The 576,716-nt window shown below is 37.6% G+C and overlaps 2 protein-coding genes across 14 annotated transcripts; both read left to right on the top strand.

The window, feature by feature from the left end:
• Positions 1-6,459: 6,459 nt before the first annotated feature.
• Positions 6,460-70,753, top strand: CWC22 (CWC22 spliceosome associated protein). Of its 4 annotated transcripts, none has more exons than XM_036071548.2 (21): positions 6,555-6,587; positions 7,660-7,754; positions 23,063-23,202; positions 27,975-28,042; positions 29,489-29,599; positions 32,176-32,421; positions 35,566-35,694; positions 36,637-36,805; positions 37,195-37,248; positions 46,937-47,072; positions 47,158-47,364; positions 47,473-47,535; positions 52,241-52,345; positions 53,649-53,730; positions 57,487-57,547; positions 60,980-61,057; positions 61,725-61,877; positions 63,321-63,448; positions 65,186-65,287; positions 65,383-65,603; positions 69,915-70,753. In XM_036071548.2, exons 3-21 carry the CDS (start codon positions 23,176-23,178, stop codon positions 70,499-70,501), a joined length of 2,727 nt encoding a protein of 908 aa, XP_035927441.1. In that variant the 5' UTR covers positions 6,555-6,587; positions 7,660-7,754; positions 23,063-23,175; the 3' UTR covers positions 70,502-70,753. The 4 variants fall into 4 exon arrangements, with proteins under 4 accessions (XP_035927438.1, XP_035927441.1, XP_077927184.1 ...); XM_078071057.1 differs by lacking the exon at positions 6,555-6,587 and adding an exon at positions 6,825-6,843; XM_036071545.2 differs by lacking the exon at positions 7,660-7,754 and having other exon boundaries at positions 6,460-6,587.
• Positions 70,754-140,644: 69,891 nt separating this feature from the next.
• Positions 140,645-526,806, top strand: ZNF385B (zinc finger protein 385B). Of its 10 annotated transcripts, none has more exons than XM_078071048.1 (11): positions 140,645-141,435; positions 228,770-228,921; positions 229,612-229,929; positions 441,507-441,649; positions 462,203-462,241; positions 469,013-469,123; positions 496,779-496,941; positions 521,263-521,508; positions 522,383-522,561; positions 523,734-523,835; positions 525,327-526,806. In XM_078071048.1, exons 3-11 carry the CDS (start codon positions 229,614-229,616, stop codon positions 525,543-525,545), a joined length of 1,518 nt encoding a protein of 505 aa, XP_077927174.1. In that variant the 5' UTR covers positions 140,645-141,435; positions 228,770-228,921; positions 229,612-229,613; the 3' UTR covers positions 525,546-526,806. The 10 variants fall into 10 exon arrangements, with proteins under 10 accessions (XP_077927174.1, XP_035927428.1, XP_077927175.1 ...); XM_078071049.1 differs by lacking the exon at positions 140,645-141,435 and adding an exon at positions 158,167-158,257; XM_078071051.1 differs by lacking the exons at positions 140,645-141,435; positions 228,770-228,921; positions 229,612-229,929 and adding exons at positions 252,022-252,412; positions 304,992-305,074; positions 305,928-306,121.
• The last annotated feature ends 49,910 nt before the right edge of the window (positions 526,807-576,716 follow it).

The raw sequence follows: 576,716 nt of genomic DNA, 5'->3' as shown, positions 1-576,716 counted from the left end.
AAGTAGAAATTTAGAGAACAATCCCATTTACAATTACACCAAAAATAATAAAATATCTAGGAATAAACTGAACCAAGGAGGTGAAAGGTCTATACTCTGAAAACTATAAGTCACTGATGAAAGAAATGGAAAACAACACAAATGGAAAGGTATTCCATGTTCATGGACTGGAAGAACAAATATTGTTAAAATGTCCATACTACCTAATAATGCAATCCCTATCAAAATACCAACAACATTTTTCAGAGAACTAGAATAAATAACCAAAAAATTTGTACGGAACCACAAAAGACCCCAAATAGCCAAATCAATCTTAAAAAGAAGAATAAAATCAAAGGTATCACAATCCTAAACTTCAAGATGTACTACAAAGGTGTAGTAATCAAAACAGTACAGTACTGTTACAAAAATACACACAGAGCAATAGAACAGGATAGAGATCCCAGAAATAAACACACAATTATATGGTCAATTAATCTTCGACAAAGAAGGCAAGAATATGCAATTGGAAAAAAACAGTCTCTTCAACAAATGGTATTGGGAAAACTGGACAGCTACAAGCAAAAGAATGAAACTATACCACTTTCTTACACCATTCACAAAAATAAACTCAAAATGGATTAAGGGTCTAAATGTGAGCCTTGAAACCATAAAAATCCTAGAAGACAGCACATGTAGTAATGTCTCTGACATCAGCCATAGCAACATTTTTCTAGATATGTCTCCTTAGGCTACGGAAACAAAAGCAAAAATAAACTACTGGGATTACATCAAAATAAAAAGCTTCTGTACAGTGAAGGAAACAATCAACAAATCTAAAAGACAACCTACCAAATGGGAGAAGATATTTGTAAATGACATATCCAATAAAGGGTTAGTATCCAAAATATATAAAGAATTTATACAACTCAACACCAAAAAAACAAATAATCTAATTAAAAATGGGCAGAAGACATGAACAGAAACTTCTCCAAAGAAGACATACAGATGGCCAAAAGACACATGAAAAGATACCCAACATCACTCATCACCAGGGAAATGCAAATTAAAACCACATGAGTTATCAGAATGGCTAAAATCAAAAACACAAGAAAGCACAAGTGCTGGTGAGGATGTGGAGAAAAAGAAACCCTCGTGAACTGTTGGTGGGAATGCAAACTGGTGCAGCCACTGTGGAAAACAGTATGGAGGTTCCTGAAAAAATTAAAAACAGAATTACCACATGACCAGTAATTCCACTACCCAAACAATACAGAAACACTAGTTCAAAAAAATATATATATCCCTATGTTGACTGTAGCATTACTTACAATAGCCAAATGATCTACTATTGGAATGAATCATATGCCAGCCAGGTAATAAATGGAGTTATGGCCAAAGTCTGGTTCACAATGGGTCCATTGGGATCACAGATCAACTCAGTGGTCATTTACCCAATCCCAAATGTATAATTGGAATGTATATACTTCACAGTTGAGAGTCATTTCCATTTATTGTCCTTGGCCTATGGAGTAAGAGCTGTCACAGGGGGGAAGGCCAAGTAGACATCCCCTGGCCAAGAGAGTGTATCTAAAACAATATCACAATGCCAGAGGATGGTGGAGATTAATAATACCCTTAAGGATATAAAGGATGCAGAACAGTAGTTCCCATCACACCTTCATTTAATTTGATACTCTGGCCTGTAGAAACCAGATAAATTAGCAGAATGATTGTTGACTACTAAGTTCAACAAAGTAGCAGCCCCAACTGTAGCTGCCATGCCAAGCAAAGTATCGTTGTTAAAGCAGGATAATACGGCCTTGGGTACACAGCCACTGATTTGGAGAATGGATTCTTTTCTATCCCAATCAATAAATATAATTAGAAATACTAATATACAAATGAAATAAGCAGCCAACAACATGCATTGACACTTTAGCCCCAGGGCTATGTTAACTCTCCTGTCTCTCTCATAATATAGTCCAAAGACATGTGGATCATCTGAAAATCCTGTAGAGTATCATAATGATCCATTATATCAATGACATCATGCTGATTAAACAGGCTGAGCAAGAGGTGGCTAGCACGCTGGAGGTTTATGCCCCAGAAAGTAGGAAATTAACCTTATGAACAAGTCAGGGATCTGTCCCTTCATTAAAGGGTTTAAATGCCCAGTGTTCTGAGGAGTGCTAGAACATCCCCTTCTCAGTAAAAGACAAATTGCTGACTCTAGCATCCCCTACAAGAAAGAAGAAAGCACAGTGCCTACAAGGCTGCTTTGAGTTCCGTTAAGCAACATACTGCACATCTAGGAATATTTTTTGGACCCTCATTCCAGGTGACACAAAAAGCTGCCAGCTTTACAACCTGGCAAAAGAGCTCGACAGCAGGTCTGAGTGGTGGCGCGAGCGGCCTCAACACTTGTGGTATAGGATCTGGCACATTCTAGGGTGTTAAGAGTTGTCACTTTTAGAAAAAGACACAGTATTGAGTTTACGGAAATCTAGTGGGAGAATCACAGTTCAGGCACCTGGAGTTCTGAAGCAAGGTTCCACACCTTTTACAAATTAGGTCTTCAGGGACACCTGGGTGGCTCAGTCCGTTAAGCAGCTGCCTTCCGCCCAGGTCATGATCCCAGAGTCCTGGGATCGAGTCCCACATCGGGCTCCTTGCTCAGCAGGGAGCCTGCTTCTCCCTCTGTCTCCCTCTGCTTGTGCTCTCTCTGTCAAATAAATAAAATCTTTAATAAAAAAAAAAATTAGGTCTTGGCATGCTACTGAAAAAAAAAGGGAATGTTTGACCATGGGACACTAAACGATACAAAATGAAATATGTCTTGTTGAACCCATCATGTCATAAATACTGGAGGGCCCAGTCATAATTCATCATAAGATGAAAGTATTATATTTGGGATGAAGCACAAAGAAGATGAGAAGGCACAAACAATCCACATGAACAGACAGTCCAGGCCTTGATGTCACCCTTCAGTTGCATCCACATCCCTCTCAGCTTGCACTGATGGCCATATGGGAGAGGGGTGGTGTCTTGAACAACAAGCTGAAGAAAGAAAAAAATGGCTGAGCTTAGTTGACAGATGAATTGGCTAAGTATGTGGATGAAACCTGAAACCAGACAGCAGCTACAGTACAGCCTCCCTCTAGAATAGCCCTGAAGACAGGAGAGTGACAATCTTGCTACTGGGTAGAGCTTCAGGGGGTGCACCTGGTCATCCACTTTGTATGGGAAGGAAAGAGGCCTAATTGTCAGAGTATAAACAGACTAACAGGTAATGGCAAAAAGCTTGGCTGGCTGGTCAGAGGTCTGAAAGAAAGAGATTTTAAAAATTGCAGACAAGGAGATCTTAAAGGGTGAGAGGTATATGGATATGCATATTGTTGTGGGTAAAAAGTGTGAAGATCTTTTGAACACAATCAATGTCCACAAGAAAGCATACATTACAGAAGAAGCACTAAACAACCAAGTAAACAAAATTACTCAGCTTGTTGATGTTAGCCTTTGTTCGCGGCCACTCCAGTGCTGGCACATGGACACTTGAGTGAAATGGTCATGGTGACAAAAATGGAGTCTATGTATGGGGTCCATGAGTATGAAGCCCATTTACCATAGCTGACTTACCTACTGTCTCATTTCAAGTTCAACCTGCCAGCAAAAGAGAGCAATGTTGGGCTTCTAATGTCATCACTTCTTTAGGAGATCAAGTAGCCATTCCATGGCAAGTTGACTACACTGGAACCTTTCATCCTGGAAGGGGCTGCAGATCCATCCCATGGGAATAGATTACCTATACTGGGTATGTGTTTGCACTTCATGCCCACCAATCTTTATCCATCACCACTATTCGGAAACTTACACAATGCCTGATTCACAGATGTGGAATACAATACAATATAGCATCCAACTAGATAACACTTCACAGTAAAGGTAGTGTAGGAGGGTGCCTGTGACCATGGGTTCCACTAGTTATATTACATGCTGCATTTCCCAGAAGTTGGAAGTCTAATAGAGCACTGGTATGGCCTGCTAAGGGTAAAATTCAAGCACCTAATAGGAGACAATACTCTACAAGGAAGAGGTGCTGTTCCCCAGGATGCAGGAGACTTTGATATGGGTTAGAGTCCCCATTAGGAACAATACGTGGGTCCACAAGACAAGGGGTTAAAACAGGATTAGCCCCATTTACCATCATTTCCAGTGACCCATTCCTGCAATTCTGAGCTTTGTGGAATTAGAGGTCCTAGTCCCCAAAGGTGTTATATTCTTGTTAGAGGACACAGCAAGAGTCCCACTGAACGAAGTTTCATCTGCTGCACGGGCACTTTAGACTTCTTGAGTTCAGGGACAAGTAGGCAAAAAGAGGAGTCAACACCTTGGTAGGAGAAGCTAACTCTGATCAGCAGGAGAATGTAGGCTTGATGTTACATAACAGGAACAGGTAAGAAAATGTGTGGCACTCAGGTGATCCACTTGGGCATCTCTTTGTGCTACCTTGCCCAATAGTGACTATAAATGGGCAAGTGCAGCAACACCTGCATGAGAAGACAATTATTACTAGGGGCTCAAGTTTCTCAGGAACTAGGGTTTTCACACCACCAGTTTAACCACTCAGACCAGGAGAAGTGGTAGCTGAGAGGGAGAGGAATTTAGAATGAATAGTGGGAGAGAAAGGTTCAGCTGTGGCCCAAGACCAACTGCAAAGATGGGTACTGTAGTTTGTTCCACTAACTTTTGTTAAGTTTCTCTTCAGGAAGAGAGGCCACTGGAACCCCGTAGGAATTACTCCCTGAATGTATATACAGAGTGGATCTAAATAGTGCAAGGGGTGGACTGTGACAGACGAAGAGATAATCTACTCAGATACCTTTTCCAGAAAAGGCTCTTTGCTAGGAGTGTGGTTAGGTGACAACCTTCAACTGTTAACACTTCCAAGCACATTTCAGGTTTTGAATGGAGGCCACATTCTCCTTGAGGTGGCTCTAGCCAGTGAGTGAGCAGGACTGTGTTACAAGGGCCGAGCCATTTTATCACAGTGTGGGACTCTTCACCTTTGCTCTGGAGTTACCCATGCCCCATCCAATTTCCTCCCTCTTCCTTTTACCGTTTTACATTCCGAACCCTATATCACAGTTTGCTTCCTGAAAGAAGCAAATTCCAAACGACAAATCTAGTCTTTTCCAGCTCCATTTAGCTCCCCTAGCTTCAATTCTAACTTTCCTATTTCTATTGATAATTGTAGAGGTGGTATTGTGCTTTTTTTTTTTTCAGATATGAATACAAATGTTTACCAGATTCATCTCCTGTGCCCTGTATTGGTACAACTGAACTCTAGTCTCTTAAGTATTTAGAGACACCAAAATGTACTTTAACTATGGTCAAATATGTTAACTATGAAAAAGAATAGATAATACTGTTATGTAGTAGGAATTATGTCACATACATCAAATGTATCAGCTAATTCATTCTTAAAAGTATTCTATAAGGTAGGTATTAATTTTTTTCCCTAACAGAAAATGGGCACACAGTGTTGCCCCAGAAAAATCATCCAGGAGTACATCAATAGAAAGAGTTAAACATAAATAGGCCTGCTCCAGTACCTTTTTCTGTAATCGCTATACTCTTCTGCCTCAAAAAAAAAAAAAAAAAGAGGGGGTCATTAGCATGAGTACTCTAAAATTCTAATAGAGAAATGTTTGGAGAAACCAGGCCTGGTGTATAGAACGTTGGGGAACATAGAGATACAGTTGCTTTAGGAAAAGATAGTTTCCAAAACAGTAACAAGGAGTTGAACTTTTAGATTTTGTTACTATTGAAAAGTAAAGAAAACTATTTCACTGATTACCTCTGATCTCTGCACAGTCGGCTACTTCCAAATTGGCCAGCCAGTCTCCTTATCCTCAGGATGTCTTGCCAGCTGGTACCTTAAACTCAAACAGAGGCATCATCCTCTCTACAAAATTAGCTTCTCCTCATTACTTCACTTTATTTGTGGTCCCATTCCCGTAGGCTTGAAATCTTGGAACTTTATAGGTACTTAACGCTTCTAACATTTTTGCTTATAGAGATTCTTTATATAACTACTGAAGAGAGTCTGAAAAAGGTGTCTGCTCTTAAGATTTTCACGGAAAAGTGACTAGAAAGGTCTATTTTTTGCCAACTGCCAAGAAGGAGCTTTAGAGTAAATTTTGCCAGAGCCTCATCACTACCAGGTTTCAGACGAGCCTACTGGATGTCTCCGGCGCCTACCCAGAAGAACTACAATTCCCGTCGTACCTTGCGACCTTCTCAGTCTAAAAAAAAATTACAATTGTTCACGTCATTTCCGCCCTCACAGGCGGCGGATGCTGGACTTTGTAGTTTGAATTAACTTCCCTTTTGTCGCCGTCTTGGTAAAAGAAAATTAAAGCCAGACCAGCTGCTCTAAATTTGGTATTACGATAGGGCATTTGAAGTAAATTAATAGGATAACGTTTTAAAGTGAATTTAGCGTCAGGTTTTTATGTCTTTCACGTACCGCCTTCCTCGCACTGCCGGGTCGGGAAGGGGAAGTGACGCGCTTCCGGTGTAATGGCGGCGCGGTGTAGCTCCAGGTAATTACCGAACTCCGTAGACTCGCCTCAGGCAGCGAACCGGAGTGGGGGTGGCGGGTTGCCGGTCCGGGTGGGAATTGAAAGGGGACCAGGAGTGGGTCCCGGCTGGCTGGGACCGCCATGGGCAGCGCCGGGTTGTGCGTGGCTCTCCTCTGGGCGCCGGCCGGCCCGCGAGGCTGAGGTGTGAGAGCCGGTCGGGCGGAGGAGTCTGAGCGTGAACTCCGTCCCTGACTGCGCGGACGGACCCAGCTCCCTGGTGAGGTTCCTGGAGCTGTGTCGCCGTGGTGTGTTTGTTGCTGCAGTCTAGCGCGGCGCTGGGCCTCTTCTCCTGTCGGCACGGATCACTTAGAGCTTCTCCAGTCGTTTTGGGCTTCCTAAGGCCCCTTAGTGTCCGGATTCCAGGCCGTGGGAGTGGGATTAATGAACTGTAGTTAATTAGAAAGTAGCGGAAGTTCCACTCTTATGCCTCGTTCTAGCGTAATATACCTATGACAGCTTCTTTAAAATTTCATTAGTCGTTTCTTTTCCATCCATTTGCCCTGTAAATAAAGATGCTTTCTAGTGTTTACTCCTGGGACTCTTCGTTCCTCATTAAGTGAGCTCTTTGTCCCCTTTTATCGTTGATCTACTTCCAATAAGGTGATACTCCCCAACTTGGGCCTCCAGTGTGTCCAACTATCCAGCTCCGGATCCTACAATACACTTGTACATACTGGTCATAGTTAATTTCTCTGAGTCTAACTCCAATAATCGCTTTACTTATTTTACCTTAATCCTCACGACTTTTTGAGATAGAGAAGGAAACGATTTGAGAAAGGTTATTCCAGATACAAGAAATAAGGGATTGAAAGGATGGTCAGAATTCCCTTTACATTTTTAGGTGTCCCACAGACTAGCAATAGCAGAAAAACAAGCAAATTTGGCCTTCAGAAAACTAGTTAACCTGCCTCCTCCTTATCGTATTTAAGCTTGTTTTAGGATTGCCTGTGAACTTGGGGGTTAACCTCAATTATCGTCCTACTGTAGAAAAGCGAATTTAGATTTGGCATTAAAAGTGTGACTTTGTTCGCAGAAGCGTTGTGACAAGCAGCATCTGTAGGAGGAGGAGACCTACTTGTGTTGATGCTGGATGATGGACTAGTAAACCAAAGATTCGGCACGTACTAGGTCTGTCACTTGGGGCACGTTACCCATCATTTCTAGTCTCAGCTTCTTCACCTGAAAAATGTGAATGTTAATAATACCCAACTTCGTGAGTTGTTTTGAGGATAAAGGAAAATGATGGATATAAGGCACTATGCACAGTGCCTGACATACAATGTTAGCTATTACTGTTACTGCTGTGATATAGTTGATGAATTCTCTTGCCTCAGTTCTTTTCCTTTGGTTTTGAAGGTTGCCCTTCCACTTTTAAGTGCCCATGCCACTTTCATGGAGCATTTCCCACTTCATTTGGCTGGGGTCTGGTTTACTGTCCTCCCTGATGATTGCACATTGCCAGGTGATTTACATTAACTTGTTGTACCTGAGACCATCTAAGAGAGCACACAATTATAATGTTGGTACCCTAACTTAAACATTATTTTCTGTTTATTACCCACTTGTATCGAGACTGAATTTTGTACTACCTGGTATGTCCCTAACTTGGTATAAGTTAAGGCTGGCCTAGAGCTAGTTTAAAAGAGAGGTGGTTATTGGTAATATAGCAGATCCTACTGATGACTCCATGGGCTTCCTTGTTGCATTTCTCTACCATCTAAATTTGAAAATTTTAGCATGGGAAGGTGATAAAACAAAAAGGCCTCTGGCATATTAGTTTCAGCAAACTTCTGGACTTACTAAACGTGTAGCCTAAATATTTTATCAGTGTATACATTTCCCAAGTGAATTTTGGAAGAGATAATTCATTGCCTACAACAGAGTGCAAATTTTCAAAGCATTTTCTTAAAAAATAACACATCAGGAGAGGAAGCGATGGATTAAAGCAAGCCTTTGCTACAAAAAAATAACACATCAGGAGAGGAAGCGATGGATTAAAGCAAGCCTTTGCTATTTGTAGCCAAGTTCGTGAGTCTTTCCCCAGAGAACAGATACCAAAAGGATGGCATAAGCTGCCTTGGTCTGGAGACATTAGGGCTCCTGTGATTATAGAAGCTAATGGGAGCCAAATTATGCAAAGAGCCCAAATGTCCATTGATTGATGAATGGATAAAGAAGATGTGGTGTATATATTATATTGTGGTATATATATATATATATATTACTCATCCATCAAAAGGAATGAAATCTTGCCATTTGCAATGACCTGGATGGAGCTAGAGTGTATTGCGCTAAGCAAAATAAGTCAGTCAGAGAGGACGCCTGGGTGGCTCAGTTGGTTAAGCATCTGCCTTCGGCTCAGTTCATGATCCCAGGGTCCTGGGATTGAGTTCCATATCAGGCTCCTTACTCAGCAGGAAGCCTGCTTCTCCTTCTGCCTCTCCCCCCCTGCTCCTGCTCTCTCTTCCTCTGACAAATAAATAAATAAAATCTTTTTTTAAAAAAGAGAAAGACAAATACCATGATTTCACTCATAATTGGAATTTAAAAAACAAAACAGATGAACACAGGAGAAGGAAGGGAAAAATAAAATAAGATAAAAACAGAGAGGGAGACAAACCATAAGAGACTTAACTATAGGAAAAAACAGTGTTGCTAGGGGGGAGGTGGACAGGGGGATGGGCTAAATAGGTGATGGGCATTAAGGAGGGCACTTGTGATGAGCACTGGGTGTTATATGTAAGTGAAGAATCACTAAATTCTACTCTTGACTAACTTGAATTTAAATAAAAACTTGAAAGATAAAAAATAAAATTCATCTTGGGGGAAAAAATAGAAGCTAATGGGAGGTAGAAACTCAGTGAAGATTGATATTTTTCTTCACTTTGGGCCTAATTCAGATGGACCAGGATAGACAGAGTTTAGCACTTCCGGGTGAAAGGTCACCCTGTGAGTCCTTTCCTCAATTTTATCAAGACAATTTTATTCTACATTTGGTGACAAGTGCCTCAGTAATGGAATATAGTGCTGTGTGTCTGGGGGCTACTTCATAAATGTCTCAGTGGAGGCCACCACTTCCAAGTTCTCTTTAAAAACCCAGGTTGTGGTTTACTAAATGGCTCTTTAATTAATAATCGGGAAGGCCACTTTCAAAGCTGTGCTGTGAGTGTTGGCAGAATATATTCAACCTATATACTTATTTAGGCAAGCAGAGGAACACATTTTTGGGGAGGGGGAACAAAGTGGTATGTGTTTGAAGGCACGAAGTATATTCAATTATTAGATGTGGTTTTGTAAGTTGAAGTAACTACATCTTCATGTTCAGATTTCCCCTTGGAATGCCTTTAAAGGAACTGGTATTTTTTTCATCTCAATAGGGAAGTTTATTCAGGCAGCTCTCCAGGTTAACATGGGATGAAGACAAGGGATGACACTTGATAGTAGTGCTGTCTTGATGCAGTTGATGACAAACAGCTTGGGGGTTCCTAGAAGTCGGGGTTGATAAATGAGACAAGTCTGTTGTGATAGTCTTTGGTAAAACACCTGTCAAAATATTATTATAGGGAGTTCTTTGTAGGAAGAGATACGGATAATCATTAGAAGTCTACATGCCCCCCCCCCCCATATTTAATTTTAGAATTGGAACCTATAAAGTGGCAAGCACTGTCCTAGGTTCTTGATATATGGTAGTGACCAAGAACCTCAAGAATCCAGTGGTCTCATACAAGGTCTTTCATGCTTTAGCTTCTTGAATCTCATGTTCCATCTCATTTCTGCTCAATCTTCTGTATATACCCTGTACTCTGCTCAAACGGCTGAGAATCCCCTAAACTCTTTTATATCTGGAGTCTTTACACATGCGGATTTCATTGTCTGAATGACCTTTTTCTCCTTTCCATATGGGAAATTACCTTTTCCCCCTCTTCTACTTGTTCTTCGGAATTCAGCTTCTAGAACCACTTCTTTCTGTATGCCCCAGACCCACTTAGTTACACTTCCTCTTTTCCAGAAGTACTATGTCTATAACATTGCTACAGCACTTAGACTTTTCTTCTCTGCCTGAGGATAGGAACTTTCATCTCTCAGACATCAGTGCCTTGTGTGCAGCGTAATGTATGTATCACCTCACTATTCACAGACACTGCCTTTAATCTCTCTTCTTAATTTGTTTCCAAAGAATAGGGAATAAAGTAAAAAACCAGAAAGAAGAAGACTATGACCATACTTCTCTTTCTCTTAACCTTATACTTTCTTATTTTTTCTGTAAGTGCTTTACTGTACAACTTCTTAATGTAATTATCAGTTTTGGCTCCATCCTCATCGTTTTTTTAGTTCTGTTTACCTGTTTGTGTTGTACAAAGTTTCTCAATTATTTATGACCTCACAAAAGAGTCTCTTCTGTGCAAATTCAAACTTTAACGCAAAATGAAAAAGGAGGCATTCAGTGGGTGATAAGAAGCACTAGAGCTATTTCTTTACTACAAGGCTGTTCCTTTACTATTAAGTGGTGAGGGTTATGGTATAGATTTGAAATTTAAGGTTTTGTCTCTTCTTTGTGATGATGAAAATGGATGTAAATTTAGCTTAATCACTAGACCAAGAAAACCCATAATGATAATATTTGTTCAATGAATGAAGATGCTGGAGTTAATGAGGAAAGTTAAATCCTGTTGCCATGCAGTTGAATTATGAACCAAGGGGTATATGGGCAAGATGAGGTGGGCTTAGGAGGATGTAAATACAAGTGATTGAGGGTGCAGTAGTAGCAGAGATCTCCCTTAGGATTTGTTTTTATTCAGTAATTAGAGGAGTGCTACTGAACAACAATCATATGTAGAAACAGATTGTTAATAATTGAGCCATTGAGACAGAATTTCCATTTTAAAAACTTAGAAGGTAACTTGGAAAGCATGAAATAATTTTGAATATATTGTGGTGGGATGTGCTTTTAATTTAAGGACTAGGCTTCCCTATGGATAGCTTTGCAGATATTTAAAGGTACCTTTTGTCCTGTGTGGGTGGAATACAATGAAACCTGACCAATTAGACGTATACATAAGTAATTAATATTTTAGAGGCAAGTTGGAAAAGTTCTTATAACCTAGACATAAAGAAGACCTTGGGGGAATCTTATTAGAAAGGTCAAAAAATTTTTTGCCTTCCTCTAAAATGAAATTAAGGTTGTCTGATTATGGAAACTTTCGAAACTGAGCCTTCCCCCTACCTTCTTCTGTACACAATGGCAGAGAGAATAAGGAGATGGAGTAGATTTGATTCTATGTCCTATTTATAAACTTGAAGGTAGAATTATTAGGATTTGGTGACTAATTGGGAGGAAGGAAAAGGGAATTGTCACTTAGCTGGGTTGTAGGTAATATCTTAGAGGAAGAGGGGGGTTTGAGGAGAGGAGGAAATGATGAGTACCAGTTTGGACTTCCCTATTTCTGAGGGCCTTTGGGGCATCCACAGGGATTTTTTTCTATAAACATTTGGACATAAAGATTTGGAACTCTGTAGAGAAGATGAGGCTGAAGTAAAAGTCATTCTTGTAAATGTTAGTTGAAAGTGTGAGGATATAGATGGTCTTCCAGAGAGAATATGGAGAAAGAAGAGATAAAGACTATTCATTTGTTCATTTAACAAACATGTTTTGAGGGCTTTCTCTGTTGGGAGAATGGCAATGAACAAAACAGACGAAATGCATAAGCAAAGATTAAACTCTACAGGATAGTAAATGTTAGAGGGGTGGACAGGAGAAGAGAGACAAGGAAAACCAGGTAAACATGGTGTCCCTATAAGTTGAGATTCGAGAACTTCAAGAAGAGGGATTTAGCAGTACCAATTGCTAGACCAGTGGCAGGTAAAAGAAGGAAGTGGCCCCTGGATTTAGCAACAAGGAAGCCATTGTGTAACTTTAATAAGTACTGTGGAGTAGTGGGAGTAGAAAACCAAATTGTGGAGTGTAAGAGGGGTTAATGGAAGGTTAAGAATTGTAGGCATCAAGTGTAGACTCATCTATCAAAATAAGTGTTAATAAAAACTTGGCTATGTAAGGAAAGAGAATGGAACTTGAGAGGGAACAGGATAAAGGGAATTTGCCCCATAAATGTCATAATTTATGTTTAAGTGAATCAGTAAAGAAGTTCAATATGTAGAATTTTTCTTGAAAACCAACTGAATTGGAAATCAATACTATGAATCAAGAAAAAGTTGATAGAAATTTTGAAACAAAAAAAAATTGACAAATTGCTGCTCTTAAAGAACCTACATTCTGGTGAAAAGGAGCACATTAGAGGATCTTCCTATGTACCAACAAAAGAATTTTTTTTTTTTTTAAATTAAGTAGCGTACTGAAATGATCATATTACCTTTCATTTTATTTGGTTAAGTACAGACCATTATGGACCAGCTTCATGATACGGGGAAGTGAATGAAGGATAATAACTTCTCTCAGTTTATGAGTAATTTTTAGCATGGCTATTGATATCACTGAGTTCATTAAAATGTTAAGAACTTTTAGATTTTGTCATTTTTTTTTACTCATCTGAGTCTCACTGTCTTAAGATGTCCCCAAATTGGGCTGTCTCCCCTACACAGAGTCAGAAACTAATCAAAATCTTTTATATTTTGTTCATTCCTATACAAACAGTAATTCAGGTACTATCTAGATGCACAATTTTCATCCCTGTACTTGAACATGGGAATCTTCAGTCATTCAAATGGTTCTAAGTCAAAGAGCACGCCTGATGTATGCATTGACTAAGAAGCAAACAACAGGGAGTACAGGTCTCCAATTCTTTATTTGTAATTCTTGGAGCCAGAACTGTTTGACATTCAGAATTTTTCAGATTTTAAAGAAATACAATGTGTATATACTTATGAAGTAATCACTCTTTTGGGATCCAGGGTAACATCTTCTAATCAAACACATTAATATTTCTGCAGTGCATCAAATTAAGAGTCACCTTAAGTCTCAGGTTGGTGCCAAATGAGTTTCCCACGAGCTTAAGAAAAATCTTTGGAAGTTGTGCTAAGCATAGCATAATGTATAGAGTTGTCAAATCCCTATGTTGTACACCTGAAACTATAACATTGTGTGTCAACTATACTTCTATTTAAAAAAAAAAAAAGAAAGGTAAAGAAAAACCTTTGTGTTTTCAGAGCTTTTCAGATTTCATAATTGCAGATAAGGGATTGTTACCTGTACCTGGTGACTTTCTCAAAATGATAGTAGTGTTTGCGTGCTTTTATTTTCTTGAAATTGTAAAACTATGCTGAAATCAAATTACAACATCATTTTTCCTTATGTGACATATTATGGGGCATATTTCTCACTAATATGTGCACATTTTTATTTTTTATTTTTTTTTTTTTTTAAAGATTTTTTTTTTTTATTTATTTATTTCAGAGAGAGAGAATGAGAGACAGCATGAGAGGGAGGAAGGTCAGAGGGAGAAGCAGACTCCCTGCCGAGCAGGGAGCCCGATGCGGGACTCGATCCCGGGACTCCAGGACCATGACCTGAGCCGAAGGCAGTCGCTTAACCAACTGAGCCACCCAGGCGCCCTATGTGCACATTTTTAAAAATAGCAAGAAAAAAAGTAGGAAAGCTGTTTTCTTAAAAGATTTTTCCTTCAATACAGATATATAAAGGCCATAGCAATCTTGTCATAGTTATGACATATATAAGTTAAGAAATGTGGCCAATCTGTTTTTCATATCTGTTCCCTGAGAAGGAAGATCACCATGTGGAAGGGCCAACGGCTTGGGTCCTGTTTGGGGATTTTCTTGAGGATCCCATTACCACCTCCTTGCCCCCATTCAGTTTTGCATTTAGAACATATTTAAACTAGTTTTTCTTTTGAATATTGTTTAATATTATCATTTTCCCTGTTGAACAACTAAGTTTTTTTTTCTTTTTAAACTCTGTTACAATGGTTGAAGTTTGCCAGGTGTGCTGCTATGTAGAATGCAGAAGAGCAAACTAAAGGGAATCTACTTTGTTGATTCCCTTTTAATTTTTGATAGTAAGTTACGGCAAGTTCCTTTAACATTGGTTGAGGACACCTAAGGGAAAATGGTAGGAGTACTCAACCAAAGTCATTGAGTATGTTTTCATCTTCTGAATTTTTATGATAATTGCAGAATTTACAATTTCATAGTTTCCAGTTAACAGCCTAAAGTGCATCATACAAATGTTATTATTTTGCTTTCTGATGCTTGCTGAAACTGATAGGAAAATTATTTTTAAACTATATCTCCTTATTATAAAATACCCTCCTTGTTCAGGGGAGCAGGTGTGGTTTTGCTGAGTTGCTTTCTTGTGACAGGAGAGAGAAATTTAATAATTCATCATAAAATCCACACAGTGATACTAAGAAGAGCAGCGAGAGCTATAAACTCTAGATAAATTGCTCTCATTGCAGGAATTTCCAATTAGTCTAAGTATCAAGCATGCATATGTTGAACTGTCAGAATTTCCCTATGGGCATATTCTGTATAAATCTGGACGATGATAGGACTTTATGCATTTTTTGTTAGAACTGTAGTAGCAGTCTACTTTATAATATTGTCAATTTCACAGTTAGTTTTGAGACACGGAAATCTAACAGATTGTGTTTGATTGCCAGAAAATTATTTGGTGATGATGGTTGAAGGATAGAAAGAGAAAGACAATACACACTGATCAGAAAGAAAACTCACTAAGTTTAGATAAATAAGGTAATTTGAAGTAAAGTACACAGAAAATTGCTGTGTGTATGTATGTGTAGATAAGTTGAGAAGAGAAGCCAGGCTTCAGAATCAAGAAGGATAGCCAAGGAAAATGTTAAATTTTGCATAATAGAGTTAAGTGACTTATTTGCTTATAGAGTGAATTCTAGCTATGCTGATTAAATAAAGGGAACCTTTAAAATATTATTTCATATGTTTAAAAAGATGTAGGTAGGGCCTCATATCAACACCTTTGCTATCTGGAACTTTGGAAGAATGGATCAGTTTAGGATAGGAAGATTTTCTGAATAGTAGAGACTATATCTGTTTACATTTTATAGTTTACTAATTTGGTATCAATATATTAATGTTATCATTTTCATTGGGATGCAATATCATTTTCATTGGGTTTTGGCATCAGAAAAACCTTTTGATTTTAGCTCTGCCATTTACTAGCTATAATTTACTTGGACACATTGCTTCAACTCTTTGAACCTCAGTTCTCCCATTGAAAAAGAAGGTTAAAAAAAATAAAGCAAGGTAATTATGAGGATTGAATAAGAAGATATAAATGAAATGCTTAGTGTTGTATCTTTGTGGCTGCGCTAATTTATCATACTTTATTGTTGCTGTTATTATCTTAATTTAAATTACACATTTCAGACTTCTAAAACGGGAAGTATATGTAGTTAATTGGTTAATCTCTGGATATCTCAGGAACCTCATTGTAATGTGCTATAGACTCTATTAGTGTCAATGGTAAATTAGTTTGTTGAAGAGCTACTGTGTACATTGACGGTTCTCCTATTGGCTGGTTTTGAACAGTAATGTTGAACATTCACCACTGCACATCAGCTTTGGGACACTCACCATTATATTATTTTAAAATGACTTCTATATCAATGGAAAACATGTTTATATAGTTGAGGAAAATACTTAAAAAATTTTTTTAAGATTTATTTACAGAGTACCCACGCATGAGAGTGGGGGAGGGGCAGAGGGAGAGACTCTTCAAGCCAGACACTCCCTGAGCAGGGAGCCTCCATCTTACAACCTGAGCCAAAACCAAGAGCCATGTGCTTAACTGACTGAGCTACCCAGGCGCTCCAGAAATTACTTTTTAAAAGTTTGTGTATTATTGGCATTAGAGCTGAAAGTATCTCCATTATCAACTTGGGCACAGTATTTAGGTAACAGGTGATTTTGAAATGAGTCTTATTTCAGGTACATACTAAGATAAGTTTTCTTGAATAGAAAATATGTAATAAGGATTTAAGTAATTCCAGGAGTCCATATCCCACCCTATCTTATTCTTCCCCAAAAAACCATGATGTGAATATGCTAATAATATCAGCAGGTTCACAATCGAACTAGATTAGAAAATGTTCTCTTCCAATAATTCATCCTTTTTGCAGAAATAAGAACTTCAGCCCACCTCCATTTTAGAAGGAAAGTTGGGTAGAGTTTATTAGTCAATTGAATTTGTACTGAATTCAATTTAGTAACATGGGTTCTACTACATAAATATATCCCATTTTAGAGAAGGGAAATTGTTCAACTCAGGATCTAAACAAGGGCCGCACATTACATTGAATCTGTTAAATCACTTTTATTCTATAATAACTATCCTGCTTTTTTACTTTTTTTTCTTCTTTTGTCCCCCGTGGCATTGAATTGTTTGAGAAACTGGGTCATTTGTCATATATGTTAAAGCTCACCAGTGAGTAATCACCAATATCATACCTAATTAGTAATCAAAGTCAAGTTTATTAATTTGCTGCAGCAAGGGAGACAACATACTCTGAGGGGCCGTGGGGTATCTCATTAAGAGGGTTTAAGAAGGGTACTTACAGACTTTGTGAGAGTAGGGGTAGTTATCAGATGGTCTTGTCAGGGATTAAGCAGAAATTGTAAACTAGTGAGTTGCTAGAGCAGTAGATGGTCATACCTTTAGAACATACAGGTCCTTGCAGACATAATTTTGTGGTCTTACTTTGGAACAGATGGGTCTAAAGTAACTAGAAATAAGAATTTGACCATAGCTAATCCAGGATAAGTATATCGTGACTTAAACTGGCATGATATTTCTGTTTTGCAAATTAGTGGAATCCATTTTACAAGTAGTAAGGTTTATATTTCATTTGTCAGTTCTCTCTTCATAGCTGTCATCGGGGTTATTTTTAAATTCTATTAGTACCCCTGGTTACTCAGCCTAAGCTGCAGAATAGACCATTATCTTCTGGGAATGCCTACACTGTTGTTCAGTGGGTCATGATTGTATCAAGTTTGTGATTGTCATAATATCTCTAGTACCAGATTTTCTTGCTGTTTATGTTAAATGATCAATGGCGTCATGGTGGCTGCACTGCATTTAAGACTCTAGAGATCCCACCTTGGTGATTGCAACATAGACAAACTCTAGGACCAGGATTATTATATTATCCCTTATTTCCCATAATCTGAACCTTTCTTAGAAAATAACCAAGTGACTTTTCCTGTAAATTGGGTATGAGTTATTTTGCTTTGTCAGTATCTGAAGAATTAACACCATATCTAGAGATTGTCAAGGACAAGGATCTTGAAGTACCATGACTAAAAGGCCTAAATGTCTAGTAATCATTTAGAAGTATGCTGTCCAATATGTGTAAACTTTGATTTTCTCAAATCCCCTAGGCACATTTGAAGTGCTCAATAGCCACATGTGGCCAGTAGCTGCTGTGTTAATGAAGTAGCTACTGACGGTGCAGAATATGAACCTTTCCATCAATGCAGAAAGTTCCATTATACAGATTTAGAAGCATCAACCAGCAGAGAGGGAAAAAATAAATAACCAAGAGGATAAAAAACAAAAATATGCAAAGAAGTAGCATTTCTAGCATCAGGGGAAGGAGAGCCTTATTCTGATAGCCTTGAACAGAAGCAGTTTCCAGTGATTTCTGCTTCTGGACCCAAAAAGTCCTGGAAATCAGTCACAGGTGATGTGTGGTGGTGATCATGGCAGCAGTATCCATCAGGTTATTTCCTGTAAATTAGTGAACAGTACTGAGTAGAGTCTTTCACACAGATTTCTTTTGATGTTCCTTCTGTACAATTCAATTCTTTAATTGGTTAGAGAAGGAGTGTTTAGTTGAAAGTAGGGAAGCAGAAACTCCTGTGGACAGTGACTCTGATTAATTTATATGATAATATTAGAATAGAAGGGAGTGGAATCCTCCATGGAGGTATAATATAGTATCAATTTTATAATGACTTAGTCACTGATTATCCTGGATGTAAGAACAAATTAAGGACACTGACAACTCTCTAGGCTTTTAATTTTTCCCTAAAGTATATTCCAGATCTCATTAATTAGCATATTTAAACCTATAGGCAAAAATTTTTTTACAAAAATTATTTCAGTCCTTGTATATGAATATATATGAAATTTGTATCTGGTTTACCTAGGGAGGCAGTTAATGTAGGTTTTTTTCTCTTTTCCTATCTCAATTTTTCATGTCTTACATTCATTTTAAGAATAATAAAAGCATTTTATAAACATATTTTGTCATCTGGATGACTCCATTTCACTGCTTAAAATTGTGCTTGTGCCCATGTTGCAGTAGGTAATGTTAATTATTACGGCATATATGTTAAACTCCCAATGAACCTGTGCTGTGGCAGTCATTACATAACCAGTGAGAATTTTCTCCCTATGAATTGTGCCCAGAATTTCTCAGATTTAAAAATCACTGATACTGATACTCTTTTGCATGCATATATATGCTTCTTACCAGTGAGTTAGTATGGATTAATACATTTGGAATACAATTTGGAATGTATGTGTCCCTTTCCAAATGATTTATGACTACGTACTTCACTATAAAGGAGGTAGGCTATGAAGTCTCCATATTTTATCTAAGTAGTTCATGGTTTACAACAAACTGAGAACCAAGATTTCTCATCCAAAATTGGAAAGCTGAGGAAACCTGGGGAAATACCTTGGGGATGCTTTCATAGAACCAGCATGCCTAGGCCTCCCCATTGCCCCCCGCCACACACACACACACCTGATGTAGTAAGTCAGGTGGGCCCCCATATAGGTACTAGTACTTCTATTATACAATATTCATAATTTAATATAACATAATGACTTAGGAAACCAGCTTTACATTAAATAATGATTTGAAACTTGCATGTAAAAAAAAAAAAAAGCCCAACAGCCACTTTGCTTGAGCAGCTTAGTGCTTTGCTTATCAATATAGATTTACTTTTTGTAACTAGGATATAAGCTCCATGTGGGCAGGGGATTTTGTTATGGTTGTTCACTGCTGTCTACCCACTACCTAGAAAGATGCCTGGCAAAATAATAGAAATGTAGTAAATATTATTTGTTGTTGAATGAGTGTATATGTAAATAATACTGTGTGATAAAGGTGATAAGGATTTGTTAGCAATGATATGCAGGTTGTGCTGGTAGGGGTAAAAAAAATAACCCTTACCTTTAGGCAAAAGTTACTTGAGTAAAATTTTGAATTTTATGGCTCTATACATTTATAGCCATAAAAACAGGACCTTTGAAAATAGTCATGTAAAAAAAAGAAGAGTCATGTGATTTGTAGATTATGGCACAAAGTCAGCTTGTTGAGAAGGCATGTGGGGCCTAAAACCCATCCAAGACAAGATCTGTGCCTTCAGGGTTGCATCCATCTGAGGGGAGGGAGAACTTAGCTTCTCTTTTTAGACATGTTTGTCCATTAATATTTGATATAATTAGCAGTTAGATTAAGTCTGCCATCTTTTTTTTATTTGTCCCTCCTGTTTTTTGTTCCTTCGTTCTTTCTATCCTGTCCTTTTAAATTATTTAAATATCTTTTTAAATTCCATTTTAATTTATTTACAGACTTTTTAGCTATATTTTTTACATTACTTTTTTAGTCATTGCTCTAGGGAACACGATATATATCCTTAACTTTCCACAAGTTTCTTGGAGTTGATATTACTACCACTTCACAAAAAATAGAAACCCTAGAACATGTAGGTCTGTTTTACCTCCTCCTCCTATATGCTACATATCACATATACCCCATCTACATACGCTATAACCCCTCAAGATGTTAATTTTTGCTTTAAGTAGACCGATGTATTTTAAGTGAAGGAAAAAGTAGCCTTTTATACTTCCTGAGAAAGTTACCCATTTCCAGTGTTCTTCATTCCTTTTTCAAATCTCCATCTGGTATCACTTCCCTACAGCCTGAGAACTCTAGCATTTTTTGTAGTACAGGTCTGCTAGTGATACATTCTCTTACTCTTCGTTTTCTTTGGTTTAATTAGTAAATGTCTTTATTTTCATTCTTAAGATTTATTTTTGCTGGAATTCTGGGTTAGCAGTTTTTTATCTTTCAGCACTTTTAAGATTGTTTGTCTTCTGGTCTCCTTAGTTTCTGATGAGAAGTCAGCAGTAATTTGAACGGTTATTTCCCTGTATGTACAATGTATTGTTTTTCCCCTTTTGCCGCTCTCAGGATTTTCCCTTTATCTTTGATTTTCAGCAATTTGACTGTTGACTGTTATCCATGACTATGTGCGTAGACGTGGTTTTCTTTGTATTTGTCCTACCTAGGATTCCTTGAGCTTCATGAATCTGTAAATTTATGCCTTTTGCCAAATATTGGAGAAATTTGGCTATTTCTTGAAATATTTTTTTTATTGCATTTTTTCTCTCTTCCCTTCTTGGACTTTGATTACACAGATATTAGGTCCTTTGATATTGTGCCACATGTCCCTGATAATTGTTCATTAAATTTTTTTTGTCTGTTTTTAGATTGGTTAATTTCTTTTGATCTTACTTCACGTTCATTGAGTTTCTTTTATCTCCATTTTGCTTTAAGTCTAACCAGTGAATTTTTCACTTCATATGTTTTTCAGTTCTAGAAATTCAGTTTGGTTCTGTTTTCTTTTTCTTTTTGTTTCCTTTTGTTTTGTTTTTGCTGAACTTTCCTGTTTTTATTCCTTGCAAGCATGTTTTCCTTTGCACATTTGAATAACCTTTAAAAACCTTATATTGCCAATTCCAACATCTGGGTCATCTCAGTGTTGGTCTCCTTTGATTGTCTTTTTTCTTAAGCTTGGACCACAGTTTTCTGATAAGTTATTTTTAATTGTATCCTGGACATAGTTACTGGTATGTTCTTAAGACTATAGATTCTGTTACATTCCTCTGAGGAGTGGTGACTTTTTAGGCAATTAACTTGATTAGACTTAAATTGTAAGTTCTCCTGGTGGCTGTTCATATCACAGTTCACTTCTTTGATCCTTAGCAGTACTCTGTTTTGTACATGTGTTGGTTCAGAGGTGGTCAGAGATTTGGGCACAGGGGGCTCCTCTCCTCTGGCTCTCTCCCTCTGGGAGTCCCCTAGAGGCATGTTAGTCTAACTGCAGCTACAAATACAGAAGTGGTAATGTGCTTTACATTGCAATTATCTTTTATAGATTAAGTTTATAAATAATCTCATATATTCATATAATGCGCTTTTAAGAACTTTGATGCCATGTTAACCACTGTAATAGAAACTTTTCTTGACCTAGTGATTTGGGTACTTCCCTATCTGCATTAAATGATAGTAGCTCTATGTCACTTTATAGTGTCAAGATTATTTGTGTATGTGGTCTACTGGAAAGAAAATTGGGTATCCTTAGGCTAAGTTTCTGGTAGTATAGTTTAGGACATTGAAATGACTTATCTGGCCTTCAATATTTTTATCTTTAAAAAGGAATTGAACTAGATAATCTATAATCCTTTCTGGCATTCAAATATAAAAATTTTCCTAGTTGTATTCAGTTATTTTGGTACTGGGCACAGTTCTTTCTGTATATTCTCTACCTCTTTTAATTCTCTTATTTTCTTCTATTTCATTTGATTTTTGTGATTTCATTACCTTACACCAAACCATAAACCACTTAGATATGTAATTATTAGAATTAAGTACTCAAGTGGTAGTTCTGTGTTGACATAAGTAGCAATTCAGCATTTTTCAAAAATTCCTAAAATGTAATTAACAGGTGGATATTGAAAAAATTTTTATTTTAGCATTTAATGTTGGTTACTAGGTTTATTCTGAGCCAAATAACTTAGTTCTCACCCCTGCATATATCTGAAGTCATGTGCCTTTGACAGATTACGTTAAAATTTAATTATTTTAATTTAACACCTTATTTTTTACGCAGAGCATATTTATTTCTGAGTGATCATTATTATAAGAACATTGGATAAATCATTCTTAGTTTATATAGAAACATGGGATATTTTACACTCAGTTTATATAGACTTTATTTTATATAATTATTTCTTCTGTTCACTTGCTTTTTATAATATCACAGTACTGTTTTATGATGTATGTTTAGGTGTCCCTCACTGAAAACAATTTGAATAAAGTTATCTGACATCAGTTATTAAATTAATTTTTGTTCCTCTCAGTTATTAGACTAAAATACCTTATGGTGCTTAATAAGCCCTTATTATTTGCTCTCTTATTCAGAGTCTTTTCTATGAATGTGTTCTTTTTATACATTGTTATGTGGAACTGTTTAAGGAATTTTTGAATTTTTATTTAATTATTGATTATATATCTGTGCCTACTGATTAAGAAAAATAAGATGGTCAAATGTTCATTGTGTGTAAATAATGTGTTGTTATTTCACATACATTTTATCAGTGTTAACAGAGCTTTCTTTGATATATCTTTCAGGTGACATTTGCAGACAGAAAAAGTAAACTGTCAAGGAATTCATACGATTTGGTACCTGTTATTTGGACCAACTTAAGGAGTCTTTAATTTATCAGATCAACTGGCAACAGAAAATGAAAAGTAGTGTGGCACAGATAAAAGTAAGTGTTTGAAATTTATAGTGAAGAACATAAACTTGTACCTGTCCTTTAATCAAAAAATGCATTTATAGAATTAGGACATTAGAACCAGACAGTAGAGTGGCATCATACACATATCTAACTTACACAATTTCAAGTGTAGCTATGTGATCAGATAGAAGCAATAGTGTGCAAGAGGGCAAGTGAGAGAACGTGCAAGATGTATGTATGTGTGTCCATGTACATGTATGCACATATGTGTATCATTGCCTGCCCAAATCAAGAAAGTGCATGTGAGTGAGCACATGCAAAAGAAGAATAATTAACAGGGCAAGGAATTCCACCATTCTTCTTAAAGAGCATACTTCCCTGAATGAGCGTGAAGTGGGAGACAGGCATCTCCTTCCTCAGTTTTTTGTTTTTTTTTAAGATTTTATTTTATTTATTTGAGAGAGAGAAAGAGAGCACAAGAGGGTGTAGGGTCAGAGGGAGAAGCAGACTCCCCGCTGAGCAGGGAGCCCGATGCGGGACTCGATCCCAGGACTCTGGGATCATGACCTGAGCCGAAGGCAGTCGCTTAACCAACTGAGCCACCCAGGCGCCCTCTCCTTCCTCAGTTAATCATAGTTCCTGCATGTCTTTTTACAAGGGAGCCTTTTATTGCATTTCATGTGCATAAACAAGCTCTTTATTCTGTGCTGTCCTTTAGACATTATACACTCATTTATTCAACAAATATTCACTGAATTCTTAACTATGTCCCAATGACCGTTCTAAGCACTTTGGGTAAAATGATGAACAAAATAGAAATCTGTGGTCTCATGGAGTTTTCATTCTAGTGGGGGAAGACAGAAAATAAATTATAAACTTAATCCATAAGTAAATGGTGTGGGATAGTGTTCTTAAGAGCTAGACTTGTGCTATAGACAAAAGAAGTAGGGTAAAGTTGATCATTAGCATTGGGGGTTGCAATTTTTGATAGGGAGGGCCCACTGAAAAGGTAGCCATTTGAGCAGAAACTTGAAGGATATGAGGAAGTTAGCCATGCAAATACCTGGGAAAAGAGTATGCCAGGCAGATGGAACAGCAAGTATAAAGCAAAGAGTCTAGTGTGGCTGAGGCAGGTTATAAGAAAGGGAGAATAGTAGATGCAGTCAGAGCAGTAATAGGGACCAGTAACTCCGTCGACTCTCAGAACTGTTCCTCTGCTTGTCAGTGGACTTAGCAGGAGAGCAAACCATTCCACTTCTTTTCAGTTGCACAGATATACAAGCAGACACATCACTCCTTGGGTCTTGGAGTAAAGGGGAAGGTATTTTTATTTAATTACAGATCTAGGCCCTGCTCCCTTCCTCTCTCCTCCACCAATTCTGCACCACTAAACCTCCTTCTTTAAAGAGAACCAGTAGATTGAGCTTAACAGTAGACACCAGGTAGTAGGCCTGGTGCCTGGTAAGTGTTTAATAAACTGAACTGATAGACTTGCAGACTGAGGCAGGCTCTGCTGCCATCTTTTCTAAATTTTGTTGAGTATGATACTATCGAGTATAAGGCTTGGTAGACACCCAGCCCATGCTTCATATCTCTTTTGGTGGGAGTTCACTGTCTCAAGCAAGACCCAAAGGTCAGTAGATACTTTCATATATTGTTCTGAAATCTGCCTCTTTGGACTTGTACTCATTGGTCCAGTGGCACTTACGCAGTTAATTAATTGTGGGCCTAGTAGGTGGCAGACTGTGCTAAAAGCTGGGGATAAAGAAAAAGGAGACCTGGTGTGGAACTGGCTCTTGATTGAGCCATATTAGACGAGAGCACTCAGATTTAGCCGGATGCCTTTTACACAGAGGGAGATGTGTTTAGTCTTTTCAGAATCCTTGTCCTGCTCCTCTTACGCTGTGCTTCTCCACCTTTACTTCCTGTGGTCCCCATGGGTCCTCGGTGGCACCCTCCCATCCTAGGAGTGGGTATCTTCAGTCAGCATGCCCTCCAAGCTTAGTGGCTCAGCTGTCTCTGCCAGTTCGTAGCCTAGTCTGCCTCCCTTTCTCCATCCTGTTAGCCATAGGCAAGTCCACTAGCTGGGTGGGGCCCATTTTTCACCTCAGGTGAAGCTCACATCTTCCCCTTGATGTTCTGAGGACTCATCTGCTAGGTTCGAGAGGGTTCAGCTGAGGATCCCTTGTTTTTCCATTGAGCCTTGCTGCAGCTTCCTTAACTGTCAAGAACCAAGTTTCCTACTTGTTTCAGCCCTTCCTCTCCTTGCTCTTAAAAGACTGGTTCCTGAGCCTAATGGATGCTTGGACTCAGGCTCCCTGCTCCAATTACCTTCTCATACTGCTGTCTTTATATTGTTAGAGATTATAGGTAACCACATAGTATAAACATTTGTTTTGCTCCATGAGCAATTTAGAGAATTTTTAAAGGTAATTTTGACAATATATTATTTTCAATGCCTACTCTGATTTATAATCTGGACTCTGTGATAAAGGAAATAGGAAAATTCAGGTTATTATTTGAATCACATCTCAAAATGATATTTTACTTAGTGAAATCCTGTTCATCTACCAAAGCCTAGTTCAAATCCCCCTCTACCCACCTTCATCCCTCAGTATTCAGTTATTGTTCCCTACTCAAGATGTCCTGTTAACACTTCTGTGTGGGTCAGTCACGTTAACGAAATCATGATTCATGACTTCAATATTTTTGGTTTCCCCCCTTGCTTACAACAGATGTTGCGGAGATGTGTTAAAAATCATTAGCACAGCACTGAGGCCTTCTCCCTAATGTAATCAAAATAATTGCTGTGCCTTGTAAAAGAGAAAGTAGACTGCAGTTCTGTTCTCTGTCTCTCTCTCTTCCTTCCTCCTCTCCTTCCCCTCATCCTTCCTCCTCTCCTTCCCCTCATCCTTCTCTTCCTCCTCCTCTTTTTCTTCTTTTATCTTATGCTCTCTCAGGAACTTATAATCTGATATGTTTAATTGTGGGAATCTTTACAGCTATCTTTCTACCGTAAGATCATAAATTCCTTGAGGGTTTTTCCTAACTTTTGTATCCTCCAGAGTGTCTACACAGGAAGGGCTATGTCTTAAATGATCAGTAAATACTGTGTTTGGTGTTACCATGAATCGAATGAGTCTTGTGCTCCATATTGGTTTGGGATCTTGAAGTCAAGTTTTATAGAAAACTGTGTCATACATATTGAACAATTTTACCTCATTGTGTTGCTAAGTGAAATAATTTTTACAACTTTCTTATATACATCACAAACAGGATTTTAAGATGGTTGCATTCAATATAAAATAGCAGCCAAACTACGGCTACCATAAATTACAAATTTTGATCACATGCTTATTCACCTATACCGATCAGTCTAGGTAGTATATACTATTAGAAAAATTCAATAGTTAATGAGACTGTTTGGCAGTTTACTTGTGACAATGTTAGACTCAAACTGCTGTTAATTAGTCATAAAATAAGGGGAAGTTGGAGCTTATTTACATTTCTGTGCAATATAATTTTCTATTTTTAAATGTTTCTTTTTCCCATTAAGGAGGCAAGCATGTAAATATGTAGAACAAGTTGTTCATTATTTGATTTCCTTTTTCTTAGCTTTTAAGGTAAAGCTACTTTTTAAAAACATACTATTTTTCCTTTCTTATAGTTAGGTTAGTTAAAATTATTTTAATCCTTAAAAAAAAAAGGCTGGTCAATGTGAATGTTCATCAGTGATATTAAAAATTTACCTATTTACAGAGATAAATATTTTGGCTTTTTAACTGTATTTGGATTTTTAAATTAAGATTTGTTCTCCAACTGGATAGTTCATATCTCTGTCTCTGTGACATTTCTCTTCAGTTTCATGTTACAGTGGAGTTATTTATTTGTATGTCTTGTTATTTTTTAAAGGATTTGGTATAGGAGCTCTCTCTCACAAATCATGTTTTTCAACTCTGTAGAGTCTAACATAGTGCCATACGTATCAGACATTCACACAATGTTTCCTGAAAGTGAAAATGAATTTTCATAAATATATTAGAGTCAGTTTCTTCTAGCTGTTTATTTTATCCAGATTTAAAGATGACAGAGAGAGGCACAGTGAGACAGGGAACACAAGCAGGGGGAGTGACAGAGGGAGAGGGAGAAGCAGGCTTCCCGCGGAGCAGGGAGCCCGATGCGGAGCAGGGAGCCCGATGCGGGGCTCGATCCTAGGACCCTGGGATCCCGACCTGAGCCGAAGGCAGACGCTTAACGACTGAGCCACCCAGGCGCCTCTGAAGTGGTTTTTATAAGACAAAGTAGATCCAGGAAAATAAGTGCAGTATTATAAGACTTTGATATAACCACAGGAGTGAACCCTTCTTGCTAGAAGATCTCTGGCCCTTAGTCATGTTTTTCACCAAGAAAAAGCTTTGCTCTTGTTTTTCACCAAGAGAAGGTGTTTATAAAAATGATGTTCTATATATTTAAAACTTAATACATAGGAATAAAATATCAACTAAGTGGCATCGAAAATTTGAAAATTATTTTCTTCTACCTTGAATTTTTTTTGGTTAAAAAAAGTGTGTGGTCCATAGTGAAAACAGATTATCTGCCACAGATATTCACCTTGGAGGGTCTGAAAATTTTGTTTTATCTTACATACTGTTTAGATAACATGAATTATTCTTATGATAAAAAAAAGTTCTGAAATAATTTGTAAAGCACTTCCAATTTTCTGAGATACATATTTCATTTTCTGTGTGTTTTATCATAATTTTTTAAATAACCCCTCCCCCTCTTTTTTTTCCCTTTAAAAGCATTCTTCTGGTCATGACAGAAGGGAAAACTATAATTCCTATCAGAGGACCTCCTCTCCAGAAGACAGGTAAATAATTTTATGTGCTCCTGAAATTTAAATTTTTTGTAATAAGTTTTAAAAAATTATTTAGCTCTTAGGTTCTTCATTTTAGGATGAACAATTTCTTTTAGATGGTTTTACAATATTACTTGAATAAGCTTGAGGACAAATCATTCTTGAATGACTGTTCTAGGAGTTTCTAGTAAAGCTAGATTTTATCTAATTTTGGAGGTGAGAATAATTTCAGCATGTCAAATACTACATAGAAGTTTTATAAAATGAAATTAATATTGAATGAAACACTAAATGAAAGTTTATAAAATGGAAAACTGAGTTGAAATCACCTTATTTTGAAGTGCTGCTTTTACTGTTACTACTATCCTTTACATAGCTCTTTATAGATTTTAGAATACTTTTATATATATGTATCATATCTTATAATTGTGTTAAGATGAAAGATCTAGAAATACTACTGTTAATGTTCATCAGGCATTCATAGTAGTACTTCAGTTATTTCACTTAGTGAGCTATGACCATTAAAAATAATGTATGAAGGGAGAAGCATCCTCTAAACTTCCTTTCAGTGGTCTCATCTGTTCCTTACCCCATATGTACTTTCTTCTTATTTCACTCTGTTGTCTCTAAAAACTTTTGTTTCATGGACATTGAATTAATTGTAATGGTTTGCAACTACTTAGTACCTTTCATCAAAGTAAGCTAGAGAAAAGAAAATGTTATTAATGAAATCATAAGGAAGAGAAAAATACATTTATAATACTGTGCTATATTAGAAAAAATTTGCTAAACCCACACAATTCAAACCTGCAACTGTTCAAAAGGTTAACTATATATAAAATATGAATTACTATATATATTACTATGTATATTTATTATGTGTGTATGTATTTAACTTCTCTTAAGGTTCTCTGACTTTATTAATATTTAAAGTTCAAATGGCAGATCTTATACTGTCATCCTTGTTTGCTAATAATTTCAATCCTTTCTCATGGCTATTCAGTAAAGCAGCTTCAAGAATAATAGCTAATGTTTTTTGGATGTCTCTTGGAATGAGTTAAACTGTTCTTTATGGAGGCCAACCAATGACATTGGTCTCATTTGTTCAATGCTTTAATAAAATGTGCCAACTAGGCAAAAGGAGTCATTTGCAGCATGGGCTTTTTTCATGCCAACTATATATGATATCCAGATATCTATCTTTTGCTTAAGACAATGTGAATCATGATGACAGATTTGGTTACGTGAACTCCAGTAGTTGTTTTGTACGCAAGCTGAAAGTTTTTATAATCAAGACTAAATGAATGGTGTCAACAAAATAAGCTGTTTGTTAAAAAGTTCAGTAAGACATCGTTCAGTCATAGAGTTGCTTTAGCATTACCAATATATGATTTTCCTAGGTATTTATAACATGTAGTTTTCATCTTATAACTTTGGTTTTCTTATTTAATGTGTTAGATATGCAGAACAAGAAAGATCCCCTCGGGATAGAGATCACTTTGATTACAGCAGGTCAGACTATGAGCATTCAAGAAGAGGGCGTTCTTATGACAGTAGCATGGAGTCACGGTTAGTATTGGAAATTTTAACTATAGAAAAATCATATTTGTTTAAATTTTCTTTACACTTCATAAAAAAAACATAATAGCAGCTAGCATTACATGGATGTTCTTAGGTGCCAGGCTTTCTAATAAGGATTTCATGTGAATTAACTCCTTATTGCTGTAAATATATGAAGTAGATACTATTGTGTGTTTTATAGATGAAGAAACTGAGGCAGAGAGGATTTAAGTCATGTGTTTGTGTTTTAGAAGCATGTCAGTGGGAGGTCCAGGTCAGTCTGACATTGAGCCTAAGCTCTTATTCATTATATGGTACTATACTGCATGAGGACTTGGCAGTGTGAGTTTTTGAGATTCCTTACTGAATGAAAGTCGTTTATATTATATGACATAGAGTGATCAAAATATACTTTCCTGCATGATGGCACTGGGACAGTGAGAATGAAGTTACCAATCTAGTTTTTACCTAGTATAAATTATTCTTTCTTGAGCCTTGGAGAATTTGACTACCCACCCTATTAGTCGTCCAGTTTCAAAAACTTGTCTACCGTATTTTATTGTTCACGAAGGTCTGTATCCTTTTGATATCTCCCTCATATTACCCACTCCGTGACTATCAAGACTGTACCCCCACTAAAATTTTGATGGCATTCCTGTGCAGTTTGGAGCTAATCACATTATTTGATATCTGCAGCCTAACTTTCCTTCTCACTACTTACTTTCTAATATATACCCAAAACTAAAATGTCAGATTAAATTAACTTCCAAAAGCCAGGCTCATCTGCTGTCACCATAATGACCCCTTGGGAGAACCAACTACTGCCACTATAATTGGTGAGCTAAGCATTCTGCACTCTTTCTCAAATACTGTTAAAATTCTTACAAACTAGATAGTATTTTTTTCACAATTTGCAAAAAAAAGTGAAGTGGGTTTGAAGTGATTATGTAACTTACCTGAGGTTGCAGTTGCCCATCTGGTAGACAATGAAAGTGGGATTCGAACTCAGTTTTGACTCCAAAGCCCATGTTTTCTTCCATAATCTCTGACTGTATTACTCCATTGTAACTGTGTTTGGTCCAGTGTGTGTACATAAGTCTCACTTGATCCATACAGTCACACTGTGAAGTAAGCAGGCTTTGTATTATGTAGAAAATAAAAGCTAACAGTATGAAAGCATTGGAAGAGAAATATTTCTATTTAGACTTGAAGAAGACTCTATTACTTCTACACTCTAAAGGAACAAACAGTGAAATTGTAAAATGCAATTTTATCAGCCAGCTAGCAGTCTCACCTAGTGTTTCTCAGAAGAATCGTAACCAATGCCAGTAAAGCCCTGCTGTAGCTACTCTCTTAGAACATACTACACCCACGATAAGAAGCAACTCAGTTGCAAATCACTGCCTAGATTGCAGTGCACCTGCCTTTGTGACTAATTGGGGTGTCTATTTGGAACCACTTTTTTTCCCTTCTGTTCACTCTGTCTTCACGTATACAGTGGTATACTGCAGTTTCAAAACAGCTCCTCTGATCTGCCTGGCTAGGTGACCCTCCCTCTTTTTGTAAGTTGTATTACTATATATTAAGACAGACCATCTCAAATACATCCCCCGTAGATCTAGCTAAAAATCTATCAAGCAGTTTCCTGGTAATCATGATAAATGACACTTGTTTTTATTTACTGTATTCATTTAACTAATGGTTGCACAAAGCATGAGCAGAATGATCTAAATTTCCAAGGTAGTATAGGTAAAAAAACAGCTAAGTGGACAAACTCCTCTAAAAAAGCAGGAATTTACTCTTCCCATTAGTTCTTGATAGTTTCAGAGAATAATACCTTGATTGTTTTTAAAATGTTAGCTTAAGGAAAGATACTCACCTATAGTAGTCAGGAAGAGTTATAGCTGGAAAATAGTTGATTTTTTTTCACATTGTCTCAAATAACCAGATGTTTTTGATATTCTGAGGTTTTAAATGCCAGTTCTATCAAGAAATAATTTCAAATGTTACAGTTTTTTAGGACATTTTTATTCCTAAATTGCCATTATTGGAGATGAACTCTGATTTCTTCTTTATACAGTATATTGTGTACATTGCAAGCTAAATTGTCTTCTTTAAACACTGTTTCCATGTCACTATCACACTCAGAAACTATTAGTGATTCTCCACCAACTCCATTATAAAAAACTCAGTCTTTTGCTTGTCTTTTAAGATTTCATAGTCTGACTCAAACTCATCTTTCCAACTACCATTATACATGATTCTTTATTGTTTCCTGACAATACTACTAATTAGCTTGAACACTCCTGCTCCCTTTTTCAGTAGTTACTCTATTCTGCACTAGTTGCGAAATGCCCTCCTTCCTCCTCTACCTTCCCACCCTTGCCCCAGTATAAATTCTGTCAAGTCTTGAAGCCCTAGTTTAAGTTATATTTTCTCTATGAAGCACTTCCTCATCATTCCAGACCAGTTTCCCTTGTCTGAATTTGTGGCCTGCAAATGGTCTCGCTCATTTTGTATGCAGCTCATTTAAGAATGTAATTTATATTGCCTTTTCTCCGTTAAAAAATTTTTTAATATTACAGAAGTAGGGACCGAGAAAAACGCAGAGAAAGAGAAAGAGATATGGATCGTAAAAGGTCTCGGAAATCTCCATCTCCTGGGAGAAGAAGCCCAGAACCATCAGTAACCCAGAGTTCCTCTGCTCAGGATGAACCTACTGCAAAGAAGAAGAAAGATGAACTGGATCCTCTTCTTACTCGCACCGGTGGAGCATATATTCCTCCTGCAAAGCTCAGAATGATGCAAGAGCAGATCACAGATAAAAACAGGCATGTCAATATCACTGAGTATACAATATCGTTGAAAAAAAGTCAACTATGGTCTAATTAACATTGGCTATAGAGAGTTTACATTATTAGTCCACAGTGGTAGAGACCTCAAATTAGATTTCTCCTCTTTACTCCGTAAGCTTCCTTGGAGCTCTGCTTACTATTTGCCCTGACATTAGCTCAGCTTCTTTATTTTTTTACATGAATAAATCAAAAGGGTTTGAAGAAAGATCTTTTATTTTTACTGTTTTCAAACTATTCCTTTTATAGTTGTATGCATGCCTATTAGTAGTGTCCATTTTTCATAGATAAGAGAATTATTGATATTTTAGAACTCAAATCGATCCTTCCAGTTGTACCAAACCAGGAGTTGGCAAACTTTTTCTGTAAAAGGCCAGACAAGAAATATTTTAGGCTTGTGCAGTGTTCTGTGTCTGTTGCAGCTACTCAGCTCTGCTGTAGTAGTGAATATAGCCATAGGTAATATATAAACAAATGAGTGTGGCTCTCTTCCAGTGAAGCTTTCTTTACGAAAATGGGCTGTAGGCTGCATTTGAGTCATGGATGTAGTTTGCCCACCCCTATACTAATCTATGAAATGAAGTTGACTATGAAATGAAGTTGAGTCTAACCTACTCCATAGTTTTCTTTGACCTTACCATCTTAGACTGTAATTTTTTGCTAAGGCAAACAATCAAAATTCATTGATTAACCCCCCCCCTCAAAATACCTTCACTTCCTTTTCAAAATAATTGAGAGGAGCTATATATGAAAGTATCGCTAAGTGTTCAGGACCTTTTTCTCTAGCGGAATGAGAGGATAATTACGAAAAGTATGGTCCAAGATTGAAATGGTCACTCAGTTGCCAGTTAGGTAATAAAAAGATTGGGATAGAAGGTAGCTACACTTTAAGAAAAACAGATTTCCAGGTGAGCCACGAAAGAGTATTCCCACATCTTTTATAGGTATTTTAGTGGCAACTTGAAAGTACTTGAGACCCTTAGATAAATGAAATCTAAATTTGCTTCATGAATTAGCTTGAAGTAGAAATGTCATTTATATAAATATAAATATTTGAAATAAAATTTTTAAAATTTATGAGCTAGCAAGGGACGTTAGATGACATTAAATTTAAAACTAATTAGTAAGTTTCTCTGTATGTGTAATATTCCAGTACATGGTAGTAATGCCTGCAGTGTTACATTTAGAAGGGATTTGGAGATGGCTTCTGTGGTTAGCAGGAGCTTCGTGAGCACGTAGGCCTTCTGCTCCCTGCTCTCTGGAGGAGACAGGAGTGGCAGCTTTAGTGAGAGAGTCATTGTCTCCAATCCAGTCCAAAGCAATCCTGATTATAGACAGAAACATTGTTACTAAGCCAAGTCTTACTTCCTTATATATAAAGTGGGTGGAGAAGAGTCCCCAGTATACATAATTTTACATAGATTTCTGGAAGATAATTTTATATACAGTTTAAATCTGCTCATAGGCTGTAAAGGGGACAAGGAGAAGTAGAAGTCTCTTAAGAGAAGTCTTTACTTTTAGTATATACTAAGTCAGGGGAATTGTAGGCTTCTTAATTAGGAAATACAATTGTGCTTGGTTGTAGTTTTTGTTTGTTTGTTTTACCGAAGTTTAATAGGAGAGATTGTGATTATGTATGAGCAATCTTATTAATTAGGCTAGTTTTTAAGCCATTGATCTTTTTTCTCAAATAGTAGCATACCAAAGGGTTGGGGTTGGGGGCCACTGGAAATGTTGCACCCACCTCAAATGCAGCCATTTAGGGAATACATGATCTAGAGGGAATTTAAAAACAATATAATTTAACTGCAAATCAGTCTGCTTTTTGTCCTCACTGTCTGCTGAGGACAATGTCAGTGATAAAATACTCTTCCCCACCAGGGTAGACTGCTCTCACCACCTCTCCCTTGGCATACCACTCCAGAACAGGGACCCTTAACCTACAGACCTTCCAGAGGTCCATAGGTAGAATCTAGCAATCATGAATGTAAATGGAAAGAAAAACTTGATCTTTATTTTTACTTACCTCTAACTAAAATTTCGCATCTCTTTCTCTCGGGACTATAGGCAGGAGACCATAGTATTAACAAAGTATTTGCTGCAAATATCTTAAAATATTACTCAATGGCCATGCTACTTGGAAATTAAAGAAGTTATTAGGCCTACCACCACTTCTTGTTATTTAATGAAGCACATAGAATTCTATATCAAACTTTTTTTTCTTTTCATGCTTTGAAAACTATTTAAATATGATTGGTATCCTTTGTAATCCTATATATTTATATGTATTATTTCAAGAAGCCCTTCAGCTTCACCAGACTGCCAGAGAAGTATAAGGAAGATGAAAAAGATAAGACTTTCTGCAGCTGAAATCATATTCCACAGAGAAATAAATATAAAAAGCATAGAATTATAGAGCTTTAAAAGACCTTAGGTGTTATCAGGTTCAACCTAAACAAACCCAGTTAGGCTATTTGCCTAAGATCTAAGTTAAAAAACAAGTAATACAGATGTGGGACTACTGCCTAAATGCAGAGATGGTCTTTAAAATACAACAGCCTTTCAGCCCCATGATTTCATATGACTTTTCCTTTTCCTGTATTTATCACCATTTCTTTACAGTTTAAAATATTTAATTTTGTTTTCCTTATGCTTTTATAAGAAAGGATGTAATAAAAATCTCCTTTTTATGGCTTATACTTGGATATTTCATATTATAATTTAAAAATTTTTAAAGTTGTCATTTTAAAATATTTTCTTTAAAGACAATTTTAACTAAATGAAGTATTATAATGTAAAATAAGTATGTATTGAATCTAATAAAGGAATGTTATAATTTCCAATATGCATGGACATAAGAACAAAACATTATCCTTATATATCCTTATATAATTTTATTATGTTATTAAAGAGAAGTGATCTGTAGTTGAGCATATGTACAGAACATCAAATGTAGGTTTAGGTATTCATATAGTCATATATTTTACTGCACTTTGAGGTCATTTTGTGAAAATAATGTTAAAAGCAGAGGAACTCCAAGTATTTTTTATGTTCTTATTATAATCTCCAGTTATTGTAATTGTTGATTAAGTTTTCATCTTTCTTAAAATCAATTCTTTTTAGCTTAGCGTACCAGAGGATGAGCTGGGAGGCCCTAAAGAAGTCAATCAATGGTCTTATCAACAAAGTCAACATTTCTAATATAGGTATTATTATTCAAGAACTTCTTCAAGAAAACATAGTTAGAGGAAGGTAAGCATCAGCTATTTTATTTAAAGTGTTTCATAGCAATTTTTCAAATGAACATAATATCTACATGGACAATAATCATTGATTTATTGTGCTACTTCAGTAGTAGAGGAGAATAGTTATTTAAAATGCATTTCTTGTAAAAATGTAAGCTATTAACAAATAACTTGTACTTCACCATTAGAAATTGTTGCAGAGTTTTTGCTTTTTGAGAAGGTTTGATGTCACATATTGATTTTTGTGCAGACATTTGTTTACTGAATACTTCCAATAATTTAAACCCATAAGGAATAATGAACATTTTATTTATATATAATTTTAATTTCTAATGAAAGCAAAGTGAGAATGTAAAAGAAATGAGAAAGATCAGTGATAAATCTTAGAAAAGCAGAAGAGAATGACAATCATTTTTTTTGTACTTTTAATTGGTTGTGATTTAAAAAAAAGGATCAGGAAATTGAAATATTTTATATTCTATTTTTTTATTTTGAAATCTAAGGGATGTTTTCCTGTGTCATTTCACATGACCCTGATTTATCATCTCCAAAACATTGGTGAGGGGGCATATAAAGTAAGATGTAACATGTTGTGGGGATATAGAAAGTTGACCAAGAGGCAGCTTGTGTCCTCAAAAGTAGGTAGGTAGAGCTCTCCCATTTTAGTCAGAAAGCACCAGAGGCTCTATGGGTTGCTTATGATCTCACAATTTATAAGCTGGGTTTTCTTTTCTCATTTTCTACTCTATTGATTCAGTTGTCAAAGTTCAACCTGATAACTATTAAGATATTGTTTTACTGCCTTTTGGCAGTCCAATAATTATTTGTCATGAATTGCTAGAAATAACTTTGCATCTCTCCCCTTATCAAATGCATATAGAACTGTGCTCATTTCAAAATGAGTTAGAAGTGGAACCTTGTTGACTTTTTTTTTTTCTTTTTTAAACAGAGGCCTGCTGTCCAGATCTGTTTTGCAAGCGCAGAGTGCTTCTCCAATCTTCACCCATGTTTATGCAGCGTTAGTGGCAATTATCAACTCAAAATTTCCACAGATTGGAGAATTAATCCTCAAGAGGCTAATTCTTAATTTCCGAAAAGGCTATCGAAGAAATGATAAGGTATATATGATGGGCTTATAAGTCGGCTGCCACATAGGGACAGACTAATAATCTAGTATCAACAGTGATAAGCAATGTTGATTGCCACATAGGAATTCCTTTTAAAAACTGCATTTCATGAGAACATTTTTTTGTTCCATTAAATACCTCTGGCCACTAGTGATGAGCTACAAAACTGATGGCTATAACTGTAGAATTATAATTATTTAACCAGAAATGGCACTATTTCACATGTAATCGTTTTTATCTTGTAACTTTCTTATATTATAAAAATTATCCTTATGTGCTACATATTTTAAATAGAGTGTGTAAATAAGCTATAGATTTAGTAGTTAAGTGAAAATGGTTTTAGTTTATAGATTAAAATTTTCTCTACCTTCACTTTTCAGCAACTCTGTCTTACTGCTTCAAAATTTGTAGCACATCTTATTAACCAAAATGTGGTAAGTAATTCTCAAAATTTGGTACCATTCACTGGCATTAGACATCACATGCTTGATGCCACTTCACTGACACATCTCTATCTTTGTTTTGCCTTATAGTCTTTCAGAAAAGTATCTTGGATGATATTTTAGTTTTAAAACGTAATAAATGTGTTTAATATTCTTAAATATAAAAAGAAACCCAGAACAAGTATTTTATCAAATTAATCTGACTCTTAATACTATACATAGTTATTCAACTACAAATTATTCCTTCAAAGAATGTAATTTAATCATATTTATAAGACAATAAAGTTGATAGTTCTTCCACTCTTTTCTCCTGTACCTGTTGTTCATGAGAATGTAATACTGATATTCTATAAAAAACATACTGCCTCTTCAGCAACATGGTATATAGTCATATATTCTTAGAATCAGTTTATAGGGACGCCTGGGTGGCTCAGTTAATTAAATGTCTGCCTGCAGCTCAGGTCATGATCTCAGGGTCCTGAGATGGAGCCCCGCATCGGGCTTCCTGCTCAGCGGGGAGCCTGCTTCTCCCCACCACCCCCACTCATGATCTCTCTCTCTCTCTCTGTCAAATACATAAATAAAATCTTAAAAAAAAAAATCAGTTTATAAAATATAAATGAAGTAATTTTAATCTGTTTTAATTGCAAGTAATTTTGTTCAGGTTTTGTGCTTATTTTGTATTCATCCATTCATCTATTTCAGAGGTTTTTTTTTTTTATTTGAGAGTTTTGAGTTGGCTTCTATTTAAACTTAAAAATAATAGAATTGCTCTTACTCATACTCAAAGATTTCCTTCAGATGTATATTATGTTTAATTATATATAAGAGGAAGAATTTTGAAGTCACATTTGATCTTATCACCATTAATATTTTAATTCTTTCCTACATAAAATTCTTTCCCATGTTCATTCTTTTTTTTTTTTTTTTTAAGATTATTTATTTATTTGACAGAGAGAGACACAGCAAGAGAGGGAACACAAGCAGGGGGAGTGGGAGAGGGAGAAACAGGCTTCCTGTGGAGCAGGGAGCCCGATGTGGGACTCGATCCCAGGAACCTGGGATCATGACCTGAGCCGAAGGCAGATGCTTAACGGCTGAGCCACCCAGGTGTCCCCATGTTCATTCTTAAAAACCCATTAGATATTAACCTAATGAGTTAAATTATTACAATGATAACTTGCTTCTTAAGACCACAGAGACTTAATTTCACATATCTATGTGAAAGCACAGAAAGTAAATTTTAGTTTTTGAATGTATATTCATTTATATTGAAAATATTTTTGGCATTGCCACAAACCAGTTAAAATGTTAAATATTTTAGATCTTCCAACTGTGGTACAGGGCAATATTTTCTTTTTTTTTTCATTTATTTATTTATGTATTTATTAAATTTTCTTTTATTATGTTATGTTAGTCACCATACATTACATCATCAGTTTTTGATGTAGTGTTCCATGATTCATTGTTTGTGTATAACACCCAGTGCTCCATTCAATATGTGCCTTCTTTAATACCCATCACCAGGCTATCCCATCCCCCCCACCCTCCCCTCTAGAACCCTCAGTTTGTTTCTCAGAGTCCATAGTCTGTCATGGTTCACCTCCCCCTCCAATTTCCCCCACTTCACTTTTCCCTTCCTACTATCTTTTTTTTTTTTTTTAACATATAATGTATTATTTGTTTCAGAGATACAGGTCTATAATTCATCAGTCTTACACAATTCACAGCACTCACCATAGCACATACCTCCACAATGTCTATCACCCAGCCACCCCATGCCTCCCACCCCCCACCACTCCAGCATCCCTCAGTTTGTTTCCTGATATTAAGAATTCCTCATATCAGTGAGACCTATGATACATGTCTTTCTCTGATTGATTTATTTCGCTTAGCATAATACCCTCTAGTTCCATCCACGTTGTTGCAAATGGCAAGATTTCGGGTTTTTTGATGGCTGCATAATATTCCATTGTATATCTATACCAAATCTTCTTTATCCATTCATCTGTTGATGGACATCTTGGCTCTTTCCATAGTTTGGCTATTGTGGACATTGTTGCTATAAACATCAGGGTGCTCGTACCCCTTCAGATCACTACATTTGTATCTTTGGGGCAAATACCCAGTAGTGCAATTGCTGGGTTGTACGGTAGCTCTATTTTCAACTTTTTGAGGAACCTCCATACGTTTTCCAGTGTGGCTGCACCAGCTTGCATTCCCACCAACAGTGTAGGAGGGTTCCCCTTTCTCCGCATCCTCGCCAACATCTGTCGTTTCCTGACTTGTTAATTTTAGCCATTCTGACTGGTGTGAGGTGATATCTCATTGAGGTTTGGATTTGGATTTCCCTGATGCCGAGCGATGTTCAGCACTTTTTCATGTGTCTGTTGGCCATTTGGATGTCTTTGGAAAAATGTCTGTTCCTGTCTTCTGCCCATTTCTTGATTAGATTATTTGTTCTTTGGGTGTTGAGTTTGATAAGTTCTTTATAGATTTTGGATACTAGCCCTTTATCTGATATGTCATTTGCAAATATCTTCTCCCATTCTGTCAGTTGTCTTTTGATTTTATTGACTGTTTGCTTTGCAAAAGCTTTATATCTTGATGAAGTCCCAATAGTTCATTTTTGCCCTTGCTTCCCTTGCTTTTGGCGATGTTTCTAGGAAGAAGTTGCTGCAACTGAGGTCGAAGAGATTGCTGCCTGTGTTCTCCTTTAGGATTTTGATGGATTCCTGTCTCACATTTAGGTCTTTCATCCATTTTCAGTCATTTTTGTGTGTAGTGTAAGGAAATGGTCCAGTTTCATTCTTCTGCATGTGGCTGTCCAATTTTCCCAACACCATTTGTTGAGGAGACTGTCTTTTTTCCATTGGACATTCTTTCCTGCTTTGTCGAAGATTAGTTGACCATAGAGTTGAGGGTCCATTTCTGGGCTCTCTATTCTGTTCCATTGATCTGTGTGTCTGTTTTTGTGCCAGTACCATACTGTCTTGATGATTACAGCTTTGTAATAGAGCTTGAAGTCCAAAATTGTGATGCCACCAGCTTTGCTTTTCTTTTTCAACATTCCTCTGGCTATTCAGGATCTTTTCTGGTTCCATACAAATTTTAGGATTATTTGTTCCATTTCTTTGAAAAAAGTTGATGGTGTTTTGATGGGGATTGCATTGAATGTGTAGATTGCTCTAGGTAGCATTGACATCTTCACAATATTTGTTCTTCCAATCCATGAGCATGGAACGTTTTTCCATTTCTTTGTGTCTTCCTCAACTTCTTTCATGAGTATTGATAGTTTTCTGAGTACGGATCCTTTGCCTCTTTGGTTAGATTTATTCCTAGGTATCTTATGATTTTGGGTGCAATTGTAAATGGGATCGACTCCTTAATTTCTCTTTTTTCTGTTTTGTTGTTTTTGTATATAAATGCCACTGATTTCTGTGCATTGATTTTATATCCTGCCACTTTACTGAATTCCTATATGAGTTCTAGCAGTTTTGGGGTGGAGTCTTTTGGGTTTTCTACATAAAATATCATATCATCAGCAAAGAATGAGAGTTTGACTTCTTCTTTGCCGATTTGGATGCCTTTTATTTCTTTTTGTTGTCTGATTGCTGTTGCTAGGGCTTCTAGTACTATGTGGAATAGCTGTGGTGATAGTGGACATCCCTGCTGTGTTCCTGACCTTAGGGGGAAAGGACTCTGTTTTTGCCCATTGAGAATGATATTCGCTGTGGGTTTTTCATAGATGGCTTTTATGGTATTGAGGTATATGCCCTCTATCCCTATACTCTGAAGAGTTTTGATCAAGAAAGGATGCTGTACTTCGTCAAATGCTTTTTCTGCATCCATTGAGGATCATATGGTTCTTGTTGTTTCTTTTATTAATGTATTGTATCACATTGATTGATTTGTGGATGTTGAACCAGCCTTGCAGCCCAGGAATAAATCCCACTTGGTCGTGGTGAATAATCCTTTTAATGTACTGCTGGATCCTGTTGGCTAGTATTTTGGTGAGAATTTTTGCATCCATGTTCATCAGGGATATTGGTCTGTAATTCTCCTTTTTGATGGGGTCTTTGTCTGATTTTGGGATCAAGGTAATGCTGGCCTCATAAAATGAGTTTGGAAGTTTTCCCTCCATTTCTATTTTTTCGAACAATTTCAGAAGAATAAGTATTAATTCTTCTTTAAATGTTTGGTAGAATTCCCCTGGGAAGCCATCTGGCCCTGGGCTCTTGTTTGTTGGGAGATTTTTATGTTTTGTTTTGTTTTTTTTAAGATTTTATTTATTTGACAGAGAGAGACACAGCGAAAGAGGGAACACAAGCAGGGGGGGAGTGGGAGAGGGAGAAACAGGCTTCCCGCAGAGCAGGGAGCCTGATGTGGGGCTTGATCCCAGGAACCTGGGATCATGACCTGAGCCAAAGGCAGACGCCTAACGATTGAGCCACCCAGGTGCCCCTGTTGGAAGATTTTTGATTACTGCTTCAATTTCCTTAGTGGTTATAGGTCTGTTCAGGTTTTCCATTTCTTCCTGGTTCAGTTTTGGTAGTTGATACATCTCTAGGAATGCATCCATTTCTTCCAGATTGTCTAATTTGCTTGCATATAGTTGCTCATAATATGTTCTAATAATTGTTTGTATTTCTTTGATGTTGGTTGTGATCTCTTCTCTTTCATTCATGATTTTATTTATTTGGGTCATTTCTCTTTTCTTTTATAAGTTTGGCCAGGGGTTTATCAATCTTACTAATTCTTTCAAAGAACCAGCTCCTAGTTTTGTTGATCTGTTCTACTGTTCTTTTGGTTTCTATTTCATTGATTTCTGCTCTGATCTTTATTCTTTCTCTTTTCCTGCTGGGTTTAGGCTTTATTTGCTGTTCTTTCTCCAGGTCCTTTAGGCGTAGGATTAGGTTGTGTATTTGAGACCTTTCTTATTTCTTGAGAAAGGCTTGTATTGCTATATACTTTCCTCCTAGGACTGCCTTTGCTGCATCCCAAAGATTTTGAACAGTTGTGTTTTCATTTTCATTGGTTTCCATGAAATTTTTTTTAATTCTTCTTTAATTTCCTGGCTGACCCATTCATTCTTTAGTAGGATGCCCTTTAGCCTCTATGTATTTGAGTTCTTTCCGACTTTCCTCTTGTGATTGAGTTCTAGTTTCAAAGCATTGTGGTCTGAAAATAGGCAGGGAATGATCCCAATCTTTTGGTACCGGTTGAGACCTGATTTGTGACCTAGGATGTGATCTATTCTGGAGAATGTTCCATGGGCACTAGAGAAGAATGTGTATTCTGTTGCTTTGGGATGGAATGTTCTGAATATATCTGTGAAGTCCATCTGGTCCAGTGTGTCATTTAAAGCCTTTATTTCCTTCTTGATCTTTTGCTTAGATGATCTGTCCATTTCAGTGAGGGGGTGTGTGTTAAAGTCCCCTGCTTTTATTGTATTGTTGTCAATGTGTTTCTTTGATTTTGTTATTAATTGGCTTATATAATTGGCTACTCCCATGTTAGGGGCATAGATATTTACAGTTGTTAGATCTTCTTGTTGGATAGACTCTTTAAGTAGAATATAGGGTCCTTCCTCATCTCTTATTATAGTGTTTGGTTTAAAATCTAATTTGTCTGATATAAGGATTGCCACCCCAGCTTTCTTTTGATGTCCTTTAACATGGTACATGGTTTTCCACCCCCTCACTTTCAATCTGGAGGTGTCTTTGGGTCTAAAATTAGTCTTTTGCAGGCAGCATATAGATGGGTCCTTTTTTTTTTATCCAATCTGCTACCCTGTGTTTCTGATTGGGGCATTTAGCCCATTTACATTCAGGGTAACTATTGAAAGATATGAATTTAGTACCATTGTATTGCCTGTAAAATGACTGTTACTGTATATTGTCTCTATTCCTTTCTGGTCTATGTTACTTTTAGGCTCTCTCTTTGCTTAGAGGACCCCTTTCAATATTTCTTGTAGGGCTGGTTTGGTGTTTGCAAATTGTTTTAGTTTTTGATTGTCCTGGAAGCTTTTGATTTCTCCTTGTATTTTCAATGACAGCCTAGCTGGATATAGTATTCTTGGCTGCATATTTTTCTCATTTAGTGCTCTGAATATATCATGCCAGTCCTTTCTGGTCTGCCAGGTCTCTGTGGATAGGTTTGCTGCCAATTTAATGTTTCTACCATTGTAGGTTACAGACCTCTTGTCTTGAGCTGCTTTCAGGATTTTCTCTTTGTCTGTGAGACTTGTAGTTTTACTATTAGATGTCGGGGTGTTGACCTATTTTTATTGATTTTGAGGGGAGTTCTCTGTGCCTCCTGGATTTTGATGCCTGTTTCCTTCCCCAAATTAGGGAAATTCTCCACTATAATTTGCTCCAATATACCTTCTGCCCCCCTCTCTCCTAGTTCTTCTTCTGGGATCCCAATTATTCTAATATTGTTTCATCTTATGGTATCACTTATCTCTCAAATTCTGCCCTCGTGATCCAGTAGCTGTTTATCTCTTTTTCTCAGCTTCTTTATTCTTCATCAGTTGGTATTCTATATCACTAATTACCTCTTCTGCCTCGTTTATCCTAGCAGTTAGAGCCTCCATTTTTTATTGCACCTCATTAATAGCCTTTTTGATTTCGACTGGGTTAGATTTTAGTTATTTTATTTCTCCAGAAAGCGCTTCTCTAATATCTTCCATGCTTTGTTCAAGCCCAGCTAGTATCTTTATAATCGTTATTCTGAACTCTAGTTCCGACATCTTACTAATGTGCATATTGATTAGGTCCCTGGCAGTCGGTACTGCCTCTTGTTCTTTTTTTTTGAGGTGAGTTTTTCCGTCGTTTTGTCCAGAGGAGAATAGATGAATGAGAGAACAAAATGCTAACAGGGTACCAGTGACCCCCAAAAAATATACAGTAAACAAATCAGAAGAGACCTGAAACCAGGGGAAAAGAAAGGGAAAGAAAGAAAAAAGAAAAAGAAAAAAAAAAAGAATATGGTCAACTATGATCAGGCTGGTGCATAGATCAGTGCCACACACTAGATTTTGGGTGTATTTTGCTCTGTTAGAAGAAAGTGCCTCCCAAAATTTTAAAGAAAGAAAAACTTATATATGTACAAAAATAAGGGTAAATACGATGAACGGATGGAATATGGCTGTAAAGATGAAAATTATAAAAGATTTTATAAAAGGAATTGATAAGTTGTTTGGAAAAAGAAAGAAGAGAAATTAAAAAAATAAATAAAAGGGAGAAAATGTGATCAGGCAGGAGACTAGAACAAAGCCATACACTAGAGATTTAGAGTATATTTTGGTCTGTCAGAAGAAACTGTATCCCAAAATTTTAAAGAGAGAACAACTTATATATAGAGACCAAAAATAAGGTTAACTGCAATGAAGGGATAGAACATGACTCTAAAAATGAAAAATACAAAAGATTTTTAGGGGCGCCTGGGTGGCTCAGTCGGTTAAGCAGCTGCCTTCGGCTCAGGTCAGGATCCCAGAGTCCTGGGATCGAGCCCCGCATCGGGCTCCCTGCTTGGCGGGAAGCCTGCTTCTCCTCTCCCACTCCCCCTGCTTGTGTTCCCTCTCTCGCTGTGTCTTTCTCTGTCAAATAAATAAATAAAATCTTTAAAAAAAAAAAAAAGGAAAAGAAAAAAGATTTTTAAAAAAGGAATTGATAAGATGTTGGTTGAAAAAGGGAAAAAGAAAATTTCAAAAAAAAATAGGAAAAGAAAATTTAAAAAATTAACTTTGAAAGACTAAAGAATCGTGGGAAAAAAAGCCATGAATTCTATGTGCAGTATTCCCCTAGTGCTGGAGTTCTGCTGTTCTCATTGATCGGTAAACTTGGTCTTGGCTGGCTGTTCTTGCTGATCTTCTGGGGGAGGGACCTGTTGCAGTGATTCTCAAATGTCTTTGCCAGAGGCGGAATTGCCCTGCCCTTGCCGGGCCGGGCTAAGTAATCTGCTCGGGTTTGCTCTTGGTAGCTTTTGTTCCCTGCAAGCTTTCTGTACAGCTTTGGAGGACGAGAGTGAAAATGGTGGCCTCCCAATCTCTGGCCCGGAGGAGCCGAGAACTCAGGTCCCCACTCCTCAGTGAGCCCCCGGAGAAAATCAGTCAATCACTCCCATTTCCCTGGTCTCTGGCGGCACTCTGTGCTCACCCGGCCACTGTCTCTGCCACCAGACCCTGTTTGGAGTCTCCAAACCCAGCAGATTCCTGCGGTGCGTTCCCACGCCACTTTTCCTGGGGGAAGAAGGGGAGTCTCCCCAGATCTGCCGCTTGTTGGATCCCTGCTGGAAGAGCAGTGGCCCAATTGTGCCACGGATCACGGTTTATGGCAGCCCCAAGCTGAGAGCCCACTCCTCAGCTTCATCTCTGCAGCTGGCTTCCCTGCTCTGATACCTGGGAGCTCTGCCGCACTCAGGCACCCCCGGTCTTTCTGTGACTCTGAGGGTCCTGAGACCACACTGTCCAAGCGAGGGTTCCACCTCCCACTTAGCCACTGGATCGACGTCCCTCAGCGGAGCAGTCTTCTAGAAGTTCTGATTTTGTGCTCCTCTGCTCTATCACTTGCCAATAGGGGCTGACGGAGGCTCCCTTCCCCTGTGGTCTATCTTCCTGTATATCGCCTCGGATTCACTTCTCTGCACGTCCTACCTTCCAGAAAGTGGTCGCTTTTCTGTTCAGAGAGTTGCTGCTATTCTTTTCTTCGATCTCCTGTTGAGTTCGTTAGGTGTTCAGAATGGCTTGATACCTATCTAACTGAATTCCTGGGACCAGACGAAATTTATGTCTCCTACTCCTCCACCATCTTGCGCCTCCTCCAGGGCAGTATTTTCTTATCACTGATGTAAGATTGTTAGACCTTCCCACCATCCCACAAAATAAAAGCAATATGTATTTTTGATGTTGTGCTCAATGGAAAGGATATTTTCCTGAGTTAAGACTTAGACTGTTTCCTTCCGCATCTCAAAGAAGTATCCGACCTTAGGAAGGCATACATACAGTGTCTTGAAAATGCTTCCTAGTACATTTCCTTTTCACAGCAAAGCTGCTCAATAGACTTTTATTCGCATCCTACCTGGCATTGTTTTTAAGTATTAATTTTTGAACATGGCAAGTGTCAATAACTTTATTTAGTAAAGAAAAAGAAAAAAGAGGGAAGTGTTTCCAAACTGTCCTTGAGTTCCAGACACAGTTAAGATATTTTCTGATAAAATTATTCATGTAATTTAAGAACTATTTGCTGTATAACAGAATTGCTGATAGAACGAACTAGGAAATGGATATAGAGAGTTATGGTTGTGAAGAAGGGCATTAGAAAAAGTGTAGTTTAATTTTTAACTTCTATTTTGAAGCTAATTATGGCATTTCCTGTAGCTATTATAATAATGTATAAGAATTATTTCTTCTGGAAATAAACAGGTGTATTTAATGTAATCAATTTAGATTTTGGAGCAATCACCTGGAAATTTTTAACAGACATAATGAGAGTGAAAGAAAAATTGTATCCCATATTTGGAGTATTTCTGTATGTATTCTAAAAACTTTGCTCATCATGTGTATAATGTTATTGCTGCAAAAACCAGATTTGCTAATTTTTTAAATTACTATCAATAGTAGGTTAATATATGTAAAAGCATTTTCTCAATTCCATATGTCTTCAATCTGTTTAAGGCACATGAAGTTTTATGCCTAGAGATGCTCACTTTGCTCCTGGAAAGACCAACTGATGATAGTGTTGAAGTAGCTATTGGTTTTCTCAAGGAATGTGGCCTCAAATTAACACAAGTGTCACCAAGAGGAATCAATGGTAACTATAAGCCCTTGGCTTGATATTGAGCTTTTGTTTGAGTATTATAATATCTTTTGCTTATTTTCTTTCATTTTAACTTTAGCTATATTTGAGCGCCTCCGAAACATTCTCCATGAGTCTGAAATTGACAAAAGGGTTCAGTATATGATTGAAGTGATGTTTGCTGTACGGAAGGATGGATTCAAGGACCACCCTGTTATCCTAGAAGGACTTGACTTAGTGGAAGAAGATGATCAGTTCACCCATATGCTCCCTCTGGAGGATGACTATAATCCAGAAGATGTTCTTAGTGAGTCTGAGTTGGGGAGGGGTGGGCCAGGTACAGGGTGAGTTGGGAAGTGGGGCACCAACAAATGTAAATATAGAAAATAAACAATTTTTAATTTATGTTTTTAAGATGTTTTCAAGATGGATCCTAATTTTATGGAGAATGAAGAGAAGTACAAAGCTATTAAGAAGGGTATGTACAATTTTATAATCTATTTTGGATAAGTAGAAGCAATTCATGTAGTTATATAATACTGATAGAAAGGTTTAGATCACTGACCTAATGAAATCTCTGCTGTTATGAAGCCATTCTCTTCACTGTTTTCCCATGCATTATTTTTCTGTCTGGTGCTTGTTTGTGGTATTACTTCATTCTAAATTATTTACCTCATTGTCCCTGTCCTCTTTCCATCTATTTAAATTATACAGCCCTTAAGTCTCATTCCTCTTAAGAAATGTCTATATAGGGTCGCCTGGGTGGCTCAGACGGTTGAGCATCTGACTCAGTTTCGGCTCAGGTAATCATCTCAGGGTCCTGAGATTGAGCCTTGTGGTAGGTTCAGCAGGGAGTCTGCTTGAGATTCTCTCCCTCTCCTTCTGCCCCTCTGTCTGCACACACGCTGTCTCTCTCTCTCTTGCTTTCTCTCTCTAAAATAAATAAATAACTCTTTAAAAAAAAAAAAGAAATGTTCCTATATTACTAGTGGCCTTTATTTTAAGTTCACTACCACTTAAGAATTGGTGCTTAAATTGATGTCCAATGTAATATTCAACTAGATGCTATACTTTTATTATAAAGTACAGTATTTTATTATTTCTTCAGAGCAGGTTGATATCCTGATAAAATCAATGACAATTCCAGATAGGCTATCAGTGCTCAATAAATTAATAAATTGATTATTATTATCATTTGTATGTTATCAATATATTATAAGCACTAACTTTGGACAGACTTTGGTTTGTATTTTGTCTGTGCCATTACTAGCTAAGTGACTTGGCACAAATTACTTGTTTGATGTAAATGTTACTTGTTTGTTTAAGAATAAATAAATACAGTGCTTTGTATTATCATAGAGCAAGTATTTAGGCGATGCTTTTTTTTTGACATTTGTATCATTTCTCTTCTAAAGTTAATTTTCAGGGATACCTATATAATTATATTATAATTATAATTTTATAAGTTCGTTTCCCTTGAGTTGTGATTTTATGTGAGAAGTACTTACTGTTCTGAAAGCTCTCAGGAAGACAGCAGGAGGCCTAGAGCTCTGGTCACTTCCTCCATTCTGTGCTTCAGTCAGGCTTGGAAGTAGAATGAAATAGAAAGTAAGGTGTAAGCAGCTTTCCATTTCTATACATTATTCTAAAAATCTGGTACAATAAAGAGATTGCTCTCCTTAGGTGCCAGTTTCCTAGGGACATTTCACTACAATAGCCAGATTCCTTTTGCTATTACAATTTAGTTTCTAGACATGGAGAATTCCTCAGACCTATTTTGCCTTCTTATGAACTTCTTTTTCTGCAGTATCACTCAAAGATTCTAAATGGTTTTATGGAATTTTTATCATACCTAGTATGATTTTTTTTTTTCTTTTAACTTGGAAACTCCACATCCATTTCTTTAGGCCAACGGTGGTTGAGCAATGCTAGGAAAGTAGTACTTTTCTTTATTATAGCACCTAAACTCTCTGAACTTAAGTTGCCTTTATACTCTTGAAAATTATTTAGGACTCCAAAGAGCTTTTGTTTGTGTGGGTTACATTTATTGACATTTACTTCATTAGCAATTAAAACTGAGAATATTAAAAACATTTATCAAATTATTTCAAATTAACAGTAATAAACAGTGTTATACATTATATACTTTTATGAAAATAACTACTTTCTGGGGCGCCTGGGTGGCTCAGTTGGTTGAGCGACTGCCTTCGGCTCAGGTCATGATCCTGGAGTCCTGGGATCAAGTCCCGCATCGGGCTCCCTGCTCGGCAGGGAGTCTGCTTCTCCCTCTGACCCTCCTCCCTCTCATGCTCTCTGTCTCTCATTCTCTCTCTCTCAAATAAATAAATAAAAAATCTTTAAAAAAAAAAAAAAAAGAAAAAAGAAAATAACTACTTTCTGAAACAAAGAAATTTAAGAAAAATGGCATGTTTTATATACTTGATACAATTTAATGTCTGACTTAATAGAAGATGGATTAACATATTATTTGTGATTTCAGTCTCTTGCAATAGGTTGTTTTCATTGAAGTATATGAAGAAAATTTAGCCTCATGGATAATATGTATTTGGAAAAGAGAGAAGTATTTTAATAACCTTTTTAGATAGTGTGTATATTCTTCGTTAATACTATGCCAGTATTTAAAAGCTAATTGTTTCTTAAAGATTAATTGCAGTGTGAAACCTGAAACAATATTCTTGAATTTTCATGCTCTATTACATCAAAATCCACTGGCCTGTCACTTTGAATGGATCTTTTACCCATGCAGGATTTTGCAACATATTCCATTGGTCATTTAGAAAATATCAGTTCACTCAGTTATGCATATCTTCTAAGTGTTAACATGTCAACATTATCAAAATTAAATTAACACATTAACATGATATCAAGAAATCACATTTATTAGTATTGCCACCTACCTCATCAGAGAAGTCTAAGTATTGGGAAGCTATCAACCTCACAGGAATGGATCCAAGTTCTCCAAAGTTCTAATTTTCTCTTGAGAACTCACTATTTTATCATGGTAGTAAATACTGTTAATTATTTTGTTGAAGTGACAGTCTCACTTTGTTTATATTTGAGAAAATGTCTGCCAGATTCCTAACAACTATAGTTTGCCAACCATTCTTTCAAGTAAAAATGGAAAACATTACTAATTGACCTTGCAAGTCAAAGAGTAGCACAAGTGCTTTTCTTTGAGATAACCATCACCACTGTGCATCTGTCTTTAACAGAAGGGCTATGTATGAATTCATGTTTTGCTACTCAGATGATTATATATGCTTACACGTTAGGGCTGAGATTCAGTGAAATTAGCAGTTTTCTACTTCTTCCTCAAGGGCATCCTCAGGTCAAACTAGCTCTTTTCCTGCCTCCAAGAACATGGCAGTAAAGAGCAACTGATGGCTGGTTCAGTTTGGTGCTTGATTTGTGCTCAGATTGCAGCAGCTTCAACTACCATTGCTTTTGGATGCTTGTAGATGGTAGCACAGCGGAAAGGCAGATAATGTCTGGATGTTGTTATGAAAATAGTTGTGACCTCACAGACCACCTGACAGGTCTCACTGATCCCCCAGGGACTTACATCATACCTTGAAACCGCTGCTTTGTTCAGTTAATGAAATCCAGTTGTCATTGCCTAAGTGATTTCAGTAAGTAGATTCTCAAGTGGAGAGATGAGGAGAGGATGATATAAACGACCAGACAATTCATTTGACCTTCATTCTTTCATAAAATGTTCTTCTAGAACTGGCATAAAAAAATGGCCACAGCAGGAAGTGGGCACAGCTTTAGTAATTAGCACCTTAGCGTGACCCAGGTGTACTTGTGTTTTAGGTCTTACAGCATTTGGGAAGACAGCAGGAGTGCCTGTCTTCCTACTATTGAATACTAAATAGTTTCCTCTCTTAAAAGTCTGTCTAAGCTAGGAAACTAGACACTTTACATTATTTCTTGAAGTCACATTTGTTAGAGATATTCTTGGGATTTGTTTGTCAGCTAAGGGCTGAATGACAACTCTTCGTTTTAATAAAATGATTTATTTTTCACAGTATGAAGTTTCCTGCTAGCATTAAATATTATATGTGGCTCCTGAAATATAGTGCTCAGTTAAATAAAAGAAATTAGAATTTCCCTAAAAGTAAGTTCACCCTAAAACTTTATCTTTTTTTTTTTTTTAAGATTTTATTTTATCTGACAGAGAGACACAGCGAGAGAGGGAACACAAACAGGCGGAGTGGGAGAGGGAGAAGCAAGCTTCCTGCTGAGCAGGGAGCCTGATGCAGGACTTGATCCCAGGACCCTGGGATCATGACCTGAGCCAAAGGCAGACACTTAATGACTGAGCCACCCAGGTGCCCCCCCTAAAACTTTATCTTAAAAACTCTGATTTTAGAAGAAATGCAAAAGTGGAGTGTTAGCCAGGTTTGTAAAATCTTTTATCAGATCAACAGAGCACACACCATTGGGCGAAATATAACTTTAGTTTTTTTTCACTTGTTAACTATTAATATGATGACTATCTTTATGTAGTCTCTTATTTACATTGCTGTTTTCCTACAGTTCTAGATGTAAGTTGTATTTTAAGAAGTGATTTTCCAGTGAAGTGTCCATCTTACCAATTTTTTAAAAGGCTTTTAAACTTCTGTTTCTGTTTACATGTGGAAAGTCTTGAGATTAATTGTAATGTTCTATTCAATAGGTATACGTTAGAATAAAAATCTCATTACTGTTTATTTAAAGTAAACACTAAATTATGCAATTATTTTTTCTCCCTTCTTTGTCTTTCACAGCCTAAATTCTTATTTTCTATATCTAGCCTTAGCTTTGTATAATAGACTGTATCCTTTCTGATGCTGAACTAATAATATTTTGACTCCAGTATACTAGTTTCCATTCATAATTTGTTTTTCCGGCGCTCTTGCTCTTTTGGAAAACCTTCATCTACTTTTTTTGTTGTTGTTCTTCTCATCCCTTTCTTATTTTATGACCATTTTCTACTTGGCAGAAGAATGATATGTATGGCTCTCTGACCACCTAGGCAATAACATGAGACCCCTGTGCTCACTTCGTTGGTGATAAACTGTAGCCACTATGGATTTTGGCGAACTGAGAATTATCTTTTCAGAATGAGATTCATGTGTATCACTTGCTCATTAATATTTTCCCATACTTTGTTCTGATAGAAATTCTTGATGAGGGAGATAGTGACTCAAACACAGACCAAGATGCTGGAAGTAGTGAAGAGGAAGAGGAAGAAGAGGACGAAGAGGGAGAAGAAGATGAAGAAGGTAAAAGCTCATTCAAGTAATACTGTAAAATACTCTGAAATTAAATTAATTCTAATGTAATCCTCTAAAATAGTGGTTCCCAATCTGTGGAGGGCTGGGGGCTGCTACTGGCATCTAGTGGGTGAAGGCTGGGGATGCTGTTAAACATCCTACAAGTCACAAGACTGCCCCACCACAACAGAGTATTATCTAGCCCAAAATACCAGTATTGCTAAGGTTGAAAAACCGTGCTCTAAAAGTGTTAAAGAAGGAAATCCTTTTTTAATGATAATCAGCATAATTTCAATTTGACATTTTATGCCTTTGAGTATAAACCATGAAAAAGATGCATTCGTGTTGAGTGCATGTGATTTCTGCAACCCGACATGAATGTGACAGATGAATGTGGCTAGGTATTTGCTATTCATTTTGGCAACAAAGAGTGGGGAGGCCAAAAGCTGTGTTTGCACAAAGCAGGCATAATGTTCTTCTTCAGCTTTGATTACTTTATTTCACAGAAAAATAAGCTCAGAACTTTATTTTATTTAAGTCTTAGTTAAAACGTCAAAACATACGTAAGACTGGTCATTATTTACTTATATTGCATATTTGAAAATATTAAGAGTATGTCTTTCCCTTTTAGGACATAATCTATTTTAGTTCTGTCCTAAAGTGTAATTATTCTTCTACAACATATTTTATAAAAATAAATTCAATTTTTTTTTTCCAGTGTCTTTCTTACTTAAAACATTTCCTGACTATGTACTATATTTAACTTTAGAATTTCTTTGTTTTATGTGAAAATACTGTTCAAATAAGAACTACTAAATATTTATAGGGGAAGTTGTCCTGCATTAGATAAGAGAAAATTTTGACAAATACACATACTTATATTGGACCCATCTAGTCTGCCATGATGACCCAGTGTTCTCTGAAACTGATTTTCTATCCATAATTTACAGTCCTTCCAAATTATCAAGATACTGTTTATAATTCTAGAAATAGTATTTTACCAAACAACAGCATGAGTGCTGCCTTTTATAATGTCTAAATGAGCAGGCAACACAGAAACAAAAATATTTCTGGCATGATTCTGGACTTCTTTGAACTGACAAAAGTTATTAAAATACTCTAAGATATGGCAGAAGACTGGAAATGGTTACTTTGAGCTCTGCAAATACTATTTTACACTGTAGAAAAGAGCATTATTGTTAAACTCATAGATTCTAAATATTTATGAAAAATTATTATCTAGAGATACGTATTCAGTCCTTCACACTTATTTTTGTAGTCTCGTAATTTTATTATGTTTAATTTCTTTCAGGACAAAAAGTGACTATTCATGACAAAACAGAAATTAATCTAGTCTCATTTCGTCGTACAATTTATCTTGCTATTCAGTCAAGGTAAGATACTATAGTTCAGTTGATCCTTATTTTTGATAGAGGATGGACAAGAAGATGGGATTTTTAGAATCTGATGACAGAAAACTAGATACCATTTCAGGGATTCTCAAACTACCTGCCCAACTTCATAGATCCCTGCTGTTGGTTCTTTGCTTCAGGAGAAAATTATCTTTATTTGGAAGGTCTAACTGTGTTACATAATTAAATGGGTTTTTTTTAACTGTGTCATTCCTTATAGTTAAATATCACTAATAAAAACCTGAAGACAGCTCTGTATTATAGAGCTGGCACAGTATATAATTATAGTGGAAATTTAATATTTTTTTAATTTGGTTTCTAATTCTGATTCTAAGCATAGAAGTACTTTTATGATAACTTTTGGACACTTTTTTTGTGTGTGCAAATGGAAATGAATATAAATGGAAATAGGAAGGTTTTGAGGACCCTTTGAAGTAATGTTAAGTAAGAACTACTGTGATGTCATGTGAATATCCTATTCCCTTTGAAGGCTGTGAGTTTGGTTTGGAAGAGAAATAAATGAAATATTAAATGCTTAGTACATCTGTTGTTTTTTTATGCGAATCAACCTATTGATTTAATGGGCACAGTGTTTACATTTTGCACCAGAGGAGGAATGTTTTCTCAGTTTTGTTTTCTTACTAGGTTTTGTATATTTCCATTTAGTATGATGTAATAGCAAAAATGATTCATACGTAGGAGTCATCCTGTTTTTATTCTGTCTGAAAACTTTTTGGCTTAGATTCATCTTCAGAAAGGGAAATGTTAAAAAACAAAACATTGGCTAGAAATATTTTTGGTTTATCCTTACCTATTTCTTTGCCTTTCACATGAAAGAAAAATCTATTAACTTATTTTTTCATACAAACTTAAAGTGAAAAATGAGAAGTTTTTGTTTTAGGTAAAAATTCTTAGTTTGACCTTTCATTTGTCCTTTTCTAGAAATTCAACAGTAATCTGTTATAAACAGCAGATTCACTGTTTTAATATTGCTGTTAACATTAACTTTGAAGAGTTAGAGTGGAGCTGTTTGGATAACTATTTAAAGGAAACTGTTTTTTTAGTTTACCAAACCTTGATAATCCTTGAACCACACAAAAGATTTGAAAAATGAAAGCATCAGACAGGTGACAATCATGATTACAGAGTGGTACCAACTCTAGTAACAGCAGTACTGTTTTATGTGTTGGTATTTGTTAAGAGTTCTGAGCCCCTGAATGTCTAGTAAAAATAATTTATATATGACAGAGTTTACTATACTTAAAATCTCATACATATTTTAGAAAGAACCACAAAGACAGATGTTTAAAGGACATGGTTGAGGGAGTCATGTAATGGGATCCTGAATCATAAAGTTATTGAACAAATATCACTCTAGACTAATAAGTGCTATTATTGGTCATTAAAACAGCTGAAGTGATTTACTTTAATTTTTTTTTCAAAGCAGCAGTACTCAGTATTAATGATTTTACTGAGATAGAGGTAAACATTATTGGCGGTAATTTAAATTGATATGCTCTTTATGGAAAGTCTTTTAGTAACATGAATCAGGGACTTAATGTCCATGCCATTTGACCATTCTTTTTCATTATATTTCTTAAAGAAATAGAAATTGACAGAATTATATATAGAATTGTTCAGTACAAAGAAAAAAAGACCATCTTGTCCAATACAAATAATCAAATGTCCAGTTTATGCCACCATTGAAAGTTAGGCTAATGTGGGAATTGTTACTGATGTGGGCAAGTGGTCTGACTTAATGTGAAATGGGGCAAAAACTGTATATAGACACTATAGTACTGTACCAGTAGTATTATCTTAACTGTTTAAATAGGTAGACAGATTCTAAAAGTGATACATTAACATATCAACAGTGGTAGTCTTGAGAGGAGATTGGATTACAGATTTTTTTGTGTCTATGTTTTCCAGTTTTTTATGTTTTTCAAAAGTCTTATGTTTACAGTATACCAGTCTGTACCAAATATAATATAAATCAAGAATGGAATATAATCATCAAGTCAGATGGCAGTGAGGGCATTTTATACACTTTGCTTTTGGAAATCTTGCAAACAAAAGGACAACAACTGAACTGTGTGGTGATTTTATTTTTTTAATTTCTTTCCTTTTAGACTTGTTGACTGATCTCACCTGTACTCTTACCTTCTTACTGTCCTGGCTCCTAAATGGCCCTCTCTCATTTACACAAAACATAAAATTATACAGTTGGTTTTGTTATTAAAAAGTAAACATTCCTGTTTGTTCTTGCTTTCAAATGATGTCCCACTCTGATTTTGCATTATTGAAGCTGTAGCATCAGAGGGAGGTGGGTTTATTGTTTTCCCACCAAAATTTCTTAGATTGGAAACATCAACAAAACCAGCTGTAAACACAGCTGGGAAACTAGCATCATGTAAAATCATTTTTCTTTACCCTTCCCTCAGTCACTATTTATTTGTGTTAAACCTGAAATTCATTTGATTTAGCAACCTAAGATAACTGAAACAACAAGCAAATTTAATTCATTTAATATTTACATTTAGTACAACTTCAAAACAATCTTGGTATAGGAAGTTACCAAATACTTTTAAAATAAGAACAAGGAAAATGACTATCATACAGCTAGCTTTCTCAATGGTACTTATTAGATAAACTGAAAGTTATAAAATATTTTTATTAATTGATTGACTTATTTTTCAGAAATTGCAGGGTTTTTTCCTGCATACTAATTCTGTTTTTAAAAAAAATTAAAACTAGAAAAGAAAATGTCAACATCTTTCAAAATACTTTTTGGTAATATTGCTATATTGGTGAAGTTTATCAACTACAGTTTAATATTTTAATCTTAGTGCCAGATATTGTTTAATATTACCTGTTGCAAAAGCTCTTTCTGATATATTTCTTCATTTTAGTTTGTTTTTTTTAATTCCATTACATTGTACCATTCTGAGTTATTACTCTTATTGTGCTTATGAAACTCAGTAAGTATCAGAAGCTGAGGAATCAGGTGAACTATAAAACTAAATTCATGGTCATCTATTTCAGTGGTTGATTATTTTATACTGCTTTTATCAAAAGAATGAAGGTTTGAACATTCTACAAAAAGTACAAATATATTAGTATTATTCCTGTATTGAGCTCACATTAAATTTGATAATTTTCTTAAGTATATTGGAAATATTTTTAATGAAACTTACATGAATGTTGTATAAAAGCAAATAATTTTTCCTTGTAAGTGATTTTGGTTATTTACTATTTTTATACTTAGTTTTTGAAAATGAAGCACTGTGGTTGGGTATGAATCATGATAACTTATAAATGTGGTGATTAAGCACTAGATGTCATGCTGGGCTCTGGGGCATCTTTTACCTCTTACTGACTTGGGTCAGAGATAAGTGGAAATATTTAGCAATGTCATAAAAATATGTCTACTTTCTGTCTATATATTTGCCCATTCTGGACAGCTTATATAAATGGAATCAAACTGTATGTGGTCTTTTATATCTGACTTTTTCACTTCACATAAATCAGAGTTCATCCATGTTGTGGTACATCTCAGTACTTCATTCTTTGTAGAATTAAGAGCTATTTCTTTTCTATATACACAATACAGTACTGTGAAGTTACAATAAAAAAGTTATTTTAAACAATTATTAAAGTGAGATCCTTGTTTATAAAAGAGTGCTATAGTTTAACAATGCTGCAAGTTTTTAACTTATTGTGACCATTTTATCTCTACAGTTTAGATTTTGAAGAATGTGCTCACAAATTGCTGAAAATGGAGTTCCCTGAGAGCCAAACAGTAAGTTAATATTTTTTTCTTCTATTAGGAAATAATATTGGTTATAAAAATGTTTAAGACAGTTAATATAGGCTTTATGAATTGAAATAACTCAGTATTGAATATTCATTTTTTAATGTAGCTATTCTAAAATTTTAAAATAACTTAAAACTTAGTTCTGGGGTGCCTCATAAATGCTACTCATTGCAATGAATTAAATGGACTGCTCAAATGGGATGTGGGAAAAGGAGGAAGTCTCTGAACCACTGCACTTTACATGAATTTCTCAGTGGTTGCCTATAAATCAAATGGTGGCTTAAAATACAATAGGAAATTTGTTCCTTAATTAATTGCCTACTCCATCTACTTAATGCACTAAAACATTCTTTTGTGGTAGAAATTGTAATGATCACCATACATGTTGTTACATTGTTTTAATTGGATATAGAAGAATCTGTCATTTTTTTTTCATTCATTAATTCAACAAAATGTATTCAGCATATACTACATATCAGACTCTCTACAGGGTATCAGGGATTCAGTAATCCAGTACATATTAGCCCCCTCTTAGTCCAGGGGACTCATAATCTTATAACTTAGTATATACTTCACTGTTCAAAGTATCATAGAACCCTAATGACAAAAATAATAAAGACTGGATTGAGTAGATTATCTTGGGTGTTTTTTATAGTTGCATTCTTATCTACATTGCTCCCTGCCCATCTACATTTTAAATCCTTGGAACCTGAGCCAAGGCTTTTGGGGTTTTGTTTTTCACACCCTGGTTTACACATGGTAGACCCAGCACAGATGCCACAGTGAATAGATCAACTCTAGGCTGTTTCTATTTCTAAAAGATCTTGACTATCTGAGCTGTTACTATTAGGTGTAAGTGCTTTGTTTTAAGGCTTTAAATATGATCTGTTATGGGGATTGGCAGACTGTGGCCCAGGCCCACTACCCATTTTTCTAATTAAAATTTTATTGGAATACAGCCATGCCCATTGGTTGGTGTATTGTGTATAGTTGTTTTCACCTTATGGCAGCAGAATTGACTGGTTGCGACAGACATCTTATAGCCTCTAAAGCCTAAAATATTTACTATCTGGCCTTCGATTGAAAAAGTTTACCAGTCTTTTTCTAGATTATGGATTTCTTCTTGAAATGCCATGGTATGTAATTTTGAGAAGAAATGAAAGTTCTTTTTTCCCTCTTAAAGTTTGTTTACTGGTATATTAGAAACAGTGTACCTATTTGTACCCTGGGCGCACTTGATGTGTTCACTTTTGAAAGGAAATAAATTAGTGAATTAACCTTTAAAATTATAATTGAAACTGAAATTACTATATGATCTTGTCACATTATTTGAGGAGTATAATTAAGTCATTATAACTTTTATTAATATTAATTCAGAGGATAGTTGTTCTAGAACTAACCTCAACATATTTTGATAGTTGGAAGAATGTCGTAGTGCATCTATTTTCATGCACTCAAAAGACTCTTCTAAAATAGCTATAATATTTAATTAAAATGTTAAAATATTTAATTATTATAAGCCACAGGGAATAACTCTTATAATTGCATTTAGTCTAGGGAAGAAAGTAATTTGTTTTATAAGTAGCACTGGCTTTATTAACAATGCTGTCAGCATATTACCATGTTATGTTGTTTAAAACCTGATTAACTGTTATGTTATTGTAAAATACAATGTTAGTAGAAAGAGTTGAAAATGCATTTTAATATATCAAATTAACATAATATGGCAGAACTCAGAAAAACCTCATTTTAACTTTTTAGTACTATATTAAATTTTGACAAAGTACATTTTTCCAGAACTTACACATTAATAAGCATTTTTTTTAATTGAGGTGACTTGTGACTAATCATAAAAAAATAATTTAGCAATGTAACGACATCTAGAAACAACTTAATATTGTGAATTAAGTAAGGCTTTTTGAGTAGATTGTTTTATAAGTAGATTATCAACTTCCAGAACAGCGCAACCAATAGAACTTTCTGCAGTGATGAAAATATTTGTATTCCACACTGTCTAGTATAGTAGCCACTAGTCACATGTGGCTTTTGAGTACTGAAAATGTGGCTGGTATGACCAAAGAACAAAAATTTTAATTTTATGTAATGTTATTTAACTAATTAGCTGGGGGTTACCATGCTAGACAGCACAGTTCTAGAGTATCTGTTCTGTGCTTCTTTGGGACCCTTTTCCTCCCTCTTGCGCATAGATATATGCAGTAAGTGTAGATAGACCTAAGTTTTAAAAATATTTACAATATTTACTTAGGTTGCATCTCACATTGTTAAATATGACAGAATGTCAAAACTGCTAATTGAAAATATAAAGGTAAAATTAAATAGAAGTAAAAATGAACTGAAAGGGTATATATTATATTTTATTTAATAAATATATTTTTATATATTATGCATTATATTATATGTTCTGTTTATAGAACACAAATACATTGCAGTTACTATATTTGGAAAAAATAATCTTTAACTTTTTGGTAAATGTTTTGTAGAAAAAGATATTTAGTCAGTTCTACAGCAGTGGTCAGAGAATGAATTTAGGCCTTTTTTCATTTTGTCTCCATTGATTTGTCCATGTTTCCTGAGTTTCTTTGTCTATGAAATTGATATAATCAATACATATTTCATTACAGTATTTTAAAATTATAAATCATTTGTGATGATAGTATTTCCTGGTCCTGGATTTACTCTTGCATTTATTAGTTCAACAGAATTTTACACAGGAGTTTTCAAGGCACATAAATAGCTGATTAGACAATATATTACTCCAGCGGTCATGGAATGATTTGATCTATTTGTATAGATTTATCAATAGATAGATGTATATGCGTAACATTTATTTTGAGGCTGGGAAATCCAGCCACAGAGGTGTTTTTTTCTTTATTAACCAGAGTGTCATTTAAGTTAATGTTGTAGCTGTGCTTATTTATGCTTCTATGAAGACTCATGTTCTACCTTTTCCATACTAATTAAATATATTCCTTAATAATTGAGTTTAAAGGTGTATAACTGAATTGTTAGGTGGCGTATTGATGATCTATATTTTTAAAGATTTTGTGTAGGAACTTTTTAGAATACAGTCTATTCAGTCTCTTCATGGTGTATCTGTTTCATATAGTAGATTTTCTTGAAGTGGTTCATACTTAATATGAATTTAGAATTTTTTAATCTAATTAGCATGGATGACTATGGAAACTGTCAGCTAAGCTGAAGGCTTTAAAAAACTATAGGCTTGACATAGATTGAATTTTTTAATTTTGTCTTAATAACAAGCTCACAAAGCTTTGGAAGTTTTGTATATTTAAAACCTTATTTAAAATTCAGGCTGTCTCTGTCATATTGATAAATTATCATATAGCATGGATTCATTGTGTTCTGAATTATTAATGCAGTTTTTTTTCCAAATAGAAAGAACTCTGCAACATGATTCTTGACTGTTGTGCCCAACAAAGGACATATGAGAAATTTTTTGGGTTATTAGCTGGGGTGAGTTCCAGCCTCATTTTTCTTGTTGGAATGTAATAGAATCACTAAGGGAATCCTTAACATGAATATTGTGAATTAATGTGTCTGCTTTGTGGTCTTGTCTAATACAATAGCAAATCTTTGCTAAAAGCTCGTTGCTCTTCCCTTCCTCAGGTTTCCCATCCTCTGTAGTTTCCTCCTTTCCTACTTCATTTTGTAGTGCCTTAACATTGCATGTGACTCTTCCAGAACTTTTTGAAATTCTATATGCTTTGTAACAGTTTCCCAAAGAGGACAATTAAATGTTGCCTTTTCAAAATCTCAAAGCAGTTTCTGAAGTCAAGTACATGTTCAGGCAGCACAAATAGAGCATGAGCTAAAATAAGTTTTTAAATCTAAACTCTACCCACAGAGAAATATATTTACATAGTATGCAAATGTATGTGTCTATGATAAGCTACTTGTATAATTTTGTTTTAGCATATAAACCCCAGGTAAATAGGGATGATACATATTACCTTCTTTTTTAAGCATTCCATCATATAGCACAAAAAGATTGAGTGATATGATATATAAAATATTTACTAATTTTTGATTCAGTAAATTTAGAAGGATCTGATATGCTCATAATGGTATTGAGAGTCAATTTTTAGTGGTACTGACATTCAATTTTTTTTTTATTTACTAGCGATTTTGCATGCTAAAAAAAGAATACATGGAATCCTTTGAAAGTATATTCAAAGAACAATATGATACCATCCATCGCTTGGAAACAAACAAATTGAGAAATGTTGCTAAGATGTTTGCTCACCTTTTATATACTGATTCACTTCCATGGAGTGTAAGTAGATGGGTTGATATTTATACTTCCTTCCTAATCCCGTTATTCTCAAATAGAGTATTAAGTATAATATAACCATACTACCTATGTAGGAAATGTACTTTTAAAATGAAATGTATAGCAAACTTTTACTGTAATGGCTATCTTTGAGGTTATATTCATATAACATGGGATCGAGAAGCTAAGTAAATAACATGAGTATAAGAAATACCATCCTAGGTGATTTTAACAGTCCAAACATCACAGTCCTTTTTAATAGTGATGGCTAATGGTGTTTTCAGGGAAAATAGAGATTTTCATCTTCTCTAGGTGTGCACATGTGAATACACACTCATACCCACATACATCAGTAGCTTGGTGGTCCATGCATCATGTAGTCAGTTCTTTAGAACAAGATAAGATATCCTTGATACACAGATGTATACTGGATTGGAATTTGAAATGCATTCATGAAGCTGGCATTTATTGTACAACTGCTGTTCATCCAACAACCATTCATTTAGTTACCAGCTATGTGCCCAGTCACTTGAGAGAGATACTGGGCATCCAAAGTGAATTATATATGATCTCTGCTTTCAAGAAGCATACCATATAAGAAATACATAAGGTAAGATATGCCCATAGCGCCAATACGAAATAACAAGTGATAGGTTATAAGAAAAGTGAAGTTGAAAGAAAGAAATTACATCCAAGAGGAAAGAAAGAAGAGGATCACATTGTAGAATACCACAACCTGGTGGTAGAATGAGGCAGCAAAGTGACCTCATAAACATTAGATTGTTGTAATATTGTAAGTACTAAGTATGTCTGGCTGCATTAATAGGCATTTTGTAAGCTGACCTAGGAGCCTGATTATAATATTTTTACTTCTTTTTCCCCCCTCTGGGAATGAAAATGAAATCAAGGTTTTAACCAATTGAAGCAGATGGGTTCCTGGAACACAGAACTCATAAAGACTGGAGGTTACTTTTAGTTTTATTTGTCCTAAAACATCTCTCTATGGCTTCAGTTTTTAAGCCTCAAGCTTAGTATTCAGAACAAGCCATCACTCTTCCTGTCTTTACCCTTATTGTATATGTAGTACACAAAACTATAGCCTAATGCTCTAAGTGGCATTTTGCCCCAAACCCTTATATATATCCACATTTTGATGAGTGAGTTTTAGGAGCTAGTAATCTTTGCTTCAGCATTATATACTCACAGCAGAATATATCTCTGCTATAAAAAGCACATTACTCAAGAAAGAATGAACTCTATTTCTGTAGTATCTTAGCGTTACGAAAATTAGCATAGAGAGGTAGTCTTAAACTTTGCCAAGAAGCAATACTTATTAGGACAAAGAAAGATATTCACGGATAATTCTTTAGAGATGCTTAGAGTTATAAATGTTGGTCATTTTGTCTTTTGAACAAAATAAAATTGTCTTTTAATTTTAATTTTCAGGTTCTTGAATGTATAAAGCTAAGTGAAGAAACCACTACATCATCCAGTAGAATTTTTGTTAAAATATTTTTCCAAGAACTTTGTGAATATATGGGTCTTCCTAAACTTAATGCAAGATTAAAGGATGAGTAAGTTTATCATTATGCACTTTTTATTCTTACTGTCCTCAGGAATTTTCTTCCATTGTAGCAACATAAGTCCACACTTGGTTGTAAAAACAATAGTTAAACCTCTAGGACTTTCTTCATCCACTAATTACAACTCTGAATCTCATGTTCTGTGGCACAGGACAACATGCAGTTTTTAATGTTGGATTTTAGTTGCAGTAGAGAAAACACAGAATCAATGCCTCTTTTAATTTAGTTAGAAAACACAAAATTCTTTTGTATGTTCACTGGAGTTTTCCAATAATGAGTACTACTTACAGTTTTATTTTCATTTTTAACCCTAATTTTGAACCTTAGAAAATTAATTAATTTTTGTTATCAATGGATAATTGTAAATATATTTAGATGACCCAGTCATGTAATTGTTCAAATTATTACACTGAATGAGAGTCTTGTTCCGGGACTATTGTGTAATCCCTATCTCAGCTTTCTTATTTCCTGTTTATTCAGATTACCCATTGCCACTCACATTGACTTCTGCTGTATTCACACTGCTGAATCATCCTTTCAGATTTCTTAGTGACTACCTGCCAAGTCAAGTACTTTTTCTCAGTCCTCATGCCCCTGGACTTCCCAGCCTTACTTACACAGTTGACCACTTGCTCACTGTGGCTCTTCACTTTCTTCTCGAGAATTCTGCCTCACTCTTCATGGTCTCTACTCTTCAGCCTACCTCTCCTCTTTGCCACAGTTTCCATTCTCTGGGCTAGTCCATCTGCTCCCTTTAGCTTCATAGACTAACTTATTGGTCCCTGTCTACTTCACCAGGTTTATCTCCTCCCTCTCCACAGGCTGCACCAACATTGCTCAACTAATTCATGCTTCCTTACCTCCATTTCCAGAGCTAGAAATCCCCTCTCTTGGTCTATCCAGCAAAACTCTTAATTATTCTCCTTATATGTCACCTTTGTCTATGAAACAGTTTGTCCTGACTCTGCTGGTTAGTCATTCAATGTGGTACTCAGAACAACATGTCCAAACCACCTTATATTGTTAATGTTTTTTTTTGTTCCCCTTCCTAGAAATAATAATTATATGCAGGCTTCATCCATGATTTCACTCTTCTGTTGACTACTTTTCCCCATCCCCCAGTGCCATGCACAGTACTGTGTGTGCATGTATGTGTGTGTGTGTGTGTGCATATATACACACACAACTTTATTATATACATTCACATACTACATATATATGCGTGTGTGTATGATTGTATATAGTCTACAATATGTGTGTATGTGTGATGTATAAAAAAGTTTTTAAAAACTTCTGTGGGTGCCTGGGTGGCTCGGTCAGTTAAGCATCCGACTCATGGTTTCCGCTCAGGTCATGATCTCAGGGTTGTGAGATCGAGCCTGGTGTTGAGCTTTACACTCCATGGGGAGTGTGCCTGAGATTCTCTCTCCCTCTCTCCCTCAGGCCCCGCCCCCCACTCACACACATGCACAGGCTCTCTCGCAAATAAATAAATAAATAAATAAATCTTTTCTTAAAAAACCTCTGTTGTAACTTTAGTAAATTATGACTTGACCCTACTCATTTCATTTAGATAGCATGTAGTCTAATAAATGATATAAATCACTTACTTAATTGTATTTCATTTACTAATTTAATAATACATAGAAAATCTGAAAAATGACTGCATACTGCCTTTTTATCTTTAAGCAATGTGTTCTCTTTTGTTTATATTTTTTCTTGTTTTAGAACCCTACAGCCATTTTTTGAAGGGTTATTACCCCGAGATAATCCAAGAAACACTCGGTTTGCCATCAACTTCTTTACGTCTATAGGTCTTGGAGGTTTAACGTAAGGATAATTTTCAGAATTTTATTTTCATCTTATAAAATTATCTCACAGTTGCCTTCGAAGCAGAAACTAACAGAGATTATATCTTTAATTAGGGATGAATTGCGTGAGCATCTCAAAAATACACCAAAGGTCATTGTGGCACAGAAACCAGATGTTGAGCCAAATAAATCCTCCCCCTCCTCTTCCTCTTCCGCATCCTCCTCTTCAGATTCTGACTCCTCCGCCTCTGATTCGGACAGCAGTGACAGCAGTTCAGAGTCTTCCAGTGAAGAGAGCGATTCTTCATCCAGCAGTAGTCAGAGCTCTGCCTCAGGTATGGACACTCATTTATAATTGATTGGGCTCTTCTCTAACAAGTATATTGCTGGTGATGTTTACAGCAAGGGAACAAAATAATTTGATTGCTTAATTATTATAGATTCAGTTGTTTAAAAGCCACGATTAATAATATAAATGATCATCTATCACTGCTGGAGTCTGTAGTGAATTGCATTATTTATAATGCTGAGATTACCTATTGGCATCCCCTTCATAGAAATGAAGATGTTTCATTGGCAAATACTTATTTGAGTGATGACTGAAATACCATTCATTCATAATGCCTATAATCCAGTTTATAGCTTTCCTGGTGTTTATACTTTAAAGAAATTTTAGTTTTTTACTTTAGTGAGGGTTTATGTTATTGACATGCGCCATGCATTCAGTGCGTACTTCCTAAGTGTAAATGTTCATGAAGAGAATACATCCATGTGCTAGCTACCCATAACCAGAGTTACCAGCTACTGCCACTCCTCCCATCCACTGCCTCAGGGCAGCTTCTGCTCTCATTTGTAATTACGTAATTCATTGTGCCTGCTTTTAACTTTATAACTATGTTTTATGAACTCCTTTATGTCTGGCTTATCTTTCACAATTACTTTTGTGAGATTCACCTGTAATACTGCATTTAGTTATAGTTCATTCAATCTTACTGCTGTATAGTTTTCCACTATATGAATATGCTACAGTCTATTTAACATTCCTTTTACTCAGCAGCAATTTAGATTTATAAATAGTATTCCCGTGAATACTCTTATTCATACTTGGTAGATACATGTATATGTACATATGTGCATTTCAGTTGGGTGTGTGCTTGGAGAATCACTGGGAATCACTGGGTTGTAGGTTGTGTGCGTATTTAGCTTTAGTAGATAACTGCCAGTTTTGCAAGTGGTTATTTCAGTTTATACCCCCATCAGCCATGTTTGAGAGTTCCAGTAGCTCCCATCCTCACAGCACTTCAGTTGGCTATCTTCTTCATTTTAACCATTCTGGTAGATGTGTAATGGTATTGCATTGTGGTTTTAATTTGTATTTTCTTGATCACTAATGAAGTTGAGCACTATTTTATATTCTTATTGGCCATTTGGGTATTTTTCCTTTTGTTAAGTGGCTGTTCAAGTCTTTTGCTAGCCCCCCCCCTTTTTTTTGTTTTATGAAGTTGTCTCTTCTATAAATTTGTAGGAGTTCTTTAGGTTTCCTGGATATGTATCTTTTGTGACATGTATGTATTGCAAATAGCTAGTTCAATTCCATTCTTGTCTCTCCAGGCCTGTGCAGCTGCCAGAGCTCTGTTGGTCTCTCTGTCCCTCAGCAGCAGCCCTGAATCAGCAGATGCTCACAGGGAGAAAGTGGCTGTAGAATGTCAGCTTACCTCTCTATGGTTCTCCCCTCCTTGAATCTTGGCCCTTATTCAACTTAAAGTTGCAGATAGTACAGAAAATTCCCATATAGCCTTCACCCAGCTTCTCCTAATGTTAGCGTTGTACTAACCAGAGTTCAATTATCAAAGCCAGGAAATTAACATTGGAACAATGCATTAAACAAATTCTTGAATTTGAATTGAATTTCACCAGATTTTCCATTAATGTCCTTTTTCTTATTCCAGGATCCTACTTGCATTGAACTGAGTTTCTTCTTAGTCCTCTGTATCCTGTGATAGTTCCTCTCAGGCTTTTCTTGGTTTTAATGGCTTTGATACTTTTGAAGTCCTCTGGTCACTTATTTTTTAGAATGTCCCTCAATACGGATATCTGTCTGATGTTTTTACATGATTAGAATGAGGTTATGCATTTTTGGACAGAATACCGTAGAAATGTATTCTTAATGCATCTTATCTTGGAGTTCATAATATTAATGTGTCTTATTGGTGACATTAACTTTGATCACTCAGTTAAGGTGATATCTGCTCGATTTCTTCATGGAAACTCCTTTTCTCTGTAAATTAATGTCTTATATAAGGGAGATAATTTGATACTATGCAAATCTTCTCTTCCTCCTCTACCTTTCACCCTTTAATTTTAGCATCCATCTTTGGATCTTGTCTGCAATACTTAACTGCTGTGGTGTTTGCCGAATGTGGTTTTTCCATTTGCTTTTTTTTTCTGCATTTAGTAATTGAATTTCTTCTGCAAGAAGAAGTTGTCCCTCTCCCCCCTCCCCATTTATTTATTAACTGTATATTTTATCAGTGTGGACTCATGGATATTTATCTGAATTAGTTAAAATCCATTATTGTCATTTATTTTGTTGTTCAGGTTATTTCAGCTTTGGCAATTAAGAGCTCCTGCAAGTTGACCCCTCTGTCCTTTCAACATACCCCTATCCTTTTTTTGAGCACTGCCTTTCTTTATAACATCTCAAGTTGTTCAAGATCTTTAGTGCCTTTAAGCAGAAGATTTTAAATTTTTATCTGGCATTTCTAGTAGTTTTCAGCAGGGGCACTGGTCTTCCACAGCTTTCTTCATCCTCCCCAGAAGTGGAAATACAGTAGGAAAGGATTTTTTCAAATGTGCCATTTTCTGAGAAGGTCTGTGGTATTTTCCCCAGGGTCAACTCTGTTTTCTTCCATCATAGTATCTTAGTCTGAATAAGAGATAGTCTAATTGTCCAAAACACATATTATTTCTTATTTTTTAATGCATATTTTAGTGGCAGGACAAAGTAGTTTGGAAGGTTGATCTTTATACTCTTGTTCTCTGGCTTGTTGCACTTAAAAGAGTATTAGATACTGTGTGACAGCCAGAATTGTGGGACTCTCAGTATTTTATGTTACTAGAGCAAGATTGCATTTGCCCACAGGAAGTCTTATTCTTGAATTAAAATATATAACATTGTTCATTTAATATTCACCTCTTTTAATTCTAAAGAATTTGTTATTTCATGGTATCTGTTTTGAGAACAGATGATAACACAGCATGAATTGCTGCAATAAGGAATCTTGCTGATTCAGAATTAATTTGCCTCATCATACAATTTCAGTAGAGAGCTTTCAGTTTTATTAGTAAAATATTAAGTAGCATAAAAACAGTATGAACTGCTCCCAAATTAGAAAATTGTAAAGCAAACACCAAAGAGTGGGGAGGTTGCATATTATGGTAGGGCTCAGGGTTTTGTGTCAGCGACACAAGAAAAAGAGTGGTGTAGAGTAGGGTCAGAGAGACGCTGATTTAGCACACAGCCAGATGGTTTCTGCTTGGGTAGCTGCAGCTCAGCTGAGAACCAGAGAAATAAATCCTTAGTGGCAAACCAATGGACTGTGCCAAGGGTAGACATTTGGCAGAAGAAATACAGGTTGGTACAGTGAGATTTAGGTGGAGATAGGACGAAGGTAGGCAGTTTTCTACCATATTTTCTTCTTTCTGTATATGTATGAATTTGACAGAACTTTTGGTCATCTTAGCAACTTTGACTTATGTACCCAAAAGAAATAACACAAATATAAAGTGATTAAACTTGTTTTATAGCTTAAAATTTCACTGTGATTAAGATTTATATTTGTGATTGTATCAGTGAGATTGAATTGTTCTAGGCCATTTCAGAAGAGTTTTCTCAGAAATCAAGCCTTCATAGCTCTCATAAAGCATATGATTATATGTCTTAACAAGCTTCTCTTCCTGGTGCAGATACTGCTTCTCTGATAGCACTGGAGAGCAGAACTATTGTGGGTTTTTTTTTAAGATTTTTTTATTTATTCACTTGAGACACAGAGATACAGAGAGAGAGAGAGAGCATGAGCAGGAAGAGAGGGAGAGGGAGAAGCAGGCTCCCTGCTGAGCAAGGAGCCCGATGCGGGGCTCGATCCCAGGACCCTGGGATCATGACCTGAGCCGAAGGCAGACACTTAACCAACTGAGCCACCCAGGCGCCCCAGAACTGTTGTTTTTGTAGAAAGAGGTTTTTATTTGAAGAATGTATATTTGTGCTATTAAACAAACTCATGCACCCCACTCCCCCACCTTTAGGGAGTGATGTTGCTGGCATGTGTGATCACTGTATTTTTTAGAAGTGGAAATGTTAGTCACTTTATAAAAAACTTTACATTTGCTATAGTTTATTTAAAGTTTCTGTTTACTGCTTTGAGTCTAAAGATCAAAACAGTACTTTGGTAACTAATGGTGATATGATGTATATTCTTAAAAATTACCCATAAAATACTCTGTCATCAGACTTTCCATTCAATCAGTTTAGTTTTGCATCCAGTTTGTCTGAATTAATAAACCTACAATGGATCAATAAATGTAATTGTTAAATTATGAAATTAAAGATTAAAATAAAAGCTAACTATTTCATTTTACACCTGCAGCTACAGATAGAAGAAAGAAGGGACAAGGGAACACCAGAAGTAAAGAAGTAGATAAATTGATCAGGAAACAACAAACCCATGATAGGAAACAAGAAGAAAGAAGGCCAGAGCAAAGACATCAAGAAACATGGACTGAAAGAGAAAGAAGGTCAGAAAAACATAAAGATAAAAATTCAAGGGATCCACATTGGAGAAATCCCATAACAAAATACACTTCAGACAGAGGTGTTCCTTCTGAACGAAATAGTTACAGTAGAATCATGAATGACAGAGACCAAGAAGCACACACAGATTTGGAAAATAAGCATGGTGATCCCAAAAAGAAGAGAGGAGAGAGAAGAAATTCTTTTTCTGAAAATGAGCACAGACACCGAAATAAGGACAGTGAAAATGTTATAAGAAAAGATAGATCAAAGTCAAGAGAGAAGAATAGAAAACACTCAGGTTCTAGAAGTGATGAAGATAGGTATCAGAATGGTGCCGAAAGGCGGTGGGAAAAATCTAGCAGATACTCTAAACAATCCAGAGAATCAAAGAAACATCAGGACCAGCGAAGAGAAAAGTCTCCAACAAAGCAAAAAAAATGATTCTACAAAATTACAGAAACTGAACATGCCTTATATTCAGTTGAAACAAATTATTTTTTACATTAACGAACTTTATAGAGAATTCTTGTATAAAGTAATGGTTTGTATTTGTACATTTAAAGTTTTTTTCTTTTTAACATGTTTTATAATTGATACATCTCAAGGCCCTCCACATAAAATTATTTGAAAAGTTTCACGGGAGAGGGATGTAATTCTTGCTTATATTTTGTTAATAAAATGATCAAATGCTCATTGAATCAGTGATTTTTTTCATTGACAAAATTTTTTTTCCTGATAATGTTTCTAACTGTTTATAGAACTATTATAATGAATTATTAGTGGCTTTTTTTTTTTTAATAACTAGAGACCAAAATAGATGAACCATTTCAATGTAATATTTTTGCTTTGTTAATGAGATGCTATGAACCTTTTTTAGGAGTCACCCTTTTTATAAAATAAGAATTATTTCAAGTTTCATATTACATCTTGAACAAAATAGGTATGTGTAATTTTTTTAACAAGTGTTTTGATGAAGCTAAGGGTATGTTAGTCTTTTAAACAGATACAAAGCTATATTATTTAGAATTATTTAGAATTAGGATTTCTCTCATCTCTCATAACATTTCTTCTCTCTGGACTGCTAGATTAACGTTTAATTGAAATTCTTTGTGATTAGTGCTTTTTCTCAGCCTTGAAGTTATATCATTGTTGGTAAGTTAATGTGTATTTAACTTTTAATTTAGATTAATAGGTCATTGGAAAACATACAGTCATTAGAAATGTGAACGGCCTGTGAAATAATTCCAATTTTTATAAGAATTTTAAAGGTTTCCATCACTGTAACTCTTACCAATTAATATGTGACCATATTATTTATTACTTTTGAAATAAAATATTGCCTCTGAAATTTTAGATTTGCTGACATTTAACCCTACTTACCAAATAGACTGCTTGTGCTTACTCACTTTTAAAGTACTTAAAGTCCATTTTAGCTGATGTCTGGTTTCAAGAATAATGGGACCACCGTCTTTAATGTTTGACTTTCAGGCATTTTCTGATTCAAAATGTTTTCTATTTTTGTTCAAAAACGAATATAAATAACAATAAAGTCCATATAAATAAATAAATATCCTCTCCTCCTATCCTCCTGCCCCTGCAAAAAAACAACAAAAAAGTATTAGTTGAATATGGCAGCCTGGAAAAATTCTTTTTAGTGTTGTCTCCTACTGTGATGGTTAGAAGGTGCTGAGTTGTCATTAGAAGGTACTGTCTTGGACGCAGTGCATTTCACAAAACTATGAAGCTCAGCAAATTGGAGTTAAGGAACACATAGGCTATGAGCCGTAAAGGAAAATAGTTTATTTTTGTAACTGAACACTGATCTTGGGGGTGGTAAAAAGGACAAAAATTGGACTAGAAATTTTAGCTTATTTTCTTCACTTTAAGTTTATAATTTCTTTTTTAAATGTAGAAATGGGAAATCATTAGATTTACTGAGTCGTTAAGACCTTAGAGCGTTGTTCAAGTAGTAATTTTTTAAATGTAACAAATATTTATTGAGCTCCTATTATGTGTGCAGACCTGTTCTAGGAACTAGAAATAAACCATGAAGAAAACAGAGAACTCTTACAGGGCTGATACTATGGTAGGGAGATACGGTGGTCATGATATTGGTGGGGTGGTTGGTAATTTTCCATAGGAAGGTCAGAGATCTCTGATAAGGCGATGTTTGCCCAGATTATTGAAGGAAATAAGGGCTTCAACCCTGTGGACTGCTGTGGGGGGAACCCAAGCAAAAGGAATTGCTGAGGCATAGATGTTTATTTGTAACAAATATTGCCTGGAAATTTATGTTAACATTTCCTATTCAACTAGTTGGATTTTTTTTCTCCTCATTATTTTATTTACTTTTAACAAAAGCAGTTAACACCTAACTCCCTTCAAGCAGAAAAGTATTTTGAATTTAACTGAGTCATACCAGGGCACAGTGAATGGGGGCCTGGGGCAGAACTGGACTGTCGGCCTTCATGGTGCATTTCTAGCGCATCAAATGTGATATGCTCACATCCCCCGCCCTGCCATTCAGGCAGGTTTTTTCACTTTCATCCTTTTAAAATGCAGAGAAGAAACATGTTGACTGTGTCTGCTATTTCTGACTTTTTACTTCTTAGGATTAGCATTTTTTTGAGGATCAGCTGAGTCCTGTATATTTTGCATGCCATTACTCACTGTGTTTCAGTTTCTCAACTTCTTGCATCCAAGGTTTCTCTATCCCTACTACATCCCTAACCACCTGCACCCATGTCATCCCCTTTATGTTAACTTCAGAATCCACACCATCTCTGAAATCTCTTCTTCCAGCATCACACTTTGACCACTGCCCATCCCACTCACATGCTCTAGTAATGCTAGTCTAGGAATCCTTTCATCAAAACTTCAGATGTACTGACTTTGTTAAAATTTATCATCGCGCCCCCCTCCCCATTCTTTCACTTGCTTTTAGGAAGAGACTCGGGTTCATATTGGGTAATTTATTACCATTTCATTTGAAAACTATTTGGCTAACTGCACATTTAAGTCTGACTAGGTTTTTATCTGACCTATACCACTTGCTGGCTGTTGACTTTTGGGCAGGTCCTTCACTTAGTGTCTCCATTTGTGTCCATTTTCTCCTGTGAACAGTGGGAGAACGGTAACTCCCTTAAATAGTGAATGGCCTCTGTGGCATGAGCAGGGCCTGGAGCTAAGTGCTCAGTGTGACTGTTCTTATTATTTATTTATTATTCTTACTATTTTTGTCACTAAAGGCTGTACCACAATTCATTTTTCCTCAGAGCCACATCCTTTCTAACTTAACTGCAATTGATTCCATGAATCTCCCATCATTTTTGAGATCCCCTTTCCCCAAATCACCAAACTTCAACAGTATCTTTTTTAAAGATTTATTTATTTATTTATTTTTAGAGAGAGAGAGAGAGAGAGAGAGAGAGGGAAAGGCAGAGGGAGAGGATCTTCAAGCAGACTCCCTGCTGAGTGCGGAGCCCATTGTGGGCGGGCTCTCAGAACCCATGAGATCATGACCTGAGCCAAAACCAAGAGTCTGACACTTAACTGACTGAGCCACCCAGGCACCCCTGGACTTCGACAGTAGTCGGCGCACATCCTCCTGTGCACCAAGTACTGCTCCAAGGAGAGAGCAAAAAGCAAACAGGCCCTGTCTTCAATTGAGCCTAAATCCTTGCAAAGGAAAACAAAGTTTAAAAAATAAAAACTTACACTTTGAAAAATGTTAGCTATTCAGAAAAACCAAAAGAATAGTGCAGTGACCACCTATAAACTACCTCGATTCTGATTTCAGTAATCTAAAGCCTTATTTCCATCCTGTCACTTTCTTCTACATAGAAGTTCAATGACTCCTCTAGCCTATAGCATAAATGTAAATTCGCAGCCTGTTACTCTAGTTTCTTTAAAGTTCAAGTTCACCCTGTCTTAATGATTGTTCTAGGAGCTGCCAGCCTTTGAGCACTACTACGTTTTAGAATGTTTAGCAGCATCCCTGACCTTAGCTGCTAGATACTAGCTACTAGATACAATTTTGCCTAGTTGACTACCATAACCATAGACTTAGCACTTAGGAAATAGTCTTCAGTGTATCTCAATGTCGTGCTTGTTCTGCAGGCATCACTGTGCCCATTCATAGAAAGCTATGCCTATTATATTGCCCTCTTTTTGCAAGGGGAAGATTTGTTTTAAATGACTATTTAATACTCACTTAATAGAGCAGTGGACAGCAATATTCCAGTTTTTGTTCAGCAAAATTTTCTGATATTCTAGGGAAGACATTCTGGTTGACATTTTAAGAGGTAAGTTTTCTGCAAATAGAAGCATGATTACCAGCCTGTTAATATGATTGTCTCATAAAGGTTCTGGCTTCTCACTGTAGCTGTTTGTTATAACCAACACACTTCAGGAATGGCAAATAATGAGCTGTGACTGTTGTATTATTTTTTTTTAAAGATTTTATTTATTTATTTGACAGAGAGATACACAGCGAGAGAGGGAACACAAGCAGGGGGAGTGGGAGAGGGAGAAGCAGGCCTCCCGCCGAGCAGCGCAGGGCTCAATCCCAGGACCCTGGGACCATGACCTGAGCCGAAGGCAGACGCCCAACCATCTGAGCCACCCAGGCGCCCCTATTGTATTATTGTTAATCCTGTAATAGAGAATTAGATTATCCAATATCCAAACACCTTAATTTTTGATCAAACACTTCAGTGACCATCAAATGGTTGCTGAAGTGAATTAACTAGTCATTTAATCAGTAATTTCATGCACTATAAGACCTAAAAGATTGGCCAAATGGGATTTAATCTTCACTGAGTTAGATTCTCTCCTGGAACAAGTATCTGGTATGAACCCAATGTCCTTATGAGTCCCATACTCTATATAGCACCTTAACCAGAGATCTTCCTCCACTATTTCTGTGACCAATACATGAGAAGTCCCTGTGAAGGCTGTACCGAACATTTGCTGTTTCTGTCTGAGGATGATTCTTTCTCTCTGATCAGATAATTTTGGGAACTTGCCAACAAAAACACTCCCTGGCCTGGCCATACAGGGTACCCAATCCCCTGAACAATGGAATTGGTTCAGGAATGAGCGTGTGACCCAAGCTGGTCCACTCAGAATCCTTGCCCAGTTGTTCTTCAGTTCGGAGCATGAAACCACAGGACCATGTCTAAGGGCACGCAGAGCAAAAAGGGTGTTTATTGAAGCTGGAGCATCCAGAGTCCTGTGGAAAAGGCCAACCTGCAGATCAGGGCTGCTCAAGAGCAAGCAGCCCCCAGATGGATGAGGAAACAATTCTGTTTGAGTCCCTAAATAAATTGAACTGTGGCAGAAGCTACACTTCCCAGGTATGAGTTAACGAATCCCTTTTCTATTTAAGATACTTTGATTTGGATTTATACCACTTGTAATAAAAACATCTATTAATTCATGGTGATTCCTGTTGATGGACAGGATGGAATCATTTGGACAGTTATTCCCACCTCACCATATTTTTGCTTACATACTTTTACTTGAAGAAGGGTAGAAGGAAATAGATGTATACCCAATAAAGATGACCTATGGGAAAAAAATACAACAAAGTACCTTTGGGTGGGTCTTAATATTTTAAAGAAACATCTAAATGAGTAATTTAAATGAGGTTAATTTTACCAGTGATTTTAAATGAGGTTAATTTTAGATGAGGTTAATTTTATTACTAGTGATCTATTTTTATAAATAACAGAACCTCACTTTTCCTACAGCACTCTTCTTGGGCTTTGAAATGTATTGCACAGATGCAACAATTCAATTCACAAACAAAAATTGGTTTCATGTTACCAATGAAAAGGACTAACTGCAGCTATTTTGAGAGCTATAATACCTCCTTTAAGCCACAAAGATACTTTACCTTAACAACTAATGTATCCTCCTGATCATTTTACAATATGAAATACTGAACAGTAAGAATACTGCAAACATTTGCAATCTTCTTACACAAAATAAAAGCAGTCTGAAAATCCCATTATATACAAATACCTGCAGACTCTTCTTGAAATACAGGAAAAAATGTAAAAAGTCAACATTGCCACCATTCCTCAAGTTTTGAGAACAATTTTGCTTGTGTCCTAATATTATTTTTTGTCTAAAAAGGGAGAAGACGAAACTCTTAGGGGTATTTAGCCAAAGAGGGAAAAGAGAGGAGGAAAAATTGTGTTTGTGCTTAATGAAAGATCCTGAATTGCTCATCTAGGCTAGAGGTAAGTATTGGAGAAGTGATAGGAGAGGTGGGAGGCACTGGGAAGGAGCTGGTAGTTGCTGATAAAGAAGAGTCATCTTCTGCACATACTTCTCAGAGGTCAGAAGTTCAATTTTATATTCCTTTGTATCCCCAGATTCAAATCTAAAAATCTCTTGTAGATGCTCAATGAGCATTTGATGAATGAGTGGGGAAACAGAATATTTTGGTTTATTGCTAAGGAGAACAATTTTATACACTTCGGGATTCTTGGGGTTTTGTGAAATTTTAAATGCAGATCAACTACTATTAACCCAGTTGGAGTCCAAGTATAACTATTTTGCCATAGAGCATGAGAAAGTCAAAGTCAAGAACATATTAGCTTAAAACCTGGGGCATCAAAATGAAGGTAAAATTTATGCATAAGAGTATATTAAAGGTAAAATACATAGAAGTAGAGGGAGTATAAATAAGTAGAATCATTTTAGAAAATTGTTTGACAGTATCAGCTAAATTTGAACATACATGTTTCCTATTCACCAGCAATTCCACTCCTAGGTGTTCAACAGTATAGTAGAACACTACATGTTAAGTGGAGAGAGGTTGGTAAAGGGTACAAACTTTCAGTTATAAGATGAATAAGGCCTGAAGGTCTAGTGTATAACATGGTGATTATAGTTGATAACACTGCATTGTATAATTGAAATTTGCTAAAAGGGTAGAACTTAAATGTTCTCACACAAAAAAGTGAGAAGTGGGATGATAGATAGGTTAATTAACTCAATAGGAGGAACTCACAATGTATATATACATCAAATCATCATTTTGTATACTTTAAATATCTTACAATTTTATTTGTCAATTGTCAATTATACCTCAACAAAACTGAAAAAAAAAGAAGAAAGAAACACTGCATCTTGGGTACCTAAATATAGAAACATTAAAGAACACTGTGAACATTTTCAATCTTTTTTTCTTCCCAACAGAAATGTGTACACATGTGCACCAAAAGATGTGTACAAGAATGTTCGGAATAGCATTATTCTTTTTTTTTTTTTTAAGATTTTATTTATTTATTTGAGAGAGAAAGAATGAGACAGAGAGAGAGCATGAGAGGAGGGAGGGTCAGAGGGAGAAGCAGACTCCCTGCTGAGCAGGGAGCCTGATGCGGGACTCGATTCCGGGACTCCAGGATCATGACCTGAGCTGAAGGCAGTCGCTTAACCAACTGAGCCACCCAGGCACCCCGGAATAGCATTATTCTTAATAGCAAAAAAATTGGAAACAGCTCAAACGTCCAACAACAGTAGACTGGATAAATAAATTAGTAGTTTATTCATGCAGTGGAATACTGTACGGAAATGAAAATAAAATCATAGCTATGTCCAACAACATAGATAAATCAAGAGAGCATATATGTTGAACCAAAGAAGTCATACGCAAAGGAGCACATACTGTATGTTCTCAACTATATGAAGTAGGAAAACAGGCAAAACGAATCTAGTCAGAATAGTGGTTACTTTTGGGGAGGAGGGTAGGATATGTTGAAAGAAAGGATAAATGGCACTCTGGGGATGCTGGCATTGCTCTAATTCCAAACATAGGTGTTAGTTACACATTGTCTTTATTTTGTGCCAGTGCATTGACTTGTAAGTGTTCAGTATTTGTACACTTTCTTTGCAGTAGCAAAAGCAAGTTAAAGAAGATACAGATGTGTAAAATCTCCTCTAGTAAACTGTGCTTTTGACCTTCTTTCCAACTCAAATACAGTTGCAATTATTGCCTCATGTTAACTATAAACAAAGGTATGTGATGTGGGAGATTGTATCATGGCCATTTCTCTAATCCCTTTCTGTGTGTCACCATTAAGAGGTATGCTCTATTACTGCACTGTTGAGACCAAATGAGATGCCCAACACTGAATCTGAGTTTTAATCTGAATCCTAGTTATAGTTTTAGCCTTTTTACACTAAGAATCTATTTTTACACCTCTGCAAGAGGTTTGAATGTAGGTATATGACTTGCTTTGGCCAATCGATTATCAGCAGACATGATGCACAGGGAAACGTGAATAGTCGTAGGCACTGGGGCTTGTCCTCTCCTGAGGCTAGAAATCTTTCCTCTACCAAGTGCATGAGCCCAGGCTAAGCTTGCTGGATGATGAGCAGCTGTGGCCATCCTGTTAGCTGACATTGAGCCAACTGTCACACATAAAAGTGAGCCCCCCTCCAGACCAACCAACCTGCCAAGCACCAAATATGAGTGAGCCTTGACCTGGCTGGCACAGACCAGAAGGCAACCCTCAGAGCTTTAGGAATTAATCAATGTTTCCTCTTTTAAATCATTAGTTTTAGAGTAGTTGGCTACACAACAAAAGCTAACTGATATACACAATAATGATCCCTAAACTTTTTGCACAGAAATTAATATAATACCTACCACATCACTAATAGACATTTAACAAAGGTTCTTGATAATGATGGAGCTTTCTTCTTGTTCTTCTAGCCTTTTCTCCTAAATAGTTTTACAACATAAACCCCAAAGATTTAGCTTCATAATTATTAAAAGATTTTAAATGTCTCGTGTATTATTTTTATCACTGTTGAGTTTGTTTTGTTTTACTAAACCAGCCTCTTTGAAATCTTCAGGAATGATCTTCAGGTATGTTACGATTTTCCCCCACAAAACCATGCTGATTACTATTAACTATCTCTTTAGAAAATAATAGTCAAAACCGTTCTTCAGCACTGCACAATTTTTTTTTTTTAAGAAATATATTCCTGTCAGAGAAATGTCAAACAAATTTACCATGGAGGGTTGTGGAATCTACTTTCCTTTAAGCCTTTGGAAGAAAGACTTCTCTTTTCTTGAACATATCTAAAGGTAATATTTTGATCCCTACCAATCCAATGATTTCAGCTTATGCCTCAAATGCAACATAAATACAAAAGCTCAGGAAAAATTGGCACGCATCTTTGCAATGTAGTAGGACTGCCAGGAATTTTTGCATGTTCTTAATTCTAAGAGACTTGTGGTTTATAATTTGAGTTTTAGGAGAATGCTATATAATCAATTAGTTCTGTTGGCTGTACTATTGTAGGCCAAACCCCTATCTCTTGGCTACTGCCCTTCTGGTATATATTGCCAATCAGAGACACAGGTGAGACTCCAGTGAATGATTAACACAACTATGTGGCCACAATAGGAAGTGTTAAAAGAACTCATGAAAAAAAGTAAACAATACATGTGAAAAGATGGGAAATATCAGAAAATATATGCAAACCATAACAAAGAGTCAAATGGAAGTCCTAGAAATGGAGTTATGGTGACCAAGATGAAAAATTCATCAATGGAGTTACAAACCCAGAGGACGTGCCATACATAGGAATGAACTAATGAATTTAAGGATAAGTCAACAGAAATTTTCTAAAGTGAAACACAAAGAGAAAGAAAAACAAAGGGGAACACATATCTGAGATAAGTGGGACAATATAAAATGGTCAATAATACATGTAACTGGAGTTGTAGAAAAAGAGCAGAGAGAAAATGGGACCAAAAATCCTAAATTGATGAAAATTATTAATCTACATATCTGAGAAATTCAGCAAACCCTAAGCAGGATAAATACGAAGTAAACTACAGGAAGGCACATCATAATCAAACTGCTGAAAGACTCAAAGGTAAAGTCTTGAAAGCATCTGGAGAATAAAACACATGGCATACAGGTGAGCAGCAATAAGAATGTCGACTAACTCCTCATTAGAAAAAAATGGAGGCTAGAAGAGTATAGAGCAATTTTAGGTGCTGAAAGAAAAAACTGTCATCTAATATTCTATATCTAGCAAAAACTATCTTCAAAAATGAAGGTAAACACATCTGTACATGAAGAAAAGCTGGGAAAATACTCATCTTCATCAGATCTGCAATAAAAGACATGTTAAGAGGGGTGCCTGGGTGGCTCAGTCAGTTAAGTGTCTACCTTCGACTCAGGTCATGATCCCAGAGTCCTGGGATCAAGCCCCACATCAGGCTCCTTGCTCAGCAGCGAGTCTGCTTCTCACTCTCTGTCGCTATCTCTATCCCTATCTCTGTCACTCTCCCTCAAATAAATAAATAAAATCTTAAAAAAAAAAAGGCATGCTAAGAGGTTTTCTTGAGACTGAAGGGAAAATATGCCAGATAGAAAAGTTACCAGATAAAAAATTATCATACATATATATTCAAATTTTATTTTAGAAATTACTGATTCCTTAAATTAAAAGATACAGTGTGGGATTTATAGCATACATAAAATTAGACATATAAGAAGAGTAGCACAAAGGGAGGGAAGGGAGGCAAGTCCACCGCTGTAAGGTGCTTACACTATTGATGAAATAATAGATATTTTGGGGACATACACTGTGAAAATTAAAGGTGTATATTGTAATCTCCAGAGCAACCACTAAAAAAAAACCCACAAAGACACAATTAAAAAGTCAATAGAGAAGCTAAAATATAATATTAAAGAATAAAGATTTGATTTACCAAAAGGGTGATACGAATGGAGAAACAGATAAAAGAAGAAATGGGACAAATAGAAAAGAAAGCACAAACAATAGAGAATTAAACATAAATATATCACACCTTTCAAAGAGTATTCTTAGATACCTAAGAATAATAAAAAAGAAGACAATATGTAAAATGCTTGAAGTAATTAGTATGAAGTAGACAAATCTAGTGGGAGATTTTAGCACCTCAGTAAGTGAGAGAGCAAGTAGACAAAAAATTAGTAATGATACAGAAGATTGGAAAAACTCTATCAACTAATTTGATCTAATTGTCATTTGTAGAACACTATACCCCAAAATAAGAGAATACAAATTCTTTCCAATTGCACATAGAAAATTTATCAAGATAAAAAAAATAAAGAAAATTTATCAAGATAGACCATATATTGGACTGTAAAACAAGTCTCAATAAATTCCAAAGGTTGAAATCTTTGAAGTATGTTTTCCGACCACAAGAGCACTAAGTTAGAAATTAATAACATTAAGGTGTCATTAATGTTATTAATCTAAAAAATCTTCAAGTATTTGGAAATAAACAATACATTCTAAATAACTCATGAACCAAAAAGGAAATCACAAGAAAAATTAAAAATATTTAGAATGGAGTAACAATTAAAAAGCAGCATTTCAAAATTTGTGGCATACAGTTAAACTGTGCTTAGAGGTAGATTAAATTTCAAATATAAATGCTTAAATTAGAATATATATAGTCATAATTGAAGGCTATATTAGCTTATTTTTTTATATTTTTATAAGAGTCAATATATTAGAAAGAAAGATAGATGACCTATGTTTCCAACTTAAGACATTAGAAAAATTAGAGCAAGTTAAACTCAACATAAGTAAAAGAAATGATCTAGTAAGATAGGAGTTGAAATCAGTGAAATAGAAAATAGGCAAAAACAGAAGAATGAACAATGTCACAAAAATTGTTTTTTTAAAAAGAGTAATAAAATTGGTAAGTACCAAACAGGACTGATCAAGGAAAGAGAAAAAGCACAAATAGCTAATATTAGGAATGACAGAGGGGACGTCATTACAAATTCTGCAGCAATTAATGGGCAAAAAGGGATATTATAAACAATTTTATACCATTAAGTTCAACAACTTAGATGAAATAGGCAAATTCAAGGTGGATAGAAATTATAAATTACAAAAACTAACAGGGAATGTATAGAAAACTTTTATAGATTTGTATCTGTTAAAGAACTAAAAACCTTCATATAAAACCAAATACAAAACTTCCCACAGTTTCAGAAAACACAGGAAGAGGAAATACTTCCCAGCTTGTGTTATGAGGCCAGATTTCCCTGATATTAAGACCAGACAAGAATATTCAAGGAGAGATAATGGCAGCCCACCACACACCCACTAAAATGGCTAAAATGAAAGTGACTGACAATACCAGAGTTGGCAAAGAGAGAATCAACCAGATCTCTCATACATTCATGGTGGGAATGTAAAATGGTACAGCCACTTTGGAGAACACTTTGGCAGTTTTCTTTAAAAACATATTTGTTTATAATTCAGCAGTTCCACACCTGAGTATTTAAAACAAATTAAAACATAGTGTTCACTAATGCCTTATACAAAAACATTCATAGGAGTTTTATTTGTAATTGCTAAAAACTGGAATCAGATGCCCAGGTGGCCATCAACAGGAAAATGAATAAACAAATCATGGCATACGATGGAATAAAAAGCATGAAAACCAGACACAAAAGAGTGAATATTACATGATTCTTGAAAAATCAAATACATTCACTGATATTAGAAATTGGGACAGTGGTTGCATGGGGTTATGGGTTGACAGGAGAGGAGTACAAGGGGAAGTTCTGGGGGGATGGCAATGGTCAATATCTTTATAGGTGTTGGGGTTACACAGTTAAATGCATTTGTTAAATTGGATCAAACTGTATGTATATGTACATTTCTCTGTATATGATTATATAAATAAATATGGCTGGAAACCAAAAGAATATTTAAGACAACTTAATTTAGGTCACTTAAAATAAAAATTGCAAGCTAAGCTATACTTTTCAAATAGGAAACAGTATTCATCCTTAGGCATATTATAGCTTACTTTTTTATGTTAGAAAAACTAAAGCAACTTCTAATGACATTTTTAAAAATTTTTATCTCATTGTTTCCCTTATATGATTTTGCAAACCGTAATTTTATAGTAAGTTGAATTCAGCACTTCAAAAAAGTCTTTTCTCTTTTCTCTTTAGGATTTGATTATTCAATTACTCATCTAAAATGCTTTGAAGCCTAAGCAAATTTTTTGTCTAAAAACCTACGGGTGTTAGTGCTTCTCTTACCAATGGGCCTTATTCTAACCCTTTCTTTCTATAAACACATTATGTCCCAAATTAAATCAGTTATCTTTGCCACTGACTCTATTTGGAACGAGTGTAAATCTCAATAGTCTTATTATAATTTCACCAGTCCCAGATCTCTAATTAATTTGTCACTAAATATAATTAAGAAACTGAAGTAATTCATTTTAAGAATCTGCACAAGTGCCAAAGGGTAATTTAAAAGCTTCTTTGATTCACTGGGAACTTAATATTATGTTTTTACTCACCAGAGAAAAAATAACCCAAAGAAGCCTTCCCACTTCCGTATGCAGCATTTAAAAATTTTATTTATCTGTAAATAAAAGACAAGGTCCTAGATAATTGGATCACCTGAGTTTGCTATTTTATGCAAAGACATTTATTATGTTGGGAAACCATATGCTTTTTTTTAAAGTGTATTTATCCTTATATTTTTATTGTAAATTTAATACAGTTTCATGAAAGAAGATTCGAAAGTATCAGAAAAGATGGGAAAACAAAAATGCCCATAGTTTCATGACTCAAATGCAACTACAGTTAACTCTATGGAGTATTTCCTTTCAGGCTACTTTATAAATATTAATTAAATATTGGCAATGTAAAAAAGTGTTTATTATGTATTTTAAGAAAAAAAAATTAAAAGGAACACATGCGTACCCACTACCCATTTTTGTTGTTGTTGTTTTGGGTTTGTTTGTTTGCCTCCACTGCTGCTGCCCACCCCCTGCCAGGCCAGGCCACCCCCTCTCAGTCCACCAGTCCTGACTGCTACCACCCCAGCACCTACATCACTGTCCCCGTTGCTCATCTTAAATCAGAGAATATATTACCAGTGTTTTTAAAGTCCTACAGGCACATGACCCAATGCTTCACTGCATCCCACAGGTAACTATTGTCCTAAATTTAATACTTATCATCCCCATGCTTCTGTTTATGGATTTACTCCACGGGTGTCCCCCTAAGCATTCTGTCACATCTCTTAACCTCTCCTACGCATTTGCCACTTCTGTGACACGTTTTGCTGCATTCTGGATGCTTCCTTCAGATCTGCCTTCTGATTTTCCAAACGAATGCTGTCTTCGGCTGTGTCTAATATTCTGTTTAAATTCTCCACCAAGTTTTTAATTTCCATTACTTGATTTTTTATTTCTAGGAGTGTTACGTTTTTCCTTCAAGTCCATTTTTTCTTCTATTTTAATAACTCTCTGTTCTCATATGTACAATTCTTTTATTTCTTTATTTATATTAAACTTGTTTCTAATTTGTGCCCAGCTTAAATATTTAAAACTTCTGGAGGTCTGATTTTACTGTCTTGTTTCCTACTGTCTTATTTTCTTGGGTGCTATTTTCATTTTTTTAATATGAGCTAATATTTTTCACTTGTGCTAATTTTTGAGGCTGAGTTATAAGTGTGTTGCCACAGAAAGGATTTGCATTTGAATCAGCCAGAAGCCTGGGGATTCTATCAACTGGGACTACTTTTGAATTTTGGCTTAAAGTTTTGTGAGCCATGTAAGTAGTATGACTTTCAGGTCCTAAAACTTTGGTGACATTGAACCTTTCAGGGAAGATATTTTGCACCCCACCTAGCATCAAGTTTGTTTCCTTGATGATTCCTTCTGTGGAAAAAGCTTATTTCTACTTCTCTGTCCTACTAACTGTGGAGCTCTTTGGGGCCCCAAATTTATGCAGTCTACAGTTAGACTCTCAATCTTTCATAGACCCTTGGATTTGCTTCCTAAACTTGGTAAATGCGTAAGGACTAGGTCTCTGAGGAAAAAAAAATTTCCTGATCTGTACCACTTGGCAGTTTTTGTGTTATAAACACTCACATGGCTGATTTCAAACTATCAGTTTGAAACATTGAACATGAAGTTGGGAAGAGATATGTATGGTCAGCACTCTGGGCTGGTGGTAGGAGCTCCACACTCCACTGCTCACATTCTACATGGCTCAGAAAATGTAAGCTCAATTCACTAGTTTGGCATATCCCTCAGAGTGGAAAGACAGTTGAATTATTGCTTACCTCCTTGGATTTCATCTTTGATCTTGTTTTAGGCTATTTCTACCGTCTTGGCAGTATGTTTTAAAAGGAGGAGTTTTATATACTTATTTTTTAGCCCAGAATTTCTTTTTACCAAAGGGCTGTTGAGGGTATCTACTTAGCCTTATTGTCAAAAATAGAAGTTCTCTTTGTTTTCTTCTTCTCCTTTAAAAATGCAGAGTATTGGGGCACCTGGGTGGCTCAGTTGGTTAAGCGTCTGACTCTTGGTTTCCGCTCAAGTCATGATCTCATGGGTGGTGGGATCAAGCCCTGCATGGGGCTCCTCGCTCAGTGGGGACTCTGCTTGAAAGATTCTCTCCCTCTGGCCCTCCCCCCTCTCAAATAAATAAGTAAATCTTAAAAAATAAAATAAATAAAAATGCAAAGTATTGTTTTTATTTTATAATTATAAAGATATTACATGTTAATTATAGGGACTTTGAGAAATATACAAAAATACAGAGAAGAATATTAAAGCTCATCCATAAGCTCATAACCCAAAGCTAATTACCAATAACATTTTGGTGGTTTTTTTGCCCCATCTTTATATTATGTACATGCATGTGAGTATCTATCTTTGTATTTTATCTAATTTTCATCATATTGTATCTACCATTTTGTAATCTGTTTTTTATTTCTTTATAATAGTGAATGAATTTTTCTCATGTCATTAAATATTCCTCCACAACCTATTTTTATGGCTACATAGTATTTTCTTACATGAGTGAACCATAATGACTGATCATTTATATTGTTTTTAAGTCTTCACCATTACAAATAATGCTGAGATGAACATAAAAGTTGTGTTTCTGGTCAGTTTCCTGAGGCAAAGAATTTTTACTTTGAGCTTGGAACTGAAACAATCTTCCTCCATGGTGTTAGACCATTTTTCTCTTATTTCTGCCTTGCTCAGCTGTATCTCATTCTGCAGCAACTCACTTTTTCCTACTGTATCTTCAATTCTTCATCATTAATAATCCTTTATAGATCTATATTTTTACTTTGTCAGCCAAACATATTAACCATTTTAAAAAATGGTACCATGAAAGGATATATTGTTAAATGCAATTTTTTAAAAGGCCAAAGGAAAAATCTGCTAAGTACTTTTTCCAGTTCTGTATTCACTAAAATCAATTTCGCTCCTGGATATTGATGACTCTATTACTATTGATATGGCCACCTTGTAAACTATCAAAAGTATTGCTTCCCAGCAAATAAAGATATTTCCAGTCCATTGTGGCCATCTTTGGCAAAGCTATAGAGATAGCAGGGCATAAGCACTGAGTAAGGCCGGTATTTGCAACAGAAGTGAGTCATCAGCTTGTGAGAAATTACAATGGAGGTCAGTCCTTGCTCACTGAACACTCTTCATCTCTCCTCCTGCCCTATGATTTGTTTTGATTGAATCTCTCTTGATGTGAATCATCTATCAGGAAAGGACAAAGCAAGAGAAGTTGAAGGAATGATTCCAGGTTGACCCCTGTGAAAGGATAAAATATTTAATATAATACAAGCTTGAGGTAGGAAGAGTAGGTGATGTTTCCCTAGAGATTTGTAATTAAAAAGAGAACATTTAAGATTGTTATTTTTAATAATGCAATAATTATGGACTATGGAATATCTCTTACGTTAAAACTAATTCATCTCAAAAATTCAAGTTGTAGAAATAAAAGTAACTTCACTTTTCCAACAGAAATAGTTGGCAATCTCAGGGCACCTGGACGCCTCAGTCGGCTAAGCATCTGACTTGGTTTTGGCTCAGGTCATGATCTTGGGGTCATGAAATTGAGCCCTGCCTCAGGCTCCAGACTCATCAGGGAGTCCGCTTGGGATTCTCTCTCTCCCGCTGCCCCTCATCCCATGTGCTCGCTCTCTTTCTCTCTCTCAAATAAATAAATAAATCTTAAAAAAAAAGAAATGGTTGGCAATCTCATATGAAATCAGAAGCTATTTAAATATCAGGCTTTAGGGGCACCTGGGTGGCTCAGTCGGTTGGGCATCTGCCTTTGGCTCAGGTCATGGTCCCAGGGTCCTGGGATCGAGCCCCACGTCAGGCTCCCTGCTCAGCATGGATTCTGCTTCTCCCCCTTCCTCTGCTGCTCCCCCTGCTTCTGCTGTCTCTCTCTCTCTCAAATAAATAAGTAAAATCTTAAAAAAAATATATCAGGTTTTAGTTGTAGAGGATTACAGAAAATATTTTTTACTAAATTCAATTTTCTCTCCCCCATGTGAGTGATATATCTAGAAAGACTCTCTTCTACTCACCTCCTTCTCCCCTACTCCATGGTAAGTATTAAATTACTAGTCAGTCATATCCCTGATATTCAGTTCCATGTACTCAGATGAATAGTATGTAACAATGATACATATTTTCTATTTGGTCAGTTCTTATTCACCCTTTACCCAGAAGCAAAAACACTTTTGTTAGTATCACTTGCCCTAGCCAAGTCCTAATATAACAGTGCAGTAGATGATAAGAATATAGTTTTTTTTTTTTTTTAGACAATTTGGATTTGAATCCCAGACTGCCACTAGTTATCTTTGTGACCTTGGTCAAATTATTTGATATTTCTTCCATTTCTTCATTGTAAAACGGGCAGGATGGAGCCTACTTCACGGGAAGTAAATGAGGATTAAATGAAGATAATACATGTAAATTATTTATTATAATATTAGGACTATACTAAATGTGCTAAATATCTTATTAACCATCAACACCTATTTTATGTGGTCACACTTATCTAGTATTTATTAAGTGCTTATATATGAGTATTTATTAAGTACTTATATATATTTATTAAGTACTTATATATTAAGTACTTATATGTTGGTAAATTGGAAGAGTATATGGCACATATTTTTTGTTTGTATGTATGTATTTTTAATAAAAGTACATATTTAAGGTATACAACATCATGATTTAATATATATATAACATAGCGAAATGATTACTACAGTTAAGCTAATTAACATATCTTCACATAGTATCTTTTGTGTGTGTGATGAAAGTACCTGAAATCTATTCTCTTAACAAATTTTCATTGTTTAACACAGCATTATTAATTATAGTCATCATGCTGTACATTAAGTCTCTAGATTTATTCATCCGATATAACTGCAACTTTGTACTCTTTGACCAGCATTTTCCCATTTCCCCCACCTCCCTTACCACTGCTTTGCTCTCTGCTTCTAGGTTTTCAACTTTTTTGGATCCTACATATTAGTGAATGGCTTATTTCACTTAGTATGATATCTTCCAGGTTCACTGCAAATGGCAGGATCTCTTCCTTTCTTGAGGCTGAATCATATTCCATCATATATATTTGGATATAGATGCAGATATGACAAATATATGTCATATCTCTATAAATGTATATATGACATATGTGTATATGTGTGACATATGTATATATATGAATACATGTGTAAATGTATGTGTATATATGACATATGCATAGGTATCTATATCATAATTTCTTTATCCATTCATCCATCAACGGACACTTACGTTGTTTCCATATCTTGACTATGCTGCAATGAACATGGGAGTGCAGATATCACTTTAAGGTATTTATTTCATTTCCTTTGGGGGAAAGTGGGATTGCTGGATCATATGGCAGTTCCATTTTTTGTTTTTTAAGGAATCACCATACTGTTTTCCTTAATAGCTGTATCCATTTATATTCCTGCCAACAGTGTACAAGGACTCTTCACATCCTCACCAACCTTGTTATCTTTTATTTTTTGATAGTAGTATGGCACGTATTAGACATAAGCCTACCTTCATGAAGTTTACAGTCTACTTGAACAAATTTCACACTCTTCACACATGTACCTAATATTATATAAACCAGTATATAATAAAAATATAATGTACATGGGAAAAGCTTGGATTGAGAAAAGGGAGTGAGATTTGTGTGGGCTAGAAAAGTGGGCAAGTCTTTTGAGGAGATTTAATAATTAATAATAGAACGAGTCAGAACTCAGGATTGGAGTCAAAGAGATAATGATTTGAATTCTGTCTCTTGCACCTCTAACTGAGATCTAGGACAAATTTTTAACTTCCTTATGCCTCAGTTTCCCCATCTGCAGGGTGTTGAGTCCTTAGACATAGGGTTGTCTGAAATATTAAGGAAGATTATGCGATAGAGTGATTAGTGCAGTTCTCGACCCATGGTGGGTGCTTTATAAATGTGGTGGTGGTGGTAGAAATTGCTATAAATGAAGACAGGGATGAGAATGAACATAGAAACTACACAAAGATCAATTTTTAATGCATCCCTATTCTGTTATTTATGTACTTGATATGATTTTAAGGGAAGTAGACAGGAGCTTAATAAATACCACTTGAAGGTTGTGATGATCATGTTTTATTTGCTATTCCTTATTGAACTTTTTAATAAAATACCAAGGATTTTTCAGGCTAAATTATTCAATTTAAGTAAGTTTCAGAACCAAAACACATACATGAATCATTTTAATTCTTTGTAGGGTATACAAATTTTTTAAAACCTTCCATACCGTAATGTTAATTTTAAAATCAATTTATTTCCTAACGCCCTGTTTCTACTTATAATTTTTACTTTATTCCATTCCCTTTAGATATAATTTCACTTTATGTAATTTTGTCTCTTTCTTTCATAAAATTATATTTATTGTTCTCATAATAACAAACATACATTTGATTACAAAACACAAAAGCCCTCAACAGTGAAGTTATTAATATACCTACCAGATAAACATGATTGAATTAGAGGCATTTACATCTCTGATGGATAATCCAGAGGCAAATATGTTGAATAATAAAACCTGCTTTGGTGCTCTATTAAATTATTGAAAATCTGAATGGTAAATGTTAGTATATTACAAGGCTTGATGTTTATTATATTCCCTGCACCTTTATATTTTCCTCTCATTTGGCAAAGTATTATCATCATTTCCATAACGCTGACTATACCAAATATCAGAAAGAAGTATTTTTAAGAGTAATTTCTATCATCAGAACCTGGGCTACTTTCTTTAAAAAAATCAGCTGATTCTTCTTTTAAAAGTTTGGGTAATATCAGCAATTACTCCCCAATTAATAAAGCTCCTACTTTGGAAACTGAGAAGGAATTAATTAATCACAAGTTCATAAGTGGTACTTCCAGGAAAGTAAAGGAAATTCTTCCAGGAGACAGAAACCAATGGGTTAAGGCTGAAACACAGCATGGATAAAGGAAGATGAAGAGAAGCCAGTCACAGGGCTGGATCCAAGAGCTTTGTATCCCAGAAGGTAAAGGTGTCTCTTCAGGATGGTGTGCAGAGGGGCAGCATCACAAGCAGGATGCACGAGACATTTTGGTGTTCAGAATCAGCACTGGCTACCGAGATGACAGTAGCCAGACATTGTAGGTGTTGCTTTGAGAGGAATTAGTGGCAGAGTTCGAACTTTCGCCGTGGCAATTCAGGTATTTTTTACGTAGCTTCATCACTAATATGGACTTTTAGGCTCTGACTGTTCTCTGAATTAAGATGGGATATTCACTCCCCTAAAAGGAAATCTTTGATTTGGGGGTAAGCATAGGGGTCAGAGGGAGTCCTTTACATCTGCGGAGTCTAGAGTTCTATGGACTGGGTACACACAAATTTCTTCAGCTCATTATTATCCTTTGGGAATTATCTTTTCTCTGAGGCAGGCCCTATCCAGTGATAGCTGTGTCCTTGAGTCTGGCATTGACAATTGTTTCTAAAATCCTGGCTCTAAGATACTCTTTGGTAATCCATTAGACACACAAGGAGAAACATTATTCTTTCAGGTCACTGGGACTACATTTATTGAATTTCTGTTTCAAGGGATTAAATGCTTAGTCAGTCAACCTTTATTGAGCACACACTGAGTATCCAGCACTATATTAGGTGCTATAGGCAGGCAGAAAAGGTATGATAGATGAGGTTCATGCCCCATTCTAATTTTGACATAGGAAAAATATAAAGAAGAGCCCTTGAAATAACACATCAACATATAAAAGCACATTTTGTGTATGCACCACAGTCGATCACTGATCACACATGTTATTCATTTAACAGTTACTGCACACATATGATGATGTGTAAGACCCTAGGTTAATGCTGTGATGTTATAAACTGAATGCAGCACAGCCTACCCTTAGATTGCTCCTAACCTAGAAATAGCTGTGACAAATAGACAAGGAATTATAATATGCACTATGTGCCAAGTAACTGGTACAGATCTGAGATTGTTATATCTAAGAAAAGCATTATTAGAATAAGTGATATTTGTGTTGTCCCTTAAAAGATGAGGAAACTGCAATGGGAGGACATATGCAAAGAGATTCCACACAGAAGAAAAACATAACAGAAGACAAAGCATAGCCTATCTGTATTAGTTATCTAATGCTGTGTAACAAATTGTTTCCAAATTTACTTCCTTAAAACTATAATAATAATTTATTGTCTCTCATGGTGTCTGTGGGAGAGGAATTGGGATTGGCTTGGCTGGCTGGTTCTGGCTTGAGATCTATCATGATGTTGGAGTCACACACTGGCCAGGGCTGCACTCATCCAAAAATCTGATTAGGGCCAGAGCATTGTCTTCCAAAGTGGCCATCTTATACAACTGGTAAACTCATGCTTGCTATGTCCAGGGGTCTCAATTCCTCTTCAAGTAGGCTTTTCATGGGCCATGCTAGCATTCTCGTAGTATGTGGCTGGCTGGTGATCAATCCAAGAGACCAAGGTAGAAACTGACACCTTTTATGACCTCAGAAGCCATTTCTGTTATATTTTGGTCATGCAAGCTAGCACTGATTTAATGTGGGAAGGGGCCTTATAAGAGGATAAAGATCAGGAGGTGAGGACATTGGAGGTCATCTCACAGCTTCGATACCACACCATCGAAAGTGAGATGATTTAAAAATAATATATGACATAGTTGGTTTTGGAAACATCTGCAGACCTCTATCAGGGGTTTCTTGGTCTACCCTCCCAACTAGAATGTGAACACCTTGAAATAAAAACAGTGTCCTTTATCTCTGTTTTGTTCTCAGTGCCCAGAACAGCACTTGGTAAAAAATAGACACTTCATGCATGTTTCTTAAAGAAGTGAATTAATAAACATACAAATGAATACGATCCAAGAGATAAAAATATCAGAAGCATGGGGTGAAGTCTTGATTCAGGAGAATGTGAGAAGCCACATAAATGAGCCAGGGTCTGCATGGAATCTGGAAAAGTAGGTAAGGTGGATAGTAAGAATTGTAGATGTTATCTGGCTTTAGCCAAGGCATCATCTGGCAGACATGATTATTTCAGTCACTCGAAAAGTCTATGTTAAGGGGTACAGAGAGTCTTGTTGGGTGAAATAGTCCTCACAAAAACCAAGGAGTTTAGATTATCAAGACAGATCTCTGAATCGCATCTCTGAATTAGCCATCAAATAAGCCTTGCCTCTAAATGTTGTCACAGAGGTCACTGAACTGACACGTTTACTGTACTGTGATAGATTGCTACTCTTCACCTTAAAATTTCTTTGGTGGAAATGGCAAAGAATTTGGAGTCAGTTATTTGTTGTATTATTTGCTCTTCACAACCGTGATAGACCATGGGTGAACCAGTTGCGCTGAAGTCCTAAGTAAACCCTGTGGCTCAACAAGAAGCAAAGGGGGACACAGATCTTAATATAGCTGCAATGCATCAAGAAATCCTAAGGGCACCTGGGTGGCTCAGGTGGTTGAGCATCCAACTCTTGATTTCAGCTCAGGTCATGATCTCAGAGTGGTGGGATCGAGTCTCCTTGTTCCTCTCCTTTTCCCCACTTTTTTTTTTCTCTCTCTCTTTCTCTCTTCCTCTCTCTCTCTCAAATAAAGAAATAAAATCTTTTAAAAATAAAAGAAATCATAAACCTAGAACCTGGACTTCAGGTCCGAGTGATGTAGGCTGCTAGGTTCCTGTAGGCCACACCCAACCCATCCCCTTTTAGAAGTAAAAATATTAGGCAGCATACCTGTAGGATCTTTCACCTGGTGGATTCCTCACTCTGCATGGCTGCCAGAACTCCAAATTTTGGGAATGCATCCTGAAGAACAAAGGAGCCCTGGGAACCAAATCTACTTACATCATTGTGTGTCCTTCATCTTGCACAGCCTCTTGGCTGGTTCCTCACTGAAACAAGAACTTAGCCCTAACAGGGCCTGAGTGGGCCACTTGCCCAGCCCTGGAACATGGACCAGAATTGACGTTCTGTTCTCACTCTACCCCTGAGCACAGAACTAAATTAGACCCCATCTATGTACAAACAGAACTGTAAAGTTACCAGAAACACAGAAGGCTCTGTATCATCCTTTCCTCTCCCCCCTCTTCATTTATTTGAAGAAAGTGGTTACGGGTATTCTTGATAACTCCACTAAAACAGGAGAGGTAAAATACTTTCCTTCTACGCATGAGATGCTATTGGGAAGCTGACAGGGATGGCATCTGACAGGTGAAGCCCCGCTTCCCACTCATGTTTCCCTCATGAGGTGTGCTAAGGAGCTACATCCTCTCCCAGATGCAGCATAACTGAGCAGGGATGAAGTCAGAGAACACAGGATGGAGGGCTGTTCTGCTGGGGAGAAATGGGTCCAGGTCAGAGTAAATAAGCACAAGAGCTCAAACTAAAAGCTCTAAATGTTCTTTCATTGCTAGCAAAACTGATGAACTCCTCATGTGAAAGTGCTGACATTTGCTTTTGACAGTAGTGTTATCACTTTTTAAAAGAAGGAAGTCCAAAAGCAGTGCCAGGAGTGCACATATTGCAAGGAGAGTGCATGCCCAAGCCTGGGGACAAGGTCAGGACCAGCTTCCTCTGAAACCCAAGTGAACAGAATCAGCATCTATTCATGTACGCCCTCAGCTGGCACCCACACACCCTTGCTCAACTCTTCCCTGCAGCCCACTCTGCGCTGGAAATAGATCGATAGAGTGTGCTGTCAGACTTATGCAAGGCTTACAGGCTCTCAGCCCTCTCTCAGCCTGATGTTCACAGTGAGAGTTTCCCCGTGAGGTCAAGAGTTGAGGTTTCACAGCGTTTCTCTGTAGAGGAAGAACATCTATGGAGTTGAGATGGTAATAAAACAAAGCAGATTGGAGACTGTAACAGTCTTTGGGTTCTCCGTTTCCTGAGTCAGCTGTCTGGTGCCCTCCCCTTCTCCCTCTCCCCACAAGTTCAGTTTTGCCCCATAGTGGGGACCAGTTTTGTCCTCTACAGAGGTCTAGGAAGGAACTCTGGTTCAGCACCACGTCAGTGATGCTGGTGGTCCTTCTCTAACTTTGGTGACCCAACCTTGCTGTGACTATGCTCCTGCCACTGACCCTGAGCATCCCAGCCCAAGATGTGAGTCCCTGTCCTGGGTCCCCCAGAGTATCTTCCCTGGCCATTGCCAAGGTGGTCTCTTCCATGACTTGCCCAATCTGCCTTTGCCTCTGACCTTGAGCACTGTTTAATCCCTCTTTCTCAATTCTGTTGCATATCAGCATTGCCCAAAAAGGGTTTGTGTGTGTGTATTTGGGTTTTTTTCCCAGTTTTTTTTTTTTTTGAGAAATAATTGATATACATCACTGTGGAAGTTCAAAGTATACAGCATGATGGTTTGATTTATTTATGTTGTGAAATAATTACCACAGTATGTGTTTTTTTTTTATTTATGGCAAAATACGCATAACATGAAATTTACCATTTTAACCACTTCCAAGTGTACATTTCAGTGGCATTAAATACATTGGTATATAACCATCACCACCATGTATCTCTAGAAATTTTTCATGTTCTTAAACTGAAATTCTATGCCCATTAAACACTAACTCTCCCTCCCCTCTCTTCCCCAGTCCTTGGAAACCACTCTTTTAACTGTCTCCATGAATTTGATTATTGCAGGTACCCCATGTAAGTGAAATCACACATATTTGTCCTTTTATGCCTGGTATCATTTTCCTTATTATAATGTCTTCAAGGTTCATCCCTATTGTAGCATGGGTCAGAATTTCCTTCCTCTTTAAAGCTGAATAATGTTTTATTCTATATATATATATCATATTTTGTTTATCCACTCATCCGCTGATGGACATTTAGGTTGTTTCCACCTTTGGTTATTTCCACTCAACTGAATAACGCTTCTATGAACATGGGTACAGATATCTCTTTGAGTTCTTACTTTCAGTTCTTTTGGGTGGATACTTAGAAGGGGGATCGCTGGATCATATGGTAATTCTATGTTGTTGTTTCTGTTGTTTTAAGAGGTGACATAGTGTTTTGCACCAGCAATTCACAAGGGTTCCAATTTTCCACATCCTTGCCAACACTTGCTATTTTCTGTTTTTTGATAATAGGTATGCCAGTAGGTATGAAGTGGTGCCCAGGGAGTTTAAAAAATTATCAGTGCCTATGGCTTAATCCCAGAGACTCTGATTTAATTATTTGGAGGTGAGGTCTTGTCAACAATACCTTGAAAACTTCTCAGATGATGTTAATGTGCAGCCAGTGTCGATGACCTCTAATACATTCTTGGCTTATGCTAGCTGACTCTATTCCATATTCCTAGGCTGCCTTCCTGGTCTCACATGAAGAGACAAAAGCTTAGAAGGACTTGCCAAGTCAGCAGTAACTAACAAGGTCTGTCTGACTCCAACCTGTGCTCTGTCCCCTGTACCCCAACTGTGCCCTAATGGCCTATTTTTGCAGGGTTCCCAATGCAATCTGCCAGCACAGAGCACACTAAACCCTTGGACCTGGATTGTGGGGTATATTAGTTCCTAGGGCTGCTAAAACAAATGACCATAAACTAGATGGTTTCAAATAATAGAAATTTAGTCTTTCATATTTCTAGAGTCCAGATGTCTGGAATCAAGGCATTTGCAGTGTTGGTTCCTTTGGGAGGCTCTGAGAAACCCTTCCATGCCTCTCTCTGCTTCTGGTGGCAGATGGCAATCCTTGGTGTTCCTTGGCTTATAGATGCACCACTCCAGCCTCTGCCTCCATCTTCACATGGCCTTTCCCTCTTTGTGTTTTCTCTCCTTCTGTCTCTTATAAGGACACTGGTCATTCGATTTAGGGCCTACCCTGAATCTAAGATGATGTCTTCTTGAGATCCTTAAATTTATTTTATCTGCAAGGACCTTTTTTGTTTTTTGTTTTTTTCCAGATAAGGTCACATTCACAAGTACCTCGGGTTACGACTTGGACAGATTTGGTGGGTGACACATACAACCCACTACAGGGAGTTTTCTGTTGATCTTCCAAATTGTAATCAGTCCCATTATGAGTCAAGAGTTCAGCATTTACCAAAGCTCAATTTGTTAGAAATCAAGGCTGCAACTAGACTCGCACTAGCATCAGATTACCAAACTAGCTGCATAAATCTTTGCCTCATGTCAAAGAGGCTGCCTGCTTTTTTAGTCCAGCTCTAAGGGGCTCTGGAGCAAAGTCTAATCCCTAAAATAGTTTTGAGACTGCCTTGGAGCCAGTGAGGTAGTGCCAAGACCCTAACTCAAGATGCCACAGAAATACCCATACTAGAGCACACACCCTGCTTGTTCTCCTATCTTGAAAGGATAGAGTACAGGATATTGAGGCTGCTCTATGATAGAAGTATCTGGGGCAAAAGGCTCCAGTCATTAGAAGAAACTCCATAGCATTTAATGCCTCCCTGGTTGAGCTCCAAGCTACCAGGCTTCCACGGTGTCCTCTCTCCCTGTCTCCTTGCTTAAACTTATCCCATGGAGACTTTGGTATCCACACAGCCTCCTGATGATTTCAAGGCTTCTTGGAAAGGAAACAACAACAAAATAAACCTTTTTCTCATGGAAAAGTCCAGAGCTGCCTGCCCTGTGGGGAGATGGAAAGGCTCCTACCAGGCTATCTCCCTCTTCAGCTAATGTTACCATCCTATTTGGATGAGAAAGGCCCATCCCTAATGGTCAGTCTCTCCAGACCCCGTATAATCTGCAGGCAGTTTAGGGGAGAGGAAATTGCATTTTGTCTCATAAATAACTCCACTGTGTGCCAGAATCAGGCCAGCCCCACTTTTCCAACTGTGCAGGCATCTGGGATGTTGGGTATAAAATCCTGAACTGAATTATTTTCAGTTTAGGAATGTTTGATAAGTTGTCTAAAGTGAGAACATTTTTTTTTTCTCAGCTTTGCAGAGAATTGCACACGTGGTCCTCACTCTCATTTTTTTTTTTAAACATTTGGAATGATTTTATTACAAACTATGACTCTGTTAGGAGTGAATACGTCTGAGAACACCAAATGCAGCCTCCCAGTGGACTTAGCCATTTGTAAAACCATCAAAGAATCTATAGGCAGAGGTTTTAAGAAGCGAGAGAGGCAATTCATCAACTCTTCATGCATATTCTCTTGACTGCCAAGGAAATTAAATTTGTTCTCACCTACTGAACCCTCAGCATATTTTTATTATATAAATATATGTGTTTAATGCTACTTTGCAATCAATTTACCCATTATGGCGAAAACCTAGTTATACGTTTTTTTTTTTTCTCATGAAAAGTTGTGCTGGGACGCCTGGGTGGCTCAGTCCATTAGGTGTCTGCCTTCGGCTCGGGTCATGATCCCGGGATCCTGGGATCGAGTCCTGTGTCGGGTTCTTTGCTCAGCGGGGAGCCTGCTTCTCCCTCTGCCTGCCGCTCCCCCTGCTTGTGCTCTCTCTCACTGACAAATAAATAAATAAAATATTAAAAAAAAAACAAAAAGAAAAGTTTTGCCTCGGCATGTCTATTGGTGATCTAGTTTGTGGGTCTATATTCTAATGTTTTTGTAAATTTACAACTTTTTATAGGGAATTACCAAGTTGATCATTTTTATATTTTAATTTCTCCTGTTAGTATGCTTAGTTAATCATACGGAAACACTACAAGTTTAGGGACAGGAGCATATTAATCTTTGCCACCAAGGGCTTAGAGGAGAGCTTGGTTCAGAGTAAGCATCCCATAACCATTTATTGAAATGCAGATATATGTGAAGTGGGTGTGTGCCTTATATACAACACAGAAGCTTAATTCCCCCCAACATTTCGTTTTCTCCATTTTTAATAGTTCTACATGAGTTCTATTATAAGGCCTCTCAAATCTTAGTAGGGTATTTTTGTTAGACATATACAAAACAACATAATATATAAAAGTTGTAGTGTACAAAGGGCTAACTGATATATGTAAAGATGTTCTGTCTTATTAATTATTAAATAAATGCAAATTAAAACTGCAAGGTAACATCTCTCAGTTTGGTACAAATGTAAAAGTTAGATAACATTTTGATCATTTTGAGCTGATGGGAGCAATGCTATACATTTTTGATGAGAACTGAATAGGTACATGAATTCAGGAATGAAAATGTTCATTTCACTTAAGAAAGCCATCTTGGCATTAGGAATCTAGCCTACAAAAATAATTGTGCAAGTCTGTAAACACACACACACAAAGGACTTTATGAAAACAGATAATTTGAAATGAGTTCAATGCCATCTCTTGAGGCATGAATAAAGAAACTGTGGTTCATACAATGGAATATAATACAACATTTATACAGAACAAGGTCAATCTATATGGCCCAGAAAGATGACCAGGGTATATTGTTACATGAGTTATGGACCAATATGTCGAGAGAGAACAATTCTGGGTTTTTTTGAGATTTATTTATTTATTTGAGAGAGAGAGAGAAAAAAATGCACTTGCACAAGTGGCGGAAGAGGGGTGAAGCAGAGGGAGAGGGAAAGAGACAATCTCAAGCAGACTCCCTGCTGAGCACAGAGCACAGTGTGGGGCTCAATCTCAGGACATTGAAACCATGACCTGAGCCAAAATCAAGAGTCTGATGCTTAACCAATGAGCCACCCAGGCACCCCAATTCTGTTTTTATATATGCATAAGTGTGAGCGCATATAGGTATAAATCAGAAAAGTAGTGGAAGACTGGCCAAGTACAACTCTTCCCAATTTTTGTTTTATAAGAAGTACTATATTTCCCACCTTTCAATTTCAGTGTTAGAAGAATAGAAATAACTCAGAACAAATAGCTAATTTGACATAGTGATTATTAGAAAATCATATATTTTCTTATACTTTTTTCTTTTTTTTTAAAGATTTTATTTATTTGACAGAGAGAGAGACAGCAAGAGCAGGAACACAAGCAGGGGGAGTGGGAGAGGGAGAAGCAGGCTCCCCGCTGAGCAGGGAGCCCGATGCGGGGCTCGATCCCAGGACCCCGGGATCATGACCTGAGCCGAAGGCAAATGCTTAACGACTGAGCCACCCAGGCGCCACTTCTTATACTTTTAATATGTTTTTCGTCACTTATTCTTTAAATCATCTTTAGAATCACTGAGAAGATTTGGGAGTCTGGAAGTTATACAGTCATTAAGGGAGGAAAAGTGAAAGTTTCAGGGGGAGCTGTACAGATTACAAAGAATGTTGGAGAAAATTAGGGCTGAGATGGAGGGGCTAAGAAATTACAATTCAAAGATGCATTTACTTTTTTAGCAAGTTTTTAAATTCAGTATCTAGTGTTCTTAAAACTGTTCTGCTGGGGCTCCGTGGTGACCAAAACTGGCACAGTCTGGCTGCTAAGTGGTCCGGAAGAGATAGGCTCCTTTCCTCCACCACTTCCTTCTGAGCACCTCCTACTCCTGACCTTGTGTGTGCTGAGGAGAACAGGTCATACAAGGCTGCTGCCCTTGTGAAGCTGGCAGGAGTATCTGATGAGCAAATAAACATGGGGTATTTCTGGTAGTGACAAGAGTTAGGAAGAAAGCAAAACAGGGACAATGACGAGAGTGACTAGGCTTCACCGAATTTACGTGGCTACTTCTGACAGAGTGATCAGAGAAGGACTTTCCAGGAAGGGACATTTGCCCTGAGATTTGAACATGGAAAAGGAGGTAGCCCTGTGAAGATTGGAGAGAATGATATTCTGGGCAGAAAGAAAAGTACAAAAAAATAGGTATATAAAAACCCTGAAGTTGCTGTGGTCAGATGTTGTGGTCAGTGTGGTCCCCCAAACTCATATATTAAACCTCTAACTTTCAACATAACTGTATTTGGAGGTAGGGCTTATAAGAAGGAAATTAAGGTCATAGATGAGGCCCTGATACACTAGGAATAGTATCCTTATAAATGCTCTCTCTTCTAGCTATGTGAGAACACAGTGAGAAGGTGGTCTTCTGTAAGCCAGGAAGAGAGCCCTCACCAGAAACCAAATTGGCCAGCACCTTGATCTTGGACTTCCCAACCTCCAGAACTGTGAGAAAATAAATTTCTGTCATTTAAGCCACCGAGTCTATGGCGTTTTGCTATGGCAGTCCAAGTTGACTAAGACATCAGATTTAGGGTGTATTTAGGTTAGAGCTTATAAGACTTCCCAACAGATCAAAAGTGTAGAATTGGGGAAAAAGCATCAAAAGTAACATTGAGGCTTTTTGCCTGAGCGTCTGAGGGAATGAGGTGCATTAAATACAATGGGAAGATGGAGTAGGAGGGGGAGTACATGAAAGGGAAGAGGCAAAATCAGGAGTTTCATTGTACACTCATTAATTTTAAGATCGCCACCTGTTAGACATTGTCATGGAGTTGGACATACAAGTTGGGGCCAAGTTGAGTGTCATCAACATTTAGATTGGCTTTAAAGCTGTGGAACTGTATGAGTCCCCCCTAGTAGGATGTGTCCACAGGGAGCCCAGTGGCATTCCAACAGTTTGAGGAGCATTGAAGACAGAGAAGCCAGTAAAAGTAGAAGAAACTTGTGACACAAGGAAAACATCAGAAACCAAGAGCAGGCAAGTGCTGCTAAGAGGTTGAGTGAGATGAAAACAGAGATTGCAGGCTGGGTTTGGCAGGCGGAGGTCTTAGGGCCTTTAGATGACAGGAGTCTTGGTGGAGTCGGGGTAAGCCAAAGCCTGATTGAAAAGAGTGAGAATGGGAGGTAAAGAAGTAGAGATGAGTCATGTGTGGAATTGTGCTCTAGTGGGAAGCAGAGGAATGAGGCTGTACATAAAAAAGATGAGGATCAAGAGACAATTTTTTTTAAGATTTTATTTATTTATTTGACAGAGAGAGAGACAGCGAGAGAGGGAACACAAGCAGGGGGAGTGGGAGAGGGAGAAGCAGACTCCCCGCGGAGCAAGGAGCCCGTTGCAGGGCTCGATCCCAGGACCCTGGGATCATGACCCGAGCTGAAGGCAGATGCTTAACGACTGAGCCACCCAGGCGCCCCCCAAGAGACAATTTTTAAAAATATTTTTGTGATGGAAAATTTTAAATGTATAAAAAAGTAGATCCAATAGTACAATAGATTTCACATGCATCAACAGCTTTTAGAATGAGCCATTTTGTTCATCTGTGCTGCTATGCACTTACACAGTTCTGTATTATTTTGAAGCAAATTGTATATATTATTTCATCTGTAATATTTGAGAGTATATCTCTAAGAGACAAGGACTCCTTGCGAAGAAATATAATCACAATACCCTATGACATCTAAAAAGAACAGATAATAATCTCTTAATACCAAACATCTAGAGAGTTCAAAGTTCTAATTATCTCACAAACGTCACAAATTTTAATGATTTGTTTGAATTAATTCCCAAACAGGATCTACCAATTGCAAGTTCTTTTGGTTTGATATTGCTATGTCTTTTTTTGTTGTTTTTGTTTTGTTTTGTTTTGCTGTCTTTTAAATCTTTTAGTCTAAATATTCTCTCTCCATCTTTTGTCCTCCTTGAAATTTATTTTCAAAGAAACCAGTATGTCCTGTAGAGTTTCCTACAGCCTGAGTATGCCTGATTGGACTTCTGTGATTTTGTTTAACAAATTTTGTATTTCCCCAAAGTTGATGGTTGGATCCCAAAGCTTGATCAGAATCAGGTTTAAATTTTTTGGCATGATTAATTCAGAGATGATGGTATGTTTATCCATCAAGAAGACTATAATGTCTGGTTGTCTCTCTTTTTGTGTTGTTAGCAGCCATTGATGCTCTCTGTCCAGATACATTAATTCATTAAGGATTGCAAAATGGTGACATTCCAATTCTATCCTTGCTTCTTTATTTATTAGCTGGAATACTTCCCTTATCAATTTTTGGTTACTTACTGTTACAGTTTGTTAAGGAAAGACAATAAATGTTTGATTCTTTCTCTTTTAACAGTTTTCAAAAATAATAAGTAAACTCTTTAGTATCTTCCAACAATGAATGATTTTTTAAAATAATACTATGAATTCGTGGATTTAAATATACTCATTGTGTTTCAATACATCGTAGTTAGTATCCTTGAAGTTCAAATTGCCCCCATTGTGGGCAATGGGAACTTCTTTGATTTGGCCCCAGAATATTTTTTTTTTTAAGATTTTATTTATTTATTTGACAGAGAGAGAAAGAGACAGCGAGAGAGGGAACACAAGCAGGGGGAGTGGGAGAGGGAGAAGCAGGCTTCCCGCCGAGCAGGGAGCCTGATGCGGGGCTTGATCCCAGGACCCTGGGATCATGACCTGAGCCGAAGGCAGACGCTTAGCGACTGAGCCACCCAGGCGCCCCGGCCCCAGAATATTTTTGATAATCCCTGGTAGTTATTTATAGATTCCTTGATATCTGGTATTCTAGGCTTATCTTGTATGATTTCTATCTTACATGGTAATCAGCTATTTCTTCAAAAAGAATAATTTTTATTTTAAGTGTGAGATGCTGAAGCATATTTGTACATTGAGGGGGATAATCCAGATGAGAGGAAATAACTATAGGAGCACAAGCCTCAGTAGAAAAGGGAGGATGGGATATGTGGAAACGTTGGCCTTAGATTGAAACAGGGACAGTTAATTCATTGTAGTGGTGCACTGGGAAAGCAAAATGCTCTAGAAAAATAGGAGGCATATGGATGACTAAAAAATAAAACTGCCTATATGATTCTTTGTTAAGTTGCCACATTTCCCACTTATAAATTCTACATTTACAGGTATAAAATTTACCTAGTTATTTCCTGAATCACTGGTATGTTGAACACTTTTGTTGTCCTATAAATAACTTCCATAATCAAAAATCTCAAAATATGGGCTCCTGGGTGGCTCAGTCTTTTGAGCTTCAGACTCCTGGTTTCAGCCTTGGTCATGATCTCAGGGTCATGGGATCAAGCCCCACATGGGGCTCCACGCTTTGTTCAGAGTATGCTCGGGATTCTCTCTCTCTCTCTCCCTCTGCCCCGCCTCCCATCTCTCTCTTTCTAAAATAAATAAATAAAATCTTTAAAAAGAAAACCAAAAATCTCAAAATAGATGACTAGCAATACAGTAAACTTTTGAGATTTTTCATGGATTGTTAAGATTTCAAACTCAAAATAAAAATACTTAGCTTTCCAGATTTAAATATTATTCATTTAAAATTATTTTCCTTTCAATTTCCAAGCTGAGTATTTATTTACTCTTTATATATTTGAAAAAGTGAAAAATATTGATCTTGGGGTTTCTTTGCTTTTACTGGCTTGAATCATGACAATAGAAGTGTCTCTCTGTAAGTCATAAAGTTCCCAGCTAATGAATGTCACTGACATACAAATGGTTATCCCATCTTGTCTGACTTGGCTAAAGAGGTATCCCTACCCCCTTCCTTCATACTCATTACTGCTGATAGATCCATTCCATTCCTCTCTTTACAGGGGCTGTAACATCATCTCTTCTCCCCATTTCCTTCTCATGTTTGTTTCACTACATTATTAATGCTTTCAAGGAATGTCCAGATATTGTAAAACAAAAACAAAAAAAATGTGAACTCATTTCTGTCCTCTTTAGGCCTGTTGTAGATGTGCTACATGAGATTGGCAATCTCTCCCCTCCCTACCAGAATCCCATCTCCCATGGATTCTTGGGCCCAGTTGGGTGAGAGGGCAATTTGGAAGAGATAGGATGGGTTTAAGTCATCTTGAAACCTGAAATACATCTTTTAATGCCATTCAAACAAGAGACTACAAAAAGGTAACCTTACAGCAAGACCCTGACAATGGAAGTGGTTAGGAAAGAAAAAGAAAAATGTAGGGAGGAGAAGAGTAATGATGGTAAATGTTACAGTTTTGAAATATTGCTTAGAATCACCTAGCAAAAACTGAAAAAGGAAACTGCTCTCCATTCTCTTCTTTCTTCCTGTGACATCAAGGCTCCCTGGCCCCAGGATCCTGAAGTTGATCTACTTATTAATGGTACTAATGTGATACAGGGCAGGGGCATTAGAGTTAAAAAGTATGATTTTGAGGAACTTGACTAAAATTATTTGGATGGAAAAATTTTATTCCAATTTTTTAGTAATCAGTTTTCAAACTGTCTTTGGAGCCCAGTGTAATCATAAATTGCAAATACGTACATGAGCTGTTTATGCAAAGTCAGATTTTCAAAGTTCAAATTAGAATCTAATTACTCAGCTTGCAGAAGTATTCACCCTAGGATTCCTTTACAACAGGAACTTCTTTAGTGTTTGGTTCCAGACCATTAACTACTTGATAGAGAATCTATGGGTGGGTTAAGCAGCCTAATGTACAAAAGTTGGAAACTGTTAGACAAAGATAGATGAAAAATGAATCTTAAATAAATTATAGGGAGATAAGAAAATAGAATTGATTTATTGATCAATCCATCTTACAAATAAATCTATTTGTGAAAGTGAGGTAGAGCCTTAATTGTTGTCACCAGGCACATAGTATAATTTTGTTGTAGTTTGTTACAGGGAGTGATTAAGTATTTTCTTCTTGCAACATGAAATACTTACTGACATTTCCTTATTCCATTCCATAGATTTATCTGAGTATTATATTATGCATTTAACTGAAATGTTTATATATCTGCATGCTGCTTGGGAAAGGAAGTGCAGTATCACCGCCGCATATATCCCAGAGAATTATTAAAATTTAATGAGCATCAGTTAGTGATAAATCCTATAGTGATAATATAAACAAGATGGTGAAGTAAGGCAGTTATCTAGGTAATTTGGGAAAATGCAGAGTTGTTTTGCTTGATTCTTCTAGATTTTTAAGAACATTCCTCTAGAATTTAATATTTATAGCCCTGAGCAATTTGAGTGGGGCAGAAGTTTAGCAACCTGTCCACAGAGAGCCTTTGTTCTGAGCTGGTAACTGAATCACATGCATAGAAGGAAACCTCCCTCATTTTACTTGAGTCTCCAGTTTAAGGTTGAAAGCCAATAAACACTTCATAATACTAATTCAATTCAACTTGACAATAGTGAGCTCCACCGATCAACTGTGCTAGATGCTGGGATTACTGAGTCTGGAGTCTCATGGGGTTTCTGACCTAGTGAGGAACACTAAAATAATAACACATTTTAACTTAAGATATGACATGCTCTAAAAGCAATGTCTAAACAAAATTCCATGGGTATAAAGCAAGAAGACAGATTTGTTCTGAGAAGTCTTTGTGGAAAATGCATCTTTTTAGGCTGGGCTTAAAGGACAAGGAAGTTTTCAATAGGCCGAGATGGTGGAAGATACTTTTCTGAAAGAGAAGTACAGAGGCAGGAAAACACAAGACATGTTTAGAGAACTATGAGATGTCCTGTGGGACTCAGACTTAGGCTGTGGGAATGTGCTGTGGTATTCAGAAATAGTTCAAGACCCGAATTACAGGTTTTGGCAGACTAAAACAAGAAGACTACTTTCCTAATTGGCAACCGGTAGCTGGGGAAAGTTTTTGATCATAGATTGTTCTGCTTAGTGCAAGTAGCTCTTGTACCAGTTTGCAGGATTGGAAGGGGTAGAAACTGGAGTGTTGGAGATCAAATAGAAAACTTGCATTTGCCTAATGAGGAACAAATGGGGCTCTGAATTAGTTCAGGAACAATGGGAATGGAAAAATGGGGTGGTATCTAGGTTTTACCAAGGTAAGATTGTGATAATCTAGTGACAGACTGGGGAGCATGGGAGTGGGGGCGATGCAGGAGCCCCCTACATTTATGCAGAGGAAGAGAAAGAGAAAAATATGAAGATGGTGTAAGTTATGAGAAGGCCTACCCAGTATCTCAGAAACCAGATGAGGAGAGCATTTCAAGAAGGTCAACAGAAACAAATGATTCAGAGAAATACAGTAAAATGAGGACAAAGAAGAAATAAATAGATAAAATAAATAAATAAATTTAACAAAGTTGCTGTTAATTTTTTTTAGATTTATTTATTTGAGAGAGAGAGAGAGAGAGAGTGGGGGAGGGGAGCAGAGTGAGAGGGAGAGAGAGTCTTAAGCAGACTTCGCGCTGAGGGCAGAGCCTGACTCCAGGCTTGATCTTACAACCCTGAGACCACGACCTGAGCCGAAACCAAGAGTCGGACACTCAACCAACTGAACCACCCAGGCACCCAAAGGTTGCTGTCAATTTTTTATAATGTGATGAGATCAGAAGGTCGATTGCAGTGGGTTTTGAAGTAAATGAAAAGTGATACCTTGGAGAAAATAAGAGTAGAGAATTATTATTATTGAGAAGTGGGGATGAAATGTAAATGAGAGAGGGTTATTTTTTGAAGGGAATAAAGTTGAAAAGAAAGTCGTATAAGGATAAGGAAAGCTGATTCTAAGGAGACAGCAAAGAGGTGAGATGGTAGTCTGTTACGCTGATGACCCCCCAGTGAGCTGTGTCTCCCAGTATTCGTGTCCTTGTGTCCCCTTGAGTCTGGGATGTCCCGATGACCAATAGAATGTGATATTTTTGGAAAGGTTTCCAAGTCAAGTCATTAAGAAGACCTGACAGCTTCTACTTTTGTACTCTGGAGAAGCCAGACATCATACAAGAGCTCCGAAACTGATACCATCCTGATGTGGCGGAAACCCAAGCTATCCACGTGGAAATGCCACATGGAGTGAGACAGAGATGTCCAGCCAGCTCCCAGATGGTTTAGGCATCTCAGCTGCAGCACCAGACATGAGTGAAAAAGCCAATTTGGGCTTTCCAACCCCAGAAGATGCTACTTGGATCACCGAGGAGCCCTGCTCTGCCAAAACCGCAGACTTGTGAGTGAATACATGATTGCTGTTTGAAGCTGCTAAAGTTTTTGAATGCTTGTTATGCAGCAATGGGTGCCTAGAACAGGGGGTTAAAGAAAGAAAGAAACAGGGGGTGCCTGGGTGGCTCAGTTGGTTAAGCGTCTGCCTTCAGCTCAGGTGGTGATCTCAGGGTCCTGGGATTGAGCCCCACGTCAGGCTCCCTGCTCAGCAGGGAGTCGGCTTCTCTCTCTCCCTCTGCCCCTCCCCCTGCTCCTTCTCTCTCTCTCAAATAAACAAATAAAATCTTGAAAGAAAGGAAAGAAGGAAAGGAAAGGAAAGAAAGAAAGAAAGAAGGAAGGAAGGAAGAAAGGAAGAAAGGGAGAAAGAAGTATTAGGGAGGCTGGCTGGCTGGAATAAGGCCCCAAAGAAGATGAGGGGAGATAGGATCAAGTGGAAAAACTGGTCTTCAAAGTGAGGACACTGCTTTTTTGGAGGCAGAAATGATTGAGAGAAGGATAGATAAAAATTAGAGAGGGGTGGGAAGGAAAGTGGACCAACTCAAGCTAGACAGGGAGGCACTGTGTTGAGAATGAGGGTTGCACAAAGGAGTTGAAAGCTAAAGAAGGAGGAGAAAAATGGTCAATTCTGCATGAAATAGGGGTTCATCCAGGGAGGAGTAAATAAAGGGCAGAGTGGCTGTAAGCATCCCCTGGGTGAGTGTGGGGGCCACGAGTTGGTAATGAGGCTAACAGCTCTGGGATTTTTGCACCCACCCTTACTGAGATTGGCTTCCTTCAGGGATCAAAACCTACTGTGTAGTGGGTAGTCATTCCATTTGCTTCAGGAGACGTGGACTCTAATTATATAAACAAATGGGGAAAAAGGTATCCTAACTGGAATATTCAAGTGTTTCAAAGTCTTTCAGAGACCCTTCCCACTTTTATAAAAGAATCCATGCACCTGCTGCTTGCCCATTTGCAATACTGGAAATGATTTCCATTAGCAATTGCTGAATCATATACCTGAGATTACAGACAATGCTATTTATACTAAAGAAATTGAGTGCACATCTATTTTAGCTTCCTGTCCTATTTTCATACTTCCATCCATTTGGATATTTGTCCCATATGTTGTCCTCAGCATTCTGTCTTAAACTGCTGTCTAGTTAGTTACAGCTCAAAAAAGCTTCTGTTCCAAATGGGACTTTATTTCAGTAGGGGGCTGTACTTCCTTTCAAGCTATTACTTAACTGACAGATACTGTGAAGGTTAATTAATCAGTTTTTAAAAGCTCTCTGTGATGGCAAAGAGAAAAAAGTTAGTTTTATACCCTTGAATGGTACAGAATGACTTGTTTTTTTTTTTTTTTTTTATAGCTCCTTACATGAAAGGTAAACTATTGGAGGGGTTTGGAATATGAATAGTTGTGGAAAGCCAAAGCTAAATGATCCAATGACTTTGAGCCACTAAAGGGAGTGTATGTCATGCCCATGTCACTACTGAATAAAATCCAGTTGCTTCCTCGTCCCTCACCTTGTCTTGACCTCTAGAGGCTCCCTGTTCCCTGGACTCAAATTCATGGTTAGTTTGATAAGTTGGCTTTGAACTCCTGATCCTACTGATTTGTATGCCAGGACCTAACTGTGTTGCTTCTCTCAGTTCTGGCTGCTCAGTCTGACTCTGTGACACATTGCCATCAATATGCCTGGTGCTTCACACTTTGAAATACTTCCCACTAGGATGTGGCCCCCCAATAAGGAAAGAACTTGCCAAGATGCAATATCCATTGACCTGTACCACGCAATGCCTATTGTCATGGCTGAACACAGAGGGTACCCAATGGCCTTCAGGTAATTCTAGAAGCTACTAATTAGGTTGATTCACCAGGAAGTTCCAATGGGCCCTTTAAAACATAAGATGGCATGGGTTGTTCCAGTTACATAATGTTCCAGTTACATTCAGTGGGAAGATCTGAGTTAGAATTCATTACTGGTTCTTTCAGTCATTAGCTGGGAACTGATTAAGGACAGCTTTATGTGCATACCTATGTGCCAGAAGTTACATATTAGGACAAGCATAGACTGTCAAGTTAAATGAATAACAGGCTGAAGGAAATTGAGGGTATACATCACGGTATGTACCACAGACAAGCAAACGAAGCATTTCATCTGAAATAAAAACACATTTTTGCTACCCCAGTCAAACTACATGCTAAATAGATTGGGAAGGAGAAAATAGCATCAAACACATCTATGGCTTGGAAACTGGATTGGCATCAACAAAGCTGGGGAAGTTCAAGCCAGATTTGAGATGTGCTGAAAACCAAATTTCCTAAAGGCCTGGGAGACTTTGGCACATGTTACTGAGCCATTAAATTCTAGAGCGATTTCATTTGTGCCCAGCTACTTACCATCACCAACATCAAACTTGTGTAACTACCACTGCAGTTTTACTGCTGAAAATGAACTTTTCTTGACCTGAATATGTGCAGAGGGTAAACGGCAGGGAGAGATCTGATCTGCTGCGCATAAAGCTGAAGGGAAACATTCGTAGTAGGCTTGAGCATAAAGATCTCCTCAAAGACATTGGGCAGAACGATTTCCATGTATGGGATAGCCATTGCCTGGTTCGCAACAACAGGCTAAGCAAACTCACTTCATATGAGGCCTTCTGAAACAACAATCAGGAACCAAGATGTCCCAAAGATCATAAAGTGAAGAGTGATGACCTCAGTTAGCAATGCGGGGACAGGTAATTGCTGCTATCTGGAATAAAAAGATAACTTTCAATACACGCTTGCAGCGGATGCTGTTATGTGCCATCCAGATGCCCCTTTCAGGGCTGGGGTATTCCTTCCCTCAGCTGCAGGGGACCTTGGCTGCCGTCAGCTCGCAGCTCATTTCCTAGCCCTCTGCTGTAGAGAGCTGCCTTTCCCAAGGTCATGCCCCCTCCTGGGACAGCCCACCTCCAGTGACTGTCGAATAGGGGATACAAAGGCCTCTCTGCCTTGTCTTGATTCAAGAAACCCTGAAGGGCCATCGCATCCCAGTTAATTAGTTCCCCTGTAGGACAGCGGGAGGCATCTATTATAGCCTCACGGTCCTTCTCGCTCTGCGCTATTATCCTGCTCCCCTGATGCCCCAACAGGTGCTGTTCCTGAGAGCTCTCCTCAGTAAACCTGTTTCAGGCAAATCTCGGCCTCGATCCCTTTCCCCAGGAACCCAACCTAAGACGATGCTAATCTGATACAGCACGTGGTGGGACAAAAATGATCAGCAGATGCTATTCCCAGGCCTTCCTTTCTCCTACTCTCCAAAGAGGAGTCAGACTTTGCCTGTTTCCTTTCTTGCCAACCCCCCCCACACGCACCGCCCACGCCGCCTCCTCCCAGCAGCATACTGCCTGGCAGAGTTTTGACAAAAGGAGAAAGGTGGTGGGGAGAAGGGTGAGAACACTGTGAGAAGAGGTGCGGGAGAGGCTGTGGCAAATAATGGAACTATTTGGGGTGGGAAGATTTTAAGCAGTATCATTGTGCTCAGCCTCGCCCTTTCGTGGCATTGAAACAGCGGAAGCACAGAACGTGGATTGTTCGCAAATTAATTTTTGAGACTGGACTGCCACTCCACCCTGAGTTTGCATTACAATGGTCACAATTTTTAAGCTTTACGTGTGAATATAGACAACCTCATCTTTGGATGTCAATGGTTATGCAAGCAAAACTGTATGTTTCTGGAGTGTTTTAAGACGGGGCATACTTTTACTGTGTATAATCCGCATTCTTTGAATACAAAAATTTAAGTCAACAAAAATAGATTTATAGAGTTCAGGGCTTTAAACAAAAATGTTTGTAAGAATAGAAAAATAATTAAACTATTGCTTCAGCCTTTATCACGAGAGACATATAAACAACTAACTATTAACATAATCTTCCAAAACATCTACACATGTCAGCCATGGGCATGTCAGAGCTAAGGACAGCAGGACAGCAGACTCTAAGGGTATAATGGTCCTAGGAATTTACTTGCAGGAGACTCTCCACAACAAGCCTTTTAGATTCTCTAAATTACAATGTTTGCTCTAATGCCCAAGAGCAACGGCACATGAATGGAATTGGTGAGGAGTCTGGCCAGGCTGGAGTCTACTTGAGAGTACCTGCAGGGGTGACAAGCAGAGGTCCCTGTCATGCTAGGCTCTGTCGGCCCAGGACTACAGCTGAACTTGACTCCATCGAAGTGGGTTTGAGTTGATTGTAAATCACAGCATCCTGAGTTTACAGGTTGGATGTTTCCTCTATTTTCTTTCTTTTTTCTATTGAAAATTGTCAGCAATTTTTCTTAAGGGTAGAACATTTCTAAGAATAAGCCTTAAAATACAAATAAGTATTTGAATGATGAACTTAAGACAAGTTTGCCAAATGTAATATTTTCACTGGGGTATAGTTCCAAAAGCTGGTAGTGATCATGAGCTGTTAGCAGTCTAGGAATCAGATGTAGTTATGTTCCAAATCGACCAAGATGCTCCAATCTGTCATCTTTAGACTTGTTCTTTCAAGGCGTAATAGACAACCTGTCCTCCTGAGGATCTCTGTTCTTGAGTTTGGTTGCTAAATCCAGGGAAAAAGGACCAATTTATAAAGGGGAAACTTTCGGGACAAGAAGATTAAACATTCTTCAGAGGAAAGGCTGGGGTGCTGTGGGTTGCTCGTGTCCCTTCTATGGCCCGTGCTCCTGGTCAACTTTGAGGTTGATCGTCAGCAATCACTACTTATGAGCTTTGATTTTGTTTATTTTTATAATTTATCTTGTAATCTAAATTTTAAAAAATTAGGTCAGAAGCAGGGACATATCTTCTTTATAATGTTATCTGATACATGATATGTGTTTATGTTCCAAAACAGAAATATGTAGAAATTTAGTACTTTGAATCTTACTTTAAAAAAACCTTTATATTGAAGTATTTTATATATATACATACATATATATATATATATATAATGATAAGTAAACATTTCCAGTATAGCTCAATGAATTTTCATAAATGAAACACATCCAGTTCAAGGAACAGAACATGACCAGCACCTCGTAGCTCCCCCTTTGCTCCCTTCCGGTCACTGACACTCCCAAGGGTACTCACCATCTTGACATTTTACTCTTTGGATTAGTTTTGCCTGTTTTTTTGTTTTTTGTTTTTGTATTATATGTCTTTTATACAGAAAATATAGACGGTCCCTGACTTAGGATGATTCAACTGAAGATTTTTCAATTTTACAGTGGTGCACAAGCAACACACATTCAGTAGAAATCATACTTCAAACTGTGGACTTTGATCTTTTCCCTGGCTGGCATCATGTGGCGTGATACTCTCTCTTGGTGCTGGGCAGTGGCAGCAGCCGCGGCTCCCAATCAACCACACGACGACGGTAAGCAGCAGACACACAACTATTCTGGTTTTCACTTTCAGCACAGTAGTCAATAAATTACATGAGATAGTGAACACTTCATTATAAAGTAGCCTTTGTGTTAGAGACCTTTGTCCTACCATAGGCTAATATAAATGTTCTGAGCATGTTTAAGGTAGGTAAGGCTAAGCTATGATGTTCAGTAGATTAGGTGTATTAAATGCATTTTTGATTTACGATATTTTCAATTCATAAGTCAAGGGAGATCTATGCATATTTTTACTATCTGGCTTCTTTCAATTGATATTATGTTTATAAGAGTCATCCTTATTGTTGCAAGTGGCTGTATATCATTCATTTTTATTGCATAGTATTCCACTCTATGAATAGACCATAACTTATTTATACCTTCTTCAACACTTATTTATAATTTCTTCTTCTAGTAATATTGGCCCTATGACCAGATGCAAAAATCTAACTTCAGTTGCTTTGTCTGAATCTCTGAGGCCAAACGATGCCCTCTGGAGGAAGAGGCTACCTTTTCCCACACTTGTAATTTCTTCAGTGTCAGAAAGCCAACCTGGTCCATTTGGATAGCCCAGAGCTTGTACTGTTAATCCAATATAGCTCCAGGCCAGACATGACTACTGAGCATTTGAAATGTGACTGGTGTGAGTTACGATGTGCACACAGGTAAAATACACATTGTATTTCATAGACTTGGCATGAAAAAAGTAAAGTAAAACAATTCAATAATTTTTATATTGATTGCTTATTGAAATAATTATAACTTAGACTGAATGAAATATATTATCAGAATTAATTTCACCAGTGTGGTTTTTTTACTTCTAAAACCGTGGCTACTAGAAAATTTAAAATTGCATAGGTGGCTTTCGTTAGATTTTTACAGGATAGTGCTGATTGAGAGCACTGTCTCCTTTAGGTGGCTCATTTAGTCTTCTGTTAGATTCAGAATGTTAGACCAGATGATCTCCAAAGTTTTTTGTTCGAAAAATCTTCTAAAGGTCGAGGTGCCCATTGGAAGCAGTACATGGGTGCTCTCAGTGTACAATTGGCCCGTCAGCAGTTTGAGGTTGGTCCAGGTGAGAATCAATGCATGCCTGCCTCAGGATGTGAGGGCTGCACACTCGTTTTGGGGAGCCGACAAACGTGGGTCATACATTAAGCACTGATACCACTTTAATTAAAAATGTGACAAGAGATGTTGATTATGAAAGTATAGGAGACTTCACATTTCCAGCCTCCATAGAGAAACCGCTTCTCGCTTCACTTAACACTGTTTATGGCTGCTGTTGGTTTATATGGAAAATGTGGCAGCTAAAGTTCTAACGATTTATATATGGCAATATAATTTATATGAAGTCATTTTGGAGGCCAGCTGAATAATGAAAGTGTCCATTAATTTTAAGTTTTTGACTACGTGTTTAGGTTTTATCATCCACAGACAACGTTTTAGATCAATTCCAAGCATTCATATTAAGGTGGTCCCAAAGTCCCTGAGCCATAAAGAAATTAAGATGACCCTAGTGAAATAGAAATATGATATGTAAGAATTGTCTCCAGAATGGAGATGTGATTCCTAACAACTTTACCGAATACCATATTCCACTCATATGAGATGTTTTATTCTGACTTACTGCTTTTAGCCTGGAAGAATTTGTGACTGTTAAAAATTTCACTGGACAGATAGATTTTTAAATTTCTCAGTACATCTGAGTTTTCAGATTTTTTACCCATGTTTTTCTATTCTTCTCCAGTGTCATTATTACTCATTGTTGGCAAATACACCCACATATCTCTTATCTTTCAAGTCATAAAAGTTTTGAATTATTAAAAACCTATAGAAATATGGCCTCTTGATTGTGCATTATATTATATTCCTAATCCCCAGTTGCCCTAATCCCTTAATTAAAACTGGAGCAATCTAAATCATTGCAATGATGTTTTTGTGATTCTATATTTTAATTGCATTTAAATGATGAATATTTGATGCTGTATGTTTGTCAGACAAATAGGAATACGTACCCTAATTCCCCTGAAGACAGTTAACTGAGATTTCAAGTTAGGAAAGCCTTGATTAAATGAATTAGGAAATCAGACATAACATGTAAATGTGTCCAAGGGGCAAATTCAAGGACTTCATTCTAAATACCTTTATGGGAAAAAGAAAAACCATGCTGATTTCAGAAAGGATTAAAAATTGAACAGGCCTAGAGTTTTCATCAGGAAATGATCTGGTTTTAGAATCTCCATTATTTTTTAAGCTACTTTGGGGACTATTTTAGAAACAGCTCAGCTTCTGTGGAATGATCCTCTGAGTAAAGCACTGACTAGAATCTGTTTTTCTATCATTGGATCCTCACATAAAAATCAGCCCATTAAAGTCCTTTTCACATAATCTTGAGGAGGAATGTAAAACATTTCTTCAAAGCAAGAACAGGAGGCAAAGAATGGATGTCGTGGGTGCTCCTCGGTACTTGCCACCCACAGAGCGGCCTGTGCCGGCCTGTGCCAGCGAGGTTTGCACAAGGCCACTGAAGACAGAAAGTAAAGGATGCAGCCATTTGGCATTCTTCCGCAGGCACGAAAATAACTGTCTACATAGAATCCAGAAATGTTGGAGCTGGAAAAGGACCTTAGAGATGATTGGATCCAACTCCCTCTGTTTATGAGGAAGCCAAGGTCCAAAGGGGAGGTGGTGCGCTCATTCCTGGCAGAGCATGCTCCATTTAGAAAGTACATTAGGACAAAGGCAGGAAAAGGCGCACATACTCTCTCACATGTGCTTGCTCTCTCTCTCTCTCTCTCTCTCTCTCTCACACGCGTATGCGCACGCACCCTTGCCCTCCTGTCCTCAGTAAATTCTCCCAGGACCATATTCTTACGAGGAGAGGAGTGAGCTCTTTTTAAATTAAAATTCCAGCTTTACTCAAGTATGATTGACAAATAGAAATTGTGTATATTTCAGGTGTACAATGTGACGTTTTGATATACATTATTACACTCAAGCTAATTAACACCTCCTTCACCTCACATAGTTACTTTTTTCACATGGTGAGAACACTTAGGATGTACTCTCTTACCAGATTTCAAGTATACAATACACTATTATTAACTATAGTCACCGTGCTACCCATTGGGTCGCCGGAACTTACTCATTTTATAACCAAAAGTTTGTACTCTTTGACCAACATCTCCCCATTTTCCCCAGCCCCTAGCAACCACTCTTCTACTCTCTGTTTCTATGAATTCAACTTTTTTAGATTCCACGTATAAATGAGATCATGCAGTATTTGTCAGTGTCTGGCTTATTTTACTTAGTATAATATCCTCAGGTTCACCCATGTTGTCACAAATGGCATAATTTCCTGCTTTTTTTTAATGGAGAATAATATTCTATTGTTTATATTATATATTCTATAGTGTGCATATATGTATGTATGTATGTGTATATATATATATCTACATACATATATTACATTGTTGGTGAGGATGTGGAGAAAAGGGAGCCCTTATACACTGTTGACGGGAATGTAACTTGGTGCAGCCATTATGGAAAACAATATGGAGGTTCCTCAAAAAATTTAAAATGGAGCTATCATATAATCCAGCAACTCCACTTCTGGGTACATATGAAAATGAAATAAATTCACTTGAAGAGATATTTGCCACTCCCATCTTCATTGCAGTATTACCCACAGTAGCCCAGATATGGAAACATCCTAGATGTCTGTCAACAAAGGAGGGAACTCTTTACATGGACTTGGAACTATCCTTTGAAAAGTCACTCACGAGAAATCCTTCAGAAGAAAATTTTCAGTTCCAGTGCTGCAGTCTTGAGGGGCGAAAGACAGCTCATTTATCTTAAGCCCACAGTTGTCGATACTCTGTTGTATGCAAAGAAGGATGTGTAACCTTTCTTATCCGTGTTGTCCGTGGCACAGAGGACCCAGGTTTGATTTGCTTGCAACTTATATACACTGCCTCCTTCCAGATGGCCCATGTGTTTGCATTTGTGTTGCCCTTCTCTGCACATGCGCACATACACACAGAAAATGAAAGACTCACTTAGAGGGTGAAGTCATTAACTACAAGCAACCATAGGAGAATACTCCAATTTTTACCAGCAATTTGATAGATTGTCCGATTCTAAAGTAAAATATTCAGTCAAAAATGCCCCACATTATTTTGAGGTTTCCAAAGCCTCTGAGTTTGATTGAAAAGGTCAAATCTCTGCCACCTCTAGGGCTCTCTGCTGTATTTGGCTCCCACACATTCTGCTTCTCCCGTCCCTCAAATCTCCGTGCCCTCATTCCCGTCAGCACAGGGTTTCTCAGCCTTGCCCCTGTTGACCTGTGCGGCCAGATCGGCCTTTATGGGGGAGCGGGGGAGCTGTCCTGAGCGTTATAGGATGTTTAGCGGGACTCTTGGCCTCTTTACACACTAGAGGCCAGTAGCACCCATTCTCTCAATCATGACAATCAAAAATGTCTCCATACCTTGACCCCACTTGAGAACCCCTGCTCCAGCATGATCGCCTGTCTGCGGCGAGGGGTTGACTGTATGATCCCCAATGTCTGCATATCTTTACCCAGTACTTGTGCCACACCTTGCAGGGGTCTGCAGCAGCCCCAGACCCTCCAGATATGCCCAGGAAGGAACTCGGCGAGTTCCTTTCCTGGTCTTTGGGGTTGCTGTGTTTTCCTGTAACACCTAAGAATTTCTGATTGAGAAATTGTCCTCATTAAGGACGAGAAGAATCTGGGTAAAGCTGGAGACCTTGGAGGGAACTGGAGCATTGACATCCTCCTCAGGGGAGCCCCCTCTCACCACTCCTGCCACTGACAGCACTTCCCAAGCAGGCTGAGCCCTGGGGCCCCCGCAGAGGAGAGCAAGACTTCTTTTTGTCTAAGAGCCTAGTTTCTGATTCTCAGGGGGCTGTCCAACCTCCCTGACGGTGATACAGTTTCCTCCTAGAAGGCATGGGGCAGTAGTGGTGGGTGACACATTTGTAAAAACACAGTGACCCCCACCTTCAATACCGTGAATTACAAATGTGTCACAGCAATGAGTAAGGACTGTGGATAATGGTTTGTGAAATAAGTGTTGATTTCAGCCATCCTAAACAAATTACCATTTCCTTCCTCGCTAACTCCCTTGGTGAGAACAACCAGTGCACAAACCCATGCGGCTAGAGAAGGTGTGTGGGAACAGGAAAAGAGTGGGAGAAGCAGTTTGCACTTTATTAAAATAAGAGTATCAGCATCTTTTTTTGTTTAAAAAAAAAAAAAACCAAAAAGCAATGCATATATTCATGTTTAAACACTTCCTTCTTCTGGACCATCTCCCAGCAGTAAAGACGTATCATTTTATAGGGTTTGTGTTTCTTTCTTTCTTTCTTTCTTTCTTTCTTTCTTTCTTTCTTTCTTTTTTTTAACCTCAGTGCTTATGCTCAGATTCATAGGGCTGTTGGTAGGTTGGCAGGTACACAGATGAGGAAAATATCAGCAGGCAGAATCTTTCTTTTCCTCTCTCTTTAATTTCCCCCTTTACATGATGGCATGGAGCTTAGTATTACAAAGAGATTCTAGAGGCTATTCCAGGTGAGTGCAGTGAATAAGTTAGTAAGACAGAGGAACAGCCACTGATATGGAGAGGGAAAAAAGCTTCTTTCTAAGACAGCTAAATCTGTTTGCATAACTCAGTAGCTTTCCTGGGACCAGGGCTCCTAGCAGGGTCACGGAGATGCTGCGGAAGGGGCACAGAGCCATGGCCCAGAGGGTGCCTCCTGCTGTTGTTTGATGATGACATTTCCAAAGGCAGGTGGTCTGAACTGGATGAACCCTCTCCCTGATACTGAATTCTGTTGCTAGCTCCTTTCCCCAGCTTCAGCCTTATGTCTGCTCCAGTGTCGGGAGGGAGGTTAGATTGTGATTCCTAAATCGTAAACTGTAGTGTGTTTATAGTCAATGGAGATAGTAGAGCTGGAACTCAAGTTTTAGGAGCATATTTATATTTAATGAATCTAAATACAAAGAATTTTTAACTTTTTTCAAGAAGAAAGGATTTTTTTCCTAAGCAGATATTCTGAATCCCAACTCTATGGAGCCGTCCATGGATGGGCTTCATGGGGTTAAGAAACCCCTTGAAACTGAATGCATATGCATTTTCCTGAGGCAGATTCCACATCTTTCATCAGATTCTCTGAGGGATCTGTAATTGATGAAAGGTTGAGAATCACTGTCTCAGAGGCAGTTACAAAGGTCTCCTTTTTTGTTTTGTCTAGAATTTTGACTTGTTTTTTAGTGTGTATGGGTGAGTGTGTGTTTGGTTTTTCAATTTTTTGAGACCAGATAGTTTCACTGGTGTTGCTCTATAGAGATGTTTTCCTACTTGGTGAGCCAATTTGGGGTTGTAAGATCTCTGGAGATTCAATTCTTAGCTACAGTTGGTTTAGGTCTTGTAGAAAGTTGTGCCATTGAAGTTCAATGGTGATTTTCTGTTAAGATAATGTCAGGCTGAGAAAGGACATTGAGGAGAAAAAAAGGAGGGGGAAATTAGGTAGTGAGGATGCACAATCACTTTTGTACGTTTTCTTCAACATGCGTGAGGTAATTAAGTTCCTTTTTATTGTCTGTTAAGATTACTGCCCCCATTCATCTCCCTTGAAGAAGTGTGTACATCAAATGGTATTCCAAGAGCAAGGAGTGAGGGTTGAAAGTTACGATGATGACTCCAGGCCTGGGAAACGGAGCTTTACCCTCCCATACTGCTGGCTTTGATGACATCATTACTTCCTTCTCTAAGCACCGTATCCTTTCCTGGAGTTCATCTTCTCTTCTTTAAAAGGAGAGTGACTTTTCACCAACCCGTTCTCTGATCTCACACCACAATGGCCTTCTTACTGTTTTTAGACGCACTAGGCACTTCCTGCCACAGGGCCTTTTGCATTTGCTAGAATAGCTTTGTCTAGAATGCTTTTCCCCATATAGCATCACGACTCACCCTATCACATCCTTTGGATCACTTTGCAAAAGTCATTGTCTCAGGGGCTCTTCCCTAGTCACCCTAATATATTGACCTCCCTCTATATGTCATACCCTTCCTCCCTGCTTCAGTTCTCCTCTTTAGCACACACTTCTATCTTCCCTATTCTACGTTTTACGTATTCACGTGTTGTCTAGTGGAGTTTCGGCTCCTGCAGATTGTAAGCTCCATGAGGGCAGGAATGTTTCTCTGTTCCAGTCAGTACTAAAATTATAGAACAGTGCCTGGTTATTTACAGATACTCACTAAATATTCTTTGAATGAATACTCTCAGGAGATTTGGGGATAAAGCTTGCTAATGAAAAAAAGTACTGTGTGACCTTTCAATCCAGTGATTTCCTGATTAAGGCAGCCAAACTAATAAGGCAAACTGATTTAAGTGGCCCAATAGCTTCTATGTTTACATCTATCAAAGTGTTTGTCATCCCTATACCATAATCTATAAATTGGCTATTGTCCTTGGCAGGTTAAGTTCTGCAGAGGAATGAACTTTAACTCAGAGTTGAAGTGTGGAGCATATAGACATGTTCAATAAATGTAGAGAAAAATGAGGGAGTGAAAGAAAATACAAAAACACTGAGACCAGCCATTGAGGCAGATGTACATATCCAATCACAGGATAAAGAATCTCTTTGTGACCATGTGGAGCACGTCCCCATTTATTTTGATCTAACAAATCCCCTAGAGAGTTGCTAGCAAGATAAGGAAGAAGCTCTGGTGTCTGAAGAAATCTCTGGAAACAGAATTAGGCAGGGTATATTAGCCATGTTGGATCAGGCATAGACTGAAATGCCCAGGATGCAGAATGGGGGGCTGGCGCCATTATAGGAGTTGGAGAGGTGGAGATGAAAGTTCAGGTGATTTGGTGAGTGCAGACCATCTTGGAGCAGAGTTCTGAGCTATAATAAGAGTCGTAAGAAAAACAGTGGGGGTGACTACAGGTTGGTTTTATGACAGCTCCAGATTTCTACAGTGGCTTCAACCTTTTACATAGGGGTTTGGATATTCCATCTTTTTCACCCACACAGTCGTCTTTCAATGCCAGTCAAAACCACTGAGACCTGATAGGGTATGGCTGGTAGACTCACTCACACCAGTGTATTCTGTGGCCTCATGCATCTTCTACTTCAGCCTTACAATCGGGCTTTCAAAACTGATTTTATTTAATAGTACACCCATTATAAAAATACACCCATGATTATTAGCACATTCACTTTCCCCTACTCTCTTCAGCATTATTATTTATATCTTTGCAAATGGCATTTCCTTCAGAAAATATGAAGCTGTCTATCACTTCCCTTCTATACTGTTGTCACTTGTGTTTAAAAAACTCACACATTTTACCCTGCTATCTTGGGAAAGAAAATATCTACCATACACAAAAGCCCCCCGATCAAGATTTAGAAATCAAAAGGTGGGTATATCAATCAAGAAGTTTCTGGCCCAATATAGAAGGGTGTTTTTTTTTTTCCCCTTCATAGTCTTCTTCTAAGCTTTCTCTTTTCATTAAATCACAATGCCAGGTAAAGTCAGGGGCATGCTGTGCATGTCATTGTGGTTTATAGATCAAATGAAAGCCAGTATTAATCATCTTGCTTGCTTCTGGAACCTATTAATTTTCCAAGAACAGTACCCCAGTGACACAAGTCCTTCATTCTGTGACCTGACGCAGTGCCGTTTGCCTTTCCTCCTCTCAGAGCAAACCTCAGAAAATGTAAGTTACAGAAAACCATTTGAAAGTAAACCTTTATCTTTTCACTGGTCAAGTAGATGAAAGTTCCATTTAACAAATCTTATACTTTGCTTCTGTTTTCCTCAGGGCTCTTTAAAATATAGTTGGTATTCTGGGTCTAGACCTACTAACTAGAGATAAACTTGAGTTTCTTGTCCCCTTATTATCAAGGACTTTATAGAGGATGGACTATGATCTTCTCTCAGATCTGGGGTCCTCAGTTTTTTCGGTAATGACGGTATTTTTTTAAAGTTCTCCCAAGTCTTGAAGTTATGGAAAGAAGGTGATGCTGAGAATAAAGTCCTCACAATACCAAAGTTCCTAGGAGAAACTCTGTATATAGTAGACCCTAAATAAATATTCTTCAGTGAATCAGTGGCATTGAGGCATCCATCCTCACCATGTCCCCAGGGAGTGGAGGATGGTAAAGGAGCTGCGGTATGCTACCCAGTGAGGCCTCAATATGCCTTCATTGGAACCATTAGATAGCTAGATCAATACTGAATCCTTTTATTGAAGCTTATTTCTGGGTAGCACATTGTCAGTGTATTCTCTGGTAAGGCATGTGCTCCCTTTGATCTGACTCTAAATAATGTCATTAAATTAAACATTGAATGGTGTAGCTCCAGAAAATATGAGTCAAATGTTTGTTCATTACAAGGTTAGTACAAGTCTTAAGTTACAAGAAGAATTAAGTCAGAACTGGACAAACAGAACAGACGTTTTCAACTAAGGGTTTTAACCTAAGGGCAATTCTGTATGCATACGATATCACAAAAAGTTCAATTTATGGAATGAAGGTCCATTTATCCTCCAGAGTTATCTATGCAAAAAAAAAATGTAGCTTTGGCTGTACTGCAATTGTATTGTCTTGTTGAGGTGAGCAAGTAGTAGAAGAACAGAGTTAATCTAATAATGAATCTGTTTTTCATTTCAGTTTTTCTCTGCCTCTTCATTTACTGTTATGTTTAATGCTAGGTTCTGTTTTTAGCCTTGAGAGAAGGGAAAAGTTTAGAAGATACTTGTAACATCTGTAGCAATGGACAGAAGAATGGATAATAATAGGAAACGTCTACATACCATCTGGTATAAACACAGATGTGTGTTTTCTTTAAAAATAAAAATCCTGCACTCTAAAAAGGGAAGAATTACAACACTCTACAAAAAGTCAAGAACCCATTCTTGAGTAGCTCTTAATTAACAAGAGGCAATCCTCCCTGTTCATTGCCAACTTATTTATAGAACTCTCCTGGTGGGCACTGCTCATTTTGCCTACAAATTCTGAATGCAGAAGTCATGATGCTCTCCCGAATCAATGGCATTACTGGACAAATTCTTTTATGTCAGGTATTACATTTGTACCTGGTAGAGTATGTACCTGATACAGTAAACCCAGAATAAGGATATTCTATGTTTCCTCTAAAACCTCATCACGCAGTCTGAAAACTTGAAAGAAAAAGGTCTAAGGTATAATTGATAAGGGAGATTAGGCATATTTTATAAAGTTATATAAGTTTAATTCTTAACTACACAATAATCTCTACATCGTAAGAGAAGTCTATCTGCAAAACCAACAAACCACTCTTAGGGAAGGTTGTCTTTTTTTTTTTTTCTTTTTTAGCATTTATACATTTAGCACCAATAACAAATTTACCAAACCTACTTAATTTAGTATTAAATTCACGGTTTTTTATAAAGATTTTATTTATTTATTTGACAGAGAGAGACATAGCGAGAGAGGGAACACAAGCAGGGGGAGTGGGAGAGGGAGAAGCGGGCTTCCTGCCGAGCAGGGAGCCCAATGTGGGGCTCGATCCCAGGACTCCGGGATCATGACCAGAGCCGAAGGCAGACAGTTAACGACTGAGCCACCCGGGTGCCAAATTCATGTTTTTAATAGGCAACCCACACTTCTCAAATTCTGAGGGGTCTATAGTGTATCTTAACAGAATAAAAAGTTTCTGAGGATAAGTCCTCTGAGAGATCACCAACAGGTTAAATTATTCCAGAGATAAAAGAGTAGATACAGTTGTAAATATTGGTATGTTGAGATCATCCCAAGGGCAATCTGGAGGACTTCCATGGGCTACTCTCTTTGAAAGTCACAGTATGTTGAAATATCTGATAAACATGGAAAACAATAAGAAAGAATTATGCAATGCCTTCTGTTATGAATATTCATAAGCTTCACACACAAAAGGAAAGGGCAAGACCAGTCTTGTATGGATAGAATATACGCTTAGGAAGATGTCTCTGTTTTTACCCTCCAAAATTTCTCTCAGTGCAGTGAATCCATTTGGTTTGGCCAAAATAAATTTAATATCATTTTAAAACCCTCCTGGTTTTCCTGTGAAAGATAAATTACAAAATTAAAGAGCACATTCTAGTTATTCAGGTATATTAGCCTTAGTTAAGAGCCATATCCTGTGTACTATTTACCTTTGGCACTCTCCCCTGTAACAGATAATGGACATAATTGCAGCTTCCTGTTCTGCCCGCCCCCTATAGGCGCAGTTCCTCTGCTCACATGGGAGCGCATGAAATCCAGTGGTACATGGAATCTCATTGAAGCCAGAAGATATTTGACAATGGTAAAACTGGGCACTCAGTCTCTAACCTTTTAGCCTACCACTTTTTGTTATCTCTGTGTTCTAATTCTTTGATTCTTTTCTAGGTTTTCTTCATTCGGCAGGTGCCTGCTAATTATATGCTCATTTGATGTATTCAGGACTGACCTGCAAAACTGACCTTATCTTGGTTCTTGGATTGTCTTGTTTTGCTTTCACTGAAAAAGAAAAAAAAAAGATACAAAAAAAACCCCAAATCAAAACAAAAAACAAACACTTGTCTCCATAGATAGAATCCATTTATCTTGTTTCTTCAAAGATTTACTTTTCATGGTTTAAAGAACTTTTGACAAATGAGCATTAGAGGAAAAGTGCTGACAATTTCAACTTTATTAGTTCAAATGTTATTTTCTCAATTTCAAAACTTAAAAAGCTTATCTGGAAAAGAAATGATGCAAGGCGGCTATTACAGAATAATTACAGATTTACTCTGAGAGGAAAGCATAATTGCCTATGTACTACATTAAGTGAATATACACTCCTTCTACATCATATAGTTAAAATAAACCATACACTTTCTGAAAATTACAGTATGAGATTCACTTGTGTCTATAGGCTCACCATGGTGTTGCTCTGCTGGACTGAGAATGATAGACTAGGAAGGGGCAACAGGATCTCTATGGCATTGCTGCAGAGAGTTGCTCCAAGTTGAGGAAGCTGAATGGAGATTTGAAAGATGGGACAACTTCTAAATTGATGGCAGAGCTATAAATATCTCGGAAGCTGCCACCAGAATTCCCAGCCTTGCAAGTAGCTACAAAAAATGGGGAAAGTCCTTTTAAACAAAGATTGCTACCCGGCTGCAAATCTGGGAAAGACAAGGCAACAAAGTATGAGCCTATCAAAGAGTGACTAGAGCCAGACCTTGAGGAGTTATCACCATGTGTGCAGGACAGAAAGGGTGGTTGTTCTTGTCCTGGGCTTTTCAGCGGCCTGCCCAGATCCTTTTGTGGCTCAGTTTACCATGGTTTAAAGCAGTGGCTTTCAAACATGTTGGGTGGCTCTACTGTAAGAAATACAGTTTATATTACTGCCCAGCACTCCCCTACACATATAAAATCATAAAAGTAACTGAAATACAAGTTTAATAAACTGACACCTATTTCCTATTTTTAGAATACGCCATGCAGGCACTCTCTTTCACACTTTATGAACTATTCTATTCTATTCTATTCTATATAGATAGTAAATAAATCTATAAGAAAATTATCCACAAATTACAGTTAAAATTGAAGGTCTGTATTTTAGAGATCTATATTACATGAATATAGATAACATATATCGTTTCTATTTACATGAATGTTAGTCATAACTTGCCAGTGGTCTGAGACCACAGTTTGAAAACCAGTAAGAAGTTACGGTAAATCCTTCCACAGTGGGGAAAGCTGTCAAGAGAGGGAGCTCCACTGCTTCTCACCTGCCCAAGGCGTGTCTGCTGCTTTGCCTGTTTTCTCAACACGGGTGTGCATAGTTTGAACAGAGTTAATCTACGCTTATTACCCTGAGTGTTCTGACATTTTCTCTTCGGTTTATTTTGTATTCTCATCTTGAATGAAAACTAGAACAACAGGGGCCATGACTGCTTGGCTCATGTATCTCCTTTCACAGCTCCTCCCAGGATCTAGCGCAGTGCGTCCACATTCCACCGGACGGCTGAGAGATGCCGCTGAGTGCTAACACAATTATGGACAGTGCAGAAGCTATATCATTTGATTAGCTGCATGGAATTGTATATGCAGATGTGTTTTTCCTAAGGGAAGAATTTTAGTCTGTAAAACTTGTTGAACTAAAGATTCAAATGTAAAAGTATAGACTTTGTCCATGACACTCTCTACCGTTCCATCCTTCTCTTGTTTATTTATTCATGCCTCAAATATGCACTGAGTGGCTACTATTTGTCAGACATTCTTTTAGGTGCTGGGTGTACACAGTTCATGCCCTCAAAAAATGTTAGTTGTGAGACAGGTAACAGGTGTTTCTCAAAATTGTGGTTTCTTAAAAATTGATAGTTGAATTGTCTAATTTTGATTTGGCTGGTGCAGATTTCTTGTGTTTACTTTGTTTTCCTCAAGGTCATTAATGATATAATCTAAAATAATACCTGAGTAAAAAAAAAAAAAAAAAAAAAAACTTACCTTACCAAAAATGCATGCCGTTTACTCCCTGTTCATGGCAACCTTTGGACCTCAAGCGTGTAGAATTAGATTAATCATAATCCTGGGTTCATGAAAACTTTCATGTTGGCCTACTTGAGATGCATCCGTCTATCTACTTACCTACCTACCTACCCTATGTAAACTGATCTATAGATTTAATATATGCCAAATATAACAACACATTATACAGTTGTTGTAATTAAGGCAGCATTTATTTTATTATTATTTTTTTTAGTGATGATCATAAGTACCATTTTGTATTTATTCAGTCAAAGGACATATGAAAGATGCCAGAAGATATATTACATATGGGTCTGGATCTCAGAAGAGACAAGGACTATGTTTTATATTAATAGTGTAGTATAAAATGGTTACAGGCCAGAAAGGAAATGATTATTCACTAAATGGTGCCAAGAAAATTAACAAACAAATTGGAGACATTTAGATACTCTCCTATTATGTCCACCAAAAATAATTTTCAGGTGGATAAAGTGTTTTAGAAATACATGTTCATGGGGCACCCGGGTGGCTCAGTCGGTTAAGCGTCTGCCTTAACCAGGGTCCTGGGATCAAGCCCGCATTGGGCTTCCTGCTAAACAGGAAGCCTGCTTCTCCCACTGCTGTGCTTTTTCTCTCTCTCCCTCTCTGTCAAATAAATAAATAAAATCTTAAAAAAAAAGAAATACATGTTCATGGATATTCTTTAGGTATTAGAATGGAAAAGGACTACAAATAAAACTTAGTCACAATAAAGAATAAAACTATAAAGTCACAGTTTAGAAGCTCCATGAAGTTGGAGTCACAAAAATCATTACTTTCATGTTGTAGAATGTGATAGGTAACATTAAAAAGAAAACAAAAAATTGGGGGAAATATTTGAACACAGATATGATAATAAAGGAGTTAGTGTCTTCAACATATATGTGAGACTGGTAAATCAATATGACAAAACTAATATTCTATCTATGGGGATGGGAGGAAGAACACCTCAGAAAGCTTCTACTTCAAATAAGAACAAACATGTGACGATTTTTTGCCTGTTCTAAATCACTTTTTCCCTTCCATTGATGATTGTTCCCCATGTCCTCCATTTGGAAAATGCTTCTCTTCAAATTCATGTAGTTCTTTGGAGGCTCTCAGCCAGATTAGATTGTGTGGCCCACTTGTGTGGCCATGTGATCCAGACCTGGCCCATGGGAGACTTGCCATGGAGCCAAAACAATGTAAGGCAGCCTTTCAAAGTGTCAGTGGTCAGGGTTATTACTTTTTCATTGGCCAGAGGAACAAAACAGAGAACCCAAACCAGACTTGTGCAACTTGTAGTGTATGTCTGAAGGGATATGTTAGATCACTGGGGAAAGACAATTGAATCAACTGAGCTAGGAAAAAATGTGGATCACCAGCATCAATCACAGATGGACTAAGAACTTAAATATCAAAAGCTAAACTGGAAAACTTGCAGAAGAAAATAGAGGTGAAATTCTTTCTAACCTCAAAGCAGAGAATTTCTTACACAAGACACAGAAGTGCTAATCATAAAGGAGAAGATTGATAAACTTGACTACTCTAAAATTAAGAACTTGTGCTCATCAAGTCATCTTTGAAAAAAGATAGAAGACAACCTAAGGACTGGGGGGTGCGGCACACATAACTGACAAGGATCAGAATCAAAATTACATGAAGTATTCCTGCAAATTAAAAATGATAAGCACCCCTCTTTCCTTCTATACTCACAAACTTACCCCTGCTTTCTCAATGTCCACAGACTCTGATTCCTTTATTCATCCAACAACAAACTAGATATTGTCTGAGCAAATTGTTCATTTCTATCTCTGTGCCATTTCCTCCAGCTGGAATATGGCCAGCACCCGCTGAACTATTGACATCCTAAACACTTCCCTGAGTAAAGCCCATCACTCCCAAAAACCTTCTTTGATGACTCCGACCGATCATTGCTTCTTCGTTCAGAATTCAGAGTCCATTCATACTTGCTTACTATATTTACATATTCCTTTTTGAATTCTGATTTTTTAGATATCCTATCTACCCTGTTATATTTTAACTTTTCCTAAATTTAAGAACTCTTGTATTCCATTCTACTTTCATGGTTCTTCCTTCTGCCTGGCTTTTCCATCCCCCAGCTTAGCACAATGCTGTGCCTGTCATGGGCACCCAGCAAGTGGCTGACTGACTGCAAACATTAAGATTTTATTCAATTTCATCATGAGCACTTCAAAAAAGTAGGACAAAATTAAGGTGGATTTATTCAAGGAAATAGAAAGAAAAAGACAGCAGTTCACACAAATAAATGCCTAACAGAGATCTTAGGGCAGTTATAGAGACATATGGAAGAGATTTAAAAATATCCATTTACGAAGAAATTGTGAAGGAGGAAGAAAGCAATGTAAACAAGCCAAATTAAGGAAAAATTACATATTGGAGAAAGACAATAAGCAGCAAGTTTCAGAAAACATTTCAAATGGCAGTAAAAAGTTCAAATGGGATGGCAACAAATAAAAGCAAATGACTGAACTAATTAGGACTATAAGCAAGAGATTGTTTAGAAGATAAAAACCCATATGTGTTTATATCTCTTACTTTAGAAAAAGCAGGCAGAAAGCTATACCTTTATCAGACAACAAATTTCCTGGGACAACAGATGTAGGCAGTTAAAAAAAAATTACCTGCAAACAAATTCAATGAGGCAGAAATTCTAGATAGTCTATGTTCACGATTTTTATAAGAAAGAAAAAAAGTGATGCAGCATTGATTTAGACATTTTTAGATGATACCAGGATCATAAGGTTTCAGCAGGATTAGAATATAACTAGGTAGGAATTAATCCATTGATTAAAGGTTATATAGGTTGAGATATCAACAGTGAATTTAGTTTGGGCATTTAAGATGCTCCAATTTCCTTGATTACTCAAAAATACTTGAATGAAGGGGGTTATTTGTAAATTGGAACTTTACTAAAACATGACCTTCTAGTAGTGAAATATGATAAAAGGGGAGTCCATCCGCTCTTCAGCCTAGAGCTGCTCGGATACTCGGGCACCAAAAAATCCTAATTATAAAGCTCAGTCATGTCTAAGGTTCTTCTGTGACAGGAATCCTGAGGATAGCATTTCAGTACAATGAGGCACCATCTTGCCCATTCAGGTGCCCACGGTCAGCAAGCATTTTGTGTTGAAAGCTAGACAGCAAATGTTAATGGGCAGTAATCCCACGCCTAGAGCTGCATGAAGTGCTGTCAGATTAGGTCAGAGAAAGACAAATGTTTTCTGACATTCTGCATTCTGTATGCATGAAGTTGATTAACATAGATGCATCCAGTCATTCCTTTAGTCAGCCACGGAAAGCACCAGGGGTATAGTTAGAAGCATGGAGGCTCTGGAATCTGAAACTATGAGATCAAGTCCAGTCTCTGTCATGTACTTGCCGGGTGACCTTGTGTAACTCATTCTTCCTGAGCCTTCTCTGATAAATGGGAGTGGGAGTTTGGGTTTGTGGCAGGATATCTCCTTTACAGGCTTATTGTGAGAATAACTTTTGAGCATACATTTGAAACACTTTTGTAATCACTAACATCCTCTAGAATGAGAAAAGCCAAAGAGGGTGAGAACTGAGAAGGCTTGACATTTGGGATCCAATAGATCACTGATTTTTTTAAAAGATTTTATTTATTTATTTGACACAGAGAGAGAGAGAGAGCATAAGCAGGAACACAAGCAGGGGGAGTGGGAGAGGGAGAAGCAGACCTCCCGCTGAGCAGGAAGCCTGATGATGGGACTCGATCCCAGGACTCTGGGATCATGACCTGAGCCAAAGGCAGACGCTTAACGACTAAGCCACCCAGGCACCCCTAGATCACTGATTTTATTGGAAGTGGAAATTTGATTGAGGAGAGGATGGGAAAGTTCAAGCAGCAACTGGAGGCAGTTTTTTCTACGAATTTTTTGTGTATTTACCTCCCTAATTAGATTAAGCTTTTAATCTGAGACTGCATTTTATTTTTTTAAAAAATATCTAAAGCCCCGCAACAGAGCTACATATCAGGTTATCCTATATGAAGAGTCACTTAAAATTTTAGTTAAATAAATGTTGATGACAAAGGAAAGGATGAAAGAAGACAACAGCTTTAGGTGAAGCAAAATCAAAGGAAGTTTTTCCATTTTTTTTTTTTTTTGAAAACAAGAGACGCCTGAAAATATTAATTGTAAGAGAGCAGACAGAAAAATAGGGGAGATCATAGGTATTTCAGAGATGCAGGTATTATCTCAAATGGTGGAGCCAGGCAAGAGGAAATGGGATCAAGAATACAGAGGACCGCTGCCCTGAAAGAAGCAAGAGAAATTGGCATCAAGTGTGCACGGAGGCAGCCTCACCTCGGAGAGGTAAAAGTAGAGAAATGCTAAGGTGCTCCTTGTGGTGACGAAGAAGGTTGACGATGCTCAAAACAGGTGTCTTGCACCTTCCAGGAATGCGAGAGATGTGTTTTCCTTGTTGTATAAGACGGCGGGTTCAAGGATTTGAGATGGTTGAATGTTTCACAAGAAGTTAATATGAGATAAGAAATGGATAGTTGAAAAAGACCTGCTGTAGGGATATCAGGATATCAGGAGTGATGAAAAGGAAGACTGAGTGTGAATTACAGGTTAGGAATCATGGGGAGGGAGGGCTTAGTGGCCAGATACTTGGTCATTATCTTTGGAATATATGTGGGGCAAGAAAAGTGTGTATTGTCAAACGTATACTTCAACGGCCCAACCTGATGGTATAGTTTTTCCTTTCAGTGGGCGAGGAGAAGCAGCATGCCTGACATGCAGCTTACAAATTGCATAGAGGGAACAAGCTTTTGAAATAGAAATGAGGAAAATTAATATGTAAATTTGGAATTACTTTGAGGAAGAAACATTCGATAATTGAACCTGTCTAGAGATGGCAGGGTTGTCTTGAGACAACCTATTCCCAGCAATAGGAAAGTTCCTGTAAGCCAGGGAGGACGATGACTGGCTGGGATTAAAATAAATGAAGTTTAATTTCATTATTCTTGGGATAAGATTAAGTGGCACCCAATGCTAACCTAGATGGACTATGCCTCTTCCTTCCTTCTCCAAATTGTGCTCAATATTTTCTTATTAAGGAAAATAAATACATAGATAGGAACAGATAAACTTTAGGTTTCAAAACTCTGATACGTCAGCAGATGGACTAGCTTGAGCATCACTGCTCTGCCAAACCCAAGCGTATATTACTTCATCCCCTGCCCACTGCTTTTTGAAAGGCATTTGTTACTTTTATAATAACAGTTAGTATGTGAATACATTATGCTTATAAAATGTTTAGGTAATGTGTAATAGAATATTTTACCATTTTTCTGTTGTTGGGCATTTAGTTTGCTACCAATTATTTCTTATTGAAACTATAATGTAATGAATATCTTTGGATATGCGGCTTTGCTTAGATGTGTTGGTGTGTCTCTGGGATAATGTGGGATTTCTGTGTTGAAGGATATGCATACGAATAAGGTACCTTTCTGAGAGGTTGTATCAATTTACAGTCCCATCAATAGTGCATGAGAGCATGCCCGATTGTTTAATAGTCTCATATAACATATAACTATGTCCTTAGTATGATGAAGAAAATAAAAAGCAAACTCTTTGTTCTCTTGGGCTTTTAAATCATGAAAACTTAACATATGTGAAAGAAATGGATGGTATATACCACAAAATACTAGCGAAGATATATCCAAGTATATTTTATGTGATTGTATAGTGTGCTTGAAATGTATCAATCAAAACTTTTGTAAATCAATTTATATGGATGGGTTATACATTTCCTTTAGTCTTTCCATGCATCAATTTATTTTGTTCAGTTGCGATCATGCTATATATATCAGTTATTTTCTCCTTTCCTCTTTATGTTGCAATCAATAATTTCTCATGTTACTTACTACAAAGTCCTAACAAACATTATTAAAAATAACTACATAATATTCCTTTAACGGGATGTGTTTAACTATTCTTCTTAGATTGTCTTCAGTTTTTCTTATCATTAGTAAAGCAATGACACTTTTCTTTGGCCCATTTTTTTCCTCTACATTTAGTCTTATTTCCATAAGGTATAGCTCTATATTGAAATTACTGAGTCAATAGGAATAATCATTTTAAGAGCTTGGTAAATATGGCAAAATACTGCTTGTAGGAAAAGTTGCACCAAAGAATAAGATAACCATTTCACCATACCTTTGCCACAGTGTGTTATATAACTTCTAAAAAATCTGCTAATTTGATGTTATTGCATGTTGTTTTAAATAAATGTTTTTAATTTTTAGTGAGCATGAACACTGCATATACCTATCCTTTGTCTACACAAGATTGTCCTTGAAACTAATCTCTCCACCTTGGCTATTGTTGGATAATTCTTTGTAGTGGGGGGAATGTCCTATATGTTGTCCCTATATACTAGATGCCCGCAACATCCTTAACTTGTAACAACCAAAAATGTCTCCAGACATTGCTAATTATCTGACTGGACAAAATTAGACCTTCTGAAGAACCTTATTTTTAGCAAATAAATTTTCTTTCTTTTTTTTTAAAGATTTATTTATTTATTTGAGAGGGAGAGAAAATCTCAAGCAGACTGCACTGAGCATGGAACCCTACCCGGGGCTTGATCTCAGGCCCCTGAGGTCATGACCTCAGCCAAAACCAAAAGTTAGACGTTTAACCAACTGAGCCACCAAGGTACCCCTGACAAATAAATTTTCAACAATATAGTAAACTACCTTTTTAGTCGATCTGTTTTGAAATTTCAGATGTTTGTATCTAAAGTAAGATACATTGATTAAGTGCGAAAAAACTACAAGTGAAGACAGACTAAAAAGTGAAACTTTTTAAAGTTTTGAAAGCTAACAGAGGTTCATCGAGGTCAGTCTGGAAAGTTTCATGATAGTGCCAAAGCTGAACAGATAGGGAAACAGAAGCTCAGGGAATTAATTCAACTGCCCAAGTTCACTTTCTGAGTAGCTGGGACAAGAATTCAAGTCTCCATGCCCCAGGCTTTAGGACTTTTCATAATCCCACACTATAGCTCAGGCCATTCTGCTCTCCATTGTAATTCAGCTTGGTCCATCTCCTTTAACGAACCTTTTTCAGAAAACCTGCATGAGCTACAATAATTTCAACCTCTCCACTAGGATATGCCTCCTTGATTAGCATGGAATGCTTCAGCTAATGTTTCATGTTTAAATGATTGTCACACTTATACTTTAGGGTTGATCCCAATAGTCTGAAAACTCCTGGAAGGTAGTTGGGTCAAGGGCTCTGACCATAAAGGGTACTCAAAAAAGAGTATTAAATAGGGCAGCTTCAACAGGATCTTGGATTATTTTGTTAGGATTATGATGGCCCCTTATTTTTTTTAATTTTTTTTTTTTAAGATTTTATTTATTTATTTGAGAGAGAGCACATGAGAGGGGGGAGGGTCAGAGGGAGAAGCAGGCTCCCTGCCGAGCAGGGAGCCCGATGCGGGACTCGATCCTGGGACTCCAGGATCATGACCTGAGCCGAAGGCAGTCGCTTAACCAACTGAGCCACCCAGGCGCCCTATGATGGCCCCTTATAAGAAAGAGATGAGCTTTGACAAGAGTAAGGAAGTAGAAAATGTGGACCAAAACTATTATCAAATTGAGTAGATTATTAGTAAATTATCTTTAATGAGAGATAGGATAAAGTATTGATGAATTAGAAAATGAGGAAAGGAGTAGGGACCTGAGAGACGAACTAAAAATGTTAACTTACTAAAGAGAGAACAACAGGGGGTTAGTATTGGAGTGGAAATGGATGCAGTAACCATTGTTGGGTCTATAGTCAAACCATTTTGTTTCTATGGATTGTAGAACTCCATGTTGTTCTCCATTGTATCTCTGGGGCCTAATGCAGACTTGTACATCAAACACATAATATTTGGTGAAGAAATGACTGGATGACTGGATGAACCTGGCTTCCTGAAAATCACTTCCTTTGCTGCAGCAGAGGTGGGGCCTGGCCTTTACACAGCTGCATTCAGGCTTGCAAGGAATGCCAACAACTGGTTCAGTTCAGTCTTAGGCACCACAGGTGGGGGGTGAATGCTAACAAAAACCAAGAACCAGTCTTTGGCTTTAAGAATCAGACAATCTTATTGAAAAGATGGGATATAAGAAAGTTACCATATGTAAGGTGTTGTTTAGAGAGGTCCAGATGGTTGTCCAAAATAGGATAGTGCAAGGTCAAAGACTACAACATATTTGGAATTTGTCAAGAAATTGGAGTCTTCCTCCTCAACCCTCTCAACTCCTTTCCCACAACGCTGCCTTAAGTTGACTAAGCTGGAGAATGGCTTCACAAGCTATGTTGATAGAAGTTGCAGCAAGTGGAAAACAGAGAATTAGCAACCATGTACTCTGCAAACAGATTTTGAGCTGCTCTTTGTAAGGTACTACATATTAGGTATTATAAGGAACTAAAGAACAAGTAGGATATGATTTTGAGTCTCAGTGGAACTTACAGTCAAATCAATCCTTTTGATTAACCACAAAAAGCAGCATATAAGGAACTTTTTAAAGATAAGATAAACTTGAGTTCGAATTTTGGCTCTGCCAATTTGTGACCTTGGGCATATCACAAACTTACTGATTCTCACTTTCCCCCCTCTGTAAAATGGGATTAATTATTTCTCCCTCATAAGATTCTATGACAATAGCTACAGTGTTAGCTATTCAGACACTGAAGCTTTTTAAAAATTATTCAACACACCGAGTTCAACATTAGTAATTTCTCTGAAATTATGACATATGTTAAAAGGAAAAACATTTTTAAAATTCTAACTTTAAATCGAAAGGTTCTCATCATTTGGGAGCTTCCCTAGTTACCAGGCAGTTGTGAGGTAAGTGCACAAGGGAGAAAACTGAAGAACTGAGCCTCAGGAGTAAATCAACGTTTGTGAAAGGAGTATTATATCTTCAGATTGAGAAAAAGTGAAAGGAAATCAAGATTGCAAATGCAGTTCAAAGAAGATTAATTTTTATATCTATCTCCGAGCAAAGAGCCAAACAGGGGAATATGTACTAACCAGGGTAATCACCTTGCAATCTAATCAGGAAAGGATTTGGGGAGATCGTGAAGTTGGCGTAACCATTGCTTTGGGGCCCAAGGTGGTGCTGGATTAAGTTTCAAAGGGACAGAGACAAAAGAAGAGCATAGTTATTACTGCAAAGCCAGGGTTAGGGTCTAGAAGGAATACGTTTACAATATTGATCACCTCTGGACACAAAAGATATTATTGCCTTGCAAGGGGGCACAATGTACAGCAAAGCACCAATTCCACTAGATCTCGACAACATACATTTTTATGAGGGAAGGGTGAAAGCAAGCAGATCCTGGTCACACTCGGGAAAAATACTTTAATAAAATTTTCAAATATCAAGCTAAAAAAATCATAATGTGTTCAATGCAAAAGGGGAAGACATATTAGTTAGCAAGGAATTTAAATGCATGACCCTTCTCTGCTGAGAGTATTCAAATAAAATAAGAAGATAAAAGGAAACAACTCAATCTCCAGTTAAAAAATAATTGCAGGCCAAGAGGGCAATTCTTTTTCACAGAATGCTAGTGATTCACATAGCCATAATCCCCTAAGACAGGGAGAAAAAAAGACTAGCACAGCTCCTTGAGTAAGCCTGAGATTTAGCAATGGGTTTTATATCTCTTCTCCTTCCAAAAGGAGATACTCCAGTTAGATTTAAAAGATATGGTCAGGTTAGGTTAGGTTAGGTTTAAAAATGAGACAAATGTAAATCACAAATTAATAGCTCAGAAATCACCTGACGATTTCCATTTAAAACAAACTTCTTACACTTTTTTTATATTGATTTTTTTAGATATAAATATCTAGGTCCAATTGGGAATTTCTACATAAAGCCAATTCATTGGCTTTAAAGATCTATCTATTCCATTATTTTTTCATCAAACATGAGAAAATGATATGAACAATGGAATATTATGCAGCCATCAAAAAACGAAATCTTGCCATTTGCAATGATGTGGATAGAACTAGAGGGTATTATGCTGAGCGAAATAAGTCAATCAGAGAAAGACAAGTATCATAAGATCTCACTGATATGAGGAATTCTTAATCTCAGGAAACAAACTGAGGATTGCTGGAGTGGTGGGGGGTGGGAGGGATGGGGTGGCTGGGTGATGGACACTGGGGAGGGTACATGCTATGGAGAACGCTGTGAGTTGTGTAAGACTGATGAATCACAGACCTGTACCTCTGAAACAAATAATACATTATATGTTAAAAAAAAAAAAAAAGAAGATAGTAGGAAGGGAAAAATGAAGAGGGGGAAATCTGAGGGGGAGACGAACCATGAGAGACTATGGACTCTGAGAAATAAACTGAGGGTTTTAGAGGGGAGGGGGGTGGGGGGATGGGTCAGCCTGGTGATGGGTATTAAGGAGGGCACGTATTGAATGGAGCACTGGGTGTTATACACAAACAATGAATCATGGAACACTACATCAAAAACTAATGATGTAATATATGTTGACTAATGTAACATAATAAAATAAAACTAAAAAAAAAAAGAAAATGATATGAAAATCACCTGATCAAAAAAGCCCTCAACATTTGTGTTTCAGCTGTTACCCATCTTGAGTAGGCAGGCATTCTTAAAATAATTATTATCATGGCTTTGAAGAAATATACATTTTTTTGCTGAACCCGAGTTGGCGCTTTTAAGAACAAATTTCATTACAACATGGATGGACCCAGAGGGTATTATGCTAAGTGAAATAAATCCGAGAAAGATGAATACCATATGATTTCACTTATATGTGGAATCTAAAAAACAAAACAAATGAACAAACAAACGAAACAAATGAACAAACGCACAAAAAGGAGAAACAAATCTGTAAATACAGAGAACAAACTGACGGTTGCAGAGGGAAGGGAAGCGGGGGAATGGGCGAAATGGGTGAAGGGGAGAGGGAGATACAGGCTTCCAGTTATGGAATGAATAAGTGACAGGGATGAAATGTACAGAACAGAGAACATAGTCCACGGTGTTGTAATAGCATTGTATGGTGGCAGATGGTAGCTACACTTGCGGTGAGCGTAGCATAACGTATAGAGTTGTCAAATCACTATGTAGTATACCTGAAACTAAATGCAACGTTTGTCAACAATGCTTCAATGGAAAAAAAAAAAAAGAAAGCAAAGAATATGGTGTCCTTCCCACAAGTAGGGCACAATGACACAATGAGATATAATGAGTTTAAAAAAAAGAACAAATGTCAACTAAAGCAACTAGTCCATTAATTTCTCATAGTATGTGGAAGTTGAAATAAAAGATTTTCTGGTATTTGTAATATTCAGGTATGCATGGAAACAAATGTAATTTAGTAGCCTATTAAAACAAGGTTTACTGTCTTTTATCTAGTTCTAAGTTGTTCTGAAAGTCCCAGATACAATTTTTTTTGTTGTTGTATTTCTAAGACACTTTAGATCTTATTGCCCAATATGGAGATAAAACTCCCATTTATTTCCCAAATAGTTGTTGAAGTAAATTGCAATGGACATCTGTCAGATATTGTACAATTTGCAAAAATATTTTCCTATTTGCTTTGCCCCTCAGGATAACCTACGAAGACAGTATATTTCTTTTCCCATACTGCAGACGAAGACACTGAAGTTTAGAGGGAATGGGGGCTCAAGCCCTGTTGATCCAACACTAGAATGTGTGCTTTCCACATTACATGATACTGGAGCCATCTGAAAGAATTTATAAGGAAAGATTCATAGTGGAGATTATTAAAAAAACTACACAGGCGTTAAAGGATATTCGGAGGGAGAGTTTGCAGGATACCTAGTAAGCAACGGCGGAAGAGCAAAATAGGAGCAAGACAATGAGCACGCAGTGGTACCCGCATTCCCATGTGGTTTCCAGAGTGTTCCCCATACCATTGTCTTCCAAGCATCACGGTGACCCATTGAGACAAGGCTGATATATTTGTCCTGTCTCACAGATGAAGAGACTGAGGTCTCCAGGCTTAAAGGTGACAGCTGAAATCAGAATTTGAGTTTTCTATTCTAGTTTAGTTTTCTTCCACTGCAAGAATGGGTTTCAAAATATGGCCCTCAGCCCTGCCCAGAGTGTTCCTGATGGCTGCAAAGCAATCTAAAATAGCTCTAGGGCCTTGTTTTATAACATCTTGTTGTGGAAACTCTTACCCATTTCTTAATGAGTAAAATTAAGTGATTTATGAAATCTTCCAATTGGTTGATGTTGTTCTTATCCCCAAGTTCTTTATCCAGCGGGTAGGCTGATTCTGTGGACATAGTTTAGTTTAGTTTTCATTTTTTTTTTAAAGTAATCTCTACACCCACCATGGGATTTGAACTCATGATCCTGAGATCAAGAGTCACATGTTCTACTGACTGAGCCAGCCAGGTGTCCCATATGTGGACATAGTTAAAAGGAGTTTGTCTGCCCAAGTTCATCAATATTTAGGAACCAAAGCACCACACACTTCGTAAACACACCTAGTAGGAAAAAGACTTAAATAAATATTTCTGCTACATTCCACCTCACTGTTTAGGGACCTCTTCTTGCTGCGCATCCCTCTGTGTTGCTGCTATCCTGACAGTCCTCCCAGTGCTCCTCGCCTACAGCTAAGAGTTCTCTGAGTTGGTTTATACCGTCATTGCCAGGAATGAGTAATGACAGTTCTAGGAAAATGATGGTGCAAGAGTTTGAGGACAGGAGGACCCCCTATATTAGATACCACTGGAAAGGCACGGGCTATGCCAATGTATCCAATAAGTGCACATCTGCAGTCAGAAAATCTAGAGAGAAGCTGTTGTTTCTATATATTGAAATTTTGTGTGTTTTTAGTTTAATGTTGTTTCCATATTGCAGTATATTTAGAAGGGAGGCACTGTAATCCTTCCAGTGCTTGGGCCTCCGGAGACCTGAATCCTATCTTGGCTAAGGACACAAGGCACAGTTCTTAGCGGTGTCACAGGTAAAAAATGGGAGTTGTCGGCATTCTTTCAGCTGTTGTTAGGAAATGTAGCCCTCAAATTAGTCTCCACCATAAGTCTCTGCTATAGGTGATTAAAAATAGACAGGGAGGAGAGAAGGATATAGTTGCAGTTTGTAGGACATAAAAAATGCACATGCTGCTAAATTGTGCAAGCCACAGAGAACACTTCTCACAGGTGTTCCACTCGGCAGAGGTTACTCATTTGCCTCCAAGTGCAATCCAAGGTGTTGACTTGGGCCCCTGTCCCTTTCCCCTTTACCTTAGACAGCTAGAGATACCAATACTTATCTGAGCTCAGTAGCAACCACACTGTTCCCAATTCTGAAGTGCAGGGCACTGGAACTGGGTGTTTTTCTCAAGGAAGGCTTTTGCCTCTGGAATTTCCTGCCTGTCCCAGTCTGCCAGAACCCCACCTTACTGACCGTCAGGGACTCATGAAAGACTTGTTTTCAGTGTAAGTTTCACCGATGGGAGGAGACCTTAAGGCCATAATTTTGTAAAAGATAACTTAAGCAATTATCATAGCTCATGATATGTGGGTTCTAATGATTTAAGCTTGGTGCTTGCTTTCTGTATATAGCAGTTTCAAATAGGGAACAGTTTTAAGAATAAACATACCTATAAGTAAGTGTCTGTCCTTAGTCATGAGTCAATGAGAATGCATACCTGGATATGAAGATATTTAGAATTCTAAATATATAAAAACTATCTGTCGGATTGATGCTCCTTCTCCTGCTGGTAGCTCAGGTGTGCTGGTCCTTGCAATAACCCTAAATTCCAAGGTGGGTAATAAACACAACCTGCTCCTTTAGAAAGCTCTAGGATGCTGTGCGTGTGCTTGTCAAATCTCAAACCCACCCTGGAGAGCAGCACCGGCTTTGGCTGGACGCTAAGATATTTACTCTGGACGATTATGCCAAGACATTAACAGCTGCGGGCTTAATTATTGATGGAGTTAGTGTCAATCATCTGAGAAGAAAACCAAAGAATAATATTTTAAAATCACTTGTTAAAAAAAAAAAAATCTCTGCTCTATAGCACAGCTCTCTTGTCATTTATTACTCTTGAACTTCTCCAGCCAAAGAAGTAATCTCATAAAACTGCTCTTCTAAAATTATTTTTCCTTGCCCCTTAAATGTTTTCTTTCCAAGCGCTCTCCCTTTCAGAACCCAGCACCTTGGCTGTTTGCACTACTTTCAGCAGATGCCCCACATCGGGGTAACCGATGGCATGTTTTAGTCTTGAAAACTTAAATAAACACGGAAAGAAATCCAGAGGAGCAGAAGCCCCCCACCCGCAAGCCCTTCCGATCCGCGGCGCGGCTGCGATGCTTTCCGCGCTGCGGGCCTTCCCGGCTCCGCCAAAAATGCTCAGGCTGCTCAGTGTGGTCTTCGAGCCGAGAGCTGGTCAAAGAGGAAAAACAAATAGTTGGTCTGACGATCTCCAAGAAGAGAGTTTCACTCTGGCTTGTCTAATATTTGACAGATCCGCCCCACCACGCCGCTTGGCATCCGGGTTTCGGGACCTCGGCCGTTGCCAAGAATTCTTGCAGGGGCTGGAGCCCCGAGGCCGAGGACCGCGCGGAGCCCCGGTCGGGACGGAGCCTCCTCTCCCTCGCAGTGCGCGCACGCCTGGAAAGGCGGGATTTATAGGCAGCGATGCTGCGGGAGACTCTGCAGTGGCAACGGGCCCCCGAACGGTCCCGCCTCATTCGCCCTAGTGTGTGTGCCTCGCAAGTGCCTGCCTGGTAAACCCTCACCAGCTTCGGCGCGCGGCGGTGGCGTCGGCGGGTCCAAACCCCGGGGTCGTGAGCCGGGCCAGAGGGCCGGGCGCGCCCCGCGGGCTCCAGGCACACGCCCCTCACCTGGGCGAGGCAGGGCGCGCAGGCGCTCAGCGCTGGGGCCGCCGCCGGGAGCCTCAGCCCGGCGCCCGCCAGAGTTGGACAGTTTCGGGGCCGCGCCGGGCCGAGCTGTCCCCGGCGCCGCCGCCGCCGCCGCCCCGGGCTGCAATAGATAGCGGGAGAGCGTCTGCGCGGAGCCCCAGCGCAGACCCGGCGGGACCGCCGCAGCCGCCGGAGCGCGAGCAACAGCTTCCCGGCTGGAGGAGCCACTGCCCCACGCGCCAGCGGCCGGCGCGCCGAGGTAAGCTCCGGGCGCCCAGCCCAGCACAGCCCGGCGCCCCTGGGACCCGCGCCGCCTTCCCGCCCCAGCCCGCCCGCCTCCTCCGGGCGCGAGCCGGCCCGGGGGCGCGCCGCTCGAGGGAATGGCCGGGAGCCCCCTCCCACTGGAGTTTGCACTTTGTCCGGCGGTCCCACTTGTAGAGGAGGATGCGGAGCCGCCGCTTGCCCGGGCTGTGGCGTGAGGCTCCTGTGAGCCCCTGGAGTTAGGAGTAGGTCGTGGAAGCCAAAGGAGAGAAGGAGTCCCCAGTGTGGGCTCCGGGGCTCCGATTCCCAAGGACGGAGGGGAGGATGGAAAAGGGAAGAGGACAAGGAGAGTGCCACTCTGTGGTTAGTCGCAGTGCCTCCGTCACCTGAGCTGGGAAGTTTGGGGCTGGGCGTCTCTCTCTTCATTACAGGGAAATGGGTAGTTTGGGGAGATGTGGGAGGAAGATAGGAGTCGAAACTTGGGGTTCTGAGAGAGTTCTGCAGCTGAAAGAAGGGGAAATGGGGGCGGTGAGGCAGAAAGAAGGTCCCCAAAGTTTGCACTTACTGGGAGCCTGGGGTGGGGGCGGGGGCGCTGGGTGAAGGTGTCAGTGCGAGATGGGAGGACACTGTGGGACTGCGGAAGGGACAAGGCGAAGGGGAGGGGGAGGACCATCTGCTTCGCCACTGTTATTTGCGGGGGCCCGTGGGGGAAGAAGGGAGAACTGGCAGGACGATGCTTCCCCAGGCTCTGGAGGACAAACAGTTTTTATGGTGAACCTGGATGGGGGAGTGTTGTAGTCCTTCAAGGAAAATAAATTGCCATCAAGCCCTTGGCCCCCATGAGTACAAAATAAACACAGTTTTAGAATGCTCTCAGAAGTTCTTGGGTTAGGAAACGTCATCTTCATTTTATTTTCATACAGAGATGTGGTTTGCATTTCTCCCTGGTTTTGCTTTGCTCAGGAGCATCACACCAAGGTGAATGCAAACTTTGTTAAGATGTAGCAAACAATGCTCAAATAGAAGAAATAAAACATTCGTGTTATGTAGGGTCCAGCCTCAAGCTTGGAGACCGGCAGCTTCAGAACAATGCATGAAGCCGTAGAAAATGCATTTATCAAATTAAAAAGAAGGCTTTTCATAAAGTCAATAAGCTACATCTCAGATAAAGTTAAAGGTTTTGGCTTGAAAGCACTCCCTTAAATATTTCAGGATCCTATTTCACCGGTTTTCATAGTCCTTTCATCTTATTTTGATGCCATCTGTGCATTGAGAATGTGCTGCCCCTTCCCTGTAATAGATGAATGCCCTTAGAATGCAAATGCTGCATTGGAATTCTCTTGTTACTTGAGGCTCTTAAGGTGGGAAAAAAAAATGTTTATTTACTCAGAAGTGTTGGTTGTAGTTCAGATTCTCTATCCCCATAAATCAAATATTTGTGGATTTATAAATCACACTGCTACTCATTTCCAAAAGTGATTTGAGGAAGCTTGGAAAGAAAACCACAAATCAAATAGCTATTCTTGTAGATCTCCTTGACCTCTCTTGGATGCATTTGTAGTAAAATGCTTTTGAGAAGGTGAATTCTCCTAACAAAGGAAAAATTACTGCCCTCCCTGGAATGTTTTGCAGCATAATTCCTTATGTACTTCATTTGCATTATATTATTTTACATTACGTAAGAAAGGATGTCTTTATAGAAGTTTAACCAGTAAGCAGCATCTATATTGAAGAAAAGTACGTGGATATTTTATAGCATTTTACCAAATACACAGATTCACAGAGCAAAAAGAGAATGAACTTAACGTATCCTTCTTGAACTGAGGCAGAAAGGAAACCAAGGGAGGTGTCTCTTCTGCCATCAAACCAGAGAAGGAACTGTCATTAGTACTTGTCACCCAAACATGGCCAATTAGAGAGACCTGTCAGCAGTTAGAGGATAACTTTACCAAGTGTTAACTATTATATGAGGATTTATAAAAGTATACCAGGTGTTCTCAGCGCTCTTTTCCTCAGGTTAATGACCTGGCTCAGTGAGAAAAAAAAAAAAATGCAGGTAAACAAACACACCTCCAAAATGTGAAATGTCTACGGAGAATAATGCTGTGTGGAGCTCCCACCATGGAAGAGATAAGAGTCTTAAAGCCCTCAACTGCCTCCCGTTACTTTAGATTTTTTTTTTCTTCCAGCTGAATTTGAAGATAGCATTGCATGATTTTTAATAGCAACAATTTATGTTAAAAAATATGAACAATTAGTTTACTTCTCACAGGAGTAATTGCTTCATTTATGAAAATCTTTGCTCACAGAAGTAAAGGGCAAAATTGGCTTTCTGCTGTTCCTATAAGATCCTGTGTCTTCCAGGATCTAAAGGACAATGAGCATGTTTGTCCCAGTTTCCCACTGCTTTTTACTTCTGGGTTTTTATTGTAACACCCCCCCCATTTCACCATCTCTATTTTACCATCTCCCCCAGTCCTGTCTCTTCCTGTGTGTCTCAATATTGCCTTTTCATCCTACCTTTGCTTTTTCATTTTTTTTTCTGCAGTTTTCTCTTGATCCTTTTTGCTTTATAGATCTCCTTTTTGCAGGTTACTTTTTATTCAGTGATGTTCTTTTATTAGTGCTAGATTATTTTCCCAAAGTGGTATTCCTATCTCTGCTTTCCCTCCTAAATTTTATATTGACAATTTGAATCTGCGAGATGCCTCTGTATTCCTCTCAAGTGCCTTAAACAGGTTTAAACTCTAATCAACATCTTTCTTCTTACATGAAAAGAGGTGGTTCTGTCAATTTCTGTTTTCTCTCAGTCACCCAGGACCTTCCCAATATCACTGCTTCCCAAATATAATTCACAGATTAGTCCCATGGACCCCATCTCTACCTGATGTCTCATGATACCTGCTTCTCCACCTTTTTATTCCCATAGGGACTGTCTTTCTTCAGACTCTTAACTCTTTCTAGACAGTACCCTGATGTCTTCCTGACTAGTTTCCCAGATCCAGTCTCTCTCATTTCCAATCCATTTTATACTTGGTTTGCAGAATAAGCTTCTTAAAGCAGAGCCAAGCTCAGTCACTGGCTAATAAACTTTTCCCCAGTGCCCTACCAAATAACATATAAACCTCATCTCTGACATTTTAAGACCCTTTGCAGTCCAGGCCAAAAGTGGCTCTACCTTTTTACTTTGATCTCATAGATTCACTCCTTCACTCCATTCATTCATTCCTTCTATGAATATTTGAGTGCCTGCCGCATGCCAGGCAGGGCTGTAGGTGATACTGTTAGAAGTGCCTTGTGTGGTAGCTCAATGCTATGCTGCACATTTTATTTTCCAGTGGTGGAATCCACGGTGAAAATATAATCTTATGGGTCCCAGCAACCCCACTGACCTCCCATCCCTACCCTTAGTAGTCATCACAGAGTCCTGAGTCTCCTTGAAACAGTTTGAGAACACTGCTGTAGGCAGAAGGCAGTGTTCCCTCCACACACAGCAGGCTTCTGAGTTCTGCATCTTTGCTTATGCTGTTCCCTCTGCCTAGACTAGGCCCTCCCATTTCCCATAACTCATTTCTACCCTGCCAGGGAGTCAGTGCAGTGGCTCCGTGCGTCTCGGAACCCCAGCTTCTGCTCCTCCAAACCCTGTAGCACTTCGCGTGGCCCCTTGGAGCACAGGGGCATTGTCTCCCTTATGTATATGTGCTTTCTGCATTCTCCCCTGAGGGCGCCCCGCTGACCATGCCTCACCTCAGGCCTTCATTTCCTGAAATACCCAGATGAGGGCCTGGCAGATCGTGGGACATCAACACGCAATTTTTTTTTTTTTTAAAGATTTTATTTATTTATTTGACAGAGACAGAGACAGCGAGAGCAGGAACACAAGCAGGGGGAGTGGGAGAGGGAGAAGCAGGCTTCCTGCCGGGCAGGGTGCCTGATGTGGGACTCGATCCCAGGACCCTGGGATCATGACCTGAGCCGAAGGCAGACGCTTAACGACTGAGCCACCCAGGCGCCCCATCAACACGTAATTTAATTAGACTGAATTCTACCTAATTCTTTAGTCCCGCCTTCTGCCTGTGATAGCTACTTGTTTTCACAATTCAGTCTGGCTCTTACAGTAGAGCTGGTGCTTCTCGAATGTGAATATGTATCTAAATTGTGAGGAGATCTTATTAAAGTTCAGAGTCTGGTTTAGCAGGCCTGGAATGGGGCCAAAGGTACTGCTTTGCTGAGTTCCCAGCTGATGTTGAAACAGCTGATCCTTGAACTTGAGCAAGGTAGTAGATGATATTTCACAGTTTGGGGAGTTTCTGGCAGCCCCTGCCTCTCTATCTGGTGATTTTCCTCCAGTTAGTGTTTGTTTCCATATTACTTTCTATTCTGAAAGTATTTTAGGCCTGCACGTGCTTCCCAAACCCGGGATGGAAGATGTGGTGATGCCCTTGAATTTTTTCCTTATTTTGCTGATACAGGGTTGCAATGGCTAGTTCTCCCTCTTGTATTTTTCTCTGGCCAGTTTTATTTCTTTGTTGTATATTACTTCTTATTTTCCCATTATATTCGGATTGTGGTTGTTCTCCTTGCTCACTCTGCTTTGATTCTTTTTCTTTCCTGTGTTCTCTCTGGTTCTTAAAATTCTCTTCAGATGCCTTGGCCGACTCCCTGCCCCCACTGTTTTCCTGTTGCTTCCAAAATTTTTCTGTGAAAGGAGCCCTGAGATAGGGGGCTGGAGACTCCAGTTCTCATTCTGCCTTTACTGTGAGCATGAGACATTGGGCAAAACTGTTTCTTTCTGGTCTCTTCACTTGTGGATGGAGGTTGTGGATTACACAACCCCCTGGGTCTCCTTCAGCACTGGGACGACCATGCGTGAGATCTTCGCAGGGGGCAGAAGGAGCAGCTTGGGGGAGGAAAGAAGGATCCTGTGGTGATTGTGGTGCTGCTCTGTGCCCTCATCTAATGTTTCTGTTCTAGATAAACAATTTGAACTTTTGTTCTTGCACCACTCAGAGACTCATGTTTCTTAAGGAAAAAAAAACAACAACTATACCTTGGCATTTGCAAATCCAGTTGTTTTCAACCCTGGGTTCACACTAAAATCAATTCATGAGCTTACAAAAATAGTGATGTTTTTAGCTCATTTCAAGGGAATGATTTAATTTATCCATATTTTTGAAATCTCCCCAAGTGATTCTAATTTCCAGCCTGGGTGGAGAACTGCAGTATCTGGTGTGTAAATTCAGCGTAGAATGATGGTTACGGCACAGCATTGTGCTGGGTCAAACCCTGGCTTTGCTACTCACCAACTTGGAGAGCTTCGGGAGGTTACTTCGCTTCTTGCGGCCTCCGTTTCTTTGTCTGTGAAATGGGTTGACTTGGCTATTGTGATGATAGATGAGAGCCATCAGTGGAATACTGTGCATATTGTGGTTGTTGAAGAAACAGTAGTGGCTGTTTATCCTGATAATCATACCATTACAATTTAAATCCACTAAATTACTTAAGGGTCATTTCGTCTTAGAGCTAACACTCTCCTCACCCTTATCCAGTTTCAAGATATTCCGCATAGTATAAACACTTTGAGAAGAAATTTATGAGCATATTTTTCAGAAGTCAGTGAAAAAATACAGAAGAGGGCATATATATTAATAAAAACCAATCACCCTTTTATTTTTGATCCATTTGGTACCACATCAACTGTATGATCTCATAAATAGCAGAGATAGATTAAAACACATATAAACTGATACAGAAAGGTGACCAGGCTTTCATACCTACGTCATGAAAAATGACTTTGCTCTTTAATAAAGACAGTTCTATCATCAACAAATAGGGTAGAAATTCATTTTATTTTGGAAATAAATATAAATATGTTAGGCGTTTACATTTCTGAGTTTATAATGGGAAATGGAATTAAAAAGCACACACAGAGAGATATCCTGTCCTATGCAGGCCAAAGCTAAATCAACTTTTTCTTCTCTTTTTTCGCTGAGATTCTGGAATAGCCATTATGCTATAATGCTATCATCATATCAGCAAAGCAAAAATTGGATAAATGGATATAACCCATGTTAACTGAGGACCCACATCCCTTTTTTTTTCCCTGTATACATCTGAAAACAAGTAAAAGGGTGCTCAGTAATTCCAGTGGGCCGGTTTAGGTACCTCCTGGGGAATGTGCTGATGAACTTTGTATGGAAAAGAAAGACTCCTGGGGACTGCTTCTCACCTTTTTCTCTTAGAATAAAATGTTTCATTTCTGCATTATTTACTTTTTGATCAGGAAAAGTATTTTCCAATTAAACCGATTAAACTTTTTTAAAGTTTGTTTTCCATATTGTGACGTGTACTTTTTAAATAACACAACTAAGAAGATACTATGACATTTTAAAAAGAACCTTTGAGCTACAACTAAGAAAAGGTCCATTGTGAGGGATGTTTAGCTAATTCTTTTTTCAATCTTTGCTTAATATACTTGTGTTAAAATTGTGTCAAATTCTACAGAGAGCTGTGATTTTTAATGTGTATTGGTTAAAGTGGTCAGTCTGATGGTTAGTCCATTATGTAAGGTTTTCAGAGTCTAGAGGCCTGGATTCTTGGTCAGCTTATACTGGTTGCAAACCAAGGTTCAGATTCTGATTAATCTCAGGCTTAACAGATTGCTATTTCTGCGAAGTATGAGTTAAGGATATAAAAATGACTATTCAGTCTTTAGGGTGAAAAGGAGGGCTCTTTGTGCAAAATCCTTATTGATAAATTGGAGAAATGAGATCAGAGAATCTAGAGTGTTTAAAATTTGAGCCTAAGGAAATTAGACATTACAAATAAGGAAAGAAAAGTTCTAGTGGTACTAACACTAACATTTAAACTTCACATAGCAATTATATAGACCCTGTGATGTCCTTAGAGTTGATATATTAGAGGTGGGAAAACTCTACCTCACAGACTTAGAAATAGAGGTATTACCTTATATTTTACCTAAAATATAATGCTGAAAGTAAGAATACAAAGCACAAAATGCCATTGTTTGTATATAAAAAACACACTTGTATATAAATATAGGCGTTTTGATTTTATGTATATAAATATTTTTATTTTAATGAATTGGTCATTGTACACGGTCTTACATGATATCTGGAAATGCTGATGATTATATTTAATCATTACCTGCACGTTACACATCTCATTACCTGCATATGTTATACTATCGGAGATGGAAAGAAATATAGCCTAATGGTAGAATTCTGAATCCAGAAACCTCTGGAGTCAGACTTTGTGGATGTAAATTTCAGCTCTTCCACTTATTAGCTGTGTAACTTTGACCAAGTTACTCAACCTCTCTGGGCCTTAGTTTCCCAAGTTTAAGAACAATGAGAGAAATTTTCATGGGATTGTCAGAAAAAACAAGTACACATAACATACTTAACAAAGTTCTTAGGACTTTCAAAGTCTAGTACTCATAAAGGTAGCCATTATTATACATTATACAGTTAAATAATTTATATCAAATACCTCACAGATACATTGATTTCTTTGCCAAGAGAATTTGTGCAACTCTAAGTTTTGTAACTTGAGTTTGAAACTTACTCTGTATTTTTCAAATATATATTATTTTCTCCTCTATCTTTCCTTGTTTACTTTAGGAGAACAATGAAATGAAAGAGAGAATACAGGTGTGGAATTGTAAGCCCTACAAGGGCTCTAGACAATTTGTAACCATGCGAAGCACAGATGGATTTTTAATAACAAAATATATAAATCAGGCTGTATGATTTTTGAAAAGACCAGATGGCTTAAGATGTAGCTTCCGCATGAATGTACTTCCTGAACATGTATAAACCTGGAATGTTTGGAAGTGATCCAAATCAGAGTAGTCTGGGTATAGGAGCCGGCTCGTGGAACCAGGGTCCGTGACCAGAGTGGACTCATTTAAGGACAGTCTCTTCTCGGGCATTTGAATTGTAGGGAATCCTCCTGGGTCCACAGGCATTTATTTTAACACCTGCATTGGATTTTCCAAGTTGGAATTTAGACAACAAAATAATTAGCAAAACAAACAAACAAAACAACCCCAAAACCCACAAAAAAAACCAAAAAACAAAGAAACCATAATTGGTAGGGCGCCTGGGTGGCTCAGTTGGTTAAGCGACTGCCTTCGGCTCAGGTCATGATCCTGGAGTCCCTGGATCGAGTCCCGCATCGGGCTCCCTGCTCGGCAGGGGGTCTGCTTCTCCCTCTGACCCTCCCCCCTCTCATGTGCTTGCTCTCTCTCATTCTCTCTCTCTCAAATAAATAAATAAAAAATCTTTAAAAAAAAAAAACAAACCATAATTGGTAAACTATATGCAGGATTACCAAAGAATTTAAGTCCATATATATATATATATATATATATATATGTATGTATATATATATATACCTTCTTAACTACATGTATGGTTGTATGGTTCTTTTTTTTAAATTTTATTTTATTGTGTTATGTTAATCACCATACATTACATCATTAGTTTTTGATGAGTGTTCCATGATTCATTATTTGCGTATAACACCCAGTGCTCCATGCAATACGTGCCCTCTTTAATACCCATCACCAGGCTAACCCATCCCCCCACCGCCCTCCCCTCTAGAACCCTCAGTTTGTTTCTCAGAGTCCATAGTCTCTCATGGTTTGTCTCCCACTCCGATTCCCACCCCCTTCATTTTTCCCTTCCTATATGTATGGTTCTTAATGGTCAGTCTCATTTCCACAGCAATAAAATCAAGACTCAGAATGTGGAAGGTAAAATCTTAGTCTTGTTCTTTTGCATAACCTTCTCTTTGTGTCTCATGCTTGTGGTCCTAGGCTGATCTTAAAAATGTCTCTAGCACAGTGATTCTTGGACTTTACATGTAAAGGAATCCTTAGAGGGCTTGCAAAAAATGCAGATTTCTGTAATTCACCCTTGAAGTTTTCTGACTCACCAGGCTTGAGGCAGGACCCACTAATCTAAATATTTTATCAAAATATTTTGTAAGTATCCCAGTTGATTCACAGACAAACTTAGTCTAGTTCCCTAGATTAACACTTGCTCTCAACTCGGGACGCATATCAGAGTTACTGTGGTTCTTAGTAAAAGTCCAGTTGAACAGGCCAAGCTCAGTTCCTCTATGATGCATTAACCACAGGGCACTCCTTCCTTAAGCTGCTCTGAGTCACCCATGTGGAGCCCTGTCAGGTGCAAAACAAGGCTGTGTTCTCTCATTGACTACCCAGTGGCCTTCAGCCACAGGTTTTAGTACACCATGGTTCTCCATAACAATGGGGACCACTGGCCACCTGCCTCAGTATCCCTGTGAGCTCACTTGGGATATTCAGATTCCAGGGCCCAAACCTAACTCTACAAAAAAAAAAAAAAAAAAAAAAAAGAAGAGGTGGGATGTGAAGTCTTAGAGCCAGGATTTTCCTTGGCTCCCCAGATGATGACTATGCCTTGATGAAGTTCTCTATCCAGCGCTCTATGGAGCTAGCCTTTGCCCGCTCACAGCTTCAGACAGCTCCAGTGCTTGTGGTGACCACACCAACTGCAGTGACCATAAGGCCAGGACAGGGACCACCGTGACTCCTGAATGTCAGCAGTGTCTCTTCCCTCTCATGTCTCCTGGCTTCTCCCTTCTCTGCAGCCTGCGAACAGCCATTTCTCCTGTCCTTGTGGTTTTATGATGGGAAACACAGGCTCCTTTCTCTCTGGGCTCTGGGCTCTTTCTGTCTTCTCTTTTCCACAGCTACCAAGTAGAGACCCAGATGATGGTGCCAAACACGTTCAGGCTGCTCTCCTGGCAGAGAGACCCCTGTAAGCCTTTGCAAATCCTTGAAGGCTTTCTTTCCTCCCTGTGTATAGCTTACATAAGCAAGGTTTAAATTTGTCGAGAATTTCACAGGTTCTCAGATCTGTTGTCTTCCTCTTAAAGTGCTTTGGAAAAAGGAACAGTATAATGTGCTCTTGGCTGGCATGGGGGAAAGGCAACCTGGTCTTTAGAAATATTTGAATTCTTGAAATCATGTTTCTGAATTATCAAGAATTATAGCAAGAAAATTGCTGTGTATGTGTAACAGTTCTGTCTTCAGGGTGTGTACCTCAATAGACCCATTTAAAAATGTAAATCAGAGAATGTTTTAGTGTTCCTGTGTAAAATAATGAACAGAAGTGACATTAAAAATAATTAAGTATTATACTGTGAACAACTTTGTCATTGATTATTTTAAAATCTGAGCAATAGTATTCTATCTTGTTAAAAAACCTTTTATCTGTAAAACTTCAGAGATTGTTTGAGGGTAAGGTGGCATAGAAGTCAATAGTTTGACATCTCCTCATTGCAAGTTCGTGTTTTGATGGAACCCTATGTTTAGCCTGACACAGTCCTCTTAGATGTCAACCTCTTTCTTCAACAATAAGGAAGGCTCCCCGGTAACCAAAGGGAGCAGGGGTTGGTGAAGTTGGGTGACCAGCAAAAAGGTATATCTACCTGGAAAATGATACCACCAATCAAATTAAATGTGAGAGGGAATTATGCATAGAGGAGATAACAATGTCAGACTTTATGGCTCTTTTCAAGAGATGATTACTGATGACATGGCAAGTTTATTTTTCTAACATTAGGAAAAGCATTTAAAAGACAACATCTGAACTGTTCCATAGGGCTAATAATGATGCTTGTTGGAGAGGCCCTCCACGGGATGGATTTGTAATAGTCTCTGGGACCCGTGCTTAGTTGAGAAGATTGTGCTGCTCCAAAGGCCTCTTGGACTAGCCCACTTCTTTATTTCTGTGAAGCCTTGCTATGACCATAAGACAGTGTGCACTAAGAACATGATTTCAGCACTGGTTGAAGCCACTCGAAGCAGCCTAGCATGAAGAAAGACACAAAGCAGAATTTGTGTAAATTCTCTGGGGAAAGTTTAAAGACTCTGGGGAGTCTCCCCACCACCATGCTGCCATTGCTTAACCTCCTTTAGCAACAGGACGAGTCACTTGCTTTACCATCTCGTGCAAGATAAGAGGGCTTTGAACTGACATGGAAGCTGCCTACGAACACTCAAAGGGATGACATGTGGACAAAGAAGTAGATTCATTTTTCTAAAGTTCCAGCAGGCACAATTAGATTCAGTGGGTGGGATTGGAGGGAGGCAGATTTCAATTCAATATGAGAGAGAACTTTCTAATGATTCATACTGTTCGGTAGTGGCCTTGAAGTTTCACGCTTGCTCCAGCGGAAAGTATGTGACATGTGAGAGGATCGGCCACCGGAAACAATATATAAGGAATTCCAAGATTGAGTGGAAGCTCAAATTGGCTGACCGCTATAATCTATCCCCTTTTTGGAATTATTGATAAAATAATTTGAGGAGTGACCATAAGCAGGGGAGGGGGACATATAAGAAAAAAGGGAGGCGAAGAGGTAGGTGTTTCTTGACACCCTAAAAGATGAAAGAATAATTACCTCATCTTTCCCGTTAGCTTTTTAAGCATGTTACACTTGAGCACCTATTATGTGCCAGAACATCATCTCATTTAACAGCCAAAAGGCAAAAATCCCAGCGTGTCCTATCTTAGCCAGAGTTCTGCAGTTGCTTTCCTGCATCTTCGATGATGTCACAGAAGCTGCCCTGCATCCTCATCCTGCCTGAGCTAAACTCCTGGATAACCTTTTCATATCACTTCTTCTGTTTCCTCTGTGGTGCCTGAAATATTAGATTGTGATGATCAGGTTGGTGTTGATTGTATTGATTTTTCTCACTAGACTGTAAGCTCTTTGAGAGCAGACCCCTTTGACTGCTTCATCTAGTTAGTGCCTATCCAGGGATCTGGCAAATAGTAAAAGCTGATGTCTATTAACTGAATATTTGATTTCTCCTCCTCTCATACCCCTTCCCCTAAAAAAGTACCTAGGATGACTTTGATCCTCAAGATAAGGAAATATACCAGAATATTCTTTCTCCTCCCGACCCTGCCTAATCACATCCTAATTACCTATTCCATTCATTCTGTTTCAGGGGAAAGCCAGTGAAGAGAGTGAGGTGAAAAAAAATCCCCAAAATTAGAGAAGGGAAAGCGACCTCTTGTGCAACCCTTCATCAACCCAACTAGATATGTTGCCTTTGGCAGCACTACTGGTAGGATGAGGAGGAAATCCTGCTCCTGCTGTTAACTAGCTTTGTGACCCCAGACTAGTTCTGTGAGCACCTCATTGTCTCTTCTCAGTAAAATGACGAGTTTGTCCAGACAATTTATAGGGGCTCATTCTGAAATATTGTAATTCCTAATCTCTTTTCCCCTCTGAGGTTTCCTGAGGTCCTTGCCTCTGCCTAGTATTCTCCTGGGTAACCAAGAATCCAGAATAATGAGGAGAAGCAATGTCAGGAGGTAACACTGGTATTAAACACTGTTCTTTGTGATCTGACACACCTGGATCGAGTTCCTGCTATATGGCTTTGGGAAAATTATAAACCTCTCAAGGCTAAAGATGCCTCTCCTACAAAATGGCCAGAGTACTCCATACCTCCAAGAGCTATAAGGACTCAGTGAGATAACATATATGAAGTGCTAATCCTGCCCCAGAAACATAATGAGCACTTGGAAAATGATAATGGTTATTTGGAAATAGTCCCCTGTCTTTTTTTTTCCCCCTTTTCTCCAAAGAGTCTAAAAGACACCCACACACAAGTCCTGAAGAAGTTTTCTTGGCATGATTATACCATGCTCACGCACATCGTTTCTCCTCCACTGAGAATCAGTAGAGGATGGTCAAGGTGCCTTCCTGCTGAGGCATTCTGCTCTCGCATGTACAATGGCCAAAAGAGCAACCCACTTCCCAGTGATGGGGAATATATTTATTTTAACATTTGCATAGAAGACATGAACGTTACTGAGGAGACACAGGAAGTAGGTGCGGGGCCGTCTATCTTACTCTCCCAGATGTATCACATCCAGCCCAGATTCTTTTATTTGGAAAAGCTTTGACTGAGCAACAGTGACACAGCAGCTCCTGAGCCGGACAGTAAATAGACACCTTATAAAAATTTATGAAGTTCAGGTTGTAAAGAGCAAACCACACATACTGAGTAGTTACATTGCTTATTAAAATAATTTCATCTTTAAGTCTGTTGTCTCCGTATCGCCTGTAATAGAAGCTCATGCTCTGGCTAGATACCTCAACAGCCTTTGAAAAGAGATGATAGTTTTACGAGATGTGATTTTCTCATCTCACTAAATTAGATTATTTGAGATAGCGTCCCTGGATGTAAAATTTCAATCCTGAGTAAATCTGTACCTCGGAGACTCTGAGCAGCCTGCTAGCAGAGTGGAAATGGAGCATAATAAATCTGCCCTGAGCCCATTTCTCTCCACACAACTCCATAATTCATTCCTTGCTTGATACCCATGACCACTTTTTCGCAGCTAATCAGTCTGCATCCAGGCTGGCTCCTTTCATGTGCAGTTCCTCCTTCTAGGTCCAGATCTTGCCTCTTGGCATGCTCTCTTGCTTACAGGCTTCTTTCTAGAGCTTGTGTGCTATCGTGAACCTTTCATCCAAGCTGTTCCTAATCATATGGCAAGCAGTTACCCTAGTTCTAAGGTGGCCTCTTTGTTGCAGTATACTTCAAAAAAGATCTTCTGTTGAAAGCAGATTAAAATAGATAACAGCATCTCTGAGCATCTGGAGACCCAGGAAGTATTTTGGTTATTCTTTCCCGAGTCTCCTCTGAGGGGACAGACGGGGGATGACCGGCTACTAAAACTCCATGTTTCTTTATTCTAGTCCCTTCTACTTCATTTATGAGGAATGCTTCTTCCCTGCTCCTGTGATTTTCTCCTCTTCCTGTGGTTCCGTATTGCTCTGGTCCAGTGGCACCACTACCATCTGCGGCCGCAAAACCGAGAACGGAGCAGGTGACTTTCAGGAGGCTTGGGGAGAAGGAAGAGTTTAGGAGGATGTCTCCTAATGTGGAGCAGAGGCAATCCGACTCAACTGGGAATTAAGCACACTGTTTCCAGCCCTGTTTCCACCCTTAATTATTCTTGTGATAGTGGGCAAGGAGTTTATTTTGACCAGCTCTCACTTTTGTCATGTGTAAAACAAGCAGGTAGCAATAGGTAAATTTTAGTAGAGAAGATAATATAAATTATAAATCAGAGAGGCATGGAAAATTACCTTCTGTTCCTCCCGACGATTTAATCCAATAACTTAGTGACTTGAGACTGTTTTAATGGAACTCAGGACTTTGGAACAAGAATTTTCCAGAGGACTCTGCTGCTGCGTAGGGTGTAGTCCAGGGGCCACTCAGAAATAACTTTGTGCAGAAGCCCAGGTAGTCCGCGGTAGCCTGGTCAGAGGGCAGCCACCTAGAACAGCAATTTGAAGCAGAAGCAATGGCACCCAGTTGGCTGGTTTCAGGAGAAGAATGTCCTTCGTGATTTTAAAGTCTGTTCATTGAGTAGCTCCTTAAACTTTTTTCATAATGCTTGCACCTAAAGTTATTCATCCACATTCTCTTCCACTCCCTAAATTCGCTGAGAGCCTCTGTGTCTTGTCTGGTTTTACAGAAAAGGAAATGGAAGCACTGAGAAGCCACGTCATGTGCCCAAGGTGGCGCAGCTCGGTGGTGGCGGAACAGGACTGGGGTCTCACCAAGGAGATCGCATTCCTGGCTGCTCAGCGCTGGTCCATGGACAGGCAGCACTGGCATCGCTTGGACGCTTGTTAAAAAATGCAGAATCTTAGGCTCCACCTCAGGCCTCCTGAATTCAAATCTCCATTTTAAATCTCTCCGTGTGTCTCTTGCACATTGAAGTCTGAGGACAGTAATGCGGTGGAGCCTTCTGCTTCCATTTTGGAAAGTTCCTCTGGGCTTCATGCTTCTGACACAGGGTCCAGCCTTCTGGGCTCACTGAGAGGCCACTGTATAAAGGAAAAACATGCCCAAGGTGCCTTGGGGCAGCTTCCTTGATTTTATATATGAAATAAAACAGAACGAGTTTTCCTCCCAAGCATTTTGAAGGGTTATATAGAACCCCAGAAAGAGTTAAGCAGGCTATGGGATGCTCGTCTCATTTAAAGGCTTTATAGGTTAGCTTCCGAGCAAACTTCTTCCTACTATCACCGTATATCAGTGAATTCCCACTTAAAAATATGTAAATGTAACAGGGCAAGTGGGCAGCATTTCTGATTAGACCTCCAAGTGATTAGGATGATTTAGATTAAATCTGTACCTCTGTTTCTGAGATGACTTTAGAATCCTAATGCTGCTGGATCCTCTACGTTCCAAATTTTGAAAATAGCCATGCTAGATATTGTACAAGAACATAGTTTTAAAATGTAAACATAAAAGTAACTGAATAACACCCAATTTCGGACATAACCATGAACAAATTACTATTTTGATAGTCAGCAAGTCATTAACTCGTCTCAGGTGACTTTCCACAACTAAAAGTCACTACTGTGTGCAAGTATGTCAGAGGAGAGAATATTGCCTAAAAAGAGAATCTTTGAAATGTTCCCTTTGTCTTTCATTGTCTTGCAAAAGAACCAGTTGGCTTTGAAAAAGTCCTGCTAGCACAGGACACAGCAGCTTTCGACAGCACTGAGATAGTGGAATGGGACAGACAGTAGGGACTCATTTTGTTCTAAGATGTCCAAGAGCACCGTAAACATACTTTGAATTCTCGGGCACCTAATATCAAGTTGTAAATATGGGATCATAGATGACTGAGGTTTTGCATTCCTTAGGAGGTCCCTAGGATCCCCCCAATAGGGAAACTCATCGCCAATTTCTTGTCATTTGTGCACATGTTTCTTTGCACATATAACCCCAGAAAATAGAACAAGAGTGGCAAATCTTCACAAATACGACGTGAAAAATATGCATGTGATCTGTACAGTCTTCTATATGAGAGGCAGGTGCGACATGCCCTTTGTAGGATGAGTTTGTCTTTGATCCCTGTCCCCATCAATTTCAGTGACACTTGCTTCCACCTGTATAGGCAGAATGACTTTTTTGTTCTGGCCGAAGTACCCTGGGACGACCGCCTTCACTAACTGCACTCCATTGATTGCTGAGGTTTTACGTCTCTTGAGGGCAGCATTATATTCTGCCACATTATGCAGCACTGGTTCTTTTATTTATTTATTTTCATCTCTCACCTGTCTTATATTCTGTCACCTTCTTCAATTCATTACATCGTACCCAATCAGATCATTGACTCACCAAAGAATTGAACTGGGATAAGGCTACGTATTTAAGTAAATTTATGTCAAGTTGCTACCAGAGCACACCGTCTATAGAGAGAAAAATATTCTATAATAGCCTAGGTTATTCTTCTGAGCATCTTAAACCATTACCACTTTTAGGGGTGTTTGAGTAGTTTCTGGATTGAGAAAATCATTTGGATCTGAGGTAATCAATTTTGTGTGGTATTGGAGTAGTGAGCATTATGCTTTTGATGTTTGAAGGAAGGAACGGCCCTGGTATACGGATATGGTACATGTCACCAAGGCAAGGTCACAAAGAAAGGCAAAGGAAATATTAAGTCTTCAACATGGTTCTCCAAGTTGAATAGTTGATCATTCATTGGAGAGTTATGATTTTACCCAGTGCTACTTGTATCTGGAATACCCCTTGTTACTGGATTTTTTATTTAGGTTCTGAGAGTGATAGAGCTTGGGATCAATAGTGTTACCTTCTCTTTTTTTAAGGTCACAATTAAACATCCTGTGCATTTTTACATGCCCGGAAGGTCATACTGATTCTTTGTCTACCCTTCACCCACCTCTTTGCACTAATGGTAAGCCAAATGGTTTGATCTTCTTATTTAAAGCATTCCTTTGCCTGAACAATTATCTTTTCACCTTGGCTTCCTTCTTTCCTTTCCTTCCTTCCTTTTCTTTAATTTCAAATTGTGTTCCATATAGAAATAACAACAATAACAATAGCAACCAGAGGCCATAAGCTGCTTTACTGTGTGTGGTAGTGTTTTAAGCACTTAACATGTATTATATCATTTAATAACAAGATAGGCAGTATCATCATCTCCATTTTACACATGATAAAACTGATGCTTAAGAAGTTGAGGAACTTTTCTAGGTCTTCAGACTAGTAACTGACAGAACATGACCTTGAACCCAGGCCTCACTGCCTCTAGAACTCACCTTCATCACAAAAACCATAATCCAAGAGTAGAAAGGAAATTTAAACGTCATCTAGTTCACACTGTTCTTTCCACAGATGAAGAAATCGGTCAAAAGAGGTTAAGTGCCTTACCCTAGGTAGTTCAACTAGCAAATGAAAGAGCCCATTTCAGTTGGTTCCATTTTTATGAAAGTTATGTAGGCATGTTTTATTCCATCTAACTGGCTAGCTTGGATCAGCTGTCTTCTCTGGATCAATCTGCTTTAACAAGGAGTGTGGGCACACTCTACAGAATTGTTCAAAATGGCTGCTACCTCACTTGACCCTCTTACTGCTGGTCAAGAGGAATCTTCATGGCTGGGCAAGGAACAGCTGCAAAAGCTGGTCACCATACGGGGTTGTTCTCTCCCAGGCTGGAAGCTCCGTTCTAGCCAGACTCTCACAAAGCCAGGAAGCAAGTCCCTGTTAGGAAATTTTCCATATTATTAGGACTCCTCCTCCCCTCAAAGAAGACCAGATTCTGGGTAAAATCAGTCTGCCTTTGTTGTTCTTTGCTCAGCCTACTCTCCAGGCCCTGCCTCTCTTTTGAAGATAGATTGAGTTTGACAGATGGAAAACCAGCAGCAGTCCTGGGACTGGCTGCCAAATGGGACAGCAGAGAAGGTGATCTGATGGGTTGTGGCATTGAACTGAAAGGGTATGAACATGGATGCCTCAGTGAAGACAATGAATGGTGACCCTCTTGAGGAAATAGCAGCATTTTTCATCTCAGCGTAAACCGCATTGAAGATCTGGAAAAGCAAGCTACTGCTGTGTGTCATCTACCTGTATTATAGTTTAACTTGCATAATGGTGCTTCATCATAAATGTGGGTCCTGATCGGACTTTTTTTTTTAGTAGCATATTTTTCTGACCACAAAACTAAACTTATTCATGAAAAATATGAAGAAAGAAGTGGTGATTCCCCGAGATATCCATGCAGGTAGAATCATGATTCCCTGTGAGACAGTTTTTTTCACTCTAGATGTGTATTTCCTTTCCCTTTCCAAGCAGGTAGCCAGGCCTGTATGCTTCCCTGGCCTCAGGGGAGAGTTGCCTTGCAGAGAAGAAAGCAGAAGTTGCCTATACTAGAAGTGAGACTGGTTTTGGTGTTCTAGAGGCCCCTTGAGGGGACTATATTCTAGAAGGGAAGAGCAGCAGCGACCTTTGGGAAGGGTAAGCAGGGAAATAGAAAAGAAAAAGAGAGGTTGATTTCCTAAAGTTAGTGGATCCAAGGCTAGTGTGCATATCTGGAGCACCCCAGTGCTGTGGCCGGACGTTGTGAGAGACTGTGATACATTTGGGGAAGCTATGTATTTTATCATAGGGATCTCCAGCCTTGGCAAAAACTTCTACAGCCCATGAAGCAGGGCCCCCAGCACCAAAGGAGAGGCCTCCAGTCCATGAGTTTTCTTTAAAAAATGCAAATCTGAGCATATTTCTCTGCAAAAGATCCCTTCATTGACATCACATCTGTAGGAGATAGAGAAAGGTACTGCAAGCAGATGAACTAGCATGTGCAAAACTATGAAGTTAATAGAACACATGCTCTCTATCAGTGATTTTCTTCATCTGGATCCTGGGGTTGTGTTTATAAACATCTGGAAGGATGGGCAAGGGCTGTTCATGGGTGGGTTTGACTGCCATCTGATGGAATCTCTGTGGGCCAATGATTTTCAAATGTTTTTTAGGAGCATAGATCATTATTTCAAATAAAATTTTACACAAAGTCAGTGAACTTTCATGCCATACCCTCCACCGCATAGCCTTGAACTCTTGGGTCATCTCTGTGTGACCATGACTGATCAGATGCCCATTATCTGATCAGATTTGAGATGTAAATGATGATCACAATGGTGGTATGAAGATACACGGAGGGGTAGAGACAGAGAAGGTTAGACTGGATGCAAAGAGACCGACATAGAAGAAATTTCTAAACACAAATTGGTAATGTAAAAATAACTTCATTTTTTCTAGGAAGTTCAGTTTTTATTGTGAGCCTCATTTGATTTGACAGTAGAAACTTAGCTATATGACTCCTTCTCTGACTTAGATCTAAGTCCAGTGAGTGTTTATATACCTGTAAAAACCACCACTTATTCAAAGCTTAGTTATGTAAAGAGTAGGTACTTTACAAATTTGAACTAATTTAATTACTATAATAACCCTATATGGTATATGCTTGTTATGATCTCCATCTTATAGATAAGGAAACAAGCCCAGAAAGTTGAATGATTTGCCAAGGTCAAACAGCTCTTAATGACTGGAGCTGGGATTTGAACATGGCAGCCCACTGTCTGCTATGCTCCAGTATCCTCATTCTTAACCAGTGCAGATATCATGCAGAGGTATCCATGGGGAGCATACCGTTTTGTCCTTGGGAGTGATCAGTCTTTTCTGGCATCCATAGCCATTGATTTTTTTTTTCTATCCCATCTGGTTCTAGCACATCATCCATACAGGTTGCTCTAGAACCTCCAGAATGTTTCATTCAGCTATTGGCAAACTATACTATTCCAGGAGGAAACTGTTGAAGCTGTCTAGGACTCTGTCTATGTAGGCTAGTGGTTCTGTTTTTTTTTTTTTCTTTTTTTAAAGATTTTACCTATTTATTTGACAGAGACACAGCGAGAGAGGGAACACAAGCAGGGGGAGTGGGAGAGGGAGAAGCAGGCCCCCCCGCCAAACAGGGAGCCCAACTCGGGGCTTGATCCCAGGACCCTGGTCATGACCTGAGCGAAGGCAGACGCCCAACGACAGAGCCACCTGGGTGCCCCTAGGCTAGTGGTTCTTAACTGGGATTATTTTCCCCCATGGACATTCGGTAAGGTCTAGAAACATTTTGTTTGTCCCAAGTGGGGAAGGGGATTATGTTCCTGGTATCTAGTGGATACAGGCCAGCAATGCCTTTAAACATCTTATAAAGCACAGGATAGTCCTTACAACAAAGATTTTTTTGGGACCAAAATGTTAATATTGCTGATATTGAGAAACCCCTATATAGACATGAATATAGTACATTTCAGCCATTTATTTACAAAGCCATAATTTATTCTCAGCGCTCCATCTTCCCAGGAAGGTACAGATTCCCAAGCTTCTTAGATCCATCAAACCTTCTGGGGGTTTCTGTTACCTTTCCTTCCATCAGGGCTCAGTGCACGGCTGGTGAGTGGGCTGGGACCTGGGCCCCCTTTCCAGGTACTCACTTAGATCAAAAGTCTCTGCAATTACCTTTTAACTGTTTCTCTCTCTCTCTCTTTTATTTAGTCTGAATGTAGGAAGCTTTGCTCTTACTCATCGTATTCTTCCAAATCTGTTGCCCATGAGTTCTCCTAATGTTTGAAACTCAAACTGCAAGAAAGGATTACCTTCTTTTCTGCTTTATGCTATGTGATCTCTTTCCTGGGGACAATAAATACAGAAAAGTCAGCAGACTGAATGAAGTTTTACTGAAATACAGAAAAACCTTAGTTTGTCCATGTCAGCATTTTGCCATCTATATTCTGAGGTGCACCACTGTCCCTGGAGATGTCGCTAGGTTTTCTGTGAAAAGGGAGAACTGCTGCCGGTGGCCCCCTCTCTAGGAATTCACAAGTCGTATAATTAAACTATTTAAATTTATCTCAGGACTTCCCCAAAGTATTTGACAAGAAAACATTTCTTTTTCATGGAATCCTCAAGACCCATTTATACATAATTTGAGAAATGCTAGTCTACGTGATAAATGTGGTCTTTATCAAAGTATTGGTGGAGAGAAGAGGTAGGTTCTAGAGATGCTAAAAAGCTAAACTCAGTAAGAGTTGGTGAATGACTGGTCCTGGGATGTCAAGAAGCAAGAGATATCAATGAGAGGATATAGAAACTTCAAAGCTGAAGGGACAAATTTTGTATCATTCCTTATATATCACAAAATATTAGGCACCAGGGATTTTTAACAGTATAAAGCACAAAATGACAATACTGAATTTGTTTCTCCTGGATGATTGTAATGGCTTTCTGTGCGGTCTCTTAGCTTTCATTCGTGTCTTCTTCTAATCGCCATGTCATAATGCCATCAAAGAAATTTTTCTAAACAAAGATACAATCATGGCATTGCTCCGATCAAAGAACTTCTGTGGTTCAATTTTGCACATAGACAATCCAAACTTCTTTGTGTCGTGTTCAGAAGAGCTTGTCAAAATCTTCCTGAATATGGATTTAACCTGGTATGGCAAGAAATGAGCAACACTTTCTTACTCAGCAAGATCGTGCCTTGCACTGCCAGTGCTTATGGGCTTATTTTAGGGACCCTGGGGGACAAGACCAGCTGCGCTGGGGACCTTGCATCTCTTCCTGTCCCATGGGAATACGTTGATTCTGTATATTTTGAAAATATATCTATAATCTAATCTAATCTTGAAAAGGAAGTATTGTGTGGTCTGTCTCTACCTGTGGATATCTTCCATCTGTCCCTCTGGATCCACTCTAACCCTTGTCCACTCAATTCTCTACTCTGGGAGGCTGACTTATATGGACTAAATCTATGGAATCCCTTGCCCTCTGCCTTACAGTTGGGTTTGGTTAATGGAAAATGCTGGCAGGAGATAGGAGGGAGGGAGGAAAGTGAGATCAAAGTGTTTATTTCCTGGATCCAACCCTGGAAGGGTAGCACAGGCTGACTGTCCTGTGCTGGTCACTGCCTTTCTCAACATGGCCTCCCTCACGGTCTTTTCTTCTCTCCAGGGTTAGGTAACTGATTTCTCCTCTGGGAGTTGTAACAATATCCCCACTCATACCCCTGGTTCCTGTGTATCCTTGTGGTTCCTCTACATCTGACTCTACACTTATAAATAGTCCTTTAAAAATAAACTCTTAAAATTTTCCCAATTTGAATATTGTATTTCTTTCCCATTGGGACCCTAACGGCAATCTGAAACACTTAAATTTTTTAGCATCTGTGAAAAATCTCAATGATAAAGAATTAAACTGAGCAGAGACACTTACCACAAAATGTCCATTTTTGTGTTTTACCTTATATCATTTCAAATGGTACCATAACATTATAAAATAGAATATTACATTTAAAAGTAACTTTAGAATAAGGATAGTATTCATTTTCTGGTCAAGAAAGGCCATTTCTTTTGTGATCCATTGACTGGAACATTTTCTTGTTCATTGACTAATGAAAATTCATGGGAGAGAGCTCTGAGTTGGTCTGGGTGATGGGAAAGACTCCATCTGTGCACAGTTCTCTCTGGTAAGGTCTATGGGGATAGGCATGTTGGAAAGTCAGTGGAGCAACAGACCCAGGATTCATTGGATGGTTCAGTGGCTACAGCTTTTGCAGTCTGTCTTTAATAAGTCCCAAAAGAATTGTCAAGTATGAGGAAGAGGCTGTTGACCACAACTAAGCAGTTCTCTTCTAGAGTTAGGCATTAATCTTCTTCAGGAGAAGAATTCTCCAGAAAGAACTCAGGTAGGAATGTCAATCCTAGATAGTTTCCCTCTTCCAAATGGTATATAGTATCCTGTGTTCTTTGAATTAGGATAGAATATATAGCACTGAAACTGAAAGGACTTTCATGTGGACCTTTGCTAGGAGCAGCAAAAAGCCCCCTCTTTTTTTGCTTATAGTAATAACTCGTATTTAACTCTTAGTCTATTATTCATATTAGTATTTCTTTTAAGCAAAAAATATCTTAAATGCAGTTTTATATAAATTAATTTTCCCTTCCACGATTCTGGCCATGAAAATAAATGTCAAATTACTGATTCTTTTCTTAGGAAGACTTTATAGTGCTCCAATATGACAGACTAGAGAAATCATGGAGCTTACAGTAGTCTTCTTTGCTATTTTCTGCTTGTAGATACAGCCATACAGATATTTATATATCTATCTATATATAGCTTTGCATCCCATAGAAGCATGTGCTTTCCTTTTCCTGAGGAAATCTTCTTTTGGAAATGGCAATGCAGGAAGCATTTCCTTTAGAGTTGTAGAGGGGATGGAAGCCTATGTATTACAGCAGATATTGGGGGGAGGTGTAGCCAAGGATAATAACCACACTTTCCCTGGGATCAGAAGTGAGGCATTCCATGTGTGTGAAGATTTGGGTATGAGGAGTAAAAAGACAAATCTATTGTGCAAGCAAGGCTTGTTGTGCAGTTTTCTTGTTTTGTACATGCTGAAGTACTGGTGTTGTGATCAGTGGTTCATGCTGGGCCCATAAGATTAGGAAAGATCCAGACAATCTTTTGAATATGTTGTCCTCAAGCTGTGGTTTGTTGTTGTTGTTGTTGTTGCATTTCCTATACTTGGTCACAGAGATAGGTGTGTATCATGTTATGTGGAAAGAGGATTTAAAAAAAGGCACAACTTTGGAAACTTGACTCACTAATTCCCACATTTTCACCTCTGTATTCACAGAGGGAAACATTTTTTTTTTTCTACCCTGGGACTTGAACAGAAAATATTGGAGATTTATATTTTTAAAGAATTGAAAATATTGGAGATTTATATTTTTAAAGAATTGATATATTTAACGTGTAAAACATTCATTTCATTTAGCTGGGATTCTGAGAATATTAAATTTGATAAAATTCTAATAATTCAAGAACTCTGAAAATGTACCTTATTTTTTAGGTTATTAAATTATAGTAATGATAGAAAGTTAGTACCTTTCTTTAAAAACTGTAACCTAGTATTTATATCTGACTGTGCTGTCTCAACATGTTAGATCGCAAGCTCTATTTTATAACTATAAGGATCTTTAAAAGAAGGAAAATAGTCTTGATATTTATTATAGTGTCTAAGTAAGATAGTTTTTTTTTCTAACGTGAAAGTTCCTCATCATGAGGAATGCAAATATAAAATGCATAAACTTGAATATCCTCAAAATACCTTTTAGATGAAGCAGTGTATTTGGAGGAGAGAAACCACGGTGAGTCAGCTGTCTCTTCAGGTTCTGCTCTCAGAACAGTTACTGACTTGTTTAGTGACCTTGGCCATCTTGGTCTAACTCCATTTTCATTTTCTCTCTTGACAAATGGAATCTCCTTCTACTAACCTGCTTTCCCTGAACACACTTTGGAAGAAATATGCTATGAAATACCAATTAACAATGTTTCCTTATCTCAGGAGTGAACTTCAATCTGAAACGAGAACACAGTTCACTCATATTTTTTTGACCTTGTAATTGTTAGCAAAAAAAAAAATAAAAATCTAAGTATATTTAAATGAAGTACTCTAGGATAAATGACTGAAAGTTCATTACCCTGTAAGAGTTATATTCAATATAGATTCTTTTATATATGAAAATGTGGCTTAGCAGGTTGGCAGCTTGAAAATTCTTGCTTTATTAGTTAACAAATGATTCTGGGTTTTATCACATTTATTGTCAATCTCAGTTTTTGGGTGCCTAGGAATTCAAAATTATATGCTCAGCTGACCCTTTAATTAGCTCTCATTCTGTCTCACATGATTTATAGCCTGGCGGCTCACATGTAAAAATGATATATGATTTAATGAAGTGGAAAGGCAGAATCGCTTCCCACCTCTGATTGTTGGATGCTTTCCTCTGGCTGGTAAGTGGAGCGCTGGGGGCAAACAGAGCAGCAGTTACATCCCTTTACTCATTTAGCCTCACGAGGAGGGGGAGGTCCAGTTTGCTATGATTTGTGACTGTTTGCAAATATACTTTTGTTTCACTAGAAAACCCAAGAGCATTGATTCAGGTTATCTCGAAATTGTTTTTTAAAAGAAATATGAGAGAGGCTATTGACTCGAAGTCTCTTCTTTTGCATTTTTATTTTATTGCTCTAAATGCAAATATCGCGGGAGAAGCAATACAGCATTTGCTCTGTAGGGTTGTGCAGTGTTTTAGCACCTTGGTCCATTAAGTCTGTAAGTGTTTACAGAGTACATTAGGCACTGATCAAGGCCCTGGATTACAGCAGTGGCCAAGAGAGACAAGGCCCTCTCAAGGGAGAAGAGATAACAAACTGATAAATAAATGCATAACTAAAATGTCTGACTGGTGCCTTGGGGTGGGTGCATGAAGAACAATTCTAAACAAGATGTCCTGAGAGAGAGTGTGGAAATGAAGGGCTGTTCTAGAGCTGCTGGTGTCAGGGAAAGACAGCTGGTCCAGAGTGAGACCCCTGGCCAAGACCTACATGATGTGAAGACTGTAGTGCACAAGGGTCTGGAGGCAGGGCCTCCCAAGCAGAGGACACAGAGAACACAAGTCCAAGGTGAGAAGAGCTTGCTGGTTATGCAGACTAGAAAAAGGAGGAACACATAAGGGCAGGAGAGGTAGGGATCGAGAACTGAGGTGGGCAGATAATGCAGGGCTTTGAAGGCCACAGTAAAGAAGGGATAATGTTCCAGCAAGTGCCACATTCCAAAGACCTTTGCTGAGGCTCTCCCAGCTCCCTCCCACTCCAGCAGTCACAGGCACTGTGGTGTACCTGTCTATACACACCTCATTAGGTTTAGGCCCCACCTGAATAACATGGACTAGAGAGTTCTTGGGGCCAAAACACATATGAAAGTGTCCCATTACCTCAAGAGTTCCCATCCCCCAACAATTTTTTGAAAAATTGCAATTACACAGAAAAGTTGCAAAAACTCTTCATGTGGAGTCACCAATTGGTAATAATTTGCTACCTTTGCTTTATCTCTTTTCTCTATATAAATATTTGATTTGTTTTGTTTTGCTAAAACATTTCAAAGTTAGTTGCAGACATCATGACATTTCACCCTTAAATACTACACCATCTGTCTGATCGTGTCCAGAAAATTTAGCAATGTAATAATTTTATTTACTATATAGCCTATATTGAAATTTCCCCAATTGTCCCAGTCATGTACTTTATAGATGATCTTTGATGGTCATATTTCTTTTTCTCCTCTAATTCAGAACAGTCCCCCAGCTGCCGCCGCCGCCTTCTTCTTCTTCTTCTTCTCCTTCTCCCTCTCCTCCTTCTCCTCCTTCTCCTCCTTCTCCTCCTTCTCCTTCTTCTCCTTCTACTCCTTCTAATGGTAATGACATTTTTGAGGAGTACAAGTCAGTTACTCTAGAGGATCTCCTGTGATTTGGATTTGTCTGATGTTCCCTCATAATTATATTTAGGTTAAATATATTTGGCAAGAATGCTCCATTGGTGATGTTGTGTCCTTCATAGTGAATAATATCAGGTGTTATATCAGATGTTAGTTTGTCCTAATGTTGATGATATTAAACTTCATCATTTGGTAAAGGTATATCTCCTAGATTTCCCTATTGTAAAGATATCTTTCCCCCTTGACAATCAATAAATAATCTATGGGGAGATACTTTGAGACTCTGAATATCTTGTTTCCTAATAGCCTTTCACCTAATGATATTAGCATCCACAGATGAATCTTTCCAAAATCAGTTATTGCTATGGTGGTTGTGAAAATGATGATTTTCTATTTCTCTTGGTTTTTCCATCCTCATTAGTTGGCTTATTTTTGTAAAGAAAATTTTTCCTCCCCTTCCCCCCTTTAAAAAATCAGTATGAACTCAAGGATTTTTTAAAAAGTTCATAATGTTTTAATCCACTCCTATCATTATATATTTTGATGCTGTAATTGTCTCAAATTTGACTACTGAGAGCCCTTTCAGCCTGACATTTTCAATCAGTTTTGAGTACTTTTCTTTTTCTCTGGCATAGAAGGAAGGTCCAGGCTTAGTTTATTATTTACCCTGCTCCAGGCCAGGAATCCGTGATTTCTCTAAAATTTCATGGTTTCTTTTGGTGGAGCATGGTATTCAGAAACCAACATCTTAGAGCTAGATGTGTTTATTGCTACCAAGATATCATTGCTTTCAGAATGAGGGTATCACTGCTTCTAGAACCATTTAGCAGACAGAGCAAGTAAACACACACACACACACGTGCGCGCGCACGCACACACTCACATACACGCACGGGAGCTTTTACTGATACTTCTAATTCTAATCCAACACCACGGCATTCTTTTTTCTCCTTCCCCTCTTCGGTTTCTGAATCTCCCTTCTCCCATAGAGGAAAGCCTAGGTACCAACAATATCAATATACTAATAGTTACTCATTTGTAGCTAACAATAACCCCTTCCCCAAATTTTAGAACTGTTACACCAATACCAGCATCAGACAAATGAAGTTCAAGATATTTTTGCCCTTCTTTTTGTCCTTAGAATGTATCTCATTGAGGATATAAAAGTCATATGCTGTGTTCAAAAATTACCCGTATTCTTTCTGTATTTTCTCCTGTAAGGGTATGTTATCTATTTGATATACAATTAGGTTTGTATGTGTTTAAAATCAATTTTCGTTTCCTCCATCTTTTCTTACTTAAATTTTTAGCTTATTAATATGTAAAACATTAACATGGTTTAAAAGCCCCAGCTATATAAAAGGTATATTCATTTCTTCCGAGTTTTAAAAACACCATTACCATTTTTAACTTTAAGCTCTAATAAGACAGCTGCGTGTGTACTGGCCATTAGTATATAGGGCAGCTTTATCAAAATGGCATAATGGGTATCAACACACTTGTAAAACTTTAAAGGACCATGCAAATAGTAATATTTCTTCTTGTTTTGATTCTAACATGAATACTTTCCCCTCTTAATTTTTAATCTTCTAACTTTATATCTGAGAATTGTGTCCTGTTTTTTAAACAGGATACTGTGTGTGTGTGTTTTCCATTGTGTGAAAGTTCCCATTGGTTCCTTTCAGGTGTGCATCTTCTGTAGAGCGGTGTTTCTCGTGGGTGCTGCATCTTATTGTGAGGTCTAGAAATAGTTTCAAGGAAAAATAAAAAGGTCGTTTTATTTATGTGATTTTCCTTTGTATTCTCTTGAAGTAGTCAAAATAAGGTCACATTTGGGGAAACAAAAGACTAGAAACGGAAAAGTGGAGTCAAGTATTTAATTGTGTCTATACAAATAAAAATTGCCCCAAACATCTGATTGTTTGAAAAGTTACACACACACACACGTATACACACACATATTCTTCAGTGCGTCTGGGGTGGTATACATAGAGAAATGTAAAATAATGGGCTGTACAGACTTTAGAGAAGCCATAAAATAATTTTGAAAGACTTTTTATATAATGTTGTCATTTTGGACCCAAACCAGAGAAAATTCAAATGAATAAAATGTTTCTCATTGAAGATAATGTCAGCACACTTCTGCTGTTTCCGTGGTGCATTTATTCATGCAACAAAAATTAATTGCAGTTATATCTTGAATATTTTCTCTAAGTATATCTTACTTAATTCTTGGATGCCTTGATTAGTAGTATGGAATGTGAAAATTATTATTAAATGTATACTTAACAATCTAGGCTGATAATTTAAATTGTTACCCTAAAGAACACACATACCCTGGGATCTTACAGGATGGCTCGGATTTGGCTTAGCCGTCTTTCAGAAGTGGGGTGGTGGGTTGCTTGGTGTCTGGTTTGTTTTTCTGATTTGCTCAGCTAAAGTGGGATGGGTAATAAAGGCAGGATGTCCTAGAATAGTGCTTTCCTTTACTAAAAACGAATCAAAAAATTTTAAAGTCCACAAAACTTCCTCTTACTTACCCAGATTCCTCCTTTGGAAGGTTTATGTATATTAACATTTTAAAAATGCAAATAACGACCCAGGAAAGATTAAGCTCCTTCCAGCCATTTATTTTGTAGTCTGATTCATTCATTCATTTATAGTTATTGATTCATTTATAGTTATTGATTTATTCATTCATTCATTTATTTTAGAGAGAGAGAGAACATGCAAGCAGGGGAAGGGGCAGAGAGAGGGGGAGAGAGAGAGAATCCCAAGCAGACTCCTGCTGAGCGTGGAGCCTGGTAGATGCAGGGCTAGATCTCATGACCCCGATACCATGAGCTGAAATCAAAAGTCAGCCACATAACCAAATGAGCCACCCAGGTACTCCTGATTTATCTTAATTTGTTTGCTTTCCTTCTAAATCCTAGAAGAGCTGTAGTGACAGTGCATTTTTAAAAGAAGAGGTGAATATTTTGTAGCACATAGGAAACTTCAAGGAACATCCTGGGATGGATGCCCAGTGAAGTGGGGAAGCGAGGGAGTAGGCAGCTGAGGAGGGCATTGGTAGGAAGAGGGAGATTCCTTTGTAAATATAGCCTAAGGCCAAACTTTTCCTCTTTTTCTGTTTTGCATAGGGCCTTGGTTATCCAAAATCATCCAAGATACCAAATGCAACTCATCTTCCTAATACTAACACAGGTTGATTAATCTGACTGTTCAGCTATTCTAAGACTTGTCTATAGATAGAGGCTCTGCTACGGAACCTCAAACTCACTGATGATGTTATGCTAAAGCAGTCTTGCCTAAATTAAAATGAAACTCTACACCCTATCATAATTTGTTCCTGCCTTGTGACTGGATATTTTTTCTCTGTCACAAGAATTAATAATCTATAAGGTACCAAATCCATGAATCAGAGAACTAGAAGATCCTCAGAGACTTTCTCCATCAGTCTCTTGAAATTGAGGTCACAGGAGACAGGTGTGGTTGGTACAGGACTGGCAGAGCTGAGGCTGCAGCTCTGGTCTTCTGACTTCTGGCCCGGGGCTCGGACCTACCGCCTTTGTGCCTATTACTTGCTATAACCAAAGTGACCTCTCTTTTTTCCCTTGGAAAGAGCATTTGAGCAGACTTCTGGGCCATGAAACATTGGTATCTGCTTGAAAGGAAGTCTACTTCTAGAAAATTGGAGATTATGCTTTCAGTTCATACAAGTATTGCCGAGTTGTTTCCGTAGTGTAGTGGTTATCAGTTCGCCTGACAAGTATTGCCAAGTATTTGTAGGTCACAGATAGTTTTTTTAATAAATACATAATTTAGATTATAAGCCCATTTTTACTGATATTTTTCAAGTGAACTAATCTGATAAAGTTGGAATCCTTGGGAGATATTCATGAAATTTTATTGGATCTTTACTGTGTAGTGAAATGCAATGTAGTATCGTGGTCTAAGATGCATAGTGAGGTTGGTCAGCCTATTTACCATATACTAGCTAAGTGAATGGGGAAAGATCCTGCTTCCTTATTTGAAAGACAGGATAACAATACCTACCTCATAAGGTCATGTGAGGATTAAATTAGCAAATAAGTAAAATCTGAAGCATAGTGCCCTTATTGTTAACATCTTGCATTGGTGTGGTACGTTTGTACAACTGATGAACCAATATTGATACATTACTATTAACTAAATTCCATAGTTTACATTAGGGTTTGCCCTTTGTGTTGTACTGTTCTATGAGTTTTGCCAAATGCTTATTGTTACTCACCATTACAGTACCCTACAGAATAGTTTTACTGCCCTAAAAATTCCATGCTCCATTTTCCCTTTCTTCCCCAACCACTGAAAACCACTGATCTTGTTTATTATCTTCATAGTTTTGCCTTTTCCAGAACGTCATATACTTGGAGTCATGTAGTACGTGGCCTTTTCAGCTTGGCTTCTTTCACTTAGCAATATGCTTTTAAGGTTCCCCTCCCACATTGTCTTTTTGTGGCTTGATAGCTCATTTATTTTTGTCGCTGAGTAATATTCCTTTGTCTGGATATAATACCATTTCTTTTTGCATTTACCTATTTGAAGGATATCTTGGTCACTTCTAAGCTGGGCAATTATGAATAAAGCTGTCATAATCATTTGTGTGCAGGTCTGGACAATTTGGGTAAATACCTCGGAGCATGATTGCTGGATCATATGGTAAGACTGTGTTTAGCTCCATAAGAAATTGTGTGTCTTCCAAAGCAGCTGTACCATTTTACATCCCTACCAGTAATAAATGAGTGTTCCTGTTGCTCCACATGCCCTGCAACATTTGGTGTTGTCACTGTTTCCACCAGTAGAATAGAATTGCAACCGTTCTCAAAGGTAGGTAGTAGTATCTCTTTGTGGTTTTAATTTGCGTTTTCTTAATGATATGATGTGACCATCTTTTCATATGCTTATTTGCCATCTGCCTATCCTCTTTGATGAGGTGTCCAGATCTTTTGCCCTTTTTAAATTGGGTTATTTCTTTTCTTACTGTTAGGTTTTGAGATTTCTTTGTATTTTGGGGACACATGTTCTTTATCAGATACATGTTCTGCAAATATTTTCTCCCAGCCCGTGGCTTGTCTTTTCATTCTCTTAACAGAGTCTTCACAGAATAGAAGCTTTTAATTTCAGTAAAGTTCCACTTACCAAGTCTTCTTTCATAGATTATGGTTTTGGTGTTGCATCTAAAAACTCATTGCCCGATCCAAGGTCACCAAGATTTTCTCCTATGTTATCTTCTAGAAGTTTTAGTTCTGTGTTTTACATTTATGTTTATGGTCTTGAGTTACTTTTTGTGAAAGATATAAGATTAGTGTCTAGATTCATTTTTTTGCATGTGAACATCCATTTATTTAATTTTTTCTCTTGTGAGTGAATTGACATTATTCTTGAAGATACTTATAAGAAGATTTTTCTTCTATAAGAAGATATTTTGATTACTGAAAACCTGGGAGACTATTTTCAATGAACAAAGTGTCTTCCACTTTGTGGAGAAATATTATCAGGAACATGGAATTGTTTGTGAGTGAAGCATTTTGACATTTGGTCTTTCATCGTATTTTAGAATGATTTGGAAAGACTGTGGAATGGTGTGTATGATTTATAGCTGGTTGTGTTTCTTAACTAAAACTTAGTTACTCAATACAATGTTTTGTATAGTTATTGTTCAAACTTTCCCACTCTTTTATAACTTGTTTTTAATCTATTTCATTCTTTGAGCTACTGTTTGGGGGACTGTTGAAATGCTTGACACTCTTTCTTTCTCTCTCTCTCTCCCTCTCTCTCACTGTACTTGGCTAGCAAGCCTTAACATCTGCTGACATTATTGATCCTAGGAATAAAAACGTGAGATGATCTCTGGGAAAATTTCCAGGCTTAGGGCCCAGGCAGTCCATTAAACCCATATATTTCAAATCGTTGCAGTCTTGTGAAATATTTTCAGAAATACAGTTGTCAGTGATTTGGTTACATAGGTCTGTTTGAAAGAAAACTTTTAAAGTTCTTCTTGAAATGACTTGTATTTTTCAAACTCTCAAACTTCATGAAAACCAAGAGCCATTTTTTCTAGAAATGTTTCCTGTTAGATTCTCTAGGTATGTTATGTTCTTTTTAGCAGTAATGTAACCACTCACAGTATGATGGTTTGCTTAATGTTGAAGCAAATTACCTGAGAGACAAAATTGAATGAAGGATTTATTCTTTTAAAAATTTTATTTAATCAAGCGACAAAGCAGAAATGGGCTTATATTGTACTTTAAATAAAGAGTTGTCCAAATAAAAGGCCATTATTCCTAAATGACGTGTGATACAGTGGGATCACAGTGAAAGAAATGTACAATTTAATAAATAATGTTTAAATTTTGGTCTAGATGTTCTTTGGAGAATGTGTTTATATCTCTTATGTTCTTTTGTGGTTTCATACATATCTCTATCTTATATTTGCTCCCAGTTTGAAAGTATCAATGTTACAAACAATAAGTGAATAAAGCAAACCTGCAGTTCCACAAGTATGTATATCTATGTCCCCAAAGCACAGAGTGTTCATAGCAGCATCATTTGTAATAGCCCCAACTGGAAAATACTCAAATATCATTTTGCAGGAGACTGTATTCTCAATGAAGGCAGCACGTAATATGTAGCAGTTAATACTAGGGGGCCAGGAAATGTGGGAAGTTCTGGTTATAAGACATGTGTTTAGAGTTAGTTTTTTAAAAAGAATATTCAGTATTATTTATTTATTTTACATTTTTTTAAATTAACATATAATGTATTATTTGTTTCAGGGGTACAGGTCTGATTCATTAGTCTTACAAAATTCACAGCGAGTACTACGAATTATTGATTTATATTTTGCATGTCAAAATTCAGTATTTCAAATAAATTATTTATATTTATAAGGCTATAAATATAAAACACTAATTTCCCACAGAGTTATCATTTCCTTAAAATACTATATGTGCTGTGATGAAATCAGCTGTTAAATATTTGAAATTGCGGAAGAGAGATACTTTCTTTTTTTTTTTTAATATTTTTTTTTTAAGATTTTATTTATTTATTTGAGACAGAATGAGAGAGAGAGAGAGAGCACATGAGAAGGGGGGAGGGTCAGAGGGAGAAGCAGGCTCCCTGCCAAGCAGGGAGCCCGATGCGGGACTCGATCCAGGGACTCCAGCATCATGACCTGAGCCGAAGGCAGTCGCTTAACCAACTGAGCCACCCAGGCGCCCTGAGAGATACTTTCTTAAAAGTCTTTAATGACTTACCATTGCCCATAGGATAGAATTTTAATTTTGGGGGAAAGCATGTAAGGACCACTGTGTTCTGGACTCTTCCTGAATCTCCTAATTCACCCTTCTCTTAATAACTCCCATCATGCTCTCTTCAAAATACCTAGCTGTTTGCAGTTCTCTGAACACTTTTTTTTTTTTTTTCCCCAAATCTACAGGTCTTTCCTCCGGCTGTTCCTTGTGCCTTCCTTCTCCCCCATGCTCCCATCATATTTATGCATTTTTGACCACTGTATCCCTGGTACTTAACACCGTATGTGGCACATGGGGGGCTGTAGTAAATTGAGGGCAGGTTGAAGAGTTTATCATTCTTTTATAGTGTGTTATATCATTTTATCTCCTTAATTATATCTCTCTCTTTAACATCATTAAAGGTAGGATGAGTTTCTAATTTGTCTTCTGTCCACTGTAGTACTTAGAACATGGTAGGAACTTAGTGTTGATTGGATGAAGGGTTTGAATGTTTTGAATTGATACCTAAACCAGAAGTCAACTAAATTTGTCTCTAATGTATGCCTTATGAAATTTAACTTCAAACTTACCTTTCTTATTACATTATTTATCAATGCAGGAGCTGTTGCTATTCATTTTTAGCATATATTTTGTGGTAGGTGGTAGGCACTGAGAGGAATCTAAGCAAGAATTTTATCCTAGACAATATATAAGGCAGATGAAAGAGAAACAGACCCAGTTCATTTTAGGTACAGACCTATTGTGTGCATTGTGGAGAAATATTTTGCTACTGACCTCCTACTCAAAGGGAGTGTGCTAAATACTCTAAAGGCACCACTGAGGAATATTTTTGCTTTTCAGCCGAGCTACCAATAGAGCTCTTTGCTTCATAGAGGTGGATGGGGCTGGGGAAAGTGGTGTCTGAGTATTTTAACAGGAATGAAATCAGTCATCAAGTTAGAGTTGAAGTGTCTTTTCATTCTTATGAACGAGCCTGCCTTTCACCTTCATCTCTGAAGAAAACCCATGAGTGCGCCAAAACCCTTGCTAGTTTTATTGTTGTTTTATCTGTGGCTTTATAGAGTTGTGTTAAGGACCAAGCACTGTCAGTCTTTGTGGAAATATTCTTTCCCTTCCTAAGGCCCTGGCAAAAATTTCTCCCTTGTTCATTTTAAACATTGAACTCCATTCCTGTTTGACAGTTTCAAACCCTAAAGTCTGATGAGTGTGAGGGTGGTAGGTACATTCTGGATAACTGTTTTCCATACTTCAATTACTTCTTTGTCTATCTTTTTTCTTCTAATTTTAGACTCTCATTTTCGGGTCATGAGAAAGTGGCTCACAGAGACGATGTAAAATTTAAAAAGGAGGATTTCCCCAAATTTAGTCTCACTGTAGCCTGCATAGCTGAGGAAGGAGATGGCATCAGGATACTGAGAGTGAATTCTAGGGTCCTGGGAGGAAGGGGATGACAGTGAAAGAGAAGGTTGGGGCTGGCAAATCGTGAAAGCCATGACTTAGTGGGGGAAGAAGGTGTTGCCACATCCCTACTTTACCCGCTCATGTCCTTGAAAATGGCACTGAATCTCAAGGTTTCATGGCGAAGTAGGACTTGACAATAATGTAATGAAATGGCAAAAGGCAGAAAGGTCCATTCCAGGGGCGCCTGGGTGGCTCAGTCGTTAAGTGTCTGCCTTCGGCTCAGGTCATGATCCCAGGGTCCTGGGATCGAGCCCTGCATCGGGCTTCCTGCTCAGTGGGAAGCTTGCTTCTCCCTCTCCCACTCCCTCTCTCGCTGTGTCTCTCTCTGTCAAATAAATAAATAAAATCTTAAAAAAAAAAAAACGGTCCGTTCCAGAAAGGTTTGGTGAGTCCTCTTCTGGAGACTTTGGCTTTAAAACATTATTACGGCTTAACTGATAATGTATAGGTGCAGCTAACTAATCTGAGTTTTAAGATAAACTCTCAAGTAATTTAGAGAACCGGAAATTAGATGCTTTTTAAGCTTGGCTTTATTCTTTTAGAATAGTAGGGGTAGTTTATTTTGTTAATCTCTATTCTTTAGGAGGAAAAGAACTAAAGAACTGTGTTTTTGTAATAACCTATTTGAGGCTATCAAAACAGTGCTTCACCCACAGCTCAAAACCTCTGAATACTTAGACTAAATTTAGACTGAGTGAATTTAAATTTTATTTTAATTTCTGTCACTTAAAAATTTAAAAAAAAATGTAAATGAATAGAAAGCCATCAGAGACTGGACTGGCTTTGCTTTTGTAAATGAGGGATTAGGATTTGTCTGTTCTATAAAGGACACGACGCATTTAGATTAGACATAATCTGATTGTATTGCAATACAAAGGCCATTCAAGTCAGCTCAGTGTCCAGGGTCTGTAAACACCATATGACCACTGATTGGTCCAGGGAAGAGTATTAACACAAGATAATGATGAGTTTTAATCCACATCCCTAAAGCACAACAGCTGTGGCTTTAAATGAGTTTTCTCTCAGACTTTAGAAGTGATGCTTTATTTCTTAAAACATGATAAATTGAATTACTTTTTTTTACTCATGCAAAGAGTATATACTATTTAACATTATTTTGATTTGATTAGGTAGTTTTCTTGTTTCAATTTTATTTAGAATACAAAATAGATGTTTGACGCTCATTTAAAATTAGACCGACCATGCAATTTATTGTACAAAGCAGTACTCTCTTGAGAGTAGAAGTATTAATAGTTTCCCAGGGACAAAAGGTATAAACCAGGAATCTTCTGGATAAGCCAGTATGTATGGCCATGCTATTTAAAAGCCATATTTTAACTTTTATTTTCATCTTCCAATAAAATTATAAAATCACAATTAAAATATTAGAGAACCAAATATCCTTTCCAAGTGTGATTCAAAATGTGTGGTGCTTTAGGAATGAAAAAACAAGAAAAAAGCAAAACATGGGTCTCTGGTCACAATGAGTTTTTTAAATGACAAGTTTGTTTAAATCTGATTTCCAAATTTTATTTTCTTCTCATCTTGTGATTCTCAAATATATTGAGTTTGTATAGCAAGCACGTATTCAGCATTTGTCCTCTATATGTTTGTATTCTGCTAATGTCATTATTCATATTGCACCTGCTATATAGAAAATGTTATGCTATTCTGTGTGAGACATTGCAAGGAATCGAATGTACAGAAGAATCACAACCTGATAAATGTCATGGATTTAGTTTTATAGTCAGCATTTGCTGGTTGACTCTCAAACATCCCTTCTCTCTTCCAACTACAGTGCCCCAAATGTCCTAACCATGAAGTCTGGACAACACAGACCTCTCCTTCTGCTCCAAAGGGCCCTGATTGGTTTAAGCAATCCGTGTTTCCCATCCCCTTAGCCACAATGACTTTTTTAGGGATGGCCATGAGGAACAGATGTGTACAGCGACACTGGATACTGGAGTTTTAATTGAACTACTGGGGAAACAGACTATGACTTTCCTACTGAAAGCAATTGAAGCTGTAGCTTTAGGATGTTCTACAGATCATCTGAAGATCAAAACAAGTCTTTGGGTGCATATGACAACAAAGGTCGGAGGTTTGGTATAAAGATAGTCTTGGTGGCATTGTTCAGCTGCTGGATCAAGCCAAACCCTGTCACTGGAGTTTTTGGTTACGTGGACCAATAACTTTCCTCACTTTAAAAAAAAAACAAAACAACTTTTATTGCAGTAGCTTTTATTAATAACTTTTATTGCTCAGGGCTTTGAGTTGCAGTTTTAGTTACTTGCAATCAAAGACTTCCTAACTAATACATGATTTAAAAATAATTGCAAACCATTTTGATTTGAAAAACATTATTTGAGAAGAGGAATGGCATGCTCTTTCTATAATTGGTACAGGAAAGTCTTCAAGTCTGGGTGTTGGATTAGGGAGGTAGAGACAGGATGAACAGTAAAAATGCAAGAAAAACTATCCAAGTCAGGATGCTTCTGTACAAAGAGAAACAATGGGAACAAAGAGAAGGGAATGCTAGGAAAATGTTTCAGACTCACTTGATAGTGAGAAAGCTAAGAAGTTGTTAAAAATTAAAGCAGCTTTGTGGCCTTGGGTGTCCTGGAAGGGAGAGCTGGATATAAAAGTAAACTTGACAGGGGCACCTGGGTGGCTCAGTCATCAGTTAAGCATTCGACTTTGGCTCAGGTCGTGATCTCAGGGTCCTGGGATTGAGCCCTGAGTGGGGTTCCACGGTCAGCAGGTAGTCTGCTTGAGGATTCTTTCTCTCCCTCTGCCCCTCCCCCCCACTCATGCACTCTCAAATAAATAAATCTTTAAAAAAAATAAAAAAATTAAACTTGCCTAGTCATAGCAAGCATCTTCATCTTTTTATCCATAATTAAAATTCACCTGTTTGTGAGACTCGCAGTGCAGCTATGTAGCTGAACACAGCACTTGTACTCAGTATTTTATGGTAACTGAAGAATTGATGTGTGGGGACAAGATCCAGGCAGAAGACTAGGTCTCACTCTCGTTACCTCAACTACTTTATCTCCCTTATAGAATCAAGGTTAGTAAATTGGAATATTTCTTCAGCCAATCCTTCATGACCAGTATAAAGTTATCTTTTGTTTCATTATGAATTCTGAGCTCTTGAATACTAAATATTTGTATTGTTTTTTAAAATTCCCTTCTCAAATGGAGAGAACCCATCTGTAGAAGTTTTCCTTATATAGGCCAAAACCTGCTTTTTTCCCCTTACAACCTCCAAGTTGTATAATCACTAACAGAACTTTAATATCTTAAGAACCTTTTTTTTCAACAAATTTTTACAAAAAGTATGAGTCTGGTATCATGTCCTATATGTAATTGGTGGCTTATTCCCCCCAAGCCTAGACTTTCCATTTTGATGTGTTCATTTTTGTGTGCAAGAAAATAATTCTTTAGAATGGAAAAATATTCAAATGACTTAATTTTTTTAAGGCTTGATGATCTGGGATCTTTGGACTTTGAGTTCTGGGAGAGAGGTCTGGGTTTATTCTGTCTTATCTTGATAGGTAAATGGTATTCAGTTGCTAGCCTCAGGTACAGATTAAAGTTCCAAAAATCAGGACACCTGGGTGGCTCAGTCGGTTAAGCGTCTGCCTTCGGCTCAGGTCATGAGCCCAGGGTCCTGGGATGGAGCCCCACATCAGGGTCCCTGCTCAGCGGGGAGCCTGCTTCTCCCTCTCTCTCTGCACCCCCTGCTTGTGATCTCTCTCTCTCTCACTCTGACAAATAAATAAAATCTTTAAAAAAAATAAAGTTCAAAAATCTAGGGAAGTTAGAGTCAGTCTATGGAGATAACATTCAGAACTCTAATGTCCTTTATGGCTTAGGAATGGCACCTTCCATGAGTGCAGGACTCAACCAAACCTTCTTGACCACTAGGGTTTATGTTGCTGCAGCTGCTAATTAGGGTTACGCTGAGTCAGACAGAATATTAAAATTTTCATCATTATTACCTTTATGCTGTTTTTGAACTTTAAAGTACTTTACTAAAAAAAAAATTGATTTTACATTTAGTCTATTGCCTTTAGTTCAAAGCTAGTTTTGAATAAGGTGATGTACTAAGCTCCATTAGTTTAATAACTCTAAACTGTGGAATGGACTCACACTTGGAAAATGTATGCTTCATAGGAGTGACTGGCAATCCTCTTTGATGAAGAGGCATAAGAGACCTGGAGAAGAAAGACAAAATCCTATTAACTCACTTGTTCCCACTGTCCTTCATAAATCACTGTTTAGTAGACTTTTACTTAACTCATTACCTCAGTACAACATGTAGTTTAGAAATCTATTGTGTAGATTTTCTTTCATGAAAAATCTAGAATTTAATTACTTAATAAGAATTCTGTAGGCTTCTTTGGAGGTGACCACAATGTGTGTGTGTTGCTGTTACTTTTTTTTTTTTCTTTTAATAGGAAACCTTGTGTTATGTAGCAGAACAGGCTGAATTTCAAGTATATTTTATTACTCATTAATTATCTCAGTTTTGTCTCTTAGGACAAGATAGAGGCACTTTTTTTTTTTTTTCTTGCAGCCTATTTTGTTACTCCAGTCAGATTAATGAATTATGAACTATACCATCTCATTAGGGTAATAAGAACTAAGAGAAGATATTTTCCTGGGGGACCTCTGCTTGGAATATATCATTAATCATATTCTGCAAGAACTATAGTCAAGGCTGAACTGGGAACGCTAGTTTATCTGGTTCATACCAAGAGGGGGGAGCAGGTTGTCATTTAGTCTGTCTTGGGTAAAGTATGTCTGAGGAAAATGGCTAGATAAGGAATGACATCTTAAAATTGTCTCTTATTTTGATCTCTGTCAGAGGTCTGAAGAGTTGCATGTGAAACTGTGAAGCATTCTTACAAAAAGTGGAAGTCATTTAACAAGAGTTTGTTTTTAGTTCCACGTGTGGTTTTTAAACCAAGAAGTATAAAATGTAAAAATGACTAACTGAGTGTTGGAGGTTTTACTTATTTTCTCAGCAGCTTCTACCTTGATCCCAACCCCCTGAATTTCCTATTCTTCCTTTGTTGGAGGAAACCCAAATGTCTAACAGGATATTTGAAATGATTAACATGAGCAGTTCTGATATTAAATGGTTTTAAAGAATTTAAATCATGAGGATCTTCTTAATTGCCCCCAAATGACTCAGTTTGTGATTACTACTTAAAAAGTGGTATAGCTAGGTGGAAAGAGAAGGAGCGAGTGCGAGAGGGAGAGAGAAGGAGCCGCACTCTGACAACAGGGCGTTTGTGTTCACTTACCAGTTGCAGAGCCAAGCAACCGAAAAGATTAACAGCCTCTCCTTCAATAAGTACTTTGAATATAAAAAAGAAAAAAAAATATTTTGGAGAAAACTTTTGCAAAAAGTTCCATTTGAAATCTCTTATTAGTTTTGATAGGTTAGATTGGTGAACACAAATAGGAAATTTGGCAGTTGTTTCTAGGATTGAAATAGAGAAAAGAGGCACAGAGTAGTAAGTTGAGATTTAGCAATAGCTAATAATATTATTAGGGTTTTAATATCTCAGGTGGACACCCCCCATTCATAAATCTCTTTTTTTAGACTTAGAATATTTACAGGAAAAAGGAAACATTCCCCCCAGATCAAAGAAAAAATAATAATAATACAACTGTGGACTTTTAAGAAAGTAATAAAAGAAGAAAATTGCATCTCAAAGTTATGCTTTGCAGTCAAAAACATATTTATAGATATATTTATAACCCTAAGATTTCTTGTTGCTTAAAAATAAAATTTGAAAATAAATTAGTGAAACATTCAACTCTAGATATTTGGGAGGGAAAAGAGTCCTGAAACAGAATAACAACAATGAACTTAAACAATAAGAATAAATTAATAATAAGAACAAAACACAGAATTTAATGTTAGAAAATGGACAAACAATAGAATTGATGAATGATGAATCTAAGATTAGTTTAAAATGAAACAATAAAATAAACATTTGGTAAATGGAATAAAAAAAGAGACAAAAACACAAACACATTTAAGAATGAGAAAAGGACTATGGCCACAGTCAAAAGAAATTAAAAACTATGCCAGTACTTTGTGTAGCTTCATGCAGATATACTTGAAAATCTTGATGAAATCTGCATGTTAATTCCCATTAGTAAAACCAAAGCTGCATAGTAAACTAGAAAAGAGAATTTTTCAGTAATTATTATAGAAAAGTATTAAGCTTTTATTTACAAAAAAAAAAAAGCTCTTAAAGCTCAGGAAAACACATCAGTGGGACATTTGGATTGATACAAACATACCTACACACACACAGATACCCTCACACACATTCACCTGTGTATACATATGTACACACTCCCAGGGCATTTGGAAAGTCTGGAAACATAAGATAAACTCACTTTCAACAGTATGCTAGTTGCATTATCAAAAAACATTCCCAGTACATTTTTCTTTGACCTCTAGATGCCTTTCCAGGGTAAGTACCTGAAGCAATCTGTCTAATTATTAATCTGAAAAAAGTACTATCCATATACCACAGAGTGTCCAGAAAGTCTGTAAACTCAAGCAAAATGGTGTATTAATAGAATGTCAGCAATTGTGGCCGCTGTTGACTCAAGTGTACCTATTCCTCATTCCTCCCAGGATGAAGAGGTCAAGATTATTTTTTAAGAGCCTGAGCATCTCACTCCTCTCTCCCAAGGGGAAAACTAAAAATGGGGTTTTCTTCTCAGGGGGAACCTTAAATTGGGCTGCCCAAAAGGAAATATGGTTTCAAGACTTGAAAGAGGAAGAAGGATCCCATGTAGAGCTGCGGGTAAAGAAACACAGAGTAGAGTGGCAGGGGCCCACCCCCACTCCCACGGGGGATCTTGGAGGTGATCGGACCTGTGTGCGACGGACGGATGAAATGACTGAGGAGGAGGTGGGGCCACAAGCAAGGGAGACCTGGGCTTTCTAGGCACATAAAGATTCCAGGGTCTGCCACTGATGTGGAGGGAGAAGTGGGGCCCCTACCTTTAAGCTGTCCTTGGGTTTTAGACCCCAGAATCTCAGTGGTGACCATGACAGACTGAAAGCCACAGCCTATCCTCAAGTTTGCTGAATTCCTTGGCGCTCTTGTAAGACCAGGGTGGGAAGGAGTATGAATAACAAATACTGTTGGCCGACAGATTTTATTTGATTTAGAAAATAAAGCAGGGTGACGTTAGATGGTGGAGCAAATTTTTATTTGTGTGTGTGTGTTTACAAATGTGCATATATTTATGCACACATGTCTCTGAGATGCTGGCAGAAAACACTCTGAAATAGTAGCTGAGTTCTAGAAAGAAAGCCTGCCTTTGCTACTTTCGATCTGATGAAGAGGGTTTTGGAGCTGGAACTTTGGGGAAGTGCAGCTCCCCTGGATGAGTTTGATGTTCTTCCAGGTTTATCTTGGAGTTTATAAAACTCGATGAGCCCTAAAGCCAGTGTTGAAGATGAGAGCGTTTTTATCTTTTCCATTGACCTGTATGTGGTACTTCCCCTCCCAATCAGCTCTGGAGAGCAAAGCAGGGTGAACTGACGTTAAGTATGTTATGTGAATCAAAATACAGTTATAATCTAACATATGGAGCACTGCTTCATGGTGCTTAGTTTTAAAAGTTGAAAGATTTCTGGCCAGGGTATATTTTATGTTTTATATCTAACACTAACGTGCCAGCAAAGGATTTAATCGTAACCATTCAGAAATTATTTATTTGTTAAGGCCTAATTTAAAATAAAGTGGTGTTTAATCAAGAGACATTAATCAATTATAATACTGACTTAAAGAGTCTTTTATTGAAGGGAACATTAGTTCATTATATCAGGTTATTTTAAACTTGAAGAAAAATAGCATTCTGCCAACTTATAAAGTGGTAATGTTTAAATCAACTGAAATCTACATGCCCTGCTGCTAAATAATTTTAGAATATTTTTCACACTTAATTTTTATTGAGTTTAAGACATTTGGAGGTACCTGACCTTATGTAGGAATGGCAAATTTTGATGAAACTGTCTTTACTTTCATAATTTTTAAGAAAACATTCCCATTATACAGTATGCAAGAAAATGAAAAGACTCTAGTCCTTCCTACCTGTTACATGTGTGCACACCCACACACCCACACCACACACCACACACACACACACACACACACACACACACAGTAATACCCACACATACAGGGTTAGACTTTTGCTCTTTCTCCCCACTGTTTTGTAACTAACTTCTGACTTTTTTGTCCTTGGTTTATACATTTCTTTTGATCTTTGACTTGGAAGTGGGTGACTCAGACCAATTATTTCATGTGATTACCTTTGGGATGAGATTGATGATTTTGATACTGGCTCATTTTTATTATTTGCATGTCGTTTAAGAGAAAGAACTTCATGAACTTACTCTGCTTTCATATGCCAAAGCGAGTGTTGAGGAGAAGATTATATAAGTAGGTGAGAAAATTGCCTTTCACACATATTTGTTGAGTCAACAGGGTCAGATGAGAAGGTGGCAAAGAATATATCATGAAACTCAAGAAACAACGCTTTATTTTGCCATATTGCAGATAAATGTTCTTTCTGTGTCACTTTATGCTATGTTTTATTACTTGCTTCCCTTGATTATGATAATTTACTAATTAAGAAGTAATGTGCAACAGAGTAGTAATAAAAGTGAGTATTTCAACAGAAGACTAAATAAAAAGGTGGGTAATCGACTTTTCTTTTTGAAACCGAGAGCTTTCTGTTTGTGAATGTATAAGGATAGATATATGTCATTGTTCTGCTTTCAACAGAGTTGGAAATGCCCACTGTTCTTCACAGTAAAAGCTTCATTTTTGTGAGTAAAAGATTGGAAGGCACCATCTGGGACATATCGTATGTTCATGTTTCTTCAAGAGAATCTGGAAATCATACTTTTGGGATTTTGTTGCTAATGAAGAAGAGAAAGGGGGAAAAAGCTTCCATAAGTTGCACCTGGTCTATTGGTGCCTTTCTTACAAAAATTGAAATGAAATCTAAGAACGGTAATTAGAGTATCCTATATTATATCCAGAAGGATACCATTAATATTTCTGAAATTGCATATTTAAAAATTGTGGGATTTTATTTAGATAAATATTTTGTTTGGTCACTTTCCTGGTCTTGCTAGTTGGATAAGAAAATTTGGGGAAATGTGCCTAGGACAAACATTGAACTTTTATTTGGGAAGCCCCTATTTGGTGTAGTCTTTAGAGAAATTGTTGGTCTCCCATATAGAAGCCTAAACAGAAGGAAGATCCTTTTGTTCTCTGCCTCCCTCCTTCCCCAGTAAGACCAGAAAAGCCCCATTGACCATGCCAATAATTCCTTTTTTTACGAAGACCAGATTGGTTTTCTATTATTTATGATTAAGAACCCTGAGCTACATAGAAATCATCAGAGCAAATTGCTTAATTTCCTATTCTAGCACCCAGTACAGTAGACTCGTACGTAGCTGGTACTGAAAAATATTTCATTCACTTCCTCATTCAACAGATATTTATAAGCACCTACTACATAACAGGCAGATGTCCAAGTACTAGGTCTATCAGAGTAAACAAAACAGAAAAGAATCTGGCTGTGAGGCTTATAATTGGGTGGAAAAATGGACAAATAGACATACATATAATATATGAGGTGGGGATATGTGCTATGGAAAAATACATTGAAATAGATAAAGCGTGATCAGGGAATGAGTTGCTAATTTTTTATCTAGGGTAATCTTGGAAAGCCTCTCTGGGAAGGACTTCCTTCATAGAGGCTGATGTAGAGTGACCCTTGGGTAAATCTGAAGAAAGAGTGCTCCAAATAGAAGGAAGAGCAAGGGCAAATGGCCTGAAACCATAAAGGAGAAAGATGCTTGGCATGTTGAGTGACGGGGAGAAACATGGAAGACTCAAGGTCAGACATTGCAGGGCAGCAGACCATTTGGGCTTTAGGGCTTTCATAAAGAACTTGACTTTTACTCTAAGTGAAATGGGAAGTCATTGTAGAGCTGTGAGCAGAGGAGTGATGTGATTGGACTTGTTTTTTTTAATAGAATTCCTCTGGTTGCTGTGGGGAGAACAGACAGTGGGGGATAAGAGATGAGGGATAAGGCCCCCTGGGGGACTAAGATGTTCCAGGTGAGAGATATTATGGCTTGAACTAGAATGAAAATGAGGAGAAGTGATCAGATCCTGGTGCATTTTGAGAATAGAGTAGATAGGATTTGTAGCTCTACTAGAAGAGGCAAGAAGAAATGGGGACTTATTAGGGATGACTCCTAGGTTTTGAGCCTGAACAAACTAGCTGAATGGAGTTTTCATGTAGTTAAATGGCTAAGTAATTTGGGGATGATGAGTGGTCTGAGATTTGCTTGTGGACAATTCGAAAGACATTTAAATAGAGTAGGCAGTTCTATATGAGTTTGGAGTTCAGGTGGAAGAATAAGATGGCCAGACTGTAGTGTGTGTGTAATGTAATATATGTGTAAGTGGTAAGTGTGTAAAAGGTATTTAAAGCCAAGAGCCTGGATGAAATCACCTCGTGAATGAATGAGTATCGGGAAGAGGTAGAAAGACTGAGCCTTGGAGCACTTTAACATTTCTAATCACATAAATGAGGGGGCACCCACCAAGGAGTTCTGTGTAAAGTTAACTAGTACAGTAGGAGATGTACCAAAGGAGAGCAAGGTCCTAGAAGCAAATGAATTATAATTTTCAAGAATGAGGAATTCCTAAATGTGTCAAATAGTAGTAAAGTGGAAAATAACATGAAGACTGTGAATTGCCTGCTGCATTTGCAAATGTTGAGGGCTTTAAAAGTGACCTGCTTAAGGGCTTGAATGGTCACATGAATAAAAAAGTCTGAATCAAGTGATCGATCAAGATATGGCATAGATATGTTAATAGAATTGTTCTTTGATGAACAAGATAGTAACTGCACTGTTCCCCAGAATTAAGCGATTTCAGGATCCCAGTATGTATTTAGGAAAGCAGAAATACCAGGACAGTTCTTTTCACTATTTTTAATTGGCTCCCTCTCCCACTCCCCTTTCATAATCTTTATCATTCTTCTCAAATTCCCCAACCACCCTCAGCCCATTTGTGTCAGCTTCTGAGCTTGCCTCATGCTTGATTTAGATAGTAAAAGGGAACATTTGCGAGCTCCATGAATGTTCCGTTCCCATTCCCTGCTTATAAATCTACCTGTATTTGCCCTTATTGGGTACTTCTTACTTATAAGTACCAAAGGAAAGATATTCCTCCTGAATAAGACTCTCTACCTGTTCTGTGGATGCCTCTTCCTCCCAGGATCCTTGTAGCATCCATTCCCTTCTGTTAAGCTGTCCCTTTATTGCTTCTTATAGCTCATAAGTGTTCATAGTTTTCCCATCTTAAAAATACCGGCCATTCTTAAATTTATACTCCTATCTCGCTAGATAAAAACAATAGAGACATGTTGTAAAGTATTTTGGAAATAAGGAAATGAAGAAAATAACAAACACCCATAATCTCCCTTCGCAGAAATGGTCGTTACATGTGTTTACATTCAGTTATTTTTCTACGTGAATTTTAACTGACTAGGATCCAACCATATATAGACTTTTAAAATCTTTCTTTTTATTTGACAAACATCATATTGTAAGACTTCTCACATACAATTAAACAGTTTTGGAACTATTTTAAATAGCTAGAGTATTTAATACTATTGTTATGCTATGATTTGTATATTTGCAATGTCATTGGACTTTTACCTAGTTTCTGTTTTTCATATAAATAAAACTAAGGTGAATATCTTTGTACATAAATCTTTTACTACATTTCAGATTATTTTCTAGGCTAGATCTAAAGGAAAATGCTGAATCAAAGGATATGCACTGTTTTATGACTCTTGTTAGATATTGCCAAATTGTTTTTTAAAATGGTTCTGCCGATCTATGTACCTACTGGGAAGTGTAAGCGTGCCTCTCTCCTCAGATTCTTCTGAGGCTTTTGAAAAACGATTATTTTATAAAACCATCTTTACTAATTGAACAGTTTAGCGTTATCTCATTTCTTAAACTAATGTGTGATTACTGGAGAGGTGGAAATCACTTTTTAATCTTTACTGTTTTTGTTTTTTTGCTCTTTAATGTTTTTCTTTTCTTATGACTTTTCCCTCATGTCCTTTGTCCATCTTCCATGCCCTCCATTGGATCTTCAGCAGTTTTTTGTTGACTTGTATGATTATCATATTAATGTTATCAACCATTTGTCTCTCATATTCACTGCAATAATTTTTCTAATTTGTTGCCTTTTACTTTTATGATTTTAGTGATTTAAAGTTTAAGATAGTCAAGTGACAACTTAAACTTAATTGGTGGCAGAATGGTAAGCCCCAAAACAGACCAAAGTAGATGTAAGAATTTGGCATATGTTCAGGGTATTTAATTCACTGGGGACAAATGCCCAAATTTTGAGGCAAGCATTGTTAGAATTCTTTCATACCTCATATCAAAATAAATTTCAAGCAGACTAAGGCTTCAAATATTTTTTAAGAAACCAAACAAAACATAACAGCATGGGAAAGTGTTTAAGTGGAAAGATGATCTAAGCATGGCAATAAAGGTAGAAACCATTAGGGTAAATATTGACAAATGGGACTAATTTGAAACCTTCTACCCAGCAAAAAATTAACAAAGATAAAATACAAATGACAAGCAGGGAAAATGATTTATAACATATATGGAAACTATCCATTTTGTAAATATTATAGAAAAGATCTCTTAGAAATGAAAAAAAATTTTCCAAGAAGGAACTTGATCAAAGAATGTGAAGGGATAACTTAGAAAAGAAGAAATACCAATGACGAATAAGCATTTAGAAAATCCAACCTGACTAGCTTTCAAAGAAGGTAAAACAAATGTGTAGATGTAATATTTGGAATTATAAAAATCTGCTTGACTTTCCAACACTTTTTAGCACATGAGCGACCCTATTGATCCAGAGTCACCCAATAACCTAAGGAATTTTTACACTATTAAAAGTAGAAGAAGAAGAAAAAAATAAAGACTTCCAAGATCAGCTTTTGAAAGCATGTAGTTAAAGAGGAAAGTTTGTGCTTGTGTTTGTTTTTAATTCCAAAATGCTCCTTTTAATGGAGTAAGATATATTCTAACCATTGACAATAATGATGATGACAGTGTACATCGATATCTATTGACATGGAAAGATCTGCTTGATACAGAAATCGAAAATTTTAAATTACAAAGTAACTGTGATCCTATTTATGTAATAATAAAAAAGAAAAGCTTTTCTTTTTTAGAAAATAAAGAAATTACTAAAAAAATGTAGTAAAACTTTCCCTGGATGGTGAGGAAAATCAATCTTATTTATTTTTTCATGCATTTTAAGATTTCTGAATGTCCCACATACTACTTTTATAAAAATAAAGGTATTTACATTTTGAAAAAAATCTTTTTTTAGTCATTTTTCTCCTTGCTCCATTAAATAAATAGGTACCTTTTTAAGTTTTTTTTTTTAATTCTCCTGTTGGAAATTTATTTAATATATGGTTTGAAGTAAGAATATAAATCCTCTTAAATAGCCAGTATTCCAAGTAGTTGAACAAGTGTTGTAGTCCAGTTTATTAGACAATTACTTATTGATTGCTGATGCTACTCTTATCAAAGATCATTAACTTCTATTTCCTACTCTCTGTTTAGAGAAAATTCTATTCCATTAGTTCACCTGTCTGTTGTTGTGACATTGTCTTACTCTTTTAATTATTATTTCATTACACAGTGTTTTATTACTGATAGGACAAATTCCCTCATTACTTTCGTTTTTATAACATTCTTATGTATTTATTTTTCCAGATGAATTTTAGAATCAGAAGCTTAAAATTCACTTCCCCGTGCTTCTTAATCAATGTATACTGAATAAACATTACCTTTTTTTCTTGAAAATCCGGGGCCATGACTATGGATGGACTAGAAATAGTGTAGCATTCTTGTGTGTTCTTCAAATATGATAGATCTTTGCTTGCATTATATAAGTGACATTAGATTTAGGTTTTATGAAATTTCTGTGACAAATTGTTATTTTTCCCAATATCTTCCTTTTCTGATACCTCCAGATGATGTATCTATTCCTTTTAAATCAACTTCCATGTTGTATCAGTCTAGGATATCATATGACTAAATTTTTTTAGCAATTTATGTAAGATAAGACTAAATGATTTTTTTCCTCCATGCTTTGTTTTTTTAAAATTTTTTCTTAGTTTTATTCATCATTTAAAAAATATAGAGAAATACATTTATTTATATATTTGTATGTACACTTATCACATTTTTTTTTAAATTTTATTATGTTATGTTAGTCACCATACAATACATCATTAGTTTTTGATGTGGTGATCCACGATCCATTGTTTTCGTATAACACCCAGTGCTCCATGCAGTACGTGCCCTCCTTAATACCCATCACCGGGCTAACCAATTCCCCCTCCCCCCTCCCCTCTAAAACCCTGTTTGTTTCTCAGAGTCCATAGTCTCTCATGGTTCATCTCTCCCTCCAATTCCCCCCCCTCATTTTTCCCTTCCTTCTTCTAGTGTCCTCCATGCTCTTCCTTATGTTCCACAAATAAGTGAAAGCATATGATAATTGACTTTCTCTGCTTGACTTATTTCACTTAGCATAATCTCCTCCAGTCCCATCCATGTTGATGTAAAAGTTGGGTATTCATCCTTTCTGATGGATGAGTAATATTCCATTGTATATATGGACCACATCTTCTTTATCCATTCATCTGTTGAAAGGCATCTCGGCTCTTTCCACAGTTTGGCTATTGCGGACAATGCTGCTATGAACATTGGGGTGTACATGGCCCTTCTTTTCATTACATCTGTGTCTTTGAGGTAAATACCCAGTAGTGCAATTGCTGGGTCATAGGGTAGCTCTATTTTTAAATTTTTGAGGCACCTCCACACTGTTTTCCAAAGTGGCTGTACCAACTTGCATTCCCACCAACAGTGTAAGAGGGTTCCCCTTTCTCCACAACCTCTCCAACATTTGTTGTTTCTTGCCTTGTCAATTTTTGCCATTCTAACTGGTGTAAAGTGGTATCTCAGTGTGGTTTTGATTTGAATTTCCCTGATGGCTAATGATGATGAACATTTTTTCATGTGTCTGTTAGCCATTTGTATGTCTTCTTTGGAGAAGTGTCTTTTCATCTCTTCTGCCCACTTTTTGACTTGATTATTTGTTTTTTGGGTGTTGAGTTTGAGAAGTTCTTTTTTTTTTTTTTTTTTTTTTTTGACACAGAGAGAGAGACATAGCAAGAGAGGGAACACAAGCAGGGGGAGTGGGAGAGGGAGAAGCAGGCTTCCAGCCGAGCAGGGAGCCCGATGCGGGGCTCGATCCCAGGATTCTGGGATCATGACCTGAGCCGAAGGCAGACGCTTAACGACTGAGCCACCCAGGTGCCCCGAGAAGTTCTTTATAGATCTTGGATACCAGCCCTTTATCTGTAGTGTCATTTGCAAATATCTTCTCCCATTCTGTGGGTTGCCTCTTTGTTTTGTTGACTGTTTCCTTTGCTGTGCAGAAGCTGTTTTATCTTGATGAAGTCCCAAAAGTTCATTTTTGCTTTTGTTTCACTAGCTTTTGGAGATGTATCTTGAAAGAAGTTGCTGTGGCCGATGTCAAAGAGGTTACTGCCTATGTTCTCCTCTAGGATTTTGATGGATTCCTGTCTCACATTGAGATCTTTTATCCACTTTGAGTTTATCTTTGTGAATGGTGTTAGAGAATGGTCGAGTTTCATTCTTCTGCATGTGGCTGTCCAATTTTCCCAGCACCATTTATTGAAGAGACTGTCTTTTTTCCATTGCCTGTTTTTTCCTGCTTTGTCAAAGATTATTTGACCATCGAGTTGAGGGTCCATATCTGGGTTCGCTATTCTGTTCCATTGGTCTGTATGTCTGTTTTTGTGCCAGTACCATGCTGTCTTGGTGATCACAGCTTTGTAATATAGCTTGAAATCGGGCAACGTGATGCCCCCAGCTTTGTTTTTCTTTTTCAACATTTCCTTGGCGATTCGGGGTCTTTTCTGATTCCATACAAATTTTAGGATTGTTTGTTCCAGCACTTTGAAAAATGTCATTGGAATTTTGATCGGGATGGCATTGAAGGTATAGATTGCTCTGGGTAGCATAGACATTTTAACAATGTTTATTCTTCCGATCCATGAGCATGGAATATTTTTCCATCTTTTTGTGTCTTCTTCAATTTCTTTCATGAGTGTTTTGTAGTTCCTAGAGTATAAATCCTTTACCTCTTTGGTTAGGTTTATTCTGAGGTGTCTTATGGTTTTTGGTGCTATTGTAAATGGAATCGTTTCTCTAATTTCTCTTTCTACAGTTGCGTTGTTAGTGTATAAGAAAGCAACTGATTTCTGTGCATTGATATTGTATCCTGCCACATTACTGAATTGCTGTATGAGTTCTAGTAATTTGGGGGTGGAGTCTTTTGGGTTTTCCACATAAAGTATCATGTGGTCTGCGAAAAGAGAGATTTTGACTTCTTCTTTGCCAATTTGAATACCTTTTATTTCTTTTTGTTGTCTGATTGCTGTTGCTAGGACTTCTAGTACTATGTTGAACAACAGTGGTGAGAGTGGGCACCCTTGACGTGTTCCTGATCTTAAGGGAAAGGCTCTCAGCTTTTCCCCATTGAGGATGATATTCGCTGTGGGTTTTTCATAGATGGATTTTATGAACTTGAGGAATGTTCCCTCTATCCCTATACTCTGGAGAGTTTTAATCAGGAAAGGATGTTGTATTTTGTCAAATGCTTTTTCTGCATCAATTGAGAGGACCATATGGTTCTTCTCCCTCCCCTTATTAATGTGTTCTATCACACTGATTGATTTGCGAATGTTGAACCACCCTTGCATCCCGGGGATAAATCCCACTTGGTCGTGGTGGATGGTCCCTTTAATGTATTCTTGGATCCTATTAGCTAGGATTTTGTTGAGGATTTTGGAATCCATATTCATCAGGGATATCAGTCTGAAATTCTCCTTTTTGATGGGGTCTTTGCCTGGTTTGGGGATTAAGGTAATGCTGGCCTCATAGAATGAGTTTGGAAGTTTTCCTTCTGTTTCTATTTTTTGAAACAACTTCAGTAGAATAGGTATTATTTCTTCTTTGAATGTTTGGTAGAATTCCCCAGGGAATCCATCAGGCCCTGGACTCTTGTTTTTTGGGATGTTTTTGATCACTGCTTCAATCTTGTTACTGGTTATTGGCCTATTCAGGTTGTCAATTTCTTCCTGTTTCAGTCTTGGCAGCTTATAGGTTTCCAGGAAGGCCTCCATTTCATCCAGATTGCTCAGTTTATTGGCATATAGTTGTTGATAATAATTTCTAATAATTGTTTCTATTTCCTTGGTGTTAATCGTGATCTCTCCCCTTTCATTCATAATTTTATTAATTTGGGTCCTTTCTCTTTTCTTTTGGATAAGTCTGGCCAGTGGTTTATCGATCTTATTAATTCTTTCAAAGAACCAACTTCTAGTTTCGTTGATCTGATCTACTGTGTTTCTGGTTTTTAATTCATTGATCTCTGCTTTAATTTTAATTATTTCTCTTCTAATGCGTGGCTTAGGCATCATTTGTTGCTTTTTCTCTAGTTCTTTAAGGTGTAGAGTTAGTTGGTGAATTCTGGATTTTTCTATTTTTTTGAATGAGGCTTGGCTGGCTATGTATTCCCCCTTAGGACCGCCTTTGCAGTATCCCATAGGTTTTGGACCGATGTGTTTTTGTTCTCATTGATTTCCATGAATTGTTTAAGTTCTTCTTTGATTTCCTGGTTGACCCAAACATTCTTTTTTTTTTTTTTTTTTTAAAGATTTTATTTATTTATTTGAGACAGAGAGAATGAGAGAGAGAGAGAGCACATGAGATGGGGGAGGGTCAGAGGGAGAAGCAGGCTCCCCGCCGAGCAGGGAGCCCGATGCGGGACTCGATCCAGGGACTCCAGGATCATGACCTGAGCCGAAGGCAGTCGCTCAACCAACTGAGCCACCCAGGCGCCCTGACCCAAACATTCTTAAGCAGAGTGGTCTTTAGCTTCCAAGTGTTTGAATTTCTGCCAAATTTTTTCTTGTGATTGAGTTCCAGTTTTAGAGCATTGTGGTCTGAGAATATGCAGGGAATAATCTCAATCTTTTGGTATCGGTTGTGACCTGATTTGTGACCCAGTATGTGGTCTATTCTGGAGAAAGTTCCATGTGCGCTCGAGAAGAATGAGTATTCTGTTGTTTTAGGGTGGAATGTTCTGTAAATATCTATGAGGTCCATCTGGTCCAATGTATCATTCAAAGCTCTTGTTTCCTTGTTGATTTTCTGCTTAGATGATCTGTCCATTGCTGAGAGTGGAGTATTGAGGTCTCCTACAATTAATGCATTGTTATCAATATGACTCTTTATTTTGGTTAACAGTTGGCTTATGTAGATGGCTGCTCTCATGTTGGGGGCATAGATATTTACAATTGTTAGATCTTCTTGTTGGATAGACCCTTTAAGAATGATATAGTGTCCTTCTGTGTCTCTAATTACAGACTTTAGTTTAAAGTCTAATTTGTCTGATATAAGAATTGCTACCCCAGCTTTCTTTTGAGGTCCGCTGGCATGGAAGATGGATCTCCATCCCTTCACTTTCAGTCTGGATGTATCTTTAGGTTTAAAATGAGTCTCTTGTAGGCAGCATATGGATGGGTCCTGTCTTTTTATCCAATCTGCAACCCTGTGCCGTTTTATGGGAGCATTTAGGCCATTCACGTTGAGAGTGATTATTGAAATATATGAATTAATTGTCATCATGTTGCCTGTGAAGACGTTGTTTTTATAGATTGTCCCTGTAAATTGCTGTTGTATATCACTCTTGGGGTCTTTCTCCTTTTATAGAACCCCCCTTAATATTTCTTGCAGGGCTGGCTTAGTGGTCACATATTCTTTCAGTTTCTGCCGGTCATGGAAGTTCTGCATCTCTCCATCCATTCTAAATGAAAGCCTTGCCAGATAAAGTATTCTTGGCTGCATGTTCTTCGCATTTAGTACCCTGAATATGTCTTGCCAGGCCTTTCTGGCTTGCCAGGTCTCTGTGGATAGGTTATTCTGATGTTCCTCCCTTTGTATGTAAGGAATCTCTTCCCTCTAACTGCCCTTAAGATGGTTTCCTTGGTTCTAAGATTTGCAAGTTTTACTATTACATGCCAGGGTGTTGGCCTGTTTTCCTTGATCTTGGGAGGGGTCCTCTCTGCCTCTAGAACACGAATGTTTGTTTCATTCCCCAGATTAGGGAAGTTCTCAGCTATGATTTGCTCAAATACATCTTCTAGTCCTCTCTCTCTCTCCACTCCCTCTAGGATTCCAATTATTCTGACATTGGAACGCTTCATGGTGTCACTTATTACTCTGATTCTATTTTCATGGGATTCTGAGTTTTTTTTCCCTGGCCTCCTCTTTTCCCTTTTTATCTATTATATTGTCTTCTAGGTCCCTTATTTGTTCTTCTGCCTCAGTTACCCTAGCTATTAGATTACCTAGATTGGATTGGATCTCATTGACAGCATTTTTAAGTTCTGCCAATTCAGCTTTCATTTCTGTCCTTAGAGACTCTATGTTGCCATTAATCGATTTCTCCATTCTAGCCATTGTCTTCACAATTGCTAGCCTGAATTCCATGTCCGACATCTTGGTTATATCTGCATCCATTTGTAAATCTGCAGCATAAGTCATAATCTCTGAGTCTTTTCTATTTTGGGGGCTCCTCCTCCTAGTCATTCTGTTGATGGGTGTTAGAGGGAATGTATAGAGTCCAAATTATTGACCAGAACCCGAGCAAGATGCACCTGTTTTCTTGGGACCTTAGGATTGCTGGCCTCTTGTTTTCCCAGCCTGTCTTCTGGGGGAGGAGCCTGCCGTGCTGTTACTCAGGCAACCCTGTTCGGGCGGAGCTGCCCTGCCCCCCCTGTGGTGGGGGATGGGCTCAGCGGGAATCAGTCTTTGGGGCTTTTGTTCTCTGGTAGCTTTCCCTGGCGGCTTTCCGGGTCTCTTCCGCGAGTCAGAGCAGAAGAGACCGTTTCCAACCCTCTGCCTCAGAGCAGAGAGACCGCAGTCTGTTCTTCAGTGAGCTCTCCAGGCCACACTGTCTCCGTTTCTGTCCGTGCTGCTATAACTGCAGCGGCCTGGGTTGTACGCCCCTCCGCAGCGCTCCCAGTCCTGCTTCCAGGTCGGGCCTTCCCTGGCCTTTGTGCTTCTAAAACCGCCAGCCGCTCCCAGTTCGTGTACGCGCGACCCTGCCACTCCAGGTTTCCACCCTGGGGGCTGCCCTAAAGTCCTTTCCCTGCTGCTACCAGTCTGCGAGTCTGTGCCTGTCCCTAGCACGCAAGGCTGTCACTCACTGGCGGTGTAGGATCCCCACGGCCAGGCACCCTCCCGCTGCCGTTTATCCTCCGATATCTGCCGGCGGAATCAGGGCTCCCCGCTTCGTACCTCAAAACCAACCGCCTGCGATATTCTGTTTGTAGAGATCCAGATCTTCTTACATCTCAGGCTGGTTTCGTGGGTGCTCAGAGTGGTCTGGTAGATATCCAGCTCAATTCCAGGGACCAGTTGAAATAGGGTCCCCTACTCCTCCGCCATCTTTCCTCTCCCCCCTTCTCCATGCTTTGTATATTGGTAGTTCCTGGGCCTCTTATGTATATTCTTGCTTTGGCTACGTGTCTTATATAGACTGCCACTTTAATGACTCTGGTTAAGTGTGGTGTTACTATGTCTGCACATGAATAAAAAGACGTACAATTTGAATAAGCTACAAAGAGAAAGGGGATACTTCAATGGTAAGAAATACAATGATAAAAAAGAGTTTTTCTGAAATCTTGAATTCTCTTCATGAGACAAAGTTTCTTATGTGTTATGTGTCTTCATCTGGTCTTCTCTATACCTGAATCTCAGAATTTGTAACTGGATCACTGGTTATCCTTTATTTATTTATTTATTTATTTATTTGAGAGAGAGAGAATGAGAGAGAGAGAGCATGAGAGGGGGGAGGGTCAGAGGGAGAAACAGACTCCCCCTGAGCAGGGAGCCTGATGTGGGACTCGATCCCAGGACTCCAGGATCATGACCTGAGCTGAAGGCAGTTGCTTAACCAACCGAGTCACCCAGGTGCACTGGTTATCCTGGAAATTTAAGTGATGGGATAGGAATGCAGAGTAATGGGCCAGTGACTTTTTTTTTTGTCCCTAAGGTTTTACCTTTTGATATTCCAGAGATATTAATCATAACTTGACAGTTACCAACCTGATTCAGAATCATTAACCCTGAATGTTTTCTCTTCTATTTGAAAGAAAAACTACCAAAGCTCTATAAAAAGGTGGTGAAAATATATTTTTCATATTTCACCTGCCGTGATCTGTCCTGTGGCTTATTTTGCCAGGTGAGGACAAATATGTTGCTGATTTTTTCATAAACATTTTGTCACTAATATTATTATCCTATTAATCAAAATATGTGTCTTGGGATTCCTCTTACCTTGTCGTTCTATATAAAACTGTAATGTTATCACTGTAGTAGAAACCATTTATTTTGTTAAGTCTCTAAAGGGAAGCAGGACCCATCAAAGTTAAGGACCTAGACTCAGAGCAACAGATGCTCCTGTAAAGCAATGCATTTCTCAAAAAAGGACTTTGATGAAATATGTGTAAATCACCTCTTTTTTAATTTATTTTTGAAATGTTCTGTTATGCCATATTTTATTTGTTTTTATATTTTTATTAGATACTTTAAATGTAGAGACAAGTATACAAACTAGCTTACCACCACGCACCTGCCATCCAGTTTTATTAAATGTCAACATATTTGCCTTAGCTATTTTTTTTTTGAAGCCAGGACTGTATTACAGATATAGTCCTGTGTGCCTTGCCTTATCCCTTTCTCTCCGAGGCAGCCATGCCTTGGAATTTAGTGTATATCATCTGCATTCATGATTATGTACTTTACTATACATTCATGTATCATTGAAAAAGATATATGCTATTTTTTCATGTTGTTTAACTTTATATAAATGGTAGCCAACTGCATCATTTTTTAACTTTTTAATATGGTACAATTGTTGAGGATTTATTTTTTTATGAAGTTGGCAGTTCCAATTTATCCTCATCAGCTGCTGAATAGTATTTCATTTTATGTCTATACCAAATTTATATAGTTTTTCATTTATGGACATTTGCATATATCATATATATAGTTTTTACTATTACAAACATGGTTGAAATGAGTGTTTCTCTACTTATCTCCTCGGTAAATATTTTCTCTACCATATATTTGTAGAAGTAAAACTGCTGTAGCATAGAAAACACACATCTTCCATTTAAGTAAAATACTAGCAAATGCCCCTGAAATGGTTTACACCAATTTGTAATCCCTCCAAAAGATCATAGGTTGCCATTGCTCCACATCTTCGTAGAGCTCATCATTGTCAGACTTCTAACGTTTGCCACTCTGCATATACTCTGAAATGCTATGTTGTAAATTTGCCTTTCCATGACTACTAGCAACACCGAACATCTTTTTGTATGTCATATGTTTAGAGGCAATAATAACATATGGTTCAGAGCCAGATATAATAATAATGTATGGATGTTGGAGCCAGATAATTTGGGTTTGAATCCTGAGCCTTTTGTGTGAACTTGGGCTTGTCACCATTTAGTGGCTCATTGGCAAAATAAGAATAATAATCAGACGGACCTTGTGGGATTGTTCTGAGTTAATATGTGAAAATTGCCCAGCTTTTACTAAGATGATGATGATGTTGTTGTCAGCAACATAACACCAAAACATGATAAGAGAGATTCAAAAAATTCAATAACATAGAATGTCAGGTTACATTATTGAAAGGTTAATGGCTCTAATCAGTCTGATCTGGAAAAGTTGGGATGGAAAAATTCTGGAAATTGGAAGACCTAGCCTTCTCATCCCCATCTCCCTGATTCACCCACATTCTTCTCTTCCTATTCAGAAGATAACACTAGGTCAGGGCCCAAGCAGAGGATGAGGAGCCAGTTACCAAGTATGCAATATCCTATTTCTTTTTTTAAGTTAAATGGCAAGTTATCTTGGAGTTTTATTGAATTATGTGAGGAACCATTTGCATTTCACTTATGCAAGCTTGTTTATCATCCTGCCCATTTTGTATTGAGTTATTTGGTATTTATTATTGATTAGTAGGAGTTCTTTATATATTTTGGACACTAATGCTGACAGAATTCTTTCTCCCAATCTCTGGCTTGTCCCTTAACTTTGTTTTTGGTATTTCTTTGTTTTAAAAGAAATTTAATAAAATTAAAAAAAAATTTTTTTTAAAATTGTTTAAAAAATTTTTTAAAGTTTAGTGCAGTCAAGTTTAACAAGCATCTCTTAATGGTTTGTCCTTTTAATATCTGGCTTAAGATTCCCCCCTCCCCCCCCCACCAAACCAAGCTATTAAAGACACTTTCCTATTTTTTTTCTTCTAAATGTTACAAAGCTTTTCTGTGTTATAAGCAAAATTCTCTTCAGAATTTATTTTTGTTTCAAGCATAAGTTATAGAGCTAGTTGTCAAACACTATTTACTGTCTAGTTCCAGTGGCTACTTTGTCTCTCCATAATCTAAAATGATAATAACTTCGTTACTGTGCCTTGATGGTAGGAGGAGGAGGAGGGGAGCAGGAAGAGGAATAGTAGTATCAGCTAGCCGGTCTTCCTGAATGTCAGGCACCATTCTATGTGCTTCACATATATTGACTCATTTGGTCCTGAACAGCGCCCTGTCCAGTAGGTACGCTCATTATCTCCATTTTATCAGTGAGGAAACTGAGTCACAGACAAGTTAAGTGATTTGTCACACAAATGTGTAGGGACAATTCAAACTCAGACTATCAGACTGAATTTAAAACCCAGTCAGCCTGGCTCCAGAATCCACATTTATAATTCCTCTATTACCCAGCCTCCAAAAAATCTTTCTGCCTAATAAAACAAGTTTCTTCTCCATAGTGTTCTTGTTAAAAAATAAACAAGCAAAATAATCTTGGCCAACTTTGGCTACTTTCTCGATTTCATTTGTTTTTATTGTCTCCCTTAGAAGAAGGTGGCATATAAATAGGCTTCTAGATAGAAATTATAATATTAAATCATCTGCTTATTGTTTTATATAAGGTTTCTATAGCTCAAATCTACGAAGGGTTAGATATTGCCAAAATGATAGGCTGGGGTGACTTTGAATTTTTCTAGTTTGTTACACCTTTGTTCTTTATCAATTTTGTTACATTTCTTGGAATTTATTGTGAAAAAATATTTTCCCTTAAGTTCATAGTTACTAGTCTTGAGACTTTCAGTAGAGGAGACAGACAAAAAAATAAATATAATACAATTTGTTAAATTACAGAATAGAATTATGAGAGCTTAGCCCAAGAAATACCTATTCTGTCCAGCAGTTTCATGAACGATGTCTTGGTATTGCTGTAATAAACAACCTGTGTTATTGCTGTAATAAAACAACCAAAATATGGTGGCTTGAAATCATTTTATTATCATTTCAAGCCACTATCATATTATTTTATTACTCCTAATGTTTTTCTCGGCTAACTAAGCTCAGCTGGGTACATGGTGATGCCTAAAGGCTGCAGTTATCTGGGGCTTGACTGGGATGGACCATTCAAGATAGCTCATTCACATGGCTGAGGGTTGGCACTAGCATCAACTGAGAACGAAGTTAGGACTGTCCACCAGTGTGCCTGGTTTCCCCCTATGTAACATCTCCATGTGGCACGGGTTTCTCATAGCATGGTGGCTGGGTTCTAAGAGTGGGAAATGAAGGCCTGGATTTGAGAATTCCAGAACGTACTTCTACCACTTTCTGTCTGTGGTCTAGGCCAGTCCCAAGACCAGCCCAGATTCAATGGGAGGACATTATTGAATTGCCCACCCTTGTTATGAGGGGTTGCGTGAGCATACAGGACCAGAGGAATTGCTGGAGGCCCCCAACTAGACTATGAACAAGAGAGGGCATCACTCAGATTATCCACACATTGATACTTTTTTTTTATTTTATTATGTTATGTTAGTCACCATACAATACATCATTGGTTTTTGATGTGGTGATCCACGATCCATTGTTTTTGTATAACACCCAGTGCTCCATGCAGTACGTGCCCTCCTTAATACCCATCACTGGGCTAACCAATCCCGCCCTCCCCCCTCCTCTCTAAAACCCTGTTTGTTTCTCAGAGTCCATAGTCTCTCATGGTTCATCTCCCCCTCCAATTCCCCCCCGCCCATTTTTCCCTTCCTTCTCCTAATGTCCTCCATGCTCTTCCTTATGTTCCACAAATAAGTGAAAGCATATGATAATTGACTTTCTCTGCTTGACTTATTTCACTTAGCATAATCTCCTCCAGTCTCATCCATGTTGATGTAAAAGTTGGGTATTCATCCTTTCTGATGGCTGAGTAATATTCCATTGTATATATGGACCACATCTTCTTACATTGATACTATGTTGATTATTTTTATTATTTTTTGTTAAGACAAAAACATTATTTTGGAAATGTTCATATTTACTAAATATGTATTACCTTAGATATATTTCCTATGTCACAAAGATGAATTTTCTGAACGATTTACAGTATAAGTCTTGATTAATAATATGGACTCTGGAGCTGAATGCCCTGAATTTAAATTCAGGCCAAAGCATGCTTGACTTCAGGAAAGTTCCTTAAAGTCTCTGAGCCTCAGTTTCTTCATCTGTAACATGAATATGATAAAAAAAAGTCTCCCTTACACAGGAGTATCCTAAAAATTGAATGAGTTAATATGGGTAAAGTATTTACAACAGAATCAGTATCAATAGTCAGTAAAATATAAGGGTTAGCTATTGTATTGTTGTTGTTATTATTTACTATTGGTTTCTAAGGTTAAAAAAGGCATTTTCATTTTAGCTCTATTTTACCAGTAGGTTTATTTGCCAAACATTTTGGGTAGCAGTAAATGAAAGCAGAATAACAAACCTTCTAATAAGCAGCGTAGTACTGTGAACACTCTAGCTGGCCTCTTTCCCTGGGACCACTTACCTCACCTCCCAGAAACATTTCTCAGATTTGTAAGTCGTAAGCAGGGTTGTTTGAATTGATATCATTCAGCTTCAAACTGACTCTACCATTCTAAAGTATCAGAGGGTGACATGCTGGCAGAATGCTTATAGAAATACTTGAGGAATGATTTTGTTGAAGTTTAATTTGTGCTAAAAATTCATCAACACATTTCCAGGAAGGCAAATCTTCCCAAGACATATGGAAACTCTTTTAAGGTTGGTTTCATGATTCTGATTGGGACTGTTTTAATTTTATCATTAGGCACTTCAGAACAAGGAATGAAATGTAAGGTAAATTATTATCTATCTGTTAAGATGTAGAAAGCAGAATGCCAACTTGAGAGGGGAAGGATTTAATGTAGTAACTTGAACTAGAGACATTAACAGAAGGGGCTTGGGGAGAGGTAAAGTTAAGGAATGTAGCAAAAAAAAAAAAAATGGATGATTTAATATGATGAATTACATAAAGGATCATTCCCAACAGAATGCATAAGAAACAGTGTGAAGAGAGCTGCATTATTTAAAGACTGGAATAAGCAGTGCATATTTGGAGGGTCTCGGAGTATATATAGAGATCTGCTTAGCATGGCAGCCAGCTGGTCACCTCTCATGATGGGAAAGAAGAAATGTGCTTAAGCTGAAGCATAAGGGATTTGGGTTCGACTTTCTAAACAATAAAGATTGTTAAACATTGTTCTGAATTGTATTATCTCAACTTTGGTAATACTGAAAAATGGCTTAACTGCTAATCAGCCAGGGATGTTCTTGTGCAAAGACCAGTATAGATCCATGACCTCTTATTAACTACAATTTCGTTTGCTTTGTGTTTTAGTATTTCAGAAAAATTTCTTACTTGAAAGTATAAAATTTCTTCTTGGACTCTTTCCCTCCACCACTTTGCCCTTCATTCCCTTCATATTCTATAATTTTATGTATTGCCACTTTTCATGCCTCATTTCCTCTATAGTGCTGTGATTTTGTCATGGATGCATTTGAGGAATTCCTCTCAAATCAATGATAACCTGCCACTTAAACATATTCTAAGAGTGGGATGTATAATTGATTCATTGTTTGTTTGTTTGTTTTTATATGCCACCAGTTGTTATACGTTAGGCAGTGTGGTAAGCCCTGGAGATTCATAGTTGAATAAGGCATAATTTTCTGTTGGAATTTACCATGCAGTGGGTTGAAGATAGATATGACTACAATTAAAATGCAAGAAGTGATATAATAGAAATGTGACACAACATCATGGCACAGAGAAAGGAGTTAAGAACTTTATCTTGGGAGGATATGTCTATCCACAAATATGCCCACAATTTACCTTGCAAGGAGCACATTCCTAGGTGAGGGGAAGTTATTGGGGGCATCTCTCCCTGGGAAATACTCTCACCCAGGCTTGATTGGACTCCTTGGTAAGGTCTCAGTTGGCAGCTGCTTCTCAGCAAAGCTCCATACCATGGGGGAGAAAGCCCAGATTTTGGTAGACAGGTACCTGTGACTGCCACATCATCTCTGAGATTATTTTGAGATCAAATTAGGTAATAAATGCAAAAGGATCTATCAAGAAATAGGCACTTAAGAAATGTTTTTTTTTTCTTTTTTTTTAAATTTTATTTTATTGTGTTATGTTAGTCACCATAAAATACATCATTAGTTTTTGATGTAGTGATCCACAATTCGTTGTTTTCATATAACACGCAGTGCTCCATGCACTATGTGCCCTCCTTAATACCCATCATCGGGGCTAACACATTCCCCCATCCCCCTCCCCTCTAGAACCCTCAGTTTGTTTCTCAGAGTCCATAGTCTCTCATGGTTCGTCTCCCCCTCCTATTTACCCCCCTTCACTTTTCCCTTCCTTCTCTTAATGTCCTCCATGATATTCCTTATGTTCCACAAATAAGTGACACCATATGATAATTGCCTTTCTCTGATTGACTTATTTCACTCAGCCAAATACCCTCCAGTTCCATCCACGTCAATGTAAATGGTAGGGTTTCTGATGGCTGAGTAATAATCCATTGTATATGTGGACCACATCTTCTTTATCCATTCATCTGTTGAAGGGCATCCCAGCTCTTTCCCCAGTTTGGCTATTGCGGACAATGCTCCTATGAACATTGGGGTGCAAATGGCCCTTCTTTTCACTACATCTGTGTCTTTGGGGTAAATAGTAGTGCAATTGCTGGGTCATAGGTTAGCTCTATTTTTAATTTTCTGAGGCACCTCCACACTGTTTTCCAAAGTGACTGTACCAACTTGCATTCCCACCAACAGTGTAAGAGGGTTCCCCTTTCTCCACAACCTCTCCAACATTTGTTGTTTCTTGCCTTGTCAATTTTTGCCATTCTAACTGGTGTAAAGTGGTATCTCAGTGTGGTTTTGATTTGAATTTCCCTGATGGCTAATGATGATGAACATTTTTTCATGTGTCTGTTAGCCATTTGTATGTCTTCTTAGGAGAAGTGTCTGTTCGTGTCTTCTGCCCATTTTTTGACTTGATTATTTGTTTTTTGGGTATTGAGTTTGAGTTCTTTACAGAACTTGGATACCAGCCCTTTATCTGTAGTGTCATTCGCAAATATCTTCTCCCATTCTGTGGGTTGCCTCTTTGTTTTGTTGACTGTTTCCTTTGCTGTGCAGAAGCTGTTTTATCTTGATGAAGTCCCAAAAGTTCATTTTTGCTTTTGTTTCACTAGCCTTTGGAGATGTATTTTGAAAGAAGAAATGTGTCTTTTTTTTAAAGAAAAGGAAGGGTTTCTCATGTCAGTGGCATGGGGGAATATAGAGGCGGCACATTTCTGGATTAAAACAGGTTTTGGAGATGTAATAATCAAATGTAATGTGTAGACTTAATTTGGCTCCTAATTTGAACATACCAACTCTAAGATGACTATTTTGAAGCAATGGGAAAATTTTGATTATGGACTGGGTAACAGATGAAATAAAGGAATAATTGGCAATATTTTTATGGTGGAAATTACATTGTAGTTATGTAAGAAAATGCCCATCTTTTCTAGAGATGTGTGCTGATGTGTGCCTGAAGTCTGAGATTTGCTTAAAAGCCTTCCACAAAGCAATAAAGGGAAGGAGATATCAATGCGGCAAGTTCTTGATATTGTTAAATCTGGATGATGGATATGTGGAGGCACATTGCCCTATTCTCACTGTTTTTGCATGTGTTTGAATTTTTTCATAACTAAGCTCCTCTGCCCTCCCTCCCCCAGTGAGCTGTTCATGACTGGATTGGTGGCTTAGACATATAACTGTTGGCAGCCTGCAGGATTTAAGTGGAAAGAGGAAAATAACGTGCAACTGCAAAGTTGAGAGCTAAAAAAATGTATATATGGCACTTCTTTATTGTTACATGTGAATTTAGGTATAACTCTTCCATGTGCACTCCCCAAAGCAGATTTTGGGTCAAAAGCAGAGAACCATGCTCAGAGTTCATTGGCAAAAATGAATAAATTCATCAAGGTATACTTTGTAACAGCCAAAAAAGGCCAATATGGCATAGTTGATTTTTAATGCAGTGTCATAAGTCTCTTACTTATTCCTATTGCTTTATTATTTGCTGACTTACATTCAAAAAATTATGTGTATAATATCCTTTCCTTAATGAAGTTTATGTTGAAAAAGTTTTAAGAGAACAAGTGATGAATTTTAGTGTTTTATTTTCCCTCAACATAAAATATAGGTACATTTCCTCTCCAACTTAGATTATATAAAAGCTTTAGAGATGAATTTTCAGAAATGAGTTTCTATCTGAAGATATGTTACTATACTGAATAATCAGAGTTGGAATTAAAAGTCACTTGAGATTAACAGGTTGCTTTTTTTCCCCCCAAAAAATATTTTATCTACTTTCAAGGAGTTTTAGCTCTTCGATGTCAGATTAAAATTCTGAAGCATGTTCGATTCATCTCAGAATTGAATGTCAAATCCAAAGACAGATATTTATAACTGAGTTCTGTTCAGGCAAAAAGTCAGTTTCCAGACAGCAGCTTGGATGATCATAAAGCTCTCATTCACAGTCAGATGTTGCCATTATTTTAAACAAACAAACTAAAGCGTTAGGATTGGATTTTATCAAACCAGCCATTCTATTCCCTGTTTATTATGCTTTACATTTGCAGAGTGCTGTGGGGTTTATATGTTGCATTCAAATAATTATTTCTTTCTCACAGCAACACTCTGGCATTGGTAGTATTATGTGCACTTGACTGATAAGAAAATTGAAGTTCTAAGAGGTGAAGTGATTTACCTAAAGTCATCCAACTAGTCAGCATGTTAGCTAAGATTTCTAATCGGTCCTTCTGACTCCAAATTTTCCCATTATAAAATTGCTACAAACAAGAAATGACAAAAAGAAAAATAACATATATACATTCTCAGGCTTTTTATAAATATTTCAAGATTTTTAACTGATGAGATATTTACTCTTACAAATGCCTAAAGGGGGAGAAGAGAATTAATATACTAATTTTCCACAGGTGTTTGTGTAAAGGAATACAACACTGACTAACAAAAACAGCCAACTTTTGAGAGAAATAGGTTTATAAGTGTTCCCTTTTAATATTGACACTTTAAATGAGGATGTACGGTATGCTTTTTTATAACTGAGGTATAATTGACAATTTGACATATAACATTATAGCAGTTTCAGTTTTTCAATATAATCATACAATATTTGTATATGGTATAAAATGATCATCACAGTGAGTCTAGGTACCATCCATTACCATACGCAGTGAAGTTTTTTCTTGTGATGAGAACTTTTAAGATCTATTCCCTTAGAAATTTTCAAATATGCAATGCAGTGTTACCAACTTTAGTAACCATGCTATATATTACATCCCCTTGACTTACTTATTTTGTAACTGGAAGTTTGTACCTTTTGACACTGAAAGGTGGGTGAAATGGGTGAAGGGAGTCAAAAGGTACACTTTTTAAAAACTAATCATTACTGAGTTTTTAAACATGAGACAGGATGCCTATTTCATTGTCTCACATGTGTGATAGTAATACCTGATGATCATTACATCAGCTTAGCCACTACAAGCAATTGTTCTAATATAATGATTGAGGAAAGTTATATGATGCAGGAACCACTGAGTGAAATAAAGAAGATGGATAAATGTATGTCCAGGATATTACCATTATTCTTACAAGATGAAGGTGTATTTACTTATATTAAAAGTAGAATGGATAAACTATTAAAAATAAGATATGAGTCTTATAGAGCATGGTGGGGACAGGTAGATAAGCTAGAATTTCCTGAATATACCTTTTTATCATAGATACGATTTTTGGAGCAATGTAAATATTTTAAATACATATAAAACAAAATTAAATGTGAAAACAACCCTTAAAAGTGAAAAGCAAAGTGAAACAAGTAACCTGTGCAAAAAATTGGTGGCATAACCACATAGAAAAAAACTTCTTAAAAGTTTAAACCACTGTAATTTGACTATACACACCTAGGGATATACACCCCCAAAACAAAAGAAATGCAAACAGAATTTAAATTACTTAGTCTAAGTGTATTGTTGGGGGTAGTAATCATATTGTGATCCTGAAACTAGGATTGCAAGATAAAACAGTTATGAGTTATTATGCTGGAGTTATTATGCTGGAGTCCTTGAGTTATTATGAGTTATTATGCTGGAGTCCTTGAGAACTGGAATCTGGACATTGGAAGAAGAAGATGAAGATGCAGATCCATGAAGATGAATGGGGTTAACAGAAACCTTGTAGTATCAGATTTGAATTACAATATTAGTAAGAACCTGTGAAATGTTTTATTTTTTTTTTTAAAGAAGTATTTACTACCTCTGTCCACTGAAAAGGCTTATAACAATGACTAATGGCATAACAATAAGCAGCCCATGCTACCAGACTCTGGTATCTAAGTGCCATTTCTTTCTGAAAGGAACTAAGGTCCTTGGAGAAATAGTTGATTCTCCAACCTAGGGCTCAGACAGGGAATAAAAGATGAGGTGGAAAGAAAGGAAGCTATAAAGGCTACTAGGTTTGTATCAAAAGGAATCAACTTGAAAAGGCTCTTATTAAGGAAAGACAGAGTAATTTAATCATCAATTAGAATAATATCAATAGGGCACCTGGGTGGCTCAGATGGTTAAGCATCTGCCTTCAGCTCAGGTCATGATCCCGGGGTCCTGGGATCAAGCCCCACATCGGGCTCTGGCTCAGCGAGGAGCCTGCTTCTCCCTCTCCCTCTGCCTCTCTCCCTGCTCGTGCTTTCTCTCTCTGTCTCTGTATCTCTGTGTCTCAAATGAATAAATAAAATCTTTAAAAAAAAAAAAAGAATAATATCAATAATAGATTGAAACACGCCAGATATGTTAAATACGTAAGTTTATAATGATACTTAAAAAAAAAGTCCTCAGTGGCCACCTGTGTAGGATGCTAGCAAACAAACTCAGTATTTTGAAAAAAAAATAAAGAGAAGAAATGAAGCAATTTTCCTGCCTTTTCAGGAAATCAAGAATTAATAATCAAGACTTGATGAGAGGGCTTTCTTTTTGTAGGACTATATGAGCTAATAAATGTAGAAGAACGTTTTGTAATGTTTTGTAACAATGGATTCAGGTAATGCCCACCAAGCAGCTGCTGATGTCACAAAAAGAAAGACAAGCAGTATCATGTGCCTCCTGATGGAAGTCCACAGTATCACCTGTGAATTACTTGTGACAAAGATTAGACCTCAATTTGACCAAGCCTCTGGATCTGATTATCAGTTTCAGAAAGAAAGAAAACCAGAAGAATGCATTAACAGATACCATAGGGATGAAATGAGAGGAAGTGTAACATTAGGACACTTCTAAAGCATGAACAACCTGGTTTTCTCAACAAATACATTGGAAAAAAAAAAAAGGAAAGGGGAATTATGGGTTGAAAGACATATCAACAAATTGCAGTGCATGGATCTTACTCAGATCCTAATTCAACAAGTTGTTACGGGAAAAAAAAAACATGCATACAACTGCTGAGGAAATTTGAACACTAGCCAGATATTTGATGATATTAAAGAATTATTATTAACTTTAAAAGTGTGGTAACAGTATTGTGGTTATGTGGAGTTTTTTAAATCCTTATCTCTGAGAGACGTACTGAAATACTTATGGATGAAATAATATTATTTCTGGGATTTGCTTAAATAATCTGGGGGAGGGAGGAAAAGTGGAAGGGAGTACAGGTGAAACACAGGATCATAATTATCAAAACTGGGGAAGAATTACACTATTCTCTCTAGTTTTGTTTATGCTTTAAATTTTTTATGATAAGAAAAAAAAGGAACTGTTACTTAAGATCAATCTCAGAGATCATATTGTGGAGAAAAGTAGTCATTTATGTGAAATAATTACTATAGTAAGAAGGGCTTCAGGTTAGGGTTTTTTTTTCCACCCCAGTCCCAAAAGTACATTCCTAATGAGATGCAATTAACATTTGTTAAATATTAAGTTATGTGCCAGACCATTGTTGTAGTCACTTTACAGGTGTTATCTTCAAATTTACCAGAATCTTACAAAGAAATTATACTGTCTTCACTTTTCAGATCATGCTGAGATATTAAATATCTTAAACGAAGACATAGCAGAGGATAGAGGCAGGCTTGCAATGCAGCCAATTTGGCTTTTATTGCTGGCATGCTCCTCATACTCTGTTCAGTCTGAACAGTTAACAGGAGCAGAGATTTTGAGTGACAGTGTCTGCTGGTGTGTATGGATGTATGTATGGATATATATATGTACATATATATATATGTATGTTTTTTTCCATTTTCTTGATCAGCATTCTTTGCCCAAATTCAAGGCTTTTGAGGGAGATTGTAATTTGCATGTTGGCTAAATAGAGATTCCAAAACTAGTCAGCCTGCTCCGAGGCAATACTAGCCGCTCTGAATCTTTAATGAGGCAAGCTGCTCCCTTTCCCCACAAGATGGGGGAAAAAAAGCAGTTTTATTTTAATATTCTTCTTAATCAATTTTCCAAGGCGGTTTTCCTGGGTGTAGTGTATTTGCATGGCGCACTGCTGGCAGGAAGAGGGAGGATGATACGTCCTAGAGTGAGATGCTTTCCTTATCATGCGTAGACACAAAGGAGGGGGGAAATCTATGGCAAATAAGAAACGGTGCTTTCAGTATGAAGAAATGGAAACAACCCTTGGATCAAACTCTGATGTTCCCCCAGGAGGAGAACTCCCTCATCCAGGATCCAGGGGAGTTTACAAAATCTTCTAAAAGGTGAACGCTCCAGTCATCTGTGAACTGTGAGAACACTTTGCATAAGTAATCTCTAGACAAGTAAATGAAGAACGTCAAGTCAGTAAAATTATTTGTAAAATGACCCTCTCCATTTCTTGAAGCAATTATAATCTGTGATAACTGAAGTTTTCTTAGTAAAGTAGCAGCCCAGGAGGGGGACTATACTATGTTTTTGTGTTTCCGGCAGTTCGCTGACTGACCTCCAACACACAAAACTGTGGGGATTTGGGAAGCCTTGATTGAACCAGGCATCTTTTATCTCCCACTTCATTGAAATGGAGGCAATTTGGACACTGTTCCTGAAATTAATATTATGTATAAAACATAATAAATCAATCCTTTAAGGAAGGTAAAAAAAAAATACTAGAAATGTCAATTCCTAGTTAGCCAATGATTATTAGTTCTTGGTTACAAATTTCCCCAAGATTGGCATGAGTATATGTCCTTAAAACTTAAAGTTAGTTGCTTCTCTGCTTTTCCATGGATGGATTGCCCTATATCCCCAGCAAGAATAACTGGTTAGACTCTTCATAGTTTCTGTCTCAGGGAGAAAAGAGAGAAATAAATAGCATGCTCTATCGCAGTCTTGTTTTTTGGTTTAAATCTAAAACTTAATATGCCCAGAGATGCTTCTTACTATGTAGTTGCTAGACATCTTCCTGATATATGGAAAGTCATAGAAATTCTCAATTAAGTTAGGGATTACTTCATACTTTAAAATACAGTTACTTTTATCAAGAAGTTAATGTTAGCTCTCTGATATTAATGACTTACAAAGTTTTCATGTCACTTATTAAGCTATGCCAACCCAAGTCATTAACACCACTGTTTTTTCATTTCAAACACTGTGTAATAACAACCCAAATTAGCAATTTAAAAAAAAAAAGAAAAGTTGACTGCCTAGTGGAATATACAAAACTGTAAAAGAATGAAAACTGGGATTTGCTTCTGGATCTTGAACTATATCTAGACTTTATATTATTTATACTTTATGATCTTGAGGGAGAAGCTGTAGCTCTCTCTTTATATAAAATGTAGAATCTCACTCTATAAGAATAATTTATATAAGATTTAACACCCAGCATAGTGTCACCATGGATGACGAAGATGGCACGGACACCCTGTAAAACTCACCTCCACAGTTAACCAGACATTCTCATCTACCCCCACTTCCCTTTTGCCTTTAGGAGCTGATCTCACCTCCCACATGATGAACATGATGGAAACCAACTGGGGTGGGCTCCCTCCTTGCCTCTCACTTTCCCCAGCAGTTTTCTGATCCATATCTCCCTTCTGAGGCGTTTTCTCCCCCGCTGAAGTTTTTCCTGGCCACTATATTCTACAACCTATCCCTAAATCCTTCTTCTGGGGACTCACTACCACTGTAACCCTTCTCTCCCTTCATTGCTGCCTCTTTGTGTTGTATCTTCAAAGTCTCTTCTCTCTAGAAAACATTTTTCAGTTGTCCTCAATAGTCTATTCCATTATTATCACTATATCCATCTCTCCTTTGGTGTGAGATTTAGAACTATTCTCTCTTATTCCTTATTCTCTCACTTATTTTCTTTTTAAACTTCCCTCCACACAGTCTCCCCATTACATACCTTTTATGACCAAGTCCTGTGTGGGCTGATGACACCCCTGCACTGACCCCCCAGTTCTCACTTCTCTCTCTGTTTTAGGCCCAATTTCTTCCCCTCTCCACCCAATCAGATTCTGCCCACAAGTATTCCCATCCCATCCAAGATGACTCTTGAGGTCCTGTTGAACCCTCCTTCCTCTATTCTGATTGTAGGTTAAGTGCAACTCGGCCTAAAATTATGGACATTGGTTTTTATTTCCTCAATAAGATTTTAAGTTTCTCGAGACTGTATCTTACACTTCTCTCTTCCACCCCTACTCCCAACCAGATCTAGAAAAATAGCAAGAGTCTAAAGGTTATTAAATATTAGAAGTCTATAAATGTATTCTTTGGGGGGAGAAAACTCACTTCCATGACAAGTGAGTGATAACATTGCAGAGCTATTGCCTTACAAAATTGTAACTTTTATTTTTAGTTTCTTCAGTAAGTGCTCATTGACCTTTTTCATGGTATATAGGATTTTTCAGGTGACAGAATTTCAGTAATTAAATTTTAGAGTATTCAGACACCTTCAGAAATTGGAAATCGGTTTACAAATCTAGCCATGATCTAGATAAATTATTAAGCCAGACAGTACGGGGTATATAAAAAATAAGTATGCTATACACAAAAGTGTAAACACAAGTGAAGATTGAGTGGACATAATGGTAAGGTGTCAAATATTGGAATGATATGGAGTTAACCAGAACAATGTCCCTGGGGGAGATGGGTTTCAAGTAGGTTCTGGCTTAAAAATATACAAATGTTAGGCTGGCCCAGTAAGAACAGCTTGAGTTCAGGATTAGAGACAGAAGGCACAGAAAGGCAGAATGGGGATAAATCCAGCGATGTAGTCTTAAACTAGAAAACAGGCTCAATCCAAGATTTTGTTCTTCTCTCATCAAACTATATTATTGCCATATCTATAAATATGTCATTTGCTCATATAATAGCTAACATTGACATAATCGTAGTTCTCATTTTGAATTTTAAACTGCAAGGTAAAACCATTGTATGTGCAAAACATTACTTACTTTCTACCTCCTGAATTGTTCTGCCTCACCTCTACTCTAACATCTGTTACCCTTTTCATCTGTGCATACCTCTGACATCTGTCCATACCTCTGACATCTGTCCTAGCTGCCTGCCATTGCACCTGTTGACCACCACACTTTAGCTCACTTCGAGTCCTTGATATAATCTGGTGTCCCTGGTACATGAGAGCACTCACCTGACAGATGCATCTCTTGCCTTTTCCATGAAAGTCCCAGAGTACAGTGGAAGTGCTTGAATTTGGAGAAAGATCTGGGTTGAATTTGGTTTTTCTACTCACTCAACATGTGAGTTTATAATTTTCCTATCATCTTGGATTTTTCTCCTCATATATAAAGAAAGGGGCATTAATTCTTACCTTGAAGGTTTTTAAGGGGGGGGGATTATGAGAAAATGTGTTTCAGATAATATAACCCAGTTTCTGCCAGATTGGGTGCATCTCCTCAGTGTTTCTCTGTGTGTGGTCCCTAGAACACTTGCATCAGAATCACTTAAAATGCAGATTCTCAGAGTTACACCAGGTCTTATTTAATTCAATGTGTATGGGTCAGCCTGAGAATCTACATTTTAAACAAGTTTACCAGATGAGTCCATATACTTTCATTTTGAAAATCCCTGGGATGTGTATTCATCCTCCTCTTTTCTTCCCCTTTCCTTCCCTCTCCTTCTCTCTCTCTCTCCTTCTCTCTCTTTCCCCCTTGATCTCATTTACCAGTACAATGTACATGAGGTATGCCCCTTGTCAGGTTATTTTCACCTTTCAGAGTTTCATTTTTCTTTGATGTAAAAAGAAAATTGCCTACTTCTCCAGTCACTGCTTAGAATAAATTATTAAAATGGTATCAATCACTTAGAAAATGCACACACACAAATGGTAGCTGTAATAGAAATCATTAGAGTTATTGTAGAGTCCCTGTTTGTGAAGAACAAGATGCATTGACATTTGCCTGTGGCTTATAACAGAAGGTAAGTTATGCCAGAGCTAGGACTTATGTGAAGTGAAGAAAGAACTTGCCTTGGGTGCAAACTTTAAAGCTTTAAAGGGATGCTTTAGTAATCAATATAAATATTTTATTTTAATATTTCAAAAAATATCAAATTCAATTAAATCCACTGTGAGCAAAATATTAAAATTTTAAATAAAGATAAGATCATTTAAAAATTTTTTTCTTTTGTGTGAGGCTCCACTGTGGCTTCCCATGGCACTGTTACTGATCTAAAATATTGCATTAATACATTGTTTATCTTAATTATTGAGATTTTTGGTGTCCCCTTAAATTCCATACCTGAGACAAGTGCCTCACTTGCCTCGCTGTAGTCCTGGCTGACTTATCTCTATGCTGAATCATTTCAGTGTTTAATTAGCTAAGACAAAATGGTCCATTTCCATCCTTTTTTTCCTTTTTTTGCCAGAATCTCCACTTAAGCTTTTAAGTGACATTTGTACAAATACTCCATTTTAAAAATATTACTGTAATGGGCAATACCCAGATTTTGAGAATGTCAGTGTGGATATGAGGGGTTCAGGTGAGTATCAGAAAGAGACATCATTTTGCAAATACAATGTCACCTTAAAATCCTGTTACATAGAGGAAGAAATAGCAAGTCTATAAATCTAGTGCTGGAGTCCCATTTCCGATTATTCTCAATAAGAACTGGAAAACTAGGAGTCAACAAAAAAGGAAAAATGTTCAAGTAGATCAGAATCAGCCTGGCAAGAGAAGTGATTGTGGAAGGAGATTTTTGTATAATTAAATGTCAGTTTGCATTTTGAAATATTGCCTACTGCCTCCCACTCAATCACCAAGTGAGATGAGAGGGAATATTCTCTATGCAAACCGGAAACTGACAGCAGCACTTGTTGGTTTCTCTGTGAAGGATGAGCTATAGATCAGAAGGATCAGAGCAGATCATTTTCCCAAGGCAATAAAATTTTGCTGAAAAATTAAGTTAGACATTATAATTTCCCCCTATAAGAAAAGCAAATAAACAACAGACAAAAATGAAGCCATATAGACTTCTGGAATTTTAGAACAGGGACGAATTTTAGAGGTCGTCCAGTTTATTCTCCTCCTTTTACAGAAGAAGAATTTGATGCCCAGGTAGATAAGTGATTTCTTAACTATCAAATGACTGACAGAGCTGACACTTTCTTCCACATGATGCTGGGGCGTTGGTTAGGCTGAGAAGCAGGTGAGTGGGACAATTGGGAATAGTACCGGTCTCCTGTTCCCTTTAGGCAAATGGCTTAGAAGTCTTTAGAACTGATGTTGTAGGACTAGGAAGTGGAAAGATATCCTTGGCTAAATGCTCAGGACCAGCTGAACACGTGTTTCTTAGCATTCTAAGAAACTCTTTACTTCTTTCTTTTCCATTCTACCACTACATAAATGCAAATTTACTGAATCAGAGTCTACAGAGGTGGAGCTGGGACATAATGGATTTTGATAAAATCTCCCTGAGTGTTTCTGTTGTGTGTCTCTATTAAACACAACTGTATTGAAGGTTCATTTCGTTCTGACAAAGAGGTCTACATCAGTCAATAACAACTGAATGTGAAATAATTTAGAGATAGGTTCAGAAAGAAGCATAGGAGACCTAGAAAAGCAATTTATGAGGAGGCAAAAGGGGGAAATTCTTGCAAAGCAAATATAATCTCTTTTCAATCTTGTCCAGTCACTGTAAGGATGGGAGGAGCTTAGATCCATAGTTAACAGCTTTCCAGGGAATTTTCTTTCTTTCTCTCCTCATAACCAGACTAAGCTCTTGAATGCCCCTCTTGGAGCTACTCGAGAATCTTTTATGAGCCTGTTGTCATGGGACATAATACCTCATTATTCATCATCACAGAGTGGTTTCAAAACAAAAATTGTTTTTTAATCTTTTTTCTAATCTTAGATGTAGAGAGTTGAGTTAATTACTCTCCACAAGTCATGGCATGTTAACACTCATCGCTGGTTTGTGAGAGGCTCCATTTATGTATGTATGTATGTATGTATGTATGTATGTATTTATTTTCCTTTATTTCCATTTCTTCCCCTCTCATCCCCAAATAGGCAAGCATTCTTGTGTGTTTGGCATGAGTCCTTTTAAAATTACTCCAATATACTATGAATGTGTTTACTACTTTAGTATTCTTTACATTCTTCATCTGGGTCATAGTTGGGGGGATATACTTCATGAACATTTTATAGAGTAAATTTATCAGTTTTGCTTAGTGACAACAAATAAATTTGGTTTTCTTTATTTTTCCAGTTTTTTCCTATAATAGAATTAAGTCAGAGTCAGTCATTTCCTTTGGGGGGGGAAGTAAAAAAATAAATACTTTAAATGTCATTAAATGGAACATCAGAAGCAGTGCAGATATTTGGCAAAGAACAGTTTTTAAGATCAATTTTAAAAGGGCAAAGACCATTTAAAAGAAAATCAATATGGAAAGAGCAGGTAGAAGAGGCAATAAATAAAAAATTCAACAAAATGAAGATACTTGTCATCAGACTCTTAGTCTGCACATCCCTTTTCTGGGTCATCTTTGTCTGCCTTCTCTATTTCATATCAGTTCCAGCTAGCAGTGAACGTGGAGGTTCCTCTTTCATTTGAAACCTGGAGGGTTGTTCTTACCCCCAAGAGCATCAGGACACTGATTTTCAATAAGGCATTTTATTCTTTTCTCTCTGAGAAGTTTCTGATTTTGACTTATAATCAAAATCTGACAATCACAATTGTTTTGATATTTGAGTCCTTGTGGCTTGTTCTCATCATTGTCTTTTATATACCTGACCTTCTTCTCAGTAATTGGGTCATCTTCTGCCTGTGGTACCTTTGGGATTAATTTGCCCAACAGGGCTTGTGGGGTCATTGCCTGGCAGCCATATCACACCCACTGAAGCTGTCAGCTTCAAATCTTGACCTGGTGTTCTAAATTCTTAAGGGAGCTTCGGGAATTGCTATTTTCTTCTCACATTACTCTTAAGTACAGTACACTTACTGTGTGCTTTGACCCAATAGAATACAATCCCTTGTCTATATCTATCTTTGTTCCCTATTAGTGTCAGTACCTTGTAATAGGGTAACTACAAGGGGGAGATAAGAACCTGCCTAAGGACCAGTTAAAATTACCCATAGAAGGTATTGACTTCAAAGCTACTGATGTCTCCATATTAACTGTTACCTAAGTGCATTGTTATGTGTGTGTGTGTACATTAGAGTGTTGCATTTTCAATTATTCCAGACTGAGTTTTAAAATATTGTAACAGAAGAAAAGAATGAAAATCACATTATTGTCAAAAGTTACACTTTCTGATGTGAAAAAGTAATCATCAGGCCTGGAATCCTTATAGGAAAGTTGATATTCTATTACTGAATACTCACAGATGTTAAAACTTTGTATGTACTGTACAACTAATATAACTTCTTTGACTTTTGAAAGAACAAGTGATAAATGATACCTAAGCTTGGTTCCAGAGAATCAATTATAGTGCCATTCCTTTATCTAACAGTTGCTCAGAGTTCCACAGCAATCTGGCTTTCAGCTTCAGAATGGTGATATAGATAAATCTCTAATAGCCACGTTTTGTAGATGAAGTAAAGAGAGAAGTTGACTGGAAAAACTAGATTGAGATTATTTACTGAATGTGTGTTCTGCTCCTCTTGAGTCAGAGCACAAAAAGGAAAGCCGGGTGGACCTGTCCTCCTGACTGATAAGATTATACTGGAATGGTCTCCAAGATATAGTCCCTTTCAGTAAGTTGAGGAGGAGAATGGTTATCACCCTGACCTTTAAGACTTTTGCCTTTTCACTTTATATTGACTTTATAAATGATTAATTTACTACCTTTAATATATTTTTACCCTTACCAATGAGATGTATACTTTCATATGTTTTCTTGTTACTAATGCATGCCCCTTCTTTTCAGCTTAAAGAAGTCCTTTTAACCTTTCTTTTAAGGCCAGTTTAGTGGCGATGAACTCCTTTAGTTTTTGCTTATCTAGAAAACTCTTCTCTCCTTCAGTTCTGAATAACTTTACTGGATGGAGTATTTTTGATTAGATTTTTTTTTTCTTTCAGCACTTTGAATATGTCATGCTACTCTCCTCTGGCCTGCAAAGTTTCTGCTGAAAAAGCTGCTTAGAGTCTTAAGGAGAGTCCCTTGTATGTAACAAGCTGGTTTTTTTTTTTTTTTTTCTTGCTACTTTTAAGATTCTCCTCTTGTCTTTAACTTGTTTTAATTATAGTGTGTTTGGATTCGTTTTATTTGAAACTCTGTGGGCCTCCCAGATCTGGATATCTGTTTCTTTTCCCAGGTAAGGGAAGTTTCTTCAGATAAGTTTTCTGCCTCTTTTTCTCTCTCTTCTTCTTCTTCTGGGACTCTTATAAGGCAAATGTTAGTCAGTTTGATGTTGTCCGATAAGTCCCTTAAGCTATTTTTACTTATTTTTGTTCTTTTTTCTTTTTGCTGCCCTGATGGGTAAGTTCCTCTGCTCTGTCTTTGAGTTCACTGATCCTTTCTTCTGCTTCTTCTAGTCTCCTGCTGAAACCCTTTAATGTATTTTTCAGTTTAATTATTGTATTCTTTGATTCCATTTTTTCTGCTTGGAACTTTCCTATATTTTCTGTCCCTTTGTTGAAGTTCTCCTGAATTTAGTGAGCATCTTTATGGCCATTATTTGGAATTCTTTATCAGGTAAAATATTTATCTCTACTTCATTAATTTTTTTTTCTGATGTTTTTATCTTGTTCTTTTGTTTGGAACGTATTCCTCTGTTTCTTCATTTTGCTTGACATTCTGTGTTGGTTTCTATGCATTAGATAAGACAGCCTCTTCTTCCAGTCTTGAAGTAGAAGTTTTGTGTAGATGAACTTTATTATTCAATCCTGTCCTAGCTTTTCATTGTCTCTTAAACTTTTTTGATTGTCCAAACAGCCTATTTTATTTTTAATTGCTCCCATTAGTTGAGGGTAAAGCCCTCTATTAAAGGTGTTCACAGCACTGTTTCTTTTCTTTAGAACACTTGTTACAGTTACATTTGATTCATATCAGAGGGGGAAAAATTGACATCTTGTTCATCAAATTGCAGGTAAATATAATCAATTTAAGAGCTCATTAATGGTATTTATATATTTGAGCTCTTATCAAGTATGTATTGTCTAACCAGAACTCTGTGAGAACAATATGTGCATTAAAAAAGACTAGAGATAAACAAAATGTGAGGGGCACCTGGGTGGCTCAGTTGGTTAAGCAGCTGCCTTTGGCTCAGGTCATGATCCTGGAGTCCTGGGATCAAGCCCTGCATCAGGCTCCCCGCTCAGCAGGGAGTCTGCTTCTCCCTCTCCCTCTGCCCCTCCCTCCACTTGTGCTCTCCCTCTTTCTCACTCTCTCAAATAAATAAATAAAATCTTAAAAAAAGAAATAAAATGACATTAACTTAGAATAGTGGGAACATGGAGGATTTTCCTCCAATATTTCTCTGCTCTTTGTCGTTCCCAAAATTTCTAGATTAATACATTATTTTAATAATGATTTAAAAAATCTAATAAATGTAAAAATGTATCTAGATGGTATATAAAGAGACTATGGCTGGAAATAAAACTAGACTGTGTAATGTGGTCTCTTTAACTATAATTTTCCACGTCGCAAAAGCCAAAAAAATACTATTCTTGTTTGTAAACTTCTTAAAATTATCTGAGAATTCAGTGAACTGAGATCTGTCCTTGATGGGTGGATCTAGCTTGTATGGAGCCATCTACTAAACTGCTGCATTTTCTTCCATGCCTGGGAAGACACAATGGCCGGTACCTCAAGGAGCCAAGGGAGGTTGTTCTTGCTTCACACAAAGACTCAGCTGTTGACTGCTGGAGTGGCTCCAAGGCTTGCGCAGGCTAGTGTTCAAGGTTGCACTCCTGCCCTGGCAATGCTGTAGGAAGAACAGGGCTGCACCATCTGCCCTTGCCGAGGTCTTCATGATTTGAAGCTTTCTTCCCTGTGTTCTGCTACTGTTTTAGGCAGGGCAGAGGGCAAATGGAATCCAGACTTCCTCCCTACAAAAAAGACTGCATAGCTCAGTCAATAAGCATTGCTCTCTCATAGCTAGAGGTATACCTCATGTACCTTTTGATACAACTCTGGAAGCCAAGTATTATAGTCAATAATAGCCTAAGGGTAAAACCTAATACATCAGTAAAAATAACTTTTGAGATATGGAAACAGAAAATATTATCATATTATGAGTTTCAGTATTATTTAATTATTTCCCTTTGAGGTAATAATTTTGAGGTAGCAAAGCTAGCCTTTTGCTTTTACTTCATTCTCAGAAGATGAGGAGAATTCCTAAATGGGATTTTCTTTTTTGTAGAAAGGTTCATGTCTTAATGGAATTAAAGAAATAAAAACTAAATATACTGCTTCAAGGTTATTTGTGTAATACCATGAAAGCTAGTACACCACAAAATTCTACAGAAATTAGAATTCTAATCTGATTTCTATCTCAACATTATTAAACTGTTTATAAATATTTGTACCTCAAAATAAGCATATGTTTCCTCTATAGCTCTACAGCTAGTGCTAGGTTTAGCTGTCAATCAATTTCTCTATATAACTAAATGAAAAATTTTAGTTTTTTTTAATCTAAAATTGACAGCTTTCACAATTAACATTGATTATGGCAACATTTTGTTCTTGTAATAAGAAACATACATTTTTCCTTCTACTGATAGAATCCTAATGTATTAAGCATATAAGATATTTTCAACCCTAGTATTATCTGAAATGCACATATATATTTGAAATTTATATTCTGACAGAGTAAAATATATTTCTTGTTACTGTTATTGACATCGTTGTACTGTTTGTGTATGATGGTAATTTGGACCACTCAGAAGATCAAAGGTGCCAAAAAAGACATTTGTCTTTCTTAGACATTTGACTGTTTAGCCTTCTTAAGGTCAAGATTTAGAATCTATAATAATGAATTAGAATAAAACAACCTTGTTTTATTTACATTTAGGTAACTCAAATGTCCTACCCTATTTACCCATCACATTACCTAACTCAAAATAGTTCAAATCTCTACCCTACTCGATGCAAGAATTTCAATATTTTACCAACTTGCCCTTCTTACATACTTTTTTTGATTCCCTAAGATATCCTATGCCGGTAGTTATTCAACATCTTAAGTAACTGCCTGGTTCTAGGCCACTGCACTTTTTTTTTTTTTTTTTTTTTTGCCAGTCCCTAATATCCTTTAGCACTGTGCTGCATCTACCTGTATGGCTTTACCCCAGGTGCCATTCCAGACACTTGGCACAATTCCCCACAGTAGTAGAAAGATCAGCTGTGATATTTGCATGATTTCACTAATAGCTTTGGGTCTAAAAAAAAAAAAAGGAAGTACAAGTGGAGAATCACACAGTTGTTATAAGATACAGAGGTTCTCTAAATTCATAGACCAAAGCCCTCCATAAGCATTCTCTATTATGCAGAGTCTTCTCTGTCCAGTCTCAGTCCTATCTATCTGATTCAGGGATCAGTTTACCTCCTAACAGAGGGAATGTCTGGAACAAACCTCTCATACCTGGATCACGGGTCCCTTGTTCCTCGGGCACCAGAGACAATGACAGGTTCATCCCTTTCTGTGTCTACATCCTACCCCTGTCAATCTTTTGGTAAGACTGATAGTAGAAAAGTCTCTTCCTTTTGTGGTAATCCTATACCCATCCAGAGAGGTGTGGTCTTTCTTTAGCTCCAGAGATAATTCAGAACAACATCAGTACCTTCCCCAAAGTTGGGTTTATTAATCTGGAATGACCCCAAATATAGGGCTTATACAGGAAAGTCCAATTTGAGCTTCAGCAATCCCAGGCCTTTCTTCTTTCTAAGGTAAGATGCATTCATGTCCTTCCTGTGGCTTCCAGTCACTGATCTCTGGTGGTTTTTTGCTTGAACAAGAAAACACATTCATCTAGTATCTGACCAAAACTTTCAGGGACAATACAATTTAAATCCACTTACAGGAAAGAAATATTTTGTGAAAGAAAAGATAATTTGCAGAGATGCAGCTGTGCCACAGTGAAGACAACCTTTTATATGATTATGAAAAGCAGATTAAGCTCTTTGGAGCCATATTATCTCCAGAGTCTCCATTATAGAGTAGAGTCCATGCTTTACCTACACCTCTTCACATAATCAAAAGATCAGAAGACCTTCCAGGATGTTTTCTCCAAAACAAAGGAGTAATGTGCCCCCAAAACTGAATTCAGATCTTTTTCTCAAAGGAAACAAACTGCAAGAAGCATTTAAATGTCGGTTTTTCTTATTCAGTAATTAGTGTCAAAATCTCTTAGGATTCACATTAGGCCAGAGAACCCCTTTACAGTCTGTTTCACTAGCACTCAGCAAAGTGCCAGTAGGTGATCAGAAAAAAAACAAAACAAAACCTGAGATTGATGAACTGTCTAGTGAAATCGAATACTAAACAGTAAATTCAATCCAGTGTAATAAAACTAACATGCTGTAGAAGTATGCTGAGTACTTTGGGAACTGTTATGCAAAGAATTCTCCACAGTCACTCTCACGAACAATGAGCAGCGGAATGATTGCTTCTTCTGGTTTATTTAAAGCTTTTTATTTTATTCATTTCTTTATTTTATTCATTCCTTTGGCCACCATAGGGCCAAAGATAGTGTGTTATATATAGTCGATGTTTAATAAATAATTGTCTAGTTGAATTGAACTAATTATAGCCTCCCTTATCTGGATCCTATTATGAAATAAATACTGAAATATTCCACAAAATGACCAGACTGTACTGCTGGCCTCTTAATTTTCCCTGAAACTCTGTATTTGGGGGAAGAGTGTTGTTTGTAGTCTGGTGCCCAAGAACTCAGCTGTTTACCGTCCTTTAAAATAGGACTTTTAGAATCAGTGTCAGAGTCCTGAGTCTTCCCCATTTGTGTTTTTATCTTGCCCAACCCTTTCCTCTATACCCAGTGCTCCATTCTCTGCAAAAGTTGAGGAGCAAGCAGAGGTCATTATGGATGTTGGCACAAGTGTGCTCATGTTAGTTTGTGACCTACCCCCCAGGAGAATTTGAACTTTAAATTTTGTTTTCAGTTAAGGAATGAAGGAGTTTGCCCTAAATAATTGGGATTTTAGTTTGCAATTAAGTGGTTGTATTTTTTTTTCCTTTTGGGAGTACCTGGTTACTACTGTTTTTGAAACCTCAAGATGCAAACAGCTGTGTACTCAGCCCACCTGTAAGCTGAAATTATTGGAAAACATTGACCTTGGTTACTGTGTTCACAACCCATGCTACACACCACACATACAAACAATGCATTCATTCATTCAGCAAATATTTATTGAGTGCCTACTTTGGACTAAACACAGTCTTAGATGCTGGGGATACAAAGACTAACAAAGCCCAGTTCTTAACCTCAAGGAGCTTGAAATCTAGCAAGGAAGAAAAATGCAGACTTTTCCACAGCATTTATCACACTTGGTTATAACTTCCTGTTTTCTCCTCTGTATTTCTCATTAGACTATGGAGTCCCTTCAGGTTTGCATCTCATCTACCCTGTTTGCTATTGTTTCCCTAGCATCAAGTCCTCTGCCTAGATAGTCAATCAACTTGAGGGCACAACTAAAATTGTGTAAATATAATAAAACTATATAAATAATTAAAATGGTACTATAAGGGTTGGGTTCCAGGCTTGCTATGCAAAGACAATGCTTCAGGAGTGCAGTGGTAGAGGAGACCCTGGCAAAAGGAGCATCACGAGGACTTCAAGAAAAATGAGGAGTGAGGAGAGGACCAGGTTAGATTTGGCAATTAGGAAGTGTTATAGTGACTTTTCAAAGAGAAGGACTAAATTTGGGAAAGGGTTATGATCCAGTTTGTTATAGGTTGGGAATGAATGAGAATTGGATAAAATTGATTGATTTGAGTTGGAAAATGAGATAATCCATGGGGTGGGACCGAGTCTCTCATACTTATATAGAAGTGAGGAAATCTCCTCCCATGTTCTCTATCTGCTGTGGCAACTTTGTGTAAAGGAATGTATTCTCCACATGCATAATGGGGATGTCTTTACCTCTGAATCAGTTTCCTGATTTATCATAATTATTATAATAAATTTTCTATTTATCATAAAAAGCAATTGGATAACTACACAGGTCAGAGCCAGGCCTAAGAGAAAGTTAGGTATAAAAGTTTCCTGATGTACCACATCCTGGTCACTTAAAAGTCACTCCTTTAGATAGTCACTGACTATCCTGTCAGTTCTTTTCCTCAAAAGTAGCAACTCAAGGACCAACCTTCTCATTCCTTGACCTGTTCCCAAATATCTTATTCTTTCATGGATGTTAAATGATTGGCCATCTAATCTGTTAAAATCAGACAAACAGAGCATAGAATACCTGAACTGGTTCTGGCTTCTCTTACCCTCCAATAAGTTTGCATGGCATTCCAAAGCAGAGTGCTGCCCACTGCTCAGTTTAAAACTGGATACCCCTGAAGGTCCTTTTGCCCTATGTAAGTGAAACATGTAATTTAAGATAGTCTGATTTAAAAAAACCTTTAAGATAGAAAGTGAGATTTTTCTTTCTTCTTCCACTTAAACTCACAGTTACCTTCCCCTTAGCCAGTAAATTGACATTATAAATATCACTGCCACATATTATAAGCCTAGAAATTATATCATCTCAGGCCAAAAGTGAATGTTGAGATTCTGATATCTTGCCTCTCTACCACATCTAAGTCTTTTTCTCAAGACTTCTGGAATGAAATATATTCTGGTTGAAAGTGGCTCTTAACAGGAGCTGCAGATATTTTTCCCAAGAGGGGAAAAGTGTGAAGCCAGAGCTAGGACTAATAAATCGGGACATGGCGGACAGACTGCACCCTATCTGCTAGGCAATGCATCCTTCCTGGAGTGGCCCATGAATGTGGTGTTGGAGGCTTGGGGGATCATCTGTAAGTGAGAATAACTCTGAGAGAAAGTAAAATAGGGATAAAGATTATGAAGGATGCTGGTATTCTGAAGAAGTTTAGAAGAATTCTAAAATGGCCATTCATTTCATTTTAAAGGTTTCTTTCTTACTAGTTAAAATAATGTATATTTAAATAAGTCTAAAGCATAATGTATTTCTAAGAAAAATGGCAATCAGAAAGTCACAGGTAAGCTGGTTTTATCCTTTATAAGATAATACAAAGAAGTCATTTTTTAGATTTCACGTTTAAAATGGAACATTGTGATGTAGGTCTTATTTCTGTGAAACATCATATGTTAATTGACAACATGGGCAAGGCCAGCCACCTCCAAGTTGGGTTAAATTTTCAGATGAAAATGTCATCAGTCCTTAGCTGAGTCAAGGATTTTGGTTACTGGGGTTGAAATATAACACTTAGATTTCAATGATTCATTGAGTTGGTATCTGACCTAGCCTTGCAAGGTTAGAAATGATTGGTTTTCCTTATGTTTTACAATGTATTAGTTTTCTAGATAGGGCATAATATATTAACGATGAGCTCATTTTAAAATTATTTCTATCAGTTCAGTTAATTCTTATGATAAATTTTAATATTTTGAGAGGACACAAAGTATAGTATGTTTGAACATAACTTTTATATGTCACTGATATTTTTTATTTTTATTTTTATTTTATTTTTTTTTTTTTTAAAGATTTTTTTTTTATTTATTTATTTGAGACAGAGAGAATGAGAGAGAGAGCACATGAGAGGGGGGAGGGTCAGAGGGAGAAGCAGGCTCCCTGCTGAGCAGGGAGCCCGATGCGGGACTCGATCCAGGGACTCCAGGATCATGACCTGAGCCGAAGGCAGTCGCTTAACCAACTGAGCCACCCAGGCGCCCCTGTCACTGATATTTTTTAAAGTTTTATGAGAAAAATGGCTTTGTGATACCATAATGTTTTAGATTTAGGGAATACAAGCAAAAATATTGATGTATATGCAGTTAAATCACATTTTAAGTGTAACTGAATTATTTTCTGTAACTCAGCTATGGGAATTGCTTAAACCTGATTTATGTATAATTTGAGTAAATTTAAAAATAAATTTTGTGAAATAGAGTTCCTTAAAATGGTGACATCAGGATAAAATATTTATGGGACAAATAGGTTTTACATATCAAAATTAGCAATTTTCTTTTTTTTAAGATTTTATTTATTGAGAGAGAGAGAGAGAGAGGAAGCATGAGCAAGGGGAGGGGGAGAGGGAGAAACAGGTTCCCCACTGAGCAGGGAGCCCGATGGGGTGCTTGATCCTAGAACCCCAGGATCATGATCTGAGCCAAAGGCAGATGCTTAACCGACTGGTCCACCCAGGCACCCCAAAAGTAGTAATATTCTAACAACTCACTGAAGGTTAGGATTTAGCCTACAGTATAATGCACGATGGCTGTTTGCCATAGGGTGTATGGGTATAAATAAGTTCTTTTTGGCACACTGTATACACAGAATCAACTTCTATCTTTATGGTCATACCCTGTGCTATAACTCATTTTCTGATTTTTAAATATTCAAGAGGTGAACACTCCAAATATGGACTAGTCTGTAGATGCTCCTTCCTTTTCACAGAGCTCTAAGTCAACTTGAATCAACAGAACTACTCAAAGCCAATGTCCTTCCACCTCTTGAGTTATTCCCATAGGCAAGAATCCCTCACAAGCCATAATCCTTTCTTTATCTGAATTCTTCATCCCTCATGGCACAGTATTGTTCACCTCAGCCAATTCTTTCTCATGCATACTCCTTTTCCCTTAGTTTTTACCCAATTATTGCATGAATATTGTTCTCTTCTTTCTTCTATGAGAGTGTCTTTTTAGTTGAGAAGCAAAAGCATTGCCATAATCACACTGAGAAGTATGTGCAAGATAATAGAAAATATATTTGGTCTCTGCCCCCAGTTTCTGGTACAGAGCTTTTCCTAAAACCTTTATAATTTCCTAAGTGATAAGAACACTAGGAACATCTTTTGTTCTGATATTTGGTCTTTGACCCTGGTTCCTGACACAGGACTCCTGAAACCCTTGTAATTTCCTGAGTGATAGGAATATCTTTTTGTCCGAATGAGGCAACTCTGGGTGGGCTTCTGAGTGGTTCTTACATAAGGGCTGGCCACCAAGCCATGATTAGGAGCTTGGACTTTTCAGCCCTATCCTTGATTCTCTTGAAAAGGAGAGGGGCTGAAAATAGAGTAAATGATCAATCATGCCAACTTGATGAAACTTCCATAAAATCCCAAAAGAACAGGTTCAGAGAGCTTCTAGGTTCATGAACATTGGAGGTGCTGGGAGAGTGGTGCACCCAGAGAGGTCATGGAAGCTCCAAGCCCTTCCCACATACCTTGCCCTATGCATCTCTTCTATTTGGATGTTCATCTGTATTCTTTATTATATCCTTTTACTAATAAACCGGGGGATAATAAGTAAACTGTTTTCCTGTGTTTTATAACCACCCTAGCAAATTAATCGAACCCAAGGAGGGGGTTGTTGGAACCTCCGCTATAGAGTGGGTTGGTCAGAAGCACAGTGAAAGGCTGGGCTTGGGAGGTGTCTGAAGTGTGTGTGTGTGTGTGTGTGTGTGTGTGTGTGTGTGTGTGTGGTGGGGAGACAGTCTTGTGGGATTGAGCCCTTAACCTGTGGGATCTGATGCTATCTCTGGGTACACAGTGTCAAAATTGAGTTATGCTGAAGAACACCCAGCTCGTGTCACAGAGGATTGCTTGGCTTGGGGAAAAAACCTCCATACATTTGGTGACCAGAAGGGTCAGAAGTGAAGTGTTCTGTGTGACCAGTAAAGTGACTTTCCTCCTCAGGAAGGAAAAAATCTGAGTTTTTCTAATAAAGTATAAAAATGCTGGTAATAGTGGTATTAAATAAAATCTAAAAGTTACATATGTTAAAGTGGAACTGAGAAAATAAAAAGCCAAGGCCATCTCCTTCACTGAAAAGTCTCCTTTAAAATCTTCCCTGAAGTTATAATCAATCACTATGCCCTTATCTAACTAAATGAAGGAAAAAATCAGCACTTAAAAATAAACAAAAATTATATCTTAGTCCTCTTTACTCTTTTTCTATTTTTCAATTCCTAGTTTACCATTTACTGTATTTCTTTTATTTTTTATTTCAGATGTTCTGCATTTCAACCTCATCAAAAATTAAATTGATATTTATGGGCTAATCTGGAAACCTAAATACAGTTTGTTTCACTACAACTATAAGAAAATATGTTCAAATTCCCATTGGCTGACTTATAAAGGGGCTTCTGGAACACAACTTTATGTAAGTTGCAGACATACTGTGTTTTAATCTTTGTTAATTCACCTCCTCCATGGGTTAAGGCATAGGTCTATTGGCAGGTGTGCATGTATTATATATACCTTTGTGTGTATACCCTTTTTCACAATTCTGGGTTCATAACATTTATTCTTTCCTTCAATAGGTATTTAAATGCCTATCATGTAAAAAGTACAATTCTAGGCCTAAGGGACATCCAGAAATGAGGTTACTGCCCTCATAGAGCTCATACTCTATCAGAGAAACACATTAACCAAATTGCACAAATACATATGACATGCATACGGTGAGGGATGCTCTGAAGGGAGGTCATATAGCACTATGGGAGCATGTAACTAGGGATCCGCCTTGGCTCCAGGTCAGACGGGTTGCCCGGAGAGGGTAGTACTCCAGGTAAGATCTAAAGGGTGGGCAGGAGTTAGAAAGGGCAAAAGAATCTGGAGGTGGAGGGAGGGTGGGGCGAGGATAAAGGAGGAAGTACTCCAGACAGAGGAAACATGTTCAAAGACCATATTTGCTCAGGTAGTTTTGATAAGTTTTTCAAAGAGTGTCCACTAAGTAGCTAGAAGACTTTTAGCTTATCCTAAATCATGAAAATAGTTTGTAATCATACTAGAAAATCAGAAAGCATGTATTTCACAAGCACCTGTACTTTTTTTTTTTTTTTTTTTTTAGGTATGAAGTACTCATTAAGCCCTAACAATTACCCTGAAGATGGTATTATGAATATGGCAACTTTTCTACGGGGCTTTGAAGAAAAGGGGATAAAGAATGACAGGCCTGAGGACCAGTTGAGTAAAGAGAAAAAGAAAATTCTTTTCTCCTTCTGTGAGGTGTGCAACATCCAGCTAAACTCTGCAGCCCAGGCCCAAGTCCATTACAATGGCAAATCCCATCGCAAACGAGTCAAGCAGCTGAGTGATGGGCAGCCCCCGCCGCCGGCTCAGGGCTCAGGGCAGCTCCTGGCCAGCCCCAGCACCAACACCAGCGCAGGTAGGTGCGAGCGCCCAGGGCTCCATGAGCTGCTGGGAGAAATGCCGCTGTTCTAGAAAAGGAAGGCTTTGGAGCAAGATATCTTTCACTGTAGAGCTACCAGCACGCTAATACGTATTCTTTTCCCTACAGTTAATTCCAAGAGCTGTTGGTTAATTCTGGGTGTGTGTGTGCCTGTATAAGAAATTCATATATATTATATTAGAATCAAACATTATACACACACACACACACACACACACACACACACAATGTTGTGTATTGGATCGTAGACTTGGTCCTGTCTCCCCATAGGGTGTGAACATTTCGTAATGTATTTTGAAATGTATTTAAAATAGATCAGTGATGTCAGTTTTTTGTTCCCCCTCTCTGCAAAATTAGGCTTTCTTGGGTTTTCTTCATCTGCTTTCTATAGGGTAGTGTACTACTTGATAGTATATAAAAAGCGACAGCTTTATTTATAACACCCCGTGACGCAGGAAGGGAGCATTACTCCTGAGCGGTGGACAGGCTATATTCCTTTAGGGAGTCGGCAGCAGTGCGCCGGTGGGGTTCTAACAACAGGAGCGGGCATCGCCAAAACCAACCAGGCTTACCCTCTGAGTCTGGCCCCGGTGCCAGCACCTTCTCGCCTCCTCTCTCATCTCTCACCCTGTCCTGTGGGTGGGTAGAAGCAGAAGCTTAGAAATTGTCACATTTCCTGCATCTGCCCTGAATCTGAGAAATAGTCTTTCAAATTCTTTATCTTATCCTTGGGCAGCCCTTCCTCCTCCCCATTGCTGGTCATTGGGTATCTCCACTAGGACACAACTAAAGAAGATGTGAAATTTACTGCGATCCGGGGTGAAAATTTCTACAAATAGGGGGTGTCCTACCCAGGTGTACGTGGGAGATCAAGAGAAGCCTCCTTCTGAATGTGGTGGAAGAGCTCCAGATTCCACTCTAGCAGACCCTGGGAGCGAGGCTTCACCGTGGAGCGCGATGCTGCAGAGAAGCCATTTGTTGAAATTTTACTTGGGGCTGGTACATGGTTTTCGATTTTGTGAAGTTATGCCATGACCCATATTAAGCTCTAGTGAAAATTGTGTGTGTGCTGTGAAGAAATAATTCTTGCATTTCAAGCTAAACCTAACTGCTTTTTACTCGATGTGTGATTTAATTTCATTAAACTATTTTCCCCAGTCAGTAGTTACTTAGCATGCTGTGGAAGAACTTAAAGGAACTTCGAGGTTATAAGATACACATTTATTATAAGAGTGAAAAATTACTTCCCCATTTTGTCTTTATTTATTATGATGATAATGTAAATATTCACAGATGCATTAATGTATCTGTATATACATGGTAAGATAGAGTTGGTGTCAGGTTAAAAACTCATTTATTGTTTTATATCTGAATCAGAGAGCAAATAGTCTTGAGTAAAGGTAAAGGTATGAATTGTATCTGTCAGAGCCTAAATATGTATGTCTAGATGGAGGTTAACCTGTAACTTCTAATTAGTGAGATGAGTGGCTAACATTAACTGATCATATTTTATGGGCCATTTTCTGGTCCTTTCTGGGAATTTTCTCCTTTAATCCTTTCATCAACCCTGAGGTAGGAACTATGATTATCCCTAATTTGCAGACTAGGAATGGAGCACAGAGAGATAAAATAATTTGTCTAGGTTATATTGCATGGAAATGGCAGATCTAGAATTCCAAACATATTTAATTAGTTAATAGTGAAGCCATTATTCTTTGTCACTACTTTGCTGCTATTTTCTGCCATGCAGTAACACTCAGGTTAAATTCAGACCTGTGTGCTATAATATATTTGTGGTCACAAATTGTTGCTCTCATGGTGAACTATCTCCCTTTGATGGGTTTTGAAAATAGACATATAAAGCTCCAACTCATGAGTTTCTCCATGCTAATGAAATTAGATGACATAAATTTAGCTAAGACATACACAGAATATTATGGATATATTCTACAAGTAAAATATAGCTCATCATCTAGTATAAGGCAATATTAATATATAGGAAAAATGGGTACAAAATGAGTCAGCTTTTCAAGTTGTACATTAGATATAAAGGACAACTTTCATACACTGATAATATAGTCAATTATCCATTGTCAAAAGATGGATTTAGCATATGATGAAAGCAAGTCACTTAATCTCTGAAAGTGGTTAACATTAATTCTCCCATTTGAAAAAAAAGTGGGTATAACAGTGTCTTTTTCTCTTAGACATAGATGTATGTACAAAGATGATCATGACATGATTTATAATTCCAAAATATTAAGTGTATCCCGAATGTCCAATAGGAGAAAGGTTGAATACCTTAAAGTACATTTATAAGATGAACGATAGAAACTAGAGTCATTAAAAATTGAATTTCTGAAGAATACCTAATGACAGGGGAATCTGTCCATGATATCATGCTAATTGAAACAGCAGGAAGTAAGGTGGAATATACCGTAGTGCTATGTGTACATGTGCACTTATCTACTGCTTAGGCTCAACTCACCGAGAAGCAAGACTGACATGGTTTTATTTTTTCCAGTCACTTTCTTCAGTTTTGATCTATCAAACGTCTGTTTCCTGCTGCGTAGCAGTTCCCTTAACACTTTCTCAGCCCATAACTTCTCACTTTTGTATATTGAGAGGGACTTTGATTTAAATGACTCAGCTCTATTTATAAAAACATCCATGTCAGAGCCAAATTAAGATTTGGCTAGATAGACCCTGGAGTTGAGAGTAGAGGATGGGATGCAGTTAGCTCTCAGCTTCCCCTGCTTCAGCCTGCCCTTCTGCCCATGGAGGGATGGAGGGGTGGAAGTGGCCTTATCTTACAGCCTAGGCAAGATTGCAATGCTGTTCTTGATAGGAGATTGCTATTCTGGTGGTCTCTGGGTCACAAGTGCTCCTGGCAGAGCCTGTGGATGAAGAACTCCACCAAAATGTCCCTCAGGCATTGGGAGTCCCTGAGATTTAGTTGTATCTCAATTTACCCCCACTTTGTAGCAAAACACCCTTCCTCAATTGTGTATGCCTCTTTCTCCCACATTGTGGCAGTCCTGGGCAAGATTGTGTCTATTCTTATCTATGTATTTATCAACTCTTAGGGCTTGAGGGAATGCACAGAATAAATCTAACAACTAACATTCTGGAGCTGTTGGGGCATGGGCAGGTAGAAGTGGAGTGGGGTGTGAGGGTCTCCTCCACATTTCTCTTCCTGCTCAGGTAGCACAGGGGAGACTGGGAAGTCCACTGACAAAGTAGGTACTTAATCAAGGAAAAAAATGCCAATCTTCCCTTTTTGCCCATTGCTTGGCTTTATGGAGTGTTATGAGCTGAATTGTGCCCCCCCACCCCCCCACAGAAAGGGATATGTTGGAGTCCTAATCCTCAGTACTTCAGAATGTAACCGTATTTGTAGGTAGAGCCTTTGCAAAGTAAATTAAGTTAAAATGAAGTCATTAGAGTTAGGTTGACCCTAAATCAATATGACTGATAGCCTTATAAAAAGGGGAAATTTAGACATACAGACACACAAAAAGAAAAGATGAGGTAGACACACAGGAAGAGGACAGCCATTTACAAACCAAGGAGAGAAATTTGGAACCAGTCCTTCTCTCAGAGTCCCCAGAGGGAACCAACCATGCCACACTTTGATCTTGGACTGCCAGCCTCCAGAACTGTGACTGATATATCTTTACCCAGTTTGTGGTGCTTTTGTTTCAGCAGCCCTAGCAGACTTATACACAGAGAAAAATGGTATCCCATCTTCCCCACAAAGGAGAAAAGTTGTGGTAGTAGAGATAAACTTCCCAAGAACTGTCAGTTTCAGAGGTAACTTTCCTTCTTCTCTGTCAGCCTTATTATAGAGTAGGGGTTGGTAAGGGTGGGAGTGGGGTCCACAGCATGGTGGTTGAGACTTAAGCCATTTCTCTGAATAAGAAGTGACTGACCTCTAACCACTGGCAGTTCTTTAAACTAAGCTTAGAATTCAAAACCTTTAAATCTCAGCTTCTGGAAGAACAGGAGGACTCTTGTTCTATTCATGCCTGCAACTGACTAGATGAGGCCCACCCACATCAGGGAGAGCAATCTGCTTTACTCAGTCTATAGATTTAAATTTAAAATTCATCCAAAACAAACTCACAGAAACACCCAGACAGAATTCAGAGTAACCAAATATCTGGGCACCCCATGGCCCAGTCAAGGTTTGACACATAAATTTAATCCTTACACTGTCATTTTCCCCTTAAGTTTTATAAATCATATTTGATGATTGAAACAAAAATTATAACCATCTGATACTCAAGACAATGATATTTAAAAGTGGGGAACTTCAAGGGACCCAAATGGTAGTAAGGTATCAGTACTTCATTTGAAGTATTTAAATGGTGGTGCCAGGAGATTGTGATAAGTATGTATATTGTAATACCCATAGCAACTACTCTGAAAACTTTACAAAGAGAAACAATCAAAAATAATATAAATAAATCAAGATGGAATACTACTAAAATTTTCAAGTAACTCACAGAATAAGAAAAGATAAACATAGAAATGAGAACGAGAGGAAACAAATAGAAAACAAATAATAAAACGGCAGACTTAAGTAATAACATATTGATTACCTTACATGTAAATGGTCCAAATACAACAATCAAAAGACAGAGATTTTCAGAGCAGATTCAAAAAATGACCCAGTTATATATTGCCAACAAGAAACTCACTGCACAGTCAATGATATATATAGGTTGAAAGTAAAAGGATGGAAAAGAATATGCCTTGCAAACAGTCATAAAAATAAAAAAGGCATGAGTATCTATATTAATATTTGATAAGACAGACTTCAGAACAAAGAATATTATTAGAGACAAAGACATTGTGCTATGATAAAAAGTCCAATCCACCAGGAAGATACATAATGATTCTAAATGTTCATGTATCAATTACAGTTGAGGACTTCAGTAATTCTCTCTCAGCAACTGATAATATTACTAGACCAAAAAGTCATCAAGGATATAGAAGATCTAAACAATATAATAAGCCAACAGGATTTAACTAATTTATTTAGAACTCCACCCAACAGCAGTAGAACATATATATATATATATATATATATATATATATATATATATTTTTTTTTTTTTTTTTCAAATGTCCATGGAACATTCACTGAGAGGCCATATTCCAGGCCATAAGAGATACCTTAACACATTTAAAGGAATTGTAATCATACACAATATGATTACAGTATGTCTGTGATCATAATGAGGTTAAACTAGAAAACAATAGAAAACCAACAGGAAAATAACATATCTCTTAAATAACCTGTGAATCAAAGAATAAAGCTCAAAGGAAAGAAAAAATACGTCAAACTAGATGAAAATAGAAAACAGCATATCAATATAGGTGGGATGTAACTAAAACAGTAGAGAAGAAAATTTATATCACTAAATGCTTATAGTTGAAATAAGAAAAAGTCTCCAATAAATAAGTCTCTGCATTAAGAAGCTAGAAGAGAAAAAATAAACCCAAACCAAGCAGAAGGAAGAAAATAATAAAGTTCAAGTGCAGAAATATCTGGTGTTGAAAATAGGAAAACAATAGAGAAAAATCAATGAAAAAAAAAGCTGGTTCTTTGGGGAAAAAATCAATGAAATTTATAAGACTCTAGCAAGACTGACAAAGATTAAAAAGAAAGAAGACAAAAATGATATAGGTGATAACACTACAGAACTTACCACAATTAAAAATATAATAAGCAAATACTATAAACTTATATTCAGAAATTTGATAACTTAGAAGAATGCATAATAAAGCTCCCCAAAAAGAAATTTCTAGACCCACAGGGTTTTACTAGAGAATTGTGCCAAGCATTTAAAGAACACCAATTTTATACATTTCTTCCAGAAAACAGAAGAGGAGGAAACACTCCCCAACTTATTTTATGAGGTTATTATTACTCTGCTACCAAAATCAGACGAAGACAATATATAAAAAGAAAGCTACAAACTAATCTCTCATGAACTTAGACTTAAAATTTCTCAATAAAATATAAACAAACTGAATCCAGTAATGTGTAAAGAGAATTTTACACCATGACCAAATTGGATTTAGTCCAGATTTGTAAAACTGGTTCAATATTTGAAAATCAATAATATAAAACATATCAACAGCTGAAGAAGAAAAATTGTATGATCATATCAATTGGTGAAGTAAAAGAATTTGAAAAAATTCAACACTCATTTGTGTTAAAAACTCTCAGCAAGTTAGGAACAGAGAGAAATTACCTCAACTTAATAAAGAGCACTACAAAAAGCCTACAGCTAACATCATACTAAATGGTGAAAGACTGTATATGCTTTACCCTAAGATCAAGAGCAAAATAAGGGTGGACAATCTGGAAGAAATGGATGAATTCCTGGAAACATATAACCTCCCAAAATTGAATCAGAAAGAAATAGAAAATTTGAACAGACCAATTACCAGCAATGAAGTTGAAATAAAAAACACCCAACAAACAAAGGTCCAGGACCAGATGGCTTCACAGGTGGATTCTACTCAACATTTAAAGAAGAGTTAATACCTATTTTTCTCAAAATATTCCAAAAAATAGAAGAGGAAGGAAAACTTCCAAATTCATTCTACAAGACATGCATTGCCCTGATACCAAAACGAAATAAAAACACTACAAAAAGGGCCTACAGGCCAATATCCCTGATGAACATAGATGCAAAATCCTCAACAAAATTTTAGCAAACCAAATCCAATAATATGTCAAAAAAATCATTCACCATGATCAGTTGGGATTTATTCCTGGGTTGCAAGAGTGGTTCAATATTCAGAAATCAATCAATATGATACATCACATCAATGAAAGAAAGGATAAAAACCATAAGATCATTTTAATAGATGCATAAAAAGCATTTCACAATGTACAACGTCCATTCAAAATAATACCCTACATTTTTATACACTAATAAAACCCTCAACAAAGTAGGTTTAGAGGGAACATACCTTGACATAATAAAGGCCATATATGAGGACACCTGAGTTGCTCAGTCGGTTTAGCATCTGCCTTTGGCTCAGTCGTAATCTCAGGGTCCTGGGATGGAGCCCTGTGTCAGGGCTCCCTGCTCAGCAGGGAGTCTGCTTTCCCTCTCCCTCTGCCCCTCCCCCCTGCTCGTTCTCTCTCAAATAAATAAATAAAATCTTTTTTTTAAGTAAAGGCCATATATGAAAAACCCTCGCCTAATATACTCAGCTGGGAAAAACTGAGAGCTTTCTTCCTAAGATCAGGAACAAGACAAAGAAATCTACTCTTACCACTTTTATTCAACATAGTACTGGAAGTCCTAGCCACAGCAATCAGACAAGCAAAAGAAATAAAGGTATCCAAATTTGTAAGGAAAAAGTAAAAATTTTCATTATTTGCAGATGACATGGTACTCTATATAGAAAACCCTGAAGACTCCACCAAAAAACTACTAGAACTAATAAATGAATTCAGGAAAGTCACAGAATACAAAATCAATGTACAGAAATACCTTACATTTCTATACACTAATAATGAAGCAACAGAAAGAAATTAAGAAATCAGTTCCATTTACAACTGCACAAAAAATAATAAAATATCTAGAAATAAACTTAACCAAGGAGGTGAAAGGCCTTTACTCTGAAAACACTGATGAAAGAAATGCAAGACAACACAAGCAAATGGAAAGATACTACATGCTCATGGATAGGAAGAACAAATATTGTTAAAATGTCCATACTGTCCAAAGCAATCTACAGATTTAATGCAATCCCTATCAAAATACCAATAGTATTTTTCACAGAACTAGAACAAATAATCCTAAAATTTGTGTGGAACCACAGAAGACCTCAAACAGCCAAGATAATCTTGGAAAAGAAAAAAAAAAGCTGGAGGTATCACAATTCCAGATTTCAAATTACACTGCAAAGATGTAGTGATCAAAACAGTATTGTACTGGCACAAAAATGGACATATAGACCAATGGAACAGGTTAGAAAGTCCAGAAACAAACCCGTGATTGTGTGATCAATTAGTCTTCCAAAAAAAGGCAAGAATATGCAATGGGAAAAAGATCTTCAACAAATAGTGTTGGGAAAACTGGACAGCACCATGCAAAAGAATGAAACTGGGCCACTTTCTTACACCATATACAAAAATAAACTTAAGATGGATTAAAGATGTAAATTGAGACCTGAAGCCATAAAAATCCTAGAAGAGAGCACAGGGAGTAATGTCTCTGACATCAGCCATAGCAACATTTTTCTAGATATGTCTCCTGAGGCAAGGGAAATAAAAGCAAAAATAAATTATTGGGAGTACATCAAAATAAAAAGCTCTTCTGCACAGTGGAGGAAACAGTCAACAAAAATAAAAGACAACATACTGAATGGGAGAAGATATTTGCAACCGACATCTCTGACATAGGGTTAGTATCCAAAATATATAAAGACCATATACAAGTCAACACCCAAACAACCTAATTAAAAAATGGGTAGAAGACATGAACAGACATTTCTCCAAAGAAGTCATGCAGATGGCCAACAGACACATGAAAGGATGCCCAACATCATTCATCATCAAGGAAATGCAAATCAGAACTACAATGAGATATCACCCTGTACCTGTCACAATGGTTAAAATCAGAAACACAAGAAACCACAAATGTTTGTGAGGATATGGAGAAAAAAAAGAACCCTCTTGAACTGTTGGGATGCAAACTGGTGCAGCCACTGTGGAAAACAGTATCTCCATACTGTTTCTCAAAAAGTTAAAAGTAGAACTACCCTATGATCCAGTAATCTCACTACTATGTATTTACCCGAAGAATATAAAAACACGAATTTAAAAGGTTATATGAACCCCTGTATTTATTTACTATAACCATCTTATGGAAACAGCCCAATTGTCTGTTGATAGATGAATGGCTAAAGAAGATATGGTGTATATATACAATGGAATATTATTCAGCCATAAAAAGGATGAAATCTTGCCATTTGCAACAACATGGAAGGAACTAGAGAGAATAATGCTAAGTAAAATAAGTCAGAGAAAGACAAGTACCATATGATCTCACTCATATGTGGAATTTAAGAAACAAAACAAATGAACAAAGGAAAAAAGAGAGACACAAACCAAGAAATAGTTTTTAGCTATAGAGAACAAACTGATGGTTACCAGAGGTGAGGTGGGCAAAGGGATGGGTGAAATAGGTTGATGGGAATTAGAGAGTACACTTATCTTGATGAGCACTGAGCAATGTGTAGAATTGTTGAATGAGTATACTGTACACCTGAAACTAATATAACACTGTGTTAACTATACTGGAATTAAAATTTAAAAATTAAGAAAACTAAAAAATTTAAAAAGAGCAAGAGAAGAGTGTCCATTCTCATCTCTCTTATTCAACATAGTACTGGGAATCCTAGGAATATTGTTAAAATGGAATAAATAAATAAATAAAAGGCTTACAAATTGGAAAGGAAGAAATAAGACTATCTCACTTCACAGATGACATGATCTGTTATCAATCACGAAGAATTTTTGAAAGAATCCCTAAAACTAATAAGTGAGTTTAGCAGGATTTCAGGATAGAGAATCAACACAGAAAAATCAATTGCATATTTATATACTAAAAATAAACATTTTTGGAAATGCATTGGAAACTGCAATTTAAAAACAGTATAATTTAAAATCACATCTAATAAAACAAAATACTTAGATATGCAGTTAGAAATATGCAGGATGCGCATGTTGAAAATTACAAAATATTGAGAAAATAAATCAAGACCTAAATAAATGGAGAGCCAGACCATATTCCTGACTTGGAAAACTCAGCATAGCTAAGATGTGAGTTCTAAATTAGTCCATAGGTTTTATGCAATTCCTATTAAAACCCCAGCAAGGCTTTTGGAGATATAGACAAGCTTATTTGAAATTTATATGGAAAAATGCAGGCTCTAGAATAGATAAAGTAATCTTGACAAAGAAGAATAAAGCAGGAAAAATTTCTACCCAATATCTAGGCTTACTATATAGCTAAAATTATCAAGACTATTATTTTAACAGGGATATAGGCACATAGATCAATGGAAAAAACTACAGAACCCAGAAATGGATCTACACACTTATGCTCAATTGATTTTTGATGAAGGTACAAAAGCATTTCAATGTAGGAAAGATAGCCTTTTCAATAAATGTTGCTGGTGCAACTGGACATCTATAGGTAAAAAAGAAAAAAAAAAAGAACTTTCACCTAAATTTATGCCATACACAAAAATTAAACCAGTGTGTCATAGATTTACATGTAATACATAAAAGTATAAAACTTTTAGGAAAAAAAAAATAGAAGAAAATCTCTGGGACCTAAGGCTGAGCAAAGAGTTCTGACTTAACACCAAAAACATGATCCATAAGAGAAAAATTGATAAATTGGACTTCATGCAAAATTAAAAACTTTTGCTTTGCAAACTACCATGTGAAGAGGATGAAAATATAAGTTACAGATGGTAGAGAATATTTGTAAACCACATATTTAACATAGGACTAGTATCTAGAATATATAAAGAGCTCTCAAAACTCAACAGTAAAAAAAAAAAAAATCCAATTGTGAAATAAGTAAAAGACAGGAAGACAAATTTCACTGAAAAAGATATACAGATGACAAATAAGTGCATGAAAAGGTGTTCAACATCATTAGTCATCAGGGAAATGAAAAATAAAATCACAATGAGATTTTAATATATATCTGTCAGAATGGCTAAAGCAAGAAATAGTGACAACACCAAGTGTTGGCAAAGATGGGGAGTAAATGGATCACTCATACATCGCTAATGGGAATGTAAAATCGTATAGCCACTCTAGAAAATAGTTGGGAAGTTTCTTATAAAACTAAACCTACATTTATTGTTCAACCCAGTAATTGTACTCTTGGAAATTTATTCCAGAGAAATGAAAAAAGTGTTCCCACAACAACCTGTATATGAATGCTTAGAGTAGCATTAATGGTAATAGCCAAAAACTATAAACAACTCTGTATTAGTTTCCTGAGGCTTCTGTAACAAATTACCACAAACTTGGTGGTCTAAAACAGTAGAAATTTATTCTCTCAAAGTTCTGGGGTCTAAATTGTTGAATCACTGTATTATACACCTGAAACTAAATAACGCTGTATGTTAACTATACTGGAATTAAAATTTTTAAAAATTTAAAAATAAATTAAAAAAACAAAAGTCTGAACTTTGGCAGGGCTGCATTAACCTCCAGGGGCACTAGAAAGAATCCATTCCTTATATCTTCCACTCCCTAGTGACTGCCCTGGCAATTCTGGGCTTGTGGTTATATCACTCCAATCTCTGCCTCTGTTTTCACATCTTCTTCCCCTCTGTGTGGCTGTGTCCTCTCCTCTTTGGACTATTTCAAATCTCCCCCTACTTCTTTTATAAGGACACTCACTTGTAGATTTAGGAACCCCCGGATAATTCAAGGTGTTCTCCTCATCTCAAAATCCTTTTCTTACTTTGGCAAAGATCCTTTTTCCAAATAAGATAATGTTCCCAGGTTCACAGGATTTGATGTGGATATCTTTTGAGGGTGAAATGTTAAACTGTGATAAGCCATACATGGAATACTACTCTATAAAAAAAAGAAATGAACTATTGCTATACACAACAACTTGGATGAATCTCTAGGGAATCATGCAGAGTGAAAGAAGTTAATCCCAAAGGTTTTTATACTGTATTATTCCATTGTGCAACATTTTAGAAATGACAAAATTTTAGGAATAGACAACAAATCAGTGGTTCTCAGGGGTTAGGGAAGGGGGAAGTTGTCAGGACGGAAGTGGGTATGATTATGAAAGGTCAACATAAGGGATCCTGTGGTGGTGGTTACATGAACCTACATAGGAGATACACACACACAAACACACAAAGGAATTCAAGTATAAGTGGGGAAATCTGAGTAAGATTGATAGATGGTATCCATGTCAACATCCAGACTGGGATATTATTCCATAATTTTACAAAATGTGTAATCAGTGGAAGCCAGAATGAGCTCAAGGGAACTCCTTATATTATTTTATACAACTGCCTGTGAATCTCTAATCATCTCAATAAAAATTACAGTTAAAAAATCTTAATAAAGGTGACCATCTAAAATACCCAGTCTTCTAGTAGCATTATCAGAGATGATAATGAGCACAAATTTGGGGATTTGGCTTTTTAAATAATATCAAGTGTCTTCAAAGATTAATAAAACACAATTTCTTTTTCTTTTTTTTCTTTTTTAAAAATTTTATTATGTTAGTCACCATACAGTACATCATTAGTTTTTGATGTGGTGTTCCATGATTCATTGTTTGCATATAACACCCAGTGCTTCATGCAGTACGTGCCCTCCTTAATACCCATCACCGGGCTAAACCATCCCCCCACCGCTCTCCCCTCTAAAACCCTCAGTTTGTTTCTCGGAGTCCATAGTCTCTCATGGTTCGTCTCCCGCTCTGATCCCCACCCCCTTCATTTTTCCCTTCCTTCTCCTAATGTCCTCCATGCTATTCCTTATGTTCCACAAATAAGTGAAACCATATGATAATTGACTTTCTCTGTTTGACTTATTTCACTTAGCATAATCTCCTCCAATCCCATCCATGTTGATGTAAAAGTTGAGTATTCATCCTTTCTGATGGCTGAGTAATATTCCATTGTATATATGGATCACATCTTCTTTATCCATTCATCTGTTGAAGGGCATCTCGGCTCTTTCTCCAGTTTGGCTATTGCGGGCATGCTGCTATGAATATTGGAGTGCATATGGCCCTTCTTTTCACTACATCGGTGTCTTTGGGGTAAATACCCAGTAGTGCAATTGCTGGGTCATAGGGTAGCTCTATTTTTAATTTTTTGAGGTACCTCCACACTGTTTTCCGAAGTGGTTGTACCAACTTGCATTCCCACCAACAGTGTAAGAGGGTTCCCCTTTCTCCACAACCTCTCCAATGTTTGTTTCTTGCCTTATCAATTTTACAATTTCTTTTTCTTAAGTATCCATATGGATATCTAAATGAATGACAATGTGATATGCTAAGAACAGTGATAGGTTTATACATAAGGTGGGTGGCACAGAAAAAAGGAATGGTTAACTTTATAGAGGTCAGGGAAGTCTTCCTAGAAGAGGTGATATTTGTGGTAAATATTTAAAGATGAGTTTCAGGTTATTCAAGGAAAAGCAATGTTCCAAATAGAAGTGATTGCAATGTAAATGCATGTAGGGACAAACTACAGTTTATTGTTATTGGAGTGAAATATGATTGGGCGAAAAGGAGGGAAGATCCTTCAGGAAAAATAGAAAGTAGCTAGAATAGGAGAGTGTTCTTTGTTCTGTGGGAGCATAGGAAAAACACAGTTTCCCAAACATATATAAAAAAAATCAAGGGCAGCTGTTGGAATTCAGAGTTCTCCTAAGTTCTTCTATGCCACTCTGGTTTATGTCAACCAGGAGCCTCCCTGATAAAGTCCAGACATCTCAGCTTGGTATTTCCCTAGGATATCACCTGGCTGTGCAGAGATTATTTTCCACAACCCACATACAACTTCCCAAGTCCAGATAAATTTGACCACATTTATTCTCTATGTAGGGTGGCTAAGGATGCTCATCTCGCCCTCTGCTATCAAAGGCTTGGACCTATTATCCTCAGCGCCTATTGCTGTGGTATTTCCCCACCAATTCTATCCCATTTACCATTCTAATTCTCTGAGGGGTATTTGAAATTTAAAAAATTAAAGCAATCGATGTGTGAATAACTGACAATCTAACTCCGTGGTTATCAAATTTTAGCATGCATCAGAATTCACCTGGAGGGTATGTTAGGAGGCAGATTGCTGGGCTCCATCCCCAAAGTTTCTGATTCAGTAGGCCTGGAGTAGAACCTGAGAACTTGCATTTCTAACAAGTTCTCAGTGGAACCTCCTGGTTTGAAATCACACTTTGAGAACACCAATCTAACCCAATGAGGAGGAATTTATACCCAGAAAAAGAGCTGCTTATCTCAGATGAATCTATAATTAGGAATTGGTCAGGAAAGAGAAAGAGGGCCTTCTTGTGTACCTTGTCTTCTGCTGGGGCATCCACTGACCCATGGAAGTAGAGGGAAGACGTCATGGAAATAAAGGGACATAGCCCCCACAGCCCCATCAACCAAACCTTACCTCTAGCTGGGAGCTTTATAAGCAACTCTGTACGTTCTACAGTATCCTAAACACAGTGAAGTTAGACCCGGCGGCCGTGGTTAAGTGGATGAATGAGGCTTTACCTTGTGCCAGGTATTGTGCTAAGGAGGTCACCTTATTTAAATTCTCACAACAGATTTATGAGGAAGGCGCTATTATTACATACAATGGGAATGAGGAATGAAGAGGTTAGGTAACAGCCAGAAGAGGCAAGGCTGGGATTTGGAACAAGTTGGCCTAATTCTTGCGTGACCTGATTTGTCACCATGCTGTTCTTGCCTTCCATCTAGGGATGTAAGTTGGGTTGGGCAGAAATTGCCTACTTTGTGCTTACAGGTTACTGCTCAGACAGTGTACTTGATGTGGAAGTTGAATCAGAAAAGAGAGGCTGTAAGTTCTCTCTCTGGATGGACTAACATTTTTGCTCAGAGGCTTTCCCCTCCTATCAGTCAGGGATACATGATATTCTGATACCCACCCTGTCCAATCAGAAGCAGGTAAATCACCAGATAGAGTAATAAATGTTAACTTTACATTTTGTTCTCCTTGTGTTGTCAAGAAACATTTGTGCCTGTCATGGAGAATCAAATTGCCCCCAAGGATCATGGTGGGGAAGATTGATTATATTCTGGGGTTTTGAGAATCCATATTTCCTCAAAATGGGAAGGGATTCTTTCTCAGGGTATGACCTCTGATCCTTCCATTGGCACTCATTTGGCACAAATAATATTTAAAACTATGAAAGGTCAGGCCCAGTTTATGAAGGTTGAGCTGAACTGTCGTATGAGAGACACATTTGTACTTGATTTGAGGTGCACTGGAGATAGGAGTTATCATGGAAAGACTGAAATAATGACGTTAGTTTTCACAACCCAACATGATATGTACGACTCTCCTCACATTATAGATAAGAAGCTTAGAGAGATTTGGAGGCCTTTCCAAAAGGCCACACAAAGATTCAAAGTCTAAGGTCTTTCTCACCCTCTGCATTACCTCTCATAACTTTTTGCAACAAATTCTTCACAAAGTAAAAATGAAAAGAATTCATGACTACTTCCTTGTTATCTAATGTTTGGTTTTCCCAGTTGCTACTAACTGAACTGCCCATTTTCTTTCTCACCTTCAATTAATTCCAAAAGAATTTCTAATCTCATTGAAGTTGAAGCTTTTAAGACTAAACAGGAGTTAGTCAAGCAAAGAGAGTGGAGAAATATTGATTCAAAGGGAGTAAAGAGAATGTTTAAAATCTTAAACTGAGAAACAGTTTGTCATATCCAGAGAAGCTGAGATGTGGCTGAAACTGAGTGAGAAAATCAGAAGAGAGACAAAATTTGAGATAGTAGCCTTCAGACATTTTTTTTAAAACAATGCTTTATTTCAGTCACGATTCTCTGGATCAGAGATTGGAGCTGGTCTCACCTAGGTGTTCTTGTCCTGGATTCACAGGAGGTCACTCATGTAGTTGCAGGTAGCCAGCATGTCAACTGGGTTGGACGGTCTACGACTGCCTCACACACATGCATCTGGAAGTTGGTGCCAGCTGTGGGCTGGATCATTCTCACCAGGAGACTCTTTCACCCAGTCCCAGAGCAGCACCGTCAGTCAGCAAGAGCAGAAGCTGCAACCACTCTGGTCTTTTGGTCAGAGCTTGTCACAAGACCAGTTCAAACTCAAGTGGTGGGAATATTGAGTCCGCCTCTTGATGTGAGATGTGGCATCTTTTTTGTGTGGGCCTTGAGTTTGAGTAGATTTTAAGCTGAGGATACTTTGGGAGCAGGGAGAGGTGAGGTTTGAATGATATAACCAGGTGATTTGCAGCAGGAAATAGAAATAATTACTTGGAGGTAAAAATGGAGAGCAAGATCAGAAGTGGGTTGTGGGTTGGAACGTTGTATAATGTATCCTTTTCCTCGCTGCCATATTCTGGGCTTCTCTTTGATGCCTCCAGGATCTTCTAGGATCCTCAGCTGTTTTTTCCCCCCTCCCATCTAATGGTCTCTTATTTTCATTCCTATTCTACATTCAAGAATCAGCTACTAGGGTCAGGACACTGTGATAGGTATTATAGCTATTAGAATATGTGTATGGGTTTTTAAATTCATAGGCCAAATTTCTCACACTGCCTCTCCTATATATTTAAAATGACATTTTGTCCTCAAAAGTGTTCTCTCAATTTTGAACTTTAAAAATTAAACCTGAAACAGTAACACTATAGAATCACCACAAGATGGTGCCACAAGTATATTGAAAGTAAGATATTTTCCTCATTTCCTCATTTTTTGCTGGAACTTATTCATGAGTATGGAAAGCAAAGAAATACTCACAAAGGGGTGAGCATGTATGTGGACATGCATGTGTGCATAGGAGCAGGCTCGTTTGGCAGACTCTTTTTGAATATCTCCTGTGCATTAGGCAAAACCTGTAAGGGAGCTCCCAGGGGGTGGTAAGTATGTGTCACTCCTGCCAAAGGGTGGGAGGGACAAAGGGTCAGTGGAGATTTTTCTTCACTTTTCAAGAATAAAAATTACTGCTTAAATATCATAATATGCTCTCTGTCTGGAAAAAAACAAGTTGTAGTTCATTTTAAGAGGTATTAGATATGAACACTAATGTTTAACAACGCAAACTTCAGTTTGTGTGATAGATGCAGAGATAGGGCTAGAATTCATCAGCATAATGTCTTTTACTTTTGTAGTAGAAACATACAGCTTAAAATACTTGCTTTTTCCTAATTTTTGATGAGTCAGTTTATCACTTAACTTAGTTATGACTTAACACAGTCATTTATCGCTTAAGAAATATTTTGCAGGGGCGCCTGGGTGGCTCAGTCGTTAAGCATCTGCCTTGGGCTCAGGTCATGATCCCAGGGTCCTGGATTCGAGCCCCGCACTGGGTTCCCTGCTCTGCGGGAAGCCTGCTTCTCCCTCTCCCACTCCCCCTGCTTGTGTTCCCTCTCTGGCTGTGTCTCTCTGTCAAATAAATAAAATCTTTAAAAAAAAAAAAAAAGAAATATTTTGCAAAATACAGGTACTGTGATGAAAGTATAACAAATCATTGACAAAGGGAAGTCTCAAAGTCCATAGATATCTTTTCATGGAATTATTATTATACAGCCCACTTTGTAGATAGAGTCCATATAACTTCCTATAGTTTTTTATAGGAAAACCAGACTTAGAAGGGAAAAGGATCTTGGCTTAATATATACTAACTTGGGTTCTAAAGAAGAGGACATTTGCTTTCCTTAGTATAAATCCCTATTGATAGGGCCCAAGAATTCTCTTACTTAGAGTAATTTAGACCCAGTGATGATACAGTAGAAAAAATATTATCATACCTTTCTGGCTCTTTTTCTTGACCAGAATTGATCATTATAAGTTTCTAAGTATTTTACAAAATCCTGAGTCTATTCTTCTAAATAAGCATAGAGTTAGTGCCCCAATTCATACTCCCCAGGTAAATTCAGTTGGTATTTGTAAATAGGGCTTATTGAGGTTCCTTATGAATGAAAGTAGAGCAATTCAGAAATAGAATGAAGGCTCAAGTTATAACTCCAATCCCCAAATGCTTTGGGACAGAACCCCAGCCATTTTGGATGGTGTCAGAATTCTAGAACATTTTAAGGTAGACCTGAAAAAAGTCATTATAGAACAACTCCATATTCAGTACATGTGGTTAAAAACTGTAAAAAGGGTATTCGTTATGTAAGTACAAAACTCTAAGGAATTGACATATAAAGGAGTTTTAAAGGAACTTTTTAAAATAAAGAATTAAAAGGAGTGTCTGGCCCTTTTTTAGTGAGGACAGATAGTCTTGCTTTAAGAATGCTTGGACTATGGACTTTTACATGTATTTATTAACAGGTAAGTGTTATTTTATATAAGTCTTGGCTTTCAGATTTTAAAAACCAAATGCTGACACTTTTCAGTATGGAACTGAATCTAAGACAATGACGGAAATTGTTTGGGTGGCTGAGTGGTCAGAATTATCAAAGGCCACCTTAAAATCTGTTACCTGATTTTGTGTATGTGTGTATGTTACCTGATTAATCTGTGGAGAAAGGCTTTTGGTAGCTGGCTCCGTAGGAATTTAAAATCAGTAAGTTCAGATTCTCTTGGTGAGTTAAATGTGGTGTCATCCTGACTGACCAACTTTCTTCACACGGGTATTCCACTTTCATAGCCTTTACAGCATCATAGCCAAGGAGGCTGTTGGACATTTTTCCGAATTAGACATCCCTGTGAAATGTTACAACTGACAGTGGGGTTGGTGTTCATCCTTGTGCTTATGGTTTCTCTGGAGCTGGTTCTTTGGCCAACTATGAAACATGTTTGCTTTTCTCTTGATTACATGAAGAGTTTGGAGGATCTGGGTGGGCTGATTATTGTTTTTTTTTTGTGTTGTTTTGTTTTTGGCCTGAGTGTGATGGCATTCACATCATGTAGACCCATTTCAAGAGCCTGCCCTCTAGTGAGCCAGCCTTGCAATCCAGAGACTCTTGGTCAGTAGAGGCTAGAAGTTTATTTGTTCTTATGTGGACATGATGTAAAAGGTATAAAGAGATATTGATTTTGATCCTGGGGAGTTACCTACTCTGGATAGTCATTTGCTTTTAGAAGCTGCAATAACTCTAGCAAACCCCCAGGGCACTATTTAGGTTACTAAAGAAAGAATTCACTAAATTATGTTGTACTGTCAGAAATGAATAAGTGCAGTTTCCTTCTTCACATGGAAAATGACTTTGTGACCATATTCTAAATTCTAAAATTAGAGCCACACATTCTGTTATACTTTGTACCGTGAATAGGAAGACCAGTATTCTCCTAAATGCCTCTGGAACTCTTCTCCACTGCAAGTCTGGGCCCCAAAGGTCACTCAAGAAATGCTCTTCTTTTTAGGTGGAGTATGTATAGTCTTTTAATTTTTTTAATAAGAATTGTATATATTTAATATGTGCAACATGACTCAATATACATATACATAGTGGAATGATCGCTGTAGTCAAGCAAATTAATATATCCATCTCCTCATTTAATCACTCCTTTGTGTGTGTGTGATGAGAAAAACTGAAATCTACTCTCTTAGCAAAATTCCAGTATTCAATACAGTATTGATAGTCATCATGCTGTACCTTAGCTCTCTAGACTTATTCATCCTACATAAGTGCATCTTGGTACCCTTTGACCACCACATGTTCAAAGATGATGAGTGTTCTATAGGCCCAAAGTCTTAAGTCCAGGGTCAATGTTATCTTAAAGTTCTTTAATGTACCTACTTCAAAAAAGGATTTGGGAAATATACTCACAGGACAGCTCCAAGTAAACACAACATAATATTCATGTTTTGGGGTAGGAATATTCTTTTTAAAAATGGGTTTTAAGGTAAAATAGTTTGAGAATTGACGGTAAAGAACATTACTACATTTTTTTCTACAAGTGATTTGAAGAACTCTTACACCAAATAGTACATGGCATATAACAATAAAATAGGGACCTTTACTTCATAAAGCTTATTTTTGTTTGTGACGTTCTCACACATGATGTTTCACATTATGGATGTTTTGTTTTGGGGTACGATGAGAAGAGAGTGAGATAACCCAATGTTTTATGCCTCATTGTGAAAATACATCCTTCCTTTTAAAATTTTCTTTTGAAAATTATAAAGTACATTGCTAAAAGAAATATTTTTGTCAAGTGCCTTTCACATTACTGGGTATAAAGTAGTTCATCAGTGAGTGTTTGATATTATTGTCATTGTGTTTTATTTTTTTCTCGACACAGTAATTCTGAATGGCTTCTTCTTACTTTCTGCTCCTGTGCCCTAGTCTCATCATCTTGCCTTACATCTCCATCTCTGCTCTGCTTTGTGTCTCAGTCTTAACAGTACCGTCTCTCGTATTTTTTGACTTTCCTGTCAAAACAACGCTAATCTCCAAATCTCTTGTTCAAGCAAGAGAACATGTGTTTAGGTACCCTTTTCCAATCCAATCCCTGTAACAGTTTAGGTAAACATTTTTCCGGGTCTCCTAACCTGCAATTCTTGCAATCCAAGAAGCCCTGAAAATCAGACGGTTTTATAATTCGTATTGGTGACAAAACCTGACCTGAACTGATAGGAGGTTAATTATAGTCTTTATTTATCCCATCTAGTATGAATATGCCCATGTTTTGCTGTAGAAATGTTAATGTGTCTGACTATAGAGTGTTGCCCCAGACCCCACTGGAGGCATTACATAATTCATGGTCTCTGCAGAGTATTATCTTTCTAAAATCTGAAAGCATTTGAATTCTGAAATGCATCTGGCACTAAGGTTTTAGATTAGGAATTAAGGACCTATAATCAAATATTATGGTTTCACTTTAAACTTTTATCTTATTACTAGGGAGCTGCATGTATGGTAATAATAAAAAGAGTTTTAGGCGCACAATCTCTCATGAACTATTTTCTAAGACTAGAAAAGCACACACATAGATAGAGACAGAGACAGAAAACACTGAGCAGTTGCTGAATCAGTGAATCATGAGGCACAAAATGAATGGAATTCAGGTAGCAGAAGTAACTGCAACAGGATAAGTGCATTTTCCTGTGACATGGGCAAACGTGCTTGTGTGCATGACCGCTCCATGTATGTCTATAACTGTCTCCAAGGAAGGGGTTCTAACCGGTGGCCTATAAGGAGTCAAATACACACATAGAGATATAATGCAGATACCTATGGGGGTGCCATGTTTAAAGTTGTTCCAAAATGCTGTGTTACATAAATATATGTTAGGGACAGTGCTTATTTTTACACAGATGTTTTGGATTTGGTAGATACTACTAAATGTGGCACCTGAGAGCTAGTGGTATTACTAGAATTGAACACAGTCATTTACCAAAGATCCTCAAATCGGGGTTGCCTTTATTGGATCCTGCTTTGCCCTGTCTTTAGAGTCTCAGTGAGAACCTGAAACCCATCTTTAAAAATCTGAGTAGAACCTTAAATGTGTTCTTTGTGAATGCTACTTACTAGGAATTTCTTCCAGTTCTTTTGTGATTTTTGATAAATGTTTCATGTCCTTTTTGCTTTGCACTTTGCATGTGTCAAAGCTCTATATTTTGTGATCTCAAATCATTGTTGCTACTTTCTAGGATATTCTACCTTTTACCTTTTTAAGAGTTGTCCACTGTCTCTTGCATCTTATGTTTTAGTATTGATAGAGAAAAGATGGTGAAAGGTAAAGGTATAAATTTGGGAGTGGCGGGGGTAGGGATTTTCATGAGCTATAGAGTTATAAAAAATAAGCAGTCAAGAACTATGGGGTTAAAAATATTCTTTACTTTGTATGTTTGTTTTCTTGCTACACAGAGCACATTTCAATCTTTATTGTTTAAGAATTTGTCTTAGAGTAAATTGGATAGGATTTTGCCCTGGTGTTAGCATATTCCTGCACGCTTTTACTATCATTATTATTTTAATTTAGAGATAAGCAGTTAGGGGTTAAAGTATATTTAATTTGTTCTTTACTGGATATCTACATCAAATATATGGAATTTTTTTTTTCTTATAATTGTGATAGCCTCTAGTGATTTTATTTATCTGTAGAAAAGTCCCAGGAACCTACAGCTATTTTGATTTTTGCAGCTTTTATGGTAAGTCCTTATAATATATACTACTGATTTCTTCTCTGCATCCTGCTCATTGTTGAAAAGCCAGAGCTATTTTTAACATTTACACAATTTCAGTAGATGATTCTTCCTTCCACAAGGTTTGGTGCTAAATCTGTGGAGCCTTTCATAATCATATCCTTTTTGTGGTTTGCTTGAATTTGATCACAGTGGCTGATTTCATGCATTGATAATGAAGGCTTAGGTTGCCTGTTTCTCGGCATAAATCCACTCAGACTTGTAGGTTGACAGTGCTTCTGGTTTCAGCACGCGTGGAGATATAGAATTGAAATTGCTCTGCTTTCTTTACAAGTGACTCAGTGTGCTTGTCCTTCCCTAAAATGTTGCCAGCGTGTAAAGGATTTTCAATGAGCAGTGCAATAAGCAGCATCTGGGAAGGTTTGGAGCTGCACTGATATAGCGTGGTACTGTCACACAGATAATCAGGGCTGGAGCCAAGTCTCGGTAGCACGGTGCATCACACTGGTCACATACTGGAAGTTTTGTTTATCCAACTTGGTTGCTCTCAAAGCTGGTGAAAGCCCAGCCAGGATGTGGAGTGGACTTCCTAGCAGAGGTGAGCATTTTTATTCTAAAACTTGGATGCGGGATCTGGTGTGTCAGTAACAGATTTTTATGCTGTGTTGAATCCTGTGGAGTTATCAATTGTGTTTATCGTGTTGCACTGACAGATTGGAAAGGGCACCACTGAGGAGCAAGATATATGATTCTTTAATTTTATTGGGAAGTAACTCCTTAAATGCATGGTGTGATAGCATTCTTTTTTTTCTGTGCTAGCTGTTTGCCGAGGACATCTTAACAGTAGGTGACTTCCTTTGCATTTTAAACATTCAGAACAAGTCAGTGATATTACGCAATTTGCTGTCATTACTGAAAGTAGGTAATTAGCAGTGCTACGATGTGCTTCAGGTGTGTGTATATATATATATATATATATATATATATATATATATATATGACTATGAACTAAATGTACTTTGTAGAATTTTTGACATGAAAAATAGGAAACAAGTGATGTTTACGAGATAACTAAGAAAGTAAGTGAAATGGATTACATACTGGACTTGACACCTTGTTATGCTTAACATTAATAATTAGAAGTTATGACCTGTCATGCACTGGACAACCTATAGTAATTGATTTTTAGAGACAGTATACTGAATGAAAGAAGGAGAAAATTAATAGCATTTCTTCATAAAGCATGTTTTAATTAGATGTGACATTTTAAATGTAGCAGATTTTATTACTTAAATATAACTAAAGTAGCTACACTCACCGGAAAGTTAAATTAGTAGATCACCGTGCCCAGAAGGGTCAGATGTGGCATTATAAGTATAGAGTATTTGCAAGCCAACTAGATAAGGGCGAGCTCAAAGTTAGCCCCCGAGTAGATGGAGTCCTATTGCTTAGGCTCTTCTAACTCCAATTCCTACACCATGAGAAGCTGTTTCTAAAGAAGAAAGGACTGAGAGTTATGATGTATTCACAAAGCAGTATGCTTATTAAGTGTCGGTTTAGTATGTTAGGTCTGCAGAGAAATCTATTTTTATTTGATTGGAAGCTAACATGGCACATGGGGTATGTATTTATATATGTGTATCTGTTTTTCCTGCTAAATTTATTTGAGGCAGCTGTTTTATAGCTTTCAACTCTGAAGTTATAGATAAGTGTGTATTCGTTTGACAGAAGATTCGAGAACCCCGTTTACTGCCAGTACATGTAAAGCTTGGCTAAGCAGACACATCAGGAGCAAACCATTTGTGTTCGCCAATCTGTCTCAGCAAGTCCCAGGGCCACTATCTTGCTAGAAGCCACTGTGTGCTTTTGAAAGCATGAAATTAGTTTTATACTGAGCACATGGTTTCTCATTTAGCAGCTCTTTTTATGGTAATGGTCAATTTATGGTTCACTGCCAGGATTTCGGTGTTCTGTCAAAGCTGATAGCTTCTGCTAAGGTGTCTCCATGAGATAAATTTTTAAAAAGCAGAGGGAGGGGGGCACCTAATTAGACCCTCAAGAAGAGACTCTTACCTTCAACCTCGTCTATTTTCTGAATGCACTGTCGTTTCTCCGAAGTTCCTTTATGTTTTTAATCCAAAATCTACAGATTTAAAGTTACTAACATTTATCATTTTGGACTTTCCTTGACATGTGACATCAAAATAGCTATGTTTTGAAATGTAAAGTATTTGTTCATCTTTTTATAATGCATTTGGAGAAAACCACTCTATTAGTGCTGACCATATTGTGCAATTCATCATTGGACTTAATCTGCTTGTTTGGTAATATATCCTAGAGCAATGCTGGAGAGAAGACAAGGCTTTTATATATTTTAGAGTTGATATAAAGTACCCATACTTTATTATACATGCATGTACTATGAGAAGGATTAGTTAAGGAATAAAACTAAACAGTCTGAAGATATATTAAAAATGTTGAAAATGTCTTCTTTCGTATAACTGCCTCAACTTAAAAAGTAAAAGCTTTCAAATACTAAAATTAGATAAATATTAAAAACAGTTTTTGTTTCCACAAAGTGATAATAGATGAAGTGTACTTAAAAATGTTGTAGTAAGGATTTTCTTAGCCTTTTCTTTCCACCAGAAAAAAAACCCTTGTTGAAAGTTTTGCTAGTCATAATGCATTTTGAAATAGAGGTGGTCAAAATTCACTACCAGGACATTTAATGAAGTATTTATTCTTGTGTTTTTTCTTTGTATGGTGGTAATGGATATATACAAGTAGATTAGGGTACACATTAGAATGGTGCTATTGTACTTATTTTTTCAAATGGCCTTGACAATGGAACTGAAAACACTCCTGAAATCTTGAATTTCATGATTTTTTTTCTTGTTAATCCATGGATTTTGCCTACGTTAAGTGATTTCACATGATAAAGGATCCATGATAAAATGATATTTATTGAAATGTAAGCATATGATATGTGCCATTGTAATTAGACGATTTTCTGATTTTCAGTGAAGCATAATTTTAAAAAACTTATTTTCCTTCCGCTCTTTTGGAGATGTCATGTCACAAGTCGTCATCAGCTTGTCAGGGGGATTTTGTTTTAGGTTTTGACTTACAAATAAGTATCTCATATTTCTCACTCCCCAAAGCCTATGAAGCAAATTGGGTTTGTGGGTTGAGAATTAGAAGATTAGAAGGGCATTGAGATATTTTCTTTGAATTTCTGATGATATAACGTGTTTAGTAAATGAAACCTTAAAAGAAGTTTTAGAATGTCAGAATTCTCCTAGAATAAGTAAAATTTGTTGTATTATATAGATCATAGAAAATCACTAGATGAAGCAAAGGGTAATTTAGCATATCTGCCTAAAATCTTAGCAGCAATTTCTCTTTCACAAGAAGTAGGATTTAGAAAGTTATCATGAGGATGTGAGATTCTCATGTATCTCTGTGAAATTTACCTGCATCTTTTTACTTTTATGTCAAGAGCTAGCAACCCTGAATTTCCTTCAGCAGATTTTAAAAATGATTAGTTATGAAACATGGCAGATAGTAAAGTAAGTAGTAAACCTACTTTAATTGAGAAACATTATGACAAAATCAAAGTACTCTCCAAGTTTGGTGAGCTTTCCTATTGTACACATACAGTAATTAGTTTGGACTAATTATATAGTTGGTAGTTTGTTTTGAGGTTTGTTGCTGTGGTGATGAATACTTTTTATTTTTTTAAATTTATTTTAATTAATTAATTAATTTATTTATTTATTTATTTGTATGTAGTGTTCCATGATTCATTGTTTGTGTATAACACCCAGTGCTCCATTCAATACGTGCCCTCTTTAATACCCATCACCAGGCTAACCCATCCCCCCACCCCCCTCCCCTCTAGAACCCTCAGTTTGTTTCTCAGAGTCCATAGTCTCTCATGGTTCGTCTCCCCCTCCGATTCCCCTCTGCTTTCATTTTTCCCTTCCTACTATCTTCTTTTTTCTTTTTTTTAACATATAATGTATTATTTGTTTCACAGGTACAGGTCTGTGATTCAACAGTCTTACACAATTCACAGCGCTCACCATAGCACATACCCTCCCCAATGTCTATCACCCAGCCACCCCATCCCTCCCACCCCCCACCACTCCAGCAACCCTCAGTTTGTTTCCTGAGATTAAGAATTCCTCATATCAGTGAGATCATATGACACATGTCTTTCTCTGATTGAATACTTTTTAGTATAAGTATGTCCCAGGCAACATTTGGGACATACTTGTACTAAAAATTACTCATTGTTTAGCTGAATCAAATTTGACAGGGTCTCCTATATTTAACATGGGAACCCTATCTAGTTTCTAAATAAGAAGGTGAATCTTTATTACCTAGAAAATTGGGTCTGCCAAAGCCAAAATGGAGGCTTCGCATTCTTGTAAAAGCAGTTTCTACTCTTGGAGTTTTTGCCTAGAAATTCCAATGAAAAGAAAGTTTCCATTTGAGAAACCTAAAATGGTATTAAAAAAATAGGATTGGTAGAGCAGAAATCATGAGCAAGGATGTGAAAGCCTTCTATAATTACTAAGATAAAACAATAAAGACAGCATATTAAATAACAGTTGTCAGTAACATTTTAGATAATAATGAGAATTGTACAATTAATGTTCAGTTGTTATTCTTTACCAACTAGAACATTTTCAGGATTGTTATCCTTTAATAAATTTGAGATTCTTTTAAATTAACTATATTTTGTTGTAGTTAAGATGCATAATGAGAAGCCCCTCACATTATTCAGTGTGCCACAGCTGAGTAAAAGAGAATAGAGATAAGATTTATTGTGTACCTACTAGGTGCCTCATACAGTATCAAAATATTTATAGACAGGTTTTTATTGAAGAACTACTTTTTAATGTATTAATGTAATACCCATGGTACACGTTAAGCTATTTATCAAAAAAAAGTCCTTTTCCCAGCCCAGAGTTACTCCAATTTTAACTTCACTGGAACAGAGCAGAACGTTCCATCCTGGCTCCGAATGTTACTTTTAAATATCTGGACAACCTCCCCACAGGGAAATAGAGGAATAAAGGTTCATTTTCCTTTATCTCACCTAAGGCTATATTTTAAAATCCTCTTTGCTCACTCAGACTTTGCATTACCTTTCTTCTCACTTTTCACTTCCTAGTATCTCCCTGTCCCCACTATTTTTTATAAATATCCCCATGGAGAGTGACTAAACATCAATGCATAATTTGATTCTCAGGATGAGAAAAATATATATAGAAGTAAACTACTTATAACAGAATTTTGTGTAAGGCTACCTTGCAGTTGACTAGTAAATAATGCAGAGATGTTTAGGGTAATTTCTTTAAACTAATCTTTTTGTACCCAGTCTAAAACACCACCTCAGTTCACTCTCTGTCAGTCATGTGACATGTCAGACCAGAAAACCAATTCTGAGTCCAAATTGATCAGTTGAATGTGAGAGCAATTAACTCAAGTTTTGGAAATGGATTAACTCTAACAGCCCAGTAAAGAACGGTTCAGTAAACCATATCTTCTTTCAATTAAATGGTACCCCCCGACACACAATGACCTAGTTCGTTTCTCAATGTCTATTGTTCTACAGGACAAATTCTAATTTACTTCCAATATTTTCCTGTCTTTTAACAGTATACCACTATTTCAATCTGATTATTTTGGATCTCAAAAGATATTTTTTGCCTTCTCTTACCAATCTATTTTCTGCTTTCACCTAGTCATAAATGTTACTGTATTATGCATTACTTCTTCTAATTGTTCTAGATTGTATTAGTGGCTTTTTTTGGTATTTAAACTATGTTCTTTGGGAAAAGTTTCTGATTCTTCTTTACCTGAAAGATCACTACTTTAGTCTCCATGTCAGCTCCAATGTCCCCCTACTTATGTCAATCTTTTTTGACCTTGTAGTCTGTTTGTTATGGCAAAATACCAATGTGAATTCATAATCTAAATTTTAATAACTAAATATCTTCAAAAAACATTTTTTCTAACTTGTCCTCAAATTCTTAGAAAAGGCACTAGTAAGTTAAAGTTGCTAGTAGTTTGAGGGATTCTGTTTCTTTTAATTTCCTAAAAGATGAGACTGCTCAATAGCTATATTTTCTTGACAAATGGCAATTGAATAATAAACAGGTGCCTCCCATAGGGAATGCCTATTCTGTCAGAGCGAGGAATCTTCGTCTTCTGATTCCATCCAGGGAGTCGCAATACCACCAGGCTATTTAGCTGAACATCATTTTGCTGACATTTCAAATTGGTGTGTGAATTTCATTTGGACATCTATGGTAATTCTACTATTTTTCCCCCTCTGATTCACTCTTTGGTAGTGTTGGTTTTTTAGAAGGTGACGGAGGTAATGACTTTACATCTAGAAGCCTTCTGTTTCTTCCAGCAAGTTAAGGTTGTATTTCTTTTTTTTTCTTAAATATTTTATTTATTTATTTGAAAGAGTGAGAGAGAGAGCACATGTGAGCAGGGGGGAGGGGGAGAGGGAGAGGAATAAGCAGACTCCCTGCTGAGCAGGGAGCCCAATGCAGGGCTCAATCCCAGGACCCCAGGATCATGACCTGAGCCGAAGGCAGACGCTTAATTGACTGAGTCGCCCAGGTGCCTCAAGGTAATATTCCTTTACTCAAATTTTTTCTTGGAGAACCAGAAAGGGGAGGTTGAATTTTGAAGAAATTTCAGAATATTCAGGAGTAAGCAGATTCAGAAATTAATCCGCAGGGACTCATTTTATGTATTTTTATTTTTGCACAATGGGTAATACAATATTTATAATGCTAGTTAACTCTTGCTTAACTGAAGCTTTCAAATATTGTGTAATTTAGGTATACAATAACTTTTATGTAAATTGGGGGAGCAAGCAGCCGATGTCACTCTGTATACACAATAGTTAGAAATTCTTTGATGGGTTATGAGTCATGTTTAATTGGGGTAGGGAGAAAATAGGGATGGCTTAGAAATGGTTTCTAACACTTATTTCTTGCTTCAGCTACAGCTGATTTAACCAACGTTGGATCTCTATCAGCAGATTTTATCATTGTCCTTCTTTAATCAAGTGATTGCAGTAAATAGTGCATAAAAGGGCTTCATAACAACAACAATGATAATTAACACTTTCAAACTATCTATATGCCAGAGCCTTTATCTGCATAAACTCATTTAGTCTTTATAACACCCCTATCAGTAAGTACTGTTATACCTACTTTACAAATAGGGAAACTGAAATACAGAGAGGTTAGGCTACTGCCCAGACTCATCCAGGTAGCTCAGCTGGTATTTGAATCCAGGCAGTCAGGCTCCGGAATCCATCCTTTAAAACACTGCCCTAGACTAGCTTTCTGTAAGACATTTAACAAAATCTTTGTTGATATTATTCTGTGAGTAGAATAGAAAACTGTGGACTGAATGATAATATAATTTAGGGGATTTTTAATTGGTTGAATGCCTACACCCAAGTGTACCTGGTCAATATTAACTTAAAGTGAGGCTCTAGGACTCTGCAATGACTTGGTGAGAACATTGATGACATGGCTATTACATTTGTAGATGATATGAAGCTGAGATAATAAATACATAGGAAAATACAAATAAAAATCTCAATATCTAGGCCACATCCCCTACAAATAAATCAGAATCTCTAGGAGTGCTACACAGGAAGCAATATTTTTAAAACTCCCAAGGTGATTCCAGTGTGCAGCCCCAGTTAGAACCACTGTTTCAGAAAGATGGACCAACTCCAACATGGTCAATTTCAACTACAGTTAATGAAAGAGAGAGAGAGAAAAGTTGTAGGAGTATTGAACCATAAATTCATATATGAATCAAAAGCATAACATGATTACCCCATACAATCTTAACAGTATCTCAGATGGGATTAGAAAAAATAGACTATCTGTAACAGTGAAGTACCCTCAATCGGTCAGAGCATGCCTGAAGTTTAGAAGAGATGCAGAGAGCTTTAGGTACTTTCATTTGAGGGTGACTACCATAGCCAAGGTACGCTGAGTACTTTGCCAAGGAGAAGAGATTAGAGGATTTATTATAACATTTGAGTTATAGTGTTTCTTTTCTTTTTTCCCCTCTCCTTTTTATTTGAATTTGTTTCTTTTTTATTTTTTCTTTTTTTATTGAAGTATAATTAACATACAGTGTTATATTAGTTTCAGGTGTACAATATAATGAATGATTCAGTAATTCTATACATGACTCAGTGCTCATCACAATAAGTATACTTTTAATCTCCTTTATCTGTTTCACCCATCCCCCCACGCACCTCCCTTAAATTATAGCTTTTCAATAAAGTTTTCAGGTAAAATTAAGATCAGTGGATGGGCTTTTCAGGAAGAAAGAATTTTAGGTGATATAAAGAACTTCCTAATAGAGTTGTCTAAATATGAAGAAATTCCTTTTTTGGACATAGTGCATGTCCCTGATTGGTGATATTGAAGCAAAAGGCAGAATGTGACTTAGGTGTGTGATAGAGGAAAATAAGGATTGGATGGATGGTTAAAGTAGATGATTTTCTAGGGGCCCCTGGGTGACACAGTCAGTTGAGCAGCTGACTTGGTTTTGGCTCAAGTCATGATCTCAGGGTCCTGGAATGGAGCCCATGTTGGGCTCCCTGCTCAGTGCAGAGTCTGCTTCAGGTTTCTTTCTCTCTCTCTGCCCCTCCCCTCACTTGTGTGCGCTCTCTTTCTATCTCTTTCTCTCTAAAATAAATAAATTAAAAAAAAAAAGTAGATGATCTTCCAGCTTCAGACTCTGTAATTGCAGGAGCATGTTAAGTTAATAAGGTAATATATCAGTGAGAATTTGTTCATTACATTAGTTCCGCATCAAGGAGAAGCCCAGAGCACAATGATTATGGGGGCATTTCAAGCATTCAAAGGTTCAAAGCCCAGCTCCACCACAGCTTGGCTGTATGACTGGGCCAGTTACTTCACTTTCCAAGTCTCAGTTTCCTCAGCTGTAAAAGAAGAAGAAGAAGAATAGATTCCAAGCATGGATTTGCTATAAAGATTAAGTGAGAATAATGTATATAAAGTTCTTGGTGTGGCAAACTGAGGGAAAATGGGAAGAATATGATATAATCAGAAGTTATAATAAAAGCTGTAAGGTTGCCAATGATGACTTTATGGTTTGGCATGAGGTTAAGTTCTCAATAAATGTAGCCCATTATTACTTACAAACTATTCTTTCTTCTATTATACTATCTTCTAGTAAAAATTAGAGTCCAAGAGGGCGCCTGGGTGGCTCAGTTGGTTAAGCGACTGCCTTCGGCTCAGGTCATGATCCTAGAGTCCCTGGATCGAGTCCCGCATCGGGCTCCCTGCTCGGCAGGGAGTCTGCTTCTCCCTCTGACCCTCCCTCCTCTCATGTGCTTGCTCTCTCATTCTCTCTCTCTCAAATAAATAAATAAAAAAAATCTTTAAAAAAAAAAAATAAATAAAAATAAAAATAAAAATTAGAGTCCAAGAGATAAAACCTAAAGCAGGTAAATATTGGTGGGAGATATATGGCTGGAGCATGGGAGACTCAAATAACGTGGCCCACGGTGGGAGGCTTTGGGTGAGTGGAGGCCGTGTAGACTGCTGGGCATAGGTACAGAAGGGAGATTTTGAAAGGAGATTGAGGAACCTAATTGCTTATCCTTGTCACCCATTTCCATCCATTATTTCATTTGATCCTTACCATAACCCTAGGAAATAGACAAAGTAGTATTTGCTCATTACACTAATAATAAATCAGCATCTGGGGAGTGACTTGTCAAATAACAAAACTGGAAGTCAAACCTAGACTTCTTGAACTCCCATTCAGCAGCTTCCACACAATCCACCAGCTTCTTCTGCCTCAGTCTGCGGGCAGACCAGCCCAAAATGTTTACTTTTGGAGGAGGACCTACCAGTTGATCATAAACAATGTAATGAAGTTTGGAAATTAAGGAAAAATGTGGAAAGGGAGTATGATCAGTGAATCAAATTTAGTCCAGGAATAAAATTTTAAAGCTTTCCTGTTGATTGGAAGACAGCTTGTAAAGAAGGTTGGAATGATAATTAAAAGCTCAAGTAGTAACCTTACCAGTCAATGATGTTAACATTATTATCACATTTTATGGGATCTGAATACTTAAAGGGCTATCTGTGTAATATAATTAACTATCCTTAACACACCTCATACTAAAGGGCAAGCTTCTTTAGTATGGTATAACAAATCCAACGGTTAATAAGAATCATCATATATTAAAAGTTTAGTGGTTCAGTGAGTTGGGGGAGGTGGAAGGGCAGAAGACAGAAGTCTGTGCTTGGATTCTGTTCATCAAAAGAGCTTAACAGCTTCTGCAAAACAATGGACAGAGAACAGTCTGTGATTTATTTTTTCAGACAGAGCTATAAGTCCCCAGCATAAGTATCAAATAAAATAGTTTTATAAATTATTCTGCACATTCTTATTTCAATAAATACAGATTATACATATAGATGGGTCACCTAAAATAATTTTTCATTGGATCAGAATCTTTCATTTTTAGCTTTGTCATCGTCCTTCTTGTGGACCAACGTATTATATTTATTTTCCTTATCCCATTTGAGTGTGTTTATAAAATGTAAAAACAGATTAGTAAGGTATATTTAAGGAACAAGCTCTTTACCCAAAGTTAACCATTTTTATATCCAATTCGTATTCTATTATTATACTTATCACTATATATATGTATATCTTTCTCTCCAAGACTGCTTGAGGATAAGAACTATGTCCTAATTCTTTTAAGTATGTGAAACTCAGTACAACACTAGACACATAGTACATGATATATTTAAAACATTGACTAACCGTTATGACCCTTAAATACAGAATCTGTGACTACTTGTCCAGAACTCGATAAATTATTTGATATTGCCACTCACAAAAACATTTATTATTTAATTAAAAATACAGCGAGACTTTCTTATCAGATGGGCAAGATCAATGATAAAACAATGAGTTAGCAAATGTATGGTCATGGGAGCACTCATGTTCATTGTGGGACGGAGTGTAAATTCATTCATGTATTTGCCGAGGCAATGTGGCAATAACTACCAAAACTTAGAATATGCCTATCTTTTGGCCCAACAAGTCCACTACCCCAGATTCAGTCAGCATGTGTGCTTGCATATGTATACAAAAGCACATAGAGCAATAAATTTTTTTGCATGTGTCTATATACAAATATATATAGGATTTTATTCTAACATTATTTGTTGCTAGAAAATATTCTAACATTATTTGTTGCAATGGGTGATGGTAATAATCATGGTTCATCCATGCAGTGTGATACTGTCTTATCCTGTTTGGGCTGCTGTGGCAGAATAGTACAGATTGGGTAGCTTATAAACAACAGAAATTTATTTCTCATCATTTTGGAAGCTGGAAGTCCAAGATCAAGGTGCCAGCATGGTCAGGTGAGGGCTCTTTTCCAGGTTTCAGACTTTTTGTTATATCTTCACATGGCAGAAGGGGCACAGGATCTCTGTGGGGTCTCTTTTTTTTTATGTTCATTTAGCCAACATATAGTAAATCATTAGTTTTTGATGTAGTGTTCAAGGATTCACTAGTTGTGTATAACACCCAGTGCTCATCACCACACATGCCCTCCTTAGTACCCATCACCTGGCTACCCCATACCCCCTTCTCCCCCCCCATAACCCTCAGTTTGTTTCCTGGAGTCCAGAGTCTCTCATGGTTCATCTCTCTCTCTGATTTCTTCCCATTCAGTTTTCCCTCCCTTCCCCTGTGGTCCTCTGCGCTATACCTTATGTTCCACATATGAGTGAAACCATATGATAATTGTCTTTCTCTGCTTGACTTATTTCACTTAGCATAATCCCCTCCAGTACCATACATGTTGATGCAAATGGTAGGTATTCATCCTTTCTGCTGGCTGAGTAATATTCCATTGAATATATGGACCACATCTTCCTTATCCATTCGTCTGTTGAAGGACATCTCAGCTCCTCCCACAATTTGGCTATTGTGGACATTGCTGCTATGAACACTGGGGTGCATATGCCCCTTCTTTTCACTACATCTGTATCTTTGGGGTAAATACCTAGTAGTGCAATTGCTGGGCTGTAGGGTAGCTCTATTCTTAACATCTTGAGGAACATAAATACTGTTTTCCAGAGTGGCTGTACCAGCTTGCATTCTCTGGGGTCTCTTCTATAAGAACATAAATCCCATTCATGAAGACTCTACCCTTGTGAACTAAGCACCCCCCAAAGGCCCCACCTCCTGATGCCATAACATTGGGCACTAAGATTTCAACATATGAATTTCAATATCAATAACAACTGATATGGATAATGTATAAGATATAAGTAAACCAAGAAATATGCAGAACAACATATATGTTTCCATAAAAGATATGTTTATGTGTTTATATATGTATACATGTGTGTATGTGGAGAGAGGAAAAGAAGGAGGAGAGAGAAAAAGGGATGAATACATTTCATAGGGGGTCTAGGGACGGAGTTCAAAGTAGAATTACTTTTGACTTTATTCCCTTTTGTACGGCTTAAAGTAGACTTTTATTTAACTATTATACCCTTTTGTACTTTTGAATTTTTTTACATACTTTTATTTTGAGAAGCTTACTTTTGAGAATAAGAGATATATTCATATAAAAAAATGAAAGATGGAAGAAGCAGAGGGAAAATGGCAGGAATGTGGTAAAAGTTATCACAGTAAAAGCTTGTAGGGTTGCCAGATGATTACTGCATGGTTTCTAGCCACAGTTAATAGATGAGGAAGGCAGAAGCCATTTTACCAGGTAATTGGATGATGATCCAGCCTATGGCCCTTTGTCCTCCCACGTGTCTGTCCCAAGGTGAAAAGCTGATGTTTGGTCAACTCCTGAGCAGGTGCTGTATTGACCCTCTATGACCAGTCCTGGTGTCCAGGCTTAGCCTGCCTGGTGTGTGATTTTCCTTCCAGAACTTTCTGGAAATACACTCCTCAAGTATTCATGTTTGAACACAATGACACTTGAGTGACTCTTCCATAAAATCCGTTCACATGTCTTAGTCTTCAGTGTCCATGTAAAACATCAGGGACGTAAAGGACTTCAGCTTTGTGAAATGAAAACTTCCAAACTACCTCAATGCAAGTCACTATATTAAAAGGAAAAGAACAAAGACCAAAATTACATTAAAATAATAGTAAGGCATGCCTTAAATCCACAAACATGACAGCATTCAGTACTGCACTGAGCTTACCCTTTTGTGAAGAGGGTTTGTTTTTTAATCTCATACATTTAGTTTTCTGAGAAATATATAACAGTGGGTGATCTTACCTTTGGGAATGTAATACAAAGTTATGATTTGACAATGGACATCTTATCATGAATTCCTTTGCTTCTAGGGGTTTAATGCTGAGTTTGAATGTTAATTTAACTCATTCTTTTTGTTTAATAAGCTCAAAATCCCAGCTGAGCTGAAGTGGGAGTGATTTTATATTATATTAAATGTTACCTTGCAGAAATGTGGCATGAAGGACTTGGTTAATATTATGATCAGCTAACTATTGATTAACTAGACATTTTCCTTCTGTCTTCTAATTGGTTTAAATTGGCTGCACTGCTGCCTTTTAAAATATGCTCTTGCTTGCATTTGAAGATGATACTATTGGATTTTCACAGATGTATATATATATACCCCTTCTCTGTTATGATCAGCTGCATAATTGCTGACATTTATGCATTGCCTACTCCAGATTAACGGTGGTTTGGGTTTGTGAATCCATACTAGACATGAAAGTCACAATATTAGTCTCATGAGCACTGTGCTTTAATAGGTTAAGCTAACTAGATATAATCACTGTTGACCTAATGCTAACATTCTATGAATTTCCATCTTTCTCTAACTCACAAAAATGGCAGCAGGAATAGATCAGGGAAAGATGTCTTACAAACTTCCCATGTTACACAGTTTCAAAGAAGTGTCCAAGAATCAGCACAGGAATTATGATACTCAAACTGCAAAGGCTGAACCTTTGTACAAAAAGGAGATCTTAATCTGAAAGTTTCTTTCCTTTGATAGGCATTATTTCTTCGTGTAAAGACTAGTGCCAAACAGTGGTCTGTTTGGGTGGCTGAAGAACTGTCAGGAAAGAGCATTTTGGCAAAGCAGACAAGTTATTTGCAGAGGGCCCCTGAATGCAAGTCTCTGGGAGACTTCCCAGTCCCAGCTGCACGTTACAATCAGTTGGGGGACTTTTAAAGATTCCCAGGCTCCACCCTGATCAATTAAATCCAAATTACTGGCATGTGTGTTTTTAAAAGCTCTTCAGTTTGTTCTAAAACCACCTTTGAGAATCACTGGTTCAAGGGGGTTGTGCTCTACTGTGCAGGTAATGGAGAGTCTTTGAAAAGAAGCACGACCAATTAGTTGATTGTGAAGGAGCTCTTCAGAGTGAGATTATAGAGCATAGTGACAAAGAGTTTGGGATTTTGCAGCAGGCGGCCCCAGGTTCAAACCCTGACCCTGACTTTTATTAGCTGTGTGGGAAAGTTCTCTAACCTCTCTAAAGTCAGTTATTGCATCTATAAAATGTACCTCATTGGATAGGAGTGATGATGAAACAAAGCTACATATGCTACAGAACCTAGCATGATACTTAGAAACCGGAGTGGTGGGGGGTGGGAGGGATGGGGTGGCTGGGTGATAGACATTGGGGAGGGTATGTGCTATGGTGAGCGCTGTGAATTGTGTAGGACTGTTGAATCACAGACCTGTACCTCTGAAACAATACAATATATGTTAAAAAAAAAAAAAAGAAGAAGAAGATAGCAGGAAGGGAAGAATGAAGGGGGGAAAATCGGAGGGGGAGACGAACCATGAGAGACTATGGACTAGACGAGAAACAAACTGAAGGTTCTTGGGGGGGTGGGGGGATCGGTTAGCCTGGTGATGGGTATTAAAGAGGGCATGTACTGCATGGAGCACTGGGTGTTATATGCAAACAATGAATCATGGAACACTACATCAAAAACTAATGATGTAATGTATGGTGCTTAACATAACATAATAATAAAAAAAAAGATCTGGAAGTACAGGCACCAAAAAAAATAAAAATAAAAAAAATAAAGAGGGCATATACTGAATGGGGCACTGGGTGTTATATGCAAACAATGAATCATGGAACACTACATCAAAAACTAATGATGTAATGTATGGTGATTAACATAATAAAAAAAAGTTTGCTATGATCCTCTTAGAAATTAAAATTTGAGAAACAAATGTAATGTTTTAGTTGGACAACTTTGAAAAAAAATGGTTAAACTCCTTTCAGCCCCAACATAGTGAATCGGTGACAGTATAAAAATAATTATAGTTATTATCATTCATGTGTATTTTATTTCAACAAGGAATGGAAGTAGACAAATGCAAAGGAATTTATATGTCTCTCATTTATATTAAAGTTAATTAAAAAAAAAGAAACTAGCATGAAACTTAGAAACATGACAATTGTGAAAAATTAAAGCAGAGGTACACTTTTTTACCTTTACAATCTTAGCAAAATGGGAACAATATTAGATCTGAACATCACAGGTTGAAAGCCAACGTATGCATATTTGAAATAAATACATTTCAGTCCAATCAATGTTTATTTCTAAAAACTTAATCCATTTTAAAAAGTGATTTCCATGATAAAGTCTCAGTTACATTTTTACAGTAAAAAGAAAAACCATCCCAGTAGACCAAGTTTTTAACTTTTGGTGCCTTAGGACATGCTAGTCATTGTGAAAAGCCAGTGGGTGGCAGGGATTCTTTCAAACTTAATTACACTTTTGATTTTATGCTTTTTCTCCTTTATCTTGTCACCATTCTGTCTCTTTCTCTTTGTGGCATAAGAATTTTTCTATTACCTCACACTAAACCTCCTGTCTATAAAGTCCATTCCTAATCATTCATTCATTCAGGTGTTTATTCAATAGTATTTATTAAGCATAAATTTTGTCCTAAATTCTTCTTTTATCAGTACAAAAGCTATACCCAGTTTATAAATGAACTGTATTGCAGTAATTGATTTTTAAGTTAATTAGTGGTTTTAAAACATTTTCTTATAGATTTAATATTTTAAATTAGTGCTTCTAAGCCAACGAAGCACTAGGGGTTTGGGGGGCTGGGGGTGGGGAATGTCAGAACAGCAATGCACAATTTCCATAGGAAGAAGCAGAATCATACTGGTAACACAAAGTAGTAAAGGGACAGGAGGTAGAACCTAAAAAGTCAAGATTGTATATTGAAATGTTTCTATTATGGTGAAGTCAGCATTAATTTCTTTTCTAGCATTAAGTTACATGGGAGAAAGTCTTCTTAGGGACCAGGAGAGTAAGGGAAGAGGCCATTTAAAGTTCTTTCTAGGTGATGGTTATATAATTTATCATCAAAATGGGACTCTTCTAAGAGTTATTTATGCTTAAGCCAGGACCCAGGCATAAACTCGGGTTGGTTTTTACTGGGATGTATGGTCACTCTAATTAAGGGTGTGGACAATCTTAGAATTTTCCCAACGTAGGTGTTAAATAGATCAAACAGGAATCCAGATATAGTTGGATTTAACAATTTAGAATTAACAATTAAAGCAATTCCAGCCTTGGAACTCTATGGTATTCAATCTTTCACGTTCCTGGTTGCTAATAATTCCATGACCCTTGAAAAATTTAGGAAATTGAAGAAGGCAAGTATTTCCTGTAAACATGATACAACTTGAAAATTAAGAATGAAATTAGGTAAGAAGCTACTAGTTAATCAGATATCTCTAATTTGAAAATGCGAGGTTTACCCTCTTGATTTTTACTTGGATTTTACCCCTGTATTCTTGAAAATGCTGAGAGGTTTACAATGGTTTACATATTCTGTTTTCTAAGACCATTTTGCACCCTTAAGATGCTGTTCTCATGGAATCTCGGACAAAATTGAGGCCACCTCCAGCTGTCTCAAACTGAGTTTACTCACCAGGAAAGTGCTGTTGATTCTCAATGATGTTTACTTGATTAATTCAGTACTGGCTGTGTTGCCTTCTTACCTATGTCTTTCAGTGTGTCCTAGAAAATTAAATGTTTCCTTTTGGGATTTTCAGGAAACTTGAACAAAAAAGAAATTTAATTTCCCATTTTTCGGAGTATAAAAAATATTTTCATTAGTTTTCTTTAATCCAGTTTTTACTCCAGTGGTAAATATTTAATATGAACTAAATTTTCTTTGAAGTCATGTTTTAGCTCTACTCTGTTATTAGAATTTAATCTTTTCTCTGCCTGATACTCTGGTTTAAAATATAAACTACTTGAATCTTTTTAGAAGATGTTACTTTGGGGTTTAGATTTAAGAAAAATTTAAAAACTATTTGTGCTACCCCTGTTTTAATAATTTTCAGTGGTTTTCTGGGGCGCCTGGGTGGCTCAGTCGTTAAGCATCTGCCTTCGGCTCAGGTCATGGTCCCAGGGTCCTGGGATCGAGCCCCGCATCGGGCTCCCTGCTCGGCAGGAAACCTGCTTCTCCCTCTCCCACTCCCCCTGCTTCTGTTCCCTATCTCGCTGTGTCTCTATCTGTCAAATAAGTAAATAAAATCTTTTAAAAAAAATAAAAAAAATAATTTTCAGTGGTTTTCTGATTTAATCATTTATCAAGAATTCATAAATGGGTTTTAAACCTATAAATACATAACATGACATGACTATTTGAAGTGTATTTTTCACACTGATTTCTATCGCTCATATATTAAACTAGCATTGATTTTTTTTTTTCCTGTCCCAGAGTCCTCCCAACGAAGGATTTACAGATGTTGTCTTTAGCAATTAAAGACCATAGTTTGCTAACCACTATTAAGGATTTCTGATGACATCAGTCCTTTGGAAAGAAAGTGCAACATATTGAGACCAGATAATAGTAGATTTAAACTAGAATTATTTTTAGAAATATTTACACATATAATAATGTTGGCTTTCTTGGAGACCAAAAAAAAAATGCTTCACTATGAAAAAGAAAAAATTTTAAGACCCAAACTTCACAAATGTGGATCTTTCACACCACCCGTTCCCTTCCATATAAAAGAGGTCAGGTGGAAAGAACACGAGATGATTTGGGTTTTCTGGGTTCTTATCCTGAGGCTTCGCTACCTGACTTTGAGAACTTGAGTAAGTCATATTAAGTCTCTCTGGGCTTTAGATTCCTTATCTCCAAAGTGAGAGATTTGGACTACATTTTTAGTACTCTTTATGAACCACTTAAGCTGAACAATTCTAGGGATATTTTTCATATGACTTCATTTCATAGTGGCTTTTTAAACATTTGCATAGATTTTTGAAGATGGACTGCATTTCTAGTTTAAAAAAAGAGAAGAAAATTTGCAGTATTTTGAGTTTCTCCAGAATTAGCTGCTCTAAGAACTTGAAGAATTAAATGAGAGATCATTATTGAGATAACTATGCTGCAGGAGTTTAGCACATTTTATTCTGGCAAAATTCTCATTGATTTTTGTCTGAGTCAAACCTGACAAAGGGGCAGTTGCTCTCTGAGAATGGGGAGGAACTGCTTGTGTTTTAAGATTCAGGGCATCTATTATGATTGGGATGCTCTTCAGCAATATCTTGAAGTGCCTATCTGGTTTGTTATCTTCAGTATGCATGTATTTTACTACTAAATATCCTTTTTAGAGACTTCACAAAAATGTCCCAGTGATGTGATTAGTCACCCAATGAGAACCTGCTGCCTCCAAGCTAGTCTAGGCATCTGCTCACAAGTAAGATTTCCTCAAGTTTCAAAATGAATCCTTTCAGTCCCTTTATGGTAGCTTTGATGTGCTCCATATGGCTTAAATATGTAGAATTTAGGTGTGACATGTTGTTTTTCCGTGGTGGTTATTCAAAACAGTTTTTATTTGGACATGTTCATTGGTTACATTTTTTATCATATAATTCCCAATTCATCCTTGTTTATATATAATTCTAAGTTTATAAAAACAAAGATTGTATCTAAGCAGAAAGACTATATTATTATAGTCTACTTAAGTAGATTATAAATATTTTGTGTGGTGAACATTATTGCTTTTTCTTATGGTTAATCCTTAAAAGGCCAGAAGTATTCATTTATAACTGTTGCAATCATATACTTTTCAGATACTATTTTCCCAATTATATAGGACTTTTCCCAAGTGTTTCATTATAAGATAATTCATGCTGTAGGATCCTAATATTGCTTAGCTAACACAACTCCCCTTGAAAGTTCTGTGGACCAGAAAATAAATCAGTTGTAAAGTGTTATTTTTTGGAAAAATAAAACTGATGGATATTTTTAAGTTGGATAATTTAAGTTAGAGTCCATTTTAATATATTTTTAATTTATAAACATAATAAAGTCACAGAAATTGAAATGTTATCTGATAAATCGTCTTTCTTTGCTATACTCAAACCACAGCAGCTGGGATCTATTTTTAATGTTCATTCATTTGAACTGATCACTTTAGTCCAGGTGTTCCATGAAACACCCACATGGAACTCTACTTCCTCCAAAGGATTAATATTTCAAGATGGAATGCCATGCTGATTTAAATCATAGTGGAGTACTTGGGTTGAAGTGATGTGGCTTCTGGTCTCCATTTTGCATGGAATGGCCCAATGTGCGGTCAGTATCCATTGGGCTACTTATTCAACCTCTCTGTGGTTTAATTTCCTCATCCTTAAAATAAGGAAAATGCTATCTGCTCTGCAAAACTTACAGAGATTGTAATGCTATTCCTATTACATGAAATGATGTCTATGAAAGATTTTTATAAAGCCCAAAGGCAGTATCATTATCACTATTGTTTCCTCTTCTTCCTCATCATCATTACAAATCACTTATTAAGGAAAGAAGTAGCCCATATTTTTTCTGGGTATTTTTCCATAACTAATACTGGACTTTGCCCTTATGAAGTAATGAAGAAAGTCTAGAATAGGAGCGGTAAAGAGTGACATAATAAGAATACCATACCACCACCATCACAGTTTATTGAGGTCTTACTTGTGCCAGCCACTACGCTAAGTCCTGTGTATATAAAATCACATTTAATGTTTAAAAGATTTCTGGGATGCCAAATAATGGTAACTAATTTATTAGGGCAACGAGTAGACCGATTTTAATGATGGGAAATACACAGAATACCAAAGGTGACCTTCCATACTCTTCCTTTTTTAAATTGTTATTTCATATTTGCTGTAAGGAAATTTAAAAAGGCTGCTGTGGAGAGAGGGTTTGAAATTACTGTTACCCACAAGAACGCAAAAGTGGGAACTATAGCTTAACTCTAGGGAAATAAGCAAATGCTGGGACTGTAAGATTTCATTCTTACACATCTTTTCCTGTAAGGTTGTTAGGTAGTGTGCTATTTGTCTAGACTATCCTACTTTCATTTTTTAAACATTTGTACATATATAAGGACTCATACATTTGGAAGAATCTGGGATTCTTTGTTTGAAACATCTCATCAAATTGGAGCATAGTCATTACTGTCAAATATTTATTTTTCTAGCCTTTCTCAAACAACGTGCATAGTAATTTCTTATTAAAGTTCTATGCTTCCAGTTGTTGGTTTTGCACCATTTCTTGTCAATTTCACATCCTAGAGCAGTGTGAAACTGACAGAGCTAGAGAAATGGAGAACATTATGACTATATACCAAAAATACATTGTGTAAAAACCCAACACCTTAATATATAGCATCCAGAGAAAATGTCTAAAATGACCTTATGTATGTATAGCTCAAAAGAAAAGGGAAAACATATATACTTTTATATGTATACATATATAAACACACACACATTTACACACATCAAAACATTCATATATATGGTGGGTAATTTTAAGGTAATCAAACCTTGTTTTTGTTATTGACTATACAAAGTATGTCCAAAAAAACAGTATTTCATTTATGACTGACCTTTTCACTGAAAATTGACAACTCCTGTAGACTAATTTCGCTTGACATTTCTAAATACTTAGGTGTTTAGAAATGTGATTATTTGATTGATTGGTGTATACTTTATCTTTAATCAGAGAAGCCTTTTTTCTTATTATACTGAAGTTTTGAAAAATATGTCTGTGTAGTTCTTGATCTGATGGGTGAAACTGAATATTCATTCTATGAATTTAATTAATGTTGCATAGTTTCCCATAGATATACAGTGGTAATATTAATTCATGGCAATGCTCATTTGTTTATATGCATTGTGAAAATTCCATAAAATCATATATGAGTGTATTCTTACCAATTGTGGCATAGACTTAGAATTCATTTAAAAATACATATTGATCATTCAATAAGCTTATTTTACAGCAAAATTATTAATGTTTTAAATTATAAAAATCTTATATTAAGAATCTTCTATAAACAGTATTTATATGTGCAGGCACTGTTCTGTGCATCCAGGACGACAGACACATTCCCATCCTCCCTAACTTGCCAGCTATGGTCTAAAGAGAAGTTATTTATTAGAATTTGGTTTAAAGGGTCAAAGTAATTATTAACCTTTTAAAAAGAGCCGCCATTTCAATATTTTATTCTGAAAAGCATTACCTTAGCCTCATCTGCTGGTCTTGAACTGAAATTATATTTGAATAGTGTTCACTAAATGTGATTTCTTGTCTTATAAACACTATGCTGAATCAATTTATATGAATGGCTCTGTATTATATAAACTCTTGCAAATCAATTCCTAACATGTTTGTTAACTGTTTTCAGGGTTTATTTCTTAATGGGACAAATTTTAGAGTGATTCTACCATGGTAGTTATGTCTCTGGAAGAATCTACATATATAAATATTTTTTGAGTACCAATTCAGTTGAACCTTCAAACGATTTTGTGTAATTCTGTAGATTTTGCTCTTAATAGCTGTGTTATCATATATCCTTTACTTGGTTTTCTCATGACTTTAAATTGCTTTTTAAATTTTCACTGAGACAAGATTATACTGTTATAGGATATACTATTTTTTATGTGCTATATAAGCAGTAACATTTGTGAGTTCTTGATTTTACTATTTTATTGTTTTGGCCCAAATTGATAAACAAAAAAACTTAGCCTAATTAATATGTTAAGGACATGTATTGTTTTTTAATGTAAAATATAAAATATTTTCAAAATGTATATAAAACATAAATGTAATTTGGAAAGATCAAACTCCCATATACCTAATTCAAAAATAAAACCCTACCTTAGATGCCCCTTACTTCTTTCTTACTGCCTAGAAGTAATTCTTCTCTAGAATTGTATGTTAATTAGTCTTTTGCTTTTCTTTATAGTTTACCACTAAATATGAATATGTCTTTAAAATATGTTCAGTTTGGGGGCTGGCTCAGTCAGTAGAGCATGTGACTCTTGATCTCAGGGTTGTGAGTTCAAGCCCCACAATGGGCATGGAGCCTACTTAAAATAAAGATAAACAAATAAATAATAAAATATGTTTAGTTTTTCCCTCTTGTAATGTAATCTTCCACTAACATAATTTTTGAGATTCATTTTTTATATGTAGTTGTAGTTTATTCATTTTCAGTGTTATTTTATAATTCTTTTGTATCCCATACTCTTATTTATCCATTCCACTGATGATACACCTTTGGGTTGTCACCTTTCTTAATTTAACTTAGAAGCAGAATTGTTTTGAACATTCACATTTGTAGATTTCTCTAAGTTATATAGTTATTTTCTGTAGGGCATATCCTTTCCAGGAAGTGGAATTTTGGTCATAAAAGATGTACATTTCAACTTGAAATGGTAATTTATCTGTTTTGCTCATGCTGTAGTCCCAGAATAGTACCAGATGTATTGTAAGTAGTTAATTAATATACAATGAACAAATGCCAAACTATTTTTCCAAGTTGAGGTATTACTTCATACTCTGACCAACAGCAGATGAGCTTTCCATTGTGTAACCTCCTTGGCAACACTTGACATTATCTGACTTTTTAAAATTGTTGACAATCTGGTGGTTGTGAAGTGCTATCTCACTGGGTATTTAATTTGCATATCCCTGATAACTAATGAGGTAAAGCATCTTTTCATGTTTATTGGCCATTTGTGTTTCCTCTTCTGTGAAATTTCTATTCCTATTCAATTACCGCCTTTGAGTCATTAATTTTTTAAAAAGTTTATTTGTAAGCAGTTATTTATGTAGTACAAATACTATACTAATCCTCTTTAGTTTCCTATGTTGCAGATATATTCTCAGTTTTCACTGGTTTTTAGTGTCTCTTGTTAAAGTTAAGCCTTAACTTTAACATAATCAAATATTTCTATTGCTTTCATGCTTTGTACTTTTTGTATTCTGTTTAAGAAGTCTTTCCCTACCCCAAGGTCATATAGATCCCAAATATATTAATCTTCTACAAGTGCTGTAGTTTAGCTTTAAACCTTTCATCTGCCTGGAATTGTAGAAGTCAATTTTATGCAGTTTCTTTCTTCTATATATTTAACCAATTGTTCCAGAGTCATTTAGTGACATACTTTCTTCTTAACAGTAGTTTTCAGTGCCCATTCTGTTAAAAATCAAGTGTCTGTGTATGTCCAAGTTTGTTCCTGGATTCTCTGTTCTGTTCCATTGGCTCATTTTTCTGTCCTTACACCAAACCCATATTGCCTTAATACTATAGACTTCTAAAAAAGTCTTTATAACTGTTTCTGCCAAACACTTCTTTGTGGCTTTTTTCTTCATGAATTATATCTATCTCAGCCATTTGCTCTTCTGTACAAATGTTGAGTCTTCTTATCCAATAGCATGGTCTATCATGCTCAATTTACCTCTTCTTTAAAAGTCTTTATTTAAGGTTTTATCATTTTCTTCAAAAAATGGCTGGAACATCTTTTGTTAGATATTTTTTATATAATCATATCATCTTACAAATAGTATCTGTTTTATTTCATCTTGTCTATTCTTTATACCTTGTACTTTTAAAAAATTTTTGTCTTATTGCATTGGCTACAACCGGGAAATTTTTTAAAGATTTTATTTATTTATTTGATAGAGAGAGCACTCGAGAGCATGAGCGGGAGGTGGGGGGGAGGAGTAGAGGGAGAGGGACAAGCAGCCTCCATGCTGAGCATGGAGCCTGACTTGGGGCTCAATCCCAGGACCCTGAGATCATGACCTGAGTCGAAATCCAGAGTCGGCTGCTTAACTGACTGAGCCACCCAGACACTCTGAGAACCAGTAATTTAAACAAACAAACAAATTGGTAATTTAAATAGGAATGGTCAAAGTGTACATTCGTGTTTTTATTCCTTTTTTATTGTAAATTGTATAATACTCAATATTTTTTTAGTTCTGTTGAGGTGTAATCGACAAATAAAATTGCAATATACCTGAAGTATACAGTGTGATAATTTGATATACCTATACATTGTGAAAGGACTCACACAATCAAGTTAATTGACACATCACATGTTTATCTTTGTGTGTATGTGTGAGAACTCTCTTAGGTTCTACTCTCTTAGGGCGCCTGGGTGGGTCAGTCAGTTAAGCATCTGCCTTTGGCTGAGGTGATGATCTCAGGGTCCTGGGATAGAGTTCTGCATCCGGCTCCCTGCTAAGCAGGGAGCCTGCTTCTCTCTCTGCTGCCTCCCCCCCCGGCCCCCTCATGTGTGCACATGCTCTCTCTCTCTCTCTCTCGCATGTGTGTGCACAAAAATAAATAAATGAAATCTTTAAAAAAAAAGTTCTACTCTCTTAGGGAAATAATTGTTATACAATACAGTATTACCAACTGTAGTCACCATGTTAACATTAAATCCATACTCATGGCTGAAAGTTTGTACCCCTATAGCAACCTCTCCTTATTTCCCCCTAGACCAGCCCCTGGCAGTCACCATTCTACGATCTGTTTCTCGGAGTTTGGCTTTTATTTATTTATTTTTTTAAAATTCCACATGTAAGTGATACCATGCAGTGTTTGTCTTTCTCTGTCCAGCTTTTTTTCCTTAGCATAATGCCCTAACGCCTTTCAGATTCATCTGTGTTGTTACAAATGGCAGGATTGCCTTCATTTATAAGGCTGACTATATTCCATATATTTCTAAAATCCCTATAGTTCTGATAATTTCTAGAGAAATAGAGGCAGATATGGATATAGATATAGATACAGGTGCCTCAAACCTATGTGATCATCTAAGCCACTATCTTTTTTCTTAGTATCTCCCAGTAGTTGAGGGCATGCCAAAACTTGTCAGTGCTTCAAAAAGGAGAATTGCAGTCAGCACCAAGATGCAGGCCTTTTCGATATGGATATTTTCTCAGTTGCCCTGTGTGTAGGAGTTACTCAGCTAGTTTCTGGATTTCTCTCAGAGGAAGTTGCTCCCTGGGTAGTCAGTGCATCACACGGGAGGGGGAAATTCAGGAGCCTCCTATGTCACCATTTTGTCCAGATACCCCATTTTCTGGTAGATGTAAAGAAGCAGAAGAAAGCAAATGCTTTAAAAAGGTTTTTGCCTTTATTCCCGGTCTTAAAGGGAATACTTTTAAATTTCATCAAGAAGTATGAGATTTTTTAGATATATCTTATAAAATATTATGAAATTTCCCTTTTATAACTGGTATGCTAACATACTTCATTATAAATAATATTGTATCTTATTAAATTCTTTTTCTGTATTTATTAAAATGTATCATATGGTTTTAGTTTTATTATATATGTGTATATAATTAATTAATTTTCTAATTAAACCAACTGTGACTTCTGTGTAAATGTGCCTACCTCATAATACTTACCTTTTAATCCATTGCTGAATTCAGTAAGCTAATAATTTTTATGATTGTTTAATCTGTCTTCATGAGTGAGACTAAATTTTTTCTTGTGTTATCCTCATATGCTTTTGTTATAGGAAATAGTAATGTCATAAAATGAATTGAGGAGTGTACTCTTCCTCAACTTACAATGGGGTTACATCCTGATAAACCCATGGTAAGTTGAAAATACCATAAGTCAAAAATGCACCAAATATGCCTAACCTATCGAACATCCACAGCTTAGCCTAGCCTCCCTTAAATGGGTGCAGAACACTTAAATTAGCATACAGTTGGGCAAAATCATCTAACACAAACCCTATTTTATAATAAAGTGTTCACTATCTCATGTCATTGACTGCGTACTGTACTGAAAGTGAAAGCCAGAATGGTTATATTGGTACAGAATGGTTGTAAGTGTATCAGTTGTTTATCCTGGTGATCTGGTGGCTCACTGCCTCTGTCCAGCCCAACAAGAGAGTAGCATACTGCACATCACTAGCCCAGGGAGAGATCAGAATTTGAACCCCAGTTTCTACTGAGTTTGTATTACTTTTACACCATCCTAAACTTCAAAAGTCGTGTAAGTTGAACAGTTGTAAGTCAGAGGCCATCTGTATCTTCCTTTTCTCTTTGGAAGAATTTGTAAGATTGATTTTATCTGTTCTTTAAATGATTGGAAAAACTTACTTTTAAAACCAATCTTAAACTACTCAAGTTTTCTATTTCTTCTTGAGTCAATTTTGGCTAATCTGTATTTTTCTAGGAATGTTCCCATTTCATTTATGTTTTCCAAATTGTGGTATAAATTTATAATTATAGCCCTTAATAATCAGTTTAAATCTTTTTTTTTTTTAAAGATTTTATTTATTCATTTGAGAGAGAATGAGATAGAGAGAGAGCATGAGAGGGGGGAGGGTCAGAGGGAGAAGCAGAGTCCCCGCCGAGCAGGGAGCCCGATGCGGGACTCGATCCCGGGACTCCAGGATCATGACCTGAGCTGAAGGCAGTCGCTTAACCAACTGAGCCACCCAGGCGCCCATCAGTTTAAATCTTTGACACATCTCTAATCATGGTGTTTTTATTACTATCATTAACATTTGTGTATTCCTTCATAATGTATTGAAACTTTTTTTATTACATACTTTTTCATCTCTAGTAATTCTTTTTGTCTTAAAGTCTATTTTTTTGGATATTAATTACTAGGGGAGTTTTTTAGTATTTTCTTCTATGTCTCCTTTAAAAACCACATAGCTTAAATTTATGTTTCTATGTTTTACCTTTAATCTTTATTTGGAAACTATCTGGAGAGTTTAGTCCATTTATGTTTATAGCAATAACTGGTATGCTTGGATTTCCTTTCTACAATCTTATAATGTGCTTTCTATTTCCTTTTTGTCTTCTCTCAATCTTTTTCAGGCTTTTAGATGGCATAAGCTTTGCTTTTTCTTAAAATTCCACTTCTGTTTTTTACATGTTTGGAGGTTTATATTCTACTTTGCTCTATTAGTGATGACTCCAGATATTTTTTGACATGGTACTTCAAGTCTAAAATTAATCAATATCTTTACCATCATCCTGAAATATATAGTTGCTCTGTAATTTGTATTCTATTATGGACCAGTATTTTCATTTCAGACAATTTTCTTCACACAAATTAGGTATTATTATTATGGTTTTAAATTGTCAATGTATTTTTAGATTTACCCTCTAGAGGGTGTTATCAAGTCTAAACCTGTCTTGCATGGGATGACGACCTTGTATTTACCCTCTGCCAACATTGTTTCCTTGAAAGCATACTTAGGTAAGATAAATATGGAATATCAGCTATATTCAGTGTTGTTTATTGTGGAGAACACTCCTTATTGGGATTAAGAAGACTGTTAGTTGACATACAAACCCGAAGGTCCATGTGATCACAAGGATATGAAAATCTGTCAGAGAAAATATAGCCTCAGCTTCCCTGGGTAGTTCCCTCATAACTGAGTGTATATCTTGTAGAGTGCTTGGAAGATATACTCAGGGGTGATTAAAAGATGTGATTTCCTTCATGTCTGAGACTTCCTTATGTCTGAGTAGCTTGCATTCACTTGTGGGATCTCATTTCTTACAACTGAGTTGAGCATAGTATTACTGGGATCTGGGAAGCAATGCCTGGACTGCCGTAAGGGCTTCCATTGAAGATGCATTTGATGTTATCATGCAGACATGCCATGTTTCCCCTGTTGTATCTTTCTAAGTAAACCTGGTGGCAGTTAAAACCTTTGTATCCTCTAGGTATGAAAGTCAGTCTGACCCCAAACCACTGCTGGTTACATAAAGTGAGCACTGCAGCCCACTGCAAATAGCTTAGTTTATCCTTCTGGAAGCTCAGATGTCAGTAAACTAGGATTTCCTTGTATTTCATCTGCCATTACGACCTCTAGGGAAAATAGAATACAACTTGCCACCTCAAAGAGAGGGTGTGATGTATCTATAAAGGATCTATAATGAAAAAGGAGGTGGCAAGCCTGCCCTTTTCATTTGAGTATAGTGAAGGCTAGAAGGGACAGGAAAACCTAGAGGAGTTGAGAGGTTCATGAATATAATTATTGCCCCTCTCCATCTTAGCTGACTCAGGGAATGGTAGCGATAGTGTTAAATGTGTTCATGGGAAAACCAAAACAAGGGGCCTTTATCCTTGATCTCCTTAGAAACTTGGGGTCAGATTATGCATGGTGGCAGATAGAGGAAATCCCCTCGATTAGGCCGTCCATAGACCACATAGAATAGCCCCAGAAGGTGCAAGTGGTGGCATGATGTGGGGAAGAGCAAGAGACATGCAGGAGTTCCCAGAAGCTCATGATAAGCTCATGCTAGTGAGGAAGAACTGATCAGTTAAAAAAAAAAGAAAGAAGGAAGGAAAGAAAGAAGAAAGAAAGAAAGAAAGAAAGAAAGAAAGAAAGAAAGAAAGAAAGAAAGAAAAAGAAAAAAGAAAGGTACTTTTTTTTTTTAACACATTGAGTTGCAAAGTGTGAGTAAATTTGTAACCTCTCCACATCATTTCCCAGTTCTGTTATTGTGTGACTCTATGATTGATTAACTTTAAAATGAAAACAGCAATTTGTAAAGAAATAATATACAGAAGCATTCATTTAAAAGTCAGGCATTCATGATCCTCAATGTTTATTTTGATGATTTAGTGTAATGAAATGTAAAAGTACCTTTAAGTGTAACTCAAAGTGCAGATGTTAGAATTGTTCTATAATGGAAGAAATATATATTTATCTTTTGATCATAAATAGAGGAAAACACTTTAGGACCTACTGTTCAAAACAAGTGAAGCTAAAAGTCTCATTATTTTAGAGTTAACATGCTGTGGATAAATAAAATTTGATGATAGATAAATGTATTCTACATTAAATAACAGTACTCTGTGTTAGTAAAGATCATTCTTTAGAAATGCTTACATTCCATATCATATTCTACTTACAATATTGCTAGAATAATGAAGTTTTATTAATTCAGCCTTTACTAATTAAGACATTATGAATGTCACTGGCTCAGCATAGCCTAAACATTAGGCTACCTATCAAGAAACCTATTTGCCAAGTAATTTAATAGCAAAAATAAGTCTTCAGATGACAATATTAATCTGGGGATGAAAAGTTGCTTTCAGGATTTTAATACATTTATGCAAATAATAACAAATGACAAATTAGACATTAAAAATATATCCAGTAAACCTCCTTTTTGAAGCAATATGTTAACTAGAAGTTCTGAATATTTGTGAAAGTTAAGTGTATTATTTAATATAAACAAAGATTTGGTTGTACTGGTTTCACTGGACATTCCCTTAGTCTGAATTAGTCTTCACCATGGTTTTATATAAGTTTATATTACCTGGGGAAAATTTTAATTTTTTTGTGATTTTTTCCCCTATGAGCATCATATGTTTTTGTATATTAAATGACTCAACTCTCACAGTTATCTCATTTCTTTTTTGGGTATGTGAACCATTTGAAAATTAATTGAAAATGTAAGTGACTTGAAGTAAATTGGAAAATAAGTTTGCATGAAAATACTTGTCCGTATAAAAGACAACAGAGTAACTAATTGACTGTTTTACCATGTCTTTCTGCGTCAGGTTTCATAATCAGAGAGGCCTAGTTCAGTTCAGTTGGACTAATAGCTATTGAACACTCCCATGATCTGGCACCAAGCTGGGCCCTGGGCCTGCAGAGGTGAGACAGGCACCCTTGGGTCACTGACTGTGGGGATGGAGGTGGGAGACACGTAGAGTTAATATCAACCTAATATGGAGAACTAGGAAAATCGTCCATACCAGAGTCCACAACCACACTGATAAAGGACTTAGGTGCATTTGATTTAGTAAAATAGTTAGGTTTTAAAGATTTCCATGTGTGATTAGGTTAGTTTCTAAAGCATAATGGGAGACAGAAACAAGTAACTAATATCTAAGGTTTCATGGGAAGTGACAGTCTGGTTAGACTTGGGTTTCACCCTCTAGAATAAATTTTCCTTGGATTATTTTTCCTCTAAGGTTTATCATAAGGTTTTAGGTTACATGAACATTGATTGCTTTTTCTAAGTACAAAATTTATATTTTGATATTTTTAATTTCTTAAAGACATATAAATCTTTTTTGACATATTGAATTCAGTCTCTGGTATTATATTTCACCATTCCATGACCACATAAATATTTACCTATATATTGTTCTAGCCTTACTATTTTTTACATTTGCAGCTTTAACTCAAACGGAATTTAATTTCACTTTGGGTATGAGTTTGGTTTCTCTTTTTTTCCTTATGTAAGCAATCTTTGTTAAGTAATCTTTGTTCAAGTAATTGTTCAAGTAATCTTTGGTTTTCTCATTGATCTTAACTGCCACCTCCATCATGTAATTTTATAGGCTTGATTATATTTGGGGGCTCCCAATTATTTTTCTTTGATCTTTTGTCTGATATCACACATTTTAAAATTATTACATTTTAATATAACTTTTTTGGGATTAGTTAAAACAAATACCCTATAAAAATGCCTTGGAGTTAAAAAGATTTGTATTTTAAGTCTGCCAGCTCTATTTTAGTATATATTATCCTTTGTTTTGTCTTAGTTAAAATTTATTAACATGAAGTTTAACACAATTACTAGTTTTTGTTTGTGTGTTTAATTTTTCTCCCTCTCCCTTGTACATGATATTTCATGTTGCTTGTGTTACCAGATCTGAGAAATTCTCTAAGTGATGGAGATATTTATTTGTTTTTTATTAAAATTTACATTTTCTGTAATTGCTACATAATAATTGGAACAAAACATTCTAATGTAGCAGAGGAAAGGCTGTAGTATCCCTTAAGGCTGTTTGGGTTGTAAATTCTAGGAATTCAACTTAGTTGAAGAAGGAAGGGAATTTATTGTCTGTAATAACAGGGAGGAGTTAGAGAGGGCGCACAGCTGGCTCTAGAGTTTCAAATTATGTTATAGCTTCCATGTCACAGTAATGCTTTTAAATGCTGGCTTTATTCTCAAACAGGGTCTTTCCCTATAGGAAAAAGTCAGTCATCAGCAGACCCAGACTCTTTTCTTCTGTTTAGCATCCCCAGTAAAGAGATGATTTCCCTCCCTAAACAGCCATATATGAATCCTAGGAAATTCTCATTAGCCTTTTCTGGATTGTATAAACTGATAAGGACTGGGAATGGGTTAATCTGAGCAGCCAATCTGGATAAGATTGCCCTCTCTCTGGTGATAGGCAGGCATCAATGACAGACCTGAAGACTTGAGCTAGAATGGGGAACTCCTCTAAGAGATCTGAAAACTCCCCAGCAGGGATGGTAAAATGTATAGTCATAAGTAAGGTAGATTTACCAGGAACCCAGTGAAATCTTGGCTTCTGAGCCTTTATGTGCATGGGCCCCTTCCAGAAATCTGGGGCAGCCTTTCAGTGTGTTCACAGGATGATATATTTTGTGGATACTTTAATCACGTTCAGTTCAGAACACTGTCTTCTCTAGCTCCAACTTCCCCTCCACCATATTTTCCTGTATGAGGTGTGACAGTGAGTGGTCGTGGCATGTTTGAAATCCCGGTAAGGAGAAGTTGAGCTGGGGATTCTTTAGTTTTAGTTTAGGGGGGTTTCTCTTTCAGGATTTATTTATTTATTATACATTATATGTTAAAAAAAAAGAAGAAGATAGCAGGAAGGGAAAAATGAAGGGGGGGAATCAGAGGGAGAGACGAACCATGAGAGACTATGGACTCTGAGAAACAAACTGAGGGTTCTGGGCGGGGGGGACGGGTTAGCCTGGTGATGGGTATTAAAGAGGGCATGTACTGCATGGAGCACTGGGTGTTATACACAAACAATGAATCACGGAACACTACATCAAAAACTAACGATGTAATGTACGGTGATTAACATAACATAATAAAAACTAAAAAATAAAATTAAAAAAGGTTTATTTATTTATTTGACACAGAGAGAGCGTGCACAAGTAGGGGGAGCAGGAGAGGGAGAGGGAGAAGCAGGCTCTCCGCTGAGCAGGGAGCCCGACATGGGGCTCAGTCCCAGGACCCTGGGATCCTGACCTGAGCCGGAGGCAGACGCTTAACCAAGCTACCCAGGCACCCCTAGGGGTATTGTTTCATGTGGTTTTTAGTCACTCCCTTGCATCACTAAATTATTATTAGTTATCCTGATGTAGCAGTGACTTCTAGAAATATATTGTCCACTGGGCCAAATCACTCTGTGGATCAATATTACAATATGATGATATCTTATAGCAACAAACTGTATGTAAAGTAGAAGAGAAAGAAAGTTTTAAATGTACAAAGCCAGAAGCTGGTTGGTAGAAAAGTCTTTCAGTTATCTGAAGTGCAAAATTTTAAGTGTAGGAGGATTTGGTTCTCACTATATATGTGTATATACTGTATACATATACACACGTGTATATATATTCAGTAATGCAGCATATATGACTTTAAACATATACAACTTTTATAAACTATTAATAGTAAAAAAACTAGTTTCAATCAATTATGCTAGAGGAAGACATCTTTTTTATCTATAGAAAATATTTTATATTGTTGTCATATGAAGAAGTAATCAATCTATAAAATGCAGCCAAAAAAATGCAGTTAAAAATATTAAGATGTGTGTTAGGCAGTTAATTAACACAAATATATTTTTCCTGGATATTGTGGTATTGATAATATTTGTCAGCTTTTTAATAGTTGTGGGGTTTTTTTTGTTTTTCTTGTGATTTATTTTCCCGGTCTAAATAAATATTTATTTTCATAGTTAATTTTGTATTTGTAATTTTAGATTCCTTTTCTTTAAGAGAATCTTCAACTTTGTATAAGCTTCTGTCTCCACAAAACTTGGGTCTGCTCCCAATCATAACTGCAACACTTCACCACAGAGGGTGTGATTTGAAATGATAAAGACTTAAAATACACTACAGATATACAATGTCCCATGCTCTCCCCTTTCCTTTCCCTCATAATTATTTTTGTAAGCATAATGAGAAGTAAGAAAATGGATTGGCAAAATTGAAGCAGGCAACCTTTTCCTATCATAGTAGATACAATTCCTTTCAAATCTATATCAGTTTTGCCATTTCCCTATCCATTCTGTCTCTCTGTCTTGCTCTCTCCCCCCATATATCTATTTATCTATCTTAGCAGAAAAAGATAGAAATGATGTCCTTAGACAAAGGATATTATTTAAGGAAAATCTAAAGAAAATTGGTGTTTGTATCATCTGAAGTTTAAGGTTTAAACTTTGAAAAGATTGCTTTAACTCCATTCACTTCGTGAAAGCTGAAAATGGTAACTTTCCTGCTTGGAGGAAACAGGTAAAAGGCCACTTGGAAATAGTTTTGTCTTCTTTTATATGAACATTTCTACTTTTAGTCTTTTTTTATATTAATTTTGAGAGCCTAAAACTTTACAGAGTTTGTTCCTATTACTATTGGAACAACAATACTAACAATTACTATTACTATTGGAACAACAAATCACCCCCAAACTTAGCAGCTTGATGTGCACTAGTCACATAATTATATCTCAGAGCTTCTATGAGTCAGCAATTCAGGAAAAGCTTAGTCAGGCTGTTTGGACTCATGGGCTCTCACGTGGTTGCAGTTAGGCAGTAGCTGGAGGTGGAAAACCTGGACTGGCTGGGCATCTCTCTGTGTCTGTCAGTGTAGTCTCAGGGGTTCTCTATGTGGTCTCTCCATGATGCTAGTTTGGGCTTCCTGATTGCATGGTGGCCTTAGGAGAATCTCACTGTTCACAGATAGCTCACGGGGCCAAGTAAAAGTATTTCAGCTTCTATCTCTACTGCATCACCTTTTATGACCTAACCTTGGAAAGATATTCACTGTTACTTCCACCACATTTTGTTGGTTAAAAGCAAATCACAAACTCTCCCAGAATCAAAAGGTAGGAAATAGACTCTATCTTTGGATGAGGGAATGTGAAGTTTCTATAAAAACATGTGGAAGTAATCACGAGCAATTTGTACCAAGAAGTGAGGTGCTGCTGTAACAAACACCTAAAAATGTGGAAGCAGCTTTGGAACCGGGTAACGAATGGATAGATGCTGGAAGAGTTTTGACGTTCATGCTAGAAAAACCAGAGGTTGCCATGAAGGGGCTGCTAAAGACAATTCCAGTTAAGCACTCAGAGAGAAAGGAGAGCTAGACACAAAGCCTTCATCTTCTTAGAAAATATATAAATTATCATGAACAGCTAGTTGGTAGAACTATGGATGAGAAAGCCTGACTTCATCTTCTGATGAAATCTCATATGGAAATGAAGAATGATTATTGGACAATGGAGAAAGGGTGATACTTGTTATAAAGTGGCAAAAAACTTGCCTGAATCGTGTTAGTGTTCTAGGGTGTTGTGGGGGAGAATTGTCAATGATGAAATTGGATATTTAGCTGAGGAGATTTCTAAGAAAATTTGAGGAGGAACTTGATTACTCCTGACTGCTTAAAGTAAAATGCAAGAAGAGATAAACAAATTGAAGAAGAAATTTTTCAGCCAAAAGGAACCAGAACATAAAAGATTTGGAAAATCCTCAGCCCATCCATATTGCAAAAAAATGAGAAAACGTGTTTGGGAGAAAACACCAAAGGTGTAGCTCACTGGCCATTTGATAAAGAGATTAGTGTGGGTGTGAAAAATGATTATCATCAGTCATTTCAACAGAGCCCAGTAATGAGATGTGATTATACCAGCTAAGACACTGCCAGTTTGAACTAAAGGGGGCAGAGAAAGCAGGATGATAAGAAGGAAGGCTGTTGAACTTAGATCCTGCAGAACCAAACCATAGAGCTGTTTGGTCGTTAACTTGCAGTATTCTTCAAGACAAGGGGAAAATGACCCCAAAGGCAATTCAAAGATCATCAGGGCTCCCTCCTCAGTTTCCAAGGGAAAGCCTCACCTCAGTTACCACAAGCCAGGCAGGGGCTCCTGGCAGAGCCTCCAGAACAAACAATTCCTACCCTCCACAGCTGCAGGGAACCAGGAGTGCGGGAGGTAGTTCCCACCCCAGTGGGTCCTGAAGGTGAGACTGCTGCCCCAGTCTGAGAGGCAGAGCATCAAGCCAAAGAGGATTATTCTCAAGCCTTAAGACCTGATGGTATTTACCTTGTTAGGTTTGGGATTGACCTGGACCTGGACCCATCACCCTTTCATTTCCATTACTCCCTTTGGAATGGGAATGTCTATTCTCTGCCTATCCCATCGTTGTATTGGAAGCCCATAACTTGCCTGCTTTCACAGGTTCATGGCTGGAGAGATATTTTGCCACAGAGTGAATCATACCTCTGATCATACCCATACCTGATGTAGATGATATTTAAGTGAGACTTTGGACTTTAGATTTTGGAGTTGATGCTGGAACTAGTTAAGTCTTTTGGGGCTGTTGGGATGGAAGGAATGTATTTTGCATGCAAGAAGGACATGAATTTGGGGAGGTGAGGGCAGAATGTTATGGACTGAATATATTCCTTCAGAATTCATATGTTGAAGCCCTAACCTCTAGTGTGATGGAATTTGGAGGTTGAGTCTTTGGGAGGTATTAAGTGTATTATATCATAGTCTTATTTCTGCAAACTGATTTTATTAATCAGTATTTTATTTTGAGGTGACCACATTTGATACATGTAACTGCAGTTTTATTTTCTATGTAGTATTTCACATGAGCATACAATTTATATATGTATTCTTTTGTTGATGAACATTTAAGTTATTCCCATTTTCCATTTTTTGCTATTATAAGAAATGTGGCAATGTGAATTTTTATATGTCTCCTTTTGCACATAGGGAAGTTTTTCTCAGGCAGACCCATTATTGGGTGTGAAATCAATTGAGTGGCTCTTAGCCAGCATATGGAAAAAAATGAAGTATTATAGAATAGATAATATTAGAGTACATCACATATAGTACTATTTCATGAATCTTTGGTTGGAATTATATCCATAATATATAAACACATCCACACATCAAAATATTTTTTTCCCTGAGAAATCTGAGCACATTGAAATGCTGGTGGAAATAAGCCAGTAAAGACAGGGAAGAAAGCAGATGCATGGGGGTTGGAGGTGGGGAGAAGGAGACAAACCTCTTCTAGTAAGATAGGAGAAAAGGAAATACAGGTTTAGATGATGGTACATTTGTAGGTTGGGGAAGAGAATGTTTAGGGAGTTTTCTTTTGACATATTCTGTTTTCTCTATGAAGTAAATGATAATATGCTGGGAACTAGATGCTAGTAGAGTAGATTTCTTGAAGAAAATGGAAGAGGTTTGAAGTTGCTACTGGAAAGAATAAAAGAGAAACTTATTAAGGAAATGTAAAAGTTTACTATGAAGTGTTGAAAGTTAGGGATCTAAGACTAGGAATTATAGTACTATCAGTGGGAAAAAGAATGATGTTCTCCATCAGCATTTAGCAATCTGGGAGTCAAGAATGTAGATAGTTGGATTAATCTAAGATTTGAGTTTTTCTGGGCAAGATAACCACAGGTAGTGTACCAATGGAGGTGCCAATGTTGAAGAAAGAATAGTGGAACTGGGGGCTAAAAGGAGGATTAAGGACCAATCAATAGATAGGGAGAAAATGAAAAGAGAAAAGGAAGAGAATAAAGGTCAATGTCAGGGGCCAGCAACCTATGGCCTGTGGGCCAAACTTGACCCACTGCTTTTGTATATCAGCCTTTTGTATATCAGCCTTTGGAACACAGACTCCCCCATTTGTTCACTCTTCACTACTATCTATCCTCCGTTACTGTTTGTGCTGCAGTGGCAGTTGAATAATTGTGAGAGCAGATCTGCAAAACTTAAAATATTTACTATCTGGCCCCTTTTTTTTTTTTTTAAAGATTTTATTTATTTATTTGACAGAGAGAGACACAGCGAGAGACGGAACACAAGCAGGGGGAGTGGGAGAGAGAGAAGCAGGCTTCCCATGGAGCAGGGAGCCTGATGCAGGGCTCGATCCCAGGACCCTGGGATCATGACCTGAGCCGAAGGCAGATGCTTAACGACTGAGCCACCCAGGCGCCCCCTATCTGGCCCTTTATAGACAAACTTTGCTAAACCCTAGTCTATTCTACCTTCTTTATTTCTCTCACTGAGGTCTAAGAACAGACATAATGTCAAATGGAAGGGAGGATGGGAAGATGAGGTAAAAGGAGGGGAGAGCGACACAGTTTCCAGAGGTTGCCAAGCCCAGGGTTTGGGTTTGGGTTTCTGAAGCTTGTCAACTTTTTCCTCAAATGAAGGACCTGAGAGTATTAAATGGGTTGTCCATAAGGATGTAGAAATCACATACGATGATGACAGGTTGGGGGATGAGCAGAAAGATGGTGAGCCAACATCAAAGTCCTGGAAACAAACAAATGTTTGGTAAGGCTTTGGGGGTCAGAAACAAGGATAAAAGGAAGTATGGCCTATTCATATGAATTTCAAGAAAGAGTGGGAAGTAATGGCCTGAAGTTGGAATTGAGGAGAAGAATGGCAACCCGTTACTCCTAACCCCGAGAGAATGAGCAATGATCATTGAAAGGGTTCCCAGGAAGTGATGTCTTCAAAGGAGACATTTGGTGACAAGAGGTGGAGGAAGCTTGCATTCTTTCTTTTTTTTCTTTTCTTCCCCCCCCCCCACTATGGAATGGGAATTCTGGAATGAAAAATAGAACAATAGAATGATTTCAGAGTGAGGATTCAGGTCAGAGAAAGGGAATAGAGTAGTCCAGGAATGGAAGTAAAGGGAGGAATAGGTGACAGGAGGCACTTACCTTTGGAAGGTGAGCAAGGGTTCTGTGGCCACAAGCCTTTTAAACAATTGGCACCAGGGATTGTCTGGTGGACAGAGAGGGACAGGATGCTATTCTGAGACTGCTGCCTTCAACAATGGCAGCAGTGATGGCAGCATGTGGAAATCCCAGCCAGGTCAGCCCATGGTCTCAGCTAATGCTAAGTATTCCAAATGGTACAAATTGGCTACAGGCCCTGGTGGATAAGAAATGCCAGGCTTCCTCAGAGCGCCCTTGGGCCCTGGTGTCTGCTCACTCGTAAGTTGGTGACTCTGCATTACTGAGTGACTCTACAACATTGCTGCTTAAGCCAGAAACCTCCTGTATTTCTCCCTGTTCCTTCTTCATATCCCTCCTGGATTTGCTGCCATCCAGTCTAACAGGCTGTCTCCTCAGTCTAGTCCCACTGAGTCGTTTCCTTTTATACCCTCCAAAATGAAAACAAAAACAAAAACACCCCAAAAAACTTTTTTTCTTATTATACAAGCTATATATGCTCTCTGTAACATTAATTCAGATGATACAGAAGGCATACTAAAGAATGTAAAATTTGCTATATGTCTTCACAGACTTTCTCTACACAGAGATACATTTTCTTAAAATTCCGTGGGGCTGTATTTTATGTGCTCACTTAAAATATATTATTTTCTAATTATGTATCATGAAATTTTTCTATCAATAAATTCTTATCTAAATCATTTTTTTAATCCTTAGCATTCTGTTACATGGATTTACCATGATTTATTATCCAATCCCTGTATTGTTGGATTGAGTTCATATTTATTTGCTACTATGTATAACAATATAATGAACATCCTTATATGAATGACTTTCATAAAACAAAAATCTGATCATGTCATAATTTCATGCTTGAAATTCTTCAGTGGCTCTCTAATTCATGACCTTCAGGATTAAATCTAGCTGCTTAGCTTGACAAAGGAGGTCATTTGCAATCTGGTTTAGACCTGTTTCCTCTCCATTCTGATTTCTCAGTACAGCCCTGCCCCAACCGCTCTGGTCAGGAACGCTACCTAGATACCCCCAAAATGCCTCCATCACAGCATATTATCCATGTATGTTGACCTGTTCATCTTCCCAGCTGTACCATAAACTCCTTGAGGGACTGTGCTTTATCTTCTGAGAAGAGTTATATGTAGGCACTTAATATTTGTTTATTTGCATGGAAGACTGAATGTACACATGCTTGTATATTTTCTTCCTTAGTTCTCATTCCCCTTCACTGTATTTTAATGATTATTCTCTTTTCTGTGTCACAGTTTATATTTTCTTTTGATCTTGAATACATTCATTCATCTATTCGTTTCATTCCACAAAAGCTAATGGAATACCTACTACGTGCCAGTTACAGTTATAGGTACTGGGAAATAGTGAACGCAACCTCTTAGACCTAACATTCTAGTGAGGAGGCTCCCAATAAATAAGGCAAATAAGTGACATGTGCACTATATTAGAGAGTGGGAAGTGTTAAGAAGAGAAAAAAAAATGAAGTGGAGAAGGGGGTTTTGAAGGGTCTGTATGTTGCTGGGGCTGGGGTGTTGATATTTTAATCAGGGTGGGAGGGAGAGCCTGTCTCTTTAAGAAAGGAGGGAGCTAGTCACACATTCTAGGCTGAGGAAAGAGCCAGTGCAAAGGCCACAAGGCAGGAACTTGTTGAACATGTTTGAGAAAGAGCAAGAAGTCCCCTATTCCTATTGTCAGGGAACACTAGAGGGAAAATAGGTAAGATCAGAATGGGGACATCAAACCAGATGGCTGTGGCATCATCAGAATGTTGGTATTTGCCCTGACTGAAAAGAGAAGCCACTGGGGAAAAGGGTTTCAGCAGAATCTTCCTGGCTACTATGTTGAAAAGAGGCTCCAGGTGAACAATTAGGTGGCTACTGCAATATTGCAGACAAGAAATTATTCTTTGCACTGGGGTGGTGGCAGTGAGAGTAGCAGTAAATGATTGAATTGTGGATTTCTTTTGAAGGCAATTTGCTCGTGGACTAGATACGGGCTGTGAGAGAAAGAGCAGAATCACAGATAACACTGAGGTTCTTAATCTCTCAAAACATAGAAACAATATAAATTCTATTCTGTGTACCCAGCAATTAGTTTTGCCCTATTGGCCTAATTTCAGATTCACACTTAACCCATCCTAGCTAGATTTAATTGGAATTGTCCCAGAGAGAATTCTCTGTATTTGAACATTCTTGTGTTTGTTTACACGGTGTTACTATAAATTACGGAGACTCATTTGTGTGTGTGTGTCTTACAGGAATCAGTCTCATTTAATAAGCACATCACGTACAATACCCAAACTCAGTTTTAATATCTGTCATAAAATTTCTTGGACCATAGTGCTCTAGTAATAAAATTTCCCTGTGTTTTGCAAGTGCATTTGCTTAACACCTGGATCACTCTTCAGTAAATAAGTCCAGATGACTCTGAATGAATTAATAAATAAAGCAAGCCTGCCTTTGACTTATAAATTTTCTAGTGAATATGTTAATAGCTATAAATGAATAATAAAGTACTTACAATAATCTAATTGTTTTCTATTTTGATTAAATTATTCAAAATAGTCATATAGAGTTTTAAATCTTAAAATATAGAACAATATTAATAGAGTTGCACAAGCATGAATTTTAAAATAAGTTGAATATGATATATTTTGAAATTAATAATCATTTTAATACAGGAATTGTCACTTTATTTTAATGAAAATGTAAAAAGTCTCCTGAAGCAGCAGATTGGCCTCTTTGAGCACTGTTAGACGTGACTGCAATTTGCTCCCTTTTCCTCCCATTTATGGATGAAGGATTCATCTCTGGAAGGCTGACAAAGATTCAGTTTTTGTTTTGTTTTTTTTTTAAGATTTATTTATTTAGGGCTCCTGGGTGGCTCAGTCGGTTAAGTGTCTGCCTTCAGCTCAGGTCGTGATCCCAGGGTCTTGCGATCGAGTCCGCATCGGGCTCCCTGCTCAGTAGGGAATCTGCTTCTCCCTCTGCCCCTGCTCCTCCCCCCTGCTTGTGCTCACGTGTGCGTGTGCCCCCCCTCTCTCTCTCGCACGCGCACATGCACACTCATGTGCTCTCTCTCAAATAAATAAAATCTTTTAAAAAAGATTTATTTATTTGTGGGGGGAGGGGCAGAGGGCGATGGAGGAAGAATCTCAAGCAGACTCCCTGCTCAGCGTGGAGCTAGATCTCATGACCCTGACACTGTGACCTGAGCCGAAATCAAGGGTCGAACTCTTAGCTTAACTGACTGAGCCACCCAGGTGCTCTGAAAGATTCAGTTTTTATTTGGAGCAATACCTGCTCCTTTCCATGGGATACTGTTATAATGATACGTGGAAGAGCAAAAGACACAACCATTTTCTAGATGCGATGGAATGCTTGCCTTGTTTTTTCTAGGGAATTCTCCAATTTTGGCTTTAACATTAAGAAGTCATTCAGGCAGGACTCTGACTACCAACTGTGTAAGTTAAGTGACCCCTTTCTGAAGTTCAGCAGTGAATTGCTTATAAAAATGTATGCAAAAAATTGTTGAGATACCAGTTACTGAATTGAAGTGTCTAAGGTACCCAACAAAAGCCAGTGGCCTGAGGTGGCAGGAATCTCAGACATGACTAGCAAATGCCAGGGCTTTCAACCAAACAATATACACTGCTATTTACCTCCTCAAAATCTGTTTATAAACAGGTAGAACTGGGAAATGAAAATGAGTTACATGTGGAGAAACAATACTGACATTTAAAATTAGTGATTAAGAGTATGATCTGGTTGTCTCTAGTGAACTTGGGTAACGTCTAGGTGACCTTGGCTAAGTTTCTTAAAATCTCTTTCATTTTCTCTGCACAGTGTATTAAGTGGAGATAATAATTGTTGATACCTGATAGGTTTGCTGGGAGGTTTAAATGAACAATTTAGTATAAAACTCTTAGGACAATTCCTAGCATGTTGTACACCCTCAATAATTGCTAGCTCAGCATACAATCGAACTCTTGAGTTTACATATAGATGGCATATTAGAAAGAGATTGCATTAAGGTGAAGAAAGAAAATAATTCCAGAGGAATCCTTACTCTTGGCTATTCTTGTTCGATTTTATTGTCGTCAGTGGGTAAGTAATATTCCTGCCAGAAGCCAGGTGGTGAGGATTTCTAAACCGCATGTAAGATTTTCATAATGTATGAACCATAAGATCTATCAATATTAATAACCATATTAGAAAGTTAAGAAGATAGCCAGAATTACCATCGTTTTAGTTTGTTCTGAAAAATGAGGTGAGAACATGATGCAGTATCAGATGATACCAAGAAGCACCTTCATGATCACCATGAAAATTAGGCCATGCTGTCTGTACTGGCCCAGTCCCACATTCTTCAAACCGAATCTATTCAGCATCCCCATGAAAACTGATGGTCTTTCCTTTGCTATCATACTCCACTATCTACCATCATCACTGAGGGTTTCCGGATTTTGTAGGCACAGATATCTAACCTGGAGATCAAGAACTCACATGGGAAAAGAGCAAAATTTGCAGAGGGCAGGGATCCCAGGGCACGTGGCATATTGGTGTGGTGGTTTGAATTTGAGAGTGAGGATGAAAAGGCGAGGGTAAATGAATATGGTACACTCAGGCATGGAAAGTTTTGGTGGAAAGGGTTCCCCAGCATGCCAGCGATGCAACGTGGATGGGGTCGAACAGATGTGGCCTGGGAGGATGCAGTCAGCAAAGATTTGTTCATCCTACAAAGCTACATTTTGGAGTTCTGGGCTGCAGAACATGAGGAGTAAGTGCAAACAGAGGAATCATTTATGACAGACATACATATGCTTCCTTCCAACCGGGTCAGGTTGTCCAAATCAGGTGCTTTTTGCAAGTTTCTTTGCCTAAAATGGTAACTCTTTTTTTTGCAAGATCTGATTTATTTTCTTATTGACATATACAAGCAATTCTTTCTTCATTTATTTTTTAAGTCAATTTTAACGCTAATTATAGAGTTTCCCTGTTTATATGCCATATTATATATTCATCTACTCACAAATATACGGCATCTCCTGCCCACAGAGGATATGGTATATCAAAACATAGATGAATCCTTATAAACCCATAGCCATCCTTAGGGAAATTACACAAAATACTTTTCTGTTCTAGTAAATCAGGGTGGCCATGTGGCTATACAAATGCAACAACGTACTATTTGATATCCATGTCCCCCATATGTATTCTGAATCTTTTGTTAAAAGCAGGAATTATTAAATCATGTTTGAACTTACTATTCTGTAATATTTATAGTATTTCTATTGATATTTTAAAATAATTGCTTAGCCCAAATCCAAAATACATGACTGTCCTGTAAGATCAAGAGATAGGTCTACAATGGCACGTGTCACTAATGCACAGTCATTGTTTCTAAAGTGCAGACTGAGCGTTTCTGCTTAAGAGTGTAATTCCAACTTAACAAAGTATGTTTTTGATAAACGTATTTAAAATTTTTTCCTCCCCAGGCGCCTGGGTGGCTCAGTTGTTTAAGTGTCTGCCTTCGGCTCAGGTCATGATCCCAGGGTCCTGGGATTGAGCCCCACATCAGGCTCCCTGCTCACTGGGGAGTCTGCTTCTCCTTCTCTCTCTGTCCCCTCTCTCTCCCAAATAAATAAATAAAATCTTTAAAAATACAATACAATACAATAAAATAAAATAAAATAAAAATTTGTCTCCTCCATTGAGGCAGAGGGGAAAAAGAGTTTAATAAGTACTGAGCTTCAGTTTGGGAAGATGAGAAAGTCCTAGAGATGAATGGTAGTGATGGTTGCACAACAGTGGGAATGTGCTTTCATGCCCCTGAGCTAGACATTTAAAAATGGTTCAAATGGTAAATTGATATTTTTTATCACAATAAAAATTTTGTTTTAAATTGCCTCCTCTAAACCTAAAGGGATTTCCAGTGTATTTATAACATTACTTGATATTATTTTCCTCAAAAGAACTCTAAATCAGATATGAATATATAAGCAGAAAGTGCATTAACAAAAAACACTGGTCAAACTTCAGTTCACTAAAATATTTAAATAAACTTGCATTGGGATTGAGAAGAAAAACACTAAAGGATCAGCTAGCAAGTATCAGAAGGATGGTCTCTTGATTTTATTCCTATCTTGATGACCTTGTAGTTTAATATAATGGTTTCTAGCTTCGCTGAAAAGTTTAGCTGACTTTTTATTGACTTTAGTCAAAGAAAGAGAAGATTATTCAATAAAGACCATAAACATTAAACTTCTGTATTTGGAAGTTGTATTAGATTGAATTTCAGGTATTATGTGCTGAATAAAGTGCTTTTATTATGATCACTCCTCTTTCAACTCTCTATATTTCCAGTTTAATGGCATAATAATAGTATGACTGGGATTTACCAGTCACAGTTATAAATATGTAACATTCATTTCTAGGTAATATATTACACTGTTCTTTTATGAAGAAGTAGTTGCCCTTGATGTAAAAATGGATATTTGATTTGAATAAATGATTCTAGAATTTATGTCATACTCTAAGTTATCCTGTCCTCTCAGATGCTGAAATGCTTTTGTGAGATGTCAAAGTTGGATAAATAATAATTGCCTTCAAGAGTCTTCAGTATATATGATGGTTATTTTAGAACCCAGCTAGAAACCTTTGCGACAGAAATACTTTAATTTTTACCATACCTATTGCTCTAGCCATGATTTATTGAAAGCTGTCTAATCTAATAGCAAACTATGTTTCCTTCTTAAAATGCTGAGAACTCTCTTCATATATATCAGTGGTTATCTGGTTAGCGAGTTCTTAATGATTTCATTTCCTACAGAGTTCAGCCGTAGAATTCAAACATTTACAAATATTGTCTCAATTTACTGAAAAAGGCAAAGAGCACATAAATTCTTGTGATTAGAATCATCTTAAAACCATAGCACTGGTAGGGATTTCACATTCTAATCTCCAATTGGACTATAAAAAGCCAAAAGTCTTAGCTCACAGTCATGGCTAAATGGACACAGGTAGTGAGGTGAGTATGAATTTTACCCCCACAAAAATCAGTGGTGCAAAAAAATAGCATGTATGTTTGTTTTCATAACAAAATGAAATCTGACCCCAAGGTGGTGGGATATTTAATCTCGGTTAATTGCGAAGTCCCCACCCATAGGGTCATTTGGAAGTACCAGGTTCTTACACCAACTGGAGCAGTGGGGGATGGGAACACTGCTTTTGTCTTTGGTTCTCACCAGTCCTTGCTGTGAGCCTCCTGTCTGTGCCGATGCTAAGCTTGAACATTGTTCTTTGACTACTACGGTCCACGTTTCCTTCTTTATAAGGCTAGAATAGGACCTCTAGATGGTCCCAGCACTGATAATATTACAATTCAAAATATAATTTATACTTAACTTTTAAAACTAGTCTATGAGTATTGAGTTCCATTGGATTTCGGGTATTGTATGCATAAGATGTATACTGAGATGAAAACAGCTTCTTTATATGTTTGGGTTTTTTTTAATGTAAATTTCTCGAAAAGTTCATTGCAGCTGAACTTATTTGGAAGGAGGGCCCTGGCTTAGTGGGCACCCTAAGCACATGTGCAATTTACCTATTAGATGGTCCAAAGCTTTTTGAAAAGTAGTGTAGAGGCCCTTGTGTATGAGAATATCTCCAAATGAGTCAACATTTTTTCTTCCAGTCTGAAAATTCTTTCCTAGCCACTTCATTAGGACATATTTTTTGACTTGTGTTTTCAAACAGGATCAGTATAAATATAGAATTGATCAAACTTTTTCAACAGTCCTTCTCTGGAAAGTGAGTTGGTCAGATACCTGGATGAAATGAGAGGCGAAAATGCATCCGAATTTTCCCAGGATAGTCCCAGTTTATATGTATTGTACCACCATAATTTTTTTCTTTTTTTCTCTTTTAATAGATTTAGTGAGATATAATTTATATACCATACAATTCACCCACGTAAAGTGTACAATTCAGTGGTTTTTAGTATAGTCACAGGTTTGTGCAACCATTACCATAATCATTTTTAAACCTAAAAAAAAAAAAAACCCACCCTGTACCCTTTAGCTACCACCTCCATTCCCCTATCTGTCCTCCCGATACCACCTCCAACCCTAAGGAAACACTAATCTATTTACTGCCCCTATACATTTCCCTAATCTGAACTTTAATATGAACGGAATCATATAGTAGTCTTTTGTGTCTGACTTCTTTCACTGAGCATGTTTTCAAGATTCATCTGTGTTGTAGCATGTATCAGCACTTCATTCCTTTTTATGGACAAATACTATCCCATTATATAGGTATACCACATTTTGTTTATTCGTTCATATATTAATTGATATTTGGGTATTTCCTCCTATTGGTTATTATGAATAATGCTGCTGTAAACATGGATCTGTGTTTTCACTTCTCTTGGGTATTACCTAAGAATGGAATTACTGGGTCATATGGTAACTCTATATTTAATCATCGGAAGAACTGCCAGACTCCTGTCCAAAGTAGCTGCACCATTTTACATTTGCACCAGCAATATGTGAGGGTTCTAATTCTCCATATCCTTGCCAACAGTTAACGTTACTTGGCTTTTTTATTCTGGCCCTACTAGTGGGTGTGAAGTTGTATCTTGTGGTTTGGATTTGCATTTCTCTGATGAATAATGATGTCAATATTTTTTTCATGCGGTTAGTAACTATTTGTACATTTTCCTTGGAGAAATGTCTATTCAAATCTCTTGCCCATTTTTAAATTTATATTTTTGTCTTCTTTATGTATTCTAGACACAGGTCCCTTATCAGATACATGATTTATAAATATTTTCTCTCATTCTGTGGGTTATCTTTTCACTTTCTTAATGCTATCTTTTGAAGCAGTTTTTTAAAAATTTGATGAAGTCCAATTTATCTTTTTCTTTTGTTGCTTTTGGTGTCCTATCTAAGAATCCTCTACCAAATCCAAGATCATGAGGATTTATCCCTATGTTTTCTAATAGTTTTTTAGTGTTGGCTTTTACGTTTAGGTATTTGATCCATTTTGTGTTAATTTTTACATATGATGTAAGCTGGCATTATTAATCTTACTTTTCACTCTCAGAAATGGTGGATGATAAATGATATGGTCACTCTAATTAGAGATGAAGTAAATGAAATAGATTAAACCTCTGTGACCCATGATAATTAATTCCGTATCAAAGCAAGAGTCATATGGCCCTAAGGAAATTTAGAGAAAGCAATTAAAAAAAAAAAAGATAGAATGTGTCAGAGGTTAAGAAGATAGGCCAATGTCCACAGTTGTCTTCTTTCAAAAGTCTACAACTGTTGGACTTTAAAGCCCTGAAGTCCAATTCCTTTTCCATTCCTAGAATATTTTATTCAATTCCTGCTTTTAAAACAGTATGGCTCTATGCCAACATGCTCAGTAGGGTGTCTATTAACTTTAAAATATCAGTTCATGGGCAATTTTGTGTTTTCTCTTAAGAATTTAAACACATATTTCACAAGTGAATTTCAAAACTTGCTGAAATTAGTCACTGATATTTGCAGAGCTACTTCAGTGATGTAAATCTACGGCTTATTTATTTAATTTTTAAAGATTTTATTATTTATTTATTTATTTATTTATTTGAGAGAGAGAGAGAGAGCATGAGACTAGGGTGAGGGGCAGAGGGAGAAGCAGACTCCCCGCTGAGCAGTGAGCCCGACGTGGGACTCAACCCTGAGACTCCATCTTGGGACTCCAGGATCGTGACCTGAGCCGAAGGCAGACACTTAACCAACTGAGCTACCCAGACACCCTAAATCTAGGATTTAAAAAAAAAGTTAATGCAGTTAAATTGAGGGCTATTCCAAATTTTCTGTAGTCTGGCAACAGACTTGTCATCTCTTTACCCATTCTAAGGATAACAATTTAATTTTCCTAATTGTATAAATCCTTTTAAATAAAGTACAGTAGTGAACTTTAGAACTGATAAAAGATCTACATGGCTATGAGTTGGTTACCTGTTCAGCTTAGTTATGAGTTGATAATGATGTGTCATAAACTCCTGTATAGAATTTAATAATAACAATGAATTTGAATCTTTAAGAAATATTTTCTCATTTATCTCTCTTAACAATTGGATATTTCTTTGAGTTTTAACCCTTGAATATACTGCTAAAATAGGTGAGCTTCTATATTTAAATGAAAATGAATCCACTAATCATTGTGTTGATATTTTTAGCCTTCATATATAGTTGGGCCATTGGAAGCTTTTTTTGACATTGCTCTTATAAGAAAAAAGACCATGTGTTTTTGTTTTTGACTCCACAAACTTGTGTTACTTGAGGATTCAATGTACAGAATTCTTTTTCTGCCTTTTGGTATCTTATTATCCAAGGATTAATATTACAGTCAGACAAAAACTGATTTCTTCATATTTGTTTGCCTTTGTCCCTTGGGGCTAAAAGAGATGTAACAACCAAATATCTGTTTACCAAGACAGGCAGCTATTGTTTTGTTGGTTCTGCCAATCTTTTTGTACCTGTGATTATTTCATAAAAAGTATTTTGAATGATGTTACATGCCTGTCAATTTCAGGAACAGCTCTGTGGAGCAGAACACAAATGTAAAAAATTTAGCCAGTGGAACTCTGGATTGTTTTTATTAGTTACCAAGCTCTGAGAACTCTGAAATTGTAAAGTGCTTTTAAATTATTCAACAAGCATCTCTGTATCAGAAATAATTCATTATTGTATTATTCACTCCATTTTCAAAATGAGTCCATTTATTTGGTCATATCAGACAGCCAGTACGGATGGAAAGCCATAATTCATATTTCCCTATTGCTCATGTATGGAAGGAACAGTGTTATAGATATCAAGACAGGTAGGGGGTACTTTTCCACTTCTTAATGCAGTCATTCAGTGTCCTAGCTGACGCTAAGGAGTGACTTGCAAAAGGAATATGCGGGGTCGGTGGGATGAGAATCACTACAGAGGTGAGCCCCTCTTCCTTATGGCGGTTTGTGTCATCCTGTGGGTGCAGCTTGGCAGAAACAAGATTAGAAACTGTTGCTCTTAGGATAGTCTAATTAGTATAGACCCAATGGTGCAGATCTCCTGGAAAATATGGAAAAATTGTGCCTGACTACAGGTGTCCTAAGTCAGTGCTTCTTAAACTTAAAAAGGCAAGTTCCAGCTCAGTATTCTCAGGCAGAGTCCAAGACTACAGAACACTGTATTTTCTAACACACTCATAGGGAATGGATTGCTGCTGGCGCAGGAACCACACTGAGTAGCCAGGATTGTGTGGTTCAGGCTTGCAGTGGGCCCTGCGGGGTACAGGAGTCGGAAGGTGAAAGAAAACATCTGTCTTGGGAGGAGGCAGGTACTTGTCCTGTGAACAGAAGGGGCAAAGAGGCAACTCCAATGAGTGTGGAGGGGGAGGCACTAAAGATGGACAACTGATAGAGCCTGAATCCCTGGAAAATCTTCAATGATGAGAGCAGACTTGTTTGAATTGAGAGAAGATCTCTCAGAAGTTTGCTAATGTTCACAGAGGCAGATGAGAAGGATTATGCAGCGGCATGAAAGACAACTTCAGCAAAACTTTTTGAATGGGATGTAGGAAAGAAGTTAATGTATCAAAATGCAGTAATGTATGGGAAAGCACTTTGTGAACTGTAAAGTGCTACCCAAATGTAGGGCATTGAGCATTAATACTAATAGCCTTAGTCAAGTCAGTCAATATGGGCCTGGGGGTCAGATCAAGATTATTACCAAGGGCCCCTGAGGAAAGAAGAGATGGGAGCAGTAATACCAGAGAATGAACAACCAGTTTAAAGTTCCGAATGGAGGAGAGGGAGTGGATGAATGTGATGACATGATCTCTTGCTTAGGGAAGAACTGGAACCAGGAATTTTAAAGAGCCTTAAATGTCCCTTGGACCAGATCCCCCATTTTATGTACAAGCAAACTGAGGTCCAGAAAAGCTAAGTTGTGTACACAAAGTCACTCAGCAGAGTAGTGACTTCCTTTAGGACTGCCAGATTTAGCCAACAATAAGACAGGATGCCCAGTTAAATTTGAATTTCAGCTTAAAAATAATTTTTAGAGGCAACCTATGAAATGGGAGAAGATATTTGCAAATGACATAACAGATGAAGGGCTGGTATCCAAGATCTGTAAAGAACTCATCAAACTCAACACCCCAAAACAAATAATCCAGTCAAGAAATGGGCAGAAGACATGAACAGACGCTTCTCCAAAGAACACATACACATGGCCAACAGTCACATGAAAACAGTTCTCCACATCATTTGCCATTGGGGAAATACAAATCAAAACCACAATGAGATAACACCTCACACCAGTCAGAATAGCTAAAATTAACAAGATGGGGAACAACAAATGTTATCGAAGATGTGTAGAAAGGGGAACCCTCTCACACTGTTGGTGGGAATGCAAGCTGGTACAGCCACTCTGGAAAACAGTATGGAGTTTCCTCAGGAAGTTAAAAATAGAGCTACCCTACAACCCAGCAACTGCACTACTGGGTATTACCCCAAAGATGAAGATGTAGTGAAAAGAAGGGGCACCTGCACCCCGATGTTCATAGCAGCCATGTCCACTATAGCCAAACAATGGAAGGAGCCGAGATGTCCTTCAACAGATGAATGGATAAAGAATATGTGGTTCATATATACAATGGAATATTACTCAGCCTTCAGAAAAGATGAATATCTACCATTTACATTGACATGGGTGGAACTGGAGGGTATTATGCTAAGTGAAATAAGTCAATCAGAGAAGGACAACTTTCATATGGTTTCACTCATGTGGAATATAAGGAATAGTGCAGAGGACAATACAGAAAGGGAGGGAAAACTGAATAGGAAGAAATCAGAGAGGGCAACAAACCATGAGAGACTCTTGACTCTGGGAAACAAACTGAGGGTTGCAGATAGGGAGGTGGGTGGGGGGATGGTGTAACTGGGTGACTGGCATTAAGGAGGGCACGTGATGTGATGAGCACTGGTTGTTATATGCAACTAATATATCATTGAACATTATATCAAAAACTAATGATATGTTGGCTAATTGAATTTAATTTTTAAAAAATGTAAAAAAAAATTTTTAGTATAAATATGTCCAGTGAATACCTCTAGTCAAGCAAAATATTTGTGACATACTAAAAAAATATTTATTGTTGATCTGAAATTCAAATTTAACTGGACATCCTATATTTTATTTGGAAACATTAGACTTGTAGAAAATTCAGTGCTTTTTGGTAAATAGAGATATAGGAGAGATGAGGAAAATATATTAACCTTGTATTTAGAATGTAACATCCATTAGGGTATACATTTCTGCATTTTTTATTATCTGGAGATTCCCCAGAATCTAGGTCTGTGAATAGCACTCAATACTTATTGTATGTGTGAAGGAAGGTATGTTAAAGTTAAAAATACTGTGGCATGTAGGATGCTTAACATACAAAAGAACAGAACCAAGATTTAGATATTTGTTCCTAAAGATATTCTGTATGTCTGATATTTTATTTTTTCAGCAGAACAGATCTTGAGCAAACTTCTCAAGAATGTTCACTATGGAAAATAAGGTACAAAGGAAAGATAAGACTTTGAAAATGAATTCTTGAGTCATATTAGGGTTAGAAAGTTCTGTATCACTAGTTTACTAGAATTTTCAAGAGTAATTCTGAGGATTTTAATTGATTAATAACTTGAGGATTTAAGTGTAGCATGTAGCACAAAATGATGTGGTTTGGAATGTATTTCTGAAAAAAATAAACACTTCAGAGATCATTTTTCACCAAAGGGAAATATGACAGAGGAGCTGATTGCTGGAAGCTGGTCACAGCTTCCCTGCCAGCAAGGTGGGTGCAGGTGGAGTTTATCAGAGTCCTCTTTATCTAGATCTAAATCAGTGCCAAGGGAACTGATTGGGTTCACCCCTATTTAAGCACCCTTGATGACACCACAATCTTGTTGGATTTCTTAAACTGACACCTGGGCTAGAGAAGGATATGACAGAGCACAAGAATAACAAGTACTACTGTCATTTGTTAGGGATTTACTGTGAGCAAGCATGCGTCTAGCAGGAATCCACCTAGTCTCATAAGAATCCTGCGAAGAAGTTATTATGACCGCCATTTTTCAGATGGAAAAATTGAGGCATACAGAGATGGAGTAACTTAACACAATAAGTGGTAAAAATGGGAATTGAACCTAAATCTCTTTTCCATTGTGCAACATTGCAAATCAACTTATTCTTTTTTTTTTTTTAATGGTGGTTTATTAAAGCACGGGGACAGGACTCATGGGCAGGAGCTGCTGCCCCTCAAATCAACTTATTCTAATAACAGAAACCTGCAAAATATATTGCCTTATTTTACCAAAATCATCATCATTGAAAATAATTACAAGTAGATCATATTACCATGAATCAAGCTTTGGATTTACATAAAGTTCATAAACATCTTCTAACCAAAGTCATTAGTCCAGTGATTCAGTTCTACCCTCATATTTTCTCTCATCCTCTTCCTTCATCAGGAGGGCAATGCATTGCCTCTGCATTTTCTCATTGTGCAGTCATCATTGTACTTAGGTCTATCTGTTGGTATCTGGGCAGGCAGCAGATGGTACATTCAAGTAGGTAATTGAGGAGAGTTTAATGAAGGCAATATTTTCCAAGGTGTGGACAGGGTTAAGAGAACAAATGGGAGAGAGACAAAGGCCAGGAACTAGCAACAGCTGGAATCAATTACTGTCCCTTGACCCCAAAGCAGCAAGGAAAGGAAACTGTTGCCAGGAGCCAGAGACAGGTGCAGCTACGGGAGAGGGACAACCAGCAGGCAAGGAGCTGCTATTTCCTAGGAAGGGTATGACCAGTTTGTTGCCACCAGGAAGAAGTAAAATCAAACCAAGTCTAGGGTAAAAATGAAGAAGTGAACAAATACCTGCCTTCCCTCTCTTCTTGCAGTCTAGTCTCTTGCTGGTGGCCAACATTAACTGAACTCAACCAGAAGCCAGAGGACAAGGGAGCCACTGATCTAGTCCACAAAGGTCAGTCTCCCAGGGCACAGAGCAGGGTGGAGAGTGGGGCATATTGACTCTGGAAGGGCAGATGGAAAATACCCATTGCATAGTGCTTTCCTACCATGGTTGCATAGCCCAATAAGCCTACATTTCCATGTCCTGTACTCTTGTTTTCCAGATTCCTTTCCTTTTGTCTCCCAAGTTCTCTCTCTGGCAGATGTTCCTTCTCTGCCCTGCATGGAGTGCTGCTAGTTAGCCCTACTTCTTGCATTTAAGTGACATTGTCAGTGCTGGGCGCATTTCTGTGGAGCCCATTTCAGGGGTAGGTCTCCCTGGTCACCTGATTCCTTGGTTCTCTGATTTCACTTGGGAAGCCTCTCTTCCTTGTCACACCATTGGCAGTCTTCCTCCAGATGCTCCAGTTAATGGTTCTAAAGGCATTTCCCTCAAATGGCTACCTTCCTAGGAAATCAAGTAGCCCTGTCTTCATACAGTATCTGATTTCCTATGGCATTTCTGCCCCCAGGAACAGTCAAGTCCATAGTATTTATTACCCAGTAGAAACCACAACTCATTTGGTACAGCCTCAGAGCACTGGCACTCAAAGAACATATTCCGACAACAAGAGAAGGGTTTTTTTCTTTTCCCTCTTTTTTTTTTTTTTGTCTTTTTGTTTTGTTTTTACTTACTTTCCTTGAATATTCAGAATAGGATACATAAAACAGTATTCAGGAAATTCCCTTTCCCTCCCTTCATGAGTTTCCTCACCCTCCCTCAGCTCCTCCAGCATCTTTTCTCTCAAGTCTTCCCCAGCACCTCCCCCATGCCCAACCCACCTGTCTCCCTTCTTCCTACTCTTCCCCCTTTCTTTCATTTCTAGACCACGGAAGTCCCAGAGAACTTGCCTGACAACAGAGCCCTCCTCTGAGGCAGAGAAGGGAAAGAAACTGGCTCGTAGAGGTGAGACCCTTCTCAGTAGATAAAGGATGAGAAAGGCTGGGTGCATTTCTGCCTGAATAAGGTTTCCTCACCAGCACGAGGATCATGATGGAGTAAGATCAGCAGCACCAAAAGGTATCAAAAGACTTTTAAACTTTAAACAAGTTGATAGTTATGGCATATGGATTACAGTCTCATAACCAAAGTCATTTCCATCTGTAATTATTACAATGGCTGCCGTTCATTGAGTGCTTGCCCTGTGCCAGGCATTTTACCAAGGATTTTAATATATTTATCTCTAAACTGCAAACAAAATCTGTAACATAGTTCATGCCAACCTCACTTTACAAATGAAGAAATTGAAATGCAGAGCCATGATTTGAAATAATTATGACTCTAAAGCATGTACCCTTGTCATTAACAATAGCATTAGTATAGTAGCTCCCAGGAGTTGAACAAATACATTCACCAGTCCTTGTGCTAACTATCTTGCAGGCAGCATTTTTAATCTTCCCATAAACCCAGTGAAGTAGTAGTGTTGTTAGCACCATTCTGTGGATGAGAGTCAGAGAGATGTTGGCACCCTGTTTGTTACACAGCTAGTGCTCATCAGAGTCACAACGTGAACCCAGGGCTGTTGGACTCCAGATGTGTTCTTTTAATCACTGACCTATTCTCCCATGATGCCTATTTTATAATATTACATACTAGGAACATAGTGGTATTATTAATATAGTAGCTTCTTATTTTGCAATTTCTAGAATAACTCTGTGTGGGTGGAGGTGGGTATTTCTAAGAGTTGGGAAAGAATCAACATGACAGGACCTGCTGAGATATTGCTTGAAGCAGTGCAGGTCAGTTAGTGAATGCTGGGGTGGAGGAACATAGTCCATGCCAATCATTTTGAAATAGAGAAATCTGGGGTTCATGAGATGAGTGAAGAGAATAACAAACAGCAACTGACCCTGTGAAACAGAAACCAGGGAACAGATTATAATACACAGGTCCCTCAGATTGAGCTTTACTAGCTAGCCCATTACTTTAAGAACAATCCAGTAAGGGGAGCCTGGGTGGCTTAGTTAGTTAAATGTCCAGCAACGACGTGGATGGAGCTAAAGAGTATTATGCTAAGTGAAATATGTCAGTCAGAAAAGACAAACACCATATGATTTCATTCATATATGGAATTTAAGAAACAGAACACGTGAGCAAAGGGGAAAAAAAGGCAATCCAAGAAACAGACTCTTAACTATAGAGAACAAACTGGTGGTCACCAGAGGAGAGATGGGCAGGGGCATGGGTGAAGTAGGTGATGGGCATTAAGGAAGGCACTTGTGATGAGCACCAGGTGTTGTATGGAAGTGTTTGAATCACTATATTGTACACATGAAACTAATATTACACTGTATGTTAACTAATTGGAATTTAAATAAAAACTTAAAAAAAAAAAGGAAAAGTGGCTCCAGGACCACACCTCACTGACACTGCAGTTGCTTGTGAAAAATTCAGATTCCTAGGTCCCAGTGGAGCCTGTGGGATACCCTGAGGAACCTTGAGAGGAACACCAACATGAACAGAACTGGTGGTAACATGATGAGATGAAGGGGGCAGTCGTGCGGAAAGGCATGGGAAGGGGACGTGAAGAAGAGCTGGCCTAGCACTTTAAATTGATTCATTTATAGGTAGTGTAAAATGGTGCTGTCCATACAGTCAGGATGATTGCAGCTACTACGCTCAAATTATATAGTCCATGAATATGTATTGACTTCCATTTCTCCTTTTGCAAGATTATATAACTATTGCACTTTTAATTAGGAGGGTGATGATGCTGATACCAAGAAATTCAATGCAATGAACTTTTTTATTATTAGAGATAAAAATTAATCCTCAATTCCTTTGGCCTTTTAATTGTTTAACTGTGGAGTCAGTCAAATGTGGAGGCTGAAGAAGCACCAAGGGATAATGTAATTGCAACTCTTCAAACAATTGTATCTGTCTGGAGAATGAAGATTGATGATCTGGAAAATAGATCTCATTGTTTCAGTAGTAGAATTATGGGCTTTGCCAGTGGCTATTAAGAGATTCTCTGGGAAACTTTTTACCAAAAGAAAAAAAAATGTTACTTGTAAGATGAAGGAAATTTAATTCAGACACTTTCATTAAGCAAGGCCAGAAACTCCAATTCTCAAGTTCATAGTTGACAAGAGGCCCCAGAGCAGTAATTATCCATTTTTCAAGTTTCCTGATAGAAAGCTCTTCAATTAGATATAGACAAGGGGAATATTATGGTAAAAAGAAGGGTATTTTGTCCTTTCTAAAGAGCACTAGGAAAATAGAAACTATATAACAATGTTAAGAGATAATTACATTAAATGAGTTAAGCACTTTGAATTATCTTGAAAGATGTTAAATTACTTTCAGTATTGCTATTTCACTTAAAGTGCTTAAAATTTTAAATCAGAAAATAAACTTGCGTTCAGTATTCATTCATGTTCCCTAAATTCTGAGATGGTAGGTTGCCTTGGGCAGCCTCAGACCTCTCCTGGGGAAATAGGTCATTCTGTGGATGAACTAGGTTGTGTTTTTTCTTCAAAGTGCCAGTGAATGTTTGAAATGTGATTCAGTATATTTGTTATGCTGTTAGGAAGATTGATTAGTTGTCTCACTTACTGATTCTATATGTATGACCATTACTTTTTTCTACCTTCCTCATTCATATATGAGGTAGATATGGATGTAGATGATGGACTTGGTAGGAGGCTATGGACAATCATGGATTAATAGAAGTAAGAGGAAATGCCTCCGTCTGTGTTCAGCCACATAATGGTAGCACATGAATATTTTATTTTACCATTTTAAAGTGGAGGAAGCTTAGAAGATGAGTTGAAATGACCTCAGTCTCTTTCGCTTTATTTATGATGTAGTGTTTCTTGTTATTTGCTGTTAAGCAGAGAGTGAAGATGTAACTGTTTACCTCAACAGGGTAAATGGAAGCAGCTCTACAACCATGGTCCACCAACAAGCTGAACTCTGAGTATGTCCAGGAATTATTTCTAATCTGAGCACAGAGATGATACAGAACATGCATTTAGAATGAAACAGTCACTGGCATTTTGCATGATTTTGTTCTGTTAATGGAGACCTCTGCTAGCAGTGAATGTAGATGCGAGGTTTCAGAAACCCAGGGCTTGAGAAACAGATTATATGTGCTCATTATTATTACTTGAAGGTTTTAAGGTCCATCTTTTAGAAATGTGAAAAACTATTCTTTCTTATATCTATAACATTTCCTATTTTGTAGTTAAAAATAAGGCAGTGTCATATGAGAATGGCACTAAAAGATGATGCAGTTGGGGAATCGGGGAGAATTGAAAACAGATTTAAAAACTTAGGCCTTGGGGCACCTGGGTGGCTCCGTCGTTAAACATCTGCCTTCGGTTCAGGTCATGATCCCAGGGTTCTGGGATCGAGCCCCGCATCGGGCTCACTGCTTCTCCCTCTCTCACTCCCCCTGCTTGTGTTCCCTCTCTCGCTGTGTCTCTCTCTGTCAAATAAATAAATAAATCTTTAAAAACAAAACAAAAACTTAGACCTTAACAGGGTTTGTTCAGATGTTCAAGATAAAATAGCTATATTTTTAAAAGAGATGAACAGTAATGTTCTCTAATGGTAAAGTAATAAATGTGGTTTCTTTGTAGACCGCTTTAAAAATAAAGACATGAAAAGATAAGAGAAACTAAGCTCCAACAATCCCCCCCCCCCCAGATTCTGTCCTGCTCATAGATAGCCTAACCCCTGGTGCTTCCCATCTTAATTCTAGGTGTGGATGTGGAGGACATTTTTTTTTTTTTTAATAATAATGGGATGCTTTGGGGCGCCTGGGTGGCTCAGTTGATTAAGCAACTGCCTTCGGCTCGGGTCATGATCTTTGAGTCTCAGGATCAAGTCCCACATCGGGCTCCCCGCTCAGTGGGGAGTCTGCTTCTCCCTCTGACCCTCTCCCCTCTCATCCTCTCTCACTCTGTCTCTCTCAAATAAATAAATAAAATCTTAAAAAAAAAAAAAAGAATGGGATGCTTTTATACCTACAATTCGGAAGGTACTTTAGTCCTACTTAATTATTTGGCATTATTTGTCTGCATTATAAGTCAGTAAAAGACATTCAAAAAGAGAAAATGAGAGAGAAGGAGGCTGAGATTCTGTATGGGGCTGCTTCTCCACCAATAAGATGCTCTTCTTTAGGACTGATTTCCTTCCTCATCAGGGTCTCTTAGCTTACAGTATACGAGCTCTGGTCTCAGCTATGAACTTCAGAGACCCCAAGTATTGATTCCACCCATTGGGGCAGTGGAGTTAATAATAATAATAATAATAATAATAATAACAATAATACAAATAAATAAATAATAGGATTGGGGACCTCTACCCAGTTGGGGGAGGGCCAATGTTTTCTTCTTGGGTTGAGAAGGAATACAACCTCAGTGAAATGATCACAAATCTGAGGGCTAAGAAGATTATCCATCTGTGCCATAATCAGTCTAAAGTCTAGTAAATAGGTTTGTTCAGAGACAGAGTTAAACTGCAGTGAGAAAGCAAAAAGCCATTAGAATGTGGTAAATGAACATAGAAACGATTCTGGGATTTGGAATCAGAACATAAGGCCTCGGAAGTAAGATATCAAAGAGATCACTTCTTAAAACAAAAAGTGGTTACTTTGTAGTTACAGCAAGAACAGTAGGAAATGGAAAGAAACCCAGAAAAGGACACACAGATGCAACACATCGTGATAGCCCTCTGCATGTAGAAATGGGGAGCAGGGAGATCATCACGTGAAACAGGGCAGGAATTCAAAAATTATATTCGGAAGCTGCTTAAAGGGAGTAGTAGGGTCCCAGAAGGGGAAAGAGGGTGGGAAAGTGGCTACTATAATAAGTAAAGTCAGGTCCTGCTGATGCAGGAAAGATGTGTCAAAAAGAACTGTTTCTGCTGTCATTGAAGTATGAAAAGTTACAGGAGCCTTGCATAATATCTTCCTTTGTTGGACCCTGTGACATGCGTATATATCCTTCCACAGCATCACAGTGAAAGGTGGCTAGTTGAGGACAGAGTTTGAGTATTATTGCTTTGTCTGGCCAAATAGCATCTTACAATTCATTTACAGTGCTGTTTTTAATGGCTCCAAAGTGAATATGAATATGCCATGGGTAATTTAATAATTTTTTATTATTTGACAGTTATGCTACCGTAAGTTTTTATATTATAAATTCTGCTACAGCAAATAACCCTGGAGGCAGATCTTTGTCATTGTTTCCTTTGAAAAATTGTTATAAGTTGAGTACACGGCCTTAGAAATTGCCTATTTTATTTTATTTTTTTTTTTTTAAGATTTTATTTATTTATTTGAGAGAGAGAGAATGAGAGAGAGAGCACATGAGAGGGGGGAGGGTCAGAGGGAGAAGCAGACGCCCCGCCGAGCAGGGAGCCCGATGCGGGGACTCCAGGATCGTGACCTGAGCCGAAGGCAGCTGCTCAACCAACTGAGCCACCCAGGCGCCCAGAAATTGCCTATTTTAGACTGTTGATACTGCTTGCCGGACTTTCTTCCATAGAATTTGTACCAGTGTACACCATCATCAACAGTGAAGCATCAGCCATTTCCCCCATTCAAGGGTGAGACTCCTAGCACATCATCAGCTTTATAAACCTCTGAATTATGTTTTTCTCATAGTGCAGATGATGTCAGTTAAGTCATATGATCTCTTTTTCCTGGTACCCACTGTGATCAAAGTATGTAATTTAAAAATACCTGGTGGAAGTTAGAGCTGTATTCTATAGTGATCAAAGAATATTTAAGCTATACAGAGTGATCATACTCATTATTTTACTAGCACAGTGTTCTAACCTATTTCTGTAACTGCAGTCTAAAATATTTCTCTCTTTTATCCTTCTAATTGGATAGCCACTAGAAAGGAAATTAATAATTCTTCCTTTCTGTAAAACTAGAAAAATCAACTAGAGAACTTCAGAATATAAGGTCCCTGAACAGCTCAGTGATATTACTGTAGTTTAGTTTTAGCAGAGCCCCCAAAACAGAATCCACATTTGAAATGTATTGCTATAGTTAAGAAGGTATGAACCACCGTTCACACACATTACTTGATGTGGAAAATATATATTAAAAAAGTGGAAAATGTTGTCCTCCTGTTATTGACCTCAATAAATGTATTTATTTTTAAAACAGGTTTAGGAGAAAATTACAATGGCAATTTTCAAGACTCACAGTGAGTCTAGTCAGAATCAAATAAAAAACCTAGCTATTTGAATCAAGATCATTTATTTTAGTTACATATTATTTTAAATGACTACATGGATAGTATAAAGAGCAACAATCTAGAGATCAAGAATTAAAGTCTTGGGCGCCTGGGTGGCTCAGTCGTTAAGCGTCTGCCTTCGGCTCAGGTCATGATCCCAGGGTCCTGGGATCGAGTCCCACATCGGGCTCCCTGCTCTGCGGGAAGCCTGCTTCTCCCTCTCCCACTCCCCCTGCTTGTGTTCCTGCTCTCGCTATGTCTCTCTCTGTCAAATAAATAAATAAAATCTTTAAAAAAAAAAAAAAAAAAGAATTAAAGTCTTAAACTGAACTCTGCCACTTTCTAGATGTGTAAACTTGGGGAACAAAATCTGAATCTCAGTTTATACATCTATTTTTTAAAAAAACTCACTGCTTGTTGTCTCTCAAACACTTGTTACAAATATTGAGATAAATGGATGTGAAAATTTCTGAACTACTGTATACTTTTAACACTACTTACTACTTTTAATAATTATAACCATATATTTTTTCTCAAGACCTCAAGATCTTAGATTTTAATATTTAACATTCTAATGTGAAAAATAGGATGGGGGATGGATAAAAGAAGAAAATTGATAAAATATGGATATTTCAAATAAAATTTATTTTGAAATATAACATAGCTCAGAACAGTTCATAAATCATAAGTATTTGCCTTAATTAATTATAATGAAGTTAATACACTTAAGTAGCTACTAACTGAGGTTAAGAAATAGAACATTACAGTAACCCAGAAGGCCTCCTTGTGCCCCATTTTAAGCCAATGACTACCGCCCTCCTTCCCAAAGATAACCAACATCCCAACTTCAAATATTATACTTGAGTTTTGCCTGTTTTTGAATTTTATAAATGGAGTCGTATAATATGTATTTTTTATATCAAGTTTCTTTTGAAATGTTGCATATAGCTGTACTCAAGTCACCTTTATTACTGAATAGTATTCCATATTCCATATATACCATAATTTATCTAATGAGAAACATTTGAGTTGTTTCCAGTTTGAAGCTATTACAAATACTACCATGAATAAATACATATATCCAATATATTATATACCTCCTATATATATATATCTCCACACATATGTACACATACGCACACACACACACACACACACATCCTATGTGTATAATTACTTGATCATAAGGTATGCATATGTTCGGCAATGAGATTTCTTCAAAAGTTTTTCCAAATTGGAAAATTCATAGTTTGTAAGAGTCCTGGTTTTTCCATATCCTCACCAACATTTGGTACGGTTAAATTTTTTTGATTTATTCACTCTCATGGGTATATAGTGGCATCTTAATTGGGTTTTAATTCGTATTTCCCTGATTATTTTTTTTCATATTTCCCTGATTATTAATGAGATTGAGAACCTTTTAATAATTTCATGAAAATTTGAATATCTCCTTTTGTGAAGTACCTATTTAAGTTTCTTGCCCATTTTCTATTGGTTTGGTTTTTTAAATGATTTGTAGAAGTTGTTTATTCTGACGATGAGTCCTTTGTCAGGTATATGAATTGCAAATATCTCACACTCTGAGGGTTGGCTTTTTAATTTCTTAATGGTGTTATAATAAGTAGAAGACCTTAATTTCACACACTCCAGTTAGTTAATCTCTTCTTTTGTGGTTAAGACTTTTTATTTCTATTTAAGTTATCCTTGCTTACCACAAGGACATGAATATATTTTCCTTTACAATGTTACAGAAATTTTATTTTGTCTTTCACATCTAGAGCTACAGTTTATCTAGGATTAAGTTTATGTGTGGCGTGACGTGGGGTTTGGGAATCAGGGTTTGTTTGTTTTTTTCCCCATAAATGGATGCAGAACCATTTATTTAAAAAACAATCCTTTCCCCACTGTTCTGCTACCATAAATTCAGTGTCCATATATGTATTGGGTTATCATAACTATTTGTTCATTAATATATTTGTTTAGCCTTATGCCAATATCATGCTGTCTTAATTACTATGACTTTATAATAAGTGTTGATCTGCACTTGAGCTCTTCCTCTCACCTTGTTTTTCTCCACGTTTGTCTTGTCTATTCTTTGTCCTTTGTATTTCCATATAAATTTTAGAATAATATCATCCACTAAAAAAAAGAAAACTTCTGAATTTTTTATTAGGATTGCATAAAATCTAGAGGTCAATTTGAGAGAAATGACATCTTTACAATATTGAGTTTCTCCAGTCTGCAAGTGTGGTATGTCCATGCTATTTTGGTTTTCATTTTCGTAATGTTTTATAGTTTTCTGTACAGAGGTCTTGCTTGTCATTCTTGAAATTTATCCCTAGGTATTTGATGTTTTATGCTGTTGTACATAATTTAATTTTTTAAATCTCATTTTCCAGCTCTATTATAGACATTGACTTGATATTATTGACTTTTTATTCAGCATCCTTGCTAAATTGACTTTATATATTTTTTATCTGAAATCCTTGAGATTTTTGTACATAAATGACAACATCAGCTAATAATTACAGCTTCCTATTTTTCTTCTCAGTCTTAAAACATTTTTTTCTTTTCTTGGTCTTATTGCATTAGCTAGAACCTTCAATATGGTATTGATTAGAAGTATAAAGTACATTTTTGTCTCATTGTTAATCTCAGAGAGAATTTTTTCAATTCTTAACCTTGAATTATGATATCTACCTTAGAAATTTTGTAGATAACCTTTTTCTTTTTTTTGCACCTTTATTGAGGTGTAGCTGTATTTGGTAAATAAAAATTGTGTATATTTAAGGTATATGCTGTGATGGTTTGATATACACATACACTGTGTAATGATGACCACAATTAATTTATTAACACATCCACCACTTCACATAGTTACCTTTTTTGTTGTAGTGGTGGGGGGTGAGAACACAACAAATTTCAAGGATACAATACAGTATTATTAACTAGAGTTATATTAGATCCCCAGAACATATTCATCTTATAACTAAAAGTTTGTAGCCTTTGACCAGTATCTCCCCATTTTCCCCACACTACCCTCTCTCAATCACCACTCTATCCTCTGATTTTATGAGTTCAACTTTTTTAAGTACTACATATAAATTAGGTCATATAGTGTTTGTTTTTCTCTGCCATATTTCACTTAACATTAATTTCTCAGCTATATCCATGTTGTCACAGGTGACAGGATTTCCTTCTTTGTATAGATGAATGATATTCCATATATATATGTCATATATTTTATATATATGTATATATACACACACAGTAGGTATACCTGTATGCATATTATATATATATATATAATATATATAATATGTATCACATTTTCTTTATCCATTTTTTTTTAAGATTTTATTTATTTGACAGAGAGACACAGTGAGAGAGGGAACACAAGCAGGGGGAGTGGGAGAGGGAGAAGCAGGCTTCCCACTGAGCAGGGAGCCCCATGCAGGGCTCGATCCCAGGACCCTGGGATCATGACCTGAGCCAAAGGCAGACGCTTAACAACTGAGCCACCCAGGCACCCCTCTTTATCCATTTCTTTATCCATTTATCCATTGGCAGACATTTAAGGTTGTTTCCATAGCTTGGCTATTGTGAATAATGTGGAATGAACATGAGAGTGCAAATATCTCTTTGAGATATTAATTTCATTTCCTTTGGGTATATCCCTAACAGTGGGATTGCTAAATCATATGGTAAGTTTTATTTTTAATTTTCTGAGGAACCTCCATACTGTTTTCCACAATAGTTGTACCAATTCACATCCCCACCAACAGTGTACAAAAGTTCCCTTTTCTCACACCCTTACCAACACTTGTTATCTTTTGTCTTTTTGATAATAGCCATCCCAACAGGTGTGACGTGATATCTCATTGTGGTTTTGATAGGCATTTCCCTAATAATTAGTGATGTTGAGTTCCTTTTCATCTACCTGTTTGTTATTTGTATGTTTGCTTTGGAAAAATGTCTATTCAACTCCCTTACTCATTTTTAAATCAGGTAGGTTTTTTGCTATTGAGTTCTATAAATTTCTTATATATTTTGGATGGTTACCCCTTATCAGATATATGGTTTGCAAATATTTTCTCCCAATCCATAGATTACCTTTTCATTTTGTTGATCATTTCCTTTGCTGTGTAGGAGATCTTTAGTTGGATACAGTACCACTTGTTTATTTTTGTATTTGGTGTCACCCAAAAAATGACTACCAAGACCAATGTCAGGGAGCTCTTTCTCTGTTTTCTTCTAGGAATTTTACAGTTTCAGGTCTTACATTTACATCTTTAATCCATTTTGAGTTGATTTTTGTATATGGTGTAAAATAAGGATCCAATTTCATTCTGTTGCATGTAAGCATCCAGTTTTCCCAATACCATTTATTGAAGAGATTACCCTTTTCTTGTTATGTACTCTTGATACTTTTGTCATAGGTTACTTGACGGTATATGTGTGGGTTTATTTCTGGGATCTCTGTTCTGTTTCACTGGTCTATTTGTCTTTTTTATTAGTATTATTATTTGAGAGAGAGCACAAGCGGGGCAGAGAGAGAGGGAGAAGCAGACACCACTGAGCAGAGAACCCGATGCAGGACTCGATCCCAGGACTCTGGGATCATGACCTGAGCTGAAGGCAGACACTTAACTGACTGAGCCACCCAGGCATCCCTATTTGTCTGTTTTTATACAGGTACCATACTATTGTGATTAAAGGTAACTTTTTTCAAATTAAGGAAATTTCATTTTAATAGCTTACTAAGATTGTTTTGTCAATAATGGATGTTTTATTTTTTTAAATACTTTTTCTACACGTATTGAGATGGTTGCATGATTTTTCTCCTTCTGTTAAAGTGGTAAGAATTTGATTGATTTTAGAATCCTTAACCAACTTTGCATTCCTAGAATAAGTACAGCTTCTTTATCAAAAGTAAATGGAATAAATCTAAAATTATTCCAAAGTAAAAAGCTTATTTTTAAAAAAGAAAAGAAATGAGAACGGAAGTAGAGCCATTTCTTATCAGCCAGGATTAATTGTAGTCAAAATTCACTTTAAACAAAATTAAGGCAAAATAAAGAGAAATCAAGAATCAGAGTAGCCAAAAGCAGTAATAAGAAACATACACAGTCAAAACTCTTAAGACTTAGAAGTTCAAAATCAATTGATAAGCCATGAATAAGAAAGCTGGAGACATAAAGGAATGTAGAAACAAATTTTGTTTCAACAAGTACAAGAAGATACTTCTAATCTGGCAAACTCAGTAAGAAGACTGAATTCCTTATTCTCAGTCAGCAGCAGAAACTCTGTCCTAACTTGACCCTGGCTCATATACATCCTTGGATTGGTTTCTTGCTTTTCTTCAAACTCAGAACACAGTTTCAGATAACCCTTCTGAGCTTCTAGCAAACTTTTAAGCCTTCTTCAATTTAATTTCTTATTAGCAGTTGTTGCTGTTGTTATTATTATTGTTTTAGAAAAGAAGAACAACAGAATGGCTTAAGGAGATTCTTATTCTCTAGACTCTTGGGGAGAGTTATTGTTTCATGTTGAGTTATCTCCCACATGCAAAGATTTCCACTCAGTTATGCATTCAAAAGTGCTATTCAGGAATGTTTAACCAATAGGGGCTTAAATTGATCCTATAATGGCCCATTAATGCCCACAGGTGTAACCATACAGAAGTTTTTATTAAACATATTTGGAGGCAAACATGTTGCTGTGTTGCTTTTAATCATTTATTGGACTGTCCTCTCTCTTTTCTCCTTTTGTCTCTCCCTTCTTCACTCTATCCCTCCTTTCTTTCCTTTACTTCCCCGTTCTGTATATTAAACTACTAGCAGATATGTGAGCATCTATTAACTCTAGCAAAATATTGGGAATACAAGGAAGTGGAAAGCACATTTCCTAACCTTAAGGAATTTATCATCTACTTGTGGGGGGGGGCATAGGGCAAATTCAAAGTAATGAATATTTATCCACAATATTGTCAAAGCTCAAAATTAGGTGGAATTGCGTAGACAACAAGTCCTAGTTCAATGTAAAGAAAAATTTCTGTGGAAGTTGGCAGTGGGAAGAGTTCCTAAAAAAACAACAACAACAAAAAAAACATAACCTGGGCGGCTGCCTTTGGCTCTGGTCAAGATCCTGGGGTCCTGGGATCAAGCCCCAGGGTCAGGCCACCTGCTCAGCAGGGAGTCTGCGTCCACCTTTCCTTCAGCCCCTCCTCCTTCCCACCTTGCTCATGCTCTCTCTCTCTTTCTCAAATAAATAAAATCTTTTTATTTTTTATTTTTTTAAGATTTTATTTATTTATTTGAGAGAGAGAGAGGGAGAGCACAGAAGGAGCATGAGAGAGAGAACCCTGAGATCATGACCTGAGCCGAAGGCAGTGGCTTAACCCACTGAACCACCCAGACACCCCAGAAATAAAATCTTTTTTAAAAAGTAATTTGCAAAGGCATTGTATTAGTTGGGATTAAAGTCATTTATAGTGACAGAAAAAAAAACAACAGTGGCTTAAGAAAAATAGAAATGCATTTTTTGTTCACTTATTTTGTTGACCATCCGTGTTTGGTGTGTGTCAGGGAACCAGGCTTCCACTCTCTTTTGCTCTGATGTCCACAGCATGGGGCTTCTTAGGCATGTCAATACATTTTCACAGGCAACAGGAAGAAACAAAGTGGCTTCCTCTCCCTTTAAGGAAATACCCAGAAGTTTCACTAGGCCTAAATTTTATCCCATGGCCACTCCTAGCTGCAAGAGAAACTGAGAAATGTAGACTTTGTTGCAGGTATCTATGTATCTAGCTAAGGATCTATTTCTAGTCATAGGCACAGGAATATAGGCATGACAAGTGTGAGGAGACAGAGGACTGAAACAGATACTTTTTGTATTTCATGTATGGAACACTGGAGAAGAATCTGCCCAGAAGTGGAGGAATGTATGTATGTATGTATGTATATATGTATGTATTGCTGTTAAAAAAAAAACAAACCCACTAACATGACTTAATTTGACTTTAACTATGAAGCTGCTGATTTTGGTTTCCTTTTTTGTTCATGGCTTCTTGATAGAAAAAACCCCCAAAATATCCTTGCTGTAGGATATTAATCCTGAACTCTTTCTAGGATCGTTCTAGTGGTATATATCTGCTTAGATGATTGCAGAATGCAACAATTGAGCATGCTTTACTGGAAGGAATATATCTTGAACTAAAATTTCAGCAAATAAAGCAATTTTTAAAAATCTCAAACTGCATTTAGAAGGTCCTGTGAACTGAAGTGAAAAAATGAATCTCATTGGGTCAATCTGGGTTTTGTTTGTTTGACTAGAAGAGAGGTTTAACAGATAAATTAAGGTACCAAGCCCACTCTGAATTGCTCCCCATTTGCAGTAATAGGTCTGGCTCAGCTCTTCCCCCATTCAACTTTTATCCAAGTCACATGTAGGCAATTAGTAGATTTTCTGTTCAAATAAAAATGTTTATTTGCTTTTCTAATTTATCATTGTGACACTGGAACTCTGATTGAAAGCATTTTAACTTCTATAGTAAACAGTAAAAAAGCTTCATAAAGCTCTCACAAAACTTCAGGAGTTAAGATATATTCCTTATGAATGTCTACATTGTGATATTTGTGTTGCCAATTATTTTATCTAGAATCATTTCCTTAACTCCATTTCCTTTTTTTTTGAAAGCACTTTGCAGAGGACATGTTTTTAATAGGCTATAATCATCACATGGGCAACAGGGATCTTGGCAAGTAGCTATTAACAGTATAGACAGAAACTTGGAGTGTGATGGTTTTAGACTTCCTGAGCTTCTTGATGCTATTTTAATGCACTAAGAGTATAAACTAAATTTAGATCCTGCTGACTGTTAGCAGAGTGAAGTGCGTGCCTCTTTTGCAGACAATGCTAGATTTAGTCACTGTGTATTTCTGTCAAGCTGGGAATGGAGTTTACAGCTCTCATCCCTTCTGAGCACTTAGTAACTATACGTATGTATTTAATAATTGCTCGGAATTGCACCTGCTTATTTAAATTTTGTTGTCCCTAAAGCAGTTACTGACATTATGTTTGTTTTTTTTTAAGGTCACCGCATTTTATTTTGATAAATCTGGCATTATACATAAATTTATAATTTCTGACAGGAAGTCTGTACACTGTAGGATGTTTGGCAGCATCCCTGGACTCTATGCATTGGATACTAATAGCCTTCCCCTGTAGCCCAGTCGTTACAACCAGAAATGTCTACAGATATTTGAATGATGCCTGTGGAGCAAAATCACCTCCAATCGAGGACAACTACTCTGATCTGTCCACTGCTCACCATCTCCTTCACTTGGGCCCTAGTCCAGGCTCCTGTCATCTCTCAGGAAACCACTGTAAGAGTTTTCTGCTGGATCGTCCTGCGTATGCCCCAGCTGCTCTCCAGTTCATTCTCCACATTGTAGCCAGAGTGCTTCCCAAAACCCAAATCTCATCACGTTATTCCCAGTGACCTAGGACAAAGATAGAACTTTTAAAAATAGCCTTCCAGCATTCATCCTAGTTGGACCTGGAGTACCCCTTGGCTTCATCTCGACCCAATTTCTCTTGCCAGTTCAGGGTTTTCTGCGTGCCCTTCTTTCCCCTGCTCTTGCCTTGCTCTGCTCCTCTCTGTCCACCTGGCCAGCTTGCACTCACTCTTCAGCGCTGGCTCCAGTCTAGCCTCATGCTGCCGGGTTATTCTTATCTGATGACTAAGGACCAAGTCAGATTGACCTGCTATAGTTTACTCTAGGCCAGTTGGACTAAAGCCGATCGTCTAAAAGCCAGTTTACCAAAGGGCCAAATTACTAAACTTAGTCACCAAAATATAGATTTTAATAAACTCTTGTTTTTCTTTTTTATTATTTATAGTTTCCTACTATTAGTTTCGCATGGGTTGAGTTTAGAGAGCTGTGAGGACTGTAAAGAATCAGTATTTGCAGATTCTGGGGTCTTCAGGCTCTCTCCCCATCCCCATGAGCCCTGTCCTTCAGTTCAGGTTTGCCTCTCTGGGACTAGCAGACCAGCCCACCCAATGTGCTGGCCTGTGTCTCCCTCTTTCCTCAAGTAGGCAGTTGGAGTCAGAATTGAATTAAACATTTCTTAAAATGCAATTATAATAACACATTAAAAATGGAAATCTTCAAAATCTATGAAAGTATCCCATACAATCTGTATTCCTCAAAGTTTGTAAGTGAAGAAACAAAATTTGGTAGACTTAATAAATTCACCTATTTGTCATTTGGGATTACAATGAACAGTTCCTAAAATTTCTAAAAATTGGCAAAATCGATAATGACTTTAAAAGGATCAAATAGATATCAGTATCAGGTGAATATTTCCAATAGGAACTTTAGATTATATTTATAAGAAGAATGTATCCACAATAAGACCAAAGTAACTCATTGCCCCTTAACTTTTTTTTTATTATGTTATGTTAATCACCATACATTACATCATTAGTTTTTGATGTAGTGTTCCATGATTCCTTGTTTGCACATAACACCCAATGCTCCATGCAGAACGTGCCCTCTTTAATACCCATCATCAGGCTAACCCATCCCCCCACCCTCCTCCCCTCTAGAACCCTCAGTTTGTTTCTCAGAGTCCATAGTCTCTCATGGTTCATCTCCCCCTCCGATTTCTCCCCCTTTATTTTTCCCTTCCTGCTATCTTCTTCTTTTTTTTTTTTTTTTTTTAACATATAATGTATTATTTGTTTCAGAGGTACAGGTTCATTGCCCCTTAACTTTTGACAAATATTCTTTAAAAGGGTTTTAAGGGGCACCTGGGTGGCTCAGCCAGTTGAACATCAGAATGGATTTCAGCTCATGTCATCTGGGTTGTGGAATGGAGCCCTGTAGTAGGCTCCGAGCTCCAGCTTGGAGTCTGCTTATCCCTCTCCCTCCCCCTCCACTCCTTCCCCACTTTCACCCATGCTCGCTGTCTCACAAGTGCTCTCTCTCTCTCCCTAAAATAAATAAATAAATAAATAAATAAATAAATAAATAAATAAATAAATAAAATCCTTTACACAAAGGGTTTTAAGATCAATGTATTTGTTGACTATAGTCAAGAAGAATATGTCATAATTGCCCAGTTGCAATTCTACATTTGATGATTACTCCAGTAATAATCTGTGTGCCTCACTCAGTTGTAGACTCCATGAGAGCAGGAACTGTGACCATTTTTGCTCAGTAATTATTCACAGAACATATCATTGTATCAGGTGCAAAACAGATGTCCATTTAAATGTTGCTGAATAGATAAATTACGTTAAAAATGCAGTATTAGCCTCCTAATTCATAATAATGATATTGCCAGTGGTTCTTAGCCTTAAGAAAGCTGTTGATAACTCCAGACCTAATTCTGTAAAAACATTAAAAATATGTAACAGACTTTGATATAGCATTTATTGAAACACTGTGTTTTTTCTAAGACCAAGACCTTTTGCTTAATCTTTTGGTAGCACACTAAACATTTCATTTTTCAGATAGAAGTGTGTGTGGTTGTATAAAAAGCAAGTTTGTAAATTTTATTTACTACCATATTCAAATGAAAGGGCATGGTTCTTTATCAAGTGTAAGTAATATGCCATAATAAGAGTGTTTTAAGATTAATATTATAAAACAATATATTCAAAAAAAACTAAAACAGGAGTATTACCTCTGGTAATGGGAATAAGATTCCCATTAATTTTTGGCAATGATGTTAACATGGTTAGGGTTGGCCTTAACTTAAGGTTAGTCAGAGTGAACATTCCAGGCCCTCCAAAGGGGATGGAGAAGAGGGAAGGCAAGAGAAGGATGTAGAAAGGATGAAGGCAGCAGAGGGGCTTGAAGGAAAAATGGCCTTTTCAATTCTATTCAGGGTCTTATTTCAAAATTTCTTTTATTCCAAACACATATTCCCAAATTCTCCTTCTGTATCTGACCTCCATATAGAACATAAATACCACGTATATGAATCATTTAATGACCATTATATGATCCACAATCCACCATTTTTCAGATATTTCAGATAGATTTTATATTTTGTATTTAATAACTCTAAGAGATCACAAAAAGGTTTAAAGTATGCTGTTTGTTTCTTTCTCTTGTTTATGGTGGCTTATTTCTTCATGTACTTTATAATTTCTGATGGTTAGCTCACGTTTTACTGGGCTTTCTCTGAGGGAATTCTGCAAGACTTGGATTGAGGGTGCACCCTTCTAGAAAAAATTCTTTTAGCTTCTTCTAGGTGCTCTGGGATGGAACCAACCCTGGACCATATCTGTTATTTTTCTTCTTTTGGGGTTTCCTGGACCAGACATGTAGAGAATATCTAAATCCTGAGCCATGTAAGGATAGGACTATGGTTATAAACTCTCAGAAAGCCACCTTCTCTCCCCAGTTTCTGGCCAAAACAGACAATTTTCTTTGCCATCCCCTTTTCTAGTGAGCAGGCTCTTTGCAGGGTTGCTCTTCAAAGGACTTGGCTTCGAGTTTCATTTTTGACTTCCCACCTCACAGAGGAGCAAAGTCTTGATTTCTGCTCCCATTCAGTAGTTAGGACCCAAGATACTAAGATACCCATGCTGGCAAAAAAAAAAAAAAAAAAAGACATGGCAAGAGTTTATCATATCAGGTGGAAGGAAAAGCATGAGAAAAGGCAAGGATACTTGAAATCTCTTGGTGTGTTCGGGGACCTTTAGCTTTAAGTAAGTATCTCAGATACACATAGTTTACATATGTGAAGGCACTTTCATATGATAGTGTGTCAGAGAGCTAACATTCACTGAACATCTGCAGTGTGTCAGGTACTGTTGTACATGCTTTACATACAGTAACATTTAGTTCTGTCAACAATTCTTTGAAGTGGTTACTATTATCATCCCATTTTACAGATGGTCATATTTTTTAAGTAACTTTCCTAAAGTTATAGGGTTACAATTGGGCAAGACAGGACTCAAATCCAAGTGTTCTGACCCCAGAACCCAAACTCTTAACCTTTATGTTCTCTTGCTCACAATAAAGGCTGATTTATCTTGAAGGATTTAATCAAACGTTCTCATTCTTGAGAAAGCTCAATAAATGAAGAAAGATTATTTTCTCCCTTATAGGCCCTATGTACCATAAAAATTGGCTTACTGTTATTTACTTTAGTTGAATAAATACTGTTCTTCTCCAAGAAAAATGTATGATTGAATGGATGCCTTTTCAGTGGTATGTTGGACAGGTTTGCAAGAACTGATTATTAACTTTTCAGGAATTTTGCAAGCCAGTTATTAAATATAGTGTTGTTAAAAATTAAATCATCTAAATGTATGTTAAATGAATTATATTTAAAACAAAAGTGATAAATATTCAAAATCCATTGCTTCCTAATTATTTAACTACATTTTGCTATTATCTATGCTCTTGAGGTTTTTAATGTCTATTGTATATATGTGGAAATACTATGTAATGGTGTGCTACTGAGCTCTCCATTCAATAACGCCCATCACTTTGGTATCTTGAAATTAGAATCATATTTATACTATGATTTGGTAAACACTACACATCAGGGAATTTCCCCAGGGAGTTGGCTGTTCAACATTTCCCACAGCAGCCCCTTCAATCCTTCTTGAAAACATTTTGCCTTAAGTTGATTCTCAGGAGGGCTCTTTATTATATAGAGTTCAAATTGTATAGCAGAGACCTCTGGTGTCTAAATTATATTAGTGCTACAATATTTAAGAAAGGGAATTTGGAAGTGTTCATCAGTTTCTCATTAATATGCTTAATTATCTCAGAAAACTGATAATCCATCTTAGTTTTAATAACCACCAACGGAAATCCTATCTTTCATGATCCTCAGTGACTTCTTGGTTTAAGAAATTAAAATTCATCACTCTAGAGTAAAAATGTGTTCTAGTTTTTCCCTCAATCTGCTGGAAGTAGGAGCTACTATAATGTACGAGAACAAGTCAAGATACCTGGATTCTGCTCCTGTCTCAACTATTAAACAGCCAGGTGACCTAGGCTCAGTGCTCTTGCCTCTCTGTACTTTAAAATCACCTTACACTTTTTTAGATATACTGATGACAGGTCCCACCCAAACCTTATATCAGAATCCTTGGAGATGGAACCGACATGGTGGTATCCTTTGAAATATTCTTGAGACGGTTGTAACGTTCAACTGATTTGAAAACTACTGGTCAGAATATTTACATAGAGGGTGAACAACCTATGGTTAAGGGTTCCAGGTGCAGGACCAGAACTGTTTTTCAAATCCCCACTCTTTAACTTCCTAGCTGTGTAACCTCAGATAAGTTACGTACTGTCTCCATGCTTCAGCTTTCTGATGTATAATATTAGAATGATAGTACTACCTTAGTTAAGGGATGGGATGCCTGGGTGGGCTCAGGCAGTTAAGCGTCTGCCTTCAGCTCAGGTCATGATCCCAGGGTCCTGGGACCGAGTCCTGCATCAGGCTCCTTGCTCAGCGGGGAGCGTGCTTCTCCCTCTGCCTGCCACTCCCCCTGCTTGTGCTCGCTCGCTCTCTCTCTTTGGCAAATAAATAAATAAAATCTTTAAAAAAAAAATACTACCTTAGTAAATACAGGTAAACATTTAGAGAAGGATCTGGCACTGAAGCATTTGTTGCTAATATTATTACTACTGAGGACACTCTCTTAGTAGTTCTACATGTCCTCTCCATGCTAACATATAGCCATTTATGTACTTGAAAGCCACATCTTAATGTCCCCTTTATTATACTTTTTGTCTTTCCTACTGTTTTCTAGCCTTTAATCATATTGATGTTTCTCCTTTCAGTTGTCCCCCAATTTTTTATTTTCCCTTAAGTTGGAAAACCCCAAAGTAAAGTGCTTCACATGGCTCAAAGCCATAGCTGAATGATGTCTGCATTGTCATTGTAATAGATCTTTTGAATTAAAGCATTTGTATTGGCTAAGACTGATATTTTCTTTACATTACAAAGAATAAAACTTTTTTTCTGGTATATGAGGTGGCAGCAATAATTTTTGTAGACTCTGTTTCCAGTAGGAGCAAAACAAATACAGAAGAAGAAGAAAAATCTGTTTGCAGCAGGAACTGTGGGATAAAGATAAACAGGTAGCAAAAAATACTTCAATCAAATCTTTAAAAGCAAAACAAAGGAGAAAATGTTTTCTCATCCATTCAGTTTGAGGAGAATCGATGGTTAATTAGACGAAGAAAAAAGGAGAAAGTCCTCATGTACTTCAGGTACAAAATTTATTGTGAAAAATAGCCAGGAAGCACTTTGATAAAGGAGAATGTCAGAACCATGGCAAGCCAGAAGACTGCTACTTATAATAGTTTCTCTGAGTGCCTGTTCCAACACCTCTGATAGAGAACAGGAAAGAGATGAAATAAGCAGATATTATGAGCATCACCAGAAACTATTTGAAAGTTGAAAATTGGAAAAGATTAATTCAGTACTGTGGTCTTTAGTAACCCTCCTATAATTTTATATTTAGAAGACTGTAAAAATTTACTTATTAAATGCCGCTCTCTCATTAAATATTAATGATATAATGTAGTAACTAGGACCCCAAAACGAGCCCTGGAAACATGCTTTGTATTCTGCCTTAATTACAAAATGGAGTTGCCTAAAGCTAAAAGTTGTAGTACATGTTCAGCACATGGTTACTGCAGAATACTAGTGAATGTTAAGACCGCTAGTTAGAATTCTTCCTGATTAACTGCTGCATTTCTAGACTGTTACAACATCACTGGATATTATATAGATATTTCTCTAAATCATTCACTCAAATCATAACATGATGACTGCTGAATGTTAATGGAGGTATCTACGATTAAATTGGGAAAGAAAAATCATTATCTCTGAAACTCAGCTTTTTTCCCCTTCTGGGGGGCATAGACATAAAAAAATGAGATCTTTCCAATTGTATTATGCCATTATATCCCAAATATGTTACACTGATATAACAAAAAACAGTACAGATCTTATACAAGTTGCTCATTAAAGTACACATAACCTATCGATCTGGGGGTTTTCTAATTAATATGGATAAATGTGATCACCTCCAAGGAAACCAGTATAGATGAATCTAGGCAGAAAAACACAACAACAAAAACCAATAGGCATTTTTATCAGATATTGGAGTGCCATCATAAGTTGTATAGATTAGCCCTTTTGGTGAGAAAAGTATGTGAGCAAGGAGCTTAATGATAAGAATTGGAAAACATTAATCTAATATAAATTCCATGAGAGCAGGTCTCCTATAGTTTCAGCACTCAGACCGTGCCTAGCATAGAACGGGATTCCATAAACATTTAAAGAATGAATAAATATTCCTAGGAGTTTTTCCCTCCATCAACTGGATGACAATAAGCAAGGTAACTTGTCCCTCTGTGTCTCAGTTTCTTTGTTAATAAAATAAGATGATCTGGGAGTCATTTTAAAAATTCAGATTCTACAATTAGATGACATGTATTCAAAATTTAAAATCCCCTATTTGTTAAATGTTTTCTTAAAACTGCATTTTAAACAGGTAAACTCATTCCCCAAGACAAAGCAAAATCTTTTCTCTTTTCCTTATTTATATGATTTAGAGTTTATATATGTGGGTTATCTTAGAAAAGTATATTACTGACAAAAATAATTTTATAACTAATTTAACCATACAGATCAGATGCAGGGAAGCTGTACCCATATGCTTCTAAAACCATATTTCAACACTTTTGACTCCAGTGAATTTACCTTTTACAGAATATTGTAGATGATTTTCAGTCTTGTTTTCAACACCTAGTGTATGTAATCAGCTCTTGAAAGAAAACAAAGCCTGTTGGCAATTTTTTTAATGTTTTGTTTTGGTTTTGGTTTTTAGATTTTGTGCTAATGGAGAGGATACCTTAAAATCCCTTTGGGTTTCATCTCCCAGAGTTAGATGTACCTAAACATATTTGTTTGCAGAATACCATTGCACTTCAAAATTGTCCATCTTGTCCCACGTTTTATGGTCTCGTCCATCTTCCTCCAAATATATGCCATAAGCAAACTAAAAACAGCACATTTCTCCCAGCTGGCGATCCCTCTCACGGGATTAACAGCTGCAGAGCATTGTGCTGCCCTAAGCAAACTCAGCCTCAGAGGACAAGCTGGCTTTACATTAAAATAAGCAAGGTAGACTGGGTGCCATTTAGGTAGGTAGAGATTTTTTTTTTAATGAAAAGAACAAAAATGATCGCATTTCCAATTTAACCGTATTGAAAATCTTAACACATCTGAGCATCTATCTTAAGAAAACCTACATGTCATTATTGGAACATCTGCTCTCCAGTGTAAGAGGGGAGCAGGTGCTCTGTCTGGTAGCCTCACTGATGACGTAAAAATTCTTTTTATGTGTCCAGTTGTGCAGGGATCTGGTGTGTCTGAACCATGTTAGTTACGTGTCATGATTTTGTCATGGAAATTTTCTGATGACATTGATCAGAAATAGTTTTATTTGGGCCATGTTATAAAAGGTTTCTGGGAGCCATATCTTTTCAGCCTATGAATTATTTCCTTTATATAAGTTAAACACTTGGGTAAAAATGACAGTGCTACCATAGTGGTTAAAAAGATTTAACACCTTGAAAGAAATCATGCATGTGAGCCTATTTGTGGGCTGGATTCCCACCATCCCCTCCCTGCAGGTTCTCCAGGATCATCTATATGGATGTAGATATTACAGGTGAAGAGATTGACTCACGGAGGAGTTGTAGGAATTGATGGTTGAAGTTCCCTATAAATATTGTATTACCATTATCCTCATTCCCTTTTATCTTGTTTATTTCACACCACTTACTATACACTTGCACTGTGACAGTGATCAGTGCGAGCCTCCTGTGTGTGTTTAGTCTGCATGCTTGCCCAGGTCTATAACCTTACCAGTTGTATAGGGGGATTATTGGGACCCAAAGGAAACTTGAGAATTTAGCTTGCTCTCAGTATTTACCTACTATAAGGTTTTCAAGTGAGATTATCTAATTTAGCTAATCCTGCCTCCAGATTTTTATAAATCATATACATTTTTCTTTTAAAGAGCCAAATCCCTCCCACTGCCATGGTTAAGATGGATTTTTTTTTTCAGTTTAGTACAAAAAAATAAGGATACAGAAGAAAAATAAAGTAAAATTTTCTGTAAACCTGCAAAAGATGTTAACATATTCTGGAGTATTTTCTTCTAAACATGGTTCTGTAGATATGCACATATTTAAGCATTCATATAGATATAGAACATGCTTTTCTTATATATATGACCTTTATTGTGTAACCAGTTCTACATAGTTTCCCCCACTTGTTATATAGTGAACATTTTCCTATGTCACTTAATATATTTTATAAGATTTCATAATATTGACACACCCATTCCTCTGCTATTGAGCAATTAGGATGTTTCTATATGTTTGCAATTATACATAATGTAATGAGCATCTTCACTAATGCAATTTTAATTCTTATTATCTGTCTTTTCTGGGTCCATTCTGGATTCTCAAATTCAGAACTCATATAACTCCCTAAATGTTTCCTTTATTCAAATATGTGGCAGCCTAGTTAATAGTAATGATCTTTCATCTACAGAGAGCTGTACTTGTAGATAATTAAAAAGCTGATTAGGCTACATTTTTCCCTCAGCATAATCTCACCAGAAATAATAGTAATCAATACCTTCAGGTGGTCTTAAGTAACAGCTCAGCACTAACTATTAAAAATGAATGTTACTAAAAAATTTTATATATATTTTAGAAACTATAAGAACTCTTGAATTAATACATAAGATGTGCTAGAACTTAATATGAAGCATGAGAGAAAAATAATAGCATAACTCAAAGCAAAATGATTACTCACCGACATTTTCATTTTCCCCTGGAGGAAAACAAAAAAAGGAAAAACTAAAATTTCCTCTGAATTAAAAAAAAAAAAAAAATCAAAGAGTAACAGAAGGACCACTTGTTTTGTTTTGTTTTTTGAAACACATTTACTTTCAAGTGATTTATACTTTTCAGTGGCACCTGGGTGGCTCAGGCAGTTGGGTGTCCAACTCTTGATCTTGGCTCAGGTCTTGATGTCAAGGTCATGGGTTCAAGCCCCACAGTGTGGAGCCTACTTAAAAAAAATTATTTAGATTTTCAATTCCCCCCGAAATAGGAAATATTTTACATTCCCTGGAAATCACTAGAAAAAACTTGGGTTCAACCCTGCTGTCTCAATTCACTGGTTTCTGTAAGAAGGGAGCTTGGAAGGAGCACTGGATTGGAAGACTTGTGACCTTGGGCAATTTGCTTGTACTCTTAATCTTAGTGTCTACATCTGTGCAATAGTTGTTATGAGAACTTAATGTAAATTACCTAAAAGAGCGCCTGACACATAACTGACTCTCAATAAATGCTAGCTCCTTTTTCTCCTGTTTTGTTTTCTCCTGTTTTTAAATGATAATGCAGATTATTTCAAGAGATAGATTTTTAAAAATAATTTCTTTCCTTGAATGAAAGTCATCAACTAAAACTGTACTAGTAGGTGAATGATTCCCATTTTGCTATAAAATTATAAACCTATAGACAATTTGAGAGACAATAATACATCAAACAGAAATAAAAACTTAAAACTCCAAAGTTAAGCCCTTCTGATGTCCCCAGGGGTACCCTGTTTCTTTATGTATAGTTAATTGGTAAAAAATAATTAAAACAATGACTTAAATTTATGTAACAATTTGTGGTTTCAAATATTGTCATTTAGTTGGTTTGATCCTCACACAGACAACATCATAGAAGTTCATGGAAGGTGAATGATTGGCCCAAGGTCAAACTAAATTAATACTATAGACAGAATAAAATATAATGTTATTTCTACTCTCAGTTCTATTAACCATTAAGTAAAGAGAGAAAAGGAAAATCAAAACTAAAATGATAGATTATTTAAAAGTTAATGGAAGGGAAAACTTATCAAAACTGTTCTTAAATGGTCTTTAGTGTTAAAAAATAAAAATTGAAAATAAATGAGCCATGTATGTATCTTAGAAACTAGGAAAAATGAATCAAAATTAAATCAAAGGAAGTTAGGAAGCAGACCTTAATAAAGACAAAAGCAAGTATGAAAAAAATCAACAGCTAGTGTTTTTGAGAAGGAAATCTTCTTGAATAGACAAATGCATGACCAACCTGATTAAGGAAAAATTAATGAAAGTACAAATATAGAAATCTGAGTTTAGCTTTACAAACATGGGTGCTCATATTGCTTTCCAGATTTCTTAGCAAAGAGAGTGGTGCTCTGCTCTCCAATCTTTTTATGAAGTTAGCAGATACTTAATATCAAGCACCTGGTAAAGATACTGTATTTGTTTGCTAGGGCCACTATAACAAAACACCACAGACTGAGAAGCTCAAACAATAAAAATTTATTGTCTCACAGTTATGGAAGCAGAATTCTGAATTCACGGTGTTGGTAGGGTGGGTTCCTTCTGAGGGCTGTGAGGGAAGGATCTGTTCCCAGCCTCTCTCTTTGGTTTGTAGATGGCTGTCTTCTCCCTGTGTCCCTCCATATCATCTTCCCTCCGTACCTATCTGTATCCAGATTTCTTGGTTTTATAAAGACACCAGTCATATTAGATTGGGGCCCAGTCTGATGGCCTCATTGTAGCTTGATCACCTCTGTAAAGACCCTACCTCCAAATAAGGTCAGATTCTGAGATACTGGGCATTCATATCCTCAACATATGAAGTTGTGGGAGGACATAATTCAAACAATCACAGATGCCCTTTGTCTTTGATTAGTTGGTCATTTGCTTTCATGGGGTTTTCCTAATAAAACTTTGGAAGAGCCTACAGCCTTTTATGAAAGCTTTTAGACAAATTACGTCATTTTGGAGCTGGAATAGGCCATAGAAATCTACTCTAACAATAACATTATTCTATCACAGAGTAAACAGGCTCAGAGATATTGGGCGACTTTCCAGTCAATTACCTCTGTCTTCCTAGTGTGACCTCTTCCAAATTTTCACACCACTGGAGGGCTACAGGGAGACTCCAGTCGGTATTGGCCGGTGTTGGGGTCTCTGACTTGGCAATATGGCGCTCCTCCTATGTACTTGTTCCTCCTAGTGTCATGCCATCCTATTAAGCACGACTTGCTTTGGGCCTGGTCAGATGAACGCACCCACCATTGCCTCTGACGGCTTCCCTGCCTTTATACGGGTCTGTTGGAATATTTAAGCAGTTTGGTGTTTGGGATTGTAAAACTTGCCGTGGGGATAAGCAGACTTGTTCTTGTATACTTTTAACCATCTGGGCAATACCACAGGTTTATTGTAATTGATTTGGAATCAAAGGTAGTTTTTTTCAGGACTATATTATTACCACTCACACTGAGGAGTCTTCCAGTCTCGCCATTCTTATTAAATTGCTATTTACTTGAAGGAGAAATGGTCAGTCGTTCTCCAACCAAAGATAGGTAGTCCCAGACACCTACATTTTTGTCAGGGAATCCTGGTGATTCTTTAGGTAATTTTCACACCACACTTTGAACAACAACAAAGAAACCTGCTCTAAATCAACACATCGATCATCAATTTTTAAATAGCTACTACTAGGAATGATTGTTTTATTTTCCAATAATATCATATTTTACCAAATCTAACGGATTTTTTTATGTAAGTCACATCATTACTCCATGTGTCACTAAGAAAGAAAAAAAGTGTCAATAAACTATGACACAGAGCCTTAAGGAGAGTTGCTTTGGACTTATGTGAATTATTCACACCAGCAACTCATCACTTTGAAATTTTTGTTCAGAGGGATCTGGCAATTTCTTTTACCTTAAGTCACATTACTAGGCCTGTGATAAGCAAGACTTTTCCATGTGCCACAACTTCTTCCACTTGAAGTTACCTTTATTATATCCTCTAATGCAATAGAATGTTACTTTCCAAGAAAATCTGAAATTGCTGTCATTCCTCCAATAGTGAACATCTGCTTCACTGGTAACAAATACATACTTCACACCTGTTTATGTGCCATCTTTGTATGCACCAACTTGTCTGTTTAAAGCCAAATCATACTGTGGCTCTTAAAAAAAGTATAGGTTTAAAAAATAATTATTAAATGGCAGTTAAATTCAACACGATATCACTCAAATATTATATCAAAAATTATATCATGCCCAGCTGAAGAGCCCTTATTAACAACTGGGACCAAGTCCATGTATACTCTGACATTGACCACCTCAGTTGTGCATGCTGCCTTGTGTATACTTACCATAAGATGTGATTAATTAGAAACATATCTCCATTCAGAGCTGGGAAAATGTGGTGGGGGGTGGGGTGGGGGAGATCTCAGAATCCATGTAATACGGTAATACAACAGTTTACAATGGAAACTATCCTCGTGCTAGATGCTAGGGTAACATAATGAGCTAGAGCAGCAGTTCCCAGAATGTAGTCCGGGGACCAGCATGAGCATCACCTGGGAATTTGTTGTAAATTCTCAGGTTCCACCCTAGAGAGTCTGAATCAGAAGCTCTGGGAATTGGGCCCAGCGATCTGTTCTAACAAGCCTTCCAGGGACCTCTGATGCACGCTCAAGTGTGAGAACTACTAGGTTAGAATGAATGGGAAGTCAAAGGCAGGGAAGGAGGCCTCCCTCCACATTTATAGAGAAATATTTATTAATACAGACACACACACTCACACACCTCTTACTGAAACTTGGTTTACTCAATGTAAGAATTTATATATGCAATCCTTCAGATGACTACATTCAAATAGATACATTTGAGGGGCACCTGGGTGGCTCAGTTGGTTAAGTGTCTGCCTTTGGCTCAGGTCATGATCCCAGGGTCCTGGGATCCAGCCCCACATCGGGCTCCCTGCTCAGTGGGGAGCCTGCTTCTCCCTCTGCCTGCCGCTCTCCCTGCTTGTGCTCTCTCTCTCTCTTTCTATCAAATATATAAAACCTTTAAAAAACAAAAACAAATAGATATATTTGATATACAAAAGGCCTATGTTTTATAATGGCCAAAAAAAAAAATCCTTGGTGTATTTTATAATTATTATCCTTAGCAATCTCCCTCCCTTTGTTCTCTTCGCTCCACTCTTTGCTCCAAACTATCCTATCTTTATAGTGTTTTCCCGCCTTCCCTGTATCACCTAGATTCAGAAAAATCTGCAATACCAGGATAGTTCAAAATTCTCCCTTTTACACTTTTCTCAGGCCCTCTTTCCCTCTCCTTTTCCTGTTTTTAACTTTTCACCCTTAAAAATAATAGTAGTTAATCCTATAAAAGTTGAATCCCCAAGTTAAGGGATAGGGAAATACGTTTGAACAAACACCTGTAAAACGTCACTGCTCAAGTATTTGGATCCGAGGAAGGTATAGTTTAACTGCTGTCCTCTATCATTATAATATGTAAGTGGTAATATGTGTTGTAGGATAACTGGAAAACAGTTGCTAGAATATGTAATATTTGGACGTGTCATTTCATTTTCTATTTTAGAAAAGAGAGTCTCAAAAATCACGTTCAACTTACTGGCTTTCGTGTTATCTGACATGCTGTGTATTCTTCTTTTGGGCTCAGATATAGATTTTTCTCTTTTTAAATTGTTAATACACATCTAGTAGAAAAATAAAAAGAAATGAGATCTTCCTTTGTTAAATGTTCATTGCAAGATATCCTTATTGGTTTAAAACTGTAAGGTTTATTCTCTCAGGAGAAACTGATTTCAGAAATAATTATCTCTGTATTGGAGTCAAACAAGTAATCCATTGTGAAGCTGAAATCACATTGGAGGCTCAAGCTCATAATATCAAATAATAAATACATTTGCATTCCATGATCCTTGATGAGTGATAGAATTTTAATAATCAGTCTTCCCTAAAAACATGAATATTATACAGAGTTTATTTTGTGGCAGAATTTCTTTTTAGTTTGTAGTGAAATGTATTTTAAAGTCTTAGAGAAAAAATGAAGGGGAAAAAGAGGACAGTTACATTTTTTTTAACTTGATTTTATAAGCTGGTTTGCATAAGTTTAAATTTTGTTTCTTTGTGAATTCAGTAGAAAATATTACTGGAATTTTAAAGAAACAGCATAATCAATTCTGAATTTACATCTCCACCCCCAGTGAAGTAACCTAGTTTTCCATCATTTTTTTTGGCTCTGTCGGCTGGGAGGCAGCATCTACTGACAGTCACCGTATTGTTTGTTAGTTTCCAGCGAGGTGCACAGTGAGTGAGTGAGTGGAGTCCGTCCACAACTCCAGCGGGCAGAGGGTACAAGGAAGAGTTTGTGAAGGTTCCCACTCTCTGTAACAAAACTTGTGGCGGGTTCACGTACTTCTCAGCTCTTCATACCTTTATTATACAGAAATTACAGACTGGCTGAATTGACTTGCTAAGAAACATGCTTCTCGGTAAGTAACATAATTACAAGAGGTAGATTTGTTCTCAAGTGATAGGAAATATATGTATGGAGGTATACTTGGCTTTGGCTATAATTTTCCAGGTTTGTAAAGATTTCATACAGTGCTGGGCAATACCATGATTTAGTATTATTTGTCCTACGAGGATTTAAGTTGATGAGCTATGGCAACTTAGAATGATCTTGGACCTGTATGTGTAAATTAAAGAGGCAGCATGACTAGCATAACTATAGTTTTTTCCCTTCCATTAAGCTAAGCATAACATTTGGGGGGTTAATCAGTGTTGTTATAGACAGAGTCTGTGCACTCTAAATGTTAATATGACTTCTGGTTTAAAAGTATGTTGGACTTCCATATGTTGTTAAAATGCTATGATATGTCCTCTAAAAAAAGACCTGTTTCTACATGGTTATCTTATTAATATTTAAAATATATGGAAATGCCTAGATTGTCAGTTTTAAAATGAGTTTCAAGTAGAAGAACACTGAAAAAGTGAAGTGGTAAGCATATTTTAGTAATATTCACAATTATATCTTACACGTTACAAAATATTTTTGAAGATAGACTTTGCATGCATTAGTCTTAATAGAAATCTCGAAAAACCTTTCACAGAAGATCTGATATAGGAAGCTTTCTCACTTTATAGAAGAACATAATTAAATTAGAATTTCGTTGGAAGCTACATAAACATTTTAAAAATGCTTCATAGATAAAATGCTTCATTTATTGTCAAGTTAATATTGTGAAGCACTGGCTGAATTTTATGCCTTGGATTATTTATTTTGAAAACAAACATTTTCCTCCTAAAATATGTCAGTAAGTGCACAACGCACTAAGGAATTTTCCAGTTAATAAAGGCTAAACAAACATCTGAAATTTCTAGGAAATTAAGTGAGAACATCTTTTATTGCAATGATTATACTTTGACCAGTTGTACACATTACTTCACATGTGAGAATAATTTTAGCCTTTATTTGGAGTTATTCATTATGTCACTATTTAGGGATGTTTGATAACCCATTTGGGACATAGTAAACATAACTGTGTTGGTAGTTTAAAAGATAAATTATATTTGTACTTCATTGTCAGTGTGTTTAAATAATTTAAATATTAGATCAGTCTCCATAGAGAAAGCCTAAAATTGATGTTGTATCTTGGAGGTCAATTTTTGCTGTAATTTCAAGCCTATTTATTATTCTACTTGGTAACAGTATACTGTTATGGAAGAAAATACTGGTTTAGGAATGAGGTGACCCAAGCTTGGGTCCTGGCTCCTCAGTACTGCTCCTAAACATTGGGTTAGCTCTTCTATAAATCTATAAAATTACTTCTTAGAGTTTTACTTTATTTTTGCTATTCCACTTCTGCCCTCTTTGTTTTTATTATCCTGTCATGTTGGCGGTGGTATATAGGTGTATAAAACAAACTGGAAATTCTAAACAAGGGTTTTTATTTTATTTTAATTCCAGTTAATTAACGTACAGTGTTCTATTAGTTTCAGATGTGCAACATAGTGTTTCAACAATTCTATACATCACCCAGTGCTCATCATGACAAGTGCCCTCCTTAATCCCCATGGCCTACTTCACCCATTCCCCCTTCCCCTCTAGTAACCATCAGTTTGTTCTCTATATTAAGAATCTGTTTCTTGGTTTGTCTCTCTCTCCCTCTCTCTTTTTTTTCCCCTTTGCTCATCTGTTTTGTTTTTTAAATTCCATACATGAGTGAAATCATATGGTATTTGTCTTCCTCTGACTGACTTACTTTGCTTAGCATGATACTCTCTAGCCCCATCCATGTCATTGCACATGGCAAGATTTCATTCTTTTTTATGGCTGAATAATATTCCATTATAAATATATATTACATCTTCTTTATCCATTCAACTATCAATGGGCACTTGGGCTGTTTCCATAACTTAGCTATTGTAAACAATGCTACAATAAACATAGGGGTGCATGTGTTCCTTTGAATTAGTATTTTTGTATTCTTTGGGTAAATACCCAGTAGTGCAATTACTAGATTATAGAGTAGTTCTATTTTTAACTTTTTGAGGAAACTTCATACTATTTCCCACAGTGGCTGGCATTCCGACCAACAGTGCAAGAGTGTTCCTTTTTCTCCACATCCTCGCCAACATTTGTTGTTTCTTGTCTTTTTGATTTTAGAAGAAACTTGCTTTCATGTAGGGGCTCCCTTCATAATATAAGGTTCAATGCCATTGATGGGGAATGAGTGATGGAAACAACTGGCTATAGTGGCCTTGGCCTCTGGAAAGTATACCTAGGCTTGTGTGAAGTAGCCACCATTTTATTTATTATTTACCAAGGTAGTATATATGCAAATATGCATATATACATGTGCATATTTTTCACAACCTTCAAAGTCAGAAAATCCTTACCAATACCCATCTTGAAGACATTTATAAAAAAAAAAAAGATCCTTCAAGTGAAATCATCTAAACAGTAGCTTCTCACATGCAAAATCACCAAAAAAAAAAAAAAAAAAAGTTGCACACCATATCCATTACCTCTCCATTTACCCAGGATTTCTCCATCTGATTGGAAACTAAAACTTTACAGACTTGAGCCTTCCCATCATTTCACCGAGATAATTTCACTGTGGCTAAAGTAGCAAAGCATGAGCGGGAGTTTGAATTCTTGACAGGAGTTTGAACCACTTCTGAGTGGTTTCAGGAAGAATTGCCCATCCTTTCTAAACTCATTGCCTCTGTAAATTTGGGTACAAACGTTCATCTTATAGGATTGCTGTAAGGATCAAGTAGGTGATATTTATAAATGTAAACTGTGGTACTTGACCCTTTAAGTTGGTGGCCAATAGATGGTAGACAGTTACTGTGGTTGTCTTATTAAATTATCAACTGTTGATTTCTATCAAAATTCACCCTACTTTCTAGGATTACTGAAATTGTATGGGTTTTATGAAGTTTTCACTCCAGTGTTCCAACAAGATGAGTGAATTATTTTCCTGTGTGAATTTAGAATCAACCAGAACGAACTCTAAATTATAGTTGTGAGCTGTAATTACTTCAATGGTTAAGCACATTTTGGCCTCTGGGAGTGAAAAGTTATATTTTACAGTGCATGTGAAAGAAGTATTTGTGAATTCATCTCTGTCTTCTATTCATACCAGGGTTAAAATGAGCCACGGTGTTGAGCTGTGTCTTTGGAATGTTACATAAACTTACTTGTTCTTGGCCACATAGCAGTTGGGAATGTACAAACAGGCCTCAAAGGACCCAAACAGCAAATTCTTCACGGGCAGGAAACCCAATATTTACCCATTAATCAATAGGGTGATGGTCACTAAGGTGGCTTATGACTAAGATTTCTTGTTCATCGTGAATGGGAGCTGGCATTTTAAAGTACTTGGGTGTTAATGCGTTCAGCGGGACTGGACTGAAGCGGGGTTGTGCCACAGGCATTCTGGCACCAGAGGCTCTCTCTTCTCCCTCCCCTGCTCCTGTAGGAAGTGCCCTCACAGTCTTCTTCTTTCCCTCTCAAACTGGTTTTCCCATCTTCTGTTCACACCAAAATGTAAATGGCTTACAGTGCTTCACCAACGTTTTCTAATTATCTGCGTTTTAATGTACTGAAAAACTTGAAGCTAAAAATCTAAAGTCCTAACCTCATACCATTTTAAGTAGTAGCCAGTGGGTTGGAAGGTGTTGGAGTAATAAAGAAAAATAGAGAGATGTGTCCTCTAGATTATACATTCTCGATGCCCTCCAGGGGGCAAAAATTCATTCTAGAAGGCAAAAAAATCTTAACACTTCTTATGTATAAAGCACAGATGTACATACACTACATAGACCAATACAGTTGGTTTATCTGTGTTATTAAAATTTTGTGGGAGTTGTGAGTAAGAAAAAAAAAAGTCAAGAAGGGGAAGATAATGGGGAAAAAAAGCTAAGAAATGCTCCTCTAGATGAGCAGTTTAAAGGACTCTGTTAAGCCTGTAGAGTACAAACTCTACTGAATTGTTGCTGAATGTTTTCAGTATGAAGTAACTTACATCCAACATAGTACTTAACATTGAAAACCAGTACGGTGGGCGCCGGGGTGGCTCAGTCTGTTAAGCATCCGATTTTGGCTCAGGTCATGATCCCAGGGTCGTGGGATCGAGCCCCGCATCGGGCTCCCTGCTCTGCGGGAAGCCTGCTTCTCCCTCTCCCACTCCCCCTGCTTGTGTTCCCTATCTTGCTGTGTCTCTCTGTCAAATAAATAAAATCTTAAAAAAAGAAAGAAAACCAGTACGTATGTTCTAAGAAGTCAAATATGCTCACTTGTTGTACCTTTTACTCTTTTTAGTTATAAGAGCAAATAAAGAAGAAAGACTTGAGAACAAGAAGTACTTGAATTTGAATTCCACCTCCTCTCTTATTTGTTTTGTGACCCTTGGGAGATCGCTTACCCTCTTTAAGCCTCAGTTCTTTTGTCTTTAGTTTACTTGGGGATCATAATGTCCACATTATGGAATTCCAGTATCAAAAGTACTAATCAAAATAAGGTACATAAAATCCTCTGCACATTGCCTAATACATGATAAATGCATGCCAATTACTAGCTATAATTCTATGTGTTGGACCTTTTTGTGTCACTTACCATCTTAAAATTGTTATAGAAAAAAAAGATTTAAATTTGGGAGATAAGAGTATTATTACCCATAAAATACAGAAGTCCCTCTAGGAAAAATGTTAATATTATCCATAAAAGGGAAGATAAATTTCTAGTTTTCCTTTAAGCCAGTGACCACACCTATTGACATAAATGAAAAACAAATAAAATCTATGGGGTGCCTGGCTGGCTCAGTTGGAAGAGCATGTGACTCTTGATCTTGGGGTCATAGGTTTAAGCCTCATGTTGGGTGTAGAGATTAATAAAAAAAAATGAATAAATAAATAAACTTGAATTTTTTAAAAAAGCAGATAAAATCTAAATGAAACTTTTTTTTTTTTTTGGTTAGAGTCAATCCTCTGCTAAATTAAACTTTTAACATCTATAGTTGCTAATGTCGTCTGTTAAATGTAGAATGATTAATTTTTCTGGTAGTTTTGTAGAAATATGATTCTTTAAATACTATTCAGCTGTAAAGTCATTGTTTTATTTCCCCTAGTACCATGAGAACTCAGTATCCTTTGGAATTGAGGTCTGTTTGTGACACCACTTTTGCCTGGAATGTCATCATTTCCTGTCTCTGCACGGATAATATTTGCTTTTAGATACTCACCAACGTGTATGGAATTGTATGCTAGAGAAGTTAATTGAAAGGAAGTAGTGAGAATCAGCCAGTACTTCAAATTTGAGAACTCAAGTGAAGTTGGGTGAAATTCCATATTGATACAGCTCTTGAGAATTCATGTAGAATTGGGTGAATTTCAGTATCGATACAACTTTGTGGAAGATTGTATTTGTATTCTTGAAAGTGGTGTCCGTAATTCTTTCTCTCTCCCTACCCCTCTACAAGTGATTGTTCTGCTTTTGTGATAACTATTAAAACTCTAACCTACTGACCTATTCCCTGGTTATTTTGATTTCTTTTACTTTATGAGATTAATACTCTACAGATGAAAATCCAATGGAGAAAGAAGAGTGCTTTCATAGTAAGGATTGTGATGTGGCAAAACAGAATAAATGAGGAACTCTGAGATTCATGGTATCCCTCCTTACTTTTTCAGCTTATCTTCTTTTGAGGTAATTTATCTGGTCAACGATGTTTCCATTTTTCTGTGATAGAAGTCCCTTAATAACAAATAACCGCAGAGTAGTGTTCTCCGTTCCAGAGTCTGGCTTTGTAAATGTTGGCTTTGACAGCAGAAAATAGGAGTTTGAGGAGCAGAATTAAGAGAATGCTATAGATAGGCAACATGTTTATTCAGCAGAAATAGTCCCCAAATAGGGAATTCAGAAAGCACCAAGGATACAGTTATTTAAGACTCTTCCTAGCTATCCTGGGAGCTGAGAGAACACAATTTCACAAGGTAGACAGATATCACATTTCAAAAGCGTATGAGAAATCAAAGAACCTCATTTGGAAGGAAATATGTTGGCTCAGATTCTGTCTCCATATGCTTCAAAAATCATACTCCAGGAGGACTTTGGAAGAAGTTTTGACTTTAAAAAGTCATTAGGCTGCAAAGTTGGGTTAAGAATACATACGTATTAAATGACACCCTAGAAGTTCAGGTGCACACTAGGTTTTCTCTAACCCACACAAAATCATCTCATGTCTACTTGCTGCCATTCTAGTGGAAGAATCTGAGAGCTTCTAAGATAGTAGGAGGCAAATGTTTCAGCAGAAACGGTGAGATTTTTAAGACAGCCCCTTTGGGGACTGACCAGTGAAACGGTTTCCCCAAACCTGGAACTCTAAAAGTGTCATCCCCAAAAGATTAGAATAATCTTCACAGACTTCAAACCACAGCATGATGAGGTATTAATATGGTGCTTTTCATCCTCCCTGTCTCACTTAAAACAGCCAAAGTGACTTAACCAAAATGTCTCATCTAGGAAAGTTGGAATTAGAACCTAATCCACTACTTCTTTCCATTTGTTCACTGTGCTTCCCTCTGTCCCAGGTAGGGTGGGCAAGAGCTCTAGCCCAGGTGCCAGGTTGCTACATACCTGTGCTGGGAGGTCATGTGAAGCCCCCTATCCCATCCTTTAATTCTGTTTGCATCTCTAAGTCACCAAATACAAGATCTTCCTGTGTAGTTCACTTGAAAATTGGTGGAGTTAGACCCATGACCTTTTGCTGTTAAAAACATTTGTGCCTCCTCTCACTCATGTGCATTTCTCTGCTGCTTTCTCCAGAAATATTTCAAAATAATTTAGAGAAGCATCGCCAATTATTGTTCATTTTCTTAGAAAGAATAAAGTGGCCTTGATTGATGTGTGGAAGTTGCCAGCCAGTCTGTATTTGTTCACCAGCCTGGGTATTATTGAAACAAGAGAACGTTTGCCACTGCTGGTCACAAATTATCTTTGTCTTTTCCTTCTTTACCACTCTCTTGAAAACCTTATAGGGCACTTTCATGTGGTAGGAGGAAATAGAGATGGGTTGGTTTGATAATTGACTTGTGCCTGACATATTGGTTTTAAGTCTCATACAAAGTAAGAAGAACCCGACTGTTCTATGGTGGATCAAACAGTTTGATTGAAAGCATAATCAGCTGGGTTTTCCAGAGAGAATTTAATGAGGGACCAGTTTGCTGAGGTGTGGTAAGGTTGAAGGGAGTCAACAATAGATGTCAAGGAGCCTATTGGCCAACTATAAACTCTCCTATTCCTGAAGGAGAAGGGGGAGGCAGTTAATGGTGTCTAAGTTTGGTGAGAGCTGGAATTGGAGGCTGAAAGGGAGACTACTCAACAGAAGCTGTTACTCTAAAAAGATGCCATTGCCAGATGCAGGCAAGGAGGGAGACTGAAAGAAATATTCCAACTTCTCCCTTCTTCCCATACAGAATGGGCAAAGAGTAGAGCAAGGATCTAGGAACAGAGAATAACCAGAACACATGGTCTCCTGAACTCTTTTCAGAACATCTTTCCCATCCAGTATTTAATAATTCGAGCAATAACGAATGGAAGTGTTCCTTTAGTGCATCATATTCCTCTGTAGGTTTTTTTTTAATATTCTAGACATTGATTGGCTTTTAAAATTTTATTTGACTTGGAATCCTTAATGCAAATGTTAATTGTTGAACTGTGTAGCAGTAACGCATAGGGTCTAGTGAGGGATTGGGATCAGTTTGCTCCTAAAAGAAATGGTTCCAACTTGTCATGCTTCTGCATTTTTGACCATGCTTTTCTGTGGTCTGCTGCTATCCTATATCAGCTTGTATGTGTCACAGCCGTCGATGTCTACAGCAACTCTAGCTCCTAGTTCTGAATTCAACTATTTTCATTTCTCTGTTCATTTAGAAAAGACATAACCATCATTGTAGTCATTTGTGCAACACATCTTTCTTGAGCATCTATTCTGCTCAGTAAAGGCTCTAAAGATATCGAGGTGAGCAAAGCAGAAAAGCCTCCTGCCCTTAAGGAGTTTATGTCTCAGTTTTTTCTAAGCTAAATCTTTGAGACCTCAGGGACTCTTAATCTTTAGGGGCACCTGGGTGGTGCAGTTGGCTGAGCGCCTGACTCTTGGTTTCAGCTCAGGTAGTGATGTCAAGATCACTACCTGAGTGGATCAAGCCCCAAGTCAGGCTCTGCACCCAGCCCAGAGTCTGCTTGGGACTCTCTCCCCCTCTCCCTCTGCCCCTACCCCCTCCTCTCTCTCTCTCTCTCTCTCAAGTAGGTAAATAAATCTTAAAAAAAAAAATAATCTTTAATCTTCTGATGCTTTTTTGAGGGGTAGGGGTGGGGGTAAGGAGAGGCACATTTTCTGGTGCTTAGCTGAATTCTGAACTGTCAAGGTTACCAAATAAATATGTGAGATATTTATGGTACTCTACTATCATTGCTGTCAATCATTCAAAAAATTATTCCTGAGTATTTACTATATGCTTTTATATGTAGCAATTGAGAAATTAATAAAATATCTTAGTGTTCAGGGTACTCCTCATCTAGCTAGGAAGCAGGTATGCAATAACTACAATGGCTGAGTGTCAAGACCAATAGGTCTAGCAAATGATTCCATTGTTTTCAATGAGGGTGACTATGAGAGTTACAGTAATAACCATAATGCCCCATTTCCTGGCTGCTCAGGCGAGCAGCTTAAAGCCTCACTGTTAGTAATGTGTTGCTTTTATTTAATAGGAGTCCCATAAGTACTTACTTGTAAAAGTAGCATTTCCCAGAATCCACTGGCACAAACTGTTCAACTCTTTCAAAGACACATGAAACAGTTCCAAGCTCAATGTTAACACTGGGGATAAACCTGTTATTCTCAATTAGGGGATTCAGTAGAAGCTATGGTTTTAGAGATCATTGAACATGTACTTTATACTAGTAGTGTAGACCTGGACTCTGGAAAAATACTCACCAAAAGTATGGAAACTGAAACCACATAATCATGAAAAAGTTGTCCTAATAGTGGTTGGCATTATTTATATATCTGAACAGCTGTAACTGTGGACTCTATAACTACTCATAACCCTTGCCATATTTCCAAATCTCTGCCTTAAAATGCTTTGTCTAGGCCAGAGTTGGCTGATCCCTGACATGTTGAAAAGGATGCTCAACAACCCTAGTTTTAATCTGAGACTAAAATTTTCTCTGGCAGTTCAGTTTTGGCATGCCCAATGAGGCTTTATTTTTCTAAACAATAGAAAGAAACACTCCTATGAATGTATTTTTTTATTTCTTCCTGACTCTCTTTTCCCTTACTTTTTTCTGAGAAGAGATGTCCCTCATAAAGAAAAGGGAAACTAATATTAGCTACTTTCCATGAGGAAGATAATCTTCTTTAGGTTCTCCGCAATATTCACAGTGATAGGGTTCACACCTTAGCTCCTACTTTAACCCCAGCCTGTCCCTGTGGTATCGTGATGTAGGTTTAGCACTCAGGGACCTAGGAGGCCTCTACAGAGCAATATTCACATCCTCCTTTACCAACTTATAGGTCATATTTGGAGTTTCCATAGAAAACTTAGTCTCAGAGACTGTCTTATTAGAATTTGGGTTTCGTGTTTTATTTATTTGTTTGTTTATTTATTTATTTACTTATTTATTGTGGTAAAAGAGGTTAAGGGGTTTATGTGCTGTGTAATATAGTGTCTCCATGAGACTGGAAAAAATATAAACTTATTTTTATACTTATGTTAGCTATATTTTATATTATGTTTGGTGTACTTTTCTTCAGCCTCCAGACACATTCTAGATGAAGTACTTCAAAATGCAAAGCAATATGTCCAATTATTAATCTAAAAAAGGACAACAGATATCTCATTTTCCCCATTTTTCCAGACTTTTTGGACACTGTTAGTTCAGTAACTTTTCTTGTTCCAGACTAACCACTAAATGCATTCTTTTCATTTAGAGCTTCTTTATCTGAAAACACATTATGAAACATATTGTTTCAAAATATAATTTACATACTGTTTAAAAATAAGTTTATCCCTACAAATGCCAAATCATTATATTGTACACCTGAAACTAAACTAATATAATGTTGCATGTCAATTACATCTCAATAAAAAAGATAGCTTATCCTATGTTAGTTACCTAACTCTGCAGATAATCTGTATAATTTGACCCTTTTGTCAGATTTTCTTCAAACGGTAAAAAATCTTGGGAGCAAACATGCACTCTGAAGATATTAAAGTCAGAATTATTTAAACGAATCAATGTCTTTCTCCTATATTACTCAGTTAAGTTAATGTATGTTTTTGTGGTTTCATCCTTGAGTAATATCAATGACGAAGGGGAATCAATAGGCATTGTTTCCAAATGTTTGCCATTTTGATACCGATGATAACTATTATGCTGCTTTTTTGCCTTAATCAAGTCTTACCTTGTATCAGAGTATGACTGTACCAATTGTCTAGTAGATTTAATGCTGCTTAGCTGTCTAGTAAGACAGGGAAATGGTTAGCTATCAGTCAGCCAAGTCTTGTCCTGTGACACATTGATTCAAAGAAAATTCATAATGGTATATAGATAACCACAAAAGACTTTTGTGTCTTGGTTTCTCACCTCCCCACCTTATTGATTGGCTTTTCTTCTACTTCTGATAAAGACAATGAATTATCCGCTGTGTATGGAATAAATGTGAGTTACTGATATAGCCAAATGACTGAAAAAGACACAATGCCACTTTCAAAATAACAGCTTGTTATGGGATCCCTTTTCAACCATAAACCCCACAGCCCGTGCACCAAGCCCAAGCATGAAGGATTTCATGGTATCCTTTCAACATTTAGCAATATCTGTTACTTGGGGTCTTATTTATCTTCAAGCATCCCTTATCTTGAATAATGTATGTCACCTTCTCTCACATACGCTCATTTTTTGTGTTTGTCCCTGAATATAGAAACTCTATTTATCAAGCAAAAATTCTCCTAGACCGGTGTCCTAAACATGGGGCATTGGTATAATGGAGCTAAATGGGAATCAAAATTTGTTTCTTTCTCATACTTCAAACATGCTCCTTTCTTCAAAAACACATCACAGGGGCGCTTGGGTGGCTCAGTTGGTTAAGTGTCTGCCTTCGGCTCAGGTCATGATCCCAGGGTCCTGGGATCAAGTCCCGCATTGGGCTCTTTTCCAAGTGAAATCTCTCATTCTACTTTCTTAGTCTCCTAGAGTCTTCAGAGGAACTTTGTTACTTTGAGTATAGTCTACATATTACAGATATGACAACACACACAGGTCTTCTATGCCTCAAGAAGAAAAAAATGATGAAATCATGTAGTTGGAAATGGTTATGTATATGAGTTACTGGGTCATGCATTTGTTCAACAATATGTAATTGTTGCCTCCGATGTACCAGGCTCTGTGCCAAGCACTGGGTCTCCAGTGGTGAGATTTCTTTTCTCCTCGTCTGTCAAAGTTTAGAGGAAGGATACTAGTATTGGGAAACGTAAATAATATTATGATCAGAATTATACTTTAAAATTTTCCTTTGTACTGATTTTATTTTATGAAGCCAAACTTTAAAATTTTTAAATTAAAACATAATGTGGGAGAACTTGATATAGAAAGATATATAATGAAAAGTAAAATTTTTCTTTCTTCTCCCCCAAACCCCTAACCCTCATTCCTCCAAACAAACTTTGCTAATGGAGTTTGTGCTTTGTTTCAGAATAAAACAAAACAAAAATCTAAAACAAAACACACACACAAACATATATATGTTTGCAGGCACACAAATAGTATTGTATGATATATTCTGTACCTTAATATTTCCACTTAGTACTTTTTTGGGTGTATCTTACAACTTTTCCATAGAAGGACTTACACATTTATCTCATTCTTATTTAAAAGACATTTAAAAATTCTTAAACAAAATCGAATGCATAGAAAATGTGTAATATAATATCAACAACATTTATTTTTCTGAATGAGTTATCCTACTACCTAGGAATATCTTACTATTTATTTTTTATAAACAAGTCAGTATCCTAGACTACAATCACCAGAATTGGGAAATTAACATAGATGTATTTTTACCTCTTCTCTTCAGATACCATTCAGGTTTTAGCAGTTGTCCTAATAGTTAAGGGATCTATTTTTAGTAAAGTGATCCATTTCAAAATCTTTCATTTCATTTAGATACCATGTCTATGTAGTCTCCTATACTTGGAATAGTTTGTCAGTGTTTTTTTTTTTTTAATTTTCATGATCTTGATTCTTGAAAATAACAGGCCAATTTGGATTTTTTAAATGTTTCCTCTTGATTAATTTTAGGTTATGAATTTTGTACAGGAATAATATGGAATCAATGCTATGTTCCTCTGAGTTCTGCCAGGTCTCAGGTGATGTTAATTTCTCCTATTAGTGATGATGTTCATTTTAATTTCTTTACAATGTTGGTATTGTCCCAGCTTTTCTACCACAGAGTTACTCTTTTCCTTCGCCTTTACAACTAGTAAGCATTTTGTAGGGAGGTACTTTGAAACCATAAAAATATCCCATCCCTCATCAGATTCTCCATTTGTTTATTTCTATCCATATAGATCACGGTTCCCATTTTATTTATTGGGTTATAATCCCTTACCATCATCATTTATTCTGATGCATGAATTGTCCCAGATTAAGCCACAAGGGCTCTTTCAAGCTGATTCCTGTGTCCTTATGACTCAGGAGATCCACCGTTTTTTGAACACCTCCTTGCTCTGTGGCACAGTAAGATATTTCAGGTTTGTCTTGTACTTCTTTTACCCCAGCCCTGATTTCAGCCTTTTCTCCTGGAGTCCCAGTTCTTTTTTTTTTTTTTTTTTTTTTGTTAAAGATTGTATTTATTTATTTGACAGAGAGAGACACAGCGAGAGAGGGATCACAAGCAGGGGGAGTGGGAGAGGAAGAAGCAGGCTTCCTGCTGAGCAGGGAGCCTGTTGTGGGGCTCGATCCCAGGACCCAGGGATCATGACCTGAGCTGAAGGCAGACACTTAACGACTGAGCCAGGTGCCCCTGGAGTCCCAGTTCTTTATGTGGATGGTATTTAGAAACCAAGATCTGGGTGGTAGATATGCTCACTGCCTTTGGGGATATCGTTGGTATCAAGCCCTCTCAGTGGACAGAGCATATATGTGGCTGTACGTGCACACACATACAAACATACACACATGTGCATTCACAGGTATTTCTCTCTCTCCCTTTCACTATTTGTAACTCACTTCTCCACAGTGAGAAACTGGCTGTCATGATTTTTTTTATAGATTTATTTATTTGTTGAGAGAGAGAGAGGGAAGGGGAGTGGGAAAGAGAGTCTCAAGCAGACTCCGTGCTGAGCTCAGAGCCCCACTCGGGCTCCATCTCATGACCCTGAGACCACGGCCCGAGGCAAAACCGAGTCGGGCACTCAACCAACTGTGCCACCCAGGTGCCCCAATTATTTTTTAATATATCTACATAGTTGATCAATTCCTTTGTGACCCATCTCCCATTGCCACTACCACCTTTTCCCCGTACAGATGCTTTCCTTACCCGACGTAGGCTCTCATACACCACAGGGCTGCCAGCAACCTCACCCCCAGTCTGCCCCTCCATGTGGAAGTCCTCCTCACCCCACCCATTCCCCAAGAGCCCATTTGCAGGATGAGCCCCAGGCCCCAGTGTGGAAACCCTCCTTACCCTACTCAGGCTGCAACACTAGGTGCTGGGCTGCTCCCATGTGGGGACACCTTCATTACCCTCCTGGGGCTCTGACTCCCCATGCTGGACAATCTTCTGCCAAGGACACCTTGCTTACCTGTTCTGTTCTGACACCCTATTCTGAATCACCAAGTTTCCTCCTCGTCACTCATGCAGACTATCCTGTGTTCTACCCTATCTAGTAAGTTTAGAAAAAAAATATTATTCAGGAAGGTGAAGAGTGAATTTTAAAAAATTATCTGCCAGTATTTTAACTTGAATAACTATAGAGCAAAAATAAAAATATGATCACTAATTGTTGTAGTTAATAGCATAGCTTAGAGCACTTCTCTTTTCTTAATCTCTCTTAGCCTCCACCTCCCTGCCCCCACACACACCCAGCTGTGATTACCGATGCTGTGAGCACTTGTTTGGGCTCTTTAATGTAGGTAGTCCTTAACTTGTGAGATTTCTATGAACACTCTGTAGACCTAAACATCCTTTTCTGGTTTCCTCGATCCCTATCCTTTTCTGTGTCTGGTATAGCTGCTATTGAAGGAAACCTTACTTCTATACCACAGCCACTTAAGTGGGAGATTATGGCTTTGTGATCACCTTTTTCCTAATTTGGACCTCAGTGATCTCTAAGTCTTAAGACTTAGCTATATGGTATGCAGGCCAGGAGCCAGGGGGCTCTAGACATCTCTGAGTAGCTCCAGACTGGGAACTTCATGTTGGACATGGTATGGCTTTAAGATTAAAGGAGCTTTAGGGACCTGTATAGACATTTCTTCAAAGAGGATATACAAAGCCAACAGGTTCATGAAAAGATACTCAACATGACTAGTCATTAGGGAAATATAAATTAAAACCACAGTGAGATGTCGCTCCACACCTATTAGAATGACCATATCAAAAAGACAAGAGATAAATGCTAACATGGATGAGGAGAAAAGTGAACCCTTGTAAATCGTTGGGATTGTAAATTGGTACAGCCACTATGGAAAACAGTATGGAAGATCCTCAAAATATTAAAAATAGAACTACCATATGATCCAGCAATTTCACTTTTGGGAATATATCCAAAGGAGACAAAACACACTCCAAAAGATAACTGCACCCCATCCCTATGTTTATAGCAACATCATTTACAATAGCCAAAAGGTAGAAACAACCTAAGAAGTCAAAGGTACAATCTTCCAGTTATAAGATATATGAGAACTAGGGATATAATGTACAACATGACAACTAGAGCTAACATTGCTGTATGATATACAGGAAAGTTGTTAAGAGAGTAAATCCTATGAGCCCTCATCACAAGGAGAAAACTTTTTTCCTTTTTTCTTTTCTTTTTATTGTATCTATATAAGAAGATAGATGTTAGTTGAACCTACTGTGGTAATCATTTCACAATATATGTAAATCAAGCCATCATGCTGTACAGCTTAAACTTACACAGTGATGTATGTCAACTATCTCTCAGTGAAACTGGGGGAAAAATAAGGTAACAATATCTACAAATGGAAGTATACTTGGGAGTTCTTTAAAATAAATGCATTTTGTTGAGAAAAATATACATAAAGTTATCTGGGAAGAAACCAATACATACAGATCCTAAGACTCGAGAAAACAAAAAGATGTTTTCACACACACACAGAAAGAAGGAAGGAAAGAAAGAAAAGCACTTTGGGGCTCAGGGAACGTGAGGGTTTGAGGCTGTTAGAGGGACAAATTCAGCCATAGTACAATGTCCTGGGCTCTTTTGTGCTAACTAGGAAACCTGGTCAGTTTTCTCTGGGGACTGTCCCAGACTGTAGTAGAAATTCACAGTTGTTAGTGTTCTATTCACATATAGATAAAATGTAATATGGCAAATTTGAACTTCTGGGTGCTAGGATGAGTTTGTGTCGGCCTGACCTGGAGAACGGGCAGTCTGTTTCTGTCTAAAAGTCAAAGCTATGACATCTGATACTGGCAACTGAAAAAAAAAAGTTTGCATGAAATTTTAATCCCTAAAAGTTTTCTGCTGCTAGATTACAACTTTGCTTATATCTATGGTTATATGTTAAAATAGTATAGGGGCACCTGGGTGGCTCAGTCTGTTAAACGTCTGCCTTCAGCTCAGGTCATGATCCCAGTGTCCTGGGATTGAGCCCCGCATCAGGTTCCCTGCTCAGCAGGGAGTCTGCTTCTCCCTCTGCCACTCGCTCTGCTTGTGTTCCCTCTCTTGCTGTGTCTCTTTCTGTCAAATAAATAAATAAAATCTTTGGGAAAAAAGTTTTTAAAAAATAATAAAATAAAATAGTATATTCATTCATGTAACACCTCTTTGAAATCTTCTCCCCAAAGGAAGACATTCCTGGCCATTCTAAAAAAAACTCAATAAATAATAAAAAGTATTTGAAAATCATGATAATAAATGAACTCAATATCATTTGCTCACTAACCAGCCTTACTGTAATCTGTTGGTGTGTGACATTTGAACGAGGAGCCTATTTTATAATGTATTCACTTCACAGAATAGAGATTGTGATGTTCTTTTGGCACAGTAGTATATATCTCATCACACTTACAGTGCCAAGCCCATAGGCTCCAAGGTCTTGGGGTGTCACAGGGAGCAAGTCAAGGAGGTTTATTATTGGGTCCTGGGCTAAGGACTCAAGACTATAAGCAGGAGTTCATTTATCCATCCATTTCTTCGGTGGATATTTATTGAGCACTTCTTGTGCTCAACACACTGTGAAGTGTGTAACGGATCACAGGGTTGAATGTAACATCAGGTTTACGTGTTTAAAGGATCACTCTAGTAGCATTGTGGAAGATGGAATATGGGGGGTGGGGGACAAAGGCAGGAGATCAGGCCAGAAAAATTGCAGTGTTCAGGGGCAAGAGGCTGACATGAGGTGAAGGCAACGGGACGGACCAGATGGAATAGATTAGATCTAACATGGGTTAGGGTCTAACCCCAAGGGTTATGATTCCCTTTAATAATCAAATGAATACCTATGGTCTCCTCTACAGAGAGAAAATGCACATGTGTGAGCATGTCTGCAAGTACAGTGTCACAAGGCCTACACTTCTCAGTCCCCTTTAGGAAAGTGGGGCACAGGCCTGACCCTAGAGTCTTCAGGGACACCCGTCCATGAGCCTGAGCTACTGGACTTCAAGAAGGGAGAGCACATGTCAAGCTGGGCTGATGAGGAGGCTCTATGGAAGAGGTGGAACCTGAGCTAGGACTTACAGGAAGAGGGGTAGTTTCAACAGGTTGGGGTGGGGAAGCCACTTCAGATGGCGTAAGGAGTCTCCAGGCTTTGGGCACTTTGTGGATCTTCATGAACTGTTTGGGGAGCCATAAAGCTTGAGTCTCAAGAGTGACTGCTACTCAGGGACTATCTTAAAACTCCCCCTCTTAGGTGATGGTGCATATGAAACCCTTAGCGTTTTGCCTGATACGTAGACCTCAGTCAGTATTAGTTCCTGTTATTATTAAGGATATCAGAATACATAAAAGACTGTGATTTGTGCTAGTGTTTCCCGAGATTGATAGAGGGTTATTTGATAGTGATGATTTTCCTCTGTCAGCAGTCCAAGAAGTAGGAATGAAAGCCAGGTAAGAACAAGCCCTGAGCCCTACCTTCCTATAGTTAGAAGCAGGACTGGAGGCAAACTTCAGGATTTGAGCTTTCACATTATTTTCGCAAGACTAGCAGTTCTCAAATGTGCCTGAGCTTGAGTGTCATCAGGGGAAATACTTGGGGGTTTGTTTTATCTCTAAGTGTAGAATCTAATCAAAGAATCAAAATAAGTAAGTATCTTGAAAATGGTGCTCAGGATTTTGAATTTTCTACTTATATATATAGCTAATATTTATTGAGTATCTTCTGCGAACTAACATTGTCCTATGAGATTTCTTCTTTTATTTTTAACATAGAGTAAAATGGACTTTTTTTGTTCTAGGAATTTTAATATATATGTAGATTTATATAAGTACAATCACAATCACAGTTCAAACAGTTTCATCACCCTAAATATTTCTTTTGTGCTGAATCCTTATAGTCACACCCTCTGTGTGTCCCTAACCTTGGTGACCAGTGAACTATTCTCCATCACTGTAGTTTACCTTCTCCAGACTTTTATATAAGTAGAATCATATAGTACCTAGCCTTTTGAAACTGGCCTCTTTCACTCTCTCAAAGCATAAAGTCTTTGAGATTTCTTCTTGTTGTCACAAGCATCAATAATTCTTTTCTTTTTTTGCTATGTAGTATTCTATTTGATATCCATTTGAGTTTGGTAAGTAGTAGTTTTTCAAATATTCATAGCAACGTTGGAGTCTGAAACCATATCAGTGAACTTTTCATACTGTGTTATAAGAAATACATTGATCTGTCTATACTTTGAATAGATCTTATAACTATTCATGATTCTGTAACATACTGCATTAGTCACTTGAAAAATATTGGTTTCCTGAGATAAACACATCTTTCAAATACTGATATATTTCCTTATAAAATATCCCAAATCACATCATTAATGTTAATATCAATCTCACCAGACAAGTCTTGCAAAGCTGTCAAGCTCACAGTGGTGCATATTAGTTTTCCAAAATATTAATTTTTACCTGAAATCTTGAATTTTATTATTAGCCAAAAAAAAAAAAAATTTGTCAATTTCCCTTGACAATTCACTTCTGCTTTTTTTTTTTTTTTAGTCTGCCAGATTGCCAAGTATGAAGCTATAGTTTGTATGCCAGTCACTCTCTCAAATAAAAATGGTGTTCTAGGAAAAAAAGTGGCTATTTCAATTTGCAGCTTAATCACACAGAGGTTGTGGGGTTTTTTTGAGACAATCATGATACTACTATATACAGAAAATGTGCTTTATGTGTACTTTCAATTTTGTTGCAGAGAACATTCAACAGATGTTATGGAAGGGTTGACTTCATAAAATTAAACACTTTTACTGCTTTTTTAAAAGATAGTCTTATGATTAAGAAATTTCTGAACTGTGCGTCATAGCGGTAAAGACAAGGACTGCTGGCGAAGCTTGGTCCACTGCCTTTACTCCTCCAAGGCATCAGCAGATTTATCCACTGTTGTTCTTGCACCATTGGTGCAAAGGTCAGCAAGGTGGAAAAGGCACACACAAAAATATTTTAGGATTATGAAAATAGTTTTGACCTCGCAGACCCCCTGAGGGGTATCTCCTGACCCTTAGGGGTCTCCAGACCACACTTAGAGAACTGCCTGATAGATTATGCTGCATAGTGATTCAAAGAAGAATAAGATCATTATGGAATGCAGGTCATGTGAGAAGGGGAAAAAAAAAGAGGATCAGGCTGTTAAGGCATGAGAAGACATAGGTGAAGGGGAAGAACATTATTGACCATTAGAGGGGAGGAGGGTGTGTCTTACACCCTAGAGATATTCAAAACAGAATCCTATTTACTCTCTTAAAACATTTACTATTACAAATGGCTGAAGGTAGAAAACCAGATCAAATAATTTCTTGATGTTCCTCCAAGTTCTAATACTATGATTTTGTAGTTCCAAAGGATTTGTGGCTTATAATATCTCTAAGTATAACTGTCTTTGTTTCAAACATTTTTTTCAGACTGGTTTTCAATATCTCTGAAAACACAATTTCATTCTAAATCAGTCTTCAGTTTTATATGGTTTCGTAGAGCCTTGCAAGATGCTGTTCTCAATAATTTGCAGGTTAGAATTGAATCAAATTCTTTGTCAGTGCTGCTAAGGGAGCTACATGCTGCTCACACACATGCCAAGGATGAATGGGGACAGATAATCACTGACAGTTTAAGCCTTCTTCCCACCTAAATGGAAAGCATCTCAGGCTATGAGAGCCCCTGATCACTGTTCTACACTGTGGCTCCTGAAATGGAAGGGTTTGTCCTTCACTGGGCTCACCAACTATGAGGGTTGGACAAGCTTGGCTATATTTCTCTATAAGGATAAGCAGGCTACACATGGATTTTTTGCCTCCTCTCAAGCTTTGTATCTGAGGATTATATTATAGAATTAAAAGTATCAGAAATAAATTCTGAATGTTTAGAGACCACAGAAGTTCAATTTTGCTGTATTCATGTGTAACATAACACTTTTAGGGGATAAAATCTAAATTATATTTATACGATGGTAATTTCCAAGGGTCCATTTCTACTTCAAGAAGAGACAATTTGTCCCTCGAAGTTTTAAACTAAGTTACAGTTGCAAACAAAGTTTATCTTTCATTAAAAAAAAATAAATAACTACTGGAAATTAAGGTCTTAGGAATGAAACCGTAAATATTTGGAGAATTCTGTTCTCTTCTAGGTGTTTTGCCTCTAGAGAATATAACCAACTCATGGGGAAGATCGAAGAAGGGCAATTAAAAGTGAATGAGGTGAGGGGTGCCTGGATGATTCAGTCGGTTGAGCGACCGACTCTTGATTTGGCTCAGGTCATGATCTCAGGGTCATGGGATCGAGCCCTGCATCGGGCTCCCCACTCAGCTGGGAGTCTGCGTGGGATTCTCTCTCTCCCCCTCTCCTTTCGCCCCTCCCCTCACACTCTCTCTCTCTCAAATAAATAAGTAAACCTTTTTAAAAAAAGTGAGTGAGGTGATATTGAAGTGGCAATAGCAAGGCCCATTAAAAAGATTAGGATGTCATTCCTTAAGCTGGAAACCCAAAGGAATGTAATTGAAAACTATAAAATGTTATAGCTTATGGATAGGACCGAACACACTTGTTCATCAAATCCCTGAAAAGTACCACAAAGGGAAATCTTTGGAGTTCTAAAGAGGCAAATAAAATATAATAAATAAAAAGAATCACTTTCCCATTCAGTAGTCACATTCTGGAAATCATTGCCACAGTAGGTAGTACAGACCTCTAAAAAAAAGATTCAAAGAGGATTTAAGAAAATTCATGTTTAATAAAGCTGTAGTAAAAATATAATCATGTTTCCCTTAACTTACATCTTTTGATGGGTAAAATACATTCATAACTTTTAAACTAGAAATCAGAGAATTTTGAACTAAATAATCTATGCTCAAAAGAAAAAAAATTAAAAATTTAAATTCAAATCAAGCTAACATTATTTTATATTTTTTCCTATTTCTGTTTAAATGGAACCTCATGAGTTCACTTGGTCTGTTCCACTGCTCACCTTGAGTTGTTTCAGAGAGATGGTTGTCTACTCTTCCCTCATCTTTTTAGCAATATATTCTCCCACTTAGCAATTTGTTGATCTTTATTTTCAAATTGAACCTAAATGTCTTTCATTGTAATATCCCCCAGCTTTTTATTCTGATCAATCTCAAACTGCAAAAATAGTACAAGGAACATCCATATACCCCCCTCACCTAACTTGGCTAAATTTTAGCTTTGCCACACAAGTATTAGGTTTCTTACTCTCTAAAGTATATAGACTATGGATTTATGTTTCCTATATTTATGTCCATACATTTATATCATTAATATGCATATATATGTGTATATATCCTCATGCCAAACCATTTGAGAATTATTATGGACATTAAGACTCTTCACCCCTAAATGCTTCAGCATGGATATTTTATGAACCAGAACATTCTCTGCAAAATACCAGGGAGTATTGCTAGACCAGTCTCGATAGAGTACTATTATATAACAGTCTACTCATATTTCCCCAGTTGTCCCAATAATACTGTTTTTGTCATTTCCTTCCTTTTTCACTAGAGGATCCAATCCAGGATTATATGCTGTGTTAGTCATCATATCTTTTTAGTTTTCCATAAATTAAACAGGTCTCCAGCTTTTTTTTTTTGTTGGTGCTACTGTTCTACATGATGTGGATAATACTGAAAAGGCCAGTCTAGTTTTGCAGAATGTCCTCCATTTTGGATGTTTTTGATTGTTTCATCATGATTAGATTTAGATAAAGCATTTTTGACAGGATATCTACATAGGTAATGCTGTGTCCTCAGGAGACATAGAATGTCAGTGTGTATCCATTACTGGTGATGTTAAGGTAAAAGGAGTAGCTGCATGATTTTTCCATTTTAAAGTAACCTTTTTCCCCTTTTTAACTCAAATATAATCTGTACAGTGAGACTTTGAGATTGTGTGAATTTCCAGTTCTCCACTTTAACCTAGTAGTTTTAGTATCCATTGATGACTGTTACCTGATTTTGTTATTGCTATGTAGGTGTAAAATTCTGGTTTTCTATTTCTATCATTACTTTTAAACTTATTAGTTTTGCTGTTTCTTCTCCTTCTTCTTCCCTTAAAAAAGATATTTTTAGTGTCACTATGTACTTATGAATATACTTTTTCAGTTCATTATTATTATAATCTATTCTTTCCATTATCTGTTACTCTTCTCAATGTACCAAATATTACCAGTGGGGGCCCTTCAGAGTTGGTGTCTGTTCCTTTTTGATGTGTCCTCATCAGTTTGAGCACATTTTCTATGGAACATCTAGATACTTCAGGCTTAACTTGTACTTTCCTGTCCAGAGAGGCCTCATTCCTTTTGGAATTAGGCCTAGTTCTAAAACTTAGATCTGGACACGAGGTTTGCTCATTGCTGTTGGAGCATCATTGCTTCTAGGCCCTTTCAAAGGATATTAGAGCACACACACACACGTACACATACATACACCAATATGTGTATAGTACTGTTATAGGTCTATAGTATAGTACTACTACCATCAGCTTTATTCTAACCCCATAGGGCCCTTCCCCCCCTTCCCGCCCATTCCATACTTCCATTTCCCTTCTCCCAATGCTTGTATCCACAGTGGCAATATATTTACTTACTTTCTCAGGCCTGCAATGCACACAAAATAGTTTCATGTCTGCTACACCAATACTGTGACCAACAACAAACTTACGGTGTCAAGTTCAAGATTTCCTACAATTCTTGTTTTGTTTTGTTTTTTTAAGTATAGTTGACACACAATGTTACACTAGTTTTTCCTACAATTCTTTTTGTCCTCAGAATATATGTCTCTCTAGATATAGTCATATAGTCAGAATATTTTTAAAACAGCTTATATGTGGGGCGCCTGGGTGGCTCAGTCGTTAAGCGTCTGCCTTCGGCTCAGGTCATGATCCCAGGGTCCTGGGATCAAGCCCCGCATCGGGCTCCCTGCTCTGCGGGGAACCTGCTTCTCCCTCTCCCACTCCCCCTGCTTGTGTTCCTTCTCTCACTCTCTCTCTGTCAAATAAATAAATGATATCTTTAAAAAAAAAAAAATTGAAAAAAAACAGCTTATATGTGAATTAATTCTCTTTTTTTTTCTTAACAGCTTAATATAGGTTTACATTTACTTGGCTTGTAATATAATTAAGAATTTATTTTCCATTATTGTTGATTTAATCTACTTTTGAATATGTAAAAAAGTGTTGTTTTAAAATGCTAAGAAAACTAAACATTGACAAACTATGCAAAATTTGGTGCCATAGTCATCATCATATACAAGATCTGTTTAGAAACTAAGAGAGGGAAAGCATAAATGTTTTTCTTTCTTGTACTAATAATTTATATTTTTATTATTATTCCAAGTTCAGGATCAAGCATGGTGGTATAGAGCAGAAGTTAACAAACTGTCTCTGGAATTAGATTGCCTGAGGGCAAACCCTGGTTCCTACCCCACCCCACACTTACTGATTACAATTAGGTCAATTTTATTATGCTTTTGCTGTCTTGTCCTCCTCATATATAAAATGAGGATACTGCAAAGTTTAATATAAAGCACTTAGTTCAGTGCCCGATGAGTAGTAAGTGCAAAATAAGTATTACCTGTGATTTTTGAAGGTGCCAGTGGTGATGCTGGTGTTAAATTGGAAACAGTAATCCAGATATCCAAAGTTCCTAACACTACATTTAATGGCTTATTTTCTTGGCAACTGGATTTTTTTTGTGGGTTTTGTTGTTGTTTGTATTTTTTCTTTCTCTCAGTACTTTCAATACACAAGGGAAAGTTATGTCTTAGCTAAAAGTTCTGGCATTGAGAATGACCTTGTCCTTGTTTTGAAGCATCTGAAAAATAAAAATAAAAATTCCTCCTGTGAAACACCGGTCAGTTTGCTGCTGCTGGTCCTGGGGCAGGCTATCTATCGGGATGCCGAGCATTACAGCTGCTGTAATCACCAAAGCATCTGTCAGAAATCTCAGGGCTGAAAACTAGGTAGGAAAGTCTGTATTATATCTAATAATAACTTTGGAAATTTTCCTGAGATGCTTGCTGGCAACTCCGAGGCTTGACAGGCACAGCATACTGTAACTAAAGCAAGTATGTTGTTGCTACCGTGTGCTAGGGCACAAACCAAAATAATAGCTCGAAATCATTTGCTGTGACTTCTTTATGTTTTTACTTGTCGTACTCTTGGGTTACTGCCAAGAGTAGCTAGATATATTTATTTAGATGTCCTGTATTTTTAATCCACAAACAGCTTCTTATAAAACATAGACTCATATAAACTATTGATTCCACCAGGGAAGACTTCAGATAAGAGAAAAATGGTATCTGACGCTATTACTCTTCCATTGCACATGGGGATTGCTTTCAAGACACAAAATTATGATACGTTTGCAATCACGTGGAGGGTTTGTGAAGAATATGTAATGAACATGAAAAGCACAGACTCCTGTCTGCATGCACCAGGGTTACCTGAGGATGGGACCAAAGAGTCAAAGAATGCTCCATAAATGTTCAAGGAACTGGGAAAAGTTTCCAGACAGAAAGATTCAAATGTTTCGATTAACCATTGGGAAAGAAAAGACTGGGTGGTGAGATGATGATTCTCTCAAGACAGGGAATTACCACGAAGTTTACATTTCAGGGTCACTCACTTGTATGGGCCCTCCCAAGGCCCTGGGAGGCGCCTGAGCCGTGTGTCCAGGTGGTTGTATGCCTTTGTAATATTTGCTAAGTAAGGTATTTTAACCACAATTGGTTAGAACCACTGTTCCTTCCACTAAAACTTCCCGTCTCACTTTTCCTCATGTTGAGTGGAATTAGAGGTAGCTGTGTGCATGGAAGACAAAGGATTGGAGGTATATTTACTTTGAGCATAGTTGGCTCTATATAAGGTCTGCAATTGCTTCTGTGTATAATTAAGTTATTGCCTGCCATCCCAGTAAAGGAATGGCTTCTAGGTCCTATCACATACTTGGCCGATTCACCCAGCAGGGCCAGAGGCTATGTTGTGTTATTAATGTGTTCTGCAGGACAGCCATGGAAGGATATAGGCAGTGGAGGAGAAATAATGATTGAAATGGACCAAAAGCTAACCTGTGTAAAATTTCCTTCAATCACTAGGCATTTAAACTTGTAACTGGATGATTGAGTTCTAATTGATCCTTAGTCACAACGCAAGTTCTCTTCTATCAAAACTATACTAGAAAACATACTGGTGTGTACAATTATAAATATGTCATCTATTTTTCCCTCTTTTGATGGGAATTGCTTAAGATAGGATTTATCAAAATTTCTGAGTAAGGCACAAAGCATAGTAGTGCTACAGATAAGTGTATCCATTTGTTAAGTCACAAGCTTTTATGCATTCTATCAAAAATTAAAAGAAAATCTGGTCAACCACACTAAAGGAAAGACTGGATTATCTTTCTGATCCCTCAATAGAACGATATCACAAAATCATTATATGAAAAGGTGATCAAAGAGTACACAAACAAATGAAGGAATAATTTAATGAAAACATGTTATTTTTCATATTTTGTGATTTTTTAGCCTTTTTACACTTGTAATTTGCATTTCTATTTTTTGTCAACTAAATAAATATTCACTTTCTCATTTAATTTTATATTTGTAATTTCATATTCATTTTCTTTTTTTTTTTTTTTTCATATTCATTTTCTAAAAGAGAGCCCCCTCCCAATTGTTTAGATTTCAGGTCCCACAAAACCTGGATCTGCCCCATCCTCTAATATAAAGTGTGTGTAGTCTTGTAGACACTCACTGATATGCTTGAGGCAATCAATAATGAGTTAGGATATGGTAAAGATTATGTTGTATACATTTAACTCGACAGATCCTGTAATAAGATGGCAGTTTTTGTTGTAAGAAATAGAAGTTCAGATGCTAGCTGCCAGTACTGTGTACTTCATCTGTAGTCTGTGAGTACTGAGAGTGTTCTGGTTGTGAATCTCCCATGAGTTGAGACAGAATCAGTTTAAGTAGTACACAGAACAATTTCCCACCACAAGAAATCAGGCTCCTCAGGAAAAAAAAAAGTCTGTTTCTAGGACTGGGGCAGGAAATGTACATGAGCTTGGAATATACCAGAAAGCAAGGAAGCTATCAAACCTACTAGAGTCATGTCAGATAGACACAGGAACCAATTTGAAAGAATAAAAAGAAACTGAATGAAATTTATTGAAATACATCAAGTATGTTAAAACTTATGAGTGCATAATGATACCAAAAAGTAAAAACCAAAAACTTCCTTGATCCTAGGATATGAGGGCATAAACTCATTCTAAAAATTGGTTGATAAAGGTCAAGAAACAAAGATTTATCTTGCCTTTTCTGACAAACTGTAATTCAAGTTAACTAAAGAGTTGGTAAGAATAATGTCTGCTTTGTAAAAGAAATCCAGCCAGTAATTGCAGAAGGAATGAAAAAACTAAGCCATCATTATTTTACAACCCCTTTTGAAGTAATCTAAGAAATACTCATCAATGTCTGCCCAGACCATTTGGTGAGGAATCTTTAGAAGAGACGGGTTAGGGTGGGAACACCAAAACCGATTAATTACAAAAAAAAAAAAAGAGAGAGAGAGAGAGAGAGAGAGAGACAACACATAGCAGATACACAATCCTATCCATGAAATGTACTTGCCAAAGAGTAGAACATAAATTTGTTCAAACCCCTAGATTTAACTACCAATTTTCAAGAAATACAGAAGAGGAACATGTTATCTGAAACCATGGAATCCAGTCAACAAAATCCAAAAGTTAAGACATTCTATAGGATAGATGATGGAATTTCTTCCACAAGTAAATGAGATGAGAAAAAAAAAGGAAGAGGGGAGGTGGTAAAATTATTAAAAAATTAAGCTAATAAACAGATTAATACCAATTAATATTTAAGAGACGTTTTGCCCAAGTGTAATATGTGGACTTTGGTTCTTGATTTGAGCAAAGCAGCTTTTGTAAAAGGCTTTGAGGCAATCAAGGAAAACTGAATATAGACAGGGTATTAGATAATGTTAAGGAATCACTGATAATTTTAAAGTATAATAATAGTGGTGTTATAATGTTTTAAAATGAGCTTAGTATCTATTAGGAATACAAACTGATTATTTACAAATAAAATGATAAAATATCTGAGATTTGTTTAAAAATAATCTGGCTGGGAAAAAAATCTGGCTGGGGAGAAAAAAGTGTTTGGGGAGTAAAAATGAAATAAGGTTGGCTATATTTCGATAATTAGTAAGTCTGGATAATGAAGACGTGGATATTTATTATATTATTGTAACTACTTTTAGGTAACTGAAGGTTTTCTTAATGGTAGGCAAAAGTACATAGAAAATAAATGCGAGAAGCACATACTGAGAGATAGTATGTCTATATTCTCACTATTATTTGTTTTTGAAAATGAAATAAATTGACTAATAGAAACATCCAATCATGACATTTGTGAGATCTTAAATATGAATGTTAGGGGTGCCTGGGTGGCTCAGTCAGTTAAGCGTCTGACTTTTGGTTTTGGCTCAGGTCATGATCTCATGGGTCCTGGGATCAAGCCCCGCATTGGGTTCCATGCTCAGCGGGGAGTTTGCTTGAAGATTCTCTCCCCCTGCCCCTCCCCCCACTCATGCACACTCTCTCACTCTCTCTCTCTAAAATAAATAAATCTTTTTTTAAATTTTATTTTATTATGTTATGTTAGTCACCATATTACATCATTAGTTTTTGATGTAATGTTCCATGATTCATTATTTGCATATAATGCCCAGTGCTCCATGCAATACATGCCCTCCTTAATACCCATCACGGGGCTAATCCATACCCCCACCCTCCTCCCCTCTAACGCCCTCAGTTTGTTTCTCAGAGTCCATAGTCTCTCATGGTTCATCTCCCCCTCAGATTTCTCCCCTTTCATTTTTCCCTTCCTACTATCTTCTTTTTTTTTTCTTTTTTTTAACATATAATGTATTATTTGTTTCAGAAGTACAGGTCTGTGATTCATCAGTCTTACACAATTCACAGCGCTCACCATAGCACATACCCTCCCCGATGTCCGTCACCCAGCACCCCCATCCCTCCCACCACCCACCACTCCAGCAACCCTCAGTTTGTTTCCTGAAATTAAGAGTCTCTTATGGTTTGTCTCCCTCTCTGGTTTCATCTTGTTTCATTTTTTCCTCCCTTCCCCTATGATCCTCTGTCTTGTTTCTCAGATTCCTCATATCATTGAGATCATATGATACTTGTCTTTCTCTGATTGACTTATTTCGCTTAGCATAATACCCTCTAGTTCCATCCACATCATTGCAAATGGCAAGATTTTGTTTTTTGATGACTGCATAATATTCCATTGTATATATATACCACATCTTCTTTATCCATTCATCTGTTGATGGACATCTTGGCTCTTTCCATAGTTTGGCTCTTGTGGACATTGCTGCTATAAACATTGGGGTCCATGTACCCCTTCGGATCACTACATTTGTATCTTTGGGGTAAATACCCAGTAGTGCAATTGCTGGGTCATAGGGTAGCTCTAAAATAAATAAATCTTTAAAAAAATACATGACTGTTATAGCTAGTGGTGTGCTGGTAAATGACTCTCTGAAGAAGAAAGCCCTGATGTGTAGTGTTTGCCAGTTGGCATGGTCTAAATACTCCCACCGTGGCCGATTTCAAGCTACTGGTGTGACCTCAGCAAATGTGGAGTTGGGAAGAGGTATGCACCACCAGCTCTCATGAGTCTGTGCAGCCAGCCCTAGCCTACTACTGAGAAAGCTGACAAGAAGGGTTAGTTTCTGCAGATTCTCGGGCAGACCCCAACTCTAACATGCACTCTCTGTCCTTGATGAACTTACTTAGTTTTTCTGAGCCTAACTTTCCCCTCTGCAAAATGGAGATAGTAATTCCTACTACATTAAGATACAAGGCTTAAATGAGATCGTATGTGTAATAGATCTAGTCTGGTTCCAGTCACATAGTGAATGATCCTTCATGCTAATATCCTTTCTTCTCTCCAAGTTAAAATAGAAGAAAGAACTCTGGCTTTGGGATGGTCTCAAACTTTCAAAGGAAAGGAAGGAAGCTGATCATCTTTTTATAGGGCTTTCTGCCCAGAATTTCTATAATTACTTAAAATTGCAGGTTTTGGGGACTATCACAAACCTGCCAGAAGCTCACCAAGCTCTAATTTGGTTGGGTATTAATAGGTAGGCTGGAAAGTTAATGTGATATGATTGTGGCTAGAATGGAACCATCTGTTAAAGATAGTGGTTTCTGTCCAATGTGATCTGGCACTGCAAATACACAGTTAGAATTAAGTGTTATCTTAGAGTTGACATGGTAAAAAAACCCTGTAATTTAATATTTTCCTAAGGAATGTTAAAACTCAGCTAAGATGTTTTTGGCATGAATAAACCTAAGGGTGATGTTGGCAAATTGGAAATGTTTCCATTCACAATTTTGATTGTTTGAGCAGTTATTAATAATAGTAGCATTGTACTTTCCAAATCCTTTATTTCAAGTTGGGTGATTAACCATGGCATCAGTTAATGAAAGAAGGGTTTTTTTTTCCCTTTGTTTCCTGAACAATTTACTTTTTCTGTATAGAAATCTAAGATTAAGGTCGTCACTGATTAGTCAATAATGATGCAGTTTTCAGAATTACTGAATTATATGCATATATAAAAATATCTTTTAAGTTCATTAAAACCAAGGCTAGAAAGAAAGGAAATTATAAGTCAAGCCTATATTTAGAATCTGGAGACACTAATACTAGAGGAATTTGACATTTGATTTACATGTGTGGGTTGATATGCTCCTACCGGGAATACAACTTGGGGATGTATTTTCTCCTCTCGAGAAGAGTTGTATGATTCAACTCTACATATTTTGGATTTCTAAGCAAATACTTAGTGAGATAAGAAGCAGTATGCTATATCATCAATCTGAAGTTGGCCCAATCTCTTTTGATCTTTAAAAGAATAATTTTCGGGGCGCCTGGGTGGCTCAGTTGTTAAGCGTCTGCCTTCAGCTCAGGTCATGATCCCAGGGTCCTGGGATCAAGCCCTACATCGGGCTCCCTGCTCAGTGGGAAGCCTGCTTCTCCCTCTCCCCCTCCCCCTGCTTGTGTTCCTTCTCTCACTGTGTCTCTCTGTGTCAAATGAATAAATAAATAAAATCTTAAAAAATAAAAAAAAGAAAAGAAAAGAAAAGAAAAGAAAAGAATAATTTTCTTTCAGAAAATTAAAGCATTTGCCCCTTGGAAATTTGAACTTCCTATTTTTGTAAAGCAATGCTATTTATTACAAACTTAATTCAATGGGTCATAATAAGAACACTTTAAGAAATGAAATGGAACAAAATAAGTTAAAAATAGTGTGTCACAAATAAGATCAATAGTGTTTTGTAAAACTTATGTTTTAGTTGTGTGTATATATACATTCTAAACTATGAAGTAAAATTTCTCACTGAGTCATGACAAAAAAAATTGAAAATTTTAAAGTGTTTTATTTTTTTAAACATTTTTTAAGATTATTTATTTATTTGAGAGAGTGCAGAAGCAGGGGGTGGGGGGGAGGGACAGAGGGAGAGGGAGAAGCAGACTCTCCACTGAGCAGGGAGCCTGATACAAGGCTCGATTCCAGGACTCTGGGATCATGACCTGAGCCGAAGGCAGATGCTTTACTGACTGAGCCACCCAGGAGTCCCTAAAGTGTTTTAAAATACACAATTAAGAAGTCCCTGAAAATAAAATAACTCTCCCTTTTGTGGTATACATCAAAACGATATCTAGATTAAGAAATCTCCTTGAAATGTTGTTTTGGACAGAAGCATCTTAGATTTTGAGAAGATTGTGAGTCTTCCTAGGCCTCATTGGGGACAGCAGAGAGAGGGGAACTGTACTCTGGAGGGGACATAGTTGTGGAGATGTGCCTTCTGTCTGTTTGAATTTCTTCCTTTCTTAAATAGAACAGATACTGGCTACTGGGCTTGCCTACGTATACACAAACATCTCAGTTATAGATTTCAAAACTTCAGGGCGGTTTTGCCTTATGTTCTCTTAACTGCTCACCTATGCTTTCTTAACTTCTTACCCATCACATGCCTCCCACATACAGTAGTATGTGCTTACCATTATTGTTAGTAATAATAAAACTACTATTATTAGTCATTACTGTTAGTAATGATCACAGCTGAAGTTTATGTAATATACTATTTGGCCACATTTGTCTATATGTTTATATATTTATTCATATACTGTCTCCCACAAAGGATTTATTGCTGCTTATGATGTGAATAAAGAAGAAAATAATGGCTGAATTATAAATAAAAATAAAGAACCATAATATGTATAAATATACACATTTAAAAAGACTTTCATACACCCATATCGTATACATGTACACATGCCCTTATTCTGCTATGAATAAGCGTAATGGTTATGTTGGCAAATTGGAAATGTTTCCATTCACAATTTTGATTGTTTGAGCAGTTATTAATAATAGTAGCATTGCACTTTCCAAATTCTTTGGAAATATATCATAAAGATAAGTAAGATCAGGGGAAAAATACAAATAATCAAGCATTAAGTTCCTTCATAGTTCTTTCTTTGAGGCTCATTCTTGCATCTAAGCTACCCAGTAGGCCAAGTAAAGGGGAATATATATCAGTTACATAATTCTTTTTTTTTTACATTGGTTTATTTTTTTATTATGTTACGTTAATCACCATACATTACATCATTAGTTTTTGATGTAATGTTCCATGATTCATTGTTTGCGTATAACACCCAGTGCTCCATTTAGTACGTGCCCTCTTTAATACCCATCACTAACCCATCCCCCCACCCTTCTCCCCTCTAGAACCCTCAGTTTGTTTCTCAGAGTCCATAGTCTCTCATGGTTCGTCTCCCCCTCCGATTCCCCTCCCTTCATTTTTCCCTTCCTGCTATCTTCTTCTTCTTTTTTTTTTTTTTAATATATAATGTATTATTTGTTTCAGAGGTACAGGTCTGTGATTCAACAGTCTTACAAAATTCACAGCGCTCACCATAGCACATACCCTCCCCCATGTCTATCACCCAGCCACCCCATCCCTCCCATCCACCACCACTGCAGCAACCCTCAGTTTGTTTCCTGAGATTAAGAATTCCTCATATCAGTGAGGTCATATGATACATGTCTTTCTCTGATTGACTTATTTTGCTCAGCATAATACCCTCCAGTTCCATCCATGTCGTTGCAAATGGCAAGATCTCATTCCTTTTGATGGCTACATAATATTCCATTGTATATATATACCATATCTTCTTTATCCATTCATCTGTCGATGGACATCTTGGCTCTTTGCACAGTTTGGCTATTGTGGACATTGCTGCTATAAACATCGGGGTGCACATACCCCTTCGGATCACTACCATTTGTATCTTTGGGGTAAATACCCAGTAGTGCAATTGCTGGATCGCATGGTAGCTCTATTTTCAACTTTTTGAGGAACCTCCGTACTGTTTTCCAGAGTGGCTGCACCAGCTTGCATTCCACCAACAGTGTAGGAGGCTTCCCCTTTCTCCATATCCCTGCCAACATCTGTCATTTCCTGACTTGTTAATTTTAGCCATTCTTACTGGTGTGAGGTGGTGTTTCATTGAGGTTTTGATTTGGATTTCCCTAATACTGAGTGATGTTGAGCACTTTTTCATGTGTCTGTTGGCCATTTGGATGTCTTCTTTGGAAAAATGTCTGTTCATGTCTTCTGCCCATTTCTTGATTGGATCCTTTGTTCTTTGGGTGTTCAGTTTGATAAGTTCTTTATAGATTTTGGATACTAGCCCTTTATCTGATATGTCATTTGCAAATATCTTCTCCCATTCCTTCAGTTGTCTTTTGGTTTTGTTGACTGTTTCCTTTGCTGTGCAAAAGCTTCTTATCTTGATGAAGTCCCAATAGTTCATTTTTGCCCTTGCTTCCCTTGCCTTTGGTGATGTTTTAGGAAGAATTTGCTGCGGCTGAGGTTGAAGAGGTTACTGCCTGTGTTCTCCTTTAGGATTTTGATGGACTCCTGTCTCATATTTAGGTCTTTCAACCATTTTGAGTCTATTTTTGTGTGTGGTGTAAGGAAATGGTCCAATTTCATTCTTCTGCATGTGGCTGTCCAATTTTCCCAACACCATTTGTTGAAGAGACTGTCTTTTTTCCATTGGACATTCTTCCCTGCTTTGTCAAAGATTAGTTGACCGTAGAGTTGAGGGTCCATTTCTGGGCTCTCTATTCTGTTCCATTGATCTATGTGTCTGTTTTTGTGCCAGTACCATACTGTCTTGATGATGACAGCTTTGTAATAGAGCTTGAAGTCTGGAATTGTGATACCACCAGCTTTGCTTTTCTTTTTCAACATTCCTCTGGCTATTCAGGGTCTTTTCTGGTTCCATACAAATTTTAGGATTATTTGTTCCATTTCTTTGAAAAAAGTTGATCGTATTTTGATAGGGATATCAGTTACATAATTCTTACTATTAAAGAAGAGAGACACCCTCAGGAAAAGCAGAGGTTTCCTTGTATACATGAGAAATAAGACTAAAAGGCATTTCTCACATGAAGTTTCATATGGGAGACAATCAGTGTCTGAAACTTGAAAATATCCATACGATCATTCCTGAAGAAACTGTGGTAATGAATTTTATTTCTGTTCTTTCTGTTACTCCTTCTTTGTCCTGAAGGCTGAAGGCTTTCTGACAAAACCCAGTGAAAATAAATCTGTAAGGAGACAGAAAATTATGATCCAGCAAAGTAATCTTTTGCTTGTTCTAAACTATCACTTAGGACAGGTCGAAGAAATTGCTTAATCAATCATCCCCCAAATATCACCTACCTCAACCAGATTTTTAACTAAACTGGATGACAGGGAGTCCAAGATTACATCCCCTGGCTAGGGCCTAGATGGATAAGCATTCAGGATTGTTGGTGGGAAACAAATTCATCTGCTTTAGAAAAAGTTATGGGGCGCCAGGGTGGCTCAGTTGGTTAAGCGACTGCCTTCGGCTCAGGTCATGATCCTGGAGTCCCTGGATCGAGTCCCACATCGGGCTCCCTGCTCAGCAGGGGGTCTGCTTCTCCCTCTGACCCTCCCCCCTCTCATGTGCTCTCTCTCATTCTCTCTCTCTCAAATAAATAAATAAAATCTTTAAAAAAAAAAAAGAAAAAGTTATGATTAGGAGATCAGGTCAATATTCTTTGGTGGAAATTGGCAACTTTACCAAGGTTCATATCTGATGAATCATTCCACCTCCACACCAACATGGGCTATTCTGTGACAAATATTTCAAAGACTTGAATCCATAGTATCATTCCAGAGCAGTTTCAAAATGTGTGGGAATAATTTTTGCTGTACTTTGCTTTGTTTTCTTTCTGTACCACTGCTAATCACCAGCTTTTGTTCACTCTAGTAGTACTCTTCTTATTTTGTCAGCCTTCGTGTATGTCAAAGGGTCCTATTAGTTTTCAAACAAAAGTTGACCAAGCTGTTTGCAGGTGAACTGAAAAGACAGAGCACCTGGTGTTTGGGGCACCAAACAGAATCATTAGAATGTTCAGGTATTGATGACTTATCTACTTCATGTAGCAGTGGAAGAAGCACTTCCACAATTTGAAACTTCACAGGAAACATTATCCAAAGGAGAAATGGGCCACAGAATTGAGGATAACAAGGGAGCATCTGGACAGCTCTGAGACGAATCACTGTAAGAAGCCTGTGATTAAACACAGGTGATGGGATAGAGGGCTAGATGCACTGGGGCCTCAGATTAGGGTACGGTGGCAGCAGAATAGCAAATACCTAGAAGAGAAGGATAAAGGAAGGTATATAGGAATGATCAGATAAATTCTACTCCTAATTTACCCTGACAAATGAGAGGTGGGAGAGCAAGGAAGAGAGAATGAAAGAGAAGATCCTTGCGCTGGTTCTAGTAAACCTAAGGAGATTTCATCTTCAGGAAAGCATAAAAACAACTGCCATTCTATTATAAAATATGGTTGAAAACCCATTTAGAAAGAAATAGAAGTTGGGGGGCCTGGATGGCACAGTTGGTTAAATGTCCAACTCTTTGTTTCAGCTCAGGTGGTGATCTTAGGGTCGTAGGATCCAGTCCCGGGTTGGGCTCTGTGCTCAGCACAGAGTCTGCTTAAGTTTCTCTCTCCCTCTCACCCTGCCCCTCCCAGAACTTCCCTCCCCCACCCCCGTGCATGTGTGCTCGCACACTCTCTCTCTAAAATGAATTAATAAATCTTAAAAAAAAAAAAAAAAAAGGAAGGAAATAGAAGTCTAATTTTGGAGGGGTTTAACAAACAACTGTTTTTTGAGAAATAAACTTTCTTACTATATTTTGTAATAATCAGGGGCTTTAGTTGCTTCTTGCAAAACTAACTGGCTGTTTGCAGGAGAAATTTGTTGAAAAGGCTTTGGGGAGCCCAGAAAAGTATCAAGAAGCTTGCTGAACCAGGTTTAGGGCACTGGGAGAAGCTAGAAACAGAGCTGAGATTCAGGCCATGGAATCCATCATCTGGTAAGAGCAGAGCTGCTGGTGCCAATAAGCACTGGGCACCACAGCTGCATCCCACCACTGGACACATTGCTGGCCCCACCTGCTCCTGGAGATTGGGTGTAACTGCTAATCCTGCTATTGTCTCCAAAATGGCTTCTCTCCATTCCCGCCTTTTGACATCACTGTTCAAGATTTGGGGATGGAGGGCGCAGAAGGGGGATGAGATATTTCTGATGGGCTGAGCCTAAGTTTTATGCTCTAACTTAGTGTGTCTGGGCTGTTGTAACAGAAATAGCACAGACTGGGTGGCTTATAAACAACAGAAATTTCTTTCTCACAGTTGTGGAGGCTGAACATCTGAGATCGAGCTGCCAGCATGTAGGGTTCTTGTGAGAAGCCTCTTCTGGGTAGCAGACTGCTGTCTTCGCATTGTATCCTCACATGGTAGAGAGCAGAGAGAGGAAGCAAAGCTCTCCTGTGACCCTTAAAAGGGCTCTATTCCATTCATGAGGATTCTACTCTCATGACCTCATCTGATCCTAATTACTTCCCAATGAGTTACCTGCTAATAACATCACTTTGGAAGATAGAGTTTTGGAAGGACATAAATATTCACCAAAACTAGAAAGATACAAATTCCTCAGGGAGATATAAGGCTCAGATTCTGGTCACCCCTTGTCCCCCAAAACAGGCAACTGCCCACTACACTTTTCTTTCAAAACTTCATTTATTCTTGAGTTCTCGGATGGTTTTTAAAGCTAAAATTTCAGGGCACCCTAGAAAAGTCTACCTAATGAGTCTTAATTTTCAGTTCCAGATTATTTATTTATTTATTTATTTATTTTAAGATTTTATTATTTATTTGAGAGAGAGAGTGGGGGGGGCAGAGAAAAGGGGAGAGAGAGAATCCTTAATAGACTCCACATTGAGCGAAGAGCCTGACACAGGGCTTGATCCCTCAACCCTGAGATCAGGACCTGAGCCAAAATCAAGAGTCAGACACTCAACCAACTAAGCCACCCAGATGCTCCATTCAGTTCCAGTTTAAAAGATGAAATTCAGAACCATTGTTTTTGGAGATCTAGTTAAGCCTGTGCGTCACAACTTTTTGCTGTTGAGTGTCAACATTTTAAGTTTTGACATCAAATTTATTCTGTTGTTGGTGCTTATATTTTAAACAGAATAACTGCAAATGAATCTAAATGTTTGGGATTTTACCACGTATATGCTCTCTGAAGTCTCCCAGAGAAGCCCCAATAATGATGGTAGTGTCCTTGCAGACACCAGCTATGTAGGCGTGTCCCTCTCTTCACCAGGAGCTTTGCCAGCCACCAGATCCTTGCTACAGCTGCTGTTCTTTCAGAGTGCAGGCCAGTCTTCTTTCTGTCTCTTGTTAGTTGACAATGCCAGTTACAGAGAATCGTGCCAGACCACACACCAGTGTGGCAGTTGTACAAGTGGGAAAATAGAAAGATTACCCCACTAGTTGTGATTAAAAATTCTTATTCTTATATATGGAGCTTAAAATGATACAAGGTTCTGAAAATGTAGAACAAGAACATAAATAACTTCTGTAAGTTTCTAAAATATGGAGTTGGAACCAAAATAACTTTTATAACCATTCCTGGGAGGATGCCCTCCCAAGTCATTCTAGCCCACACTTAGAAAATAAGGTTTATTTTTAATTGTGGTACCTTTCTAAGTTATTCTAGGAAGATTTTCTTAGGGATTTTCCAGTGTCATTAGATGCCACAAAGTATATGTTGCAAAAAGCTAGATTTCTTCTGCATATCCTTGAAGATAAATTCAGGAAACTCCATGAGCTTATTGTTTACACCAGCCCAAGCTAGGCTGGAAGATGTCAGAATGATGATGCATCTGGTAGTGATGATCCTGAACAAGTTTAGGAAATGGGCTGTTGTATTAAATTTTTATTAATAGTTGCACATCTTGAGATCTGATTCATTCCTACTCGTGGGTCTTTGAGTTCTTATAATTTGCAAAAATGCTCAGAACCATAATATTTTTTTCATTTTATTTCAGCATATTTTGTATGAATAGAAAACAAGCACATAGATTTTTGATAAGCAAATGTTGGCTCAACTGATGAAGTGTAACGTGGAACTAGAAAGTTACCTGTTAGTATATCAGTGGAGAAGCTAAAAATACCAATAATTCAGTACTTGCAGTCTTTCTCATGTATAATTTTATAGTTTCTTTAAGATTCAGAGAAGCTAAACTCTCATCATTTTGTCAGATTGAAAGTAACATTTATCGTGAATCAAGTCTTCCTAACATTTTCATCAGTGGCCTAAAAGAAGATAGTAGTTTTCATTTTATTTCCAAAGTGATTCTTAGATGTTCAGGTTGCCCTGAAGAGTGAGATGGAGAGTATGAATTGGAGGTGATCCATTGTCTCCAAAACACAATCCCAAAGGGGAAACTGAGAAGCAAAACCTTCCATGAAGGTTTTTTGCTGCCCTTTCCCTAGACCTGTTATACTCCATTCCTCTTCCTTGGAAGAAAGTAAAGGAAGGAAGGCGAGGAGAAAGGAAACTGACAGTAGTGTCATGGAACCAGCTTCACTGACTTGGGTGAGCCAACTGTGTGCACCTCTTTCCAAACTCACATTAAGTAATTTGTTGATACCTTAAAATCAGCCATGTTGGAAATATTTATACCGTAGAAACTGGTGGTGTTACAAATCAAGGACTCCCTTTCCCCACCCCAGACAGTAGGTTGCTAAGATTTACTAGCATTCCATTGATGACCTACTGTTGAACGGAACATTGTATATCACAACCTTACCATTATTATCTCTTCCTGATTATGACTTGTCAGTATAGGTAAGACTTCTAAAGACCTTGACTATAATCTGCCTTATCCAAACCTTTGTGTAGTAAAGATGCGTAGAGTTGGAATAATATGCTCTCTATTTAAGTTACTTGTGATGCATTTGTTTCCTGTGTAATTTTACCTTCTTAGATTTCTCAGTGTATTGTTAGTTTTCTCTTCACACTCTCCTCTTCTTTTTTTATCCCATTCTCTGTGATCCTTTCTTGATTACTTAGTCTTCTCAGTTTTTCTCTGACATTTTATGAAGAATATTCATATGTACACTGCCTGATTAGTATGCTCTAAGGCATCAAAGACTATTATAGACTCATTTCAGCAAACACTAATTGAACATATCCTTTGCCTAAGACATCATGCCAGAGAAAATAAGGCACTGTACCTAGTCTCAAGCAACATAAAATCTAGGGAGAAAACCAGACATGTACGCAAAAGGAATGATGTGGAGCCTAATGCAAAAGAGAGTATTAGAAGAAGTAAAGAAGAATGCAAGCTGGACTACAGAGACCAGAGGTTATTTCTGACTGCAGAAATTAGAGAAGGTTTCATCTCAACTAAGTCTTACAGAATTGGTATGCATATTAAAGTTCAACTCTATTTATAGTTTTTATGAATAGATGACTATAAAGTTCCCATTAAAGTAGTTTGAGTTAACTCATATTGCTTACTGATCTGCCAAAATTAGCTTATCATGATGGAAGTCAGAAAAACTTAACAAAAAATAAGATTTTAGCATCATAAATATATGGAATTGCTGCTAGATTCCACAGATGCCAGTGCAGAAGGTACATTCTGCTCATCTTTGTACACTTCATAGTTTATACTCAGAGCACTGTTTATAAAAGGTCCTTAATAAAAGCTTCCAATTAATGAGGACCAATTATGGTTCAGGCACTTTTACATATATGATATCATCAAAGATGAAAACTAGAAAACAAGGAAATCAATTTTTTCAGGCTATTGCAGTAGGGAGAGCACCCCAGATCCAAAGATCAGAGTGTGTCTTTACAGAGTGGTTTTGCTTTAGTCTTTTACAGGAAGGAGTAGACAAGTTACAGGTAGGAGGATTTACAGTTGGGATTTTGCATCCAGGGAAAATCTTGGTTCGTTGGGTGAACAAGGAATGTTTATCTCTGTGTCTAGCTAGTTTCAAGGGGAAAACACTTTTAATCTTTACTAATCACTCATGAGACACAGAACAAGAAGTTGACTAGTCAGTATCTAAACTTTACAGTTACCCTGAAATATAGTCCTATCAGGATTTTTTTTAATTTCTTTTTAAAAAATCAGAAAGTAATATTCCGAGAGGTCGAGAGACTTGCCAAGGCCACATAGCTAGTAAATAACAGAATTGGAATTTTATCCATATCTTTCTGGCTCCAATATCTTTTCATTGTGTCATAACATGTCACATTGTACTGAGTGAATGTTTAATAATAATTTTTAAGGTTAATGGAACTTTTGTTTATTTTCTATGTGTATATTTTCATACATATTACCTAGTTTGGAGAGAATTGTGTTCAAAGAACCAAGTCTAATGTTTAGAATTGGCAGAAATCTGTTTGCAGGCTGTTTTGGTTTTTTTTAAGATTTTATTTATTTTTTTGAGAGCCAGAGAGAGAGAGCAGGCACAAGAGGACACGAGGTGGGGGGCAGAAGGAGAAGGGGCAGAGTGAGAGGGAGAAGCAGACTCCCTCCCTGCTGAGGGGGGAGCCCAACACGGGGCTTGATCCCAGGACCCTGAGATCACGACCTAAGTCAAAGGCAGACGCCTAGCTAACTGAGCCACCCAGGTGTCCCTGTAGGCTGGTTTGTAATAAGAGTGTGCCTCCTTCCCTATAAATCTACCTTTCAAGTGAACAAGTAGAGAAAAATTTGGAATTGTATCCTAGTGTCTTAATAGTTAGTGATTGTTCTTGCTATAAATCAATAAGGTATCATTGTTGCTATTTCACCTGTGTTCTGTGGGGCTGTAGAGGTTTGCAGGAGGTGCTTTGAGATCTTCCGAGGGGTTCTTTGCTGGGTTGGGGGACAGGACAGAAATCAGGCAGAATTTGGTTACCAAGCTTCTGCCAGAACTTTTGGATATACATGTTGAACATCAAAGTAGAAAAGGGGTCACTAAAGAAGGTAGAAAAGAGTGAAAACCATTGATCTAATAGAATAAATCATCTCCATAGAACAAATGCTGAATATGTTTTGCTCCTGGAAACCTGTGAGTCCCTGAGTTTATTGGATTTGCCAGCTTTGTGGGGACCCTTACTGTGCTTTTGATATTCACAGCGATGCAATGTTAAGATGCACCTGAAAATTTCATCCACACAGCAGGGGAATCTAACCTGGCTGGTCTGAATCATTTGGCATCTATTCCACACTCAAATTATTGTGGTAATTATAGGTATGAGGTGATAATTTGTGGTTGAGTTTTGTTCTGGGGTCCTGGTTATCCAGTTCTTTTTTTTTTTTAATTATGTTTTACTTTTATAATATTGTGTTAGTAAACAGACCAGGTGCTATTTCACAGTAGTTGTGTAATACATTCTCTGATCACTGAAGCAAAAATTAAGCACAAAACAAAACCCACTAACCTGGCTGGGCTACCTACCTAAGCATGGTAATTGTGTCTGCTCTAAGTGAAAGGGAAGAACGAGCAGGTTACAATGAGGCTCTGGGGGCCACTGAAGCCAAGATATGTATGGGTGCTTTGTCATTGCTGGCCCTGGGAGTGTGGACTTTTTAGAGGCAAGAGAGTGAAGTCCAGTGCTTTCCTCCTTTTTCTGGGTCTCTCATTCAGGGATAACCTTGCTGTATCCCACCCCATGCATCATTTGCAGAAAAGCTCAGGCAGTAAAAGGAGATATTATCATTAGTTTTTATTCCCTGTATCTCCCAGTTTTAGGGAAGAGTGCTGTGGTCAGAAGATAGCAAAATTAAAAATAGGAAAACAAATCAGAGGCTCCTGGGTGACTCATTCAGTTAAGCATCTGCCTTCTGCTCAGGTCATGATCTCAGGGTCCTGGGATCCAGCCCGAGGTTGGGCTCCACTCTCAGCGGGGAGTCTGATTCTCCCTCTCCCTGTGCCCCTCCCCCTCCTTGTGCTCTGTCTCTCAGTCTCTCTCTCAAATAAATAAAATCTTTTAAAAAAATGACAAATCAGCCAGAAGATGCTAGAAAATAATAGAAAATGAAATATAGGAACTATGAACTGTATTTACCCACTGGAAAGCAAAACAGGTGAATTATCTGTGAGTCAAAATTTCTAAAGAAAGACATTATGGAGGCATTAAATCTTAGGAAACTGTTTTCAAAGCAGTTATGGATGTGATAGGGGATGGAGTGACGTTCAGGGCAGAGGAACTGAAAGTGCACCAGCTTAGAGTGCAGATGTGCCTCAGGGGCCATGGGAAGGTCTGCTGAGTGAGAAGTAGGCAAAGATACGAGACTCACATCTGTAGAGCTAAATTTTACATTTTGGTGTTAAAATTGTAATCATCAGTAAACGGGTGATGAGTCTTTCTAAGGCAAGGGTTAGAAATTTCTTTGGTCCTTCTTGGTAAGTGTCTTTGAAATATACTGATCATGGAAGCGGTCATTTTCTCAGGCTGAAATTGGCAAATCTGAGTACTATTCAATGAGTGGGAGGAAGAAAAGAGAGAAATGGAGTATGACTAGAAAGTTCCTAGCACAGCTAGTACTAACTCTCCTCCCCTCTTAGGAGGACCATGTTCTCAACATTCTTATGGATCGATTCTCTTAAGGAGTAGTTCTCAGAGCGAAGTTCCTGAGCTAAAAGTGTCAGCATCACCCAGGAACTTGTTAGAAATGGCAATTTTCAGACCCCATCCTAGGCCTACTAAATCAGAAACTGAGGTGGGACCAGTAACCCGTGTTTTAATAAGCCCCTGTCTTAGTCCATTTGGGCTGCTATAACAGAAATACCGTAACCTGGGTGGCTTATAAACAACAGAAATTTATTTCTCTCAGTTTTAGAGGCTGGGAAGTCCCAGATCACTGGGACTGGTGTCTGGTGGGGACCCACTTCCTCATAGACTGACCTCACAAGACAGAAGGGACTTGGGAGCTCTGTGAGGTCTCATTATTAATAAGGGCACTAATCCCATTCATGAAGGCTCCACCCTCATGACCTAATCACCTCCCCAAAGTCCCACCTCCTAATACTATCACCTGAGGGGCTAGGATTTCAAAATACGAATTTGTGGGGGACACAACATTTGATCTATAGCAACCCCCCAGGTGATTCTCATGCATACTAAAATCTGAAAACCACTGCCTTAAAGTATTTGTTTTCAATATAAAAGTGCTTCAGAAAGTAGAAAGTTGATCAGTTTCTCTCCTAAACTCCTTTCCTCGATGTTTTACAAGTGTCTGATTTAATCTGGTAGGAAAAAAGGTCACAATCAGGTGCTAAGCCTTTGACACATATGAATCTCTCTTTGAAAAAGGGAAGTGTAGCTCGGTTCTGGACCTACCAGGTAGCAGCTGCAAGCGAGACTGCATCGGCCATAGCATCCATCCCTGCCCTTGATGCACAAACCCAGGAATGGTTTTTTTTAAATTAGTTCTTAATCTGAGATTCAGAAATGTTCTGCCTGACAGACGGAGCTTCAGAAACCCAAACCATTAATTATGTCAAGGTGGAAAAAAAATAGCTAGTGATGCTGAACTTTAATCCTAAGAGAATTTAGCAAAAATTTATTAAATGCACAGTAATAACCAACAGTTGCAACTTTTGGAAGTCAAATAAATATGGTGTCTGTTACCTAACAGACACCAAACTGAAAGGAGAAAAATGGAAGCATGAAGGCAGTGGGCATTGGGTGGAAAAAGAGCTAAGAAGAGGTTTTTTGTCAAGAGGAAGGAGAGTGAGAATCATGGCAAGGGACCAGAGTCAGATGAGAGAATGCAAGTCCAGGATGATGCAGAAGAGTTACTATCCATGAACAGGGACATCTTCCACTTAGAGCCATGGCCAGGTGTTTTGGTTTTGTTGTTGTTGTTGTTGTTGTTGTTTGAGCATTACAAGAAGAATGGATGGATTGATTAATATATGACTCAGAAAATAGAGTTAAGAATAGCCATAAAACCTAGCACCATAAATAATCAGAAAACATAGATATCCTTGTACTGCTAACATCTAACATTGGAATTCCCATTATGTACTAAGCATTATACTAAGTACTTATAGGATTCTCACAACAACCCTGTGAAATAGATTCTGTTATTACTACCTCTGCTTGAGAGATGAGGAAACTGAGGGTTGGGGGAGGAGATTTACATAGCTCATAAGTGCCTCTAGGATCAGGACCCAGCCAGTCTTATGCTAGAATCTGAGCTTTGCACCCCTCTGATATAAATAATGTCACGAAAATAGATCAGCCCCTCAAGTTCCCAGGGCTCCAAGATGATTTGATGCTATTCTGTCCACTTTTATTCTTCTGAAATAATTGCCTTATTGTTATTTTCTGATTATAAAAGTAATGTATGATCATTGCACCCAACTCAAAAAAAAAAAAAGCAAAAAGTATATAGAAAGTAAAGATCATTCTCAGTCCCATTGCCCAGAGATAACTGGTGTTAACACAAGCTATACTTTATTCTATGGTTATCATACTTGGTGTCTCAGAACTGTCTGGTGTGCCCTTAAAGAGGCAATCAGCCCTGACTCAGACACTCTGATTCACTAGGTCTGGGTGGGGCCAAGGCTTATGTATTTTTAATAAGTACCTCCCTGTGGTACTATATATAGTTCAAACCCAGTTCTAAAAATGCTGTTCTATACCTTAGATTTTCAAATACTCTGATGTAGAACATCTTCTTTCAGTTTATCTCTGGATTCTTGAGAACCTTAATATTTCTCATCAATACTATCAGACAGGAAGATAATAGAGAAGTTGGTTCTCACACTTTAGCATGCTTTGTAATCACCTGGAGGACTTAGATGTTAAAACAGACTATAGAGTTTCTGATTTAAAGGGCCTGGGATGGGGCCTCTATTAGTCAGGATCCTCCAGAGAAGCAGAACCAATAGTATTTATAAAGAAAGAGATATATGTGAAGAGATTTATAATAGGAATTGGCTCACATGGTTACAGAGGCTGAGAAGTACCATGATCTGCTACCTGCAAGCTGGAGAACTAGGAAAGCCAGTGATACAATTCAGTCCAAGTCTGAAGGCCCAAGACCCAGGAGCTCTGATGTCCAAGGAAAAAAGATGGACATCCCAGCTCAAGGAGAGAGAATTCACCCTTCTTCCATTTTTTGTTCTATGTGGGTCCTCAATAGATTAGATTACGCCCCCCTACACTGGTGAGAGCAGATCTTCTTTACTAACAGTCTACTGATTCAAATGCTGATCTCTTCCAGAAACATTCTCACAGATACACCCAGAAATAATTTTTACCAGCTAACTGGGCTGGTAAACCATCACAGAGCACAATAATTTGCATTTCTAATAAGTTGATGGGTGATGCCAGAGCAACCGGTATAGGGACCACACTTTGAGAACTGCTGTAAGTCTTCCAAATGAGATTTCCTGGTAGAAACTATTCTTGCTGTCTTTGAAAATTCCTTAAAATTCAAGGGCAAGAGCCTGACCTTGATGCAATCATTTAGAAACAAATTCAGTGACAGATAGTAGCATGGTTAATATCACCTCTCCATCAGGAACTCCATATGTAAAAACTCTGTTCAGCTGTTTCCGTGTCTCTATGACAACAGTAAAAGTGTAACAAGAAAAGAATAGCTACTGATGTTGTCAGCAAAAAAAAAAAAACCTTTAATCTCCAAATGGTTGTTGGTAGCAATGGAAGGGACAGCAGGACAAGGTCAGTTACATCCAATAATAGGCATAACACCTATCACAGAAGTCTAACGTGTGACATTTCTTAAGTAGGACAAATACCAGAAGAGGATGTTGATGCTACTGGCAGTTTTTATGAATTATACATGATGCACTATTTTAAAATTCAGCAGAAAACTGCCATTTACCCTCCACAGTAAAAGGTATATGGAAAGTGAAGTGCTGGATGAGTAAATATAAGATGCTACCAATATAATGGATCTTAAGCACACTTCTCTTTGTTCCCTAGCCCCCAACAGAAGACAACCAGGCTTTTGAAAGGAAGGTTGGCCCGTGAAAATCTTCCTGAACTTGATACCTCGTACTATCCATCTATGCTTCCAAACCAAAAACCGGTTCCTAAAATGTAACTCTTAACATTTCATTGGCTTTTGGCTTTAACCCCTTGAGGCTGGGGTAATAGAACTCTATAGCTACCTTTGGTATTCAACATTGTCTTAGTCTGTTTGGGCTGCTATAACAGAATACCAGAGACTGTGTGGCTTATAACAGAAATTTATTTCTCACAGTTCTGGGGACTGGGAAGTCCAAGATCAAGGCACCAAGAGATTTGGTTTCTGGTGAGGGCCTTGCTTCCTAGACAGCTGTCTTTTTATGTAACCTCACAGGGTGGAAGGAGCAAGGGATCTCTCTGGGGTCCGTGTATAAGGGCACTAATCCTATTCATGAGGGCTCCACCCTCATGACCTAATCAGGTCCCTAAGGCCCAACATCCTAATACCATTACTTTGGGGGTTAGGGCATCAACATATGCATTCTGGAGAGGAAGGGACATAAACATCCAGTCCATTGCAAATGTTTATGTCAGTCACCAGAAATACAGAAAACCCACTGCCAGACAATGCAGTTTACCCTAGAATTTTGAAAGCTAAAATTAGAGTTTTTTACCATGACTAGAGATGACTAAAGTCATCTAAGGGAATTTATTCATTTATTATTCAGTCAACAAATATCTGTTGTGACTTTCCCACCTTCCAGGCATCGTTGTAAACTCAAAGGCTAGAACAGTAAAAACTCTCTATATAGAAAGAGAGACAAAGTTTTGACCCTTCAAGGAGCTTACCTTGTAGTGGTGATGAGTTTTGTCTTATTTTATGTCTTCTAGAACCTTGCTATGTAAAGGATCAACAATGTGGATGTCACTTGGGAAGTTGTTAGAAATGCAGCATCTCAGGATCCATCCCAGATCTCCTGACACAGAATCTGTATTTTATTTTACAAAATCCCCAAGTGATTTGTATCCACATTACATTTTGAGAATCACTGCTCTAAAAAACAGAGCCTGAGGCAAAGATTAAAGTTCTGATTTTATTTGAGAGTGTGAGTGCAGGACAGTATGAACACAGAAAAAAGGGTTAGTCAGGCAAGCGAAGCTGCAGAGCAATGAGATACAGTGCTGGCGACTTTGTCAAAATTAATCTGGAAAGGGCACAGCAGCTCAGCCAGCAGGTGTGTTTGCTAGGTCTGGGGAACTGCTTCTGCAGACAGTTTGCGAGGAAGATTCCCCCCAGGCTCCCTCCTGACTCCGGCGTTCTGCTGACTGAGGTCCGCACCACTGGGAGGTGCCACCCCTGCATTTCTGAGTTATAGTACCCAAATCAGAAAGTGGAGGGGTGGGTGTAGACCAAGACAGGGCAAAAAAAGAGAGCAGTTAAGGGCTTCTGTGAAGGCACACAAAGTTCGTGTGTCCAAACAACGTATATGGAAAAGTCCATCCAATAAATCAGTAGAAGTGACTAGAAATGGCATTTATTTGTCAATCACCGGAAACACAAACCCCTCTGCCAGACAAGGTGTATTTTAAACATGCTTCTATTAGGTACTCAAAATCCTTGATATGTGGGAAAAGGCTTTCTTATATTAAAGATGTAAGATATACCGTTTCAACAGATATGGAGTCAGAAACAAAATAACATCATATGAGGACCTCTTAAAATATGCAATGTGGAAAACAAATCACTAAACAATTACGTACCCTGTATGAAAAGAAAATACTATTCCCTTGTGCTACCGAATATAAAATGTTTTTTGGATTCAGTTAAAAGGTGTGTGTAGGCATAGTGACATTTTACAATTTTAAATGTTATAGTACTCCTTGGAAATATAGTCTGAGAAATTCCCTCCAGAAACCACTTTGACGAAGATAGTATTTATAAGCAGGCAAGAACATTTCCTCCTAAACAAACTTGCTGTTTTCCTTTGCAACAAATTAAAATCTGTGTAGAATAAGCCCTATAACATAGTTATGAATACTTACAATATGCAAAAGTATTGGCTTTGGAAAAGCCTCTCCAGATATTAAGGCCTACTGGTATATCACTTGCATTTGAATGGATATGAGGAGCAGAATTTAATAAAGTTTACCAACATAAATATTTTTAAATTGTAGGAAGCGTTGATGGAAGTTCCAAGTTCCAACTGCAGTCTTCTCTTGCCAGTTAACTCAGAAGTTCCAGATAATATGACCATTCTTTTAATGGGATAGAATTATTTTTATTATTATTTCTTTTTAGTTCCATACCTTCTTGAGATCACTCCTTTTTTTCTAATCATCACTAGCCCTTTCTTAGGATCCACTTTTGAAAATATATTTACATCATCTTTTATAGTCTGTCCTATACTTTTAGGGCTTGGGGCTTTTTTTTTAAACTTTTGGCAGTTTTTCCAGTTGGCTTTTAAACTTATTGAGGGCAGAGTCTCTGTGAGCTCACTCTGATATTTCCCACAGAGCCAATCCTTAGAGAAGGCTTTTGATAAAAGTGTTCTAAATGGACTCAGCTTTAAAACTGATCACAAATTACCACAGAGGCATTTTCTGAAAGGAGACTTGCATTCAACTTATGATAAATATCAGTGTCTACCATAGCCTTTTTTTTTTCTTTCCCATAAAATGAGACTTACTATACTTTGTGTGGAAAGGGAACATGGAGGAAGTACCAGACTAGGAAGAACTAAACTTTCATCACAGCTCCATTGGTGACTAATCCTGCGAGCTTTTCTAAGTAACCAAATGCTGTCAACCTGCCTTTAATAAGGATCAACTGGAGGTACTATTTACTTGGCTTGCTTCATGGAATTGCAGCTACAGTCACATGAAGTCATTCATGTATGAGGTAGCACTCTGAGTTCTATAAATTACCATAAAAATGCACATACCATGCTGTCTCTTCACCATAATACCCTGAATGTTATAATGTTGTTTGAAGGTCCTTGGCCATTGCATTGTTGTTGGGATTGAAAATAATTTCTTTTGGGGGTGCCTGGATGGCTCAGTCTTTAAGCGTCTGCCTTCGGCTCAGGTCATGATCCCAGGGTCCTGGGATCGAGTCCCACATCAGGCTCCCTGCTCGGCGGGAAGCCTGCTTCTCCCTCTCCCACGCCCTCTGCTTGTGTTCCCTCTCTCGCTGTGTCTCTGTCAAATAAATAAATAAAATCTTTAAAAAAAGAAAAAAGAAAATAATTTCTTTTGAGAAATTGAGATTAGAAACCCTATTTTAAAGATCTAAGCTTTCCCAATGCTTGTACTCTGAACTAGACCCCAGTATAACCAAACTATCATTTGGGGCTGCCTTGGAAGGCTGCAGTAACACCAGCTCACATATACTGAGTGTGTACTTTGCTAAGCACTAGGCACACTGTCTCATTTAATCCTCGATACTTTCCTAGAAAGGCAGGCAGTGTTATTATCCTTGCTTTGTAGGTGAGAAAATTGGGGCTTAGATAGGGTAATGTGTCTAAGGCCCTACAGATCAAAAGGGGCAGAGCCAGACTTGAATCCACATTTGTCTTACTCCAGCACCAATGCTCATTTCTTCTTTTCTGCCCTGGCTTTACAGTTAGCTAAAGCCAGATCTGTTTTCTAGCAATCCAAACCCATGAGGAAGAAAGTTAAATAGTAAGAATCAGATTGTTTAATCTCAAATTGGTTTGAAGATGCCTGTGGAATCACATTGATCTTTTGAGGTAGTTAAGGAAAATTTTAGCATCTTTGAACATGAAGAATTTTTAAAATACTAATCAATGAAAACTAAATATCAGGATACATTTATTTAATGAGTTATTAAAGAAAGTTTAATGAGTTACAACATGTTTGTTAGCAATGCGTGAATTTTCCAAATAGGTAATTTATGTTATAATGTCAGGATTTCGTTCTCTAATGTAACATTTGAATCATGATAACTTCCACTTAAAAAAACAATAATATTCTAGTTGCAAAATCATTCTGGTTTTTCAGACTTTGTTGGCAATATGTATGATGTTTTCTCTTGAAAAATCGCAGGGTAGTTACAATTACAGAAGGCAAAAAACAGTAATTTATAACTCGATGAACTAGTAGAGAAACAAACTCTGACATAATATTCAAAGTGCGGTTCCAATTTGGCAGTCTTAGTGATTTGCTGAGTAGAATGTTCATAATTATTGTAACAGTTTTTTTAAGATGGAAAGCCTGCATGTTGTATTTTGATTAATGAAACTCTGAATCTATAATTGTTCAATGTCTTAAGAGTAAGCTCACAAAAACAGTCTGATCCCAATTACACATTTTAATAGTGGGCAGTTTTAAGTATTGCATAAATATCTTCTCGGGGTATTTTCTAATGAAGTCTCACACAGTTTATAGAATAAAATAACCACTTTTAGAGTGAGTCTAAACAGTACACCAGTGGTCAATAATCCTGAATATCCTAATATACCACACTTGTTATATTCCCCCTTTTTTTTTTGTAGAACCTACTGTAGAGAGACCTTCAATTTCATTTGATGCTACCAATTTTTCATACATCTCCCATCATTGTAAGGAGAATTGAGGGTTAGTCACTAAGTAGTAAAAGTGCAGTCATTTTGATCCTGCCCTTGAAATCTCTTTCTGGTTGACTCTTTGGATATTGTCATCGTAAAAGGTTCAGCAGATCATAGTTCTAAATGGAGAAATAGATAATAGAAAAGCAAATCATCCTAATGGCATATTTGGGGGAAAAGATGTTTAAAAACTTAAACCTTTACTTTTGATCATGACCTTTTAGTGTAACAATACCTCTGGCTCTGTTAATTTTAAGGGACCTTATAGCTATTGACCCCAAGGATATTTGTAATGAGTGTATTATAATTAATACAGAATTTCAAGTAACTCAGAAACATGCACATGTATCATAGCTGTGTCTTAATTTCAAGTGGCAAATGTGGGTTTGAAAGTAAAAGATTCTTCAAGTAACTTGAGCACAAGGTAAAATTAGTTTTTTATATCAGGTTCTATTTTTTACATACCAGAACTATAAAAAAGATAGAATCAGCAACACAAAACTGCAAAAGTATTATCATGCTTAGATTTAGAAACTTTATATACTAGTTATTATTATGTTAAAAGTCAAAAAAATTGTTTATCCCACACCTGCTATCTAGTTTCATAAAGCATAAAAATGATAATCCTAGATTATAACCAGGAATTTTATACATGAAATGAATATTTTATTATTGCTTTGTGATATTTTCAGAATATGCTCAGTGAACTTCAGAATCTCTTATTCTTGCTTCACCCAGCCCAAAACACTTACTCCTCCTCCCTTAGCATAAAGCTATCAAATGAGCTGGCAGCATCCCCAAACCTAAAAGTAGTTTCTAGATGTTGATGAAGAAATATACCCAGAGTCTCTAATGCTTTCAAAGGATTGTAAGAATGTGCAGCTTTGTCTTGTATATTCAAACAAAATGGTGCTGACTGGGATACCAAATGGGTTATATGCCTTCATTCATCCAAGAGTGAAATGGCCAATGTGTTTATAATGCCACTTTAATCTTGTCTTTTTTTTCTATCCACATATATTCACAAAACTTTTGAGAAACTTGGCTGCACTTCACCATTTCCTTCTCCAGTGGGAGTTTAATGTTGCTATTATGTAGGGAAGGTGGGAGTTGGAAACATTTTTCCTAAATAGAATGTGGGTCTTTCTGTGAGAGTAATATAATTCTGGGAACTTTTGTTAGGTACTCACCATGTGCTGGTTTCTCTGATGGAGGAAGAAAAATAAGTAATATAGGATTTGTTCTTGCCTTTAAGGATCTCACAGTGTAGTAGTCAAGACTGCTGTGTGAACAAGTGGCATTATACAAAACAAGAAATGCAAGACAGTTACTTTAATTTTGTTAAGCAATTTAAATGGCTATGCTCCTCTGTAGATCCAACAGAAGGAATTACATTATTCCTTCAATATAAAGGAGTATACCTCCTCAAAGATTGGAGAGATAAAATATTTGATCCAAAAAATATAGAAATGGATACATGATAACTTCCCCAGACTTACATATTTAGATAAACATTTTCTCATTTGGAGTAGCCACCTTAGAAAGCTATGCAATACTCTCTTTTGATTAGGATATTATTAGATTTCAGTTGGTCCGAGGGTTGTGGGTTATTGTTAGGATATTATTAGATTTCTTCTGGTTGACTTGCTCGCAGAAGTAATTTAATATTGTCAAACTTGTCAGTGTCCAATTTACATTTATAGTTTTTCAGTTGAAATGCTAACCCCCCTTATTTAATTGCATATTAAAATGATGTTTTAAAGAAATGCCCTATGGTTTTTGAGCTGTATCTTTAGTTCCCAATATACTGGAGTTAGTTTATTTTATTAGAATTCAAATTGGATTTGTTATTCTACAACTCTTTTATTTGTAAACATTCACTAGCGGTAATGGTTGGGCCTTACACCACAGCAGACCTCTAAGTCTAGTCTGAGCTAGAAGATTGACACAAATGAAAACAGGTTCCATTTAGAGTTGTTTTCACTTAGGTTTACTAATGAACCAACAAATAGCACAACAAATGTGAGATCAAGATTCAGGTTAGTGCTCACATTTCCTAATACCTTTCTTATTCCTCGGGCATATTCAAAGTGGTCAACGTCATCCATGCACCATGAGCAAACCACCTGGAGAGAGCATCCCAGAACCAGTGGCTTTTTCTCACAGCCCATTAGGCCAGGGGAAAGGTGTTTATCTGTCACCATAGCAGGAATTTCTTCCTGAATCACCATTATGTACTCTATTTTTGTAATGTCATCAAACCTGGCTACCACTGGTCTTGTGAATTGTATTTGAACTTCCAAGAGACTGCTTTGCTCTCCCACATCTGTTCTACACAATCCCTTGGTTGATCTAATCACTACCACTACTGCTATATTTGTTTCTAGTTTAAGAAATGCCCATTAACTGGTGTTGTCATTTAAAGTATTTACTGAGTACTCACTTTGGGGAAAACACTGTACCTGCATGTAATGCCATAACATTTAAAGAAGTAGAATCTCCTTTATATGAGAGATATTTTAACAGACAAAGTTTAGGGAGAAAATAGTTCCATATAAAATGATAAAAAGTATTTTTGTTTTTAAATTATTTGGGAGAAGTATTAAGTAAGGAAATGTGAAGAGAGTCCCTCTAAGTTTTGCCCATTAATTTCCCTGTGACTGAGAAATTTTGGCAATTAGTTGAAATGAAACATTTGGCTGTTCTTTCTTTGATATGACAATATGCGATATAAGTTTATGAGATACTCTCACTTTGTTTCTGTTAATTCTCATTGTCAAATACTTTCCATCTACATGAGTTTGGCACTAAATTGTATAAGGGAGTAAATACCTCAGGCTTTTGAATCAGAAAGTCTAGGTGAATCTCAGCTTTGAAACTCAAACAGCTTCGTTTTGAGCAAGTCCCTTAGCCTTCCTGGAACTTCAGTTTCTAAATCCATACAGTGTCTATGTTTTGAACCAAAAACAAGTGTACCAATAATTAGATCACTTAAGAGATTCTGTAGAAGATAGAAGTATAGCAGCAAGGCAGTCTGTTGGAAAAGTCAAAAGCCATCTGTTACTCAAAAAGTTCTAAATACTTATTCCTGCAGACGTGTTCTGTTATGTGTTAAAACACACACACACACACACACACACACACACACACAATGTTTACTGATACAATTATTAAAATGTTCATTTACTCATTTATTTTTCTACCTTTTGTCAAATAGGAGGCTTTCTCTATATATGAGTTGAACCATGATTCCTCACATATTTTGGAATTCTTTACAGTAAGTGTCCTCAGTTAGGAATCATTTTCATCTTTACACTGTGTATATCTAAAGCATTTAATATAAAAATCCATTGCTTATAGCAAACTGTCCCCATAACTAACCTAAAAGGAATGAGCACAAAATGCTTTTTTTAAAAAATAAAGTTTCCAGGTGTTATCTGCAACTGATGAATCACTAAATTCTACCCCTGAAACTAATATTACAGTATATGTTAAAATAATAAAAGTAAATAAAGTTTCCAAACCACAAGAATTTTAGTAAACTCTTCTGAGAAGGATGAGCACTAATTCTAAGGCTAATGTTTCAAAGTGCCAAACAAGTAGGTATTAGAAGATGTCAGAGTTTGTTGTTATGCAAAGTCTTAATTACAAGGAATTTATTATGGTGGTTATTATAACTTTATGGCTTTTTCAGAATCCAAATTTTAAACTGTAATAATGTATATGATTCATGTTTTTGATGCATCATATGCACATTCCCACACACCCTCATTCATATAGGTTTTGTTTTTTAGTTAACACATACTAGAATATTGTAGATTATGTATCTTATAAATGGACTTAATTTTTTGACATACTCAAATATATCAAATGATTTATATATCAAGAAAAGTCCTTAACATGTTTTGGACACTTAAAACCAAAGTACATTTGAACCATTCCATGATTGGAACAAGGAAAACTCTGGTGAGCTCCATGACCTAAGATCTATTGGCTTCATTCATGGGAAAACCCAATCCATACCCCGCCTAAGCTGGTATCTCTTACCACAGTGAAGAAGAATGCAGACTAAGCAGCCCATAAACTAAATCTCCAGAAAGAGCCAAGGCAGAAGAGCCATATATTTTTAAGATATCTTCCTGAAAGCATCTCAAGATCTACTAATATTATTTTTGAGTTCTCAAAACTTTGTATTTATAGAATGTCTTTCATCCTGAAGAACCTAAGACAGAACCACTTTACTAACCACAAACTAGTTTGCAACAGGGTACACTGCAGTTACCATGGCAACTATGTTATAAATCTTTCTTTTCACTAAGTTGGAAGTTTTTCAAGATTCTTTCTTTGGACTGACATTTTCAATGCTTGAACTCTAGTGAAGATTATTTTTACTTCTTCATATTGTGAAAAGTTGAATTAATCTTTTCAAAGAGTTTTGTGTGTATTGAATTTTTTGTATCAGGACAATTCAGCTCTATTAGATCTTGAAGTTAAAACCAAGAAAGAAAAAGGCTTATGAAGCAAAAATATTATCCATTTTTTCCCCTAACTCTAAGACTTGAACATCATATATACTTCATATCTATCTCAAGAAATATTCTAATGTTCCCAAGCTACCTTAAAATGAAAAATAAAATGGTATTAGGATGTAGCTTCTATCAATAAGACTTATGAATGATTGGCACAAAGATATCTATGCATCGGTTGTGTGAGAAGCTCAGATGGAGTGACCAGAGGAAAGATGGATGGAAAGAACCCAAAAGACTAATGGAAGCTTAATTTCAAGGGTAGATCTACTGACTTTTGGGAGATAACTGTGAAAGATACAGATCAACTTTGCATTTGCAGTCATTGACATCATATTAAGCTATGTGCATATTCAAACATAGGTGCTAAGGCAGTTCATCTTATTTGTAAAATAGAGTCAAAGCAATATATATATCTATATAGTAGATATTGGCTACTACTGAATTGTGATCAAGTGTTGCTGTGCCTTTTAAGATGGTGCACTAAACCCACAATGAAAATATAAACACCAGATTTGTGGTGTTAAAAACATAAGAACCAAGAAAAGAATAAGAACCAAGGGAAATAGCATCTTTATAAAGAGATAGATTAGGTACCTGGATGTGGGGTGCTGTCATAACAAGTATATAAGAATAGCTTTGGAGAAGGGAGTGGATAGAGGCTGGAAGAATATTGAGGGGTATAATAGAAAAATCCTAGATTGCCTTGAACAAACTCTTAGAAATATGGACATTAAAGATGCTGCTGGTGGGGGCTTAGTAGGAAAGGAGGAACATGTTATTAGGAAATAGAAGAATGGAGACCTTTGTTACATAGTGGCAAAGTTGAGTAGAATTGTATCTTTCAGTTATGTGGAAAACAGAACTTGGGAAAGATGAGCTGGGATAAGCTAAAGAGGTTTTCAAGCAAAGTGTTAAGATGTGGCTTGTTTCTTGCTACTTAGAAAAAAACGCAAGAGAAGAGAGAAACTGAGGGAAGAACTGTAAAACAAAAAGGAACCAGGGCATGAAAATTTGGGAAGTTCTCAACCTATTCAGATGACAAAAAGATGCTAAAACTAAGAGACCTCTAAAAGAAAAGAAAAGAACTAGAAAGAAAAGGAAAAAAAAAAAAAAAAGGGTGGCTGTAAAACATTTTGCTGAAACCTTTTCAAAGATCAAATGATCAGTGTTCGGTCATAAAAATTTAAGATTGTGCCTCATAGCCCTTTGCAATTAAATTAGAGAGCTTCCAGGAATCTGTGTTGCCCTCACCCATCTCAACAGGAGCCAAACGCAGATAAGGAATTATCTCAAAAAGACTTATGGATATGGCTCTGTCTAATGGAGAACACTGTGTGTCATCCATAAGATACACAAAATTTTGGGGATGCCTAGGGTTTCAGTCAGTTAAGCATCTGCCTTCAGCTCAGGTCATGATCTCAGGGTCCTGGGATGGAGCCCCATTAGGCCCCGTGTGGCCTGTGCACAGCTCTGCTTCTGGCTCTGCATTCAGCGGGGAGCCTGCTTCTCTCTCTCTCTCTCTCTCTCTCTCTTTCTCTCTCTCTCTCTCTCCCCCTCTCTCTCTCCTTCTGCCCCTCCCCCTGCTTGTGTTCGTGTGCGCTCTCTCTCTCTCTCAAATAAATAAAAGCTTTAAAAAAAAAGAGAGGCACAAAATTTTTAAGAAAATTATATCAACAGAAACACTACCAGTTAGAACTGAAAGGAACAAAAAGAGTACAAAGTAAAAGGAGGCTGATGGACCCCAAAATTCTATTTACAGGAAGTAGGCTAAAAAAACGAGTTGGCTGCAAACATATGCTACTGTTTGTATAAAAGGGAGGTTGACTCAGGGGGTAGAACCAGTAGTCAAGAGAGCAGAACTGAGCTCCTCTGGATAAGAGTCCAGTTTATTCAACACCTTAATTTCAGCCTTGTCAGATCCTCAGCAAGGAACCTAGTAAAGCCCACTCAGACTTCTGACCTACAGAATGCTGCAATATTAAATGGATGCTGTGCTAAGCCAATAAGTTCATTTGGTAATTTGTTATGCAGCAGTCAGCAAACCTAATACAGATATTAATATTCTAAAGAATTGAGTTTATGCAATTTAAAAGAGAATAAAGTGGTTCCATGAGGTCTCCATATAAATTCACTTCTAAACGCTTAACAATGTTTGCTCTGAAAACAGTTGTTAAAATGCTATATGTTCTGTATGCTTTTTATTAAGTTACAAATGCATATATTTCTGACTCCAGGAACTCCCTGGTTATTTTCTACTTCAAACTCATCAGTGTGCACTTAGAGAAGTAGATTTTAAGCCTCCCCTTCAGAGCCTTAGTTGTTCACAAGTCACTGCGGAATCTCTTACCTTTCTTGCACACCCATTGATATCAATCCTTGAATTGTTTACTCTGTATAGAAACTTCATATAGCAACCTGAACCTGAAGTATCACTTCAAAGTAAAAGTCCAGTTGGGAAAATTTTGTTTTCATCACACAAGAACGTAACTAAGTTTCCAAATGAAGGTAAATGGTATGGCCTATGTTGGAAGAATGGCCAGATCACCATTCCCAGAACACACCAGCATGATTCATCTTGTTTTCCTTAACAGCAGCAAGAGAAGGTATAGAGAGATAGGAGAAGGACTTGCATAATGTGCTAAGAACTTGCTAAATTGTTGGAGAAAAATAAAAAAAGAGGCCAAGGTGGGAAGATGAAAATTCTGTTTTTTAGGAGAAATAATGTTCCATATATTTTTTTTTAATTTTGAATAAGGAAATTAGTAATTTTGGGTTCTCACTTTAAGGAATAGTGCATTGGTCAGGGGTCAACTGCAGAGAACAAACTCATATTAGCTAATTCAATAAGAAAGGGGTTTATTATAGCATATTAAATGACTTCCAGAATATTTGGGATAGCTGAAAATCGACTTTCTGGATGTGACTCTCTGGCCTATCACAGAACGTGGCTTTGATAAGGAGCTGCTGTTACAGCCACAATTGAGAAACATTTCCACCTTGTACCTCTGCTAATGCCCATAGCATCACAACCCGATGCTGTAAGCCCTGAATCTCTTTGCATGGGACCTAATTGAGCATTCATAATTGGTGGAACCAAAATCATATCTAGAACCCTAGCAACAAGAACATACAGGAAATGTAGTTTTTAAGCTTTTTTTGGAAAGAAATAATAGGAAAAGTTGGTATAGCTGTGGAACAACCACAGGATCCCCTTGAGGGCCTAATATTTAAATTAAGAAGGCCTAGGAAAGCCATTTTCCATAGGAAGCCAAATTCTCTGTTTTGGAGATAGTAATGAAAAGATCAGATACTTAAGGGATCATTTTCCCTTTGAATCCTCCTATGTTCAGGTTTTAGTAAAATATTTTTTGTAGGTTTTAGTAAAATATTTTAAATCATAATTTTCATTTTTGACAGTGTAAGGTCTCAATGATTAATATTAAATGAAGATAAAAATCAGGTTATTATTTTTCACTGGCACTTATTTTATGCTTAATGAAATATACTTTATCATGTTATAGATCTGCAAAGTCTGCTCATCATTTCTAACTTACAACAAGAGTTCACTTATGTCACCTGAGACAGTGGCTTTGTTTCATGGTTTGTATAAGATACTGCTGTCCTGAAATGAGAATCCTACTTAACAAGCTTTCTTTTTTTTTTTTCTTTATCTGAACCAGCTCCAAAAATGCTATTGTCAAAAATAACATCAGCTTACACTGGGCTTACAGCAGTGATGGTGGTTTTAGTAACTGAGTCAACCTTAGGCCAAGTGCCATAAGCTGGCTTGAGTCATATGTTAGCGCATTATTTTCTGAGTCTTAGGCTCAGAACATGGGGGCTTAGATACAGGCAGACACAAAGAAGACTAGAAACCAGTAGTGGTGAATAATGTCTTCCCTGCTGTGACAATATGCAAAAAAGTAGGTATTATATAGTGTTTGTGGATGAGTCAACAATGACTTAACGAACATCGCTGCCATTTGAGAGCACTGGACCCTTTACAATAGCTTTGAATATTGTTCACAAATGAAACCTGACGGAATTAACTACTGCTTATTCTAATATTTATTTAGATTTATTTGTGTGACTGCCAAATTAAGTTGAAATTAGAGCTGCTTAATAACAATAACAAATTAATTCCAATAAACTACTAAACCTATTTTCAGTAGGCTAAGGGCTCAAAGGAAAGCAAAAAGCAAGTACCTGGGACAACAGGGTGAAATGTTTTCAATTTATGCCCTATTCTGGTAGCCGATCTTATTTTCTTTAGGTCTTTTCTTTCTTTTTGCCTGCTTTTTTTCCTTTTCAAAGTTGGAAGAAATCTGCCTGGTTGTTTTACTCCCACCCTTCCCTCTGCCATCATTACTTATGGTCCTGGAAGTAGAAATTGTAGTTTGGAGAAGGTAACTGCTACACATGTGCATTTTTAACTTAATGGCAGCAGAAGGGTTATGAAGGAAGATAGGTGTAAGTAAGGTGACCGTTCATCCCCATTTGCTTGGGACAGTCCCAGGCTGTGCCTATTAATAGTATCCCCTTTCATTCTCAAAACTGTGCTCCTTTTTTAGATAGTTAATTACGTGGTCACCCTAGTAATACCTAAGATGGGCTAAAGGATGGTATAGAGAAATGTAGGAACTCTTAAAAAACGTGTTCATGGTAGTCGAAATTTGGGTAGAACCAGTTAGTCTTGATGTCTTGTTAAAAACAGCAAGGACAGAATTGCCTTTTCTGATCCTGGGGTGTCTGTGCCTCTTCAGAACTATGTCTTCTTTTGGGAGTGTTCTCAAATACTTGAGCAATTGTTCCTATTTAGATGCATGAAAATTGAACTACCCAGATTCTTGTAGAATTTTAATAAATGAGTGGATATTTTCCATTCGGTAATCTAAAAAAACATTCCTAATAAAAATTCCTATGGAATTATAGTTCAGAAATATAAATGGTTACTTAATAAAATGTATTCATGCGGGATTTGTAAAAAAGTTTTTCAAGGATACTATTGTTGCTGGTAACTTTGGGTAAAGAGAAAGTATTTAAATGGAAAATATTTGAAATGTTCAGCAAACAGAATAAAAATAATGGAGTGGTGTCTTTTTCAGATACTGTAATATTCTTTTTCATATATAATTTCTGACCGTCAGAAATTATATATGAAAAAGAATGTTTATTACATTTTAAGAGTCTCATGCTCTACCGACTGAGCTAGCCGGGCGACTGATTATTACCTTTTAAAGAAAATGTTTCTTGCCCCAAACCAGGTTTTCATTCCCATTGATAGCAAGTAATTCATTTTTATCATAATTGAAAACAATATTAATATTTTAGAGAAATTTAATTGAATCCCAGACAAGTTATTTCCTTTGTCTTCCCTTCTAACAATAACTTTTTATGGTGGGTTGAATAAATAAAGCTCACTGCAAAGACCTAGGTTTTAGAATCCCCAAGGGAGATTGTAATAGACCGTTTTCCCATAGGAAAATTCACAGTGTTCACTTAAAATACGCTTAATACAAGGTTGTAGGGATTTTTGAGAAGCCATTAGAGCCTGCTATCAATAAAAAAAGACACCAAGGAATAAAATATCTAATGATTAGGGTTGCCAAAAACCTTCCATAAGCACTTTAGACATACAACTTGCAATTAGAGCTAACACATTTTCAGTTTAATATTTTGTTACCTTGTTAATAATTAACATAATGCAACAACTCCATCTGGACCATGAAATAATAGAATGTAATTCCAAAGGAGTTTTTATGGTACATTTTTTTTCTGTAAAAAGCATTGTCCAAAGATCTTATAGTGTACGTTTGTTCAGTATTCTTTTCCCAGTTACTAAATATTAGCACTTTTATGGGGTGAAGTTTGCTGTGGGTTTCTGCTACTGTAAAGATAACACAGGGTTAATCACAATGTCATGCTTTCATTCTCCGTTTTTTAATGAGGTGTACTTATTGCCGAAGGAAAGCATTCTATGAAAAGAGTAAAGTCCATGTTATGATTGTAATGACTGAGTTTGTGTTTTAGCCATCCAACGTACTGAGACTATTAAATTACAGTGGTCAGTGCTACACTTATGAGTTAACAAAATGGCAGTTATTTAAGGAAACAGGGTTTTTTTTTCCCCCCTGAATAGACATTATGTTTGCCTGTATGAATAGAGGAAGAGGGTCTAGAGTGCTCTTAAACTTCATCACTGATGGGAGATCTACATTTTCTAGGAGACCAGGAAAAGGGGAAAAAGAACAGGGAAAGAGACCAAGATCTGTCTGTCTCAGCTCTGTCTCCTTTTTAAGGCAATTCATACCTTTTTTCTTCATAAATGGCATATATATATATATGATTTGGGGAAAGATATTGTTCCTGCTCACTTTGTAATGGCAAGACACCTAGTCACACTGCTGCTAACACCACTACATTTTCTCATTATGGACTGTTGGCAGGCTCTGGGTCTTGTTTTCCACTAAGAAAAAAGAAAATAAGCTGATACTTAGAGTCACTGGAGCAGAAGAGGCCTACAGGTCCAAGTGACCTTATAGAATGGACCCTGGAGAGAGACCTGAGATTCAGCCTATAGCTCTGACACTTGATAAATCACTGAAAGCCTCTGCCTGTGCCTCAGTCTACCTATTAATGAAGACAACCCACATATTCCATGATAACCAATTTATGAGGACACGAGAGAGGTAGTAGACAATATTTCTCTTGTGAACCTCCAAGGAGAACCCATTCTTAGTGTTAAGTAGACAGAGCAAAGTACAAGCCAAAGCAAAAAGAAAAGGGCCAGTTGCTTTATTTTTCACCCTAAAGCCCCACCAGGTGCTGAGACACCATCTGGGTAGAACAGTCTTGAGATGCTTCTGCAATTAGCCTTTTGCAGGGATGATTATTATGGCAAGTCTTTTAAGGAAGTATATAGGCAAAGAAGTATTCGCCCAGCCAACCCACTGCCTCCCACTGGGTTCTGACTCTGTGCTTGGGAGTCATATCCCCAAGGCATGTGCTATTAAACATGTAAAATTCTTAGAAGGGGGACAAAAAGGGAATTTAAAAGAGAAAAAGCTACTATTTATTATACACTACCATATTCTGGATGGTATAATAATGATGATAATACCAATAACAATAGCAAAGGAGTCACAGGTAAAAACAGATGCAGATAAAGTTTCAGATGTCAGGTTTTGGGCTGAAACCCCACGCATACATTGTCTTACGTAATCCCGTGAAACAAATTTTAACATAATCCTATCTTAGAGTGAGAAATCTGATAGGTTCACTCACTTGCCGAAGGTCTACTGAGGTGGTGGAAATTTCAAACCTCAGGAGGCTGTCTCCAGGATCTGCTCCTTCTCTCCCTCAACTCTGACAACCCTGTCGGAGGGTCATCATCTGCTGATGGAGATCATAGTGTCAGGGGGAGGTTAGGTGACCACTCTAGGGTTACACACAGACTCTACACAACAGCAAGGATGTTAACCCTGCCCTTTTTAAAGATGTACTTTCTCCTATACTGTACTAAATTTTTCCCCTTTATGATTTTTGTCCTTGTGGTGACAGTTTAATGAATGTTGAATTAAATATCTAATTATAATTAGATCTACCTCACAAAAGGAAAATCAGCAGATCAACACTAGGTTTCACACTAGCCATAAGTAAGTATTCACATCATAGTAACATCCCTTTTTTTCAAATTGGTTGGTTGCATAGCTTTCCATAAGAATCAGTTCCTGTTACCAAAGTGGGCCGGTTTCACAATTTTAAACCTGCTGTATTCCAGTAACTAGCTAATGGGGTCTTCATAACATTTTTCCTTTTTTATTCATGGAGAGAGTCTGGTAAAGTAAAGCTTGGTTAATTATTTCTAAATTCTTGGACCCTACAGGAAAACACTCTTCATGTATCAGGTCCAGTGTCAATAGATATATACAAATAAGAAATAGATATATAATCTGGGCTTTAACTGCCTTTTCTCTTCCCCCTCTCTAGGGGGCACGAAATTGCCGTGAATTAAAGAAATGCCAGTACAACTGCCCACTTCAGAAATAAATATATGTTCCCCCTTTCTCCAACCTCCTTTTGTTCTCTTCTTTGCTGCTCTCCTTTCTCTATGGAATGTGTGTCTGGGCAGCTCTGCCTGGTTTGGATCTGATAGGAGAATGAGCAAGGAGCTGCATCATTCAGAGCAGAAATCAAGCCAGTTAGTTAGATCCGAGTTAAGCCCCCTCTTCATTTTATGTATGCCATTGAGCAACTAGGGGGTAATGATTTTTATTCCCTCCTGGCATTAAGTCTGAGAGGCAAACTGGCAAATAAAAAGAAAATTCAAGTTAAAGTGGACACACCTTTCTTAATTCTTCCCAAGGTGCTTGAGTATGATTATTATTTAGGGCTTCTTTATCCCTGTAAATATATGGGGTGTACCAGTCAATATATGGAATTGTTCCAGGTAATAGAAATCTGCCTGAAAACTAAGACAAAAATATGAAGAGTATCAGAGAGGCTGGAGGTATTGGGTTGGATGGGAAGAAGTTTCTGAAAGCCTAAGGTAAGACGAAGGCAGAGCTCTCTCAGCAGTGCAGGGGTTTTCAAGAGTTCCTATCATTTTGTGAAATTTTCCTTCCATGTAGAGCCCTCAAGCTCAGCCCTACTGGACCGTCACATTTTGCTTTTCAGATTCACCACCATTGATGGTGAGTCAGGAACATCATCCCTGTATACAAAGGACAGTGCCTTATAACATTTCAAGATGGAAAAGAAAAGATTTTCAGTCACTAGGCAGGCTGACCTCGGGGCTGTCAAGCAAATTACACCAGCCCAGGGTGTCTGCTCAGAGAATCACTGTGGTATGGCAGGTGATGAATGAGTGGTTTTCATGGCCTCAGGCTCCTTCCTGAGAGAGAGACTAAGTTGGAAGATGATTTTAGCAACTGTGGTAGGTAAGTCTGACGGAACTCAAATACCACCTCCTACCTCTCTGCTTGCATGAGGAATGATGGCAGGACTGGGTCTTGGCTTGTGGGATGTTCCATATAAAGATGAGAAAAATCATCTTCCTCATTCATTCCTCCTCTTTGAAATGAAAATCTGCCCCAGCAGAAGAGGGTTTCTTTATATCGCAAGTTTTGCTGATCCAGAGAAAAGAGCCTGCAAAATGCTGGCCTTTCCAATAGAGGTTAGAAACTGTCATTGACAAATGGCATTTGGTTTTTCACCTCGACTCAGCATGTCAAGTCTTTTTATATTCAAGTACTGTCGACTCCTAAAGGAAAATGAAAGACCACTTTATCTTCTGAGGGAAACTAAACATAGTACAAGTTTGTTTTACTTCACAGATTTAGAAACGGAATTTATTGTTAGAAGAAACTGAAAGTTGATTATTCATTAGCATCCTAGATCCTCTTTTGAGTAGAAGACTTGAAAGAAGCCTGGGTTTGGAGTGAATTTTTATCTTTTCTTTTTCTGTGCTTCTGAGGCTGATGTTAAGTCCTGCCATCTGTGAGACCTGTGCATTTTAAACCTCTTTTACTTATAAGCTTCAGCTCTTTCGGGAAATTGTTTTTGCTTATGTTATCTGAATGGCAGAAATTGGCTTCCGTCTCGCATAGTCTCTGCATTATTAAAATACAGCTTGTTGTGCAGAGTTTTAATGGACTCTTTAGGGCCTTTACATATTAATGTTATATACTAAGAACTATTAAAGCATTCCAAATAAAACATATTTACCAGTTAAGTGTTCTGTTTTATTTGTGAATGAATGAATGAAATGGACAAGCTAGTTATCTCTCTGGTCATTTAGAAAAAAAAACGTAACCTAATACAAATTTATTCTCCTCATATCTGGCAACCTAATCACATAATTCCAAGAGAGACTAGAATTTATTACTCTCTTTTTTTTATTGTTATCTTTAAACAGCAAAAACAAACAAAAACAATTTCAACCTACTAATAATTATTGATGTATGAAATATGTATGGTAAATTCTTCATCCAAGACAGGTTTTTTTTTTCCTTCTGTCAACAAGAAGAATGTGGTAGCACTTAGTTTATCTTCAGCTGATATCTACTTACGGATTTTGAAATTTTTGAAAATATCAACTAAATGCTAATTGGTGAAGTCAACCAGGTAGAAGGAGCAAATAGCAGGGAAGAAGGTGAGAATAAAATCAAATAATACATCATTGTAAAACTATCTAGCCCACTTTTTCTCTCAATCAGAAAAAAAAACTTGTTCCCATCACATAGTCACTTCAGTATCAAAACGTTGTTCAACCAAGTTAGCAAGCCATAGAGTTGGGCCCTGGGCTCTCTCTTTTCAAACAGATGAAGTAGCATCTGGGACAATGCTCAGAGCCCTAGTTTAAAGTCAGGCCACAGCTTCTGTCCCCACTCTGCCACTCATTAGATGGGTGACCTTGGGTAAGTCCTTTAACTTCTCCAGGCCTTGTTCCCTCATTGGTATTAATAGAGGCTTGGAGTGGATTCATTCAACAGATATTTATTGAGCTCCTGATAAATACCATGTTTCAGTGAGACAAATAATAATAATAAAAAGCAGCCCCTGTCTTCAAGGAGCTAAGAGTTCAATAGGAGATACACCTATAAAAACTAATGCATACAATAAAGCAGTTTGATACTATTACAGAAATTTGTATAAGTTATACAAATATACCTTATATATCTTTTGGGAGGCACCAAAAGAGGAGTGGTCAGTCCTATTTGGGTTCAGGTGGGGGAAGAAGATTGACAAAGACTTTAGAGAGAAGATGCTTGAACTGAGTTTGAATATCATTCTCTAGATGAGTAGGGGCTGGAGGTCTAAGAACACAGGCCTGTGGGAGAAAGTCAATATAAAGCCTCAGGATCTAACAGATGGCCTGTGTGGCTGGAATGTAAGGATAAGATGAAATATGCAAAGGATGACTGGAACAAATGGAAAAGGCTTTATATGACATAAGGATTCTGAATTTTGTGAGAAGCCATGACACAGGTAGTTCCAAGTAGAACTTAGGAACTAGTCACATATGTGTTCTAGAAAAATCAATTCCCTTTTATACATCCTCCCATTCCAAACATGCTAAACTACCTTTATTCCCTCGGATGGCTTATACTCATTATAAACTCTGAGTCTTTGCACATACTTAGAAGACCTTCTTGATACACATATAAAAACACATATAATCATTTACTTCATCTGGCTGCATTTTATGGAATTTTCAAGCCACTGTTAAGGATTTACTTCCTCCAGAAAACTTTTCTGACCCAGGCCTCTGTTGTCAGATGCCCATCTTTTGTGGTTTTATGGTGGCTTGTACTCTGTTACAGCAGTTCTCAATAAAGTATGGGAGAGGGGGAGACATAGGAGTTAGAAGTGTGATTTTTACCCCCAGGGAACATTTGACAAGTGCTCTTTGACATTTCAAAGTGTCTGGAGACACTTTCGGTTATAAGAAAGGGTTGGGGTGCTACTGACCTCCAGTAAGTAGAGGCCAGGATGCTGCTAAATATCCTACAATGCACAGATCTCCACACAAAGATAATCTAGTACAAAATGTCATTAGTGCTGAACTTGAAAAACCCTCTTCTATTCTAATTGCATATTTATTTTTCTGTTTCTCTTACTGAACTGTAAGCTTTTGGAGAACAGGAGCTGTGTCTTAGTCAACATTATGTATGCAGGAATTAACAGGTTGTTCAGCATATGGTAGATGCTCAGTACATATGAATGTAAAAGTAGGCAGACAGATTGATGGGTGGTCTGTATGGTTTCCCATTCTAGCCCTGAGAGAAAATCTATAGTTATATATGGGCTGAGGACAATAAGTTTGAGGCTTCACTCCTGAAGTCGCCCTGATGCCACTTGTACTGTTTGAGGTGCTAGTCATGGAGAGAAATGGGAGGACTCAAACTATGGATGCATGTTTCTGTTTTGTTGTGTATTTAAATATATGTCATATTATTTATTTAAATTTTGTCTTATATTACTTGTTGAGTGAAGTAAAATAATATGTGTCTATACCCATTGCTAGTCATCAAGATAGGTCTGGGTACCTATGATAAACAAGACATTTTAGCATGCTGTGATGGGAAAACATGGTTTGGTTTAAATTCCAGTTCAGCTTTTTTTTTTTTGAAGACTTTATTTATTTATTTGTCAGAGAGAGAGCGAGCGAGCACAAGCAGGCGGAACGGCAGGCAGAGGGAGAGGGAGAAGCAGACTCCCTACTGAGCAAGGAGCCTGATGCGGGACTCGATCCCAGGACCCTGAGATCATGACCTGAGCCGAAGGCAGACGCTTAACTGACTGAGCCACCCAGACATCCAGTTCTGGTTCAGTTTTGATATCGAGCTTTGTAAACCTATGCATGAGTTTTAGTGTCGTTGATCTTTTAATTTTTTCAAATTTGTTTTGTCTTGATGATGACATGAACTAAAGCATATAAAGTACTTGGGACACAGTGCTCTCAGTAAATTTTACTTCCCTCTGCCTCTTCTCCAAACTACCTATATTAGGAATTGCATTTGACTCACAAACAGAGCCCTGATAATAATGGTTTAAACAGATAGTGTATTTTTTTCCCACACAAAATAAGTCTTGAGGTCTGCAATCCAGGGTTTGCCTGATGCCTCCACAAAGTCATTAAGGAATCCAGGTTCTTTTTACCTCAATACTTTATCAATGCTAAAGTATGGCCCTGATATTCAAAATGCCTGCTAGAGTACCAGTCACCACTTCTGTGTGCCAAGCTGTCGATTTGAGGACAGAGTGAAGATGATGATGATCTCTTTTAGGGAGCCTTCCAAAGTGCATTCTGATAGAGTGAGTATGCTTATATGTAAATTCTTTAAGACCTAGCATCTTGAATATAAAAGATAGAAATGGAGCCTTTAAGAATTCATTTTGCCATTCTATACCTACCATCATTTTACTGCCTCTAAGTCCTGTGCATGTGGGTATGTGTGTGTGTGAATGTATTCCCAAATAAATTTACTATATTTTAATACAGACTTACAGACATGGAGTTTATCTCAGTAGCAAGAAGCACACCCAATATCTTCCAACAAACAAAACCAGGAATCCTTAGAGATCAGGATTAACATCACTCATGATAAGTCATATTGTTATCATTTATTCCTTGGTATGAAGTGATGAAAAGGGCACTTTACCCCTGTGATATTCTTTAAAAAGAAAAAAAAAAAAAACTCCCATTCAATTATGAAAAAAAAATTAGACAACCCCAAATTGAGGGACAGTCACAAAATACCTCCTCAAACTTGTCAAGGCCATGATAACAAAGGAACGACTGAGACACTATCACAGACTAAAGGCAACTAAGGAAGCCTGAGGTGTAAATGTAATGTGGTAGTCTGGGATTGGGTCCTGGACAGAGAAAGGAAATTAGTAAAACAACAACAACAACAACAACAAAACCTAGTGAAATCTGAATATATTCTGGGTTTAGTTAATAGAAATGTACCAATATTGGTTTCTTCATTTTCATAAATGTACCATGGTAATCATATGTTAACATTAGAGGAAAGTGAGTGAGGAGTATATGGAACTCTCTGTATTATCTTTGTAATTTTTCTATAAATTTAAAATTATTCCAAAACAAAGTTTATTTTAAAAATATATGAATTACTGGCACACACTGAAAGCCTGTTATGTTCATTTGTGTAGGATATTACCTACAGTAGATGCATTTGAGTACAATCTCTGTGCATGTGGGGACTTTGTCTAGTTTGTTTCCTGTTGTTTCCCCAGGATTTTAAGAAGTACCTGACATAAACTAGGCACTCAGTAAATGTTTATTAAATGGTGAGTGAATGCACGTATGGTTCTTTCTGAGAACAAACTTATGTGTTAATATAAGGATAACAGGGAAGAAAATGCATACCAGAAAAGCCTCTGATCTGTTTCTGAGTTATTGTGATTTTTCAGTGTATTATTTTGTAAATTATTAGAGCATTCTGACTAGCCCTCCACTTTATAGTCCGGGAGAATCAGCATACTTTTTCTATATAATTTTTTCTAATGGAACATATTTTGAGGGGTAGGTCCTGGAGGAATTGGTAACTGTCAGGCACTTTATTAGAAAAATAGGGATTTGTAGCATAGATTCTAATTCAAGGAAACTGAAGCCTTTTTATAATCCTATCAAATTAATAGATCAGGGATTAGAAAACTGCACAATACTGATTTTCTATAAATTAGTAGTTTTCTCTCTATTAGTATAAAAAAGATCTAATGGAAAAGGCACTTGATTAAAATTCCAGCCTTACCACTTACCACCTGTGTGATTATAAGAAAGTTCTTTAATCTCTCTAAACCTCAATTCTCTAGTAAAACTGGGATAGTAATACCTCAGTGAAATACCTTAATGAAAATACAGGATACATTACTGTAATGAGAGCCCAAGAATACAGTGGCTTTCACACAACAGAGGCTTGTTTCTGTCTCACCCAACAATCCAGAAATGGTATAACAGCTTTTTGGGAGGCCAGGCTCCTCCATCTTGTTGCTTAGCCACCCGTGGTCTGCATTCCTTTTGCATGCTCAGCTCACCACCACTTCCACATTCCAGGCCACCAGAGGGAGGAAAGCTAGAGGAAGCACACCTTTTCTTCTGAGGGAATGACCCGGAAGTTATCACTTGAACTCATATTTCATTGGCCAGAGCTTAGTCATGTGGCCCCAGCTAGCTGCAAGGGAAGTTGAGAAATGCTTTCTTTACCTGGGAAGCACTTGCTAAACTAATACTCCTGGTATCAGGGAGATTGGCAAGAAAACTGGTAGACGCTGCTCTAAGCACCTGGAATAGTGCCTCACATGGAATAAATGTTCATCTAGAATCAAATCAGCTGGAAGGTGATTAATGTGAAAGGAGAAGGTAAGTGGAAATACTTTATCAACTATGCTTTACATTACTCAGATTTTAGGACAGATCTTCCTGGGAAGCTATGTTTTCATTTGAAAACTTGCCTATCTTCTTGTAAATTAAAACACAACTCCCAAGAAATAAGGTTTATATCATCCTAAGGAAAAGAAGCTGCAGAAGTAATATTTCAATGTGTGCTTGTTTTTATATGTAATGACTTCAGCTCACTACCCTTCTAGCTGAGGAAACTCTGGTAGATTAATTTAGAAAATAGCTGTGCTCTGGTGAAAAAGGGAAGATACAAAGTGAACTATGCTACTTACTTTTAATGTAGAAATTTTTGGCTTGTTCAGTTGTAATTTTGTTAATCAGAATTTTTCCACTGTTCTTTTCATGGATTCAGTTTCAAGCTTTTGGCAATAATTTGTATTTACAAACATGGGACTGCATTCTTGGAACTTTTTTTCATTTTTTTATTGGTTTGGTTTGATTGTTTTCCTGAGGATATTTACTATAATCTGCTAAACTTGGACAGTTTTATTCTAGGCAAAGCAGTTTATACTGAGCCCCATTCACGCTAAGCTTGCCTAGGACATTCTTACATTCCATGGGTCCTAACTACAAGTTGTCAGCCACTCATGTGATCTGTCAGACCACACTGTCATCCACCTGGCAGCTGGACAGGGCTCAGGTGGCCCTGCTTTTTGGTGATATTGGTAACATGAGGGGTGAACAAAATACTTGTTTTATTAGCTGGCTTGGGCTGCCATAGCAAAATACCATAGACATAGACCAGGTCACTTAAACAACAAATACTTATTTCTCACAGTTCTGGAGACTGGGAAGTCCAATATCAGTGTTCCTGCCAATTCAGTTTCTGGTGAGAACTTTCTTCCTGGTTTGCAGGTAGTTGCCTTCTCTCTGTGTCCTCACATGGCAGAGAGAGAGTACTCTGGTATCTCTTCCCCTTCTTAAAAGAGCATCAGCCCTATTGGATTAGGGCCCCACCCTTATGACCCCATTTAACTACCACTCTAACTCTCAGACCCTGTCTCCAATCTATATTTACATTGGGGTTAGGGCTTCAACATATGAATTTTGGGAGAATAAAAACATTCAGTCCTTAGCACTGACCACCCTTTCGTTTATCATGGCACCCACAAAGGGTGAATTTTTTTCTAATTACCCTGTGCCACCCTGGACAACCTCCTTAAAATTTCCTACAGTAGAAGATTGCTCTGGTGGCTTCCTAAAGTCTCTTTCTCTAAGGAGATATTTGGTCAATGTCATTGGTTAGCCCCACAAAATGCCTTGGGATTTGCAAAATGTTAAGATATTACAATATAATAAAGTGATATTTGTAGAGCACTCTACAGTTTTCTTGCTAACATTATCTCTTTAATCCTCATGGCAACTCCAAAGGAATGCTTGGGATATGTTATCAGCTCTATTTTATATATTAGAAAATTGAAGTTTGGAGAAGTTCAGTAATTTCCCTAAGGTCTCAAGGCTAATAATTGATTGACACTGGGACCATTCCAGGCCTTCCAATTTCTAATTCACAGCAGACTGTATATGAGCTGGAATTTGGCTCTGGAATCACTCAATTTTGGCTTCAGTCCAAGTTCTGTCACTTATTAACAGTAAGTGGGCAAGTTACTTAACTCACTACAATTTCTCAATCTTCTCTATGACATGGAAATAGTAAGAGTCCACCTCATAGGGTACTAATGAAAATTAAATTATGTAATGCATAGAAATCAGCATACACCTACACAGAAAAATGTTCAGAATTGTTGTTTATTATTTTTAAGCACATATCAAATCCTATTGCATTGAGTTTAACTGTGAAACCGAATTTATACATTTTATTGGACTTGATAAAATATTATTCAAATTATGTACACTATTGGCTGATCTCAAAATACATTACAAGTTTATAAGTGTTATAAAATTCATAATATGAGATACAAGCACCTTAATTGTCACCTGAATATCTGTCTCTGCATGTGTATATTTATTCTTGCCTACTCAAGCAACAGATTAAAACAGTTAGCAATTAGCAGATATTTTAAACTCTACTAGTTATACATTAAGCACACCAATGGGATTTTTTATCTGGCTTTGGTTTGAGGTCATTTAGTGCTCGTTAATAAAGTAAACTGAATTTGGAATTCTTGTTTTTCATTTCACACCAGTAAGCCAATGATATGCTAATAATTGTGATCAAAGGAATATTAAAGAAGCAAAGATTTAACTGCTTGAAATTTGGTATACAGAAAAGTCCAATTATTTGCAGTTTTTCTCCACATTATGCAGAATGTAATCTCTACCAAAATACGTATTTTTTCTATTAGTCTGATTCTAAAAGCCTAACATAAGAGGTCATTGTCACATAGGCTATGTCAATCATAATGACTGGGAGGTGCTCTCTTAATATGCCCAGATTTGTCGGGTCATCTAATGTGTATGTCAGGATAAATCAATAATACGTACCTTAATTTGTTTTGCACACTAGTCCTAATTCTCACATGGAATAGTTAATTAGAGAATTTCATACATTTCTAGATTTAATATGTGTATGTTTTTGTGGATATACCAGTAAGGAAATGTTGTTATTCAGATAATTAGTTCTAGTTAAAGTTTCATGCAGGAGGTCAAATAAGCTTTTCTCGGGTAGGAGAAACTGCACCAAACCTGGAGTTAACATACTTTGGAGCAAAGTCTATTAGCAATGTAAATGGCATTACCTCTGATTTGTGATCAGCTGAACAAACAGTGAAGGCCCAATGTGACTTTCAGGCTTCAGGAACACAGTCTGGTGACTTTGAAAGGTAAAAGGAATGCTTCCCACTAGGTACATGAGTTAGTAAATTCTGAACTGTCTTGATTGGGAATTAATAATACTAATGACTTGAGTAGATCCTGAATAGTTCTCAGCATCTGGGCAGAGCAATTATGAATATATAGATAAGTAAGGTGTATGGTAACATAAAATCATTTTCTTTCTATGCCTCATAGATGGTCTCAGTGTGACTACTCATATAGGCAGACACCCACGCATACTCTCTGATGGTTTTGATTTGAGAAGGCAAGATGACTATACCTACTATAACAGTCTGCTTTGTGTATAATTGTTATAGTTTTAAGATTTGGTTTTAGTTGTAGTATGTACTCAGAAAGGAGAGTTACACATTACCTATATATAACTCAGTCATTGTCTTTGTCCCATGTTTGTTTTGTTTTCCCTGCTAGATTCTGGAGAGCAGGGACGATGTCTCACTCAGGATAAGCACAGGGCCTGGTTCATGGTAGATGCTTAAGAGAAATATTTGAATGAATGTATAAATGGATTTGAGCTAAAGAGTGAGTCTATAGTACTTAAATATGCGACACATAAATGTAAACATGTATGAAGAATCTCTTGCTGTGTATATGGATACATGCCCAGACATACGTATGTACACACACATACACATTCCATATTCAGAGTACTGTCACTAGTTAAGGAAAGTAATGTCTGAGGTGTCTAGCCAACAGTAACACCACATAAATATGTAATTAAATAATGAGTAATTGCCAAAGCAGAAAAAAATGTAATAATTTCTTAATATGAAAAATGGACATAAGTTAGTTTACAAACATTATGAGAATTAAATATACCAGCCCAAGAAAACTTACAGAAATTCAAGCACACTAACATTTGTTCATGGCCACAAGTTGTTTGGTGTGTGTGTGAGTTTGTTTTTTTGTTGTTGTTTTGGGTTTTTGTTTTTTGTTTTTTGTTTTTAACAGACAGTTCAGACCACAGAGCAATTATTTTATTCATTATTTTCCTTACTGTGGGCATAACTAGTATTCTTCTTAGTAATGTACTAAAAACACTGAAATGTAATTATCTAAACTTTTATATTAAAAAGCAATTATAGTTTTTTTCCGATAAGAAGTTATACAACTTACATAGGGTTTTAATAAACCCTTACATTAACCTGCTTTTTTTCCTCAAGATCAGTAATTATAAAAGAGCACAGGTCTAGTTGCCACATTTTCTACTAGAAATATACTGACATACAGAGGCAAAGTTTCTATGTAAAGTAGATCCCAGCTCTATATAATTAGAGAATTATAGTAAATGGTCTTACAGATGGAAAGGATCTATATTTATGGATACTTTGGGCACTTATTATTAGAGAGACTTTATGTTTCACCATGAGATTTTATGGCTGATGTATAATCAACTTTATATTATCTACTCTAATTAGAACTAGAAGTAGCTTAAAATGGAAAAAAAAAAAGAAATTATTCCAAGATCTCATCTGAGGAGGCAGCTTTGGCTTACTTCCCCACTGATATTGCCCTTAAAAAACAAGATCCCTTCAATCCAACTGGGCTTGGGTAGCCTGCTTTTTGTCTCATGGAGTGTTCTGAAGGTCTCACAGAAAGTCTTAGTTTTTCCTCTAGTAGCCCAATGGTATAGGACTTCTCCTCCATATATAATTGTATATTTGCAGGTAATGATTACTACGTACTGCCTCAATATATTTTTATATACAGTTTTCTCCTGGGTTCTTTATTCTCATATGAAGAATGCTTGAAACCATCTGTTAAGAGCTTTTCCTCAAACCCTCTCCCCTCGCAAAAGGACCAGACTTTATCACAACACACTTAATTATTAATACCTCAATCAGGAAGGCAAACATACTAGTGCAGCAGAGATTACTAGAACAAGACAGTCCGTTGAATTTACTCTATATTTGTTGAACTGCCTGAGTTTTTTAAGTCCATCATGGAAATGGAATTAGAACTGGATCCAAACAACTCCTGCCTCCTGCCCGCCCTCTTCCCTGAATTGTAACTCTGTTAATATCAGCATCTCTTTGCCAACAACTTTTTCTAAATTTACCATTGAATATATGAGTCATTATGTTTGAATTTGGTAGATGTTAAATAAATGTTTGTCTAGAACTAGATGTACCTAAAATGAATTGTGTCCATATATGTATACAGATATTTACAACATAATAGATACAGTGATACAGAATGTAGGTATTATATAGGAACACAGTGGAAGAATACTTCACCCAGTCTGAGTGGGTCAGAGAGAGACTTTCTCTCAGAGAATGCATAGAAAAAGGCAGATCAAGTGGGAGAGGAGAGAAAAGGGTCAGTAGGAGAAAATCACAAAGGTGAGAAAGAGCATGACGTATACAGGGAACTATAAACAGGCGTGTGTTGCTAATGTAATGTTTGAGACAGGGATGGTGAGAAATGAAGCTCAGAGGGTCGTTAGGGGTCTCCTCTTGGAGGACAATGTAAGCCATATTAGTGTAAATTCGATGGTGAGGGCAAAGCTCTGTGGGCATGGAGATCCTGTTGGTCTCGTTTGTGCCACGTTCCCAACATTGTATGTTGATCTGACACAGAGGTCCTGGTCCTCAGCAGATATTATTTGAGTAGATGAAATGATACAGAATGAAAAAAAGGATTTAAGCAGAAGATTTGTGTGAATCAATTTGGATTTTTGAAAAATTGTTTTAGCAGCTGCCTGGGAGATGGATACAAAGAGAATAAAAGTGGAGTAAAGGAGACCAATGATGATGGGAAAAGATGAGGATTTGAAGTAGGGCAGTGGTCAGTCACAGGGATGAATTTGAGACATAGTGGAAGATTAAACCTGTAGGGCCCAGTGTTTGTGTGGCTGTGTGGCTGTGAGAAGAAAAGGGGAGGTTGAAGGCATGTGTTATGATAGTTGCCACCATTTAATCTAAAGAATATAAGGAGAAGAGTTGTCTAGGGGAAGAATCGAGTTCAAGTGTTCCTGAAGACATATTAGAATTTAAATTTCTTTCAACTTTTCCTTTAAAAATGAACCCATGGAGAAATTCTAACAGGTTTTCAATGAAAATCTTCTAGAACTTCAAATTTTTCAAATATCCTGTGGGTATTGTATTAGCATTAGGTGAGAACATAATCTAAAAAACATGGGCACATCTCCTTTAAAAAAATTTTGATAACACCAAAACATTTTGGCATAATTAATTACCACTTATTCTTCACACACACATTTTGGATAGAGAGAGAAATGTATTAATAGTTCATTCTTTCCTCCTTTTTGCTTTCCCTTTTTCTTTTTCTCCTCCCCCCCCCGCCCCCCCGCCGCATTCTTCCTCTGAGTTGAGCATTCTGCAGAGAAGAGGGAACGGAATCAGCTCCCACATGGAGCTTCACTCAGAGAGGTCTTTAAAAGCTTCTCCACTTTGCATGGGAAAGGAGCAATGCTTAGAGGCCAAGGAGGATTCCAAATAAACAGCATTTCTACTTCTGTTTCTCAATCTGGTTTTAACATTTGATGAGGGGCTGAAAACAAATCCAACAGAACAAAGGGTCACCCTTCATTTGAACCTTGCGTTCAAATAACGTTAGATTTAATTTGTACTCAGATGGTTAAAAATATTATTAAAATATGTAATTCTTGTACCCTGAAGATTTATAAGAAATATGGTTAATGTTCTTTCTTTCTCACTCTTTGGCACTGGCTCGCTTCCTCTTCTAAATATATTTTTTATTATCTCAGGATATTCCTTTAGAATGAGTAACTTCATTCTCACATTTCAGAGTAAAATCTTTCAGCCCAAATAAGTTTGGCTCTAGACATGATTATGGGGGATCCAGTTGGCCACTGGATACACAGAGCTGAGGCTTGGGGCAGAGGTCGGGGCTCCGAGTAGCAGTCCTTAGCAGAGACAGTGCCCTGAGAGACAGGGGTCATCCAGGGAGAAGTTGTAGAGGACCACCAGCAGAAAACCAGTGGTGAAACCGGAACATCAACATACACAGCAGAGGAAGAACAGACTTTGAAGGGACAGAGCAACTTGATCGGAGAGGCCAGAGGAGGACCTAGAGAGACACATCTCAGGAGGCAGGGCTAAAGAGAAGTTCCAGAAGGAAGGAGGTAGTGAGCAAGGGAAGCAGCAAGCAAACCCACTTTTCTCTCATTAGCCTTGCCTCCTTAACCTGCCACCTCTACGGTCCTCCCTCTCGCCCAGCTCTCCTGAACCATGAGGGAAGATGGTAGTCCACCAGTGTTTCTACACTTATGTTAATGATTTATGCCGTGTGAAGAGTACAATTTCCTCTGTGGGCAAGTATGACATTAGATTAGCTTCTTTAAGCATCGCTTCCATCTAGTTTGTTTATGGGCTTTGTGGCTTTTAATGGTCTTTTCCTGTAAGGAGCTACAATTAATTTGACTATAATGCGAGTGTTTCAGTAATCATTATTTTCGTGGTTACCCAGACGATTTTACCGTTGTTTACTCAGGGATATTTTTTAGTTCGCTCTGTTCCTTGTTCAGGATGTAACAGATAAATACCTTGCTCAGAGCCAAACAGAAATAGCTTAGATTCTGCTTCCATGGACTTTCTACTTGGATTTTCTACTTTGTTGTTTGCATTAAGAGAACTCCTAACAATTTTGAGAAGGATAAACAAAAAAGTTTATTTTATTGTTCAGCATTCTGAGTAAGGACAATGCTGCCTGTCTGATTCATATCGGTTCTGGTCTGTATTTTATCCACAGATGATGTGGTTCTGTTGTTCCCCGAATAGATGGTGGTTTAGATATGTTTCCCCCACTATAAAATGCAGTTTGCATGCAGGATTCAAACCCCTTAATCTATGGAGGTATTCTCATTGTGTTCAGTTTTATTTGCCCATTTCTTCTGGGGAAAGATTTTGTTATCGATCTGAAAGATCATTACAGTAAAGAAGTGACTTTAAAAATCATTCCTTTTGGTTCATAGAGATCCAGGTCTGTGTAAAAATAAAATAAGATGGATCTGGTAATAACGCTATACTTTTTATCAAGCGCTTGTCAAAACTCGTTATAAACCTTCTTTTATGGCATTTTGGTGAGTTTGTTTTGATTCTGTTTCTTTTATTTATGAAAAAACTAAGATATAAAGAAATAAAGAATTTTATCGAAAGCCACATAGGCATTAGATGTGAATAACCTTGGTAATGCTGCCGCAACAACTTGACTTATTCCTCTACGCTTGCTTAAAATATTGATAGAGCCCCTGAAAGCTTTCTCATCCATCTTTTTTTCCTTACATAGTATTGATTTCTATTTTTTTTCACTTTAAAAATTCACACAGCACAATTGTTAAGAAGTTCAAAAGTAACTTTCTTAAATTTGACTTTTCACCTAAATTTTAGATTTTTTTTAAAAGATCTACCTGTACTACATATGATATGGCTAATAAATAATGCAGATAATGTTCATCAATATTGAACAGAATGATACATTTACTTTTGAAAAGTTTGTTTTCAAAAAACTGAACCCATCCTTTAGGGTTTTTTGCTTGTTTGTTTTTTGTTTTTGTTTTTGCTTTTTCCTGATAGCTGCTAACTTCATAAAGGATTGTTAGCATATCAGTTGATGTTTAGCCTGGCAAAAAAAAAAAAAAAATGCATTATTCTTTTTATCCGAAACTAAGTACTATTCGTTAAAATTTTCCTTCTGGTATTAATAACCCATGTGAAATTCCTGGAGATTGAGAAAAGACTATAACTCAGTATATGGATAAGGATTAATTTCTGTCATTGATGTACTATGAATTGCATGTGTAAAGTCTGAGAAGATACGTTAGGGAGGGATATGTATTAGCCATTCTCTAAGTAACTTTCTTCATCTTTAAAGGATCAACATTTATTAGGTTAACATCAAATATTTGAGAGCAAAACCTTGACATACTGACCAACTCTGAATCCTTGCTGTAATATTTGAGATACCTCCAAATCCAACATAACTGAAAATTCAGGAACATTGTCATTTATTGAATAATCCTAGTAATTTTTATGATTGCAAAGTATTTTAAACAAATGATGATCAGAGAAATTAGAAATGAGAGCCTCATCTAAGAATTGCCTTTCTCCTGGCTGTTGCTCGTCCACCCTTCCTCCTGATGCTAGAAAACAGGTGCGGCCCAGTGGGAAGAGGAGACCCCCAAAGTCTAACAGTTAAGCCCTCCCTCTCAGTCTCAGTGTGTGGTAGCCAAAGATGAAACTCAAAAGTTGTGACTTGGAGTGGAGCTAGGGCAATGCTCAGAAAGATCCCAAATTTCCCTTCAAGCTTTCACCTCCCTGTGCGTTCCTTCTCTGCAATTGACCCCTCCGTCTGCCCGGCTGGGAGCTTCGCTTTAGACCACTGGATGTTAGCCTCATATCCCATCGGTGATCGTGTCCTACTGATTCTGCCTCTCTCATCAGTCTTCTCACTACAGCCGGACTCACACACAATTCATGCTAAAACTGTCCCTCACTTGGGCGGCTGTAATGCCTCCGACTTGGACTTCTTAGCACCATCAGCCCTGCCCTTGCCTCCCACCCCTTCCCTTGCAGCTCCTCTGCACATACACATAATCCATATTTCAACCACTGATATTCCTAATATAGAAGTCTCATCATGCCATGCTCTTGTTTCAAATCTGCCTTTGACTCCCCATCACCTTTAGGTCAAGCCCAAACACATTAACATGACTTATAAGACCTGTGTTGGTCTTGTTCCAGTTTACCTCTCCCGGAACATATCTCACCCCAGAGACATACTTTAGTGAATGCTGAAATTCTTTCGGTTCAGGGCACGATGCTTGCTCTGGCTGTAGGCCTGGCCTGATGTGTAATCCCCTCTACTTAAAACAAACATGGAATAAGCTCTTCCTCTCCTACTTCTTCCTACCTTTTGCCTAGGTAAATCCTACTCTGGGTTTTCAGTTTAGACCTTACTTCCTCAAGGAAACCTTACTGGACACCTGTGAAAGAGTTATGTTCCCTCAGCAGAGCCAGTATTACTCTGTCATTACACTTGTCATGCTGTGTTTTAAATGCCTTTATTTTCAAGCGGACCTGTCACAGGCAGTGAGCTCCATGAGGGCAGGGACTGGGTTTTTGTTTTTTTTTTAAGATTTTATTTATTTGAGAGAGAAAGAGAGAGAGAGAGCACATGAGAGGGGGGAGGGTCAGAGGGAGAAGTAGACTCCCGGCTGAGCAGGGAGCCCGATGCAGGACTCGATCCCAGGACCCTGGGATCATGACCTGAGCCGAAGGCAGACGCTTAACCGACTGAGCCACCCAGGCACCCGGGACTGAGGGTTTCTTGTCCACTATTATATACATAGTATCTCGTGGCTTATAAGCAGCCCTCATTACATGTCAGATGATGGATTTCATAGATCATAGATCTATAGATCATAGGTCATAGATGGATTTCCTACCAAGTCATCAGTAAAAGTAGAGTGAGGAAAATAGAAATCAAAGCAGATATGGAGCCATACCAAAGGGATCCAAAGACCCAGAAAGCTGAGAAAGAACAGCACTGGGAAGTAGAAAAGCAGGCAGGCCTGTCTTGTCCTGTCCCACAATACATGAGGCCTGAGACAAGGATAAAAACTGATGCCCATATATGTTTAGCACAAACTATTATAGTATAAAATCAAGCCACTCAGCTGCTAGGTAAAGTATATTTCATATACTTTGACAAGTATTACTTTGACAAGTATATATTCATAAAAACCTGAGAAGGCCACATATTATTTTAGAATTTCCAGACACATCAAAGTTTTGTGCCAGAACATGGGAGCACAACACAGCTCCGGTCCCACCCTCTTCTTTTTTATTTTCACCCCAGCCCCATCCTGTACTGCAGGGGTATGGACACCCAGTCCTGGCTGTCAAGCTCCATGTACATTCCCGAAAAACAGCCATGCTGGTCCCCCATGGGTATTATCTGCCTCGAGGGAGAGAGATCTAGAAAGGAGACCTATGTAGGCCCTGGAAGTAGTACTAGGGCCATTTGGGAATGAACATATGAAATCCCAGATACCCAGAATGTGGCTTAGAATGTGGGGGAGGAGAGCATGGACACCACGAGGACTAATCCCCTTGGCCTGTACCCCTAGTATACTATAAATGTATATCTGTGAGGGCGTAGCATTATCAAGGACTATCTAATATATTTTTTAAAAACCAATCAGATATATACGTCGAAGGTTGTAGATACATCTTTCCTAACTAACCTCTTGTTTCTGCTTCAAGACCATGGGATTCTCTGTTCTGTTGTATTCTGGGGAAGCAGCCTAAAAGCATAGACTTTCAAGCTGAAACAGGTTCTGAGTTGTGAGTCGTTTAAGTTCTGAGTTGTCCATTTACAGGCTGTGGAGCCCTGGGCCAAGTGCTTCATCTGATGAGTAGAGGTAATAAAATCTTCCTCTAGGGTTATAGCAAAAGTACATGAGGTTAAAGTCTTTAAAAGGCTCAGCTCAAGTAAATGCCCAACAGATCATAGTGCTGTCATCATCATCATAATCACTGTCATTATTTTTAGAGCTGTTATTCCTTATTGTCTGTAACTATTGCAATGACCTTGGGCAAGTCATGTAACCCCTGAGAACCTCAATTTCTTTATCCATAAAATGAGGTCTTTGGAACAGAGGATAACTAAGATTCTGTCCAGTTAAGAACAGGGATAAGTTCCTTCTTTTTCAGTTTACATTCAACCTGACCTTGACCCCCAGGCTACATTGTAAATCGTTAATGGAAGTTACTAGTATGCATATAATGTCACTGGGCATTCTAGTTTAAGCAAACCTGATATTGAAAGTCTAAATCTTTTGTAAAAACTGAAAAACTCTGGATTGAATATGCAGTTTATGAAAGAAGTATTTGCTTTACAGAAAGATTCATTGTAGAGTTCCTTTGCTCACTGGTTCTTCTAGTACATTAAAAGTCAAATTTGATTTACAAAAAGATATTCACTTTACCTACAACTTTTCAGAAACATACACAGAGATTTTAATCTCTGTGAGTCATAGAATCCTTTGAGAATTGACTAAATCTGATTCCTCTTTCCCCAAAACGAGCATGGTTGCAAATTGAATTCTTGGAGAGGGGGAGTCCATGGATCTTAATATAAAAATCCAAAACAAAAACAAAGCCAATGAAAATGGGATGTGCTGAGGATATTGGAGGCATTTCTAAATGCAGACCTCCAAATACCTGGCCCTTTTCAATTTTAGAGACACAGAGAGCGAATTAACATTTATTGAAGGCATCCTCTCTGCCAGCCACCACGCTAAGCATTTTATATGTGTTATGATGCTCTTCCCCTTGCAACCCTAAAAAAGGCAGGTATTTCTGATGAGAAAACTGAGGTTGAGGTAGTAATTCCCCAAAGTGACAACGTAATTTAATAAATAGTAGAAGCAAAATTTGAATTGGAGTCTGACTCTAAAGCTACCACACCATGAGAAAAAGCCCTAAATTCCTTCACATCTCTCCTCCAGCTCCCGAATTTTTATGAAGGAATAATGGCAGAAATTCAGAGATTTGTCTTCCTGAATGAACTTCTTACAAAGGAACGCCCTAAGCCGGCTTCGTGCTGACAGCCGATCCTTCCCCTTGTTCGTGCCATGTGCCATCTCCCCAGAGTGGGGCTGCCTTGTAGGCATGCCGTGCTGCTGGTGGCAAGGGACGGGGCAGGCAGAGAGCTGAGGGAGGATGGAGTCTCGATGCTGGATGTGATTCAAACGTTCTGATCCCCTACGTGCCCCGGTAAGGGTTTCAGCTGACATCTGTGTAAAATAGTTGTCAGCTGAGGAGCAGAGAAGTGGCCTGTCAAACTCAGAATGTCCCATTTGCCAAGTCTCACATGAGAAAAGTGAAGACAGGTCCCACTGTGAAAAGAAGACCTGCTTTCCAAAAGATTTATTACATAAGGGTCAAGTTGCATAACATGTGCTCTGCCCAGTAGACGCGACTCTTCCTTGATTCATTCATATTTTGCAAGGTGGCTAATTATTCCTTTAAAAAGGAGGGACTAGATGGAGGGGAATAAATGAAGGGCCTTACGTGAATGACAAAACAACCTGAGCCTTATTGGAATTCTGTCTTGGTTCGGTAAGCTAATACTGAACTTCCTTCATAAACAGCCTGACCAAATACTGTGCAGAAATCACTGAGGTTTATACACTTTAAGACGTTATATATGAAGGTGAGGTCTGTATCCCCATGTTCTAACCTGTCAAAATAGAACATTCTTGGTGAGTTGGGAATAACAATCACAAATCCATTTTTGGTTTCAAGTCATTTTAAGATATGCTATCTTATCACCTCAGACTTCACAGTGTGTCCTAGAAAAGCATGCTGTTTTCACAGTGATATTAAAGGCACAGTGAGATTTGGTATTTGATTTAGATTATCCTCATGATTTCCCACATGATATAGAACTGCTTCATGAAGTCACTTGCTGCTAAGCGTTTCAGACCTTTATGTGGCATAAAAAGAAAAACAACTGCTTGAAAATGTTTAGGAGTAAAACGTGCATATTTAGAAGTAGCTGACATTTGATATGTAATTTTTCTTATATGCTATGTATGATGCAAGACACTCTCTACCTAGTGTGAAGACGGGGCCTCCTTTTTCTATCGGGAAGGCAGCATAGCATAGTGGTTAAAGGATGGACTCTAGAGCCAGACAATATGGCTTTGCATGCCAGCCCTGCCACTTACCTGCTCTGTGATCTTGAGCAAAATACTTAAGTTTCATGTGCCCTGTTTGCTCACCTACAAAATGCAGGTAGTAGTAAGTTCCTCCCTTACTGCGTTAATTGGCAGGATTGGGTGAATTAATATAGGCACGAAGTGATTAGAATAGTGTTGGCATATAATAAATGTAATGCGTTAGCCCTTATCATACTAATGTGTGAAGATGACCAATAAACTCTACAGTAGGTATTAGAGGGTTCAAAAAATAAGTTCGTTTATCCTTGGTTTAGGCTAAGGCTTCACCTGAGTTTATTCGTATCTCTATATTGAGAAAGTGCTAAGTAGGATGGCTTACGTTCCCCTGTTCTCTCATATTGTCTGCATATTACTCAGGGATCCCATAACATCTGTGGGCTAAGGTTCTTCATGTACCTGTAACTGGAAATGTGCACCGCGTGTTTGATAGATTGAATAAATACCATGCCTCACATATCATACTCTTGTCAAATGTATGTCAGCCCTACTGTAATAATGATAGGCTTTTATTTGAAAAACTGTCCCTGACTTCATAACAGCATCGTATATAATCAGTGAATACTCATGGGAAGGAAAAGAATAATAATATGTGAGGAGCCCTTCAAATCATTCGATGTGTGAAAAGTGTCTTCGTACTTGAAAAGGCTGGGGAAATAAAATCATTCATTCGTTCAAAATCTGTACTCAGTGCCTGTCAGAGGCCTAGCACTGTTCTAGAAGCGGGGAATAAAGGACCTAGAATATAGCTGTTGCTGTCATGGAGATCACATTGTAGTGAGAGGAGACAGTGAACAAGTAAATAAAACAAGATCATTTTAGAGACAAATAAGTGGATGGAGTAGATAAAACAGAACCATGTAACAGAGGAAACACCTTGCTGAAGACCTCAGCTGAGACACAACCGAATTTAAGGATGAGAGTTCCACCCTGAGGGAACAGCAAAGACAGAAGCCTTGAGATAAGAATGAATTTGACATGTTCAAGAAAGAGAAAAGGAGCTTAGGTCTTGGAAGGGGAAGAGGTTGGCAAGTGGAGGTGATACAAGGTGAGGTTTTGGAAGTAAGCAGAGGCTTAATCATGTGGTAAATGTAGGCCATGGGAAGGAGATGGATTTTATTCCTAGTGCGGTGGGAAGCCATTATGCACGGGAGTAACACAATAAGATTTGTATTTTTAAACAGTTTGGCTGCTACATGGAGACCAAGTGTAGGGGAACATAAATGTTCCCAGAAAGATCCATTCAGAGCTATTAACTATAGTCCAGATAGATGTTGGTGGCTTGGACTAGAAAGTGGCAGTGACATGGAGAGAAGCAGAAAGATTTGCAATGCAGGACTTGGTAATAGTCTGGATGTAGGTGGTGAGCAAAAGGAGAAACCAAGGAATCACATATTTTAAGGTCTTACTTAAGTCCTGCCTTCCCAGTGAAACTTCTCCAGCCATTCTAACTCACTTCTCTTTCCTTTTGGTGGAGCAATTGTTTTTTGAGCTCGTAACGTGTAAGGCACAGTTCCAAGTGTTTAGGATATGTTAGTGAACAAAACAAAGATCCCTGCCCTTGTGAGGTTGTATTCTCTCTACTTTTCTCTTTGGGCCTGTAATTCACACTAAATTTTATGTGTCTTTGTATTAGTCGCCAAGAATTTCAGATATATTATTTTTGTTCTCCAAACAGTCACCTTGTCAAGGACCAAGGACCCCTGTTTTCAGTTTATCATAATGTCTAGCTCAGTACTGGGGGGGGAGGGAGGGGACGGGGACGAAAATAACAGTGAAAAAATGCCTTTTTCATTGATAATTTCTTGTTTATAGGCTTGTCTGCTTTAAGTAAATTTGTGGAAATCCAAAATTGCAATTCAGATAATTGGAAGGGCAATCATTTTTCCATTAAAAGGGGATTATTTACTCACTGAAGAGTTACTTTAAAATAACAGACTCCCCTAATGAATGTAATTAAAAGTTTGTTAACGGGCCATTATGTATTTGTCAGGGGATGTGGGTAAAGGAACTGAAGCTAGAGTATCAGGGACCACACAGTCAATTTAAAATTAATCCAAAATGAAGACAAAGGAGCTAAAAATTAGAATTGTACTAAAAAAGAAAATAATTTCTGATTTCTGAAAATTTAAACATATCAACAACTTTATAGAAGACTTTCATTTTCTAAATTTACAATTTATAATCAACAATTATAAATTCATTCTTTAACCAGAGCACATTCATCCTGGCAATGAAAAGTAATCATTTGAATACACAAGAAAACTGGCTTCTGGTTACAGCTCTTGGAGAATGTCTTTTTTTTTTTTAATATTTTATTTATTTATGTGTCAGAGAGAGAGAGAGAGCGAGCACAAGCAGGGCGAGCCACAGGCAGAGGCAGAGGGAGAAGCAGGCCCCCTGCTGAGCGAGGAGCCTGATGCGGGACTTGATCTCAGGACCCTGGGACCATGACCTGAGCCAAAGGCAGTCGCTTAACCAACTGAGCCACCCAGGCGTCCCTGGAGTATGTCTTAAAATATGAGGAAGAAAACAAAATTCATGGTTGATGTTTTATAAGGAAGTTTGAGCACTTCATAAACACTCACAGAATATCGACTCCTTTTCATGACCCCTTGTAGTAATGTTGGAATTGAGGTGCTAATGTAATGTTCCAGCCACTACACCTGTCCTATGGGCTAACTAAGCTTTTGGGCACTATCCCAGGAATCTGATGAATGTTTATGACTATTTATGTGGAACATGCTTCTGAGTTCTAGAATAACTTTAAACCCAAGGTTTTAAGAAAACACCACATATATAAGGGGCTCTTTAAAACTTGTTTCTGGGGGCGCCTGGGTGGCTCAGTCAGTTAAGCGTCTGCCTTCGGCTCAGGTCCTGATCCCAGGGTCCTGGGATCGAGCCCCGCATCGGGCTCCCTGCTCAGCGGGAAGCCTGCTTCTCCCTCTCCCACTCCCCCTGCTTGTGTTCCCTCTCTCGCTGTGTCTCTCTCTGTCAAATAAATAAAATCTTTAAAAATAAATAAATAAAACTTGTTTCTGTAATTCTCATCATGTTTCCTCTTTGAAGACCGTCATAATTATCAGTGGGAAAGAAAGCCTTTCACCAGGTAGTTCACAGCTGCACAGTTCATGTAAGAGTGTAGATGCCGTTCCTTTTACCTCATTCATTTATTCAGTACATTTGTTGAGTGCTTTCTCTGGGCGAGTCACTAGGCGAAAGCAGCAAATCATGTCTGGTCTCTAACCCAGAAGAACTGATAGCTTCGTGTGGAAAAAGACACATACACAATAGAATGTCTTAAATACTGTAAAAGAGATATTAGTGAAATGTATTGCAGGTTCAAAGGAGAGCAAGATACTTTCTTCTGATGGAAACAGAAAGGCATTTAAAATGCCACTTGAAGCTAGAATTTGAGAGGGGACAGACAGAAAGGCAAGGGCATCCTAGGAAGCATAAGCAAAGCAACAGAACTTAAAAAAAAAAAGTATGTATGTACAAGAAACAAGCAGTGCTTTGTGTAGTAAATATTTCTAGAGTGACTGCTAGGTGAAAAGCACTGCCTAAGAAGCCAGAGACAGAAAGAAAACCATTTTGTCCTCGTCCCTGAGAAATAGTTCAGTTGAGCGTATCTTAGAAAGTTTTCAGTTAAGTTTAAGGATGGTGATGGCTGCTGAACCGAGGTGTTGGAATTGTATTCTATGGTGATGGTTTTGGTGATGATGATAATAATGCTTATCATTTGCTAAATCCTTCAGCCTTCTGTGCACCTTAGTAAGAATTTACATGTGTTAGTTCCTTCAGGTCTCCTCATGAGATATGATTAATGTTTTTATTCCTACTTGTCAGCTGAGAAAACGGGCTTAACAAGTCAATTAATTCATTTAATGTTGCCCAGCTGGTAAGTAGCAGAGTAGAGATTTGAACAGGTGCACAGTATTGGATTTCAGCGCCTGTAACTCTCTAAGGGGAGCAATGGAAGACATTTGAATAGGAACATGATTGATTCAAACCATCCTTCTCAAGAATTCATTTAACCACAGGGGGAGCACAGTGATTAAAGAATTATGCTAGTGAACAGCTAATGAGGACCTAAATGAAGGTAACAACAATGGGTATGTAAAGGGGAAGGAGGTGACTAACTTGATTCAGGGGCAAGGAAGAGGGAAAAGTCAAATACAGTTTCAAGTTTTAGAGTCTATATAGCCAGAAAATCCATGGTGCCAGGCAGCGAAATAAAGACCACCGGAGGAGGAATGTCCCTTCTAGGGATCGGGGGAGCTGGGATGATTTAGTTTAATTTTGTACAAGTTGAAGCTGAGATGCCAATGGGATAATACAGGTAAGAGGACTCCAGCAGGTATTCATAAATACAAACGTTGAGCTTGGAAAAGAGGTATTTAGACATGGGATCATATTCTACAATGGTACAGAGGTTAAGAAGGACTGATAAAGGACTTCAAAACTATAGGTTTATTAAGATGGAGAAATCAGAAGCCAGATTTATGAAGCAAAGGGATAGTAAAAAAAAAGTAAAAAAGGAAATATAGGCTATGCTAAAAGGAATTAAAGTTAAAGGAATGGGGAGGATATGTGCTATGGTGAGCGCTGTGAATTGTGCAAGACTGTTGAATCACAGATCTGTACCTCTGAAACAAATAATACATTATATGTTAAAAAAAAAAGAAGAAGAAGAAGATAGCAGGAGGGGAAGAATGAAGGGGGGGAGATCGGAGGGGGAGATGAACCATGAGAGACGATGGACTCTGAAAAGCAGACTGAGGGTTCTAGAGGGGAGGGGTGTGGGAGGATGGGTTGGCCTGGTGATGCATATTGGGGAGGGCACGTTCTGCATGGAGCACTGGGCGTTATACGCAAAAAATGAATCATGGAACACTATATCAAAAACTAATGATGTAATGTATGGTGATTAACATAACATAATAATAATAATTTTAAAAATAATAAAGTTAAAGGAAAAGACAGAGTAGTTGGTAGACTAGGAAGCTGACAAAAATCAGGGAAGTTTTCTTTGCTTTCCTTAAGAATGAAATGACTGAAGAAAGATGGTAACTTACGGAGTAAGATCTTGGAATTCGTGGGGCTGCATTAACACAAGGGCACACGTGACATGTTGGCCGGGTAAGGGATGCCTGGTGCCTCCTTCAGATTCTTTCAGTCTCTTGCCATACCCTTTTTTTAATTTTACTCTTTTTTTGCCACCCCTTTAGATCACCACTTGAATGCCACCTCTCTGCTAGGCCTTTAGCTCTCCCATAGTTTCCCCCATAGAAGCTTAAATGTTCCTTATCACATTCTCCTACTGCTCTTGGTACATACATGCACCATAAACCAGTGGTTGTCAACCATCAGCATGTTTCCAATCACTTGGAGGGCTGGTTAAAACACGGATTTCTGGGTCCCACTCCCAGAGTTTATAATTCTGCAGGTCTGGGATGGAGGCTGGGAATTTGCTTTGCTAACAAGTTCTCAGGTGATGCTGATGCTTTTGGTCTAGGGACCACACTTTGTACACTACCGAACTAAACAAAGGACCTATGGCAGGTACAAATAAAAGGTTTGGGAGTTTGAGAATGGACTAGTATGCCAGGCCTGGGAATGTCCTGGAAAATACTCCAGGAATTAGGCGTGACTTAAAGACAGGCAAAAAAGAATGGAATAATTTGCCTGGCTCCATTGAAAGAAAAGTACCTCGAAGGAGGTAACAGTATAATCCCTACTGAACACAGAGTTTTCTTAGGAGGGGTCTAGATTTTTAAATGTAGGTGTAGATTTTTTAAAATAATACAAGTGAAAACCACAGCACTGACTATCAGTTTATTTTATTTTTTTAAGGGGGAGGGGAAGAGGGAGAGAGAGAATCTTAAGCAGGCTTCACACCCAGTGTGGAGCCCTATGTGGGGCTTGATCTCACAACCCTGAGACCATGACCTGAGCAGAAATCAAGAGCCTGATGCTTAGCCAACTGAGCCACCCAGGTGCCCAATACAAGTTTATTTTAATCATGAACTAAATATTATGTGAGCAAGAAGTGCACAATTGCTATTTGGGGGGAACTAAGTATAGAGCTAGCATGCTATGTTCCATTTAGAATGCTATTTTGTTATTATTCGTAACAACTGAGATCATGGGGCTTGGATATATGCACTAATTCTAAGAGCTGGTATTGTAATTACCATTTTGACTGCTGCATCTAATTATTCCCTTAGGCTGACCTGTCCCTGATAGTTACCATGCAAATCTGACATAAGCAGATATATCGCATCTCTGGATTTGGGTGGGTGTAATTCGTTCTGTATGTCACTAAAGTGTTGGCTGTGGTTGGCAAATGTTGCCAAGTTGCACAAACAAAGGTGCAAAATCCTTCCTGACATTTAAAACATCCGTCACTTCAAGTTTCTTCCATTCGGTCAAATGCCCACTATGCTAACTCATCAATATCAATGACTATCAGCCTAGCATATGCAAAAGAACCATTCAGTCATAGCCATACTGTGTCACATGGATATATCAGAAACCTTATTATGATCACATGATCAGATGTCACTGGACGAAGAGTGAGATTAGACATCTGAGTACATACTGTATCATTTCAGGTCCAAGCCTACACAACTGCTAATTTCACTACAATAATTCACCCATGTAACTGAAATTAGGTTTTGGGCATTGCAAAGCATAAACAGCCCTATTAATGTTACCAACATCAAATAGTTACCTGCTTTAGTCTTTTTAAATTATATGCTGTGAATCTTTACTTAAAACCTAAAAATGCACAGGAAAGGAAGGAAATTCTTCAGGCCTAAAGGCATGCAAATAAATTATTCTGGACTAAGAGAATATAGACAAAGTTCCTATTTTGAGAACACATTCCTTTTGGAAATAAAAAGCAATTTTAAAATAAAAATTAAAAAATAATAATAATAAAAACATAAAATAAAGATTTAGTTGCCCACCTAGAAAAGAAAAAAAAAATCCCTTTAAGAGATACCAGAAATTCCAAATTGTTATAACAAATAAGTATTTTGAGCGAATTGCATTGCTTTGTTGGGAAGGAGAGGTGGGTGGCAGATGATTTGATTTCATTTTTACCATGGCCGAGTAAGTAGTTTCTGAGTTGCTTCAGCTACTCAGAAAAATTACATGAAAGAAAGTAATTGTCAGTCTTTTAGGATATATTTGGTTCAGTGTCGTCAGAAGGTAGTCTGCCCTCTCCCTGGAATCAAGTTGCAAACACTATCCTCAATAGTAATTAGAGCTAAGCGGCAATTACAGGACGTATGATTTGTTCAGACGCAGTGCCTGTCGACTGTTTCCTAGCACCACATTTCACAGAAGCACCAGGTTGAAATGATGGAATTATTTCTCTCTCAATGTAATACTTCGCACAGTGCTCAAATGCAGAAGTGAACGTGGACTGTAATCTTAAAAACGAAGGTAAGCTTTGCTGGCTGATCAGCATTTACACCTCAGGGAACTTTTTCATGAAGGATGTGACAAAAATGTAAAACAGTTAAAATCAATTTCAGAGAAAAGTAGCAGAATTAGAGCAAATAGAATTTGCTAATTTCACAACTCCCCCTGGTTTTCTAATTTGTTTTTATTTAAATTGTAATATTGCTTCACTTTGTTAAATATAATAAAGATGTGACTGATTGCCCACATTTCCTTTATCTTTTTCCTTTTGAAGTTTGTCTCAGAATAACTAGTAGGTAAAAATGAAATTCATGTTTAATCCAAATGTTTAGACCCTCTATCACTTTTCTCTTCAGGAAGTATATTTAAGCTGATGATTGTACCTATACAAGAATTCACATTCAAACTGACAGAACAGTGGCTTGGTAGCCTGTCACAAAATTAGGTGACGTGGGTGATTTGCACTCTTGCCACATGATTTTTATGATAAGCGTGTTTCAAGTTGTTAATGTTTCATCAAGCTCAAGTCAAAATTCAATGGCTTCAATGTTTATTTAGACTCTTGGGCATAGAAATCTCTCTGGAAACTAGGTAAGTTTAGCTCCTCAAGTGGGAGTATTGTCTGTTAGAGGATAGATGTAGTTTGTATGTATACAATAAATGATTATGAAATTCTCATTTCTGTTTTAATGTTATCACTTTAGTTTTCCCCACCTAAAATTCTGTGGGTTTTTTTTTCAGTTTTGCCATTTTTTAAACATGAATAAATATTACTGTTAGGAAAGAACTTAAGAAGTCTTGGCACCAGGTAGATGTTTTTATCTCCTAGTCCCCAGTAGGATTTCAGGTGGTTTGGAAAATATTTGAAAGAGCATCGACTTCTTTTATTCTACCTCATTGGTGAATTAGAGATGTAAACACTGAGGATTCTTGTAAAAAATGAGTAGATTAAAGCCAATGAGCCTTAATTTTTCCAAGGTGCTAGACACTCTATGATGTGGGACTTCTTTGCAGACACCGGTGCTCGGTGTAGTTATCACAATTAGGCTCGTACCTGATTTTGGAAGAAAAATTTCTTCTAGCCCTGGGCCCATTATTGGCTTCATTCTGTATATTTGCTTCGTCATGGAATAATTTCTCCCTGAGAACCATTTTCCTCATCAGAAAAATGTGGGGTGATTGATCATAAGCCATGTAACAGGTTAGAAGTCTACTTAATATGTGTTAAAGCACATTGTGCTCCACAACAGAAAGCTATGGTATTTGTATAACCCAGGACACTGATGACGAATTTCTATAAAAATATACCACTGAGGGGCGCCTGGGTGGCTCAGCTAAGCATCTGCCTTCGGCTCAGGTCATGATCCCAGGGTCCTGGGATCCAGCCCCGCATCGGGCTCCCTGCTCATGGGGGAGCTTGCTTCTCCCTCTTCCCCTACCGCTCCCCCTGCTTGAGCTCTCTCTCTCTGTCAAATAAAAAAATAAAATCTTTAAAAACTATATATACACCACTGAATTCTTTGGTGAATTTAAGTTCTTAACTTGCTCTACTCTGTCATGAGGATGGCAGATATTATCATGTGAGTGTATATAAAAACAGTCTTTAGTGGTTGCAACTGACATGACTACTTGAGACATAATCAGAGACGTGACCTTCATCTAATTGTTTTATCTTGTCACAAGGGAAAACTTTTCTTGATATTAGTAAAATCTTGCTATTCTGTCTTTTGATTTATGGAAGCAACTATTGAAAAGAAAATGAATGCTGCGAAAGAAGGCAAATGACAAAGTTTGAGTGCTTTCCAGTTCCCGGGCAGTACTATAGTGAAAGACAGAGATAGAGACAAAGAGACAAGAATGACAGACAGGTCCATATGCAGAGGTAGAAAGAGACAGACAGAGACCTGAGAGAGAGAAGAGGGATGAGAGAGGCAGAAAAGATAAACAGGTGAGAGGGAGGGAGACTAGGGAGACCACGAGAGATAAGAGAGACACAGAGAAAGAAGGTGTTAGAGAAAAAAAGACACGTTAAGTCAATCAACATTTGGAAATAGAGATTGTGCAATTTTGGAACTTTGGGTTCTTCTTTGCATTTTCTTTAACTGGCAACATGCTTTGTCAAATTGAATACATTGAGCCCAGGTCTGTTGCTTTTCCATTTGTGTCCTTCAAAGCAAAGGGAGCTTAAAAAGGCTGTTTGAAGTTCAGAAGAGACCAAGAGTCAAAACAAATATTCTTCTAAAAAAAAGTATTTCCATTCCTTTCTTGCCTTATAAAGCAAATCAGTGACAAGGAAAATGATGAGTGCTATGATTAAATTCTCTACTTTCCATGTGGCACCTTATTAAAAAATCATTATGTCTTCATTATGTCTTTGACTTTTGTTGGTGTCCAGTGGGGAAGTGAGACGGAGACATTTGAGAAGCCAAAAAGAAATTCTGTAGAAGAAAAACTGGTACAAAGTCAGGATAATGGTACAAAAATAAACATGATACACAGGGACAGAGGCGATCATTTATGATGAATCACTTCCAGTGCAGAAAATCCTTGGGCATTCACTGGAGGGCCTTATCTGATGCTGTTTTGCATATCACTAGTGCCCCAGAAGCTGCCTGAATGACTGAAGCAAGTGACCTCAATTTCTAGGATGTGAGGACAATGGCAGAGTTCCAAAAAGCCGGGTCAGGGGTCGCCATTCCGTTCAAAGACCCTTTGGAGTGCAAGCATCCCCTAGGTCACGGGACCCCGTGTTTCTCAGGATAAGGGCGATATCACATTGTCTCCCAGTTGTCCAGCTCCTTTGAGGAAATCAGATGTCCTGCTTAACTAAGTTGTTCCTGCTTATATAGTTTTTGCTCTGCTCTACTTCATTCTATACAGGTTTCGACAATACGATTAAAGACAAAAGGGAAAAAAATCATTTTAGGAGTGAGATGTTAGGAAATTCCAGATAAGGAATTGGTGCTGATTCTAGTCCCCTCTGTAAAAGTCAGCCAAACTTAACCGGTTGCTCTTCCTTGCCTCCTCAAATCCCCCTCACCTTTTTGCCCCAAGTGAACCTCGCTATCTCCCCATTACTTACAATCTCTGCTCCCCCCATTCCTGGCATGTCCAGATTAGTCACCCCATACTAGGTTTCCACAGGGATGAAATGGCAGCTTTCATGGTCCCTGGCTGCCAAGTGGGAGCCATCTCTGCAGTTTCTGGATGAAAGTGGCTTCTTGGCTGATGGAGGACCAAGAGTGGCCTCGTCTAGGATGGCCACCAGGATTATAATCCACTAGAATTTGTCTTGAATTCTCTATAGTGCAATGTAATATGGAAGTCATGGAATATGTATGCAAAAAGGAAAAAAAAGTTTATAACACAGTTGTTGCTGTCCTGTTTATTCCCAAATTGTGCTTTCTAGGAGCCTATTACTTCTTTTTTTTTTTTTTTAAACATGGGCAACAGCTTTTAAATAGCTTTGAAATGTTTAGTTAATATTTAAGCTAAGGAAACCTCTTTTCTCTACCAAGGTGGGAGTAGAGAGCACTGGCAGAGCAAATATTAACTCTGTTTCTTTAAATTGAGCAAGCTTCTGGAGGACAAAATATCTTTTTAAAGGACCATTAAGTAAACCACTACTCCTCCCCCTCCCCCCATTTGGTTCTTAAATGCAAATAGCAAAGTCACTGAATGCAAGAACTGAAATTCTCTGAACTAGGGGCTAAAACATTTTGCATCCCGGAGCTAGAATTTATAGCAGCAGCTGGATGTGCTGACCTCCTGAGCTGCTGTATGCAGCCCGTTCAGCCTGGCCCCTTTGTGAGCTGCAGAAGAGAGGCCTAAAGACAGACCCAGAGGCCTCCATGCGCTTGCTGCTTTGATCTGCTCCAATGGAAGGTCAGTTGCCTAGCTTGGAAAAAAATGTGTCTTTTCAGATAGCGTTTTTGTTGCAGTTACTGATAGTACTTCAATATAAACAGTATGGTTGAAAGCATAGTTTTAATGGAGTTTGTTGTTCTCCTTTTTTATACCATTGAGAATATTAAAAGAATTCTTTAAAATGAGGTGTTGCAATCAATCTTCCTCTGTTCTTTAAAATAGAAAGAGATGTTGGCTCTTGGTCGCGCTGGCTTTTCTCTTTGATTTAAACTTCTTTCTTTCATTATTCATATTAATAAAACATTAAGATTAAAATCTCACTGAAAAGTGAATACTCCTAAATTTCAGGCAAAGCATAAAAAGAAAACAGACCAAATACAAATCTATTTAAATTTTTAAAGAAGATCAAGACTTCAATATATGACTCGTGTACATCTTCGATTGTATAGACTTAAATATTCAAAACAATGTCTCTGGGCAATGGCAACTCTGAATGTGATTCTACCATCAGTCAGGTTTCATGGTGGATTAAATTCTCTTAATCATTCATCTCATGCAAAATGAAGGGTAGATTCTTAAATTATGTTTACTCTAAAATTTTATGAAATATAATTCCTCTAGAAATATTCAACAGTTTGAGATACATAGTGGTTGCTTTTCCCAGGAAAGTCTGTCTTATTTGGAAGGTTTCTACAATAAACCATGACTCCATGCAGCCATTAGGTCCTTCACATGCTGGGAAGGGAGAGCAAAAAGTTCCTCTGAAACAGAAAGAGGCTTCAGACTTCATGAAAGCATCTTGATGCCATAGACAGGAGTCATTGGGCAAATGTAGTGCAGGACCATTTCCCTATGTCTTTTTGCCAGAAAGTTACGTCAGGCTACTGTGACCTCCCAATCCATTCTTGACCTCAGACAATTTTAGTAAAGCCCTATCTGGAGATAATTTTGGCTTCTCTAAAGACTTAGTAATTTAGGAACTAAGCACATGACATTCCCTTTTGATAAGTCAGGTGTATTAAAAACTATTTCAAAAAATGACAAAGCACTTGTCAGAATCCTGTTTTCCCTTCTTTAGTTTCCTTTCTTGCATGGTCATGCTTAATAAAATCGGGTTACAAGTGGAGAAAACAGTAACAAAGCAAAAATGTAAATTCAGCTTTAAAGAAGACAATTGGTCCTCAAGACTTTTTTTTTTTTAAGATTTTATTTATTTATTTGACAGAGAGAGACACAGCGAGAGAGGGAACACAAGCAGGGCGAGTGGGAGAGGGAGAAGCAGGCTTCCCGCGGAGCAAGGAGCCCGATGCGGGGCTCGATCTCAGGACCCCGGGATCATGACCCGAGCCGAAGGCAGACGCTTAATGACTGAGCCACCCAGGTGTCCCCTCAAGACTTTTTTTGAGAACCACTTATCTTCTTTACTTAAATTCTGAAATTCTCAGATTTTTCAATTCTGCTTCCAAAAGGATGACCACTAATGAAGTATGCCACGTGTTTAATCAAACTGTATTTTGTATTAGAGAGTAAAGAAAAAAAAAAAGCTTACCCTTTTTTTCAACATTTAAATATAGGAAAGTCAGTGCATGAGTACAATATTCAGGTATAAATGAATCACCACTTGGCTTTAAGTATTCTATTGCCACACATTCAAAAAGCCATCCATTGCGTCTTAGTAAAAGATTCATCGTTTTGTGTAAAAGCTGGCATATTACTACTAAACCCAAAGGACACTGTAGCTTAAAATCTATCATGATGTGGCTTCACTGCTGTTTTTTGAGGCAGAACTTCATTATTGCCCATAAACTTCAGTGCGGTACTCAGAAGGATTTATTTTTAAATGCAACATTCTGCCAGGATGCTGCTGTTGGAGCTCTTTGGAGGGAACCCTGAGGTGCCCCAAGGGAGATTCAGGAGCAGAACTGCCAATCGTGAAGATTTTATAGACTCAGAGTTCTAGATACACATTTTTCTCTTTGGCATCAGTAGATTCCGTGTCAGTCTCTTCTGTCCACTTATGAAATTCAGCAAGGAAGCATCAGCATTAAAGGGAACTTTTATTTTCTCCCAAATCATTTTGAGCAAAATCAAGCTGGCAGTGGGAAAAACATCATATTCATCCTAAAAGTAGACAAACTTGGCAGTGTTTGAAGATGTTCTTCTTATTGGAGAATTTTTCCTGTATTTGCTGAAATAGTTTACTAAAATTATTATCATTAAACAATTTAGAAATTTCTGTTGGAGAAAACATACAGAAACATGCACATAAGTGTACAGTGGATGAATGTACACAAACATACCTGTGTAACTGGCACCAAGATCAAGTAGAAAAATTTCCAGCACCCTACAAGCCCCTCTCATGCTCCCTTTCAGTCACTCCCCACACCCTTCCTACAAGGATAGCCCTTTCCTAACAGTATAGATTCATTTTGCATGATTTTGTACTTTGTGTACATTGGTATCACACAGCATGTTGATATGCTCCCTTATTTTAGTTTTTTTCCTCAACATCACACTTGCAAGGTCTATTTGTTGTTGCATGTAATTATAAATTATTTGTTTTCATTGCTATATTCCATTATATGAATGTTTTATTGCATGAAGAACCAAAATTATTTATTTCTACCGTTGATGGGTTAATTAGCTAATTTCCAGTTTGCGGCTCTTATAAAGAGTATTGCTATGAGCATTCTAGTACATATCCTTTCTATTGGGTAAATACCTAGAGGTGGGATTGCTGAGTCATAGGGTATGTATATGTTCAGTTTTAGTAGATATGCTAAATAGTTTTTCAAAGTAGTTGTAACAACTGATAGTGATTCAAAGGGGCACATGAACCCCAATGTTTATAGCAGCAATGTCCATAATTGCCAAAATATGGAAAGAGTCCAGATGTCCATCAACAGATGAATGGATGAAGAAGATGTGGTATATATATATATATATATATATATATAAATGGATGTAGATATAGATACACACACACACACACACACACAATGGAATATTACTCAGCCATCAAAAAGAATGAAATCTTGCCATTTGCAAGACATGGATGGAACTAGAGGGTATTATGCTAAGCGAAGTAAGGCAGTCAGAGAAGATGAATACCATATGATTTCACTCATATGTGGAATTTAAGAAACAAAACAGATGAACGTAGGGGAAGGGAAGGGAAGGAAAAATAAAATAAGAGGAAAACAGAGGGAGGCAAACCATAAGAGACTCTTAACTATAGGGAACAAACTGAGGGTTGCTGTAGGGGAGGTGGGCAGGGGGATGGGGTAACTGGGTGATGGGCATTAAGGAGGGTACTTGAAGTAATGAGCACTGGGTGTTGTATGCAACTGATGAATCACTGAATTCTACCTCTGAAACTAATAATACAATATATGTTAATTAAATTGTATTTAAGTAAAAATTTTTTTAAAAACGCACACAAAGTATTGTAACAATTGACACCAGAGGGGTGGTGGGTGAGGGGATGGGTTAAATAGGTGATGGGGATTAAGGAGTACACTTGTTGTGATGAGCACTAGGTGATGTATGGATGATGATGAATCACTGTATTATAAACCTGAAATTAGTATTATGCTGTATGCTAACTAATTGGAATTTAAATAAAAACTAAAAAGAAAAAAAACTGAAAAAAAAAAAAGAGTTCTAGCTGCTCCATATCCTCATTAACAATCTCAATCTTTCTTCATTGTAGCCATTCTTACGGGTATGTAGTGATATCTCATTGCAGTTTTAATTTGCATATCCCTAATGACTAATGAAGCTAAGCACTTTTTCCTGTTTACTGGCCATTTTAGTATATATTTTTGTGAAGTGGCTAATCTTCTACCCATTTTTTTCTATCATGTTTTCCTTTTTCTTATTGATCTTTAGGAGCTCTGTATTCTAGATTAAAGTTCTTTGTCAAAATATATATTTTATTATAATCTCCCACTCTGTGGATTGCCTTTTCATTCCCTTGATATGTCATATTCCCAAAGCGTTATTCTTTATAGAGTATATTGTCAATTTTTTTATGATTAACATCTTTTTTTAAAGATTTATTTATTTATTTAAGGAGAGAGAGAGAGAGGGAGAGAGAGAGAGAATGGGGGGAGGGGCAGAGGAAGAAAAAAAGTCTCCAGCAGACTCCCGCTGAACGCATTGCCGGTTGCTGGGCTCCATCTCACAACCCCGATATCGTGACCTGAGCCAAAATCAAGAGTGAGACGCTTAACCGACTGCGCTACCCAGGCACCCCTATGATTAATATCTTTTGTTTCCTATTTTAAAAATCTTTGCTGGGCACTTGGGTGGCTCAGTCAGTTGAGCATCTGACTGTTGATTTTGGCTCAGGGCATGATCTCGTGGGTCGTGGGTTTGAGCCCCAGTTGGGGCTCCGTGCTCATCAGGGAGTCAGCTTGGGATTCTGTCCCACTGCCCCACCCCACCCCACCCCATCCCCCACCCCCTGCTCGTGCACCCTGGCAAGCTCTCTCTCTCTAGAATGAGTAAGTCTTTAAAAAAAAGAAAAAAGAAATCTTTGCTTACTCCAAGGTCTTTTAGATGTTCTACTTTTCTCTTTCTTGTTTTACCTTCTCAACCATGTATGCTTAAGAATATCTTGAATCCTTAAAGTTTTGAATTTTAATACATTCAGTTTTCTCCATGCTTTTTGCTTATGTATTTCCCTCCACCATTCTCCCATATCCACCTCTCAAAATATCAACCATTCCTCCAGGCTTATCTTAAGAGATAATCATCTATGAAAACATTTATGAACCCAACTGCTAACCAGATGCAATTTCTTTCTTGAAACTCTTTAGCATTTTGTTGATAATTTATGATCCCTTACATATCCTGCCTTTTACAAGTATTAATGAACTTAAGTATTTATGCCCTCCTGGGATATGGCATAGTGTGAGAGGAGTAGGAATGGTTCCTAACTACAGTAACCAAAGCTTATTGAACACTTGCTATCTGTCAGGCTCAGGTTTAAGCATTTTGCATAGAAAAATCTCAATTAGTACTCCTACCAGTCCTATGCTGTAGCTACTCTTATTTTCCCCAATTTATAAAAAAGAAAATAGAGGTATAAAGAAATAAAAATCACTTGTCCCAAGTATTACAGATTTTCTTTCTCCTTCGGTGCCCGCCGTTCTAGGTCATGCCACTTCCAAGAATGAAAAGGTAGACCAGACAGAGTGGTAGGCAGCAAAGCAAGGTGTATTTAGTGATAGCAAAGTGCTGGTACAAAGCTCCTGAAAAGGGAGGGCACCTGAGAGAGTTGCACCCAGATTTTCTAAGTCTAGGGGTTTTTATGGGCTCCTTGGCAGGCTGGTTTAATCTGATTAGCCCTCCATGAGCCTGTCATCCAATCCAGTTTTTGTCATCTATCCATCATGGGGGAAAGGGTGGAGGGCTCCTTCCAGGGTGGTGTAAAATCCTCCTAAGGATGGTTTCCTCTTAAGGCGGCGGGGGGGGGGGGGGGGGGGCCCTTGTCCCTGCCTGCCTTTCTTCCAACTATCCCTTCATCACAGGTTTGCACAACAAGAAAGTGGTAGACATGAAAGTCATCGGCTTTCTCCTGAATTGGTAGAGTTCATGTGTGTAGAACAGCATTGCCTGAAGGACATGCCAAGCATTATAATTGTTCCAGAAGCTCTATGAAAAAAAAGAAGAAATGGAAAGTAGAAATTATATCTGCCTAGACATTCACAGTGCCTGTTAGTATATTATAAGCTCCAAGATGTCTTGCAAAAAAGAACCACTTTAAACTTTGTTGAAGCCAGCATTTTCTAAATGTGTTTGAGGACAGAATCTTTTTCACTTAACAACTTTACATATAACCTACTTTATGGAAAGATGGCTGGGCTTTAGAGCCAGATAAGCAAGAGCTTAGACCCAGGCCCTACCACATACTAGGTGATCTCAATCTCTTTAAGCCTCACCTTTCTCATCTGTAAAACGGGGATAATAATGCAAACCTCATAGAATTGTATTATAATTTTTTTAAAGATTTTATTTATTTGACAGAGAGAGATAGCGAGAGCAGGAGCACAAGCAGGGGGAGTCCGAGAGGGAGAAGCAGGCTTCCCACAGATTAGGGAGCCCGATGCGGGGCTGGATCCCAGGACCCTGGGATCATGACCTGAGCCAAAGGCAGACGCTTAACGACTGAGCCACCCAGGCACTCCAAATTGTGTTATAATTTAATAAAATAAGGGACACAAGTCACTTAGCAATACCTCACATAGAGTAAAATCTCATTAAATGGTAGTAGTTGTTACTATTTTATCTTCTCTTAAAAAGTAAAATAAATTTTGTCTGATTCAGTTTATGAGTATATATGGGTATACATGTACAAATATGTATATATTCTTATCTGTGTGTATACTTCCGTACACGCATATGTAATGTGCTTAAGGTAGTGCCGGGCACATAGTATGCACTATAAAAATGTTATCTCTGTTATTATTATTACGTGGCCTTTTCAGAAACAAAACCCTTTATCAGTCACATCTCCTATTCACATAGCCACCTCCTTGTGACACACTTGATCTCTTGATAAATTTGTTTTCCTCAGGTGTTAGACTGATGAAAGAATGGAAATGATGAGAGAAGGGGAGAGGAGCCGCTGGGTGGTGATTGTGGTGGTTAAGAGGGAAAGTTACTCAGGGTAAGAGGCAACAAAGCTGGGAAAGCGGTAAAAAGAAAACTGAGTTTGGTCGCTCATTCTGAAGTGTCAATTTCTTCAAAGACAGCTCTGGGAGTTCTATAACTGGCCTTGCCCCCGCCTGATAGACTTTCATATGTTAAGCTTTTTATTTCAGCGCACATTAGGGCAGACATACATAATAATGGCATAAGAAAACAACTACTTCTATGGGATATAGAATAGATTTGATTTCATTCTGTAAATGCTTCTCCACAGTTTTTTGTGACTTCGGCGTTTCCTCCTTCTAACACTGGGGTGTTTCGTCTGCTCCTGTTTTGGTACATAGAGAAGAGCCACTAGGAACCCTCAGAGCTATCACCTAAATCTTCAAGATTATATTTCTAAAGGTCAAAGACTAAGGCAGTAATTTCACGTGTCACCTAACCCTCAAATGGGGTTTTATTGTGATGGATTACAACATAATCTGTTGACGTAATAAAGCACCTATTACCTTACAGAGGCAGTTGGCCGAATAATAGTTTTATGATCATAGTGGTGAGTTGTCTTTCTCATTATTAGTTTCATAGTTATAGATGAATACAACTTGGATTTTACAATGAAAATGAAATTTGGGGGAGAGGGTTAATAGCATTCTTATGGGAAAGTATATGAACATGTGCAGTGTCTGTGTGAGAGCGGTGACTGCTGGATCTTTGGAGAAGGTATGCATGCTTGTGTGCATTTCATTTTAGGTCAGGGAGTTTGATCTATATATACAGCAAGTGATATAAAAATCTTTATTGGGGCACCGGGGTGGCTCAGTCAGGTGAGCATCCAACTCGTGATTTCGGCTCAGGTTATGATCTCAGGGTCCTGGGATCGAGCCCCCGGGTCCAGCTCCACACTCAGCAGAAAGTCTGCTTGAGATTCTCTCTCTCTCTCTCTCCCTCTCCCTCTAGCCCCCCACCCCTGCTCTGTCTCTCTAAATAAATAAATAAAATCTTAAAAAAATAAAAATCTTTATTATCAAATAAGGTGGAGCCCTGTTATGACTTGATTCATTATGATATATATGTGAGATTGTATCCTTTGCTTTGAAATAGAACTACGTATAGGAGGTGTCTTACATAATATTGCCAAATAGTTCATACAAAAGACAAAGGCTGGACTTGTCCCATGAGCATAGCAATGTAAAAGATAGATGATATCATGCTTTATGCTCATTATATTGTCAACCCTTTCTGTTTTCCCAGGAAATGTTAAAGATACTAAGCATTTTCTTGCAGGGTACAATGTATTCTGGACAAATTTCTGCTTGTATTTCCCACCAGCTTTTGGGCATCCCAAGGTGAGGAGAAATGCTTCCCAGCAGGGGGAGCAGCAACAAAATCTGGAATGACGTGACAGAGGGATTAAAGCCTGACCTAATTTGTGCAAAAAAAAGCCCTTTATCCCCATTCATTTCCCATTTGCAAAAACTTCCTTTGAAGCAATGGGTCTGGGTGAAGTGACATGAAAAAGCAGGTTTGAGAAGTGAAAACAGCAAGGTTGAGGTGAGGGGAATTGATGAAAGCAGTTTATATTTATTCAGGAGATCTACCAGTACTTTAAAACAATCTGTGTTTAACATGGCAAATTGTCTGTCATTAAAATGCTAATGAATGGTAAACAGCTGCTAAGTTTTTATGCTAATGAATGGTGGCAGCTAAGTAGTTCTCAAGCCTTGTCTTTATTAGCATAGATATTTGATTGGGTAAAGGGGATCATTGTGCATTCTGACCTTTGTTGACGGAGCAATCTGTCAAGTTCCATGTTGCATTATGTTTGATTTGAGTTTGTGAGTACAAAATGACTCTTGCCAAGCCCTCCGATACCTTGTACTACATGGGCTTATAGAAAGAATTTTGCTTTTGATGTGGGGAGACCCATGATGGCAAAATAATTTGTCCATTAGGCAGCTTTAAGTAGAATAATTCTGTATACTTTTTGGACTTTCGACTTTTGACAATTATAATAATTGTGAGTTGTAAAAGGCCATCGGTCTAAAATAAGAAATATCTTTTTTTTTCAACTTAGCTAAGATTTTAAAGCAAAGCTTTTAAAAATAAAGATTATAATAAGTGCTTCTGCAACATCGAAATACTGACATAATATATCATCTTCGATCTGCAAGCTCTGAAGTTAGCAATGAATGTAACATTACCTAATTAGAAGAAAAATGTGTAATTAAATACGGGGTGGTTATGTGAATGCCAGACTGAGATCAGAGTATTTATTTTGGCATCAGAGAAAACCATTACTGTTTGATCTATACTTTCGGTTGATTCTGTTTTTGCTGAGTCCTCCTCTATATTCCCTAATGGATGGGGCTGACCTAAAGACTTGCCATTACAGATGAATGTTTCAGATGCCATTTTCTTTTTTTTCTGTTTTGAGGATCAATGTAAATGAGGCATGATAGTCCATTAAAAACTATTACTAATAATGTTCTGGAATGATTTGAAATATAATGCAGAGTTTATTAAGGAAATCCATTATCAAAAAATATATCATTGAAATAGAAATTTTAATTATTCTGGAACACTGTGTGAGAACATTGGAGGAAATTTTAATAGTTGGAGCATTTTCCCATACTGTTTATTTCTCCTTGAAGTCAGTAGGAGATTTTCGGCATGTAATTATTTGTGGTCCTATATAGACATGCTGGGAGAAATTGGAACCCTCGTACATTGTTTGTGGTACTATAAAATGGTTCAGCCATTTTGTAAAACAGTCTGAAAGTTCTCAAAAAGTTAAACTATATGATTACCATACGGCCCAAGTGTCCCCAGTTCTACTCTTGGGTATATTCCTAAGAGAACTGAAAATATATCTCCACACAAAAACTTATAGACAAATGTTCATAGCAGCATTATTCATAATAACGCAAGCATGGAAACAACCCAAATGCCCATCAACTGATGAATGAATAAGAAAAAAAAAAGTGTTTACATCTACAATGGAATATTATTCAGCCTTAAGAGGAATGAAATTCTCATACATGCTACAACATGGATGAACCTTGAAAACTTTATGCCAAGTGAAAGAAGCCTGTCACAAAAGAACTCATATTGTTTGACTTCGTTTATTTGTTTATCTTAAGGATTTTATTTATTTATTTGACAGAGAGATAGATAGATAGATAGATAGATAGATAGATAGATAGATAGAGAGCACAAGTAGGCAGAATGGCAGGCAGAAGCAGACTTCCCTCTGAGCAGGTAGCCCAATGTGGGGCTCGATCCCAGGACCCTGGGATCATGACCTGAGCCAAAGGCAGACGCTCAACCAACTGAGCCACCCAAGCGTCCCTCTTTGACTTCATTTAAATGAAATGTCCATAATAGGGGCACTTGGGTGACTCAGTCAGTTGAGCGGCCGAGCGGCCGACTCTTGGTTTCAGCTCAGGTCATGATCTCAGGGTGGTGAGATCGAGCCCTGTGTCAGGCTCCATGCTTAGCACAGAGTCTGCTTCAGATTCTCTCTCTCCTTCTCCCTCCCCCTTGTCTCCTCCCCCGTGCTCATGCACATGCACATGCTCTCTCTCAAGTAAATAAAATCTTTAAAAACAAATTTTTAAAAAATGAAATGTCCATAATAGACAAACCTAGAAACAAAGTAGATTAGTGGTTGCTGGGAGCTGGGGATATTGAGAGGAAATGGGGAAAAATTGCTAATGGGTATGGAATTTCTTTTAGGGATTGTGAAAATGTTCTACATTGACTGTAGTGATGTGCGCAACGCTATGGATATGCTAAAAGCCATGGAATTGTACACATTAAGTGGGAGAATTGTCTGGTATGTGAATTATATCTCAATAATGTTACTATATTTAAAAAAAAAAAAAAAGGCACACCAGAGCCTATCTCCCAGAGGGCCACCTGCACCAACAGCTACTTACCTGCAGTAGATGGAGGTTTCAGAAGAAGAATGCTTGTTGTTGGAGAGGAGTGCTTTAAATCTCCCACACATGGGTTAGCCCAGATTCCTAAAGAGATGACAGCTAATGTAATTGTTAAAAAGGGATTAGTCACTACAATAATACAAGGCTCATTAGAATTCAAGTTGGAGACAAATATTTGAGTTTCTGTCCTAACTTCTCCCTGTCCCCTGGTACCCTGCCCCACCTGGGTAGTAATCTCTCCCTTTAGCAGTAATCACTCCGTTAAGGTTCTCTAACTATCCAATGTCTAGACTACTTATTTCCCTCAAAGGGCAACTTTCAGTTTGGTTTTTTTTAGAGATAAAATTGTTTGAGTCATAATTTTCTTGGGAGCAGGCAGTGACTGTGAGTCCAAGGTTTTTTCCCCCCTTGTAAAAACCCTATAATTATCTCTGATTTGCATAAAACATGCCTACCAGCCATTCAATAACTCTGAATAGTAAAGAGCATCTGGCTGCAAGAGGCTCCTCCCCTCCTCTCTCCTACATTTTTGGCAAGTCAGAGACAGTGGTTGAACAACAGGATGATCCCATTCTGCCCCACCTGCCAGCAGGATCCGTGTACTATGTACCTCTGCCCGATCTGAGCAGCCCTTGGCCCTTGCCATAGGGAAGTACTCTGCATCACTGTCTTACATCATGAGCAAGAAGACCCTTTTTAACTGTATTTTCTCCTCCTGTGCCGTTTACCTTCAGCATAACTCTCTTGCTCTCAGGTTGCAGCTCAGCAGTCCTGTTTTTGCACGGTAGGTTGGGGAAGGCGATGGATCTGAGCAAGAGATTGAATTCATTTTTGTTTTGTTCTTGGCAGGCAGTACATGCCACACAACTACACTTCCTGCTTTTGTGCGCACCCCTACCCTGATGATGCAGCCTTCACTGGATATCAAACCATTTATGTCTTTTCCAGTGGACAGTAGTTCTGCTGTTGGGCTCTTTCCAAATTTTAACACAGTGAGTAAATGCATTTTTCTTTTATTTGTGTCCTCCCCAATCTCTTTCATTACAGTTGTGAATAGGCAATACATGTAGCCTGTTCCCAAAGTGTGTAATTTTAGACCTTATACTGGTTACACCGATCAGCTGTATTATGGACGATAATCCTTCTCCCATGGGAGTTAGTCCAAACAATAGCCAGCATATTTATTTTACAAATATTTCCCCAAGTGACTTTTTACCTGTAGCTTTGAGTAATTTTGTAGACTTCAATGGCTTGAGAACCCACATGATTTCTGGGATGCTGTTCACATGCTCACGAACACAATTTAGAGATACCAAGTCACACTGATTTTTCCCTACTACTAGGAAAAAGAAAGCGTATGCTTTGACTACCTGGATACATTTTGATTTGGGACATATTTTATGTCTTATGCAAACAGAATTTTTATTGGGAAGTTATTGTGGGTTGTGTGAATGTGACTCTATTATTTAAAAAAAACTCATTTTAAATCTACGTATTAATTGTGTGATACTTTGCCATTCCCTTTAAAACGTACAATAAATATTAGTGCATCACCTGTAATTACCAATGTTCTTCTTTCGGGTCAGCTGACTGTTTATCTGCATGAAAGACATTTTGTAAGCATGCCAGGTGGAGCATGACACTTTTCAACAATAGAACTCAGCATAAAGTCAGCCCACAGCCAAATGCTAAGCTTGTAGGAAGAGAAAAGGTTGAACGGTTGAGGTGCTTGTATGAATGATTTGTTCAGTCAGTGACTGCAGTTAGCTGGGGCATGATGGTCTACGTGAATCATACAGCATTGTAGAAGCTGCCATCATCCAGCAAAAGAATTGCATTATCAACACCACCAGACAGTGAGCATCTGAAGTACTGCCAAGTGTTCCCTTTTGCAAACTTACCTTCTGCATGAAGTGAAACAGAAAGAGGATTTTTCCTCAAGGGTTGTCAATAAAATCTGCTGACAGGCCTTCTGTCACAGCTTCGTGTTGCAAGGTAATTAGGGGGTAGGGGATCAGCCAGCTTTTTAAGAGCACTGGCTTTGACTTAGCGAATGAACAGTGGAATGTTTTTGTCTTTTCTGGGTTTTTCAAAGGCAAGTCAAACAGTTAAAAAAAAAAATAGAAAGGCAAAACAGGTGAGCATTGTTTTAGTGCAGTCAGCAGTACAGTGAGAGAAATCATGCCTGCCCTGATCACATGACTCCATCAGGAGTGACCGCCCAAAACAGCACATCGTGCCATTTCACAGAATTTGAACTCAAGCGTGCCTATTGTATCCTCTACCGAAACATGGGTGATACATTCCAAACATTACTGAATTCAGCTATACTTCTTCAAACCCTTACTAGGTATTTGTATTTTGGTTAATGTGCATTTGGGAGGCAGCATTTGTAGCCACTGTAGGGGTCCAGCCACAGTCAGGAAGCAGCACTGATGATGCGGGGAGGCATGAATGGCTCCTACCGCAGTTCGTTGTTTTTAACACAAATAACACATGGATACTTATTTCAAAGATTCAAATAAAACACTGGCATTCAAGACAAAATGTGTGAGTCACCATTCCCTGCCCCTGTGTACATGTTGACTCCCTTCGTTAGAGGAAAGCACCCCCATATGCATCCTTCTTTCCCCCTTCTAGAAGTATGTTATGTACATAATAGGAACCTGATCACCATTGTCTTTTTACAACTGCGATTGGATGATCAGCACTATTCTCGAAGTTATTTCTCTTTTTTTTTCCTAAGTTACTTTTTTCGACTATAAAAATGTCTTTATATATCTCTCGGTTTTTAAGAGCTATAAAAAATGGAGTGTCTTCATAATGTTTTTTAGGTAAAAATACAGTTTCATAATGGTTTACTAATGTTGTGTAGGCTGATAGACACACTAACTTGCCTTTTTTGTTTGTTCCATATAGCAACTATATGAAATATTTGAGAAAACCCAAAGAATAATTCTAATAGAAGTTCCTTTTTTTTTTCTTCTTGGAAGAAAGTAAACTTGTAATTTTCAAATGAAAATACTTTTGGTTAAGGTGAAAAATACAGCAAAGAACTACATGAAATAATCATTTTACTCTCTATATTATATTACATTAGATTATATTATATCCAAGCCATTTGGTGGACAGAGAGCACTTCTGGTAGTATATTAAAAATTAAGTCATTGCAAGTGGGACCCTCTATCATCTGGCAAATAAATGAATTTTTAAGATCATTGGGTTACCTATGATTTTACGCTGTTACAGTTTGGATTACTCTAAACCTTTTCCTATAGACTTTTCTATCCCAGTGTCTAACTCATCTAGTAAATTTCTTAGGGCTATTTCATAAAAGTCACTGTCCACATTTTTCTAGGAAAACATTTTATATCACTAATAATAGTTATACTAGATCATTATAGATTTATGATCTATAGCCCTCAAAGAACTCAAGTCTTAGAACATTTTAGTAAATCGTATAATTACTACTGCCTAGAAGAGGAGAGAGAGTTAGTAAAGAAAGAACAGAGACTTGAATTAGAATCTCCTAACTTCAGGGGCACCTGCTGACTCAGGTGGTTGAGCATGCTACTCTTGATCTCAGGCTTGAAAGTTTGAGCCCCCCTGTTGGGTAGAGATTACTTAAAAATAAAATCTTAAAAAAAAAAAAATCTCCTAACTTCCAAAGTCATGTTCTGGCTCATCCATGCCTTTGGCTCTTTTGGTCCATGTAACTTTCCACATGATTCAGTGTGAACAAATCTCAGTAAGAAATCTTTCGTGCTCTATTCTGGAAGCATGGTAGGCAATTTTCAGCAGAATCCTTAAGTAGAAAGAGGAAAGAATTTTTTGAATATGTAAAATGGACCTCTACAAACAATATCTTTGAGGCAGAATAGATTTTAAAAAGTTAAAATTTCTTGTTAACAAATTTTAAAATTATATTCTATTCAATAGTCCACTTATTCTTTGAAAAGCAAGGTGAGTGCCATTATAATCACTTTATTTTTAACCAAGGATAGTATTAGTAAATAGAAGAAATATATCTTAACTCATAGTTACTATCAGAAGACTAGAAACACTGTATTCTGATACCATAGCTAAAAGTTTGGGAATTTTGAAGTTTTGTTTTCTTTAAGTAGATTTTAAAAATACCTATAAAGTAATGGTTTCCTCCTGTTTTTGTGGTGGAGTATGACAATGTTACATGAGAATTATAGCAAGACTGAAATGGGATTCTGTCATATTCCAAAAGAACACGTGCCTGTTCTATACTAAATTGTACACAATGAAGAGATACGCTTCACAGCCTTCATTTAGTAGCTTCTACTCCACAACTGACAAAATCTCTCAGGGATTATATGTGAAGCATAAGCAAATAATTCAAGATACTGTCCAAGCAGAGTTCCGAAGAGACACGCTAGGGAAAATGGAGTTTGGGTCACTGATAATTTATGGTAGGCTCTAGGTCAAGGATGCACGTCTAGTGAACGGTGAGGTGAACTCTGCCCTTCCACAGTTTTACTTTACCGAGGGGCTGTTTTGAGCCACTTACAGGTAAAAGATCTGCAAACCAAAACATAAGTTTTTAAAGATCTCAACCTTTATATCTAAAGCCTAGTAGGGCTTCTTTGCCTGGCTACCCACTAACCCTCACTCACGTCCCCCCCCCCGCCGCCTACCTTCAACTCTTTGTCGTTCAGGGCCCAACTTAGATATCACCTCCCGCACGGGAAGTTTTCTGTGACCTGCAAGTCTGAATTAAGTGCCCACCCTCTGTATTTCCAAAGTACCCCCAGATCACCTCCATCATAGCAGTTGTCACACCATAATCTCGTTACCTGATTACCTGTATTCACTAAATGCCAGATCCCCAAAAACAGGGCCTATAGCTTGTTCGTCTTCCTATGCCTGGGTGTCTGGCCCAGGAGCTCAGTAAAACTTTTCTGAAGGGAAGGAGAAAAGGAAGGAGGCAAGGGCCCCAGTTTTATGCTTTTCAACATACCTGCTCCTCCACCCAGCAAAGGAAATACCAACATTTCTGAGCCCTTTCTAAGCATAGGCGATAAGCCCAGGTGTTTACTTTGACTTTTATTTTCCTGAGAACTGTCATCTTTTTTTCACTGGAGGGCAATACTTAGTTACAAACTTTTCTGCAGCTCTAGTTCCGGCTTTCTCTGTGTGGATGGTGTGGAAGCTTTGCAAGTATCTACTACATTTCTCGTCCTTGGTCCTACTCTTAAGCGCAGTTAGTTTAAAGGGAAAATTATTCGTTACTGGATTTTATTGAAAACATATGCACTAAAGAGTACTGGGTTTGAGGAAGAGGCTAAACAAAATAAATAAAACAAAAATACTCTAGTGCCCAAGAAACTTATAAGAAATAGAATAAAAGACTAGAAAAGGCAAGATAACAACCCAAAAAATATAGGCAAAGTGAAAATAGTTACTGAACTTTATAGTGTTAAAGAAAAGCTAGAAAGAATGATTTTTTGCATCCCAGTAGAACTATTTTCACTATTTTATTTTTCACTCTATTTAAATTTGCCAAATGCCTCATGGTCATCCTTTAATTACTGTACATAATGTTTTGGTAGCTACCAAAGTATATGCAATTGTTTCTCTATTAGAATTAGAATTTCTCATTTCCTTTGCTATGGATCCAATCTTTATCTTCATTCAATCCAGTTAATACTTGGTGTTTAATATTTGGTGTTTAACAACAGGGTAATAGTTGGTGCTTAATTAACTGTAAGAAGAGACAGCTTCAGAACTGAAATAAATTGCATACTGAGCAGGATGGATAGCATCAACTTAGTATGATAAAATAAGTCCACAGGGCGCCTGGGTGGCTCAGTCAGTTAAGCGTCTGCCTTTGGCTCAGGTCATGATCTCAGGGTCGTGGGATCAAATCCCGCATTGGGACTTCCTCTGCCTGTCGCTCCCCCTGCTTGTGCTCGCTCTCTGTCAAATGATTAAATAAAATCTTTAAAAAAAATTAAAAAATTAAATAAGTCCATTTAGAAGATATATCCACAGGGCGCCTGGGTGGCTCAGTTGGTTAAGCGACTGCCTTCAGCTCAGGTCATGATCCTGGAGTCCTGGGATCAAGTCCCACGTCGGGCTCCCTGCTCAGCAGGGAGTCTGCTTCTCTCTCTGACCCTCCCCCCTCTCATGCTCTCTCTCTCTATCTCATTCTCTCTCTCAAATAAATAAATAAAATCTTAAAAAAAAAAAAAAAGAAGAAGATATATCCACACACATACTGTTATGGACCGAATGTTTGTGTCCTGTTGTCTGTGGTATGTCATTATGGCAGCCCAAACAGACTAAAAGACATATATCCAACCTGTATATTGTATGTGATGATGATAAGCAGGTCAAGTTTCTTTTTACCAGCCACATATTGGGAACATGCGCAGATGTATTTGTGTGACTCTCCAGAGCTATAGATATGATTCAGAGCCACCTTGAGATCACACTCACCTGTCAATTTCTCTGCCTACTATTTCAGATGTCTTTCTGGTCCTGCTTTGTTTTTGCAACTGCTCCGGGAAAGCACAGGCACAATAGAGGTCGTTGCTGCTTTATCTCAAGAAGCTCAGCAATCTTATTTTTGCGAAAAATAATCTGATTTTTACTATATACCTTGAAATTAATTTTTCCTGACACATGAACAAATATGTGGAACAGAATAAAGATTATTTCTGAGTATAAAATCCCAAATCACTATATGACTCTGAATCATCCATGACAATCTGTGAAATGATCTGTATGTCTACTATTTTTCATTCCAAACTCTTTGAGATTCTGGGTTATTCATAGTTTGGCAATATCAATGAATATTTAAAATGTTTCTTTCTCATACCAAAAATAATAATATAATATATTTATCAAGGAGGTACAAAATAAAGAAATTCAGAATCAAAATCATATTTACTTTGCTATTAACTCCTACCATGTTTCTCATGAGGTGTTACTGTAAGGAAACCTGGAGTGAGCCAAAACATTTAACTTTTTAATCTGTCTTTAATACCTTCACTACCAAATAAAGTCTTTATTTAACTTTTGATTTGTTCTTTAACTTAAATAAAATATTTTACCTCTGCTAATACAACCAATTGTGAATTTTTGCCATTTGAGGCTTCTTTTTTACTCTTGTAATGCTTTGCTGTCATTAAAAAGTTATGTATTCCCTATTTCCTAGGATAATAATATGTCCAACTACTTGAAGTGATACATTTATCCAAATTTTAAAAAAGTAAAATAGAAATAAAATAAAATAAATAAAGATAAAATAGACAATAAAATAAAAAGAGAATAGGGTTGAATTTTTATTTTTTTCATGATATGCTTAAGATACATTGAAGGATCCTATTCTTCTATATGTCCTAAAGAAATGTATATTAAAATATGCCAAGCTGAAATTTTCCATGGTTACTGAAATTTGCTTGGAGGGAGGGAGGGTGATGGCCTATTATTAGACTTTAAAAGGTCAACAGCAACCCCCTAGATCAATTGGAAAAAAATGTGTATAGGAATCCGTCTTTGAAATGCAGTACAAAAGTAATGAAGATTTTGTACAAATATTTAAGCATAGATTCCTGCCTGGAAATTTTTACATCCCTATTCAATATGACAGAGAAAAATTATGTAAACATGACCTGGGAGGGAAAAAAAACTACATAGTGACCATCTGTACTATTGTCTCCCTCTTCTCTTCAAACTACAAACATATCTTTTTAAAATTTAGGTCATGTCCTTTGCCTTAGTCAAAAGTCTCAAGATTTACCTATCACGGACTTTGTGTTCAGATCTCCTTTTCTCTACACACTGTTGAAACCCCTTTAGAATTTGTAGATATTATTTATATGGTGTATATGTATGTGTGTATGTATGCATGTATATTTACATAATATGTGGTCATACGCCTTCTCTCTCCCTAAATAAATTATTTGTGCAGGGCATCTAGGAAAAGGCATTCATTCCCAGTCACTCACTGAATGTCTACACATGCCAGTCATTGTGCTAAGAAAGGGTTATAGAGAATAAGACAGAAGCTGCTCTCTGTCTGACATTACTTCCTCCTCTTGTATAATTCACCGTAACATCATAGAGTATACTATTCATAGTCAATAGTCAATTCAGTTGATTAAGCTGCCAAGAAACGTCAGATTAAGACCTTGATGGGCCCTTATGCAGTAAAGGAACACAAGGTTTCAGAAGCCTGTGAAAAGAGGCATCTGTAGTCCCACCATGCTGTGTCCTCTTGCATGTCTCTTTCATTATCCTAGTCTCAACCTCACATGCTCTGGGGCCTCATCTTCAGTGCTAGAGTTTCAAGGATTATGTGTACTTGGAAGGCACATCAGATTTTCTGGCAAGACAGGTCTTCTGTCTTGGCGCTCTCCCAGGTCAGCATTTTTCAAGAGCAGAGTCAACTTGGAAAAAGTGTGTATGTCAGGCCATCTTCTTAAAATAATTTCTCTTATTCTTAACAAAACTCCAGTTAATTCAAAGAAGAAGAAACCAACAACAGCCTTGTTCTTAGCTTTTCTCAGTGACCAAGTCTTCATGTGCCAGTGGTCAAGTAAGGGAGCTTAATAAGTATAAGAAGTAGCAAAATATTATTGCGCAGAACATTCCCTCCAGCCCAAAAAGTTATTTCTCTCAATAAAGTTATTTCTCAATTTGGTTGCTCTATAAACATTAATTGATGGTGGTGTTTTCTCAAAAACTTTTATCAGAAATTTGGGAATCCATCCAATAGCACAGACTGTTTTTTTTTTCCCCCTCCCTCTAGATTCTTGTATTCAGAATTAGGTCTCAAATCTCTTTTGGGGAAGGAAAAACATGTTTGGAATATTCCAATCCCTTTACTTTTAGAATTGTCATTGAGGGTGCTAAAGAAGAATTGGAGTGCTATTGAGCAATCTGTGAAGTTTCAACATCTTTGCGGAACCACATAGGAATCTTGGAAAAATACTTTTTTCACAGATTTAGCTGTCAATTTGATTTTTTTACCTTCCTTTTTATGTTCTGATCCTTGAAATAGATTGGGGAAAAATTTAAATTATATGAACAACACCTTATTTTCATGGAAGTCTAGTATCAGAGGGCTTTAGCATATTTTAAAGACATTCTACAATTAATCCTTTTAATACACCCATATATGAAAATAGGTTACATGTGTCATTGTTGCACCCTTTTTGCAAAATGGAAGATTGAAGAATATAATCCAGTCTTCCAGTAAACAGCTCTGCCACTGAAAAGGGAAAAAAAGCTAAATATCAGACAAGCAAGAGCTCGTCTCCACCCTAACATATCTTGAATTTAAATGTGTATATTTCTAACAGATTATTCAAGTAGGACATTTTTTTTAAAGATTTTATTTATTTATTTGACAGAGAGAGACACAGCGAGAGAGGGAACACAAGCAGGGGGAGTGGGAGAGGGAGAAGCAGGCTTCCCGCGGAGCAGGGAGCCTGATGCGGGGCTTGATCCCAGGACCCAGGGATCATGACCTGAGCCGAAGGCAGATGCTTAAAGACTGAGCCACCCAGGCACCCCAGGACATGTTCTTTTAAATACCCAGTAAATCCTTGTGGCTCCTAAAGTCAGATTGAAAAACTCCTTTGCAGTATATTCTATTTATGTTTTTAATTTAATTTTATGTTTTTTAAGATTTTTTTAAAGATCTTATTTATTTATTTGACAGAGAGAGGGAACACAAGCAGGGGGAGTGGGAGCAGGGAGCCCAATGCAGGGCTCGATCCCAGGACCCTGGTATCATGACCTGAGCCGAAGGCAGAGGCTTAATTGAGCCACCCACATGCCCCTAAGATTTTATTTTTAAGTCATCTCTACACCTAACATGGGGCTCAAACCCACAACCCCAAGATCAAGAGTCGCACACTCCACGACTGAGCTGGGCACCCCTGTAGTGTATTCTATTTAGAAGATAGATTTATCTTGTCATTCTCATACTTTGTTCTTATTGTGAACAGTTTCTAGAGCCAAATAAAGATCTGAGTGTTATAGTAGGAAATATAGTTGATCTCTTTCACAGGTTTATGATTTACAATAATTATAGGTATACATAAAGTCTCCAATAATCAAAAATATGTGTCTGGGTCTAATTTATTTGTTGTTTTTTTTTTTATGTAGACACCAAACATCCATAATATGTAAGTTGATTCATTGTCATAATAATATCAAACCCCCAAAACCTTCATTTCCCAAAAATGAGCTGAAGCTATCAGATGCTGAAATGACTAGTAACAGCCACTATCACATGGTATAGTGTGTCAGCGGTGGCATTCACTGAGTCACTCATTCATTCGTCTGTCATATCCCACCTCCTCCCCAAAGCCACTTGGAACGTTCTCTCTGATCCCAGAGAAGTAACTCTGCTTGCCTTGTTCCTCAGTAAGCCTCTAACAGTCCTGCCTGGCCTTGACTCTGCTTCATGCCCCCGGTAGAAGCAGGAGTCACAGTGGAGGAGGGAAGAGGGCAGAGTGATCTACTTCATTGCATAGGGAAAGAGCACTGGGCTGGCAGCCACAGCCCCTGTATCTGGATTCGTTTTCTTTGACCTTGAGAAAGTCATTTAGTTCCACTTTTCCTCATTTTACAACTAGAGTTGATAATACGTTCCTAATCTTCATCATTACATCATGAAAACTTGGGCTTATTATGTTTATGGAAGATTGAGGATATGACTGAATATTTAGAAAACTTCTGAAATTTAGTGAGAGTCTGTGAAAAAAATCATAACTATATAACATGTCACCATATTATTTCTTTAAAGATTTTATTTTGAAGGACTCTCCACACTCAATGTGGGACTAGAACTCACAACCCCGAGATTAAGAGTCGCATGCTCTGTGGACTGAGCCAACCAGGCACGCCAGCATATCACCATGTTGTTATTTTGAACAATTTAAAATTCCCACGAATATCAAATGAGGTCATGTTTATGAAAGGACTCTTAAAATAACAAAGCTCTATTCTTATAAATAAAATTAATATTCTTATTAGTATGTCTATTCCCTTCATCTCCCTAACCAATTGCCGTAAATAAACCAAGTTATATTTATCACTGGAGCTGGTTTTGTGCATTAGAGCAATCCTAATTAAGGTAGATGCTAAAGATATGTACATGGCTAAGACCTGGTTCTTGAGTTTAAGACATTTATACTCAGTTTAAAGTAGTTACTCAGTTTAAAGTAGTAGCTACTAAGCAGGTACTCAATTTAAGTTAGCTGAATGAGCTGAATGAGATAGTAGTAGGGCATACATAAAGATCATACATAAAGATCAGAATCACCTGACTATCTAAAAGCAATGAAGAGAGCCTACAACTGAATTTGGAGCAGGGCTGGGAAGAGGGCATAGAACGGAGGTGCGGAATAACCACACTGGTTTGGCTGAATTCCATTTTGCCTGTTTACCTTCAATAATATTTAGGTTTTAAAGGCTATGGATAAAGGTATTTTGAACCTGAGAGCTGTGCACTTATGACACATTGTCATTGACTCCTAAGATGTAACAATGTTTTCTGTTATACTTTTTTAAAATACAGCTGACTTCTAGGCGCCTGGTGGCTCAGTTGGTTAAGTGTCTGCCTTCAGCTCAGGTCATGATTCCAGGAGCCTGGGATGGAGCCCTGCATGAGGCTCCCTGCTCAGTGGAGGGTCTGCTTCTCCCTTTCTCTCACTCCCCTGCCTCTCCCCCTGCTTGTGTTCATGCTCTGTCTCTCAAATAAATCAATAAAATCTTTTAAAAATAAAATAAAATACAGTTGACTTCCAAACGTAGAACCTTTATTCTCACATTATTCATTCAACTAGCAGTAGTTAACATAACAATTTTAAAAAGATTTTAAACCCATTCATAGAAGCCAACATACTAAATTATCCTTCATGTATTGATAATGCAGAATTATTCTAAAAATTCTTTGGACTTTTGACTGTTAGAGATCTCCATTTACCCTGCCTCCCCCTTTTTTCCTGAGTTTCAATTGCCAATCATATAAGAAGGACCCACTTAACCTGTGTTCTGAGCAGGGGCATCTAACTATAGGTTTGATGGTTACTCAAAAAAAGATGAGTAGTTTTATATTTTATCCCAAAATATTAAGTAGATATTAACAGTACGCACATTTGTATGAAAACTATTTTTTCTCAGAGAAAACAAATTATCAGACCAAATAAAATCTTAAAAATTATATAAGCCTAGATAATCATAGCTACATAGCTATTAGGAACAGCAGAGAAATCTATCCATCTTTAAACTTCTATGAGGAGAAAAAAAGGTTTAAAACAGATATATTTTCAATCAATTCCTTCATAAAAGAACTCTCTGGAAAAACAGGCCGTAGCACATAGCTCATCACTCCTTGTGCAATCAGACATACCTCTTCAGAGGCAGAGCTGCTGCCTCACAGGCCTGGCCCCTTTAATGGACGAGGAGCTTCTGTAGAAGCACTGTGACATCCCGAGGTGGAGTTCTTTGAAGCTCCAGTTCTGGGGAACCATCATTTTGTTACAGAGCAAGAATTATATCAGAATTTCCTGGGAATCGGTCATCACAGGAAATTATCAGCAATTCATGGACTTTCCTTTTTGCGTTTGCTTCGGCCTCGAGGGTAATCACAAAAGATTATAGTCTCCATTTCAGCTTTCATATCACTGAAATATTCTTCTCTGCCGAGAGCATGATTGATTTCCAGAGGCCAGCTTTTAACCCCAGCTTCGGGAGGCCAGTTGCCCTGCAGTGGTTAGAGAACTGCCAACAATTGTTTCTGTGATATTGTTTGTTGTGAGGCAGAAATTAAGTGACTCCTGGCTAATTATACAAAATCTTTTAAATAAAGTGACATATGAACTTCTTGTGTTGTTAGATAGAGGTATTTGTCCAATTTTAGTACAAGTGTTAAAGGTTGGGGGAGGCACAAGTGTGAATAAAAATTTCAAATGAGTGTTACGAAGACTTTGAAGGTACCAAGCGTCCCGATAGGCTGAATTTCAGAATGGAAAACAGAAACATTTAGAAACATTTCTGAAAATCTTCATAAGGAGTAGTTAGATTATAAATACAAACGGTTTTTGCTTCCTAGCATTCAAACTTTTCATGAATGTTCCCGAGGGATTCTCTATTTCCTGACAACTGGCTAGGTGGTGCATGGAGGGTTTTCTCCATTGCTTGACGAGGGAATCTTGATGAGATATCCATGGCCAAAATATGAGCAAGCTAGACACATTTTTAATGTGATGATTTCATTTGCTGCATTCATTTTTCTCTTTTATATGTTGCTTTATTCAGAATATATAGAGGCAGAAAAGGCTGTGTGTATATTTGAAACAAATTTGGTGGATAAAATAGTTTTACCTGCCAGTGACTACATTTCCTTACAAATTCAGAAGAAAAGAAAGACAGTTCAGTTCAGACTACTTTTAGTTTGAACTGTAGCCTCCTTGCAATCACCTAAAAATAATTATAAATCAAATGTATCAATGTTAAATGTCAGTCTGTACCATTAACAGAGCTTTGTTCAATACAGCAGTTATCACTGCAGAGAACAGAGTAAGGCATAATATGGAAGCTCTTTATTTTACTTTACAAGTAAGTATGGTATATTTTGTATAATATAAATGCAGGGTTGAACCAAAAATCTTTTTTTGCTGAGGAGAGTTAATATGAATACACATATACATCCATACAAAAAAGCAATAGTGAGATAAATATATGACGTAAAAAGTTTTGATCTCACTTGTCCACAAAACTATTCGGGGACTACTTTCCTAATAAAAGCCCTAAAATGTTAAGTGTGACAAAGTAAGCTTGTAAGAAGGACAAATAGAATCAACATTGATGTAGTCGTGACACCCTTGGATGGGCATCACAGAGCAGGGACAGAGGGGTGCCTGGCTGGCTCAATGGGAAAAACGTGCAACTCTTGATCTCGGGGTTGTGGGTTTGAGCCCCATGTTGGGTGTAAAGATGACTTAAATAAATTAATTAAAAAAGAACAAACAAGGGAACAGGGACAGATAAAATACAGGATGCCCAGTTAAAGTTAAATTTCAGATAAATAACAAATTGTTTTTAGTATAAGAATATCCTATACAACGTTTGGCACATATATTTACTTAAAAAAATGATCTGTTGTTTATCTGAAATTCAACTTTAACAGGGCATCTTATATTTTTATTTGCAAATCTGGCAACTGTAGCAAGACATCTGGGTTCTGGGCTTAGCTGAAGAGGTTCAAGCAAGTCTCTAAAATTCTCCAAATCTTTTCTCATTTTCAGGTGAGGAAGTTGGACTAAAATCAGGCTGGTGGGTGTGGGGCCTGGCCTACCAGTTATAACCAGCACCGTTTTCAGTATTTATTATATTAAACTTCCAGATAGGGTTCCTTTTTTGGGCGGCGGGGGGTGGGGGGGGTTGGTTCTGGAGCTCAAACTAAAACAAATTTAAAAACCAGTTTGAAAACGCAGATGATCTCTGACATTTTACCACTGTGTAATGAGAGTATGGCAGGGAGAGAAAGAACCCGAGATGCTCAGGATTGGAACACTGCAGATTTGTTGCCTTGCCTTGAGCCTTGTCAGTCCTCAACTGTCAGCTTTCTTCTTAACGCAAGGGTAAGAAACGTGTTGTCCTGCATCTGGGGAAAAAACATTTCATTTCCACTTTGCTTTGCAGAATAAAGAATACATCCAAAGAGGCCCGGGTTTCCGCATTTGCACTTCTTCCTGCCTGGTGGGGTTTTCTTTTCATCTTAGACCTTTTTAATTTGTGTCACGGACCTGTTTTGCCTCACCATCAGGATATATCTGATTAGTTACCGAACAGCCTTTCAAACTTAGCTTTGATAGAATGGTTTTGAGAGGATGTCAGTTAATGCATTTGGCTGTTCGGGAGGTGTATTGATTTTTAAATCAAGAAAGCTCATTGCTTCCCTAGTCTCTTAGAAAGCCTTTGTAACTTTCTTTTTTTTTTTTTTTTTTTTAGCCTGCTTACCAAAACACAGGCAAACATAGTCTTTCTTACTTGTATTTGGAGGCTTTGCACCAATAACTTTAAAGGTACATCCATAACTATGAGCAAGTAGTTTTTGGTTACTGGTATGGCATTTTTTTTCCCTCCTAAAGTATGAAGAATTCTATTTTTTATTTTATTTTTTTTTTAAGATTTTATTTATTTATCTGACAGAGAGATAGCGAGAGCAGGAACACAAGCAGGGCGAGGGGGAGAGGGAGAGGGAGAAGCAGGCTTCCCGCTGAGCAGGAAGCCTCTAGCGGGGCTCGACCCCAGGGTCCTGGGATCATGACCTGAGCCAAAGGCAGACGCCCAAGGACTGAGCCACCAGGTGCCCTGAAGAATTCTATTTTTTAAAAAGATATTTCTCAGACTTACTTTTGGCACTGAATTTTATGTTATGGAAATTTAATCTCGAAGACAAAGTTTTGGGGGCTGTTTTCAAGTCACCATTTTAAAAACAAAAGGAAAGGTCAAGAGCAAAGTGCCTATTTTCTATCTCAGATATTAGCCGGTCCTTCCAAACTGCAGGATGGATGTCTCCTTCCAATGTATTATAGAATAATCACTTCTCATGATCTATCCTCAAATGAATCTCTATCTTCTTGAGTATTTTGCACATCTATTGAAAAACTATTCTTCAGTCCATATTCCTGAAATAATTTTTCTTTTTTTATTTCACCCCGAGAAGACACCATACTAAATAACACAGGAAACAGCTGATCTATTTAGTTTAGATTCTCTTGGTGAATCCAGTTCCTGTTCCCATCACTCTGAAGCATGTACTCTAGCTTTGTTAGTGGGACTTTTTTTGAGGGGGGTGCAGGGGGTGACATAGTTCATTGTCAACTATACATAACTTAGGCTGTTTTTGAAATATGAATATACCCTATTGAGATATATAAATACTTTGGAGGTAGTAACTTTTCCAGAAAGAAAAACATATTAATAGGATTTATCATTTTATTTCTTCTTTGCTCTTAAAATTCACAGTAGAGTTAAATTCTTATTAATTTCCTAAAAGATTCCACAGTTTTCCTTTTTCTTAAAAATTTTCTAAGTTTTTTGCATTCTCTCATAAGGACATCTAACAATTTCATGAGAATTTTTTTTGTTACCTTATCTTTGACAGATGTTATAGATCTTTCATATCTGTATGCATCCATCAGCCAAAAAATTATATTATAGTCATAAGAACATCAAATCTTGAAGATAAAACAAAAAGCTTTCAAGAACTTTCTTCACATCCTGATGGAAAAACACCTCTCTCTCTCTCTCAGTGGTTTCCAGTCACATCTAAACATTTGCTTGTTTAAGAATGGAAACAAACAAAGAAAGCATTGGGTTTTCTTAGGAGATAGAACTCAGCTCATTACCTTAATGCTTTTTCCCTATGTTGAAAGCAGCAGTTGGAATTAGAGTGGAGAGTGGCCTGGGCTTCCTTAATACATCTCATTAACCGATTAGACATTTCAAAATGCATTGCTTAAGCTGAATATGGATAATATGCAATTGAAATGTTTTAGCTTACTCATCTATTGTTTGAATCAGAACATCAACACCCCAAACTGTTGCGTGTGTGTGTGTGTGTCCTTGCAATGAGGTCTGAGTGAACCTTGGGTTAAGTCTCATACCCATTGCAGACACAAATTGAAAGTCTTATTTGTTAAACTGAACTTTTTGAAATGCTCTTTGATGCGGCTTCTTAAATTAACCAGTGGCATAACTCCGGCGCGGCTGCAGGACTCTGAATCCCTGGCAGCATGGAGAGTCACCCGGCATGTGGGGCCGCCAGGGAAATGGAACATTTTACATTTGTACTGACCGTATTTCTTACACACAAGGATCTACTGTCAGAATGAGACGTGCGGCTTCAGTAAGGTACACAGGTGGCATCTCCCATTAACAAAATAACTACTGTCTAAAAAAGACCTTAAAATTTCTTCCTTTTACTCAGAATAGTTTTAAAATTATCTGTCAAAAGTGTTCAACTGGTTTTCCACTAAAGAGAGGGAAGTGGTGAAACCACCCATTCATTTGCTTTTTGCTTTTTTGCTTTTACCTTTTGGTAACTCTCAAATTCTAAAAGTGTTAAAAGTGAAAAACATTATTTTCTTGTAGTATCTTCATAACTGTTAGATCATGGACCAAATCTGTACTTATTTAAAAAATAAGAGAAGTAACTCGTACTCATTTCGCTATTCACTAAGTACCAGGCCAACCACACTGCACAGAAACCCACTAGGAAGGTTTCCATGTGAGAGGCATCTAGCACTTAGCACTCATCTTCAGAGAACTTCCAAAATGCAGATCACTTTCTCCTTGGGGTTGTGACGATCATAGTAGTTCTGACGTCCACTTGTTATCTTGGTGCTTAGCAGTTGAAGAACATCCTCTGTAGAAATCTCACAGGCCACTTTGAAAGCTGAGGAACACGCCCCTTACTTTCACCAGAAGTACAATTCGGAATTCGGTATCAACTTTCCTAAATCATGGAAGAGTGTCATTATTTTTACATATTTGGTATGGTTTTACATGTAAAAGTATCTGAATCACAGTTGTGTCAAGACAACCAAAATGTTTTTAGGAATTACCGGTGATAAAATGTTGTGTTTTTTTTCCCATTCTCCGATCTGATTTTTTTTTAAAGTACTTAAACACTCTGAAAATACCTTATTTATTACTTTAGATGTATAGGTCTCTTCAACTACAATGTTGTATTTTTTTTTTGAAGGCTTGTTCTTCATTGTATGTCCAGTCCCCAAAACAATGAATGATAGCCACTTAATAAACTTTTGTTAAATCAATGAATTTTCAAGAAAATACAGTGTTTGTGCAAATTGAAAATCGTGCATTTATAAAAGTGTGATGTGTTGGAAAAGGAGCAAAAATTTCCTAGTACTGAACTGTCTAAGTTGATATGAAACACTTAACCTCTAAAAATGTTGCATCCTTTACCATCAGAGTGATCTAGAAAGGGGATGATATTTTACGGCAGAAACACACATCTCTTAGCATTCTATGTTTCTTTTTATTCTTCCAAAAATAAAACCAAGATGGAATTTCTCCAAAAACCACTGGAAAATGCAGTTCAGTTTTTCTTTCCAAACAGATCTTCAAAATAGAACACCGGGTGTTTTTCCTTACTTAGTCATCCTTTTTATCAATGGAATATACAATCTTGTTTGTTGAATCTCAGAACTTTTCAAAGAGGGTCTGACAATATGGAATTTGAGTGAAAGATACCTAGCCTTCTAAATTTATTTAAACAAAGGCAGTGGATGAAAGGCTAATCTGTGCTCTACTCTGATTGTCTGCTTCAAATCTCAGGGATGATTCCACTCATATTTTCTATAGAGACTACTGACCACCACTAGGAAGACTCTGGAAAGAGATTCTGGGATCCCATTCCATTTCTGCAGCAATCGCATGCTACTAATTGTTAACCAGCCTCAAAATCACTTAACAGCCTACCATATTTTGGTAAAATAGTAGTAGTAATAGTGATAGCCTTATTGGGTCAGAGATAAAGATATAATGTGGCCCTATTGCCTATTATTTCCTTAAGCGTGTGTTGTTTTACTTTAGCCTTTATACCAGTTCTGAATGACTGATTAATTAACCTCCCGGTGGAGGAAAGGTATCCCATTGCCGTTGGCACAGCTGATTTGATTAGCAAGGCACCGCCCATGTGTGGTTCTAGCAAAGAGCTGGAGATCCGTGGGGGAAGCACCTTTCCAGACATATGGCTCCCGGCTGAATCAACAGTCTGTGGAGAGAGCTGCATGCCATTTGTCTTCCTTTCAGTGACAATGACGGCATCCATGTGGACCCCTGTCAGGGTGCTCTGGGTAGGAGAAGCCGCATCAGCCTGGCAAGTCTGTGCTTGTCCACATTCCAGATGCAAAAATGCAGGTGTCGCGGTAGCGTGCGACTCCAGTGTAACGCTCCATGCAGTTTACTTTTATTGAGCCTTCTGATTTGAAATCCAAAACTGTTACAAAGCTGTGTGGTTGAGGTGCTGTTGCCAACAATATGTAGTTGTTTCTATCTCTGGATCTTTGTGAAAAGAAATGGATCTTTGTGAAAGCTGTGTCTGTTTTGTTTCTATTTAAGTTTTTGAGGATTTGAAAAAAGTAAAACAATAATATTAAGGCATGTGGTCAGAGCATTTAAATATAAAAGGCAAAACCTTTTTTTGAAGTAACTCAAAAAGATATTACTCTTCAATGATGTAGCTATCACTTTTAAATGTGTCACTTTGTGAATGTTTGAAGTTTTAATGAGACCCTGTCGTCACATTCTTTTCCATAAATCCGATATTAAAAAAGGAAGGGATGAAAAATAACCATTCTTCTTGTACTACTGTAATTTGGTAATATTACACTTTAAAAAGCGATGCTTTGCCAAGCTTCCAGATAGCCCTGAGTCACAAGGGTTTGGTCGTCGAGGTCCTCTTTGCAGTAAATCAAGGGCAGCTGTAAATGATGACCGTCCCCGGTTGTGTGTGATCTCTAAGTAGTCCCTGTCTTAAGCGCCATATTCTGTGCACAAGCCCAACCGTTACAACGGAGAAAGAGGACAGGACAGCCCCAATTTTTATTTCTGGCTCTCCTGAAGTTGCCAAGAAGAAATGGGCTTATTCTAAGGGTGACAGACATGGATCAGAAAGAGAAAAACCCAGACTCACCTCTCCAGGAAACTTACTTAAGCGTCAAACGGGCCTTATGTGTAGTTGGACTAGGCAGCTGCCCTCCAGACTGCAGAGGTGCTAGGAACCCCCATCCTTTCTTCAGATCTCACCCCTGTCAGCAGCGCCACGCGCACTACCCGTCAGCCCTGCTCAGTGGTCCGTTTGCAGGGAACAGGGTGGGGAGAGACTCCTACCTGAGTTTGAATCCTGGCTTCAGACCTTTGGACTCAGGGGTGACAAGCTATTAAACCTCTCAAAGCCTTGGAGCCCTCATTTGTAAAGGAGGATAATAATCGTATCTGCCTCGGGTGACGGTAGAGACTACACAAAATAATCCCTTAGTATAATTCCTGGCACACAGTAAGAGCTCTGTAAATCTAAGCTGCTCATATTATGATGTTTATTATTGTTATTCCACAGCTAAAAAAGGAATTGAAAGGCCAATACCCCCCCACCCCCCGGGGAGGCTAACACATTGACGTCACTGGTAAAGGGAGGGTCCTGGGTGCTTAACATGTGAGAAAATCAGAAAACGGAGAAAAAGCTGAAAGTAGAGGTGGGGCAAAAGAGACAGACCTTTAGGTGCTTTCTCAGGCCTCATTATTTTGCTTAAAGGTCACTTCTTTTCCCAGCCTCAGTTAAATACAGTTTATATTGTCTGTTTTTCATTTAACTTTTACAATTATAAATATGTCCTTATGTTGGACTCATCCCACACCATCTAGTCTGGAACAATATCTGACATATTAGGCCTCCAGAAATGTTTGTGGGATGGACTGACTTTTAAACTTTAAAAGTCAAAAACCTGGTTTCTACTTCTGTTTAATAGAAAAGCTAGTGTTGCCCGTTTATTGTATCACAAGTGCTTACCAAATGCCTTTCAGTACATCAGTTAAGATAGATGGCTGAGTTTAAGATGACATTTCTCTGTCTTTAAGAATAGTGCAGATCCCTAGCCATTTAACCACAGAGAAGAAAACCTTGTATTATCATTCTGGAGCAGTCTCATTTTGTTTTTTAATTGGGTGGTACTCCATTTACTCCAATACCCAGTCACACTGGATGGCCAGTGAAATCAATTTAAGACTCTCACAAGGATATAAATCAAATTTCAGGCCTCTTGAAAATTATTGAGATAGTAAGAAGTTTGTATTTCTAAGTTCTTTGCCTCGAACCTAAATATCATCTAGTCTGAAGCCTTTTGATCCTGGAGCTCCTACATCGGTTTCCCTCCCCGCTCATAGCATCACTCATTTAGTGAGGTGCCGCGGTGTTGCTTTTGCCCTGTGGCTGAGTTTTATTTGCAGCTGCATATTTTTATATGATTGCTTACACTGTGAAGATGTAAATTACTTTCGGGTATGCTCAATAACACTTTTTAAAAATTCACACAGATTTGTGGTTCCATAATCTCGGTGAATACACCAAGGATACCTGTTTGTTCTGATTCTGATATTGAAAATATAATAGATAGTGTGATAAGGCCAACTTCATTAATTCATTTATAAGTACCATAATACAATATTTAATTTGTCCATACATAGCCTCCAATTATCTCCTCAATTCCTGGTAATAGCCACAAGCCCATCTTTCATTTTTATTACCTCCCAGTTAATTGCACTAATAGGTTTTGCTTTTCATTTCTACATGATTTTCATTAGAAAAAGTGGCAAGTGTTAACTCTTGCTGCTTTTTAGTCAGTAAGCACTGCAGGCTTTTTAATCAGAGATGAACAAGGAAAATGAATTTTTAAAACTTTCATGTAAATGTGCTTGCTAGCCTCAAGATTCCAGATGACTACTTCTAACTTTTACTTTTTTAGAAAAGAAGAGGCTTATTTGGGACCAATAAATTCTGCCAGGTAAGGAATATTGGTAGCTAGAACTATGTGGGGTTTTCTTTTTTTCCTTAAAAAGAAAACAACAACAACAACAACAAAAACACTTCTGTAGCATTGTTTACCAATGAATCGCAATTTTCTCAATCCATAGATAGCTTTCTTGTGCAATCTGAATGAACATGAGCTAATTTAATATGAGTATTTACAAGGTACTTGTTCATTTAAAAGTGATACAAACATTTTAATAGAGAGGTTTGAAAACACTTGTTTATTTTTAATAATCAAATGTCTATGAGACAGCCAATTGACTCTTTAAAAGAAAACTCTTACTGTCATTAATTGCAATATCTCCAATGATTTTCCTGAGTATTCTCCATATGAGATTATTGTGATATGTATATATAGTCTTGACTGTACTAAATTGAATCACTTGCAAAGATCACATTGTAGGATTTATGAGAATGTTTTTATTCACCCTGAATGTTTTATTCACCCTAAAAACTGGTGATTGAATAAAAGAATTACTGTTGACTTAGTTCTACATATCTCATTATAATTACAGAGGACAGACATGCATTAGTAGAAGAAAAAAATGTTAATATAAATTAACATCATAATTATTATTTTCATCTAACTTGTAGAGTATTGTAGGACTGCTAAGAAAAGTGTTCAGGATTTTATCACTTAACACTTTATTTTTTTAAGATTTTATCTATTTGAGAGAGGGAGACGGAGATAGCTAGAGAGAGAGAGGGTGAGAGAAGGGAGAGAGTGCAGGAGCGGGGAGGAGAGGGAGAAGCAGGCTCCCCCTGAGCAGGGAGCCAAAAGCAGGGCTCCATCCCAGGACCCTGGAATCATGACCTGAGCTGAAGGCAGACGCTTAACTGCTTAACCGACTGAGCCACCCAGGCGTCCCTCACTTAATACTTTGAAAAGGGAGAGGGAGAGATGTGAAAACCTTCTCTATATTCGTCCATGTCTGGATCCCACTGAAATGACTCAGGTACCTGTAGTTACTGTGTCAGATGGCAAACACTCCGAATATCAGCTAGATGGTATCTGTTTCAAGGTATCAGCTGAATTGGCAAGTGGAACAATCTTTTTTAGACGATTTAAAGTTTTCTTTCAACTAAATCGGGTTCCCCAAAATGACATTTTAATAAGAAATGTAATTATAGAATACTGTGGTAAACAGCAGAGAAAGACAAAAGAGATTTAGACGGAGGGGTGGGGGAGTGGATCTTTTCCTGAAATAGCTGTAAAGAAAAAAAAAAGAATCAAATGGAAAATAGAGAAAATCTATTCCAAGTGAGAAACATAGGGGATAAAATTTTTACATGATTAGGAGTAAGTTGTTCAAAGGATAAAAGGCAGCAAGAGTTAATATCAGGTGACAAGGAATGGGGTGAAAGCGCTGTGTTTATTTAGTTGATTTTATAAGGATGAATAGGATTGTGTATATAAAGTAGAGAAGCCAATTCTGGTAAGAGTTTCTTGAAAGAACCTCCTCAGTTTACTTTTCGGAGAGACGATGGCTGGGAACTTGCCTGTCTTTGTATCTGGAGTGCTCATCCACAATTCACCTTCGAGGACAGATTGCTCCGAGCCTTGGGAACACTAGGGGATATTTTCAGGCTGATGTGGTGCAAATGTGAGATTTAAGTAGAAAAAAGCTGTATTCGGAGTTATTTAAGAAATTACATAGTCAGCTAACAATTTTAAAAACCTAAGAGGAATGTTTATATTCTAGGTCATGTTGGAGCTGTCAGCAGATGTCTTGGAACTAGATTGCAACTAGATTATTTTAGATGTGCCTTTTGCCTATGTTCCTATATTGTGGTATGGGAATAAGAAGAATATATGCACTTATTTTAGATAATGAAAGTTTTAATTTTTAATGTTAATTTTCAATCTTTTTAAAATGAGTAATAGGAAAGAAGACATTAAACCTATGATTTCATGAATATTATTGCTCTGTTTTTAAAAAGTCAATTTTAGTTTGATTTAAAGAAAAAATAAGTAAATAATAATAACATAATATATGGCTATGGCAAAAATAATGAAAGCAGCATGCAGAAAACTGGTGTTTGGGAAATATTCAGATAGTTTTATCCCATGTAGTTCACACATAACCAGTAAGTATTTTTCAGAGCCTGAGAACAGAAAATATCTCAATAAAATGCTCTCACTTTTTAACTTTAAAAAACAATGTACTTTTTTTCATCCTGCCAATATAGTTAGCCTATTTTATTTTTAAGCCCATTCAAACTGCTTTGCCATCTCTAGTAACAATCAGAAAGTATAGTTTCATGTTTTTTTTTTATTTTTTTTATTGTTATGTTAATCCCCATACATTACATCATTGGTTTTAGATATAGTGTTCCATGATTCATTGTTTGTGCATAACACCCAGTGCTCCATGCAGAACGTGCCCTCCTCAATACCCATCACCAGGCTAACCCATCCTCCCACCCCCCTCCCCTCTAGAACCCTCAGTTTGTTTTTCAGAGTCCATTGTCTCTCATGGTTCTTCTCCCCCTCTGATTTCCCCCCCTTAGTTTCATGTTTTGCAAAGGGATGAATGAGACTTAAATGTATCCATTTGTGAGTAAACTAAAAAAGTGAACTAAAGTTTTATTTTCTGAACTTTTGAGATTTTCTTTGCCCATAGAGGGTTTTTTAAATTCTCATTAAGTACACTTAATATATCAATTATGACCTTGAACAAAAGAAATCCCCAGATTTTCCAGTAAGGATATTTTTACATCTAGTAGTTAAACATAATACTCTTAACAATTTTTTTCTCTGTTTTAAATTATCACATATAAAATCGACTTTTTGGGAGTATATATAGTTCTAAAAATTTTAACATGTGTAAATTTGTGTAACCACCACTACCGTCAGGATATAGTTCTGTCACTCCAGAACATTCCCCTCTTCAAATTTTTGTCCTGTGTACTGTGAATACTTTGTCCTGTCATCTCTCTTAAACTCATAGCAAAAAAATAGGCTATACTACTATTCAGTAATTCTGTAATCCACACTCGTTTCTAATATACTTAAATTCTTCTAATTGCTAATTTTATACTTTGTTGATTTATACTCCTGATCAGGGACAGTATTCATTTGTCCTCTCTACCAAATATCATCAACTAATCCAATCCTAAACTCTAACCTCAGGAGATTTCCTGATGGTTTCAGTGGATCTGTCCTTGTTCATGTTACATGTGTTTATAAGTAATGCTTTGTTCATCATTCACATTGTTTTTTGAACTGCCAGTTGTCTGATGTTAATGCTGGAGATTATCTGGAGTATGAAAGAGAATCACTGCTTTGTCTCTCTTATTATAGGCTCTGCAGATAGTGTTCGTTCTTATCCAAGTATTTTCATGGCGTTATGCCATAGTTTTTCTATGGTTGAGTACTTTCATCACCGTATATTTTTCCGAATATGTATGGAACATGCAAACCAAAGGAAGGAAAGTCATAAGTTATAAGTTAAAACTTTACTTTTTAAAAATTTTTTTAAGGATTTTATTTATTTATTTGACACAGAGAGAGAGACAGCGAGAGAGGGAACACAAGCAGGGGGAGTGGGAAAGGAAGAAGCCGGCTTCCTGCGGAGCAGGGAGCCCGATGTGGGGCTCGATCCCAGGACCCTGGGATCATGACCTGAGCCTAAGGCAGACGTTTAACGACTGAGCCACCCAGGTGCCCCAAAACTTTACTTTTTTAAAATTTAGATTCAATTAGCCAACATTAGTTTCAGATGTAGTGTCAGTAATTCATCAGTTGCATGTAACACCCAGTGCTGATCACATCCCATGCCCTCCTTAATGCCCACCACCCAGTTACCCCACCTCCCATCCAGCAATTCTCAGTTTGCTTCCTATAGTTAAGAGTCTCTCATAGTTTGTCTCCCTCTCTGATGACTTCCCATTCAGTTTTCCCTCCCTTCCCCTATGATCCTCTGTGCTATTTCTTATATTCCACATATGAGTGAGATCATATGATAATTGTCTTTCTCTGATGGACTTATTTCACTCAGCATAATACCCTCCAGTTCCACCCACATCAATGTAAATGGTAAGTATTCATCCTTTTTGATGGCTGAGTAGTATTCCATTGTGTCTATATCTATATCTACACACATCTTCTTTATCAGATATTCTTTGTGTGTGTGTGTGTGTGTGTGTGTGTGTGTATACACCACATCTTCTTTATCCAGTCCTCTGTTGATGGACATCTCAGCCTTTTCCACAGTTTGGCTATTGTGGACATTGCTGCTATGGATATTGGGATACAGGTGCCCCTTGAGATCACTACATTTTTTTCCATTGGGTAAATACCTAGTAGTGCAATTCCTGGGTCATAGGATAGCTCTATTTTTAACTTCTTGAGTAATCTCCATATGGTTTTCCAGAGTGACTGCACCAGTTTTCGTTCCCACCAACAGTGTAAAAGGGTTCCCCTTTCTCTGCATCCTCATCAACATTTGTTGTTTCCTGACTTGATAATTTTAGCCATTCTGACTGGTGCAAGGTGGTATCTCATTGTGGTTTTGTTGTATTTCCCTGATGGCAAGTGATGTGGAGCATTTTTTCATGTGTCTATTGGCCATTTGGATGTCTTCTTTGGACAAATGTCTGTTCATGTTTTCTGCCCATTACTTGACTGGATTCTTTGTTTTTCGGGTGTTGACTTTGATAAGTTCTTTATAGATCTTGGATACTAGCCCTTTATCTGATATGTCATTTGCATATATCTTCTCCCATTCTGTAGGTTGTCTTTTAGTTTTGTCGACTGTTTCCTTTGCTGTGCAAAAGTTTTTTATCTTGATGAAATCCCAATAGTTCATTTTTGCTTTTGTTTCCCTTGCCTTTGTAGACATGTCTAGCAAGAAGTTGCTGCGGCTGAGGTCAAAGAGGTTGCTGCCTGTGTTCTTCTCAAGGATTTTGACAGATTCCTGTCTCACATTTAGGTCTTTCCTCCATTTTGAGTCTATTTTTGTGTGTGGTGTAAGGAAGTGGTCCAGTTTCATTCTTCTGCATGTGGCTGTCCAATTTTCCCAACACCATTTGTTGAAGAGACTGTCCTTTTTCCATTGGATATTCTTTCCTGCTTTGTCGAAGCTTAGTTGACCATAGAGTTGAGGAGCGATTTCTGGGTTCTCTATTCTGTTCCATTGATCTATGTGTCTGTTTTTGTGCCAGTACCATGCTGACTTGATGATTACAGCTTTGTAATATACCTTGAAGTCTGGCATTGTGATGCCACCAGCTTTGGTTTTCGTTTTCAACATTCCTCTGGCTATTCAGGGTCTTTTCTGGTTCCATACAAATTTTAGGATTATTTGTTCCAGCTTGGGAAAAATGTCAATGGTATTTTGATAGGGATTACATTAAATGTGTAGATTGCTCTGGGTAGCATAGACATTTTAACAATATTTATTCTTCCAATCCATGAGCATGGAATGTTTTTCCATTTCTTTGTGTCTTCCTCAATTTCTTTCATAAATGTTCTGTAGTTTTTAGAGTATACATCCTTTACCTCTTTGGTTAGGTTTATTCCTAGGTATCCTGTGGGTTTTGGTGCAATTGTAAATGGGATCAGCTCCTTAATTTCTCTGTCTTCTGTCTCATTGTTAGTGTATAGTAATGCCACTGATTTCTGTGCATTGATTTTATATCCTGCCGTGTTGCTGAATTGCTGTATGAGTTCTAGCAATTTTAGGGTGGAGTCTTTTGGGTTTTCCACATAGAGTATCATGTCATCTGTGAAGAATGAGAGTTTGACTTCTTCTTTGCCAATTTGAATGCCTTTTATTTCTTTCTGTTGTCTGATTATGAAAGAAAGGATAAGAACCATATGATCTTCTCAATTGCTGCAGAAAAAGTATTTGACAAAATACAATAGAGTGAGCAATAGAGTGGCTAATATCCTTTCTTGATTAAAACTCTCCACAGTGTAGGGATAAAGGGAACATATCTCAATATCTTAAAAGCCATCTATGAAAAACCCACAGCAAATATCATTCTCTTTGGGAAAAACTGAGAGCTTTTCCCCTAAGGTCAGGAACACGATAGGGATGCCCACTCTCACCACTGTTGTTCAACATAGTACTAGAAGTCCTAGCCTCAGCAATCAGACAACAAAAAGTCAAAACTTTACTTGATCAATATCTGGACAAAGGTTGCATGTTAATCAATCTGCTATGGGTTTTTGAGTGTACAATTGTGACATGCATTTCAAGTAAGATGGATTCCAATTTATAGTGCATGAAACGTAATAAATTATTTTAAAATAAAGATCAGTAGTTTCTATGTTGTGATATGAGCCTGTCATTTATAACTTTGCCATAAATCAAAAATTGAGAAACTGGAATATATGTGTAATAACTGCCACAGGTTATTTCAGACCATCTTACATATCATCACCTCATATAGGGAAAGCATTAACAAGTGAATTTGAACCCTGACCTTTGGATCTTAAGTTTTCTTGTTTTATGATTCTTTTAAGTTGTTTCAAGGTTCCTTATATAGGTATAAGATTTCTTGAGATGATGTGATTCTCCTGTGATTGGGGGGGGGGTGTTATTATTTCAAACCAGTTTTTTGTTCTTGTTTTTAACTCCTGGAAACAAATACCTCATTATTGAATGAGATTCTTTATTATCCCTCTTTGGGAACTAACATTTAAAACCTTAAGGAATAATACAGCTACTTTTACTTGCTCATACTACTGTCTATCCTTTGAAGCTATACACTGACTATTTTATCATTTGCTCTTCAGATGGATCCTGTGCAAAAAGCAGTCATTAACCACACTTTTGGAGTATCCATTCCCCCAAAGAAGAAACAAGTTATTTCTTGTAATGTCTGTCAGCTTCGCTTTAATTCGGATGTGAGTATCACCTTTTCATTGTTCTCTGTAGTCTGTCAAGCTGAAAGTCTGATTGTTCTGAATATGTATAAATCATTTATTAAAGTAGAGTTTTAAATGTAGGAGTAAGATAACATGAAATTAAAATAAATAATATTAGAATGTTTGTAATACTCAATTACCAAGTAAAGCCAATGACCAATGCAAATCTGAATCTGGAGCTATATATTATGTGTTATTTCCTGAGTTACTCCACCTCAGAAGCCATCTTCCAAAGAACATGTTCCAAGATTCATGTTTTTTTGCAAATACTAAAACAATAAACACTCTTGTTTGCATATACCAGTAAATGTTTTTATAATTCCACATAGGAAACATAATAAAAATTATAGTCATTGGAAAAGAGTGTTTTTATCATGTTGAACATGATTTGTAGAAGTATATTTAATGCAATTTCCATCAAAAGTCCAATGGATTTTTTTGGCACTTGATAGAATCTTTCTCAACTCCCTATTCAAGAATTAAAGTGTTCCTTAAAAAATTGAGAAATATATGGTATCAATTCATTCAAAGTCTCAACATTGCCAGCTGTCCCCAGATTCATCTACAGACCCTGCACAATTCCAATCAAAATCCCAGAAAGCATTTTTGTAGAAAATGCCAAGCTATTTCTTAAATTATATAGAAAAGAAAAACCCTAGACTAGCCAAAGCTTTTTTTTTTTTTTTAAGAACAAATTTTGAGGACCTTACTCCTTGATTTCAATAATTACCTTAAAACCTACAGCAATCAAGACTGTAATATTGGTGAAAGAATAGTAGATACGTTGATCAGTGGAACAGAATAGAGTCCAGAAATAGACCTAAAGCTATATGGTCAGTTGATCTTCAACAAAGTTGCAGTGACAATTCAATGGAGAAAGGTTAATCTTTGCAACAAATAGTGTAATTGGATAACCACATGTAAATTTAGAAAAAGAACCTTGACGGCTGTTTCACACAAAATTCCAAAATTAACTCAAATGGATTATTTTTTTTTAAGATTTTATTTATTTATTTGACAGAGAGAGCAAGAGAGCACAAGCAGGGGGAACGGTAGAGGGAGAGGGAGAAGCAGGCTCCCCGCCAAGCAGGGAGCCCAGTGCTGGGCTTGATCCCAGGACCCTGAGATCATGACCTGAGCCGAAGGCAGACGCTTAACCATCTGAGCCACCAAGGCGCCCCTCAAATAGATTATATATATAACTATAAATTGAAAAGTAAAAAACTTCAAGAAGAAAACACAGGAGGAACTCTATGTGACCTTGAATTAGGCAAAAGATTTCTTAGGAAACAAAAAGTTTGAACTATAGGGGCACCTGGGTGGCTCAGTCCGTTAAGCATCCAACTCTAGATTTTGGCTCAGGTCATGACCCAGGGTGGTGGGATCGAGCCCCACATTGGGCTCTGGCTCAATGTGGAGTCTGCCTGTCCCTTTTCCCCACAAACGCAAATAAATAAATAAATAAATAAATAAATAAATAAATAAAATCTTTTTTAAAAAGTATGAGCTATAAAAATATTGATATATTAGACATCATCAAAATTAAAAACTTCTCTTCAAATGACACTTATACTGTTAAGAAAATGAAAAGTTATAGACTGGGAGAAAATAATATAAAACATATGTCTTATATACAAAATATTTAAATAAGTTACAACTCAATAATGAATAATAAGTGGGCAAATGATTTGAACAGGCATTTTACCAAAGAAGAAAAATGAATGACAGATAAGTATGCAAAACAGTGTTCAATATCATTAGCCATTAAGGAAGTGCAGACCACAATTAGATACCCCTCCACCTATTAAAATGGTGGAAATTAAACAAATTGATAATACCAAGTGACAAGGATGAGGGGCAACTGGAACTCTCATTTGTTGTTGGTAGAAATACAAAATGGTGCAGGGACTTTGGAAAATAGTTTAATAGTTATTTGTAAGAAATTTTTAGGAAGTTTAGATACATTTTCCATACAACCCAGCCATCCAGTTTTTAGGTATTTATCTAGGAGAAATGAAAACTTATGTTTGTACATATGTGCCATTTATAAAGCTACTGCTTTATGCATAACTGCCTCAAACTGGAATTGACCCCAATGTCTATCAACTGATGAGTGGATCAACAAACAAAATATAGACATACAATGGAATACTGCTTAGCAATAAAAGAAATAGTGTACTGATAACATCCTACACAATGGGAGAATCTCAAAGACAGTATGCTAAATGAAAGAAATTGGACGCAAAGACTATGTACTATATGACTTTGCTTATATAACTTTCTGCAAAAGACAAAACTATGGGAACAGAAATCAGATCAGTAGTGAACAAGGACTGAGGGTGAGGTTAGGGAATCAACCACAAAGGGCGTAAGGGGTAAGAGGGAGCTTTTTAAGTGATGAAAATATTCTATATCTTCATTTTTGTGGTGGTGACACAACTGTTTTTGTTTTTCAAAACTCATACAACTAAATACCTCAAAAGGAATTTTACTGTATATAAAGTATACCTCAGTAACCCTGACTAGAAAAAAAAAAATCAGCATGATAGGAGCCATGAAATATTTTGTAAGTAGAAGACTAATTAATGATAGAGACATAAATGCTAACTAAATTGAGCTACAATATTACTACTCAATTTAAGGTATAATAATTAAAGAACTTTTACAAGAAAACACAGAATAATAAATGCTAAAATAGATCCAAGTATATTTAATAGTTTTACATAGTTATTATCCAAATTTCTACAGTCACATAGCAAGTCTTCTGTTCTATATTTTTATGAGTCCATACATTGAGAAGCCATGCAGTATAGAATCTTGGATTAAGAGTCCCTGAAGGTGATTTAAATACTAATTTTGAACTTGATAAATCACTTCACCACTGTGGACCTCAGTTTCCTCTCCTGTTATAACCTAAAATAGACTACATGATCTTTGAGAGGACCATTCCAGCTCTATGATTAAATCATTTCCATGGCATTTCTGTTAGAAGGAACACTACATCCAAAAAAATAAATTAATTTAAAAAAAAAGGACAGGGTATACAGCAATTGCACTACTAGATATTTACCCCAAAGATACAAATGTAGTGATCTGAAGGGGCACCTGCACCCCAGTGTTTATAGCAGCAATGTCCACAATAGCCAAACCAGGGAAAGAGCCCAGATGTCCATTGACAAATGAATGGATAAAGAAGATGTGGTATACACACACACACACACACACACACACACACACACAATGGAATACTACTCAGCCATCAAAAAAATGAAATCTTGCCATTTGCAACGGATGGAACTAGAGGGTATTATGCTAAGCAAAATAAGTCCATCAGAGAAAGACAAGTATCATATGATCTCACTCGTATGTGGAATTTAAGAAACAAAACAGGGGGTCATAGGGGAAGAGAGGAAAAAAATAAAACAAGACGAAATCAGAGAGGGAGACAAACCATAAGAGACTCTTAATCATAGGAAACAAACTGAGGGTTCCTGGAGGGGAGGGAGTTTGGGGCTGGGGCAACTGGGGGATGGACATTAAGGAGGGAACGTGATGTAATGAGCACTGTGTATTATATATGATGGATGAATCACTGACCTCTACCTCTGAAACCAATAATATATTATATGTTAATTGAATTTAAGTTAAAAAATTTAAAAATAAGTAAATAAATGAATGAATGAAGGACAGGGTATAAATACCTCCACCTTACAGGTGGAATAAGTAGGACCCAAAAAGAATGACTAAGAGTTTTGTTTTTCATTTGTGTCAGGGTTGGGTTACGGGGAGGGGTGCCGGCCTTCTGTCTGTGTCCCAGAATCGCTCTGGGAGTAGGTTCACCTTTGACTTGAGTTTCATTTGATGTCAGTGATTTTCTTTGTATTTACTAATAGGGACGTGGAGAAATGTACACAGGTGAGCATGTGACCGCCAGCTTCCTTGTCACCGCTCAAAAGTTCTGTTGATAATGGAGAAAGAAATTAAATTTCTCAGTCATGCTTAGACTCTGGGCAGTAAAGCCACAAAGTCTGGATGGCAGATTCACAAGTGTGACATATACATGTTCTCAGTGTTTAGTAATGGTGCTATAATCTGCACAGCTGAGCTCTGAAACAGCATTTTTTTATTTGGGGGAGAGTTTATTATTTTATAATTACCCTATTTACATTTTAATGTAAGAATTAAGAAGACGCTCATCCTTATTTTCTTTAATAACATTTCTAAATCAGCCTGAGACTGAATTGGCTTCACTCTTCAGTGTAGAAAATATGTTTATTGAAAAATCTGGAAGGCAGATTTGCACAGTAAACAGACTGCATTCCGCAGTTCTCCATTAGCCATGTAAAATGTACTGGGGCTGGCTTCATGCATTAAAATTCAATGTGACCTGGTTTAAGTGTCCCGTAGCCCCCTTTGTCCAGCTTTTATCTTCTCAGTAGAACTCCGCTGTTGGAAAGCAAAAGGCTACAGCTTTATTTACATGATATACTGTTATGCAAATAAGCAAGCATTAATCAGAGACATTTCCCAGATGAACCTTTACAAATTAACACTATTAGCTCTGCCAGGGGCAGGCACTTCAGTGCAGGAATAGTATGTCTTTCCAACTGAGTCCCAGACATTTGCACAAATTTGTGCAGCACCCAAATCCCTAGTTTCTTCTTGGCCACCTTTTTTTCCCTAACATGGCTTAAGCTCAGCACTGAGTGAGGTTGTCCTAAGCCTGAATGCCCCTTTCTTCAACAAATGAGTACACGGCAACTCTAGTGGGCTCATAAACTGATAAGCCTAAATCTGAATCTTTACCCTTTAGCTGGGAAATGCATTTCTAGAGGTAAGCCTTGCCAAGGAAATAGGTCTATATCCTGTTCTGTACTTGGCCTTAAAAAAGACTCAAAATTATTGGGCTTTCAGGTTTCATGTGAAAAGACCAGAAACAAGAGCTAACGTAGACTTCTAAAATATTTTTTAAGGCTAATGTTTCTCTTTTTGGCTAGGTTGAAATTTGGCAGATCCCAGATATTTTCTGATTTGCATATTAATTTCAATTCTTTGGATGATAGTAGCAGAAGAATAAAGGAAACTGATCCTTAAACAGATCTTACACAAAATCAGGGCAACTTGATTTAAAAATAGAGATGATCTCCTTTTATTATTATTATCTCAGAACACGGTTAATCATAAATACCCTTAATACACTACTGGGTCCTTTATGCTTCGCAGGCAAATCGAAACGAGAGCATAATGATCTTTTTAATCAAGTTTTATGTACTCTAATTTAGGAATTGACCCTGAAATTTTGATGCTTAGCATTAATACCACAATTGATTAAGCATGAGATGCAGTGTCCCTAATTGCTGACCCCACAAGCTTTCATTACTCATTTGGAGCTAACCCATTTGATGTTCCAAATTTACAGTATTACCTTTGAAGAGCACTATAAACTTTGAATCACTTACAGTTCGCATTTCTTTATTTTATCTTATGTGGTGGTTTCTCTAGGCTTTTAATTCTGTTGTGTTGTTCTTTGTCTTTGTTTCGGTTTTTGGACTTTGGTTATCCAAATAGCTCTACCTCTCATTTTAGCCCACTGGTCTTTTTGCTGTGTTCTATTTCCTCATGTCTCAAGGCCTAAACAAATGACCTCATGTCATCTCATTGATTTCAGTTGGACTACGTACAAATGGACAGGAAATTAAGGGTTTGCTTAGAAGTTAAAATGTCAGGTTGACCACCCATTTGTGTGAACATTTGGGTGGGTGACCTGACTCCCCTATTCTTGACTGTAAATCTGTCTGAAATTTCAGGATGTGCAGTCATTCAGGGATCCCCTCAGTTCCCCCAGGACCGCACTTGGTGTGTGACCAGTATGCCGGCTCGGCCTTTCCTCAGCCTTCTGCAATTTTCCTTTGGATAAGGTTATTTAAGTACACCCTCCTGGTTCTTTCGACCTCTCTCTCTCTCTCTCTCTTTTATTTTAATCATATGTCCACTTCCTGATTTCTCCAGCAGTTCACAGAGTGAGATACAAATTATCTGTCTTGCATAAACAAACTGCCCCCATTCACCATCTGCCACTTCAGAGGCTTTTGCGGGGGTTCTGCTAGAAGCCCCGGCGTCCTCCGTCATCCAGCAGAGATTTCAGCAGTCATGAGATTAGGGAGAAAGCCACAACTCTGGGTCCCACATAAACGCCCCTTCCGTGTCCTCTCGGCTGACCCTCCATCCCCTTTGGCCACCGGGCTTCACTCCACCTCTCCACCAGCTGCCGTGGGCTCGCAAGTCCCTGCAGCAGCTGCCCTACCTTCCCTGGGAAGGCCTGAGCGCCGGCAAACAGAAACCCGATGTCCCCTGCAGCAAAAGCGGAAGAGGCACTCAGCCGCAAGGGCAGCTACAAGCTCTTTAGGAGTCACCATATCTCATTCTTCCAGGGGATTCCACTTTTGCTACTGGCTGCCTAGTGCTTGCTTTTAAATCCTGTCCAGAAATCCTGTCCATGAGTTATCGGTGTTCCCCTTTGCTTGTCAGAATAGGTTCTCTTCTACTAACAACTGCATTCCTCCTTCCTTTGTTCTCTACCTGCTTTCACCCCACCACTCTTCAACCTCTTCTCTTCCTCCCCTTCTTCCTCTTTCTCGGGCACAGAAGTACAACAAATACACTGTTTTTCCTTTCATTCTGGGACATCCGTAGTGCCTTCATGAAACTTGAGGTTTATAACTGGATTCATTGCTTTAAATCCAGAGGTACTTCACTTGAAAAATTATCTAGAAGGTAAAAACAAAAAAGCAAAACAAAACAAACACATTGAGCATATTATTTGAAACTCTAACCTGCATACTATGTAAAAAGAAATCAGTTTGTCCTGTGTTTCCTGAATTCTCAGACATTGCATTTGGTAGTGCATTACACCAACCAATATCTCAAGGAAAGCTTTGAACATTCTTGTTTCAATATTTGACCCTCCCTACATCACCACGGTCCCATACATCCGACAACTACCTACCTGTATTGATTCTACAGATAACTGTTAACCGTTCCCTCCTCCCACCTATACAGACCACCATTGCCTGCGCCCATACACATCTGCTCTGTTTCTCTTAAAGTCCTCCAGATAGGGAAGCCTGAGTGGCTCAGTCGGTTAAGCAGCTGCCTTCAGCTCAGGTCGTGATCCCAGGGTCCTGGGATCAAGTCCCACATCGGGCTCCCTGCTCAGCAGGGAGTCTGCTTCTCCCTCTGCCTGCTGCTTTCCCTGCTTGTGCTCTCTCTCTTTCTGACAGATAAATAAACAAAATCTTAAAACAAAAAAAAGTCCTCCAGATAGCAGCTTTCTTAGCCTATTCATTTATTCTATGTTTATATTTATAAATCATATAAATTATATAAATACAATGTATAATTATATATATAATTTGTTGGGTTTTGTTTTAAAGAATTGATGCTGATAAAACGTGAGGGGCAGTTTTAAAAGTACCATGCCTCAGTGGCTAAGTTTTGCCTGTGTTAATAGTGACCTCCCATTCAGAAATGAAATAAGCCATGGGAGTTGGTCTTCACAGAAGTGAGTTTATGATGAAGGGTTTTGGAGAAAACCATACTTAAACCGAATTCTGCAGCCGATGAGTAAATAAAGAGATGCCGAGGTGATAATAATCTCATTGCTGGGTTGGGACCCTAAAAGCTAGTTGCAAACTTTACAACTATTTGTTATTAAGCAGTACAAATTATTAGATAAATGAATAATTTTGTAAGTTTGAAAAGCCAATTGATTCTCTCAAGAAACAGTCACTGAAGATAGAAGGAATCAATAGCATCAAATGGAAATCTAGAAAAAAATAGCCTGTTTTTGTCAAACATTTTACATTTTTCCCATAAATAAGACTATTTATATTGATTCTTAGGTGTGGAGGGTAGCGAAGCAGATAGGAGGTAATTAAAAGTATAAATCTCAGGAGCTTGGGAAGGTAATTCTCTGCTTTGCAGACAGAGCTGACACAATGATGAACATTTTTTGCTTCAACTTGACAGAAATATAGCATCATTCTAGGGAAAAGGACATGCCGAGCTCAAAGTTGTCTTCAATAACTCTGCTTAACAAAGCTCTTAACAAAGTGTAGTCAGCTTTTTTGAAGCATATAGTAGTTACTTATTAAATTAAAAAAAAAAAAAACTTGCATCCAAAGTAGGCAGACAATATTACAAAAATGTCAGTCTTTCTCAGCACTCCCTTATTTTAAATGTATATTTGGATAATTTAGAATCGATTTTAAATTCATCACTGAAGGAAAGACTAGGATAAAAGTGAAGTTTTTTAAAAAGGTAAGCATTAGGGGCGCCTGGGTGGCTCAGTCAGTTAAGTGTCCGACTCTTGATTTCGGCTCAGGTCATGATCTCAGGGACCTGGGATTGAGCCCTGAGTCAGGAAAGTCTCCTTGTCCCTCTCCCCCTCGCCCCCCAGCTTGTGCTCGCTCTCTTTCTCTCTCTCTAAAATAAATAAATAAATAAATAAATTTTTAAGTGAGCATTATGACTTAAAAAGACTCATCAGATCTTATATTTAATGAGGAAATTATGCAACACAAGTAATTCAACATTTTTCTGACTTTTCTTAAAATTCATAGATGCCTCACATGACTTGCTACTTCAGGTATTCATACGTGTTCAATAATATTCAAAGTTAGGATGATCAGCCAATATGATGCTGTGAAGAATAATAGCAAGTATGAATGTTACAAGGAAAGTACCAAAAACCACCCCCACATATCAGAATACATTCTTAACAGAAACCATTCGGTATCTACAATTCACTATCAGTACTACAAGCTTTGGTACATTTCCATTAAATACAGGTTTGCTGAGCAAATTTTTTTAAAGAACTTTACACATTTTAAAAATTTTATTTATTTATTTATTTATTTATTTGAGAGTGGGAGGAGAGAGAGAGAGCCCACGGGGAGGCGGGGTGGGCAGAGGGAGAGGGAGAGAGACCCAGACAGACTCTGGGGTGAGCACAGAACCTGACAAGGGGCTTGATCCCAGGACCTGAGTTCATGACCTGAGCTGAAACCAAGAGTTGGACACTCAAGCAACTCAACCACCCAGGCTCCCCTAGTGACCAAGTATTAATAACACCTTTAAAAAACACTGTGGGACTTCTTTTTTCCTGTGTAAAATCCCTGTGTTAGTAACTCTTGTAGGCAAAAGTAAAAGAATCCTGAAGGCATTTTCGAGTCATTTTGTTGGTGATTTTTGTCATCTAAGAGTTCTCTTGCCACTTAGGGGTTGAGGAAGATTGTTGAAGGCTTGAGTATTTTCCTTCTTTGCTAGGTATGGATTTTTCTTTAGTTTAGATTGGTTGTGGAATCCTTAACAGTAAGATGGTGTTTCCCTCAATTTTTGTGGTTTGGTATTCTTCAGTTAAAAATTTATTTAACATATAATTAGAAATCAGGTAGAATTTTGAGGCTGAACACCTATAAGTTTCCTAAATAACTAGCTGCTGGTTTAAAGTTTATATTCAGGCTTTCTGTAGGACATGTTTGGTTCCCCATAGCTTGTCTTATATTCTGTATGCCTGTGTAGGCAACGGGCTATAAATTTCACAACCTTTACAACAAGAAAAAGGTATCACTAATGTAAGACAAAAACAAAACAAAAAAGCTGGATGCAACAAAAAGTAAATTTGTCTACTCCATTGCTTTCAAGCAAGTGGCTGGTTTAATACAGTTCAGAACATCCTGCAAAAGAGGTAACTTTTAGCTACTTTCATCTCTCAAGCAGGAATTTGAATAACATGTGATATCATTTGCTCTAGAGGCCAAAGAACTTTAGATATGGTGGGTCAGCATAAAGATCAGTTCTGGGGGGAAAACCTGACTGGAATTTTATGATACATGGCTCAGGTTGAGGGCAGGGGATAATAGCATATGAGGAAGCATTGCTTTAGCCAATTTCTAAAATTTCAAGGTAGGGATCTTTGTTGGAAAAAATAGTGTTGCTTGTTAATGTGACTTCTTCAAGGAGAGTAAAGAAGCGGTGAACTTAGTCAGAGACAGAAGAGTGTCAAAATAGTTCCTGCCCAGAAAGGAGGATTCCAGAAATAGAAGACAGTTTCCCCATCCTCATAGACCCAATTATCTTACTAGGGAAACAAATACACTTAGAAACACCACTAAACTGTATAATGTTAACTGTAGGGTAATATAAATCTAGAAAAGGATTCCAGCACATGGGCTGGAATAACCGCAATCAGAAAGTTAGCATTTGATGGATGCCTGTTTTTCTTCCAGGCTCTATAGTAGATACTCTCCACCTATATTATCTCTGTATTTGCACAGAGGTTCGTGATTCTGAAATTAGGTTCATGAAACTATGGAAAGCTTGAGAGAGGGGCACCTGGGTGGCTCAGATGGTTAAGCGTCTGCCTTCGGCTCAGGTCATGATCTCAGTGTCCTGGGAACAAACTCCACATAGAGGGGACCCCCCCCCCAGGTCAGGCTTCCTGCTCAGTGGGGAGTCTGTTTCTCCCTCTGCCTCTGCCCCTCCCCCTGCTTGTGTGCTCACTCGCTGGCGCTCTCTCTCTCTCAAATAAATAAATAAAATCTTTACAAAAAGAAGACAAGAAAAGCTTGAGAAATGGTCAGGATGAGAGAGAGAGAGAGACTTGAAGAATTATAAAATACTAGAGCTAAAACAGATGGGACTTCTTAAGGATGCAGTCTATGTATAGGCCACAGGGGGTCCATGAATGCTCCAAAATTATGCAAAATTTTGCCTATCTGCGTAGCTGAAACCACAATTATTTAAGATGATGATTAAAGTGATTGACTCTTTCATTCTCACAGAGTGAATGTTCCACAGCTTCCTTTGGCAAAATGTTCCAGGATTTAATGATTTTTAGTGGCTAGTATTTCATCTTACCTAAGTCTTGAAAGAAAGAAGAAAGAATAGGAAGGAAGGAAAGAAGAGGGAAAGGAAAAGGAACAGAAAGGACAGGAAAGGACAGGAAAGGGAAAGGAAAGAAAAGGAAAGGAAAGGAAAGGAAAGGAAAGGAAAGGAAAGGAAAGGAAAGGAAAGGAAAGGAAAGGAAAGGAAAGGAAAGGAAAGGAAAGGAAAAAGAAAAGAAACGAAACCTTGGTCTTTTTTTCTCTCTTCAGTTCTGTCTTCTAGGGCACGTGGAGAGCAAATGTTGTATTCACTACTCAGAGAACAATTCTGATGAACAGGAACTCCCAAGAATAAGTCACTCTGTTAAGGTTATGACTTTGGGGAGCAGAGAATCTGATTTGACTCTCACTAATTTGTGTTTCCTTCAGATAGAAGTGTATTTTAGCTCTTATAAATAAAACCGTATTACTTTATCAGTGGTATATCTAACACATCTGACACCGGAAGCAGGTAATTTTAATATCCCCTCTATAGAACAGTCACTTTCAGAAAAAATATGAATTTACATAAATAGTAATAAAAGCCAGGGATGCCTGGGTGGCTCAGTCAGTTAAGCATCTACCTTCGGCTCAGGTCATGATCCCGGGGTCCTGGGATTGAGCCCCACATTGGGGTCCCTGCTCAGCGGGGAACCTGCTTCTCCCTCTCCCTCTGCCTGTCCCCTCCCGCTCTCTCTTTTTCACTCTCTCTCTCCTTCAAATAAATAAATACAATCTTTAAAAATAATAATAAAAAAATAAACAAAAGCCAGAAAAAAACTCAGAGACTTTTTAAAGTTTTAATATATTACTAGACCACTTAATATTACAGTACAAAAAAGGAAAAAGGAAAGGATTGATTCTTTTTACTTATATTAATGTATTTTTAAACGAGAAAAAACTTAAACCTGCATATTATTCTGTCACAGTAATGAATAACATTATAATAACAAATAAGTGAATTATAATAAAAATCAAAATTACACAAAATATGCAATTTGCATATGTAGTAAATTGTGCCACTGATAGTTTATGTTCCTCTTCATTGCTTAGTTTTAAAGCACATAACTTTTAAAAGAAGCATAAATTTCAATTTTAAAGATGTTAACTAATAAAATCAGTATAATATGTCATGTATAAGCTAAAATTCATATTTACCAAGCAAGAATAATACACTCACAGTAGATACTCTCACTCCTAAATTTTAAACACAAATAAAAATTCTAAGCAATCATGTAAAATGAGAGAACTGAAGTATGTCAAGTTCTATTTCTTTGTCTTTACAATCACTTTGCCAGCATCATTAATTCAGATCAACTGTTGAAATGCCAGGATATAAACTGCACAGGGTTTACAAACTTGAACTACATCTGCAACGCATGAACTTAAATGATTTTTAACCAGTAGGAACTTACTTACAAAATAACAGGTTAGCAGAGTCATTGTGCATTGGAAGTTCAATTCTATAACTGCAAGTTCTCTACATTAACTTCCATGTAGTTAATTAAAAGAGAAGTGACAAAAATGTGATTTTGTTTGCATATATATTATTAAAATTCAACCATAACCACAGCAATTGTTTTGAATGTAGATGAACAAATTTGATTTCCAGGAAGATTATTTTATAACTATATCTGGAATTGCCAGCACGTATTGGTATTTAGTCAGAAGGAGGAGGTCTTCATTTGATGACGGCCACTCTTGATACCTACATCTTTACTGTATTAGCCACTTAGTCTGAAAATTTTATTATTACTTTTAAATTATTTACAGACAGGACAACCCCTTATTTCCTGGACCTGAGGTAGGCAGCCTCACTTTCAGTACACTATTGACATTTGTTATTCAATTTATAGGAATTCTAGTTCTGCTTTAAATGCATGTTACATTCAACATACCAAATGTGTAGTGCGGACTTAAAATCAGCAAGCAGTTTTCTTTTTATCTTTGATCCTGCCCACTGAGTGTCCTCTGATATGTAGCTTTCAATATCTCTGACCTGTGAGCTTGGGTGATTACCTGGTTTTTGCTCTGGAAAGAAATATCACTCTGTATTATTTGAGAGACACCTATGGAATTCTTTTATGCGTTGATTTATTTGTTTATGTCGTGATTTTTTATTGGCTTTTCTTATACCATTCATGAGGAATGGAAAGGATAGATTCACTAATTGGGCTGGTTGTTATAGCTTTGTAATGTAAATTGTTTAAGGCAACAAAATGCCCTATATGCACTTTTAAACTAAAAATACCAACAATCTCTTTTTATGATTTAATTTATACATTTACACAGATGGTCATAGAAAGGGGTATTCATTAACATCTGTAAATGCTGAGAAAATGATGAATATCTGTATTTGTAAAATGCCAGAGTAGAAGTACTGAGTGTGCAGACCTAGATAAAAAATACAAACTTTGAATATCTGAAAGACATTCTCTTCAAGCTAGTTTTCTAAAGATCTAAACACTGAGTAGTTGTATTTTGCATAAATTTCCATTTTTTTAGATGCAATAAATTCTTATTAATTTGGACTACATTAATAAGGAATTTGTAATAATTCAGGTATAAGCTGAATTATACTTTTGTTTGGTCCAAATTTGTTCTTCAAAGATAATGCAAATGAGTGTTGCAAAGATTGCAATCTCAAAGATTGAATGTTGCAATCTCAAAGATGGAAGCCTTGAGATTTAGAATACCAATGGAACCAATTTTTTCAGGCATACTTAAGCACTTTAAGGGCACTCATTAAAATATAAACAATGGGGCCCCCTGGGTGGCTCAGTCCTTAAGCATCTGCCTTTGGCTCAGGTCATGATCCCAGGGTCCTGGGATCCAGCCCCGCATCGGGCTCCCTGCTCAGCGGGAAGCCTGCTTCTCCCTCTCCCACTCCCCCTGCTTGTGTTCCCTCTCTCGCTATGTCTCTCTCTGTCAAATAAATAAATAAAATCTTTAAAAACAATTTTAAAATAAAATAAAATATAAGCAATGATATCATTTAAAATAATTCTTAGCCCAGTGATGGGTATTAAGGAGGGCACGTACTGCATGGAGCACTGGGTGTTATACGAAAACAATGGATCGTGGATCACCACATCAAAAACCAATGATGTATTGTATGGTGACTAACATAACATAATAAAATTAAAAAATAAAATAAAATAAAATAAAATAATTCTTATATATTTTAACAAATTACCTAAGAATATCTAGTAGCTAATAGTTACCAACTAACAGGATTTCTTCAAAAATGTTCTACTTTTTCAACTTTTTTTTTTACCATTTCATTATGCCCTTCACCCAAATTAGTCTACATTGAGTTTTTCCTGAAATTATAACCATTTAGTAATATAGTACTATTCTCTTTTTTAAAGCAAATGAATATATTTGTGACGATTAACATTTCTCTGAAATTTTTTTTTTTTTTTGGAGGGAGAGAGAGCGTGAGATTGGGGAGGGGGTCGGTGTGTGGAGGGACAGAAGGACAGAATCCCCAGCGGATCCATGCTGAGCATTGAGCCTGAGGCAGGGCTCAATCTCACAACCCTGAGAACATGACCTGAGCTGAAATCAAGAGTCAGATACCTAAGCAACTGAGCCACCCAGGCACCCCTCTCTGAAACTCTTTGGAGTCAAATTTTTAACTTGATTTAAACTTAGATAATATCTACATTTTATGTTTCCAACCAAAGAGACATTGCTTTGAGGGATGTTGATCCAATTTAGTTATCTGCACTGATCAAGTTAACTGATCAATAAATCACTGATTCTGTGTTCTGACCTGGGGCTATCTTGATAGGCAAGGGAGGAAACCACTGTATTTAAGAATTATTTTACCAATTACTGAGTGATTGGTCTGTTATGAATTCGCTCATTCCACATTGAGACTGATCAAGGAGTCAGACCCCCAAAATCAAACCAGCTGGTGACCCCTTCTTCAATCCACTGCTTTGAATCACAAACGGAAGTCAGTCAGCAATCCGGAGGAAGTACGAGGTACTCATTTGATTATGGCACCTCTTTTTTTTTTTATGTTATGTTAATCACCATACATTACATCATTAGTTTTTGATGTAGTGTTCCATGATTCATTGTTTGCACATAACACCCAGTGCTCCATGCAGAACGAGCCCTCCTTAATACCCACCACCAGGCCAACCCATCCCCCCACCCCCCTCCCCTCTAGAACCCTCAGTTTGTTTTTCAGAGTCCATAGTCTCTCATGGTTCGTCTCCCCCTCCAATTTCTCCCCTTTCATTCTTCCCCTCCTGCTATCTTCTTCTTCTTTTTCTTTTTAACATATAATGTATTATTTGTTTCAGAGGTACAGATCTGTGATTCAACAATCTTACACAATTCACAGTGCTCACCATAGCACATACCCTCCCCAATGTCTATCACCCAGCCATCCCATCCCTCCCACCCCCCACCACTCCAGCAACCCTCAGTTTGTTTCCTGAGATTAAGAATTCCTCATATCAGTGAGGTCATATGATACATGTCTTTCTCTGATTGACTTATTTCGCTCAGCATAATACCCTCCGGTTCCATCCACGTCGTTGCAAATGGCAAGATTTCATTCCTTTTGATGGCTGCATAATATTCCATTATATATATATACCACATCTTCTTTATCCATTCATCTGTTGATGGACATCTTGGCTCTTTCCATAGTTTGGCTATTGTGGACATTGCTGCTATAAACATTGAGGTGCATGTACCCCTTCAGATCCCTACATTTGTATCTTTGGGGTAAATATGCAGTAGTGCAATTGCTGGATCATATGGTAGCTCTATTTTCAACTTTTTGAGGAACCTCCATCCTGTTTTCCAGAGTGGCTGCACCAGCTTGCATTCCCACCAACAGTGTAGGAGAGTTCCCGTTTCTCCGCGTCCCCGTGATTATGGCACCTCTTTACACCAAAATCTTCACTCTGTTATTCACCTAGAATGCTTAAAATTCAGGTTTCTAACCAGTTATGCACCTTTCTAGTCTAGTTCTTACCACTTGCCCCTTTACTCATCAGACTGCAGCCACAATGGCTTCTGTTTATTTCTGTAAATCTACCAAGCTGCTACTGCCCTCCCACTCTGTTCTAGTCCATACCCCTCTTTCAGGTGTCACCTAAATGTCTCCTCCTTAGAGAAGCTTCTCTAGACTCCCTGGTCTAAACTAGCCCCATTCCCAGGAATAAATTTATAACATCCACTAATTTTTCTTTATGAAATGTATCGCAGTTGGTAAAGAGATCTTTATTTCTGTGATTATTTGTTTAATATCTGTTTTTAGCACACACACACACACACACACACACAATTGTTGGCTCCATAAGAACAGGGAGTGAGTATGTTTCGTGTATTGCTGTCTCCCTGGTGCCTAGCAGGGAGCGTGTATATCTATTTCTTTAATTAATAAGTGGTCCTAAAGGGAATTTTTTTTATCTTAACTTATGACACCCAGGGATTGGTTGAGAATTACTGAATCCATTCTCTACAAGGAAAACTATACCTTACATGACCTTAGAGGGCACATCCCCAGAACTGTTTTCACCTCTAGATTATCCTAAGGAAATGAAAGTCATCCTATACCAGAGTGACTAAAGGAGAAAGTCTATTCTGTTTTGGATCTTCTCCTGTGAAGGGTTTGGGGTTTGCTTCAATGATGTACTGGTTAAGAGTCTAATCTTTTAATCCTGGGTTTGAATCCGGAGTCTTTCATTCCTGACAGTGAGATATTGGACATTTACTTAACTTTTCAGAGTCTCTTGGGCTAATAATACTTGCCTCACATGGTTTTGAGAGGATTAAATGAGATGCTGTCCATAAAGTACTTAGCACAGTGTCTGGTACACAGCAAACAATGAATGTTAACTATCTGTCACTATTTTTATTATTGAATTCAGAGTAATTTTTGTAACCTGACGTGTGTTTGCAGTCTTCAGGCTGCTGTGTTCTCTCTATGGCTCTGCATTCCTCAGTTCTTTGAAGTGATGGGTGAGGCACTATGAGTTCCCTGGGGCAGTATCTTTATTTCACACAAACATGGCCACCACCATCCTGAGCAACACTATCAGATATTCTTCCAGGACACAAAGACCTCATATTACATTATTTTCCAGTTATTTTATAAGGTTATTTTGAAATTATAGAAAAGTATTTTAACATTTAAGATGTTACCATACTTCAGTAAGACAATAGTTTGTCTTTGATAGCTGTGTGTATGTATTTTTATTTTTCCTTTGTTCCTTTAATTATCTTTCCTTTTTACTTCCCTTGACTTCTGTGTTTGATTACTTTCTTATATATCCAGCTTTTCTGGTGGGTTTTCTGTACCTCGTGCAGACTTCTCTTCCTCATCTTATCTGTTAAATACAGCTGTTTCTCAAGATTCTTTCCTCAGATAGGTTTTCTCCCCTCTATACTTAATTCCTCGGGAATTTCATCCATCCCCAGAGAGTTGCATCTATCATCTTACCACGTGGTTCCCAAATGGGTGCCTCTAGCCCTAGCCTCTCTGGTCAACTACCATTTGCATTTCCAATTTTTTGTTGGACCTCAGCATTGCCACCATTAGCAGCCTAAATAGAAGATGCCCAAACTGAGTTTTCATTTTCCTCAGCACATTTACTCATCCCACCATAATTGCATTTTTTCGCTAATCATTTCACCATTTTCCCAGTCATTTGGGCCTGAAACTTTTAGAGTAAACTCTAATTACTTTTCTTCTTCAACCCTTACTTTAATTCTTTGCCAAATAATAAAGATTCTTTCTCCATTCACTCATTCGTTCATCTGTCCATGGAAACAGTATCTATGAAATGCCTAGAATATCTCAGGCAGTGTGCTAAGTACAAGAGATATGATGAAGAGCAAGAATCTTATAAGTAAAAGCCTAATGCAGGTTATTGTCTAGTGGGGGAAGACATGCATTAATCAAATTATAAAAATAAATAATTTGTTTTTAGTTGTGAGGTGTGCTATGAAGAGAGGAATTTAAAGAGTTAGGACGTGGCCTGGTCTGGGGCATCATGGAAGGCTTCCTAAGGAAGAAATGTTTGGGCTGGCTTCGGTAGGATAAATAGGAATTAATTAGGAAAAGAGAAAAGAGATAGTGTTTTAGGCATGTGCAAACGGATGGTACCATGATTATATTCCAACCACACTCTATTTCAGTTCCTCAGAGAATGACAGAGAGAGAACTGCTACCAAATGAAACTAGAGGTAGGTAAGAAGTAGGCCACGTAGGTCTTGCATATGATCATTTTAGATTTTAAACCATGAATAGTGATAAGGTGTTGAGGATCTTAAGCAGAGGGATGACATGATCAGATTTGCATTTTGAAAATATCACTCTGACTGCCTGCCATGTGGAGAACAGATTGCAAGAGAGCAAGAGGGGCCTTTGAGTGAATCACTTGTCTGGTATCACAGGAGTTTAGTTTTGAACTTATGTTTAAAGTGCTTTGAGTTATCCAAGTGAACAGTCTAGGTCTGGAGCTCAGAAGAGAGATGTAGACTGGAGGGGTAGAAACCAGGAAATTATTGGCATAGAGGTGTTAGGGAATAAGACTGATCTCTTGATTGGAAGGTTCGTGTGAGAAGACAAGAAGGCCTACAACTGAACTTTGGAATATCTCAACATTCAATGACTAAGCGGGGGAGGACGAGCCTGCGAATGCTTCTGAAAGGAAAGTGGGGGAATGCCCACCTAGGAAAGAGCCTGGAAAAGAATGCCTTCCAAAGAAGAGGCAAGAGGTCAGCAGGGTCAGGTGTACCCTATTGCTCAAGCACGATGAGGAATGGAAGATGTTCTTGGTTTTAGCATGTAGGGCACCAGTGTCTTCGTGATATCTGTTTCAGGGAATTAAGATGGACCAGATTCAAGTAAAGAAAATGAAGATGTGCATACAATTTAACAAATTAGTCTGTGAAAGGGAGCAGAGTGATAGGGTGAAAAGTTAGGGGTGAATGTGTGTTGAAAGATGATTCATTTGGGGTTGGGGAGATTAGAGCTTGTTTAGACCTTGATCATAAGGATTTATTTGGGAGAGGAGGATTGAATATAAATGTGAAAAAGAAAAGGGATGACAGACTTGGGGAAGGCAAAAAGGAACAGTATCTCTGGATTGAGAGACTTGCCATAATACGAGGAATAGCTCCTATTTCTATAAAAAGCTCTGGCTTTTGGTTTGTAGTGCCTCTGAAATTTGAAATCTGTGTATTTAAGAACCCCATTACTTCCTGTCTTGCTATGGTAAGAACTTTCTAGGTCTTACTCTCCTGTCTTTTCTTTCCTTTTAGTAGGCCTTTGCTGCTATCAGATTTGATTTTGAACCCTTTTTATCTCTTGCCTGAATGATTGAAACAGACTCCTTTTAAACTTTGCCTCAACCCCAGTCTCCTCACCATACACACATAGCTTGTCCTCCACGCAAGAACCAGAGTGATCATTTTATAAACAGAAGTCAAACAAGGTTACTTGTCTGTTCAAAACACTGCAGGGTTTCCCAACTCCTCAGATTAAAGTCAAAATCCTTACAATGGCCATTTGCTGTTCACTGGACCTGAAATGCTTTTCTACTATCTATCTACCTGGTTAAATCCCTCACTTCATTTAGGTCTCTCTGCAAATGTCCACTCAATAGAAAGACTTATCTCAATACCTAAAATGGTACCCCATCCCATCAGAGTCTACTCTTCTTACCTTTACTGATTGTTTTTATAGCATGTCCTAACATATTCATAAATGTATCACTTATCACTTAACTTAGTCACCTAACTATATATATATAAATTTATATTTTATTATCAATCTCCCATGCTAGAATGTAAGTTTTACTAGACCTGCATCCCACAACACTTAGAATAATGATGCCTGATACATAATATTTTTGTTTTCAATATGCATTTGTTTAATGAAAGAATGAATGGACTCTCAGCTTTAAATTCCAGCTTTTAGAAGATTTTCCCTACTCTGTCCCATTTATATTACATTCAATTCAAAAACTTTTCATTGAGTCTGTACTATACAATAGGTACTTCAGAAGACTCAAAGATGAGTAAGATAGAGTTCACATTAATGATTATCATACATTATGTGAACAACCTATATTGTGATTATTATTGGTGAATGGAACTTATAGACAACATCACACAGAATCAGAAACTAGAAGTCCACTTGGCTGATTATATTGAAATATTTTGATATTTATGGGTAAATCAAAGTCAAAGGCATTTTTATTTTAGTATTGCCTCCAGGAGACCAATATCACAAATGTGAGAAGGTTGACCAGATTAATCTGGAATGAAAATTTCTAGTTTAATCTGGTGCTTTAGAGTAATGACAACCTTAGTATGACTCAGGTTCACTAAGTGACTGGTAAATATGTACAGTTTCATTGTTTTTTCTTAGTTTTATCTGTATGTTTTGAAAGGATATGGTATTAATCTTTACATTTACATGTTCACTTAATTTTGAATTATGAAATGTCTGCTCAGTTTTAAAAATTGGTTTAGGGCCTTGGGGTATGAGTTTTACAACGAACCATTCTGTAAAAGAGATTTTTCAAAAGAGTAACGATAAATAAATAATATATTAAACATATATAAGATATTACTAAAGCCATTCTTCAACCAATTTTCTGGTCATTGCACTTTCAAAGTTACTTTGCCACTTTTGTCTACTTTAGGGATATTATATATCAAATATAAGGAGACATAATGCAAATTCTAATTTTCGATTTATTTTGTATCATTTATGTAAATGTCCTTAATATGGAAATGGAAGTAAATGTAATACCTTCTAGACTGATTAAAAATTAATGTGTGGAAGCCTGGGAGCCTAATTTAAAAGACCATCAGAAGACTTGAATTAGTTCGCTGGAGAGTCACAGCTTTAATGCATAGATTTGAATTATATTGCATTACTTGTCATTGAGTACCAAAAATCGCTCTTATAAAGCACATAATGGCAATCCATTTCCCCACTGGAAGATAGCAGCACTCTCACACATGTTAGATACTTAGAATGTAACTGGGAAATCAGTATAAACTCTGGGATACCTTTCTTTATATTTCAAGGTAGCTGAGAATTATTAACTAAAATTTCCCAGTTTAATATAAAATGTGAAAGTAGGGAGAGATAGACAATTTCCACTTGGAATACTTTGGGGAAAATCATAAAATAAATGACTTAAGAATATTAAGTAATTATTACCAAATCCTTAATGTTTTATAGTATAGTATATAAAAAATAAAAGATGGTATCTATGTGTTTCATAAAAATTCTAAGATTTAAAAGTTCTAACACATTAGGTCCTCATATGCATAATTCTTTGAGAAAATTAGATATTTTTATAAATTATAAATGTTCTCATTATTTCATATTCAAGATTATGTTAGTGTACAGAACACTAATTTTCCCATTTTTGGCATAATACTTAGAGAATCTAGATTATAAATGCATTCTGTGTGGAGTTCATGATTTGCTCCCCTTAGGATTTGGGAGAGAAGTTAAGGGCATATTTCACCAGAGTTTATTTAATCTTCATCTTGCCTCAACTGAACTCCAGAGCAAATACTAGGAGTTTACACATACATTTATCATTAAATTGACTCAGATATGGACCCCCAACTCAGAAGGCAAAGTAAATATACCCTTCAAAATTGTAATGTAATATGAAATGGAGAAGTAAGCCGTCTTATTTTCTTACGGTAAGCATTTCAGATACTTTCTGTGGAATTCCTAACTAAATTCTGATGATGTTAAAGAAATTGTGGCATTAAATAAATCTCATTTTCTAGTCCATTATTTATGTTGAAAAAAATTCTCATAAACCTCTTTCCCTTAGATTGGTGGGGGGGGAATCTTTTTCAAAATACAATGTCTATAATTTGCAATATTCATGAATAGAATTTGGAAATTAATATTCTGGGACAAACTTTACCTTGACACATATATATGGTTGAGGTGTTTCTTAACTGTGGCCTAATTTGAAAAAAAAGGAGAGAACAGGAGGAGAGAGCAGAATTCAATGAAATGAAATGGTTTGGTTTCATTTGAAAGGATTTGGGGCTCAGATCACAGCTGACATAGTCAAGCTCATATAACTGTCTCTTTAATGCCCTGCTGTACTCAATCCTAAACTAGAAACATAGGGTATAGTTGGATATTGAGGGGAAGAATCTTAGATTGCTGGGAATTATCTAAAACTAATAATCCACCTTTACCCAACTGAGATATAAAACTCGCTGGGAAAATGATGCAAAATTTTGTTCACTTGCAAGAGATAATTTTATTTTATTTTTTAAAAAAAGCACTTTTTCTTTTTTTTTAAAAAAAAGCCACTTTTTGCTGTATTCCAGATGATTTTAAACTCAAACTATAGTGTTTTTCTAATTCATTATATAAATTCTGTCATAGTTGTTAGGTCCATTTATAGTTCTCCATGTTTCAATGTGTAAGGTAATTCCACCAATGAATGGTGCACCAGAAACACTAGCATCAAGACTTTTAACTGGCTGCATTTGAAAAATTAACTGGATAACTTGAAGCCCACTAAAGATCGTGGCATCTTAAAAAATGAGTTAATTTGCCTACATGGAATGTTTTGATAATGTGAACAAATATATATGTGATGCTCATGTATTCAAATAGTGGCATTTTAAAGGAGCTGTGGCTGAAGAACTCCACTTCTGTCTAATGATATTCGATAGAATGTAAATCAGGCCCAAAGAGCGTTAGCAGTCTAGCATGCACATCATTTCTTCCTAGAGAGCCACTGCTTTTCTCTTCAGTAATCTAGAAATATTTAGAGTTGATGGGATTTTCTGCATACGTACAGTAAAGCCATTGAATATGAAAGGCCGTGGCCAGTTCGAACCCTGGCCTCGCAGGAATCCAGAGATCACCACCATTCGCTCACTGCCGGAGCTCTGCAATGTGGCAAACTCCGGACAGGCTCTAGCAACCTGGAGTGTTTCACTTAGCTATAAACTAGAAATTAGCAAAAACGTTATGTCCTTCTACGCTATAAACCTCATATTGGTTATGATTTTTGTCTAGACATTGTTTTCAACAGATCTCAATAGATCGAGGATTGAATGAAATGAGTATCAAAGCCGGTGGTATGTCATTACTGATATTGTAGGCCTAACAATGGCACATACAGCAGAAAGATGTACCAGGCATCTCTGGGTTAAGTAAGCCTTGTTCTTGGGTGCATCTTATGTTTCATACGCTGTAGCTTTGTCTCTGAGAGGGTGTGATTTTGTCAGCGCAGCAAGTGTATGCAAACAGCCTTTTAATCGTTAATAATAGTCTATGTTAAAGGAAAAATTCAAATAGTTACTTAGCTAATACTCAGTAATCTTTAGTTTGTTCCTTAATATGCTTAACTGTAGCATTTTTAAGTGCCATGCTTTTATCTCAAACAATTATTAAAGCTTCAATATAAATAATTTAGTTGTTGTTTTAATATAGGATTATAGTTTGGAGCAGAGGATAAAGTCTGTGATGCAAAAGCCACATCTCACTTTATAACCATTTCCTCTATAAGAGGCCTACCAAAAGAACATTTGTTGTTTTAATTGTAGAACACTCTTACACATTTTCTGTTTTACAGGGGATAATAACTTTCAGGGTAGCACGATGCAGCAGGCTTTCCCTGTTGTTCCTTTTATGTATCTGTGTTCTAGTGATGCTGAGAAGCGGATGTGCCCGGGGAATACGGCAAAGTTCACAGGACCTCACTACCCTAGCACATGCTGTTCCCTTTGCCTGAAATATCTCCCCCTCCGCCCTTCTGCTGCCTTAGAACCCTGCCCCCCAGGGCAGGCCCCAGCTGTGATGCCTCTTTTTCCTGAAGCTTCCGTGATCACCTCCAATCCAGAGAGATTTACCTCTCCTATAACTTCTAGGCTTCTTTGTTGCTCTTTACATCCCATTTTATAATTCCACTCTCTGCTTTGAGTTGTAGTTATTTGCATGCACGTCTTTCTTTCCAACCACCCTTGTGAGTAGGGGTCTTTGGTTTTAATCTTTCTCTATGTCTAGCACATGGCAGGTGCTAAATAATTCTTTGTGCAATAATAAGAACGTTTTCCCCTTGTTGGTGTAGCCTGTTCTTATGGTGGTTCATTTGACATCCTTTCTTATTTGACATTTTAGTGTATAGAGCTTCTCTGAAAATTAACTGACCTCTGCTATTTCCCATATAACGCTGCTTAACATCCTGAAATCTAAGGTCTCAGAACATTAGGCACCAATAGTTTGAATGATGCACTTTCTTTAACAAAGGGAAGAGTTCTAATTACTTTTTTAAATGCAACAAGGTGAGTTCCACTGGTAGATAAATGGTTGAGGACTTTCTCTAGTAACATTGCTCTTCCCCGGACACTTTGTAAGTTTGTGCTTGGGAGTGTCCTTTCTATACAAGGTGAACACAGTTTAACATCGTGTTTCAAGATCCTAGGCATGTCCCTGAAGTCCAAATTAGAAATAAGGTAAAAACCAGAAATGGGAGCACAGTGAATTTTAGAAATTTTTAGTGTTATGTTTTTATTTTTAAAGCAATACATTATCCCATTCTTTATCTTTTTTGTTTGGACCAGTGGGGTCCTGAGAGATGGAGAGGATTTGTGAAAGCAAAAGCCTTTAGTAACAAACATGGAGATAAACAGAAGAGAAAATTCCAGGATGTCATTTCCTGTCAAAGCTCTTCCTCTACCAGTACGTGGTCTGGTTGCTCCTGGGGTGACCTGTGAGACAAGAACCTCGATCCTGAGGAATTCTCTTGTGGAGGTCAATATGGTGGCTTAGGCAACTCTCGAATTCAGACAGTTCTTGGCAAGAAAGGTTTCTTGGACCATTGCCAGTCAGGGGCACAACAGCACTTTTGGTGGAGAAGCAGAAAGCAGACCATTAGAGCTAGACAAATACGTGTCTCCTGTTCAGTCGCTGAGGTGTAAAGTAAGTCAGCTTGGTCAACCAGGTCTCTCGGAAGTGACACAAGAGCCCTTGTCGATTGGGCTTGATTCGTGCTGCCTAGTTCATGGGTTTTCTGGCTCTTGTCCTTGTTTCTTTCGCTCCTCAACGAAGATGAGTCCTAGATAAGGAAGTCAGGTTAATTGTGTTACTATTTAACAGTGTCTCAGTTTCACTTGAAGATTTGCCCAGGATTTAGAAGCTGTTGACACTGCCCCAGATACAGGACTGAGGATAGCAAAGTGCTCCTACCAAGAATACCACACAGGAATTGGAAAGATGCCAAATGTGAGTGAGTGGTGCCTGCCACTATCTTTATTCCACGAGTCCTTCCCAAATAACATCGAGTAGAAGCTAAGCTCCCTTGTTGCACTTCTCTCCATGCCCCAGAACTCAAAAGGAAAGTGGATCGTGGCTATGAAGAGTTCTTTCCATCTTGGCATCCAGTGAGGTGTCACTTAGCTGGATCTTTATCTCAAGTGCTAATTGATGCTGTTAACTTTCTGCAGTGATGCCAGGAAATTGTAATGAGGAAATGACACTCCGCTTATCTAGCGCTAGGAGGTTTTATTTAGAGAACCATATGTTTCTTTAGCCGGAGGGCACTAAAGTAACATCACACTATTTAGTATACTTGGAAAGATGAGTTGTTAGGTCTCCTGGTATCATGTAGAAATTGTTATATACCCAAAAGATGGGACTTCCTTAGCTCTTCAGGAAGGAGCAGGCCTAACATACAATGCTAGTATATTTCCCATGAATTCAGTCGATTTTTCCTACTCATAGAAACTTCTATTAAGACATAATCTTCACTGAGTCATTAAAAGCAGTGTGGCTTCTTTGTGTGTATTTTTTCCTGTTATTAAAATTATAATGTTAACTTAGTGTGAGTATGTGTATGTAAATGTGTGGGCGTACAGTTAAATAGGGGTGTCCATGTAAGCATTTCAGATCGACAAAATGGCTTCTACAACTACCTGTGTGACTTTCAATATGTTATTTAACTTCTCTGTGCCTAGTTTTCTGTCTGTAAAATGCTGATTAATAATGGTACCTACCTCACAGAGTATTATGAGGACTAAATGAGCTAATACACGTAATACATTTAGAACTGTGCTTGGCACATTCAATAATATTAGTCACTATTATTATCACTTCACGTTATCAACTTCTAAGTTTTTATTTGTATATTTTCTTATTTGTATCCAACCATTACCTTAGCTGGATTTAAGCATTCTTGGTTCCTAATAAGTAAAAAACTTATGTTCCACTTTTCTCCTCCCTTGGGACCGTTATTTTTTCCAGCCGGACAGAGAATACTATGAGAAGTCCTTGAGCCAACCAACTAAGAGCAATTACAAGTCAGTGATGATCTACAATGATATTTATGAAAAGATATTCAGGAACTTAGGTACTGTGTGCAGTCAATATAAGGCTATTGACCTCGGGTGGTCAGGGTTCTATGCTAAGGAAATCACGTACATCCCCCTTTAGTTGAAATATAGAATTAAAACCTGGCTCGTTCTGTCCGTTGTCACTTCTACCCACCTACTTACACATGTGCTCACATACACACACACACACACACACACACACACACACCACCTGTATTCTGCTTGCTGAGGAAAATGAAAACATTAGTATAATCATCTTCAAATGCATACAGGTGTATAAGGAAAACTGACATTAAAAAAAGTTATGATTTTAGAAATTTTGTAATGAGAACTCATTTTATGATAAGTTTATCATTCATTTCATCTTTATAACTAAGCTAATACGCCATATAATATATGTCTCAATTTGGTTTTTTGTTTTTGCCAAATGCATGTTTTTATTTTCAGGGTCTACTCAAAATGAAATTGAAGCGAATATACTTAGATTCTTTTGTTAATATGTGTATCCGTGCTAGATGCCCAAAATATAAAATCCTTATTCTTTAGGCAGAGAGAAAATTTCCAAATGCCAATAAATTAATTAAATGTTATCTTGTTTTCCTATAATTTGTTTTTGTCTTTTAAAGATTTTTAGTAGTCACTTGTCTTGATCCCTTTTCTTCCTTTTGAGCTAGTATCCAAGTCACAGTTCCACCTGTGCTTTGCGTATAAGTGAATGTAACACTAACTGCTTTGACTTCAGAATCGCTTCTGAGATTAGAAACAAGGACTGTCCTTCCTTTGTGGCTTAAATTATCCATTCTTGGAACTGGGATCTTCAAAATGCTGCATGAAGCACACGTAGATGACTCTAAAATGTAGCTCCATTTCCACTCACCAGCAGGTTGCTGTGTTACATCAGTTGCTCTCGGAGAGAGCAGAGCTTAGACGAAAGTAGATGCAGGGCAAGCAGGTTTTTAGCTGAAGGGAAACAAAATGGAATGTCTGTGGAAGGACACTCACAGCAGCTTGTTGCCAGCTCAATGTTTGAAAGTAACCCCAACGGGCAGTGGCGGGAGGGCACAAGGCATCACAGTTGTGCCCTGGCCCTGTTGTCCACTCATAATAATGTCTGGTTTTTAAAGACACAGGTCCTCTGTGCTGTAGAGAAGGTTTCAATCGCAAAACCCCCTTAGGAACTGGTCTACCACTTCATTAAATGCCAGAAACATAGTTGAGTGCTGAGTAGTAAATGTCCGTGGTGCCTATGATTGAATGTATATTTTCCTGCATGATCATCCATTGTGGTGTTTGTAAGTAGCAAAAAAATGAGCCTGATTTGTTCTCCTTTGTAGAGCCAGGCCGAGGCCCACTACAAAGGAAGTAAACATGCCAAGAAGGTCAAAGCACTAGAGGCAACGAAAAATAAACCCAAAATGGTTTCTTCCAAGGACAGCGCAAAGGCTAATCCCAGCTGCTCCATCACTCCAATCACAGGCAACAGCTCTGACAAATCAGGTCAATGACACTTTTTGTTCTTTACATTCTTTGTGTTTCTCTGGGTCTCCTGCCCCAACCCCATTCTCCTCCCCTCAGCTGTTGCATGTTACTCTCCATGATTTGTTTTTATAATATTAATATGTTTCCTTCACAGGAAGGGTTATGTGTTTGCACGGAACCTAAGCATTTGATGTTACCATTCCATGTTGTTAAAATATATACATTTAAGTATATATATATGTGTGTGTGTGTGTGTGTGTAAATATATATATATATATATATGTATATATGCATGAAAGTGAAGTAGAGGCTACTTGGTCATAATGTGTTTAGAAAAAAATTGAGAAATGGACCTAAAATACTGAGTTTATTACCTTTTTATTCATTTTATGTTTGGTTTTTGCTACAGACTTTTTCAGTGAAGGAATGCTTAAAGTTGTTTATTAAAGACTTTTTTATATTCTTTTACCACAGCAAAGGGGAGGGGAGGGTCAAAAAGGTGAAGTTTTCTGAGAGTGGCATTATTAAATGAATCTGGAAATGTGTTCAGTCATAAAAGATTTGGTTTTTGAAGGTCTGTGTAGAGTTCCCCTCAGAGTTACAAGTGAACTTGAGGGTTTTAAGGGAACTTTTTAAAGAGTTATGAATTGACTAGGAGAAGAGCGTTACATAAATAGAAATGGGCTACTACAGGAAATGCCTCTTAAGAAGAGTCTGTATTTCATAGTCCAATGAATCAGCAGTTTTTCTGAGTAGGTTCAAACTGAATGATTCAGAAAGAAGAGAAAAAAATCATTTTTCTAGCATGTACACCATGAAATTGGATGTTTAAAAGGTTTTCACACACTCACAACTGCCCCTCAGGCCCAAGATGGAGAAGTCATCTTGTTTCAGTGACTAATTGAGGAACAAGGTCTATGAAAGGAGACTAAGAGCATATATCCCTTTCTCAATGTTTGACTCTCTCTTTAGGGACCTCTCTGTTGTTGGAAGCACCCACACGTGCACGCGCACACATGCGCGCATGCACACACACACTTCTGATTCTCTTCTGCTCTTCAAATAATCGTAGAATTTTAGGAGAAGACTTAAGAATGCTTTCTTGTGGCTGCTCAGGGCTTTGGAGAAGAGCAAATCTACTACTATAAGAAGTTTCAGAAAGTCTGGTAAGCCAAAAGACTATTTAGGAAGGGACAATTATTGATTAGGTCCCAGGAATGGTGGTTCCAACAGCTCTGCAGCCTAGGAGTGAGTTAACCCAAATTTGATAATAAAAACGTTTGTTCTTTGTGTGATAGAATCACCAAATCATGGTATCTGATGAACAGATGATAAATACTGGATTATTACATCACAGTTCTCCCCTTCTAAAGAACAAAATATTTTTATGTGTATTATCTAATTAATCCTTCACACAGGTCTGTCAGATATTAGGGTTTACAAAATAGCAAACCGAGGCGGGGTCTACAGTGCAGGACTTATTTACCTGAGGTTACCCAGTGTTTGGAAGAACAGGATCCATCATCTCCTGACTTCATGCCTGGTTTCATTTTCTACAGGATATTGTTGCCTCTATGAAACAACACCCTGCCAAAGGTTTTATTACCTGAATTATGCTCCTTAAGCACAGCAGAACTTATACACAAGATGATAAAACAATGGAAGTTAGTGTCACTCCATTCTTTCAGCTTATTTTCTGTCTTGAGCTAATGACACAGTTGGTAGGTATTGTAAATGTTCCAGTATTGCTGTTGTGTGTGCTCAGTGCTCCCCTTAGTTATATTATTATTTGGGAGTTGGGTTTGTCCAGGGTTAGTAGTAAAAGTATTGAGCAGGGAAAAAAAGTTAAAAATGGAAATTGAGAAGGATCAATGAAAGAAGAACCAATAAAAGTACAGAAGACAATTAAAGAAGGAAAGGTGTGGAAGAAGAGGAAAAGAAGTACAAAAAAGAAGTCAAAGACTAGGGGATAGACCCAAGGAAAGAGGAATATAGAAATAGAAAATCAGGGGCTTGGGTCACAATCACAGCATTTCTTATACCTATATGGTAACCAATGAGCATATGTTAAAGTTTAAACAACTCAAGGCATTTATTCCTACCATCAAATACTAGTGAGGTCTCAATGACAGAGACTTTCTAAGCACTTGTGTTTGCCTAGTAAGCAATAGGAACACACCAGGGTCAAGTATAGCAGTGGTATAAATAAGGAAAGAGAATTGAGATCTAGAATGACCATAGGGGATGAGAGTGGGGAGAGAGGAAAACAAATACCAACCACAGAATCTCTTCTTCAGCAGCTATGTGGTGGTCTCTAATCCTGCATCCTCCGCTTGCTCTGCACTTCTCTATCCACCCCAAAATACTTGGTCTATTAGTATTGGCTTCACTCACTGTGTCACTGCCGAGACTTGGACCAGAAGTAATGGCAACCACCTATATTTTGGAGTTACCTCATTTTCTATGTTTCCTTACTCAAAATCTGTATAAATCATTTGATAATTCATTGGTTAGGTCATTCAAATTATTTCTTCATTCCCCCATGTTTTCTATAAATATTAATACTAATAAAATACTTCATTTGTTCTATCATATCCACAAAGGCAATACCAAAGTTGTTAGAGATGGCACTACTTAAAAATAAAGTGGGTTGTATTTGTTAAATAGATATATATTCTTTTGTCAACTTCAAATGAATATCAGCCTCTAAGCAAGAATTCCCACATATATGTAGTACAATTTTCAAGTTGGAAAATTAGGAACTTTGCCCAGATGGGAAATCTGGTCTAAACAATGTGATATGTAACCTATTGCTAACTACCTATTTCTAAATCCTTAAAAAGCTCCCACAGCTTTGTCAGAGTTATAGATTTTTTGGAAACTGGTTTTTATTCCATTTTAAACCCTATTTTAGAGGGATCCTAAGTAGCTCAGTCAGTTAAGCATCTCACTCTTGATCTCAGGTCTTGATCTCAGGGTCATGAGTTCAAGCCTAGCGTGGAGCCCACTTAAAACAAACACACACACACACACACACACACACACACACACACAAAATCCCTGTTTTAAACGAACAGAAGACACAAAAACCAGTCCTTCATAAATGGTCTAGGTGGAATGTAGAGAGGAAGAAGAAGGAGAAGGGAAGAGGAATAGTGACTGTGGCACTTAATTGACCAAATGTTTTATTTCAGACAACACTGTCTCTAAGGAATCAGCCAGAAATTAGAGTAACAGTCACAGTGAAAAATCATGGTTGACTGCCAATTCTTATGAGACTGAAGTTGCCTAGCAGTGGTCTTTCTCTTCTGAATGAAGAGTTCCTATCAAGTGGGCTTAAGCAGTATTTACATGATTCTTAGATATTTAAATCAAAATGAATATATTTGTTACTTGATGTCTCAGCCACCAGATTTCAAATATCCAGGCTCACAACATCATGTGATTGACTAATTCAATTTCCATCCTCATATTTTAGCATCAATAACTTAGCAATAGAGGGCAAATCTTGTTCAATGAGGGCAAATCTTGAGGGAGAGGAAATAGCCAGATGTTAAGGGACGGAGCTTTTGGGAGGGCAGCTTCCTGGGATTCACCAAATATCAGTCAAGGAAAAGTGTCATTTCAGAGTATCTAAGAAGGAGCATGGGACCCACAGATGACCTCTGTCTATTCCTCAAGAGCACAGATTATTTATTCTAAGAAGTGGCCTAGCGATCTTACAAGAGTTAGAAAAGCTTTATCACTTGCCATTTTGGCACTTGGGACAACCATATATTTTTTTTAATTTTATGATCCATTTGGAGATATCATGTGGCTCACATTGTAGCTGGAACTGTGCAATCCAAATAAATTTGTTATAATGGAGCTATCAGATAGAAACATTTCAGGGTATTGTGGCAAGCTTTCTTTTTTTCCTCTGAGGTCAGTAAACAAAATGAATTTAAACCATAATAGCTTGTATTTCATTTATTGTAAGAAGTTCTGACCACATGATTGAAAAAATTAAATATGTTTCATTAAAGGCAGTTAAAAATAGTTGTCCCATTCACCTTTTAGAAGTTGGGATAGAATTAAATGTAAAATCCAAAGAAATGGTTTCATGGTCTCCCAGGATCTATCCCAACTTTTAATGATGCATCAGTGGGAGTTCAAAACATGGTAGGAGGGAGGAGAAATGTGCTTTAGGAGAATTAGGGTCAAAACACAGCAAGCATTAAGCAGCTTCAGGAAGATGGTGAGAACATATTAACCAGACACTCGACCCAAATTTCTCCCTGGAGTTCAAGTGTCATAATGCCATATGACAGTCCACTTCCCTGTGATAATATGCCCTATACATCAAATTGAATGCTCTTTGTGACAGCATTTAACCCCTCATAACAGGTTCAGAAAAACCCAGAGCCTTCAAAGAGCCATATTTCTTGAAAATAATAAAATATTTTTATAATCAACCTTAATAAAATATTGTGGTAGTCAACCTAATGGTACATATGTCTAGTCTTTAGCCCTAGATTTTTTTTTAATTAATTAGATATCAAATGGGGAAAATCCATTTCTAGTTCAAAGTATAGAAAGCTATTTAGAGCTAAACAGCCTTTAATTAGTTTCTGTCTAAGCAGATGAAAGCAGATGGAATGATTCAAAATGCTATAGATGTATTTATAAATGCAATTAAAAGCAAAGATAATGAAACCAGCATGTTCTGCTTGAACTATAGCAATAGGAACACCTTAAATTTGTTCAATTTATAAAATCCAGTCACATATATGTTTTTGTATGACCCTCTCAATATCCCTGTGACTGTTAGGGCAGAAATTAGTATCCATCTTTCATTCATTCATGCAACAAACTTTATATCCATTTATTTACTGAAGAAATATTTATTATTTATACTAAATGATGTAATATCCAGATACTAGGGTGCAACAGTGAACACAAAAACATTTTCTTGCCCTCGAGGAGCTTCCAACCTATTATGTGTTTTTTTAATGTGTTGGATATTAGGGCTACAAAGAAAAATAATATATGGTTACCACCTTCAAGCTGCTCCCCAAAATATGGTAATGATGAGGAACCTGGGTCTAAGAAAAGTGAAATAGTTCGTGTGTGGTTGCACCATTCCTATCCCAATAAAGTCAGGACTTCTATCTCAAGCTATGTCATTACTCCCATTACTTCTAAACTTCTCTGCCCTAGGAATAAATACGAGTATCTCAATGGGCAAAGTCAGAAACCACTAAACCACTTTTTTAAGAATTAGTGAGTAGAACCGTACATTACTTTAGTTTCCCCCCCCCAGTTTTTATTTAAATTCCAGCTGTTAACATAGAGTGCAATATTAATTTCAGGTGTAGAACCTATCGATTCATTACCCATGCACAACACCCGATGCTCATCACAAGTGCCCTCCTTAATAGCCAGCACCTGTTTAACCCCAACCCACTGCCCACCTCCATATATTACTTTTAAATTACTTGCTGACTGTTGATATTTTTCAGGAGAAACTATGGCACTGTAAGAAACATTAAGACTTTGTTTTATTAATAATCCTTAGTTCCTATGCAATATGTTTGTAGCATTTAACTGCAATAGAACAAAGCTTTAGACATTATAGATCTTTTCCAGAGCAAGTTTGAATGAAAACACTCATTTCGGGTAAATGACAAATGTTCTCAAAGCTCCAGTTTGACGATTACAGATTTTACGTATCTAGAGCCAAATATACTCACTGAAATAGAGGTGGACACCGGGTAGGGCATCCCCAATATGGCAGAAGCCTTGAACTGCCCTCTAAAGGGTCCAGCTGGGTTGTCCTAAACTCTCTCCACAGATTCAGTAGCGTTTTGAATCATTCCATCTAAAATATTCCCACTGGGGATAGGGAGATGGTTTTGTTTAGCCCATCCCCATGATCGTACCATGGGAACTGTGAGATGACAGTGTCAGAAAAGACAAAAGAAGGAAGGAAAGGGGATAGGATACCACAAAACAGCTCATTTTCGTCTTCAGCGTATTGTGCTTCTGCATTGTGGCAATTCCTCGGGTATGAACCCAGAGTAGTTATCAACTAGTAGATCAGTAGGATTTACCTGGAAAGGCTATAGTTCAGCTTTTTATGGTTACCCTATTGCTTTATGAAAGCGTATTTTCCATTTTGTCGAAGAGTCTTTCTGCCAAGGATACAAATGGCGAGACACTTGCCTCGTCATTTTTATGGGTTCCCCTGTGTGTTTCATAGTTTTTATGTGTTGTTACAAATGGGGCCAAGTTTTCCAAATGACAACTTCTCATTTCCGCTGACTGCCACAGGACTCCATCGATTAGCCAGCAAGGTCTTTGTAACTGCCTCTTCCCCCCTTTCTGTCTCTAGCAACAGGACCTTGTGCTGTTGAGTTGAAGAAAATGATAGTTTTCTGCTTTGGCAGCATCTGTCATTTATAGACAAGTGCCATCATAAACTTGGCATACATCTATCCAAATCTGGGAGGCCGGGATTTAGTATCCCTCATAAAATAATAGATTAACTATATTTATGACAAACATCTTAAGTCTGAAATTCTGGGGTACAATCATGTAGAACATAAATTGAGTCCCATCTGTCTAAAGAGAACAGACCATTATACCAAGGCTCATATTTTCATGAAATGTACATATATCATTAAGACTTTCAAAGTCAATTTAAAAAATGAAACTGCCTCCATCTTTGCCCATCCACCTTGAATTTGACAACAGCATCCTGCCAGGCAAGGCTGAAGATTCTTAGTTAAGTGTTTGTCAGACTCTGGAAACTAACTTCTGAAACTTGTGAGGATTTTATATTGCTTCGAAATAAGACTGAGTAGTTTCTCCACTTCGAAAGCTATTTCCTTAGCATCACTCTAAGAAAGTGAACCAAAAGTTGAGACTCCCTTATGATTTGCTGAGGATCTATTAACTTGTAATTTACTAGGGATATGTTATAAACCATTCCAAAAAGCAAAACCTTGGCTATCTCCTCCTTAAGGCTTATATCACTATCGAAAACTTTCCTCATCTTCCGACATATTTTAACTGGTATTCTTCTCTTTTGATTACACTTATTTACAACCTTTTGGCATTGACAAGATATCGGAATATAAGAAGATTTTATATGTACATCGAATAATTTTGTAAATGCACAACCAAAAATGCCCCTGAGGTTTTTAACAAAGGTTATTACATTTTATGACATTCCATTTATTTGCTTCAGGAAGAATTCTCTGACAGTGAAATATTTTTTGAGATGGGTGGATGATTAAATAGAATCACTCAGTAAATATTTGTAGATTCTGTGTTCAGAGCACTGGTACTAGGCACTTTGGGGGATTCTAGGCCCAATTCTAATGGTACCACACAAAATTTAGCTTTATGGTATAAAACTTAAAGTATTTTTCATAGAAACACTTATAAAATATTTTCCCCTTCCCTGATTTCTTGCTTCGAGAAGTACTGAGAATCAGTATTTCATGCTGCACATGGCAGTATTGTGGATACTGGGCATGGTATCACACATTAATAGTTTGGTGCCCTCATTTTTATAGGCCAGCTCTCTATTCAATAAAATACTCTGTGGTGATGAAAATGGTCTGTAATCTGTGTTGTCCAACATGAGTGCCATGAGCCACACATAGTTATTCAGCACTTTAAATGTGGCTTGTGCTATTGAGAAACTGAATATTTAATTTTATTTAATTTTAAGTACTCCACATGGCTACTGAATTGGACAGCGCATCTGTAGACTGTGGTACTCTTTGCTCTTTTAACTAGCCATGACTCTAGAGAAGGCATTATGTTCTCTGAGCCTCTGTTTTCTCATCTATAAATTGGGAATAATGCCCTCCCTGCATCACAGTGGTGTTTTATGAATCAAATGAAAAGATTTTGCAAATGCTTGGCAAAATGTAAAGCATAATAAAAATGCCCATTATTGATGTTCTTACAGTTTGGGGTTTTTTCCTTTTGTGGGGCTGTCCCTTTTTGCTGCTATCCGTGAAAGGTGATAGGTGCCCCTTGTGGTGGGCAGATACCATCATCTTCCATTATGCCACACCTATTATAGTTTATTCTAGAAAACCAGGTCCAATCTTATTAGAATGATATGCCAAAAGTAATTTTAACAGCAGTACTACTAATAATTAATGTGTAACTGAATGATTATTGTGCGCCCAATGTTAATATGCTAAATGTCTTATATATACTATCTTATTTAATGATATAGTCCTCTGATGGACACTAGAAAGTGAGATCTAGTGAGGGGAAATGGTGGCTTAGAGTCATTCAGAGAGAAGGTAGCTTCAAGCCCAGATTCTCACCCAGGCAGCCCCTCAAATTTATTACCATGCTATGCCACCTTTGGATGAAGGTGCATGAGCTTTAACCACACGTGCTTTCTGAAGGTTATTTGAGATTTTTTTCACTAAGTGACACTTCTAGACATCTAACACCTCAGAAAGGTACGTTATTTCTATTCCCACCCTCTTTTACAGCTGGTTTTATTTTTGAGAAATCAAGTTTTGAGTGTCTCTGAATAAGGATATATTAACCAAGGTATGATTTTTGAGTGTCATTTACCTACCTTGTATGTATAATGTAGTAAAAAGAGCATGAGCTTGAAGTCAGACAGATTAGCTCCACTTCTCACTGACCAGATAACCTTAATCAAATCATGTTCACCGACCTGTTTTCCCATCTGTTAGAAGGGAGGGCTAAGACCTACCTCCCAGAGTTGTCAGGATTAATGAATCAATAATGGCAGCCTTGGTGCCTATCACATAACAGATACTCAATAAATGCTAGCCATAAAAGGCAACCATTGTTCAAAGAAATTTCCCATCCCCGTCCTTTTGACTCTATGACCATTCCATGCCTTGCTGCCATGCAACAGTGACCTGTACTTACATTCCTCTTTATGTGCTTGTTTTATCATCTCATAGTAATTATTTACACTTGTGTTTTCCTTCCAGACATTAAGGCTTGATGAGCCTGACTCTCCCAGTGGGACATGTAAAGATGTGGAAGGACCTCCTTGGTCTTCCTCACATTTCTATACATGGAGGAAATGCCTTTCTACTCATTCTCCCACTGCTTAAAGTATCTCGTCTGTTATGGCCTCTGCAGCTCCTGGTACTTCATCCTGCACATGGCAGTCACATAGGTAGCATATATTAAATTAATACCATTCAGAAGACCTTCACAGGGAAGCTGCAACACCTTCTCTAGTGTATGGACATGGCGAGAGGACACTAGTTAGCTCTTTTTCCTTTGTCTTCAATAAGATGGATACCCCACCTCGTAGGTCAGCAATCTGCCCTCTACACAGTTACAGTATTAAAAGAAAGGATATCCCAACACATCTCCATTTGTTGAGGCAGAAAACTGGGTGCTACCTGTGGAGAAGCAGCCCCGCCTGGAGCCAGGGTTGGCCACTGAGGGGGAGAGGGGAGGCTGTGATGGGAATAAGAAACACGCTCCTGCCTGACAAGTCCCTGCTGGCATTTATGTCAGTAAATGAGAAACTTATCAGCTCGTACATTTTATTTCTGGCTTCTTGTAAAAAATTTTCTTAGTGTGCAATTTTTTACATCATTTGTGTATGCTATTAATTAGTTAGTCTCTAGGAAATATGTGCTTTGTTTTCTTTCAAATATGAAATGACATAAATACTAGAATTTCTTGTCACAACAGAGATTATTTTATTCCTTGCTTACAAATATTTGAACTTCTGTCATAGTTTTATGATAATTTTTACTCATTTAACTAGCAAAATGGCCATATTTAAGTTAAAACAATTTGTCTTTCCTACAATATCTTTGTTCTTAGTTCTCTGTTAATAAAGAAAATATTTTTACTCAATGGGAAGTTAATTAGGATACCACATTTTGAGTTCAGGAAAACTTATTCATTTTATTCTTTTCAACAAAAATTTTATCCAGTCCTTTGATTAACCCATAAGATTAAATATCCAATAAGACTTTTTTTGAGTATTTTGAAAAACCACTAGTAGATGTCTGTTTATGTCACTTACGGCATTTTAAATTGAGAGAACCCTTTTAGAAAACAACATCATAGAATAAATAAAAAACCATAAAAATGTTCGTCCCATTAGACTAGTTAATTCCTCTTCCTGTAGTTTATACTAATGAAATAATCCTAAATACAAAGCAAAAAAAATTAAAAGTTACATATGAAAATGCCTACTCTAGCAGTATTTGTATTAATGAAAAGTGGAAACAAGATGATCAGTACCAGGGAAGTTATTTCAATAAAGTACTTACACCCACTACAATATTATGCAGCCTTACAGTAAATGAAAGCAACATGAAAAATGCATGTAATACACTAGATCAAAAGTTACAAAATGGGTTGTTCATGCATGTATGTATTAAGCCCCCACTGAATACGCTGTGTCATGCTAGGCACTGGGTATGTGATAGTGAATCAGGTGGACTCGGGCCACGCCCTCCTGAGAGTATACCCTCTGGAAAGGTAAATGCTGAACAAGTAATAAGCTACATGAAAAGAGACGGGTGCTGAACTTGTCTGGGAAGGAAAGGAAGTCCTAGGCAGAGGACGTAAGCTCCCTCTGCCTGATGGGAAGGAAGGTAGCCTTGCAAACAGGGGCCCTGGTTTGGGGGTGGTGGGTGGGAGTGGAAGGGAAGAAGGACCAGTACACCACAGGACTCAGATGTGAAAGACGGCCTGGTTTACATAATCGAAGCACTGAGAGGACACCTGGGGACAAGGAAGGGAATTTAAGGTGTTGGTAAAAAAGTGGTTGAAATGATGGCTAGGAACAGAAAGAAGTCAGCATGAAGTGACGGGTGTCAACACAGAGGTTCTTAACCACTTTGGGTGCCATGGATTCCTGTGGCCTATTCTCAGAATTATGTTTTTATTTGTTTTCATTGCTTTTTTTTAAAGTAATCTCTACAACCAGCGTGGGGCTCGAACTCATGACCCTGAGATCAAGAGTCCCATGCTCCACTGACTGAGTCAGGCAGGTGCCCCTCAGAAGGATGTTTTTAAATCCATAAAATGAAACTTAATAGTTTTACAAAGAAAACCAAGTATACTGAATACTGTTGTTGAATTTTTATGATGATATAGTGACATAACAATAAGGCGTTATTATAAATAAGATCTAGCAACAGGTCTAATGTCAATGATAATTTTGAAGTAATGTGAGGCATAAACAGAGTTTCAAGCTTTTTATGACTACTGTAATATCTGATGAAAATATCTTATTTCTATTGGTGGACAGGGTTGCAGGTACTGTTAAGACTGCTGGAGTTTTTTGCCTTCTTTTATAATTAAAGAAATGCTCAATTTCAATCAGAGATAAATGAAAATAAAGGTTTGGGTTTTTTTTGCCACCCAAGTTCATGGATCCTGTGAACTTGGGAGTCCATAGACCAACCCCCAGGTTAAAAACTCCTGCTTAGTGTGGGAAGCTTATGGGTTTTTTTTTTTCCCCTCTATTTCCGCATACTGTTATTTGCATAATAACTTCCAATGACTAGATGAGTTTATATATCTCAGGGCGTGGGTAGGATGGGAAAGAAATTTGTAGCCATAAGGCCCCATGTCACAGTATTCCTAAGGGATCTAGATGATGAGAACCTCTAGACAGCCCTTTGGGTGCCCAGGCCTCTTGAATTAACATCACTTTTTAAAGGAGACTCTCTATGGTCAACAGACTTTCTCCTGCAACCCATAGGCCTTAAAGAAAAAGCCACCTTTGACAATTTCATAATAAAGCAGCAGATTGAATTTGGGCACAAATGCTAGATTCAAAATGTGAAAGTATGATTGGCTTTTAGCAGCAGTATATTTTTAAAAGGATTAGTAGTTTTCTTACACTTGGGCAGTCCAGCCGCTGAATGTCTGTAGCCTCCTTAGGACAGGCAGTACCCAGTCAGTCCATAAAGAGTGGCAGCCCACACCCATCTCCCTGGGGCAGCCTGACGCAATGAGCTTGTTTGAAGAAAGTAATGGTTTTTTGTTTTTTTTTATTTTCTCTATTAAATAAAGATACATTTTTTAGATGAAGAAAGACTCGGTGCCCTCAATATCTCTCAGGCTGACCTTTCCCTTGTCAGTCTACCTGGAGTTTCAAAGCTAACCCCTAAATTCTGTATCTAGAGAGGGAAGAGATGGGAGGAGCAGAATTCAGATGTTTTTCCTTATACCTTGTGAATCCATGTTTCCTCTGTAAAGGGCCATTCATTTAGAAGGAAAAGAACCTACTCCTCATTCCACCTAGAAAATTAGTTTTTAATCTTAGTCCTGGCTTTGAATCATTGCTGGACCTACTCCCTGAGGGACTTGATTTGAGTGACAGGAGTTACTTATTCTATTTTCCATAATAAAGCTGCCTCAGAAATAACTGTTTCACATCTCTCAGTGACAAATCGGAAAAGGGGCAATTTTTCAACCTGAAGAAGTTGAAATATGACTTCCCTATTGTACAAGTCAAATGGCTGGAAAACTACACAAAATAGGAGAAAGCTGTTCATTAGCTTCCAGCTCTAGCAAACAAGCCCTCTTTTGTGCTCCCTTAGAAAAGTGACATGTTCACTAGAATCCATGCCAACTCACTGATGCAGAGGTGGGCAGGGAGCTACTTGAAGATGCCACTGTGTTATCTGAGGGTGAGACTGGCAGCTTCTGCCCCCAGCAAAGTGGCATGAAGACGATGGGGCAGTTGTCATGAAGAGCTAGGCAATGACTGTCATTTCACTGGACCACAGAATCACTGCAGGCTGTAGCCCAGTGGCCAGACCCCAACTGACACGGGCTTTCAAATGGAAAGAGCAGGATATCCTAACTCAGGACCGCAGTCTGGTAGAAAACGGCAGTACAGGACCTGTTTTGAACTTACAAAATCGGTCACCTAATTTTCATGGGTCCTACGGTACTTCAAATAAATAAGCTTTTTTGTTTTTTTAAAGTAAGGACCTAGAGGGGCACCTGGGTGGCTCAGTCGGTTAAGCGTCTGCCTTCGGCTCAGGTCATGGTCCCAGGGTCCTGGGATCGAGCCCCGCATCGGGCTCCCTGCTCAGCGGGAAGCCTGCTTCTCCCTCTCCCTCTGCCTGCCGCTTCCCCGCTTGTGCACGCTCTCTCTCTCTCTGTCAAATAAATAAATAAAATTAAAAAAAAAAAATAAAGTAAGGACATACAGATTCGTATTCAGTGAAGAGTCAATTTTATAGATAATTTTCCCTGCTTCCAGGATTAGTCTAAAGACCAAGATATGAAAATCAGACATAAACATAGTTAATTAGGAATTAGCAAGCTTCCCAGTGATCAACTGTGCTTGAAGAGGCAGGGTTTCCCGGATTTAGCTGGAGGCATGGTAATGTAGCGTTAGATGTGAAGGGGCCCCACCAGCATCAGTGGACCCAATGTATGATATTTGAGTGCTCTGAGAACTTTAAAAACTAGCTTTAATTTCCGTGTCTGTCCTTGGCTACTTGTGTCTCTGGGCTTGTCATGTAAGTACTCTGTTTTGTTTTCCACATCTGCAAAATGGCATATGCTATTTAGAGAACTCTTTCTGTTTCCAAAAGGTTGTTTAACAGTTCACCCTCAGGTGAGGCATCAAGGTCAGACATTTTCCAACAAGAAGTCCTGTGACTAATAAAACAAGTTGACTAACCTAGTAGGTGTTGTGAGATAAACTGGCCCCCACTATGCTGGGTAATGCTTGAGGACATCAGGAATTAGATCAAATCTAAAGGAGGAATCTAGGGCGCCTGGGTGGCTCAGTTGGTTAAGCGACTGCCTTCGGCTCAGGTCATGATCCTGGAGTCCCTGGATCGAGTCCCGCATCGGGCTTCCTGCTCGGCAGGGAGTCTGCTTCGTCCTCTGACCCTATCCCCTCTCAGGTGTTCTCTCTCTCAAATAAATAAATAAAATCTTTAAAAAAATAAAAATAAAAAAAAATAAAGGAGGAATCTAGTTGGAAGTAGCTAAATGGTGTCTAGAGGACTCCAAATGTACTGGGTCAGTCTCGGGCCATGTGGCATATAGGTTATGTGCCTTGGGGATCTGGGTAGGCTGTGAGTGGTATCATCACTAAGATACAAAGCCTGTAAAATGACACCTTCAGTAATAGACATCTATTACCTACAAGGGTGGAGAAAATTAAATAGTGGCATAAGTCATAATACTTGGAATTTCTTAAAGAATATTATTGCATAAATATATCAATCATGTAACTGTTGGTAACTCAAATGAATATACTGTGATGTTATTTGTTATTGACTGCTTACAACATTGCCAGAATGGGTTGTTGAGCTACAAATCTCTGATGACTCTCCAAAGGTAAGACCCACAGTATTGCTATGACTGAAACCTTGCTATGACAACAAGATACCAGTTTAGTTGCAAAGAGGATGGGCTCTACTTTGATATTTTTTTTCACATGTGCTTTAGATTTTTCTGGCATAGGTACATGCTTATTGATTCTATGTAAGCTTATATAGGATTCCTAATAAAGAAGATAATAAAATATAGGTTTGTTCATTTTATCAAATCAAAACATTGGACCAGGCACAATGTATTTGTTGTTATGACTCTGTCCTAGTACGTGTCAAGGAGACCTATTTTTAAGAGAATTATTTCAACCTCAAATGACATTAAATATTGATTGCTTATATATACTTTCAACAACAATAATACAGGTATTTTACATAATTAACAGCGAAAATGTCTGTTCTCTCTATATTTATTTCACTTTATGATTCAGCCATTAACAGTGAATTTCTAGTATTTTTATTTGTGAGGCTAAAAGGCACTGCATTGAATTGAACATTGCTTATTTTAACATATTGATTGCCCACCTATGGCTTTCTGTACACTGGACACAAAGATGAATTAGGACATTGTTGCAGGACTCAAGAATCTCTCTACCCTGGAAATAATTTTGACTGTGGAAAAAAAATTATAGTTAATGCAAGATCAAAATATAATTATATGAGGAGGGTTATGAGAGCATAGGCAAGGATAGGAGGGAGGAGGTGGGCTTGGCGCCTAGAAGTAGCAAGATCTAGAAAGAAGTTTAAGGCAATCTAGAGATGATGAGAGCCTGAAATGAGGCTGTGGCACATAGTAGATGCGGAAGAAATGTCTGCTGGATAGAGTGAATAAGGCTGATAAAAGAAATATTTAGAAAGTAGTATCAGTAAATTTAGGTCATTCATTACACATAGAAAGTGAAAGAGGAAGAATTCAAGAGTTATTGCTGACAGTTCTGATGTACAACTAGTAATGTCATTGATTGATAAGGGGACTACTTGGAAGGGCTCCTAGGTGGAGATCATTCATTCAGTACCAGGTTGAGTTTGAAATACCCATGAAACATCCAAAATAGATGTTCCACAGACTATTAGGGGAAAAGAATCTTGAACCTGTGAGGAAGGTAGAGATTTCACCTATGGATTTAGGAATCTATGTCAATGTGGTAGAAGTTATTAGAGTAATTAGATCATATAACATCCAAAAGAGGACAAGAGAATCATCTTGAGGAATGCCAACACTAGGGGCAGGCAAAGAATAGGAGCTGGTGAGGGGGACTGTTGTAGAGGTTGAAGGAGAACCAGGCAAGGCCACTGTCTGTCGACATCAAGGGGGAAGAGCGTTTCAAGAAGGAACTTGAGCTCAGTACAAGAGAAGACTGAAGAGACACCATTGGTTTTGCAGGAGGGTAAGGATAAACAGGAAGAAAGGAAGTAGAAGAGCCACTTCACACGACCACTTCAAGTTCTGCACCAAAGGGAAGACAGGTGGAAGACTCCAGGAGTGAACCAAGTCAGGGAATGACTTTTAGAACATGGAAGTTTCAGCATTTTGTAAACAGAAACAAAGAACCCAGTAGAAAGAAAGTAGCCAGCACTATAGGAAAGAGAGAAGAAATGTAAAAGATAGATAGGTGGAAGCATATACCTTTTACTCAGAGATGTAAAGAAAATAGGTGCAAACAGAAGAAAATGTAACATCAGGGACAAACACATCCAGCTTCCTCATTTCTGTAAGAAACAGGACACTAGACGTTTGCTAATGAGAGGTTGGTGATATTGGTAGGGAACTTAAGAAGAAGGATAAATTTTCCATGGGGAAGCTGACTGACTGTGTTTATTTCCCTTATAGAATCACTTTTTTCCCCTTTGTTTGTCAGATTTATTGACCTGTTCTTCAGGTATAGAAGTTTTCACCGTATATGTTTCTAATTTAAGCAAATCTAATCTGTAAGATTATAAAATTTTAAAATAAGGATATGTGGTTATTGCATTGCCAAGAGAGCCATTCTTTCAAAAAAAAAACTCTTAAAAAAAAAAGAAAAGGAGAGAGGGAAACAAACCATAAGAGACTGTTAACAATGGACAACAAACTGAGGGTTGATAGAGGGAGGCAGGTGGGGGATGAGCTAGATGGGTGATGGGGATTAAGGAGGGCACTTGTTGTGATGAGCACTGGGTGTTGTTTGTAAGTGATGAATCACTGAATTCTACTCCAGAAACCAATATTGCACTGTATGCTAACTAAGTAAAATTTAAATTTGAGAAAAAAAAAACTCTTTTAAATAGTCCATTCAAATTATTACCAAATTTTCCAAGGTCTTTTTGCACATACCTTTCAGGAAAACATCTAATAAATAAAAGGGGGTAACTGACTGTTGTATCTGATCATTATCTGCAATGTTGGTCTTTTCTTCCTGCTCCTTTAGACAGGTGCAGACCTGTTAATACTAGAAATGAATGCCCCTTTCTTTGCGCATCCACCAATATAGTGATGCGCTAGCGTCTGTACATCTCTTATTACATTTTGTTTTGCAAAGAACGCCAAGGTACCAAATTGGCTTATTCATCTTGCAGCTTGTGTGCTGCTGCCCTCCCCTACCGCCCAAGTCCATTAACTGTCTGAATGCAATTCCACTTTAAACTTTAAAATATCTGTCATCAGTTGGTGGTTTCTGTCACTTTTACTGTGTCAAATGTGTAGATAAGGAAGGGACAAATGAAGCAAAGGGTTAGGAAGTCTTCCACAGCACACCAATCAACAAGCATACAGGTTTGCAGTGTTTTAGGGGCTTGGGTTTTTTGTTTTTTGGGGTTTTTTTTGGTCTGATACAGAACCCCACGGGCTTTTTAGCTTCACTTCTCACAAGACTGCACAACTAGTAAGGAAGTATGTACTGTGACTGACACCCATTAATTTCTCATTATTTAGAAAGTGGGAAAATAAAACAGAGGAGAATGATTTCAGAATTCCTTATCAAAGTGAGCTAACTTGGTTTAATGAGTGCTAAGCAGTAATGCAGCATTGCTTTGTTTTTTGGAATACAAATGAGGTGCTGGACAAGGTGCTTGTGAATACAGGAAAGAATATGACCAGCAGTCCTTTCCCTGCATGCCTCTTGCTAATTCTTTTTGGTGAAATATTAAGTATAAAAAGGAAAATCTAATTGTACAAAGAAGTGACAAGCAGTGTATTTCAGTGACCTCAGAAAGCACAAAGAACAATTCTGTTAAAGTTGTGGCCTTGGTTTCCTGAGCACTTTTCTCAAGTTAAAAAACAACAACAACAACAAAAGATTTGACCGAGCACTTCACAAAAGAAGGTATATAATTGGCCAATAAAAATAGGCAAAGGTGTTCAATACCATTAGGCAGTAGGGAAATACAAACGAAAACCCCAGTGAGACACCACCACAGCTCCACCCGAGTGGCTGAACCCAAGAGGACTGACAGCACTGATACTGTGTGTTGGGGAGGGGGTACAACAGCTGGAATTCTCACATGCTCCTGGTAGGAATATAAATCACAAGGATTTTGGAAAACTGTCTTTAGAATCTCCTAAAGCTCAATAGAGATAGATAGATCTATATATCTAATGGCCCAGCAATTCCACTCCCATGCATATACATTGACCATAAATGAGTACTTACGTCTACCAAAAATACATATAAGAATGTTTATAGTAGCATTATTCAAAATAGCCCAAAACTGAAAATATTCCAAATGTTTATCAATAGTAAATAAATGGTGGCATAGTCATACAATGGAATACTCTTCAGCTCTTAGAAACAAAGTTCTATGTACAGCAACATGGATGAATCTTATAGACATAATGTGGAGTGAAAGAAGCCAGACACAAAAGAATACATATTGTGTGATTACACTTCTATGAAGTTCAAAAATAGGCAAAACTGATCTAAGTTGATAGAGATGAGGAAGGTGGTTACCTTGGAGGGAGGGGAGTATCAACTGATTGGAGATTCAGGGGAGACCTCTAGGATGGTGGAAACATCTATAGCCTTATATCTTATGTATCAGTATCTTGCATCTTATATTTCCTACATGTCTTATATCTTCTGTTTCAACAAATGCATGCATATGTATAAATTCATTAAACTTTATGTACTTTCTCATTCCTCAGAGACATCAGGTATCAGAAAGTCTGGTCTTATTGAAACTTTAGTCTCTTATCCAACTGAACACTTCCTTCTTCCTGGCTTAGGTTGGACCACGAGAAGGCGCATAGTCTGCTGTTCCCTTGTTCCCTATCCTGTAATTTCTAGTGCTTGCCCTTTCCAATTGTTAGGGATAGGGGGAGAAATTAGAGAAGAAATGGCCAATGTTTTTGTACTTAATGACAGTCATTGATGCCCTCTGCGTGGCAGGTGTCCAGACGCTGTCTCTCTCTGGAGGACCATGTGCAAGGTCTTCATGTGGTTCTTCCAATCCTTCCACAGCTCCCACCACCAGAGAAGTCCACTCCTCAGCCTCTTGCTGCCAGGGTCCTGGTGATCAGCCTTCTCTTCAGTTACCTGTAACAGGGCTCAAGCCTGACCGCCTTTCAAGATGTCCTATTGACCCAAAGAAAACTTGTTCAACCTTGACATGCCAAACTGAAATTACAGGTCCTTCAACTTCTGACCTTTCTTGGTCTAGCTCATCTGTCCCCAACCTTCCTTTCCCCTACTTCACCTGGTATGAGGGGCAGATGACTAAGATCAGAAGTTGTCAGACTGGGAAATGAAATGCCAGTGTCCCTTCTTACATGCACTTCTGGTTTTGCTACTTTGGCTAGATTCAGAAGCATCCAACGAGGACAGAAGCTCCTGATGCCAGTGAGTCCTCCAATCCTTAGATAGTCTAAAGAAGTGCATGAAAAGATGTTGGTAGCAAGATAAGTTCTACCACCTCTTAGAAATGCTACACGTTTGTGTCTGGGGGGTTCCTTGGGGACTTACTCTAAGATGCTGAGATACTTGATGGCCAATTGCTTTCAGTTTGGGCTTGAATCCTTCATTCTGAGGCAACCAAACTCCCATTCTGTATCTATTTAACGTGGTAAAAGTGCAAACCAGAAATAACCCAAATATCAAAGAAGATTAGTTGAATAAATTATAGTACCTCCATATGAGTAAATATCATTTATTATAAATCATGATCCAACTCTATATTTACTGACATGGAAAGATATTCTTGATTTATTGCTAATTGAAAAATGTTAGTGACCTCATGTTTCTGTCTATTCACATATATTATTGCGTAAATAGTATGAAGTAATGTTATGATTATAATAATCTAGGTCAAGTGTTGGCAAACTACTACCTGTGTGGGCTAAAGCTAGCCTGCTGCCTATTTTTGTAAATAAAGTTTTATTAGATCACAGCCATGCTGGTGGCTGCTTTCCTGCTATAATAGCAAAGCTTAGTAGTTGCAACAGAAACAGTATGGCCTACAAAGCTTAATATATTTTTACCATCTGGTGCTTTATGGAAAAAGTTTATTTTAGGTGATGGAATCATGGGTGATTTTTAAAAGTTTTTTGTATGACTTTATTTTCTACATTGAACATAAATTTATTATATAAAATATGTATCTGTTATTAAACCATTAAAACCTAGTTAGAAAAAACTTATATTAGTAACATTAAACTAAAGAGTAACCTTGTAAGTGGAATCATAAAAATTGGATTTTAGGTTCCAAAGTTCTACTTCAAAATATAAGATCTACAATGTAGTTATAATATTATTTTGATTATTTTTTTAAATTAAGACCTATATATGGATATGAGTCTTCTAGTTACCAACAGGATTAGTTTCTGAAAACTGCTTCCAGAACTTCTGGCATGTTCTTTTCATCTTCTGTGTTAGCTTATTTGTCCTCTGAAGCTGTGTTTTGAGTGATATAGCGCTAAGTTTGATGAACAGGTGGGTTAATCTGACTAAAGTTTTGGAGTAAAAAATAACTGTGACGAATAAATATTGAAGACTGATTTCCTTCACATAGTTATCAACTAGATATGAAAACAGTTCCAAAATGGGAGGTTTTCAAAATGCTTAGAACTTTGGGAAGTAAGTAAATCAATGTGGAACCTTCCACGACAGCTACTTTGAAGAATTAAATTCACTTGGATGCATAAATTACAGATATTTGTTACAAAGGACAATTCTGATGTAGCTAAGCAAATTTTGCTTCGAAGTCTTATAGGATAAAACCTTAAAAAAGGCATTTGAGTAATCAGAAAATAATGAAGACGGTCAGAAGACCTGCTAATTAACACTAGGTGAGGGACTACTTGAAAATGGAATTCACATTAACCAGAAGTTCCAGATGACATGCATCTTTATTAAAAGAAACAGAAGTAAACAGTACATTCATTAAACTTTCAAATACACAAAATAAGGAGGCTTTAAAAAATGCCAACGAGAAAAGAAAAATAACAGAAAGGATTTTGATAAAAATATAAAGCAATTAAAATGAGAAATAACAAAATTAAGCTTTGAAGCTTAGAAATTTGTACATCCAGAAAGAATGCCAAAATTTAAATATATTATTGCATTGATGATTTTAGGATCTGCTTTATCGACTAACTAGTATCAATCCAATGGCAGAATTTCCTAAATATGATGGAACCATTTACACGTTTTCAGGGTCAAAATTTATCCCTGTATTCACAAAGCTTAAGACTCTGGCCTGTCTAGAGGATAAAAAGTAAAACATGATTTATGTAAAGATACCATATCTCTTAATATTTTTAAAGCAAAATGGCCTCCCTTAGTATCCATTTCACAAGTTTTAAGATATTCTCTACCTTCTGATTCAACTCACCTTTATAATAATATCTCTCGTTACACCTGTTGCCATCATCTGTGCTGAGCTAGCAGGTATTAAGCAAGCAAACCCCAAGCTTTCTAACACCTAAGCATCTCCTCATGTTTCCACCTCTAACCATTCACTTCCTGTTCCTTCTCACCTCATCCTGTGCTTATCTAAATCTGACCTTCAAAACCCGGCCAAAATACCACTTCCTTTATGAAGAATGCCTCTCTCTTCCTAACCAGAAGAAATCATTTCCTGCTCCATGCTCCCATGCCTCTTACCCGTTTCTGTCATATATTAGAGATCTCTGAGTGACTATCTCATTTTCCCTGCTAAACTTCTATTTTCTTAGTCTATACCTACTTTATTTACTATTCTCTTCAGTGTCTAGCACATTGTCAGCAATTAGCATTTTGTTAATATTCATTTGTTAATGAATAAATGACCTCTTTTTTTTTTTTTCTAAAGATTTTATTTATTTATTTGAGAGAGAGAGAATGAGAGAGAGAGCACATGAGAGGGGGGAGGGTCAGAGGGAGGAGCAGACTCCCTGCAGAGCAGGGAGCCCGATGCGGGACTCGATCCCGGGACTCCAGGATCATGACCTGAGCCGAAGGCAGTCGCTTAACCAACTGAGCCACCCAGGCGCCCTAAATGACCTCTTTTGAAAAGGAGATATGGAAAGGAAATCTGTTTAATTTTTCTTAAAGAAATAGGAATAGAGAGAAAAAGATAATTCTGTCCATCTTCTCTGAATCAGATGATTGTTGAATAGGCTAGATATTTTCATTGAAGGCATATATGCTTTAAAACTAAAGAAAGCAATAGCTTTATCACATCTCCAGTGACCACTGTATGCCTTTTATAATGTTAATGCCACATGAAGTCCACCCTTTGTGCAGGAAGATGAATACACTACCCAGTGAATAGTTAGAGAAAACCTCATGCTCATTTATGCCACCTACTAATCTGTGGGACATTATTCAGTTTTGATGAGCCTGAGTTTTCTCATCTTTGAGATGGGAATAATTATTTTCAGCCTTACCTATTTCACAAGTTTGTTGTGACAGATAATAAGATAATGTAAATGATGGCACTTTGTAAATTGTAACATTCTATATAAATAAGAGTATATGAGGGAGATCAATATAAGGGACAATAAAATAAATACAAATAAGAGAGAGAATGAGTAAATGACTAAAACAGGTCAGATTCTTTAGGTGAAATTTATATGAAATATCTTATGAAATGCTTGAAGCAAAGATTTTGCTCTGCAATAACTTGAGTTCCATCACAAGAAACTGAGTAATTCTATAGGTGCAAATGTTAAGATTACTGAATTATTTCACTGCTTTGTGAGTTCTATAATATTGTAAAATCAGTCTGAGGGATCCTTATAGATGAGAGAGTTCCAAGCCTGAAATAATCTTCAATCTAATTTACTTACTGTTACCATTTAAGAAGACTGATTTTATTTCCTTCTCTCATACTATGAAAGTCAGTTTAATAAGAGTCTAAGATCTTTTCCATCATACTTCATGGCATCCTGAAGTTTTAATAAACTTGCTGAAAAGGAATATAAATTGTGAAACCCAAGGATAAGAAATGAATCTGAGCATTTACTTATTCCAAACACCATCCAGATCTGGAATTCATCTATAGAATCCCCGCTAGTCTTGACCTGGATGGATTCAATGCAGAAAAAGGGATGGAAATCAACTGTTGATCCCAAAATCAAACAGGTAGAAATATGATCTCCCATTATTTTTGATGCAAATGGAACCTTTGGCTTTGCCCCATCTGCAGAACAGACACACACTATCATGTTGCAGTTCCTCCAGTCACTCCTTCCCTCTTGGTGATCCAGGCCCATGGCACACAGTTCCAAATTAGCTAGGACAATTAACAAATAAGTTTTCAGTTTTAATTTCCTTCCCCTCTTAATAAGACTCTATCAGCACATCAGTAGACATTTTCTGAGAGCACCAGCTCTACTCAGCTTAAATGTGTGATGGATTAGGCTGTTGCCTAAGAAGTTCCAGTTTTTTTCCCAAAGGAGCCACTGAACAGAACCTGTCTTGAATAGCAAATGTACCCTGAAGAGTGAAATTCTGTTAAAGTCACTCTGAGCCTCCTTATAGCTTGCAGCATGGGCCTTGAGAATTAGAACATTTAGTAGCTACATGATCAAAATGCCAAGATGTCTATAAATGATTTGGCTAATCCTCATATTGTGCTTATGGTTAACTTCATTACTTAAAACTTAAGACTATTTTAGGGGTGGCTGGCTGGCCTAACTGGTAGAACATGTGACTCTTGATCTCAGCGTCGTGAGTTTGAGCCCCACATTGAGGGTAGAGTTTACTTAAAAAAAAAAAAACATAATTTAGACTGGTAGTCATAAGTATAATGAATTAAATCTTTGCATCTTGTATTTTATTTATTTATTTATTTTTAATTTTATTTATTTATTTGACAGAGAGATAGCGAGAGCAGGAACACAAGCAGGGGGAGTGGGAGAGGGAGAAGTAGGCTTCCTGCCGAGCAGGGAGCCCAATGCTGGGCTCGATCCCAGGACCCTGGGATCATGACCTGAGCCGAAGGCAGACTCTTAACGACTGAGCCACCCAGGCGCCCACATCTTGTATTTTAGATAAATTGCTTTGCCATTCAAAGAGCAGCAAAAACTTAACTGACCATAACCCAAATTAACCATGCTTCTTCCCTCACCTCTACCCCAATACCCCAAAGTTAAAATGCTAACTTGGTATAAAAATTGAATTTTAATTTCATGTCCATGTCATAATGAAAGCATGAATAGTCAAATGAAACCACAATTGACGATTGACTTATTTCACGTTACCATCATATCATGTACTCGTATTGGAAAGAAGTTGGTTTTCCTATTCATGAAAAACTTCCCTGGAGCATAATTTACAACTCAAGGATCTCAGAAAGTTACCTGCCACCAGTGGGAGAAAAAAAGTCATTTTTCATAAGTCATCATAATCTAGGGGTGAGCTGATACTGGAAACTGATGGCATGGAGTTCTTTTTCAATCAAGTTCAATGAACTAAAATCTGTGCTGGAGATTAAAACAATATATATGGAAATCCATTTTCTATGTGTAATTCCTCTATGTCAATTTTCCATGTGTTGATACGGTACATGAAGCTTCAATATGATCTCTCTGCGTCTCTCTTAGAAGATAAAGGGAAGCTAAAAGTCAACAGTTGCAGTCAGCCATCAGGCTCCGAAGGGGGCTCCTATCTCCTCAAATCTGGCACAGCATCCTTGCCACCTGGGGCAGCCGCTTCTCCCTCGAAGAGCACAAACGGAGCTCCTGGTACTGTTTCTGAATCAGAAGAAGAAAAAGCCAAAAAATTACTGTATTGTTCACTATGCAAAGTGGCTGTGAACTCCCTGTCCCAGCTAGAGGCACACAACACAGGTTAGCAGCTATCATTTGAATTTAAATCGTGTTTATAACAAAACCCAACTTTTCCCAGCAGAATACCGTATCTTTTGTTGTTCAGACGTTAGGTTTGTTCCGTGTCTTCTCTGCTTTTTTGACTCAAAGGAATGATTTTAAGAAAAGTAGGATATCATAATTTTGGAAACAGCAAGGCAAAAGTTTAAAGCAAATTGGAGATAAAACTTATTCTGTTCTTTATTTTCTCAAAAGCATCTAAGATTTCCCAAAACTCATTACGATGAAGTGACAGAGATGAAAACAAATATCTATGCACAATGTTCACTGCAACACACTTAGAAAAAAAGAGAAACAATTTAAAAGTCCCTCAGTAGGGAAACGTCGAATGCTATATTATAGTAACCCAACATGAGAGAACATAGTGCACCGTCATTAAAATGTAACTATTAAAAAAAAAAGTATATGATTTGCTGTGTGAAATTTTCAGGATATTTAACTAGTATGATCCCAATTTTGAAAATATATGTATTTTTTAGTATATAAACAAAACAAAACCTGAAAAAGAAAACTAAAATGATAACAGTCGTTATCTCTGAGTGGTGAAAATATAGGGTAATCTTACTTATGCTTCTCTATATTTTCCATATTTTCTCCATAATATACTCATGTTTTCCCATTTTTTACCACAAAAATGTGTTGAATAATCAGTGTCATTGTTTATAATAAATAAAAACTGTTTATAATCAGCATTAAAATGATTATTTTTTTAAAAAGCAATGAGAAATTCGGCCTGAAGATAAACTTCTCAAAGATAAGAAAACAGAGAGCTATTCATATATCTATTCAGTTCTTAAATAGCTACTTACTTAATGTATGTCTCTTTCTGTCTTAGGATCTAAACACAAGACCATGGTTGAAGCTCGTAATGGGGCTGGTCCAATTAAGTCCTATCCTAGACCTGGATCAAGGTTAAAGATGCAGAATGGCAGTAAGGGCTCAGGACTACAGAACAAGACATTTCATTGTGAAATCTGTGATGTTCATGTTAATTCAGAAATTCAGCTCAAGCAGGTAATGTATCCTGAATTAGTATTCACTGTTGTTGGGTCACCACCAATGAAGTTTTAAATTATAGGTGAGGTTCGGTGGGGTGAGGTCTGGAGCGGATGACCAAGAAAGAATTCTTGAGATGTCTTTGGTGCAAAATGGTGGTTTATTAAAGCCCAGGGACAGGACCTGTGGGCAGAATGAGCTGCTGCCCCGGGGCTGTGAGGCGTGGCGGATTATATACTCAGGAGTTGGGGAGGTGAGGACAAAGGGGGTGTCCAGAGGACTGTCATATGCTAAAGAAGACTCTCAGGATACTGGAGGCCTGGTTATTGATTGTCAAGCCAAGGCTGTTTTTCCCTCTAATGAGGCACTAACAGGAAGACAGTTGGGAGTTTCCTGGAGGAATGTTACGTTCCTCCTAACACACGTCCTTGTCAATGGGCTTCAGGTTCAAAAAGAAATTCCAATTTTATTTACATTTCCTTCTGCCTCAGTCTCCCCTTATTTTATGGAGGGGAGGATGATGTTAGGGCTTCCGGAAACTGAGTTCTGGGTCTCTGGAAGTTAGGCTATTGATAAGAAAGCTCCTTCCTTGTAAATCACTAGGACATTTGTGAACTGAGGGAAACTCCTCTCCTGTAGGACCGTGATCTCGATCAGTTAACCACCTGTTTTTCCTTTAGGGCAGCCAGGAGTGCCTGAGGAATGTCACATATATCACATTGGGGGGGGGGAGGGTGTAGGGTGTCAGCTTCTGCTTTGTCCTCAGCTAGCCTTCTGCTCCCTCATCAACCACTGGCTTGTGTATCTAATCTATATGATGGTTCTGGGCTAGGTGAGCACAGCATTCAACCTGGAGCTTGTAGTCAGTCGAGCAGGAACTTCTGGAAGACAAGATGTTCAGCCTGTCTTTCACAGACCAAAAGGTGGTTAGGGAGACAGACTCATCAGTCACGACGGTAACAACAGGCAAAGCCAGGTAAGTACTACAGAGAAAGGAAAGGAAGAGAGGCATCACAACTGAGTGGGGAGCAGGTCTGAATTTTGAGAGCACGGTGATCTAATCCTCACCACCTGGGAACTGTGGACCCAGAACTGGGAATGGAGCAACCCGCTACCTCTATCTAGGAAATACATTTTACATGGAGTAAAGCTCACATTTAGATTCAGCTAATGCATCAAACTTTTTTCAGCACATTTCTAGCCGAAGGCATAAGGATCGAGTTGCAGGGAAGCCACTGAAGCCGAAATACAGCCCTTACAATAAACTCCAGCGGAGCCCAAGCATTTTAGCAGTAAGTTCACCTCACCTGCTCACTTGTTTCGTGGGTCCACCTTCCTGGCTTAGGCAGGGACTGTGGGTTAGGAGGGCCTAGGGACTAACTGGTCCTGAAAGGTTTTGAATTTCAGTAGCCCTCATAGAAGTTTAGAAGTTTAGAAGGAACTGCTTAGTCTCTGCTGTAGGACACCTTGAAGGAAGCTGCTTTAGAGAAGAGAAACTGAACCTCTTTAAGAGCTAATACCTTACTCTTTACCAAGACATTTTCCAAAGACTACCTTCCTTAGCATATAAAGAAAAACAAAGGCTCAGGAACAAAGACAAGTAATCCTGAGGAATCCTGGCATGTGTTGAACCTGGAAGAGGGCTTGCTTTCCTTAAACAAAACTCCATCCATTTGATACCGTCCTCCTTTCTAGAGAGCTCTCCCTCTCCTCCCTCCTCCACCCACCTCTCCACCCCCCCTTCTCCAGAAAGTAAAGTGGGTGTTGGTATTACTCTCTCTTTCCCTGTCTAGCAGGCATGTTGGTATTCAGCCTGTCCTACCTGCTCTCAATATGTGCTGTTTTCAGTTTCTTTGCAAAAATACCCAGGGGCGCCAGCAATAGATGTCATATAAATACCCAGAGGGATGGATTTTATAATCTCCCTGGGACGTAGCCCAGTGTGGCATTCCATTTGAGGTTGAAGCGGGATTGGCCAGCTGGAGGCGATGCTCCCAGCTTCTGCAAAGCCTCCATCTGATGCTGCAAGCAGGTGTTACCTGCATTAAAGAAATCCAGTGTGCAAAGCTTCTCCTGATTGCAAAAGAGAGAAATTAAGGATTGATTTCTTACTTTACAAGAAGATTCCACCTTGGGATTCCTTTAAAAAGAGAACGTTTCTAGCACACTTACAATCCTTCCCAATGACAGAAATTTGAGTTAGCTGCAGTTTTTCAGGGAATCTTTAAGTGGCCAGAGAGAGAGGTGCACACTGACTTTGTTTTCATGACGCTTAACAGGTCCCTAACGTCCTGAACCCCAGTTACTTCACCCAGTGCAGCTCTTCAGAGACAAGTGTAGGGTCAGGCATACCCCCTCCCCCCCACCCCGCCCAGAAAACTTCTCTCAACGCGGCACTGTGGTTTACGAGTAGTCAGAATTTTACATTGAGCTCCATTATCTAAGCAGGAAACTTTCTGGGTATGTTTGTTTTTTCTTTGTGAGAAGAAGCGGCACAAAATAGCTTTAGTATCTATTCAGAGAGGCTTCCCCCCCCCCCCCGCCCGCCCGCTTCCTAGTGCCCAGAGGCAAGGGCCACCAGAAAAAGAGTGGAAATGGAAACAAATCAAAGCAAAGGTATGCCACGAGCCTCTGAAAACCAGCCTTGTGAAAATAATTTCCTGACTTTTGAGAGTCACGGTCTTGAAAAGCTGACTTCTTAACGTCTGTGTTGCGAAAAGATGTCCGCGGTGCTTATTGAAAACCATCTCCCCACCCCGTTCCCGGTTCTCTCCCTCCGTTAGGCAAAACTTGCATTCCAGAAAGACATGATGAAGCCTTTGGCCCCGGCCTTCCTGTCGTCGCCCCTGGCGGCGGCGGCCGCGGTGTCGTCGGCGCTGTCGCTGCCGCCCCGGCCGTCGGCGTCGCTCTTCCAGGCGCCCGCCATCCCCCCCGCGCTGCTGCGGCCCGGCCACGGGCCCATCCGCGCCACGCCCGCCTCCATCCTCTTCGCGCCCTACTGACGGCCCGCGCCCCGGGGCCGCTGCAGGGGGAGGGCCCGAGGGGTGCGGCGGCGGCGGGAGCCCCCCTCCACCTCCCCCAGCCACCACCCCAGCCCCGCCTCCAAAGACTAAGAAATCACTAGGCTCGAGAGTGCTTTTAGGGACCGCTCCCACCGTTAGGGATCTGAGCAGCCCAGGCTTTATGCCCCTGTTCCCTCCCCCCACCCTGCCCCTCTCCCCCACCCCACTCGATCTGTGTATCTGAGATAATTGGTTTCTTGCAAATGTATCGGTCAGAAAACAAAACAAAACAATGTATCTATATACCATTCTCTGACTCTTTTTCCATGGGTGTGATCTGGCTTAGAAAACGATAAGGAATATTTTCCTGACAGACTTGAAAACTAGGGTCTTCCTCACACGTCTGTAAATAACTCTGGAATCCAACTGGGCACATTCTAGTGTGGAACAAAAATAGATGAACACAAGTGCTTACTTGTGGATACCATCTTACCAACGGATCACAATGTTTTCTTTTCTGGTGTACTCTTGTCGACAGGGATCGTGTACTGTTTTAGACCCAAGTACTGTTGTATCCTGTGTAGTACTAGTTCTGTATCTCTTGTCTGAATTCAACATTTTTAGTTGCTGTGTAAATGTTAGGAAGCAAAGTAGCTTTGAATTTTCTCTTTAAGAGAACAAAAGATAATGTATTTTGTTTATTTCACGTTTTATTTGGTGATATTTAAAAGAACTAGAAAGCCATATAACATAGCTATAATTACTACCTGTTTGCTATTTTTGTTTAACTTATTTTGTAGCTTCCTCACTTTAGTTTGAGTTGCTAAGCAAATGTATACAACCAGAAAAAAAGAGCTTCCTAAGTTGCACATTTTTGCACCTCTTGTGCATTCTGCAAGGAGACAATGAATCCATGTATTTCTACGTAATTATCTTTTTCATTTTTAACCTGTTTCATTTGTAATGATGCTACATAATTTTGTGGCTCCTTAATGCAATAATGTACAGAAGATAAAAAATTTATAATTGAACAATTTGTCTTTCTGTTCACCGAATATATTGCAGGTCGTGCTCCCATGCCCCCCTTTCTAAACTGGTATCAACAAGACTGGAATGTTTGTGGTATCAGGGGCAAGAGGTATCATAAAACAACAAAATAGAGTGAACTCTTTTAGAGCATCTATATCTGCAATCTGTAAATGGTAAAATGTCTGTGTATTTTTTTAAATGTACCTTTTCAATAAAAGTACAAAAAGTAAAAGCCTGTTTGTGTTTTCAAAGTTACTTTCTCCTGAGACGCCTTCAATTTGAAATCATCTGAACAATTTTCAGTAGGTGCAAAGATTGCTCCTTACGTATTTAGCATTTTCAGCTCTTATTTGAAGCATTTTTATTTGTCATGTTTATTCATTACTGTTCACAGCATCTGTGTGAGGCAAGACTTTACTGCTCTTTTCCCTCTGAATCCCTAAGAAGTCGGGCCAAGTTGTGAGTGTAGCCCTAAATCACAGTAGTAGCCTCATAAAAATTTGTGACTCTGATTTTTTTTTTTTTAACTTGCTCTAAGTCTTCTAAATCCCTAACCCATCTTTCATTTGTGTCCAAGGCATTTATGATCTCCTTCTATTCCACTCCTCCCATGAGTCCACCCCTTTTTTCTTCCTACCTCATTCTCTTTTTAAGTGTAAAGATCAATACATCACTATTTGTTCTGGTTACCTGCTTAACGAACTACTTCAAAACTTAATGGCTTAAAATAACAACCATCTTATATCATGATTTCAGAGGTCAAGAATTCCACCCAGGCTTGGCTGGGCTGTTCTTCTGTTCGAGGAGGCATCAATATGAAGTCCCTTGGTAATACTTGGGGGAGGGGGGGTGTCTGGAGACCCAAGATGGCTTCACTCACAGGTGTGCCTGGATGGTGGCTGGAAGGCTGAACTCCATTGGAACAGTTAGCAGAAGACCTACACATGGCCTCTCCAGCTACGTGCTCTTCAGCAATGACATAGTAACTCAGGGCTCCCAGAGAGAGAGCATTTCAAGAGGCCTGGGTGGAAGTCAAAAAGCTTTTTATAAAATTGTCTCAAAACTCCCAGCATGTCACTTACGCTTCATTCTATTCATCAGGCAAGTCACTAAGGCCAGTCCAGATTCGAGGGGAAGGAAAGTATTCACTTTTCAATGTGAAAAAGAGCAAAGAATTTGTGGCCATCTTTAATCTACCACTCTGTTACAGAACTTTGAGGACAGTGGTAACAAAGCTATGATAGAGCCCCTTTTCCCCCACCATAAGCCCAAACCATGCCAATTCTTTAAAAGGAGAGGAATGGGGGTGGGGTAGGACCTAAACTCTCCTTTCTAAAAAGTTAAGGCCAGTGGCTGGCAGTGCAGCTGTGCTCAGCGGCAGTAGGCTTCCTTTATCAAAGAGTTTGTCCAACTGTTGGAAAATTGTTGACCTTGATATTCAAGGCGTATAATCAGGTTAGTGTTAGAGTCTATTAAAATTCCAGTTTGACATTCAGACTTTGTTTGTTTGTTTTACTATGAGTCATTTCAACTCTATACTAGTTACACTAAACCTTGGTTGGACCTTCAGACATGGCTTAGAAACGTCATGCTCTGAAAGAAATGTGTTTCCGTGTAACACTTTGGAGAAGGTTGTTTTTTTTTTTATCAATTCTATCATGAACTCCAACGGCAATTATATTTCATTTCTCTTGTATATCCTCTATCTCATTAATGTTCACTGCCATCCTCAAAAATTTTTAAATGTCAGTATTTAAATAGACCCAGGAACCTATTGATTAGATTTATAGTTTAAGATTTTGAAAAACCACCTCAGGGAAGAAGTACAAAAGAATAGCAATTAATTAAAATGCATGCCTCCAGGGACGCCTGGGTGGCTCAGTTGGTTAAGTGTCTGCCTTCGGCTCAGGTCATGATCCCAGGGTCCTGGGATCGAGTCCCACATAGGGCTCCTTACTCAGCAGAGAGCCTGCTTCTCCCTCTGCCTACTGCTTCCCCTGCCATGCTTTCTCTCTCTCTGTCTCTGACAAATAAATAAATTTTAAAAATAATAATAATAATAAAAATAAAATGCATGCCTCCAAAAGTAGCCATGAGTAGCTTCAAGTAATGACATACACAACACTATTAAACAGATACAGCTTATTCAACCTGATTCTGAGGTAGCGCAGTGGGTCAGTCCTAAGCCGATGTGCATGTTGGAACGAATAGCCCTTCCTGCGCCATTTTTAGTGGGGAAAGACTACCACTCTACCCCTCCACTTATTGGGAAAGTTAAAAAATGTGCTGTTTACTCTGACATAGTCCAGCTCTGGTCTCTGTAGAATATGTAAATTGATCTCAGACAGGATTGACAGATAAAATATAAAACACCTAAACAAATTTGAATTTCAGGTCAACAATGAATAATTTTTAATAGAATATTTTAATAATTTTAGTAAGATGTTGCACATGGTATAAGTACATTCCAGAAGTAAGTGTGCAATATTTGGGATGTACTTATACTAAAGAATATTTGTTGTTTATCTGAAATTCACATTTAAGCCTGTATTTTTCCTTGCTAAATCAGGCAACCCTTGTCTCAGGAGCATTCCTCTTCATCTCAAGTACCATGATTCTTCAGGAAAGAAGTGACCCCTGGGTATTCACAACCAAATAACAAGATTTTGAAGGCGCATTGTTAGATGCACTCACCAAATAGACAGAGGAAGGAACTTGCAGTAAATCAAAGTCAATGATATATTGACATTGGATGGGACCAGGGCACGGGGAAAACGTAGCTACAGATGCCCCTTACTGAAAGCCACACTGACAGCTGCTTAACAAAACTAAACTGTTGTAAAAGCAAAAAACAGAATTTTCATTTGTGTTGCGCACCAAACATACCACCCCTGATGTGCTCCTTCTCTGCCCTAAGAGAATGCCTATATTCTGGGGCAGAACTGGTTGTGTTTGTGTAGAATTTTTCCCTCAGAAAGTGCTAGAAGGAGAACTACACCACAGTTGATATAGCTGGAAAAGGGAACCATGGGAATTCCCACTGGAAAAAAAACTAAGGAGACAGAGCTGATAGAGCATCAGGTGGAAATCGTGTTGTGCTAATACTCCCTTCAGGAACCTAAAGGGACTCACTGAAGAGGTTGAATTTGGGGATGTTTTAAGAAATGGGCACCCACTGCCCAGGGTGTGCTCAGAGAGAAGGATGATGGCAGGAGGGGAGAGATGACCAGGAACCCTTTGACAGATAAAGTCAGCATTAAGACGTACACCCTTGGTAAGCACGGGCTGCTTCTGCTAACAGGCAGAAGGACTTCATTTCACCTCGGTAGGCCTGCTACATGGATTCTGGCCTCTCTTCAGTGTTCCTTCCACCAGATCTTGATTTGGTTAATACGATGGCCCTCTGGTAACATCAGAGTTGACATGGCCTCTTTGGGAAAATCTTAGTTTTGATACTTCGGTGGGCTGAGGAGGAGCTATGGAGTGTAAGAGCAAATTCCGCAGGGGATGATCATCTCTGCCTCCTTCCTTTCTCAGGTAATCAGCTCCATGGGGGAACTCATCAGGGGCCTGACGCAGGCTCTCAGCAGCAATGGAGCGTGACCGTAGGGAAGTGGCCTGATTTCTGTGGCTAAAATGTCTAAAGCGAGAGTGTCAATACAATGTATTCTTCTACTCACTAAGTGCTCAAGCTGCATCAGCCTCTGGTTGTCAGATCACTTCTGTGGATACAGTGACAATATCTTCATGTCATATTCATTTTAAGAAGTCACTTATCTACAGATGATTGGACAAGCTAGTCATTAAGCACCTCCTTTTCATTTTTATTAGAGTGAAAAAGTAAAATTAGGATGGAAGAGAATTAAATAAGAACAATACACAATTTGGGTCTCCTGGGTGGCTCAGTCAGTTAAGCGGCTGCCTTTGGCTCAGATCATGATCCCAGGGTCCTGGGATTGAGCCCCATGTCTGGCTCTCTGCTCAGCGGGGGATCTCCTTCTCCCTCTCCCTCTGCCTGCTTGTGTGCTCTCTCTCTCTCTGTCTAATAAATTTTTTTAAAAATCTTAAAAAAAGGAACAACACACAATTTGCATTCAAAAGACATGAATTCAAATCCTTGTCATCTGTTTCTTAGTTCTGTGATTTTATGTCATTTTCCCAGAGCCCCAGTCTCTCACACATATTAAACAGATATCACGGTACCAAACTCACAGGGTGGTTCTGAGAAGCAAATAAAACAAAGCATGTAAAATGCCACTGCAAATCATAGCTTGCTATGCAAATGTTCACCTGTGGATAAATGAAATTATTTTTTCTCATTTTTAATTTTTAAATTTTAAGTAAATTCCCTCAAATTAACCCCAATTTTGAGTCTTTAGCATTAATCTAGACTCTAGAAAAATATACCTGTAATGGAAAAGAAACAGTAAATTCATTAGTTGTAAGTTTATGTTCCTACTCACAAGGATATAATTCAAATAAAAGTAATACCAAGATAACAGAACAAAGTAAATGTAAAGTGTTTGCATATCACAATATATTTGAATTTTATGTCTTATATTCCATATAACAAAAATAGAATTTGAAGTTGTAAAAAATCAAAAACTTCTTTATGTTGCAAAAAAAATTACTACTACAGTTATAAAAAATAAAAAAAAATTCTTCCTGATGTAAAAAAACTAAAAATCACTATAAAGGGAATTAAACATAGAAGAAAAACTAAAAAAATTTTATAATCCATATGAAATATATAGTTTCATATCCTTATTATACAGAAAACTCATAAAATGGGATGGGGGAACTCTTCCAGAAAAGAAAGACAAACAATTCAATAGAAAAACATGTAAAAAAGCAATGCAGAAAAAACAAAATATATACAAATGCTTAATAAATGTGAAAAGGTGTTTGTTATCACTTAATACAAATGAAATCAACATTTTTTTGATCTAGCATGTTGACAAAAAATATATAAATTTTCTAGACCTTTTATCATTGAGAGTGGGAAAATGGACACATTCAGGCATTGTTGGTAGTAAGGAAAATTGCTTCAACTTTTCTGGAAGGAAGGTTTGTCAATATGTATCATCATGTCAATTACAGATAACATTTGGCCCAGGAATCCTATGTTCAAGACTTTATCTTAAGATACTAATCCTATAAATGTAAAAAGATTTATGCACAAATATGTTTCAAAATAGTGAAAAAATATTCATCCATAGGGAATGAGTAAATAAATTATGGAATCCATATGTGGTAGGAAATAGCACAACCATTTAAAATGACGACATGGGGCACCTGGGTGACTCAGTCGGTTAAGCATCTGACTCTTCATCTCAGCTCAGGTCTTGATCATGAATTCAGGCCCTGTGTTGGGCTCCACAGTGTGCATGGAGCCTACTTAAAAAAATAAAAATAATGACATAATTCTGTAATTACTGACATGAAAAGATGTTCATGATATGTGTCCAAGTGGGAGAAATAAAAGGTTACAGAACAACATGTTAAGTATGATCACACTCATATCAAATTTTAAAACTATACTTGTATGTTGATATCCATATATGGAGAGATGTCTGATGAAAAAGTGGTTATCCAGACTGATGGAAGTTACTCCTGAGTTGTAGATTTCCATGTGGCTCTACATTTTATTTTTATTTTTGGTATAATTTGAATTTCTATAAGGAACATATATTGTTGTTTCAGAATCATGTAAATATAATCGGTTGTCCCATTATAACCAAAACAAATAACCTCCACCATACAATGACACACAATTTCAGAAGAATCCAAGAAATTATAATTGAAAAATAAGTGGGTAATAAATGTCAAATAAGAATAGTTAATTATAAAAACTAAAGCAAGAAAAGATCTTTAATGTTATTTCAGATTTTTTTTCCTGCCTTGAGAAAAACTATTTTCCTGACATGATGAAAACTATAATTAGGTTACTTTGAAAAAGGAAACATCCAATTACTTAAATAATGTAAATAGCATCTTTTTTCTTAAAGATTTTATTTATTTATTTATTTATTTATTTATTTATTTAAGAGAGAGAAAAGTGCAGGGGTACAGGGGAAGGGAGAGGGACAAGCAGAGTCCACACGGAGCCCATCATGGGCCCTCAAGGCAGGCTGATCTCATGACCCTGAGGTCATGACCTGAGTGAAACCAAGAGTCAGACACTTAACTGACAGAGCCACCCAGGCATCCCTGTAAATAGCATCTTAAGGTTGATGCTTCTCGATGCCTCTCACACGGATTCTTCCCCCCTCTCTCCCATGTTCTGGGCTCTTCTGTTGTTACTTAACCAATTCTTTGGGAATTGTATGACCAGTGCATAGATTCGCATAGCCTCGTTTGTTTTTTGACTGTAAAAGATTGTGCCTATTTATTCAAGTAATGACATGATTATAGGATCAAAATACGTTCATCTCTCACTGCTGATTGGAATTGCATTTTTACTATAGCATAAGTATAGCTCTATATATAGCAATATAGAGTTTGGTGAATAGGCCACCAACTGAAAGAAAAGGCAGGCTTCCTCTTTCCCTCCATCAGAGAACTACCATCCCAGGCATATTTATCTGAAGTTTTATTCTCTGCACTGTAGGCGGTGGGGAAGAATTGCCTGTGAAAAGAACACAGACTATATAAGTATGAATAGTTAGGAAAATTTCCTTGAAGAGCCCCTGACAGCATTTAACCTATACAAGGCCCCAACGTTTCAAATGATAAAAGGACAATGCAAAACACAGCCTCCTTTTCCTGACAAGCAGTCAGAATACTATCCATACACTCTCCCTAAGAGAATTCACTCTCTGGATGCCAATAACTGTTTCACTTTCCAATAAATGTAAACAGGTGGCACATGAGGCGATGTTAACATCCAAGCTTGCACGATAAATAAGAAAACCCTCTAGTGACTAAACACTCTGCACTTTGATTTCTGGCTCTCAAAGACAAAGATCAGTAGGCTCCTCCTAGTAGCTCCTGGTAATAGGAGGCTCTCCTGAGATGCAGTATCACTACAGATAGCTGGAAGTCAAGTTCATATCTTCGTTAAAACAAAAAGCTAGCTTCAGCTCTCACGCTTACATTTAGCAACATGGCTGAGCCCCTTTTCAATCAATATACTGAGCAGTTAAGCACTGAAATCAGTTTGGAAGTCGAACACCAAGCAAGAGTGAAAAAGTGCCACTGCTCTCAAACCAGAAAGCAAGGCTTTTTAATGGGGTGGTTACTTTGCTTTGTCTACAGGCAAAGAAAAACAAAAAACAAAAACAAACCTTGAACTAACTGCTGAGTCTTCATTGAGGTACAAAGTACAACCTGGACTACAGATTTTGAAAGGGTAGTGTGGAGAAGCATCACCTGGAGAGTTTGTTAAAATTTATATTACTGGGCCCTATCCCCAAAGATATTATTCAAGGGGGCGGAAGTGATGCCCAGAAACTGAATCCTAACAGGCCCGCCCCTCCCCCAGTCCTCCCACCCAGGGTCACATGGAGAAGACCGAGAACAGTCTGACTCATAAAATCGAAGAAAGCTTTATTGGCCTCAGGATGCCAATAGACTCTTGGGTCTATGCAGTGCCACACATCGAGTCCACATTAAAGCAGTAAACATTTCCAAAGACTACATTGAGTAGACCAAACTTCAGGCCAAAACTCCAAGGAACTCCATCTCCAAGCAACCAAATACTTTTAGGCAAACAGTAAAGATTTTCAAATGCCCTAGAAATGAATCTGCTTGTTTTTTTCCCCTTTGCAAACAAAATCCTACATATAACTCTTACTTAAAAGCAAAGCAAACAAAAACAAAACAAAACAATAATCTGTAGCATGTGATTCTAGTGATTCAAGACAAATAGAGGAATCAAAATACCTCTAATTTAAGAAGAGAAATAAGAGAAAAGAGGTTCTGGGTGTTTATGAAAGACTTAGGCTAGTTCTTTAGTAGTCACTCTAGAAAAGTAAGATTACCGAGATGGCTTTCAGAGTGTGATATCTAAAATGTATCCACTATTATTGTGGACTAGGAAAGCATGACTTTATACAAACACAGGAGAATATACCAAAATACCTTTCAAGAAATCTATCTCATGAATCTAAGAAGCCTACTATGATACTAAAATTTGGCTACCAAAATACTTGACTTATACATCAGGAGATCGGGTGTCAACAGAAGTTTATTTTTCACATACATGAATCTTAGTCCTTTCAGAACCAAATGTCTCTTGGTTTTATTTAAATCTTTAGAGAGAACCTTTCTAGAAGTTATTACCTATTGTCCTCCCTTCTTAAGCATGATATACTGGCTATAATCCTTTCTTGATGATTCAAGTCCACCACTAACACCATCATTCGTGACACATAGGTAGAAGATGTCATATAGTTATGGAAAGAACAAAGGGCTAAAAATCAGAATTCCCAAATAACAGTCCCCAGAGCCTACCCTTACTGGGCACGTTACCTTAAGCAAGTTTAAGACGCAGTATCCTCATCTCTAAAATACGGGTGATACTACTTGTCTGGCATCTACCAGCATTTATTGTAAGGATCAAGTAAAAACAATTATAGTAAGTGCTCAGTACATTTTTAGCTGTCATATTATTGGCATGACACCATTGCAGGACCCGCACATCCCCAAGAAACAGATGAGGAACCGAGACCACAGAGATTAAGTAACAAATTCTTCCTAGACGGCCTCCTGCCAACTTCCATGTTCTGCCACCTGTGCGGCCAATTTCATGTCCAAGTCCTGGGAAACATTTGTAGAAACACAGAGCTTGTGAACTACTTATAGAGGTTCCTGCTGAGACTTAACATCTGAGTAATATCATAGGAAAGAGCTTTCAGTTTAGCCCCATTTAACAGCCACTTAGGGTTGATGTTCAGACACTGGAAAGACAGTAAGTGGATAAGAATGGTTTCTGCCTTCGTGCTGCTTAACATGCTAAGAAGGAGGGGGACAGTGGAGACAACACATATGAACAGTACTTCAATATATAATAAAAGCAGGGAAAAAAAAGAAATATATATACACATATATTTGTATATATTGTATATATACATATAATAAGAGCAAAGGAAAGACACCTAGCTCAAGAGGTGGGGGTGGCATATGCATAGAGTGAGGAGATGCCCAGGAAAACTTTCTGGAGGACAGGATAGCTCAAATGGCAAGAAGAAAGAGCATTCCAGAAGAAGGAAGGACATGAGCAAAAGCACAGAAGTATGAAAGACAGTCTGGAGGAACCTGTGAGCAGTTCCTAGCGCTAAAAATGAGGGGCAGGAAGGGTAAGAGTTGGCTGGGTGGTACGTGTGGATCAGTCATGAAGAACCTCATATAGACGTCTGGACGAAATCCTGTAGCTGGTGGGATCGTTAGAGGATTTTAATTGGGAGTAAAAGGATCAGATTTGCATTTAGGGAGATCTTTTCGGTGGAAATAAAAAGGAGGCACTGGAGAAGGTGATGTGGACCAGAGACAGTTAGGAGGCCGCAAAAAGGACCTGAACGAGGGCCTCAGGAATGAAAAACCATGAAACGCTCTAGGCAGCAAAAACCACCGCACAGAAGCCAACCAAGGAACAGCTGCTGCAGCCCAAGGCCAGCGCGCTCTGGGCAGCTCCAGAGCAAGAACCGCGAGGGGGGGGAGGGGAGGGGGGAACCGCCCCCCGCCCCCCCCCCGGGGTGGGGTGTGCAGAGGCTCCCGCAGGCTCTGAGAGCGCTCCCCTCCGCCATCTCCCCGCACCGCGCGCGGGGACTCGCCCTAGTGAGTCCAGACGAGAAGTGATGGGCCCAGAGCCAGAGCTGCTGGGCACGGAGAACTATCTGCTCTCATCCTCACAGGTCCCAGACTACAATACTCTCTGAGTTCCACGGTTTACTTTTCTGATGTGTCCTTCCTTTAGTGTCAAGTTGCAAAGCAATCATTCCTCAGCCCCTAAGGCTCGGTGACTGGAGAACCGCAGTAGCCAGAGTGTTAGAACTGTGTGTAAAGTGAGAACAGAGCTCCCAGAGCAGCCTGAGGGATGCTCCCCGGAAGCAAGTGTACCAGAACCAGCCTTGGTCTTTTGGCCCCTACGGCACCTGCTCAGCTGCAGCATTTTTTCCCCTTTCTTACTTTCAGGGGTTGCATAGTTAGTGTTTGTACGTTGAGGATGTCATTGAAATGGCGTCTGAACATGTGATAAGTTGTTATTATACCATACAAATAAATAATCTTTTTTTAAGTAATCATCTTCTTGGGGTGCCTGGGTGGTGCAGTCGGTTGTCTGACTCTTGGTTTCAGCTCGGGTTGTGATCTCAGGGTCATGAGATCAAGCTTCACGTTGGGCTCCATGCTCAACGCAGAATCTACTTAAGACTCTCCCTTCTCTCTCTGCACCCCCTTCTCTCAAATAAATAAATAAATCTTAAAAAAAATAAAGTGCTTAAAATAAATAATCATCTTAATTCATTCTACAAACCATGATGTGCCAGACACTGTATTGAAAAGACTAAAATAAATGAGATTCCCACCTGGTACTGAAGGAGATTACTAGGGCCTTCAAAGAAAGCAAAGTCTCAGGTACTAGGTTTGTTTTTACACGTGTCTGTTTGTATTAACTGGAATTTTATTTCTGATAATGCTGAGATGAGTTTAATTCAGAGGACATCATCCTAAGGATCACCTGAGGATGTTTCAAAAACTACCATAGCTGGGGCGCCTGGGTGGCTCAGATGGTTAAGTGTCTGCCTTCGGCTCAGGTCTTGATCTTGGGGCCCTAGGATTGGGTCCCCGTCAGGCTCCCCACTCAGCAGGGCGCCTGCTTCTTCCTGAGCTCCTCCCCCCCCACTCGTGCACTCTCTCTCTCAAATAAATAAGTAAATCTTTTAAAAAATAAATTAATTAATTTTAAAAACCTATCGGAGCCATGGTCTCAGCATCACATCAGCTGAATCAGGATCTCAGGTGGTGAGTCCCAGGCATTGATAAGAAAATAAACAAACTATCCAGGTGATCTTAATAAGAGCCAGGCTTGAGATACACTAATCACTTAGAGCTGAAGAGGGACCACAAATATGAAGGCAAGAGGAGTTAGGTGCCTCCGACCACTATTATTTGAGAGCAAAATACATCTCCCAAGCCCAAGGAACAAAACAAACAAACCAGCTTTCGAGGTATGTGAGTGGTGGGGGAGGAGAGGATATTTTAGTTAAATGATGTCCTGTTTTTCCTCGGACATGGTCTAATCTCCCCATGGGTGCACATACAGACTATTGGAACTGTTATCCGGTACGATGGCACTGTGAAATCTGAGGAGAAAATGTTGTCAATGTGTTGCTAAACCTCTGATTGAAAAGTATAAACTCTGGAAGTAAATATCTTAAAATTACTTACCTAAATATGAAATTCCTGAAGCAGTACAGAGTAATCTGTTAGACCATTGATGCTAGAGCAAAATAATTTTAATTATATAAATGTCCACAATCTACACAGATTCCTGTGTGGTTGACCCCAAAAATCACCATAGGAAATTGTCAATGTATTGGATTCAGGTCAGGAATGTGTTCACATCAAAAAGCAGTATTTGGGTACATTAAGCCACTTTTGCTATATTATGCTGATAATGAGGATGGGGGAAAATACACTCACATACTTTTTTTTTTAAAGATTTTATTTACTTATTTCACAGGGAGAGAGAGAGAGAGCACAAGCAGGGGGAGAAGCAGAGGGAGAGGGAGAAGTCAACTCCCCACTGAGCAGGGAGCCTGACACGGGACTCGATCCCAGGATCCTGGGATCATGACCCAAGCCAAAGGCTGATGCCCAACCAACTGAGCCATGCAGGTGCCCCTGAACCCACATACTTAATAAATAATAATAATGACTAGAGATACTAATTCTAAGAAATCATGGATGCTTCTGAACCATGATATTTGTTGAACAGTCTCAAGTAGGTTATAAATGATCTTTATCTACACTGAGTGTGAATTTCGCCAGCCCCCACGTGATAATGTTATCTGATTTCTGCTCGGAGACCTCATGTCCTTATAATCAGACCCTATGAAGGGGAGCCACACGGGGACCCCCACACAGAGCCATGCACACTTGCTAGTGCTAGAGACAACAGCAGAGCTAGAGTCCTATTAAATGCAACAGAGAGAGATCGTATTTTGTGAGACCCAGAGAAGGACAGGGTGCTTGCTCTACTTTCTCCTAGCTTCCTTTGAATATTGCCCCATTTTGTTTGCTAAATACAAATCCTTTGGCAAAGGGCTCTCTCCTTTAGGGGTGCCACTGATGACTAATTACCGCGTGCTCCAACCATGAGTATCACTGAGAAAAGTAGGGTGACTCCCTTTTCTGCATCCATTACAACATTGACTAAAGCAAAGCTGAAAAACATGCATTACAGGCAGAAAAGCAATCCTGTTCAGCAAGGGCTCCAAGTCTTGGCCCTCCCGTCACGTAGCTCTGCCCAAATGAGCCACTGAAGAGAGAAATCAACAGGTAATGGAAGGCCTCCCGCAGGTGTTTTCATTCCCTCGCACCTGAGAGCTAAGACCCGTCGTCATCTGTGAGGGTGGGCACGTGGAGGAGGTGAGCAGGGTTTGCGCCAATAAATAACGGCTGGGATGTGTACGGCTCAGTGTCGCAGGGCAAAGGGAGCTGCAGCTGTGGGGCTTTCTGGGGACCGAGCCCCCAGGGGATCACCAGCAGGCCTCCCCGCCCTGTGTCTCATTCCCACAGGCTGCTCGCCCACTCTCAGCTAGAAAAGTAGGTAAAACAGTGCTCGTTACAAGCAAACACAGGTAGTGAGGCTAAGCTCTTAGGCAACGCTGGAACTTGGCAATTTAAAATGAGTCCGAATCTGTAGGGGCCGGAGAAAGCTGGCATTTCGGAAGATCAGAAGTCATTTTGGACAAGTGGGGGCACTGCTTTAGTTGAGGTGAAAAATGGTCTGGAGAAACTGCAAATGTCCTGGGCTCTATTCACAATAGTTGCGGGAAACCTTCATTCAGCACCTGTTGAATGCAATGCACTCACTTTTCATTTCCTTCTCAGGGGGGCAGATGAGAAGCATTACAATAGTTACCCAGGGAAGAAGACAGCCTGTAGTCTTGCTGCCCCCACAAGTAAGTGGGGAGCAGTTTCCTGCGGTCCCCAAAGACACTTTGAAGGAAATGGGATATTCTGGGAAAAGACGAACAGGCCTTTTGTTAATTAGGTGAACCACTTTGGAGGAAAAAAGAACCTAGGAAGAGGATGGAATTCAGTATGAATCAATGTAAATTAAAGAAGTATTAAGCTCCTACAGAGTTAATGCCTTCTCCCAAATTTCCTCCTGGCCCCTTACCCCCTTCCACCACCCCCCTGTTATGGGGGTGCCCCCCACAATCGAGGACCATCTCGTGCTTCTTGCTTTACCAATGCCCACAATCCCACCAGAGCTTGGTTTCAGAGAGAACCATGGTAGACATGCCTCTGAATCCTGGGACCTCAAATCTCATTAGTATTCTTTGAACTGTGCCTTACACAGTGGCTTCCACAAATTAGTAAATTCCTCCTGACTTGATTGTGGGGATCATGAAGATGAAATGTTACCATTTTATTTGGTTATTTTACCTGTTCCCAGGCGATGCAGATAGGCAGCAAAATTAATTAAATCAACACTCTCCATTACCACTCCTATTTCCCCAGAATAAGTTGTCACTCTCTCTAAGAAAGAGGATTTTTCCCCCCAAGGCTGTTTTAAAATGGTAATACAACCTCTGCTACAAATGCAGGAGGACTGGCAATAAAATGTGCAAACTTACCTTTTCTAAATTTAATTAAACTCGTGTAGCTAGGATGTCTTTTGCAACCACAGTCTTCTACTGGGTTCTGGCATATTTGAGCATATTCGGAACCAGGGGGGAAGCGGGCTGTAAGAAACACCTATTTGCAGAGCAGAGCAAACAGCCTTCTCTCACTGCCCTAAGTTGGGGGGGAGGAAGGGTGCTAAAGAACCCCCAGGGAGGGAGTACGGAGCTTCCAGGGTGAGGAGCTTAACCTGACAACAACGCCTTGGGGGGCGGGGTGGAGACAGTTCATGGACCCCTTTGAGAATCTGCTGAAAATACTGGACCCTCTCCACGGAAAATTGTACATATGCACCTACAACACTCAATTTCTTACACAATCTCAGGGCCGTTTTCAGACTCCTAGAAGCCTACCTGTGGATCACCATCTATGGTTCCATGGACTCAGGGGGACACTTTTTTTTAGAGTTTCTACTTCTTAGAATTGAGTGAGGATGGTACCCCCTCTCTACCCAGTGCCCTGGATACAGGCTTGGTCCTGGCAGAGAGGAGGCTGCTGTACCCAATCCCGTAACTCCCTGGCCACCAAATGACACTGCTCTGATATCCTGTGTCTGGATTTCATTCCGAGGAAAAGATAGTCTCATCCTCTCCACCCCAGACACTTGAAGGACACCACCAGCACTGACACTTGTGCCCAGCAGAGCACAGACGTCACAGAAGTGCCACATGTGTGGAACACTCATGGGAGACCCACCAAAGCCTTGGGGGCTGGGGAATTGACCAAGCAAGGACCCCAGCACCACGTCAGTAAAACTTGGACATGAACACTTCAGTGATCTCATTTATTCCCACAGGCTGGGGAGACCCAGGGACATCCAAGTTATACCTAATCATTACGTTCTTTAAATCACTATTTGGGATTTGGAACTGCAGTTAGTCTAAGATCTAGAGGCATTTCTGGAGTAAAGAAGGGAGGCTTTCAAAATGTCAGTTTACTGAACTAATGTTTTTAGCATCTCCCCATTTAACATTATCATGATGGTTAAAATAAATACTGAAAGCAGTCCTTAAAGGAGACACCTCTAAAGACAGCTCATGGAAAGGAGGTGAGTGAGGTGGGGGTGGGAAGCAGTCTGTCAATGTGCTGGCATTCATCCAAGCCCACACTGTCAGCAAACTACACAGACTAGGTGATCTTAGGTGATCTTAAGACTAAAGCTTTGGAAGAACAAATATTGTGAAGATGTCAATGCTACCTAGAACAATCTACACATTCAATGTAATCCCTAACAGAATACCATCAACTTTTTTCAAAGAAATGGAACAAATAATCCTAAAATTTGTATGGAACCAGAAAAGACCCCGAATAGCCAGAGGAATGTTGAAAAAGAAAAGCAAAGCTGGCAGCATCACAATTCCGGACTTCAAGCTCTATTACAAAGCTGTCATCATCAAGACAGTATGGTACTGGCACAAAAACAGACACATAGATCAATGGAACAGAATAGAGAGCCCAGAAATGGACCCTCAACTCTATGGTCAGCTAATCTTTGACAAAGGAGGGAAGAATGTCCAATGGAAAAAAGACAGTCTCTTCAACAAATGGTGTTGGGAAAATTGGACAGCCACATGCAGAAGAATGAAACTGGACCATTTCCTTACACCACACACAAAAATAGACTCAAAATGGTTGAAAGACCTAATGTGAGACAAGAGTCCATCAAAATCCTAAAGGAGAACACAGGCAGCAACCTCTTCGACCTCAGTCGCAGCAACTTCTTCCTAGAAACATCGCCAAAGGCAAGGGAAGCAAGGGCAAAAATGAACTATTGGGACTTCATCAAGATAAAAAGCTTTTGCACAGCAAAGGAAACTGTCAACAAAACCAAAAGACAACCGACAGAATGGGAGAAGATATTTGCAAATGACATATCAGATAAAGGGCTAGTATCCAAAATCTATAAAGAACTTATCAAACTCAACACCCAAAGAACAAATGATCCAATCAAGAAATGGGCAGAAGACATGAACAGACATTTTTCCAAAGAAGACATCCAAATGGCCAACAGACACATGAAAAAGTGCTCAACATCGCTCGGCATCAGGGAAATCCAAATCAAAACCTCAATGAGATACCACCTCACACCAGTCAGAATGGCTAAAACTAACAAGTCAGGAAATGACAGATGTTGGCGGGGATGCGGAGAAAGGGGAACCCTCCTACACTGTTGGTGGGAATGCAAGCTGGTGCAGCCACTCTGGAAAACAGGATGGAGCTTCCTCAAAAAGTTGAAAATAGAGCTACCGTACAACCCAGCAATTGCACTACTGGGTATTTACCCCAAAGATACAAATGTAGTGATCCGAAGGGGTACGTGCACCCCAATGTTTATAGCAGCAATGTCCACAATAGCCAAACTATGGAAAGAGCCAAGGTGTCCATCAACAGATGAATGGATAAAGAAGATGTGGTATATATATACAATGGAGTATTATGCAGCCATCAAAAAACTCAAAATCTTGCCATTTGCAACGACGTGGATAGAACTAGAGGGTATTATGCTGAGCGAAATAAGTCAATCAGAGAAAGACATGTATCATATGACTCACTGATATGAGCAATTCTTAATCTCAGGAAACAACTGAGGGTTGCTGGAGTGGTGGGGGGTGGGAGGGATGGGGTGGCTGGGTGATAGACACTGGGGAGGGTATGTGCTATGTTGAGTGCTGTGAATTGTGTAAGATTGTTGAATCACAGACCTATACCTCTGAAACAAATAATACATTATATGTTAAAAAAAAAAAAACAAGATAGCAGGAGGGGAAAAATGAAGGCAGGGAAATCGGAGGGGGAGACGAATCATGAGAGACTATGGACTCTGAGAAACAAAACTGAGGGTTCTAGAGGGGAGGGGGGTGGGAGGATGGGTTAGCCCAGTGATGGGTATTAAAGATGGCATGCTCTGCATGGAGCACTGGGTGTTATACACAAACAATGAATCATGGAACACTACATCAAAAACTAATGATGTAATGTATGGGGATTAACATAACATAATAAAATAAAATTTAAAAATAAAAATAAAAAAATAAAATATGTGTAATAGTGTACATGTAATAAAAAAAAAAAAGGCCTAAATTTACTCCAAGAAAAGGCTTATGTAATGGAGAGATTGTCGTCCTTTTGCTACTGTTTATCATTCTATCTACTTTCTCTGGTTTACCACCATTTTCTTTCTTTCAATACACAGAACAATTTTATGACAACATTGGTAAGAAACAGAATTGCAACATAATTGTTGTTAGCATCCGTGTTCTCAATATAATGGGGCGAGGGTGGTGCAGGGGTGCTGATGATATCGATGCCGCAAATACAGCAAATGAGCTCACCTGTGAACTTGAGCCGGTCAGTTAACCAGTCCTGTTCCCTTAGGTGCAAGATGAAGATTCTGATAGATTATCTCTAATGTACCTTGTAGTCATAATCACGACTGTAATACCTAGATTTTGTATGGATCTTTGATATTCAGAAAGCACTTTCCTTAATCTAGCCTACTGGTTAAAAGCACAGGCTTTAGGGGCGCCTGGGGGGCTTAGTCAGTTAAGCATCTGCCTTCAGCTCAGGTTATGATCTCGGGGTCCTGGTATGGAGTCCTGCATCAGGCTCCCTGCTCAGCATGGAGTCTGCTTTCCCTCTCCCTCTGCCTGCTTCTCCCCCTGCTTGTGGTCTCTATCAAATAAATAATTCTTAAAAAAAAAAAAGAGCACAGGCTTTGGAGTCAAACTGCCTGGCTGGGATCGACTTCTGACTCCAGCTCTTGCTAACCAGGTGACATAGGGCAGAGCATTCATCTCTGTGCCTCAGTTTTCTCATCTTCCTCGTATGATTGCTATGAAAATTGAATGAGTTGTCACATATAATGAGCTTAGAACCACATTCAGTATAGCTTTGGCTGCTCAATAAATACAAATATTAGTTGTATTTACTTTTTAATTTAATCCATATCTGGGTCAGTGCCTCCTTTTAACTTTTCATTTGACTTTTCTCCCATGCTATTTTCCTATATAATTTTTGGCCCTATTTTATCTCTTATGGAACCATTTAATATGGTTAATAAATTTCAGTTTGTGATGGCCAAGTTAAATGCATCCTTTATCTGTGGGCTAAGAAATATTATTTAAAGTTCATAAACTTGCAATGTCATTTGTAAGTGTTCTTTTGTCCCATCTGTACCAGTCAAATGTCCATAATTTCTTGACTAGTTTATTTTGTTCCTAAATAGAATCCAGACAATATGTCCACATATACATGAAACAGAGCCAGTCCTCCGTGGAAGCAAAATATGAGCACCTATAACGTACCATCTAAGGGGCACCAAGAGCTGCACCCCCACCCCCGCTGTAAATAGTTCCCTCTGACCACCTCATCTTCCTGTGAATGTCAGAATTTCCTTCTTCTATATGGTCTGAAGTATCCCTGTGACTGTTCTGGTGACCAAGGTATAAGTCACTGCTTTGGAGCCATAGGGTAGGAACTGCTTCTAGAAAGTACAGACGTCACACACACATGGTAAGTTTACTTTTCAAGGCATTTCACTGTGAATATTCTCATGTGTACTTACCAACACACCTGAAAAATCAGGTAATATTATCACAATTTTACAGATGAGGAAACAGAGAGAAAAGCAGAAGGAGTTAGCCAAACAAAGTTATAAATATGTTCATCAGCTTGCTGAACAACCAATAAGTGCCCAGTGTGAACTTCAGGGAGGCTTAAAATAGAGGACTTAAATTTAAAAGAGTTAATTTAGCTTTGCTTCCTTTGCTCCCATGGAAGTTAGGAATTATGTTTAGAATTTCTAGATTTCTTGGATTGGTCACCTTGAGAAGTAGAGAGAACCAACCACAGAGAACAGGAAACCAAAATCAGGTGAGATTCCGAGGCAAGGTCAAATGGAGGAGAGTACCAATACATGATTCAGATGACTGAGATAATCCATAGTGAACATCGTTCATAACCCAGAGCTATGACAAATGACTGGTGGAGGGGAAATGGACCCTGACAGCAGGGTCAGATCCCCAACAGTATGCTCAAGATAAGTAAAGCCAACCATCAGTCCTGGGAATAGCCCTCTACCTCACACAGCCTGTGAGGTTATAAAGGCAAGGCTCTAAGTGCTCATTTATACACAGAAACTGAAACTTTTGCCCCATTCTGACTGGAGGATCAGATGAGGGCTTAGCGATCATCAGGAAAACTACCCCTGATAGTATCTGATTGTGGTGGTTAATTTTATGGGTCAACTTGTCTGAGTCATGGTATCCAAGTGTTTGGTCAGACATTATTCTGGATGTTTCCATGAATGTGTTTTTTTATATGAGACCAATATTTAAATCAGTGGACTTTTTGTTAAGCAGATTACTCTTCATAATATAGGTGGGCTCTACCCAATCAGTTGAAGGTCCTACTAGGACAAAGACTAACTTCCCCCAAGCAAGAAGAAATTCTGCCAAGACTGCCTTTGGATCCAGACTGCAACTCTCCCCTGGATCTCCAGCCTCCCCACCTACCCTGAAGTTTTGGACTTAACAAACACTGAACGCCTCCACAATCATGTAAGCCAGTTCATTAAAACCAATCAATCTCTCTCTCTCTTTCTCTCTTTACTTATGTATTTGTATTCACACATGTCCTGTTGGTTCTGTTTCCCTGGAGGACCCTGATTAATTCACCAATACATAGCTTTATATTATCAGAGCAAAATGACTGCTTTCTCTAAAATCACTAAGTTCCAATATGTTTAAAGGTAAAAGACCTTCCATTATCTTGGGAGGCAAAATGAGGCAATGAGTAAGAATTTGGGCTCTGCCTAGTTTGAATCCTAGCTCCAACACTTACTGTAAATTAATAGCAAATAACCTAATCTCTCTAGTCTTCAGTTGTTCCATCTGATAATAAAAGCTTCTCCCTCATAGAATTCTTAAAGGTATAAATGAGTTAATACATAAAAAGCATTTGGTACAGCTATCATGTTTCTCACTCACCATATCTGGTGAATTCATATTAAGTCAAGAATGAATAGGCTGAATGCTCAGAATCTGAAAAATTCTCTATTAAGCTACTGCACCAACATATTGTGTGATTTCCGTGGTACCTCCATTTCTCTGCTATAAAATGGAACAAAACAGATGGGTTGTGAGTTAATGAGCATATAATGCACTGTGAAATCCTTAGATGAAAGGTGCCCCTGAGAACCCTCCTACACTGTTGGTGGGAATGCAAGCTGGTGCAGCCACTCTGGAAAACAGGATGGAGCTTCCTCAAAAAGTTGAAAATAGAGCTACCGTACAACCCAGCAATTGCACTACTGGGTATTTACCCCAAAGATACAAATGTAGTGATCCAAAGGGGTACGTGCACCCCAATGTTTATAGCAGCAATGTCCACAATAGCCAAACTATGGAAAGAGCCAAGATGTCCATTGACAGATGAATGGATAAAGAAGTAGTATATATATACAATGGAATATTATGCAGCCATCAAAAAATGTGAAATCTTACCATTTACAACAACGTGGATGGAACTGGAGGGTATTATGCTAAGCGAAATAAGTCAATCAGAGCAAGACAAGTATCATATAATCTCATTGATATGAAGAATTCTTAATCTCAGGAAACAAACTGAGGGTTGCTGGAGTGAGGGCGGGAGGGATGGGGTGGCTGGGTGATAGATATTGGGGAGGGTATGTGCTATAGTGAGTGCTGTGAATTGTGTAAGACTGTTGAATCACAGACCTGTACCTCTGAAACAAATAATACATTATATGTTAAAAAAAAAAAAAGAAAGAAGATAGTAGTAAGGGAAAAATGAAGGGGGAGAAATCGCAGGGGGAGACAAACCATGAGAGACTATGGACTCTGAGAAACAAACTGAGGGTTCTAGAGGGAAGGGGGGGTGGGGGGATGGGTTAGCCTTGTGATGGGTATTAAGGAGGGCACGTATTGAATGGAGCACTGGGTGTTATACGCAAACAGTGAATCATGGAACACTACATCAAAAACTAATGATGTAATGTATGGCAACTAACATAACATAATAAAATAAAATTAAAAAAAAAAAAGGTGCCCCTGAGCATTGTCATCATATGACGGGCAATTGAGTGTTATTATAGGGCAGGTTTTATATTTTTAATATATTCTAAATGTTTCTTTGGTCAACATGTCAGTGAAGTAAACAAAATGGTATTAGAACAGAAACTCATAAACAATAGTATAATTACCTCTTGGCTTTGCACTGCCTTATTATATTCAACTCACTGCACAGAGAGTTTAAAAGATAAAAATCCTAATTTTTCTGGGGTTTACATTTTCTGGACCCTGATTCTGATGAACAAGGTCATGCCAAGTCTACTTCTGTGATTTGGAGAAGCTCAAGTATTTGTATGTAAATCAGAACATCCAGCTATTCATTTTTTAATAAGCAGCAAGCCAGAATCAGAATCCTTTCTTAACCGGGTTGTTTTTAGAGTCTTTGAAAATTCCATAATACTTCCAAGGATACCGAAGTAATCTAACCTATGAATTGCAAAGATGATCTCTTTTCAGTCATTAAAGGGAGTATAATAAAAATAACCATAATTATGCCCAGTGCGTAATAGACATTTCCAGAGGTAGCATGGTTTAGAATTGAACCTGGATTTTAGTTCTGTTTTTAGCACTAATTAGTTATGTGACCTTGACAAATTACTAACCTTTATTTTTTTTTAATAAGGCAAAGTAATACATAACTTATAAACTCCTATGTGAAACATATCTAACTGAATGCCTAGCATATAATAAATATTTCCTTTCTTCTGGCCCCATAATAAGAGTATACAGGTTCAATGTGATCCTAGAGCCCTCAGTTTTTCAGGTCATTCTCTTGACGGTTAAACTGAGTTCACAGGATATGAGAGAATTGTGATTTTTGCTACTGCATCCCAGACCTCCTAGCAGAATTAACAGGAACCCCTGAAACTGTTTTCTTCCTCAAATTCTCCAGCTAGGAATTCTCTGCATTCATGAGAATCAATGGGACTGAAAACAGAGCCCAGGTAACCTGCTATTCTTAAATCTCCTCCAAGGTCAGGCCAGGGCCTGAGGCAAGCAAATCCACAGCCTTCTGGTACTCCCGGGAGGCTACCAGCACCATACCTCCTCATGCAAGGGACTCCAGTCTTTAAAGGGCCATAAAGGGAAATTCAGAGCCTCTCTTTTACATGTATTAAAATTAAAATATATATATCCCAAGTTTTCACCATCAGACACCAAAATCCATTTTGATTTCCTACTATAGAGGGATTATCATTTATTCCAATGTCCGTAACTTTTTCTGTCTTGAGACGTCTGGTTCCTCTAGAAGAAGTGATAACAAATGTCGGAAAAAAAGTCATAAAAACCAACACACCAGGGAAATGAAAATCAAAGCCACAATGAGATACCACTTCACATTGTTAAGATGGCTACTATCAAAATAACAGAAAATAACAAGTGTTAGCAAGGATGTGGTAAAACTGGAACTCTCACGCATTGCTGTTAGGAATGTCAAATGGTGTCACCACTATGGAAAATAGTTTGGCTGTTCCTCCAAAAATTAAAAAACAGAATTACCATATGACCCAGCAATTACACTTCTGGATACACACCCAAAGAGTTGAAAGCAAGGACTTGAACAGATATTTAACCACCCATGTTCACAGCAGCATTATTCCCAATGGCCAAAGGTGGAAGCAACTCAAGCACCCATAAATAAATGAATGGATAAATGAAATGTGATATATACACACAATGGAATATTATTGAGCCTTAAAAAAATGAAGGAAATTCTGACACATGCTACAACATGGATGGACCTGAAGATATTATGCTAAGCCAGTCACAAAAGGAAAAATACTACATCATTCCATTTGTATGAGATACTCAGAGTAGTCAAATTCGGAGAGACAGAAAGTAGAATGGTGGTTTAGAGGGGCTGGGTAGAGGGCACATGGGGAATTGTATAATGGGTATAGAATTTCAGTTTTGCAAGATGAAAAAAGTTCTGGAGAGGGGAAGTGTTGATGGTTGCACAATACCATGAATGTACTTAATGCCCCTGAACTGTACACTTAAAAATGATTACAGTGGGGGGCTCCTGGGGGGCTCAGTCAGTTAAGTGTCTGCCTTCAGCTCAGATCATGATCCCAGGGTCCTGGGATTAAGCCCTGTATTGGGCTCCCTTCTCCCTCTCCCTCTGCCTGCCACTCCTCCTGCTCGTACTCTCTCTCTCCCAAATAAATAAGTAAAATCTTTTTAAAAATGATTACAATTATAAATTTTATGTATTTTACCACAATTTCTAAAAATTAGCTTAAATAATTTCTTTAAAAAACCGACATACCAAGAACAACTCTATGGAACAAGTATACAGAGTACTTTTTAATAACATAACAAATTTAAACTCTGGGAGAAATGAATATTCTGTCCCTTGTTGGGCAAATGTATGGGCACATGTGGAGTGTAACAATATACACTATCTTTCCACCTACTTTTCTCTTTTTCATTTTTAACAAGAAGACCAGGACCAGTGCCCCCAGCTAAACTGTAGTTAGCAAATGACCATCTTTAGCAGCTCCCTTCACAACCTAAGATTTCCTCTTCCTCTTGTTTCCACCTAAACAAGTTCTCTGGAAAGATATAAAACCCATCTATACTCCAGTGAAATAACTCATCACAGCTTAAAGAGATACTCTTCCCCTGGGAATGGAGAGATATATTTGGGCTAGTCTCAAAGCCCTTAGCTAAAGGAATAGCATACTTACATTGAAATCTGAGACTCTAGCCAAACGATGAGAAAGAATGCTAGAGATTTTATTTCATAAGGCACTTGAAATCACACTATGTCACTATTCAGTTATGGGTGCCAAAATCTTGAGTCATGGAAAATCTATTTTAATGCGCATCAATTGTATACCTTTAGTAAATTGAGATTAGGAACAATGTGGTTGACTTGTTTTTCCAAAACAGACCACATTAAGTACATTCACCAATCCCACGTGAGCTATGTACCCAAAACCATACTAGGCGATGAACATTCAAAAATGATGAGACATAGTCACGCGTCTAAAAGAAACAAAAGGGGCGCCTGGGGGCTCAGTCATTAAGTGTCTGCCTTCGGCTCAGGTCATGGTGCCAGGGTCCTGGGATCAAGCCCCGCATCGGGCTCCCTGCTCCGCGGGAAGCCTGCTTCTCCCTCTCCTACTCTTCCTGCTTGTATTCCCTCTCTTGCTGTCTCTCTCTCTTTGTCAAATAAATAAATAAAATCTTAAATAAATAAATTAATTAAATTAAATAAAAAAATAAAAGAAACAGGAGAGTTAGTCAAACACAAAATTATGAATTACTAACTCTCTGTGACTGACCCCTTTTTCCTCTTCCCCAGGGCTGACTTGGGTGACCCTCATGGCATTGTGTGTATGCTTTTATTATAGTATTTATTAAATCATATTTAAATTATATGTGTTCATGTCTGTTTTTTCCACTATACTATGGGTATGAGAGGCATCAAAGACAATATATTAGATTTGCATGTTAGAAAGATCCTTTATGTTTTCTGGCAGGTAGTCATTATCTGTTGTGAAACAAATCACCTTAAAATGTAAAGGCTTAAAGCAACAATTTGTTATTTCTCATGATCTTGTCAGTCAAGAATTTAGCATGGCTCAGCTGGTTCGTTCCACTTCACCATGACGTCAGTTAGGGTTACTAATGTACCTTCATTTAGCTGAGAGCTGGGCCGGGGTTGGTATATCCAAAGATGCCCTCTCGTCCCCCCAGGGCTTCTCTTTCTGTGGGCACTAATCAGTCATTAGTCTAGCCTACATTTCCTTATAGCATGGTGGCCGGGCTCCAAGGGAAAGAAAGCAGAAGTTGATGGAACTCTTAAGATCCTGGCTTGGAAGTCCCAGAATATTATTCGCACCACATCCTACCAGTAAAACTCAGAAGGAGACAAAACAGATTCAGATTATTGATGGAAGGAGCAGTATAAGCATATAAAAACGGGAGGAATTGTTGACTGCTATATTTGGAGGTTATGTACCATAATAACTTTTTTCTAAACTCTTCTAATTACCATAAACACCTAGAAAAATAGAATAAGACATAATAAATATCTATTTAAATGAAGATCTATGCTCTCAACAAAGTATTAAAAACCCCAGAGGCCAAAAATGAAGAAGGAATTGAAATCTAGTGCAATGATTATGCCATAGGAGACAGGGAATAATAAATTCCAGCAACATGGAACTTGGATCTAACGATGACAGGGACATAGGAGAGGACGTTCCATCAAGGTAGGGAGCCACAAGTGAGATTCCACATACCGCTGTGATTCTGGAAGGACTTCAACCTCAGAGGGATAGACTGGATAGCACCAATCCAGAAAGATGACAAAGCAGGTTTACTGTCTCTTCCTAGGCTCTGCAAGGAATAAAATCTCTCTCAAGAATTTTTAACTTTAGGGCAGCCCTAATGTGAGGATGGAGTCAAATATATACTGTCTATAATGTCCAAAGACCCCAAATCAGGGAACCAAAGCCAAAAAAAGGTCCCTACCAGTGACATCCTGGAGAATCTAGCATAAAAATTATAAAACCTTTATGAAAGCAAAAGTAAGCAAACCAAGCTATACAGAATTCCTACAAATAAGGTTTTGCTGATGTTGAGATCAAGATCCAAGTTTATAAACAGAGAAACAATGGACTCTGGGTGAGATTTGGCAGAAAAAAACAAATGTAAGGATAGAGCCTTAACAAATACACTTTAAAAAGGTAAATTGTAAAATAGAAAAAGTCAGAAGTAAAGGAGTCAAGACAAGAGAAAGCTCAATAGATGTGTTAAACAACAAATTAGAGTTGAATTAAAAAAAATACTAAAAAGGAAGACAGATCTCAGGACATTTCCTGGAATGCAATGAAGAGATATAAGAAGTTGGAAAATGTGAACAGTTATACATGTGGAATAGAGTGAAAATTTTTAACATACATCTAGTAGGAGTTCTAAAGGAAAGCTATGGAAAATGGGAAAGAAGCACTATTTCAAGAGCTAATGATAGAATTTGCAGAATTGATGAAAAGCTTGTTTTCAGATTGAAAATGCACAGCAAATTCTAGATGGAATAAAATAAATATGAAATCCCACTTAATCAGAACTCCCAGAATGTTTCAAATTTAAAAGATTGATAATATCAAATGTTGACAAGGATGTGGATCAACTCAAAGTCTCATACGTTGTTGACAGAATGTAAAATGGTATGACATCTTTGGAAAAAAGTCTGAAAATGTCATTAGAAATTAAACATGTCTACCCTATGACCCAGCAATCCCATTTCAGGGTACTTAATGAAGGGAAATAAAAGCACATGTCCACAAAATGTTATAGAAATGTTTATAGAAATTTTATTTATAAGAATCAGAAACTGGAGAAGCCCAGGTTCATCAATAGGACAATGAATAAACAAATTATGGTATATCCATATAACAGAATTGCACTCAGCAATAAAAAGAAACAAACTACTGATACTCTCAATAACATAGGTGAATATCAAAAACATTACCCTTTGTGAAAGGAACTAGACACAAAAGAGTAAATATGATATGATTCTATTTTTATGAAGTTCCAGAATGAGCAAAACTAATCTATGCTGATAAAAATGTCAGGATGGGGTTGCCTTTGCTGGTTAGTGTCAGAATTGATTGGGAAGAGGTGCAACAGAACTTTCTGGGGTGATAGTGATGTTTTATATTTTGATGAAGGTTTGGGTAACAAGGTTTACACTTTGTCAAAACTCATCAGAGGATGATTTTTTTTTTCATTTCACTGTGTATAAATTGTACCTTAAAAATATAAACAAATATAGTCTAGTTAATGATATATACACTGCACTGAAATACAGATAATCGTTATCACTAGAACTATTCCCAACTCTCCTGATTCACCTTTGAGATTAGTCACAGCTAGGTGATTGCTTCAACCAATAAATTATGAACAAAAGTTAAAAGTGTCATTTCCAGTAGTTTTAGAAGCCTGTGTACAACTCTCTTGTCACCATAATCGTACACAAGTATGTGAGATGGAGACTTTGTCTCTGAATGAGCAGAGCTCCCCTCCAACTCCTGTGGAATATGGCGGTGATCAAGAAATAAAGCTTTGTTATACTAAGTTCATATGGGAATTACTTCATCATAACCTTGCCAACCCCCGTGGACCTATGAGCCTTCACTGGTGTACTTCAATAAAGAAGACAAAGAATCCAAAAGAAAAGAACAACATACAAAAAGGAGTAGTTTTTCTTTTTGGAGGGGTGGGGGTTGGATTAGACAAACTAATTCTACAGTATATCGAATTCTAAGGGACACCTAAATCCAAATCTTTCTCCATACTCTCCAAAAATCAACAAGAAAAGGAAATGAAAGCACCCATAATCCAAGCCTACAGCATAACTATGAGTCAGAATATTGCAATCATTAATGCATATGTAATTAGGAAATAATACCCAAACCTACCAAAGCCAACTCCAGAACCCAGACCATGACAGAGAACCAGGTAAAGACTGCAGAGGAAAGAAGCCTAGAGGCGGCAGAACACAAATCATATCTTCACCAGAAAGCCTCTGACCCTTCATGGGGAAATAAAAAGAATGGGTCTGGGTCCTAGTGGATCACATCAATGAGATGACTGGATGGTTGGATGGATGGATAGAAGGAATAATGCATAGACTGATGGACAGATAGAAAAACACACCATGAATGATATGAGGTGATTTTAATATTGACTGGATATTCAATCATATTAGGGAATTATTCCTTCTTAGTGATAATGATATCAGCATGGAAAGAATAAAATAATATTCCTACACCTTGTCATACATGAAAAAAGTTCCAGATGGATTAAGTTTTTACCTAAATGTAAAAAACAAAAGTTTTACATTTTTCAGCAGAAAATACCAGAAAATTTTCTATCACCATGGAATAAGAAAGTTCTTCAACAACACAGAGACACAACAATATCAAGAATCATAAAGAAAGTTGATAAATTTGGTTACATTACATCTACATCTTAAAAAGCATTATAAACAAAATGAGAGGACAAATCATAGGGGGAAGATATTTACAATGCACATAGCCAACAGAAAATTAGTATACAGAAGTTCACAAATTTCTATAACCAATAAGTAAAAAACAAACAATGCAACAACAACAACCGGAAAAGTGAGGCAATTCAGAGAAAATAGCACTTGACTGGCCAATAAGCATACAAAAAGGTAATATATATTTCCTAATAATTAGGGAAAATAATTAAAATGACAAGAGTATACTATGACAGGCCCAACGCTGTGACAAAAAGAAATGTAAACACTGACAGTTCCAAGTGGTAAACCAAGATGTGTAAACAGTTGAACAAGAGAGTGAAAACTGCTAGAGAAAATGTATATCAGTACAACCACTTTACAGAACAGTGTGGCAATGTGTGGTTAAGTGAGAGGCCCCACAATCCCATTTTTCAGGGCCATACTCTAGAAAAACTTTTAAATTTGTACAAGGAAATATGGGTCAGAATATTAATTGTCATATCATTTGTAATAGTGAAAGGTGAAAAGCTCAGTATGATCATAAAGTCTGGACAACCAAATTAGGTACATTCAAACAATGAAATACTAAATGACTAAAACTAAAATCAAAATATTGAAATAAATTACTGAAATGGCAAATTTTGCCATGATTAAACTCCAAAAATATAATGTTCAGTGAAGTAAAAAAGTTGTAGAAGTATAAGCACAGTGTGATGCCACTTATGTGAAAATTTTTTAATTCATAATAATACATGTGACATATAAAAATTCATGTATAGTAAACATATAATAACCAAAACAGGAAGGATAAACACCAAATATAGTTATCTCTGGGGGAAAAGGGAGGGCAATGGGACACAAGGATATATACAAGTGGCTCTCACTATATTTGTAATGTTTTATTTCTTTTTTAAAAATAATAAGGGGCACCTGGGTGGCTCAGTCGGTTAAGCATCTGCCTTTGGCTCAGGTCATGATCCCCGGGGTCCTGGCATCAAGCCTCGCATCGGGCTCTCTGCTCAGGGGAGAGTCTGCTTCTCCCTCTCCTGCTGCCCCTCCCCCCCACTCATGTTCTCTCTCTCTCTCTCTCAAATAAGTAAATAAAATCTTTAAAAAAAAAAATGAAGCAAATTTGGCAAATTAAGATTTAGCAAAGCTTGGTGGTAGGTATATAGGTTTTGCTATAAACTAGATTTCTTCAATGCTTGAAATATTTTATAATTTTGTATTTTTCAAGATTAAAAAAAAGTCTACTGGCAGTCTGGGGGACATTGGGAAGGGATGAGTCTGGAGACAGGGGACAAGTACAGGAGAGAGCTAACAAAGAACTGAATTATGCTGGGACAGTGGGGAGGAAGAGAGCGGCCTGGATTCAAGACATGGTTAAAAGCTAGTCTCCATACACTTGGTGACCAACTGAAGAGGAGTGATGTAAAGACAAAGAGGAGACTGGGATGGTATAAGCTGCCCACCAAAAGGGAAATTCCTGAAGAAGGAACAGAAGAATATTTGGGGAATAATGCAATGAGTTCAGAGTTGGATTTTTTGAATTTGAGGTGCCAATGAAGTATTCCAGTGGAGAGTCATGTGGATGGGTGGAATTGTGGTTTGAAGTTCAAAGAAAAGGTCCCTGTGCTAGAGATGCAGAATTAGGAGTCATCATAAAAGTGATAGTAAGGCCATGGAAGTTCCAGACCTTTGATAAGACTTATATGATATTCCAGCAGAGTTCAGTGTTTTCTCATTGACATGACAGTCCCTGATTGTGTGAGGGACATCAGCCATGCAGAGGTGTGTGTCATCTGTGACATTCCAGGTCATCTACATGATCTCCTCTGAGCTTCAGACATTTTTCTGGTCTGGGAGAAGACAAGACATCCCTAAGAGAAGCATCCTCCAAATCCCAGACAGAATCTGCCCCAGAGAATGTTGCTCTACCTCTGTGTTCACCCTCAGCTGATCAGTGCCAGATCATTTTAACAAGGATGTGAACAGACCCTTGATCTCTTACCCACCACGCTCTAGAAAAGGAAACAAAGTACTCATGGTGCTTCTGTTTCTGCGCATTGGGATACTCCATCTCACCCTGTCTCTATCTTCCTGTCTGGCTTCACACATTTGGTAGGGATTAACAGAGCCAATGTTCACTCCCAGCCTAAAACTCTAACATCTACTCAGTTAAATGCTCTGTGTCCCAGTTAAATCTTTCTGGTTCTTTTCAGAGAAGAAAGTTCACTCTATCTGTTCATTCTCCTCTCCTTTTTCCCTTTTGGGGGACAGGATTCTTCTCAGGTACACCCACGCTACTCATAAACTTTGGAGCTGGAAGAAGGGGAGCTCCCCAGGAAGCAATCATGAGGATCCAATCCTGTGCCCTACAAGTCCAGAAAGTGATTTGGTTGTTGCCTTACAATTGCACGTCATTGCTTCTCTTCACAGCTGAGACCGACTTGGGATTGTTTCTGTGCAGCCTGGCTGATTAATGAGTCTGTTTCCCCCCAGACAAGAGTTAGAAAGATGACCAGTAAAGAGTAGTGATGAAATTTATGGTCCCATTGTAACACACCCTGTCCCTGATCAGGACTAACCCTCTTACCTGGGAGCCCCAGGTCAAGTGGAAAGGAAAAATACTCGCCTTACTTGAACTCCAAGGGGGCACTGTTGCTTGGATCCCAATTCAACTCTTCAGCATTAGCATTCAGGGACTTGAGGGCTCCAAGCATCACGCTATTGCCCCCTGGTGGATGACACGATATAACAGCTTTTTCATGCTCCACGCCTAGGTGGAGTATTTCTCCAAGCTTGGTTATTAATTTGATATATGAATCCTGGTAACTAACCACCCTAATATATGCCTTCTCTAGAGCAGTGAAGCATTTTGCCATAGACTGGGCAGTTAAGATTCTCATGTAGTTGTATTTCTCAATCATCAGCCTTTTCCACCTCTATGTTGTTTATTAACATCTCTATTGCACACTGAAAGTCCATTTCTCTAGTCCCTGGCATGCTGCTGCCCGCAAAAAATTCTGGGTAGCAATTGTTCAGCCACTAAGCATCTAGGAGATCCACTCCCTAGCAGGGGAGCTGGTCAGAAACTTCAAATTATAAGAGCAGTTCAGTCACTGACCTCCTTTTCCCTTCATGGAATGACACCTATTTCTACGAACTAGACAAGTGTGGTGTTTTGGTTAAAAAAAAAAAGGAATGTCCAAGCATTTTGGTTAAAACCTCTCCCCGCAACACCTCCTCCCCCTGGCTGGAATTCAACTAGATACTAGAAAATTCATGTTAAAAAATTCTCCTTCCTTATCTGATAAAGGGTATCTAGCAAAAACTACTGCAGTATTATTTTTAATGGAGGAATTTTAGAAATTTTTCATTTAAAAATCAGTATTAAGAAAAGAACTACTAAAACCACTTGTAGCCAACATGGTACTTCTGCCCTTGCACACTGGGGTACCCCACTCTAACCCACCTATATTTTCCTGTCCTAGTCAGCACATTAAGGGAAGAAAATAAATTTTAAAAGCTATAAGGATTGGGAAGGATACCAAATTCTATTTATTCACAGATATTAAAATACAAAGGTTTTTTAATTGATTAATAAGAGAATATAGCAAAGTGACTGGATATAAAATCAATATTCAAAATTCAATTGTACTTCTGAATACCAGCAAAACCCAAAAAGTTAGAAAGCATACTTTTTTAAAAATTTTATTATGTTATGTTAATCACCATACATTACATCATTAGTTTTTGATGTAGTGTTCCATGATTCATTGCTTGCGTATAACACCCAGTGCTCCATGCAGTACGTGCCCTCTTTAATACCCATCACCAGGCTAACTCATCCTCCCACCCCATCCCCTCTAAAACCCTCAGTTTGTTTCTCAGAGTCCATAGTCTCTCATGGTTCGTCTCCCCCTCCGATTTCCCCCCCTTCATTTCTCCCTTCCCACTATCTTCTTTTTGTTTTAACATATAATGTATTATTTGTTTCAGAGGTATAGGTCTGTGATTCAACAATCTTACACAATTCACAGCACTCAACATAGCACATACCCTCCCCAGTGTCTATCACCCAGCCACCCCATCCCTCCCACCCCCCACCACTCCAGCAACCCTCAGTTTGTTTCCTGAGATTAAGAATTCCTCATATCAGTGAGGTCATATGATACATGTCTTTCTCTGATTGATTTATTTCGCTCAGCATAATACCCTCTAGTTCCATCCACGTCGTTGCAAATGGCAAGATTTTTAGTTTTTTGATGGCTGCATAATACTCCATTGTATATATATACCACATCTTCTTTATCCATTCATCTGTTGATGGACACCTTGGCTCTTTCCATAGTTTGGCTATTGTGGACATTGCTGCTATAAACATTGGGGTGCACGTACCCCTTCGGATCACTACATTTGTATCTTTGGGGTAAATACCCAGTAGTGCAATTGCTGGGTTGTACGGTAGCTCTATTTTCAACTTTTTGAGGAAGCTCCATCCTGTTTTCCAGAGTGGCTGCACCAGCTTGCATTCCCACCAACAGTGTAGGAGGGTTCCCCTTTCTCCACATCCCTGCCAACATCTGTCATTTCCTGACTTGTTCATTTTAGCCATTCTGACTGGTGTGAGGTGGTATCTCATTGAGGTTTTGATTTGGATTTCCCTGATGCCGAGCGATGTTGAGCACTTTTTCATGTGTCTGTTGGCCATTTGGATGTCTTCTTTGGAAAAATGTCTGTTCATGTCTTCTGCCCATTTCTTGATTGGATCATTTGTTCTTTGGGTGTTGAGTTTGATAAGTTCTTTATAGATTTTGGATACTAGCCCTTTATCTGATATGTCATTTGCAAATATCTTCTCCCATTCTGTCGGTTGTCTTTTGGTTTTGTTGACCAGTTTCCTTTGCTGTGCAAAAGCTTTTTATCTTGATGAAGTCCCAATAGTTCATTTTTGCCCTTGCTTCCCTTGCCTTTGGTGATGTTTCTAGGAAGAAGTTGCTGCGACTGAGGTTGAAGAGGTTGCTGCCTGTGTTCTCCTTTAGGATTTTGATGGACTCCTGTCTCACATTTAGGTTTTCAACCATTTTGAGTCTATTTTTGTGTGTGGTGTAAGGAAATGGTCCAGTTTCATTCTTCTGCATGTGGCTGTCCAATTTTCCCGACACCATTTGTTGAAGACACTGTCTTTTTTCCATTGGACATTCTTCCCTGCTTTGTCAAAGATTAGTTGACCATAGAGTTGAGGGTCCATTTCTGGGCTCTCTATTCTGTTCCATTGATCTATGTGTCTGTTTTTGTGCCAGTACCATACTGTCTTGATGATGACAGCTTTGTAATAGAGCTTGATGTCCGGAATTGTGATGCCACCAGCTTTGCTTTTCTTTTTCAACATTCCTCAGGCTATTCGGGGTCTTTTCTGGTTCCATACAAATTTTAGGATTATTTGTTCCATTTCTTTGAAAAAAGCTGATGGTATTTTGATAGGGATTGCATTGAATGTGTAGATTGCTCTAGGTAGCATTGACATCTTCACAATATTTGTTCTTCCAATCCATGAACATGGAACGTTTTCCCATTTCTTTGTGTCTTCCTCAATTTCTTTCATGAGTATTTTATAGTTTTCTGAGTACAGATTCTTTGCCTCTTTGGTTAGATTTATTCCTAGGTATCTTATGGTTTTTGGTGCAATTGTAAATGGGATCAACTCCTTAATTTCTCTTTCTTCTGTCTTGTTGTTGGTGTATAGGAATGCCACTGATTTCTGTGCATTGATTTTATATCCTGTCACTTTACTGAATTCCTGTATGAGTTCTAGCAGTTTTGGGGTGGAGTCTTTTGGGTTTTCCACATAAAGTATCATATCATCTGCAAAGAGTGAGAGTTTGACTTCTTCTTTGCCAATTCAGATGCCTTTTATTTCTTTTTGTTGTCTGATTACTGTGGCTAGGACTTCTAGTACTATGTTGAATAGCAGTGGTGATAGTGGACATCCCTGCCATGTTCCTGACCTTACAGGGAAAGCTCTCAGTTTAGAAAGCATACTTTTTAAGAGGAGTCCAATTTCCATAGCAACAAAAACATTAAGTGCCTGGGAATTAATCTAATAAAATATGTTTAAAACTTTTGTGGAGAAAATCGTAAAACTTTATGGCAAGCCATTAAAGGATATCTAAATAAATAAAAAGGATACCTTAGTAGATAGGAAAACTCAAATCTTAAAAGTCCCAACTCTTTCTAAGTTAATGTATAGATTGCATGCATTACATCAAATTTCCCTAAGGATTTTTCTAGGAATTTTACAAATGTTAAAATTCCCATGGAAATGCTAAAGTCAAGGATTCCAAGATGTTCCAAGGGAGGGGGATGAGGAGGGAGGGAGGAAGTAGACGAAGACTTGTTTTATTAAGATTTATTACACAGCCAAAGGATGATTGGCAAATTGGCAATGGAACAGAAAAGAGAGCTCAGAAACAGACCTATAATATATTTGGAAATGATGTGACAGGCTTAGTATTGCAGATAGTTGGGAAAAGAATAAGCCATTCAGTAAATGGTACTGGGATGATGGGATATTCATTATAAAATAAAAGAAATTTTCTCTCTATCTCACAGTGCACAGAAAAATCCATTAAAATAAATTAAAGGCTTGAATGTGAAAGGTAATTAAAATAGACATGGTGAAATATTACTCTTGGTTTGGGACGAGATGATGATTTTAATCCAAAGGACAGCTCTAAATCCAAAATTTCAGATGACACCTTGTAAACCGTAGTACAAATAAATCAAGAAGACCAATGAAAAGCAGCCATGATGCAATGTTTCGCTCAAATAACTCATCAGCAAATAAATCGTAGTTAAATACAATAAATCTTCATTAAGTCTGTAAAAATTATCCCAAGGTGGAGAGGTAGTCTTAGGTGCATATGGTCTTAGACATCTTATAACTTCTTATCAAAATGTTTCTTTTATAATTAAAGAATAACTCTCATTATTAGATCTTAGGTGTCCTCACCACACACACAAAAATGGTAACTATGTGAGGTAATGAGGTTGCTGAGATCTTGGACCCTGAAGCCTCAACCCATCCTGTCCAAATGATGTCACTGGATGCTCTTGGTCTCCCCGCGAGAAAGAATTCAAGGACAGACACAACACAGTGGAAGAGCAGTACAAGCAGGAAAGTTTGTTAAAGTAAAAATACACTCCCGAGATGTGAGAGCAGGTGAACTCAAGGGAGAGCAGTGCCCACTGGGGTTTCTGTTTCTGTGTTTTATTGACAGTTGTTAACAAAGGAGTGGAATATTTGTTACTTGAGGCAGGATTTCTTGGAAGCAAGTGGTCTCTTCTAGAAACATGGGTTACCTGGCTTTTCTTCTTTATTTGGTCAGGGGTTTCCTGTCCCAACACCCTCAGGGAGAAGATTTTAAAATGTTAATGTGGTATAATGAAAGAATAATGTGAACTTCAGCCTACCTGGTCAGCCATCTTGGGCCTGTCTGGTTCCATCTAGTTTCTTGTGGTTTTGTTTTGGAGCCGCTGCCTGGACCGGCCTCAGGCTTCCTCCCAGCTGGCCACTTCCTGGTTGCTGGCCTCCAGGCATCCTGGTAGAACCTAACCAATTGTCTACTCCAACAATAACAGTGTTAATTAATTGGGGGGCGCCTGGGTGGCTCAGCCATTAAGTGTCTGCCTTCAGCTCAGGTCATGATCCCAGGGTCCTGGGATCAAGTCCCACATCAGGCTCCCTGCTCAGCGGGAGGCCTGCTTCTCCCTCTCCCTCTGCCCCTGCTTGTGTTCCCGCTCTTGCTGTGTCTCTCTCTCTGTCAAATAAATAAATAAAATCTTAAAAAAAAAAAGAGTGTTAATTAACTTGATTGTGGTGATCATTTCACAATGTATAGGTATATTAAATCATCACAAATAAACAAGTAAATAAATAAAATTGTTTTTTTTTAAAAACCTAATAACCCTTTTTGCCCTAATAAAGCCTTTGTTCTTAAAGTCTATTTGGTGTGATAATAATATTACTACTGTCATTGAAATTTGTTGTATTTTTCCTTTTACTTTCAACTTCCATGGTTTACTTTGTCTTAGAAATATTCTTATAAGAGCACATCTCTAAAATGTAAAACTAAGTAGGGAGCTCTGTTTTTTAAAGGCATGTTCTACATTTGTTGCCTTAACAGATAAACTTATTTCTGCCATCTTTCTGTTAATCATGTGTTTTCTTTGTATCTTTCTATTGAATTGATGATGTTTTATTTCTATTTTTTACTTTACTGGCTTAGAAGGAATACATTCTATGTCCATGCTTTTTGTTTTTGTTTCGTTTCATTTTGTTTTTTTGCTTAACAAGTTCAAGTTTCATCAAAACCTCTGTCTTCCTTCCAAACAGTACAAGGACCTTGGATAACTATGACACTGACAACTTCCCCTTTACTTTATTGTTATCTAAGATTTTAGCCCAGATTATTCATTTTTATTATTTATTTTTAGTTGAAGATCCTTTAGACTTACCACTGCAATTGCCAACTACTGCTTCTTTACTCCACTCCTTCCTTTTGGGTTTAATTTCTTCCTGAAATATATTTTCTATGTATTTATTCATCTTGTTTGATAGTCTAGCTGAGTACAGAGTTCTAGGCTGGCTGAAAATTTTACTAAAAACTTTGAGAATATTGTTCCATCTTCTTTTAGCATCTTTTCATGAGAAGACTTTCGTCTGTCAAATTTTGATCCCTTTGTATATAGTCTGTGTTTTCTCTGAGATTAATTTTCTTTTTACATTCTATAGTTTCACCATGCATCTGGGTGAACTTTGTTCTATTTACTTTGGTCACAACTTGGGTTTCTTCAACTGTGAATTCATGTTTTTTTATCATTTCAGGAAAATTCTCACTATTTAATGTGTTGTACTTTTTAAATAATATTCTCCATTTCTCTTACTTCCCATTTAATGTTTTTCTTCTATTATGCTGCATTTAAATAATTTCCTTGTTTTTCATCTCCAGATTACTATTATCTCTTCACTTGTGTCTAATCTGCTGTTTAATCTATATTTTGAGTTTTTTCATTTGTGTGATTATATTTTTAATTTCTACGCATCCTTCTTGGTTCTTTTAAAAAAATTCAATCACTTCTCTTTTTTTATGGTATCTATTTTCATAATAATTCCAATTCTTTTTTTTTAAATCTTGCCCCTTTTTTCTTTCTTTCTTTCTTTCTTCTTTCTTTCTTCTTTCTTTCTTTTAGAGAGGGAGAGAGAGAGAGCAGAGGGGGAGAGGCAAAGGGAGAGGAGGAGAGGGAATCTCAAGCAGACTCCACACCCAGTAAGGGAGCCCAAGGTGAGGCTTGATCTCACAACCCTGAGATCATAACCGGAGCTGAAATCAAAAGTCAGTTGCTTAACCAACTGAGCCACCCAGTCATCCCTAAAAAATCTTTTTAAACAATTTGAGCAATCCTGTTCTAGTTTTTTTTCATTGTTTTATTATCTGCAATTCTCAAGATAATAATTATTTTGTTCATTGCATTCGTTCATGTTTACTCAACTGATTTTGTTGAGTGTGTGAGTGATGTGTATTTGTTATTGTGAGCTCATATCTAGAATAAATAATAATTATTATTATTCAGTTTCTTTTCTGATGCAAGTGTCTCAGCTGGTGAATTCCTGAACCATGAAATACTACAAATTTTTATCCTGTATCTGGATGTAGTACAAGCTTAGAATTATAATTCTTAATGTGTGCCTTTTCTTTTCAACGCAAGGCACAGGACAAATAAAAACATCTTCACTATTTCTCCTCAGTTCAATGGGCAAGATTAACCAATGGGGTGATTCATCCAAGATCCAGCCTTTATCTAGTGATTTCAGTTCCATTTTCTATATCTTCTCAGGACTTAGGCTGCTTTTCCTATTCTAGCGGAACATTAGATCTCAGCCAGCAGCCCCAGTCTGACTTCAGCCTTTGTTCATTGCTTTAGCTTTGATTTTTCTCCTCATGTCTGGCACCCGAAGATGTCCCTTTCTTTATTTTGAGCTTGACTAGATATTCACAATTTCTTAAGTATGTTTTTTTTATCTAACATTTTTATGAATTAGATTATGGAGTCTATGCAAACTAAGTCCACAATGTTGGTAGACGTTTCACCAATAAAGTCTTATTATTTTTTTACATTTTAATTATTCAGTCTAATGGGTACTGCTAGTTTATATTTAATTTTTCTTTATAAAATAATGCATAAAGGAACAGAGACTAATTAAGCAAACACATACGAACCCACTACTCATCTTAAGAAAAAAGTACTTAGCAAACACCTCAGGCAAGGGCAAAAAAGTGAAAATAAACAAATGGGACTATGTCAAACTCAAAAGCTTTTGCACAGTGAAGGAAACAATCAACAAAATGAAAAGGGAACTCACTGAATTGAAGGAGATATTTGCAAATCATACATCCAAAAAGTGGTCAATATCCAAAGTATATAAAGAACTTATACAACTTAATGTAAAAACAAAACAAAACAAAACAAAAAAACAAGCAAATAACTGGTTTCAAAAATGAGCTGAGGATTTTTATTTTTTCAAAGAAGACATACAGGTGGCCAGCAGGAACTTGAAAAGATGCTCAACATCACAAATCATCAGCAAAATACAAATCAAAACCACAGTAAGATATCACCTCACACTGCTCAGATTTGTTATTTTTTTTGTCTTTTTTTACAATAGCCAGTGTTGTTGAGGATGTGGAGAAAAGGGACCCTCACCTGCTGTTGGTGGGAGTGTGAACTGGTGCAGCCACTATGCGAGACACGACGGAGTTGTCTCAAAAAATTAAGAACAAAAGGGTACCTGCATGGCTCAGTTGGCTAAGCATCTGACTCTTGATTTTCAGCCCAGGTCATGATCTCGTGGTCGTGGGATCAAGCTCCGCGTTAGGCTCTGTGCTGAGTGTGGAGTTTGCTTCAGATTCTTGTTCCCTCCCCCTCAGCTTCTCCCCCTGCTCTCTTGTGCTCTCTCTCTCTCAAATAAATAAAATCCTTTAAAAAATATAAAAATAGAAATACCATACAATCGGGACACCTGGGTGGCTCAGTTGGTTAAGCGTCTGCCTTTGGCTCAGGTCATGGTCCCAGGGTCCTGGGATCAAGTCCAGCATTGGGCTCCTTGCTTGGAGGGGAGCCTGCTAATCCCTCTGCCACTCCCCCTGCTTGTGCCCTCTCTCTCTCTGACAAATAAATAAATAAAATCTTAAAAAAAAAAAGAAATACCATACAATCCAGCAATTTCACCATTGGGTATTTATCTGAAGAAAGTGAAATAACAATCCAAAGAGATATGTGCACCCCTATGTTCATTGCAGCATTATTTACAATAGCCAAGATATGGAAACAACCTAAGTGTCCATCTACAGATGAATGGATAAAGAAGATGTGGTATGTATATATATATATGTATATATATATATATACATACATATATATATATATATATATATATATATATATATAATGAAATATTACTCAGCCATAAAAAAGAATGAAATCTTGCCATTTGCAACAACATGGATGGACCTAGAGGGTATTTTGCTAAGTAAAATAAGTGAGATAAAGATTTAAATACCACATGATTTCAGTTATATGTGGATCTAAACAGCAAAACAAGTGAACAAACAAAACAGAAACCGACTCATAGGTACAGGAAAAAAACTGAGGGTTACCGGAAAAGAAGGACTGGGGGGAGGGGGGCATGAAATAGGTGAAGGGAATTCAGAGGCACAGATTTCCAATATAAAACAAATAAGTCATAGGTTTGTAATATACAGCATAGGGAATATAGTCAATAATATTGTAATAACTTTGCACAGTGGCAGTAACTAGACTTATAGGGATCATTTATACTGTATAAAAATATCAAATCACTATGATGTACACCTGAAACTAATAGGATATCATAGGTCATTTATACTTCAATAAAAATAATAAGTTGTATACACTATGTATATAAGAATATGTGTATTTTACTGGGGGGGGTCTATAATGTCCATCAGATTCGCAAAGAAGTCCATGACCCTATCATAAAGTATAATCAACTTTTTACTTATGGAATGAATTTGAGGTATATATGAATGAGGTCAGCCCCACTGGAGCCTGATGAACAGAAAGGGCACCTCTCCCTCACTGTAGGCAGCTCCTTTGCACAGTCTGGGTGTATTTCTTCTAGGAAACAACTACAGACTATTGACTATAATTATCTTTCTGGTCTATAATTTTTAAAATGTAAATTATAAATCAATAACCTTATCTCCCTTTGTAAGAGTCTCCAAGTTAAAACCACAGATACATAAAACATCTAATGGACCCTTGTATATATTTGTTCCAGTCAACTGAAATGATAGTAAATGGTGAAACATTAACTGTTTTAAATAATATCCTAGAGAGTCTTTAAAAATTTATTTAATATATATCTCTGTGGAACTTCAAAAAAATTGTTGTTCCTTATTATAAAAAAGAAGAGAGAATAATTTTTTCTTCAGCGGATTGTTAAGGATATGCCCTTCTTAATTTACTATAGAGAATGCATTTATGAAGGTCAAGCTAATATAGTCATGGAATATGAGGCATGTAGCTACCCAAATTCATGGCTAAATCTCTCAATTGGTGGAATAAATTGCTGACAACAGAAACGTTTGTATTGGCCAAGCACTGTGGTTTGATTAAATTTGCTCATTTATTTTATAAATCTGTTGTAGAGCCATTAGAAGAGTTTTATTACTCAAATTATGAGGCTGAGTCAGAGTGGCCTTTTAAATCTATAAATTAATCAGAACTTTATTTCCAGAGCAGTGAAAAAATTCACCCCTTTCTTTCAATTAATATATTTTCCCTCTCTATTACAAATAAATTGTAATTTAGTTCACTATTTCCGCAGTTGGCCATTATTCATAGGCATGCTTCTTGGATAGATCAGTAAATGTATAAATTTCCTTCACTGTCCATTTCTGGGTAGATGAGAGAAGCATGTTCTAGAAGAAATTAATCTCAATCAAAACACTGTCTACATTCAACATATGGTCTCAACACATGTCCAAGAAAAGGATAGCAAATCTTTACAACACAAAATTCATTTTGCTTTCTTTACAACTTCAACATGGGAGGTGCCTCCGCTCAGCATTTTTGCTTTCCCCTATTTTTTTTTTTGCCATTACTTTGTTCATTCTACTACTTTATCATTACTTACTTAATATCCTTTCTATAAGGTCATTTACTAGTTTATTCTTATTAAGATTTTTTCCACATCTAATCCTCTTATGCCAGCTTTGACTTGTGCTTTTTTCTAACTCCATTCAAAATCATATCTGACTGTGTCCCTGTGGGGAGCCCAGGGCTGGCTCCACCACTACCCCTCATCTGGGTCCCAGCATTTGGCTCAGGGATGAGTATACGATCCCAGATGGGTCAACCCAGGAAGAGTTCTCTTTCTTTCAGGGCTTTTTAGTCTGATAGGGTTTAAGATTAGAGCTGATGGAATCTTAACACCACACGGAGGACATTACCTGAGGACAATGTAGCCACAGAGGAGAGGGCAAACAGAGTGAGACAGATTCTAAAGACATTTTTTTCCAGAGTGGGTGCACCAGCTTGCATTCCCACCAACAGTGTAGGAGGGTTCCCCTTTCTCTGCATCCCCGACAACATCTGTTGTTTCCTGACTTGTTAATTTTAGCCATTCTGACTGGTGTGAGGTGGTATCTCATTGAGATTTTGATTTTGATTTCCCTGATGGGTATTAAAGAGGGCAAGTACTGAATGGAGCACTGAGTGTTATACACAAACAATGAATCATGGAACACTACATCAAAAACTAATGATGTAATGTATGGTGATTAACATAACATAATAATAAAAAAATAAATAAAGACCTTTTTTTGAACACCTAGGTCCAGTTGCATCTGATTAATCCCTTAAGTTTTTATTTCTATGAAAGTAATGATTTGTTTGGTCAATTTTAATCATGTTTGTTTTGTATAAAAATAAAAGTTCCAATACCTTATTTTGTTTTAAAATATATTATTTCCATTTAGAAAAAGGCAAGCTATTGCTACCCAATCCTAATATACCCCAAAGAACAACAATGCATTCATTGGGACACATTAGATGATAAGGAATGGAAACCAATTTCGATCTTGTCTAAGTTAGAGGGGACTTTCTCATTATTTGCTCATCTCTGTCAAGTTTCAAAGGCGAAGCAAACTTAGGCATGACTGGGTCCCAGAACTCAAATACTATTTTTACCACTCTCGTTCACCATTAATTCCTCGTTTCAGTTTGACATCATTTTCTCTTGCCTCCGACAGTTTTTCTGGTAGGCCAACATCTGTTATAACAGGATGCCTAAAATTAATAACTTGAAGAAATAGTAGTACAGGTTTGCCATTTAGAAATATAGACTTAAGAATAGAAGAAACAGGGGCATCTGGCTGGCTCAGTTGGTAAAACATGTGACTCTTGATCTCAGGGTTGTGAGTTCAAGCCCCACATTGGGTGTAGAGATTATTTAAATAAATAAACTTTTAAAAAAAAGGATAGAAACAGCTTAAAATGTCAAAAGATTGTATTTGAGTACAAGAAATGAAAATTGGTCAGAGACTTATTTTTAATGTTAAGCTTACTGGTACTTTTGGATTTTCTATTTTTTTTTAAGATTTTTTATTTATTTGACAGAGAGAGACACAGCAAGAGAGGGAACACAAGCAGGGGGAGTGGGAGATGGAGAAGCAGGCCTCCCAAGGAGCAGGGAGCCCAGTGAGGGGCTTGATCCCAGGACCCTGGGATCATGACCTGAGCCGAAGGCAGACGCTTAACGACTGAGCCACCAAGGCGCCCTGGTACTTTTGGATTTTCAACCATCTGCATATATTATCAATATTTGACTTCCCAAGTAAATTTTAAAAGTAACAAAATTTAAAAACAAAATGATATCCAAATCTTTTGATATCTACCTCACTAACCTGGGTTTTATTTACTTGTGAGAGCTTTGAAGACAAGCCATGTTGACGGACTCCTTTGATTTGGATCTACACAGACAAAATTCTAAATATTTAAAGACAAATACTTTTCTTGATTCCATCAGTGCAATCTATTTGAATATGGCTAGCTGATGTCTCACTTAATTTCCCCTGGTCCTCTGCTGGATTTCTACGATGGGATCCTGGGGTGAGATTTGTACAGTCACTTGCTCTGTTAGCAAAGCTCTTGGGCTTCCCACAGTTAAGAGGCTCCTGAGAATTTGTCAGCTCCTTAAAGTCTTGTGGGTTTTTAGACACACAAATCCTAAATTTAAGAAATTGTCAAAGTAATCTCCAATAGACCAAGAATTTAGGTCAGAAAATACTCCAAGTCCTTCAGACAGAAAAAGCTGTAAATCCTTAGGTTTCTTTGGAGAGTCTGAAGAGATGATGTGTTTAAATCTGAGAATTACATGGCAAAATTAGATTAGCTTGGCAAATTCCTACCATGATGTTACACTCTTAAGGAGAGCAAGTTCCCACCTGCTCCATTGTATCCCTGACAAAACATAAAATTCTGGATTCCTTGCCACTACCCTGTCTCTTCTACCTCCCGATTCCCAGAAGCCTCTGCAGAAATACTCAGTTGTCCTCTGAGTAGAATGACCAGACCAAAAGGATTTTGTCAAAAAGTTTCTGAGATCAAAACTTTTCATCTTTTTATCCTTAACTCTGCACTTCTTTCTAGCTATGCCAACCCAGTTGTTCTCAAAAAGGAACTTTTAATTTAACATTGATTTTATCTATTTTTTATCTAAATGATTGACTTTTTTCCCCTTCAACTTAATTGACTTCTTATTTAATTAAGGTAAATAAATCAACTGAGTGATTTGGTTCCATGCTTACCTAATCTCTGTAACAAACAAGTAAGATATTAATGTAATCATCCATTTTATAAGCTTTACTAGAGCCAAAATTTTTGCCTAAGCATTCTATAATAACTGTATTTAGTAGGCTACTGTATTCTATTGAGTTTCCAGGTCAAGTTTGCAAATAAATGATCAGTTTTGAGTATTCCAGTTAAATGATTTAAATTTCCTATTTTTAGATATGTAGAAGATAGTTTTTAAAAATTATGTAATTTGTGTATATAAACTTCTCTTGGCATGAAATAACTAACATTAACCTGGCAACACCAAGAACATACATCTCTACTTTCATCTGCTCAAGAACTTGAAGTCGGTGGATTGCTGAAGAAAAGAGATATTTTTAATACATAATAATCTCTCTCAGATCCTTTAAATATTTATTCTCAGTAGTGTTTGTCCCTGTTGTTCATCCTGACCAATCAGATTCCAAGGGACTATTCTGGAGGGAAATAATCCAGGCTCTGACAATAGCCAACATGGAAATCGAAAATCTACATTTTCTGCCTAGATGTCTATCTAGAAAATTTATGTTTATCTTTCAAGTCTCAGTTCAAATGCTTCCTTTATTCTGAAACCTCCAGGGCCTGGTAAATTTCATGGTTTGCAAGGGACAGAAATGGATTGTGGCTAAGATATGGAAACAAGATTTATTGGAAGGATACTGGATGCCTTCCAGAAATCTCGGGAAGACCTGAATAACTCAGCCTTGGGGAGAATAGAAAGCAGGACAGCTCCAAGGACCTCTGCAGCAGGAGCTTTTGGATCTTCTCTCTAGAGCGTTGCCCCATGACTTATGACCAATAGTTCTAGCCATGTTCTCATTTCAAATTCCAGGCAGAAATTATATGACTAATTAAGATGGCAGATAGATCAAGCTCAGCCACTATGAGAACCAGGAACTGTTAAGTCACCCCAACTTGTGTCTCCTGTCACCTTTGACTTGGATGCAGCTTTTCCTATATTCCAAAAGCACTTTGTACCAACCCTGTGAGGTCAATGATACTAATGAAACATAATAAGGTAGACTTTTTCCATATTTGAATCCTTAGTATAATGCACAGTGACTGGTACTTAGTAAGTGGTAAAAAATTATGGTTGTATGAGTTAAATTATGTTTTATTTTCTTTTAATGATAGGCATTATCAAGTGCTATAGAGACTTCTGTAAGTTGTATAACAGCCACTGGAGGCCCCCTTATGAAAGTGACCAGATGACCTGTTGGTGCTCTCTCTTATGCTCAAGAACAAGAAGAATCCTTAGTACACAGTAAGCAGAAAATCAGTACAGAGAGATCAATGGTTAGTGCGGCCCCCTGGCACCTGCCATCTCCCCATTCATACCATGCTGTGCCACAGTGTCTTCTTTGATCACCTAGGGCTCCTCAACATGAGACCAAGACTGTACATCTATGGGGAACTTGACAGTCTGTTAACTACCTATCTAATAGAGTTAAAGCATGCCACCTTCCTTTCACCCCTCAGAGCCCCCAGAGTTATGTCACCTAGCCTTTCATTCCTTCGAATACAAAATACTTATTTAGTCCCTTTCTCCAACAATTGTGTGTCAGGACAGGCCCAGGGCTGAGAAACCCCTACTTAACTAGGGTTAGGGTTGGGGGCCTGCCTTGCCATCCGTTTTCCCACCCTTCCATGTACCCATCCCCCTGCCCCAAGATCAGACAAAGGAACCTTCTTGTTAAAGCAGAATAAAAAACACACACTCTATCTAATCAGTAGAGTACTCCCACTAAATCCTTAGAACAGCACCCAATTATGAAGCAGATAAGCCAAAATGTTTATAGGAAGTAAGGGCTGGTTGGTGAGAATTGAAGTGTTTTGGGGTTTTGGTTTGGTTGTTTTGCTTCTTCATATCTGTTTCAATTGTTTTACTTCCTTTTTACAGTGAATGTGTATTATTTTATAAATATAACTAAGCTTTTTAAAATATTAAAGAATAGAGGGGAAGTAGCAAATGGTAACCTTAGACTCAGGTAACCCAGCTCTAGTAGTGCTAAAATAGTTTTTACTTAATGGGAAAAGCATCAAAATATAGTGACTATCATCTAGAACCCACATTTTGGTCCCTAGTGCCATTCTCCATTAAAAGGAACATTTCTTGAGGAAATGGCTGATTCCAGGGCTGGGGCAGGGTAGGTTCAAGATGAACCTGGAACATATTGCCAGAAAGTAAAAAATGATGAGGTGCATCACACAGACACAGGTGTCAAATTGTGGGGTCACTCTGGGGGAAAAACAGCCATCAAATAATTAAGTAATGAATTACAAACCATTGAAGAAATAGTAATTTATTAGTTCTTATCAATACAAATGAACAGGGGAAATGAAAGCAGTTGCATACAGTAGAAAGCAGAATGCTGACTGGTAAATGCAGAAGTCCTGGAGTACAAAATCATTATTTTATAATAAAGAATGCATCAGGCAAGAAGCATCCATGAATACTAAATCTAGGAAATTTTGATAAAAAATAAGACATTTACATGGTTGGTCTTAAAGTGTATCCCCACAGACTGCTTATTAATCATAAAGAGTAAAAAGCAGCAATTACCTATTGGAGAAATCCAGCACCCTGAGACAATAACCAAAATTAACCTCAGCTATGACGGACTGATGGACATCGTGTGCCTACATTTGTGATACACACAGAAGGATGCAACACCATCTAAGAGTAAAGAATAGCCTGAATCAAATAATGAGGAAATATCAGTCAACCCCCAGTGAGGATATTCCATTTAGAAAAGGTAGGTGGGAGGTGACTATATGTTTTTATAAATGTTAGTATCATAAAAGATAATGAAAGGATGTAGAAATGTTCCAGGTAACTGAGGGCTAAATGCACTGCCTGACCATATATGGGATTCTGTTCTGGAGGAGGAAAAAATACTATAGAGGCCATTATTGAGTCAAGTGACAAAATTGGAATACAAATGCTATATTAGGTAAAAGTATTATACCAATGCTAAATTTACTGAAGCTGATAACAGTACTGTAGTTATGTAAAAGAACACCTGTATTTTTAGGAAATACAGTCTGAAGTATTTGAAGGCAAAGGACCATGATATACGCATCTTACACTCCAAAAAAAAAAAACAAGTATGTGCACGCATGCACTCACATACACACACACACACACACACACACAGAGTCCTGCAAAGTGTATATTATCTTGACAACATCTTACAATTTATATCATTGTTACTGTGTAGAGCAGTAACTAACATGCCAAATGTTTTTGCTGTAGTCAGATGATCCCATGGTTTTTTTTTTTAGTTTATTAATATGATAATTTACATTGATTGATATTTGAATGTTAAACCAAACTTGCATTCCAGGGATTAAGCCCCACATGGTACTGATGTATTTACCTTTTTATGTATTGGTACATTTAATTTCTAAATATTTCTTTAAAATTTTTACATCTATGCTCATGAGGGATATTGGTCTATAATTTTTTTTCGTGTAATGTCTTCGTCTACTTTTGATCTCAGGGCAATTTTGTCCTCACAGAATGAGTTGGAAAGTATTCCTTCCTCCTCAGTTTTCTGGAAGAGTTTGGATAGAGCTGATATTATATTTTCTTTAAACGTTTGGAAAAATTCACCAATGTGAATTTTGGCCTGGAGTTTTGTTGTTTGGTTATTTTTTTTTAGGTAAGATTTTTAACCGCAAATTCAATTTCTCCAATAAATTAAAAGCTATTCAGTTTGTCTATTTCTTCTTGAATAAGTTTTGGTAGTTTGTAACTTTCAAGGAATTTGTCTATTTCATCCGAGCAGAAAAATTTATAGGTATAATGCTGTTCATAATGTTCCTTTATTATTCTTTTATTATCTGTAAAATCTATAGTGATGTCACTTTTCTCATTCCTAAATATTGATCATCTGTGTCTTCTCTTTCTTCCTGATCAGTCTGGCAGGAGTTTTATCAAGTTTATTGATCTTGTCAAAGAACCAGCTTTTTATTTCATTGATATTCTCTATTGTTTTCATTTCGATCTCTCTATATTATTTATTTCCTTTCTTCTGAAAGAAGAAAGAAGTAAGTAAGATCAGATTTCATTTGTTCTTCTTTCTCTAGTTTCTGAAGATGGAAGCAGAGGTCGTTGATTTGTTTGCTTTAGCACATTCTGATATTAACATCTTCATTCAGTTCAAATACTTTATATTTTTTTCTTGATTTTTACAACTTTATCCAGGGGCACTTGGCTGGCTCAGTCAGTAGAGCATCTGACTGTTGATCTCAGGGTGGTGAGTTCAAGCCCTGCATTGGGTGTAGAGTCTACTTAAAACAAAACAAAACAAAAACTTTATCCATGTGTCATTTAAAAGTGTTATTTAGTTATCAAATGTTTGATAGAGCTCTTTGTTTTTTATTTCCAATTGAATTGTGGTCAAAGAGCAGACTTTGTATGAATCTAATAATTTTAAATTTATTGAGACTTGGTTTAGGCCCAGAATATGTTCTCTCTTGGCAAATGTATATGTGAACTTTAAAATAATATGTATCAGACTGCCTTCTACCATTTTCGGGTCAATTTGGTAGTATTGTTCAAATATTCCATATCTTTATTGACTTTATGCCTATGTGTTTTATCAATTACCGAAAAAGTATTGAAATCTCTGACTAAAATTGTGGCTTTGTCTACTTCTCGCCGTTCTATTATGTTTTGTTTCATGTATTTTGAAGCTGTTATTAGGTGTGTGCACCAATCAGTACTCACTGGATACAGGAAGGGAACCTGCAGTAAATCTCTGAGGTTTTCTTTTCTTTCTTTTTTTTTTAGATTTTATTTATTTATTTATTTCAGATACAGAGAGAGAGCAGGGGGGAGGAGCAGAGGGAGAAGGAGAATCCTAAGCAGACTCAGCGCTGAGCACAAGCCTAATGCAGGGCTCGATCCCACGATCCTGAGATCATGACCTGAGCTGAAATCAAGAGTCGGCTGCTCAACCGACTGAGCCACGCAAACGTCCCTGAGGTTTTCTTTCTGTTCCGTGCTCTCCTCTCCAGTACTCTTGGCCTGGAAACTTTAGCTGCCTTGGTCTCCTGACTCAGATTCATCTTTTCCCCTCAGGGAGTCTGCCAGATTCTGTCTCTGCCACACCCCAGAACCTCTGCGGGCAGCAGCCCCGTGTAGTCACAGTGCTTTTGCCTCTTGCCTCTCAGCAGTCCCTGACTTTCCGTGCCTGATGTCCAGCATCTTGAAAACTGAAAACTGGTTTGTTTGGTTTTTTTTTTAACACATTCTGTGTGTCTATTTTTCTTTAATTTGTTCTTTCTTCCTTCTTTTCTTTTCTTTCCTTTTTTTTCCTTTCTTTCTTTCTTTTTTCGTTGCCTCAGACAGAGGATAAATCTGACTGGAAGCAGAATTCCTTCTTGTCTTTTTGTTTAGGCTTACATGTCTTGTAGTTTCTGTGGATCAGGAATTTGAGAGCAGCTCGGCTGGGTAGTTCAGCTCCAGTTTATCAAATGCGCTTTTCTCTTTCTGACAACAGGGAATCTTGAAAGTCCTCCAGTTTAAACACTAAAACTCCCCCTGTGATAGGTATTACAAAGAGTTTATTTTTGTAAATTTAGAAGTTTATTTCAGGCAAGATATAAAATACACAAATTAGTTTTGCAAAGTTTTTATTACTAAAGAGTTTGTCTATATCCTGTAATAAAAACCATTATATTTTAATTAATATATATTTTATATATATTATGCTATAATATATAAAATAATAATAAATTATATATATTATATAATATAACATAATGTTGCATAGTATATAGTATCCAATTTTCACCTTAGATTTATAAATGTAATTTATGCTAATGAAAAATAATGAGCTAATTGCATTAATAATAGCTATAATTTATAATTTCTGTGCCAGGGTAGGCTTTTATATACTATTTCATTTCATTGTCACAAGGGTACAGCATATTTACTGTTGATATCCCTACTTCACAGGTAAGAAAACTAAGATTGAAGAAGGTTAAATGACATGAAAGTATTCAGGAAGTTGATGATCCAGGATTCCCATCCATGTCTTTCTGATGTGAAACCTGAGTTCTTAAGCCCTGCTACCCTGGACAAAATTGAGATAAGGGCCGTGAGTAGAACTAACACTTTTTGTTCCACTTTGAATAGGATGTTACTAAAGCAGAAAAGAGGAAGATCCACAAGATTACATTTGAGAGGGCTCTGGAAATCTACAGATAGCAATAAATCCTGGAGAGAAAGGACAACTATACTGTACT

Source organism: Halichoerus grypus, chromosome 4 (genome assembly GCF_964656455.1).
Source record: "Halichoerus grypus chromosome 4, mHalGry1.hap1.1, whole genome shotgun sequence".
Lineage (NCBI taxonomy): Eukaryota > Metazoa > Chordata > Mammalia > Carnivora > Phocidae > Halichoerus > Halichoerus grypus.
This window is presented reverse-complemented; position numbering and strand designations above follow the sequence as displayed.

Coding starts and splice junctions, on each gene's coding strand:
- CWC22 (XM_036071545.2), top strand. CDS start 23,176: ATGAAAAGTAGTGTGGCACAGATAAAA. Junction 57,548..60,979: donor AGTTCCCTGAGAGCCAAACA/GTAAGTTAATAT, acceptor TTTTCCAAATAG/AAAGAACTCTGCAACATGAT. Junction 65,288..65,382: donor ATAGGTCTTGGAGGTTTAAC/GTAAGGATAATT, acceptor ATCTTTAATTAG/GGATGAATTGCGTGAGCATC.
- ZNF385B (XM_078071048.1), top strand. CDS start 229,614: ATGAAGTACTCATTAAGCCCTAACAATTACCCTGAAGATGGTATTATG. Junction 462,242..469,012: donor GGACCAATAAATTCTGCCAG/GTAAGGAATATT, acceptor TTTGCTCTTCAG/ATGGATCCTGTGCAAAAAGC. Junction 523,836..525,326: donor GGAGCCCAAGCATTTTAGCA/GTAAGTTCACCT, acceptor TCCCTCCGTTAG/GCAAAACTTGCATTCCAGAA.